The 576,716-nt window shown below is 45.0% G+C and overlaps 5 protein-coding genes and 2 pseudogenes across 12 annotated transcripts; 3 read left to right on the top strand and 4 right to left on the bottom strand.

Moving 5' to 3' along the window:
- Positions 1 to 224,305: 224,305 nt before the first annotated feature.
- Positions 224,306 to 318,696, bottom strand: UACA (uveal autoantigen with coiled-coil domains and ankyrin repeats). Of its 2 annotated transcripts, none has more exons than XM_042988494.1 (19): positions 318,496 to 318,696; positions 268,351 to 268,484; positions 263,211 to 263,299; positions 260,200 to 260,264; positions 259,373 to 259,430; positions 255,626 to 255,696; positions 255,420 to 255,526; positions 251,947 to 252,128; positions 250,515 to 250,552; positions 247,654 to 247,722; positions 243,922 to 244,029; positions 243,359 to 243,391; positions 242,754 to 242,852; positions 237,154 to 237,190; positions 236,224 to 236,276; positions 231,689 to 234,427; positions 229,542 to 229,694; positions 227,389 to 227,454; positions 224,306 to 224,494 (listed from the first exon to the last, which is right to left on the bottom strand). In XM_042988494.1, the coding sequence occupies exons 1-19, from the start codon at positions 318,577 to 318,579 to the stop codon at positions 224,423 to 224,425; spliced, it is 4,257 nt and encodes a 1,418-aa protein (XP_042844428.1). In that variant the 5' UTR covers positions 318,580 to 318,696; the 3' UTR covers positions 224,306 to 224,422. The 2 variants fall into 2 exon arrangements, with proteins under 2 accessions (XP_042844428.1, XP_007084619.1); XM_007084557.3 differs by lacking the exon at positions 318,496 to 318,696 and adding an exon at positions 270,662 to 270,835.
- LOC102955708 lies at positions 318,578 to 349,470 on the top strand. Its single transcript, XM_042989210.1, has 7 exons — positions 318,578 to 318,691; positions 318,771 to 318,920; positions 319,123 to 319,245; positions 335,206 to 335,286; positions 338,166 to 338,279; positions 346,491 to 346,665; positions 347,232 to 349,470. Exons 1-7 carry the CDS (start codon positions 318,578 to 318,580, stop codon positions 347,348 to 347,350), a joined length of 876 nt encoding a protein of 291 aa, XP_042845144.1. The 3' UTR covers positions 347,351 to 349,470.
- A 21,620-nt stretch (positions 349,471 to 371,090) lies between these two features.
- On the bottom strand, positions 371,091 to 395,502 carry LARP6 (La ribonucleoprotein 6, translational regulator). 4 transcript variants are annotated; one of them, XM_042988489.1, is made up of 3 exons: positions 395,415 to 395,502; positions 377,371 to 377,581; positions 371,091 to 372,613 (listed from the first exon to the last, which is right to left on the bottom strand). In XM_042988489.1, exons 1-3 carry the CDS (start codon positions 395,417 to 395,419, stop codon positions 371,546 to 371,548), a joined length of 1,284 nt encoding a protein of 427 aa, XP_042844423.1. In that variant the 5' UTR covers positions 395,420 to 395,502; the 3' UTR covers positions 371,091 to 371,545. The 4 variants fall into 4 exon arrangements, with proteins under 4 accessions (XP_042844423.1, XP_042844424.1, XP_042844421.1 ...); XM_042988490.1 differs by lacking the exon at positions 395,415 to 395,502 and adding an exon at positions 395,082 to 395,144; XM_042988487.1 differs by lacking the exon at positions 395,415 to 395,502 and adding an exon at positions 391,892 to 392,123.
- Positions 395,472 to 425,946, bottom strand: THAP10 (THAP domain containing 10). Of its 2 annotated transcripts, XM_042988492.1 has the most exons (4): positions 425,365 to 425,946; positions 417,685 to 417,832; positions 417,366 to 417,576; positions 395,472 to 395,552 (listed from the first exon to the last, which is right to left on the bottom strand). In XM_042988492.1, the coding sequence occupies exons 1-3, from the start codon at positions 425,791 to 425,793 to the stop codon at positions 417,380 to 417,382; spliced, it is 774 nt and encodes a 257-aa protein (XP_042844426.1). In that variant the 5' UTR covers positions 425,794 to 425,946; the 3' UTR covers positions 395,472 to 395,552; positions 417,366 to 417,379. The 2 variants fall into 2 exon arrangements, with proteins under 2 accessions (XP_042844426.1, XP_042844425.1); XM_042988491.1 differs by lacking the exon at positions 395,472 to 395,552 and having other exon boundaries at positions 416,193 to 417,576.
- A 92-nt stretch (positions 425,947 to 426,038) lies between these two features.
- Positions 426,039 to 575,118, top strand: LRRC49 (leucine rich repeat containing 49). 3 transcript variants are annotated; one of them, XM_007084558.3, is made up of 17 exons: positions 426,039 to 426,403; positions 427,063 to 427,119; positions 429,347 to 429,434; positions 433,927 to 434,124; positions 434,477 to 434,579; positions 438,289 to 438,492; positions 446,306 to 446,372; positions 454,888 to 455,031; positions 473,078 to 473,139; positions 513,729 to 513,876; positions 522,981 to 523,064; positions 527,563 to 527,732; positions 545,137 to 545,374; positions 555,763 to 555,948; positions 558,762 to 558,871; positions 566,130 to 566,283; positions 574,441 to 575,118. In XM_007084558.3, exons 1-17 carry the CDS (start codon positions 426,356 to 426,358, stop codon positions 574,642 to 574,644), a joined length of 2,265 nt encoding a protein of 754 aa, XP_007084620.2. In that variant the 5' UTR covers positions 426,039 to 426,355; the 3' UTR covers positions 574,645 to 575,118. The 3 variants fall into 3 exon arrangements, with proteins under 3 accessions (XP_007084620.2, XP_007084621.2, XP_042844420.1); XM_007084559.3 differs by lacking the exon at positions 433,927 to 434,124; XM_042988486.1 differs by lacking the exons at positions 426,039 to 426,403; positions 427,063 to 427,119; positions 429,347 to 429,434; ... (4 more) ...; positions 454,888 to 455,031; positions 473,078 to 473,139 and adding an exon at positions 502,515 to 502,637.
- On the bottom strand, positions 449,300 to 449,875 carry LOC102956196 (annotated as a pseudogene).
- Positions 545,801 to 547,104, top strand: LOC102955909 (annotated as a pseudogene).
- Positions 575,119 to 576,716: the final 1,598 nt, after the last annotated feature.

Genomic DNA, 576,716 nt, shown 5'->3' with positions numbered 1-576,716 from the left:
TAAAATTCTACGGCGCGCATTTCTTCCCTGGGTCCCCCTGGACGGCCCGTGATCATTTTTATTAATTCATAAAATATCGCACCAGTGATTGAGGCTGATGATTAGTGGAGCCGACAAACACAAGAGCTGGTGAAATATTGCAGCAGCTATCGGGTCCCTCAGAGTGGAAGACACAGACGTCACATGAAAATTCATCCTCCAGCTCGGCCTGGGGCGGCGGGCGGGCTGGCTGGGGGGGTGGGGGTGCTGGCAGAGGGACCGCAGCGTCTGCCCCCGCTCCTGCCGCCCCAGCTGTCTCCCTTGTTGAGACACCCAGAGGCACCAGCAGACATCTCGCATCATCTCTTGGTTTACGAAAATGCCTGCTGGAGACGGGATGTCCTTAACCTCCCTTGTGACATGGACCGCGGGGCTGGCAAGCTTCCTCTGGAAGTGGCTCTCCTTGCTGGCGGATGACGCCAGCCATCACAAGAGCCCAGGGGCTCCCGCGTCCCTGGGCTTTTCTTGAAACGCACCCTCCCCTCCCCGGCCCTGCCCCCAAATTCCGTTCAGGGACCATAGAGGAATGCCAACTCTGCCCGCTATGTATCACTTCCCCCATTTTGCAGGTGAGGAAGCTTGAGACCAGCAAAGTTCAATAGTAAGCGTGATGTCTCAAGGGGAGCAGGGACAGAGGGTCCCGGCTGCGAGGAAAGCAGAGGCAAACCTGGGTTCAGTTGTAACGACAGTCCTCTCAGGCTTCCCCGATAATTCTTTCTTCTAGTTTGCGATGGCATCTTCCTCTTTTATGGATGGTTCTAGTCTTCATTTCTTTCCACATTTAAGACATGTCGTGTGCTTTGTGATGTCAGGTGGGAAGAAAGACTAGTTCAGTTTTTCTCAACACTGGCCTCACCCCGAAGGCTTGCTAAATTCGAATCTCAGGGAGGGAGGCAGGCCCAAGAATCTGCATTTAACCCGCTTGCTAGGTGGGTCTCAGGCACTCAACACGGAGAGCCATTGGCCCAGAGAGACCAGAGGTCAAAGCCCTGGCTGCACAACAAGACCTTTTGAACAAAAAGAATTCCCTAGGCCATACTTCAAAGATTCAGATTCTGTCGGTCTCGGGTGACATACAACCACTGTTGTTTGTTAAGGATTTCCAGGTATTGGGGCACCTGGGTGGCTCAGCTGGTTGAGCATCTGACTCTTGGATTCGGCTCAGGTCATGATCCCAGGGTCATGGTATCGAGCCCCGCCTTGGGCTCCATTCCGAGGCATGGAGTCCGCTTCAGATTTTGTGTCCCCCTGTCTCTCCGCCCCACCCCCTGCTTGTGCTCTGTCTCTCTCTGTCTTTCAAGTGAATAAACATTAAAAAAAAAAAAAAGAATAATTTTTCTGACCCTACCCTCAGTTCACAGTTATTAAATATGATCCCACACATCCACCCCCGCTTATAAGGTGCCACCATAGTAGGTGCAGAAAGCACGAACGCGGTAGAATGAATTACTTTTCAAGAAATATTCGTGATCCCATTTATTTTAGACCTTGGACACAGAGTCCAGGCTAACTTGTATACACAAATGGCGATATTTCAGTTTTTACATAGAAGATAGCAATGCTGTCTATAACGTGGTAATGAAGACATTCTAAGTTCTTTTTTTTTTTAATTTTAATGTTTATTTATTTTTGAGAGAGAGACAGAGTATGAACGGGAAAGGGGCAAAGAGAGAGGGAGACACAGAATCCGAAGCTGGCTCCGGGCTCCGAGCTGTCAGCAAAGAGCCTGACGCGGGGCTCGAACTCAAGAACTGCAAGATCGTGACCTGGGCCAAAGTCAGCTGCTCAAACGACTGAGCCACCCGGGTGCCCCAAGACATTCTAAGTTCTTATAAGCTACGCTCAAAAATCCTTTCTCCTCCCGGTTAGCTGGTGTAGACATCTAGCCTGCGACGTACACATTTTGCATTTAATGTATTTGTATAGCTTCTACCGGGATCATTTTAGGATTCTGAGCTCCCGAACAGAGAGGAAGTATATTCAAAGGCAGTTTTCATCTTATGAGCTTGATTTCAGAGTGAAGCCTTGTTTCTCTTAAGCAAGTATTTTAATTCTAGACTTATTGACAACATAAATTATAAAACTGACGGGATTTTTTGGACAAACCGTCTATCATCTCCCACACCACAAAGCCACAGACTCAAATGCCTGTAGGGATGAGGCGGGCCGCATAAATGAATGGAGCAGGCCTCGGGTGTCCTACCAGGGGGCTGGGAAGACTGTGGAAAACGTTGGGGGGTGCGCACGCCCAGACATTTAAAACAATAATAAAGTCTCCGCTGTGTCTGTCAGTCAAAACAATCTGCAGGCCCCATGTGGCCCATGGACAGCCAGTCTGCGCAATCTATAGGGGGCGGGCCCAGGGCCCAGGCCTCTAGGACAGATACATAAGAGACACTTCCCCCATTTTGGAGAGACTGTTTTACCCCGGCAGTCAAATCTCCATGCCTCCTTTTTTCACTCTGGGATTACTGTTGCCACCTAAGTGGAAGGAAATGCATTAAATTCCTGACTGAAGGGAGATCGGTGTCAGGAACTCTTTGGTGAGCCAGCTATTGAATGAGGTTCATGGTTTCTGTTCCCAGAACTCTGTCTGGAGTTTTGGGAGTTATTACAAAAGCAATGCATGCTCATTGTAGACAAAACAGAACTATGGAAACATACCAACAAGAAAACAAAAATACATACAGACAAAACACATATAGATGAGCTAACGGCTTAGCAACTCAGTGCACATATTTCAGACAAGTGTGCGAGCGTAGTTCGCAAATGTACTTTTCCTTCCAACTTCCGCTCCTTCGGGAACTTCTTTCTCCCAGGGAAAAATTCGCTATCTTTCTAAATTATTGTCTTTGTCTCAGCAAGGGATATGGCAGAGTAGGTACGGGAATCATAAAATCTCTTCCAAAGCCTTATTAAATAAGTGAAAAAAAAAGTAACTTAAGACAGAAGAAAACAATACTTCACAAAATATTAGAAGAAAACCTTCCTGGGGCACCTGGATGGCTCAGTCGATTGGGTGTCCGACTTCGGTTCAGGTCATGATCTCACGGTCGGTGAGTTTGAGCCCCGCGTCGGGCTCTGTGCTGACAGCTCAGAGCCTGGAGCCTGCTTCAGATTCTGTGTCTCCCTCTCTCTCTGCCCCTCCCCCCGCTCACGCTCTGTCTCTCTCTCTGTCTCTCTCAAAAACAAACGTTAAAAAAATTTTTTTAAAAAAGAAGAAAACCTTCCTGAAAAAAAAAATTATGAGCTTATACCTTAAAGGAGGAAAATGCAGAACAAATTAGACCATGGCACATCTTGATGAAGTTACTGAACCGTTAGGAATAACACAAAAATTTTACAGTTATTCTGGCTGTATATATAACTCACCTTCAGGAAGCAAACTCAGGATGATTTTTTTTTAATTTTTTTTTTAAGTCTATTTATTCTGAGACAGTGAGAGTGTGAGCAGGGGAGGGGCAGAGAGAGAGACACACACACATAATCTGAAGCAGGCTCCAGGCTCCGAGCTGTCAGCACAGAGCCTGACACGGGTCTTGAACTTACAGACCTTGAGATCATGACCTGAGCCGAAGTAGGACGCTCAACCGACTGAGCCACCCAGGCATCCCATATCAAAATTTAAAACTTCTGCCCTCAGAAAAAAAATTGAAAAGGGGCAACTCAGAGTGGGAGAAAACATTCGCAATATGAATATATGACAAGTAATTTGCATCTGGAATAAATAAGAAGAACACTTAGGACTCAATAATAAAACCGAATTTAAAATGAGCAAAACATTCAAAGAGACCCTTTACCAAAGAAGACGTATGAAAGCTCAGTAAAGCACATGAAAAAAAATGCCCAACCTCGTTCATTATGGCAAATGCAAATGAAAACCACAAGACAATGGTATTCTGTATCCCTAGAATGTCTAAAATAAGAAAGGGCTGACAATACCAAGTGTTGGCAAGGATGGAGACCAAGTAGCACTCTTGGAAGTGTAAAATGGTACAACCACTTTGGAGAGCACTCTGGCAAATTTCTTTTAAAGCTAAACATCTATCATGTGATCCAGCCATTCTGCCCCCAGGTATTTACCCAACAGAATACGTCCATATAAAGACTTTGGACAAGCATGGCGGCAGCAGCTTTATTTATAATAGCTTCAAACTGGAACCAACCCACCTGTCCATTAACAGGTGAGTTATTGGACAAATTGTATTCTTTCCATGCGGTCGGACACAACATGGCGATAAAAAGGAATAAATGCGACAACACGGATGAATCTCAGACATTATGGTGAATAAAAGAAGTCATATGCCAAAGAATACGGACTTTATTATGTCTTACATATGAAGTTTTAGAGGAAACTAAATCAATTATTGTGATGGGGGTTCCTGGGTGGCCAGTCAATTGAGCATCCAATTCTTGATTTCAGGTCATGACCCCAGGGTCATGGGATGGAGCTTCACCTCGGTCTCTGTTCTGAGTGTGGATCCTGCTTAGGATTCTCTCTCTCTTCCTCTGCCCCTCTCCCTGGCTCATACTCTCTCTCTGTAAAAAAAAAAAAAAAAGAAAAGAAAAGAAAATTACTGTGATGGAAACCAATCTGTAGTTGCCTGGGGTCAGGAGTTGGGGGACATTGACCGGAAAAGGGTACAAGGAAACGTTGGGAGTGATGGAAATGTTTTCTATCTTGGTTGTGGAGACAACCGTTACTAGGTATATACATTTGTGAAGTCAACAACTTGACTTGTTTGTATTTAAAATACAATGACAATTTTCATTTATGGAAAGTGTACCTCAATAAAGGTATATTTTTCTTAAAATGAAAAGATCTCTTACAAATCAGTACTTAAAAAAGAAAAAACCCATCAACCCAATAGATCAGTAAGCAATGTATGTGAACAGGCAAATGAAAACAAGTCAACTGAGTACAAATTAACACATGAAAAGATGTTCAAGCTTACTTATAATTAAAAACCCATCAAATAGCAGTGAGTCATTGCTTACCCATTAGACTTACGAATATTAACCAGATTTATAATACACAGGGTTTTCTGGGATATGAAGAAACAGGAACTCTTCTCCACCTCATCGTTTTAGCAATGAATGTGATTTATTTTTATAATGAAAATTTTCCAAAACGAAATCAGTTCCTCCCAGTCGTTTGTCCCAAACCACTTCGTGACGAATCACTGCTCATGAAAATACACAGTCCTTAGCCTGGCCGTCAAACCCTCTGCGCTCCGGTTCAATTTCACGGCACCAACAGTGTTTATTAATGCGCACACTCTCCCAATCTCCACGACAACCTTATGAAGTTGGGTCCTGCTGGTCCGTTGCTACTCTTCCACAACCTAGCATGGTCTGGCACATGGAAGGTGCCAAATAAATACTAGTAGGGAATTGCCTGGACACCTTCACTACTGCCTGCCACCCCTACACAGAGTGCCCATCTGTCTTACCTTTATGATGTGCCTGTTTGGTGCCCGATGTTCTCAGGTGAAAGGGTGGGAAGAGAGGCTGGGTGAATAAGAGGTGGTCCTTGCCTTGTGGCCGTGGAAGGCAAAGGTATCAGCTGTGAACTCGCCATCAGGCCACACCACCACAGGCATCTGCCAAGTATGGGCAGGATGCCAAGGTCAAGAGGACACAACTTCCAAGTTCACCTGGGCTCCCTCCCTCTTCCTTTATTTCCTCCCATCACCAAAGTCTCTCCCCTTGCTCCCGTAGTCATCAGGACTTCTGGATGTTGACCTGGGCATCATCCTGTTCCTCCTCGTCTTAGATACAAAGAGCCACCCGAGCCTCATTTGTCTCTACTCTAACGCCAGGTACCAAATCGGGGATCTAAGAGAAAGATTGTTATCCAGGATACATAACTGGGGGGAATGAGTCTCTGCTGGTGGTAGGAGGTAGGATGATTGCAGAGGGAGGATCTCTTCTCTCCTGTATTCTCCTGGGCTCGACGGATATCTGAAAGCTCACCCACCAGGCACCAGGATTTAAGGAGCTGAATCGGTTGCCTGGGCAGTTGCCCCCACCTCCCACTCTGCTCCTTGAGCGCAAGGCCTGATGGAAGAGGGCAAGGCCCTCAGACAGTGAACGCCCCATCCTCAGTCAGGAGGCCGCGCGTTAACTAAGCAGCTCTGCCGAGCAGGGCACTGTGGCAGTGCCCACGGCCCAACCACAGATTGAAGGTCCCAAGTTCCCAAACGGGGGCAGGAGTGAGTGAATAAGTAGCTTCAGGAACTGGTGGTTTATGGACACCGAGATCTGGAAGCCCAGGGGAAAACCTGTCCATGAATACATTTCTTTCAAGTGCCAGCCAGGATTTTATCTAAGGAAGGGATTCCTTCAGAAGCATGAGCAGGGGGGGATCTCAGGGTCTAGGGTGCCGAGGGCCAATTAAAGAGGAACCTCAGGCTTAGAGGTCCAACAGGTGGGCTCAGGACGGGGAGCATCCTTCAGAGAAGGAACGAGGCCCTTGTGCCGGTGGCTGGCACTGACAGAGATGCAGGAGGGGACCAACATGGCCCAAGCCTTCCAGGTGTTGTTGGAGCAGGCAGAAGGACTCATGGGTGGCGAGTGCCTCCTCTCAGAATCTGTTCTGTCGGCCCACTCTCCCTCCACAAGACCTCCGCACACCGAAGATGCCTCCCCCCACCCCCCGCCCCACCAAAGACCTCCCTGCATGAGACATCAGGTCACCACATAACACAACAGCCGTCCCTGGTGGCCCATTCTCACCGGGCACCAGGCTGGGCAGGCACTGACACCTGTCATTTTGTGTTCACAACACCCTGTGGGATCTGGACCACCATCACCCCCAACTGGGACGATCAGAAACAGGGCTCAAAATGTTCAGGAACTTATCCAAGGTCACATGCCCCGTGACCCAGACACACGGCCATGGCACCGGATGCCGTGTTCTCTCAAGGATTGTGCCTCGGAGGGCCCTAGGTGAGGAGCTGGAGATCCCATGAGGCTCATTCCTTCCAAGGGTACAAATGGGCAGGTTAACAACCCAGCTACACCCTAGCCAGGTTTGAGGGGCATAAAATCAATGTACTTAGACAGCGTGAAATGAGGGCGTTTAATGAGGATGGCAACGATAGCATAGAGCAGTCCCGTTTTTATTCTCCTGTCGGCGTCTTCTCAGAGGGACCCAAAGCTCAGAACATTAAGGGCTGGGGGCGGGGGGTTCTTTCCGAAAGAATTCTAGAAGCAGTGCGTTCCGATCTCACTTCTGCCCCCATCTGGCCTCGGGGTAAGAGAGAGGAGGCGCCACGTAACTTGGGAGGTGGTCTGGAGGCGGGCAGACCTCGCCATCGGGGGCAGGGGCCTCTCATCCCAGAGGAGAAGGGCTGCGCCCACAACGCCTCCTGTGGGGGCGGCGGCTCCCTAACCCCAGACCCTCGCTCTCTTTTGCTGAAGTAACACCCATCATAGCAACCATGACGCACAAGTGTCATCGGCCACGCTCTCCTCTCACCTTCCAACCAAACTGGAGCGTAAGATAAAAAACGTGTCACCGGAGAGAGTGGTGACCACTTTGCTACATGGGTTGGATGCAAAGGAAACCATTCACCTCCGTGACAGCTCCTGAGGGTTCTCTCAGTCAGAGGCAGCACCCCACGTCTGATTAGAGGCCGGGGGATGACAAGATGGGGGGGGGGGTCTGGCATTCACAGACCTGGGGCCCTGCCTCGCGCTTTCCAACAAGAATCAACGTGGATTCTCCATGCAAACAAGCTAAAGAGAAGAAGCCACGCTCTCATCCTTGAGAATGCTCCCAGCCTCCCGGGCTGTCCCGATTCCTTAAAGAACGGTCTCCGTGCCAACTTAAATATTGCATTTGGTTGGGAGAGGAGGAACCGCCGTCCCAGAACGGAAGTCAAAGTATTCCACAAATATTGCTTCTTAAATAACACGTTAAAAAAATATACCACGTCCGGTGGTGAAGAACTACTGAATTATCGAATCCCCCGAAGCATCCTGTAAGGCTTGCCGTGGCTCATGAAGCCCCATAAAAAAAAACCAAGGCAATAAATAGCCGGAAAGGAACGCCAGGCCTCCTGTCAAATGCCTGTACGAGCCAACGCTAGGCACCTTCGTGTAATCTTTCCACTTAAACTAATGATTAAACAGATTAAACAGATGATTAAACAAATAAAGATTAATGAAACAAGTCAAGTAATCAAATCTGTACGGGTGCATAAACGAATGATTCCAGACAATATTAGAGCAAATTGTCTAAAACTAGTAGGGAAGGCGTCCGTTCAGCATCAACAGCTTTTGTGGGGCTCTCACTTGGATGCAATCAAAACATTTGTTTCCACTAAGACGGATACGAAGCGTTAAGATGTCAGTTTCTGCAAAGGCACTGTCTTCGGTAAGGAGATTGGCCCCACCGACCAGGCTCCGTTACCAAGGAGGCTGTGAGCATTGCGTTTAGGGGTGCGTGGAAGGTTCTCTGCTCTGTGAAACAGGCTGGGCCTGTCTAATAAATCTGAGCCATCTGAAAGAAGACAGAGACATCTAAACTACTGGAGAGCGTGTGGGGGAGAGAAAGCAACTGTTCCAGTCCCTTCTGGCTCTTTAGAAACTCCTTGGTAATTAGTGGTCATTGATATGCTAATTACGGTGTCTGCTTATCTAGGTCTTTCTCCTTGAGAGGCCAACTATTCCCCCGGTGCACTATCGGAAGGAATAAAATGCTACCTCTTAGCATGGATGCTCTTATCCAGGCTTGTGTTGACGTCGTTGGTAATTAAAGCCAGTGAGGTTGTTTTGCTCCTGTCCAGGAGAGTTTCTGGGCTTCAACCACGCCGGCTGATGTGGGGGTTCTCATTGGCCACTCGTTTGTAATTCTTGACATAGGGAGTCTAAATCCTTGCTAGCCCAGGTGTGGTCCTTGGGCCAGCAGCATCTGCCACGTTGGGGAGGCCCAACCTGTAGCACTGGGATCTGCATTTTAGACTTTATCTCAGGGACGGTTTGAGAGGCCCTGATCTGCTTATTTTGAGCCCTGTACGGTTTCTTGGGCACGCGGGCAGGCGGGCGGAGAGGCAGAAGGGCCTCTACATGCTCTGGAGGGAGGGTCTGTAAGAAATGTTTCGAAGAACCGCTTTGGGAAAAGTGGTTGCCTGGGCACCTGCTGGAGTTTCAGCGGGGACCCAGGGCACGTCCACGGAGCGCGTCTGTCCCACTCACCGTGGCCTGCCCGATGCTGCCGCCTGCACCGATGGTGCACACAGCTTAAGGAAGGGCTTCCTTGTTGGATTGCAAGTAATGGAACCAGACTAATTTAAGGAATAAAAAGAGGGGAGTTGTTTGCTTTTCGTACAGATAAGAGCATCTCCCAGAAGCCTCAGATTGGATGCTGCTTCAGAAAAGCACGGGGGCTCCCATCTCACAGCCCTCAGCTCCGCCACCCCCCCAGCACCTTCTCGTTCTTCTGCTTCTCTCGGAGTCTGTGCGTCATGCTCTCTGCAGGCCAGCTTCTTCCCCACTTCTACTTGTTGCACAAGCCACAGCTGCCTGCCCAACTATACCCATGGACACCTGGGGACTTTGTCTTCCAACCAAATTCCAAAATGCTCTGTTTGGATAGTGACCACCTGGCCCAATCAGCGATGGCAGTGAGACCATGTAGAACAGCCATGTGTATGGGGAACCCATGCCGGTGCCCGGCAGGTGTGCGTGTGTGAGAAAGAGAGAGAGAGACAAAGAGACCAGAAAGACACAGAGAGGGCTATCATCAGAGAAAAGGAAGTCCAGTAACTTGCCCAAGGTCGTGGGGTGGTGACCCCAGGATTTGAACCCACAGAGGTCCACGACGGGCTTCAGCCTTCTCTGCTCCTTCACTGTTACCTTCCTGGCTCCCTGCCCATCTCTGGCCTCTGGAAGGTAAGTGAACCTTGTCGTCATTCCCTTGTCCCCTCTTCACGCTGGCATCTCCCTTTCCACACCCACACTCTGGTCTTCCTCCTCACTGGCTATCCCCTCGCTTCTCAGAAAACACCCTACCCACTGGGGCTCCTTAGTGCTACTATCCCAGACCCTGATCTCTGAAGGGGATTTGCTACCTGATAAGGTAAAAGCAATCTGTGTGATGTTATGGATGCCGAAGTGATAACATGTCAACCCCCCGGGGATCCCATTGGTATTTTATCAGACACAATACCTGCTCTGAAGGTGAAAACTGCAGGGCTCTGACGGGCTAAAAGGGGAGATATTTGGAAGTGGAATTGCCTTTTGGGATTCCTGAACCGTTCCCAAATCGAGGGCTTGAGAGACAGAAAGATTCAGCATAGAGAAAGGGAGAGAAAACCTTGATAAAATGTGAGAAACTTGTCGCCAGTACAGACGTTTGGCCCACTCCTGCGATCCGGGTTGAGTCCTGGGAGGCGGAGCTTAGGAATCTGTGTTTTTAGTAAGTTCTGCTCTCCCCTGCTCCCATCACGGGGGACTGGCATGGCCATCCCAGGTGAACACTTGGGACCCACTCTGGCCCATGGGGACCCAGCGGGCCAGCGGGGGAGCCTCGTACTACGGTCAAACAACAAGCTGGTGGTGGGCTTGAGAATGAGATGTGGGTCTCTGGATGCACGTTTCAGCAGGCTTGCAAAGCAGGGCCAGGCCCAGAGAAAAACAGGAAGAAAAATTTAGAAAGCCGAGAGGAAAAACTTTCTTACACAGCAACAGAAACATCCAGAACTAAGAGAGGCTTCGTGTGTTCAGCGGCTAGCACCAGGGTAAGAACTCCAGAGTTGCCCAGAGCCCTCCTCCCCACCTCACCCAGAACCCGGCTCAAAGGGACCAACCCTTACCCCCACCCCCACTTGTCATTAATATCAGACCCTATGGAACAGAGAAGGTCAAAGCCTTTGGAGTCAGAGGGACCCTGGTTCAAGCCTCGGTTCTGTGCTTTGTGAGATCTGAGAACAAGGTCCTTAATACCTCCATGCCTCAGTTCCCGTCTAAGCCCGAGTTCCCCCCAAAAGCAGAGCCCAAGAAACAGGCTTGTCTTCAGATCACTTATTTCAGAAGGGAGCCGGGGAATAGGCACGAAGGATCACTGCTGGGATGACCTTCTGAGCAGCCTTAAGAAATGCATCCACCTGGCGGAGGAATGGAGAGAACATTCTTCCACTGGTTTCCATTCCTCACTGGTCACGGCTGGCTCTACAGATGCCTTCCTGCACACTGGCTTCCCCGGACACCTTGTGCTTGGCCATCACAAAGCCCCAAGGCGGCAGGTGAGAGCAGCGGGGCAAAGTTGGCCAAACTAGCTCAGAACTGGTCACCGCAGCGACTGGAGCAAGACAGACGCCGAGGGTTTCAGTGATGCCAAAAGCTATCGATACAGTTCCCCAGAGGGTCATTATGACCCCAGAGTGTCACCCCAGAATCCAGGCTGCGAGCAACAGAAACCAGTGCTGTTTACTACGAGCATAAAGGGCTCTGAGAATCAACAGGAATTCGAAGAATAAGCCTCGGAAAGGGGGAAAAACTAAGGTTGCTGCTGACAGCCCAGCAGCAGACGGCACAACCAGCTTTTAGGGAGAACAGACTGGCTGGGGTACTTGTCCCACGTCCACTGCCCCTGGACTCTGTCGTGAGTCCGTTCCAACAGTCCCGTCGTCTTTGGCTCTTTGCACACGATTCAGAGTCCAGACGGGAACATCTGACTGGCGAAGCCCGAGCCACGTGTCCCCACCCTGAATACTCCAGAATGACTAGGGAGCGAGCATCTTGCTCTGTTTGCTTTCCGACACCAAGACTTACCTACAGGAAGTAGATTTATGGTCTGGCATCCCAAAGAGTGAAACAAGCCACCTGCAATGCTTGCCCAGTACCGGGGCTGACACATGGTAGGGGCCCAATCAATAGCAGCGCCTGGTGCCCCGTGAAGCTGTCATTCTGTCTCCTCTATACGCGTCCTGAAACCCACGCTGGTCTCGCACCTCACACTTGACTGACCGGTGGATTTCTGTAAGGAACAGCAGCCCTAGTTAAAGCAAACCCAGAGCCCCGAGGCAAGACTCCCTCTGGGAAGGGGAGGCTATGCTCACAGGTTCACAGTTATTCTCACTTCATTTTGCTCCCTGAGGGATGCGCTTTCGCCTCCGCTGCCCAGATAGGGGTTTGATCCTCCCGCAGAAGTCTGTGCTCCTCTCAAGGCCAGAGAGGTAAAGATCCAGGCTTCGTTGGAATGGGCCAGGCGCTTTGGTACACCATCATGCCATGGGGGCATGTGAGATTTGGGAGGCCCCGGAGCGACAGCCATAAGGTTGACATTGACAGTACCCCAAGGGGCCATGACAGCGAGCCGACTTGAAGACCAAAGGTGCAGATTGCAGCTGGAATCACCAAGCCACTTCCTCCTGGATCAGGAAGGAATTCTGGAAAGGGTGAAGTCCCCATTGCCTTGTTTTGCCAAGGAAGAAAAATCCAGGGAGAGACAGTGACTTTCCCCTGGTCACGCAGGTAGCCGATGGCAGACCGACGCTTAGAATTTACATTCGATTCTCCCAGGTTTGGTGTCTCTTCCATCCCACTAAGCTGGCGAACGTTTCCCACCCCAAAATGCTCCGCAGCCGAGTCACCTGTGGCAAAGCCCTTTGGCAAAAATTCCTCCCTTCCTTTGTCTTCAAAAACAGCATCCTTCCACTCCACTTTGCAATCATCCATTTGCTGTCCTAAAATTACTGCAGCCTCGTTTGCTTATTTTAGCTACCATGGGTCTGAAATTTACAGCCAGCTTGGGTGAGCTTCTCAAAGCCGGAACCAATCCCCAGGCGCATCTGTCTCTGAGTGGACACCACGAAGCGCAGACCAGTTATGGCCCAAAAAAATCAAGGAGGAAAGGATTTAGCCAGCTTCTGCCCTCTCCGCATTTCCCGGGTCACTAAAGAAGCTACTTCCATTAAGAATTCTCAGTCGCCTGTAACCCAAGAAATAAATCAGGCGCTCAACTGATCCGCCCAGCCAGGGTGGCCTCCCCGTCAAGCATTAGGGGGTTGGCACTGTGGGCACCAATATTTACAGATCGGGTCAAGCAGTGACACGTCAGGCGTGTTCTAAGAAGCGGAGGTCTTTGCATGCTCGACATCCGCGGTGGGGAGGATGAAGGAAATGGAGCAGGGGAGGCTCGCAGAACATTCCACGCAGCCTCAGAGGACCTGGAGGGTAGCATGGGAGGTAGATCGGAACTCCCAGGGGATTCTTCTTCTTTTTTTCTTTTTTTAATTTTTTTTTTTAATGTTTTTATTTATTTTTGAGACCGAGAGAGACAGAGCATGAGCAGGGGAGGGGCAGAGAGAGAGGGAGACACAGAATCCGAAACAGGTTCCGGGCTCTGAGCTGTCAGCACAGAGCCCGATGCCGGGCTCGAACCCACAAACCGTGAGATTATGACCTGAGCCGAAGTCGCACGCTCAACCGACGGAGCCACCCAGGTGCCCCAAGAGTCAGACGATTAACCAACTGAGCCACCCGGGCGTCTCTGACGGTTGAAATTTGTAATGTACTTTCCCTTTTGCCTTCTTGGAGGGTAACCTTCTTGGTCCATCCCAGGCAACTCCCTCCCTGGAAGGAGGTTAGACTCTGTTTCAAAAGAGAGGCAGAAGGGCTGAGGCAATATTCAGTTATTGACACAGAAAATAGGATTATGCATCGGGTGCAACAGTTTCGTAAACCAAGCTGTTGTCTCAGAGAGGATTTCTAAATTCCTTTATCTCCTTCATTAGTATATCAACCGCCTCAGTTCACAGAATCCTGATAAGGAATGGGCAGATCTTGTGCCTTGTTTGCCATAAGGGCTCAGCAAAGATTTGGAGATAAAAAGGGGGAGACATAATGAGTGTAAGCCTCCACTGTCCCGTTCCACACACTAGATGCCCCTCTAGGACCCCCTCAGTGGGGCTAGGAACGGACTGCAGGGCCAGTGTGCTGGACCCAATGCTGGCCGGCCCCCCCGCCAGACTGCATCCCGTGGGAGTGAAGAAGGGACAGAGTCAGCCAAGGGTGCCAGCCAACTCTGGCCAAGCCAAGGTCTCCCCCCACCTGAGGCTCTGGCAGTGAGTACCCCCGAGACATTACTCAGGTGGACAAGGCAGCGGTGGGGGGTGGGGTGCAGAGGAAATTCTGTCCAAAGGCTTGGATTCGTCCTCCCACCAAATGGATTTATAAAGGTTTTACAAGCCCCTCTCTCTACCTACACCTGGATCCCATCTTAGCAAGTGCCGCAGCTCAGTATTTTTACTCAAATGAGTAAAAATTTCCCTAACAGGACTGTTTCAAATGATCAGAGCCAACTGTATTCAATCACCTTAGACAATTAGTTAATTCCCGCCCCCCCTGCTCACCAAGATTCGGAGGAAAATCTCGTTATGCGTGGGGAAAAAAAAAATCAACCAGTTATATTTCTTCTGCATGTATAAACTTTGTGAGTCTACTGATCAGATCAGCCGTATACACATCTATGCAGGGCAGAGTGTGGTTGTGGCCAGATGAATGGGAAAATGGTAAGCTGGCGAAGTCCGGAGCAGAGTATGGTGAGGCTAGGAGGGGCATTTCTTGTTTCTGTCTGACTAGCCCCTCTGTCTCACTTCTTCACGTCACCCTCTTTGGAGGACGAACCTCCCAAAGTCCACGTGGTCAGGGTGAGGTTGTCAGTCCCGTTAGCCCTCCCCCCACCCAGGCTGAGGCGGGATATTCCTCTGACCAATCAGAGAGGTGGTCATCTACACGAGTGCAGTGATTGGTTCAGAAGGATACTGTCCCGCACAGGACCAAGAGTCTTCTCTGATCTTTAATACACAGATGCTTGGAAGGAGGTGGGTGGGGAGGGCAGAAAAGGTATATCTTGCTTTTACATTTCAAGCCTTGAGGAACCAGGCTTAGGGCTACCAGGGGCTGTAGTCCCCCTGCATCCTGCCCCCACATGAGGAAGGGCCCTGACTCATAGAGGGAACCAAAGAAAAGAGATGGATAGGGAGGGCCAAGCCCTATTTCCCAGTGACATAATTTGTTCCCCTGAATCCATCCATGTCTAAAGGCAACCTTAGACTCCATAGTTCCATGAATCGCTAGATTCTATTTTCGATTCTCAAGCTAGCTTGAGTTTTTCTCATCACCACCAAAGGAGAGCCTTACTCACATAGAAATGCCAGGAAGGCTGCCTGGAACAGGTAGGTGTAGAGCTCAATCTTGGAAGATCAGAAGTTCAGGTTTTGGTTCACAGAGATGGAGAAGGTAGGAACTGGAGAAGAGAACATGAGCACAGTTACCAGTGGTGGCTCATGTGATGGAGGTGAAGCATAGGACACAGAGTCAAAAGTTTGGCTGGGCCCAAATTATCTAGATCCTGAGCAACAAAGAGAGGACAATGGAGATCCTCCTATAGACAATGGAGGTCCATAAAAGGTGTTTGAGCAGAATATGGCAACATGGAACCAGTCTCGCGGGAGGATTGCTCTGACCTTGAGGCCCGAGATCTCGGGCCAAGGAAGCTTCGACCTCCAGGTGCTCATCCCTACGCGTTTCTTCATGTCAATGTCTGTAACCACAACTGGAATGAGCATGCTGTGAGGGACCTTAAGGAACATGCAGTCCCGTTCCTACTTTTACAGAAGACAGGGGACATGACTTACCCAAGATCACTGGCAAAACCTGGACTAGTGTCTGAGTCCCCATGTGCCTAGACCATGACGAAATGGCAGAGTCACTTTATGCCACTTCTCTTACAGGTCAGGTGTAAGGCTTAACCCCTGTCTCAGGTTTCTATTGTCGTGCAACAAATTAGCACAAACATAATGGCTTCCAACAGCACCCCTTTATCGGCTCATGGTTCTGTAGGTCAGAAGTCTGGCCCAGGACGTCTGGGATTTCTGCTCAGCGTCGGACAGCACTGAAATCAAGGTATCGGCCAGGTTGGGTTCTTATCTGGAAGATCTGAGGAAAACTCCACGTTCAAGCTATTTCTGTTGTTGGCAAATTTAGCTCCTTGTGGTTGTCGGCCTGAGGACCCCGTTTTCTGGCTGGTTATCACTGGGGGACTGCTCTCAGTTTCTAAAGGCCATCCTCCACCTTCAAGGCATAAATGGTGGAATGCATCCTCTGTATGCTTCAAATCTCTCACTCTCTCTTCTGCAACCAGCTGGAGAAAACTCTGCCTTTAAAAGGCCCAGGTGGGGGAGCCTGGGTGGCTCAGTTGGTTGAGCGTCTGGCTCTTGGTTTCGGTTCAGGTCATGATCTCACAGTTCCGTAAGTTCGAGCCCCGCGTCGGGCTCTGCGCTGGCGGCTCAGAGCCTGGGGCCCGCTTTGGATTCTGTGTCTCCCTCTCTCTTTGCCCCCCCCCCCCCCACTCACACTCGGCCTCTCTCTCTGTCAAAAATCAACATTAAAAACAATTTTTTTTAAAGAAATAAACTTAAAAAGAATTTTTTTTTTTTTTTTAAATAAAGAAAAGGCCCATGGGATTAGGTCAGTTTCACCTTGTCCGGTGATTAATGATCTTAAGCACATCAGCAAAACCCCTTCATGGTAGAACCGAGATTAAGGGTTGATTGAGGGGAGAAAGTACGAGTACACTAAGGTCCGATAATCTTGGGGGGGGGGCACCTGAGAATCGTACCTCCCACGGCACCACGGTGCCCCCCGCCGGGGATGTGTTACTCATGAGGGGTATCTGATGGTTTATTTCACTGAACTGATGTATGTGTTGGGAGGGTGCACAAATACACAGAAGCCAGGCTCATCCCGTCAAGTAACAAAATAGAAGAGTCGGAGCAGGGGACCTCTGGGCCCGCACAGCCATTGGAGCAGAGCAGCCCCCGCGACGATGGCCCAGCCAAGCAACTTTATGTCAGTGGCTTAGCCCATGAGCCGTGTGGCCAGTCTTCAAGGAGCGGTCAGCCCTTAGCCCCTTTAGTCAATTCCTTTACGGGGAGCTTGGAAGGGGTGAGGGGGGAGATCTGCTCAGAGAGGGAAATCCACAGGGAGACAAGGTGCAAGAAAGAAACACACCGTTCTTGGAACTCTGCCCTCTGACCTCCCTCCGTTCCACCGGGAGGACCTGTCCTTTGGAGCACCCTGCTCCCCTCCACTCTGGAAGGTCAGGGGCCCCGACGGGCCCCGCCAGCAGGAGCCCCACAGTCTAGGAGAAGTGGCAACTGCTACATTGTCTCGTGCTCTCGGGAGAGGCCCGCCTCTGACCGTCCCCGGCTCCGGCAGGGTCGGCTCAGCTCCGAGCAGTTTGTTTTTTTTTTTTTTTTTTTTGAAAATCTCATAAATTTCCAAGAAACTTCTCCAGACAACTGTCACGAGGCTGCACCTGGCAAACAAACACAAACAGAGCTCTCCTCCACCAGATTAGTTACTTAATTAAGAAGAGAAGGAGACAAGGCACATAATGTGGAGATAATTACCCATCTTGCCAAGTCTCCGAGTGCAGTGTGGCGCACGCCAGCAAATCACAGCATCGCTGCTAATGCATATTCATCCAAAGTTGTAACCGCTGTGAACATTTTCCACACAGACGGCAATATGTTCAACCAACAATCTGAGCTCCCTCTCGGATTCCAGCATCTTCCCACACCCTCGCCCTGCCTTCCCGGGCCCCTTCCCTGTCTCTCTGTGAAGGAATTTGCTAAACAAAGCAAACAGCAAACGCGCGCGTTACAAGTGACTGTGATCAAAATGCACTCCGGGTGATGCTGTTGAGGGACAATCACTTCCGGACCTCAAATGGAGGTGTTGGGTTGTTTTTCGTTTTTTTTTTTCCTTCTTCTTCCCTGATTGTTCCCTAACCTACTGCCTCGTTCAATTTAATCTCGTTTAATTGAATTACAAGGGTTTGTTGCGCGTTACTGTTTTAGGGCCGGTGTCAACCAAGCGGAATGGAGGTGGCAAGATGAGTATAATGAGGTGTCAGCCCAGGAGGCCCATTCCATGGGAAAAAGAGCTCTCCTCCGTGAGCCAGGCGGACCGGGTATTATTTTAATCCTCTTTGACAGATGAAGAAACAAGCCCAGAGAGGCTAAGGCAACGGCCAAAACAACACAGTAGAGTCAACAGGTGGTACGGGCCTTTTCCGTTTTCTGACTCCAAATCCTGTGTACAAGGCAGACAAGGGGAAATTCTGCCTGGGAGACAGAGAAGGACGGAAAAGAAGCACACCTTTCCCTGTGCTAAAACAGAAGCACAAACTGAACAAAGTGGAAGAACAGGAGGAGAGATGTGGGAAAATCAGCGAGGTGGGAGCCACGTGCAAGAGGTATGATGTGAATATGTCTAAGTGAGGAGTAAGGTCTTAGCGGACAGAAACGGCAGCAAGGACATTTCAGGTGCAGATGAAAGCACGGAGGGCCAGACACATTCAGAAAGGAGAAGGGTGAAGAGGAAAATCAGGCCGGAAGGTTAGGCTGGGGCCAGGGCGTATGGGGCTTTGAATGCCAGGGTGAAAGGAATCAGCAAGGGCATTTGGAATACAGTTTGGAAATGGAGCTAAGGTTAGCAAGCTGGCAGTCAGGCCTTTAGAGGAGGAAGACCATAAGGACTTTGATAAATCCAGAGAAGGAGGAATTTGGCTTAATTATTTCCAGCACATGCTCAAGTGGTAGGGAAATTGACAATGTTGTGAGCTTTGCCTGAATGCACACTTAATGCCATAATTATCTGACGTCCTACTCTCTCTACTCAGCCTTCCTTGCCCTAGGTCAGCTAAGAGAGCCAATGGGAGACCACACCCAATTCTAAGAAAGATGAGGAAACTAACTCACTTCAGAGAAACTCAGAATTGTCTTTCTCACCTCAGGTTAGGCCCCAAAGATCTCGAAAGACATTTAGGGGAAGACTATGGTTGGCCTCCCTGATATATCCTTCAAAGATCAAGGCATAACACCTATTATGCCTCCCTCTTCTTTTTTTTTTTTAATTTTTGAAAAATCTTTATTTATTTTTGAGGGAGAGAGACAGAACGTGAGCGGTGGAAAGCGGGGGGGGGGGGGGGGGAGGGCAGAGAGAGAGGGAGACACAGGATCTGAAGCAGGCTCCAGGCTCCGAGCTGTCAGCACAGAACCCGACGCAGGGCTCGAACCCAAGGACCGCGAGGTATGGAGGAGCGGGTACATAGGTATCTGCCATCCTTGGCCATTGTCCCAGGGTCCTTGGCTAGTTTAAGCCTTCATGGAGTCTGGGATTAACTTCTCGAATTCCTGAAGGAGTAGGGAGCAGAAAAGAGCTAGGGTTGTTTCTGTATATTGAACTCTTACAGTATTAGGACACAAGGGAAATGCCTCATTCTTAAGTTGCCCTCCATGGCTAAGGATGGCCTTCTCAAGAAGGCGGCTCTCAGCATTCACTGTGCATCAGAATAACCAGTAGCTTTTGCAATGACTTGGCTGCCCCACAGAGATCTGGTTTCAGGTGGTCGGGGGCAGGGACAGACACGAGCACTCTTTAAAGCTCCCCAGTGGGTTCTGATGTGCTACCAAGGTGAGCACCTTCATGCCAAGGGCAAGTCCAACTCAGGGAGCAGCCTAGAGCCGATGACTGAGCCCCCATCATGAGGTTCCTGTTCCTCCAAGGCCATCTGAAGGTTCTGGTTCTTGCCTAGGAGGTGCAGACGGCTCAGTTGGTGATAAGAGGTAAAGATACACAGAGAAGAGGTGTGTGTGTGTGTGTGTGTGTGTGTGTGTGTGTGAGAGAGAGAGAGAGAGAAAGAGAGAGAGAGCGTGCACGTTATGCTGCTGCTGTCCAACGGGATCTATGCGGGTCCTGGGGAGGAGGAGTGGGATTGAGACAGACGGATTAACTTGCATAAGGCAAGATAGGGGACGCTGAGCCATGGGCATTGGTTGGAGGCTGGCTGGGAGAGGACACCAGAGAGGGCCTGGGACAGGACCCAGGTGGCCCACGAAAGAATTTGCCAAGAACTGAAGTCGTGAACCAGGGGCCGGGTCCCACCAGGTGGGAGCTCTCTCTCCAGACTTATCTGATGCCAAGTGCCCTTCTGGAAGCCCACATCTAGCCGGCTGCTGGCCTCAAGTACTGCCTCTCTGTTTGAGTTTCCTGTTCAAATGAGGTATTCACAATTAAAATTCCCTTCTGAAGGCCATGTCTTTCAATAAAATTGAATTTCAAAAATTAGCTCCAGGACAGACTTTCAGTGACCTGCCCACCAGAGTTCACCAAGACCCAGATGGAAGAGTGGGCTCCCTTGGCCACATCCCTCCCTGCCTGGGCCCCAAGGCTCCTCCCCCCCGCCTTAATGTGTGCTCCGGGGGGGGGTTGTCAAGAGCCCCTTGTTTCAACATGGCACCTGCCCAAGTTGCTTCTTTTGTCTCTTCCCGTCTCCCACCTGTTCGCCGGGACTTCTAAATTAGTCGTCTGTTGTCAAGAAAACGCTCCGCTTCCTCCAAGGTGTGAATGGGGGGGGGGATCCCATTTTGGGGGAGGGGAAGGTGATTTCCCAGGGCTGGCTTAGCATACATCTTCGTCACTGCCTGGACGGCAAAGGCTAGAGTGGTCTCGAGAGCTGTGGTCCTCCGAGCCCCCGCAGTTAGGACCACTGCAGAGCTTTGTTAAAATGCAGATTCCCCCCCCCCCCCTTGCCCTCCTGAAGCAGCATCTCTGTGGTTGGTGCATGTTACCGGGACTCGAGGCCCAGTGCGAGGGGCATCTGGAGGTCAGAAAAAAATCATCTCGGGCTTCACGGGCATGCAGAATCCGGTTCTGGAAGGATGAGGTATTTTCTCTAACTTGACCACGGATGGGGGTTTCCAACTCTTGTGTCTTCGTCACTTGCCATTTGTAGGAATGTGTGTGCATCACCGAGCTGGAGAGGCAGAGACACAGGACTGAGTAATACAGGGAACCAGAACTGTGCTTTGGAATATTTTCTCTGTGCCTGGATAAGCGGCGTCCTTGCCTATTCCCTGACAGGTCACTTTGAGCAATCCTGGTGACAAGGGCGTTTCAATGTTGTGAAAGGCAAATCAGCATTTAATTAGATCGTCATTCCCGATAGAACCAGAAGAACTAAAGGAATGGTGGCAGTCAGAACCACTCTGCCCAGATCAGATGCTCACAGCTTCGCCTGTTCCCTGGAGACCCAAAGAATCTCCGCCCTATGGTCTGTGGGCCAAGGGCTCGCTCCCTGTCTATATATCTGGCGATCACTAACACTCAGCCCTGTAACCCGTCCGAAACTGCCTTGACACCTTAAAGCCCTGTTCAAACATGGCCGATGATTACTACAGGAATTTCTTCTCCCCACGAATACTGCTCGGGCATCTACTCCAAGCCAGGGGCTTTGCCCTAACTCATCTTGCAGGGGACGACCGAGATTCTCACGTCCGTTCCATAGGGGAGGAGACAGAGATGTAGAAGACCAGCCCAAAGTCACACAATCAGTAGGAGACGGGACTCAGTGAGCTTCTATGAGAAGCCCTCTTTCCGCGGGTCTTCTGTCCGTCAGTGTGGTCTTTCTTTCTCCAGCCGAAGCCAGGATTCTCCTCACCGTTAGTGTCTGACCCTTGTGACGTCCCAAGGGGCAGTGACGTTTTCAACCAACTTGTTTTAACGTCTTCTGATTAAGAATGCTTGCTGGTATATATACTATGGAGACTGTTAGGAGGTGGAAGGCAGTGGTGTGATTCTCTCTAGAGAGATTCTCTCGAGGATTCTCTCTAGAGTCCTTCCTCCAACATGGGCACCTTCACTGGGCCCCTGCTCCGCGTGGGTTCGTTCCGTGGGGCCTGGGGAGAAATGGAAATCACGGGTTGCTACCCCGAGCTCATATTTGACAGATTCTACTTGTGCAGAATGCAGCCTTTGGTCCCTCCTGTACAGAGGTTCATGGAGAAGACCCTTTAGGCTTGGAAGAGGGTGCTTGGGAGAAGGTTGAGGGCCTCTTAGTGGTAACACGGTGGTTCAGGAGAGCGGATCTGGGTGGCCCTGGAGGCTCATCCCCAAGATGGCGGCCCAGCTGGACAGACCTCTTCTTCCCATTGACCAGCTGTTGCTCCCTGAACCCCTTTCCCTAAACGAGGTGGAGCATTAGGGGGCCAGGAGTCTTTCCACGGTGCACCCGGTCCTAAGAGCCTGGTCTAAACATGCTCTCTGGGAGATAATCCTGGCTCCTGGGCCGGGAGGCCCCTGCTCTTTCTCTGTTGGGAAGTTGAACCCCAGGATGCCCCATTTTACCTTACCCTGCAGGGCACTAGGAGTGTATGTGAGCATGCTTTCTTTGCATGACGATGGCAGTGACAGAGGGATGGGGCCAACATGGGACTAACTGTGGTTTTGCAAAGTGGCGAGAAAACAGTAGGCAGGACTCATGAGAGTCCCTCTCTGCATCCAGGCTGGTTCTGATGGGTGGACCATTGCTATGGAAATGGCCTTAGAGCCAATGGCCTGAGACACAGGGAAACAGGGAAGGGCTCGATGACAGGCCCCATGGGTGACTCCCACGGATGCTCTCAAAGGGCACCCCCGAGATGCTGGGACACCGCATGGAGGCCTCTGGCCAGGAGAACACTCTTAACCCTCTGGGGGCCTCCCGATGAGGAAGTACAGGCCCCGCCGTGACGATGGGGTGTTCTCTTCACCCCAGGCCCCGACCCGCCCATTCCCACCCTGGGGGTCCAGCAGGGTTGTGCCCATTTCTTTCTAAGCCAACCTTGGACGCTTGGCCCAACTGTTTCCTGTTTCCTTCCTTCTCCAGGCTGGGCTCACCTGGAGGCTGACCCCTCTATGAGCACAGCCCCGGTCTTCCTCCCCTCCTGCCTCACCCACTGTCTTTGGGGAGACGGACTTACTCTCTGGGGGGAAGGGACTCCATGCCAGGCCTTACGCCGGGTGCTTTATACATCTTATTTAATCCCCATTCTGCTCTGGGAGTCCAGGATTACTGCTCTGTTCTGCAGTCAGACCTCATTTAAATCCTTGCCTCTACCACCTGCAAGCAGTTTGAACTTGGAAAGTTCCCGAATTCCCGAGCCTCCGTCTTTGCACCCATAAAATGGAGCACACCAACTTCTTTGTGGGTTTGCCCTCCGATTGTCATGAGAGTTACTATTAGGAGCTCGGGAAGTTTTGAATGACTTGGCCCAAGGTCACGCAGCTGATAAAAACAGAGAGGCTGGATCTGAATTCAGTTCTGACCAGTTGCAGAGGGCTTCGGCGAGAGCCCCTTGGGGCAGCGGGTCTCAAGTCCAGCAGCGGCACCGGAAATGCAAATTCTCTGCCCCCACCCCCCACCCCACCCCAGGCCCACAGAGTCAGGGACTGGGGCGGGGGGGGGGGGGGGGCAGACCCAACTATCTACATACCCTCCGGGGGACCCTGATGCGGGCTCAGGCTGGAGAACCCCTGAGAGGAGAGAGAGAACAGGACACCCCCTCAGCCTCCCTGCTGCCCCGCCCACTTGTCACTCAGACGAAACTTGAGAGCGTTTCAAAGCCTCCTGCAAAGTGGTGTCAGGCAAAGCCACTCTGTAAGATCTAAGAGGAGGAGGCACGAAGGAGAAATTAGAATCAGGGAGGAAGTCAGCACCAACAGGACAGTTACTCTGAATGGGTTTTTAAAAACAACAACATAAGGTGAGTCATATCTTCATAACTTCCCAAGATCTCGCTCCCACCCTTCCTTTCGCTGGACGCCCCCCTGGACTCCCAGTCCTGAGAAGAACAGGCCGAGGCACCTTGCAAAGCCTGGGGGGGTGGGGCTTCACCTCGCCGCATTTCTTGCAGCCCGTGCAACGGGGAGGCTTGACAAGAGGGGTGGCTGGAGATCCACAGCTACTCCTGTGAGATCTTGAAAAGGAAAAAAAAAAAAAAAAGGAGAAGATTGACCACTTTTCCATGGAAACTGAAAGAAAAAGCCCAGGAGGCCATTCATGCTGTCAGTGGAGGGAGCAGGGGGGCCCCGCCAGGACTGGGGGAGATGCCCGGAACTCAGAATTCATGGAGAGGATTGCCTGACCCTGACCCTGACTGTCAGCGCCTCCTGAGTGCCTCGTTGGCCCCACGCTGGTCCCAGCCCTGTGTGAAGGTAAACCCATCCCTTGGTATTCGGATTTTGTTTCCCCCCTAATAAATCACCTGAGTCAAGACATCATTTCCTGCTTTGATTGGAAAAAGACACCTGCAAAACAGACAGGTGAGAGCCCAGAAGCATCTGCTGCCACCTGCTTGCCTGTGGTCCTGCCGGGAGGAGTGAGCCTCTCCCCCAACACCGAGGCGGGAGCCCTGCTGACAGTACGGTACCCCAGGGACCCTGCCACCGGCCTCCCAGCTGCCAGGCCGGCCTCTCGGCACCCGGAGCCTCCCAGGCAGCAGGTGGGAGCCCCACCGGGGAAGGCAATGAAACTCACAGCCGTAAACGAGTTTATTATTGTTGTTACCTCGGGAAATAAACGTCTCAAGCACTAATAAAACATTGTGTTTTCTGTCTTTATGTCTCGGAGCCCAGGTTTTTCCCAGCAGTACGGCTGCTTGGAGCTGGCGTGGCCCTCGGTGACACGGCCCGGGATCTGGGGCTCGGGGGCGGGGGGACCTCCTCTGTAGCCCCAGCCCCACTAGGCTCCTTCAGGAAGTGTCAGCAGAGGGGGGCACCGCAGAGGGACTTGGCCAGGGAGAAGCGTTTATAAGGAAGAAAACACACACAGATCTTGAGGCGTCTAAGGAAGCGTTACATTTCCACTCTGTTCCGGGCAGTGTGTGCTGTAACTTTATGTGTGTGTGCCTGCGCGTGTGTGCATGTGCGTGTGTGCGTGTGGTGAACGCCCTCCTGCCTTGACATGGAGTCGAGATTACACGTGGACCCTGGCGGTGCTGAGTCTAAGACAGAAGGACAGGGGTCCCTCGGTAAGGTTCGCCCTGGGCAAAGGCAGGTGAGAATAAATCCTTCGGGAGTCTTGGGCTCTTTTACCGGCCAGGTGTTTGGATCCGGCCAGTGCTAGTTGTTACAATCGAATAAACTTGAAATTACCAGGGGGTTAACACAAAATGAGTTTCTTTCTTGCCCCACGAGGGTGTTTCTGGTTGACGGGAAGCTCTCCTCCTCATGGTGATTCCGGGCTCCGGGCCCTACCCAACTTGGGATCTGCACTCTTCTAGGGCCCGTGTAGCTGCTGGTGAACAAGGCAAGTTCACGTCCCACTGGGGAGACCTGGTCACGGGAGCCTGGGAGTCATGGCTCCTGACTGAGCAGCGGCCTCAGGATGTTCTAGGAGTGTGATTTTCTGGCAGACGGTGGTCTTCTCTGCCACAAGCCGGGGGCTCAACCTATTGCAGGGCTGTGCAGAGGAGCCAAGGTCACAGGTCCCTGTCTATAGGTCCGTCTGACCACCCTCAGTCCTGACATCTGCCCCACCAGAGGGCCTGATTGTCACTAGGGGGACTAAGGAAAGGCAGGTGATAAGTGACTCCCTGTAGTAGGTGATCGTTTAATGCTTCAATGTCTCTAGCTGGAAAATGGGGTTTCTGAGAGTACCTGCGTCTTTGGACTGAGTGAGTTTTAAATGAAATGACACATGGGAGCACCCTTAGCCCGCAGCACCTTCACCTTCACTGTGAGTGTTCAGTAATGAAGATGGGGAGGAGGGCAAGTCTACCTCAGAGCCAGGAAAGCCAGGAAAAGAGGCAGTTAGCATGGATACAAAAAGGAGACAGTCTGGGGCGCCTGGGTGGTTCAGTCCGTTAAGGGCCCGACTTCAGCTCGGGTCATGATCTCACGGTTCGTGAGTTCGAGCCCCACGTCGGGCTCTGTGCTGACAGCTCAGAGCCCAGAACCTGCTTCGGATTCTGTGTCTCCTTCTCTCTCTGCCCTTCCCCCGTTCGTGCTCTGTCTCTCAAAACTTAATAAACATTAAAAAAATTGTTTCGATACATGAAAGAAAAGGAGACAGTCTTCTCTTCCCTCTGTCCTAACAACCCCAAATCTGAGCCCTGTGGTCCTCACGTCTGAGCCTGGCCACGGCCTTGTAAGTTAGAACTGTATGTGTGTGCGTGGCTTAAAATCACTCATGGGAAAACAAACCGATACTAAACACCTTCCCCCAGACAATGAATCACAACTACTCACGCAGAGAGGAGAGAGAAACAAATATAGACTTTTTTTTTCTTTCAGAAAAAAAAAAATGCAGTTTCAGCTATAGATGCTACGTGTTATATTTAGTGTAGGTTTGGCATAATCATATACTGCCTTACATTATTTGAGGGTTTAAGTAAGTATATCAATTCCAAAAATAATTACCCTGCTAAGAGTTTGGAGAGAGGGGGAGATAAGAAATGTGGCATCTAGCTCCCAAAGGGCTGATGATGGTGGGCATGTGAGAAGGGACAGCCTGGTGTGGGCCATTTAAATAAAAAGCCCTGTGATTAAATGCGGCCCCCACGGCGCGGGGACAGCTCCGGGGAAGGGCAGTTCTCCTACCAGGTAGCCAGGCAGCCTTTCCACGGTGGCCCCTTTCCACACTGGCCCAGGGTCCCCTCCCAACTCCGCCATTGGCTCTCTGTGATTTGGGGCAAGTGTATCACCTCTCTAAGCCTCACGTTCCCTGTGCACAAAATAGAGGACCTACCTAACAGGAGAACGGACCGCAGGTTAAACAAGACAACAGATGGGGGCACCGTGTCTGTGATTTCGTAGTTATTAGATAGCTGTCAGTGTCCTTTTCTCTCGTGTTATTTCAAGGGCCTGGATAGCCACACAGTCTTACTTCTGTATGTCACTCGTGAATGGCCACCATTAGAATATCATCTCTGGGGGCGCCTGGGTGGCTCAGTCGGTTAAGCATTCGACTTTGGCTCAGGTCAATGATCTCACGGCTCGTGAGTTCGAGCCCCACATCAGGTTCTGTGATGACAGTGCAGAGCCTGCTTGGGATTCTCTCTCTCTCTCTCTCTCTCTCTCCCTCCTCCTCCCCTGATCTCTCCCTCTCTCTCTCAAAAGAAAGAAATAAACATTAAAAAAAAAAAAGAACGTCATCTCTCAAGCCTCTGATCCTTGCGAAAATACAGTGCCATTGGGAGAAAATTGGAGGGACTGTGCCTGGTAGAAACAGTGCAGAATAAGGGGCTGGAAAGTGCTGGAAGCAACACACACACACACACACACACACACACACACACACACACTGTGGCTGGGGCCAAGGAGGTTCCAATTCTGGTTCTACTTCCAACCAATTGGTAGAGGCTACCAGGAGTGTGGTACTGAGGATGCTGTGTTGACAAGGGGTCTGAGATCACTTCCGGCTGGGGGGAAGGCATAGGCGATCAACTGGTGATGCCTGTCAGTAAAGGTGTGGGCGTCTGGGGTCGTGCAGGGCATGGGGCACGAGGGCTGAGAGCAGCGTGGCCTCTGTGGTCCTTGACTGCCCGGCACTCGCCCCCCACCTCCGGCTTCCGCCTGAAACATTCCTCCAGGAGGCCCTCCTGACTGCTCTTCCTACGTACAGCCTGCCCTCTCCTTTCCTCTCTCTGGACCCACCCAGCCCGCCTGGCTCCCCTGGCATTGACATTCTCTACTGTCAGCCCAGCTGCTTCCAGCCAGAGCAGCTCTTGCTACCGGAGGGGAAGGGTTTGGGGCACGCGGCACCAGGCCCCGGCATCTTCTCCCGGAGCCTCATTACGATATTGTCGATATTCCCCGCGAAAGGGCATCTCTCCCGACGCCTTCGCTTTTTTATTAACGTGTGTGAAGGCAAGTCAAGCCTGATTATCATGAAGACAATTGCTGAAATCCCTCCTGGAGAAGGCTCATCCAGACGGTGTAGGCGGTTTAATTTCAGAGACCCATTAATTGGCAAAATTGCTTAAGCAGCTGCTCTTGGTGTCATTTCAGAACCGCTTTGTGAGAAGCAGAGAGGAGGAGAGAGGGAAGGAAGGAAGTGGGCCTCTGGGCAGCCGGCCTGCCCAGCCCTGGGACACAGGGCCACCACTCAGGGTTCCTATTCGCCACAGGCAGACAGATAGGGACACACGCTCCGGCCCTCGCTCCGGCCCTCACTCCGGCGTTGGCCTGGCTGCCCCCTCCGCCCTGCTCCTAGCCAGTCACTTGGACTTGAGACTCGCAGGCCCACACCACCGGCCTCTCTGCTACCCCTCCCCCCTCCAGCCACTTCTGGCCAGTAGCAAATTCCCATTCATTTTCAATATCAGGTTCAGAGCGCTGACTCCACCAGGAAGCCTTCCCAGGTTTGCTTCCCTAACACCAACCTCCTCTTTCTCCCTACTACCTTTGTTCCCTCAACTATCCACTGGTCCCAAGGCAAGAGCGCAGCGTGGACAGGGTTCGTGGTGTCTTTACCCCTCCGCTCCCCGCACGGAGAGCCGGTTATAAAGCATGGGTTGAATAAAGGTTGTGGTTCCGCAAACATGTGCCAGGCATTGTGCTAAGGGAGGAGCGTGGGGCTCGTTTCGGGCAGAGAGAAAGTCTGACGTGTCGTCAAGGGATGTCGAGCGGGGCGATTCTGAGAAGGACGCGGTGCCCCCAGCTCACAGTTGGAGAGAGCTTTGCAGGAGGAGAGTCCTGGGACTGGGGTTTAGAAAAGGCACAGAGCAAAGTTGGTGATTATTCTGACACTAGAGTCTTCCAGAAAGATAAATGTATGTAGACACATACATATATATTCTGGACAAGTCCCAGGACGAATGTACTTTTAAAACAAATTATTGAAGCGTAACATGTATGCGGTAAGGAGCATTAACGTTAAGAAGAGGCCACACTAAACTCTCAGATTCGTATCCACCTCCTAACTTCCACCCAAATCAAGAACTAGAATATTTCCGGCTCCCCAGACAGCTCCCTAATGCCTACTCCCTCCCAGGCGCTGATGCCCCGGGAGTAACCCCTTTTGCCACTCACCACAGATTACTTCTGGAATCGTAGAGAGGAATCTTTCAGCTCTGGCTTTGTTCACTCAACCTTATGGCTACAAGACTCATCCATGTTGTGTGTAGCTATCGGAGCAAATAGGCCTTTAATGAATGCCTCGCGTGAACCCAGTTCTGGCAAAGACTTCTCCTTACCTACCGCACATCCATTCCCCCCTCCTTCCTTTGCTTCTAAACAAAAGTCCAATTCAGATAGGAGGGCAATAGGCACAGCTGAAAAATGACATTTCTCAGGCTTCCCTGCAGCTGAGGGTAGCCAGGACAGTGGAAGCCGTTCAGCAGAGCTTCTGGGAAGCTCTTTATGGGGGACTGAGTCAGCCACGAGGCCTCCCTGCTCCCTCTTGGCGCCTCGTGTGTGAACGTGACTGGTGCTCCGGCGGCCATCTTGGGCCATGAAGAGACTAGGGAATAGGGCCACGTGATATGGATGGTCGAGCAGGAAGCTTACTGAGCCTGGATTCCTAAGAGCATCCTGGAGCCTCCTTGTGAACCTGGGACTGCCTGCAGGTTCCTTGAACCTCCCTGCAGGCTTGCTTAAGCCCCTGGTACTCGGGCTTTCAGTCAGAAGCAGGAGAACCAAACCCTAATAGTTGGTGCACCCCGTATTGGTGCATAAGAGCTCCTCACTGCATACTGAATAAAATTCAGATTCTTTTCGATGGCCCACATGGCCCTGTGTGATCTGGCTGCTGGCTCCCTTTCCAATCCCTTCCTCCATTCTCTCCTTTGCTTTCTATTCACAGGACCCCTCTTTCCTGTCCTCAAATACTTGAGCTCTTTTTTTTTTTTTTTTTTTTTGCCTCAGGGCCTTTGCACACACTATCCCTCTGTCGGGGAGCACTTTTTACAACACCCACCTGGTTTCCCCTCCTCTTTCCGCTGCACCTTAAGCACTTCAAAGAGGCCTTCCCTAAGCACTTGACCTAAACTAGATGTTCCTGGTACTTTTCATCTTGAGATATATCACACTTTGAAGTTATAGACGCAGTTGTTTATTTCTTCAAAGCCTGTTCGTTTCCACCGCACCCTCAGTTCCGTGACGGCAAAGGACTGTGACTTTGTTCTGCTCGCTTTTGTGTCCCCAGAGCCTACCACAGTTCCTGACACATGATAAGTGCTCCATAAATATTGTTGAATGACTGAGTAAACGGATGAATGGAGGAATTTGAGGGAAATACAAAGGAGACTATAGCTCCCGGCCCTACAATGAAGGAGACCGCCGATCTCCGCTCCGCAACAAAATAAAAGCCTTGACATATAGAGGATACCAAGATGAACAAAACAAACAGAGCGCTATGGGACCAAAGCTAAGCTAGGGGACCCCAGTGGGTGTCAGGGACTCGAACAAACAGGCAGTGTTCTAAGAATCCAGAAAAGAGGAGATGGGTGTTCCATCTGTAGAGGTGTGGCCGGTTACAAAGGAGGCCGCGATACATTGTAGTGCCTCCCATCCAGAGGTAGAATCTAGAACACCACCGCTTGCATCTGGGCTGGCCTGTTACTTCCTTCCACCAAGAGGGTGTCATAGACGTGACAAGGAGCCAGTGCCAAGCCTAGGCCCGAAGGGACCTTGCAGATTCCACTCTTGTTCCTCTTTGAACACGGCCGCCACACGAACAAGTCTGGGCTAGCCCGCTGGAGGAAAAGAAATCGCATGCAGAGAGGGGCGGGCGCCTGGGTGGCTCAGTCGGTTAAGCGTCCCACTTCGGTTCAGGTCACGATCTCGCGGTCCGTGAGTTCGAGCCCCGCGTCGGGCTCTGTGCTGACAGCTCAGGGCCTGGAGCCTGCTTCGGAGTCTGTGTCTCCCTCTCTCTCTGCCCCTCCCCGGCTCCCACTCTGTTTGTCTATCTGTCTGTCTGTCTATCTCAAAAATAAATAAACACTTAAAAAAAAAAAACAAAAAACCAAGAAATCACATGAGGAGAAAGCCGGGCGCTCCAGCTGCCCACCAGATGTAGGAGCGCGGCCATCCAGAACCAGCCAGCCCCCAGCCACCCCATCAGAGGACGGCAGACGCGTGAGCAAGCAGGGACCCGCAGAACTAACCCGCAGACCTGTGAGCCCAACTAACTAACTTGTTTTAAGTCACTGGGTTTGGGTGTGGTCTCTTCCTCAGCTATGGATACCTGACCCGGGTAGGCACCCTGACATACTAGACAGGTGAGAACCTACGAGAAGTGTTTGGGGCTAAGTGGAGAGGATAATTCTTGGGAAGCTGATGTTAAGCCTGCTTCTTCCCAATAATCCCACTGAGGTGTGTATATATGCCCCAATTCCCACAGAAAGTCCTTCTGCGAGTCAAAGGTCCTCCCAGACGCTTCTGGTCGGAAGAGAGAGCCAGGAGTGCCAGCCTCCAAAACGCTATTTTCCATTGCAGTTGTGTGGCTAGAAGCAAGCTCCCACCCACGCCTGCCCCCAGGCTCCCATCGGCCAGTGGTGGTGTCACTTTCAGCCCCCAAGTCCCTTTGAAGGTTACAAGCGGGCCCAGTGAAACACCAGAGAGACCCAAGCTGGGATTTAGAGAAACGGGAAGTGGCAATGAATCCTTGGAAGAGCTACCCGTGATCTGGAACAGAAATACTGGCTCAGCGTTGGGGGCGGACGGGGTGGGGCGGGGGGACAGGGTCCTGTGCCACCCCCAACCGGCCATGGCCTTCCTCAGAGGGTCTTTTCATGCATTCGCTTTTTGTCCTTCCCTGGCAGAACCGCAGAGGCCCAAAACAAAGTGACTTTGATCTGCTGGGACCCCGCAGTGAGGAGGGGACAGCAGAAACTCTGCCCCTGCCCTTGCCACCACACCGATCACAGTGCCACCCTGTGAGCCAGAGTGACGACCGGTGTGGGCTCCTGTGGCCCCAGCTCCAGGGTGTCAACACCCCTGGTCATTTTCTCCATCACGTTGGGACGGGGCCCTGCCCCACATCACAGGGACAAACAGCCAGCAGATACCCCGGCCTTTGCTGCCCCCTGACTGCACTGGTGTGCCCCCACGGCACACAGCGCTCCTGTCAAGTTCAAAGCTATGGTCAGTCCCTGTCTCCCCCAGCCCCACTCTGGGCAATGAGACGCTGGCCCACAGCGGGGGCACCACCACTTTCCCATCCCCAGGAAGAGAGTGAGCACACCCGCCTCTCCCCTGCCCGGCAGCCTGCCGGTGAACTCAGCCCCAGGGGCCACATGGGCTTCAGACCCCCCCCCCCCCCAACTTAGGAAGACGCAGACACTTTCCTGGCTCCTGCCCACATACCCGTCTCAGCCGAACCCAGTGACCAGTACTGCCCCCCGAGGATAAAGGAGCAGGTGATTGGGGCTCAAGTCCAAGGTCTATTACTTGCTAGCTATGGGATCCTGGGTACTTTGGTCAACCCCTCTGATCCTCACGCGTAAAACAGACATGCTACTACCTACTATCGTCTTCAAAAGGTGGTTGGAAAGATTCAGAATGAATGTTTGAATCAGATAATGTATCTGATCACCTTGGTCAAAGAGGGTGTGTTGGCTCTCAGTGCCACACTCTCCCGTTTGTTTGTTTATTTTTATGTTTGTTTACAGGGAGAGAGAGAGACAGAGACAGAGCGTGAGCAGGGGAGGGGCAGAGAGAGAGGGAGACACAGAATCCCAAGCAGGCTCTGGGCTCCGAGCGGTCAGCACAGGGCTCGACGCGGGGCTCAAACCCATCAACCGTGAGATCATGACCTGAGCTGAAGTCAGACGCTTAACTGACTGAGCCACCCAGGTGCCCGGCCACACTCCCCTGTTATGACTCCCTGCCTAGGATTATCCCTGAAACTACATTTCCCAGGTTCCCTTGCATGCTGGCTTCCCATTGCATCCTGCCAATGGGACACCCTGGTGGGAGACTGGAAAGCAGGGGGGAGGAAGAAGGCATTTGACTGGTCCTGGCACTGCCTCCAGCAGAGGCAGGGGCCATGTGCCCGGGAGCAGCTGTGGTCCTAGGGGCTCCCAGGTGGGCCACAGACCCAGGACAGAGGCAGCCTCCTGGATGAGGCATAAGAACCTTCGTTTCCTTGTGCTCTCTGACCCATTTAGCCCCCTGTATCCAATTCCTTGCATTAAATCTGCTGGAAACATCTAGAGCAGCTCCTATCTCCTGCCTGGGCACTGATGGATGCTGCGGACAGCAGGCGGCCTACATCTGAAGGGTTGCTCACTTACTCTGTGCATCCTTCTCTGAACCTTAGCCCAGGCCCTCTACAGTGCCAAGAACCCCCAGCAGCGCCCCCCCCCCCACACCTACTGCCTGAACTTCTGGTCAGAACCCAGACTTGGGCCTCAGTTTACCCTAACAGATCAATGACTCGAAACCTTCGCCCGTCCCCTCTGTAAGGGGCTCAGCTCTTCTGTTCGAATTACCTCCCCATAGGCCCTGACGGGGCCCCAGTATGCCTCAGCCCACTCATTCTCCACCACTGCCAGGGACTCCCGGCCATGCCACGAAGGCAGAATCCTAAAGTGTGTACAAAGCAGAGAAAGGGATGGCTTCTCCAGGCAGCTCAACCCAGAGGTGACCCCGGGGCTGAAGCAGCCCTGTAGAGATCTAGACTCTAGCCTCCCTTCTTCAGAATGGCAAGATAGTATTAGGCCCATTGTACGGAATGGGCGAAAGTGACTTGCCCATGGCTTTCTTCTGGAAGAGGCTCTCATCTGACATCAGCACTCACCACTTCCCTATTTTAGGTGCTAGGGGGTTCCACACACCCCTCAGCTACACAGAGCCCTCAACTCAGGCTGAGTCCCACCCACTGGGCTTTTCCAATCCTGAGACCCCAACACAACACAATGTCTGGATCCAAAGTCTGTCGAGTGCCATTGTCCACCAGGGAATTAAGACGCTCATCTGTACTAACGTGTTGGAGAGCGGATGTGCCCTCTGTTCCCTAGAAATGCATTTGTTCTTAGCGGATCTCTACCTCCCACCGTGAGGTTGTGTCCTCCCCACCCTGGGGGGTGCCATTCACGTCCTTGTCTGTGGGAGCAGCCCTCCCCCACCCCCTGGGGGCATGCAGCGCACATTTAGACAGTGGTCCTGCCTTTCCAACGACAAGATTTAGTCCAAAGGAACACGTTGGTAGAAGGAGCTCATGACTAGGGGTCAAGAGACCCGGGTCCGATCTGGAATCTTCTACCAGCCACTGACCCCCTCTCTGTGGAATCTCATTTCCTCCCAGAATGGTCAGGTATGTCTGTGCAAAGCTGAACACCTACAGATACACTTTGTCACTCAATCCCGTCGAAGGCAAGGCAGGCGCCCTCTCTGCAGAAAGGCAAGGATAGACGCCAGAGAGCTGAGGACTTGTCCGGTGTCCTGTGGACCAAGAGGGCCAGGGCCCGACCTTGGACCCAACTCTCAGGCTCTGTGTCTAGTTCCGCCACCCTCACTTGGGCACCGGCCGCTTCCTCAGCTGTGAGGTTCGGTTGGTGCCCGAGTGGCTAAGCAACGGCAATCTTGGGCGGCATGGAGGTGTCACAGGGCTGCCCAGGTGCACCGGCTGCCTCCCCATCGGGGACCCCTCTCCAGCTTAAGCTCAGAACTGGCTCTACAAGGTAGCAGGTGGAATCCCAGCATTTCCCTCACCTGCCTGGGCCTGGCAAGCAGAGCCTGAGAACAGACGTCGAGCACCTTGTTCTTGGCACAAACGACGGATTTGTGGGTCCCCTTCTAGGAGCCGCACTCACTCCCCCGGTATATGGTGTTTCAGCCCGTCCCGAGCTAGTGAAAATAAACAGTGTCATTATCCCTCCACTGACTGCCACGCAGTCTATTTATACCACTTAAGACACAGGATAAATGGCTTCTCGGTTTTATAACGAAAGGAATATTTCATTTTGCAGAGCTGAGGAACTGTTTATTGAGCATAAAAACAACATTTGTACTGTGTTTTGATAATCAACTGATCTGGAAGTCGGTTTGTTTAGACGGAGACTTGCATCCGACCCATAGCCTCTTCTGAGGTTGGTGCGGGTGGAGGAAAGGGGGGCCCGGAGCCTCTGATGGGGAGGGGGGCGGTCTCAGGGCCCCCAAATGTCCTCTCCCCTGGCTGTGTTAACTCAGGAGTCCTCACAGCCCGTCCCGTAGGGGCTGTAATTATTCCCCCGAGTCCACACGCGGGGAAACCAAAACACCAAAAAGCCAAATGGCTCCACCGGGTCACAGACCCTGCAGGGGGTAGAGCCAGGATTCACAGCATGCCGACCGGCTCCAGAGCCTGCTCTTACCCGCTGTGCTGGAGGTCTAGTCCCAGCCTCCGAAGGGTCTTGATGGTGGAAGGAATACACCAAGAGGAGGGAATCCCGGCGGGTCCCCTCATTCAGGTTCTCCAGGGCCGCTGCTTTTTTCCAAAAATACCTCCCATTCACACGTTCCGCTTCCACGGCTCCGTTCTGTCACAGACACTCTGGGAAAGCCAGCTGTCCTTGCCGCTGGCTGTGACCTGCTTCTATCCCCTGCTGACGCGGGTACCCCGTTGGGATCTCCACTCTCTCCAGAGGCCAGTATCTCCTCTACTGATGCTCTCCTTCGCCTGTTAGTACGGACTGAATGTGTCCCCCACCAAGTTCATATGCGGGACCCTAACTCCCGACGTGATGGTTACAGGTGAGGCATTTGGGAGGTAATTATGCCGAGGTCATGAGCGTGGGGACCCATGATGGGCTTAGCGTCCTTATAAGAAGAGGAAGAGACACCAGAGTGCGCACACGCTCTCTTTCTCTCTCTGTCTCCCACATGAGATCACAACAAAAAGGGAATTGTCTGCAAGCTGGAAAGACAGCTCTCAACATGAACTGAATCTGTTGACACTTTCATCTTGGACCGCCAGTTCCCAGAGCCATGAGAAATAAATGTCGTTGTTTTCTGCCACCTGGTCTGTGACACCTCGTTATAGCAGCCCGGGCAGACTAATACACCTGCCATCGGGTAGGGGGGTTAGGGTAACACCTGTAGACTCTGGGCCCTGCTACGTGCTGAGCATTATGCCAAAAGCTTCTCACGAGTTATCGCTTATCTTTACAGGAGCCATGGCAATCAGATATACCTTTCCCCGGTTTACATAAGGCAACAGGGGCACCTGGGCGGCTCAGTCGGTTAAGCGTCCGACTTCAGCTCAGGTCACCATCTCGCAGTTCGTGGGTTCGAGCCCCGCGTCGGGCTCTGTGCTGACAGCTCGGAGCCCGGAGCCTGCTGCGGATTCTGTGTCTCCCTCTCTCTCTGCCCCTCCCCCACTCACTCTCTGTCTCTCTGTCTCTCTCTCTCAAAAATCAATAAGCATGAAAAAAATTAAAAATAAGGAAACAGTCTCGGGAAAGTCAACAGACTTGTCCAAGGCCACACAGTCGGTGACGGGCAGAGCAGAAAGTCAAGAGCAGTCTTGGCGATTCCCTGGGACTCTCTGCGGCGTCTCCTCTCAAAGACTTCAAGGCTGAGGCCAGAATAGTGGTTGTGCTGGGCTCCCGACCCCTAGCCCTCCATTCCAGAAAAGCACCTAACTTCCCTCTGAATGACTCAGTCTGTCTTGGGAGTAGGTTGAACAATGATTCCCGAAGATACCCACATCTAAATCTTCAGAATCTGTGAATGTATTTTATACGGCAAACGGGATCTTGCAGATTTGATTAAATTAATGATGGTGAGACGGGGAGATTATCTTGGATTACCCCCAGGTGGGCCCTAAAGGTAATCACAAAGTGCTCTCATCAGAGGGAGATCTGACCACGGAAGAGAGGAAGGCAATGTGATGACAAAAACAGAGGTTGAGGAAATGCAGCCATGAGCCAAGGAGTGTGGCCGCCTGGCTGGAAGAGGCAAGGAACAGATTCTCCTCTGGACCCCACGAGGACCCGGATATTCTGACACCTGGATTTTAGCTCCATAAGACTCATTTCTAACTTCTGACCTCCAGAACTGTAAGCATAAATGTGTGTTGCTTTAAACCACCGAATTTGTGGTGATTTGTCACGGCAACAACAGGAAACTACGTGGTCCTATAAAATCCAGTCTTCTAGTTTGGTCCTGACTTCAAAACTCTTGTCCTGTGGCCTCCATACACACACTGGCATTTGTTGGTACCCCAACATAGGATCAGAAAACTCCATGGCTATTTCTATAGTGTTACCCCTGAGAAGAATCCCAAAGTTCAGAGAGGGGAAGCGGCTTGCTTAAAATCATAAGCTAATGATGGGGAAGATGAGATTTGAACCCAGGACCTGTGGCTTCCAGATGAATCCTTGGTCCCCTTCTGTAGACTCCCCCGCCTCTTCAGGGCAGTCTAAACCTCTAAGGTGGGAGAAAGCAAGGGTACCTGTGGGATCTCAGTTATGTCCTGCGTGTGTGTGTGTGTGTGTGTGTGTGTGTGTGTGCGTGCGCACGTGTTTCTCTTTGTGTTATGTTTTGTTGGCTGGTTGGTGATTTTATTTTGTCCCCACGGCAGACCATAGGCCTGTGGCACAATAAGGAAGAGAACATTATTCTGAGTTCGAATCATCATTGCACCTTCCAGTTGAGGACTTTTTTTTGGCGAGAAAGAGCTAACAGTAAGTGTTCGCTCACACGAGTTCATGTTCTTCCTGGGCATGGTCCTTGCATCCAGGCGGGCCCATGGGACTACTGCTGGTCAATGGAATGAGGTAGAGGTAAGATTTACCACTTTCAGGCTTGGCCTTTGCAACCTCCACAAGCCACCCTTTTTATGTCTGCCTTGCTCACTGGCAGGCTGGATGCAGAAGATCCCAAGGAAGATGTGGAGGGAACTGAGGCCCTGGAAGGCTACTAGGCTCGGTTAGCAAAGCTGAGTAGAGTAATGTAAGCCAAGTGAAAAGGAGTGAAATACCTGTAGAGCCATCAGATGGCAAGACCCACATTGGACCTTGCCTCGGTGGTACAACAAATGGACTGTCGGTCTGGGAGACCACTAAGTCCAGGACTGGGCTTCCTTGGTCTGGCCTGAGTCCGTCCTGGTGGCATTTTCCTGTCCACTGCTCTTAAGGGTCTCCTAGTGATGACAAGTGGATCTTACAGAGGGGGCCAAGCCCTAGGGGAATGGGTGTGTCCCTGGAGGAAGAATGGGGGAGGGGGGAGAAGAGAGACTCTACCTCTAACGCGAGAGACATGCCAGGGCCTATCCAGGCAAAGGCAAGGAATCAGGCCTGTCTCCACGCCATCACTGTCCTTGGAGGAAGTACCACCCAAGGCTGTGGGAAGTAGATCCAAGCCTAACGGGGTCTCGAGGGCAAAGGGCCAGTAGACATAAGACAATATGTTCACCCTCCCAGGAAGCCTGAGACATGGGAAATAAAAACAATATACTGGGGAAGGTCGAAAGTGGTACACTTTATCAATTGCAAAACACGTTTTTTTTCACCTGTTGACATTTTTTTTTTAACGTTTTATTTATTTTTGAGACAGAGAGAGACAGAGCATGAACGGGGGAGGGGCAGAGAGAGAGGGAGACACAGAATCCGAAGCAGGCTCCAGGCTCTGAGCCGTCAGCCCAGAGCCCGATGCGGGGCTCGAACTCACGGACCGTGAGATCGTGACCTGAGCTGAAGTCGGCCGCTTAACCGACTGAGCCACCCAGGCGCCCCTCACCTGTTGACATTTTGGAAATCAGAATGCATCTTACACCCAAGAGCACATCGCGGCATAGAGTAGCAAATGCTTTTTCCTTTCCGTGGAACCTAATATAATGCCGTGCCTCGGATCGGGTGAAATGCAGTCGAGATGTGATCCCAGTCACTTTTTAAAAGAACGCTCCTTTGTTCAACTAGAAATTTGAGGGCGTCGTTGAAGCTTCTAGGCGCACGTGAAGATAATAGGAGCTGCTTCGGATTCTGTGTCCCTCTGTCTCTCTGTTCCTCCCCGACTCGTGCTCTGTCTCTCTCTGTCTCAAAAATAAATAAATGTTAAAAAATTAAAAAAAAATATATGTATATACGGGGAGCTGAATCCCTAAGTCACCACATGGAGGAGAGCACCCAGCATAGCAAATTTCAGATTTAAAAAAAAAAAAAAAAAAAAAAAAAAAAGCCAAGCTTGCAGTATTTCAGAATAGAACGACTTATGCGGTACTGGGGCGCTGAACGTTAGAGATGGAATCTTTATATGGCGGTTATCTTTGGGTGAATGGCTAGGACATGACTTCTACACAGTAGCCACTCGAGAGAGAGTTGTTGAATGAGTTACTCAGAGACTAGTACCAGGGAGTGATCTTTCTTCAATTCTGTTTCTCTTGTGTTCTGTGTCTCTCTCGTTTCTCCCCTTTCTTCCTTCCTAATTTTCCATGCTACGGATTCACGGGAGAAACTCTCAAAATTTTTAAATATTTAAAGAAAATCCTCGGCCCGCCTTTCAAGTCTACCTCCTTCCCGTGCCCCAGCCTTTCTCTGAAAGCACAGAAGTAATGTCAGTAACTGTTTCAAAATGTGAACAATTTTGATGCGTCCGGGCCAATGCTCAGGCTTTCCAGGCACGCTCTAGCATTGTGTTAACACTTTGCTTGTGGCTCTTAGCTTATACCCTTCCTTGACTTTCAGTCACTTGTCTGCTTGCGAATCTCTTAAGGCAGTGATTAGGTTTTTAACTCTCTGCGAACCCTTTCCTCCCTGCACCTAAGGCTGTAGCTAGCATTTAACGAGTACTTACATGGTTGAGTTGATGATAGGATAATGGGTGGATGGATGGATGGATGGATGGATAATTCAGTGGCTGGATGGACAGCTGCATGAAACTATTTACTTAATTTCTTGCTCTTACATCACAGGAAACGGGTCAAAACAGAGTTTCCCTATGACAACAGAGAGTTCGAGGTCACCGAGGCGAGGACAGATTTCACGAGGCACAGCTAACTTACTCGATGCTGCAAATGGGTAAAAATGATCCAGTCCCTCCAAAGTCCAGAAAACCGAATGGGTGTCTGCCTCTGGCCAATACGCGTGATATATTCTTATTAATAAAGCCAGAGGAGTGTCCTCAAATTATCCAAGGAATACATTTGCCCACCCACAGCGATGGGGGAAGCAATTACTTATTAATAAAGCAATAGCTAAATCTAATTATATCCCCATCAGAGGCAGCTGGTAATAACACCGGGCTGGTCCTCCAGAGCTCAGTGACCTCGCTGACCGCAAATCAAAGTTTAAACCATCCGTCAGCCTCCAATACCTTCCCAGCACACCTACCAATTACCAGCACCCTGGTGCCGCTGTCTGCCAGGGGTCAGAGGTCACCGCAAGCACTGGATAGCTGGGAGCTGGCATGGGGCTTTAGAAATCTCATTATCCTGTTAACCATACATTTATCTGACAAGATAAAAGAGACTAGGTGACCAAGCTATCATTAAAGATTAATAGAAAGTATAAAAAATTCAGCTGCAACGAGCATTGCTGTTTAGGGTTTGTGATCGGCATGACAGGGTTATTAATCAGGGAGCCAAAAAGATTTAGGTCTTCGCTCTTGATAGTCTCTATTTTTATTTTTAGTTTTGAATTTTTTTTTTCCCTTCTCTGTGTCTCAAGTCACTGCCTCGTCTCCCACCACCCCAAACCGGAGGTCAGAGGAGACGCCTGCTAATTGGCTCCCCCGGTTTCAAATCATAACCCGTCGGGCCAATTATAAGATTTGCCAAGACTCAGAGGTGACACGGTGGCGGCAGAGGGACGCTGCTCCCCGGGTACAGCCCCTCCTCACGTGCCCAGCCTGTTAACCAGCGGGGTCCATCAATACGTTTGTAATTTAACGCGGTCCTACAAGGCACACCCAAGCCCCCAGATGCTTTCTCCTCATCCATGGTTCCGTTTCAGTCTTACAGGAGACAGCCCCCGCCCACGCCTGCCGGCAATCAGAGGGCAGGCTCTTTTTAAGGCTCAGGGATTCTTTTTATCCTTTCTGGTGCTATCCCTGATTGCCCACCCACCCCTACCACCCTGCTTCTTCCCGGCATCTTCCTTTACCTTTCCGATTGTAAATCAGTGTCCCTTTCCCACGCGGTGCCATAGGAGTGCTCTCAGATGACAGCTTGGCCGCCCCCCCCCCACCATGCCCCGGGGGCCAAGGTAGAGAAGCCAGGAGGATGAGGTGGCGGGTGGAAAACGGTGCCCAGGGCACTCGAGGGGCTTTCGCCTGCCCCGTGGACGGCAAGTTCAACGGTCTTCAGAAGGTTGCTCAGGAAGTGAGGTGACCACTGCCCTGGAGTCAGGGCAGCCTCAGCAGTGAGCAGGGGACGCCCATCAGGTCTGCAGAGTTTTTGGAAGGCAGCTGCCCCCGACCCCGCCAGCTGGGTGACCTCAGGAAAGTCAGCAGGCCTCTCTGAGCCTGCTTCCCAGGCTAGGAAATGGGGACAACCCCCTCCCTCTCAGGGTTGTTTGAAGATCAAAAGGAATCCTTGAGCGTGGTCTCTTCTGTTGTAATCACTTCTTGCCTTGCTCCTGCTTCCTCCGGGTTCCATTAAAGCTAATCTGATAAATCAATTAAGGATAAAATTCCATTGACTGGCCTCTGGCTAGCTGCCAGAGTTCAAGGACAATGTTTTATTCTTCTCTGCAACTATCCGCCCCCCCAACACCGCTCCCTTCTGCAAACACACACACACACACACACACACACACACACGCAGGAAGTGAGTTCTCAGGGAAGTGCGGAATGCCCTCCCTCTTCTTCCAGATCACAGACACCGTTCATGCCCCCATGGCGTCGCCAGCACGTGCCCCAGTAAGTCTCCGTAAAAGAATGAATGTCTGGCCAGAAGGGCAATCCAAGCCTCCTGCTAGGAGGAGAGTCAGGTCAAAGACGGTTAAGTATAGCTGACAATCTGGCCCAAGAAGCCAAGGAAGGTAAACTGGAAGGAAGAATCAGGAAGAGAAAGGACAGGTTGGTAAGAGGAGTGCAAGCTGGGTCAGGGAGAACGGCTTTAGGACTGAGCCCTGTGGAGACTCAGCCTTTAAAAAGGTGTGACTCCAGGGGTGCCTGGGTGGCCCAGTCAGTTAAGCGTCCAGCTCTTTGAGTTCGGCTCAGATCATTGTCTCAAGGTTGGGGAGTTCGAGCCCCGCGACAGGCCCTATCCTGACAAGGCAGAGCATGCTTGGGATTCTCTCTCTGCCCCTCCCTGGCTCACACACACACACACACACACACACACTCTCTCTCAAGAAAAACATAAGTAAATAAGCATTAAAAAAAAAAATGTGACTCCCGCCAGCCATGTGGCCTAGCGCTGGGCATGGTTTTACGGCATGGAGACCCAGCTGTCGGCTGCAGCTGGGGGGGCATTGTCCTTCCCCCTGGAAAGCCAGGTTGGCAATGCGAGACACCAAAGGTGGAGTGGGGGGGCGGTCTTCGAGCAGGGGCATGACAGGAGGAAAGTGATATTTCAGGGACACACGTCTAGTGATGCTACACAGAGCAGGAGAGAGGAAGAAAGAACGGAACTGGGACACGAGGGAGAAGGCTGAATCCACGACGGTGGGGCCGGGACGTGAACGGAGAGACGGGGAAGTGTCCTCACTCCCCACCCGGACGCAGCCGGACAGCCCAGGCAGCCCAGCCCGCTTCTGGCTTCCTGTCCCCGTGGCCCAGCCAGAGCCTGTCCAGCAGGCCCCTCCCGCCCCATGGCAGACGGAAAGGAAGAACATGGTTTCTCCTTCCACCTCTCGCCTCCACCCCCTCTGACAGCCCAGAGAGCTGTCCCGTAGGCGGAAACGTGCCCCTTCAAATTCGGGGCCGCACAAGCCTCCTCATTTACTAGCTGATTTACTAGATGTGTATCTAATGCATAGTTACGTGTTAAGCACTTGTTCCCCAGAAAGTAATTTTCCTTTAAGCCACAATGCCTGTTGGTTGAAGATCTTACATTTGGGAAAGGAATCCAGAGTAAGACAAAGACCCCATGACTGTGCATGGCTGGCCTTGCAGACAGACACGGTGCCAGCTTCCTCAAAGGTGGACACTCATAAAATTCCTCCTGAAAGAGTCTGGGGCTAAGAAAGGGGTGCGTGTGTGTGTGTGTGTGTGTGTGTGTGTGCGCGCGCGTGTCTGGACATCCACCCTTAAGCCTCCACTTGATGTATCCATTTTACAGCTAAGGAAACTGACACTCAGAGAAGTAAAGAAACTTGCTCAAAATCACTCGGCCTGGGTCAAAGTTCAGAGTCAGCTCGGTCTGTGCTGAGAGGGCTGAGGAAACGGAAGTACAATGTTCCCCCCACCCGGTGGCATGGTTAGTATTTTCTCAGATCCATTTGTAGACCTCACGATCATCGCCTGAGCGCCTCCCATCTTGGGCGTTGTGGTTGAAACTGCACCTATGTTATCTACTGCAATGCTCAAAACCTTCCTGCCAGGAGGCTTATTATTCCTGTTTCAGAGATGAGACCGTTGAGGCACTAAGAGATTAAGTGATTCCCCCAGGAGGAGCTCAATTCAAATCCAGGTTTCTTTAAAGCCGTTCCCCTCCCCCCACCCAGAAAATAAATTTCCTTGAAGCAACAATGTCTATTGTCTGAAGATGCTACGTTAGGGAAATAAAAACAAAGCCCAAGCTCTTAACCACTACACAACACTGACTTGTTTCATTATGACCCAGTTTTGAGCCTTGGGAGTTCAGAATCGAGGTAGACGGGGAAACCATACCCACGTGAAAACCAAAGTTGTCACGTGATGATCTATATGTAAAGGACAGCAGCTACCCTATCTCATCAAAACTCATATTCTATCTTCCCACTCTGTCAGTTTCTGGGTGTCTACTGCCCTGAGCTAGCTTCCCTCATGGTTGCAAGATGGCTGCCACAGCTCCAAATATCACACACAGTCCTGATGTATCCAATGTAAGAAGAGAAACCAGTTAATTCCTGTGTCTGTCTCTTTTTTCCTTTACTTTCCCTTCCATTTATTTCGTGTAATTTCTACCATACCTGTCTAACCTTTTGTCTGCATTATGTATTGAGACATTAGAAAGATGTTTACCTAATCTTCAAAATGACTTTCGTACTTTAATGCACAGCTTGATTTTTTTTTTTTTTTTGTAATGAACATACACACGTCACTTTTTAGGGACAAAAATGATAAATTCGGGATTCAAAAGAAACACAACAAAACAAATCTTACTGTGTCATTCGCCCGCTGACGACACACCCCTGTTGACAAGACAAGGGACAAACTCTTCAGCAGAGTTTATAAAGCTGCCTATGATCGGGTGTCCATGGTTGTCCCATGGGACACCGGTCCTCAAACAGGCTGGCTGTGTGGGTGCTTCCATGGCTCAGGCTGTTCCCTGCGGCCGGAGGGCCTCCCATCCACTGCTCGCCCAGAGAAGGTCCTATCCTGCCTCCAGGCCCAAACCAAACACAACTGCTCCTTTAAGCCTCCCCAGGAAGCTCAGTCAGAAGGTACGGCTCACCCTGTCCAGGGCCCATGGATTTGTATTTATTCTTCTATCTTAGGACGTTGTACCAACTGCCTCTCCAAGTGCTTAGCTTGGATGGTACATTGAAGCCCTATTCCACTTCCTCTCAAGACTGATCCTGTGCATCTCTTCCAATCAGGTCACACTGGGACCTTGACAAGGGCCATGGAGGACATATTTATGCCACAGGCATTGGCAAATGCTACAATAGGGTATTTTATCTCCCCACCCCCTACCCCGGGGGAAATCTGGCTGTTAAACATTTACCAGCCCACACCAGTTCGGGTAGGGATCCTTCTCTTCCACCTCCAAATCAATTCAGTGACATCGGTCTTACCCCCCCACCCCCACCCCCTGCCGAGAGCACCAGGCACGGCGCTCTGCTCAAAGCAGGAAGGAGCTCACCGCTAGAGAAGCAGCTTCTGGAAATGCCACCTAAGCAGACCGGGCAATCCAGGAATTGACTTGCGTCCTTCCCAGCCCTGGGCGCGGCCTGGAACTTCTGGAGGGTTCCCTGCGGTGTTCCTAGAGAAATTGGCCCCACCTGCTGGAGAGGGAATAGGGTTTAACAGGAACAAAGGAGACATAAAATAGCCCCGGGGTTCCCCAAATCTCTAAATCTCATACAATGAAGAGACTTAAGTGACTCAAAAACTGAGCCAGGCAGTTCGCCTGTTGGAAAATGCAGGGTGGATTGCTAAACCGGCCCAAGTAGCATTGATCCTCAGTTTAGGGCGGGGTCAGAGGGGTCCATCCAGTTCCCTAAAGCGCTGTCTGTGCTTTTCAAAGGAGATCGCAAGTCACAGAGGAGAGCAAGAGGCAAGCCTGGGCAGCGCTCCCTCCTGCGGGATCCTGAATCCCCAGACTCAGGGATCCTGAAACCCCAGACTCAGCTGGGGCCTGCCACAGGCCCGGGTCTATGCAAGGTCTGTGCAGGGCACGGTGGCAGGCCGGAGGTCCTCAGAGAACTGACAGCCATGACTGGGTGACAGTCATGGTCACCGAGACTCAGGAGATCGAGGACAGCGTCCCTCCCGCCGAGAGGCAGGGGCTGAGTCTTGCTCAGGAGTGTTCCCCACCACAGCACCAGGTTTTCAGGTCATTCTGAATCATGTCCGTTGAAATAAATCCAAGTTCTGGTCCTTTGCCCTGAACTCCTGTAGACAAGACCTTCTCTCCCTGGGCCTCAGTTTCCCCATACAGACAATGAAGCGCCTCAGCTCTATGAGTTCAGGGATAGCCTTCCCACCCTATTTAGCTTTGTCACTTTATGTCTCTGGGCACGTTTGAGCCCTGCCCCCCCCAGCACCCCAGCCTGGAGCTGCCCCTGTGCGAACCCGTCTCTTTCCTGCCAGTGGGGACAGACTTCTCCCTGGAGTCCACCCAGCTGGCTGGGAGAGGTGCCTGCCTGTGGGAGCCAGCTGAGTGATGAGAGGAGAGGGGAGCTCAGCACAGGTCCTGGGCCACTCACCCTCAGCCAGTGGCTTCCTTGAGTGGGAGGATGTCAGAGGCACGTCAACACCTTGGCCACCACTCTTTAGGGCCAGCGAGGCAGGGAGAGGGCTCAGGGGGAGCCCGGGCCCTGCAGAGCCAGTCTGCAACAGACGGGAGCCCAAAACAGGAGGGACCCTGCACCCCACCCCACAGCTTTTAGGGATCTGGGGAGAACGTGGGGGTGGGGGGGGGGCAGAGAAATTTCTTTTCCTGCATTTTCTGCCCACGAGACACTTTATAATTTACCTCCTTTCTTTCTAACAGAACTCCACGAGGCCCCCAATTCTCAGAGGAGGCTCAGTGAGGTGGCATGTCTTGTCCCAAGTCACTCTGTCTCCCAGGACAGAGAGCCTTAGGGATCACAGTTCAAAGGTGCTGAGCACCACACTCGGAAGAAAACAAGGAAGAAGGTACGACCCACACACTTGCTGCCATTCCAATTTTTACGTGTAAACAGCGGGCTCTGCCCCTCCGACCCCGACTCGGGGCACTGAGGCCTGGTGGTTCCCACATGGGGCAGCTGAGTCTGGGAAGCATTGAGCTCCCATTCGCGTGAGGTCCGGGGCAGGTGGGGGTGGGCAGGATGATGTGATCAAACCCCCAGGGGAAAGCCAGCTGGGGACCCAGGCTCTGGGCCAGCCCCCACCTGGGGCCACAGCCCCACTGGAGACTCAGCTCAAGGCACGAGAGCTGGAAGTCCCACTCTGCCGCCCTCTGCCCTTCTCCGTGCCCCTCCACCGGCCTCTCTGCCCAGGCTTCACTCCCACCCACTTTGAGCCCCCATAGAAAAAGGGCCCCCGCTCCCTTCTTTCCTCCCAATATGGGCTTGAGGTCCATAAGAAATTGCCACAAGGACCCACTGGAGTATAGCCCCAGTGTTAGCAAAGTAGAAATAGGCAACCAGAGGTTAGAGGCTCCACCCACCCATACCTGCGTGTGGCTCTTCCCTCAGAGGGCCCTTCTAGAAAGAAGGGAGACAATGGCCCCAGACGAACCACCCCAAGTTCAGTTTTCCTGTCCTCCACAGGGCACGGGCTCAAAGAGGTTGGCTAACTTACCAAAGTCACCCAGGGGGTATTGGCCGGAACCGAAATCCGAGCCAGCTGCGTGGCAAAGCCTGTTTCCATCAGATCCTGCACTCCGGTCACTGCTGTCCAGAACGGACCCCAGCCGCATGGGGTCCCGCCATGGGTCATCTCTTCTCCCAGACTCTGCTGACCCCCTTCCTTCTCCCCAGTGAGCATCTGGCCCATCTCAGGCATGACCTTGGGTCCCTTCTCAGCCCCGGGGACAGCCCTGGGTCACACCCCCCTCCCTTCCTTATTCCCCACCCTCCACTTGTCCAGGGGTCCTGGCTGCTTCTCCCTCCATTTCCATTTTCAAAACCTGTCCATGGAGAGCCTGTGGAAAGTCAGGGACTCTTCTTGGGGCTGGAGACAGAGGTGGTGAGCTCCCAGATCTCATGGTCTATATTCTTTTCATGTTTATTTTATTTTATTTTTGAGAGAGACAGAGCATGAGTGGGAGAGGGACAGAGAGAGAAGGAGACACGGAATCCGAAGCCGGCTCCAGGCTCCCAGCTGTCGGCACAGAGCCCGACGCGGGGCTCGAACCCACGAACTGCGAGATCATGACCTGAACCGAAGTCGGACGCTTAACCGACTGAGCCACCCAGGCGCCCCCGCGGTCTATATTCTTCTTTCGGGAGGCAAGTACACGAACAAATAAATAAGATAGCCCCCGACAGCGGGCGCTAAGTGCTGCGAAGATACAGGGAAGCGAAGTGAGCCTGTCCAGGCTGTCCCTCAGCCATCCTGCACCGCATCTCTGCCCTCACGCGACCTTGGGGAACGATGATGGGAGGAACAGGGGCAGGGACCAGGAAGACCATGCAGGAAGAGGCTCGGGCCAGGTCCTTGGAGTGTGACGTTGCGTTAGACTTACGTCCTCACTGTGAAAGACAGAGATCATCTCCGGGCACAGAAGACAAAACTGAGGCTCCCAGAACTTGCTCAGAGACACGGGAGCCCGTGCGGACTGCACCAGAACCCAGCTCTCCGGACTTCCCGCCCAGTGCTGTTTCCAAAGTCCACTGCCTTCCAGGCAAGATATGAGACTGCGGCCTCCCCCCCCCCATATTACCCCAGCCCCCAGCCCCCTAACCTGGGACAGCCCAGCCTCCCCTCCCCTCCCCCACCACTCCCAGCCCCTGCACACGGCTGCAGCAATGGCTGGGGGCACAGACAACCCAGGAGTTCCAGAGACGAGCCCAGCAGATAGCGCAATCCCTCGAGAAGGGGTTCATGGGATGCTGTCTGTTCAGTTCACGCTTGCTAAAGTGGTCTCAGACCGGAACCTTCTAGCTGGAAGGGGCCCTCGAATTTAATCCACATGTAATTATAAGATCACACGCCACCATGGGGACTGTGAAAGCCTAGGAAGGGGTGACAGGAGAACATGAGATAAGGGGGAAAAGTTATTATTTTCTGGGGGTCGCTGAGGCAGGAACAGTGATCTGGCATTAAACAGGGTGGAGGGGTGGGGAGGAGAGGACACAGCAGAAGGAACGATCAGTAGGAAGGTGCACGGGAAGTTCTAGAAGCCACGGAAAGGGTACTGGGGCTGAGCTGATATGGCTTTGCAGCAGAAACAGGGGTGCCAGTATTGCGGGTGGCTGCCACACCGTGCGGAGAGCTATGGATGTGATCAAGCTTTTGGGAGACGCCTGGGTGGCTCAGTCAGTGGAGCCTCTGACTTCGCTTCAGGTCACGATCTTGCCGTTGCTGAGTTCAAACCCCGCATCGGGATCGCTGCTGTCGGTGCAGAGCCTGCTTTGGATCCTCTGTCCCCATCTTTCTCCGTCCCTGCCCCGCTCATGCTCTTTCTCTCTCCCAAAAATGAACACACACTGGGGCGCCTGGGCGGCTCAGTCGGTTAAGCGTCCGACTTCGGCTCAGGTCATGATCTCGCGGTTCGTGAGCTCGAGCCCCGCGTCGGGCTCCGCGCTGACAGCTCGGAGCCTGGAGCCTGCTTCAGATTCCGTGTCTCCCTTTCTCTCTGCCCCTCCCCTGCTCATGCCGTCTCTGTCTCTCAAAAATAAATAAATGCAAAAAAAAATTTTTTTTTAATGAACACACATTTGTTACAAAAAAAAAAAAAAAAAAAAAAAAGGCCTTTGGCCTTGATCCTGAGGCAGTGAGGAGCCTGGGGCTCTTAAATGTGACGGTGTGAGTGGAGGAAGCCTTATGTTTTTAAAGCTTGCCCAGCAGGCAGGTAGCAGCAAGACCTGTCTGGAGGCCGGCCCAGGTGCCCACAGGCGATGACGATGCTTTAGAGGAGGGGTACCAGTGAGGGGGAGAGTAGGGGGCATATCCCAGAGATACGACATCCGGAGGTGAGATCCGCAAGCGTGGGTGATGCATGGCAGGGGAGGATGGGGGAGAGCGAAGTCAAGGGAGGTGCCGGGCTCCATCCTGTGGCAGCACGTGGGTGGGGAAGATCTGATGTTGGAATCCAAGGCCCAGATCGGTGACATGCGCCCGAGACCTCCCAGCCAGGCTCCATCCTCAACTCTGGGTCTATTTCTAGCTGAGCAGAGCAGGGCTCCGGGGGTACAGCTGCTCTTTGTCCCCCTAGAGCCCGAGGGGCTGGAGACGGGCCCCGGTCCTCAGGGCGTGCCCCGCCCCCACCCACAGTATCTCACACAGTCCCCGGCACCCAGGGCTCGGGATGGATGGCCAGGGATACTGAGATCTCTTCCGCACCCTAATCTGTCTCCCGGAAGTTACGTCTCCTGGGGACTCACCTTCCTTCTCTGTTTAAAAACACTGTTACTGACAGGGGCGCCTGGCTGGCTCGGTCGGTGAAGCACCTGACTCTTGGTTTCGGCTCAGGTCACGATCTCACGGTTCTTGAGTTCGAGCCCCATGTCGGGCTCTGCGCTGACCGCATGGTGCCTGCTTGGGATTCTCTCTCCCTCTCTCTCTGCCTCTTCCCTGCTTGCTCTCTGGGATTCTCTCTCCCTCTCTCTCTGCCTCTTCCCTGCTCGCTCTCTGTCTCTCTCTCTCTCTCTCTCTCTCTCTGCTTCTCAAAAACAAATACATAAACCTTCAAAAAAAATACAATAAAATAGTTACTGACAATCAAATGACACGAGGCACGCGGTACCAAGCAATACGTGAATGGAAAGTATTTTTATTACAAAGCGTGGGGCGGAGCTGAGGCCGGAGGATGAGAAGGCCGGGCCTGGGGGTAAAGCCCAGGCAGAGGCCCGAGGAGGGGGCCCGGTCTCCACAGTGGCCCCACGAAGGCATATGCTGTTTGCGCATTGTTCAGGTAAGGAAATGAAGGCGAACAGAGGTGGGCAGTTCATCCACACTCACCAGTTCCGAAGGGGTCAAGCTCTCCTCCCCCAGGCCTTCACGGATGAGACGTTGCTTATGGAGATAGAAGTGAAAAATGGCTTCTCCATGCTGACAGTCTCCCCAGGAACTAGTTGCAGGAACTTTTAGCAGCTGGGACCTCCAAAGGTCTTCAAGCGTGATAACCCAGGGCAATTCTGAGGAAGGAACTGGCCTTTCTGGGGACGCGCCCAAGCAAATAGATGTGTGCAAATAGTTGTGTTCTCTTCAATTTTGTTTTATGCTTACTTTTGAAAAAGAGAGAGAGAGAGACAGAGCATGAGCGGGGGGAGGGGCAGAGAGAGAGGGAGACATAGAATCCGAAGCAGGCTCCAGGCTCCGAGCTGTCAGCCCAGAGCCTGACGCGGGGCTCGAACTCACAGACTGTGAGATCATGTCCTGAGCCGAAGTCAGACGCTCAACCAACTGAGCCACCCAGGCGCCCCTGTTCAGGTTTCCTTTAAAAAAAATGTTTTAATGTTTATTTAGTTTTGAGAGATAGAGCATGAGCTGGGGAGGGGCAGAGAGAGAGGGAGACGCAGAATCCCAAGCAGGCTCCAGGCTCTGAGCTGTCAGCACAGAGCCCGATGCGGGGCTCGAACTCACAAACCGCGAGATCGTGACCTGAACCGAAGTCGGATGCTCAACCGACTGAGCTACCCAGGCGCCCCTGTTCTCTTCAATTTCAAAAGCCAGGGCTTCCCAGAGGCAGGGGGCCGGTGGGAGGGGTGAGGAGGGAGACACCAGCCGGGCCCTGCCCGCGTGCCTGTCGCGCCCCCCCCCCCATCTGCTCTGGAGGGGCAGAGGGCGAGGAACATGCTGTCCGCTGATCCACAACTTGAGCAAAACTTAATTGCTTCCCTGAACCTGAAAAATATCAAACTGCATAAATAAATGTGCCTTAAATTATTAATAAAGGCATTTACATCTGGAGTCGGAGCATGAAAATTAATCTAATTTCTTATGCTAAACCGGCTGGTGTGGCATGTGATTTAAGGATTCAGAGACACAAAGGGCAGGGAAGAAAATGATGGGAGATGGGCTGTCTTTGGCATTTTGCGTATAAGATCTGGAAAAGAATGAGAAGGAAGGAAGGAGCGGAAAGAAAGTGTGGGAGGGAGTTCTCCCGGAGACCCGGATGAAAGCCCCTTCCTCACTGAGAAGCAAGAACAAGAGTCTACCGTTTTAATGGCCCTAGAAGACTCTCCCGGGCAAACACGAACCAGGCTCCACCCTGCTTATCTTCAGAGCAGCTCCAGAAAACTCTGAGGGAGCCTAGGTTTCTGTGCAGGTTGAATTACTTGACTTTCTCAAGGGCAGGTGTGATGAAAGCCGAAACTGGGATGGGCCTAACAGCTAGAAAGCAGGACCATCAGCTAATGCCTTGTGTGGCCGGGGGGAAGGAACCCAGAGACCCCTGTCACCTGCCAGGGCTTTCTTCCTTTAGCTTCCGGAAGCAGGGTGGTACCAAACAGCCCTGCCTCTGCATGCTACCTCTAATCGTGGAGTGAACGTTTTTACTTCTTTCGGCCCACTGAGTCTCGAACAACCACCGTGTAAGGTAACGTCTCTCCCCTATCGTGATGGAAACCGAGGCCCAAGGAAAGTGACCGGCCCCAGGAAACACAGCGCGTAACCCAGAAAGCAGGAATGTAGTCGCTTGGTTCTCTGATGGCTGGAGAGTCAGGCTGACCTGGGGCTCCCAGCCCTACGTCGTAGCAGTGGCCCTGGCTGGCATTCGTGAAGCCCCTCCCGTGTTAAGAACTCCACACGCACAACCTGCACTCCGTCCCAAGAGCCCCGTCACAGGCACACTCTCCCCCTCGTATAGAAAGAGCACTCTGGAGAGGCCAGGCTCCCTTTCCTCTCGTCCAGGGAGGAGAAGACTCAGGGCTCCAGAGGCCGCCCCTCTCGCTTAGAACATCTCGGCTTCCCCATCCGTCCAACAGACCTGGAAGCACTGAACTTTGCAGAGGCCACTTTGAGGACCAACTAGGGGGCCTGGGGCCGGTTACTGTCCCTCTGGGCAGCCCGGGTTCCCTGGAAAAAAGAAGGTGGCAGCGGTGGTCCCTACCCAAGGTCACAGCCTGGTACAGGTCGGGGCCTGCTTCTCCCACGACTGCCCCGGACGCCGCCTCCAAAGGCAAGCGGAAGGGAACAGAAAGATCCCATTTGCTGCAGGAATATGTCTTTAAAAAAGGAGGGGGCAATGCTTGTTTCAATTTTTTTCGTAGGTTTTTCTTTCCCCCCTCGGATGTTACCCTGCCTAATTACACTTCCAAACTGCAACACGAATTTTTTAAAAGGTTTCCTAGATAAAAGTTTCATTAATGCTTATTAAAGAGAAGATGAGAGTTTAGACTGAATGTATGATACAGTAGAGGTGGCCATTTTGTTGTCTATCTTTAGGTTTCAAGGCAAACAGGGACCCCCCCCCTCCTTTTGTGCTTACGGTGTGAAGTCAACATTTATGTCCATTTTATAGGAGCTGTCATTAGGTCATGTGCTGGGGACATCGTCACCAATTACTGCCTGCCAGAGTAGAGTCGCTAAGACCAAATTGTTAAGAGAAGCGGGGTATCCCCGAACCCCACGTGTTTTGTGTTGGGCTTGGGAGGAAAAATGCCATTTTCTCAGAAATTGCTTTCACCCTAAGTGAGTCAGGAATTTCCAGGGGCACCTGGGTGGCTCAGTGGGTTATGCGTCCGACTCACGATTTTGGCTCAGGTCGTGATCTCATGGGTCACGAGCGCGAGCCCCACGTCGGGCTCCGTGCTGACGGTGCAGAGCCTGCTTGGGATTCCCTCCCTCCCCCTCTCTCTGCCCCTTCCCCTGCTTGTGCGCTAGCTCTGTCTCTCTCAAAATAAGTAAGTAAACCTTTGAAAAAAAAAAAAAAAAGAGGAAAAGAATTTCCTGGTCCAGCTCTGGGCACTCTGCCTCCAGGATGAGGGCAGATGGGTAAGGAGAGGGATTTCACTTTATTGGGTCCTCTGGGGACACACAGGATAGTTAAGAAGCAGACCCCTGCTGGTGCTGGCCGTGGCTGTCCTCAGCCCACACTCCCCGGTCACGATGCCACCCTCCAGCCCCTCGCCCCCCTCCTTCTCTCCGCCAGACGCGCTTCCCGCCTGCGTATACCGTGCGGCCCTACACAGGTCACCTCATCTCTCGTCTGCAAGACAGGCATGGGCTTCCCTGCCGCACAGGGTCGACGGGACTCCTGTACGATCCCGGAGGCGAAAGTGATTTGCAAACCGTAGGGAGCCATACGGTCACTGTTGTTACTATAGCTCAGCTAAGCGATCAGCAGACACTCCTTGGGTGCTGTTCATTTCCCTTAAAATCTGAGCGATCCAAACTGAAGGAACAGCACTCGGGTTTCAAAAGGCGAAGTGGAGGAAGACAGAACCACCCCCCCTTCCCCCACCTGCTCCTGGAGACTGAGATTCCCCCTCGCCTGAGCTGCAGGGAGCTTGCTGAGGATCTGCAACCCTGAGTGGGGGGGCCCAGCAGTCCTGGCTGGATCAGGGCGGGTAGGGAAGAGCCACCCCAGGAGCTGTGGGTGCTCACGACCCCCGTGTCGTTCACTTCCTGTGCTCAAGTGTGGGCCCCACGAGGCCGGTGCTCACCTGGCCTCCAACGCGCAGGTACAGGCATCGCTGGTCACACCCCGGGGGCAAGAGGGGGAGAGGGGGTCCCTGAATCCCTAACACGCTTGCTGAGCCCAGGGTACCTCTAAGGAGTGGGCCGTCGGGTGCTGATTACATTATCTGCTCCACCAACATTTCCTGCGCAGTTACTCAAAGCCGTCCTCGTGACCGTCGCTAGGAGGGGGAAGTCAGAGGAGGAAGGCAAGGAAGCTCGAGACTAACGGCCCCACTGTGTCTCCCACATAAGTTCGTCTCTGTGTTGTACTGGGTTCCTGTCTCTCTGTGGAGGGCACACGTTCCAGACACACACACGCACACACACCCCGCTCCCTGCTCTCCCGAGAGGCCCCTTGGCTGAGGGTACTTGCTGGAAGCCAGAAGGAACACCGTGGGGAGAACAGGCCGATTCAGCCCCCCCTTGCCGGGCCCGCCTCCGTGGCTCTCGCCCGTCACCCCCAGGCCTTGCTCTGCACCACTTTAGTTTTTAAGATTTAGAGAAAGGGAAGTGTGGTGAGCCCAGGGCGGGCTGGGGCAGCGGAGGGGCAGGGGCCCCCGGCGGGGCTCAGAGCAGAAGCCGCTGATGCGCTGTGGTCGCCTTGTGGTTCGGGCCCAGAGGCTCATGCAGGCGCTTGTGGGGAGCACGATGACTGGTGAGCCGATTCGGAGAATTTCTGCAGGTTTTGTAATGAGAGGTGACAGCACACAGCGGGAGACGACAAGGTGCTTGGGTGCGGGGACAATGGAGGGCAGGGACAGAGGGCAGGCCTCCCGCTCGGGCCACGGAGCGCAGGGCACGTGGGGCGGTGTCTGAGCGCAGACAATGAATCCCCGTGGAAGAACTCCCTCGTTCAGGGCTGGGGTGGGGGAGTGACGAGAACAGAGATGAGCAGAGGTCCGGCCCCTCCCGACGAGCCGGGCCTGCTCTGCGACGGGGCTCTGCCCCACGTGTCTAGGGCTGCGGGCTGCCTGTCATGAGGGACAGCTCTAGGCTATTCCAGCAACCACTCCCTGACCCCCTCCATCACCGTGGGGACACAGTCCTGGCCTGGGCACAGGACACCACAATAAGCAGCACAGAGCGGGGATGGCTGGGAGGGAGAGCCTGACTGGAGTCTAGACCAGGTGGTTCGGACACATTCACACAGTAGACGGTCCCTCTGACGGGGACCCATCATTATTCCGTGGCTGTGGGACCCTATCTTCCTTCTTTAACGTGACCTTCAACACTGGCACACCCTGGGCCTGCCTACCTTTTCAGCATCATCCCTCTACCTGCCCCATTGACATGGCTGAACTACCAGACTGTTGCCCGGCACACTACATACCCACTCTGATGCCCCAGGGCCTTTGCACTTGCCAGCTCCTCTGCCCATAAGGCTTTTCCCTTTCCTTCTTGCCTGGCAGATCTTTCAGGAACCAGTTCAGATACCTTCTCTTCTGTGAAGCCTTCCCTTGGCCCCAGAGCAGAACTCACCCCAGGCCCTCCGGTAGTACAGTCACCTACTTTGCACACGTGTCCATCAAAACCGTTTGTTTTCCTGGCTGTCTCCCTTCCAGGCTGTGAGGGAAGGGACCCTGCCTTAATTTACCTCCTGCTCCCAAAGTTCCAGTCAGAGTCTGGAATATGGCAGGCATGTCATGGAGGCATGGAACGCATGCATGGGAAGGATGAGGGGCACATCCAGGCGGGGGAGGGTGCCTCCTTTGAATCTGGGCCCCCAGTCCTAGGATCTGCCCCTCCTCCTCCCCTCCCGTCTTCCAGAAAGCCTTCTATATTCCCTCACATGCCAGAGGCTCCATTCAAGGCCCTCCCCTCTACTCTCAGACTCTCACACCTTGGATCCCAAGTAAGCGCTCGATCCCTGTGAAGAGGTTTGGACCCCAAAGCCTAGAGGGGGGTCACAGGAACCCAGCGTTCCCCTTAGAAATCCATCAGAAGGTGACAGATGCGTCCCCTTGGCAAGCCCCAGCCCGCCCTACTGCTGTGTTCCCTCCCTCCAGCCCGGGACCGGGAACCCTGAGCACCGCTCCCACGACCGGGTGAGGGCGGTACCCGGCCCCAGAAAAGGGTTTCGCCTCCAGCAGCCACCAAGAACGGGCACCAGCCATGCCTAGAGCGGGCGGGCAAGGCAAGGAGGCGCGCAGAGGCTGACAGGAACTCGTTTAAACCAGACTCAGCCAGTTTTGCTCTGTCTGAGCGGTGGAGGAAGTGAGTGGTTCACACCTGGTGAGTTGGAGTGGCCAGAGGTATCTGGAGGCCTGGGGCGGGGGTGGGGGGTGGGGGGGGGTTCTGTCACTGGATCTCCCACAGAGCACACAGGCGAGGCGGCCCCCACCCTGGGGCTCCTTGAGAGACGGGGCCAAACCCATGCCCGCAAGAGACACTCAGAAACAACAAGGCTGGGGCTTCCTGTCTCCCCACCCCGTCCTGGCCCTACCCTGTGTGGTGGAGATGCCCAGAGAAGGGAAAGCTCGAGTTCCAGCTGTCCAGGGAACTCTGTTCCCCGCCGTGTCCTTCCCCCGGAGTCCTCGGAGGACTATTTATGCTCTTTGCTGCGGGCAGCCGGACTGCTGCGGGTGTCCCCCCTTCTGGAAACTTCCAACCCCTTCATCCTCCGCGGGGCATCAAAGCCAGGCCACCGCTCCTCCAGAGAGGAGACGCCACGGCAGCCGGGCGTCCCGATGTCCCTGTCCCGTCCGCCAAGGAGACTCACGCTGCCGACGCTGCCAGGCTTCCGCCCCCGCTGCCTGCACGGGACACGTCGCGGCCCCGTGTGTGTCCCTAGGCAGAAACAGCCCTCTCCTGTCTTCTCACGAGGCTGAACCGCTCCTCAGAGAAGCAGATGGAAGGGGAGGCCCCAAATCAAGACGCTTACAGGCACTCCCACCTTCGGGAAGCAAGGGGTCAGCCGCGCGGCCTCGGGTAGAGCCTGCTCGAATCCTGCCTCGCCCGCTTCCTGGCCGTGTGATGTGCGGGCAACGTTGCTTCTCTGAGCCTCGGTGTCCTCCCCTGTAAAATGGTCACGAGCACAGATACGCCTGCTGCCTGGGGTCGTTCGCACTCGTTCGGTGAGCACTCCTGGATTCTGAGCTTAGTGGGGGCAGCACAGGATAGGTGTTCAACAGTGAACCTTGCCGCCCCTTCACTGCCTGGGAGGACTCGGGGTCTCGACCAGGTAGCGCTCAGGCCCCGAGATCAGACATGGTGGGTTTGAATCCTGGCCCCGCCACTCACCAGTTGGGTTTGCCTTGGGCAGCTAGCCCAACCTGCCTGACTCTCCCCTCCTTTTGGCAGTGGGGACCCGTAACAGCCGCCACATCAGAGGGCCATCAGGAGGACTGCATGGGGAGGGCACATGCCAGGTTTAACCCAGTCACTGGCACGTAGTAAGTGCTCAGTAAATGTTGGTGGTGCTGTTGGTTTGATCCCACCCCCCAAACACAAGCGCAAGACTCTCCTCCTTTACGTTCGAGTCACACACAACGCGATCCCCCGGCCCCGGGAGAGCCAGAGTCCCTCAGAAGCTGCTTCATCAACCGCACCTCCCAGCCAGATCAACATCACCTCCGCGACCGTTGGCACCCCTGGGTCACCCACGAGGAACCCTGCCCCTGGGCTCAGGTCAGGAAAGGTGCTAGTGTGTTCCCAGAACAGGAGGACATTTCCCTGCAACTTTCCCACCTGGGCCCGGGTGCGCAGGGGGGAGGGAGGGGAGCCACCCTGCCCGTGGCCCGGTTTCCAGGTGGAGAGCAAAGGCTCAGAGCCGCAGCGGGGCCTGGGCAAACCTGGAGCCTCCTGGGTAGTGGCAACTCAGGTTCAAGAGGGGGCGCTGAATGCACCATGGCCGGGTGACAGCCAAGGGTGGCCCACATCACCTGACCCCGTCCCTGCTTGTGCCACCTTACCCCTTGCCGGCACTCCAAGAAATCTTCCTTCGGATGCGTGCATGTACAACTTTAATTTCTTTTGCACAGGTATGAGTTGTATCCCTGTATTCTGACCACTGCTTCCTCAACGTTTTGCTGCGGTTGAAGTTTTTGAGGAAATGCACGTCACATGTAATTAACCATTTGAGCGTACAAGTCAGTGCTATTCAGGGCACTCGCCACGTGGTGCGACCACCAGCTCGCTCGACTTTGAAGACTTTTCAGGGGCGCCTGGGTGGCTCAGTCGGTTAAGCGTCCGACTTCGGCTCGGGTCACGATCTCACGGTTCGTGTGTTCGGGCCCCGCGTCGGGCTCCGTGCTGACAGCTCAGAGCCTGGAGCCTGCTTCGGATTCCGTGTCCCCCTCTCTCTCTGCCCCTCCCCTGCTCGCACCCTGTCTGTCTCGCTCTTTCTCTTTCTCTCTCAAAAATACATAAATGTTAAAAAAAATTAAACCAAAAACATTTTCAGCGCCCTATGAAAACACCCCGTACCTATTAAATAATCACTCCCCATTTATGCCTCCTCCTCCAATCCCCTGATAACCTCGAATCTGCATGAGCACCCATATGCATGAGCACCCATTTTCCCGCTCCCCCGATTCCGCAGCAGGGCCAGGATGGGGGCGAGGCTGGTAAGCTGCTTTTGGTGCCCACAGGAGCAGCGGGCAGGTGCTTCCAGGGTGGGCAGGTGCAGGGTGGACCCTGAGAGTGCCGCCTGCCTCAGTGTTGTGCATAGGGCACCCCCTGGCCTCACCCTAGGACTGGCCTCGTTGGACAATTTTAATATATTGACATGCTTGCTTTATCCTGCTCTGTAAACATCTGTTCCTGCTGAGATGTTTGAAGGCCAGTTAGGGAGCACACGGCACTTCTCTCCTCCATTGTCCCGTTCACCTCTGCTCTGAGGACGTTCTACGCAGTGACAAATCCATTGCCCCCGCCTCAGGGCCAACTACCCCAAACACGTCTCCCATCGATGTTGTTTGTTGGCTGTTTGGTTTGTTTCCAGAAGGGTCTCACGTGGCACGTGGGTATCAGGCCTCTCTCACGCTAAAATGGCCTTGGCTTCCCCCCCGCCCCCTAACGCTGGCCTTTTGAAGAGTCTTTTAGAAAGGATTTGCCTGACTGTTCTACCTCGTTGTCGTTCAACCTGTCCCTCTGGGCACAGGTGGTTGGGGCCAAAGGCTAAAGTCTTTGGCAAGAACGCTCCGTAGGTGATGTGTTCCACACGTCACCTTACATCAGGAGGCCTGCGATGCTAAGTTTGGTCAACTGGATAAACTTCTGATCGCCATATCTCTAATGTAATGGTGCACGGTCTCCCTTTTTCTAGGGGGAGATGCTTCGTACCTGCACAGATATCCTGTTCCCCAACACCCTTCGCTCCCTGGTTTTCGCTCCCCTGGATGAGCCCTGCCGGGATCTAGAATTACACTGGGGGTTGCAAATGGCGGCTTTCTAACTTTATCATTCCTTCTATGTACATTGCTCAGCAGGTATCCTCCTGTGAAGAAGAGGTCCCCATTCTCTCTCTTCTCTCTCTACCTCTCCGTCCACCTGTTTAATTAATCATAGGCATCATTTCCATCAGCGGTTCCAAGGTTAGCTAGAGGGGTCCCTTCAAGTCTGCCTCTACATCTTTTTGACACGGCCCCACCAGGCACATCCTTGCCTCATAGAACAATAAGAATGTTCCAGACTTACTCGTCCTTTCCTTCCCTCAGATCTGGATCAGATCCAGATCCAGATCTGATCCCTCAGCTCAGCCATCTCTTCAGGAAGGTTTCGTTGGTGGGAACCGTCTTAGAAAGCAGGATCCGGACACGGGGGAGTTCAGTTTCACTCCTCACGGGGCTCCTGATTGTAGATTCTTTCAGCCGACAGAGGCAGGAAAAATAAAATCAGTTCATAGTATCGTCAGTGCAAATGGAACGCTCTGGGCGGTTCTTCTGAACTCTTTCTTGTTGTTCCTTTAATATGCGAGTCTCTTTTCTCTTACACAGAAAATCCTCGTCTCTAATAGCATTAATGTATGCATTTACTTGCTTTATTTTACAATATACATAGTAACAATAAGCCTATTGAGCAAAGCTTGAGGTTTCTTTGTAGTTTTATTTGTCCTTAGAATATATGCCACCGCAGGTATATGGCCAGGGTATTTTTTTTCTCAGGTTATTTGGATTCACTGTCTGCGCTGTTAGGTCCCCGAATTAATTTGCAGTTATGTTCAGTTGTGTATGTGTGTGCATGACCTGGGGGGTTTCTTTTTTCTTATTTTTTATTTACTTTGATTTATTTTTTTGAACATATAAATCATGTCCATAGTTAAAAACACATAACCATATTAAAAGTCATATTTGGAGAAGTTTTACTCCTACGCTAATGCTCTCCGCCCTGTTCCCGTCCCCCTCCGCTAATTTCTGGTATATTCTTCCTGTGTTTGTAGATGTGTGTAGACGCATACATACTGCTGTTTCCTCTTTCCTGCAGAATTTATGTTAAGGGTGTAGATGGGAGCCCAGAGTCCTGGATAAATGAGGCAAATTCGGGGGCACCCAGGTGACTCAGTTGGTTGAGCGTCCGACTTGAGCTCAGGCCGTGTTCTCACAGTTTGAGAGTTCAAGCCCCGCATCAGGGGCTTTCTGCTGTCAGCTCGGAGCCTGCTTCAGATCCTCTGCCCCCCTGTCTCTTTCTGCTCCTCTCCGGGTGGCTCTCTCTCTCAAAAATAAATGAATAAACTTTAAAAAAGAAAAATAAATGAGGCAACTGTCCTTTTGAACCTCACTCCCCGCTAGCCGTATGACATGAACTGGTCCCGTAGGTTCTCTGAGTCTCACCTTCTTTATCTGGGAAATGGGAGAACAATTCCCACCTTTTCTGATTTGGGCAAGGAGTAAGGTCTTCCTCGTATCTCATTAGAAAATTAAATCCTTGATAGTTGGATGGTGAGTGTTCGCACGCGTTCTTACATGTGTGGTGGGTGTAAGGGTGTGGGGAAGGGGAATCCTTTCTTTGAAACTTAATAATGTGGGCTGACAATCTCTTACCCAGAACCCTGGGAGCCAGATGTGTTTTGAAAAATTGCAAGATTTATAATCGGGGCGCCTAGGTGGCTCAGTCAGTTGGGCGTCCGACTTCGGCTCAGGTCATGATCTCACGGTTCGTGGATTCGAGCCCCACGTCGGGCTCTGTGCTGACAGCTCGGAGCCTGGAGCCTGCTTCCGATTCTGTGTCTCTCCCTCTCTCCGCCCCTCCCCGACTTGTCCTCTGTCTCTCTCTCTCTCTTTCACTCAAAAATAAATAAGCATTTTAAAAAAATTTTTTTTAAAGATTTATAATTTTAGCAGGTGCTGGCGTACAAAATCTGTCTGCTCCCCAGTACTCCTGGCAGAGTCTGGAACGGCACCTTCTAGCCAAACACGGCATTTCTGCGGCAAAATGCACGAACGTTCACACCAAATATAAAGATTGCATGGCCACAGGTCGGCTTAAGTCAGATTCTGCTGCTAAATGAGTCTGTGCTGAACTGTCAAAATCAATTTTTCGTGTTTGAGAGCTTCCTGGATTTCGAAACTGTGGATAAGGTGCCATCTCGCAAGATCATCCCTAACCAAGTCTCCACTTTTGCAAAGCCATTTCTGCCAGTGCAACGTCAGCTTGTTGTACCTGCACCCCCTGCGTCTTCGTATCCGTCTCTCTTCGCATAGTTAAGGCAGAGTGGACACAACCGAGTTATGGGGGTGCTGGCGCCCCTGAGGTCAGCCTTGGCCATGCTAAATAATCTCCACGTTTGGCACAACGGTACCAAGGTTAGGGAATCTATCGCGCCTGCCCCAGCTTTCGCATTTACCCATTTTCTGCTCACGCCTAGGAAACGATATAGGACAAAATGCGATGGCTCAGTCACGTGCATGCACACGCCCTGCCCACTGGACTGAGCGGAAGCGCTCTTTCGTGTCCAGGCTCAGATCCTCATTAATCAGTTGATGCGGGGCAATCCAAAGTCAGCAGGCGAACGTCAGCTCCGAGCCATCCAGGGCTAACGCACAAAACTTCACGGTGCCAGTTCTCGCGGGAGTCTGGGGTTTGAATCTGTGCTGCCGGGGTGGGGGTTGATGAGGGACCCCCCCCCCGCCCCCCCCGACGCTGGAAAAGTCAAGTCGTCCCAGGTTGGCAGTGCCCCCTGGTGGCCGGAAGAAGCAAATGCAACCCCCCGCCCCCAGGAGGGAAGTGCGTTCTCAGTCGGATTTGCCAAAGAGAAACTCCAAACACACACACACACACACACACACACACACACTCAAAGCAATGAGTCACCCTGAGCAAGAGTCATCAGAGACAACGAGCAACAGATTTCAAACACGGTTTCTCAACCTCAGAGCCACTGACATCTTGCCAGGTGATTCTTTACTGTGGGGGCCGTCCGTGCACGTCTTGGCAGGCCTGACCTCTACTCGCTGGATGCCGGTTGCATGCGCGTGTGAGCACGCACACGCACACATACACACAGTTTAGTTTTGACAGCGAGAAATGTCTCCAGACATTTCCAAATGTCCCCGGAGGGAAAAATTGCTGCCGCTTGAAAAGCACTGATTGAGATCCTCAAACGGTTTCAGATATTAGAACGATGAGCTAGGTCACCAAAGAGCTATGTACGGACTGTTTAAAGACTTGAAAGATGGAATGGAAGAAAAAAAAAAAAAGATGATCAAGGAATAAGAAACTACCAAAAATGATAGGGAGATGTTTATAAAGACTCAAATAGAATGACTGAAAATGAAAAATTAACTTTAAAAGTCGGTGGGTGTGTGAGACACAGATAAAGAAAGAATTAATGAAATAGAAGAGAGATTGGAAGAAATGACTCCAACTAATCAGAAGAGCCCGAAAGAAAGAAACCAGGAAGATGTGACAGAGTGGATGAAAGACAAGGACGATACGACAGAGAGGTTAAGATACAACCAACTGAAGCACCAGAAGGAACGAATAAAGAGAATGAGAGAAAAATAATATTTGCAGAGGTGACGCGGGAGACTTTTCAGGATCCATATTGGCTAGAAGTCCCAGCGATACCTGGCAGGATGGAAGTTCAAGTTGTTGCTGTGAGTTTGCGGTAGGAAAGCTGGGGACTGAGCCGCAAGGCATTATCACCAAAACAGGCACACCAGCGCAACCCAGGGTCCACAGGAGGGCCACTCTGGCCTCAGTGGAACGGCCGCGGGATTCCTGCAAAGGGAATAATTCCCGTGGACAGCTGACCTGAGCCCGGCCCTGAAGGATCTTGAAGGATGTTCGTCCAGTGTTGATTCCAGAGACCTTGATCTGAGCCCTTTGCTTTACAGGACAACCTGGGAGGTTGAAGTGCAGAGAAGAAATGGGATGTTCTTCCAAGCAGGAGGAAGAGTCTGAGCAAAAGCATGGAGGCAAGACCGGAGGCTTTGTGAGCAAAGAACAAAAGGAGGGGCGCCTGGGTGGCTCTGTCGGTTGAGAGTCCGACTTCCGCTCAGGTCGTGATCTCGCAGTTTGTGAGTTCGAACCCCACGTCGGGCTCTGTGCTGACAGCTCAGAGCCTGGAACCTCCTTCGGATTCTGTGTCTCCCTCTCTCTCTCTCTGCCCTCCCCCGCTCACACTCTGTCTCTCTGTCTCTCAAAAACAAATAAACATTAAAAAAGAGAGAGAGAGAGAGAACAAAAGGAAATTTTGTTTGATAGGGTTGGGAAACATTTAAGAGAACAATGGCAAACCTGACTGGTTGGACCATGTGAAACCAACCTGGGGAAGTCCCTTGAGGGATAAGCAGGTATGTTTGGACTTAAAACTTTAGGCCAGAGGTTGGCAAACTACAGCCCGGGGGACAAATCTGGCCCACTGCCTGTTTTTGTCAATAAAGTTTTATTGGAACACCGCCATACTCGTTCATTTACATATCATCTATGGCTATTTCTGCACCGTGACTGTAAAGATGAGTAGTTGTGAGAGATACCTTATGGCTCCCAAAGCCTAAAATATTTACTTTATGGCCCTTGGCAGAAAAAAGTTTGTTGATCCCTGATCTAGGCAGAGGCAGCCAGCCCTGAGGCCTTTCAGCCAAAAGACCCAGATGAAAAAGATAAACCCAGAAGTCGCTGAAGGATGGTGTGTGTTGTAAGAGGAGGAGAAATGTGCCACAGCTTTATTAATTCCCTACGGTATACCATCCCTCCACCCACGTTATCCTTATTGCTTCGCATAAAACCACCCTGCTGAGAAGTCGTCACTCTTCTAGTAAAAAAAAGATGAGGAAAATGGGGTCCAGAGATATTGAGTGGCATAACCAAGGTCAGCCAGTGTCTCGGGCAGCGTTCAGATCTAATTTCAAGCTGGTTAGACCCCAAAGCCAACGTTCTTCCCACCACACCTCACGGCCTGCCAAGGCACTGAGTATTCAAGGGGCTGAGGGTGGCCCCAGGCCAACGGGTTGGCTACTGTGTCGTAGATAGCCAGCAATAGTCCCAGTTGGAGACGTGGTGAATGTTTCCCTCCTCTCCTGCAAACAGACCCAGGGTCCCACTCTGACCTGGAGGGGGGTACCCATGGTTCCTCCAGCATCGGCTCCCAACTTGTCCAACCATTGACTCCACCCTGTCCCCCTCCACCCCATGCGTCTGGAGCCACTGGTTCGGCCAAAAACACCTATCGTACATCTTCCCTCCGGCATCGTGTCACGGCCCGATGCTACAGGCAGTTGGGTGAGACGATACCATCTCCGGTATCTATGAAAAAAAAAACAAAAACAAAAAAAACCCAAAAAAACACGAGGGTTGGCAGTTCTGCACGCTGCCACCCACAAGAGATGACCCAGTTGATTTGCAGTGAAATTGCAACACAGCCTCTGCTCCTGCCCCAGCCGGATCCCGGGTCCTGGAGCACAGCCCGCTGAGGCTTGTTTCCACCCCCAGACGGGCTCCTGTTCCTCCCGTGACTAATTTGGATCCTCATCTGACAGCTACCATGACCGCTCTGCCCAGATAGGGCCTAACAGACCAGCTTCTCGGTTTTGTGGTCAAACTGGTTCTTGAAACTTCCCCCAGGGTTCCAGCACGGTTTTGTCTGTCTGTGGGGAAATGGAACTGGCTGCCCCTTGGGGTTGAGCTGGCTGGGGATTGGAGAAACCAAAAGAAAGAGATCAAGAAAGTGTGAATTCTACTTAAGGCCTTGGCTATCTACATTGGTGCGTGACTTAATGGGAAGTCCCCCCCCCCCCCGCAGTGGATCCCAGTGGATGGGTCTGTTCCTTATCAGCTGTCCGTTGGCCCAGATGCCATGCCGCATGACCTCTGACCCTCAGGGCCGCCTATGAGGAAATGGGTGCAAGCATAAGCCGACAGCCTCCCCAGAGCAGATGGGGAGGAACCCCAGGCCTACTGACAGCTGCCAATGGGTTTACCCCCTCCTCCTCTCCCGCCTTGGGAAACAGTCAGAGGGATATGTCAGCTACGGGGGACGCCACCCACATCTGCTTGTTTGCTATGGTGCCGGCTGTCCCAGAGGCAGAGGGAAGTGAGAGACCACTGGCCCATGCTTACTCTGCCGGCCTTTCCCGGACGCAGCCGACTGGCTTCGTTGATGTAGCCACAGCATGTGCTCACCTGGGGGGTCTAGAAGGAAAAAGATAGACGAGCCGGGAGAGGACAAGGTAGGTGAGCCTTAATGAGCTCAGGGCCCAGCACGGAGCTTGGCTCATACAGATATCATCACCATTTGTTTCCTACCCGGTGAAGTAGACATTATTGATGGGACTATACGTGTGCCTTTCTGAGACGTAAATGGCCAGGACTGTGGAGCTAACTCCTCCTGGATCCTAGCACTGCTGGACGTGAACTGCCTACGTGATCTCAGTTTACTCACCCGAGTACGTGGAGACTGAAATACACCGATGATTGCATATCCTAGTTACAATGGTTGCATAATTTATACGAAGCCCTTAGAATTATGCCTGACACACACAGAGTAAAAGGGGAGTGTTAACGGATTGTGATTCTCTTTTTTTTCTTTGTCACCTTCACTTTGGCCTTGAGGAAATTGAGGCTCAGAGAGAGTGGTTGACCTGCCCCAGGTCACACGACCAGAGAATGGTGACGCTGGGGCTCACTTCCACGCGCATACGATGCCACTACTCCCCGTTCAAATATTCTGAGCCCACAAGGGTTGAGATAGAAAGAGAAACTTGGGTACCTTTCAGCCTCAGGGCAAGGTCACTGCGAAGGCAGATGCCAGGAGCAGTGGCTGTGTCCAAAGACGGGAGAGAGTCGGCGGCGCCTGGGTGGCTCAGTCGGTTGAGCGCCCGACTTCGGCTCAGGTCATGATCTCGAGGTTCGTGGGTTCGAGCCCCGCGTCGGGCTCTAGTGCTGACAGCTCAGAGCCTGGAGCCTGCTGCTTCGGATTCTGTGTCTCCCTCTCTCTCTCTGCCCCTCCCCTGTTCACGCTCTCTCTCTCTCTCTAAAATGAATAAGCTTAAAAAAATTAAAAAAAAAAAAAAAAAAGAAGGGAGAGAGTCAACTGCACGAGGTTACGGGGTGAGGAGCACGGCGGGGTGGGGGTGGGGAGGCGCTCACGGCTCCTCAACACCCCCAGGAGGGGAAGTGGCTCTGGGTGACAGGAGTCTGCCGATCCTGGAACACCAGCGAGTGATCGTGCAGCAAAGAGTCAAAAAGAGACCTCAAGACCTCAGTCTCCCTCCCAGAGGGCGAGGCCCTGGCAACAGATAAACAGGAAGACGGTTTCCTGACACCATGGGGACAGACGCACAGACACGAGACCAGCACCCACGCCTGAGCAGTGGCGCTGAAGTGTCGTGCCCCAGCCCAACATCAAAGTGCCAGAAGCCCCTTCAGGTGCAGCATCCTTCCTTAGCAAGCCCGCGCCCGGCCACAAACGGGGCCCGGCCCCTGGAACCTGAAGGCAGGTACTCAGCCTCCAATCTTTCCAGCTGTGAAATGTGAGTGACCAGATCCGCCCCCCAGGGTGGTTCTAAGGACTGAGGTTAGATTACAGGGCAGGATAACAGAGCATCCTCCTGTTCGGGGGCCCGGGGGAGTAGTCTGAGCTGTCTATACACGAGGTCCCTGGCGGCCTCCAAAATACCGAGCTCTCCATCGTCAGTGGTTAGAGAAGCCAGTGCCACCTCGAGAAGAGGTTGCCAAGGGGATTCGGTCGTTGAACGGGAGCCAGCCAGAATCTGTAGCCTTTGAAACTCTCATGGGCAGGCTGGGGCCTCTGATTCTGCAGGCAAAGACCAAAGCCTTCTTGATAAACAGCGCTATCTCCTTAATGAATGCATTGCTAAGGCATTCAAGTTCAAAGCCAGTACAAAACGGGCAGGCAAGAAGGGGAGAAGAACAGGAAGACAGGGTGGGGGCTGCGGACCCCCGAGGCCAGCAGACTTTTCTACCTAAAGGGCCTCCTTACTTGCCGGGATCCCCGAGACCCCGCCGGAAAGCCCGAGAAGGCTAGGCTGTGACAAAACCGGCCCCCTCCCAAGGCCTAGGGCGCACTGGTGTGCGGAGAGAGCGAGAGTCATGCTCACTGCCGGAAGCATCTTTGGGCTTCATAACTGTCGCTCTGAAAATCTGTCAGTGACCCCGAGGGGCACCGAGGCAGCTCTATGGAAAACAAGCAGACAGCAGCTGAGGGAACCAAAGCCTCAGTTATTCTGGGGACTGGAGCCTTTGAAAGGAGATGGGCTAATGTGGAGGGCAGGCTGTCCTCAGCTGCTTTTCTCCCTGTCCCCTCCCTTCCCACTTAATCGGGAGCCCCTGCCTAGCCCTGCAGCCCCAGGACCCCAGTGCCTGAGGATTCACCCCTGCAGGGGTGGGAAGGAAGGAACTAGACAGCATCCAGGTGCACAGGCCAGCTTTCTGAGGACCCCAGCCTGTGGCCTGGAGTCTGTCCCCTACCCCAGGCTGTGACCCTGGGTTCTGGACATGTTCCTGCTGATGCACTGTCTCCCACTCCCAGACTAGATGGTGAAGGCATTGCAGCCGTAGTCTTTTTCTACAGTACAATTCACTGTTTGACCCAGGGGACATTTAGCACAGACTTAATCTCTAATGAGTACTTACCGTGACAAGTAACTTCTAATTTAATCTTGAAGCAATCTCTTGATACGGGTACTGTTATGATTCCCATTTTACAGATGGAACAGTTGAGGTCCAGGGAGGGAAAGTAATTTGGGCGCGGCCACACAGTTAGTGAATGACGGAGCAGGGATTCGAACCGGGCAGTCTGGCCCTAGAGCCAGCTCTCACACTGTCATCCGTCCGTAGCTCTAATGCTGACCCTGTCTTGAGCGCCCATCCAGACCGCTCACCCGATTGATTCCCGATCCCTGGCCCCACCTTTAACCCCCAGGTGCTTCAGAGTCAGGCCTCCCCCTCCTCAACCTCCTCTCTCCAGCTCTGCTCCCCCTCCTGGGTTCGGGAGGTGCTGCCACCTACAGGCCTCGTGTGCAAAGACGCAGAGCTCTAACAGGATCTGGGGCAGAAGGGTGGCCCCCGGGGACCCAGGCCTGCCGTCCTCTCCCACGGCGGCTAAGAGAAGGCAGAGGGGTGCAAGTTTCAGACCTGAGAAGTTCTGCGTCTGGGTTATTCTTCGATGATGATCCAGATCCCACAGGGGGAAAAAAAGGAGCAGGGGCTCTGAAGGAAAGTGTGCAGGAGGCACTGAGATGAGCTCCAAGAGGCACCCAACCATCTGGGATGAGTCAGTCCCCTGGTACGGTCCTGCCTGAAGACAGGAATTAATTGAGCTCAGAAAGAATATTTCCCGTTTCTGTCCCCTCCCTTTCTTTTGCAGCTCACTAAAGTCTTCAGCGACGGCACCCTAATCTAGCCGGAAGAAGTCCACAAAGCCACAAGCGTCCCCGTGCTTTAGACCTAGGATGCACTCTTCTCCACGTAATGGGGACAAGCCGCACAGACGGGTGGCAGATGAAGAGAGGGCCCAACCTCTGGGGACAAACAGGTTTAGAACCTGCGTCCACGATGCCAAAGGAGCTGCAAAGCCGGGCGTTGTCTGCCAAGGGACCGAGAGAAAAGGCAAGTCCCCACCTCTGGTTTTATTTCTAGACTTGCCACTGGGTTGCTATGCCAGCCTCCATAGCCACCTCCCTCGGGCCTCAGTTTTACATGGAAGGAGGAAGGAAGAAGGAGTGGGGGGGAAGGGGAAGAGAAGGGTGGCTAACTTTGCAGCGACAGAGAGGTGGGCACCGGGCAAGGTGCTTTACACAGAATTTCCCCCCAGCCCCCGGGGATGGCGGGTATTAGAGTCGTGTTTTACAAAGCAGAAAACGGGCTCAGGGAGGTGAACTCACACCCCCCCCACCCCGCCCCGCTGGAAGGTAAAACAATGACCCCAGAGATAACAATCATACCAATACGATGCTAGTATTTGACATTCATGAAATTCATGCTGTGCCCTGGACAGCATATTGACTTGTTTAAACCTCACCAAAACACTGCTACTTAGGTATTATTACCCCCATCTTACAGATGAGGAAACCGAGCATTAGACGCATTGCTCCCCACTCCCCACGGCCAGCAGCACCACTGTCTTTCTCCCCCAGGTCACAGAGCTGTCACGAGGGCGGTGGCATTGGGGCGCAAAAAGCACCGCGTGTTCTTCCAGAAGAAAAGTGGCCACTGGGCCTGCCTCTGCTGCCTTCCTGAAGTGGGTCCCTCCCTGGCAGCAGCAGGCCCTTAGCCTCTGTTGATGAATTGAAAGCCCAAGAGCTCGTCCAGTTGACTGCGGTATCTTCCTGCGTCCCCAGAGCGTTGGAGTCGGCGGTTACAGAGACGCAGAGCTCAGCTGGGAAACATCCCGGAATAGGAGGCAAAGAACCGCTTTAGACAGGCGTGGGGAACGGCTCCCGGTTGATAAAAAAAAGTCAGAGACAGAGATGCAGAGAGAAACACACACACACAGACAGCGACCGAGGCAGAGAGAGAGTGAGGGGGGAAAAGAGACAACCAGGGACCCCAGCAGGCCGGGGCTGGCCTGGGCGAGCCCCAGTGAGCCAGCCTCCAGCTGGAGTAGGGCCCACACGGGTCCCGGGGACTGACCCCGCCGTCCCACGCATACCCATGCACATGCCGTCTGCAGTCTCTCCTCGAGTCCCCCCTGCAGCACCGAGGGGTGGGGGCGCCTGGACACTTCCATAGGCTCTGCCCAGCCCCTCTCGACACCAGCCCAAAGTGAGCATCACTCAGAAGGAGAAGCCTCTGGCTCAGGGTCACCGGCCGCTGGGTGCCTCATGAAGGCCCGTGGGTGCTGGTTCTTGGAAGTGAGGCACGGGATGAAGGCCCTAGGCCACAGGAGGGTGATGGGCACAGGAACCTTCTCCACCTGCCTTCCCCACACCCCCTACCCCCGTGGGGAGCTCCAACCCAATAAGACAGGGGAGCCAAGGCATCTGTATCTCTCCATCTCTGGGGGGTCGCTCCCCGTGAGCACCTCTTCCCCAAAGTCCATTTGGTTCTAGAAGGCCCCAGCTCTCAGGGGCCTGCTGCTCAGCATCCCCCGCCAAACCCACTCACCCTGCAGGTCTCGTCTGCTCTGGGAGCAGGACTCGGGGGTTATCGGGCCAGTGGGGCAGGGGGAGATCAGGCCCTTCTCTGCATCAAATCTGGTCCCGCGTGGTCCCTGTCTGACCTTGTCACAAACGACTCAGGGATGGTCCTGCCTTCACAGCAGGGGGACGAACACATGTACAGGAATTCACGTGACACACGCAAATGCAGAGGCGTGTAGACAGGGCCAGGGAGGACGGGAGAGGCGCCTACTCACCAGGCCCGGCAGGAGTAGGACTGGGCCCTGGAGGACAGACAGACAGAGGAAAAGCACTCCTGGCAGAGGCCCAGTGTATGTCGCAGCACAGAGGGCGGGGGACACGGGTGATGCGGTGGGGCTAGGCTGTAAGGTACACATGGGGCTGGGGTTCTCCTAGACCCAGTCATACAGACAAGGCCAGTCTCTGGTCCCCTCCACACCCCCTCACGGAGTCTGGGCTCAACCCCAGAGGCCACAGGCAGATGCAGAGGGTATTCAAGGGCAGAGGGAGTAACACTTTCCCATAGCACAGGCCCAGGGGTGTGTCCAAGGACAGGTGCTCGGCCAGCCCCTACTGGGCAGAGGGCTCCTTCCTGCATGGCCACCCTCCCTCAGCTCCTCTGTCCTAATCTCTTCCTGAGGTTTGCTGCCCAAGGGAGGACCCAGTCCCCACTCCCTTGGCCACTGGCCCGCACCACCTGCCCCCCTTCCTGGTTTAACGGAGGCAGGAGATCACGTCGCAAGGAGAGACTACTAGGGAAGCCTCCCTGTGGAATCGAACATTCTGGGGCTGCAGGAAAACCGCTGGCATCCCTATCGCCTGGGTCACCAGCTGATTCCCCAGCAGTGCTGAGTATACAGTAAACACCGGCCCCGTGGGTTTTCCCCGTGTTCACACAGCTCACCCCAGGATTTCCTGTGTGCGTTTTTGCGTGTGTCATCTATGCGGGATGACATCAGCACCGGCCATGAAAGCAGTGGGGGTAGAGGGGCTTGGCTGAGGAATCTTGACGCTAGCTCTGGATCCAGTTGGGAGGTCCAAATATGCCAGAGCCAAGCTTAGGGAGATGGCTGTTCGTCGTGGTGACTTTGTTGGGGCTACGGTGTTAGTGCCGGGGCTGTGGACTCACGTCAGGCTATATGCTCTAGAACTTGAAGCAGAATTTCCCGGGAGCTTGCAGTGAGGAATCTCGTCCCTTCAGTGCTTCCCCGCTTCTGCCTGGCCTGGGACACAGACACGGGCAGGGTCAGGCTCCAGACATTGGCTCTGCTCCCCACCCAGGGCCCAGGAGCTGGTCAGAGAACCCTCCACTGCCTGAGCACCTGTGCCTATCACCCCAGGCCCTGACCTCGCTCTCTGATCCCCTGGGGCCTGGGATCCGTAGGCCTGAGGGTCAGGCTGGGCATCGGAGAAGCCAGGGGTGGGAGCCAGACACAGAATTTTGAGACTTGCCTCTTCCACTTCCTCACTGTGTGGCCCTGGGCAGGTTACTTAACCTCTCTGAGCCTGAGCCTCGTCCCTCACCTGTAAAAGGGAGATTATAGCCTTCCCTTATAGGCATGATGTGTGGACGAAACAAGGTAATGCCCAGACAGTCCCAAGCTCAGCAGTGATGGGCCCCCCAGCAGAGCTAAGTAAACTTTGGCTACAATTATAAGCTGTTATAAAGCACTTGGCATGGAATAAATACTCTACAAATAAGCACCATGCAAGTCTAAATAGTTATTAATTATTATGATGACTAATCATCATTATTGTTGATGATAAACGTGAGAACTGCTACCCAAACACCAGCTCCCCCACTCAATCTGTCTGCAGATGGTTATCCCTCCTCAACCACGAAGAACATTCTGGGACCCAGAAAGATTGCTGGTCCCAAGTTGGCACGCAAGGAGCACTGTCCTCCCCCCAACACTCTGGGCAGCACTGATGGGCTGGTCTCACCCAGGCAGGTGACATTCACCCAAACGCATCCCATCTGGCCAGTCAGGCTGCTCAGTCTGCCTCTGCCTGCTCGGCTTCTCCGTCTCTGGGTTGTTACATATTTTAGAGATCACCTAATGAGAACACCCCTTGGCAATTCCTTGAGTGCCGGCTTGTAGGCAAGAGGGAGACGTGAGTGTAGAGTGTGACCTGCAGAAATCCTGGTCCAGCTCCCAAGAACTCTGTCTTTAGGATGAGAGCAGATAGGTAAGGAGGAGGCCCTGGTGAGCATGTGACTTTCACCGCCATCCTGAAATGAACCAGAGGAAGGCCTCCAGAGGAACCCGGGACCTAGCTCAGCCCCAGCATAGGAGGAGCCCAATAAATACATGGATGGATAGATGCATGGACAGATGAATGGATGGGTGGATGGATGGGTGGATGGATGGAAGGATGGGTGGGTGGATGGATGGATGGATGGATGGGTGGATGGATGGCGGATGGATGGAAGGATGGATGGATGGGGGGATGGATGGGTGGATGGGTGGATGAATGGATGGAAGGCTGGATGGACGGATGGATGGGTGGATGGATGAGTGGATAGATGCAAGGTTGCATACATGCATATATGCATAGATGGATGGAAGTGAGTATATTAATCATACCTTTTTATTTTTGCTATTTCTGATGCTTTGGTATCTGGGACTTTGCTGACCAAGGAGACACTGCCCCTCCCAAAGGTAGTCAATTCCTAGAGATAGTAAACAACTTGCCTGTGAGTATACCTTTCAGATGCAAACCAACCAATCCAAAACCCAGGCCCCTCCCAACTACCTCCTTTATCAGACTCTCCTACTCCAGGCCACTACCCACCTTCCCTAATCATCCCAGGGACAGGTACAAGACAACCAGGGACAGTCCCTATGCCCCAGAGCCTGCTGAAATTATTTAGACTAGCTAATCCTGAACCTGCTCGCCCTGCCCCACCTGTCCCCTCCCACGGAAACCACTATAAAGACACTTGCCCTGCTTTCCTCTCACTCCCTCTGCCTCCAGACTGACCCCAGGACTTCCCCAGGGGGCCCGGCATGACATGCAATGAACACCAGTCCTTGGGATTGGAAGTAATAAACTCTGTCTTCACTGGCAATCCTCTGCTCATCTGATGGCCTCGCTGTACCTGAATAATAATAAAACCTGCATTTTAAAACAGAGAGGGGTGGAAGGAGGTGGGGGGGAAGGAGGAGAAGACGGAAACAAGGGTGGAGGGAGGGAGGCAAGGGAGCAAGGGAAGTTGAAATGAAACTGGGTCTCAAGTTACTGGAGGGAAGACCTGACCCGCAACTTTGCTCTATGCTTGGAAGAACCAGCTTCCTCCTAGAAGATTCTGGATATGCTGGAGAGAATGCTTCTTCAAAGTGTCATAGGCCAGCGATGAACACAGTGTGTTCTCAGGGCCTTCGGGGACAGACATGGCCCTGCTGTTTACTGGCCATGAGACCTTGGACAACTGACTTAACCCCTGTGACCTCATTTCCTCAACTGTTATACACACACACACACACACACACACACACACACACACAAATACCTACCTTCCAATGTCTTTGATGCTAGAATAAGAAGACACATGCATAACATAGTGCCCAGCTCAGAGCAGGCACTCCATAAATAATGAATGTTATTACTTGGCTCTTATGCCATCCTGCACCCCCAGTGCCATCTGCTAGAAAGACTGTGCTATTAGGTCTAAACGTCTTCCTTACTCAGAAGCCCCTATTTGGGTCTCTTGGTCTCGGCCTCCCAGAAAGTTGTCTTAACCTCCCAGAGTTTGGGGCTCGGCAGGCAGAACGCTCGCTGCCCCGTGTGAAGGAACCTTCCAGAAGGGCCCCTGCGCGATCCTCTCCCTGACCCCTGCCTGTGGAGATTCTGTTCGGCTTCCCCTGCTGATTTGAAAGTGAGGAGGGATGGACCTTTCCACTGGAATAGCATTTCAATCTCCCCATCTCCCCGGTACACCATCACTCAGTAAAAATAGCTAATTTTAAAATGGCTGCTCTTATGATGGACGAGATTAATGGATCTTGAAGAGCAGCCAGTATCCAACTGCTCCTGCAGCCATGATGAAAGCTAATAATGTAGAAAATTCTGCCAATTCCTTTAATTCATGAATATTTAAGCCTGTGAAAAATCTGTCAGATTATATCATTTTTTTCTGGTGATTTTCCGCCTAAGTACATTGGTGGCGGCCTGCCAGTTGCTCAAGAAACTTCAGTGGGAGCAAAATCGTTTTTGTTGTTGTTGTTGTTACTATGGGCTGTCGTGTTCTTGCTGAATTTATCCCTCATCCCAGGACTGAGTCAGGTTCGCCGGAGACAGCCAAAGGCAACTCCGGGGATTTTCACCTCAACAAATAGATGGATTCCTCTCCGAGCCCAAAGGCTGGAAGAGGCCTTTGAGAGCAAAGCCCGTGGTTTTCAAACTGTGCTCCACGGTACCCCAGGGTTCCCCCGGGGGCTCCAGGGGATCTCCAGGAGGGGGTTGGGTTGGGAATGCGGAGTGGCTGGGGCTGCGGAATGTGAGCCTCCCCACCCCACCCCACCCTGCCCCCACCTGCTTTCCGTATTGAGGTTCCAAGTAAAATTTCCTTGGAAAGAAGTGTTGCCCCAAATTTTAAGAAATTAAAAAGGGGTGAGTATGGAAACCACGGCTTAGCCCACCCCTCAAACATCAGATGAAGAAACTGAAGCCCCCCCCCCCTCCACCCCCAAAGGGTAAGGAGTTTGTCCACGTCCTGGAAAACGTCAGCGGCAGCACCCTAACCGCGGCCGGGGTCCCCTTTCCAGCACGTTCCGGCCGACCTCTTGATGGTCCAGCTCGGCCAGTCTGGGGGAGGCAGGAAGTGGGGCTCTGATGGCAACAGCTCCCTGGCCACCGAGGAGGGGCCCCCGTCCAAAGCCGAGACGCTTCCCTGCAGAGACACGCCGGAGACAATGAGCACGTTCAGTGACTCGGGAGGGAGGGGCAGCCAACTTCAGAGATGATTATCGTTCGGGGACTTGGCTGGAGGAAGGAGCGAGCTGCTTTTTATAGGAACTGCCGTTCCTCGTTTTGTTCTCCTCGGGTTAGTCTCCAAAGAGAGCGACTCAAGTCAGCTGGCGGGAGCGCCGGGCAGAGGCGGCGGCTGTGGCCGCGATGGCCCGGGTTCAAGGCTTGCTCCAGCCGGTCACGTCCTCACCGGGGCGGCCGGCCGGCCCCTCCCACCCTCTGCCAGGGGCCCAGGTCAGCCTCCGCCTCGCGGGCCGGACCCCAGCCAAAATCAACAAGTCTTTTGTGCTTCTCCTTCAGACACTGTATAATTACAGCAAACACGTACTGGCCGTGCGCAGCGACCGTGAGGCAATCGTTGCCGGCTCTCAGATGCTCTTGGCACTGGGTCCTGGAGAGCCGCGCGGGGGACCGCGGCTCCAGTTGGCTCGCGCCGGCCGAGAAAACAAGAGATTTTCAGGAGTCGTGAGTGGGGCGCTGGCACGGCACCCACGGTGGGTCGCTCATCGGCTATTTCCTTGACAGTGGGTTGCGTCCTGCCACCGACCCAACCGGCTGACTCACGAGTCAGTCACTTTAAAACTAAATAGGCAGTCGAGGCCGACCGGGCCCAGCGAGCAAAACAACGCCGGGCGGCCGACAACACGGGCCCCTGCCGCTTTCCGGGTGGTTTCATTTTTCCTCTTTTTGCCTTCTTGGTTGCAAACCCCGAGAACGAAACCGCACACCTCCCCCCTCCAGCTGCGCTGCTCCCAGGGGGCAGCCAGAGGGGGTCCCCGTGCAGAAGGGAAGGCGTCCCGGCGACACGGCCCCTCAGCAGGTTCACGGTTCCATCAGGCAGGCTGGAACCGGGTACCCCCAGTGCCCTGCTCCGAGCGAGGCCCCGAGGGGGAGGGGGCCAAGTGCTAGGTGACCACGGACCGTGGCCGGGAACCCCCCACCCCCACCCCCGAGGCTGGCCTGCTTCGTCCTCTCCATGGCTTTATTGGGAAAACAGCCATGGCCTCCATTTACAGATGAGGAAATAAAGGCTTCTCAGTCTGTAATTCGGATTCAAGGGTCCCGTGGAGGGAGTGGAAGAGGTGGGGGCCGAACCCGGATGTGCCTGACTGCAAGACTCTGCGGGTTCCCAGGCTCACCATCCCATCATATCTAACGTTTTGGGTCCACCAAGTGAGGTATGTGGGCCTACAGGGTGATCGACACCCATAGGGCCCTCACCCCCACCCCCGACCCCCTCCCTCCAGGCTGCCGGTCAGGCTGGGGAGCCAGAGAGGCAAGGTGAACCAGACGAGTGACCGGCTCACTGCGATTGTGTTCGAATGCTCAGGAAGCACAGGGTGGTCTCAGCACGAGGCAGAGGGCCTGGCTTGGCTGGAGAGGCCTGAGGGATGGGTAGGAATTAAGTGGGCAAAACGTTGCTGGCCCAAGGAATGGCAGGCACAGAGACCCTGAGACCGGCAGCGTGGGGGGCTGACCTTCCACGACCTTCAGGACACAGAGGGAGGGGTCACCAGGGTAAAGAACTTGTCCCAGGGGCCTTGAAGGCCAACCAAGAAATAGTTGGGGGGTCGTTATCCTATGGGGCAGCCCTTGATGGGTTTTAACCAGCCGCATAATCAGCTCTGTTTTTTTAAAGGGTCCCTTGGTTGTTTTCTGAATGATAGATCAGAGGGGCAGGAGTGGGCAGGTGGGGGACAGAGGTGGCTCCTGCTTGAGGGTCAAGCTGAACCAAGCACGTCACCTCATCGCAGTGACGTTCCTAGGGACCTATCGGCTAATTAAGGCAACCTCATGATGGACAAAGTTTATAGACGTGGAAGTAACCCTAAAAGGGCAGAATGTCCTGTCGCACTGGCAGCAAATGCATGGCCTCGGGTCCTGTGGCTCTCGGTGCTGTGCGCGGTCCCCTCTCCGCCCCTCTGCGGGTCTGGGAAGAGCCGGGCCAGAGCTGAGGGCAGCCTGTGCTGACTGCAAAACCGGCACCCCCTTTCCCTCCTCCCCCTCTTCACATCGCTGTGAGTCACTCTTCTGAGCAGTCCCTTGTGTTCCCCTCAAGGTGGCTTTGAAATCCACTTGACCAGATTATACCAGTATTGAAGAAGATGCAGGTGTTTCTGCTTCCCTGCCTTTGCCCTGGAGGTTTCCTCCGCCAAGATGGCGTCTCCTCCGCCAAGCGGGCCTCTCCTGGTCCTGCCTTGGCCATCTGGTGATTGGAGGTCAAGTGGAGCTCCAGTTGCCTGATCCCTTCTCACCCCACCCCCACCTCCTTCCTTACCCCTCCCCCCAAGCCTGGAAGAGCCCAGGGCCAAGGGAGATGCTCAGCGGTGCCAGCTGCACGGGGGTGGGACTTCTTTCCCTCCAACCCCTTCCAGCGTCGGCTGGGCCAGACCCTCTGTCCTGGCCCAGAAGGCCTCTGGCTGGCCTGGGCACTAAGTCTGGGGACAGGCGCCCTCCCCCTACCCCCGTCTGGCCCTCCCTCAACTGTTCCCACCCCCTTACGGGACACAGCAAGACTGAGATCCGGGCCCCAGTGTAGGGTAAGGGGCAGGGGTGTCCCAAGCCCCGCAGCGTGCGCGGGCACCATGCTTCCAGCTCTGTAACGTCTGCTCTTTTGCCACAAAAAGCCCTCGGGGAACTCATGGGGAAGGAAGGGCAGCGTCCGGGGATCCCTGGGGCGCTCGGCCCAACACCACCTCAGAGCATGAGAATCTCTGCCACCGTGTCCGACCTCCATCCTGCGAATGAGGAAGTGGGGGTTTCAGGGGCCGTCGCTCACTTTCTGCTGAGTGGAAATAGCAGAGGAAGAAGCCAGGCCTGCTCTTTATATTGCTTCCTCCATCGTGAGGAGGGAGGCAGGAGGAAACCTCCAGGACCCTGTCCCCCTCAGCCAGCCCGTGGTGACACCCCCAGGACCTCAGCACAGCAGCCCGGGCGAGGTCTGGCACGCAGCTATGGGCCTCTCTGCCCAGGCTGGGGGCCAGTCACCGAGGTCCCCCAGAGCGCCCTCGGTACCCACAAAAGCATCCGCTTGAGAAGCTGATTCGGGGCTAGGATTCGCTTACCCCGAGGCTCCTTGGTTGGGGCTGTTGAAGTCTTTCCCAGCCCCCTCCCCAGCCCCAGGACGGCCCTGCCCCCCCTCCTGGGGTCCCTCCCACCCCAGCACTTTATCACCACTCAGACTGGGCCTCTCTCCACCCCCAGGTTATGGCGCGTGGTGTGGGAAGGGGGGTGTGACAAGTGGGATTCACAGGCCAGCCGGTCCTGGCGGGGGCCTCGCTCACCGAAACCCACATCACGCACACGTATTGCTCAGAAAACATCGGAAATGCGCTGATTCATAAATATTTAATGCCCTCACAGAGGAGCAGCCTTGGGGGGAGGCGGAGGGAGTGTCCCGAGAGAGGCAGTTAACTGCCTCCGGGACAGAGGAGGCCAGGCTCTCCCCGGGGGCCAGAAGGCCTCTCCCTCCTCCGGGCTGCTCAGCCCGCCAGGCCCAGCCCTCCAGCCCCTTCCCCCCAAGTGCTGAGCAGGTGGTTTCACTTCCGGGAGCTGCTGCCCGAGGATGGCCCTCCCTGAGCCCTGGGGAGTGTCTGCCATGGGGAGGCTGCATTCAAGATGGCTTCCAGGCCTGGCTAGTCAGTCGCTCAGCCCTGCGGGCCCTGTAGACAGCCCCAGTCTGGTGGGAAGAGGACCCCCAGCCAGAGAGACCCCAGGGGGGCCTACTTGCCGGCTGTCAACCTCAGGTAGGAGTGGAGGTGGAGGGAAGGAGGGAGAGAGAGAAAGAGAGAGAGAGATTGAGAAAGGAGCTAAGGAGCCAGCCTCAGCCGGGGACAGTCGATCCCCGGGGGACAGTCACCCCCAGGGTGATGCCGGATTTTTACCCCAGTCTTGGGAAAGCCCCCCCGCCCCCGCCAAGAAACAGACATGGGAAGGGCCAGAAGGAGGCCCTGGGGACTGCCATGTTTGGGGGAGAAGGCAGGCTGGCTGACTGTTCCCTGCATTTGGGGTGGGCAGGGACAAAGGGAGACACTGTGCACATTGACTCACCGCCCCCCAGCCTCTGGGCCCTGCGTCTTCACCCCTGCAGCCCCACAGCCCTCCCCTGGTAGCTAGTCTGCATCCCCAGGGGACTGGCCCCTAGGACAGCATCCTCCCCAACCTCCTTTGCCCGCTTGTCCCGCTGGGGCTCAGTCCAGGGGAGGCCCGCAGGAGAGGAACCGGCAGTGGAGATGGGCAAGGGTGTGCCACCAGCGGTCCCCACATCCTCCGTGACCACAGCGTCTCCTCCAGGGTCCGGTTCTCAGCAGGTCCCCACAACACTGCCCCCCACCCCTCCAGCCCAGCTCCCACCCCAGCTAGTCTTGGGGTGCCTCAGCCTGTCTCACGGGTCCCTCCGTCCTGCACAACCCCTCACCCCTCAGTGAGAAACCCCTGTCCTCAGTTCCCTCATCTGAACCCTTGGGGCAAATCCCCTTCCTGCCAGGACCCAGCTGCCCCTCACTTCCTCTTCCTCTTGGCCCCTCAGAGGAGAGGCAGAGCTGCCCCCAGAGGGGCTGGCATGGGACAGGGGAGAGAGGGCGGCTTCAGGGACCAGGCAGGCCTGGCACCAAGTCCGGCGGTATCACTGAACATCCACGGGGACTTGGGCTGGTCCCTTAAATTCTCCAGGCTTCAGTTTCCTAATCTGTAAGCTGGAGAACGGGGGCAGGAGCCTCCTTGGGAGTTAAGATGAAATTCGACCCTCTGCACACTTGAAGCCCTCACTGTCCTAGAGGTCCACAGCCAGTGGGGGGGGGGGGGAACAGCTCCCCCAGGGACTCCCCAGAGTCCCTCCTGTATCCCCTGGGTCCCAACACACTGAGCTCTCCATGGCAGCCCGAGGGGTCTCAGGAGCCCACACCCTCTGCCCCCAGACCTCAAAGCCACAAAGAAAGAAATGACTGTCGCGGTTCCTGATGACAGCCTCAGACCACAGGGAGAGGGCTGACTCACCCCCCAGCTAGCAGCCTTCCCCCCTGCTTCTGCTGGGTTCCATCCACAGACCACCACGTTGTCACCTCCTCTGTGCCAAGTGCAGGGAGTGGGCAGAACAGCGTAAACACGAGGAGCTTGGTGCTCAGAGCTCAGAGTGCCTGGGTTCCGATCCTGGACAGAGGCTACGTGAGAGGATCACCCCATCACCCCCCAGGCCCCGGCACCAACTGCCCGGAATCCAACAGTGGCCCCCTATGAGTGCCCGTTGGTCCTTCCAAGGGATCCTGAACCAGCCTCAGTATTCAGGGAAAGCCATACCGGGCTACCTCAGCTGCCTCTTAATAGTAAAAGTGATCTAACTAACACCACAGAACCGATAGCCGATTTCTCTTATACCATATGTTGGCTCAATCAAAAAAATACTTACCAAGTGCCTACTATGTGCTAGGCGCTGTGCCAGGAGTGAGGTGGGATGAGAAGCAAGCAGAGACCAGGATTTCATCCTTTTCCCAAGAGCAATGGCGGGGCTATTGAATGGGGAGAGGGAATGGGTGATCAAATTTGCATCTTGAAAGGATCCCTCCCATTGCAGCATGAAGAACATCTGGGTGGGGTTCGATGGGCACGGAGGTCACCGAGGGACCTCACAGCAACCAGATGGGACACGGAGGCCACACGGACTAGTGATGAAGCAGGAGAGAGAGGGTGGATGGAGTGGAGAGATGGCGAAGAAGTAAATTGGCAGGGCTGAGTGAGGGGGTTAAAATGAAATGGTGTGGGAGAGAGGGGGAAGGGCCAAGGATAACACTGGCCTGTGTAAGCAGGTGGATGGCGTTGCCATCTAGTGAGCTGAGGAGCCCCGGGGGGAGGGCCAGCCTTAGGGACCAGGGGTGGAGGGAGGAAGACCCTCTGGTTTTCAGCATATTAAATTTCAGGTAACGTTGAAGATTCTCAAGAAGACGCCAAGTAGACAGCGGGACATAGGGTCATGAAGCTCAGAAGGAAGATGAAGCCGGTGAAAGCTGAGGAGACATCCAAGCCCAGGGGGCGGACGAGGGCTGCTGAGAACAAAGTTGAGTGAGGAGAAGGGAGGTCCCTGCCCTGGGAAACTCCAAAATGGAAGGCCAGGTGGAGGAAGGTGGAGAAAGTTGCAAAGGAGGAGGGAAGCGGTGACCCAAGGGGGGGGAAGAAAATCAGACCAGCCTTGCGTCCTGAAGCCAAGAGACCTGTATTAAGAAGGAAAGCGAGGGGCGCCTGGGTGGCTCAGTCGGTTAAGCATCCGACTTCAGCTCAGGTCACGATCTCGCAGTCCGTGAGTTTGAGCCCCGCATCGGGCTCTGGGCTGACGGCTCAGAGCCTGGAGCCCGCTTCCGATTCTGTGTCTCCCTCTCTCTCTGCCCCTCCCCCGTTCATGCTTTGTCTCTCTCTGTCTCAAAAATAAAAAAAAGCGTTAAAAAAAAATTAAAAAAAAAAAAAAAAAGAAGGACAGCGAGGCATTACACGCAAGGTCAAGGGAGACAAGGACTGAAAAGCATCCACCGCTGGTAGCGATACAAAGGTCCTCGGTGCCTTGGCAAGCGCTACTCTGGGGACACTGGTTGGGCTGGAAACTATTTCATCAAAAATGTGTGCCCGTCTAGGCTCTCTGCCAGGTGGGAGGTATACTGGGGACCTCAGGGGGGCCGCTTTGCACGTTGTTCTACCTCCCCCGCCTTTCTGCCAGACGCCTGCCGGTTGGCGAGGCCGTGTGACTAATTCCAGCCCATGCACTGTGAGCAGAACCAGCGGAAGTCACTTCTAGCCCGGACAGGTGCGAGATACACCACAGCTCGTTTTCCTTCTGGTGTGGGACTGGCCAGGCTCGAGGGGGTGGCCGCCCTCTCAGCCTGAGCCCGGAGTCATCATGAGGAACTGAGCCTCCCCGCCATCTTTCTTTGGTATTCTCCCAATGTTCGGCCACAGCGTCCCTCACTCCGCTCAGTGTCCTGTCTGCAGACACCCTCCTGTTAGTGGCAGCCTCCAAAAAAAAAAAAAAAAATGAATTAACGAAGAAGCTTTTCTCACTGATTGAGGCTTGACGTCCCAGCTGACAAGGGTTCCTGGCACACCGGCAAGCCACAGCCCTCGGGCTGGGAGTCCCTGCTCGGGCAGGTGACAGGGGAGACGGTGTAGGCATGAGATAGGGAGGATGTGCACAAGGTAGGAGGAGGCGACAAGGGTGAGGAAGAGGTGAAAACAAGAGGCAGTGAGAAGCAAGAGGATTGACAGAAACTAACGGGGAGCTTCCGCATCGACGTGGGCTTGCAAAGCAATCGTCCTGTCAGAAGGTGGGGACGTTTTAGGAACGCGGGCTTTGTTGTCAGAAAGACCTGAGTTCGTATCACACGTCTTCCGTGTCTTTGTTCTATGGCGTCCGGCGAGGTATGGATAATCTCTGTCTAATGTGCTCTCCGGGCCACTGTCCTCCAAATCTTCCCATTGCTCCTTGGTTCCGAAGCGAAGCTGGAAGACACAGGCCGTGCTGGCTGTCACCCCCGGGTCCCAGATCTAGGGAAGACGTCACCCACGGCTCAGAGCATTCTTTGCTAGAAAACCAGATGCAGCCTCAACATCCTTCTTAGCGCAGTGCTCCAAGCGGCCGCCACCAATTCAGCACAGTTGGCTTTGAAGATAAAACGTCCTTGCTGTCTGCAGCCTTCTAAGTGTTTTGCAATGTCACAGGTTAGGCCCCCCTGTTCTTCCTGCCTGGCCTCTCAGCAGTCTTTCTTACTCATTTTATTTATTTTTCTCAATGTTTTTAAAGGTTTTTCTTTCTTTTATTTTTGAGAGAGAGAGAGAGAGACAGAGCATGAGCGGGGGAGGGGCAGGGAGAGAGAGGGAGACACAGAATCGGAAGCGGGCTCCAGGCTCCGAGCTGTCAGCACAGAGCCCGACGCGGGGCTCGAACTCACGGACCGTGAGATCGTGACCTGAGCCGAAGTCGGACGCTCAAGCGACCGAGCCACCCAGAGGCCCCTTCCTTACTCATTTTATGTTCCTGTGCCTATTTCTCGTGAAGAACCACGGTGAATGGCATCTAGCCACTCGTCTGATAAGTGACCCCCACCAGGCAGGAACCATGACTCTTCATATTTAGATGCTTCCCACCTTTCCCTCCAGCACTGCCCACTGGCCCCCAGTGGGTACTCAATGCAGATGAATAAAATAAAGGAAGGGTACCCGGGGGCAGAAAGGGGAAAGATTCTAGGGCTCACACTCTTCCTCTGTAAAATGGGATTAGTGCCTCTCTGTTAAGGCGAACGGAAAAGCAGGACAACGCGTGCAAAGCACAGTGTCTGGGATTCAGAACAAAATGAAGGCACGGCGGAGGGAGTTTGCAGGAAGAATACGCTGGAAAGGAGGGAAACCGGAGGCAGACGGGGAGAAGACAACTTCTTAATGAGCCCTGACCATGTACCAGGCACTGTTCTAGGCCCCGGGTGTACTCAGTGGTGAAAAAAAAAGACAAGCCAGAGGCAAGACAGATCGCCTCCTTAACCTCTGCGGGAGCTGCCCCTCTAAGACTCTATTCATTTCCCAGGCCTGTAGGATCAAGGCCAATCTCCTCGGCTTGGCATTTGTATAGTCAGGACAGGTAGGATCATGCTGCAGTAACAACCGCCCCTCCCCCCCAGATTTCAGGGGATTGCACAAGTTCGTCCCTCAGGCAAAGCCACACGCATCTAGGGACGCTCCAGGAATGGTCTTGTCTGTGTCGGCCCCAGGTTTGGGGCTGCTCTGTTCCGGGGCCACCTCCAAACACCATGGCCCGTTTCTCTTCTTGTCGCTGGTGGGGTTGAAACCCCAGTCCTATGCCAGGGCCCTCGCCGGGCCCCCTCGTGGCCGCTGCATGTACCCTCCCCCCTGCAGAGAAGACACTGCCCCTCACTCCTGCCCTCACCTGGCTGGCTGGTGCCAACAGAGCCTGGGACTCTGACGCAGTGGGGACTCTGACCCCACGCCAAGCTGTGCCGTGGGATTCAGAAAGGCAGGAGGGACGCAAGGCGTTGGCCACGTTCCCTTGGGACCTCACCCTCTCCACCTGAGAAATGGGCAGAATGGCTCTTGCTGCCCGGGGAGGGGGAAAGGTTGCCCCTTCCTGCCTCTGAGAAGAAGAATAAAAACCCAGCTAGTTGGAGTCTTCACCTCTTCCTGGAGACAGTCCCGACCTGAGAGCAGTTATAGGCCGGGCTTGTGAAGCGGAGAGAAGAAGAAATGGGTCTTGGGGCTGGGAGCCCTGAGCCCATGGCCACTGCGTGGCAGCTGAAGGGGAAGCAGGCCAGGGAGTTCCAACTAGAGGAAGAGGAAGAAACAGGCTCATGTCCCTGGCTCCCCCCACGCCACTGCGGCGCGTTAGAGGGGGCACCTGCTCGGTCCCCTCATCCCTCTTCCTCTGGGTGTCGTGGTCGGGCCGGGGGTGAGCAAGCCGTATGGTTCCCCAGTGTGGTCGCGGCCACAGTCACCGGACCCTCGCTTCAGTCCCCTGCCCTGCCTGTGTGGACGAGCCCCGTGACCTCTCTCACCGGTCCCCCCCCACCCCCACCGCTGGCGCTCCCCCGGTGGCCTCTGCTTCCCTCGCCCAAGTCCAAGTCAGACCACGGTCAGCCCCAAACCCCAGCCCGGCCTGGCCCAGCTGGCCCCTAACTGGAGCACAGGGCGCCGCCTGTGACCACATCTTGCAACGTGACTCACTCCATCTGTGGAAAGACTGACACAACTGTAGGTGAGGAGTCATTTCTGCTGATGAGGAAACCGCAGCAACCCAATGGGGGTGAGAGGGCAATCCATCAGGGCCATGGGGACCCGCCCTGAGAACAGGCACGAGGGAGAGGACTCGGGCTTTCGGGCTTTCGGCTTTCGGGAACCACCAGCCGCACCAGAGAACCGGGGCCAGAGAACAGCCCCGGGGCGCATGGCTGGCCACCTGCTGAGATGTAGCAGGGCTGGGGCCAGGAGGAGGGCTAGACTATTCATAGGCAAGGGTGGGTGCAGTTCAAGGACGCCAACTCTGCCAGGGACCCCCGGGCCATGCATCTTCCGCCCTCTGCAATATAAAGGTGGGTGTGGGGGGGTTCTTGGAGGAGGCTGGGCGATCATGAGCGGGGAAAGCCTTCTCTGGGGGCTGGGTCTGGTGCCTGGACCAAAGATGGGAGCCATCTTGCTGCGCGGGAAGCATCTGCGTCTACTTCTAGAGCATAAGCTCCCGCAGCCAGAGCAGGTGCTCAGGAAATACTACTGAATGGAACCTGAAATCCCAGAGGCCCAACAGCCCGCAGGCTGTGGCCTGGCTCATCTCGGCGCACCTGCACTGGGTGCCCGATCTAGCGCCCGTTTCCAAAGGCCGCAAAGCCCAGCTGAGCCACCTGCCCGAGGAGACCTGAGTTCGTTCCCCCGGCTGTGAAGGATCAAGCCAGTGAACTGCCCTCTTGTGGGTTTACAGCACCCCCTCCCTCCTCGGAGCTCGGCACTTGCTTCCAGGACTTGGCAAAGGGTCCGGTGGCGCCTCCTGACGGTCCTTGTACTGGATTCTCTTCCTGTCTTTCTATTATGTCTCCACCTTCAACATAAGCCATTCCAGACACGGGCTGCGCTGGCCTAGAGACACCACCCCTGCCCCATAGCCACACCTCCGCTCTCCAGATCTTGACACATCGCTGCAAGAGAGGCATTGTTACCTCATTCTACTGAAGAAACCCGGGGCTCAGGAGGCTATATAATCCACAAAGACGCTAATAAGAGGCAGACTTAGAGCAAGGACCCAAACGCTCTCCAAATTCCCTGCCCAGAATTCTCTCCAGACTCCAGCCCCATGAACTAGCTTCCTCCATGGGGTCTCCCGGTGAGGGCCAAAGATGTGAGGAGCCCTCCAGGAGGTACCAAGCAGAATGTAAATACAGGAGAAGACAGCAGTTCACCTTCCAGATCTACAGGTCACAGACCCCCCAGCCCAGGAGCCACATGGAACATGTGGCCCTCTAGCTCACACGCCGGAGGCCCCCCGGAGCAGCACATAAGGCAGAACTTAGCCATCAACGTGCAAGCCTGACCCCTGGTGACCATAACCTTGAACTGCATGGCCAGCCATGCAGAGCAGAAGAGGTCAAGAGGTTTGACACTTACGGGGTGCCATAGACCAGGCCAAGTTCTCACCTGCACAGAGCTTAAGCGTTGGGCCGTACCTCTCAGCCTTCCAGGCCAAGTGGCTTTGGAACCTCACGCGGCTAGCTCTTGGGGTGTGCTCATGAATCGTATATCCCAGGCCACCTGGCAGGCAAATAGAGTTTTAGCCCTTTCTACAGATAAATAAACTGAGGCCAGAGCAGTGAAAGAAATTCCCAAGTCCAGTCAGTTAGGGAATCAATGGCAGACCTTATACCTGAACCCAGATTTTCTGACTTAAGAGGCTGTCCTCTCTAATTTTCCTAACATCTCCACTCCCCAGGTCACTAAAGGCAAGAAAGCAATAGGAAAACCTGGCCTCTAGGACACCCCACTTAAAAAGTGGATTTATTTAAAATAACATAAGCGTAGTAAAATAAATGCATTGGGGTGCTTGAGTGGCTCAGTCGGTTAAGTGTCCGACTTTGGCTCAGGTCATGATCTCACAGCTCGTGAGTTCAAGCCCCACGTCGGGTTCTGTGCTGACAGCTCAGAGCCTGGAGCCTGCTTCCGATTCTGTGTCTCCCTCTCTCTCTCTGACCCTCTGCCGTTCATGCTGTGTCTCTCTCTGTCTCAAAAATAAATAAACGTTAAAAAAAATAAAAAAACAAACAAACAATGAGTGCCCTATTTGGGACACACTTACACTAAAAAAGCCTTCACTGTTGATCTGAAATTCTAATTTAACTGGGTGTCCTGTATTTTATCTGGCAATCCTAGACTAGCCGCCACTCTGGGATGGGAGAGGATGGCAGCTGGTTTAGGGGGCTCTGGGACCAGCCCGGCACCTGGGAGGCATGAAGCAGGAGACCCAGGCAGGGAGAGGGGAGCCCCTGCAGGCACTGAGCAGGGGAGCGAGGTGCTGGTGTGTTTCTTTCCTCAGGGATTATTTTGACAAGCCATGTGGGGGAATAGGCTGAGGGGGAAGCTGCTGAGTAAGGAGGGCCAGGAGGGATGCATACTATATGATTTGCATGCGGGTTGCAAGCAGGGCGAGGGATAGGGGGTAGCGGTGGTCTCTGGCCGTATTCTAAATTTTTTTTTTTTAATGAGTATTTATTTTTGAGAGAGAGAGTGTGTCAGAGTATGAGTGGCGGAGGAGCAGAGAGAGAGAGACATAGAATCCGAAGCAGGCTTCAGGCTCTGAGCCATCAGCACAGAGCCCGATGCGGGGCTCGAACCCACGAACCGTGAGATCATGACCTGAGCCGAAGTCAGATGCTCAACCGACTGAGCCACCCAGGCGTCCCTCTCCGGCTGTATTCTAACTATGTTCCTCCCAGCTCTGCCTCCTCAGACACTCACACCTGGGTTTCCACCCCTACCTTGGACTTCTGTTCCTTTCCTCCTCCCTCTGCCTGTTTTCCTCATCCCCCTGTCTTCCGACTGCCTTGTCCCTGCTCATCTGCAGCAGTCAGATTAACAAAGGGAAGAGGAAGGAAGCCACTTTGCTGTTTTTTCTTTCCCACCTCAACCTCCCCAGCCCTCCCCACCCGGGAGGCGGCGGGGGGAGGGGGGTACCCAGCCAAGTGGCCAGTGGCCAGCCTTCCTGAGAAAAGCCTTCCCCTTCCACATGGGCCTGAGAACCAGAACAGGAAAGGCCTCCCGCTGGCCGTCCCCTAGAAGCAGGAGGCTTCTGGGCCCTTGTTCACCCCTTGGGCCGAAGGCTGAAGATACCAGCCCCCCAGGACACAGCCCTACCACCCCCCTGCTGCCGGCAAATGTCCAAAAGCCCCACCCCCAACCCTGTTCTCCCCGGGGGAATTCTATACTAATTTCCCCTGAGCTGAATCTCAGAGGGAGACGGGGAAAGCCAGTCTTCCCAGGTCAGTGGTTTTCAAACTTACCCCCAAATCCGGTCACCGTGAGGGTGGCGAGGGGGGGACCTCTCCAGGGGGCAACTCCAGGAACCTGTCCCTCATGTCAGCCACAGATGCCATTATACTTATTGTGTAAACAGAGCTCCTTGTGAAATTCTTGTTTTTTAAGAAGGGATCCGCTGCTGAAAAATAGTCACCTATATACATCTGAACCCCATGGGTGAGTCTGTGTGGTGACGCTTTGTTCTCTTGTAGGAAGGCTCCCTGAGTTCGGCCCTTCCTATTCCACAGCACCATCACCGGACCGTTGTCCCCTCAGCTTTTAGTCCCCTCCTGTCTTTCTCCCCGAAGCTTTAAATCCTGGTGCTGACTGGCCCTCTCTCCAAAGGTCTCTTTATCAATCCCCACAGCAGCTCCCTAGCACCACATTGCCTGTGGCTTCGCGGCCCATTTTACAGATGGGATCACTGAGGCCCTGAGGTAGCACAACCCAAAGTGGATCCTGGGAGTCTGACCTTGGATGCCGGCCCTCCCTCGATGGGCAACTACTGTATCCCCAGCCCAAACTGCTCGCCGGGATCCCCGTCCAGAGAGGAGTCCCCAAGTCTTTGGATGGCCCGACTCCCACCCAAAGGGAAGAGTTTGCCTCAAGAGCTGGGAGCTCCCTGCCAGCAGCGTTCAAATCAGTGTGGCCCAGCTTCCCCGTGGAGAAAAGAATGAGGTTTCCGGGGTTCTCGGCCCTGGAGACAAATCCCCACGTAGCCTCCTCTCTGCAAGCACCCAGGAGCCCGCCGCCTGTCACCTGTTAATGGTAGGAGAGGAACAGCCCCCCATGCTGGGAGACAGCTCCCGGCTGAGACAGATGCTCAGTCAGGGCTGTTACTCACCCACACGCATGCTAAGAGGATATGCAAAGCCCTGCTCACGGCAGTTGATTGGCCCCCCTCCCCCATACAGCTCTGCTACGTTCCGTCCACTGGGGACCCCAGAGCCATCCGGTGGCTCCCACCCTTCACTCGGCATCACGACCAAAACCACAGAGACTCAAGTGGCACCCACAGAAGTTCAGCCGACCTGGGTCACGCCTGGGCCTCAGGATTGCTTGAAAGCTGCCCAAGTGAGGGGTACCCTCTGGTCCCACCTCTCCCTTTCACAGAGGAGGAAACTGAGGCCCGAGGGAGGCTGGTGACACATGAAAGCTAGGACCCCGGACCACTGGTCTGGAATCAGGGGTCTTTGCACCCTAAACCAGCGCGCCCCACTATAGTCAGGTCCGTGCTGCGAGAGGTCAGAGGAAAGGGACGAATACCCTGGTTCCCACCCCCAGACGGAAATGCTGGCCTTCCCTCCTGACTGAGACACGTCTTCCTCCTCGGATTCTTCTCCATGAGTCAGATAATGGGTAGGTGACTCGGAGCAGGCAAACAGCCCTTTCAGGCCTCGTTAGCAGTTGTGAGCACCTACGTTATGCAGACACTCTTGCTAAATCTTTGGCTGGCATTTTCTCATCGCTGAGCTCTGCCATTTCTGGCCAGAATCGCTCAATGTTCTCCAAGAGGCAAATGCAAGCTGGTGTTCATCAGTGGATGGGTGGATAAAGAAAACGTGGTCTAGGTACATAATGGAGTATTACTTGGCCATAAAAAAAAAGGAAATCCGGCAACAACTTGGAGGGACCTCGAGGGCATTATGCAAAGTGAAATGAGTCAGACAGAGAAGGGCGAACACCACGTGATCTCACTTACACGTGGAATCTGGAAACATCAAACCCATAGAAACAGGGAGCAGACTGATGGTCACCAGGGGCTCTGGGTGGCTCCGTCGGTTGGGCGTCCGACTTCGGCTCAGGTCACGATCTCGCGGTTCGTGAGTTCGAGCCCCGCGTCGGGCTCTGTGCTGACAGCTCGGAGCCTAGAGCCTGCTTCGGGTTCTGTGTCTCCCCTTCTCTCTGCCCCTCCCCTGCTCATGTGCTGTCTCTCTCTCTCTCTCTCTCAAAATGGTAATCAGGGGAGGTGAAGGATGTGTTCGCTAACCTGATTCTGGGAAACATTTCGCAATAAATACACGTATCAAATCATCACGTTCTGCATCTTAAACTTACACAATGTTATATGTCGATAAAGCTGTGCGTGGAACACAGGCGGGGCTTCACCGGATTTTCTTAGCCATGCCCCGCCTCACAAAATCCAAAAGGCCTTGCTTGGAATTTCCGTTGGACAGCCAAGGAGCTTCAATCCTTGCCCAAGGCAGGCAATTCCTGGTCCGACTTCAGGGCCAGGGCTGGCCACGACTCTGGAAGGTGCCGAGCACAGAGCCAAGAGTTAGGCCGCCTGAGTTATTGTCCCAGCTCTGCCATCATCTGCGAGGCAAGTCATTTCCCTCAGTGTCATTGTTCATTAAATGGGAGGGTTGAACTCTCTCAAGGATACTTGAATTTATTTCGTGCCGGACAATGCTTTCTTTTCCTTAATTTTATTCATTTTGAGAGAGAGAAAGAGAGAGTGAGCAAGCAAGGGAGGGGCAGAGTGAGAGGGAGAGGGAGAGAAGGCCTCTTGGGAGCAGGCTGGATCCACACTGTCAGCCCAGAGGCCGACGCGGGGCTCGAACTCACAAACCGTGAGATCACGACCTGAGCCGAAGTCAAGAGTCAGACGCTTAACCGACGGAACCGCCCAGGCGTCCCCATGCTTTCTTCACATAAAGCTGCATGTGGGCCGCGCCTGGGTGGCTCCGTCGGTTGAGGGTCCGCCTTCGGCTCAGGTCGTGATCTCACGGTTCGTGAGTTCCAGCCCCGAGTCGGGCTCTGGGCTGACAGCTCAGAGCCTGGAGCCTGCTTCGGATTCTGTGTCTCCCTCCCTCTCTGCCCCTCCCCTGCTCACGCTCTGTCTCTCTCACTCAAAGACAAACAAACATTAAAAAATTTAATTAAAAAAAAAAATAAAGCTGCGTGCAGAACACGCAGATGATCGTGAACCTGACAGAAGCAACAGCCACGCTCTCAGAGCTGGGCACACACAGCCCTCCCCCTCCCCCAAGCTTCACTCTGGTCTGTGAGGCCCCCTTTGGGTCTGTCACCCTGGGATTCGACGGTGGGGGCGGGAGAGGGCGTGGTGGTAAGAGACCGCTCAAGAAAACAACGATATCTGCGCAGAAGGGTCCAGCGTTCCTTTTTCCCCAGAATAACCAGGGTAGGAAATTTCTTGCCCATTTAACATGACTCTTACAGCTAAGGAGGTGACGGTGCAGGGAGGAGTGCTCCCAGGGCACCAGGGAGGAGACAGAGGGGCAGATGGGGCCCAGTAGCACCCTTGGTTTGCAGCCACGTTTCCCCTTTCCTGCAGGATGTGAGCCAGGGTGCCCCCCCACGGATCCCCAAGGATATTTTCGTGTGTCTCCCAATCTGCGAAGTGGGCACATCAGGGCCGTTGGAAGGATTGTGGAAACCATGCGAAGGGCCCAGAGCAGGGCCCAGCAGTTACTCCCCAGCAGTTAGGACTTGCCAGCTGTGGTTTTCCGTGTTGTTATTTTGTTCCCTTGCGGTTTGTATGCTCCTTTGATTGGGTGGGGGCAGGGGAGAGTCATAATTCTTAGAGCCCTGGAAACCTCATCTTAGAGATAAAGAAAGAAAGTGAGGCCCGGAGAGAGAGAAGGCCTTGCCCAAGTGCACGCGGTGAGTCAGAACCGAGCTGGGCTCCGACCCAGGACTGCAGACCCCGGGGGGAGCCCCCCCGCCAAGGCGGAGCCCACAGCGTGGTTTCCTCTCCCTGCTCAGCCTGGCCCTGGCCTGCGTGGACTCATCCTCCCACAAGCCCTCCGCCCTCCGGCCGGCGGTGCAACCACTCACCCCTGGGGACGCGTCGGGTTCCTGAGGCCCAATTTGCCCCCCCCCCCCTTCGGAGCATATCCTCTCTTCCCTGGCGGGCCAGGGCCTGTAATTGCTCTAACTGGCCCCTGGGGAAGGGGGAGCCTGGTCCTCGTCCACATGAGTCAGGTTTCCAGAGAAGAAACCTCAGGCACAGCCACATCGCACAGCCTCGGCCTCGTCTCCACTCCCCACAAACCACTTCCTGCCCTTTCCTGGCACCACCAGCCCGAGGCTCCTGGCAGCTGCACAGCCCTGGTCTCTGCTGCCACACCGGTCCCGGCCCACCCCCCAGCCCACTGCAGACCCACCGTCCCACCCGCAGGCAGGGGCAGGAGTCTGCCCATCCAGGTGCAGGGGCCACCAGCCGGGGCACCGAGGTCGCGGAAGCCCCCCCACCCCACCCCGAGCTCGGCCTAGCCCCGGCTGTTCATGAACCCTCAGTCACTGTAACTACACTGCCCACTGTAACTGTGGGCAGCAGAGGGAGGGACGGAAAGGCAGGGGTGGCAGTCCCCTGCCCATCCACCCGGGGCCGGGGCCCGACTACATCCGTCTCTCCACGCGAGGCGGCAGGAAGGACGGAAAGAGCCCGGGCTTTGGAGTCAGGCAGGTCTGAGTTTGAATTCTGGCTTTGTCCTCACCCTACTGGGACTTGACCCCGGTGACTTCACCTTTCTTAGCCTCGGTCTCTCCACCTGTAAAATGGGGAGCATATTACCTCTCATCCAGATGGGATGGGGGAAGCAACTGAACCCATACACGCAAAGGCTACACAGGGCCCGGCACACAGTAGATACTTAGCAAACACTAGTGTCCCTGTTCTTCCACAGCGTGATGCCAGTGGCTCTGGTGAGGATCTTCCCTCCAGTGGGAGTCAAGAGACTGGATCCAATCCCAGCACTGCATCTGACTTGCTGTGTGGCCTCACGCCAGAGGGACAACCTCTCTGGTCCTCAGTTTCCTCACGTGGAAGTGTGGGGACTAGATGGTTTCCAAGGTCTCCCCTAGCTCTTGATGCTCCAGGACAGGGGCTTGGGGCTGATAGGACAGTGACACTGGGGAGGGCAGAGGTGAACGGGATGTGGTTATCACCATCAGCAGGGCGATGGGTAGTCTATCTGTGACCGTGACGCGGGCAGGGCTGGGGAGGCGTGATCGCTCAGATAGGGCGCCGGAGGCAGCTCCCAGAGGCACAAGCGCTGGGTGGGGAGATGGGCCAGTGCTCCAGACAAGCAAGCACCCAGCACCTCCCTCCACCTGGCCTCCCCGGCCCCTCTCTGGAGTCAGGCCCAGTGAACGGGCACCACAGGTCCTAAGAAAAGCCGAGGACTGTCTCCGCCTTTAGGCAGCTTTTGCTAGGGAAGGCCAGACTTCACAGCACGTGATCAATAACAATACTAATAATAACAGCACATCAAGACATTTACTCACGGCTCGCCCCAGGCCATGCCTGTGTTGAGCCCTTAATGAGCATTATTTCATTTAACCCCCAACAACCCCAATGAGATCATCACCCCCATTATTTTGACTCCATAGTTAAAGTGAAACGTAGAAAGACTATAGTCCCCGGCTCTGCGGCGAGCAGCGAGGGTCAGCATTCAGGCTCAGGCTAGCGCCCCCCCCCCCCCCCCCCCCCGAGAGCAGAGGTGCGAACAAAGTGCCAAGGGGGCCCAGAGGACAGGGCCGTTATCTGTTGCGGGTTTGGAAAGGTGTCCAAGAGGCAAGGCCAGTTGAGTCCATCGCCGACAATACTAGCTGCCATGTACATTGGGCACTTGCGAATGTCACGTACTTTTCAGCCTTCCGGTGAGGGTCTCATTTAGCTCTCGATTCCCATCCGTGTGGTAGGGGTTCGTGTTATTTCTTTTTCACGGAGGCACAGAGAGCTCAAGGCAGGGGCAACAGAGGCCAAGGCGAGAGAGCAGATCAGAACCCACCAAGCTCAGGGAGGGGCAGTGGCTGAGTGGCTGGAGCCTTAGGCTCTGGGAATAGAGGCTGACAGGCAGGCAGGGCCCAGTCCTGAGCCCCCACCCAAGGGCACACACACCCCCTTGAAGACCCAGGTCTTCATGTCACGTCAGAACCTGGCGCTCGAGCTTCGGGGCCTCCCTCTCCCCGAGTGGCGCTGTTAGCCATCCTGTGTGTGACCGATACACAGCCCCTGAGCGAGCAGACACTGGGGCCCCTAATCCCCTCACACCCAGAAAGCTGGGGAGAGGCTGGGGTGTCCGGCCTGGAACTCGTGCCCTCTGGGAGAGACAGGGAACCTCCTTCTCGCCCTCCTTCCTGAACCAGTAGAGCAATTCCAGTGTGATTCATTTTTTGGGAGATAAAGAGTCAACAAAGCGGGAGAAGAGATTAGGTCTTTGTTTCCCCCGACTGAAGATGACCGGAAAAACAGGGTCGAAAATGGTGAAACTCGGGGCGCCTGAGTGGCTCAGTCAGCTGGGCGACCGACTTCGGCACAGGCCATGATCTCACAACTTGTGAGTTCAAGCCCTGTGTCGGGCTCTGTGCTGACAGCTCAGAGCCTGGAGCCTGCTTCGGGTTCTGTGTCTCCCTCTCTCTCTTTCTCTCTGCCCTCCCCCACTCATGCTCTCTCTCTCTCTCTCAAAAATAAATAAACATTAAAAAAAAAAAAAAAGAAAATGCTGAAATCCAGGTTGGCAAACAAAAAATCAGTGGCAGATTAATTTCACTGTCTCACCAAGGAGTGGAATCCTGTACATTAAATATAGGATTATGGGAGATTAATTTCCCATCTCACTGGGCTGGAGGGAGTAGCCTGGAGGGAATTCACAGGGGTTCCATGCCTTTGGGGTGCAGGGGGGCCCGTTTCAGTGGAGGAGAAGCAAGGATTGTCCAGGGGTAATGTGGCGGGGCAGGACGGGCAGGAGGGTCCCAGCCCCTGATAGCTGGGAGGGAGGCACTCATTTTCACTATGGTCGTGACTCCTTTCTGTCGCTTCTCTGTCCTGCAAAGGTATGTCCAGATTCATTCCATCTTATTCACATGCCCTTTGTGTACCCATTCTGTCCTTCTTTCCTTATAATGGATTATATATACGTGAGTGTGTATATATATATATATATAATACATATATTTATAATTTATAATACATATATATACATATATTTATAATTTATAATACATATATATACATATATTTATAATTTATAATACATATATATATACACACACACATGTATTATAAATACATAATATACCCTATGTAATCTTTACATCGTGGTTACTAAGGGCCGGCGCTCTCCTTCGAGTCATTCGGTCCATGCTTACAACCCATGAAGAATTTCTATTATTATCCCCACTTTACAGATGAGAAAACGGAGCCACAGAGACGATACGTGGTAGAGCTGGTAAGCAGCGGAACCAGGCTTTGACTCCAGGCCAACCGGCCACCAAGCCTGTGCTCCTCGCTCCTGCCTCTCCAAACGCAGGGCTTCGTAAATGAAGCATGCCTGTACCCTGTGGTGTCGTCTGGGCTATTCCTGGCCCCTGCTGCGGCGGCCCGTCTCGGACCGAGTCCCGCCCTGCTCGCATCCCTCACTCACACACGCGTCGTGAGGCCCTGCGCAAACTGGAGGCATCTCGGGCAAGCTTTGAACGTTGTCGCTGGGCCCAGGGTGGCGGCCCTGGGCTTCAGCTGCTGCTGCATACAGGTGGAGAGCAAGCGGGGTCCAGCACGGAGACCTGCCCACCCACGCGGTCAAACGCTGGCCAGGGATGCTACGGCCCTCGCTGTGGGGAGGGTGGGGTGCGTACAGCCGGGGCCAGCCAAACCTCGAATGGCAGGGCTGTCCCAGCTGCCTCCCAGACCTGCGGTCAGGACCTGGCACCAGAAGAGGCTGGCCTGAGAGAAGGGAAGGCCACGGCTTCCCAGTCTGCTGCAGCCCAAACCACAGTGTGGCAGAGACAGGAAAGGCTTCATAAGGCTCCCAGCCAGGGGCAGGGATGTGCGAGCGGGTTCTGGCCCGGCCGGGATCTAGTCCTCTCTCGGGGATGGCAAATAGCCTTCAAGTTACAGGTGAGAGCCAATCGGCTGGTAGTGGCTGCCCAGAACATTCACTGATGATGCCAGAGTCACAGCCTGGCTCAGCAAGGAAGAGTTCTGTGATCGATCAGCCATGTCTGCAGCAGGGGCAGCATCGGAGGTGGGAGCATGATCGGAACCCGGAGCCATCCCCGTTAGCTCCATCATATCACATTAACCAGCCCCCCCAACACACACACACACACACACACACACACACTCACAACAGGGCTTCATCACCCACTCCCTTCCCATTCTGCTCACCTGGAGCCACGGCCCCCGCGGTCAAGGTTCTCTGGCCACATTCCGGAAGACGATGCTCTAGCCTGGGCTTCAGGCAGCCTTCGTACCTCATCGTGTTCCCACTGTCTCCAAAGCCCCTCCAGCCTCACCCGCCCGGTGAACTCGTTTTCATCCCCCGACACTCGTCTACGCAGCGCTGCCCCAGATCCCTGCCTTGACCGGTTCCTCACTTTCTCTTCCGCTCGTTAGAATCAATACAAGTAGTGTTGCGGAGGGATTCCCAGACCCGGGGCCAAGTGCATTACACGCATCATCTCCCCACCTCCTTAGACACTCTACATCATGTTCTAAGATGATCCCGTTTTACAGATGAGGACCCGACACTGAGCGATGGTAACTACTTACCCCAGGTCCCCCAGCTGGGCCGTGACAGAACCGAGATCGGAGGCCGGCTTGTCTAATTCCACGTCTCCATCCTGATGCCTGCTCTCGCGGTAACACACCAAGGTGGAGGCCCTTACGAACGTCTCTGTCTTCCCTCCGGAGAAGTTGCTTCCCAGGTGCCCACAGCCATTTCTCTCTCCTGTCCTCAGCAGCTAGCCCATGGCCTGGCACGCAGGAGGCACTCAATAAATGGTAGCTGAACTGGGGTTGATGGGGTGATGGAGAGCTCGCTTGTCCTGTCCCCCTGCCTCACTTCTGTCCCAGTCCTCCTCCCAGGACTTCCCCCAGCCCTGCCTGTCTGATCCGGGCAGTCCGTGTTTAACAGGGCCTCGTGGGGACAGAGTCCCTGTGGCCTCCCAGGCTGGGTGAGGGGTTCATATTTCCAGAGAGGTTGTAAACTCACAGTGAAAGAAGACAAAGTATGCATTTTCTGTTTTAATTAAATTCTATTATTTATTTTATTTTATTATTTGATTTTATTTTTTCCTTCCTTTGCCTCTTATCGATTGAGTGCTTCCATTGTATCAGGCATGGGCTGGGTCCAGGGGGAACATGTCCCCCTTCTAACCCAGTGTTATCAAAGTGGGCGCTGTGGACAATCCACTGCTTTAAAATCTTTTTTAACATTTATTCATTTGTGAGAGACAGAGAGAGACAGAGCATGAGCGGGGGAGGGGCAGAGAGAGAGGGAGACACAGAATCGGAAGCAGCAGGCTCCAGGCTCTGAGCTGTCAGCACAGAGCCCGATGCGGGGCTCGAACCCATGAACCGCGAGATCACCACCTGAGCTGAAGTTGGACTTAACCGACTGAGCCACCCAGATGCCTCTAACAAGCCACTGCTTTAAAACACAGCTTCCTGGACTCCCCCAACCCTCCAGGCTCCAATTCCAGAAGACCAGGGCAGAGCTCTGGATTGCCCAGCTTTCATGTGACATTTCTGATACAAAGCCATCAATGGCTATAGAAATCCCCAGGCTGGCATCCCAGGCTCAGTGTCATTGGGTGCCCTGGTTCCCCTGCTGCCCACAGGGCACTGGGGGTCCTAATTCTGGCTGTTCCTCCTTCGGACTCAATTTAAATACCTCTTCCCTGGGGAGGCCCTCTCCGATCCCTCAGGCTGGGATCAATGCACCCTCACTTTGCCATCCATCAACTCGTCCCACTGTGATTGCCTGGTTATGTGTCTCACCCCCACCCTAGACTGTGAGCTCCATGAGGGGAGACGCCTCTTACGAACTGATATACTCTGTCTAGCTCATCGTACATTCTTGTGGATTTAAAGGAAACATTTTAACCTGCCCAGTACAGGCTGGCTTGAAGGCATGGGGGGCTGTCTATCTATCCGGGCTCCAGGGGCGTGCGGGTCCGGGTTGGGGCCAGAGCAGAGGTGGGGAAGCACCGGGCATCAGCTCCCCCAAGGGTGCGGAGGGGGAAGGCTGGCAGGGCCCCTCAGGTGGGACAGTTGGATGTAAGCACAGACGTGCTATGGTCTGAAATGCAGCCCCAAATTCTGCCTCAGAGATTCTGAACTGCCAAGGCCTTAAGGGACCTCCGGAAGTCGGCAGCAAGGTCTTCTCCCTAGGAGCTCCAAGTGGGGGCTGCTTTCGCCCACCCAGAGATTGTTGCCTCGTGACTCGGCTCTCCCATGCTGATCCCTAAGAGATGATGCTAACTGGTGGCTTCATTAGCAAGCACATCCAGTACGACCAGCCATGCCCAGCAACAAGCGTCGGGTCTCGTTACTGGCTGTGTGACTTTGGATGCACAGCGTGCCTCTCTGGGCTTTATTTCTCCCACCTGTAAGACGGAAGTAACTACAGCTGTGCCTCACGAGGCTGTGGGGAGAAATCAGTGATACAGCAGAAGGCCCGCGACGTCTCCTTCCCTTCCCCTCCATGACTGTGTCCCACCTCTCGCCCTGAGAGCTTCCCAATACTGGCCATCTGCCGGCCTGAATGTCCCCTCCCAGCAGCATCTTCCTCGGTTAGGCCAATCTGCCACTGCCGGGCCCCGGAGAGAGCAGAGATTTTTCCGTCCACAGTGCTTAGGTGACTCATAATTTCCTCAAGGCTGAAACATGCCTTTTCTGAGTTGTGACCCCCCCCTCCCCCCGACCCCGAGAGGTCCTGAGGTCCTAGGCTTGCACTGGGCTCAGCGACACCTCTGTAGCCTGGTCACCTTCCCAGTGATGGACCCACCCAACGGGCCTCGGGAGGAGGGTGTCCTCTGTTCAGCATCTCTAGGGGACCATATGCAGCCCATGGCACATGGGCAGTGTTCAGTCAACGCTGGTTAATCACATGAGGTCCCCGTAAGGTAACACGTCCCTCAACATGACGAATCAGCTCCCCCTCCTACATCAGCTGCTTCTGTTTTCTTCCAGCGCCTTATCTCTTGCCAGGAAGAGAGATAACTAACTATCTCCGGGCAGGAGAGAGGAACTAACTAGGTAGGACCCGGATGCCTGTGCACCTTCATTTAAATTTTTATGAAATGAGGAAATTCTCTCTCCCACCGCTAAGGTCCTGGGGTTAATGAACCTAGTCTGGAGGAAAAGACTCACTGCTCCTCTCTGGTGGGCACACGGGCGGGAAAAACCTGGTGCCCACCCCTTCCAGGCCTGCGGGAGAAGAGGGCTCCCTTTTCCTCCCCAATGCCAGGAGTAAGAGGTGAAAATATCTTGAATTCTCTTGCACTTGGGCTCACCAGAACGTACCTCTGGGCTCCAGCAACATCCAGGATTTGAAGTGAAACACAGAGGGCAATTCTGTCAGGAGACAGGGAGGTACCAGCCCCCAGTACAAGGAAGAGAAGCCAGGAGCGTGCGTATAAATGCTTGGAGATCCCCCGCACGTCGGAGGCACCCACAGCCCGCTTTAAACACCCTTGTGACCAGTCATCAGGCCGAACGTCTTGACAAGGTGCATCAGAGTCTGGGATTTCACACACTCTGCCTGTGCAGAGGTGGCTTCTGAGGTCCGAACAAACAGCTTTTTGCAGGAACTTGCGAGAAATGATTCCTTGTTTTGGGGGGTGGGGTGGGGAGAGCAGATGAAGGGGGGCAATGATGTCTTCAACGGAAAGCATGCCCAGGTGCTACATGTCAGGCAGACCCCCTTTGCCAAGATCCCCTCCCCTCCCCTGGACTGGCCAGTTGGAGTCACCAGGATGAGGACTCCGCATGTCTAGGGTTGGGGGTGTGGGCAGGGGGAGGGGACATCATCTGCTCTGGGATCTCACACAGCCCCGTGTCACCACTGGGGGGCAGTTGGGCCTGCCTCTTCTGGGGGGGGGGGCAGTTGGGCCTGCCTCTGGAGCCAGCCTGGTTTTAGATCCCAGCTCTGCCACTGGCTGTATGACCTCGAGCGCGTCACTTAACCTCTCCGAACCTCAGTTTCCTTTTCAGGCAAATAAGGACAATAAAACTACCTCCTTAGTTGTGGTGGGATGGAGTGGATAATAATGAGTGTGCCCGAGATATTGTTTGAAATCACTGTGTGGGATCTCTTATTGTTTGTGTTAGCCCTTCCGCACTTGATCTTAGCCAAAAGGTGGAGAAGCGATTGTTAACCCTTCTGGTCAAGGAGAAGAGGTTGGCCTGCCCCTCCCCTTCCTCCCCCAAGATCCCTGCTTGCTGTCAGCGTACCTTCCAGGGACTTCTCCCCGGTCGCAGCTGCTCTGTCCCCAGTAGCCACTTCACCTGGATGCCACCTGCACCCTCTGTCATCCCCTTGGCCTCGCCTCACCTTCGGAGAGCACACGAGATGCCCCAGCACAAGCGTAGCGTGGAGGGGGAAAGACTCCGGCCTCTGTGCGGAATCCCGGGGGGTGGGGGGCTCTCCATGAGAAGTTACGGCCACCCTGGAAGGGACTCAAGTCATCCAGGAAGAGAAGAGCTTGGACATCCAGTCCCCACCCTTCCATCAGCCCACTGAGTCACCTTGGGCGAACCCCTCTCCACTCTGGGCCTGGTTCTCCTTTGTATGATACAAGGGGGAGGGACCAGAGCTGTGGATTTCAAACCGCACGGTCCGGGGGCCCCTCCACCCCCATCTACGGGCCCGGGAGGGCAAGGCTGCAATGGTGCAGCTCTCTCTGGTTTGTTTTCTACGCCGGGGCCCCAGGGGTATTGTCGCTTGAGCAGAACCGGCTCTCGCGACCTACCACCCTGGGCGTGCGCCTTCAACCCCGGGCGGAGTAAAGGGGAGGCGGTCAGTTAAGCTGCTGAGTGAAGGAAGGGAAAGAGAGAGCCACGGAGATGGGAAGGGAAAAGAAGAGAACCCGGTAAGAGAGGGGCAGGGGCAGGATAAAAGGCGGCCGGTATAGGTTTCCGGGGCCCCCGCCCGCTGGCACGCACATCGGCTTCCTGAAGGGCTGGCTCACCGGGAGGCCAGGAGGGGCCGCTTCCCCTTGCCTGGCAGGTGCCCCATCTTCTGCTCTGAATATTTGATGGCCCCGCAGGAAGGATAGCGCTTCCCGGGTCGGGAGCAGCGAGCGGTGGAGGCAGAGCCAGTAATGAGCCCCCCTGGGTCCCCCCGTGCGGCAGTCATGCCTGCATCTGGAAACCAGCTGGGCCCTCCCTCCTCGGCAGCACCCCCTCCATCCAAGCGCTGCTTGCTGATTCCAATTGAAGCCCGCACCACAGGAGCCTCGGGCCTCATGCGGCCAACGGCCTGGGCTGGGGGGCCAGGCCGGATGCCTACAGAGGGCTGGCCCCGCCTTCATCCCGCCTGCACACCTGCCGGACCCTCAGCCTCCTACCGAGGCCGCCCAGCGCTCTTCTCTGGGCAGAAGAACCAGAGGAGAGGTCTCAATGCTCAGTCAGGACAGGCGCTGGCACCTGGCACCTCCACCATGTGGGAGCGAGGCAGGCCCATGTTACAGATGAGGAAAATAAAGTCCAAAGCAAGGAACTGGTCCATGTCCACGCAGCTGCTGGAGCCCTGGTCTTCTGAGGCCCAAACCAGGGCTCCTTCCAGCAGCAACGGCCCCCTCTTACCGGGCATGTCGTGTCAGTGTCTGTCTACACGCGGTGCTCACACGGTGAAAAGAAAGAAGCCAGAGCAAGGAAAAAGCTGGAAGGCTTGGGATACCGATTCTCAGCGTCGTTTAGTTGTCACCACTTTCTACCCTTTGGGGCGGGCCATTTACATTGTCAGTTTACAGATGACGAGGCTAAGGTTCAGGAGAGTAAGTTTCAAGTCTGTTGCAGCGGCCCCGGCAGCGGCTAACAGATGTGCTCATTCCACAACCCTGCTTGCCCTCCCGGGGATTCACAGAGCACCCCTGGGGACTCTGCTCGGCTCTCTGCTAAGAGGACACCGGGGCAGGGGAGGGGGTAGATCTTGAGGTTCCTGACATCGAGTTGCTGGTAGCCTTAAGGAGGGGGTCGCCTCCTGCAGGAAGATTCCCTGATTTGCCCAGCCTGGGCTATGACTTCGCTCTACTCTCTCCTGGTGCCCTGTGCTTTGCCCTCATGGTACGGATCCTAACCCTCATCATATGTGGGCGGAATTATCCATCTGAAGCCTCCGTCCCTTTTCTACAGGGCGGGGACCAGGCGTGCCTGGTCCTGGACGGAGCCTGGTGCTTGGAGAAGCCCACCGACGCTTGTCCCGTGAAGGAGTGCCCAGATGGATGGATGGGTGGACAGACGCCTGTCCACGTGGTGAAGCAAGCAGTTAAGTGGGAAGTCAGAGAACAGAGAGAGGGGAGTGCAAGCACAAGCCCGAGAGGGAGTATAAAAGAAAGCTTCCGCGTGTGTGGGTGGGGAAAAGCAGAAAAGCAGCAGCTGTTATCTTTAGCAGAGCTTTCTGGAGAGAGATGAACCCAGGGTCACATGGAAAGAACAGTCAGGAGACCAGGGTCAGTGTCCACCATGGTACCAACTTGCTGGTGACCTTGCTAGGGGCCCTGACTTTCTAGGGAGTGGGGTTGACCAAAAGCCCCGGGCCCCGGAGCCCTGAAGCTCTGGCAGGGCAGGGCCGACCCTGACGCGGCCAGGCAGCTGCAGAAGTGTGTGTGTGTGTGTGTGTGTGTGTGTGTGTGTGTGACTTCTCCTACCTCGCCCCAGGTCCACTTGGGGCCTCTGGGCCCCGCTGTGTCTTACAGCCACGAGGCCTAAATCTGCCAAATCTTGGCTCCGTGCATCGGGACAAGTCACTGTGAGCTTCGGGGTTCCCATCTGTGACGCCACAGAGGGGCTTTGAACCCCTCTCTAGTCCCCCCACCACGAAGTTGCTGGGAGCTCCAGTAGAATCCGGTTTGTGTAAGAACCTGTATATCCATGAAGTGCTACCTGCAAAGACATTAGGATGGAAAGATTTGTCTTCTAGCTGTCCTTCCCTCCCCGGCCTCCTCTGGCTCCCATAATGTCCTGTGTGTGTCCTGGGGTCCTTCCTTTTAAGCAATCCTAGTGCTAATGATGGCAACTTAAGTATTACTTCTTTCTTTCCAGGGGGACAGGGGTCCTCTGAAAGCCAAATACAGGCTCTCTCCTGGGCAAGATTCCGGCCAGGAATGAAGGAAGCTGGCAGGACAAGCAGATGCCCATTCAACCTGCTCCCTGAGCCCAAACATCCCTTGGGACCCCTGGAAGCTTCTCCCCAAATGTCACTCCCGGAAGCTGGGTGGGGCTGCGCTTTGGGGAAGGAGAGGCGGAGCTAAGATGTTAGGCCATTCCTCAGGGCACCTCTTATCCACCCCTCACTGCACAGACAGGACCTCAAGAAGGGCCAGGAGCTGCCCAGTGTTACCCAGTGAGCCAGCCCCAGGCCCCCCCACTCTTCTGACTGTACTCATGCTGCCTTCTCAAGGTGCTCACCGGCTGGGCCATCGTGCTGCGGGATGTGACGGTGGCAGAGGTGAGCAGCACCCCTGGGTTCATCTGCCTGTAGTACGGGGGCATCTGGGGAGCTGCAGAGTTTGGCAGCTCCCTAGGGGAGCTCAGGGGATCCCTTGCCTCTGTTAGGAAGGCTCAGATTTGGAAGCCAAATTCAGGCTTGGCTGCCAAAGAGTTCTTGGCCAGAGGCAAACGCCTCCAACCCTAACAAAGGGTCAGCCCCTTCACTTTCTAGCTGCTAGCTTCCCCCTAAAACCCAAAAGCAACCCTCTAGTTTGGCCTTGAATGCCGAAACAGTGACCCCTGCTGGTGGCCAGGTGTTTGCATCACCAGGCTCTGACCCTGATGTCTTAAGGCAGCTTGGAGAGCAAGCTGGGCAGTAGGCACAGACCAGAAGGAATGGAATGACCATCTATGCCTCGCCCAGATAGCAAAGGCCCAGAGGGAGAACCCTTAGTTCCCAGCCTTCCGGGGCCCTCCTGGAGTTGCCCAGACCTGCCCTCCCCAGAGTTGCCCTCCCTTTTGTCTGTGCAAACAAGGCCTTCTGCTTGCCAATGGCAGCTCTCTTCTCACCCATTATACTGGGCCGCTTGTGCGGACGGATACAAAGCTGGGAAATTCTGAAAGGCAGAGCCTGCCCAGGCTGCCTGAGTAATTCAGGCCACCCGCTGTACTTCCATCAAAAGCCCCTTCCCTTGGGGATGTTAATGGGGAAAGCAATCTGATTAAACTAATTCACACTCAGGTGTGGCTGACTAATAGCACTATTGAGGGGAGTGGGGAGAGGTGGTGGGGATTACTTCTCGGGTGTCTTGCCAACCCCAAACAGAGGGAAATCTCAGACAGCTGCCCAGCCCATGAAACCAGACCCAACGGCAGTTAAAGAGAAGAGCCAGGGGGGGTTTGTCAGGGAGTTCCCTGACATCCCTGCCTGGGAAAAGGGCCTCCACGGTCCATTATGCATTCAGGAGATTAATCATAGACTCACAGTCCCAGCAGAGTCCGAAGGACCTTGCAGGCCAGCTGGGCCCGAGTGGTATGCAAATGAAGGCAGACGAACTCGCACAGGGGCATTCGCACGGTGCAGTCACCTGCTGAGAAAATTCCGGGGAGCAGAGTAACGCTGATGGCCAGAGCCCAGAGCATCATCCAAAGGTCTCCTACTGGAAATGTCCAAAGAGGCCCCGGAGAAACTCCAGAGAGCACGGAGGGACTGGCCTGCCCAACCTGGCCTTGGGAGGCAAGCGGTTCTCTACCTCTGCCAACAGAGAAGCAACAGGGAAAAGGAAGTGTAGCAGAGACAGGGCTCAGCCAGAGGCGCGCGCACCGGTACCCAATGGCGGGGTCCGTGCCTGTGTGATTGAGTAAACGGTGACTCAGGAGATGGTGTGAACCCAACTCTAGGGGAAGGGCCCCAGAGCAAGTGCCCCTGCTCTGCCCACCTGGTAATGGTTCTAGGACTAACAGAGGCCACGCAAAGAGGCAGGTCAGGGGTAAAGGGTCGGGGTTCCCAGATGTCCTCTGCCCAAACGTCCTCTGCCACCATCCCTTCCGTCTTCCGGCCAGGCTCCTGTGGCGGGCATCTCGGGGCACCCAGCTGTGACTTAGGCAGGGTATTTCCCCCAGAAGAGGATGTAGGGGCCGCGTGCACCACCCTGCGTCAGGTCAGAACTCAAACTCAGGCCTTCAGATGCCGAGGACAGCACTCTGGACATAGGTTGTCCTCTACTGTTCGTGCAGATGGCCCAAAGCCAGGTAGCCATCCCTCCAGGCACAGCCCACCCACGGCATGGCACTCACATGGAAGAAACCTGCCTGGCCAGGCTCCAGGAGGTGGGTCCGAGCAGAGGGGGAGGGGGATTGATATTTATTGAGCATGTAGTGTGAGCCGCGCCTCATTTACTCACAACGGCCTTGGGAGGTAGGGGTATAGCCTCTCCAATGTACTATTGAAGATCTTAGACTCAAAAAGGTTAAATGACCCTCCAAAGCCACACAGCTAGAAATCTGTAGGACTTCCAAACCTTCAGAGAAGCCAAGGGAAGTGGGGGGGGGGGGCGGGGGGGGCAGGGGAGGGGCTGAAGTTAGAGCAGGTGGTTTCGAAGGTAGCTCGCTACCAGCCGCCCCACCCCTAGTGTCGTTCTGGCCACTCCCACTCACAGGTACACACAGTCTTGTCTCCTCCCGCCCATCCCCCAACACGCACTAACACGAGTTCATAGTACAGAGCACAGCCAGGCCCACCAGGCACGTGGCAGGTCTGAACTCCCCCCGGGAGGGTTAGGGGAGGGAGAATCATGCCTTTAGAGGCCCCTCCCCGCCCCCTCCCTCCTCTCTCCAAGTCGGAGGCAGCAGCTGCCTCCCCAGCGTCAGCATCAAAGATTCATCAAAGCGGAGGCCCTGCAAAGTGTGTGCTTCACATCTCTAAATGTGCTTCTTCCCAATGAAAAATTCAGTGGAAAACGCAGAGAGTAAAAGGGGGGGGCGGGAACAGGTTCAGGAAGGAAGCAGGGAGGGAAGGAAAAGAAAAGAAAGCTACCTCTGAGTTGTGGTTCTGCTGAGTCCACCCACGTTTATTGAGCATCTGCCTCACTCGGGGCCCTGGGCCAGGCACAAAGGCAAGGCCAAAGAATACAGTGGCACAGGCTGTGCACTGCACAACTCCAGAGGATCCATTCCTGGAGACAGCAGAGGTGGTTCTGCAGAGGAAGCAGGCTGGCTCCTGTCCACATGGTGTGGGAATCCAAGGCCTGGGTCTGCTTCCCCACTCCTTCTTCATCTAACATCCTTGAGCCTTAGATTTCTTAAATCTAAATGGTGGGGGGGGGGGCGGCTTACGGTATTCACGCTTCTCATCCCGGGTGTCCCAAGGAAGACGTGCCCTTTGTGATAAAAAGAGAGAAAGCAGATAAGCGGTCCTAGAGAAAAGCCCAAACAAGGGGTTCGAGGGTAAAGAGGAGGAAGGGAGACGGCTGGGGAGTCTCCAGTGGGGAGACCAGGGGAGGCTTCCTGGAGGAGGTGATATTTGACTCACATTATAAAGGATGAGGAGGATTTCTATAGGCAAGCCAGCAGGACAGACAAGCAGCCACCACGGGGCCAGGGGAAGCGACAGTGTTGGCAAAGGCCTGGCAGTAGGAATGAGCAAAAGGGAACGTCTGGTTTGGCCTAGAAGGAGTGGAGGGAAGGGTGATGGATTTAGTCTGTAATAAGACAGGGAAAACAAAAACCCAGGGTCGTTGCAGGGAAGGCCTTGTGGGGCCCACGGGTGTGGGGAGGGGTCAGGAGCCAGTTCAGCTCGACCCCCTCCCTGGTTTTGCCACCTCAGATGAGCCACAGCCTCAGTTTCCTAACCCATAAGACAGGTAGATATCAGGTAAAGTCATCTACAAGTTTCTGGTTCCTTCGGCCTGGACTTCTAGTTCTAAGACATTGGCTCCGCTGGCCATGGGGCATCACGGGGAGCTTAGATTGACCTGCCTTGGCTTTCCCATTCCCCGGAGGGCACCCCCCTCTCTACCCCACATCCCTATTTCCAAACAGCGGGCGGACAGCCCCGGTGTCCCCAGCTCAGACCCGGGAACCCCCAGGGCGAGCAGCCATAACCCCCGGGGCCCACGTTGAACTGCACGCCAGCATCCCCGTCAGATGCAACCTGAGGTTAAGCCTCTGCATCCTGCTCAGGCCGGATGGCCCTGCGCAGAGCGACACCCGTGAAACAGCCAGTCCCCGAGCCGCTGACACCTCCTCCTGCTGTGACAAGACCTTCCCCATCTCCTGATGAGAAGTGAGGTGCCTTCTCAGCCCAGCTCTGGGGCAACACAGAGAAGCGGCTCCCATCGTGGGCTTGGGGGTTAGTGGTCTGAGCGGGGAGTCTCAGCACGATCTTGACCTCGGACGACTTCCTTATCCTTTCTAAGTCTCGGTTTGCGCCCTCCTGCAAAAGAGGAATTCTATCATCTTTCTCATAGGGCTTCGAGGATGATTACGTGAGATCAAGTTTTTAAGGCGCCCTTCCCGAGGTGCCTGAATTCTATCATCTTTCTCATAGGGCTTCGAGGATGATTACGTGCGATCAAGTTTTTAAGGCGCCCTTCCCGAGGTGCCTGAAGGTCCTGCACATAATATGGGTTCAACAGTATGGTGGAATTTGCTGGCGGGGCAGCCTTGGACCAAGCAGAGGATTTGCAATAAACCGGGTGGGTCGTGCAAGGTGAATCCTTCAAACTGGGGCTGGCCGGAGGGGCAGGGGTGATTTGCCCAGAGTTTCAAGGGCTTGGCGCTTGGCTCCACGGCGCCCTCTTCCTGCCAAGCCTGGCCACTACCCCTGCTAGTGCCACCCGGAGACTCGAGCGCCCCCTGTGGCCGAACTTTCGTTCTCCTGGCACCAGGGGAAAGTCGGCCACGTCGGGGTCCCCACAGCCTGTGAAGACTTTTCCTGGACGCAGCAGCAGGGGGCCCTTCGTCGGGGCCACGCGAAGGCAAAGCAGCTCCCAAGTAATACCTAATAGGCTTCTGCAAGCTCACACTCTCCCAAATTAAAAGGGATCGAGTTTCTCCAGCGAGCATATATTGGTTATGTTAGAAAAAAAAAAAAAAAAAGAAAGAAAGAAACAAGATAAAAATTGATTTTAAAACAGCCACAAAACGTGATGGAGGTGTTGGGGTGCGAAAGAGAAAAAAGTCCGTTTTCCGCCAGCTTCGCTGCAGGGGTGAAGGAAAGTGGGGAACAGGAAATTACGGTTCCCAGATCCACTCCTGTATACTCTGCCTGAAAAATAAGGTTGTCCAGTCAGCACCAGGGATCACAAACCATGGCGCAGCCACAGCCTGCAGGCTCTTCTGTGAGCAGGTGGGATCCCAGGCAGAAAGGCACCTTCTCAGGGCGCCTGAGTGGCTCAGTCTGTTAAGCGCCCACCTTCAGCTCAGGTCATGATCTCACAGTTCGTGAGTTCAAGCCCCGCGTCAGGCTCTGTGCTGACAGCTTCGGATTCTGTGTCTCCCTCTCTTTCTGTCCCTCCCCTGCTCTGTCTGTCTCTCAAAGATAAATGCACATTAAAAAAAAAAAAAAAAAAGGAAAGAAAGAAAAGCACCCACACCACCCCCTGCTCCTGGGATCACCCCTGTAGTCGGCTGCGACTCGCTTACGGCCCTCCCTTTGGCCATGGCAGAGCGCCTTCAAATTCTGGGTTTCAGAGCAACCCCCAAGTGACCAGGAGAGGATGACTGAGCCTCCCCTGGGGAACGAGGACGGACAGTCGGCCCGAGCACCCTCACATGTAACCCTCATGCCTCCAGCCCTCTGGGTTGCAAGGGTCACCTTTCCTTTGAGAACCCAAGAACAGCAGCCCCAGCACCCATCCCAAGTGCAGCGGGGAGCTGGTGTTTCTTGGGATTCCCCTCTGAGGATTTCTGAGCCTGTCCATAGGACACTCTGGTTATTTCCTATGACTCAGCTCCCCAGCCATTCGACGTGGGGACGCCTGCCCACCTTCCCGTCATCTGCTTCTCCAGGCCACTGCGCCCAACATCTCCATGAGTGTCCCATCTCAGCCCTGGACGCAAGCCAGTGTCTCTAGCCTCAAACTCAGCGAAGAGCGAGCTGCTATTTCAACACAATTTTATTGAAGGTTTAGGAATCATGTTTGTGCAACACGGAGATTAATTTACAGCTGCAGCTAGAAGTTGCTAGTCTTTTCTTTTTTTTTTAACGTTTATTTATTTTTGAAGGAGAGGGAGACAGAGCACAGAGAGGCAGAGAGAGGGAGACACAGAATCCGAAGAACTCACGAGCCGTGAGATCCCGACCTGAGCCGAAGTCAGATACTTAACCGACTGAGCCACCCAGGTGCCCTTAAAAGTTGCTGGTCTTCAAGTTCATAGTCCAAAACCTGGCTTCACCCGCACGGTGGGGTCTGTGCTAACAGCTCAGCCCAAGGGCTCTTGGGCTCAGCTCCCGCCCAAGCCCAGTCCCGTGCCCGGTCACCCCCATCTGAGGTGAAGGGCACGTAGCTTGCACACCTCACCTGGCCCGGTTCGGTCTCGGCTCTGGGCATGTCAAGAGACAAGAGGACACCAAGGACCCAGCACAAGAGTTTTGTAGATCCAAGTGTTGGCTGAAGAAGCAGGGTGCAAGTACCCCCCTAGGCTCCACGGGACCGGGCTCTCCTGACCTACCAGGTACATTCGAAACGAGACACTGAACCTCTCAGGCTGCAGCCTCAGCTCTGGGTGCCCTTCACTCGTGTGTCAGAGATTCCTCGGGAAACACGGGCAGGTTCTTGCTGCCCTGACCAAAGGCCTCAACAAAGGATTGACTCCCAGAGCTCCCCAAAGGTGAATTCCAATCTCCTTCCTAGACTGTCTCAAACGTGTCCAGGCCCCCAGGGGCAGATTTTCATCTCCAACTTTATTTGAAAATCCAGTCCCTACCAGATACCTGATTACATACATGGAGAATTGAGAAGCCCTTTGTCCAGTGTAGGGAGGGAAGAAGTGTTCTAATCAAGATTCTTTTGTCCGTCATCATCTGGCTCCTTCCCTCAGTCTGTCTATCTATCTATCTATCTATCTATCTATCATCTATTTATCTATCATCTATCTATCAATCATCTATCATCTATCTATCTATCATCTATCTATCATCTATCATCTATCAATCATCTATCCATCCATCTATCTATCTATCATCTATTTATCTATCATCTATCAATCATCTATCATCTATCTATCTATCAATCATCTGTCATCTATCTATCATCTATCATCTATCAATCAATCATCTATCTATCTATCATCTATCAATCATCTATCTATCTATCCATCTATCTATCCATCTATCTATCTATCGAATCTATCTACCCATCCATTATCCATGCCAATCTTTGCTGAAATAGTCATGTTTTACGTCAAAGAATCCAGTCACTCACAGGTTAGACTTTCAATTCTGAGTCTCCTCCAGTGGTTCCCATGATGCTAGCCAGTTCTGTCCCTGTCACTTCCACAGACTCCGTCCACACCCGGAACTGGGGTGATTTACTTTCCTTCAAAGCACGCCTTCTGCAAAATACCCGAGTCGGCTTCTTTATCGGAATCACTTTATTAAATTTAGAACCTTTCGTTTTTATTTATTTTTTTTTAATTTTTTTTTCAACGTTTTTAATTTATTTTTGGGACAGAGAGAGACAGAGCATGAACAGGGGAGGGGCAGAGAGAGAGGGAGACACAGAATCGGAAACAGGCTCCAGGCTCTGAGCCATCTGCCCAGAGCCTGACGCGGGGCTCGAACTCACGGACCGCGAGATCGTGACCTGGCTGAAGTCGGACGCTTAACTGACTGCGCCACCCAGGCGCCCCTGAACCTTTCGTTTTTAAACATTCGAAAAATACCGGAAAAAATACTAGCTGGAAAAGAAAAGCATCTATTCCCAACACGCAGAGTTAAAAGCACTGTTAACTCCTTGGCATAATTATTTTCAGAGTTTTCTACTTTACCACAACTAACAGGGGGAAAAAAAACACTGGATAATTTTTGTTTCAAAAAATGTATATGTTCGGGGCACCTGGGTGGCTCCGTCGGTTCAGCATCTGACTTCAGCTCAGGTCATGATCTCATGGTTGGTGAGTTCGAGCCCCGCATGGGGCTCTGTGCTGACAGCTCAGAGCCTGGAGCCTGCTTCGGATTCTGTGTCTCCCTCTCTCTCTGCTCCTGCCCCGCTTGCACTCTGTCTCTCTCTCTCAAAAATAAACATTAAAAAAAATTAAAAATAGATAAATATATGTTCATTATAAAGAACTTAGGCAAAGCAGAAAAGTACAAAATCAGCATTAACTATCACCCAGAAATGACCATTATTCACATTAGGTAAACATCACTGTGGATAACTGTCTCTGCATTTATATGAAAAGCAAGTCAAATAATTGGGTACATACGTAGAGAAAAAGTCAGAAATACTTTAATAAAAATGGGATAATACCATATATGCTAGCTTTATAAAAAGTATTCAATTTAATTTTGCATGAATTTATCCAAAGAAAAAGAAATTGACATGAAACAGAAGGAATCATTGAATTTCAAATGTTTTTTTTACCACGCCCACACACACACACACACACACACACACAAATGTGTTAACAATTCCCGTAAAGTTAACTAAAGAGATGATGAGAAGCATTATATTTTGTGATCGTTATTTTCTTAAACTACGTGTTGCATTATAAACAGTACCAACTGAGGGGCACCTGGCTGGCTCAGTCAGTTAAGCGTCCGACTTCAGCTCAGGTCATGATGTCATGGTCCGGGAGTTCGAGCCCCACGTCGGGCTCTGTGCTGACCACTCAGAGCCTGGAGCCTGCTTCGGATTCTGTGTCTCCCTCTCTCTCTGACCCTCCCCCGTTCATGCTCTGTCTCTCTCTGTCTCAAAAATAAATAAACGTTAAAAAAAAAAATTAAAAAAAAAAACCAGTACCAACTGATCTCCCCCACTCTCTCTAAAGACAGGTTTTATTTTTCCATTTCTATTAGTTACATTATTCTTTTAATAAGATTTATAATATTCATATTTGATAGCTATAACTCTCACAGTTGTTGGAAACTCTATTTTTAAGTGGATTCTATGATCCCCATTGGTTTTTCTTAATTCCTGAACTCTTTTACTCATAACTTAGCTGGCTGGCTGTCCTTACCAAGTACAGCCCCCCTCACGGGCTCATGGATGATGTGCTCGCAAGTTCTTTTACATTTGGAAATATACGTCTGCTTAGTCTTTTTTTTTTTTTTTTAATGTTTATTTATTTATTTTTTGAGAGACAGAGCACAAGCCGGGGAGGAGCAGAGAGAGAGGGGGAGACACAAAATCCAAAGCAGGCTCCAGGACTCCAAGCTGTCAGCACAGAGCCCGATGCGGGGCTCGAACCCACAAAATGTGAGATCGTGACCTGAGCAGAAGTCGGACACCCAACTGACTGAGCTCCCCAGGCGCCCCTACCTAGTCTTTATACTCAAACGATAGCCTGCGTGTAATATTTTTAGGCAACACTCTAAGATCACCCCAGAGCTTTGGAGACAGGATTTTACGACCTTTGGGAATTGATGATTGCAATGGAGAAAGCCTGATTTGCAACCCCCCCCTCCAACGCTCGTTGGCGGTTAGTTTTTGCTTTCTTGATATCCAAAGATATTGGGGGATTTGGAGACTTTCTGGTTTTTGTTTTATCCTGGAAGTTCAATAGCCTACCTATGTTCAGCAAAGAGTAGTTCTGATCACATTTTCCTGGAACATGGTATGCCCTTTGGATCAGCAGGATTATTTCTTTCCTCGTTTCAGGGAACCTGTCTGGCACCTCTTTGAATACATCTTTTTTATCCTTTGTTGGGCTCTTGAGTTCGGGCAACACCTGTTATGCTCAGGTGTTGGAGCATCCGTGTCTCATCCGGATATCTTGTCCCTCCTGTCTAATTGCCATAACCCTTTGACTTTCCTCCATGTCAGTAATGTCGATGTCATCTACGTTCAACGCCGTCAATTCCTTCTTGGCTCTTTCTAATTTATTTATCGTGAGTGGTTTTCGGGCCCTCGGTTTACTTTTTTAGCCCTTATAACTTCCCTTGGAACTTTAGACTTAGGATTTATGCACGTATGAGGTCGTTCTTACATGTGGCGGTAGCGAAGAATCAATCTCCTTCTGCTCTGTGTCTTTTCTTCCAGGTTGGGTCCTTTCTTCTTTCGGCTGTAGCACGTTGGTGTAGTTGCCCTGTGGTTTCTGTTTATTTTCCTTTTGTTTAAATAGTTCCGGACTTCCTGTTTGCACGCATGCAGCGAGGGTGTTTCTTGACTCTTTTGCACACCTAAGACCAGTCTGAGCTCTGAACTCCCAACTGAGGCCTGGGTAAAGCGTTTCTGTCCACTTTCCTTCAGCCTGAGGGATTGGGAAGGGTACGGGGTGTGGAGGCACTCAGCTAAGGCATTAGGCGCTCTTGGTTAGAGTGACTGGGCCGGGGGTGCCTGGGTGGCTCAGTCGGTTAAGCATCTGACTTCGGCTCAGGTCACGATCTCGTGGTTTGTGAGTTCGAGCCCTACAACGGGCTCTGTGCTGATAGGTCAGAGCCTGGAGCCCGTTTCAGATTCTGTGTCTCCCTCTCTCTCTGCCCCTCCCCCGCTCACACTCTATCTCTCTCTCCTACAAAAAGAAATAAACATTTTAAAAAATTTAAGAACAAAAAAAAGAGTAACTGGGCTGACTACTTTCTCGTTGAAAGCTTGTCAAATGGCCTGTGCCAGGGTTCACCCCACCTGCTTTGAGGATGTACTTTGTCACCGTGGGGAATATCCTGAGGGAGGCATCTTCCCCCTAACTGGGAGTGAGGCCCTGAAGCCTTACTGGGTGTTAGAGGGGGTGGCCTCACCGTCCATTGTCTCCCATTTCACACCTCCCTTACAGCCTTCCCACTATCCAGAGACAGAAGAGGAAAGAGGGAGGGGAATCAAGTCATTTTGCATTTCTACAGACTTGGGAGTCTTCTGGAGAAAAAAAAAAAAAAAAAAAAACAAAAAAAAAAAACCTCCAGCCTTTTTATCTACTTAAAAAGAATCCTCACTGGGTACATCACTCCATTCCAGAACCTTCTATTTCTTTTCTTGGCCATCAGTGTTCACACTTACAGGACGGGGCACACCTTTCCTCACGGGGTTGCTGTGGTTGATCGCTTGCTTATTGGAGTTTACAGTTTTTAAATTCATTTTCTTAAGCATTGCAGGAGGGGATTTCTAAGATTCGGTCTGCAGTCCCCCGGCTCCCTCTAACAGTTTTGGTAGCTGTGTTCGTTTTGATAATAATAATCAACATTTATCGAGCGTTTGTCACCTTCTAGGCACCACACTAAGCCCTCTGATACTTAACCGCATCACCAAATACTCCAAACAGTACTTTAAGGAGAGTATTGTTAATGAGTCCCATTTTAAAGATGAGAACGCTAAGACCTAAAACATTTAAAGGATTTACTCAAAGCCACCAGCCAATAGGCAAAGCCTAGACTGGCCACCACGCCCTTGAAGGCAGCCCAGGCTTTTATGGAAGCAAAAGAACGTGTAGGCTGACCATGCCGGAAATGGCTTCTACTTCCGCCCTGAGCGGTGAGAGCGGCGTCTCTCGCCACTTCCTGTGTCACGTGAGTCATCGTCGCCGGGGAGCCACGGTCACAGGCCACGCCTGTGTGCCCTACTTCTCAGTATTCCAGGGGGTCGTCAGGGCCCTCCAGGCCCACCGATGGCACAGCGCTGCCCCGAGGGTGGCCTCCAGCTGCAGCGAAGTCTCTACTTGGGGTTTCTATCCCAGGGGCCCCACATCTAACCCAGAGTCACCCAGACTTTTCCTGCCAAAGCAAGTCTCACATGGGCCTCCAGGTAACAGAAGGGCCCCTTCTGACGGTGAAAGGCCTCCAGATTTTCATTTTAAAAACGTATGGGAATTTTTGCTTTCTGACACGTTTGGTATAATATTAAAATCGTCCAGGAAAATTGGCCTTCCAGGAAGAGAGGCTATGCTTCTCCTGTGGGTTTGCCTCCCTGGCACTCTGCCTTTGGTGGGTGGGTGAAAAGAAGATTTCCCCTCCACAGCCATCCCAGAGACCACGGGTCGTTACCCTTCCTCGGTTCAGAAAGGAGAAAACAAACGGTTCGTAGTGAAAATGGGCGTGAACAGGAGCGAGCCTTTTGCCCGGAAGGTTCGCCTCTCCTGGCTCACCTGCCTCAGTGCGCTGCCTGGGCACACCGGCCAGGCCACAGGCAGGGGGAGGCCGCTTTTTCTAAGTGCATCTCCACACCATCCCTCAGACTGGGCGGTTTTCACAGTGTGGCCCTGTCTCCGGAGACATGTTCACCGTGCCCAGGGGAGCCAGCCAAAGCTCGCTGCCAGGCAGGGTGCCGGGGGCCCAGACACAGGACTCCCCAAGGCCTCCTCAGTCACTCACGGTCCCCTCCCAACCCCTCCAACCTCCAGAACCACACCCTCCAGTTCGTAGGTCTTAAAATCGCTTCCATTTACTGAGCAACGATAGGCCACAGGGTGTGAGCTGCTCTGAATTCATCGCCTTTAATCTTCTCAACAGCCCGGCAAAATAGGGGTTGTTGTTTTTTTTGCGCCCATTTTGCTGAGTAAAAAACTGAGGTTAAGGGGCTTGCTGTCAGGCACACAGTCAGTAAGGGGCACGGCAGGATTCAAATGCACTTGAGTGGCTTCATGGAAGTCTTAGCTCCGCGATGGGGACCCTCAAGCCCGTGGGCCGGAGGCGTGGCTTTTCCTTCTGTGAGTCTGAGCAGTGGACAGCGTGAGGTACACTCAGACTCGTCCCTCTTCTGAGCAGGGTCACGCCTGTGTGCTTCCCTCCTCTTTCCCTTAGGGTGACATCTTTGCCCTGAGGCTTTTTCAGTCTTCCTGCAAATACGCCTGTAAGGGCCTGAGGCCTCAGCCCTGCAGGACTGCCCTCTTTCTGTGACCCTTCCCAAGATGGATGGGGTCCCACTGGACAACAGGATCCTTTTCCATTCGGGAAGCGCGTTCCTGTGCCCTGAGGGGGTTCCTCTGTCCCCTGCAGTCACCCTGGACCCCTAATCTCTCCTTTATACCACTGAGTGCTATGCTGGCCTGGAGCCCACACAGCCTGGCTGCAGAGAACACACACACACACACACACACACACACACACACACACACTTTGAGAAATTGAGCGACACTAGGGTTATCAGTTGGCATTCTGTGCTCAGAGTCATGTGCATGACACAGGGCAAGAAACAGGGGAGAAAGAGAACACTTAGTTGGGTTGGGGCTAATCAGGGAAGGCTTCAAGGAAGAGGTGAAATCATAATTGAGCATGAGTTGAACAGACACTTCTCCAAAGAAGACATCCAGATGGCCAACCGACACGTGGAAAAATGCTCCACATCACTCATCATCAGGAAAATACAAATCAAAACCACCATGTGATACCCCCTCACACCTGTCAGAATGGCTAACATGAACAACCCCTGCAACAACAGATGTTGGCGAGGATGCGGAGAAAAGAGGATCTCTTTTGCATTGTTGGTGGGAATGCAAGCTGGTGCAGCCACTCTGGAAAACAGTATGGAGGTACCTCAAAAAACTAAAAATAGAACTACCCTAAGACCCAGCAATTGCACTACTAGGCATTTATCCATGGGATACGGGTGTGCTGTTTCGAAAGGACACGTGCACCCCCATGTTTATAGCAGCACTATCGACAATAGCCAAAGTACGGAAAGAGCCCAAATGTCCGTCGATGGATGAATGGAGAAAGAAAATGTGGTGTATATACACAACGGAGTATGATTCAGCAATCAAAAAGAATGAAATCTTGCCATTTGCAACTACGTGGATGGAACTGGAGGGTATTATGCTAAGTGAAATTAGTCAGTCAGAGAAAGACAAAAATCAGATGACTTCACTCATATGAGGACTTTAGGAGACAAAACAGATGAACATAAGGGAAGGGAAACCAAAATAATATAAAAACAGGGAAGGGGACAAGACATGAGACTCTTAAATATGGAGAACAAACAGAGGGTTGCTGGAGGGGTGGTGGGAGGGGGGATGGGCTAAATGGGGAAGGGGCACTAAGGAATCTACTCCTGAAATCATTGCTGCACTGTATGCTAACTTGGATGTAAATTAAAAAATAAGTAAAAAAAAATTACAAAGAACTGGGCATGAGTTCTGTCATCCTTACAGTGTAGCAAAAAGTGAAAGGAGATCCTGGTAAGCAGAGGGGCAGAGCGGCAAAGAGGCTTGAGGCTGCACCTTGCAGTTAGAAGACAGGACCGGGAGGTGAGGCCAGCCACGGGGAGGCCAGGCTATGTGTAGGCCTGCTGCCCCCTTCTCTGCGTGTTTCTTCTTATCCCCTGCCCCGCACTGGCCACCAAGGGAGTACACAGTGGGCACCGGTAGGGTGACAGCTTTTCAGGACGCCCATTCTCAAGCATCAGCCCTTGATGGATGTAAAAGCGGGATCCCAAGGTCGTGAGGATCTTTCAAGACCCTGCCCGGGCAAGGACGACACCTCCAAGCCCCTGAGCTTGGCCGATCAGACTCTCTCCCCTGGTAGATTGAAAAGGAACCTGGGAGACACAGGGTGGTCAGGGGATGGTCGGGCAGAGCCAAGGCCTGCCAGGGGGAGATTGCAGAGCCCAGGAGCAGCCTGGCTCCTGGCCTCCTCAAGGCGGAAGTTCACCAAGGAAATTTCTTATTTTGCTTAAGTCCGCCAAGACTGGTTTCTGTTGTTTGCGATGCAGATACCCTCCGTTGATACGAAAAGGAAGGTGGGCAATTTTCCCACTGGGCACCTGTGTGTGCTAGGAAAATTAATGCTGTCATCTCTCTGCATATTCCCCAGAACCACGTGGAGGTAGGCATTCGTGTTCCTATTTTACAGATACGGAAACTGAGGCCAGGCTCCCGAGGCCAGGCCTAGCATGCCCAGTGCACCCGGCTCGGAAGGAGCAGAGTTGACAAGCTCACCCTGGTCTGTCCGACTTCAGAGGCTGTTCTTTTCCTACCTTTCCACCCTTCCGTGTAATCACCCCACCGCCCATCGCTCTAGGCCTGATGTCGATATTATCTCAGGGTCAAACTTATTTCCCTTTAGAGAAGCCAATATAGCTTTTCTCTTCATTATTACTTTTGGGGTAAAATGTACACAACCAAGTTGATCATTATTAACATCTAGCACTTTCCAATGTCGAGCGACCATCACCGCTATCTAGCCAGCTGTCCAGAACATTTCCTTCACCCCAAAAGGAAATCCTGTACCCGTTAAGCTGTTACTTCCCGTTTCCCCCTTCTCCCACCCCAACCTGGCAATCACTAATCTACTTTCAGTCTCTAGGGATTTGCTGACTCTGGACATTTCAAATAAATGGAATCGTACGATACGGGGCCTTCCGTGCCTGGCTTCTTTCACTGAGAATAACGTCTTGGAGATCTATCCCTGTTGTAGCATACTTTAGTGACTTGTAGTCACTACTTTATTCCTTTTTCCGGCTGAATAATATTCCATTGTATGGACATACCACAGTCCGTTTATCCGCTCATCTGCCGATGGACATTTGGATCGTTTCCATCTTTAGGCTATTATGACTAACGCTGCTCCGAAACTCACATACAGGTTTAGTCTGGACACTTGCTTTCAATTCTTCAGGACATATGCCAGGAGTGGAATTGCTGAGTCATACAATAATTCTATGTTTAACTTAATGAGGAAACGAGATCCTTTTGTGTCTTTCTTTTCCTGAAAATTTCCACAGCCTTCTCCCCAACATCAAGGCACTGTGGCAAAGGACAGAGAAGAACAGTGCTCAGAGACCAGAAAGAAACCCCTTGTGAAATTTTCAAAAACGACCATGTCTACGATGGGCTGAAGGTTTACCATGGACAGGCACGATGTTGAGTGCCTTGGAAAGCTTTCTCCAGGGCCCGGAACCAACAGAAGCCAAGAAAACCGTGTTTCCCCAACCACCCCGGGACTTAGGAGGGGCTGAGAGGGTGCCCTGGGCGGTGATGGGTGGCCTCGGTAGTAATCTGGTTCCGGCCACCCCAACAGAGCCGCGGCTCGTCGCGCCAGGCGGGGGTGGGGGGGGTTGGTGCGTCACTGCAAATTGGCATTTCAATTTCCAAACACAAATTAAGCCCAAAGTTGTCATCAAAGGAGAGATGAAGACAAGGGTCAAAGTGACTCCACACTCCCGGAAGAGAAGAGATAAAAGAAAGTGAATTGAACAGTCTTAAAGAGGTTTCAAAGGTCTTAATGCAGGTTAATGCCGTTAATGAAGCTTAAAAAAAAATTAGCGGTTGCTCAGTTCGCATTTTCAGCCAGAAGAACTGTTTGCACCTTCCCTCGTTTCAAAGCCTGGATGTTTCCTCTTCTGAAAAGACAGCCTCGATTATTTGAAAAGGAAGAGGAGATTAAAAATAGATTGATGATAATTGCCTCATCCATAATAGTAACAATTTATTTCTCGGCTCCCCAGACTGAGCCTCATAATCTATGATATATTTGGCTGCCCCCAAGCGGTCCTTGAACCAACGCGGTAGGGGCTGCGGGGTGAGGTGTGTTTTACACAACGGTCATGATCGAGGGTTTGACTTTCTGCTGGATACTCCGATTCTCCTGACATAGTGGAAAGAAAAGGGAGCCCAGATGGACCCAGAAAGTCCTGAGGTTGGATCTGTTGCCCGGTGTCTATTCTGAACATCAATATTACGTAATAAACAAGAATCGGGCAGTCGGCCTTCTAGCATGGCTGGTGGTCAGGGTTCTGGGTGACGGTCTCTGGGAAGAGGTAAGGGCCAGTAAGGACACAGTTCCTCCCAAGACAAATAAACTCAGCAGGTGGCGGGGCCCCGGGCAGAATGCCAGTCCATGCTGGGCGGGTCCCAGGAGCCAGGAGGGTCTGCTTCAGAGGAACGTTAAAACCAGACAGGTTGGCGAGGCACGAGGGAGTGACACAAAGTCCTTGTCTTCATGATCTGCATTTTATTCACCATCACCATTGCCATCATAGTAGCTAATGCTTATTGAGCACGCCTCATGTGCCGGACCGTATTCCCAACACTTTACAAATATCTCATTTAATCCTAACATCGATCCTATGAAGCTGGCGCTATTATTCCCACTTTACAGAAGAGAAGCTAAGGCTCAGAGAGACACGGTACCAGTGAGGAGCTGAGGTACATTCTGGGCCATCGCTTTCCATCACGGTAAGTCCCAGGCACGGGTCAGGGACGGCCCCAGTTACCATGGAGGGTTCCTTCAAGATCTCCCCGCTTCCAGCCAGGGACAGGTGGGGTTCTGGGGCGGGAGCCAGAGTCAGCAAGTGGGGCAAAGCTTCCCTGTGGGGTTGGAGGAATCGGGAGGGTCTTGAGTTGCGGAAGGAGTGCCCTCTTCTGCCCTTGCGCGCAGGAGCCACCTGCAGGGACCCAGGAGGGACGGGAGTGATGCAGGCAGGGACCTATAATGAGACCCTTAGCAGAATTTGCTCAGTACAGGCTTACTGGGCAGGTAACCTCAGATGGTCCCACTTTCGCTCAACCAACGATCGTCAAATGCCAAGAAAGCACAGTTCGTATCCTGAAAACCTCTCGGTCGAGGTGTGGGGAGGAGACTCTGAAATGGGGAAGGATAACATTTATAAAACCACGGATAAGTGAAATGCACGGGCTCTTGCTACATCACCGAGAAAAAGCACCAAACTTAACAGGGGAGGGGGCATTCAGGGAAGGCTCCCCAAGGGAGGCGATGCTGGGTGACGGTCATGGTGGGGCCCGCTGTGGGAGCCCGGACACCCAGGCTGCCGGTCTAACTAGCTGCTGATGTTTCCAGTTTGTTACACGTTAAGGACAGCTTTCAAGTCCTGGGCTGTCCGGTGGGGACCAAGTAAGGGAGGAGGAGTAACTCACGACCCAGTGCCTTTTTAGGCCTCCTCTGGCATCAGAGATGCGGGCAAATGAGCAAACTCTTCTGGCGGGGGCACCCGCCTCTCTGGATTTATCTATTTCACTTGAGAAAACGTCCTAAGCCCCAGAAAGACAACGGGGAACAGAGGACACCGGTGCCCGCCCGCACGGGGCTTACACCCCGAGAAACCTGGGCTCCCCTTGCTTTGTTTCAGAAAAGCTCGGGGAGCCTCAGGCATTTAGGTGAGTGATCTTAACACAGAAAAGAAGAAACATTTCAGAAGTGACTGAATCCATGGCAGTGAGTGGCCTGGGCGTATCCGTAAGAACAGCCGCCTTTGAAAGAATCAGAGTGCTGATTCTTGAACACGCCTGGACAAGGCCCCGGGGGGGAGGGGCCTGGTTCTCAAAGGGGAATCCTGAGGACTCACCAGCAATGCCGATTCCCAGGCCCCATCCCTGGACCTGCTGCACCCGAGACTCCGTGGGTGGGGCCAGCGATCGGCGGGGATTTCACACGGACTCTTATCGGTTCTGCTCCACACTCCAGCTTGCCGAGCACAGAACTGGAGAAAAGCACAGTGGTAACCACACCCCCCCGGTCCCTGTGCTGGGGCGAGTCCAGGAGCCGATGAGGCCCCAGACCCCCTTCCCGCTAGCCCCGGCCTGCGGGAGTCAGGAATCACGGTGGCGGTGATGGTGGCGGTAAAGGGGAAGATGGAGACAGTAATCAGCTGTCGCCACCGTAACCATTCACTGAGCCCTTCCTAGTGGCACCTCCATTCATTCCTTACCCGCGAGATTTGCCTCGATGTTACGTTCATCCTACAGGTGAGAGCACTGAGGCCTGAAGAGACTGTGGTTCCCTCTGGGGTCCCATAGTGTCATCCAAGTTATCCCGTTAAGTGTGTGCAAAGCAAAAGCAAGCAATTGCTCAATGCGACGTCGTCAGTAGCTCCCAAGTATTCGCGACGTGTAAGATTCTAAGGGCAAGAGCCAGATGAAAAGAAGATTCTCCTCTCCTTCCCGCCCCCGAGTCACTTACAGCACAGACGCTCTGCGTCCCACAGGCGGGTGCATCCTTAAGAGAACTGACCCCCGTGGGGCGCCTGGGTGGCACATTCGGTTGAGCGTCCAGCTCTCGGCTTCGACTCAGGTTCATGAGATTGAGCCCCGCATGGGGCTCCGCGCTGACAGCACTGAACCTGCTTGGGAATTTTCCCTCTCTCTCCCTCTCTTTCGGTGTCCCCGGCTCTCTCTCTCTCTCAAAATAAATAAATAAACATTAAAAAAAAAAAAACCCGATCATTGACCCTGGTCATTTGCAGATTTGCTCTTTTGGATTTTAGTTGTCGGCTGGCAACCCTGAATCCCAAGGTCTGTAATCGGCGGTGGCTTCGCTGAGTCACCCACCGACATCCCAGGCTCTGTGACCGTGCGGTGGGGGAAGGAGACCAGCAAGCGGGCATGAGCAAGAGTCTGGCTTGGGGCCCCTCTCAGCTCCCGTTCCCTGCGGTCTTCTCAGCAGGTGCAAAGGCTATTAGAAAGGGATGGAGACTTTGCTTCCTTTTGGAAGGAAAAAAGCCCGGATGTTTGTGGCTCGGTGGCTTTGCACAGATCTCTGGATGTACTCCTCCCGTGGACAGGGTCTGTGGCGTTCTGCTAGTCTGTGCTTATGACAGCAATAATATGTGTGGGTTGATGCTTCTCTCTTACTGCCCCCAGCCATGGAAGGCCCTGGTGCACCTCCTATTCTCCTGCCCCGACTCCCTGCTCTCGCGTCTCCCGGTTCCTCCTCACTCCACTTGGATGGACATCACACACCGACGCCATCATATTTGCACACTGGCCCTCCAGAGGAGGCCGCGAGCCACTCAAGGGCAAGCCTGGTCCCAACGGTCTCTTTCCCCCAACGCTTAACACGGTGCCGGGAATCAAGGCGCCACGGGAAAGTGTTTGTTGGATGGGTACGTGAATTACTTAGTTAACTGATTGATTCATCCACTTTGCCATAGCCCCGTGGATGTGTCAGGGGAGGTGCTATTTCCCTTCGGTTCCGGAGGCCAGAGAGGGTAAGTGACTTGTCCAAGGTCACGCAGCCGCTGAAGCCCTAGCTTCTAGTCCAGAGACGTTATGCAAAGTACCTAGCCTGCTGCTTGGAAGACAGCATAAACGCAACGTGTTCTAATGTCCCCCCCCCTCCACAGCTTTGCACGTGTAGATTGGCAACAGAGCTGGGACTAGTTTCTTCTTCTCCTTCTCCTTCTTGATGTCTTGATTTCTTTTGAGAGAGAGAGAGAACGCAAGTGGGGGAGGAACAGAGAGAGAGGAAGAGGGGGAGAATCCCCAGCAGGCTCCGCCCTGTCAGCACAGAGCCCGGTGTGGGGCTCAAACTCACGAACCGGGAGATGGTGACCCGAGCCGAAACGCTTAGCCGACTGAGCCACCCGTGAAGAGTTTGAGTTAGGAACCTGCCTCTGAGGCTATCAAGCCAACCTGCGAAGAGAAGCCAGCACTTAGCCCCCTGTTTTCTTCTCACACACGGACGCCTATCCCGTGCCCCGGGCGCCAAGAAGAAGGATCAGTGAAGGAATGGGTATATCCTTCCACGCTGTAGCCACCGTTCCGTTTGCAGAGGGCGCCAGCGTTGAGGAAATTTTCCCCCATCCCATTCTGCTTGTGGTCCTCAGGGAGCCCCTGAGACCTCGGAGAACCGGCCCAGTTCTTCGGCCCGCACGGCCCCCCTCAGTTTGAAGACAGCCCCTTCCATTGCGAACGTGTGCCTGCAGGATGCACGTTCTTTCCGTTATCATCAGCGGTACTCCAGCTTGCTGTGCTCGGGGTGGCAGAGGGAAGACAAGTTTATGTTCTTTATTCATCTCCCAGGTTGGTGGCAGAACCCTTACTTTATGTCAAGGCCATGTCTCCTCTCAGTTTCAGGCTCCCCGGGGTCAAGGTCTCTGCCTTCCCCTTAATGAAGTCCATATAGCATCCAGGTCTCCATGGGGCCCGGCACTGAACTGGCACCCGGCCCAGCACACATGCGGGGGAGCAGTGAAGCACCCCTGGCCTGGGGGCGGGGGGGTGGGCAGGCCACCTCGCCCGGTGCCATCCAGACTTTGCAAATCACCCAGATAACTCTCCAGCCAAGAGCCACGTCTTTGCTGGGGGAAGGGAGGCTTAAATTGGTAGCTTCCGAACATAACAAGCTCAAGACCAGACAAAGGCTGCTGAACGGCCCCCGTGGGAACCAGCGGTTTTATGAGCCCGTCATATTTACTATTATCCAATGAGTCATCGGCGGCGTGTTTTCATTTTGAGGCTGCTGGACGAATGGGCTCTCATCGGAGCCGCTCTCGATCCATTATTTATGCCCACTCTTTGTCCTCTCCCAATTGCACCTTTGCAGACCGGAGCCTTGGTCTACCTCCACCCGCAGCATTTCCCGGGCTGATGCACATCCTTCATTTCCAGCAAAGCCTGCGGCGCTTAAAAATAGCAAACTAGGCAAACACTCTGATTATGACATTTCTAGCTGATATTTCCCTCGCCTTTCATTAGAGAGAAAGCTAGCATTAGGCAAACCCGCCAAGTCCGATGGGTGGAAATTAAGAACGCCGTGTTTACGACTTCTGCTCAGACCTGTTTCGCGGGAAGCTTATGCTGGTATTGTAACAACCGGGCATCAACAATTTGAACGTGTCTGTGGTGCCTAAAGATCCCTCGGCTGAGGCCAAGGAAGCCGGAACAATTAGCCGATTAGAAATCGCCCTTACGTTGGTACTTAGCCCGCAAGAACAAATCACTCGTGAGTGCTCGGAGCTGGCCTACGCCTTTTGGGCCATGAGAAAATATAAGGCTTGTGAAATTTAAAGTGACTCATTGCATCCAAGTTTGCATTATGGTATCGGCCACTAATGACCCGTGATCTTGGCTAAGTAAGGAAATGGTCTACTTTCTAAGATGAGGGGTCAACAGGAGGGCAGTTCCCTTCATGGCTAATTGTCCTGCTGCTGCTGGTGTCACGGCCCAGAGGGCCGTGGCACCTGGATCAGGCAACAGCCTGGCACCTCAGGGGAAGGCAGTTCGGGAACCCCCTAGTGGAGCTGCGTGCGTCCGGAGGGATGGGTGGTTCTGGTAGCCAGAAAACAGCCAGGAGGCAGGGCAGTGGACGTCGAAGCAGAAGCACGTTCCAGGCCCAGTTGAACACTCTGTTGGAGCTTGAATCCTGAGCATGGCCGCCAAGAGACTAAAAGAGGTTGGCGTTCGGGGCGCCTGGGTGGCTCAGTCGGTTAGGCGTCCGACTTCGGCTCAGGTCATGATCTCGCGGTCCGTGAGTTCGAGCCCCGCGTCAGGTTCTGTGCTGACAGCTCAGAGCGTGGAGCCTGTTTCAGATTCTGTGTCTCCCTCTCTCTGACCCTCCCCCGTTCATGCTCTGTCTCTCTCTGTCTCAAAAAATGAATAAACGTTAAAAAAAAATGTTAAAAGAGGTTGGCGCTCATATTCACTGGCAGTGGCAGCGGTAACGCAGTCCTTGAGGACTGTTCTTTCCTCCATAGTGCCTGTTTCTGAGAACCACACCCCACCCGTGTGCTGTCCCGGCCCCGGTCCCCCTGAGCTGGCTCTCCAGCACTCCCTCCAGTTCTGTGAGCTCTGCCACAATGTCCCAGTAAACTCCCTGATGCTGACATCAGCCAGAGGGGTCTCTGTTGCTGGCGTCCAAAGTGCCCTAGCGGGTAAGAGCAGGAGAACGGAAGCAGGACACGGATAAGTGCCAAGACCCGAAGCCCAGTGGTCCAGGGGAGGGGCCGAGTCGGAGAGAGAGACGTGGCCCCAGGGCTCAGGGCCTGAGAAGCCAGAGAGCACGCTCAAAGGACTGGCTAACGCATGCCTCGAAGCTCAGACATCGTTCTCTCAGGCAGAGGGTACTGTTGCCAGTGGGTTAGACAGCCATGGGCGGTCAACTGTGGGGTCACTCCCAACCTTGAGTCTCAACAATGTGACAGCTCCGGCCGCGATCCGCCAAGTGCTTATTGTGATTTTGACCAATGGCGAGAAGCGATGTTCGCAAGGCGAGCACGCTTCCCGCCCGGGATGATTTGAGTGCCGTCGTGAGAAAGCAGGGCGTCGGATTAGAATGCCGTCCTGACTCACTGAACGAACGTTTATGGAGCTCCTATTCCCGGCAAACACCTGCTGTGGGCACTGGAGGAGTCCCAGGCCCTGCCTCTGTGCTTGGGGCAGGACGGTGTGCACGCAGCACTACCCAGCAGGGCGTGGTAAGTGCCCGGAGACTGGGACACACCCGGGGTTCGGAAGCCAAGAACTCCTGGGAGCCGGGAGGAGGAGAGAAGACGACAGGGAGAAGTTGGCCTGGGAGCTGCTTCCTGAAGGAGACAGAAGCTCTCACTGACAGTGATTCCAGACGCAGGAGCAGGAAACACAAAGGCAAGTGGTCTGAGCCGGCTGGTGTACCTTCAGTCCCAGGCCGGGTGGGGAAGGTAGGCTGACGTCAGATTGTGGAAGGCCAGGCTGGGAAGTCTGGGGAACCAATGGGGAACCGATAAGGACTTGGAGCCAGAGGGGGATGGCCCCAGGCCGTGTCTGGCAGAGAATTTCTTGATAACAATGTGTGCGGCCAACAGGAGACGGGGAGAGTCTCAGCATAGTCCTACGAGCTTGGAGGCTACTGCAATAGTCCAGGCAGGACCCTTCATTTGAGGCTAACGGTGGGAATACAAAGGAAGACAGGGATGGAAAGCCTTGACCGTGGAAGGACTGGAAGGCCTGGCCTTGGTACACGGGTGGGCATGGGGAGAGAGGGTAAGCCAAGGTCTGGGCCAAGATGTCTGCTCAGTTCCATTTAATTAACAGACGTTTCCTGAGCACCTGCTGTGTGCCCAGCAATGGGTTGGGGGGGGGGGAGAGGCAGAGGGGTGGGAAGGAGGCAGGAGGGTGGGAAAGGAAAGAACTAGAAGGCCCAGGTCCCGGAGGGCCTGAGATGCTCCGTTGAGGAGCTGGGGCTATTTCTTTACGGCCAGGTTCTTACCAAAATGCGCTCCGCGCACGTGAATTTTCCCTTTAGCATCTATGAGGAGACAGACACTGTGTCTCTTAATTCCTCCCCCGCCAGTTTCCTTGAGTGAAGGCTTGAGGGTAAGAGAAAGGAAGTACAACCTGGAGGAAAACGTGCCGTCGCTAGGAGTGGCTACTCCGTGAGCCGGGGGGTGCAAACCCAACCCCAAGCCACGGTCTTCACTGGGGCGCTTCCTGGCCTGGTTTCTAGGCTGCTTCAGACTCCTCTCCCAGGATCCACTTCAGCCCAGGACAATTACGCCACCCTCGGCTTGTTTCCGAGTGAAATGTATCCACCAAGAGAAGACGCTCCTAAGAGTGCATGGCACGCCGTCCCCAACTGTGCCCACGTAACATCTGTCACGAGAGGACAGGACCCAGTCAAGGCTCAGCTGTGCCACGCCAGGGCCTGCCCCCTTGCCCCACCTCCAGCACGAGGGGCCGGGGTTAAGCCTACATGTCCCTCCTGCAGTGAAAGTCTCCGTTCGGTCCCCACCGGCCACCTCGTGACGGAGAAGACGCTGAGGCTCAGGAAGCACCAGTCACAAGCAACGTGTCAAGCGTCGAGAGCAGAGCTGGGACTTGAACTCGGGTCTGCCCCTCCTCTCACCCAGGAGGCCTGTGGCCGTCCCTGCCAGGCAGCGATGGGCACGTGGTGGGCTGCTGAACCCTGAGGCCTTGACCTTGGGAGAGATGCGTCGAAGGTGGGAAGCTCGGGCACTGAGAAGATAAAAACGGGTAGAAATGCTGTGTTTCCGTCTCGTGCTTGGGACTTGGTATTTCGAAGCCTTTCAGATGCCGCCTGTGGTCAAACACCAGGCCTTCACAGCAGCCGGGCCTGGCTGCCTTGACCTTGAATGATCTGGCCCATGTGAAATGGCCAACCAACCTTACCCCAGCCTGCCTGCCGACCCCAGCGTGATAACCGGCCTCGGACTCTTGGATCAGCTCCCTCTTCTCAAGCAGGTTTGCCTTTGCCTTTTGTTGAAGGGAAATCAGGGCTGAGACCCGGAGGAGAGACGGGACTCCCCCGCCCCCCTTCCCGAAAACAAAAGCAAAGTTGTGCGACAGGCAATTACTTTTGCTTTCATTTTCGTCGCTCCTGATGCAAAGCGGGAAGTGTGAACTCACCGGGGCCCAGACCTGCCCCGGGACTCGTCCAGAGTCACAACTCACGGGCTTGGCATCCAGTTGCCTGATCGTCAGCAAGCGATTCTCGCCTCCTTTCCACCGGCTGCATCTTTATTTTGAAGACCACACACGCGTGCCTGCACACACACAGCCTCTCGGAACCAATTAAGTAGACCCTGGGGTGACTTATCATAGATCAGTCACAGCATCACAGGTGGGGAGCTCTTGAAAGGTTGTTAGCAAACTAATGAATTCTGTAATAGCTGCTCAGTAAGTCCCAGGGCTGAGGGAAGCTCCCGGAACACATACCTGTGCTTGAAAGAGTAAGTTAAAACCATGTGTACTGTGCTTTAGATAATCTGCGAGCACCGCCCTCTTTCCTGAGAACATTTGGACGAGGAAAAACGCGTGGGGATGGAAGGCCAGGGCTGCCTGGGGAGGTAGACCTCAGGAAACCACCTGACTCTGGTGACGAAAAGGGTGAGAGCCACCCCCGACTCAGCACTAGGCCCCCGCCACCCCCGGGCCCGCCACGGGGGTGGCGGGCAGGAGGCCGTGAGCCCCGAGGATCCGTGTGTGCAGGGCTCAGTCCTGTGCACTGTGAGAGGAGACTAAATTAGGAATATGGTTCCTGGACTCAAGAAGCTACCGCATTGGTCGGGAGACACCCTCCCTACTTTGGGAAAACCCCCGGGGAAGAGAGTGTAGCCTCCCCTTGGAGAGCTCTCGAGTTTGTTGAAGACACACGTCCTTCTGAAGTTCCTGGTTGGTGGAGAGGACACGGGCTGTGCCCTCGGGAAAGGCCAACCCATCTGCAGGTTGGAGGGGAGGGGGGAAGACGGAGCTTGCCTTCAGGAACCTTCCAGGCTGAGGGGGAGGATAAAGATGTGCTCTGATCGGGGAGGGGCGTGGCCCTTGGTCTCATGGGGGGGGTATCATCCACGCGTCCTTCACTCTAACAGGGAGTTGAGTCCCGGAAAGTGGTGCCCACGCGTGTGTGTTTCTGCCTTGCAGCACCTTGTCTGGAATCTTCTCTTATATGCATGGCTTATATTGACGATCTCCTTGAAAAATATAACCCAGCTCAGAACAGGGCCTTCTGCCTGCGTGTCTCCGACTGCACTGGCACCTGATTTAGCCAACCCCCATGAAGTCGCCATCCATCCGTACACGGAGAGGCCAGCCAGTCCCTGGAAGGCGGGATGGGGGCCTCTTACTCACACCCTGCACAAGACTCTCATCCCAGGCAAGAGGCCCCAGGGGCTGGCAAGTTCGAGAGAGAGAGGAGGGGCCGTGACGGGCCGCCGTCAGTTTCACAAAGACGGCAACGGAGATGGCCATCCAGCTCTAGTCTCAAGAGGCACAGAGGGGACAGTGGAGAGAATGGAGGGGACAAATGAAATCTGCACCTGCTTCTCCCCACCTCCCCTCTGTTGTGCTACCCCTAATTCCCAGGCCCTAACAGCCTTAAGGACCAGTGCTGACCTGAGTGAGAAACACAGTTTTCTCAGTAACCACAGCTTCTTTCCAGGGTCCATGTTTGGCTTCCCAGTTCACTTCCACGAGGATCTTCGAACAAGATCTCGAGGGTGGTTCAAAGGGCCCTTTGAGAAATGCACTCACGGGCCAGTATCGATACTGAATTGGGCACCCACCGGGGAGCCATGGGCTTTGACTGCCTCCTACTTAAAGCTCAAGTCCCAGCCTTCAGGGAACCTACCAACCTCCTCCCACCCCCCACCCCCACCCCCACCCCCCCAGGACGTATTGCAACTTCCCTCTTTTGTTCGAAAGTCTCGGTTGCAGGGTAGATATAGCTGCTCTTAGGTTCCAGCATTTCTGAAAGGTAGTTTCCAGATCATACCCGACACAATGACCACACGACTTAATGGACTGTATTAACAACTACTACCTTGAAAAAAGTCAACAAACAATGTAATAAGCCAAATAATGCAGTCCAATCATCATGCGTTAAGTTTACTGGGGGAAGAAAGTCGCTCCGACCTGTTTAATGATGTAGTCTGGAATCGTCTTGAATAAATGCAGATTGGAAGCTCAGGAGGGCATCCTCGCCCTCCCCACTAGCACAGCAATGCGCCAGGGGCTCTCGTGGGAAGCACACAGTTTCGTGTTGCCCTTTGAATCCCAATGCACACGGACCACTGATCGGAGCCAGGATTTCTGAACAGTAGGAGCAGGTTAACAGGTGGCTAGGTGTCAGGAGGGTGAGGCAGCAACGAAACTGAGCTTGGAGTCAGAGGACCCTGACTCTGTGCGACTCCAAGAAGTCCTCTCATCCTTCCATTTCTTCACGCACAGAAAGAGGGGATGGTTGCAATGTCTCGTGGATCGTTGCAATGATCTTGAGAGAGACGCACAAAGGGACCCAGCCAAAAGGAAGCCCTGACTGAGCACAGTCGTGTCCTTCTCCTCCTGCCAATGTCTCTGGGATCACTGAAGGGGTGCGTTTTGAAGAAGGAGGAGGAAGGGGGTGGAGGAGGAGGGGAAGAAGGGACAGGAGGTGGAGGGGGATGGGGAGAAGGATGGGGAGGCAGGAGGAGGGGGAGGAAGAAGAAGAGGAAGTCTGTGTATACCAGGACTAAAACCTGGAAAGAAGAGAGGGAGAAGAGGAGGGAGGGAAGGAGGGGGGCAATGCTAAAAAACGAGAAATGTTGAGGGATCCCTGAAAGACACACAGCACAAGGGATGGAGTTGATGGAGAAAGAAGCGTAGAGAAAAACCCAATTATGAGGAGCCCCACGAGAAACAGGGATTCTCAGGTGCAAGAGTGAATAGACCACCAAGAACCACCAACCGTAGGAAGACCAACCACATGAAAGAGGGCCCCTGACACCTGAGGGAAACATCAGTAGGGGAAACAGAGGACCATTTTAAAGCAATAGTTAATATTCTCAGAACGAGTCGAGACGATGACACACTCATACGGAATAAAAAGTCGCCGTGACAAGCAACGATTCAACGGTGATTTCGTATTCAAACTATGACCATAAGCATTAAGGTCACAATCACGGGCTGAATAAACGAACACACACGGTGATCCGATTAGTGAGCTGAGTGGTGGAATCCAAGAAGTGCCCCCGAACACAGAGGGAGAGGCCAGAGCCAGACTGGGGGCGAGCGGGGTGCCCGCAGGAAGTGGGGGTTCAGTCGATGCTGGTGGAATCTGGGGAGATGCAGCCTGGGGTCAGGGAGATGGTTTTTCCATCGTGACACCAACAGTACTCGTGAGTGAACCAAGCCCTTTGCCGTGTGAATTATGCAAGACTAGCCTTCAGCCTAGTGCAAGTCAAAAAAATCACACGTTCAGAATCAGTAAGGTCTGAATTTGCCACATTTGAGTGCGCTGAGCTCTCAAAGGACACACACACACACACACACACACACACACACCCAAACTCCCGAGCTTGCTGAGTAGAAGGGTCTCCTCCAGAGATCACATAACCCAATGCACTCTTTGTACAGCTGAGGACACTGAGGCTCTGTGAGGCCCCCAATTCTCAGTCAGTCCATCCTTCCAGGAGATTCCAAGGGGTCTGACGTTGGGGGCAGCTCTGGGAAGGAGGACATGCCAGGGAGGTGCTCGAGAGCTGCTTTTAGAATTATTTATGCAGCAGAGGGAAAAGGAAGCCAGCTGCTGCTGTCCCTGCCATGTGTCAGACCCTCACCCAGGCCCCTGACAGAGGCTTTGTCTGTCCATCAGGGGTCGTTCCGGGTCCAGCTTGTCCTTCTCACTCCCCACCTCCCAGTTTTCCGTAAGTATAGTTTTCCTTCCGTTTTTAGTGCGGTTGGCTATTTGCCCCTCACTTATCCCGTGGGTTCTTCCAGAGGAAGAAATAATATTTATAAACTTCATAAAACCGCTCCCATGTGCCCTCTCTGTGGGGCATTTGACGCACTTGACTAAGTTTACTTCTCGCGGCAACTGTGTGCTACAAGCATCTTTCCCACTTTGACAGATGGGAGCCCTGAGTTCAGAGAGGGTAAGTAGCCGGTGGAGGGCCACACAGCCAGCAGGTGGGGAAGTCAGGATGAAACCCAGGCCCGACTCCTTGCTCCTCGAGTCCCCCCGCCACCTTCCTGGGAATTTTAAGAGTCTCCTGAGGCTTCTGGAAAAGGGCAGTAAATATAACTGGGGCGGTGGGGGGCGGGGACAAGTCACACTAGGCTGGGACTTAGATGATCTAACTCCAGGTAGCGGGTGAGTAATGGCCGAATGGGGGCCTTGCCACAAGATCGCAAGCCACGGGATCAGGGAAGCTTTGTGGAGGAGGCGTTCCCCTTAAAAGGTCAGGCAGGCAGAATTTGAAGAGCCAGGGGGAGAAGGAAGAAAGACATTCCAGGCTTAGCAGGTAAGATTTTCAATTGCTCTGAAGAGTAAAAGACAGTCACGCCATCTGCCTTGAAAGGGGGTCAGCGGCGCAGAATAATTTATATCAGGGAAGATTACATCATGGCCTGAATTCTTTTACTGACCCAGTGCGGTGGGGGTGGGGAGCCACATGGAAAAACTGATCACGGTAAAGGTGACAGGTCAGAGCCTCTGCCGGTTCCTGTGCGTGTCTCTGATTTACAGAAACGGGTCCCAGCCCAAGTAGTGGGTGGAGGCTAAGAACCGCTCACTCCTCTGGGCTAAATTTCCAGGGTGGGGGGCGGGGGAGGCAAAGGGACAGGGGTGAAAGGGCAGAGGAAGCGAAGAGGGGGAGAAATTCGAGGAGAGTCCCGTAAAAGCGAGGAGCCAGGGAACCCAGGGACAGATGGGGGGGCCTGGGGGAGAAGGCGGGGTGCAGGAGGAGCTTCAGGAGGGAGTGGCCCCGGAACCTTCAGGTCGGCCACGGGTGCCATTGAGTTCGAAGCTCACTGTACTTCCCTGTAAGGAACACACGCCCCCACCATCCATAGCAGAGCACGCGTCAGCCTATGGTTGTGGCTGCTGGATAGATTCCGTGGCAGAAGGGGCCAGCCGTGGGTTTCCCACTCCTCGTGACATGGGGCACCTGCAGCCATGGTAGTTAAATCACAAAGGGTGACCTCAGACGTGGGAGAGTTTGGGGACGGCTGGGGGGCCAACAAAGGCAGAGAGAATAGCGGAGCCGACACGCAGGCTTGAAGCCGATGGCTCTCATTCACCGGAAGGAGGCTTCTCTTCATCAAACCACACTGGCTATTTTCATCGAATTTTATTTAATGGGGCCGGGGCACCATTCTTGTGCCCTGGCAGCAATTTGAGCCACTTTTTTTTTTTAATTTTTTTTTTTTTATCGTTTATTTATTTTTGAGACAGAGAGAAACAGAGCATGAACGGGGGAGGGCAGAGAGAGAGGGAGACACAGAATCGGAAGCAGGCTCCAGGCTCTGAGCCATCAGCCCAGAGCCTGACGTGGGGCTCGAACTCACGGAACGTGAGATCGTGACCTGAGCTGAAGTCAGACGCTTAACCGACTGAGCCACACAGGCGCCCCTGAGCCACTTTTTAATAGCAGCTGAGGCGAGTTCGTTGAGTGCTCTCTGCTAACGTAGGTTACCACGCTTATCCCCGCTGTGCAGGTGAAGAAACCGAGGCACAGAGAGGTTAAGTTAGCTGCCGAGGTCACACAGGAAAAGGTCGCAGCTGGGGCTCCGACCGGGCGGTCTGGCTCCAGAGTCTCACCTTCTCTATCACCTCGCTTCCTTACAGCTTCAGCCACTGCCTCTCCCTGAGACTAGATGGAGTATTCTCAGTGAGTGGAAGGAACAAGGAAAGAGATCCCAGGTCAGTAGAGGAAAGACTTGGCTAACATCCTGAGCCACCTGCACGAATACACGGTCTCAGGAGGTAGGGAGCCCCCTGTCGTCAGAGGGATGCGAGCCGGGAGTTCCCAACAACTTGGTCTGGATGCACACTCAGCAATGGGTGCTTTTAAGGCTCTCTCCAGCTTGAGATTCTCGGTCTCTGGGAAATTTCCCTGACCTCGAAGAAACCATGCAAAAGTGCTCGACACCGAGGAGTGCAAGGATCCAGGGGCTTCCAGTTACCCCACGTTTGTTATGTTGGCCCTTCCTGAAATCCCCTTCCTCTCTCTTTGTCCGCTCGGTTAACTCCGGCTCATCCTTCAGAGCCCAGCATGAATGACACCTCCTCTGGGAGGCCTTCCGTCCTCACTCCATTCCTCCTAGGCACAGCGGTCACCCAGGCCCTTCCCACTCTCTTGCTTCTTTCAACTATCCCATCTTTCTGATTGCATGTTAAGTCTCCTCACTAGGCAGAAACGAAGCCCGTTTATGCCTCTAAATCCATAGCTCCCGGCGTGGAGAAGGTCAGGGAGATCAATTCAGCTCAGCAAATACGTCTTTACGGTCAGCCTATTATGTTCCACTCTGATTATCCGTGTAGAGACAAGCCATCTCCCTCGAAGCGCTCACTCCCCCCTGAACACCACGGCATGACGCCCTCTCCTGCTGTCTGACCTATGCACACCCTGTAAATGATTCATGGATGAACAACGTCGGGGGCTCCCTCTCGGCTTAGTTCTCCGGGTCCCGCACGAGGCGACATCGCCTGGTCATGAGGTGCCACATTTCCGGCAGCCGAGCTCTTCGGCCACGGCCACGGAGTGTGCCTTACTCATCTCGCGCCTGTACCCGCGGTGGACCCGCGGAGACAGGGGCCCCTTGAAGGAAGGTCTTGTCAGGAGGGCAGTGGCAGACGGCTGTCACTGGTCGGGCCCTTCAGGGACTGCCTTGGCTCAGAGGGCAGCCACGTCCAAGGTTACATCCCTTCGCCCGGAACACCACACCCAGCGACTGATGGGACTAGAGAAACGTGTGCAAAAATATCACCATAACCACCCGAGACTACTTTCCTTACGAAGGCCTGCTTGCAGGGCTGACCTCGGCTGGCACCCGGGAACTGGGATTTGAGGAAGGTTCCTACCATTCCCCGATAAGAATGGTTCACGCTGCCTACTGTGTCCAAACAATATGATTTATGCTGAACACCTCCTTTCCCCCTGGGGGGGGGGGGGTCTGGAAGTTTGCTAACGAGGCAGGCAGAGGGTGCCTAGGTGGCCAGGCCTCCCGCATCTCCCAACAAAAACCCGGGGCACGGAGTCTCTCTCTGCCTGGCAACGCTTCACACGTGTTGTCACGGTTTTGTGGCCACGGGGATTAAGATTGTCCGACGTGGTTCCTGGAAGCTTGAGCCTGGTTTCCTGGACTTCTTCTGTATACCTTTCCCTGCTGCTTTGGCTTTGCCTCCCTGCAGGGCAACAACCCATTGCTAGGAACATGACTATGTGCTGAGTCCTGGGAGCCCTCCCGCTAAATCCCCAAACCCGGGACCTCCGGCACAGGGTGGAAAGGGCCCCAGAGCTCCGTGAGGGTCAGGTGACGCTGCACGCGGGCCGCTTCCTCTCCCTCTCCCTCTGCCTCTCCTCTCCCTTCCCTCCTTGGCGGGTGACCCCAGGAGCACCCCCTAATCAATATCCTGAGCGCTAGACTCCATGTCAGAGTTTGTTTCCCTGGGAACCCGCCCTTCGACGGTTACAAACGAGCGTTCCTGGACTCCCAGGTCAACGGGCACTTTGTGGTGTGTTAATTTCACTGTCACAGCAGCCCTCTCTGGGTTTCACAGAGGAGGACAATGGGCACTGAGGGAAGCGAGGACAGCCACCGCGAGTGCGTGATGGAGCGGGGAGTGGGCAGAACGATTCTGGAGCCCGTGGCCCATCTCCTGAACCAGACCGCCTTTCACCTGTGCTTCTGGGCATCCGGGATTCTTCCAGGCCTGAGTGGCCATGCATTCCCCTAAGATATTCTAGGGGGCACCTGGGGGCCAGGTCTGGCCAGCCCCGAGCCGGAGAGAACTCCAGGACCAAGAAAGGAGGCAGGATGCCTCCTCTGTCCCTGAACGATTCCAAGGAGAGGATGCGTAAACACAGCTCCTGTAGTGTTCACACCCACCTGCACACACACTGCAGGCTCCGGCTGGGCCCTCCGGCCTCCCGGGTCTCCCACCCCAGCCCTGGAGTCTGTGCATCAGACAGGAGTGATCTAGGCTTATCCCATTAACCCCGAGGCACCAAAGCATTCAGCCTGGCTGCAACTGCAGGAACTCGCCCAAGGAGTGACGTCACTGAGAGAAACTTGGCTTCGGGCTGGAGGGCGGTTGCCCTCCGCGGAGGCAGCCCGGCCAGCTGTCGGTGCCAAAGACGATGGGGCTGCTGGAAGATGTGACAGACAGAGTCCCCGGGAGCTCGGGAGCCCCATCTGCCCTCGGGTGGGCGGGGGGAGAGACACCCCTCCCCAAGCGTGGCACCGGCTACTAAGGCGATGGGGACAAAGCCCCACAGGGCCCCGGGGGGGTGTCCACCTGCTCCACACAGAGGTTGGAGGTCCGAGGAGGCAGGTCACGTGCTGCAGGGCACGAGGGGGCTGGTGGGCCACACTCCTCCCCGCCCCCCACCCCCACCCCGCACGCTGCCAGTCCCACTCCTGTGCGCTGGACCTGAGTCTCTCTCAGTCCACAGCAGTTACATGAGAGAGAGAACCCGGGTCATCTCTAAAGTGCATTCGGGGCTGATCTCCGGGACTCTGTCAACCCAGAAGGAAACCAATCTCAGAAACCAGAAGGGTCTGAGGCTGGTGCTTCCCGCCTCCCAGAAGGTCCCAAGAGGCGGTCCAGGGGGGCCCCGGGTACTCTCCGTGTCTGAGCTCGCCACGCCCCACTGCTCCCCCTCCCTGAGGCTCGAGCCGCAAATTGGATCATGTGACGAGTACGCACTGCCCGAATCACTCGTAGGATGGCTTGAGAAAAAGCAATTAAATGCTTTCTTAATTGTAGGATGGCAAGAGGTTAATGAGTTACTATAAAAACCGGTCCCTGCCATCTGGTGGCTGTCACCAGAGCCCGCATGCAGGGAGCGATCCCAATTTGTAAGACAAGATGACGGGATCACTCCAAGTCAGGAGAAGGGGTGGGGGCTGTCGGTGCTGAAGCCTGGGTCCCGGAGCTCCAGAGCCCAGCACATCCCGGCTGGCTTCCAGACGTCCCAGGGAACCAAGGCGGGGGGGGGGGGGTGGTTCAAGACCAAACGGAGGAAGATCAGACAGGGAGCCAAAATCGCGCATCGGTTCCAACACTGTTTTTCTCTGGGATTCGGCTCCAGGGAGAGATGGCCCTGACAGCCACTTTGCTCAGCACGAGCCAGGAGGAGAAGAGAGAAAAGTGACAGACTGAGAGAGAACTTGGCCAAAGGCGGAGGGAGGGACAGACAGAGGCAGGGGCTGCAGCCCCTGCAAAGACAAAGAGATGCAAACCAGCCTGGACAGACAGAGGGACAAAAGAGAAAGGATGAGAACTGAAATGCCAGGAGATGAAAAACGACTATGACATCGGCAGGCTGTGAATGTGACAAGCAGATGAAAGGGCCGGTAATTTTCTGGAATCAGAGACAGGAAAGAACCTTTGAGGGTTTTGCTTTGTTCTGGGCAAATGTGTCCTCTGCGATATGCCACAGCTCCCAGGAATCATCTAGAAACATGGCCCTCCTCCCTTGTTGGAGGTGAAGAGGCAGCATGGGTCAGGGCCAGCCTTTGCTCTCCCCTGACCACTCCCCCCACCACACACACGTGTCCACACACATGCACATGTTCACATATGCACACGTGCATACACATTCACACACACACACGCATTTACACACATACATACCCACGTTCACACACACATTTGCACACACGCACATTCGCATATGCACACACATGAACACACACGTGCACACATATACGCGTGCACACGTATACGCATGCACGCACGTGCACCTGTTCACACAGGCACGCATTTGCACACGCGTGCATATGCACACACACATGCACGTGGACGCATTTACATAGGTATGCGCGTTCACATGCAGACACACATTCACACACATACACACAGTTCACACATGTGCACGCGCACACACACCCCAGTTCTCACCAGCCAAGAGCCACTTCTAGGGCACAGGAGGCCATCGGCCTCAAGCTGTCTCTCCTCTCAGCTTCCCGAGGTCCTCTTGGCCATGCTCAGCCTGGCCGCGAGGCAGGTCTGGTTTTCTGATACAAAGAAAGGAACCCAGAAAGTCCACATATCCCCAGGGCTGCACAGCCTGTGGTTTCTGTGAGGCCACGCTCAGCGCCGGCCCTCTCTGTCATCTTTGAAGGAATTGACTGAGAAGGTGACTGGGCCACCCCTCCCCTGTTCTCCTAGCGTCTGACCTCAAGACATCCACTTCCCAGGCCTCTCTGGAAGTTCCCCCTCCTGGAGCAGGCTCTAACTGGCCACAGCGACCCACCTACAGCGAGGGAGTGAGGGTCCTCTTCCCGCGACCACTATGGCTCCCCCCGCCCGCCCTGCTTTCCATCTGTGAGGACAACTGGCAGCTTGTGCCTGTAGGTCAAAGTCTCCACTTTCAGAAAAACTCTGTGGCCCAAAGTAAACACCACCACCACCAAACAAACAAACAAAAAACCCCAGGCATCCAGAGCTAGAAAATTCCAGAATCTCCACTTTCCCCATTATCTTGCGTCCTTGCTTTAACTTCTCTCCAGTGCCATTTGGCCGATTCGCTTTCGAGCAGACTCTGCCCCTGTGAAACCAGAGCATCAAGGAGATGTCCCACTAATCCATCTAGGGGTTAGAGATGCCCCTAAAATCCCCGGGGCGGAGGTGGGGGGGTGTTGCTGGTATTCCAGGGCTAAATTCGAGTCTGAAATTCCTCATCTGCACTCTGGGCCCAAGCAGCACAAGAGCTGACCATAATAAGCGTCCCTTCTATTTCCAACAATAAACCGGAATGCCAAGACCCCACTGAGCCAGCTGGGCTCTCTGGGGACTCCTGCCACCTCCAAGGCTCCCAGGAGAGGAGTGCCTGGTCTTTGAGAAGCTTCCCTGATTCTGGTGTGGGCGCAGCCAGGGTCCGGCAGCTGCACGGCCGCGGTGCCAGTGGGGGACATCCAGGCGCAGGAGGGACGTCACCGGCGGTGTCCCCACAGGCCTGGTTCTGGGGTGCGATTTTGCCTGTGCCTTTGGGAGGTCTGTGTTCCTTTTCCTGGCAATTCTGTGAGCCACCCAACAGGTTTTCTGCTTCAAAAAAAAAAGAGTGTGCAGACACACACTTGTGACAGAGAGGCAGAGATTGACAGACAGAAACAGACAAGGAAAGACAAAGAATAGAAAATACTCCAGTGCTTGGAATTCAGTCATTAAGTCACGGGCACTGGTCTCTGGCCCTCTTCTGCTGACTCTGGACGGAGCCTTCAGACTCCCAGCCGCACCCTCAAAGTCCCCCGAGTGCAGACCCCAAGTTTTGTCCCACGGCTTTAAACCTTCTCCCTCAGCCTGCAACAAAGACTCAGTCCCTGCTCATTATTTGCCACCCACCTTCCACCCGCCGCCCCACACCCCTTCCAACACAGGCAGACACACAGGCGCGCGCGCACACACACACACACACACACCACACCCGCAACGGCTTTTGCTCATGTCCCGTTCCGCATTTTCCAAGTCAGCGCTGGGAGTTGGTGCTGTCCAACCTCCAGCTCCTGGCCTGGCTTGTGCTCAGTCGCCCTCACCCCAGAATGCAGGCATGGGAGGGGAGAAGCCACGGGGCCGTGGGCAGGGGCAGGGGGAGGAGGTGGAGGTGGGCAGCCTTCGCGTCTGAGCTGTTCCACGGAGACAAATCGAAAGCCACAGAAATCTACTCCATGACTTTAAACGGTGTGAAATTAACACCCGAAACATCGGACCCATTGGTTTTGCTTTAACTTATGAGTCTTGAGGAGTAATTTTCACCCAGGTGGGGTAGGCACAGCCTGGTGGCACTGCCATCCGAGGCACCTGAACTCCTTCTGAGCCACCACCTTTCGTCTTCCGAGCCAGCGGGGTGCCGCTTTGTTGGGAAGGGTAACTCAGATGTCACTCTGAAGGAATGAATCAGAGGAAGGCGTTCCGTTTCGAGGACAGAGGGTGCACATCGCAGTGAATTTTAATAAGCTCAGCCCTGTGAGAAAACACTTAGACAGAACAAACCACCAGGGGATAACTCTAAAGCAAGACAGGAGCAAATGCAAGTTGCAGGGAACCCTCTGTGTTACACTCGGCATGTCGGGGAAGTCGGGCGTAAAGGACAGATCGCTACTGGGAGGTGATGCTGAAATGCGTGTGTCCCCTAGCCCCGCTGTCACAGCCTAGCCTGGCTGCTCTCAACACGGCTCCCTCCCTGTGATTCCCTGGGGCTGTCACTGAGAACACGGGCCCTGGAGTAAGAAGGCTTCAGGGGTGAGTCCTGGCCCCACTGCTTGCTCTCTCTGGGATTCGGTTGGAAGTGGGAATAATCCTAGTGACCCGACCAGCGTTTCTGGAGAGGATTAAGTGAACCCATCCGTAGGAAGGCACATCGGTCCAGGTTCAACGGTAGAAAGAACACCAGCAGGAGGTATATATGGAGAGATTTATTGCAAAGAATTGGTGCACGTGATGGTAGGGCTGGCTGGCCGAGTCTGAAATCCAGAAGGGCCCAGCCTCGGGCACAAGCAGAAGCTGCAGTCCACAGGTGGAATTTCTTCTCCTTCCAGGAAATCTCGGCTCTGCTCTTAAGGCCCTTCAACTGATTACATCAGGCCCACCCAGGTGGTCTTGGATAATCCCTTACTTAAAGTCACTGCTTTGGGACTTTAATGACATCTACCTTCACAGCAACACCCAGATCAGTGTTAGGTTGAATAACCGGAGGCTAGCGCTGAGGCAGGACGACACCGCTGCCCACCCCAGCAGGGTCAGCACCGAGGCTGGCTCGGGATAACCCATCACTCAGCACTGTCAGCTATTACTTTTTTTAGGGCTCTAGAGCATCTGCTGAAGAAGTGGACCCGGGGACTCAAGCTTCTCCCCTTTCTGGTTTCCATCTTCAGGGCGGGTCGCACGCTCTTCCTCCCTCCCAAATCTCCAAGAGGGTTGAGGACTCACCCCAGGGAACCAAAAGGAAGGTGATCCCTTGGATTCAGCCCCTCAGCAAACACTCCCTGGGAGCACCCTGCACCAGCCCGGGGCCAGGGGCTGCACATCCAGATCAGGAATGCCCGGGGCTCCTCGAGTCCTCTTCTGTGGCCACGTGCTCCCTGCCAGGCCCACTGTGGTAGCCAGGGCCTCCTCTGCAGCAATATGTCCTGCACGGACACCTCACCAAGGGGGCAGGAATGCAGCCCGTGCTCTGATCTACGCACCGCCCAGGGAGACAACTTTTGCCCGAGGAGCCAGTGGCACCTGCTACTCCGTTTGACCACGGACCATCTGCTCAGCGACAGAAGGGGGATGCCCCCCGGGAGTCACGTGCCGTTGATCCTGGGACGTCTCCTGTCACAGGCACACGTGGGTTGCAGGGAAGAACGCCTCTCAGCCCCTCCGAGCTACGTCCACCCCTGTTCCGGTCTGCAGGCCCTTCTAAGTACCCGCCCGGACAGCCTCCGTCCCCCCGGCCCACCCCCAGCCTCTCACCCTGGCTCCCCCAGCTCCCAGATGGCAACCATACTCAGCCCATCCTTCCTCCCAGTCTGAAGCCGCCTCGTTCAGTGGCACCCACTAGCCTAGGACCGGCCCGTCCTGGGTCCACGGCGCCCCTGCCAGTCTGCCATCCCTCAGTTCACAGTTGCCCTTGCCAAATTTGTGCTGCCCCAGGAAGCCCCCAGGCCCTTTCCGCAAGCACCGCTTTTGAGTTACGTGGGCTTGGCCAAGTTACTTAACCTCTCTGAGCTTTCATTCCTCCGCAGGAAAACAGACGCAATCACAAACCCCACTTCAAGGGGCTGTCACGAGACGCCAGCGAAACAATGGGTACGAAGTGCCTGACACATGGTCGTCAGTCCATCTCCCGCTCGCCCAGCCCCCCAGGCCTCCCCTCCCTCCGAGCTTACAGTTATCAGGTACACGAAACCCGCACTTAACCCATCTGATGGCATGGCATCCCCGTGCCGGCCGAGCTCACCGAGCTCGGGGCACCACGGCACCGGGAGAAAGGGTATGTCTGCCTTGACATCTGCGGGGGGGACGCCTCCCTCTCGTAACTGGAATCTGGCACAATGTGCAGGGTTTGAGTCATTGGGGTTGTGATCAAAGGGAGAACGTGAAGAGTCTTATGACAAGGAACTGATTTCATGGGAGAATGAGAAGCAGGTGTAGACTTCCCCGCCCACCCCCACCCCGCCCCGCGCCAGCCCATGACCGGAACAGTGCGGCGGGGAGTGCAGAGGACCCCAATCTGCACGAACCTCAAGCACAGAGGAAGCACTTTATCACTTGTCAAGCACTGTATCAACATCCATCATTATTATAACTTAATTTCCCCCAGCTCTGCGGGGCGGTGGGCAGTGGTGTGGGGGTGGGCAGGGCTGGGCTGGTTCTCTCCACCTGGCCTTTGGACAAATCTGCTTCTCCTCTGGAATATGAGGAATATGAGCACTCCAGCCAAGGAACTTCCAGATGTGGGGTCCTTAGGACACCCACCTCTCTGCAAAGCTGCAAGGCTGGCCAGAGGGAGCTAACTCCAGGCAGGTTTTGAAATTTCAGCACCACTGAGACTTGTGGCTGGGTAATTCTTTGGCTGTCGGTACGGACTGTCGGATGTTCAACAGCATCCCTTGTCTGCAACTGACTAGATGCCAGTAACACCCACTCCCCATGGTAACAAGTAAGAGTGTCTCCAGACATTGCCAAATGTCCCCTCGGGAGGAAAACCGTCCCCGGTTGAGCTCCACTGCTCTAGACCTGTGCAGGCTGGTTAACGTGGCTCACCGGGCCCGCCATGGCTTGACCACCCACTCTTCTTCGGTCTCAGCACTCACCTCTGTTCTACACCGGAACAGGACAGTCCATAGAGCCCAAGTGACTGCCATGCCCGGAGCCCCTTCCGAGTCAAGCAGCCAGAGGACTTGTGACCCTGTGACTGTGGCCAAGAACAAATGGACAGGATCTCCGTCCTGGACTAGATGCCCTGTAGCATCACTCGGTTGGATCAGAGCACTCTAATTGCATGGTGATTACCGGCCCCTGACCAGGTTTGCTTTGGGGCTTGGAGGTTGGAGCAGGATGTCCTGGGAACAGGCTATGGGGAGAAAACAGAGAAGCAAATACATCACCGACCGCAGCGCAGGAGGCATGAGCTTCCCGGAAGCAACTCGATGACCATTCATTCTATCAGCTCTGTAATCCCACGGTTTCTGCAATGATGATATGCTACCTTTCAATCATTTTTTAAGGGCTTTATTTAAAATAATTGATCTACTATTGAAGTAGCCATCGAAAGCCCTACTTCCAAACTGGGCTGGTTATTTCTGGCACAAACGGGTCGCGTTATTTTTCAAGAATGTATTTTTGTTACCAGACGGGGCCATTTTTATTTCATTCAAGTGAAGTGGGCTCGGGTAATAAAAAAAAAAAAAAAAAAAAAAAAAAAAAAAAAAACAATAAAAACAGAAGGGAACTGAGCAGCTAGCTTTATTTTCTTTAATCCCACCACTTTTTCGGAAGAAAGCAAATCAACCTACTCTCACTGCCCTTTCAGTCGCTCCCACCAAATTACTTTCTATAATTAGAGTAACGCAAACATACATATAAGTAACATGCATATTACATGTGTAGACACATATATTTTAACCAAAATGCAATTATGCTGTATCTTTCTGCAACTTGCTTTTTTATCACATGACATTCAACTTTTATCGGTGATCCCCTTCCGAGTCCGTGCCTGAGGAATCTCACTGCCTGGTTCAAATACCAGCTCTGACTTCTCACAGCTGTGTGATCTTGTGAAGGTTAACAACCTCTCTGTGCCTCTCCTGCAACATACGGATGATGATAACACTGCCTACTTTATAAAGTGTCCGGAAGGTTAAGTGAGGTCACATTTGGAAAGCACTCAGGGGGTGCCTGGGTGGCTCAGTCAGTTAAGCGTCCGACTTCGGCTCAGGTCACGATCTCAGAGTTTGTGAGTTCGAGCCCCACGTCGGGCTCTGTGCTGACAGCTCAGAGCCCAGAGCCTGCTTCGGAGTCTGTGTCTCCCTCCCTCTCTGCCCCTCCCCTGCTTGTGCTCTCTCTCTGTCTCTCAAAAATAAATAAATGTAAAAACAAAAAAAGTTTTTTTAAAAAAAGAAAGAAAGGAAAGCACTCAGAAAAGTGTCTACCCTGCATGGCAAATGGTCAGGAAAGCCCTAGTCCTTATTAGACAGATCTACCTGGTTTCTTAACAGTTGGCTAGAATTCCATGCCATAAATATGCCATGCTCTGTGACGGGGATTTTTAACTTCTACTACTGTTGGTTCTCATGAGCCACCGTACAAAGAATGCCCTTGTACGTATATCTTTACTCATTTATGCTCTGATTTTTGGAGGATAAATTCCCAGAGGAGACATAGCTGGATTATTAACAAGCACATTCCAAGGATATATATATCTCTTGACAAATTACCCTCAAAAAGGTCATTGGGATTTACATTCCTACCCGTGTCCGCTCATTTCTTCATTCTTCCCAATTCGGAGGGTTACCGATCTTTTTTTTTTTTTTTTCAGTTTATTTATTTTGAGAAAGACAGAGAGAGCTCGAGCAGGGGAGGGGCAGAGAGAGAAGGAGGATCCCCAGAAGGCTTTGCACTGTCAGCGCAGAGCCCAATGAGGGGCTCGAACCCAGGAAACGGAGATCATGACCTGATCTGAAATCAAGAGCTGGACACTTAACCTGCTGAGCCACCCACCCAGCCGCCCCTGGTTACCTATCTTTTTAATCAGGTAGGCAAAAACAAAAACAGTGTCATGGTCTTGTTTACACTTAAATTTCTTTAGTTATTAGTGAGATAGAATATCTTGTTACATTTTTCCCTCTTTACTGGGCCATTAAAGAGGAATGCGTGTGTGTGTGCACATTTCCTATTTAATCATTTTTGTTGTTTCTGCTTGATCTGGAGGAACAAGTTCTATAGCACGGATATTCACAGTTTTCCTGCTCGAATGTGTAGCAAATACTTTCTCCCCAGCTGTCATTTATGCATTTACGTTTTGGTTTTTTATGACGCTTTTCACAGTACAGTTTTGGGATTTTTTTTTTCGTGTTTTGCTTTTTAATTTCTAGGTGGTCCAATGTGCCAAACTTTTTTCTTTGGGCTACTGGGTTTGGAGCCAGATTTAGAAAACGCTCCCTCACTCCAAGATACAGAGACAGAGATGAGATAGAGACATGACATATGCCCTCTACCTGACCTTGAGGGATAGATATGTACACAGATACGTAAAAACGTAGACACATAGATACATAGATAGACTTGACTTACATGTAACCTTACATATACGTAGTCTTATACTGTTTTTTTTTTTCAAAAATTTTTAAATGTTCATTTATTTGTGAGAGACACAGAGACAGAGTGTGAGCAGGAGAGAGGCAGAGAGAGAGGGAGACACAGAATCCGACGCAGGCTCCGGGCTCCAAGCTGTCAGCACAGAGCCCCACATGGGTCTCGAACCCGTGAACCAGAAGATCACGACCTGAGCTGAAGTCAGACACTTAACCGACTGGGCCACCCAGGCGCCCCCGGTTTTTAATTTCTTAATATTTTATATTTAATGCACAAATCTTTAGTCCATCTGGCATTTGTTATTATACATGGCATGCGGTAGGTACCTGATTTTACCCTCTTACAAACGGACAGCGATCTGTGCCATGGTTCAAAGTGCTCACTTTGACCTCCAAGTGGCTCACCTGAAGGAGAAGAATCTCTAGACTTGAGTCTGCCTAGCCTGGGAAGAAAACCGGACGGGGAAGGAAGCAGATCCCCCAACCCCCTGCCCCGCCCTGTCCCTTTACATTTATCGCATCCAGCAACAGCAGGTGTCAGTGAGGTTCCTCTACTCAGAGAGCAGGGCAAGGCGGGCAGGCTGCCGAGGGGGCCATGAACACTACATCACTTGAACACAGCATTACAGGAATGGTCAGGGCCTGAGCTATGGTTCCCCTGGGACCACAGTAACTTATGTGCCCAGAGAAATCATTTTCCTGGAAGATGCATTTTAGGCAGTGCGGAGGCTCGGGTGACCCTTATATCATCCGGTCCCAGGTTTCCGTGGATTTACACATGCTGGCTCCCCACAACAGAAAGAAATCTAATTACCAGTGGAATAACTTACAGGTTAGGGGACCTCCAGTGTGCACTCAAACCGGCCGTAAATCCTCTGAGCTGGATCCCGAGGAAAGTGAACTGGTGCTCAACCGAGATACCTCACAGCTCAGAGAGCGAGCGTCCTTTCTAACCCAGGTGTGGCCAGGGGGAGCAGGTGGCCTTTAGAGGAACCGGGGTACAGGGGGCCCGGAAAACGGAAGGAACCTCAGGCCGCGCGTCAGAATGCCCAGGTCTTCGTTCTCCTACTGGCCACCAGCGTGACTTTAGCCTCTTGCTTAACACCCTTCCTCAGTGTCCCTGTCCCAAAACACTGGTTCCCACGTATTAAGCCTCCTCCCAGGGATGTGCTAGTTGTTTTAGACGCACATCTCCGATTTTCAGGACGGCGCTGAAAAGGGAGAATGAGTATTTCCATTTTGCGTATGTGGAAACAACATCAAAGAGTTTAAGGGGATCTGTTGAGGGCGGCATTGCTGGAAAGCAGCAGAGCCCAGCCCCAACCCCGCCCCTCCGGCCAAGCACAAGGGGTAAACACTTGCCCCAGCATCCGTGTCTCCAGCTCTGTGCATAGAAGCTGAAGGGTGCGTGGAGGAAGGATTTCTGGGCCTCCCACTGAGGCCACTGAAGAGGTTCCTCCGGCTTGTCTCTCCCTCGGCCTTGGTGTGGCCTTGGCCCTGGTGACACACACACACACAGTCAGTGGCAGCCTGGTCCGCACAGCAGGCCAGCACTCTGCACCGAGGGCTCCAGCCTCACCAGAAACCGCGTCCTCCTCCAGCGGACGTGCCCGAACATTGGCAGGGCCAGGGCGAGAGACGAACGGGGCCCGCAGGCCACGTGTCTGCACACGCGAGTTCTAACACAGCCAGTGTTAGTAACATCACAAACGGCCCACGCTCCCACTTTGACAAAAAGACCTTCGTAGCAACAAAATGCGAACAGATCAGCGATTGCAGCCTTTAAATAAATAAAAGCCTTCCAGGGCGCCTGGGGGGCTCAGCCAGTTGAGCGTCCAAGTTCAGCTCAGGACATGATCTCACAGTTTGTGAGTTTGAGCCCCGCGTCGGGCTCTCTGCTCTCAGCGCCGAGCCTGCTTTGGATCCTCTGTCCCTCTCTCTCTCTCTCTCTCTGCCCCTCCCTCACTCGCTCTTTCTCTCAAAAATAAATAAATAAATAAATAAATAAATAAAACACTTAAAATAAATAAATGAGTAAATAAGTAAATGCCTTCCATTAAAGACAACTGAATTTAACTATTATTGTGCACATCTGAGTGTTCCATTAATGGGCTGGTAATATTTAGACAAGCATTAAAATAAAATAAACGGAAACATAACTCATTTACTTTTTTATATTTGTGTCATAACGTTTTCGCCTTCATTTCAGCATAAATCTCCATGTGTGTCCATTTTATTCTATTGACAATAATCATCTGATGATCAAAATACAAAATGCAATTGTGTTCGAAGAGAATAAACCATGACTGTACTTTTGTTTTTAAAATACCTTAAAATGGGGGCACCTGGGCGGCTCCGTCGGTTAAGCCTCCGGCTCTTGATTTCTGCCCAGGTCATGACCCCGTGGTTCATGAGTTTGAGCCCCGTGTTGGGCTCTGAGCCTGCTTGGGATTCTCTATCTTCCTCTCTCTCTGCCCCTCGCGCACTCTCTCTCTCTCTGTCTCTCAAAAATAAATTTAAAAGTATCTTAAGAAATAAAATAGGGGGACCTGGGTGTCCAGTCAGTTGGGCATCCAGCTTTGGCTCAGGTCACGATCTCACTGTTCATGGGTTCGAGCCCCGCATCGGGCTCCTTGCTGACAGCTCAGAGCCCGGAGCCTGCTTCGGATTCTGTGTTTCCCTCTCTCTCTGCTCCTCGCCCATTCACATTCTGTTTCTCTCTCAAAGGTAAATAAACATTTAAAAATATAATAACAACATAAAACAGGAAAAAAGGAAAGAAGATACCTTTAAAAGTATGTACAAATTAGGAACCCTAAAGTTATATGTCGATATGATTCCAGTGGAAGTTATTTCTCTCCTAAAATATTTAAACGTTGTTAAAAAAAATTAAAAGGCAAAATATGAGTCATAACGAATATGAACTATTTGGATCAAAGCTACTTAAATAGAGCTGAAACTTTCAGATTCGATTTCTTAAAACATGGGATGTAAGCATCTTTGCAGAAGTGAAACAGTTCGCGACCCTACGAGTCAGTGTCCATCTAGTTGCCGATGGACAAAACCGATGTCGTGCTTCACGCACATTACATCTCGAGCTGCACACATACACAAATTTAAGAGTAACATGAATTGTTTGCTATACTGAACTATGTCTCCACGTCCATACGCAAGCACCGTGAGCCCTGTGCTCAGTCTTATCTCCAGAACCAGGAATTGGAATATAAAGAGAAGCGACACAATCATTTGTTTTATGAGAATCTATGGCATTCGAGCTGAGAGGAAGGATTTGACAAGCTAATTAATTTGCCTTTTCTCTTACCCAAGCACTTCCCCTGCTCCGATCCGCCCTGCTCTCCGAGGCGCTGCCTGCCCCCGATGTTTCTAGAAGCATACGGCACACAACCTTTGTGGCATTCGATCTAGCTTTCCAGGACATAAGGCAAGGGATGTGCAGAAGGGTTTCCCTGGGGCCTCAATGGTGACTGTCACTGAGCTGGTCTTTAAGGTGACAGATTGTGTTGGGCCAGCCCTGAGCTCCAGGTCCCAAGCGTGAGAGTCGTGTGTGTGTGTGTGTGTGTGTGTGTGTGTGTGTGATATTCAGGGCCCTTCAAAGTATAAATCTCAGAGCAGAGGCTACTCTATTCAGAGTCTCAATGTGGTTCAGGAAACAGAAGTTTTGGGGGAATGCCAGGGGCCCCCAAGACCACCCCCAGGTAGACTCATAGGACCCAGCATACGGTCAAACTCATGGCTATGATTTATTATGGCAAAAGGATACAGAGAAACTCCGCAAAGAGAAAGGCACAGGGGGCAAAGTCTAGAGGAAACCACGCACAGGCTTCCAGACTCCTCTCCCTTTGGGATCACACAGGACAAGCTTAATTGCCCAGCAGTGAATTGTGACAGCATGTGTGAAATGCTGTCTCCCAGGGAAGCTCATGAGAGACTCGGTGCCCATGGCTTTTACCGGGGGAAGGTGAGCGGGGGTACTGGTCACATAGCACCCTCTGCCTGCCACATACCAAAATTCCAGACTCCCAGGAGGAAAGCAGATAGATGTTGAGCATGAATCATATTGTTTGGAAAGTTTAGGCGCCGTGAGCCAACCTTACCAGGGAATGCTGGGGACCTTCCCCCAATCCACGTTGCTGGATGTCAGTTGCAAGAACCAGCCTTGCAAGCAGGACTTTGTAAGGAGAGCAGTCTTAGCGGATGGGGAACGTGGAGGAAGGGGAATCCTTTTCATTCCACCCATCCTTGAATTCCATTTAAGGTGAAAGCTGGGGACCGGCCTGAGCAGAATCGGAGGCAGTGACGAGCTTCCTGCCCTGGGCAGATTAATCTGAGTGCTTGCATGCAGTCTGAATGTGTTTGTTCATTTTCTCTTGGAGTAACATCCCGTTGTGCACACACACCACAGCTGATTAGCCTGTCTCCTAGAAGAGGCTAACAGACGACAGCATTCTTATAAAGCTCATGTTCAAGCAAATCTAAACAGTATACTGTTCAGGAATGTCCTAGACGGTTAAACTATTTTTAAATACAAAGGAATTCGGGACAATTTTTACCAGAGGAGGCGGCGGTGGCGGGGGGGGGGGGGGGCGGTGGAGGCAGCGATTCGAGGTTCCTCTGGAGAGGGGCACGTAGTTGATTAGCAACGTTCTTAAGACAGGGGTGGGTTCAAGGGCTCGTTTTATAATTATGGTTCATAACTCCACATGCAAGCTATGAATACATAGATTCTTTCTTGTGGACCAAAAAATATACACACTAAGATGTTTTAATTGTTTAACATTTGCCTACCATCTGGGCAATGGTTAGGCAGGCACCCTTTCTATGAACACATGTGGGAAAGGATTATCAGTGCTGGGTACCCTCAAAGCTAAAAATCATTATACTACAAGGCGCCTGGGGGGCTCAGTCGGTTAAGCGTCCGACTTCAGCTCGGGTCATGATGTCACTGCTCGCGAGTTTGAGCCCTGCGTCGGGCTCTGTGCTGACAGCTCCAGAGCCAGGAGCCTGCTTCCGATTCTGTCGCCGTCTCTCGGCCCCTCCCCTGCTTGCACACTGTCTCTCTCTCTTTCTCTCAAATATAAAAAAATACATAAATAAATAAAAGCATTTAAAAATAAAATACATTATAATTTAATTGACTTAGAAACCCATGGTCATCTTAACTCAAATGACATCAAGCTTAATATTCTTTTTTTTTATTAATTTTTTTTTTTTTTACAGAGACAGAGAAAGAGTGTGAGCAGGAGAGGAGCAGACAGACAGGGGGACAGAGAATCTGAAACAGGCTCCAGGCTCTGAGCTGTCAGCACAGAGCCCAACGCCAGGCTCGAACTCTCAAACTTCGAGATCATAACCTGAGCCGAAGTCGGACACTTCACGGACTGAGCCACCCACGCGCCCCAAGCTTAATATTCTTTCCTCAGTGTCTGGTCGTATACCATTTTTCTCTTGGAGGATCTCATTTTCGTGAAGCAATTAGGTTTTGTGAATCAATTCAAGTTTTATTACTCTGCCTTTCGTTATTTCTATTCGCAGGTGAATAGCATTATTTCGTTTTCAGTATATTTACCTTCATAGCTACATTCTATTTATGAGGAGTGATTGTAAGGGAGGAAAAAGTTTTCCCTCCTTCTCTTCCGCGTCCTTAGGCCAATCTAATGATTGAATTGACATGAGGCAGATGAGCAGGAGAATAAGGAGTTTAATTTTGTATGTACGGGAGCCCCACGAGGACATGAGATGCTCTCAGACGCTCAGGTAACTGAGGGAGAGGTGTCATCCTTAGCTAAGCAGGAGGCATCAGGGCTCTGGGACTTTAAAGAGGCGACAACCTACAGGAAAACGAGAAGAAAAGCGCTCTCTTCCCCGTACAGGCTCTCCTCCATCTAAAGTCCTGTAGGCCGTGTAGGGGGAGGGAAAAAGCTCTCCCTGACTCTGTTGGTCCTCGAACGTCTTTAGCCTGAAATACTCCACATGCCAAAAATGGGACATTCTGGGGCAGCCTGCCCTGAACCCTATCCTGATGCTGGCTTTCTATTTATGGCACAGACGCAATGTTTCCCTTTAAAATAAGTTTCTCCTTATCTAAGCTCAACCTGGAGACGAGTTAAATACAAGTATTAACCAGACGGTAGCACGAGGGGTACAGGATGTGGCCAAGTCACCCGTGAAGTGAATGAAAAGTCTCAGTCGGGAAAGCGCCATACGACGCTACGTGACCTCCAAATATCTCCCACCCAAGTTCGCCCACGTGACGTGCTGTGGGAGGCCACAGAGTTGCGGGGGCAGGAGGGCGGTGGGGCGACATGATCTTTATTCTTGGTGAGTCTCCACCTGGAAAAGCAGCACATACTGTTGTAGACGAGGAAACAGTGCCGGTGCCCATGGTGGGGGGGGACACCCAGTAAGCGGAAACACGGGCAGGCCCCGGGCCGTGAGCAAGTGTGATGTTTCGAGTTGCACAGCCTTTTAAAAACACTTTCTAGACGTTAGGCTACAACCGAGCCCAGCGTTTCCAAGGGCTGTGTACAAATCCGGGGGCTCCCGGCTGGCACCACTGGGTTGCTGGACTGTACGTGCTTTCCCGAGGCAGGGTAACAGGTGTCAACTTTAAAGTGATAAACCAATAGCACAAGGCAGGGGGTAATAGGGTCTGTCCCACTTCTTGTCCGTGTGTCAGGCCTTACTGGGAATAGTCACTCATCCTGTCTGCCCATGGAAACTGAGCACCACCTTGCTGGGTCTGAACTGATTGTGTTGGCGTATCCTCAGTGGGGAAATAGAGGGGGCACGCTGGGAAAAACCCTCATGAGATGTGACCCAGGAGTCACTGCAGACGGCAGTCCTCTGAGGTTATGGCGTCCCGTCTCCTGCGCTCCTTTCAGTGCCGCGGGGCAACAGAAACAGGTGATGTAACACATTAAATAAGTCATTGCGTACGACACCGTTGGGGACCAGGCAAGGCAGGGTGGCAGACGGCCGCCACAGCTATACCCTAGGCCACCCAGGCCCAAGGAGACGAACACCAAGAGGGCCAGACGCCGAACGTTTAATTCTGAGACAGAGTGTATTATTAAAGCCACCTTAGTCTCTAAAGAAATGATATGCGTAGTGGGAAGAATGAGAAAGGGAAGCCGGAAGCGACTTGTTCATGGAGTCCCAACTACATGTGCCATCTAGCACTAAATACAGGTATGGAGAAGTTAGGTCAACCTTCAAGGGGCTCCCATACGTGGAGGCGGACAGGCATAGAACGGTTACCAGCACAGGAGAACGGGATGATCGTGCTATGTAACAATACCATGCTCCGGGAGGGAGGGAGCCCAGATAAGGGGTAGTTCACCTTGCGGGAGACGATCTGAAAAGGCTTCTTAGTCTTATTCACTCTTGTGGCCTAGAACAGAGCCTGGCACGTAGTGGGTGCTCAGCAGATATCTGTTGAAGCAAGGAATGGATGAGGAGCCTGTGATAGGCTGAATGATGGTCCCCAAAGACTCCCATGTCCTAATCCCTGGAACCTGTGACCATCACCTTGCATAGCAAAAGGGACTTTGCAGACCTCATGAAGTTAGGGCTTGAGATGGAGAGATCATCCTGGATAATCCAGCCGTGCCCTAAACACAATCCCAAGTATCTTGTGAGAGGGAGATGTGACATACGGACAGGAGGAGGCAATGTGAGGCCACAGAGGCGGAAAGACTGACCACAAGCAGAGAGACATCGGCAGCCCCCGGAAGCCGGAAGAAGCAATAAAACCGATCTCCCTGAAGCCTCCCAAGGAAGCCCCGTCCTGCGACGACACCTCCATTGGGGCCCCTAAGACTCAGTTCAGATTTCTGGGCTCCAGAACCGTAAGAAAACAAGTCTCTGGTGTTCTTAAGCCCCCCAAGTTTGTGTCATTTGTTACAGCAGCCACAGGCAATTAATACAGCCACCGCTCTGGGAAGAAATTATAGGCAGAGGGGGCTACAAAAGCTGTCTGGGTGGGGCGCCTGGGTGGCTCAGTCGGTTGAGCGTCCGACTTCAGCTCAGGTCACGATCTCACGGTCCGTGAGTTCGAGCCCCTCGTGGGGCTCTGGGCTGATGGCTCAGAGCCTGGAGCCTGTTTCAGATTCTGTGTCTCCCTCTCTCTCTGACCCTCCCCCGTTCATGCTCTGTCTCTCTCTGTCTCAAAAATAAATAAGCGTTAAAAAAAAAAATTTTTTTTAAAAAGCTGTCTGGGCAATGCCAGGTAATTTGGAGAGCCTAGGGATCCTGAGCTGAGGCACCCTAGGATGCAAACAGCTTGAGGAAGGTGAGTCTGGCTTGGCTGGGCAGGGTGGATGGAAGACACAGAGGCCAGAGGCAGGGAGCTCTGCCAAAGAGGTTCTTGAGGCAGCTCGGGCGTGCAAAGGGGATGAGAGCCAGGCCTCAGGGATTAGCAGTGGGAATGAGAGAAGGGGCCGGTACAAAAGAAATTTCAAAGGCCAACTTGATGGAGCTTAGTGAAAGATTGAATATAGCAGATGAAGGAGAAATTTCTTCCAGCTGTTAGAGCTGAGACTGGCAGAGAGGGGGAAATCGGAGGGAAGAAGAGACACTTCTACATGTTTCTAACAATAGCCAGTTGGTCGCAAAAACAGCCCAGGGCCATGATTTGAGCTGATCTACGCGTCCAAGGAACGCGTCAAAGGCCAACACCCTTTGTGGCTGGCCACCAGTGGCTGGAGTAAAGGGTTATTACCAGAGTTCCTTGTTAGAAAGTATGGAAGAGTTCCTTCCAGCCTACCTCCTGATCTCCCATCAGCTAAAGCCTCCCATGGCCTCAATTTTCAGAGGGGTGGGGGGGAGCGGGCAGGAGAATGGGGTAGAGGAGACAGAGGGAAGGGGAGAAAAAAGGGAGGAAGGGGAGGAGAAAATAAGAGCGCGGGTCAAGCACACACAGACGTATTCTAGCTACTATCTTGCCAGGAGCCTGGCCCCATCTCTCACTTGTGGCTACTTCCTTTCTCGAGGACCCTGTGGAGCAACCTTTCTCACCAGCAACGCAAGTGGCTTCTGACATGTTGGGAGACTGCAGAGCACGGAGAGGTCAGTGGACTAAGCAGGACCTGATCTTGAGGCAAACAGCTAATTGAGAATGTGCTCTCAAACCGGGAACTGCCCGGAGCGTGGAGCGGGGCCCAGAAAAGACGGCGGTCAGTCCCAGAAGCACATCTCAAGAGATCTTGGCTATGGCTCGGGAGAGCATGAATAACAACAGAGCACAAGCATTCGGTCCCCGCCCTCAGCCTGTGGTCGCCCTGGCACCTACTGGGGAATCCTGCAAATGTGTCAACTAATCCGAGAAGGCCACAGCTCTCGAGTCCCCCTTTGTACAGAAACTGCCGGGCCTCCGTCTGCGTCTTGGCTTGGGGGTGGGAAGGAGAGAAAACAGAGCTTCCTGCATTTACTTATTAGTAACTTATTGAGCATCTCCTGTGTGTCAGGCACCTGTTAGATGCTCAGACTACTCAGTGAATGAGACAGGTCCGGGCCTTGTCCCCATGATGCTTCTAAATATTACCAAAAATAGCCTTACAAAAAAAAAAAAAAAAAAGGCCTGAGCAGAAGCTTGAATCAGAACCAAATCTCCATATTTTCCAAAAGCATTGAACTGGCGAACGTGCAAGTGTTCTCTGGACCAAACCAAGATTCCGTTCCCTCTGAGTCTCTCTACTTTTAAAAGGAGACTCACGCAACCTGCCGAACAACAGGAAGCCACGTGGCCTGCCTCTTCGGACGCCGTCCCCAGAGGAAGGGGCCGTCATCACTGACAAGTCAATTTAATCGCGTCACTTTCCAGAAGCGTTACCCCGTTCCCTGCCCAAGCCCCTTCATACGTCCATTCGCTCACCTGACAATGATTTATTGAGTGTCCAGCACGTGCCAGGTGTGGACAAAGGGCCGACAGGCCAGCAGTTGTACCCCATTCGCTCGCTCTTCCCCTTGGCCTTGGCCGGTGGGCAGGGACACTTTGGTCAGACCGGCGGAGAGCTGAGGGTCAGCCTGCAGAAGGAACTGGCCCCCACACCAAGGGCTGGCAAGTGGCAGGGCCGGAAGAAAGTGCCCAAGACCCTGGTTTCTATTCTAACACCTTCCCCCTACCCTCCGCCCGGTTCCATCCCTGAGAACCAGCCAGCCAGAGAGCTGCGGCCCGGCCTTTGGCATTACCCAGTGGGTTCACGATCCATCACCGAGTCCCCTGGTGACCCTGTACGGTAAGCTTTGCGACCCCCCCTTGACAGACAAGAAAACGGAGGCACAAGGAGTGTCGGAATTTGTCCCAAGTTACGCAGCTTGGTGGGTTGCCAGATCGAGGCGTGAGCCCGGATCTTAAGACTTCCATGTGTTCCTTTCTCTTAATAGTGAACTGCTTCTCTTTCTTCCTGGCATCTTGTCCCCATCCCCCCGCCCCCACCAAGTCCCAATCCAACCAAAAAAAAAAAAAGAAATACTAATAATTAAGTTAAATTAAAAACAGAAATGTCTTCTCCTCCCCAGAATCTGGCAGCCGGCAGCAGCCAAGCCTCTGGAGAACACTTAGTGATTTCCAGGGGAAATCTGACCATTGCTAACGGCCAAAGATACTGCCGTGTTTTCAATTAGGGAGCTGAGTACTCTGGCTTCAGAGGCCAGGGAACTGTGGACAGAATGCTCCAGGAGAGAAGAACTGACCTCTCTCAGAACCCCCTCTGTTCCCGGCTAATATGTCAATAGCCTCTTAAATGGAACGTTGTATGTCTGGGATTTTACGGTCAGACTCATCCTTTTGGGGTAGGGTTGAGGGTTGTTGTGTTGTTTTTTTTTTTTTAATCTAAAGTTGATTGCCTCCCTCATTATCAAAGCCACCATCCATCTGGTTCCACTTTCTAAAGGGCTGCAGCAAGGATTGAGCTGGAAATGTGTTTTTCCTTGAGGTTTTAGGATTCCCTCCTCCCGCCGTGTTAAGGGTTGTTCAAGTTTTAATGTTGTCACTGCAATGTGATCTTCCAGTAGTGGGGGGGGGGGGGGGCCGGCTGCGCCATTTGAAACTAATTTACAGCTTCATCGGGGACTATCGTCACTTGAAATGAATTAACCCAAAGCACCAGAAATTATACGACGGAGGGAGCAAGCAAGGAAGGGATGGGGGGGAATGTTGTAAGCCGTTAAGAAAGGACTCCCCGAGCTTTGCCAGATACTGCCTTTGGGTGCAAAGGGCAATCATTCCTTTCCTTCCCACCCACCTTTGGAAACCAAAACACACAGGGACAACATAAAAAATTCAGTATGTTGTTTTCTGAAAGGTTTCTCGGGGAAGATACAGGACTCCACTTTGGCTTCCACAAAGCCAAGGCAGAGCTTTTACCAGGGGGAAAAAAGGTGGGGAGCCCCAGCACCGGGTGATGGGAACTTCTGCGGCACACGTGAAGTCGAAATGGGAGTCTGGAGCAGGAATCAGGGGTGCGTGGCGGGGAGGGGGCGGGCTGCAAGCCCTGTGGGGGGAGGGGCACACGGGGAAGAGCCTCGAAGAGGCTTACAAGCTTCATCAAAAATGGCAATCATCCTTTGCACCACTCTTGGCAGTCCCACACCTTCTCCCTTGACCCTCCCAACCGCCCTGCGAAGCACGCAGCGTTATCAGTCCGCCCGACCAGGCTCAGAGAGGCCAAGAGGCTTGCCCCAGACCACACAGCTAGCTGTGAAGGGACAGCGCCAGAATGCGAACCAAGGTCCGTCACTGGAACCCACAGCCGGGGATTATAAGCACAACAGCGACCAGGACAGAAGGGGCATGGAATCTTTGGGTGCCTCCACGCGAACAGCATTGGGAGTTGGCGGGCGGCTTACTTTCCTGCCGTCAAGCGTGCTGGCCCCGCCACCTTGAGGCTCGAGCTAGTGACGTGGCCCAGAGAGGCAGCTCTCTGACTCGCTCGAGGGAGTTCTCTGCCCTCACTCAACACAGCATACATCTGTCAGTGACAAAGCCACGCGCATCATCTCTGGCTCGACGAGACCTTCTAAAGCTGAAACACGCGGATTATAATCTGTCTGCTCCTATACGCCAACGAGTATCTGAAAGTAATTTGAGAGCCATTAACTGATGCTTGCGTAATGCCTGGCACACACAGAATACTCAAAACACACTGGCTGTGACTGTCTTCCCCAAATCCTCCCGCTCCCCTCCGGAGCTGGGATCTCAGAGTTGGAAGGAAGCGTCACGAAGGTCCTCGATCCAGCCAAAAGGATGGATATCTGTCATGGGGTTATGTCGCGTATAGTAACCGCTAACACCGAGCACGTAGCTCGTGGGAATCACCCCTCCACTGCTGTAAGCGCCTTCGTTCTCAGCACCACCCTGTGAAGTCTTGGACGACCCTATTTGACAGCCGGAGAATCTGGAGTGAGGGCGAGTGAGACATCTCTTGCCCAACCAGGATTCAAGCCCACACGCCTTGCCTCCCAGCGAGGAAGCTTAGCCACGATGCGATGTAACCCGTGGAGCCCTCCCCGCCGTCTAGAGCAAGTGGCTGTCTAGCCTTAGCTTGGAGATCGCAGGGCGGGCCGCTCACTGCCTCCAGAGACAGCCCTCCTGCTGCATTTGAGGACAGCTCTCTGGGGCAGAAGGTTCATCTCGACGTCTCGCTCCCTGCCATTTCCTACCCGTCGCTCCCGATAACGCGTGGAGCCCTCCCCCGACGGCGAAGCCCTTTTTCCCAAACCTTGGCAGGCACAGGGGATCTACCGAAGTGCAGGTCCGTGACTACCGACCTAGGGTGGGGCCTGAGGCTCTGCATCGCCCACACGCCCCCCGTGACGCTGCGGCTCCTGGTCCACGGCACACACTTTGCGGATGGAGCTTCCTCTAGGCCGGGAGTGGGGTCACGTCCGGCCTGCCACCTGTTTCCGTAAACGACATTTTGTTGGAACCCATCCGCAAGCCCATCTGTTCACATACAGGCTACGGCGGCCTCTGTGCGACGGCGGGGCCGAGTAGCGGTGACAGGAGCCGCCGGGCCTACAAAGGCCTTTACACGAAGGGTCTGCCAACCCCTGGGTCAGGTGACTGCCGTTCAGATTTCTCAAAGCACTGTGGCGCCCTCCACCCACGCACTCGGAACGTTCTCACCTCAGGACTTGCCGTCTTTCCCACTGGGCTGAGTCTCAAGTCCCCTCGGCATCCTGGGGCCTAACTCCCGAACACATTCAGGTTAGGCAGAAGCCCTCTTAAAGGAGGAGGGAGCGTCACCCCCAAACACTCAGTCGCAGGAGTAGACAGAGACCATTCATTGCTGACCCTCAGGCCATATTCTCTGCAGGGGAGGGGCGCCAGGGCTTCTGCCCCCCCCCTCACCCCTCACCCCCAAGCCCCCCACCCCGCTCCCTCACTTCCTCCCCAGCGCTCTCGCCCTCCCCCCTCCGCCCACACTCTCTACTGCCCCACAGCCTCTGCTTGGGCTTTCTGCTTAATAACTGATACCGACTGCTGCCGAATGCAGAATGTCATTTGTCGGGAGCTTCGGGAATTCTCCACCCAGGCTGTACCGAACCGGTCCCCCCTCCTAAGGCTGCGGGGAGCAGCCCTGCTCAGTTCCACGCTGTAAGTGGGCATCTCTGACCATCCAGGGACGGCATCCCAGAGGGATGCAGGGACCCAGGCCTGGGAGATGACCAGGGGCTATTCATACCCTCAGGACCACTGCTTCCACGATCTCAAGGCCTGTGCTCACTCGGGGCTCGAGGTGGCTCACTTAGTGGCTGAGTGTGGCTCAATGAGGAGGCGTTAAAGACTTAGCTCTTCTTAGGCAGGGCAAGAACCTCTTAACTGGGGTGATTCAGGACTGAAGGAAGTCCCCGATACACCTCAGACCTGCTTTTTTAAAAACTGCCTTTCCTTATCTCAGCATTTCCTTATCATCCGCATCTCTGATGATGGAGACATATCTGTCTAGGCCAATTCGGTAGCCATTAGCCACACAAGGCTCTCGAGCATTTGCAATGTGGCTACGGTAACTGAGGGACTATGTTTTTAATTTTAATTAATTTAACGTTTAGTTGTTTTTGAGAGAGAGAGAGAGAGAGAGAGAGAGAGACAGAGCATGAGGGGGGAGAGCAGCAGAGAGAGAGGAAGACACAGAATCCGAAGCAGGCTCCAGGCTCTGAGCTGTCAGCACAGAGCCTGACGCAGGGCTCGAACCCACGAACTGCGAGATCATGACCTGAGTCGAAGTCGGATGCTTAACCGACTGAACTGCCCAGGCGCCCCTAATTTTAATTAAATAGCCACACGTAGCCAATGGCTACGGTATTAGACAGGAAAAGGTTTAGCTCATGCATGAAACTCGTTAGAATTTGAATCCAGGCACTGAAAATAGGGATTAATTTGGGGGTGGGGAGTCACGGAAAGGGGGTGCTGGAGGTCACTGGGACCCAGGGACGGATGAGAAAGGGCAAGATCAGGCCAGCTGGAGACCAGTACAGGCACATATACAATTTTGCCAACCTGGGACCCAGCTGGGACCTTGGAGGCGACCAGTCAGTATGGAAGGAAGCCCTATCCGTTTCTACTGGCACACCAGACACTTGACGAATGGCAGCAAGGGAGGAAGAGGAAAAGAACTTGTAAGCTGGTTTAAGAAACAAAATCACAACAGCTGAAACCACGGCAGGACAGTCAGGGGCCACGGTACAGCCATGCTCCTATATAAACCAGAAATTCCGGGAGCGGGGACGTCAGTGGGGGCTGAAGAAATCCTGGAGGAAGTGGGAGTCGGCGTGGGCCAGGCACCGGGCAGGGCTCGTTTTGATCACAGGAAAAGAGATGGCACCCTGGGCAGGAGGAGGCCTTGAGCAGATGCACAAAGGTGGGGCCGAGGGGGCAGGTGGCTAAGCGGGCAACCGATCCCATCCGGTGATGAGGGTGACGGGCCAGCGGGGAAGACAGAACTGTGGTGGGACGGTCGCCATGGCGCTGGACGTGGGGGTCAGGACAGCTTCGAGGCAGGAGTTTGGGCTTCGGTGGTGTTCTCGTTGTCTCAGAAGGTGTCTCAGAACAGGGTTCCGGCAGAGGCATCCTGGAGAAGCAATGCCTAAGGTCAAGCTCAGGAGGAGCCAGGGGCGGAGCACCCTGCATGGGGGACGCAGGCCCCTCGAACTGGCTGATGGTTGCCCAGAACTGTACTGTGGTCTGAGTGCTTCCTGTCCGATGCCCGTTGCTTCATCGGCAGGCGGCAGACTCCTGCCCGCCCCCTGCCCTGTATCCTTCCCAGGAGATTCCCCCCAAAACCTGTTGCGCACGCCTCATTCCATCTCAGGCTCTGCTTTTGTAGGACCTGAAATAACACAGTAAGGGATAGAGAATTCTATTATCTCCTAAGAGATTATTGCTCTTTAAAGGCTGAGGCATCCCCCTGGCCCAAACGGTCCCTGATAACGTCTCTGGAGCTTAGGAAGTACTCCAGACACGTGGGTAATGTGAATATGCATCAGCCACAAAGAAGGGGTCTGGCCACCAGGAGCAGGGGCATGGAAAACACAGGTTTTCTAATTTGCCTGGGCAAATCCTGATGATGGCCCCCAGTGGCCTCCCATATCCCATTCTAACCCTGCCCCCTTCTGCTCCTGAAACCCACCCACTCCACTTTTCTCCAATATGGACACCAAATGTTTCAAACTTTTGATCCTGCAGCGATAACAGAAGTGCGAGGGATGGGGTGGGGGTGGGGGGACCACAGAGATGCTCTGGGTCCCTGGTAACATTTTCCCGGTGCGGGAAGGAGTAGGGAGTAGAGAGGGCTTCTGTCACAGCCCCTCCCCTGTCACAGGCCAGTTGAAGCAATTCAAAGGCCATCAGAGGAGGCCTTTCACGAACCTCCTCTACTCACTGGGTTCGCTCATTCCCTTGTTTTGAGTTGGGCTTCTCAACTCAGCACTAAGGACATTTCAGGCTTGATCATGCTGTGTTGGGGCTGCGGGCAGGGGGGCTGTCCTGTGCTTTGTAGACACCAGCATCCCTGGCCTCTACCCACCAGATGCCAGCAGCACGTCCCCCCCCCCAGTTGTGACAACCAAAAACGTCTCCAGATATTGCCAAATATCTGCTGAGGATAAAAGCATCCTATTTGAGGACCACTGAGTTAAATCATCAGGAGCACTCCCGCTTTGGGCAGAATAAAATAAATCCGCATCCTGTGGACTGCTTCTGTCCCCACCAATCTCCCTACACTGAGTGGAGCTTTCAAGTCTTGCCGGGTCTCTGGTTCACCTGAACCTCCCAAGATAACTTTTCCAGACCTGGTCCTGGGGGACCCCAGCCCCTCCCCAGACTCCAGAACCTTCTCTGTGTGTCCAGCCCCATCTTATCAAGTCCCGTTGGCCAGGCAGCCCAGCAGAGCCCAGCAAACAGCCACAGGGGTACTGTCTGCCCAGAGAGTCTTCAGATGGTCTTACTTAAGTATGCCAGTGGCTTCCGTTATGGATCAATAGTGTAGCGCTGTTTCCCCTCACTGCATTTAAAAGGAACTAATCCAAGCAGGGATTACATGTGCTGTCCATCACTGAACATCTCTTGATTTATTTATTCATCCAACAAATAGTTACTGAGCTCCTTCTAGATGGCAGGCACGGTGTTAGGAGCTATGGATATAATCATGAGTCAGACAGACACAACCAACTCTGCCCTTCCCAGCGGGAGCAGGTGCGGGCTCCCAAGTCAGGCCGCTTGGGTTTGAATCCGGGATCCACCACCCGCCAGCGACCTGACTTTGTCTGTCTTCACCTCCGTAAGGCTCAGTTCTTCATCTGGAACGTGGAGATAGTGGTGGCTCCCACCTCACGGGGAGATGGGAATTAGAAGGAGGAAAGAATACAAAATGCTTAGCGCAGCGGCTGGCACGTGTTAGGGTAACAAAGCGCTCATCCTGCAGCGGGGGTGGGGGGGGTGGGGGGGGTGTCATTATTATTCAAGATGTTGCATTCACGACTCTGTAGCCTGGGGGGAGAGACTGACAAATTTAACCGTATGGTGTGATAAGTGACCTGAGAAATAGACCACCAAACTCATTTGGGTGCCGGTGGGGGAGGGCTAGGGCTCAGGGATGCTTCTGGCAGGAAGAAGTGCCGTCTAAGACCCGAAGCTGAAGTTGAAATTAACCGGAAATTAATGAGGTGGTGGAGAGAGTGTTGCAGGCAGCGGGAAGGGCATGTGTTAAGGCTCAGAGACCAGAGCACGGGGATGGGGAACGGGAGCGCAGATGCTGCAGATGTAAGCTGGGGTCACACCAATCAGTCCTGTAGGTCAAGGTGGCTGATTTGACCCTAGAGCAATGGGAAACCATTGCGAGTTTTCAGCAAAGGAGGGGCATGATCAGATTTGGTTTCGAAAGCTCACTCTGGCTGGAGAGAGAAGAAATGATGGGAGGGGCGGACGAAGAAGTGACAGTGACCTGGCCTAAGGAGTGATAACAGGAACTGGAAGAGGTGGACAGCCTCCAAGTCCACAGGGCTGCAGACTCTGGGATCACTACACCTCCAAACACACAGTAGATGACCCAGAAACAGCTGAAGAACAAGTAAGTGAATGGGGTATAACCATCCGGTGTCTGGGGGACCATTTAGGCTCTTGGCAAATTCCCCTCGCATCCAGCCCAGGGGCATCTTCAGGAAGCTGATTCAGAGCAAAACAAAAAATGCCTTCCTCCCAGCATCATCTTCCCCCACCGGCAGCCACGACCTGCGCAGACAGAGAGAGAGAAAGAAGGAACAAATACCAGGCAGTCAGAGAAGAGAAACAAAACGTGCCGGGCTCAAGCGGCTGCGATCTGTGGTGAGGCTAAAGAAATGAGGTCCAGAGTCTGGAAGGGCAGGAGCCAAGAGGGACCAGATCAAAGGCTCCCAAGTCCCGCCACAGGCACCTAAGGCCGGCTGACGACAAATGAGCTCACCCGGGGAAAGCGCCCGGCATGTAAGGTGCTCAGCACCGTGTCTGGGGGTTTTCCGGCACTGATGCGGCACAAGCTCGCTCCCCACGGCACAGAGCACCAGCTTGGAGCTTAAAGCGGGGAGTCTGGGGCGACTACAAGAAGGAGCACACTTTCTTAAATATTAATTTTTAATTAGACAACTAATTCTCATAAAACATTAAAGCATCACAGATAAGCTGAAGTCCCTTGGCACCACTAAGCTCCGTTCCCAGCACCTTCCTGCCCTCTCCCCGGAGGTGACCGCTCTCCAGGTTCCTGAGAACGCTTCCCAGCCTTTTGCTGTTTATTTACAGGCAGGTAAGGTGCCCAAAGAAAGCACATTATACCGTTTTGTGGGGAGTCTCGTTTGCTCGCTTATCATTGTGGCTGCAAATAGCCAGTGTTCTCCATCTGTAATTTGCTTTTTAATTCGCATCCTGTCTAGCGATGTGCCCATGTGGGTCCACAGGGCTCTGCCTCACCTTTCCTGACTGTAGCACAGTTACACATATTACACCTCGGGGAACGGGGCCATTCCCCCATGAACACTTTATACGATGGGCGGAAAATCCACAACACCTTACCCTTTAAGGATAGTATAGGTTAAAAAAACAGATGTCTCTTCCAAAAGCTCAGGATAAGGTCCAGAATGGTAGCGTCTACAGGGCCCCTGAGGCTTATAGGAGGAGCTGGGGGAAGTCTCCAACCTCAACAGCGAGGGCCCCACTCGGGGGACAGTTCAAAGGCATGACTGAAAAGAGCTGCAGTGAGTGAGAAGCTGGGCAGAGAAACTGCTTCCGGCCTTGTTCATACTTGTCCTAACCCCTACCCCACACGGTAAAGGAAGCTTTTCTTAGCTCTCCCTTTGGGGTAAAGTCCAACCCTACCCTGTAGCCCAACCTGACTTCTGAGCTCAAGCAGAGCGAGCTCCTTTGAACATGTTGGCAGACGGGAAGAAGGAGGTGAGTAAGAGAAATTCATCCCTTCTGTAAATGTCTTCATTGACCGGGGCCACCTGCCTCCTGACCCAGAAGCATACATCCCGCCCTTCTTGAAGAGAGAGAGGGGGCTTGTTGGATCGCCGTGGCTTCTGTACTGGGGCCCTTCAGACGACACCTGAGTTTGGATGACTCCCCCCAGGCTAGATTCTATCAGACACGGCAGCTCAGAGGGTAAAAACCAAAGCAAGGCCGAGGATGCTGAGATGGGGCTGCTGGGGCTCTTGACTGGCCCTATCTGTAGGTTGGGTGAATGCTCACCACACTGTCACCCCTGGTGATGCCTGACGTCCCATACGACAGTGCTTGCTCAAGGTCCTCTCCCTCATCAAAATGAAACTACCCTCCGTGCCCACCAGCTTGAAATCCCACCACCTGGCAGAAGTAAGCCACGCGGCACCCAACCCCACACAGATGAGCTGGACATTACCAGGGACATAGAGACCCAAGGAGACGCTGGGTCTGGGCTGCGACCTTGTCTCCAGGTCAAGTCCTGGCTTTGCTCCTTATGGCGTCTCAAGCAGGTGACCCGCCCTCTCGGGAGCACCCTTTCCCAGTCACATCAGTGGGACCCCAACAGGGCCCTGCCTGCCTCCAGGGCTATTGGCAGCTCCCATGAGCTCTGGGTGTGCCGTCCAGATGGGCACGGGACAGGGGAGCCAGGAAGGAACTCGACACTCATCCTCCGTTTTCTTATCCTTAAAATGGAACACCAACGGCCCCTACCTCGCAGATTGTTGTAAGGATGGATGTAGACGCTGCAGGAAGCACCCAGTAAAAGGGAGGTGCCAATAACCATCATTGAAATAATAATTAGGCGTAATGAACACTACGAGCATTACAGTCTGGGATATGCCGCTGGTGTCTCAGAGAGGAAGGACTTAGCCTCCGGCAGACGGAAGCTCAGCTGACCCCCAGAGATCCCTGGTTCTTGACTCCGCTTTTCTGAGAGGTACGAAGACCGCTGGAGGCAAGCCTCCACTCACCAACTTTCTCAGTCTTCCCAAAGTCCCCCGCCATTGTGCGCACAGGGTGCTGCCACGACCACGCTGACATGACTCAATTATCTCCACCATGGACCTCCGCAGTTGGGCAGGGAACAGCCGGAGGGAGAGTGTGACAAGCTACCTCAGGCTCCTGGTCACCATTTGCTACAAGGGGAAGGGCGGGGGAAGGTCTGGTGGCGGCCCATTGGCTTGCATCTGGGGCCTTCCAGAGAAAACTCAGGATGGTGGGCCAAGCAAGAGGGTGGAGGGTGGGGCCTTTGTGGCCCCTCCTTTGATTGTTTTTCATTTTTTTTTTTCATCTTTATTTATTTTTGAGAGAGAGTGCCAAGGTGGGGAGGAACAGAGGGAGAGGGAGACACGGAATCCGAAGCAGGCTCCAGGCTCCGAGCTGTCAGCACAGAGCCCAACTCCGGGCTCGAACTCATGAATGGCGAGATCATGACCTGAGCCGAAGTCAGACACTTGAACGACTGAGCCACCCAGGCGCCCCATCCTTCGGTTGTTTTTAATGTTGTTGGTCCCCATCCAGCATCCAGGAGCCACGCACATCCCCCCTCCTCCTCCGTGAGGCCTCACACCGTAAGGATGTCTGAAATTTGTGTGGCCCCCACGAGAGCCTTCTGTACCACCCTTATATTAGACTGGAATACTCCGGAAAAACTCAGAAGCGGCCCCAATCTCCTGCTCAAAACAACTGGCCTCGGCGCAACAGCGTGGCCATGGGGGGGTGGGCCTTGGGGGACGGAGCGTCGTGCCAAGTCACTCCTAGACTTTCAGAAGGTCGAAGCTCAAAGGTCCAGGCCCCGCCCCAACCCCTCACTCAACAGATGAGGAAACTGAGTCCCAAGCGAGGAGCGATGCGCCCAAGTCGCAAGCCAGCGAGGGACCAGGAGCCTCTAGACCCGCCCCTCCTGCCCCCTGCAAAAATAAATAAATCCCACCTGGATCCCTGCGTCCTGCTTTTCAGTAAAACATGGTAATAAACCCGTTCGCAATTCCTTCCTGAGTGGAATCCTTCGCGGCTCTGGCCTTTAATGAGAATCATCTGGGCAGATGCCATGTGAACCGTGGGCTGACTTGGGGGGGCGGCTGGGGGGGGGGGTGGTGAGAGGGAGCAGGCGCCTGGCGGAGCCCTGAGGCCCCCAGCACAGACCCGCGGAGAGCCAGGATCGCGGCCCCCACCTCCCCCACCCAGGTGTGGGGGAGGGGTCTTAACACCGCCAGCCCTCCCCCCCATCCCCCCGCCGCCCCCCACTTCCTGCCGGGGCGCCCCAGGCTCCGCTCCGGGCTGTGAAAGCACGCGCCTGCCCGTCCTCGCCGCTCTGGAAATTCTGGGAATTTCCTTTGAAGTCTGGAAGGCCTTTCATTGCGCTGCCTTCCCTAGGAATTCGGGCGAGCGGGTCTGCGGCGGACTGGGAGCCCCACCCCCTGCCCTGCGGACCTCGCCGCGCCGCCTTTTGCTCGGGTGCGCAGCGCCACCTGCGGACCGCTCGTGCGTCCCTTTCCCCGGGAGGGGTCCGGTCCCTCGGCCCCGCAGGAGAGGCTGAACCCGGTGTGGCGAGGACCCGGACAGCAGCGGGTCCAAAGAGCGCGCGGGGTTCGACCTGAAGAAGTTCTGGGGTCGAGGCCCTCCGGGACAACGTGAACGCGGGCCACCTGTGAGAGCCACTCCGTCCACAGGTGGAGGACCCCCAATCTCCTGAGCTGCTGTGAGGATCACAAGCAGTGGAGGTAAGATCCTTGGCAGTGCCTTGCCTCCCCTCCCCCTCCCCAGTCTCTCCACCCGGGTCTTGGATGCCCACGTGGGCCTCCCTCCCCCTCGGCGGCCACCTCTCTTCCTCTCCCAGCACCCTTCCCCATCCCTTACCTGTGCAACCAGTCTAGTTGGGGCTAAGCCTCGAAGCCTCCTTTCCACCACGACAGACAGAAAGGCACAAGCACCGATCTGGGCCTCAGGAGACTGGACTGCATTCAGCTTAGCCAGCCGTCCCAGGACCTTGACCTTGGATAATTCCTCTGCCCCTCGCAGGGCAATTTCCTCAACTTTGAAAAAGGAGAGGCTCTGTTTAGATCTGTCCTCCTTGACTCAAGTTCTCTTTCTGAAACCGGTATATAAGGAGAAGTGCTCGTGTGGCCTTCCCGCACCAGATAATGACCCCTCCCACTCCCTGCGCCTCCTGGGTTGAATTAGTAAAGGGCACCACCCCAAGCTCCTCGCCCACCTGCAGACCTGGGGAGGGAGCAGCATAGACTCTGCTCCTGTAGTTGACGGTCTTCAGAGGCAGCCTCTTCTCTGCAGCCTCCTGCCTCTGCCTCCTGCTAGAGCAAAGCTGCCCCCACCCATCCCATGAGCGCCTACACACACACACACACACACACACACACACACACACACACGACTGCCAGAATGGCCACCCAAAACATGGTTCTCACCGGGCCACTCCCCTGCTTGACACTCCCCAGGGGCTCCCTAGGATGCGGGCCCAGGGTCCATACCCTAGCAGAGCGAGCCCTTGGCAATCTGCCCCTGCTGACATTTCCAACATCATGTCCTGTCCCTTCCCACCTTAGCCTTGAGAGCCCTGTATATATGAATCTGCTTCACAGGCCATGCCGGCTCACACCCCTGCATTTTACTTGCAAGGTCCCTTTTGCAGAGGAGGCCCCCTCCATGGACACACTGTCATGTGACTCACTTCTGCTGTCGTTCTTGTCCCCTCCCTGGCCAGGCTGTCCTTCCTCTGGGCCGCAGAACCCTGTATGCGGACTTCTCCGGCTTCCCCTAACCACATTGTATTAAAATGCAATTCAGTGTTCTTGTTCCAATCAGGTGTCTGTCTTCCCCTCTAAACTGTGAACCCCTCAAGGGCTGTCTTATTCATCTTCAAACAACCCAGATGGCTCCTGGGGCCTCCCAGCCCACTTAGCTCTAGTTTAGATGAGATCTCAGGCAGACGCGGCTAATTGCCTACCAAACAGCCTCTTTCCAAGTCTTCCTTAATGACGGAACCCGGATTTTGTTCAGGGTGGCAGTATGCCCAGCTAAAATAGTCTCCTTCCCAGACTCTCTTGCAGCTAAGTGTGACCATGTGACTGACACCTGGCAGAAGTCACTGGATGGGGCTTCTGGGAAAGCTTTTTCTAAAGAGGACAGATTCATGCATCTGGCCTTTTTTTCCTCCCCCCTTTCCCTTCCTGATGGGCAAGATGTCTGCAGGAATAGCATCCATCATGCAATCATGAACACAGAAGCTAGAGTAGAGTTAGAGTTAACCACACGCTGAGTTAGAGCAGCAAGATAGAAGGAACCTCTGTCCCCTGTCACAACCTTGAGACACTACACCAGCTCCCTGCTGTTTAAGCCACTCTTGGGTGGGGGTGGGGGTGGCAGTGGGGAGGCAGAGATCTCTTACTTGTAGCCAAATGCAGTCGCAACTGATACAAACATCACGTCCTCTACCAGGAGTTCAAAGTCCTCCCCTCCAAGATGTCTGCTAATTCCCAGGGGGCTCACATTCTCATGGTCACTACTGGCATTAAGATCCCGCTCCTTGGTCTCTTTCACCTTGGAGCCTTTAGTGACAAACCGCCAGCCCTTCCGTTTATATAATTTCACAGTGGGAAGTAGGTTAACTGAAAACATTTTACAGTAAAGACACAGACATTTACTCAGACTAAAGAGTGGCCTTATTCCTAGCCCGTCGGTCACTTCAGTCCTCTGGGGAATAGATTCTGACCACATCATTCCATGGGGTCCCCAGCCTCACACCCTCTGGCCTCCTCTCTCCTCCTTCCCTCTCTGCTGATCTTCCCTCCCCAGCCCGCGAAGGGGCAAAACCCGAATTCTTCTCATGTCCTCACTCACAGCAACTTAACCATCAGTTCTCTGGCTTGGACTCCCGGAAGCACCCTCCCTTTCTGTCCCAGTGGCTCTCCAAGCTGTTATTCTAAAGTTATTTCTCTCTAAGAGGAATTCTGTTACTAGGGGTTAAGTTTGGTGCATGGCTGCTTAATTTTTAGGCTTTCTTCGCTTCTCATACAAGTATTTGAGGCTATAAACTTTCCAATATGTACTGCTTTGGCTGCATCATGATGTTTTGATGTGTAGTATTTCTGTTACGATTCAATTCTAAATGTTCTATACTTATGATTTCCTTAACCCATGCGTTGTTGAGAAGTGTTTCTTTTTTTACCTTCCAAAATAATGGGGACGGTTGTAGTTTCTTATAATTATGGTTGTTAATTTCTAACGTAATTGCATTGTGATTAGATAATGTAGTCTGTATGACAATAATCCTTTTGAAATGTTTGAGGCTTACTTCATGGCCTTCTCATGATCAGTGTTCATAAATGTTCTATGTGTTCTTAAAAAGAATGTGTGTTTTCTATTTGTGTGCAAAAGTCCTTACGTTTCTATTAGGTCAAACTTTGTATTCGTCAAATATTTTGTATCTTTGTTAATTTTGTATCTCCTAGAAAAATGAGTTAATAAGAAGGGAATGTTAAAAATCTACTTTGAGGGGTACCTGGTTGACTCAGTCATTTAAGCATCCAACTCTCAATGGTTTTTGTTTTGTTTTGTTTTTGTTTTTATTTATTTTTGAGAGAGAAAGAGACAGAGTACGAGTGGGGGAGGGGCAGAGAGGGAGGGAAACACAGAATCTGAAGCAGACCCCAGGCTCTGAGTTGTTAGCACAGAGCCCGATGCAGGGCTTGAACTTGCGAACCGTGAGATCATTACTTGAGCCGAAGTTGGACACTTAACTGTAAGCCACCCAGGTGCCCCTAAGCATCCGACTCTTGATTTCAGCTCAGGTCATGATCTCACAGTCATGAGATGGAATGCTGTGTTGGGCTCTGCACTGGGCATGGAGTCTGCTTGGGATTCTCTCTCTACCTCTCTCTATGCCCCTCCCCCACTCATGGGTATGCACTTTCTCTCGCTCTCAGAAAAATCTACTTTGAACATGAATTTGTTAATTTCTCCTTATAATTCTATCAATTTTTGCTTTATATATGTTAAGGCTATTATTTTAGATTCATGTCACTTAGACTTGTTACATCTTTCTGATAAAGAATGTTCTATCATTATGCAGTCGTACTCTGCTTTTGTAATTATGCTTTCTTCTTTGAATAGTATTTTGTCCTATATTAATATCCCCACACCATTTCTTTTCCTTGGCTTAGAGTTTGCCTGGCGTGTATTTTTCCATGCTTTTACATTCAGCTTTTATGTATCTTTATGTCTCTTGTAAACCACATACAAACTGAATTTTGCTTATTTAAGAATAATCAACTCCGAAAATCTTTGCATTTTACCAAGAGATTTTAGTTACTTTATATTTATTGTGATTATTGGCATGTTTTTATTTTTTGCTCTCTTACTTTGTATTGTACATCTGTCCCACTTTTTCTCTTTCTCTTATTTAGTTTTTCTTGTCATTTGTGGGAGGGAGTTAATTTTTTTTCTCATTCAGTTTTTTACCTCTATTACTTTAATCATTACTCTGGAAAATTTAAGTGCATTTTTAACAAAGTCTAAAGTTAATCAGTATCCTTACCCTTTTTCTGAACAATCCATAGACTATAAAATATTTATCTCTGCTCACTTCTCCATACTTGCAAGTTATTGAGGGTCTACATTTTATCCTTTTTTTTTCTTTAATCAAAAATGGGCATTATTCTTATTTTATACAGTCAACATTTATGTATATATACACACATGTTTACCACTTCCTTGTCTTTTAATTCCTTTTTGTGTGTCATAGCTGGGATTTGGAATCACATCTGAGATTACATTCCTTGTGTGGGAAAACATGATTTTAGAATTTCCTTTAACAAAGATTTGTTAGTTTTAACTTCTCATTTTTTGTATAAAAAAGATTTTACTTTGCTCTTCCATTATAAGACACTTTTGCTAAGTGTATAATTTTCAACTAACAGTATTTTCTCTCTACATATTTTTCTATTGCCTTCTGGCTTCTGTTCTGCTCATAGTATAATTACTTTGTGGGTAATAGACTTTCTGGATGCTCTTGTAATGTGTTCTCTGCCTTTGGTGTTCCACATTTTCACTATGATATGTCTAGGAGTGAATTTCTTATCCTGCTTAAAATTCAGAGCATCCTCATTCTGATGTTTTGCATCTTTCAACATGGAAGATTCTCAGGTGCAATCTCCCTTTCTTCTCATCCTGAAACTCCGATTTGAGACTGCTCTATCCTCCATGTTGCTTAACTTTGCTCTCATATTTTCCATTGCTTTTTCCCTATGGTCTACATTCTAATTACTTCACATTTATCTTTTAGTTTATGAATCTCTCTTTAGCTGCTTCTAATCTCTATATCTCCCATCTACTGAGATTTTCCATTTCAGTTGCTATATTTATTGTTACTTAGGAGTTTTGTTTGGTTCTTTTACAGTTCTTCTTGGTCTTTTTAATACTCTGTTTTTCTTTGTTTATTTTCAGAGTATCTCTTTATTTTCAAGTATATTTTTAATTTCTGTAAATGCACTAACATAATTAATAGTCTGTATTCTTAATTCTTTTGTCTGCTGATTGTTACCCACTGTGCCTTTTTCATGTATGTTTTTTTCATTTTTGACTATGAGCACAACTTCCTTAGAATTTTATCTGTGAGAGTTCTTTGCATTTTGGGATGAAGTTGTGTTTCTCCAGATAATTTACATTTATTTCTGCCAGTGTCCGGGGTACTACAAACCTAAGACTACTTTAAATTCTCTATTTAAAGCTTTTGGGGATTATATAAGTAGAATGAATTTAGACTATATTAGGGCCAGCCAGGAATTATGATTTCTCAAAGGATCTTCTTCCTCTCCACTCAGTGCCCAGTCTTGTCAAACAAAGGCAAGTTTGCTTGTTGTCCTCGCACCTGCCTGGTGGACTTATCCCCCACCTCAACACTAGGGATACAGCCCTTTTGAGTCCAAGCTCTCTATGAGGGTCTCTATTATATTTACCAACCTGGGTGAGCCCAAGACATTATCTCCCCACACCATATCTAGCTGTCAAAAACTAAAGCTCAGGATCATCAGTTCTTGGTGGAAACCTTCAAGGTGAACTGGCTTCTGTGCTAGCTTACCTACCTGGCTTCCCTGTTATTCTTGTTATTCCTCTTCCTCTTCGTCCTTTCTTTTTTTGTTTTTGTTTTTGTTTTTGAATATTCTTTATTTTTTGGTCAGCTCAGCTCTTCATTTAAAACTTTTTTTTTCAAACTAATCTATACAGGTTTTGTTTTGGTTTAGTTTGGTTTTGGTTTTAGTTTTCTCTAGAATCTAATTTAGGATGTCCAGTCCACCAAACTTTGTGAAACAAAGTCTAAAAACATATTTGGATTGTGACAGTTGTCCCTAAGTGGATCTGTGATTCATATTGTCTTCACCACCAGAGTCCCACAAGTACTATAGTGATTTCGCTATCTTGCTTTCATGCTCCCCTCACCCTTACCAACACCAGACCCTGTGGATGATGACAAGTGACTTTTATCTGCACTATTTGGAGCCCAGAATGGTACTAAACTTTCAGGAGTGATGAAAGTTCTTCAGGTCATCTTCTAATAGAGATAATAATGACTACTAACTCCTAATGAGCACTCACTACATGCCAGTCGTTATGCTAAGTGCGTTTTGTGCATTCTCCCCTCTCATCCACACAACAGCCCTATGAAGTAACGCAGTAATTATCATATCCATTTAAAATATGAAGAAGCTGGGGGCGCCTGGGTGGCTCAGTCACTTGAGCGTCCGACTTTGGCTCAGGTCATGATCTCACCGTCTGTGAGTTCGAGCCCCACGTCGGGCTCTGTGCTGACAGCTCAGAGCCTGGAGCCTGCTTCGGATTCTGTGTCCCCCTCTCTCTCCGCCCCACCCCTGCCTATGCTCTGTCTCTCTCTGTCAAAAATAAATAAATGTTAAAAAAAAATTTTTTTAATATGAAGAATCTGAAGTCTGAGTAGTTAAGTAAATCACCCAAGTTCATCAGCCAGGCAGGACTGGAGTCTGACCCCCAGGTTGTGTCTAATTCAGAACCAGAGTTCTTAAGCACCGTGCTGTACTGCATGAGTATGCTCTTTGGCCATGATGACTAACAGCCACAGAGAGCATGAAAACGCTACAGGCAAGGAGGTGGCTGAAGGGGCCCCAAAGCATCCCAGAGCACTTTCAGCCTTCAGAAGCCTTAAAACCAGAGATTCATCCCTTTAGGTGAAGGCACTGTGTCTTTAACCTTTACTTCGAGGAATGGTAGCATACAATGGCTGATAGTGAGGGAAGGAAAGAAAACTATCGTGTATGTGGCATCTGTTATGTGCCAGACCCTAGCCAGGTGCTTCCCCATTGACCTTGTAAAATGGATATTCTCGTCCCATTCTGAAGATGAAGCAACTGAAGCTCTGAGAAGTTAAATGACTTCCCCTGACCTGGACTGGGGGGTGCAGAACTATGTCACTTCAAAGCCACGGTCTGTCGTCCACATAACACTGAAGATGGTAAGGCAGTGGAGGGAGGCACTGCTACTGAAGTTATGTGGGAGAAGAGAGCCAGAGAGACCAGGCGACAGAATCAGAGAAGGTTGGCCAAGGCCCCCAGAGCACGGATTGATGGGGGAAAGTGAAATACTTTGGCAGAGACCGTCCTGACCCGCTCGGCCCTGCTATCCTTGGCACTGAGATGACTCAGACCCCCAGAAAGGGACTGGGGAGCTGGATCCCCAGACAGTCCTACAGCAATAGGGACCCAGTTCTGGGGTAAGTGGGGGTGCTGACAGCCCCTCAAAAGCACCTATATTACAATTTCCAAGACTCCCCATGGTGGACAGTAAAGTGCTGGGTTATACAGTAGCCCTGGCTCTTGAATAGTATGGGGACAAGGGTAATTCTAAAGATTATGCGAGTCATATGGCTTCTGTTAACTGCTCTGGAAGCTTTAAAAGACAATGATCTACAAAACTCTAGTGAAAGATATCACAGAAAAGCTAAGTAAAGGGAGAGGTGTTCCATTTTCATGGATAGAAGACTCGATCTTGTCAAGATGTCAGCTCTTCCCAACTTAATCCAAAGATTCATTCAATCCTAATCAAAACCCCATCAACTTATTTTATTGATGTTGACAAACTGGTTCTACAGTTTATATGGAGAGGCAAAAGGTCCAGAATAGCCAGCTCAATCTGGAATGATAAAAACAAGGGTGGAGTGGGCGCCTGGGTGGCTCAGTCATTCAGCATCTGACTTGGGCTCAGGTGGGATCTCACAGTTTGTGAGTCTGCGTCCCACATCGGGTGAACGAGCTCCACTTTGGGTGGGTGAGCTCAAGCCGCACTTCGGGGGAGCTCGAGCCCTGCTTCAGATGAACAGGAGCCCCACTTTTGGTGAACACAAGCCCTGCTTCAGGTGACCCCCCACTTCTTACTCTTTCCCCCCCTCCCGCCCCTCATGGGATTCTCTCTCTCTCTCTCTCTCTCTCCCTGCCCTCACTCACTTGTGTCCTCTCTCTCAATTAAAAAAAAATGTGGAAGACTAACATTATCTGAATTTGAAACATAATGTAAAGCTGCCATAATCAAAATACTGGGGTATTGGTGAAAGAACAAATAGATCGATGCAACAGAATCGAGAGCCCAGAAACAGACCCGTGTAACTAGAGTCAATTGATCTTTGGCAAAGACACTATGGCAGAGCAAAGACAGGATTTTCAACAAATGGTGCCGGAACACCTGGACATCCGCATGTAAAGAACTGAGTCTAGATGCAGACCTTACACCTTTCACAAAGATTCATTTACGATGGATGATGGGCCTAAAATGCAAAATGAACAATTATAAAACTTCTAGAAGATAACAGAGGAGAATGCTAATGACCTTGGGTACGGTGATGACTTTTTAGATACGACACCAAAAGCACAATCCATGAAAGAAACAATAAAAAATTTTGTTCTGCAAAAGACGCTATCAAGAAAAAGAGAAGACAAGGCTTAGACTTGGAGAAAATATGTTCCCAAGACATATCTGATAAAGAACTGCTTTCCTAAGTATACAAAGAACTCTCACAATTCAACAAAAAGGAAATGAACTACCTAATTAGACAACAGGCCAAAGACCTTAACAGACACCTCACCAGAAAATATATGCGGGTGGCAAATAGCATATGAAAAGGTGCACCACATCACGTGTCATCAGGGGAATGCAAATCAAAACAACAAGATACCAGGGGCGCCTGGGTGGCTCTGTCGTTGGTTGAGCGTCTGACTTCAGCTCCGGGCATGATCCCCGGTCTGTGAGCTCGAGCCGCGCATCGGGCTCTGTGCCGACAGCTCGGAGCCTGGAGCCTGCTTCCGATTCTGTGTCTCCCTCTCTCTGACCCTCCCCCATTCATGCTCTGTCTCTCTCTCTCTCTCTCTCTCTCTCTCTCAACAAAAAATAAACATTAAAAAAAATTTAAAAAGCAAGATACCACCACGCACCTGTTGGAATGTCCAGTCTCTGGAACACTTGACGACACCAGAGGCTGGTGAGGGGTGTGGAGCGACAGGAACTCTCATTCATTGTTGGCGGGGATGCAAAAGGGCACATCCACGTTGGAAGACAGGCTGATGGTTTCATATAAAGCTAAACATACATTTACCGTACAATCTATTAATCGTCGTATTTCCCTCAAGGACTGGGAAACTTCTATCTGCACAAAAACCTGTGCGCGGACATTTGTGGCAGCTTTATTCATAATTGCCAAAGCTTGGAGGCAACCAAGGTGTCCTTCGGCAGGTGAATGGATAAATAAACTGTGGTCCGTCCAGGCGATGGAATATTATTAGGTGCTAAAAAGAAACGAGCTGTCAAGCCATGAAAAGACCTGAAGTAACCTTAAATGCGTGTCACTAAGTGAAGAAGCCCAATCTGAAAAGGCTACAAAGGTATGATTGCAACTCTGTGACCCTCTGGAAAAGGCAAAACTATGGAAACGGTGAAGAAACCAATGGTTACCAGGAGTCAGGGAAAATGGCAGAAGGAATAGGTAGAACACGGAGAATTTTTAGGGCTCGAGGTATGTAAAAGGGTATCTGAGAACTCTTGGGTACTTTCCACCCAATTTGGCTCTAAAAATTAAAATCTACTTAAAAAAGGAACAGAAAGGGAAAAAACTAACAGGCCCAGACCAGGTAGCGACCAACTCGGGGTTCACTGTGAAAACCACAGGGCCTCTGTGGAGACTCATCAATGTTACCCACGGGGACTCTTAGGCAAAAACCCGGGCCCCAGATCGAACTGTAAAGGTATCAGTGTTACCGGGGGGGGACACATCTTCCGCATCAAAGTCAACAACTTCATAGGAAGAGGAGGACCCTGAGATACGGGACAGGGACAGAGTGGACAAGCCTGGGGATTTTGGAACCTCCTGATGCCCTGAGTCCTCGGGGCTAGAAGAAGCTCCCTCCTTTTCTGCTAGAGACAAGGGGTCTCCCCGGGCCTGGAGAGCGTGCATACACGTCACCTGAGACAGGCCCCTCCCCAAAGGATTCTTGACCTTCTCGAGGTCTTTCGGCACCATTGCTTGCTGCCCCGAGGCCAGTAACCAGGGTCGGGATTCAGCAGGGCCCAAGCGTGGAAACACTGCCCCTGCTCTGGGACAGGACAGCTTACGCCTCGAAGGAGTGTCAGCGCGTGGCTGGTGAGCACCTGCTAAGAACCACGGGAATATTTGTGGAAGCAGATCTTCAGAGTCTGGGCTCACTACAGTTGGCGAAAGAGAAGGTGGAATGTCTTTTACGTTCACGGACGTGGGCGCGCGTCGTCACTCGGGCGCCAGAGTCCCGGCAAGACCTTTGGACTTGGCCTCAGGCACTGCTGGCACCGTCTTCGAGGCTGGGCTCAGCGGTGGCCTGCGGCCCAGGAGGCGGAGATGCTGGAGCGTGTGGGAGAATTCTCAGGAAGGTGGGGGTGTTCGGATGTAGTACGTGAAAGCTCAGACCTCACTCTGCTTCCTCAAATCAGCCAGCGCCCACCCCACACATGAGGCAGTAAAGCCGCACCGGGAAGGGGGCCGCCAGCCTCTTCGAGAAGCCCAGCAGTGGTGGTGGCTGTTCTCCGCAGGACACGGTGGAAGGTAGCAGGGGCTGCCACGGAACCGGGACCCCCCGGCATCCTAGGGCGGATGGCGGGATTCCAGAAAGGCTCAGGAGAACAGTTAACCAGCAGCACCGAAGTGGACAGAGCTACTGAAATACCAAGGCTGGGGTGCCGTCACACTGCCCCGAGCTGCAGGGATCGTGGGTTGCTAATTGATCCTGCCGTTGTGAGGGGCGTGGCAGATTGACAGCCGACGTGTTACCTGTGTAACCAAAGAAAAACAAAATGCGAAAACCGCCCAGAGCTAGCGAGCAGAAGCTGCGGTCGGCCGCCACAAGCCGCCACGCTAGAACGCAGGGGTTCCGTGTGCGGCTCCCAGAGCTGAGTCCGTTCGCAGACGCGGGGCCCGTGGATTGCAGAGGAGGCCAGGTCTCCAGAAGGGCCCCCGTAATGCCATCACGAGCGTATATATGATAAACCCTTTCCCGATCCCTTCCCAGAGTCCCGCAGCCAGTTGCCATGGTAACTGCACACTGGGAGAGGAAAACACCCAGACTTTTCAAGAAGCGCTGGACAGGAGTCTGAGCTGACCCTGATGCCAGGGGAGTTGAAATGCCACTGTGGTCCGCCAGCCAGAGTGGGGACTTGCAGAGGGCGGGCACCACAGGACGGGAGTGGGAGGGGACGCTTTCGGATGGCGCCCTGGGTCTCTCTGCAAAGCGGTGCCCGTGACACCGTCGACCTCTGAACTGAAAGAACGAAATGGTGTGCACGTGAAAAAAAGACCACATAATCCTCCCGGCCGGTGATAAATGCCATTTAGTTTATAGCCTCACGGTAAGAAAGTCCCTAAACCAATCCTTGAGGAGCCGGAAACAATTAAAATGAAAACATTTTATAAAATATCAAAAACGCAATGGGCTCACCCACCCAGTGTTGGACGCCACCCCCATACCCCAAGTTCCCCATGAGAAGGGGCCGAGCTTCCTGGGCTTTCCCAGTGTCTCCCAGTCTGGGCAGGCACTACAACCCGCTCTCCCATCTAAGAGGTGGTTCTGTCACCCCCTGGCGGTGGAGGGGCGCACACTTGACTAGGAATCAGGAGCCGGAGCCCTGTCTTCGTTCTCCCCCAGCCGGCTATGTGACGTCAGGAAAGTTCCTCACCCCATCCACGTTCCCAGGGTGAACTAAATGGGGGGGGGGGGGAGGGACTGGATACCCCCCAAGGCCTCTTTTATCTCCAGGACCCATAGACTTACCGGGAGCAACTCCCAGGGACTGCCTCTCTGGAACCTCAGCATTTCGAAGAAACTAAACCTCGTTACAATGGTCTCTGCCCAAAGACCTTCAGAGTGACTGTGTTTATCTAACACAAATGACCTTGTTTCGGCTGGCACGTGGCCTTCCACGTTCCCAGGTACACTCGACGCGCGCTGAGGGGCCCAACGGGACTCTGGCCTTGGGACAATCCCTGAACAGACTACCCCACGCCACCCCCGGGCACACGGCTCTTCTCGGCCTTCAGCTGCCTTTTCGTTCTTTTTTTAAATTTTATTTTACTTTTAATTTTTTTTTTTTTTGAACGTTTATGTATTTTTGGGAGACGAGAGAGACAGAGCACGAGGAAGGGGAAGGGCAGAGAGAGAGGGAGACACAGAATCTGAGGCGGGCTCCAGGCTCCGAGCTGTCAGCCCAGAGCCCGACGCGGGGCTCGAACTCACAAACCGCGAGATCATGACCTGAGCCGAAGTCAGTTGCTTAACCCACGGAGCCACCCAGGCGCCCCTACGTTTTCATTCTTCGTACCCTCAACATATCCTCAAACGTGCCATTTGTGTCCTCGCTGTGATGCCCTTTGTGCCTGTGCGGGGTGGGGGATGGGAGGGGGGGCAGGAAGCAAGCTGGAGGCCCTGCCAGTCCCCCTCTCGGTCCAGGCCAAGGGCTGCATTTAATCAGACACAGGCCGGAGCCTACTTAGCCCGGGAACGCATACCTTGGGCAGATGTCAGCTGCCTTGAGGAAGCTTTTACAGCAGCCGCTTTCTCCTCTCAGACTTTTGGCAAAGCCCTCGCCATTTCTTCGTGTTAATAATGAAAAAAGAAAAACCCTCGATGAATGTGCAGTGAAATGAATCTGCAATTAATTTCAAATAAGCTTAAAATCCCATCGAAATGCCCTCCCTTGGTGTTTGGATGGGAAATGGTTTTCGCTAGATATGCGCCCGGTAAAGATCCTGAAACATACGAGAGACGAAATCCTCCCAGGCGTGCTGGAGGCCAATTTGGTTTTTCTCAAAGCTACATTAAAAAAATAATAAATACGGGATAGAAATAAGCCAGCTTTTAAAGAAATCTTAACCACTAACCTATAAACTATCCCAAGAGGCAATCTCCCCACTCAGGAAACCTATGGTTCGCCAAGCTTAACCCTTTTCCTTCCTCGCATCCTTACCCATCTTGCGCTTACTTAAGTCAAATCCCTTATCCCATATCCCAAGGGGCCTAAGAAGGCCCTTTCTCGTGGATCTAAAACCAGCCACGACCCTCATCCTGCACGGGGCTGGTCTGGCTGCAGTTCAGGAGGGCAGCCGCTCCAAGGCTGCGGGAAGCCCTTCTCCCCCGGCCTCTGGGACGGTTTCCAGATCCAGCTCCCAGCCCCCCGCCCCCCTGTCTGATCCCAGGCCAAACCTTGGCTCCAATAATAACAAAGAGGCCCAGAAGATGAAAAGCCGAAGTCCTTTCTCTTCCAGCTGAAACCAGGTGTGATGTCGGCGGGGAGAGGTGCCAAGCTCCGGCGGGCCAGATGAAGGCACTCTAAAGCAATAACCCGACAACGAGCCCCAAGTGGGGCCAGATGCCCAGACCTTTCACTTATTTTGCTATAAATGAGTTTCCTGGGGCAAAATAATTTCTTCCTTCAAAGAAAATCGCAGTCAAAGGCCAAAGAAGAGAAGGATGGGGAGGTGGGAGGAAGGAAAGGGGAGGTAGGAGAGGGCCAGGGGCAGGAGCCTCCTGGTGGGTTTTCTAGGGCTTTCCAGAGGATCCACCAGACCCAGAGGGAGCTCTGGTGGGTAAGCTCCCACTTTGGTGTTTGCAATGGGAAGGAGCCCTAGAAGCTTTGCCCAGCCGTGTTCCTCAGCAGGGGAGACAAGCCATCGGGATGGTCCGCTGGCTTCCCAGAGGGCTGGACCTCTGGGTGCCCTAAGGGCTGGTAGGCTCCCAAGGGAGGCATCTGAATCCCAGAGTAAAACCTTGCGGAGGGGGGGGGGGGGTGGACGCAGGCTGCAGGCTCTATTAGAAGTCTGCTCCCACCTCCGTCTCCCTTCGAGGTCACTCAGATGCAGGGACTTTAGAAGGCGGCCTTCAGCCCTGCCCGCCAGGAAATCCTTGGTCCCTTTTTATAATCTCAGGGTCTCATATATTTGAAGCTTCTGGACTCGGTCTCAGAATGAAAGCCAGATGCCCTGCCAAGCTGTTTCTGCCTGGTCATTTCGAGTAGATGGCCCTACAGGGTGAGCCAGAGCCGATGGCCATCAGCCCAGAAAGGGGTGTTTTCTGTCGTGACCAGAAATGGGGACGTGAAGACGGCAAAGCCCCTCTCTTGTTTGCCTTTGGTTAACAGCTCGTTCAGGTAGGGAAGGGTGGTCTGGCTGGTCACCACCCCACTTGCCAAGGCCCCAGCTGCCTCTTGGATCTCGAGCCACTGCTTGGAACCCAGCACATTCAACCTCAAACTCACGACCCTATCCCTCGGGTCAGTTTTTGCTTTCACTGCAACTTGGAGAAGTCTGAATTCTCACTCCATCGCATCCAGCCTACCGAGATGCAGAGAGGGCTGAGGCATTCTTTTGTTCAGTCGATACTTATTGAGCACCTACTGTGTACCTAGTACTGTTACAAGCACTGGGGAGATGGCTGAGAAAGAAGAGGCTCTTTTCTCAAGGAACTGCTGCTTGGAGTCCCAGAGTGTGATCTACAGTCTTTAAGAATCATCCAGCCGAACACCAAACAGCCCCCTCTGCCAAAGGGCCCTGAGACCCAGAGAGCGGCACGGCCTGCCCAGTGCTGCCCAGAGTGGGTCTTCTGCCTTCTAGTCCAGTGTTCTTTCTGCCGCCCCCACACGGCTTTGTCGATCACCTGTTGGGTACCCAACTTGGAGGACCCAAGATCCTAAGAGGAGGCAGGATAAGGGGCTCAGAGTTCGAAGCCCAGAGCTGCCTGTTACTGCGGGACCCTGAGTGGAATCATTTAACTTCCCGAACCTCCTTTGCTGAGTGGGATCTGAGAGCAACTAGCTCACGCTGCTGACATTGTTAGGAGAGTTCAGGAGAATGTCCAGCTCCTGTCGCCTGATAGAGCCCTATAAATGCTGGCCGCATTACCAGGTCATGGCGACTGCCCTGCCTTCAAAGAGTACGGTCTAGCTGAAAAGATAAGACAGGGGCAAAATGGTTAGAATTCTGACACCCGAATATGTGACATGTGTCCCGTGATTGATGCAGAGGAGGGAAAGAGCATCCCGTCTTTGACTTCTTTTTTAAAAAATTTTTAAATGTTTATTTATTTATGAGAGAGTGAGACAGAGAGAGAGTGCGTGAACAGGGGAGGGGCAGAGAGAGAGGGAGACAGGATCCGAAGTAGGCTCCAGATTCTGAGCTGTCAGCACAGATCCCGATGCGGGGCACGAACTCACGGACCGTGAGATCATGACCTGAGCCGAAGTCGGACGCTTAACCGACTGAGCCACCCAGGCGCCCCCCCGTCTTTGACTTCTTGAAGGTGATGGGGCCTTAGCCTGAGCACTGCTGAATGGGTAGGATTTGGGTAAGTCTGAGCAGGCTGAGAATTTCCTACTGGACGGGACCTCGGTGACCACATAGTCATCCATTCATTCTTTCATTTGTTCACCTGACAAATACATATTGAACAACAATTATGCACCAGGCTCTGCTCTAAGCATTGGAGAGACGATGGGGAACGAGATAAGTGATGTCCCTGCCTCCATGGAGTTTATGTTCTAGGAGGGGAGACAGTCAGCAAATTAGTCAGCGTATAAATTAACAAGAGAATTTGAGGAGGTTAGTATGACAGAGAAACTTAGAAAGGGAAGGAAACTTCTTTAGACAGGGAGGCCAGCAAAGCCTTTCTGGTGTGGCGGTTTTTCTGAAGGGTGCAATGACAGCTCTTGCTTGCGGTCAGCCACGGAGAGGAACAGAAAACAGGGAATCAGGAGGTCTCCTGGGTTGTTCGTTGAAGCAGTTGGATGATGATCCTGCCTTCCGTGAGATGGGGAAGATTTGTGGTGAAGTCGTGGGTTCTGTTTGGGGCATGCTGTGTCTGATATGCTTCATTCAGGGAAGCAATGGAACCTGCAGTGGAGAGCTACAGAGAGTATCAGGCCTGGAGGCACAAACATGGGAGAAATGGAGATGAAAAGCCATGGGGGGGGGGGGCACCTGGGTGGCTCAGTCGGCTGGGCGTCCGACTTCGGCTCAGGTCATGATCTCGTGGTCCGTGAGTTCAAGGCCCGCGTCGGGCTCTGTGCCGGAAGCTCAGAGCCTGGAGCCGGCTTTGGATCCTGTCTCTCTCTCTCTTGCCCCTCCCCACTCCCGCTCTGCCTCTCTCTCAAAAATAAACATTCAAAGAAATTTAAAAGCCATGGAACTGGGAAAGATTACTTGGGAGGGGGCAGAGGAATTGCAGAGGATCCAGGGGCAAGCTCTGGTGCCCTTGGATACTTAGAGGTCGGTTGAGCAGAAAGCATGAAACCCAAGAAGGTGGTATCAGAGAAGCTGTGTGGCTCACTCAGTTCCATTTGTACTTCCTGGCAGTCAGCCTTCCTGCCTGCTCGACACTGGGAAGCTAAAGAATATCTTCCTCGTGCTCCTCTCCATCTCGGGTCTGCACATGGCCTGACTTTCCCCAAGCAGGTGCACCAACTCAAGATGTGGGTGACAGGGCGTAAGCCTGCATCCGCTGTGCCTCCTGGCAAACATGGGATCCAGAACGGAGGAAACCGCTGGCCTTCCAAAGGATGAAAGGAACTTCCTCCGTTATAACAACCTCTTGGCATGCAGATGATACAGAGCAGGGGTGCCTGGGTGGCTGAGTCGGGTAAGTGTCCCACTCTTTATTTCAGTTCAGGTCATGATTTCACGGTTTGTGGGATCGAGCCCCGCGTCGGGCTCTGCGTTGACAGCATGGAGCCTGCTTAGGGTTCTCTCTTTCTCTCTCTCTGCCCCTTTCCTGCTTGCAAGCATGCTGTCTCTGTCTCAAAATAAATAAATACTAAAACAAAAAAAACAAAAGAGAGAGGGCAGACCAGCTGGGTCCCAGGGCATGTGTTGGGATCCGTGAGGGATAAAGTGAGAGGAACCCAAATTGTATAGAGTCTTGAGCCGACCCAAGGAATTTAGACCCCCTCCTGTAAAAGGCGAAAGATGTGTACTATCTGAAGAGAAAACAGAGTGTAGACCTCCTCCCGCAGACGCCAGTTTTGGGGGACAAATAATCCCAGCCAAGAGGATTACACAAGAGCAAATATCTGAGGGAGACCCCAATCAGGTCCACAGGAAGGAAAACCATTACTTAGTACAGTGTCCATGGTTGGGCTGGTGTCAGAACTGGGGCAGGGTTTCGGACTAAAGAAAGAGCAGTATGATGGATAGAGCACTGGCTTTGGATTCAGACAGATCCAAGTTAGAATCCTGCCAATTCATAGTGGTGAGACTTGGGAGAAAATCTTCAACTTTTCTGAGCCTCTTCTGTAAAGGGGGAGGAATAATTGTCCCCTTGGAATGGATGTTGTAAAGATGAGATGAGATTACGTACTCGCCTCACACACAGTGAGCGTTTACTGAATAGCAGCTACTGAACCAGAATTCCTGGAAGAGGGGCCTGGGATCCAGTTTTAGAAAGCCCTTGGAGGTGATTCAAGTGTGGGCCCCCGGGGCCTGCAGAGAAAGCTTGTCTTGGGCTTTCCCATGAGCTTTCCCTGCTTTGTCCAATGCTTAAATAGATAGACCGACAGACAGGTGGGGTGGGGGTGGAGAAGAAGGAAAAGAAGGAGAAGAAAGAGTGTCTTAGTCCATTCAGGCCGCTATGACAAAATATCACAGACTGGATAGCTGATAAACAACAGACCTTTATTTCCTACAGTTCTGGAAGGCTGGGAAATCCAAGATCAAGGTGCCAGCCTCGGAGGACGAGGGCCCTCTTCCTGGTTCATAACTGACACATTTCTACTGTGTCCTCACCTGGCGAAAGAGGCTGGGGGTCTCTCTGGAGCCTGTTTTATAAAGGCACTAATCCCATTCCTGAGGGCTTCACCTCCATGACCTAGTCATCTCTCAGAGGCCCCACCTCCTAATGTCATCACCTTTCAGGTTAGGATTTCAACATATGAATATGGGAGGGGGTGGTGGATACAAACATTTAGAGATAGGTGATGATTGATGATAGATAGATGATAGATAGATAGATAGATAGATGAGATAGATAGATGATATAGATAGATAGATAATAGATGATATAGATAAATAGATGATAGATAGTAGATGAGATAGATACATAGATAATGGAAAGAATGGACATAAGTAGAAAACAGGCAGATAAACAGAATTAGCTATAAAAAAATTACAGTCTCAGTTCGGGGCACTAAAATTTAAAACCCACTTTGCAAGAGCTTACCACCCTCCTGTAAGTAACAGGGCCATTGGACATGAATCATTTTCCTTTTTGGAGAACCAAAGCCCAAGGGAACGCCCCATAACCACACAAAACCCAACACCGGACAAAACCAAATGAGCCACAGACTAACTGCATATACATGCTTGTTATGTCTTAATAGGACAGCGGGGGGTTTCAGCAACATCCTTGCAAAGCTGATCCGTTTGAAACACACACTCATCTGGAAGCAGAACAAGTCCGTTGGACCTAATTATACTGAACCCACATCAGGACCAGATCTCGCCCCTCCATCCCAACGCATGCCAGAACTCAGAATGCACACACCCAAAAGATTCCCTGCCAGGATCCCCCGTTGAAGGTTTTCACCAACACCTTCTCATTCACCTAATTTAGTAGTGTCTGAACACCGAGGCTTTGGAACGGTCCTAATTTTACTTCTTCCTGCCTGATTGGCAGGAAGTTTAAATAAGCCAAGATGTAATGGGCAGGGAGTGGGGGGAGAATAAGAGAGGGGGTGGGTGTGGGTGGGGGAAAGAGAGTCCAGGACAAAAAAAAAAAAAAAAAAAAATGAGCCTGCCTGACATTTTCCTTCAGGAGAATCATTTGTTATGCTATTAAAGCTCCCCACCCTCATCATTCTTAGAGAATGTCAGCTTGAATATTCAACTCTCCATCAACCTTGATCTCCAGTTGATGTCTCTTCTTCCCTGCAGAGCAGGAATTTTGAAAGGTTAGAAGCAGCCTCAAAATCACAGCCTTTTCAGGGCTTGGCAGGCAGACCACACCTCCTCCCGCTTCACCTCTTTGGGCAAATGGTGTGTGTACCCAGTGGCAGCTGAGCCTTGCTCCGTGAGGGCCCCGGTGGCTTCTGGGGACTTCCCCCTTCCCCCCCCCCCCGGTTTTCAGTGAACATGACGTTTTGAACCTGAAACTGGCATATCAATCAAGTCTGCATCCGGAATAGGACTCTGAATCACCTGAAATGTACAGACTCCATTTGGAACTGCGATGGTTCCTGCAGCCATTTTCTGCGGATGCCGTCAGGGCACCAACACGTCTTAAGAAGGGTGGGGGACACCTCTCAGATGAGCTCAGACAAACTAGCCGGAGCCATATTGAGACCTGGTATAAAGCTTCAAAATATTTTTCAGTTTTTCTTCGAGTGTGACAGCCCAGTGAGCTAGAAATGCCACCTGGGGTTGGAATCCTAGCATGCCCATGAACTAGTGGGGGTGGCCTTGGTTGAATCGCTCTGGAGCTCAGTGTTCTCAGCCGTTAGCCGGGTGGAGGTGATGCCGGCTTCATCAGGAGAAGGGTGGAAAATACAGAACAGACGGTAGAGGATGCCTCGCCCAGCCCTGACGCATGGTAACTGGTCAACCCAAGTTCGTTCCTCACTCCCTCTCTCCCTCCCTGGCCCTCTTCCTAGGACTGTAGAGGGAGTCTTCTCAGAGGACACTCACTGACCAGAAGACTCAGAAGAGTAGTTTTGCCAAGGTTTTGTCCGTGTATAAGTTCAACAAGCAAAGACTTTTTTGACGCTCAACAGAGAAAACTGTGTCCTCACCTGTGTGGTTAGCAAGTTCAATATCAGCTGCTTACTTCACATCAAGAGAGACAAAGGCATTGAAATTTAAGTCCCTTTGAGGACTAAAAGATAACAGTCAACACCTGCAAAAAGAACCCTTATGTTAGTAGTTTCAATGAGGGAATTTTTTCTACATTGGAAATGAACACGTGTATTTTCTTCCCTGAAAAGACCTCCATTCAGGCTGCTGAGACGTTGTTAGCATCCAGCCAAACAGGGCGTTTATTTCTAAGACACATTAATACTTTTCTTTTAAGAAAAAGTTTCAGGGAGCGCCTGGGTGGCTCAGTCGGTCAAGTGTCTGACTGGGGCTCAGGTCATGATCTCGTGGTTCATGTGTTCGAGCCCCGCGTCGGGCTCTGTGCTGACAGCTCGGAGTCTGGAGCCTGGTTCAGATTCTGTGTCTCCCTCTCTCTCTCTCTCTCTCTGCTCCTCCCCTGCTTGCACTCTGTCTCTCTCTAAAATAAACAAACATTAAAAAAATTAATTAAAAAAGAAAGAGAAGAAGTTTCAGGATCTTCGAAAATCTTTTTTAGACCATGCATAAAATCTCCTATGTGCCACACCATGAGTTTCCCCAGCACCCTCCTTCACCCAGTCCAAGAATATTCCCCCATTTGACTGTCCTCTGCCTAAAAACCCTCTACTATGGATCCAATCCTTTGGGTCCCAGGGCGTTAAGGAACATAATAGCTGCTAATGACAGGGTAGCAGGAATTCGTCTCTACACACAAATACAAATATAGTTACAGATAACTATAATTGGAGTTCTTTTCCTCATCAAACTAATTCCAGACCTCTGCATCTTGAATCCTTCCAGAGGGCCCCCCCGATTCTCCAGCTTCCTGCCCCCACCTCTCTCAGGAGTCTTGCTGAAGTTCTAGCAGCTCAGTCTGGGAGGGTTTGGTTGAGAAGTAGACCCCACCTGGTAGGTGTCTCCCTCATTTGCCTGATCCTATCCTTAGGGGATAGGATTCACATCCTCCCGAAGATGAGCAACACCATGATGAACATCTCTCAGTACCAGTGCCAGCGAGGCTCTCTGGCATTTGAGAACAGATAGCTAACAGATAACATGTCACACTTAGCATGTCACTTAGCATGCCCAGTTTCACTCTGCACTGCCAGATTGCTCTCTAAGACCACTGGATGTATGTGGCAGTGGCTCTGGTTCCCGCTGGCCTTCCTGACATTGGTCATTCTCTGGTTTTCCAATTTTTGTCACCAGATGGGTATAACGTGGATCTTACTTCTGCCTTAGTTTTGCATCTCTGCGGTTACCAGCAATGTTCAGCATTTCTTCAGGTACTTATCACAGTCACGTTCCCTTTTCTGTGAGCTGCCTGTTCCTGACCTTCGCCCATTTTTCTAAACTGTTCTTAAATTTTTTTTTTAATGTTTATTTGTTTTTGAGAAAGAGAGAGACAGAGTGTGAGCAGGGGAGGGGCAGAGAGAGAGGGAGACACAGAATCGGGAGCAGGCTCCAGGCTCTGAGCTGTCAGCACAGAGCCCGACGCGGGGCTCCGACTCACGAGCCTTCGAGCCGTGAGATCATGACCTGAGCCAAAGTCGGCCACCTAACCGACTGAGCCACCCAGGCACCCCCTAAATTGTTCTTGATTTTTTTTTTACTGTTGATTTTCAAGAGCTCCATGTATATTTTGAATGTTGCTTTATTGCTATTTCCTCTATCTTCTCATTTTGAAAAATCTCAAACTAACAATAAAGTCACATGAATGTCATAACAGATTTACCAATTATACATATTGTCTCACACGTTTGCTTGCTTTCTTTTTCTTTCTTTCTTTTTTCTTTCTTTCTTCCTTTCTATGATATAGGTTATAAATATAGATATATAAATATATATTTAGATGAAACATTTGAAAGTGAGTTGGTGACATTCAGACCCTTCACTGCTGAATATTTCAATGTATATCTAAGAATAAGAACATTCTGTTGTGTAAGCCGTAATACAAGTCCTCCACTCAACAAATTTCATGTTTATTTAACGCTCATGTCTACTGTAGGGTTCATATTCAATGCTTCCCGTTATCCTCATCCATTTGGACATTGTAAAAAATACCTCCCAATCTATCAATTATTTATTAATGTCATCTATGAAGACCATTTAACAAGATCTCTCCCTTTTGATATCATCAAATGCGTTAATTTTCCTCCCTTAGGAGAATGGTTTTGAGAGTCTCATTTAAGAGGTTTTGGGCTATCCCCACGTTGCAAAGTTATCTTTGAACAATTTCTCCTACTAGCTTTTCAGCTTCACCTTTCAAATTGAGCTTTAAAATCTCAGAGGGGTTCACCTTTGTGTAGGGTAAGAAGTAGGGGGTCAACGTTCTTTTCACAGAGTGGGCAGGGTTTTCCAATGCTATTTATTAAACAGTCTGTTGTCTCCCAAGTTGTTTGTGGTTGTCTGTGCTACATCCTGTTCCCGCCAACGATCTGTTCTCAGGCTCTCTCTTCTTTCCATGTATCTATTTGTTCATTCCTGGTCAGGAGCTACCAGTGGTTTTGCCACGTGGCTGGTGAGCAACCTCGAAGGTCCCTCTCGCTGGACTAAGAATCAAATTGACGTGAGACCGATTAATAGGAGAAAATCCAATTGAATAGTGTCTGTATGGAGAATGCACACAGACGTGGAAATTCCAAAGGCAGGTGAAGTGAGGTATGTATGTCATTCGGAACTAAGGAGAAGGGCATCAAGGGTGCACTTCACAAGGTGATGAGAGCAGATGTTTGGTAATTAGATGTTTGCCCGCCGTACAGATGGGTCACTTAGGTAAAATTTTTCTCTATTAATAACCCTTTTTCTGGGAAAGACCCCCAGTGTAGATTCTTCTATGTGGCTAAAGGAGGGACAGAGGTTTCTCTTGAGCCTGCAAGGTCTCAAGTGCCTTTAGCTCAAACTAATCCATATGCCAATGGGACACATTCGGCGGGTGGGTGGGGGGGGGGGATTGTGGCTGTATTGAACCCCTTCAACATGTTTTCATATATTTTTGATAAATCAAGTTCTCTCTTTCTGCTGTCAAGTTTCAACCTGGACAGCTATTTGGAGACTTAGTTACTCTACTGTATCAATTTTTGACCATATTTTTTTAAGTGCCTCAAACAATCTTGCCGGTAGCCGACCACTGTAATAACCTTAATACAGAGCTGTCATGACACTAAGTAGCAGAGTTACTTCCATATCCTACCACAAAAAAAAAAAAAAAAAAAGCCAAAATTTAGCCTGACAATAAACCAATAAAAGCAACTGTGAACGGGTGTGAATTCCAGTGTCGCAACGTCATAAATACAAGAAAAAAAAAAAAAAAAAAGCACTGTTTCCGATTTCTCAAGACGGAAATGAATTTCCTTTTGGAGCTTCTATTCCACTGCAGCAGAAACTTAATTTCATTCCACTTAAGGACACTTCCCATTTCCTCTGGGGTGGTGTTTGAGTTCCAAAGGACTTACAGAGAACCAAGTCTTCAAGGGGAGGGGAGATCTATTAAGCCCTCGATATCCCTGAGACAGACAGACGTCAGTAGATGTCCCTTGCCCCATCCAGTGTTCAGCTGATGGTCCCCAAAGATCTCTCTCTACTCCTATTCCCCCTTAGGCTCCTGCACGTCATCCCAGCGCTACATAAAGGGGATTGACAAAGGCCGGGAGACCCTCATCTGCCGAGAGGCTCCTTGCAACCATCAGTCCTCTGGGATCCTGCTGCCTCCCCAAGGTCTGCCAGGAAAACCAGGCCCAGGTGCCCTGCAGTCTCAGCCCCCACCAATTAGTAGATCTCATCAATGTTCATTGTCCACTCCCTGGGATCACCAATAGCTACCTCTCCAGACTGGTCAGCGGTCTCTGGAAGAAACAGAACCAATAGGATGTATAGAGATAGAGAAAGAGCTTTATTGTAAGGAGTTGGCTCACACGATTATGGAGGCTGGCCCATCCAATATCGGCAGGGTGGGCTCCCAGCCTGGGGACTCAGGACAACAGATGCTCTGGTTCAAATCTGAGGGCAGTCTGATGTAGAACCAGAAGGAGATGTCACAGATGAAGTTCAAGGACAGTCTGTTGGCGAATTCTCTCTTGCTTGAGGGAAACTGGCCTTTTTATTCTAATCAGGTCTTCAACTGATCGGACAAGGCCCACCCACATTGTAGAGGGCAATCTGCTTTACTCAAAGTCCACTGATTTAAATGTTAATCTCATCCAAATCACCCTTCCGTAAACACTCAGAATAATGGTTGATCAAATATCTGGGCACTGTGAACCAGCCAAGCGGACGCATAAGATTAACCACCACATTCTCCTTGATTAGTGCGATCCCCTTTAGGATCCAGTCAGGTAATGCATTCCCCATAGGGGACTATATTTTTAATGAGGTATAATTCACATATCATAATATTCATCCTTTTAAAGCATGCAATGCGATGATTTTCAGCATAGTCACAAGGTTGTGCAATCATCACCACAGTCTAATCCCAGGACATTTTTTACCACCACCGCCCCCCGCCCCCCAAATTCGAAAACCCATACCCATTAGCAGGCAGCAAGAGGATTAATGACAGGGAGTTGACAACAAAGGGACAGGCGTCTGGGGATTGAAAAGTCAGGAAAAGGACACAACGTCATACAAACGCGTAGGTGCAGGAAACAGCTCCCACTCGTATGCCCAGGGGAGCCTGCCCTCGCTTTTCCCACCTGCTGAACCCGCAGCACCCCACGCCATAGCTGGACATCCAGCCCCAGACTCTCAGACGTGGCGGCCCTGCGGAGGCCCCGGACTTCTACAGACTTCTTCCCCCACCGACCCCGGTCTAGCAGCTGCACGTGCCCAGTTGCCGGCTCCCGTGCCAAGTCCGAAAGCGCACCCCATGTCAAACAGCGCTTCGGGGGGTTGGTGAGCAGACTTCTCGCTCCTTCGACTCCCCTTTCTGAACCCCAACTCCCCTAGCCTTTCCCACAACTGCGTGAGCTCTGGTTCCTCTAGCGCGTCCTGCACGCCACGAGATTTCACAGTGTCCCGCTTCCCGGCTGGAAAGCCAACTGATACGTAGGCCTCCGCGGTAACCGCCTTCTTGGTTTTCTTCACAGTGTTACCAACCAGCGGGCATCCCTAAACGCTGGACTTGAGTCTTGCCTCTTTGCTTGGTTAACAATCTGTGAGTGCAATCCTTCAATGTTTCACTCGACGGCCAGCTCTGCCGACTCAACATACGTCTGCAAGATGCATCCGCGCTGTTGTGTGAGGCTGTCGCCGATTCATTTTCTTTGCTGTGAGAATTTCTTTGCACGAATAGCTGACACTTCATTTACTCATCCTGCTGGTGGTGAGCCTCTGGGTTGTTTATTTGGACTATTATAAATGATGCTACTTTAAGCAATCGTGCGTGTAGCCCTTGCACTCGTGTGTCTGTATGTTGGTTGAATGCATATTTGGGGGCAGAGCGGCTGAGTCCCCGAGTGTGTGTGACTTCAAGTTTAGTCAATAAAATCTAATTGTTTCTCAAAGTGATTTTACCGGTGCACATTCTCACCGAAATCACAATTAGTTTTATCAGTCTCTTCCCTTTAGCCCTTCTGGGAGCTCATAGGGGAAGCTCATTTGGGTTTTAAATTGCATTCCCCTGATAATGACGTTGAGCACATCTGCATATCTTCATTAGCCATTTTTTTAAGCGTCTGTTCTAGTCTTCTGCTCAATTTTGCATTAGGTGTTTGCTTGCTGTGTTTATTTTTTTCTCATTGATTCGTAAAAGCTGTATATATTCTGCATGTAAGAACCCATTTTAGGGACGCCTGGGTGGCTCAGTCATTTAAGCATCTGAGTCTTGGTGGCTCAGGTCATGAACTCATGGTTGATGAGTTTAAGCCCCACATCGGGCTCTGCGTGGAGCCTACTTGGGATTCTCTCTCTCTCTCTCTCTCTCTCTCTCTGCCCTCCCCCCACCCACACTTGCTCGCTTTCTGTCTCTCTCAAAGTGAATAAATAAACTTTAGAAAAAAAGAAACCCATTTAGTTTGGGGAGTGTTGACATTTATATACACCACATATGGAAAAGCCTCCTCTTTCTGTTGAATGATCTGGGCAGCTTTGTCAAAAATCAATCCGTTCTCTGTGGATGGTCCATATCTGGGCTCCACTCTCCACATATATCTCCACGCACTGTCTTATTTACAGCAAGTCTTAAAGTCACACAGTTTAAATCCTCCAACATTGTCCTTCTTGTTCAAAATTGTATTTGCTTTTCATGGTCCTTTACAATTTCAAATTTTAAAAATCAGTTTATCAATCTCTGGTTTTAAAAAGCCTGCTTGGGGGACGCCTGAATGGCTCAGTCGGTTGAGCGGCTGACATCGGCTCAGGTCACGATCTCACAGTTCGTGGGTTCAAGCCCCGCGTCGGGCTCTGGGCTGACAGCTCAGAGCCTGGAGCCTGCTTCAGATTCTGTGTCTCCCTCTCTCTCTGTGCCTTCCCTGCTCATGCCTTATTCCTCTCTCAAAAATAAACAGTAAGAAAAAAAAAAACATTTTTTTAAGCCTGCTTTGGGGGAGCGTGGGTGGCTCAGTCAGTTAAGCATCGGACTCTTGATATGGTCTCAGGTCATGATCTCACAGTCCTGGGACTGAGCCCTGAATCGGGCACCACACTAAGCATGGAACCTGGTTGGGGTTCTCTTTCTCTCTCTCTCTGCCCCTTTCTTTCCCTTTCTCTCTCTCTCTCTCTCTCTCTCTCTCTCAAAAATAAATAAATAAACTAAAAAAAAAAAGCCTGCTTGGATTTGTATTGATTAATAGATTCAATATTCCAATTGGGAGAGAATTGACATCTTAATGATGCTGAGTCTTACGGTCTGTGAATATGGTATTATTTGTCTATTTATTTAGATCTTTAATTTCTCTCCACAGTGTTCTTCCATTTCAGTGTACAAGTCTTTCGTTATATTTAATCCTCAGTATTTCATGCTTTTGACATTGTATTCAATGAATCTTCTTATTTTATTTTCCAATAGTTCACTGCAAATATAAATTACAAAGAATTTTTGTGTTTTATACCATGTCCCGCAGCTGCTAAATGCACTTTCTAGTTGTAGTAGATTTTTTGCAGAGTCCTTGGAATTTCCTGTGTAAACACTCAAGGCACTCGCAAATAGGGGCAGTTTATTTTTCTTACTTTTCAACCCGTAAACCTTTTATTTCTTTTCCTTGCCTTATTACAATGGCTACGACTTCCAGTATAATGTTGAATGGTAGCAGTGAGAACTGCATCCTTATGCTCCCAGTCTTAGGAGTAAAGCATTCACAATTTCACCAGGAGGGATGGGTTGCAATTCGTTCACACACGCCCTAAAGGCGTTTGAAGACGTTTCCTTCTTTCCTAGTTGCCAAGAGATTTTACGAGGAATGGATATTAAATTTTTCAAATGCAGTTTCTACATCTTTTGAAATGATCACGCTGTTCTCCTTTTTTCCATTAATACGATGAATTACATTCATTCTGAAATGTTGCACCAACTTTGCATATATCTAGGCTAAACCCACCTGGTCACAGCATGCTATCCTTTGTATGTATCGCTTGATTCAATTGGCTAATGTCTTGTCAAGAACTTCTGTGTCAAAGGTTCATGAGAGATATTGGTCTGTAATTTATATTATTTTTGGAACACCTTGCACAGATTTTGATATTAGGGTTTATGCCAACTTCAGGAAATTAGTGTGATAGTGGCCCCACCTTATTTTCTAAGGGATTTAATGTAAGATTGGTACTGTTTTATTTCACTCTTAAAGTTTTTATAGAATTTATCAACAAATATATTTGAAACTGATATTAACTACACTGGAAATATCTTGTAGGAAATATCCAGGCTGGAGATTTTTTTATGGGAAGTGTTTTGTTTTGTTTTGTTTTGTTTTTAACAACAAACAAACTAAATGTATCTGATGAGTATAATAGAGTGCTATAGTGAGTTTCTGTTTCATTTTGCAACAGTTCTTGTAAATATTATTTTTAAAGTCACATATGCATTTAATCTATAGTATTGACTTTGTTGGTATAAAGTTATTCATAACATTCCCTTACTAAGCTTTTTAAAACTGCTTTATTTATTTTTGAGAGAGCGTGAGCAGGGGAAAGGTAGAGACGGGGGGGTGAAGGATCTGAAGCGGGCTCTGCACTGACAGTAAAGAACCCCATGTGGGGCTCCAACTCAGGAACTGTGAGCTCATGACCTGAGCCAAAGTCGGATGCTCAACTGACTGAGCCACCCAGGTGCCCCTCCCTTACTAAGCTTTTAACTGTCTATAGTGTCTGTAGTGATAACCTGTCACTTCTTCTTGGTGTTGGTCATTTGTCTTCTATGTGTTCATCATGAGGAACTTAGCAATTCTGTTCATCTTTTTCAAGGAAACAACTTTTGAACTTGTCAATTTTTTTGTATTACTTGATCTTTTCTACCCTGACTTGTGCTCTTATCTTTATCTTTTTTCCTTCTACTTACTTTGGGTTTACTTTGTTCTTTTTCTGTTTTCCCCTAGCTTTTAGAAGGATACCCTTGGGCATTTCATTTGAACCTTTCACCTTTTTTTAATTATAAGCATTTAAAGCTATATGTTTCCCTGGTTTATTTATATAGTATATATCACACTGGTTTAGCTAAATCCACAGGTTTGAATGTTATACGTCACTCTCAGGCAGTCTGAAAGAGTTCTAAATTTCCTTGGGTTTTGGTTTGGTTTTGGTTTTCGGGTTTTTTTTTTTTGTTGTTGTTGTTGTTCTTTTGACCATGAGTTCTAGAGAACTGTAGTGTTTAATTTCCAATACATGAGTTTTTCCTACATGTCTTCTCGCTATTGATTTCTCACTTAGTTCAGTTTTGGTCAGACAACATGCTCCAGAAGTCCTGAATTCTGAACGTATCCTCCTGAGCTGCTGTTCTCCCCCAAGACTCGTTACAGTCTCGTCAGCTAACTATGAGCTTCCAGCAGATTCTTTAAAATCATATTTCCTGGTTTTTCTTACTATGCCAAGTGGGAGGGGTCATCCAAATGACCTAGCCTTCTCTTACCAGAGGTCACTATAGCTGCTTTTACAAACAGGTATCATTCAGACAGAATCGATCATTTAGCATGAAAGCTAGGCCATAAATGCTGTTGGGGGAATTTTTCCTGCGTGGGGTTACACTGGGTCACGTCTTGAAACAGGAGTCAAATGAAGTCTGGCCAAAGGTATTTTCTCCCTCTCTTAGGATGACCTTCAGAATCAAGCCGAGGCATTCTCTTCACAAGAACTTCCAAGAGGTGCTCCAGACTGGGGTCCTCTGTCTGAAGCTTCATTGCCCACTCAGTTTATCAAGATTGTCTTCAACAATTATTATGCAGTAATGTCTGAGGAAAGAGAGATTCCATTTCTTCCTCTTTATTCCTTGATCCCTGTTTTATCCACCTGAAAGACCCGTTTTGGACTGCCTTCCTCTTCAACCGTCAAGTACAATATTTTCTGGAAATTCTACAATGCTCTAGCCAGTCTTAGAGTTTTCTTCAAACCCCCTTGTTATTGTGAGGTGGGAAAGCTTAACCCCGCTCATGTGTCATTCCACATGGAGGGTGTAACACTTTGTAACACTTTGGCCTCACTCAGACTGGTGAGGGAGAAAACAAACTGGGCATGTGCAGTCCAGGCCCCTCTGTCCTTTCCCTTAGGAACAGGCTGCTCTAAGAAGCATACCTTCTTAGGTGTGCAAAATTTTGCAAGCCAATATTTCTGGGTGGGTACATCCATCACAATCTGAGGTTCAGGGTTAGAAAGCCCAGATATCAAGTTCACCATTAATAAAGGAGCAATTTTTGGTGTTTCCCTGCCTTATTCTCTCGTCTATTTTCTCAGGACATTCAGAAACTAAGGTAGGGTAAGAGGGTGCTACTTACTAGGTTCTCTAGAACCCAGTAGATATGCCAACCAATTCTCTTCCTGAAGTGAACCATCCATCCTTTGTTTAAAAGGAAAACATTCTCGGGGCGCCTGGGTGGCTCAGTTGGTTAAGCATCCGACTTCGGCTCAAGTCACCGTCTCACAGTTTGTGAGTTCGAACCCCGTGCCGGACTCTGTGCTGACAGCTCGGAGCTGGAAGCCTGCTTCGGATTCTGTGTCTCCCTCTCTCTCTGTCCGTCCCCCATTCGTGCTCTCTCTCTCTCTATCTCTCTCAAAAATAAATATTAATTTTTTTTTTTAATTCTTATGTTCTCAAACATTCCAGAGAGACTGTAGCTCTTCTCAATTTGTTCCTCAGAGGTGTCCGATGATATAATGCATCCATGAGAAAGTATGCCCACCTCGTGAATCAGCTCATCATATATTTTTTTTTTGGTCACCATTGATCATTTGGACTATTAACAACTTCATATGAATCCAGAAAAGAACTTTAACGAAAGGAGTCTTATTTGTAATAAGAAAAGTCAAATATGAGGAAAGGGGCAGTGAAAAGGTAGGTAGGTTGAGAACGTCTCTAATGAAAGACGAATGGTGGTCTTGAGTCCCCGTGTGGCAGGAGAGGCCAGAACTGAGTTCACATCCCTGCTCTGTGACTTTGAGCAGATACTTGGCCTCTCTGAGTCCCCAGTCCCCTCTGCTGTGAAAACAGAGACAAATGCCCATCCCAGAAGGCTGTTCAACGAGGTAACTTCGGAACGCCTGAAAGGTAGTGAATCCTTGACGATGGTAGTTTCTTTTCTCTTCTGAAAACACCAGCTGGCCTGGGTTTTCTTGATCGCCTTAGGAAGTCTCGGGGGAACTTCTGGATGATCCCGAAAACCAGAGAAATGGCGCGATTGGCAAAAACCAACAGGCAAAACAGAACAACAGAGTTTAGAGACAGAACGACTCGGTAAAGCTTCTTCTATCTGTACAACTTCACGCTTTGCCGAAGGGCTCCCCTAACTGCAATTTGATTTGGGCCTCACACTCGCTCACTCTAGGAGACCTGATGGGGCAAATACCACCCGGTCCACGTGAAGCACGAGGAAACTAATGGTAAGAAATTAGATAGGATCGCTCATGGCCCTTCGGTGTCCAGTCTAGTGCATCTCTCCCACGGTGCTTTCTCAGCGTCACGGTGATTCTAAAATAATGACCATAACGACGTCGCCTGCGTGCGCACACGTAGGGCCCTTTTCAGCGCGCACACCTCCCGTGGGGCGTCTCCCCTGGCTCTCACGACAGGGATTTCTGGGCTTTTCACCCATGAAGAGCCCAGCGCTTCAGATAGTCCAAGCAGTCAGCTCAATATCACACGGCTGATCCAGAGGTTGAGCTTGGGCCTCCTGCTACGTCCAGGGCTCCCGTGCTGGAGGACGTTCATCGCACTCAAGGTACCGAGGGCAGTGGGGAGGTGGATGTGTGTCTAGGGTGAGAGCAGGCCGCGCGTTCTCTGGCCCCGGTGGAGGGCCATGCCCCGGCGGCCCCGGCCCCGGCGGTCACAGCGACGGGCACAGCCAGCTCCCTGCCCAGGTCATTTTGTGTGATCCGCGGCGGCGGTGTGATTTATTGACGGCTTTTCTTCCCCACTGGGACAGCATGGAAATAATCAGATGAATAATGAGCCTGTGAAGACGGATGCCGTCTGAGCCAGCGCCCACAGAAGGGAATCCTACCCCGCAATTCCCGCCTCGAGCAGCACAGGACGATGGATGTTTCCGCGGAAGGCTGGCCCTTGTTTGCTCCGTTGGCAGCCGATTGTTCCTCTCCACGGACAGCAGAGAGGCTTCGGATTTAATAGTGCTGGCAGCTCTGTGTTCCAGGAGCGGGGGGGAGATGAGCGCTGGTGGGCTCAGGGATGACAGCACAGAACCTCGTTCTGGGGACAGAAGGCCGCCTCTGACCCGGAGTCGGCTGTCAGGCGGGCCAGCCACCCTCCGCGGAAGGTTTTCCCACGCAGAGGTGGCCACCCTACCTGGTGATGAGCCACGGTGCGCCCGTGCGACTTTCCTCACCTATTGCTGGATCACAAACCATCCCCAAACTCGAGGCTTCACACCAAGTTGTTCTGCACCTTACCATTCTATGGGCCAGGTTTCTGTTCCACGTCGCGTTGGCTGGGGTGGCCCGACTGGGGCTGGAGGATCCACTGTGGCCTCGCTCACGCGTCCGGGAGCGTGGTGCTGGCGGTCGGCGGGGTGCCTCAGTTTCCCTCCACACGGCCGCCCTCCGGCAGCGCCGCCCGGACTCGTTTACGCGGCAGCTGGGTCCCAGGAACAAAAGTGAAACGGTAAGTCCGCGGAGGCTTGGGCCCCGAAGTCCCAGAAGGTCAGTTGATCAAAGCAAGACGATACATGGAGCCAGCTCAGATTCCGGGGTGGAAGCAGATGGCATGAGAGGAGCAGCAAAGTCGCTGCAAAGGAGGGGGGACCCAGGGGCACGATTCACTGGGGGCCACCGGGAGGCGCCTCTGAGATGAAGTTTAATGAGTGAGCAGGATAGGGATCCAGGGGTGCCCTTGGGATGGACACCAGTGGCAGGGACGGGAAGGAAGCAGAAGCGGGGAGAGGGAGACCCTGCAGTCAGGTCCACAGGGCGCCCGAGCCTACGTCACAGGAGCAGCGAAGCTAGAATGGCCCGTCACAGCTGTCCTAAGGTGACCCAAGATGCCAAGATTTCATACGCTCACGTCACAGGTAGTGGGCACCACAGGGAGGGGCATGACCTTGGGCGAGGCAGTTCCTGAAGGGGCTGACCCTGAAGGCTGCCTGCCCGGGGCTCCTTGCAGCCGGGAGCAGACCCTGCGGGGAGGGGGGATCTGGGAAGCCAAGCCAATATTCTGCCATGCTTGCCTGCCCCAAGAATCTGTTTTTCTCCGGGGCACCTGAGCGGCTCAGTGGGTCAAGTGTCCAACCCTTGACCTCGGCCCAGGTCATGATCTCACGGTTCGTGAGATCGAGCCCTGCATGGGGCTCTGTGCTGACGGTGTGGAGCCTGCTTGGGATTCTCTCTCTCTCTCCCCCCCTCTCTCCCTGCCCCTTCCCTGCTTGCACACGCTCTCTCTCTCTCTCAAAATTAATAATAATAAATTAAAAAATTTTTAAATCTTTAAAAAAAAAGTATTTTTCTCCCAAGCTCCCATCTCCTTGCACTCCCCACGCCACCACCCCTCCCCAAGACAAAGCAAAATGCCCTGACACCTCCCTCTCCTGGTTTGCCTCCTCAATGCCCCCCTCCCCACCAGCCCAGGCTTTCCCTCCTGCCCCGCCCCAGGATAGCTTCCTGACCGGGTTTCCTCCCTTCTGCCCCACCCCTTTCACAGCTAGCTTTGCCCCCATGACTCTCCCTTCCCCGCTCCCCATACCCTCCCTTCACTTTCCTCCCTGGCCCTGGGGAGCTTCGTGCACGCTCTCGCCTCTGGGCTGCTGCACAAGCTGTTCCATCTGTCCTGTGTACCTTTCTTCCTCACCTTTCCCATCTCCCTCTGCTCGGTCTTCAGCTGACCCCTCGCCCCGGCAGCCTCCCTGAGCCCCAAGCCCACCTTGTGTGGACAGGCGGCCTTCCTCCCCTTCCTGTGGCCCCTCCGCTCCCCTGCGCCAGCTCACTGCACAGAGGTACAGATGCACCTGCTGACCTTGTCCGTCCTCTCCCGCTAGACGGTGAGCTCCGAGGGGAAACACCTGTGTTCTCTGCACCCCACGGGGCAGGCGCAGCACGGCACAGCGGCTCAGTCACATGTTCTCCGGGCTGTGGATGGGGCAGCGAGAGGAAGAGAAAACAGGGCTGCCCCGAGGTCCTGAGTTAGACAAGCCTCAGAAGACGAACGTCCTCCAGGGAGAAAAGACAGCTGTTCTGGAAAATGGGCCTGGCCTACAGACTGTGCCCAGCCACAGTGGGGAGAGGCTGGCAGTCACATTCACCCGTCACGGGCATCTCTAGTTGGCTCTTAGCAAGCCCAGGGGAAAAGGCATTTCTCTCTCTCCTAGTTTCTGCCTGTCCATTCAGAGAACTTGGGAGTGACCTTGCTTGGGTGTTCACACACGATTGATCCCTGGGGCCCCGGAATTCTGATAGACTGAGCCCCGTCAGATGACCGCCCTGGTTTGGGGTGGGTGGACAGCGTGCCCCTCCTCAGATGCAAGGCTGAGCCAGGCGAGGGGAGCCCAGGGGACACCCCGCAGAAGCACCCTGCCTCAGGACAGCATCCGGATCTCTACTCCCTCCTGGGCTTTTCCACACTGGCAGAGTCCTCCGCGTTTCTGTCTGTCTTCCTCCCACCCCAGAACAACGCTGCCACCCCGCAATGCGAGAGAATTGCCCATCATTTCCTGAGCTCTCACTATGAGCCACACCTGTCTGGCCAACTTCATGAAGATTATTGTCCTCGTGTTCCAGGTTAGCTAACTGAGGCTCGGAGAACTCAAGCGGCTTGTCCAAAGTGTTGGTGTATGGCAAATCGGGGATTTGAAATCCGGTCCTGAGTCGTGTGGACCCCCGGGGACTTTGCGTGAGTCCCCGCAGGGCAACCTGAAAGAGTCAGAGCTCGTGCCTCGGAAAGCAGCCCAAACCAAAGGAGGCTGGGGGCTCTGGAACTAGAACACCAAGCTCCTGTGTCTGACTTCCGTGATTCACGCTGCCTTCTACAAACACGGGGCTGAAAGGGAACTTGCAGACTATCTTATTGAACTACCTCCGTTCGTATTTAATTTTATTTCATGGGCCCCGAGGGCTGCGGTTTTAAGTTCCATCCACGCTTCTCCGGTGAACATGTGGTCTGTTGCTTTTAAGTGCTAACAGTGCCTCCTCCCTGGTTTCCTGGCCCCCGCTGTAGTGATGGACTTTCAGATCACAGCTCGCTCCACAAGCGAGCGCCCACGGTCATGGCTCTGTTTTTAAAAGTGAGGAAAAAATAAAGGGACGAGAAGTGGGGAGAGGCTGGCGGCCAGATTCATCCATCGTGGGCATCTCCAGTTAGCACTTAGCAAGCCCCGGGGGGGAGGGGAGAGGCATTTCCCTCTCTCCTAATGTCAGCCTGTCCCTTGAGGAAAGACCTCAGAGTGGCCTTGCTTAGATGCTCACACCCGTGATTCATCCCCAGGGCTGGGGTTTCCTGCCTTGGGTCCTGGGACCTTCCCCAGTTTGGGATGGGTGGAGCTGGGCTTTGCCTCCCTCCTGGGGACACAAGGAATGGGGGACACAAGAATGCTTCCTTCTTCCAAGATGAAAGGAAAACAGCAGGGGGTTTTGGCCAGGAAAAACAGCAGGGGTCCGCGGAGGGACTCACAATCACTCCCAGGCTGGGACACCAGGTGCTGGTCACAGAGGCGGAGCCCTTTCTGGGGGGGGGGGGGGGGGGGCATGGTGGAACTGCCTCTGGGGGGCAGGGGTGAGTGCATGTGGTTCCATGCTGCCCATCCAGAGGGATGTGTTCCCTGCAGTGTGCTCCCCCACACGGGGGCTCGGGAGCCCCAGATGCCTCTGTGCTCCCTCTGACGTGCTGAGCAGGGGGCAGCAGGGCCCCCTCGCTTACTAGACACCCCCTCCCCACCTTGGCGCAGCCCAGAGGACGGAGATGGTGAGCCTCGCCACATTTGCACAGAAGCAGGTGCAGGGGCACCGAGAGTCTCCCGCCACGGGAGGGAGCGCCATTCTCCACCCCGCTAAGTGTGGAGTCCCATCCTGGCTGACAGTGTAATCTCTCAGAAAGTGCAGGAACGAGAAGGTGCCTCCACGGACTTGGTTCTGGTCAACAAAGCAAGCCACAGCCACGGAGGACCGGGATGCAGTGCCTTAAAGGCCCCGCTCCCTCTCCTTCCGTGGGGCAGCTCGGGGTATGATCTCCGGGGCCTCCCAGGGCTCCCCACGGGGACTGAGCTTTCGTTGCCCAAGTGGACACTCACAATGCACACTCGCATGGAAGCTCAGACACCCCGGAGCTTCTTTCCCTCTTGCTCCACCTCCCCACTCCCCTGCCCTTGTCTCCCAGATCACACTCCAAAAAAAAAAAAAAGACTTTCACTCACATCCTGCCTTCAGGGTCTCTGTGTGGAAGGGCTCCAATTCAGGTAACGTGATAACCAAGAAAGCAAATCTGGAAACCTGGAGGCCTAGGAGCAGGCTGGGTAATCTTACAGGCTTTGGAGTCAGGCAGTCTGTGTTTGAATTTGCCTCTACGAGTATATAAACATTTAATATTGAAATGAGTGCTATTTACAGACTTTAGGAAGTAGATTTCAGAACAGGCAGAGCTGGAAACCCTGGGAACAGGAAGGTAGCTCAAGTATGGGAGGCTTTTACAAATTCTGAGAAAAACACAAATAATCCGTTCCTCAGAGGCAGCTCCAGATACACTGTGGCTCCCCAGGATGCTCTGGGGAGGGAAGGGGCAGGTGTTTAAAATATCCAAGAGGGGCGCCTGGGTGGCTCAGTCGGTCGAGCATCCGACTTCGGCTCAGGTCATGATCTCACGGTCCGTGAGTTCAAGCCCCGCGTCGGGCTCTGTGCTGACAGCTCAGAGCCCGGAGCCTGCTTCGGATTCCGTGTCTCCCTCTCTCTGACCCTCTTCTGCTTGCTCTCTCTCTCTCTCCCTCTCTCAAAGATAAACTTAAAAAAAAATTTTTTTAAAACAGCAAAGAGCAGGAGTAACCACAGCCAGGCAGAGAGCAAAAGAGCCCACCCCCAGCCCCAAAGGCTGGCATTGGAAGGCCAAAGCCCAGAATGCACTGCGGCTCACTAATATCCCAAGGACGATAGAGAGGGTTTTGTTCAAGTATGTCCCGAATGAGCTGAAGGAGCAGGGAGGGACAAGCCTGTGCTTGTGGCGGAGCGTTCGTGAGTGACAGGGAGAAAGCAGAACTGCCTTTCCTATCAAGGCAAACGTTTTAGAACATAAAAGGTGAAGACAGAGTTAAGAGAAATTAACACTCAACTGAAGCCCTGGCAGGCGTTGGGGCTTCACAGGGTCCCTAGACTGGCAGACGCCGTGGTGAGGCTGAGCTGGGTTCCACGGCCGACCGACCAGCAGTGTCAGTGCCGAGACCCCTAGGAGTGGGCTGCTAGGCTCTGTCCTTCCTCCCAGCATGCTTTCCCAGCAGCGTCAGGAAGATTCCAAGCACGGCGTTTGCCTCTCCAAAGGCTCTAAAGCAGCATTGAGAAAATGCTGCTTACATACAAGGTCTGGAGACCATGTATGGTGGTCACAGCTGGGCGGGGGGGTGGGCATTGGCGTCTAGTGGGCAGAGGCCAGGGAGCCTTACCGCCCCACAATGCGCGGGACAGTCCCTTACAACAGAGAATTCTCTGTTCCAACACGTCGGTCAGTAGGGCCAAGACTGAGAGACCCAGCTCTAAGTGGGTGACTGTTGAATGAATGAGGGAGCAGTTGAGCACCCGCTGTGTGCCGCGGGACTGCACGGATGCATAAAACACAGGCTGTCCCCTCCAGAGTTCATCCTCCAGAGACAGAGGCAGGTGGCCGCCTTGCCGTGTGAAATGTGCTCTAATGGGGGGGAGTGAGAACAGACATAAAAGAAACGCCAGCCCCGCCGAGCAAAGGCGCCATGTGAGCTGGGCCGTGAAGGATGGGTGGAAGCTTGTCCAGGACACAAGGCAGAGACAAAGGTTGAGCAGAGGCATTAAACACGCCTCCGTGCTGGGGACAGCAGGAGCTGGAGTGCGGGACTCTCGAGGAGGGACAACTGGAGGCAGGGTGGGGGGCTCCAAATGCCATGGTCAGGCTCCTGGACGGAGTCATGCAGGCGTAGGGTTCAGGAAAGGTGGTAATCAGATGACGTCATGATCAGATTGGGCTCTCTTTTTCTTAAATGTGTATTTATTTATTTTCAGATAGAGAGAGTGCAAGCAGGGGAGGGGAAGAGGGAAAGGGAGAGAGAAGCCCAAGCAGGCTCCGCACCGTCAGCACAGAGCCCGACTCAGGGCTCGATCTCACGAGATCATGACCTGAGCGGAAATCGAGAGTCAGATGCTTAACCAACTGAGGCACCCAGGTGCCCCAGATTGATCTCTTTAAAATAAGAACATATGTATTGCCTGTTTGGTTAAAAACAAAACCAAAAACAAAACTTCTTCCTTCCTGTAAAGAATGAGTGTAACCTTAATCTTATTTATAAATCCAGCATGATGACCAAAACACAGGGGAATATGTTGGAATCTTCTAGAGCACACCAAAACATTACCCCAACCATCCCATCAAACCCTCCCTTTGCCCTGTGTATGTGCCAGATTTAAGTGTACAATTCACTAATTTTTAGTAAATTTACAGGATTGTGTAACATTACCATAATCCAGTTTTACAAGATTTTTTTTAAGTTTATTTTTGAGAGAGAGAGAGAGAGACAGTGTGTGTGTGTGTGTGTGTGTGTGTGTGTGTGCAAGCAGGGGAAGGGGCAGAGAGAGAGGGAGAGAGAGAGAATCCCAAACAGGCTCCACACTGTCCGCACAGAGCTTGACACGGGGTTCGAACCCACAAACTGTGAGACCTGAGCCAAAATCAAGAGCTGGACGCTTAACTGACTGAGCCACCCGGGCAGCCTTACTGTAATCTGGTTTTAGAACATTTGTGGTCAACCCCCCAGCCCCAGGTAACCACTAATCTGATCTCTGTTGCTATTTATTCGCTGCTTCTAGACATTTCCTATAATGGCCATCTTACAATATGTGGTCTTTTACCTCCAGCTTCGTTCACTCAGCACTGTGCTCTGAGGTTCATCATGTGGGAGTATGACTCAGCAGTCTGTTCCTTTTTATCGCTGAATGATCCTCGGGTCAGATGTCTACTGAAAAGACGATGCTAACTGAATGAAAGATGGGCGGGAGGAGGAAGAACCGAGAAGCCCGGGGACCTACTAGGAGACCACGGTGGTTGTTCAGGCTGTAGACAAAGAAGGTCTGAGCCAGCAGAGTGGCAGTGGGCCCGCCCGGAGAGAGGGAGGGACGAGGTGGGGGCGGGGGGCGGGACACAGGCCCTGGAGGCAGTTCACTTACACAGGGCTGTGTGGGGAAGGGGAGAAGCCTGGGGGCTAAGGAAGGGGTGGCAAGCAGATTCGGGGCTGGCTGATGAGGTGGGGTATCCACAGGTCCATGTGGCCCTAAGGACCCTCTGGGGGCCTGCTGAGAGGCTGCTTCCTTAGCTTTGGGATGAAGACACTGAAAACATGTCTGTCAACCCTGCTGATGACACAGAGCCGTCAGGGGACAGCAAATTGGGGATGTCAGAATTGAAGAAAATTCTTGGCAGGCTCAGATGATGAGCCATGGCAGAATCTGGGCAGCTCTTAGGACCTAAAAATGCCAGGGGACTGTGGTTTTCAGGACCCTCGTCGGTCCTCCTGGGCTGCCGCACCCAGAACAAGGGCAGTGAGTGAGTCCTTGTGAGAACAAGGACAGTGTCTACAGCGGTACAAGGAGGATCATGAGAAAATGGCTCCAGTAGCTTGCTCTGGGTTGTTGGAGCCTTCTTTTGTCAGCTTCCTAGGGGACCAGGAGCCCCTTTGCTCTAGCAAGATAGTCTGCGCCTGCCTGAAACTCCCACAGGTCCCCAAGGCCCCCAAGCGTAAGGTGACGGCTTTCCTGGACCACTCCTCTAGCGTCCCTCCACCTGACAAGCCTGGCGTGCCACTCCATGGGATGTTGGAAAGACGGAGACCTCATCCGTCTTCTTCCTGATCTTTACTGTGTGTTTCTCCCAGTAAAGTCTGTTCCTTATCGCTGACTGTGCGGTGTGCCGGAATTTGTCCCCAGCCCTGGGACACAACAGGTGGCCATCATGGTAGCAACAGCAGGACAAGAGTGACGGCCTCATCTTTGTATCCATCCACGCCAGCGGAGTACCTGGCCCGTGCTAAGAATTCGATAGACGGCAATGGACACATGAATGCACGAGCCCCCTGGGTGAAGGACCCCTGCCTTGAAAGGGGGCAGTTCTGACCTCCAAGTAGCAAGCAGGGATCCCATCCCTCGAATCTGTTCATCGTGCCCTAATTCTTGGAAACTGGGACTTCTGGTAACATTTACTGTAATGTTTAATTATAGAAGTAGCACGTGATCTCCAAGGCAGATTTAGAAACTATAAGCAATGTTACCTTTTTGATTAATTTCTTTCTCTCTCAATATAGAACGTATGTTGAGAGTAGTCATCCGTTCATACGTGTACTTCGTATCCACACACGTACGCCACGGATCTTCACTACATAATTGGGTCAACAGGATTTTCCGTTTCAACTTAAAAACGTTTTTCTGGGGCGCCTGGGTGGTTCAGTCGGTTAGACTTCCGACTTCGGCTCAGGTCATGATCTCACGGTTTGTGGGTTCGAGCCCCGCGTCGGGCTCTGTGCTGACGGCTCGGAGCCCGGAGCCTGCTGCGGATTCTGTGTCTCCCTCTCTCTCTGCTCCTCCCCCGTTCATGCTCTGTCTCTATCTCTCAAAAATAAATAAAAAGTTAAAAAAAAAAAGTAATTAAAAACATTTTTGTGTGAGTAAAACTCTTTGGAAATACCTTTATAATCAGGGCAGCATGTTCCGTCACACGTAGGTTACGTGACTGACTTGCGCATTCCCGTCTCACTGTCCCTGTGCGTTGTTTCTGGGTCCGGGGATGGGCTTCGGTGGTCCCTGAGCCTGTGCTCCCCACGTGGGGCTCAGGAGCCCTGCTCCGGCCACGTGGTTCTCTCCTCTTTAACTGCCTGCTCTCAGTACCCGAAAACTCTCCTCTTCTGGTTACCTTGCCCAGAGTCTATGAGAGGCTTCACCCTCACCCTGCTCCCCACCACAGGGGCCATCTCGCTGGGTTCCTGTCTTCTCCCCGCCAGCTGGTTTCCAGAGCGTCACACCTTCACAGTCCTGGAGGCCATGCTGGTGGTTCCTGGCTCTCTCCTGCCATCTCCTGCCCAGTTGCAACATGTCTGGCACCAGGCTTAACTCTCCTGGTGCTGGAACGAGCTGGGACAGGACAGACCTGAGCCACCATGACGACATTTAACGTGTTTAATTGTGTGGGGCGCCTGGGTGGCTCAGTCGGTTGGGCGTCTGACTTCAGCTCAGGTCATGATCTCGCGGTCCGTGAGTTCGAGCCCCACGACGGGCTCTGTGCTGACAGCTCGGAGCCTGGAGCCTGTTTCGGATTCTGTGTCTCCTCCTCTCTCTGCCCCTCCCATGCTTGTGCTCTGTCTCTCTTTGTCTCTCAATAACAAATAAACGTTAAAAAAAAATTTTTTTTTTTAAACCAACATGTTTAATTGTGAAGTCCCATACTTAACTTTGTTCTCAGTTATCTGCATATTCACACCATGAGAGGCCTGATTTCATTGCATCTGAAAATGGTCCTAAAGGTTTTACTTGGTAATAAGCCCAGTAAGAATCAATAATGGAATGTGGCTGTCAAAAAAAAAAAAAAAAAGGCTGGGATGCCTGGGTGGCTCAGTTGATTAATCGTCTGGCTCCTGATTTCAGCTCAAGTCATGATCTCATGGTCCATGAGTTCGAGCCCCACGTCAGGCTCTGCGTTGACAGCATGGAGCCTGCTTGAGATTCTCTCCCTCTCCCTCTCTCTCTGCCCCTCCCCTGCTTGTGCTCTTTCTCTCTCAAAATAAATAAACATTTTTAAAAAATTGAAAAAAATAAGACTAATGCCATTTCCAGCCACGTTTATGTACTGTTTTTAGGCTCAGGACCAATAGGGGAATGTCATGAGAAGGCGATTTTAGTCAAAATCGGGAAAAAGCTTTGTCACAGGAGTTGTCCCCCCATGAAATGGGCTGGCAGTGAGTTGCCCAGCACTGGCAATGGATGGGGTCCCTTATGCCTCCAAGATTTTATTGCTACCTTCACCCACTTATGACACATACTTCTTAAGTGACTGCAGACCGAAAGAGAGAGAACACCCAAATTTCTGTGGAAAGTGTGAGCACTGGGTGAACCTTCATTATGCAGTCCATTCCCTGGGGTCGCCAGGACCCAGAGGGCATCGAAGGCCAAGTGAGGTGTGGTTCTTCCCCTGAGGCAGGTCCTGAACAAGCCCCAGGCAGGGTTTTCACGAGCTGCTTGGCCTTGGCAGAGTGGGGCAGCACCCAGTCTCATTCACTAGGACAACCCCGGGGTGGGGTGGGACACGGTATTCTCCGCTCTCCCTGACCCTAGCAAGCCGAGCTCAGAGGCCCCACATCCCCTCCCCATCCGATCCATGATGCTTTGCTGCTGTCACTGCACTGTCTGTGCTCAAAGCCAAGGCAACTCCAATAGACATGTACCTGTTGTTCGTGCAACGCACGTTTCCTTCCTCTAGGCCTGTGGTGTGGAACCATCTGCAAGGGCGGTACGCCAGGGCCTAACAGAAAGTCTCCATTTCTCTTGGGAAGAGGGATCAAGAGAGCAAAAGCCTGGAGGGCCAGGGCAGAGGACTTGTCAAAGAATATATCTGCCAGACAAAAAAGAGCCAGTGCAAAAGCAGGGGAGCTGGAGGGGCTTGGGACAGGCTGTTGGGGAAGAAAGCATTCAATATGGCGAGCAGCTGCTGGGCTGGGGCCGTGGAGGGCAAGACACAAAGCTGGAGGGGCAGACGGGGCTCTGGACGAGAACAGCTAGGGAACTTGGATATCAATCCGAAGGCCATGGCAGAGATCGGTATGCAAAGCCTCAAGAATTCAAGGACTATGAGGTGAGTGGTTCCTTCTAAGGGCGATGGCCAGCTGGTTGGAAGAAAAGCTCCAGTCCCCACATTCTTGACCCTCCTGGGCTCAACCTGCCAGCAGTGAGCAACCCGAGACTTCATACAGCACCATGTGGACAGAGTGGCACTTTGTTCTCAATGCAACACGTTTGGATCCCCTTTCCGTGCCCGCGATGCTGCTGTCGGCACAGCCATCTGCCGACTCCCCTTCTACACGGACTTCGTCACAAAGACAACCTTGCTTCTAAGGAAATTAGAATGGGATGCCTGGGTGGCTCAGTTGATTAATCGTCTGGCTCAGCTCAGGTCATGATCTCACGGTCCATGAGTTCGAGCCCCACGTCAGGCTCTGCGCTGACAGCATGGAGCCTGCTTGAGATTCTCTCTCTCTCCCTCTCTCTCTGCCCCTCCCCTGCTTGTGCTCTTTCTCTCTCAAAATAAATAAACATTTTAAAAAATTTAAAAAAATAAGACTAAGCAAGGAAAACCTTGCTTCTTCTGCAAAATTAGAAGACTGCATGATGGTCTTTGTTCGTGAGTTTTTACCACGTACCAAACCACCCAGACGCAGTGGGCCTTCCAGAAGCGTTTTTCTATTGAAACCTCCAGTTACAGCACCGTTGGAGAAACGGCACCTTCGAGGTGAGGGTGCTGATGTATAGTGCACAGTACCCGTCTTGAACCAGCAACCGGTCCCTGGGGCCTGGAACCAAGCAGCGGACGTGGAACCGGCGCTGGCTTGTCAGTATCACACCTAGCGTTTGCTTCCCATCCCTCTGCCTCAGAGCTCTTTTGGCTTCCAGCTTTCGGTCTTGAGAGAAGAACGCGTCCATCGGGAGGCCAAAGAGTGGCTTCAAATGCTCGGCCATGTCACCTCCTCAGGCTACCGTGGCGGCCTCACCGCGCTACTGCATGACGCAGGAGGAGAAAAGTGAAGACAGAGCGCGCAAGATCCCGTGGGACTCCCCTTGACCCTGCAACGGTCAGGGGCTGTGCTGCACTGTTGGCCAGTTTCCTTAGGGTCAAGTCTCCTCCGCTGGCTAATTTCGAGCTATCGATATGCCATTACTGCACTAAGAACATGGAAGGGGGAAAAAAATGAAAGAGCACGCATTCTCTGGCATTTCTCCCATGTAGGTTAAGAGACACAAATGCTCTCGAAAGGACAGATAGTAGTAAAACAATTAGGAAGTGACGAGTTCGGGGGTATTTATTACATTGTTTTTAATTTGCTTTATTTAGTTGCGGATTTATATCATTTAATCATTAATAATGGCTGTTTTTAACAAACGACTCCCTCCAAAAGGGAGCAGCCAAAAGTCTGCCCTCCCAAGGCGGGAGAAGGTAAAACCAGCACACCACTGACAAGCAGCTCCCTAGAAAAAGGATCATCCTCCCTAGGTCCCTCAGAAAGGAAACTCTTCCTTTCTGGAAGAGTTCCTTCCTTCCAGGAAACCCTTCCTGGTTAAAAAATCCAATTGAGATTCTGGCTGAAGGCAAAGGGAGTCTTACGTTTTGGTGGAGGAAAAAAAGTCATAAACGCCGATTCTGGCCTTGGGTCCGTTTGCAAAAGCTGAGACTAGAGCAGCCATCCATATTTTCTCCCAGTCCGTGTACGCATTTCTGGGTTGTAACTCATCTTCCTCGTCTTTGCTCCATTGTCCCCACTCAGGGAGTCAAGTTTACCAGTTAGTGTCTAGGTCAGGCCACAGAATTGTGGGAAGAATGTGACGGGACCGGAAGAGGGGGATGTCCCCAGAGACCCAGGACATAGACTTGGAACCGTTTTCAGTCTTTATGAGACGCTGGTTTGTCTCCCTTTGTCAAATGGATGGATGCGGGTTTTTGTTTGTTTGTTTCTTTGTTTGATCATATGAGGGTTACCACTGGGGAAGTTTTGCTTGATCATATTTTGTTTTTGAAGCAAAAATGTGGGAAAAGGGATATACTGATATACAATCGTACACAACCTCACTATGCAGACTTGGACACAGCACGATTAGTAATCATTCTGTCTCCCGCCCAACCCCTGTTCTCTAATGGGGTCAGGCATAACTTATCTTCTGCTTCTGCGGCAGGACCGAGGAAGGAGAATGAAGCCGAGCAGAGAAACAGCAGGCTACTTTGCACGGTAAAGGAGAGAGAGAGAGAGAGAGAGAGAGAGAGAGAGAGTATCCTCTTCCATCATTGGTATTCGCTCCAGATCAAGGCAATGAAATGGGAACCAACTGGGGGAGTTTTAGAATCACTGCAACTGTTCTAGAATCCCTTCTTGCTGCAGAATCCAGAATCGTGCTCTTGATATTTAAGCTGGAGGTGACACCTGCCCCGAAATGACACCAGAGGGCAGCCAGAACCTGGACCCAAGTGCGTCATGTGATGGGGCTCTCAGAACTGCCATCCGGCTAACTGCCGTCACGCCCACATATGATTTGTTTCACGATCATGCATCTCTCGTCTTACGAGGCTTAGATATTCTTGGAACTTACTGATAGTATTACAACTGGGTGCTATGGTATTGGACACCAAAGGGAAGTTAATGGTGGATACTTGTGTTTTGTTTGTTGGATTTTGGGCTTCCCAGAATTGGAGCCCATTTCCACAATTCCTGCCCTAAGAGTCTTACAGTAGGAGGTGGTGCTGATGGTGCCCTGTGCCCACTCTCCCAGCCTCCCGCACACTTAGCACAGTCAGGAGCAGCTAGGTCACAACCCCCCTGGCACCAGGCACTGAGTGGTAATGGTGCTGGCATCTGCCCTGAACCAATTCTACAACATGGCTTGGCTGTGTAGACTTCACACTTTGTCTTTCCTTCTTTCCAGGGGTTCTATGAGCTTCCTTATATATTTTTTCTCAGTAAGTTATGTTTATGTTTAAACCAGACAACTGTTCCTGTAACTGAAATCCCTGGTTGTTACTATATACATAATTTCTAAGGGGAAGTAGCAGAATCTCATTTTAACTGTTGGACGAGTGACCCAGGTTGTAGGGCCACCCCCCCCCCCAACAGAGTTCTGGGCACACAGTGGTTGAAATAAAATGATGAGCCACTTTGAGCTACTATGGAGACTTCTTTGAATGAGTCTGCTTCCAGCATCAAATTGCTACTTCCTTGGTGAGTACTATGAACTTTCCGGCTTTAATCTCTCCTTCTTTCATATGGCTTGTCTTCCAGTCACTTTTGTAGAGGCAGGAGAGAAGCTCTTCTCTCCGTAGCAGCTTGATTGTGCCCTGTATTTTTCCTCTCCTGATTAATGCACACAAGCTCTTGATCTCAAGGTTGTGAGTTCAAGCCCCTTGCTGGGTGTGGAGATTACTTAAAGTCTCTAAGAGAAAACGAGAGAAGAGAAGGGAAGGGAAGGGAAGGGAAGGGAAGGGAAGGGAAGGGAAGGGAAGGAAGAAGAGAAGAGAAGGGAAGGGAAGGGAAGGGAAGGGAAGGGAAGGGAAGGGAGAAGAGAAGAGAAGGGAAGGGAAGGGAAGGGAAGGGAAGGGAAGGGAAGGAAGAAGAGAAGAGAAGGGAAGGGAAGGGAAGGGAAGGGAAGGGAAGGAAGAAGAGAAGAGAAGGGAAGGGAAGGGAAGGGAAGGGAAGGGAAGGGAGAAGGGAAGGGAAGGGAAGGGAAGGGAAGGGAAGGGAAGGGAAGGAAGAAGAGAAGAGAAGGGAAGGGAAGGGAAGGGAAGGGAAGGGAAGGGAAGGGAAGAGAAGGGAAGAGAAGAGAAGAGAAGAGAAGAGAAGAGAAGAGAAGAAAAAAGAAAAGAAAATGCAACCTGAAATCCATAATTCAGAGAAAACAGTAAGAGCATGATTGGCCCAAATGCCAAGACAAACCAGCAATCACTCCAGGAATAGACCCTCATAAAACTTTTATGCTGAGAAGTACTTTTGTAATCATCAAAGCATCTCTTTTTCCATTCAGGTCTAGATACTGGAGTTATTTATCCAAGGTCACACCAATAATCAGGAGTGTACCAGGAGCCAGAACCAAATCTTGCTTACACCTGTACATTTCACAAAACTGTATACGTTTTCATCATGAAGTATGTTCCGGGAGGGCCCATAGATACTATTTAATGTGATCATATCACCATAGACCTAGTGTCCAGTAAGACGAAGAGCCTTTCTACAGAAAAGCAAGTCCAACTTCTAACTGAGCCCACTCATCTTTAAAAGATACCCCTCACTTGATCTACAGTTAATTTCTCTCCCCGAGAGGTGAACCTCTTCTCCTACCCAGTGCCATTTTGGAAGGATCACAGCAAGCTTCGCACTTTTGGAGATTTTACAGTGCTAGTTTTTCCAACACGGGCTCTGGCCTTTCCTGCTGACCATCATGGCCACGGCATAAATTGGGCCAGCCAAGCTCTTGAATATACCCAGATCCCGACGCAGAAGAGAAAGGACTGATTTGGATCGGTATTTTCAATGTAACACAAAATGACAGAAAGTCCCTTTGATTCACCTGGGTCCTACAGGCACTGTCTTCTGGATTAGAGATGTAGCTCGGGGGGGGGGGGGGACAGAAAACCCTAACAGACTAATTTTTCTTTGGCCTTTAGAGAGCTCAGAGCTGATTTCGTGGGTTATGAGCTTTATCTTAACCCTCAACTTCCTAACATAATTACTTCTACTTTGTCATATATGTTTCTGTAAGTCATTGCTTATTTTTCTCAAGAACAAAATTATTTTTACGATCTTTACGCTGTAAAATCATTTGAGAGTCACCAAAAGTTTTAAAGATATTACAGAGAGGTTCTGCTCACCATTTACCTAGTTTCCTCTGGTGGTTACACTTTACAGAAATACAGTAAAGTATCAAAACCAGGAACTTGATGTTGGTACAATGTGTATATAGTTCCTGGTCATGTTATCATGTGTGTAGATCCGTGTAACTATGCAACTCCCAATGCAGTCAAGACTCAGAACATTCCATCACCACAGAGACCTCCTTTGTGCTATTTATTCCTTTATAGCCACCCTCCCCACGACTAACCCCCTCTGGTAACCCCTAATCTGCTCTCCATCGCTGTAACTTTGTCATTCTGCAAATGTTACGTAAACGGGTTCATGCAGTGTGTGAAAGTAAATATATTTTTGAAGTATATTTATTTGTTCACTCATCTCTTTTTCTCTAAGTCATTTTCATTGGCTATTTTGTTCATATGTTCACTTATTCAAGTGGAAGATTCTGGGCTGGGATAGCCACTGCTGGAGAGATGCAAAGTTTTCTAAGTTGCCCAGTAGTTGATAATTTGGTTTAGGAGATAAAAAAACCAGTAGAACCGATTTGGGACTTCTGCCTTCCATAGCTTTGAAAGAATACATTTCTGTTGTTTTATGCCACTGAGTTTATAGTAATTTCTTATAGCAGCCATAGTTAACTGATATATTCCTCATCCACTAGCCTTGTGCCTTTCTGTACATGACAAGGACTCAGGAAATGTTTTATGAATGTCTTTGAGTTCAGAATAAAAGGAAAGACTCTTCCAAAAGGAAATTCCTGGAAGCCTTCATGGAAGTAGGATTTGGGTTGTTCCTTGAAGAGTTAGGTGGGGTATAATAGGAAGAAATGGAGTAGATTATTTCCAGCGGTGGGATAAAATGCACAGAGCAAGGAGGCAGGCAAGCCTAGGACTATGAGAGCAATGACCTTGGCCCAGTTTGCCTGGGATCCAAGGGTGCAGATGCCCTGGCTCCCTCATTTATCAGCCCATGTGTGGGTTTTCATTGGTTTTCCTCCAATACAGTCAATTCTACCGATGTGGGGAACATTCACGGATTAAAGACCTGAGCGTAAGCAGTGGTATTCCGTGGTGTGCCATAGAAATTCAAGTGGGTCCTCTTGATAGCTGCAAGGAAGCTATTTAGAACCTAGTAAGATAGAAAGAAACTTTTCCCTCCCCTGGGAAATGGCTGTGTAAATTACTGACCAACTGTTTGGGATTGTTTACTTAGCATTCTGTAATAGCACTAACTCACAGAGTCCATTCATCAGCTTAGTGTGGATGTGGTAATTCACATAGCAAATTGGTAAACTTGTCATCTGTCTCCAAGGACCTATACTCACTTCACTGCCAGCATCTGAAAAGAAAATATAGTCAATTCTAGTTTATCCAGTATTCTGCTCAGACTCTGTTAATGAGCACATTAGTGTATCTACAGCATAATGATAATTAGTGTTTGTGGTGTTGGTGATGATCCTGAGATACTATAAGGTCTTGACAAGCCTTGTGAGTTCTCAAAGTCAAAATCAAATGACTTCAATCCAATTGCTTATTTACAAGAATCCTGCATTAACCAGAACATCCCATTCCCTGTCCACATGAAAGAACAGTGTTTTCCATAATGGCAATCCCCAATTGATAGGTACCCCCAAATCCTTGCCTATTTACCCAGGATGGTTTTAGTTTGTTTGTTTGTTTGTTTGGTTGGTTGGTTGGTTGGTTTTGTTTACCCAAGAGCAACTGCAGAGAGATTTGGAACTTGACAGAACCTATAGATATTGAAGCGGAGGGAAGAGATAGGTAGACGAACGAAATAGAACGAAGAGTCAAAAACCAGCCCCAGATAGGAATTTGGCACCTTCCCACGGTGCCATTAGAAATCAACCAGAGAAAACACAAATTACTGAATTAAAGATAAAAGATAATTGAATTAATCAAACTGGAGAGCAATATAAACAATAATTAAACAGAATCTGTACCTCACGCGACACCAGAAAACAAACTCCAAGTGGATTATTTGTTTAATGTAAACCGTAATACCATACAAGTACTAGATAAAATGTAGGCCCGCATGTTGGACAAGGATGTTGAAGGTATGACATTAATGCTACAAACCACAAAAGACAGCCAAATTTGTATATGAAGTTTCAACTTCTAAATGAGAGGAAAAAAACAAAAAACAAAGTTGAAGCACCGTTGACAAAATCAGAAGGAAAAAATTGCAACCTACACAGCAAAGGAGTCAACAGCCTTTTGTAGGTGATGCTTTCAATAGCTCCAGGGGTTAGAAGTAACTCCTGCCCACACAGTCCAGTGCAATTAAGCCCTCTTAACCCCAGGCTGTTAAAACAGGGGTAGGAAGCCTATTTATTGGATTCCCTGGACAAAGAAGACAGTGGCCCCCCAAATCCTGAACCATTATTTTTCTAAAGCATAGTCTTCCTTGAAATGGATGCATACAATAGTATTAGGGGGGAAAAATGCTTTACCAAAGCATTAACAATATTTGGGTTATCTGGGCTTGGGGTAAATTATGTTTTCCTTTTTCTAAGTTTCTAAATTGAATACAGTTTGCTTTGGAAATAGGGGGAAATTTTTATATCAGCCTAGGTTCTTAATGGCAAGAAACAGAAACCAATCTTGGCTGTTTTCAGCAAATAGGGGATTTATTATTTATTACGAATGTACTAGGTAGCTCACTGAATTATAGAGAAGGCGGGAGACCAGGCTTGGGCCCAAGCAGACAGAAAAAGCTTCCAAATCATGCTCCAAAGTCTGTCTGGGAGAAAACAGCAGCTGTCCCACCAATGGATGCTAATCTCTGGGCCACCTCCATCTCTGCACCAGGAACTTGATCTTGGTGCAAACCAATCTGTCCCTGCTATTAGAAAGTGATATCACCTCTGCCTCTTATGGCCTCCTAGTGCCCCAAAGTCGAGGACACAGTTGGCAAAATGACCTGGCCTGGGTCATGTACCTCCATCCCAAGATGTCAGGTAAAAGCAAATATCTGACATTTTTAGTCTCTCTATCTCATTAAGGCGCAAAAGACAGACAATCGCCTAAACACAGAAAGATGGTTCATGTGCTGGGTGATCAGGAGGACAGTGGCTGTCCACTGCTTAATACACTTTACAGAAGAGATTTTCCTCAAAAATCTCGAGGGAGGGAGGAATCTGTGAAAAGCAGTAATAGAGTAATAGTTTAGAGGGAGTTGTGACGACAGGGCTAGCATAATTCAAGCAAGGCTGACGTCTCCGCTTGCTGCAAGTTATTTTCCTCTCCCTTTAAAATGTGATTTCCCCTTAAGTTTACTATTCCCCCCCCAAAAAAAAAAGTTCTCGGATTAATACATTATTGGGAGTTCAGCATGTCTTTTTAAGTAAAAATTCATTTATAATAGTTACCACATTATCAACAAGGTACAACTGTTGTGAGCTAATTTGGTCGTACTGGCTTTTGATACCTGCCCCAAAGCGCGGCCCCGTTTCCTACTTTGGAATGGAGGGGAGGAAGATCAAGGGAAACAGAAGCACGTGGCTGGCCCGGATAAGGGGGTGCCAAAGGGGGGTTTAGGGTCTGGTGAGAGCATAGGCGCCTGAAGGGACACAGGTAACGAATGCAGGAGAGCAGAAAGGAAGGTGCAAAATCCCAGAGACAAACCTCTACTCGAGAATAATTTGGCTTGAAACATCTGTGGATCAAGAGGAGAGGGGTGAAAAAAGTCTTCGTCCTCATGGACTCAAATGGCCCCCACACGTGGGCAGTTATTACCGATCCAGCTATCTCGTGGGCTACAAGTTATTGCAAAATAGAAAGGTTGTCCCAAACCAGCTTCAGTTTCTTACCGTCAAGTCCGACGGAAGCGCTTCGGAAGATGCACCATTCATTCCACCGTGCACGCCCCCAGGGGACTGCATACCCCGGTTTGAGTTGTGCACCACCAGATGTGCTGGACCCATGGGGGGAAGGCCGGCTGGCTTCAGAACCAGGAATACCTGTGCTGTCCGTGACGGGTGCCGTGCCTCACGGATGGGATGCTCGGTCCTTGCACCGGCTGCTAGGAAGCTGAGTCGTGTCGAGGCCAGCTCCAGAAAAGCAAGCCGTGGATTATGGTGTTTATGAAATGTTTTCTGGATCCCAAGCTGCTGCTTCTTTTTCCTACCCTTTCACTATTTACCATCCCCCTTCTCCTCTCCCACATTAAGGAAAACATTGCAAGCCACCTTAATTTCCTTTTTGTAACGCGGCAGGGCAGAAATAATAAATATGCATACTGACATTTGCTTGGGAACCCAGAATGTAAATTCAAGGCACCAGCTCTTTATTCTGGTTAGACATCAGATCACAATTAAATCTTCCTCAAATTCTCTGTCGTCCTGGTAACTGCTCTCTACTTAGAACATGAGGGCGAAATTACCCAAAAGGGTCTGGAAGGGTGTAGCAAGAGCTTATTAAGGAATTCTGATGTTGAGAACCACACAACAAGCTGTGCCAGCAGGGTAGCGTGGAGTTGGAGAGAGGCCCTCCTTCAGGTTATCGCAATTGCTGTGATGTATTTGGGCTTTGCCGCCGTTAAGCAGTTATGTACATTATAATAACAAGATTGGCTATGGCACACCAAAAATATTGACAATGAATAGTATTTTGGATAATCACAGATTGCAAATCCTCTTAAACGCATTCAACTCTAACAGATATATTTAGACTTAGATGAACAGTAGCTGGAGGAATTTCTTCAAGTGTCAATTGGTGTGAATGAATAAAGATGGCTTTCGAGGAGCCATATTGCTTGGGGATTAAGGCCAACTGGAACAATTCACTTAAAAAAAAAAAAAAAAAAAAGCCTCCAAGCTCAAGAGAGCAGCTTCCCCTTTATTCAATTGCGGCGCACAGACTTCAGTCCTTAAGACTGGTGTTGGCAGCCCAGCCCTGCCGTGTCGGTTCAGCTCTCTCCGTTTGTCTAAAGAAGAGTTTTTAATTGTGCATCAACGGGAACTTGCAAATCCTGTGAGACAATGTTTGTAGCGGCGACGAGGAAAACAAAATTTAAGTAGCAGTCATTTTTATTTTGGCTTAACAGATTTGAGCAGGAAGACTCTGAATATGAATCGGCTTCATTTTTAAATCCTGAAGACAATTTCTGAAGCAGCCCAGAAGGTGCCACTTTAGTCTTGAGGCAATTAAAAAAAGCCTAGAATAGCAAGAAAGAAAATCACACAGTTTGTTTGGACATTGCAGGGGGAGAAAGTTACAAATTCTATTAACTCCAGTCCTTCATCCCCCCGCCCGCCTGTTTGCTTTTGTGACCCGACGTAAGACCCTTCCTGGTTTTCAGAGGTGGGGATGGGACAGGAGGCATGGTGCGAATCGTAAGAAAAGTTTTTAATATTTAAGATATTGCTTGTCACGTTTTAACTGCAATGATGTGAAGTGTGTGACGAGCTTTGAGAAAAAGGGTGGCACAGACTTTCCCCCATAGGTGAGTGAGTCTTCTCAAGAGTTGATTCCTTCTTTGATAATTTGGGCATCACTAACAAAAAAAAAAAAAAAAAAAAAAAAGTAAATACTTATTAGAACTAACTTCTCCTCTCTAGGTCTTTTTTTTTTTTTTTTTTTTTCTTTCCTGGTCCTTAATAAGGACCCCTGGAAAAGGCATTTTCAAACTTAAATTCTTTATGATACCGAATGACCGGGAAACCATTAGAAATTTCTGGAAGTGGCATATCAACAGAGGGTCCCTGGCCACTTGGATTTCTGCAGGGGCCACCTTTAGAGTGGCCTTCACTATATTCTTGTAGCCTGTACGCTACTTAGTGATGAACAGAACTAATTATTCTAACACCAGACCGTATCTGTATAGCAGCTGTTCGCAAGGTGGAAAAATCACAGTTTTTTCATGGCTTCTTTTCTTTTAAAACGTAGGCCCTTTTCCCATCCTTGATGCGTTCTGTATATATCAAATAACTACTCTTCGCAGCAGGATCTGGACTCAGAGGCCTCAAAACCCAATAGACGAGTCCTGTAGTTTAATGGTCCTTAAATGCTCGACATCTTTTTCACTTAATGTAAAATCCATCTGATCTAATAGCCGTGACTGAATTATAGATATATAATTTTTTTTCTATTAAATGTTAATCTTCTGACTTGGCAGAGCAATAGAAGCTCTAAATTATTAAGAAGGCAATAACCTCTCTAAACTCTTTCCTGAATTCAGAATATTCCCAGGACTGCTATCTTGAGAAATAAATTGCAAAGCTGTTTAAAATATAAAAATCAGGCCCATTCAGTGTAACAATTTGATGCCAAATACCAATTATAATGGGCATTATTTTTATGGCTGTCTCTTCCAGTATTTCACAGAGAGTACACACACACACACACACACACACACACACACACACACAACTGGGGGAGCGACCCTCACAAGCCTTGGCTCTTTTTCATTTACATATGACATTTTTGTAACCTTCCCTTTTTGGTTGAATTCATTCATCATCGATGTTTGTTCACACAGGCATAAATAATGAAAATGCCCTCTGATGCCTAAGTGATGCCACATGGCCAACTATGCTAACCACGAGTGCTCTCAGTGCCCAGGGATCTTCCCGGGAATGCCACCTCTGTTGCAGTTTTTCGGTTTTTTGTTTTTAATCTCTACAGTCATGACTCTTATGAGGCAAAGGCCCCTACGTGGAGGTAAGAATCAGGCCGTGCTAAGAAGCAGGTCAGGATTTCCCCAGAGAGGTCCGGGCCACGCGGTCTTGGTTCAAGTAGCCAAGCCCCGGACACGAGAGAGAATTTCCAACAACGAAGTCTCAGATGCAGTTTAGCTGGGGGTATCACTGAAGGCAATGGGCGCTGAGATGCCCATTTTCCATTCCGTGTTTCGTACGTGATATATTTTATGGTGCCTTTTCTTCCCCCCTTCTGAAACGTAGTCATTGCCGCACCTCTCTCACACAGCATTGATGAGCCAGGAGGCAGGCCCAGGCTCTTGTTTCTCTGGCAGGCATGGGCGACCATATTTCTGCATGTTCATCACAGGCAATTCTCTTTCAATCCTTATTTTGGTGCCAGAGGTACAGCCATTGCTCTGATGCACAGAACTTGCGAGAAAAGATCACACGAGGTTGCAGAGTCCGGTGATGAGGCAGGTCAAGAGGTAGTAAGACGTTTTCTTCCCCTGTGGGGAAGCAGGTGTCGAGACGCTCGTAACCAATGCTAAGGTTGCCCGTGCGAGCAGGCACCGATACACCTGGTCATCACAGACACCAAAAATTTACTTGAAACTCTTCCCTTTTCTACTCCGAAACAAGCAAACCAAGAACATGAACCATTCAGGTGGGTTCCGAAGCTGCAACATTTTCAAAGCAGCAATGATCCAATGCATAAGAGAGACTTTTACGCCATGTAACGTTCGGTTAGGGTCGAAAGCAGTCTAAATAAGTAAGCCTTCAGAAAGATTAAGCTACATTCATCCAGGGTTTTAGAACAGCACAGATATGGCTAGTGAATACAGTCACTGCAATATTAAATTTTGAGAGGTTCGTTGAATGAATATTCAATTTTAGTAGTTGTTTATAACACTGACCTTCTGGCCAAAAGAATGAGCTTTCCTGAGGAAGCAGGAATGATAAGAATAAAACTGAACAGGGGAAGAGTAATAAAGCTTTCGACAAAGGAACACACCCCGACAGGGATTTGGTGAGTCTCCCAGAAAGCACGCCCATCTTGGACACAACCGATCTTTCTCCCTCTCGCTTCTTAAGTTCAGATGTTATCGTTTTTCTGAACACAGACCGGCAGAGAGGCCAGCATTGCCCACTATATATATTCCATTTGTTTACTCTCTAAAAAGCTTTAGCCTTCAGTGTTGTAAATGCAGTCTCTGCCTTTGATATCAAAAAGTGGGTGAAGGAGACAACGGGATTAATTCAGGGAGGCGACCTACTACTCCACCCTCCACGGAGGACTGAAAATGGGTAACACCTGTCTGTACTTGGACCCCATCGTTCTCTACACCAAATTCTCCACAGCGGCACATGGAGTAATTGGCCTTGTAGATCTTTTACGAGGATGTTCAAAAACAGTAGTCCACAGAAAACATTTTATTTGTGATTGAAGACAAAATAAAGTACACACAAGTTTCCCCTCCCACTTCTAATAAGGAAAATACAAGACGAAAGTGTGAGTATTCAGTAAGAACTTTCTCTCCTCTACAGCTTCAAAGGAGACCTACATAAAACTCATGGAACAGACTTCATGCAGAAGGACAACATTAAGCATAAAACCAAGGAATTTGCGTACTGCTCGTGTAAACTGTATAACTAAAGAATTAAAAAGAAATCCAATTCTGACTTTTCACTGTGGTTTCTACACTGAAGAAATCTGATGGCTTGTGGGGGGAGAAGCTATTCGGATGGCTCTTTGTCCTTGTTATTATTTACAGAATTGGGCTAAAAAGTCTGGCTCAGGGAGCACCTTACTGGTTCAGTCGGTGGAGTACACAACTCTTGACCTTGTGGTCATGAGTTCAAGCCCCACGTTGGGCACAGAGATTACTTAAAAAAAAAAAAATTCCAAAAAATAAGAAATCTTTCAAATCTTTCAGGATGCTCAAAGATTACTGCTAAGGCACACTTTGCGATTGAAAGAAAATCTGGCTGAAAGTATTCATTGGTTCAGTTTATTTGCTAACAGTCAAACTAGTAATCTTCAATCTGGATGGAAAACAAAATATTAATAAAAGCAACAAAACATATAAACTTTCCTTAATGAGATGTGGTTAATAAAAATGGTTGGTTACAATAAAGTATTCACTAAAACGTGGCCAATTTTATTTTTTCCTTGTGATCTATATTCTTACAGTTTACTATATTATTGCACTTTTATCTGAAACCTTAAAAATCTGTTTTCTAAAATTAGTTCTCTAATTTTGCAAGAAAACTGCATTTCACATTATTAATTTCATTAGTGCAATTTTCCTATAAATAAGTGCAAAACATTTGGAGGATGCATGTATAATGAGTGTTTGGTTACTATAGTAGCAAATGTCAAAGTAATTGCTAAAAAAAAAAAAAAAGCCTAAGAATTTTGATACTTTGAAAAATCTAGGATACCAGCTATCATAGCTCTCTAAATACTGTGGCAAGAAAAAAATCACCACGAGTAAAAAATTAAGATACTGTTGTGGATATTATGAGGCCATCGGATTAGAAATTCCTGATATGTTCTACGCTGGTCTGCTTTTAATCTAAATGTAATTTAGTACAGTACACCATTTATGAGAAGAAATGTATTGAAAGAGGCATAAAAGTTAGAAGAAAAAAATCTGTGCCTCCAAAAGAAGTCAAAGGCACTCATTAGGTTACTTCAATAAAAAACGCAACTCGGCCAGCCAAGTCATGATGCATATTCCTTAAAATCACGTTAGGCTCTCGTGGCTCAGCTGAAGGCCTGAAAGATCTTTTGATCCACTTAACCAAATTAATTTCTCTGAAAGAAACCTTTAAACAATTATTTCAGCCTAACGCCTCTTCATATGGACCTACACAGATGGCTTATGTTTTATTAGGGACTCGACGGCTTAAAAATACGTAGCCAACCCGAGGCAAAGTGTTACACTGTTTGCCTCACCATAAAATTAACATATATAGATTATAAGATCTGAATTGCTATTGAAAAACTCAGTAACATCCCCATCTAATTAAAAAAAAAAAAAAACTTGCTGATGAAACAAAATATATTTTATTTCAATGATACTAGCACAAAAGGGCCCAGAAAGGCTGTGGGTTTGCACACGGAAGGCTCGGCACCAGCAGCTGAAGCACAGGCTGCTTAGTTAGCACACAAGCCCCTGCCGCATTTGTATGATTTGGAGTAAGGCCGCCTGCACGTCTTCGTCCATGTGACCCTTGAGAGAAAGAAGAAAGGGAGAAATATTTTACGTCCTCTTCAATGACACAAGAATTCTATTAGGCCTAAATGGCTGTGATTCACCAAATGCTAAAGCCTCATCATTGCAGAGATATTCTAAAGGATTTATTGGAAAAGACAGCAGAGCTCTGCGACGGAAATTTAAAAAGTCAATCTAAAAGCAGTGCAAACCAGCTGCTCTTAACACTTATTATCAGAAGACAGATGGACAAACTTTTCTCCTTCTCTCTTTTTTAATAATGGCTCAGATAATAGGGGCGGCGTAAGTCATAAGTGAGCGAAGTCAGCTACACGTTAAGTTTTCTTTCTGCTTCTGCTGAGAAACGTTTTTGTAATTAGAAAAATTAATGGACAAGCCCCCATACTTATATTTTCATCCTAGGGAAGATCACATCATTTTGCAACTTGCCATTTCACCTAATGTCACGGATGTCTTTCCTAAGCTATTTCTCTAATTATTTTAAGTTACTGGATACCATCCCACCGTACAGATGAATCGTACTTTCTTTACTCGTTCCCCCAAACGACGGGCGTTTAAGGGGTTTCCCATCTTCATGGGCAGATTCCTAGAGAAGAAACTGCTGGGTCAAAAAGCAAGGCTCCATTGCTAATTTTGCAAAGCACTACAAAACTTCCCTCTACGGGCATTGTAACAAGTTACACTCCCACCAACAGGGTATAAATGCCAATTTCCCACAACACCTTGGCCAATGCTACAGATGCTCATCTTGTTTAATACTTGCCAATCCCATAGGTGAAAAAATGGTCCCTCCCTGTTTATTTGGATTTCCCCCATTACCAATGAGGTGGAGATCCTTTTATGTGAATGTTAGTCATCTATATTTAGGAAGAAACATTTTGAACTTAAAAAGATGGCAAGGGGCAGATTAAATGCGAGTCAGTATGGTGGGCTTACGACACCCTCGGCCCCCTTCTCTTTGCTTGGACATTTGAATAGAATTCAGCTTAACACTTCCCATTCATATAAAAAGTTGTGCTTCCAAAATCTGTTTCTGTAAGAATGGGATGTTGAAATTTCAAACATTAGCCATGGCTGACTACACTGAATTTCTTGGTTAACTTTATGATGCCGGAAGGCAAGACAATTTCTGATGCCAGTTGTTTTTGTTATGTTTCATTAGGAGTCAGTAGGATTTCAACTTTTGGAAGCATACATTATACAGAGTTGAAAGGCTTGACAGTTTGTGGTGTCTTTCATGCTCTTTCTCTCCTGGCTGATATCAGATCTGAATGAGTTCTTTATCCACATCTTCCACACTTGTCTACCATTTCCCTCCTAAAGTTCCCACTCTGCTGTCCCTCAACGGTCTTCTCTAACAATTTCAATGTACAGCTACCCTTGAACAACATGAGTTTGAACCGTGGGGGTCCACTTACACAAAGATCTTTTATTTGGATTAATACCGTACAGTACTATAAGTGTATTTTCTCTTTCCTTGATTTTCTTAGTAACACTGTCTTTCCTCGAGCTTCTTATTGTAACACTACAGTATTTAATAAATATAACATACCAAATACATGTGAATTGACTCTTTATATTACTGGTGAGGCTTCCTCACAATAGATAGCCTATATGAGTAGTCAAGTTTTGGGGGAATCGAAAGTTACACACAGATTTTTGACTGTGCAGGGTCAGTGCCCCTACGTCCCACTGTTCAAGGGTCAGCTGTACTTTCAAATCCCAGCTTATCTTCTAGCTCCTCAAAAGAAAGTAGCCAAACTTCCTCTTATCATACCATTCATGCTTTTACATTTGTTTCCCCTCATCTCCTATAGAAAAGGAAGGCTTTTTGGTTTTACGAATTCGATGTTGTAAAGTTTCTTCTTTTTATTATTTTACCTAGTTCTTCTTATTAAAAAATGACCTTCTTGGAAGCTTTCTCGCAACAACTCCCCGCCACCCCCCCCACCCCGCCTTTTTTGGTAAACAGTGTCGCCTAATACTTCAAATCCTGAACAATTCCTAATGTATCTCACCTGCCATTCTAACGTTGCCTCTTTCAGGACATCTTCCTGAAAAATCTGAGAATTTTAGAGATTGCTGATCACAGGGTTTCTACGGGGCATTAAGTATGGTATTCTTCACATGCTGAACAGTTTCTCAGTGTGATATATTCTTCCAAAAGAGGAGCCTTTTCATTACACCCCCCAAAGAGGGAATTCTTAATCTGATGTTTCACTGAATTTAAGCCACATTAAATAAATACTATTGATAATCTCCAAACAGAACCAGTTTATTTTCTTACATTATTACAATTTTGTGCACACCCTGTCATCTTTGCGCTTTTATAGCATTCTCTACGTTTCAAAGAAACACTCCTGAGCTACCAAGAAACAGTGAAGTCCTTTGCACTCTCTTTAGCTGACAGCCAGGTATGGATGTCAAGGCATTATCTCCAGCTAGCAATACCATTAACATGTGCTGCCATCGTATGTTGCCAAACTGTCTATAAAATGAGTGACAAGCAGATGGAGAGAACACTACATTTAAGATGTTGTGTTACCATATAGCTTTGTAAATTTCTCTGGGAGATACACAAGCCATGATTTAAAAAAACACAATGATTTTAAAATAAGCATATGGGATACAACTACTTTACACAGCAATGACTTTCACATACATTTACTTGAAAATAAAAAAATGATCTTCTCTAAAATGGGGATGAAGGAGTGCACGTGTTGTGTTGAGCACCGGGTGATATATGAAATTGGTGAATCGCCGTATCGTACACCTGAAACTAACATAACACTGTATGTTGACGATATTGGAATCAAAAAAACAGAAGCATTTTTATAAAGAAAATTACAAAATAAAATGGTATCTCTGCCAGAGGAGAAATCGTTTTTTACCTGCGCAGCACTAAGGAGATGTGTCCGATAAATTGCAATTACCTCTTGGTGCTGTCTGTCGGCATCCTAGACATGTGGAAAGATGGACAGATCAGAGTATCAGCATTCACGTTTTCAAACACACGGAGGCTTGTGACAATGCCATCTTCAGGCCTGACACTACAAAATGGCAATATTATTAAAGTGCTCCTGCCACGTCTTGTAACAAACCACCTGGGACCCACCGGATGCAAAACTGCACAGCATTAACAATCGTTTAAACTTTCCTAATCAATGTGTGGAAACATTCATAGCGAAAGCAATGCCGCTTGTCCTAGGTAACATGAAATTACTGCCTTAGTTCACATCTAATGCCACGAAATTATCCAGATACTTAACAGTTTATCCTTGGGATTATTGCAAAAGCTTCCAATCTTGTCTCCCTGTCTCTAGATTTTATTCCCGATCATGCTTCCAAGATGAAGGCAGCTCTTTTCTGGAATCACTTCTGGTTCAAAGACCTTGGGAGAAACCTCATTACATATAAAAGAGAATCTAAACTCCTCAAACTTCTCCACAGCCTGGACAATCTAGCCACAAATACAGTTTCCACTCCCAGCCAGGCTGATCAGCTTTTACGGCCCCTTGGGGACACCGTTCACATTCGACCCCCACGCCCTTCTTCAAACTACTTCCCTTGCCTGGAAGATTCTCTATTTTCCATTCACCTACCAAAACACCAACTATCTTACAAGTTCCAGCCAGGTATTCCCTTCCTCTCGGCCTAGCTCCTATCGCACCAGTGATCTTTCCCTCCTATGAATTCATATCACTTATAGCCAGGGACCTTATTCTCAACTCTGTATATGACATTTTTTATCTTGTTAATTCACTTTTCATGGATCTAAATTTTGCTTCTCTAATTACCTAGAACTCCTTGGGACAAAACCTGTGTACTCTCTTTATCCCTGACAGTGTTTTAGCACAGTGTCATGAATATAATAAATAAGAAACAAATATTTCCAATTATTGAAGGGACTACCAGATCCTTTTGATAAGATCCAAATCAATAATCTGTCATCATTAATCTGTAGGCCAGAGTATTAATAAACAAACACTTACAAAAAGAGCTTTCTTCTATTCAAGAACAACTCATAACCAATTCCTATAAAATAGGAAATTTTTAGTAACAATTTACATTTGACTGGGCTGTTTTACTTAGCATCTCCATGTATGTCATATTACCTCATTTGATTAAAAAAGCAAACAAATAAGTAATCAGTTCTTACTATTCCACTGTATGGATAAGGTAGCCGAGGATTAGGGGGAATGTTCCACGTCACCTGGTTTTTAAACAGCAGTGTTTAGAACTGAGCTCCCGTGTTCAGTTTCTCAATCCAGTTGCTTTCCTTTTTTTTTTTTTTTTTTAATATTTATTTATTTGGGGGAAAGCACAAGCGGGGGAGGGGCAGAGAGAAGGGGACAGAGGATCTGAAGCGGGCTCTGTTCTGACAGGCTGACAGCAGAGAGCCCAAGGTGGGGCTTGAACTCACAAACTGCAAGATCATGAGCTGGGCTGAAGTAGGACGCTCAACCCACTGAGCCACCCAGGCGCCCCAGTTGCTTTCTTTAATATAGAAAGGAAATACATATATGCATATAGGATACGTATGTGGATATATATATTTCCAGGTGTTTTCTTTTACTATATAAGGATATAAGGTATAAAACCAGAGGGATGCCTACCTTTATTCATAAGTAGAAAATATTTTAAAAACTTCCCTTAGTTTAGCGGACGGATATTTTAAAGAGTGTGCTGCAGCTGGGAAGACACCACCAGAGCTGGAGTTAGCCAGTCTCACGATCGAATCCCAGCTTTATGTCCCCAAGCATCGAGTATTTTCTTCTTTGTTTCCTTAAGAATCAAATGGGGGGGGGGGGGGGCGTGATGAAGATAAAGGCTAAAGTACGTACAATGTTTAGTGTAGTGCGTGGCATATAGTAGGCACCAAATATACCGCCGCCACGGGCGTAAGTAACTTCTGGCAAAAATGATTCCGTTCCTGGATCTCAGCACAGCCACGAATCAATCCCGGCTCTACATAAACTTTCACAAGCAAACGAACACGACCCCGCACGTACAGCACGAAGCCCTCCCAGGCCAGGGTACTCACAGCCAGCTGCTGCTGCAGGGCCTTTACTTGGCTCTGTAGGCTGTCAATCAGCTGGCTCTGTCTCCTGCCGGGGCTCCCACTCGGGTAGGTGAGCTGTGAAAGGCCACTGAGCGCCTGCTTCAGTCTTTCCACGTCATTAAGCAGTTCGGTTATCTTGTAAACAAAGAGAAAAGGTATGGGAGAAACATATATTATTCACTTATGCGATTCTAATGAACATCTTTATACCAAAATCCCTCCGCGAGGAACCAAATTTATCTTTGTACACCAGAAAATTGAGGAATGAATACTGTCGAGATTGTCATCAACAGTACATAATACAATACATAATTTAATTGCTTTAAATTCCTCTCAGTAAATTCCTTGCAAAAGCATTACTAAGTTGAGAATAAATATATATCCTAAGGTCTGAGAGTGACCTCAGTCTTCTTATTCTTAATATTTAAGTACCTATGAAAGTCTACAGATCACCTTCTAGGCTCTCTGAAACACAGGAACTTGTGGGGCATTCCCTCCAACAGAGTTTGAAAAGAAAGAAGCGGCTCACACAAGCCTCGCATGAACTTATGTGCCTTGTTCATTTCAAGAAGGTAGGATTTTAGACTACTTTATCTTAAAGAGGGAAAAAAATCAGGAGGCCGTTTACCAGAGAGAGCAAAACCTTTTTATTTCAAGTCAGACTGATCTGGTATTTATTAGCTGTGTGAGCTTGGCTAATTTCCTTTATTTTTATGAGCTTTAGTTCCCTTATCAGTGAAAGAAAGAAGTCCTTTAACAGTTAAGAAAATCAAATGCGGGGTGGCTAGGGGGCCCAGTCGGTTGAGCGACCGACTCTTCATTTCGGCTTGCATCATGATCTCACAGTTCGTAAGTTCGAGCCCCGTGTCGGGCTCTGTGCCAACAGTGTGCAACCTGCTTTGGATCCTCTCCCGCTCTCTCTGCCCCTCCCCTGCTCACGCTCATGCTCTCTCTCTCAAAATAAATAAACAAACACTTCAAAAACTCAAACCCAATCATAAATATCTGCCTGGTACGTAGTATATCCTTAATAAATGACAATAATTGTAAGTAGTTATTAATAACTTGCTATTATAATTATACACTGTTATATTCCTAACTACCTTCTGAACAAGGTGCGAGCATTTAAGTTCTGGGTCACACAAACAGATGGATCAGAAGGCTAGTACTTGTACTTCTCCACTGAGGAGGGCCAGGGATGTGTATTTGCCGCCGTATCCCCAGAACTTGGCATAGAGAAGACATTTAATCATCGCTCACTGAACTGATAAAAATGCACCCAATCTCCCTGATTTCTCATCCTCACAGTACACACTTTATTATGCCAACCACCAGTTTCGAAAATATTGAAAGCATCTACTGTGTAAACTGTACCATGGGAATGAATGAGAAGAAAAGCTTAAGTTGCAAACCGTCTGATCTTAATAGCTGGTTGAGAAGATCGAGCACCTAACTCTGACACAGTAATATTTACGTCTTGAATAGTGGCAACGCTAACATTTCAGAAGAGGAACAGTTCACGGGAGGCTAGAGTGCATAGCGAAGGCTTCAGGAAGGAGGATAAGTGTTGAAGTGGGCGTTAAGGAACGCGTAGGACTTAACTCGGTAGAAAGGAGAGGCAGGACATTCTGGGTGCGGAGACCAGTCTGTGGGAAGTTATGAGGACAAAATGTACACGGAACTGGAGGGCTCGGTCACTGGTGTGGGTGAATGCCAAGATCAAGTCTGGGGTGGTTCCCAGTGTCCTTTGTTTCTTGTAGCCTGGAAACACAGCTTTCTTCCTCCTCTCCCTCAATCACCCTTCAGGTAACCCTAAAACCCACTGGACTCTGACCACTTTTGAGGCAAGTGAACCTGGAGTCTCCTCATCTTTCCTCAATTCTTGGCTATGCCAGTTGAGGAAACCCGAGGAGAAATGCTTTTTGCTTGTGTGACTTTAACTATTTTCTCAATTCTGAATTTTTTTGCACACCAGTAGACTAACTGGAAAGGTGGCATTTAGTGGTCCCGCAGCTAATGCTTCTGGAAACCTGTCTTGTGGGATGCTGCGGTAAAGGGGCCCTATTCCACTCGGGCAGTTCCTCGCGGGGGCTCCTGACGCAAAGCCGTGCCGCCTGCTCGGTGCCTACCTTATTATCTTTCGCTTCAATTTGTTTGGCAGATTCCTGTATTCTTTTCTGTAACTCGGTGATTGTTGTTAAGGACTTATCACACCGTTCCTGCTGGTCCTTGATTTCTTGCTCAATGCTGAAATGGAGCAATTCCTTCTCATCCTTTGCAGACAGCTGCTTCCTTTGGGCGTGCAAAACCTCCTCACAGGCTTCTTCGTACTTTCTATTCAGATTGGCCAATTTTTCATTCAAGTTGGAAATCTGGGTCTCCAAATCACTTTTTGTCGCTTTATATTTAGACAAATCAACCACCTCTCTCGTCTCTAATTTTCTTAATGCTCGTTTAGTGTTCTGCACCTCGGATTGGAGTTTGGAGACCTCTTGGGTTTTGGTTTGGTTTTCTTCTTCCTTCTCCCTCAAGCTAGCCTTGATGATCCCCACTTCCTTCTCAAATGCCTCCTTAACCTGCAAATGCTCTGCCAGGGGCACCGACGAGTTCTTCTGGTTCTCCAGCATCTGATGCAGGGTGGCCACTGTCTGCTGCTCTTTCTCGTAACATCTTTGCTTATTCTTCAGTTCTTCCTTGAGACTCTCGATTGTGCCGTTCAGAGACTTTTTGAGGGCCTCAACCTGTTCCAATGGAACATGCTGCTTCTGCAGAAGGGTCTGGGCTGCGAGAATCTCCGAAGTCTGTCTGGCATTTTCGTCGACCAGCTTCTCTTTCTCGGTCTTTACCTCCGTGTATTTCTGCAGCAGGTCTTTGAATTGTTTGTTTAGCTCTTCTGCTTTTCTGCTTAGCGCTCTTTCCATTTCATGAGCACTCTCAAGGAGAACATTCTTATCTTGCAAATCCTTCTGAAGAGTGAAAATCTCCTTCTTCAACTTGTCATTCTCTTGCTTGCACTTCTTGGCCTCTTCTTCCCTGACGTGATATTTTTGTGTCTGCTCGGATAACTGTTCTTTTAGTTCTTTCTCTGTCGCTTTAAATTTTCTTTCACACTCCTCGAAGCTGATGATTGGAGCATATTTGAGCTTGATGCATTCTTGAATCGTGTCGAGCTCCTTCTTCTGGGCTTCGATCTCTGCGTGCAGCGTCACGATCTCCTCTTGGCCCTTCTTGTAGTTGGCCAGGATTTCCGCACTGTCATCCTGTACCCTCTTCATGCTCTGACTCGCGGCACCCATCTTCTCCTCGTGCTCTCGGAGGCTGATGTACTCGGCCTTCATTTGGTTCTGAGTGTTCTCCAGGTTTCTTTTGAGTAGCTCGTTCTCCTCTTTTGTTTTTACAAGTTCCCGACTGAGATCCTCGATGTTTTTCTTCGCATCTAGTAATTCTCTGTTCGTCTTATCTAGGGTGCCACTCAGTGCGGCTTTAATCTCCTCGTGGGCCGGAGCTGGCACGTACTGAGTACTCAGGCTCTTTTTCAACGCGGTGTTTTCGGACAGGAGTGCATGTATTTTCTCTTGGTCTCCGGCACGTTTTTTGTGAAGCTCAGAGAGCTGTTGTCTGAGGTCAGCAAGGCTGGAGTTCAAAGCCGTGACCTCCTTCTCGTGTTTCTCAGGAGGCACGAACGCGGTCTCGAGGCGGCTGACGTTCTCACTCAAACGGCCATTCTCCACCAGCAGCTTCTCTGTGGCCAACTTCTGCTCCGTGTACTTCTGCGTGACATCTACAAGCTGTTGATTCAGCTCACCGACCATGACGTCATGCGACTTTTTCATTTCTTCGCTCACTTGTAAAGGAACGTAATGACTCTTCATTTCACTTGTTAAGTTACGGACTTGCTGGCTGAGGAGCTTGTTATCCAGATACACCTTTTCGACGTCCTTTTGTAACGTCTGATTTTTCGACGTGAGTTCGGTGATCTTCTTCGTAAGTTCTCCCGCCCTCTGCTCCAGCCTGCTCTTGAGCTGCTCGTGCTCCTCCGGTCTGACGTGCTGAGCAAGCTTGGCCTTACAATTCTCAACTTCTCTCTTCAACTGTCTGATTTCGCTAAGTGACTTTTCATGCTCCCTTTCCATCTCTCCTATTCTCTTGGCCTTCTCATTGACTTCACTTGACAACAAGCTCTTCATGCTCTCGAATTTTTCCGTCGGAACGGAAAGGGCCAACTTGGCCAACAGTTCTTTGACCTGGCCTTCCGCCTCCGTGACCCTCCTGCCTTTCTTGTCTCGCTCCGTCTCACACATACTGAAGTCCCGCTGCAGTCGCTTGTTCTCTTCCACCAGCTTGCCTGCATCCCGCTTCAACTCTTCTACCAGCATCTCGCTCTGTCCGATCTGGCTTCGTAACTTCCCCACTTCTGCTGACGCGCCCTCGTATTTTGCTTTCATGTCTTTCAACTGGTCCTTCAGTTCCTCGGTTAGTCTGTGATTCCCCGCAGCTGCTTCACTTGTTAGGTGCTCTTTAAGGGCAAGAAAATGTGTCTGCATTTGTTTTACTTTACCTTCCGACTCGTACATTCTCTTCTGCACATCTTTCAATGCGTCTTCTAACTGCTTTACCTGCTCATCTGAGTCCTCCTTGATCCGTTCACATTCTAATGCTAAAGCTTTGCATTCGGCCACCTTGTGAGCCAGCTCGTTCTGGAGCTTGAGTCGGTCTTGTTTTGCTGACTCGCAGAACGTTCTCATTGCTTCTAACTCTTTCTTTAAAATGTCATTTTCAGAATATGAGGTTTGATGGGGTAAGGACAGCTCCAGCGGTCTTAACATAGACCTGCTTTGCATGTGGGCCGGCACCCCTGGGGATGTACACTGAAAGGGGAAACAAACAAACAAAAAAAGAGATACTAATCACAAAAGCCTAAAGAAGACATTCACTTATTTGCCAAACTTCTAGATTCCCACATCATCAGTAGTCAAGGGGTTTTCAGACTAGCGTATTGGAAAAATACAGTACTGATTTTTGAGGTTAAGAAAAACAATTCTGGGTATGATTCCCTTAAAATGCTCTCAAGCAGGGATACTTTGAAAGTCTGCTCACCGTAAGTGTATTTCTGGCAGAACAAAGAAGGAAAAGAGTTGTGGCCTCTGGGGACCATTTCCTCTTCCCTTCTCCATTCACAATAACTACCCACAAGTGATATCAACTTTATCAAAACACATTTATTATTTCTATGCTTTATGGCACATAGTGTGCTTAGAACTTCCAATTCTGAAGACAGTCATCAAAACCGTTGAATAAAAACAAGTATGGCAATTTTATATCTGCAAATAATTTCACAGAATGATATATTATTTAACTTCTAAGAAGCTATATAATTTCTGAATATCCTTGTTAACTCCAATGTAATGTTCTTTAAATTATAAAAACAGCACCAAAATAAACACAGCTAGCATGAGTTGTCGAGAGAATATTAGTTAACTCACAAAAAAAGAAAGAAAGCAGTTTTCTCCTCTCAAGTAGGATAAACTAAAACTTAACATGTGATCTTAGTACAAAATTTTATTGACATCTTATTCCTCCACTAAGAGTTGACACAAAAAAGAAGTATAATTAAACTTCTCATGAAATAGTACCTAAATAGAACATGTAACCATGAAAGACTAAATTCAATTATCTTACTTTTTCCCACACAGCCTATTACAGCAAGGGCTCCTTACAAGTACTAACTCATGGATAAAAGCTATGTGCTGTGAATACATTCCACCATTTTAACAGGCAGGTTTTACTGTTGTTCAGTTAAATCTACACTGTCTTGCCCTGGATCAAGAAGAAAATTAACAACATGGAATAATTTCGCAGGCTTTAGTCTGCTTTTAAATTCCCTTTCAATTTACCAATGATCTTTAGACTAAGACTACTATAATTTAGCAATTACTTACACAGCTTTACAATTTCCATACTTGCTTTATTACAATCCAATATTTATCTAATCTTAAATACTTCTCAGGTGACATTCATTTTCTCAACTTAGAATCTTAGAGTTTTCCAGCTTCAAGTGATCTTAGACATCACAAAGGCTAACTCACTCTGCCTATAAATGATGGTATGTAAAAGGGCCTCTCAAAGCCCAAATATTTATCAGTTCAGGCCATGGGAAGTGCTGACCTTCCCATGCAATGCAAACCTGTATCTACCGGAAGCAGTATAAACAGGTTAGAAAATCAGACAACACTACCTCTTGGAAGCTTTCCTTATTCTGAGGTGAATTTCCAACACACAGGATATATATTGGAATGCAAGGAAAAATACATTTCAAAGTCCAAAAAAATGACTTCTGAATTACTCGTAGTTGGCTTCCCCTTTATATGGGTAAATATGAAGCGTTAACTGAACACGGTTAACGAGGCTTACTATCAAAGACAATGAACTTGTAATTCAAATCTCTTATTTAAGCTACTGTCATCAAAACACTCTAGAGGGCACCAGAAACAGTACTATCGGCTTTTATTAAACTCAGAACACCAAGAACAACTTTTCTTTGAAAATGAAGGCCTTATTCAATGTATATTGAATTTCTGTATTCCATTTTCGTATTCAATTAATATACAATACTGTTTTCCTCTTTTTAAAAAGGTACAAATATTTTTAATTAAAAAACAATTACCTGTGAATCTGTCATGTACATTTGACCCTGTTTGAGAAGCATATCTTCTTTTCCTACATAAATCCAAATAAATGAGATCTTAACTGAAATACTCATACCAAATAGGCTAAGAATTAATTTGGTGTTATTATCTCCCCTCTTATTCAAACTAAAGAAAAGTATGAGTTAAAACATAAAGTTATCCTTGTTCTAAAATACCCCTGTTTTTCTTTATTTTTTCTAGACACATAAGGGAAGTATCTATATTGTTCTGAGTAGAAACTAAGTTGGTTTTTAGGAATATATAAGACTGTTAGACTAAATAAGCTACATGATTATTATAAAATATGTATCTTATAATCAGTCAAAATAAAAATGGTGTTCTTTACAACTTACGGGATAAACATTACTATTGTACTTAAAGGATAATTTAATATTTACTAGGAAGCAAAAAATGGATTTTGTAGAGAAATTCTTTAGAACTAGCAAACAAAAAACCGAAGTTAATACTAATTACATATACTCTTAAGTAAGAAATAATTATTTATGTAACTTCTCATTTTAAAATGCTTCCCTGCATTGAGACTATATCCAAAGATTTCTCCAAATGAGAAAACTATGTCATTTTTCTTTTAATAAAAAACAAGCTCCAAATATCACAAGACAAATATCTACTAATCAACAAGGTAAGTTTGGCCATTCATGCAATATCCAACTTAAAAATACAAGTGGTAGGGAAAATCGGAGCCTCAGGATTACCAGATTTTCTGTTAGAGGCTACAGCAGTCATCTTAACCTCTTCCTGCTTCGATGTGTTGAGGTTTAACACACAAGTAGTTGACATTTAGCAGCAAGAAGGGCATATACAGTTAGACAAAACAAACAGACGTAAACATTCTCCCTTGTCCGAACTGGGTGAACAGTAATGATAATCTATGCTTCCATACTTACGGTTACTGAAATGACTTCCTGATCCTAAATGATCACTCTGAAATCAGAAGCATAAATTAAAACATTTGGGTGAATATTGCTTCATTTTGTTAAATTCTGTATCTATTTCAGTTCTAAATGATCCAACCATTAAAACCACATTTTCAACATTCCTTGTTTCTCCCGAGTATTACTCTACTTTAAAACCACAAAAAAGTCACAGCACTAGCAACAATTAGAGAGATCAGTTGGGAATAAACTACTTCACTAGGCATTTTAATAAAAGCAGCCAAGTGTTCCAAGGAAAAATTTTATTGCTCAAAAGAAAAAAAAAAAAACAACCGAGCCCCAAATGAACTACAACAACTTTCAGCGCATGCTCTTTGCTGCTGTTTTACCTCAAAAGGAAGAAGCTGCCACCTGTGCGTCCAGTACTGACTTTACCCCTGTTGGGAGCGGGAACCCTACCTCACTGCCTGTGAAATATTAGTGTAACCTCTTTTTTCAGAATTTATAAAATACAGAAAACTTTGGAAGGCAAAGGGAGACAGAGAGCAGAAAAGGAAACTGAGGCACAGACCTACACACAGTTAGTAATAAATCCGTCAATGTGTCGGTTAGGAAAAGGAGAATAAAAGAGAAATTTTAGGTACTCTGAATTGAAGTGTGTTTGAACTGCTCCTTTTTTTTCAAGTCAGAATCTAACAAACAAACTGAAACATATACCTTCAAGAGTAAAGATACACAGAGGTGAAATTTAACCAAGGAAGTGAAAGGCCTATACTCTGAAAACTAAGAACCTTGATGAAAGAAATTGAAGATGACACAAACAAATGGAAAGATATTCCGCACTCATAGACTTGAAGAATTAATACTGTTAAAATGTCCATACTACCTTGGGACTCCTCGGCAGCTTAGCCGGTTAAGCGTCAACTCTTGATTTCGGCTCAGGTCACAATCCCATGGTTCATGGGATTGAGCCTCACTATCAGTGCAGAGCCTGCTTGGGATTCTCTCTCTCCCTCTCTCTCTCTCTCTCTGTCCCCTCCCCAGCCTGTGTGCACACGCACTCTCTCTCAAAATAAATGAATAAACTAATTTTAAAAAAGTGTCCATACTACCCAACGCAGTCTAGAGATTCAATGCAATCTCTATTAAAATATCAACAGCATTTCACAGAACTAGAACAAATAATAGTAAAATTTGAATGGAACCACAAAGACCCCAAATGGCCCAAGCAATCTTGAGAAAGAAGAACAAAGCTGGAAGTATCACAATCCCACATTTCAAGGTAAATTACAAAGCTGTAGTAATCAAAACAGTCTGCAGGGCGCCTAGGTGGCTTGGTCGGTTAAGCGTCCAACTTCGGCTCAGGTCATGATCTCACGGGTCCGTGAGTTCGAGCCCCGCGTCAGGCTCTGTGCTGACAGCTCAGAGCCTGGAGCCTGTTTCGGATTCTGTGTCTCCCTCTCTCTCTGCCCCTCCCCTGTTCATGCTCTGTCTCTGTCTCAAAAATAAATAAATGTTAAAAAAAAATAAAAAAACAGTCTGGTAATGGTACAAAAACAGACACCTAGATCAACATAACAGAACAGAGAGCCCAGAAATAAACCAGTGCTCATACAGTCAATTAATCTATGACAAAGAAGGCAAGTGTATACAATGGAGAAAAGACAGTGTCTTCAACAAATGGTGCTGGGAAGACTGGACAGCTACATGCAAAAGAATGAAACTGCACCACCTTCTTATACCATACACAAAAAATAAACTCAGAATGGATTAAAGACCTAAATGTGAGATGTGAAATCATAAAGCTCATGGAAGAAAACATAGACGACAATCTCGCTGACGTCAGCCACAACAACATTTTTCTAGATGCCTCCTCTGGCAAAGGAAACAAAGCAAAAATAAATTACTGGGGCCACATAAAAATAAAAAGCCTTTGCACAGTGAAGGAAACTATCAAAAAAGTAAAAAAGCCACCTAGTGAATGGGAGAAGATATTTGTAAATGATATATCATATATCTGATAAGGAACTAATATCCAAAATACAGGAAGAACTTATACAAGCCAACCCTCCCCCAAATAATCCAATTTAAAAAATGGGCAGAGGACCTCAAAAGACAGTTTTCCAAAGAAGATATACAGATGGCCAACAGATACATGAAAAGATGCTCAGTACCACTAACCATCATGGAAAGGCAATTGAAATCACAATGAGATATCACCTCACACCTATCATAATGGCTAGTATCAGAAAGACAAGAAATAAGAAGTGTTGGCAAGGATGTGGAGAAAAAAAGAACCCTGTGTACTGTTGGTAGGAATGTAAATTGGTGCAGCCACTATGAAAAACAGTATGGAGTTTCCTCAAAAAATTAAAAATAGAAATACACCATATGATCCAGTAACTCCACTACTGGATAATTTACCCAAAGAAAACAAAAACACTAACTTGAAAAGATGTATGCACTATGTACAATAGCCAAGGTGTGGGAGCAACCCATGTGTCCATCCATAGATGAATGGATAAAAAAGATATCGCATATGTACACACACGCACACACACACACACACACACACACACACACACACACCAAGAACTATTTGGCACTTGCAAACCATGGATGGACCTCGAGGGTATTATGCTAAGTGAAATAAATGAGACAGAGAAAGACAAATGCACTTATATGTGAAATCCCCAAAACAAAACAAATGAACAAACAAAAAGCAGAAACAGACACATAAATATAGAGAATAGTGTTATGGTTGCCAGAGGGGAGAAGCTAGGGGAATGGGCAAAACAGATGAAGAAGAGTGGAAGATATAGGTTTCTAGTTATGGAAGGAATAAGTCACGGGGATAAAAGGTACAGTACAGGGAATAGCATTGTAACAGTGTTGTATGGTGACAGATGGGAACTACGCTTGTGGTGACCACAGCATAACACACAGAGTTGTCAAATCACTAAGTTGTACACCTGAAACTAACTGTGGGTCAACTATTTTCAATTTAAAAAAGGATGTGCAGACGTAGTTTGTGTTTGTGTATCTGCATTAGTACTAATAGCTATGTGTCAAGGTGATATAGGTGACCACAATAAAAATGGTCCATAGTTCTATAAATTAATGCCACATCCACTAATCCTTAGTGCCCCCAGGGTATGGAAAGATGTCTGTAGGCTTAGTTAAGCTCTTTGTTAGATGTAATATTAAATATTAGAGTTTGCAATAGTTGCTAAATGGGCTTATACATGTATGGGTTGGGAGAGGCCTATCCACATATAAGGAGTTCAAAAAACTTAGTTTGGGTTTATTACCTTTACTTGACTACTCACATAAAAATGGATTGATGAGTTGTCTCATAAAATTAGTCTCATTCTAAAATACCCATATTTTTCCACGTTTTTCTACAAACATAAGGGAACTGCCTACATATTATATATACAAATAATGTAGCATTTCTGTTGGCAGTTTAGGAGGAACTTTTAGCATGTGAGAGGACACAGTTGTAAATATTCAATATTTATAAATAAAGCATTCTTAGTTTTTAATGGCTGCTGTCACAAATACTGGATCACATGTAAAATGGACCCTCTAATTTTCTTTTTGAAAGTAAAAACTTATTTCTTATGTAAAAATTCATCAAAATGAATTATTTATTGACTAGAGAAAATGTCCCCACTATAATATGTGCAAAAGTTACAAAACGATATTCCCACCTCTGGCTGAATGTGCATGTAACACAAGTTATGCACAAAGCAAGTTCTGAAAGGAGATCAGTCAGGTACGAAGAGTGCTGGGATCATAGGTGTGTTTATCTTCTGTTTTTAGTCTAATAATATTTTCTAAATTTTCTAAAATAAATTATGTATTGTTTTTATGAGAAAAAATGTGTTATTTTTCTATATTATAATCTTACTGAAAATTATAGACTTGACTCCAAGTTTGTCTACAGCTCCAGAAAAACATGTTAGTCTTAAGATGTGAGAGTCCGCTCATAGAAGAAAATACAAAAATGGTACTCGATTATAGGTATCCAACTTTGATAAATACTTCAAAAATCCTATATTCACAACTGTATTTTCTCATTCAAGCCATACTGAGGATAAAACTAGTCAGACTGCCTGGGTTCAAGTTCTGGCCCTGCCACTTACTATTTATAGAGCCCCGCCATGCCTCAGTCTCCTCACTTACAAAGCAGAGTTAAAGTAAAATCTACCATACAGAGTCGACGTGTTTATGAAATGCATGCAAAGCGCACAGAGCAGTTCCTGGCACATGGTTGGTGCTATGAGCTGTTAACTGTTACAAGTTTCACTATTAACCTTAAAAACAAACATGTTCAAATGTGAAAGACAGAAGCCACTATACTAGTTCTAAATTAGCCTATAAACCTGTATCTCTGAATAATCTTCAGGATTCAGTCATATAAACGCAAACATGCTTTTATTTTTTTCAATGTATCGAGGCATAAAATACATGAATATTAAGTGCACAGTGCAACACATTTTCTGCATATGCACACCCTGTGTAATCACAACCCCGATCTAGAACATTCCCTGCACCCTCAGAAGCTTCTTCATACCTCATTCACTACAGATTTGTTTTGTCGGATTCCGAATTTCATAAAAATGGAATCATGAAGCGTGTACTCTTTGTGTCTGATTTCTTTCACACAACATTATGTCTGTGAGATTCATCCACGTCTTTACTTTTTTGCATAGCTACATGCATTTGTTTCATTTACAAAGAAAAAAATTACTTTTGTTATGTCCTTTGGAGTTCTATTCCCCAATGAAGATAAAAGATTCACACTGAATCAGCCACCTTCTTTAGTGACCCCCCGTGATGAACATTTATAAAATATATATTACGGCCTTTCAAAACAAACCTGTGCAGTTAAAAATCAGGAGAGTGGTCACTGTTGGTGCAGGAAGTGTGGGTAGTGACAGGAAGTAAGAATGAGGAGGCTTTTAGGTATTGGAGGTGTTCTGCTTCTTGATCTCAGTGTGTTTGACTTATGAAAGTTCTTCAACATATATACACTTTCACAAGTGTACTCTATAACGTATACTGTATTTCAACAAAAAAATTTTTTTAAAAAACCATGACTTTGGAAAACATAAGAGCTAACTGATCCAACCAAAGTTGAGTATACGATCTAAGACTTATTAAGACACTACTCTCACCAAAGTGGTCTACTTAAGGCATATATACACAGACTCCTGAGATAAGCCTGGAAAGATACTATTCATTTATGACACTTTGTTATTATCACTATCATAATCATTGCAGATTTACAGGTAAAAGTATGAAGTTTTGTAAAGGTAAAGATGGACAAAGAGAAAAGCTAGGGAAGAGATACTGGGACGGAAGAGAATGCCAGGCACACATTGGTCAATTTCAGGCGTCTCGTTTAACCTTTACAACAACTCTGTGGAGAGGGGGACAATCCCCCCAGTTTTGCGAAAGCGGTAGCAAGCTCAGAGACTTTAAATGAATTGCCTGAGTTTGCACAATAAAGAAAAAAGTGATCATTCAAATTTAAGTCTGACTCCAAGCTCCTTATCACTGCCCATTTTGTGTTATATGAGATAATTTATTTAAGCTTTCTATACCTCAAAATATTTAAATCTATTTTTCAGAGCCTCGATAGTTCTCAGGCTTTCTTCATGTTGCTTTTCTTTAGCTGCCAAAAGGGACTTCAGCTTTTCTTTCTGAAATGGAAAGGAATAAATACAGAGCAAAATCATTCTGTGCTTGCAACTGGGTTAAAAATGGGTTTCAGAAAATGTGAATTAAAATTACTTTAATTTTTTTTAGTATTTTTAACTATTAGTAGAGTTGAAAATTTCTACAAGTATACTAATATAGAACACATACCAACAATACTATGAAAAATTCAAATGTCCGTTGTTTGTTTTAGATCTTATTATTTTCAGACATTTTGTTTGTAGTGTTTAGAACTTTACGTCTTTTCATAAGAAGTTTCACAGAAAATCAGGCATTCAGAGGCAGTGACAACAAAATGTTTATGATAAGCCATGCTACTGTACTTAACGTGTATTTTCACAGTCACACGTACGTTTCGTTTTCCCCTTTAAGCAATACCCAGAAACAGAATCCTCATCCCCAACTCAGTTCAAGATTCAAACCTCTCCAGCAGTACCATTTTCCATTTACGTAAGATTTTATATCTTTAAAGTAAAACCTATCATCCTACCTCACTTTCCAGATCATCAGCAACCATTACTTCCTAAATTTAAAAAGAAGAAATGCACTTTCGTTATTAAAAGGCATGAACTTGGCGAGTATCATTTTAAAAGACTAGCGTGTGTCTTTAGGATTGGGAACAAGGACATAAGAAGCACACGTCTCTAGGTGACCAATTCTGTGGTCTGAGCTTTCATTTGTTTTTCCCACTAACCAGGCTCAGATGCACTGATTCTCCTGAGAACCCATCACTTATCAACTCCTACTTACTCCTCTTCCTCATGTCTTTTGTCTGCTCCTTCCTCTCCAATCCCGGGACCCCCACTAGAGTTCAGAGCTTTGCTATCACCATCTACCAACAGTATTTCTCTGTTCTTACATGTGACACTGAAAGTTTCCTGTAAAGATCCCAGTAAGATATAACTTTCCTCAAGGGCAAGGACCTGGTTGTACCTCCTTTAGCATCTGGCATGGTGACTTAATGTGACAGGCGATCATTAACGATTTGTTGTCAAGGACGATTACTGGTAGTAAAACATTTTAAAAATTTTTTAGATGATGTAGATTCTTTACCTCATTCAGCTGTAGTTGTAAACCGTTGACTTTATCCAGTAATATTCTCTGTTCTTGCTGAATTTTTCTCAACCTCTCTTTCAAATCTTCATTTTCAATCTCCAGATCCTTAAATAGTAAAGATAACAGGTGCTAGACTGGCCTTAAAAGAGCAATTCTTATGGAAGAAAAATTTAAAAGTAGTTTGCTATCACGTATGGATGTATACATCTATAAAACGGCTTTAAGTCCAAATACACAATAGTTTCGATGACATTTAAATGATCTAAAATTTGTGGACCAGAAATCATACACAGGCATACTCATTTTATCGTGCTTCGCTTTACTGTGCTTTGCAGACACCGTGTTTTTTACAGATTGTAAGTTTGTGGCAACCCTGCACTGAGCAAGTCTATGGGTGTCATTTTTCTAACAGCATTTGCTTACTTTGTCTCCGTGTCACATTTTGGTAACTCTCTCGATGTTTGAAACTTTTTAATTGTATTTGCTATGGTGACCTGTGCTCAGTGATCCTTGAGGATACTACTGTAACTGTCTCGGGGCACCATGACCTGTGCCGATCTCAGATTATAAACTTAACCAACGAATAGTGTGTGTGTTCTGACTGCTCTACCCACCGATCCTTCCTCTACCCCTCTCCCTCTCCTCAGGCCTCCCTAGTCTCTGAGACACAACAATACTGAAATTAGGCCAATTAACAACCCTACAGTAGCCTCTAACTGTTCAAGTGAAAGGAAGAATCACACGTCTCTCACCTTAAATCAAAAGCTAAAAATGATTATGCTTGAGGAAGGCATGTCAGAAGCTGAGAAAGGCCCAAAGTTGGCTCTCCTGTACCAGTTAGCCAAGTTGTGAATGCAAAGGAAAGTTCTCGAAGGAAAAAGGGCTACTCCAGTGAACGAATGAATGATAAGAAAGCAAAACAGACTGACTGCTGATATGGAGAAAGTTTTAGTGGTCTGGATAGAAGATCAAACCAGAACCATCCACAACATTCCCATAAGCCAAATCCAGAGCAAGGCCCCAACTCTCTTCAATTCTATGAAGGCTGCTAACATATCATCCATGCTACAGCTCATGGATCAAGGAGTAATTTCAACTTTCAAGGCTCATTAGTTAAAAAAATACATTTTGGGGGTGCCTGGGTGGTTCAGTCGGTTAAGCATCTGCCTTCGGCTAAGGTCGTGATCTCACGGTTTGTGAGTTCGAGCCCTATGTGGGGCTCTCTGTTGTCCGCATAGAGACCACTTCAGATCTTCTGTCCCTCTCCCTCTCTCTGCCCCTCCTCTGCTTCCTCGCTTTCTCTTGCTCTCTCAAAAATAAATTTTAAAAAATTTTAAATAAAAAAAAATAAGTACATTCTGTATGTATTGTATGGCTGCCTTAGATAGAGATTCTTCTGATGGATCTGGGCAAAGTAAATTGAAAACCTTCTGGAAAGGATTCACCTTTCTAGATGCCATTAAGAGCATATCAACATTAACAGGAGTTTGGAAGAAGTGGATTCCAACCCTCATGGAGGACTTTGAAGGGTTCAAGGCTTCATTGCAGGAAGTACCTGCAGATGTGCAGCAAATAGCAAGAAAATTTGAGTTAGAAGTGGAGCCCGAAGACGGGATTGAATTCCATGATAAAACTGATGACTTGAGGAGTTGCTTTTTATGGATGAGCAAAGAAAGTGGTTTCTTGAGATGGAATCTACTTCTGGTGAAGATCCTGGAAAGATTATTGAAATGACAACAAAGGACTTAGAATATGACATAAACTTAGTTGATAAAGCAGGTTTGAAAGGATCAGCTCCAATTTTTTTTAAATGTTTATCTCTTTATTTTTGAGAGAGAGGGAGAGAGAGAAAGAGAGAGAGAAAGCAGGGGAGGAGCAGAAAGAGAATCTCAAGCAGGCTCCACGCTGTCAGCATGGAGCCAGACATGGGCCTGGAACCCATGAACCTTGAGATTGTGACCTGAGCCGAAATCAAGAGTAGGACGCTTAAATGACTGAGCCACCCAGGCGTCCTGGATCAGCTTCAATTCTGAAAGGAGTTCTACTGTGGGGAAAATGCTAGCAAACAGCATACTACCAAGAAAACCTTTGCTAAAGGAAGAGTTCATCGATGTGGCAAACTTCACTGTGATCTTATTTTAAGAAACTGCCACACTCACTTGCACCTTCAACAACTCACCACCCTTATCAGTCAGCAGCCATCAACATCAAGGCAAGACTCTCACCAATAAAAAGATGACAGCTCACTGAAAACTCCAATGATGTCTAGCATTTTTCAGCAATAAAGTACTTTTATTTTTTTTCTCTTTTTTCTTTAAAAAAATATATTTATTTAAGCAATCTGTACACCCATCATGGGGCTCAAACTCATGACCCCAAGATCAAGAGTCGCATGCCCTTCTGACTGAGCCAGCCAGGTTCAGCAATAAAGTATTGTTTTAACGTTTATTTATACTTATTTTTGAGAGACAGAGAGGCAGTGAGAAAAGGAGACAGAGAATCCCAAGCAGGCTCCACATTGTCAGCACAGAGCCTGATGAGAGGCTCGAGCTCACAAACTGTGAGATCATGACCTGAGCTGAAATCAAGAGCCAGACACTTAACCGACCAAGCCAGCCGGGTGCCCCGGCAATAAAGTATTTTTAAATTATGACATATACATTGGGGGTTTTTTTAGATACAACGCTGCGTCACACTTAACAGGCTACAGTAAAATGCAAAAATAACTTTTATATATACTGGGAAACTAAAAAGTTCATTTGACTCGCTTTATTGCAATATTTGCTTTGCTGCAATATTCACTTTATTGCGATGATCTGGAACTGAACTGCATTCTCTCCGAGGTATGCCTACAGACGACGGTCCTATGCTGTCTAGTTAATACAAGCATATACAACACAGCAAACCACCATGATTCTAGTAAGTACAAAATAAAAGAATCACCTGGAAATAGAAAATAGAAGAATATGCCACTTTAACTTCTGTTTAACATCTCTCAAGTTCATGAGAGCGTTCTACTGCTTTTGCTAAACTAATTATTATTTCAGTGCTCTGATGACATGTTTAAGGCTCCAATTTAGGGCTATAGTTCACTTTCTTAATACCACATAGTAAACTAAAAAAGCCCAAATAAAATGCTTTTGTTTTATCATATGGAAAACAGCTATACAATGTATACTTTAACGGTCTTTCAGTCGTAAAATAAGCCATTTAACTATGGAATCTTCCTCCAACATTAATCCACATAATAATTATTTTTTGAACACTTTGATGAACATAAAATATTGTGTGCTTAACAAATGATTTTTTTGATCAAAATAAAAAATACTTGCATTAGACAAAAGTAAATATTTATTTACATTAATAACCATCATTTTTAACCACAATATTTAAACTTGTATTCATTTTTTAAAATAAATACAAATTTAGAATTTATGGCCCAAAACAGATATATTTAAATCAACAAAAAGTTACATAAAGTTGTTAAATTATTTGCTCCTAATACATATGAAAACGATACTTTCTGTAACATAATACAACCCAACCATTTGTTTCAAACGTCAATTCTTTTAGAAGATATGGCAAGAAAACAGAATCACAAAACATAACAGGGTGCCCTCCTTTCTCCCACTCATTTTCTCTCGTTTCTTGTTCCTTCTCCTCACCCAACCCCACTACAAACAACACTGCCATTCTCTGCAAAGGAAGACACCACTTTTTTCTTTTTACCTGAATGTTTGGATGCTCCCTCTGACTTGACTTCATATTTACTTCATCTAGCATGTATGGCAAATTTCGCTTTGGTGAAACATAAGAAAACACAGGTTAGCAAGTAGGAAAATACAGAGAAGGACATTTTCCTCAGTAGGCAATGATCTCCAATCAGCGCTCTGAAGCTTATCCAACACTAAATTTTGCTGTACAAAACACAAGGTGGCAGTGTTTCCACTTAAAACTCCAAATGGACGGCAACTCTTAAGTTTTAAATAAATCAAGTATGATGTATTTTGAAATACGAAGACATAACAAAATTTAAAATCTGAATTGTGAAGGGTTTATTTTAACTAAAGTCACCAAGTTTTAAAAGGTAGGATTCACGCTAGACCCAAAACTAACATTGCGTTAGAAGGCATCATCAACTATTCCCAAAGGAAAAAATCTAGTATTGAAAATGAAGAAGGAGGGGGACTTACATTAATGTTAAAATGAAATATGGAAATTATTTACTTTTCTAAGCACTGATAAACTACAAAACAAAGGGTGTGGGAAGAAAGAGAGAGACAATCCTCTGACCAGAGCTATACAGAAGTTCTCTAAAATGACTTGGTTCAGGACATGTCATTTTGTACACTTACCGCTTTGAAACCTTATTCCAGCCTACAGATGTGCTTTCATAAAAACATTAATAAGACAGCGTAAAACCTTTTTTTTGGCCCCAACTGACCTTTTAATCTACATAATAGTTTAGAAAGCTATGGTCTTCCTTTTTGAGAGCTTTAAAAAAAAAAAAAAACTAATACTTTAATTCTCCAAGGTTTTTTTTTATATTTTGTATTATTTGTCAAGTTTTGTTTCACCAGGTGTTTTAACTACCATTCTAATGAGAGGGGCAAGGTCCCATTAGACAGATATTTCATACCCACGATTTGGTCCAAACTACATTTCTAGCCTCATTCCTTCCAGCAAAGGACTGTTCCTCATGTGAGATCTCACCTGCTTCCTCATTCTACCTTCACCCCCGCCTTCCCTTCAGAGGGCCCTTCATCATCTGACATCTGCTTACCTCGCCCGCCTCTTCTCCTCCTCGGTCAAGGGCATTATCGCTCCTCCACTCTGACCTTCTACTGCCCTGTGGACATGTTCAACATGTTCCTGTATCAGGGGGCTGGCACCTGCCCTTCCCTCTGCCCGTGAGGCTTCTCCTACAGAGCCCCTGTGGCTCCCTTCTCGCTTCCTTCAGACCTCTGCTCAAATGTCACTTCCTGAGAGAGGCCTTTGCTGGCCACGCCATCTAAAATAGCTTCCTGCCCTCTCCTTCTTCATCCCCTAATCCCGTTCCACTTTCCTTCAAAGTGTATGCCAGGATGCTAACTACTAGTATTTGCTTGGTTTTCATTTGTCTCCCTAGGCGGGGAGCAACGCGAGGCAGGGACTTCGCACAGCACTACGATTCCATGGCACTCAGGACAGTGATTGGCATATAGTAGGTGCCTCACAGATGTCTGTTAAGCAAACAACCGAAGAAGTCTTATTTTGAAAACTATACTGTGGTCTTCTTGATAACAGGGATTAGCTATCCCTTAGTTCAGGAACAAATCCTGTTGACAGCAGATATTTTTAAATGTATTCAATAAATAACGGGAATAAGTGAGTTTTACTGTTCCTAGCAGAATATTAACTCCATGCATTCACTTAGATAACTCCTAGAGCACTAAACAGAATACCATTCCCACATTAATATTTGACAATTCTTTATCTTAACTATCTCTGTAATTCAGAAATCACTTTGGTCTGATCCCATGTAAGATGGCTGATACAGACATAACAGGGTACAGTTTGTTTTTTCACTCCACTCCCACTTAGGTTGCGTGAGGAATGGAAGAGAAGGGTGAAATGGCTGCTCCAGATGGAAAGGTAAAGTGACGGCAGGCGTGACCCATGCATGAAGTATGACTTAATTCTGATGGGTGGAAAAGGAGAACATGCGTTAATGTAGCTTTCGGATTCTGGTGAGAGGAAGAGAAACGATGTTCAGAGAGAATGATGATCAGGACTTCTCAGAGGGTACCTGAGGCCTCTCTCCGGGGTGCGCAAGTGCTCAGGCTCCTCTCACTAGAGAAAAGCTGAAAGCCTGGAAGGGAACAGCCAACAGAAAAGGACAGCTGCCTATGCTAGCTTTGAGCAAGTCGGTGACCGCGCAATACGCCAGCCCCCTTACTCTAACCTAAAGAGATCAGGGGAAAACAGGAAGACATCTACTGAGACGGGGACACAAAACCAGGGTGACACGGTGTTTTGATAACAAGTTAGTACAAAGTATGAATTATCTCATGCATTGTATTTCAAAGTCCTCGTTAAATACCGATAAGGCGAAAACAAAAAGCGCAAAAAAGCAGAATAGTAACAATGGTATTGAAATCACAATATATAATTAGTTTTCATTTCTTACTGCATTAGAAGAATTTCCCGAAACAGTAAACATTTCGCTCTCTTATTAAGGGAGAGTAGAGGAAACTGTTAATGCTCTACCAGGCTAAAACTCATCATTTAAGAATCTCCACAAGGTACAATATCTCATATTTGAAAGGGCTGGAGGCTCAAGGCTGGCAATCAGGAGGTGATTTATTTCCCACTGGATATATTCACTGTATGACTGTATCACTGTAATTGAGATTCACTGTCTCAAGCAGAGTGATTGTATCAAAGCCTCAGGATCTAAATATCTGGGTTCTACAGGGGCATGATTAACTGAGGAGAGAGAATAGCATGCACTTAAACTCAAAACAGTTATGTATAATCACTAACCTGTAAACACTTTACTGAAATTGAACAATATATATAATTTAAAAAAAAATAAAATGAAGACCTACCTGTTGTAAAGATGGTCCTTTCTTCCAAAGTTCTCTTCCTGAAGATTTAAAGAGAGAGAGAGGAGAAAGGAATAGTAAAATGGCAGGTTAACTTGGATAGATTACAGACTATGGATTCCCTAACACACAACTGAGTCATTAAAGAAATCAGTTTTAAAGTTTCCTCTAAAGCTTGCTACTTCACAGGTAAAGTGACAGGGACCTATTTTTTACCTGCATTTTTTTTTTTTTTTTTTTTTGCTATGACTATGTCCAGGTAGATAATATTCAATGCTAGGAAGTGGAGGCAATTACAAAATACGAAATTTTAAACACTTTTAAATTGGAAGGTAATTTGTCAATATATATCAAAAGCTTAGAGAAATGTGTATATCCTGAGACCCATGATTCAATTTCTAGGAACTGATCCTAAGACTTATAAAAATATGCTAAAACATTTATGCATAATGACAGTCACTGAATTGTTACGCATATTAGCAAAAACTATAAACTTAAATGACACATACAGAAAATTGCTTAATTAAATTAAACTTAAATATATGGAATTTTAGGGGCACCTGGGTGGCTCAGTCGGTTAGGCATTCGACTTCAGCTCAGGTCATGATCTCATGGTTCATGAGTTCAAGCCCTGCGTCGGGCTCTGTGCTGACAGCTCAGAGCCTGGAGCCTGCTTTGGATTCTGTGTCTCCCTCTCTCTCTTTGCCCCTTCCTCACTCATGCTCTGTCTGTCTCTCTCAAAAAAAAAATAAATATTAAAGAACATATGTGGAATTTTATGCATTAATAAAAACCACAATATAGACAAAATGTTTATCTAGGAGGGCAAACTCTTCAACATTTATTACACAAAAAACAACCTGCAGCTCACTGTAAGTGAGCTTAATTTTACGCATGGGCAAAAGACTGAAAGGCTATTCCTCAAAATAGTAATAAGGAGTCTTCAATGGTAGGATGAGTAACTAATTCTACTTGTTGTGCTTTTCTGTATTTCCCAATTTCTCTTTCATAAAGATAGAGAAATACTTGGTACAGGTATCTGATAAATATTGGTTGAATATTTTATATACATGTTTAAACAAGGATTCTTTCTTTAAAACTTTTTAAGTAGAAAAGGTCAGCGCTACAGCCCTCCTCATCAAAAAAAATACGTATATACTAGTAAAACGCACTTGATTTGGCTCTGTCTCCTCATTGAACTTACTCCACAGAACGGGGTTTACTCAATCAACTGGCCAATATATGCCCCAAACACACTGCTCCAAACACGTGACTGCTAAAATCAAATACGCAAAGCTGCGGAACAGAGGGAGACAGACCAATGACGTGCATCATGAAGCAAGGTTTTGCTTCTTACAAACCGTGGCTCCACCATCTAAATCTTTCAAGGCTGCTCTTTATTAAGCTAGACATTTCTCGTTACTTTGCTACCTACCTTTGTTGGTATTTTCCGATGCGGTCTTCAGTAAACTTAGGATGTCCAAGTTGTCACCAATTCTTGCATAGTAAGAGCTGTCATGGCCCAGGGCATCCAGCAAGCTTACATCAGCACCATTTTTGATTAAGACTTCCACAGCATCTTTACAACCATACTCACAACCTAGCATGAGAGCAGTTCTAAAAGAGAAGACAAGAGGCACAAAAGACCTTGAGAGAGATCCAAGAAGATATTTCAGAAACCTTCCAGGGGCTCCCTTCTTAAAGAATAAGTATTACTTATTAGGGGCGCTTGGGTGGTTCAGTCAGTTAAGCGTCCGACTCTTGGTTTCGGCTCAGGTTATATCGCACGGTTCATGAGTTTGAGTCCCGCATCAGGCTCTGCAATGACAGTGCAGAGCCTGCTCGGGATTCTCCCTCTCTCTCTCTCTCTCTCTCTCTCTCTCTCTCTCTCTCTCTCTCTTAAGATTCTCTCTCTCTCTCTCTCTCTCTCAATCTCTCTCTCTCCCACTCCCCCCCCCCACCCACCGCCTTTCAAAAAAATAAAGGAACTTAAAAAAAAAAAAAAGAATAGGTATTACTTTAAAAAGTCATACTTGTTATACATACCGATTTTATTTCATAGATTTAGCTTCTATTTTAACTTCATCACATTTACAAAAACATTTGCTGTGTGTCTTAGTTTGCAGAACTGAAAACCTCACATCACCACACATACATTTGTTGCTGCCGCTGCCGAACTCACCGCAAAATCTTCCAAAACGGATACTGTCACCCATCCATTCAAAACCCACAGCTATAAACCCACGCTATGCGAGTCCCTTCATGAACTGAACCTTGTATCATGCAAACCTCTTCACAGCGTCCCTTCTACTCCAAAACAAGAATCAGATTCCCGTCCTGATTTCTCTCCTTGGAAGAGCTTGCCTTCTCCTAACCGGGGACCTTCGCATCCTCACACTTAATTTCAAAACCTGCCTCCTCTATAAACCTTCCTCAACTATCCCCATTATCATGGACCACCGTAATAGGATCATTAGCACCGAAACCCTTTGCAAATAGTAATAATGTAATTACACAACTGAATCATCATGGAGATGTGGAAGGACGCTGGAAATTATTTTGTCCCATTCCTAGTTTTACTGCTGAGGAAACTAAAACATAACGAAATGAAGTGACTTATCCTATGTCTAACACTGTCTTTGACTGTGAACGTTGGATTTTGTAAGGAAATGGGACTCTTGCCTTATTCTATGTATACTCTGTTTCTCTTCTCACTCCCCAGTAGTTGCTGGAATACAATTTTATATCCACCAGGCACCAACAAAGTTGTTTTTTTTTTTAATTAGGGAAAAAAAATGTTATAGATAAGACAGGAAAATAAAGAAATACAGAGTGTCAGAAACTAAGATTTTAATTTATTTTTAAAGCCATCTGCTACCTAGCCTATTTAATACACATTGCCCTACCTTACTCTGTGTGTGTGTGTGTGTGTGTGTGTGTGTGTGTGTGTCAGAGAGAGAGACAGAGACAGAGAGACAGAGACAGAGACAGAGAGAGAGACATTCAAGTGCTTGGGAAAATATAAGATTAAAAAATAATAATAACGTGGATCAACCAGATCATCCCTCTCTGATCCTAAACTTTATTTTTAAACCAAATGTTCTTAGTCATGCTTAGAACCAGATTACAGTATCTGCAAAAACAAAGTAATGCAAAAAAGCCACTTCCTTAATAATCACATTAATGATTTAATTGCTTAAGAATTTCCTCCTTTGAGAGGTCTGAACAATACAAACAAGTAGAACTATAAAATCTGACATCTAAAGACTATTTTATTATACTTATCTGCCTCTAGTGAAATACAAAAAACAGGATACATGTTTAGAGGAATAAAACTAAGTCAAACGAAAGCAAAAATTTTACCAGTCATCATTTACAAAACGCCAAAAATTTGTTATAAATTATTGTAATGCTTCAACTAGGGGATGGGATGCATTTCAGATACTTTGTTGTCGGAAGCGTGACCATGAACATGAGAATTAATGCAGTGCCACCATACACTAGACCTACAGGAGGGGAAATGGAGAATTACAGACAGAAAGGGAATTACAGACAGAATTACAGACAGAAATGACATTGGACACAGAAGCAAAAATAAATGCAGGGAACCTCAGGGTACAGAAAGGAACTCGGTTTCAGAGAAGGAGACAGCACTATGCCCAGGCGGGGTAAGGAGAGGGAGCACATTGGGGAAGCCTATAGAGAAAAACGGCAAGCTCCAGGACACCCAAGAACCTTTGCTCTCAAAAGATTCACTAACGAAGAAGCAGACTGTAGATGTAATTTTTATTCCTCTCCCCCATATCTTATTTGAGCACATTTCTCATTGAAAATTGTTTTAAAACTTTTTTTTTTTTTTTGGTTCGGTCTTACATATTAATCCTTTATTATTATTTTTTTTGATGGTGCATCATTAATTTTTTTTAATGTTTGTTTGTTTATTTATTTTAAACATAATTTATTGTCAAGTTGGCTAACAGAAGCCCCTCTGGAAAACAGTGTGGTGGTTCCTCAAAAAATTAAAAACAGAACTACCCTACAACCCAGCAATAGCACTACTGGGAATTTATCCAAAGGATACAGGAGTGCTGACGCATAGGGGCACATGTACCCCAATGTTTACAGCAGCGCTTTCAACAATAGTCAAATTATGGAAAGAGCCTAAATGTCCATCCACCGACAGATGGATACAGAAGATGTGGTTTATATATACAGTGGAATACTACTTGGCAATGAGAAAGAATGAAGTCCTGCCATTTGCAGCAACGTGGATGGAACCGGAGGGTATGATGCTAAGTGAAATAAGTCAGAGAAAGATCTGTTTTCACTCATATATAGAACTTGAGAAACTTAAGAAGACTTTAAAATAGGGGCGGTGCTTGGTGGCTCAGTCAGTTAAGCAAATGACTCTTGATTTCGGCTCAGGTCATGATCTTGCAGTTTGTGGTATCGAGCCCCTCATCAGGCTCCGTGCTGACAGTGCAGAGCCTGCTTGGGATTCTCTTTCTCTCCTTCTCTCTCTACCCCACCCCCGCTCTCGCTCTCGCTCTCTCTCTCTCTCTCTTTCTCAAAATAAATAAATAAATAATAAATAAATAAAAATTCTTAAAAAAAATAAAGTAAAAATAAAATCAATAAGTGGGACATGATTCCTCTTCTTCAGTTTTCTGACCCGAACACAGGCTCCAATCACTGCTTGTATTCCACATCTACCCTGTCATCTTCCCCTATTTCCCTCTCCTTCCTTCATTAGACTCTGGGGAAAAAAGGGGGAAAAAAAAAGAAGTGGGTGCTAATTCCAAGGAAGGGGAGACCTAAGGGGGAGTGGAAAGGCCAAGGCACAGCGGCAGAGTTTCAGAGTCGCTGCAAATCCAGCTGGAGTCTGCAGAGCTGTGATAAAAGGGTTACCTGTTTTGTTTGTCTCTGGAATTAATATCCGCCCCTTTATCTATCAGCATTTGACAAATTGTTGGCCTACACATCTGAGTGGCCAGAACCAGTGGTGTCCGCCCATCCTAAGCAACAAGAAAAATAAAACAGCATCAGGACAACAAATCTCCCAAAGCATAAAAGGCAGAATACTTGGATTGAAATGAGAATATAAACTGACTTACTACATCTTTGGCATTCACTGAGGCCCCGTGGTCACAAAGCAGCTGAATGCTAGAGGGACAGTCGGCCATGGCTTTGAGGAACAGAGGAAAATGATAAATGGTGAACATCTGGTGGTAAGACACATGGTGCTTTGCTACGTCCATAAAAGGCGTAAGTTCTTCCATTTCTAAACTACCGAGCTTCACGTCAGCTGCTCTCAGTTTAGTACAAGTACCCATTTTCTCTCTGAAAATGGATTAGACAAGATCATTTCATAAATGTTGTATAATGTATTGGGACTAAGGAATATTGTCACCCTGCAGAAGACAATATGCTGCTACCCTACAGGTAAACATGGGAAATAAAAATAAATTTTCTACTTAGAATGTATTCTTAAATGTGGCTTAATCCTTGAAGGGTGAGCTCAATTATTTTTTCAATGAATCATATTCAGTTGTTTATAGAAGAGTCACAGTAAATAAGGTTTGACTCATAACTCATATTTCCTTTTAAAAGCAGAGACTGCAATGTCTGCCTTTAATGATGCAAAGCAGAGTCACTTTCCTAAAAATTCTATTACAAAACCACACACTGCTTCTCCTCTGACCAACACTGGAGTTCATTATTTGTATTAGAAAAAAAATTATTGTTAACTTCATAAAAATAGGATTGTGTTTCAACTCCCCATGAGTTTTTATTAAAAGTTTTTATATTATTATTAACAAATACTCCCCATGAGTATTTATTAGGAGTCAAGACTAGACTATTACCCACAAAAAGTACAAAGTCAGCATTCTTGTGTGTGTGTGTGTGTGTGTGTATGTGTGTGTGTTAAATTAAACAGAATAAAACCAAATATAAGAAAATCAAGTAAATTTCATTTCTGCTGTCTTTAATCCAGCAAGCCTTTTATATAAAATACAAACTCAGTCTTAAAAAAAAGAGATAAATTGAAGCTGAATACATTAATTCAGGAATTATAAAATTAACAACCATTCGGGCCCAATTAAAAGTAAGAATGAAAAAGTGTAAAAAGCATAGCAAAGTCCAGAATTACAATATGGTGAACCAGGAAAGTCAGTACTAAAGGTGCTATGGTGGAGAGTGGCAGCTGTTCATCAAACTGTGGTCACCCTTTCTTCCATGGTGATAAAGTCGTGCTGGGAGCATGGGAGCTCACCTGGAGACCACAGTTCCCAGAGTTCTTTGCATGCGGGCATGACCACGTGCATTAGATCTCACCGGCGGAATGTGACAGGAGTGACGTGTGCTACTTTCTGGCTCTAGGGCTTAAAAGTGTGGTTTGTACATTCCTCCGTGATCTTTCCCCTTCCTGTTAGCAGGAAAACACAAGTGCCTGCTATCAGCTTCAGCCTTATAGATGAGGACAACACCCTAGGCAACAGCAGAACTGCAAAGTGGAAGACATCTGGGTCCCTGAATGACCATATGGTACAGAGGCACAAGCCAATCTGAACACCAGGACTATGACACGAGAGAAAGCAATTGCTAGGTTGTCGGTTTTTTTAAGCCACTGTTATGTTATGGTGCCTTTGTCACAGCAGCCTAGTCTTAGCCCTAACTAAGACAAAAACTGCTATCAGGAGTTAGGTGCTATTACAACAAATACCTAAACGACATGGCACTGGCTTAGTGGCTGGACACTAGGTGGCGAATAAACATATTTCAGGCTAGAGGTCTTGTGATTTTTCTCATGCTGTGGCAAAACATTTGAAAGAGCTATCATCCATGATAGAAGCATATCATGTGGCTAGGGAGCCTTTCCAGGTGACTACAGAAGGGGTACCGTGTGTCTATGGAGCCCTTCTAAGTGAAGCAATAGAAAAGAGCCAAAATTTTGGTGCGTGTTGGCAGCTGCTTACTACTTTTGGTGAGGTATTTACAAGAAAGAGATGAGGTCAAGCAAGACTCAGCCGGTTTATGAACAGAGATAAAAGGGAATAGAGAGCATCTAGATAGCTGGGACCTCAGAGATGTGGGGAAGCCAACTGTTTATATCAAACAGCAAGATATAAACTATTGTTGGTCACAGATTTTCTCAAGGACTTCCCAATAAGGAGAAAAGAAAAAAAAATCTAGTCTTGGAATAAACAACATCTTAAGGATACTATAATCCCATTCAAGAGTATGATTTCAGATGGCTTTAAGGTGGCAGCCATTAAATGAGGCAGGGAATCGTGAGCCTACAAATAAGGACAAGAAATAAAGGAGGCTTAAGAACTTTATGTCCAGAAAACAACTTCGAAGACAGATGTATGGAAGTAGCTGGTGATGAATAAACCAGAAAGTCCACCAAGGCTTTATAGGAACCGTACTACGCAAGGTCCCAGAAGCCCAGTCTGCTAACACTCATGATTGTTCTAGCCCTTAAGCTGCCTCTACAGAGGACATGTTCTCTGCCGTGCAATTTATCTGTGACCCTAGAGAATAATGGACAAGGAAGAACCTCCCAGAAGGCGGAGCTAGGGCCTGTAGAGAACAATGGATAAGACCTCCTCAAGACCAAAAACCACATAGGCATCATTGAGGCTCAACTGACAACGTATGTGAAAATGCTTTGCAAGTACCACCATCTTATACAAAAATAAAAGAAAAAAAAATCATTGCGTAAAAAAATTAAACTATCCTAAAGCACATAAAATGTTTTTAAAAACTAAAAAAAAGGGGCACCTGGGTGGCTCAGTCGGTTGAACGTCTGACTTGGGCCCAGGTCATAATCCCACGCTTCGTGGGTTCTGGCCCCACGTAGGGCTCCGTACTGACAGGCTCGGAGCCCAGAGCCTGCTTCGGATTCTATGTCTCCCTCTCTCCCTTCCCCTCCCCCGCTCACACTCTGTCTCCCAAAATAAATAAACGTTTAAAAAACTATTTAAAAAACTAAAAGATACCAAAGTTTGAAGGAAATTTGCAGTTTATTGCATTTTTCATTCAGACCACTTTCCTCTACTGCAGATATTCCATAAACATGAAGAGAGAAGGTAGCTATTTTTCTTCCCTTTGGCCTTCCAACAAAATGTAGGAATGTCAGACTTAAGAGTCAGGCCAGAGGTCAGACTGTTGAACATTCCAAAAATACTTTCGTACTTAACCTTTGCCTTGAAGACACCTAAAGAATAATGCAGATAAACTGAGATCCGTAAGTATGCATAATAAACTCTGTGAAATTACTAGTACAAATCTTTTTAAAAAAAACAGCATATTACAGAAACATGAAAATCAGCACTGAGACCTAAACCAACAGATATCACCACCATTAATTAAGAAATTACTACATGCCAGGCACTATTTATGACTTAATTAAAACCACTTACTGGTAGTATTAACTTCATTTTGCAGATGAGAAAAATGATGCTCAGACATGCTAATTAGGTAAAAGTAGTTTTTAAGAAAAGGAAAAGTCATCTTCCCATTTCTCCTACCAGTTCCCCTGCTCCTCTTGTCACACACACACACACACACACACACACACACACACACACACACACACGGTGCCTGGAGCTCCTTGACAGCAGATCATGGTTTATTTATCTTTGGACTTTGGATATCTAGCAAACTAGCCTGGAAACGTTGGCTGAATCTTTTTAAGCTGTACAATCAAATAAATTTCACATCTGCATAAACAAAAACTTCGTAATGTTGTTTCTCCGCGAATTATACAAACGTATACGTTAAAACTTTGAAATTAATTTAAACGCCTAGCCGTTTCAACAAATAATTGCTTCTGTCCAAGCGCAACCTTCGCTCACCTGCGTCATGAAGCGCGGTTCTTCCCTGAAGGTCTACATGCTCAGTGGGACAATTGTACTGTTAAAACACAGAAACTCAGTCATCTGGGAGGGTTTTACTTTACAGTTAAATATCTAGACTCAAATGAACAGCTGTTATTTAATCTTAAAATATTCCATTTATCAAAAAAAAACTAAACGTCTACTAGACAAGCCACTAAATATTTTGACATGAAACAAATAACATCATACTGTAAAGTTGAGTTTTTCACCAAACAGGAAAACATATGGTACATTATAATAGCATGGGATGCAGAGACTGTTATTGTTTGGGTGTTTTTCTCACCAAGAGTTAAAATTTGAACTGAATCAGGAAAAACAAAGGAGGTCTGCTGTGAAACTTCGTGGCAACAACGTTTATGGAAATGTATGGTGGGACCCTTTCCCACTAGTTCAAGGAATTCTGTGACTGCTTGACTACAAGTTTAACTAAAGGCATTCATATCATATAGTCTAAGTGCCTGATGTTTATATAGAAACATATAGAGCCTATGTCGTATCACTTTATGTCACAGCCTAGACAACAGAAAACTCCAGTCTCCAGCTAATGTCAACAGGAAGGTCAAGCCTTTGTTATTTATTTTTAATACACCGAGTTATGCGATTCACTTCCCTCAGAGTTTCTGCTCTTTATTGTTCACGTTCTTTCACAAACGATGGGAAAGATATTACGTAAGTCAAAATTAGCCCACTATTTTCTTTGATCTCAAATTCCAAAAACACATTGAAGACACGTCTATTATTTGTAGTCAAAATAATAAAGCTGAAGTATTAACCACTTTTACTACCTGTAGAAGTTTTTGTAGACACAACGCATGCCCATACTTTGCAGCCAGGTGAAGAGCATTTCTTCCTAGAAAAGAAAGAATTAAAGACATCCACGAAGGGTTATTTCCTTCACGCGTGAATTTTCCAAAGAAATGGGACTCATTTTTCCAACGTTAGTTGACAGGACACTGAACTTATCAGCACGCTTTCACTCAGGTCGATATTTTAATAAGAGATAATATACACACCAACACCATGAAGGGGGGAAGAAAAATTAAACCTATAAATCCATAAAGAGCAAGAACTTGGCCATAGTCATCACTGTATCTCCAATATCCACAGTAGTGCCTGAGACAGAGTAAGTAAGTTAAGTCGGCACAGGAAAGAAGGGAGGGAGGGAGAGGAAGAGAAAGAGAAAAAGAGAATGGGGACAGGAGAGTGAGAAACATACCTAGATTTCTCATAATAATTCCAAACAGGCAGTGTGGACACTAAAGTGCAAGAAGTTAAGAGACCTAAATCAAAGAAACTAATTTTCAACTAAAATTCAAAGTTCATTAGGACTGTGGCTCTGAAAATAATGTGAAAATAATGTCTCTCAAATATAATGTGTATTAAATGTGAAAATTTAGGGGTGCCTCGGTGGCTCAGTTGGTTAAGTGTCCGACTCGTGATCTCAGGTCATGATCTCACGGTTTGGGAGATCAAGCCCCACATCGGGCTCTGCGCTAACAGCGTGGAGCCTGCTTGGGATTCTCTCTCTCTCACTCTCTCTGCCCCTCCTGCTCTCTCTCCTTCTCTCTCTCAGATACACAATTTTTTTTATTAAATGTGCAATTTTAAAGGAAATTATCATCTGAAAGATTAACTCTGAATACTGATCCAGAACAAATTAGCAGTGAGTCCGGGTCTTTAAACAGGTACAGGTACAACATACTCATCCACACCTAAACATCCTCGAATTACAAATAAGACAGATGTGATGACTTCAAATTTCAATTTGTTACTGTTCATGGACAAGTTTCCTAGAGCTTTTACACTGCGAAAATTGACAAGAAAAACTGTCACATTTACATGGCAAGTAAGAGAGAGTATGAAGTGGGACGGTGGGGGAAGGCACAGTGGTGACAGTCCCTGGTACTCAACAAACTGCCATAGAAACTTGATCAGATAAAAATGTCAGGTAGGTATTTCCTTAGCCAAATCCAAATCCAGCCACTTGAGAGGACAGAGTAAACAAATTAAGGAAACATCAAAATCTAAAGCACAACACTATGAATTACACCCAACACGATGAATTACACTATGAATGCCTACCTGGTAAGACCTGGGTCACAAATACCTCAAAACCCAAACCACACTAACTTGAAATCTGGCTATCTTTCACCTACATTTGTACTGGTAACAAATCAAGGAGTTAAGATAAAATACATACCACTTTGGAACTGAATTGTTATCCAATATCCACATCTGGACTACAACTGACAATGTGACAGCAAACGAGAAAAGGTCCTTACCCTGAGGACAGGACAACTTGATGGAGAAAAATACTAAACCAAAGTAAAAAAAAGTATAACTGGACAACAGCAAAAACAAAAGACAAAGAGCTGAAGCAGAGTAGGCTGGAATGCTGCACATGAGATGATGTCTGCTGAGCCTGGGAAAGCATCTGAACCTATCTTCTCTGAAGGCAGGAGGGCAAAAGTCACTAGATCGGCCACTAGGCAAAAATACCCAGAGCGGAAAGAACACAGACAATACATAAGAAAGATGCTTGTTTGAATGAGAATCAGCACAATATCTAAATAAAGTCTAAAGAGTTCTAAAGAGATACACGGTTAGTCTGAAATTTCTAAAGCTAAATATTCCTCCACACCAATGGAATGCTTTTGTAAATAATTAACATATTCTTCTGTTCGTTCAGAGGTGGCAGATAAATAGAGTTTGTTCTTTGATTTAGAAGCTGACACATCTTTAGGTGAAGATCTTCCTCACTAACTCACTGAGATCTCTCTATCCCTCTGCCTCCCTTCCATTTCTAAACACGATGCTGGTTTAACTGTAACGTATTTGTCTATACACGGAACCACAGGATAAAATATGAAAGTTGTTAAGGAAATTCTCTGTTCTAGGTCACCTCCTATATTTATTGAATAACAAAAGTAGAACTGCAGAGAAATAAGCTGTCGAGAGAACGGAGAGCGGTCATCCTGAGAAAACCAGCGTGCGCATCGAAGAAAGACAATGGCTATCTTCACATGCTTAAACGTCTATCCTGTGATGTGCAGACAAACTTAGGCTGTACGAGTTTAAAAGACAGACATGGGTACGACTACATGTAAGCAGAAGGCACTGAAAGAACCAGACTTCAAACTGTCTACAAAAAATGTTTTTTTCTCAATGTAGCTAACCAAATACAGCACAGGCTTCCTTGCACGGCATAATGGTGAAAAGCACAGACTCTGGTCACAGCTCATCCATTGAAGGACCCTGGGCAAGTCAGTGGATGGCTCAGTGCCTCACAGCCTCCCTGGGATGGTGTGAGGACAGAATGCGCTGGCACGTGTTCGTGTGCTCAGCAGAGTAGCGGGTGATGTGAGTGGCAGCTCTCCTTGTTATGATCATTAGCGGTAACGCTGTCGTCGTCATGAGGCCGTTAGTTCCCCGTCACGAGAGATGTTCAACCCAACGCTGAACCACCGCATGACAGCAAGAATTCATATACTCGAGGCTACAGGAGTAGAATCTAAATGGCCCCTAAAGGTCCTTCAAAACCTGAAATTTTAGGATTCGGGAACACTACCAAGACCAGCACTTGACTTCAGTTCAGCAACCCTGTCTCCGCACTTCCCTGTACTTCGCCTCTTCCCATCGACGATACCTCAGAAGTAAACTTTTTCTTAACTGTTTAAAAAGAGAAAATTAAGGACTTCTCTTTTTAAGTCACGTTCGGGTCTGATTAAGGACATGAGCAGTGGACAAGGCTTGTCCTCTCTTTTCGTTGCACAACTGACTATGGAGGCAAACCCACCTGCAGTGTCAGTGGCTGTAATATCAACTCCATGGATAAGGATGGCATTCAAACATTCAAGATTCCCTTTTGAGGCCACAACATGGAAGCTAAACAAAAAGAAAATATTTGTTATGCACAGAAACTACTAAATGTCAGCTTAAATGTTACATCAACGTCACCTTTTATTCAACACACACACACACACACACACGTTTTAAAGGCTACATGAAAACACCTATATATTTTATGTCAGAAAAAGAAACCTATCACTTATTACCGAAAAACTAATTTGAACCCAAATTTACATAAGGAGCCAAAACGTCCTAGAAATAGCTCCTTAGAACCAATGGAATATTCCAATGTTCAACAGTCTTAATAATAGAAAATGTACACAATAATACCGCTAACTCTACAGTTTATTATTCAGTAGCGAAGGCACTGGTGCTAGAACTCTGATAGATGCATGGAAAATTTTCTATCAGATTATTTTGCTTAGTTTCAAATATACTGAAACTGCCAAGACAACTCAAGTTATCGCAGAATGCTCAGGCCAAAGTGTTAATCAAAACACTTAATCCTTCTCTTTAGAATTATCAAATTAAACCTTGCAGAGAAAAGCCTTCAGGACAACAAACCAAGCAACGCTTGGAAAGCCATAAAAGTCATCTTCCCCGAAAGTACCAACAACTACCACCCATTCTTCCTTTTGTTCACAGACCTGTATGACTGGGCAAAGTTTCACACAAACGGGCATAACGGTACAAGCTTCCTAATAAGGCAAGTAAAGGCTGCTTAAAAAACTTACTTTAGATCATCAAGTATTCCAGATACAGTGGAAAATATCCCATTGTTTCTTTGATCATCTAACACTTTATTAACCAACCAACCTGTACAAAAATATTTGGGGCGCAGTAAGAACAGACAGCGACTGACTGACTATACTCCACCAAATCCAAACTGGTAGGTAAACACAATAGGGCTTGCTAGCAAAGGATGTTGAAATCGGGTCAACATAGAACTGAACCCTAAATAAGGACAATAACCACTGTGAAGATGCCAGGAGATAAGGATGTGCAAGTTCTCTGCCAGGTGCCTGGATACAGACAAACTCTGAACATGCTCTCAAAAGGGGTCTTCCATAACCACATCATCTAAAATGTCTATGATTCCCCATTCCCTGAAGACTTAGTATGCCTACTTCCCCAATCCCTGCCTTTATTCTATGGAGAACTACGTATTATCTAATACACAAATTCAAGATTTATTTTCTTTACAGTCTTTCTTTATAATCTGTCACTCTCCTCCTACTCAAGTATAAACTCAACAAAAGCAGGGATTTTTGTCTGTTTTGCTTCCTATTACATTCCCCAGACCAATTTAAGTACCAGACAGATGACAGGCCCTCAAATATTTGAATAATTAAATGCCTGGAGTCGCGCTTGGGTGGCTCGGTTGGTTAAGCAACCAACTCTTGATTTCAGCTCAGGTCATGATCTCACAGTTCACGAGTTCGAGCCCTGTATTAGGCTCTGCAGTTTGGGGATTCTCTCTCTCTCTTTCTCTCTCGCTTGCTCTCGCTCTTGCTCTCTGCCCCTTCCCCACTCATGCTGTCTCTCTCTTAAATAAACAAACTTTAAAAAAAAATAAATGCTCAGAGACAAAATCTGGAGATAGGTTGCAAATTCACTTCCAGATATTACAACACTCCGTCATGTGTCTCAACTAGTATTATTATGATGGATTTATTTTTATTTTTTTTTAAATTTTTTTAACGTTTATTTATTTTTGAGACAGAGAGAGACAGAGCATGAATGGGGGAGGGTCAGAGAGAGGGAGACACAGAATCAGTAACAGACTCCAGGCTCCGAGCTGTCAGCACAGAGCCTGACACGGGGCTCGAACTCACGGACCGCGAGATCATGACCTGAGCGGAAGTCGGCCGCTCAACCGACTGAGCCACCCAGGCACCCCTTATGATGGATGTAAATGCAAACCAGACACCAAGCACTAGTAAGTAAAATAAAGGAGGTTTGTGTACAATTTGAATTCGAGAGACAGAGATATTTCTGATTAAAGGAATACGGTGTTCACAGGAATCAGATAAGTTCTCCTTACAGTGGAATTAAATTCCACTATAAATCTATAAGATTATAAATCTCTTTTCAATACCAAAGTAGGGAATTATACTGTGCAAAGCACCATTAGAACCTTTTGAGGAACAGTAATTTCCTTCAAGCAAACATTTTTAGTCTCCCAACAATCTTGGAGGGAACATTTTTTTGTTTGTTTTCCTTTCTTAGCTCAAAAATTTGGAAGACTTCTTTCTTCAAAATAAATCAACTGGGGCGCCTGGGTGGTTCAGTCGGTTAAGCGTCCAACTCTTCATCTTGGCTCAGGTCATGATCTCATGGTTCATGAGTTTCCGAGGCCTGTGTTGGGCTCTGCCTGTTTGGGATTCTCTCTCTCCCTCTCTCTCTCTCCCTTGCTCACTCGCTCTCTCTCTTTCTCTCTCTCTCTCAAAATAAATAAATAAACTTTTAAAAAAAAAAAAAAGGAAAAACAGATCAACATTACACTGATGATGTACCAAAGGGCAGAATTCACAACAAATCTACAATGCATTATTAATGCAGATGTGCTTTAAATAGCACACTTCAGAAAGAAGACATATCGATCACTAACTTGTATACAAAGAGTCGTAAAGGAAATCTGAAAAATTAGTTTATAGAAATACTCTTTTTCAATATAAAAAAATCAACTTTAAGCTGTCTTTTTTTATTTATTTATTTTTTCAGTGTTTATTTTTTGAGAGAGACAGAGAGACAGAGCAGGGTAGGGGCAGAAAGACACAGAATCCAAAGACACAGAATCCAAAGCAGGCTCCAGGCTCTGAGCTGTCAGTACAGAGCCCGACATGGGGCTCGAACTGACAAATCGTGAGATCTTGACCTGAGCCCAAGTTGGAGGCTTAACCAACTGAGCCACCCAGGCGTCCCAGAAGCTGTCTTTTTAAAAACAAGACCTGTATTTGTGTTTCCACAACAGGAAACCCAGGTAATACGGGACAATGGGAAAAACCACATAAACCGTATGACATCTGTGTGAGGGCATCAGTAAGCTAACAAGATAGTGAAAAATATCTAGACCAGGATGCAGGGAAGGAGAGAGGCCCAGAGAGGCGAGGGTGGTATCTGAAGCCATTTTTTGCCAAGGAGCATTTACTGATTCCAGAGAAAACGGCTGGGAGCCAAACAAACGTCACTTCTGACAGCCTGAGGGGACAGAGGGACAGGAATTGGTATCTGACTTTCCAAGTGGCAGTGGGGATTTCCGGTGACTCTGTCCCATTTTGCTTTGGCAATGGGCTGAACCCTAGGAGAGAGGTGAACAGGAAGAAAACAAGTCCTTGCAGTGACTATGGCTAGGCTTCAAATATTTCATTTCTGAAACTGGACTGAGGTCAAGAAGCACAGGTTACTTTGGTCTTAAATTTCAAAATTAAAAACAAAAAAAAACCAAGTCATTCAAAATGAACTCACTTTTGTAATTACATAATATACAGAAAGCATATCTGCAACATGTCCTATCACAAAATGCTTTTGGAAGCATACAGTTTGTATGCAATTTAGGAAGAATACAGTTTGTGTGCAAGGAGCAAAAGGAAAATATTTTATCCCATGAATCCTAAAAGACTTCTATTTCCTGCAGTGAAAACCTTAGAGACTAGAACTACTCACATATTTCACAAACTAAAGTTCATAGTTCATCAAATTACACTAGATTTTTATAACTCTGACCATCCATACAAATAATTTCACTCCAAACTGAACCTCAGATTTAAAAAACATTAACAGAAACTGAAGCAATCATTCATTCAAAACATCCAAAGCATGGATAGGCAGAACTGAAGAAATCACGTTTCACTGAAGATTTTCATCCCAAAGATTGCCTGTATCTTCTAACATGTTGGCATTTGGGAAAAAAGAAACACGAAAAACAAAGTCACTTCTAGATGTTAAATTTTTACTGTTTATACTGTGAGCCCAAAAAATAGCTTCAAATTTAGCGAAAATAGGAGCAGGACTCAAAATAACTAATGTTGTCATAGCTATCAGACTGCCCACTTGATAAAACTGAGACAGCATTGAAAAACTTGGAACTTTTCAAACCTTACCGGTATTAAAAACCAACTTGATTTTTAAGTCGCGCTTTGCTATGTTTCCTGTACTTAAATCTACAAGCATCCTAACGTATTGATCTATATCAAACTTTCACTATCCACTTCCTAATATTCATTTCTATATTTAGTATCTGGTTTCCAGTTATAATATTCTAAATAAACTCATGAAAGACTGAGAGGAATTTTAGGAAATGAGACTTTTCACCTCTAACTTTGGAAGGTTTCCCAGCGGTTTTAACTGCTGTAATTATAGAGCATGGTGCCGAACCATACACCTGCCCTTTAACCCAACTGCTCCCACCCTCAACAGGAAGGCAAGTGAAGAAGATTCGGGAGGGGCGGGAGGAAAGATAAGAAGGTCAACAAGCCAGTAGTCGTTCTCGGGGACCCCAAAGCCAAAGGGTGGGATCACCCCCTGTGCCTCCCTAAGACACACTAATTATTCTGCCTCTTCTGTTCTACACATTCTTGTTTAAAATGATTACCGAATATAAAAACAGATCGGGAGTTGAGAGGAAAAGTCCGTGTAATTACAGAAAACTCTTCCAACACAGAAAACTTGGGTTCACATCCCAGCTCTGTGACTTTTCATGAGTTTAGACCAAGTTATTTAACCTCTGTAGACTTTCTCCTACTGCTTTCAGAGGGCCACTGCAAGGATCAAACAGGATAAGGAATATGAAAAAGGCGATACACAGAAATGCACCAAACAACCCAGGCTACGGTTTGCCATAGAGCCTAAACAACTAGACCACTGGGTAGTATTTTAGCATTCTCTGTCTAGCTTGAAAATCTTTCAAATTGAGGACAGTTATGAGTCTATGATGTCTGAAAAGCAATGTGTGAAAGATTGTAGAGCATGGTTTTTGATCAAGGCTTTTTAAATTAATAAGTTGATAGCCACAATTCACAAATTTCACTTGTGTCCCAAGAGCATACCCAAATCCCCTTTGGGGAGTTAGCATCAGTAATACTTACGCAGATCTGCCCTCCACGTCTAGTTTGCCTGGATTGATGCCCTTTTTAGCAAGGATGGAGGAAACTTTTTCTACATCTCCCCTTTCTGCAGCTTTCATCAGTCGGTCATCATATTTATTCCAATCTGCTGCATGCTACAAAAAGAAAAAAAAAAAGTAAACATGGCCTACTCTATATACTATATCAGCAAGACTTTCTAAAGCAGGAAGGAAGAGGAGGGAAGACAATACTGCATAATGTATCATTCAATGTCGAGTCGCATCCCACATTTCCTTCTCCCTGCGATGCTGACTTCACGAGAAGAGCTTCTCCAAACACCTGATATTCAAGAAGCATTTTAAACGACGCTTTTGAGAAAGGGCATGTTTCTCACGTTCTGTTTTCTTTCCCTTCAGAGCCAAGAAAGGAAATTAATAATTGCCGAAGACGTACCCCGTGCCAGGCATGAATTACGCAAACAACCCCCATAAACTAAAATCATCATCCCCATTTCACAAATGAGAAAAGTCAAGGCTCCAGCGACATTGAAAAACATAAGGGGCCAAACCCAACCAAGACTTCTCATGACTTCCAGAATCACGTGTCCTTCTCCTACTCTCTAACTCATACTTTCAGATTTGGCTCTGGTTACCTATCTCCCAAGACCTTAGATGCAGTGGAATTCTGTACACATTTTAAAACACCTCCCTCCCCCCACCTTATTTAAAAGATACTGTTGGGAATATATTTATAAATGCAAATTAGACACACACACACAGACACACACACGTACACTGTCTCTGTCTCAACACAGAAAGCAATTCATCAAGCTTACATATTAGAATAAAAAGAAACTTCCACATAGAACAAACTTAAAAAAAAAAGCCTCTAAAGTATTAACTACTTTAAAATCCTAAAATAATAGGATTACAGGTGACTTTCATTTTCTCCCTTCTTTTTTACATTCAACATACAAAAAAGATTTTTTTATATTAACAAAACTCAGTACATATATTTAAGAGGAAGATTAAAGGAAATTTTTTAAATAGGAGTATGTAGCACATGATATACACCTTCATTGTATCAAGGTTATTTTCAGCTTTGGAGAAAATATATTCAAGACATTCCAAGGCCAATAACTTGGATTTTTTTCTTAGTAGGCAGAAATGTAGAACCCAGAACTAAAACATACATTATTTAAACAAGTAAGGTTTTAGCCTTTTAAAATATTATACAGTAAACCTACTGCTAAATTCTGTACTAAGCCCAGTATTATTTCCAGAACAAAGAAAGATGTACCTATTTTTCACTTAAACTTACAAACAATTCCTGTGTCCACAAATACCATAACAAATCCCTGAGGGAGAAAAAATGAATCTCTTATATGAAGCATATCCTCTAAATGTTTCATCATTATGATTACTTAATATCACCTATCTCCTTCAAACGGCCACACAAAATCACCAGTCTTCTAGCTAAATAAGCAATGTCTTCCTTACATACTTAAAGAAAGTGAAACTGCATATGAAATTTGAATAGGAGAAAAAGATAAATACGTTACATTTTTAACCCACTCCTGAAGTGAAATGTTTCAATGGAATCCGGTTCAAGAACCTACACAGACTTCAGAATTGCTGCCTCTAAATCAGTTAAATTTGGAGATGAGCCCACTTCCGCCTAACTTCAAAAGCACAAATTGTCAACTCTGAGACTCGCCCTGTTTATTGGCTCAAGGTCTACACTACATTTTAGGCACCCCCTTCTTTAGCTTTAAAACAAAACAGTTTACAGACTCGAAACTGGGGAGTGGTAGTAGATGCAGGCTTAAGAGACTTTGTGTTTTCAAATGCCTAAGGGATTAAGTCACGTTTAACACACAAATACTGGCTCTAAATTGATTAGTTTATCCTTGCAGCTAAAACAATGTTTTATTTCCAATTAAACTTGCTGCTGGGGAAAAGAGTTATTGAAAACACTGGAAAAAATTGTAAAACCCTAAAGTAAGGCTTTTTAGGAGATAGTTAAACATGACCAAAGTCTCATATTCTCATGTGATTTTTCAGTTCCACTTCACGAAGTGCCGTTTCCATTTGGTCCACTGTCAGTTAACAGAAACACTGCTCAATTACGAAGATTCTATTATGAGCTTCTTAAATCCAGAAAAAGAAACAAGAACTTTTGTTTTCTATCATTAACCCCAGCCTACTAATCAAACAGAAAGATAGTAAACAAGGAGACCAAAATTAATAAAACAGTAGTCCACTTTAAAAGAATACGGTTTGGAAAGCCTAACCAAGAATCTTTTGTTACACTGCGCTACAGGGATACCTACTCTGTTCTTAGGAGCACAAGAAAACCAACAGTTCATCATAGACAGGATTTAGTTTCTTGTCGCTAGCAGCAAACGGCTTCGCCTTGGGTTACAAATCTCTGCAGCTCACAAAGCACGCCCTCAGACAAACTCCTAACCAGTGAATCCGTCCCTCGCTTTACAAATCTTCCTGCTCTACAATCTTCATGCTGTGCTACACTTAGCTTGGATCTCTAACGATATTTTCTTCGTCTTCGGGATCCTTCTCCGCCTTCATACCGCTTGAAAATTATCTTCCTTGCTGAACAGCACTTGATTGCGAGCGGCCGGAGTCAGGTACCGTAACTCCTCCTGTTTCTTATTGTTTAGACGCTGTCTTTCAAAGCTGTCCCTTTCAGGGACTCTGCTGGAAAACCTGCACAGCACTCTACATCCTGCCTCAACACTGCAACCCAGACGCTGCAGTGCATGATAAAACTGTCCACCTCCGAATCCTCCTGTAAACAAGGGGTAGACGGTCTCCCATTGGTCAGGTTCTATTTTAGATTCCATAGGCCTTGACAGCTGAGTGATAGAAAAGAGCAGCTAAGAATATACTGTAAATGCATGCTTCTCCTCTGAGTAATAAATTTCAGGTCTACTGGGGACAAATGACTCAAACACATTGTAAAACGTGCTTATTATACATCGCGTGACATCACGACAACACTGTTAAGAGACGAATTTGGTTATTCCACAAGACAACATTTGAAACCAGTTTCAGTCTTCGGATCTACCGTGAAGTTATAACAGCCTTGATAAACAGGATATAAAATTCTATTTTAAGCAAATGTGTCACACTTTAATTTAATACACAAACACATACAGAGTGACGCTTTCAAATTTTCTCCATTTTCCTTCATACCCCTGTCGGGCTTACTCTGCATACAACCAGGTTTCAATTTACAACTGCTGCCAGTCTGTCTCCTAACATGTTAAATGAGAAGAGCAAGAGGCGTTGCCAAGACATTAAATAGACTGCATCATGATGAATGCTTTCGACAAATTTTAAATTTAACTCCGTACTCTTCATGTCTAAGTTTAGCACCCTGCCTGATACAACAAGTAAATATTTTACCAGTGGAAAGTCAAATTGTCTGGATTCAGGAATTTTTAAAAAATAGATTAAAAACCTAACGAGGCAAATAGATATTGAACACTGGGCTAGACGGTAAATAAAAGTCTATTTGGAGACAAAGCAGACGACTCCTCTACATTCTTTATGACGTTTAACATACTTGTACCAATGTTCCTTACTTTATCAAGGAAAATAACAAACATCCACAAGTTCCAGGGTGTTGTTTACCGTGTATTACCACAAGAGCGTGACAGTTTACGCTTCCTCCAAAAAGACCAATTTGGGAAAACTGTTTCATGGGAATGTAAAACATTCCAACACAAGTGTTTATAAGAAGGAGGTAAGTGCTATACTATAGATCATGCTGCCAGTTAAAAACTGTTACGAACTTTGGGGTGCCTGGGTGACTCAGTCGGTTGAGCATCCGACTTTGGCACAGGTCATGATCTCGCAGTTCGTGGGTTCGAGCCCCACGTCAGGCTGTGCTGACAGCTCAGAGCCTGGAGCCTCCTTCAGATTCTATGTCTACCTCTCTCTCTCTCTCTCTCTCTCTCTCTCTCTCTGCCCTTCCCCTGCTTATGCTCTCTCTCTCTCAAAAATCAATTTAAAAACATTAAAAAAAATTGTTCTGAACTTAAGCAATCCATTTCCTACTAAATTTAAAATATTAGGCGCATATTCTAATTATAAAATACATAAGGTCATACTCCATAATATATTATTTTTGAAACAATTATTTTTTTCCCCAAATCGCATCAGACATCACAATGGATTCTTGGCTCGACCCTGAGACTCCACCCACTCTATTTCACCCTTCTTCAGAGGAAATGTGGGATAAAATTCAGGCCCTCTTCTTTGGTTAACAAAGCAAGCACATTCTTTCTAGAAATAGACAGCCAAGGGAAAGGAAATAAAAAGGAGGAAATCTGTAATGAGTAATAAAAGCCATATAAGGAGCTGTTCACACTAAGGCTCAGGAGATGGGATTTATGTGCTCTCCTCCACTGTGGACATCCTGAGCCTCTCCACCCTCTGTCACAACCTCCTGTTCCCACTCTCACACCCTCTTTCCCAGCTATTTCTCAGAAACTCTAAGTCTCACCATTGCTTGTCCCCCGTGCCTGCAGGTTCTTCCCTCACTTTCTCCAATGACACTTCCTCAGAGGGCTTTTCAAATCTCCAATCTAAACAACCCCAGCTTCACTCTACTCCCGCCACTACTTTTTTTTAAAGTAAGTTCTACACCCAACATGGCGCTTGAACTCACGACCTTGAGATCAAGAGCCGCATGCTCTACCGACGGAGCCAGCCATGCGCCCTTACTCCTACCATTCTTGACCTGCCCTGTTTTACTTTTCTTCGTAATAAATACCCATCAGTATCTGCCATTATATCATATGTTTATTTGTTAGCTTACTGCGTACGTCTGTTTTTGCTTTAAAAAGAATCAAAATAATCCAGGGGCAGGCTGAATTCAACAGCACGTTATAAGGATCATGACCATATGGTGTCTATTGCTGAAATGCAAGGATGGTTCAACATATGAAAACTGATCAGTGTAATATACCACATCAACAGAATTAAGGATGAAAATCACATGAGCATCTCAACAGATACAGAAAAAACATTAGGCAAGATTCAAACATCTTTCATGATAAAAACTTCAACAAACTGGAAACAGAAGGAAACTACCTAAGAAGGGTCATATGTGAAAAGCACACAGCTGGGGCGCCTGGCTGGCTCACTCGGTTAAGTGTCCGACTTCAGCTCAGGTCATGATCTCTCGGTCATTGAGTTTGAGCCCCATATCAGGCTCTGTGCTGACAGCCCAGAGCCTGCTTTGGATTTTCTGTCCTCCTGTCTCTCTGCCCCTCTCCCACTTTGCACGCGTGTGCATTCTCTCTCAAAAATAAACATTAAAAAAATTAAAAAAGAAAGAAAATATTTCCACTTACAATAGCATCCAAAAGAATACAATAATTAAGAATAAACCTAATCAAGGAGGTGTAAAACCTGTACCCTGAAAACTATAAAACATTGCTGAAAGAAACTAGAGGAGAAACCCATATAAATGGAAAAGGCAGTTTGTGGCTTGGAAGACTTAATACTGTTAAGATAGCAATACTTCCCAGAGTGATCTACAGATTCAAACAATCCCTATCAAAATTCCAATGGCATTTTTTTTTCTTGGCAGAAATAGAAAACTCCATCCTAAAATTCGTATTGGATCTCAGAGGCACCCAAACAGCCAAACAACCTCAAAAAAGATCAAACAGCCAAATAATCTTGAAAAAGAAAATCAAAGTTGGAGGTCTCACACTTAATGATTCGAAAACATTTTATAAAACTACGGTAATCAAAACAGCGTGGCACTGGCATAAAGACAGATATACAGACCAATGAAATAAGACCGCAAACTACTGAAATGGACCCTCACATATGTGGTCAAACGATTTTCAACAAGGGTTCTAAAGCTACTCAAAGGGGAAAGGAGAGTCTCTTCAACAAATGGTGCTAGGGAAACTGGATATACACACGCAAAAGACTGAAGTTGGATCCTTGTATCACACCATATACAAAAATGAATTTTAAATGACTAAGACCTTAAATTTAAGATCCGACCACAAAGCTCTTTTTTTTAGGGCCACCTGGGTGGCTCAGTAGTTAAGCGGTTAAGCATCCATCTTCAGCTCAAGTCATGATCTTACCGCTTGTGAGTTCCAGCCCCGCGTCAGGCTCTGAGCTGACAGCTCAGAGCCTGGAGCCTGCTTTGGATTCTGTGTCTCCCTCTCTTTCTGCCCCTCCCCCACTCATGCTCTGTCTCAAAAATAAACATTTTCTTTAAAAAAAAAAAGCTTTTTTAAAACAAAATTTATTATTTACTTACTTACTTACTTACTTACTTATTTATTTATTTATTTTTGAGAGAGAGACAGAGCACAAGCAGGGGAGGGGCAGAGAGAGAGAGGGAGACACAGAATCTGAAGCTGGCTTCAGGCTCTAAGCTGTCAGCACAGAGCCTGACATGGGGCTCAAACCCATGAACAGCAAGATCATAACCTGAGTCGAAGTTGGATGCTCAACTGACTGAGCCACCCAGGTGACCCCTGACTACAAAGCTCTTAAAAGAAATTATAAGAGGGCATCTGAGTGGCTCAGTCGGTTGAGTGTCTGACTCTTGATTTCAGCTCAGGTCGTGATCTCAAGGTTGTGAGATCAAGCCCCATGTTAGGCTCCACGCTGACAGCACAGAGCCTCCTTGGGATTCCTTCTCCCTCTCTCTCTGTCCCACCCCCCCCCCCACACACACACACGCACACATGCACTCTCTCTCTCTCTCTCAAAACAGATAAACTTAAAAAAAATAAGAAAACAAAAAAAGAAACTACAGGGAGGGAGATTCAGGACAATGGATTTGACAATGATTTCTTAGATATGAAACCAACAGCACAGGCAACAAAAGCAATAACAAATGCGATTACATTAAACTTAAAAACTTCTGTACATCAAAGGATGCAATCAATAGAGTGCAAGGGCAACCTATGGAATGGGAGAAGATTTTTGCCAATTACATATTAGATTTTTATATTTACATATTAGATACAGGGCTAATATGCACAATATATGAAGAACTCCTACAACTCAGTAACAAATAACCCAACTAAAAATGGGCAAATGACTTGAACAGACCTTTCTCCAAGGATAAGACACACATGACCAACAAGCACATTAAAATGATGCTCAACATGATTAATCATTAGACACATGCAAATCAAAATCATCATAAGGTATCACTTCACATTCATTAGAATGACTACTATCAAAAAAAACCAGGAAATAGTAAGTGTTAGCAAGGATGTGGAGAAAATGGAACCTTTATGTGCTGTTGGTGGGAATGAAAAATGGTATAGCCACTGTGGAAAACAGGATAGCGTTTCCTCAAAACATTAAAAACAGAGCCACTATATGATTCAACAGTCCCTATTCAGGGTGTCTATGAGAAAGAATTGAAAGCAGGGTCTCAAAGAGGTATCTGTACACCCTGTTCACAGCAAGTATTCACAATAGCCAAGATGTGCAAGTAACACAAATGTCCATGGATGGATGGATGGATGAACAAAATGTGGTGTATACGTGCAATGGAATATTATTCAACCATAAAACAGAAGGAAATTCTGTCACATGCTACAACATGGACGAATCTGGAGGACATTCTGCTCCGTGACGTAGACCAGTCCCCAAAAGACAAACGCCGTACGCTTCCACGTACACGAGGTATCTGGAACAGTCGGATCACAGAAACAGAGAGCAAAATGGTGGTTACCAGGGGCTGGAGGAAGAGGGAAGTGGGGAGTTATTGTTTAATGGGTATAGCTTTTCAGCTGTGCAAGATGAAAACATGCTGGTGATCAGCCGCACAACAACGCGACTCTACTTAACGAGTGAACTATACACTTAAAAGCGGTTAAGACAGTAAATTGTATGTGTTTTTTACCACAATTAAAAATACAATAAATGAAAGAAATGCAATCTCTCACAGTTTCATTGTGATTAATAATTTAAAAAAAAACAAGACGGTGAGGATACGGATGAGACAAGATTAACTATAGGCTAATAATTGTTCAAGCCAAGTTATAGGTTCATGAGCATTCACCATACTAAACTATTCTCTCAGCTTCTGTGTATTTCACACACTTTTGATACTTGGTCCAAGAAGTCTGGTTGGCGTATAAATTGTAAACTATTTTACATGCTTATCACCAAGGCCCTTCACGGGCTCACTAATATGGCAGGAAACGAAGCATATCCTTTCTACTCAATCCTCCCCCGATTAAAATCAAGCTGTTAACATTTCAACATATTTTGGTGAGTCCATAGTCATATGCTATCAAGATAAGCCCTGTGATATCAAACAAAAGCATTCTAAAACATTTTTTAATTTTCTAAATTTTATTTATTTATGAGAGACAGAGACAGCATGAGTGGGGGAGGGGCAAAGACAGAGGGGGACACAGTATCCGAAGGAGGCTCCAGGCTCTGAGCTGCAACACAGAACCCAATGGGGGGCTCAAACTCACAAACCATGAGATCATGACCTGAGCCAAAGTCAGACGCTTAACAGACTGAGCCACCCAGGTGTCCCAATGCTCAAACAAAAGCATTCTCAAAAGAAACCGTTAAGTTTCTTAAGGAGCACTAATGTTTATTGTATATCATAACAAACATCCTTCTAAAGTCAGGGACTGCATTCATTTGAATAAAGATATTCATCAAACTCAGAATGCAGCAAGCCCAACTTTGTATGGTAAATGTTAAAATACAACTGTTTCTAGAGAACAAATAGATCATTCTAACACAAGTAGTTATTTCGCTTTCTAGACCTAACAGGATGATAATGTTAAGCTCTAAATCAGTATAAAGGAAGTCACTTGAAAGTTTTTTGACAGTGACTCCCTCATATTAACATCAATTGCAAATTCATATCTTTTTTGGAAATTATGAGATGTTTAAAAATTTTATGAAAGTAATGCATATGCAGTGTAGCAAAGTTATAATACATTTCAGTTTGTATGTTAAAATAAAAGGTATAATTCTACCATGAAGAAAGACCATTATCAAAAATGTTGTATACAAACCTCTAATCTCTTTTCTGTTAAAAGATCTAATCAAGATTTCTTTTTTTTTTTTTTTAATTTTTAACATTTATTTATTTTTGAGAGACAGAGAGAGACAGAGTGCGAGCAGAGGAGGGGCAGAGAGAGAGGGAGGCACAGAATCTGAAGCAGGCTCCAGGCTCTGAGCTGTCAGCACAGAGCCCAACACGGGGCTCGAACCCACCAATCGTGTGATCGTGACTTGAGCCCAAGTCAGACGCTTAACCGACTGAGCCACCCAGACACCCCAAATCAAGATTGTTTTTAAACCTACATGAGTCCAACGGTTGCCTCATTTACTCAATATTTAGGATAGAAGGTCTCCTGAGAAGAAATGTATAGATGCAAATACATAAGGAGACTTTAAAATATATGCAAACCCACATAAAATACTTACATTTAAGAGGTAGACTCAACAGAATACAGCTAAAATGACTGATGACAAGTTTTAACCTACTGGCAATTTTTTGTTTATTATTCTAAAGAGAAATATACAGGATGACAGCAAAACGTTCATGGGAAACTACTTAAAACAAAGGAGCTAAAATATTTAACTATTTAATAAAAATATCTAACAGACCTTAATAATTTTGGTGCCATGGACCCCTTTAAGAATCTGATGAAAGCAATGGATCCTGCTTTAAAAATTATATACCAGCACATATTCAGAAAAATTTACATTTGTTTTCAGAGACTTCACCGATCTCCCTACAAATATGGAGTCCATGAACCCCAAAATAAAAAAAAATGCTTAACATGGATAAAGAGAAGCAGCAAGAGAATTTTGTTTTTTTATGCAAGGTTTATAAAACAAGTACTGAAAAACTGCCAGACGACTGGATAATGTAGTTGTTCAATAAAAACTTACTGAGCATCTATGTATAAACGGATACAAATACTTCCCTCAACTCTCAAATATGTATGATCATTTATGTATCATGCTACACGCTGGGTGTCAGGTAGACCATGGGGAGAAAAACAGACAGGAAGCCTGGTCTCAGGCAATTCAGAGAGTAAAATCCAGTAGTCGCTTTCTTCTTGATCTCACACTATAAAAAGACAGATTTGTATGTAAACATGCATGTAATCATAATACACTGTGCTAATACCATAATAGTTGTGTGTGAGGTACAGCGGTAGTTCAAAAGAGAAAAATCAGAAAGGTTTTATAGAAAATAATAATGAAACCATCTACTGAAGGATGAGTAGAAAGTCACTAGGATGAAAACAGCACCACAGGGGCACCTGGGTGGCTCAGTGAGCTAAGCGGCCAACTTTTGGCTTCCGCTCAGGTCATGATCTCGCAGTTTGTGGGTTCGGGCCCCCTGTCAGGCTCCGCACCAACAGCGCAAGACCTGCTGGGATTCTCTCTCTCTCTCTCTCTCTCTCTCTCTCTCTCTCTCTCTCTGTCACTCTCTCTCTCTGCCCCTCCCCTGCTCATGCTCATTCTCTCTCCCTCTCAAAAATAAAACATGTTTATTAAAAAAAATAAAAATTAAACAAAACAGCACCGCAAATAGGAAAATACCAACACAACTTGGAGCCTCATAGTTTACAAAGTATGGTACTTCATAGTCATGATTGTCAATTGGAATCCATCCACCATGACTTACATACGCACCTGTGACCCAAGTTTCCCTAAGCTCCAGGCCCACGTATTTAAATATCTTCCTAAAGCTCCTCTTCAGTTTCTTAAAAGCACCTCCATGTCCCAAACTAAAAACACGTTCTTCCTCCTGAAACCTGACCCCATTCCAAGTTATACGTACACAGCAAATGATGTGTCTAGTTGATCTATCTAGCTGTACAAAAGAGAAACCTAGAAATCAGTCTTGACACCTTCCTCTCTTTGGTCCTCCATCACCAAGTCCTGGTGGATTTCTCTCCCCCCATTATTGCTCAAATCCCACTGCTCATCTCCGTGTCCGTCAATGTTACCCTACTTTAAGTTAGCAGCATCCCTCACCAGGATGACCGCATTGAGCAACGAACAGTCCGGCCATATTCATTCCAACCCTTCCCTGTGTTCTCCACACTGTAGCCGGAGAGGTTTTCCCAAAATGTAAACCTCGTCATACCACCACCACTATCGCTCCCTTGCGTATACCCTGTCCCGCCCACTTAAAATCCTTCGGTACCTTTCTATTCTCGCAGGATAAAGAGAAAATTCCTTAATGGAATCGACAAATCCCTGAACGGTGTTACCCCTACAACCTACTCAGCTTCATCACATGAAACATTAACACTGTTTCTCATGTTATATATGCAGATATTGAGTCACTAGGAGATTACGGAATTTTGTCCACTATAGTTAGTTGCAGAATGATCAGAGAATCCTATTATTATGACTTCTTGTCCGGAGCTTTCCACTAATTAAGCTATTTCCATTTCTCTAATCATCTGAAAATAAATCTTTGATGTAAAAATATGTAAGTGTGCTTTTAAAATTTAAATATAAGCTTAGATATCCTTTATAGTAAAAAAAGGATGAAAGTTTCCACATTTGGATACCTTACTTTTACAAAGCACCAACCACAGGTCATGCATGGCACCGGGGACACAGCAGTGAATAAACCACTTGAAGTCTCTCTTTTTTAAAAAAAAAACCACTTTATTGAAGTATGACTGACATATAAAAAGCTGTATATATTTAATGCATAAACTCAATGAGTTTGAGGAAAGTATACACCCATTAAACCATCACCACCATCAAGGCCATAAACTATCAGAGTGCTTCTAATTGAATTTAATGTTCTAATGGGATAAGATAAACAATGAAGGAAAACAAGAAAGTGTCAGGTAAGAATGGGAAAGGAGATGTTGACGGAATGCTGGGGATAGATTCAAGGAGACAGACTGGGTAACCTCAAAGTTCTGGGAAGGTGATACTGATGATGGGATCTGGATGAAAAGGAACAGCCAGACTGTGAGAATTTCTGTTTCAGATGGAGGGGACAACTACTGAAAGGAGCTTAGCATGTTTGAAAGAAGTATAGTTGACATATGATGAGTAAGAAGGATCACAGAATGAGATGAGAGTACAGGGGAAGGCAGGTACCACCAGTTGTCAAACGTGGGATTCCCCAGCTGTGTCATAAACATCTTTCAAAAGTGATTTCTCTGAAGACTACAGCAATTCTTTTTCATAGGGTTCTTTTGGCCACTTTAGGATCAAGTCTAAAAACATAAATCAAATAAATCATCCTAACGTACTATTTTTTTCACTTCAAGAATTTATCTTTAAAATAACCAGCTGAATCTCAACTTGCCTTGAAATGTAAGATTCGCCAATTATATTAATATAATAGATATTATAATCTACCTCACCCACATCAGACCTAGAAACCTGAACAACCTTTACAATGTACTACACTAAAAAAAAATCCACCATAGAAGAAAGACAGCACCCCCCAAAATAGGATTTCATAATCATATTCATAAGATAAGACTCTTCAAATAAAAAGAACACAGAGGCAACTAAATAAAGCCTTCTCCAAGGGGGTTAAAATCCTAAATAAAAACTAAACAACATGTACATTTGGGCAAAACGCCCTGAATATCTGACTGAAACGAAGCACAGGTACTGATAAGACTCTACAATTGCCCACATTCCCCAATAACTAAATCCAAGACAAGCTCCGACACAACTGAAAACTGAGCGAGTAGCAGAAGGCAAGGCTCATGGAGCATAAACATTCCTTGCAGATTAGGCTGCACAATTAAGAACTGTTCTACAGTTCATTGGATTGATGATAATTAGAAATATTTCCCCCATTCCATGTAGTCAAAAGGTTATTTATTCCCCCCTCTTACATAACAGCAAATTAGAGCTTACATAATCGAAAAGGCAAAGAAGAATGCTAAAATAAACCAGAAAAACAAGAGCTGTACATCCTGTTTCTTTCTCCCTGACCCCCGACTCTCTTCCCTTTTTCATTTTGCCTTACCCTTATTTAATTATGCCCCATCCACTTCCCTTTACCTCTCGACCCTTCCACTGTACGATCTGAAAGTATGTAGTTATGGCTCAATGAAACAAATAGAGGAAAGGGAAAGTTATATGCCATCGATTATTTTTCTGACCAAGACAATAACAAGCTAAATCCTTCTTTAATGGAATTTCACTCCATAAAAATAACATGGACAAAAAAGATAACAATAATAATTATTATTATTACTATTTAAATAATAAATCTAGCATCTTCAGGACTGACAGTGGCTATGAAATCTGAAAAAAAAAAAAAAGAAAAGAAAAAGAAAAAGAAAAAGAAAAAGAATGAAAGAAGTGGAGTCAGAAAGACTCCGAAAGCACTGCTTTGCAGATAAGATTTCCTAACTACCTGGTTTGAGTCTATTGTAGTCAGTTGTATAAATACCCCTCCCTATCACAGGTGTTCCTTAACAAATTCCTATAACTAGTTCCTGTAACAAATGTTCCTTTATTAAAACTGGCTAGGCACCCAAAAGAGTTTATGAAAAATACAGATAGGAAATCACCTCTCCAATTTTAATAAGCATTATTTGTTTTGTAGTATCACTTATTTCACCTTTCCTCACTAGAAGAAGCTTTACATTCCAAAGTAACTATATAAATGGATCTTTAACACATTTATAGTTAAATGTAACTATAAACATTACATTATGATATTACAATGTTTATCATACAAGAATAGAGCTCCCAGGCTATAGAAGGAAGATTTAAGATAGTAAGCAACTGGTTATTCGGGAAGAATAAACTTTGTCCCTAGAAAATTTTATAGAAAAATGTATTCAAATTAGTTCTTTGAATGCCTATAAGCCACGAGTGAAATTGTTTAAATATGAAGGTTAAAAACTGAGGAAGGTCTATATGCCTCCTATCCCACCCTACACACACCAATGACCAAAGAAGTACTTCTGGTAAGTTTTAACAAACATTTTTGCCAGTCTGATATATATTTATATCTCAAAATGGGACAGATTTAGGAAGCATTCTATGTTTATTCCTAACAAAGTAAAGAGCAAAACAGATATACTTACAGAAAAGCCTCTGATGGGGTTTGACCACAATGAAAAATAAGATATTTTTGTTCCTTTGGTTTTCTATTTTTTCTTGGCTTTGCAAGGAAACATTAGCCAAACAAAAATATGTTTGCAAAAGACTTTTCTAGAATTAAACTGATACAAACCTTATACTACTGGTCAGTATTGTTTAAATTTTAAATGGGAAATATAAACACACAGAGGGTTACAGGAATACGTATGTTTTTGTAAACACATTAGAAGGTAATCGCTTTTCTTTTTATTTATTGAATGAATCCCATAGTTCTACACAAAAGTATAACTCTTCCTACGCTGGTATTTTACATAGGATATCCTTCGAGTCTTAATATACGTCTCCCATATTAAAAAAAAAAATACATACCCAAGGTAATAAGGAGAAAGAATAAATACTCTCATGATATTTAGGTCTATAATAAAAAGCACAATATTTAACATAAAGATTCAATTTCAAAACTGTTTAAGAAAATCTTCCAAGTGCTCTCTATATAGGTAATTGTTAAACTTTAAGGAACTCTTCAGGTCAATATTGCTATTTCTACTTTCCAAATGGGGCATACAGAAACTAAGCAATTTATAGTCGTGCTGGATTGTGCAGTCACCAATAATTTCTTTCATTCCTATAAGCCCATCCGTTTGCCATGTGACTTTGCCACGCTTCCCATCAAGAGATGGCATTTATTTCTTCATCCCTTGAATCTGAGCGGGACTTGTAACTTATTTTGACAAACAGAATGTGGCTTGTGAGACTTCCGAATCTATGTCTCAAGGGATCTGGTCCTGGCATACTGCGGGCAGAATGAACAAGCTGGCCTCCTGGCGCCCCAGAGATCTCGGGACAGAAAGATCCCGATTGCCCAATCATGCCAGGTAGCCGTGCTGGCTAGCATAATATGCCAGACGTTATCAGTGTGGCCATCTCCAACCAAGCAACCCCTAGAGGAGCTTCTAGATGACAGCAGCCACATGAGTAAGACCAGCGGAACAACCATGCAACAGAGCCCAGCTCAAACTGTTGACCCATGAAGTCAGCAGCAAATAAAATGGCTGTTGTTTTAAGCCACTAAATTTAAACCCAGGACTGTCTGGGCCCAGGGCCTAGACTCTCTTCACTAACTAAAGCTGCCATCTACTCTTTGGTTTGTAAAAAAAAATACATCTTATAGTCGAATTCAATTTTATGGATATTCTACAAGAGCAATCAAATGAGAATTAAAATAGCTGGCAGAATGGTTCAGATGGCCTCTACTTCTTGGGCATCTATTGTGCTTGTATGTGTAAGTTTAGTTGTTAATATTAGTGAAATAATGTAAAGAACTACGGAACTGATCAGAAATACAATTATTAGTGTGTGGTTATGGAAGTGTAGGAGCTCCTCTATAATAGGAGACGTAGCATCTTGAAAACCTAGCTGGAAAGGATATGCCATACAAGTATAAAGCGTTTAAACCTATAATTTAACTTTGACAAAGTTACGTAATTTTTTACTAATGCTTCTTTATTGAGAAAGACATAGTGGTTATGGTATTGGCTTGAAACGAGTTTTTAAGAGGGTTCGATTCCTTCCTTTCTTATTTTAGGGATATGTAAGTTGGCTCCTCAAATGTATGGTTTGGAGGAGGGCATTCATGTAGTCACTCGAGATTAGTTGTAGTTCACCTACTATAGCTACTTCTCGTTTGGATGCAAAGGCTTCTCAGACTATGAAGACCATTAACATAACTGCTGTTAATGAGATGAAACAGCCTATTGAGGAAATTGTGTTTCAAGTTGTATGTGCATCTGGGTAATCAGAATAACGTCGAGGCATTCGTTCCAGATAAACCTAGGAAGTGCTGAGGGACAAATGTTATGTTGATGCCCACGAACATAATTGTGAAGTGAATTTTTGCCCGAGTATTATCGAGAGTATGCCCTGAGAATGGGGGGGAATCAATGGACGAAGCCTCCTATAATAGCGAATACTGCCCTTATTGACAAGACACAGTGGAAGTGGGCTACCACGTGGTACGTATCGTGAAGGACAATGTCTAATGAAGAGTTTGCTAGTACCATGCCCGTTAGACCCCCTACGGTAAATAAGAAAATAAAGCCCAAGGCTCATAGTATGGCAGGGGATCACTTAATATTTCCTCCATGAAGGGCAGCAAGTCAACTAAATACTTTTACCCCAGTAGGAATGGCGAGAATTATAGTGGCTGACGTAAAATATGCTTGTGTGTCGACGTCCATTCCCACAGTAAACATATGGTGGGCTCATACAATAAAGCCCAGAAAGCCAATGGATATTATTGCCCAGACTATTCCCATATAGCCAAAGGGCTCCTTTTTACCCGAATAGTAAGTGACGATATGTGAGATTATTCCGAATCCCGGTAAAATTAGAATATAAACTTCTGGGTGGCCAAAGAATCAGAATAAGTGTTGATATAAAAGAGGATCTCCTCCTCCGGCAGGATCGAAAAATGTAGTATTTAGATTTTGATCTGTCAGTAGCATAGTAATCCGTGCTGCTAGAACTGGTAGTGATAGGAGCAGTAGGACAGCAGTAATTAGAACTGATCAGACAAATAGGGGTGTTCGATATTGAGATAGGGCAGGAGGTTTTATATTAATAATACTGGTGATGAAATTAACAGCGCCCAAGATTGAAGAGACACCTACAAGATATAGGGAAAAGATAGTTAGACCTACGGATGCTCCCGCGTGGGCTAAATTACCAGCTAGAGGGGGGTATACGGTCCATCCAGTCCCCGCCCCAGCTTCTACCACAGAGGAAGTGAGTAAAAGTAGGAAGGATGGAGGCAGAAGTCAGAAATTTATATTATTTATCCGAGGGAATGCCATGTCGGGTGCCCCAATTATTAATGGTACCAATCAGTTTCCGAATCCTCCAATCATAATGGGTATCACCATAAAGAAAATTATTTACAAAGGCATGGGCAGTGACAACCACATTATAAATCTGGTCATCTCCTAATCATGTACTAGGTTGGCCAAGTTCGGCTGGGATTAGGAGACAGAGGGCAGTCCCTACCATACCGGCTCAGACACCGAATAGAAGGTAAAGAGTGCCAAGAGCTCTATGATTAGTTGAAAATAAAAAAGGGGATGAGTTAGGCACACTAATATTACCTTTTTACCATCTTAAAAGAAAATAGGTACATTGAAATCTGTAATTGTAATAGTATGAAAATCATAAAATTTTGTAGAAGAAGTACTTTCTATTCCCAAAGATGCACAAGTATTCATTTTAAACAACCAGCATTCATATGCATTTTATCGGCAAAACCTGAACTCTATTAAGCGATCTAAAAGAAAAGCTGAATGGCTATGCAATAAAAATTAATAAGCCGTTAATTTTTATAAATCTAATAAAATTTAAATAATACTTTAATAATATTGCTACTGTAGTGTTTAATGAGCATACATTCATCCTCAGATGAAGACGCTGCAGTAGAAGTAAACCATGACAAAGCAAAAATCACAAGCTTCTTTTCCATGCATTCTTTAAGGGTTGGTTGGCAAACATTTTCTGTGTAAACCAGATGGTAAACACGTTAGGATTTGCAGGCCATGCAGTCTCTGTTGTAACTATTCAACTTTGCCCTTATGGGATGAAAATAGCCATAGACAATATATAGAGAATAACCATGGCCATGTTCCAATAAAACTTTATTTATAAAAACAGGCAGTAGGCCGCAGTTTGCCAAACCCCGTTTTAGGTGCTCAGTTATCTTCGGCCAAAATATACGGCGTTTATTAGCTACGATCAAGCTAATTTGTTGGTGCTCTACCATGAGACCTATGAGAGAATACTCTCTGTGTTCATATTCTCCTATCTGCAAAATAGCACTATGTGTATATGAAGGGCAATTCTTTATCGCCTTGGCTCAGCTATGGTGCCCAGTTGTTTTGACAAACATGAATCCAGACGATACCAGGAAGGACTCTGTAGATGTGACTGACATCTAAAATATGTTGACTTGAGGTAAAGAGATTACCCTTAATATTGTGGATAGGCCTCATCTAATCATTTTAAGACCCTAAGAGCAAAAACTGAAGATTCCCTGACAAGAAGCAATTCTGTCTCATGACTATAAGCACAGAAATCCTGCCTGAGCTCCTAGCCTGTGAGCCTGCCTTATAAAGTTCAGATTTTCTAGCCCCCACAATTATATAAGCCAATTCCTTAAAGTAAATTAATTTATCTCTCTCATAGTTATAGATATCTATATATTTCCTATTAGTTCTAGTTCTCTGGAGAGTCCAAACAGTATAGTATAGTAAGGTAATATGCCATTAAGTTTAAAATACACACACACACACACACACACACTATTCTGATTTTTCATGCATCATCCAAAACTACATGAGAAAGTTATGGTAGACTGTATTATTTGAGACTAGCCATTCCCCTGCTTCCTTGCAAGATTATTATACACACACACATATGTTTAGGTATCTCTCTGTATGTAGACGTGTGACCTGTGTATCATCTCATAGGGAAAGAATAGCCATCCCTAGGTCACTGATTTGGGGATCACCCATGAGATATGATTTGGCCAACAGAACATGAACAGACGGGATATACATCGCATCTAAGCAAAACCTTGAAGCAGCCGTCCAAGTTTGCGCCAGTCTTGGCTTCAGTCAAGAGACTATCATATCTCATATAAGGGCTTTTCCTTTAGCCTTGGGTCTGGAGGGGAGCCACAGGCTGTTTCGACAGAGCTGACCCATAGTCTATAACATAGGTTAGGAAATATAAGTTTGTTATTTTGAGAAGCCACTGCAATTTGAAGGTAATTACTACCATAAAGCTGAACACTGCAGAAACTGGTACCAGAGGCAGGTGCTACACCTTAACAACCATTGTCACAAATAATAATAAAAGTATGTGATGTAGGCTTTAAAGCTGGGTGATGGAGAGCCAGGAAATGGTTAGTGGAGGTTGGAAAGACAGCCAACCACATAATGTAGCAGTAAATAAAATTGTTGACATGTGAAAAATGAGATAACTTGGTGAAAGGACTGGACTTGCTACTGATGTCCAAAGTGAGAGGGGGACAGTCTAGTGGGACTGAGTCCTTAACCTGTGGGGTCTGAGCTAAGTCTAGGTAGTCAGTGTCAGGATTAAGTTAAACCGTAGGACACCCAGTTGGTTCTCACAGAGAATCAGGGAACAGCCTGGTATGGAAACACACACACACACACACACACACACACACACGCACGCATGCACTTGGGAGTACAAAAGAAGCATTCAGCGGACAGTGAGTAAAGGAAACAAGTGTTTTCCTTTCACCCAGCAAATCCTTTCAATGAAACAAAATGGCTCGGAGGGGGACTCCCCACAGGAAGAGCCTAAGGATGTGGTCCCATTGAAGCCCAATAAGCTCAAGGCAACTGAACTGAAGTTTAGAGAAAAATGCGTCTGCCAAAGGATCGAGGATATGATTGTCGGCACCTGGATCTGACTAAAATAGATAAAAAGACAAAAAACAACTTCCAAAACAGCCCCCAGCCTGAGTTTAGGGTCTGTGACTCCTAGATCATATTTAATGGGCCCCAGGTTTCTACAGGCAAGAAGCAGACCAGTAAAGCTGTTTAACCCTTACCTCATTCCCTCACCAACAAGGGCATCCCCTCCAATACTCTGTTCAAATATGGACACAGATGATATATTAAAAGAAACACCTCACAAAGGGCACAACCAAGAGCCATGGAAAACAATGGACTAGGGAGCTACCCACGGGAACATAACCAGGGCCAAATGAAGGAACATCCTCCAGTGCCAAGAAAAGGAGCCCTCGTTACATTCACCCAAAAATCCAATTGATACAATACAATACAATTAACTGCCAGGGACCAGAGACTGCTGGGTGCCTCCATTATTCCTACGTCTTAACAGGAATGTTCACTGTGGATATCCTATCCCTGTTCCATCACTGTATGGTGGGGGGTGGGGGGTGGAGAGGGGGTGGAGGGCTGAAGAGAACTGGTCTCCGGATCAAGAAAATCTACACACATAAAAGACGTACAAATTCTAAGAGGTTCTAGACTATAAACCTAATGCAATTGAAAGAAATTCTTGAGGCATCTTCCTTGATGAAGGGATAAATGTATTTTGTAAGCAGAAGGGAACACAGTTGGCATTTGTGATGAAGAGGACAAATTGTGGTAGATTACATTACTGTTCACCATTTATCATCCCCATCCTTGGAAGAGGCTTATACATCCCTGCCCGGTTTATAACTCGCCTATACCTACAGCGTGAAGAAGATCTGTCCCTGCGCCTCACTACTCGGAGTGCAGCCATGCGGCACGCTGTGGCGGTCATGACACACGGCACACCTGAGCAGAAGCTTTAAGGGGTGTCACAAGTTTCAGCCAGCCCTCTGAGTTCTGGCTACCATGCAATGGCAGGTCCAGAGAGAGGCTGCTCCTTCAGTCTGGGTCTTAGAATGAAAGCATGTGGAGTAGAACCACTCTCCACAGGCAGCTCAAAGGCTACATGTAATGTAACGTTGTTAGAAACCACCAAGACTTGTGGGTTGTTTCTGCAGCAAAGTTGCTTAATACAGAACATGAACGAAACAAAGGGTTAAAGGGGAAAGAATTGTGTGATGCATAGCTATATTTTGGTAGCTAAATATAATGTGAGATGCCTATGATTGTAGGTAAGTGTAGTTCATGATGAATCTGTGTGCCTACAGCAGCTATTGGTATGGGCAAATACGGATTCTATAAAGGACAAATCAGTTCAGTTGTTGGAAGCGAGCTTGTGGCAAAAACAAAACTAAGGTTGCAAACCTGATAAATTAACGTTTACTGTAATAATAAACACTTTGCAAATGCTTCTGATAGTCCTCAACTATGACCAAAGAAGACTTATTACCATCTTCATTCCCCATATAAAGCAAAAGAAACTTAAAGAGGTTCAGTAACTTGCCAACATGTGATAACTACTAAGTGGCAGAGTTAAAAGTCAAATTCCAGGGGACCCTGGGTGGCTCAGTCGCTTAAGTGTCTGACTCTTGGTTTTGGCTCAGATCATGATCTCATGGTTCACGGGATCAGGCCCCGCACTGGGTTCCGTGATGGTAGCATAGAGCCTGCTTGGGATTCTCTCTCTCTCCCCACCCTCCCCTGCTCACATGTGTGCATGTACTAACAACCCCCCCCCCCACACACACACACAATAAATAAACCTTTTAAAATATTAAAAATTAAAGTCAAATTCCTAGACCATCTAATTCTAAACTTCAATTAAAGGTACAGGTTATTAAAAATCATTTCACTGAAGTGATAACTTGATTTTATACTATTTACCAATTCTATAAGATAGATGGAGGAGAAAGCTGATACCATGAATACCATGAACTCAGTTCTGAGTCTGAATCCTATTAAATATATTATTCATAATGAATTTTTTCTTTTATATTCTACAATATTCTTATTAATGGGACAACCAAGAATCTAAAACATTTTTTATTTCTACTTGATACACTTTCTTAAATTTAGGTTGTAGTAATTCAGAATTTTGAAGATTCAGATAGGTGTTGGCCTAAATTCACCTTGTCAATATAAAAAAGATACCCCAAGTAAATTAATAATGCATTAAAATGATGGGTGATGCATTTTAGTCTCAAAAAGCATTTTAAACACTTTATAAACCATTGACAGCCCTTCCGCTGCTCACATAAACTACAAATAAGAGTTACGTTTTACTACATAATACATGTTCATGGCAGAAAACTTCTATAAGATTAATATGTTCCCAAAAAAAGGTGGAAAAGAAAAAAACCTAGCAAAACCACTGCTGAGAGATAACAATAATGTTATATTTTGTCTTTCCAGACTTCTTTTCAATACTTAGATACACATTTACCTTTAAATCACAATGAGACCACACCATATACATATTTAATCTAAACAATTATTCTTAATATGAGTTCAACAGAATTGCTTATGAATACTCCTAACTTGGAGATTTCCAAAACTTATTAAAATATCAATCTTTCTGGCTCCCTCTGCTGGCAACAAGGAGAAGCTCTTTTTTATTCAATGAAGTTTGAAAAATCAAACTCAAAAAAGCATTAATTTATCACTATTTAAAACATCCTTAATAGCCTGTCTGAATGTACAGTTTGGTCAGAAAGTGCACACTGGACAATTTTTGGGTGAAGTCCTATTATCCCACAGGGATTTAGCATCAGAAAACCCTGGGCTGAGTTTCCAGCTCAATCACTCATTTGCTAATGAGCTTGGTCAAATTACTTACACCTTCTGCACGTCGGTTTGCTTATCTGTAAAATATCAACCGCCTCACTAGTTATAAGAATGAGAGTTAATGTATTTATACCTTGGGTATGCTCCAAAGGACTGACACAGAGTAAGTGCAAAATAAACGCAGTTAAGTATTATTACTGCTACTACTAACTGCTGCTACCGCCAAGGTGCTAAGATGTGATTAGAGAACATAGCTACTAAGTTATTCAAATAGATCTATTTTTACAACAGAAACTTAGCACACTTACACGTTTTAAAAAACTTCCTATTGCCCTCAAGATCAAAATCCTTAACATGACCTCAAAGATTCTTCGTGGTCTGGCCCCTACTGGCCTCTATAGTTGGCTATTCTCTCTCCTGCCCTCCAATCTCTTTTCATAGGAAAGTTCTTTAGAAGCACCGAGTGCCCTCACAGGGTACCTGAGAACACCCTTCCTTTCCTCTATGCTACTTAACCTGGTTTTTTTTATCGCAGCAGCTCAGCTTTTTCAGAGAAACTTCCTCTGACTTCCCAGGCCAAGTCAAGCCTTCCTTGTCATATATTCTGGAATACCTCTCCTTCACAGAGCTTATTACATAGAGCTGTAGCTTTCTATTTAAATGTGTTAGCGCTGTAATAAGGTCTCCCCCATTCGTCTGTCTACAAGTTCCTCAAGAGCAAGGAGTAAGCTGCACCCTTACCAACCTAGCCACTTGACTGCATGGAATAGGCAATTAAGTATCTGCACAGGGACTAAAGAAACTGAAATTAACAAATATCGAAATTAAAGAATTCATTCTAAACCCGATCACTTCAGATAGAAAGTGATCACACAAGTAACATTTACAAATATTTGGCTTTGTATCGCATCTCAGGCTAGCTGGTATTCATAAAGTCTGATAGAAAATAACACATAGAAATGTTTTTAACACATATACTCAGAAAAAGTTGTGCCCTTCAAAGAGAAGAATCTTTAAGAACACAGAAACCTACATGACAATCCTTTAACACTTTTTTTTTCTTTAGAGAGAGAGAGTAAGCACAAGTGAGTGTGGGGCAGAGAGAGTGGGGGGGAAAGGTGGGGAGAGAGAGAGAAGCAGGTCTCACCCAAGGCAGGACTCACGTTTTACCCGAAGCAGGGCTCATGTTCACCCAAAGCGGGGCTCGAGCTCACCGGATGTGAGACTCCAACTAACGAACCATGAGTTCGTGACCGAGCCGAAATCAGATGCACAACTGACTCTGTGCAGGCGCCCAACAATCCTTTAACACTTCTGATTTAAATTTTTAAAAATCTGAATGTGGGTGGTTTGCTTTTATAACAAATACTCTACTGAAAAGTTTTCTGAAACTGACTGTACTAGGGAGTTTCACCTTTGAAGGAAACCTGTGGTAAATGAATTAGTAAAGCTAATAATAACCAGCTAAAAGGTGCCTCATGGTTTCTTTGGGAAGTGTGTATACTGAGCTATTTTAAGCCAAGGCGTCCCTACAATTGCCTTAGAGAGTGTGACCTTTTTATAGATTAAATTCTTTCATTATATGGTAAGCATTCCCAAGTATATACACTAAATTTTGGCCCAGAATGGCTTTTTCCTCTATTCATTTACACCAAGCCAGAAAATAAGATCTGGAAAGCCCAACCAAAGAAAGCAGCAAGGTTTGCAATATATCTCTTAGATTAAAATCTCTATTTGATAGAATATTTGATAGATTTATTTAGTGACCATTAGTAAAGGGAAACCTCACTAAAATGCAGTCAGGAAGCCAGCCAGAAGGGGAGCTGTCGGGCTCGAGGGGTCCTCAGTTGCAGACCCAACAGGAAAAGACACGTCGTGCACTTCGTACTATTAGCTACTACTTTACTACCCCAACAGGAGGAAGAAAGGCTTTCCTCTGGCCCCAGCAACAGCCCAGCCAATGAGAGACTGTCACAACCTAGCCAATGACAAGCCACTATACTTCAAACTCCACTTTAACCTCCGATGGACTTTTTACTTTTTAAAAAAATTTTTTTTAACATTTATTTATTTCTGAGACAGAGAGAGACAGAGCATGAATGGGGGAGGGTCAGAGAGAGAGGGAGACACAGAATCTGAAACAGGCTCCAGGCTCTGAGCTGTCAGCACAGAGCCCAACGCGGGGCTTGAACTCACGGACTGTGAGATCATGACCTGAGCCGAAGTCGGACGCTCAACCGACTGAGCAACCCAGGCGCCCCAGACTTTTCGTTTATTAACAGCCCTTCCAGCTGCCCCCACCCCTTTCCTCTATAAAAGAGAAGTCCTCTCCTTTGTTCTCAGGACTTGCCTATGGTTTTGCAGTAGTTTGCTTGTGCTGAATTGCAATTCTCTGTTATTCTCAAACTCATTTTTGCTGGTAAAACAACCGGCAGTTTTATTTTTAAGGTTAACATTATGATAGATTGTTCGCACATCCTATAACTCCAAAATAGCAATAGTTATTTTCTCTCCCACAAGCTGCAGTGTGTATGGAAAATCTAAAACTCAATGTCTTTCCTTGTTATGTTAAAGGAAGTTACATTTTAAAACAGATCTCAGATTTATAAAAGAATCAAGACTTCGAAGAATCATCAAGTCCAGGAATGGTAAAAATCCGGCGTATATGTGACCACTCACTCCCATGGCGAATATGGATAAGACCATCTTGGCGCTCCTTCCTTTTGACCAGAATGGCCACAGGCCTCCCTGGTCCCTGAGGACAAAGCAGTGGTTGGTAACGTAAGAAAAGCAGAGTCATTTTAATTGTCACGGGGAACATTTGCTGCTAACGGTTGTGAAAGGAGGCAGACAGCTGCTTCAGGTAAACCCTCCTTCCTGTTTGAAAAGGAAATCTTTTCAGCTTTCACAGTGTCCTTCCTTCCCCACCTTAAGGAGGACGTCTCAAGATACAGCTCTTAATTCTCCACAGTCCCGATGGAGGTGGACAGACTGTGAACTGACTCAACAATATATTTCCTTCGTTATCATTTAACCAAGAAATAGGAACAGCGAGCAGGGACACAGCTGAAGGAGCTATGAACGTGCCTGAATGAGAGCAGAGGTACGCTGATACGGAAGGTTTCCAGGAATTCTGGCACTGACTGTGCACGAACGATACAAAAGGATGAAGACATCTAGTCATCAAAGCACCATGGCTTTCCACATTTGCATTCCTTCATTTATTCCATTGTTCTTCTACTTTCAACAAGCAAGCTTCTGCTAAACTTGCTTCCCGTTCATGGAGATACTGGATGGAAGGAACCAGCCCACTGGCCAGCTATTTCGTTCTCCTTATACATTACTTAACACCGCAGTGAACTTTTGGTTTAACTCTGCAGCTTCTAATCCAATCAAGATTGAGTTTCTGCTTAAACAAGGCTAAGGTGAATTTATCAGGGTGACAAAAGGCCTTCACCTTGCAATGGGAAACTGAGTCTCCCCTAACAAAACTTCTAATTCAAACTTTTACAAGACACGGAATATATTAGCAGCACAGAGGAAATTGTAAAAACTATAAACAATATTTACTTTCTCATTAGTTTAGAAGCTTCTTTGCTGTTCTTTCGGTAACGAAACTAAATGTCTCTAAAATTTAGGTTTTTAATGTTTATCTATTTTTGAGAGTGGGGGCAGAGGCAGAGAAGGGGGACAGAGGATCTTAAGCGGGCTCCGTCCTGACAGCAGACAGCCCGATGCAGGGCTTGAATTCACAAACGGCAAGATCGTGACCAGAGCTGAAGTCGGATGCCTAACTGCCTGAGCCTCCCAGGTGCCCCTAAACTCCAGGTTTCAAAAATACATATTCCCTACAGAGTTTCTTCCAACTATTCTCATTTCATTCGGCTTTGCTTTAATTTTCTTGTGAACTACAAATAAAATCACAGAGCTCAGAATATTGAAAAGGCATACAAACGTTAATCAAGGTTGTAAAATCACAATTTTAAGAAATAAACACTCAAAAAAAAAAAAAAGGAAATAACCAGAGTTAACAGCGATGGAATGTGGAATTAGAGAAGTTTTTTTTAATATTTCCTGTATTTTCTAAATTCTATAATGAGTATTATTCCGTTCAGCCTTTACATAAGAAAGACCCATTCAGTTGCCTTAAGCAATAACAAGATTTACCATAAAGACACACATAAAGAGCCACAAGGGAAAATCGCACAGAAAACAAATGATGGGAACAACAACTGAACGGGTCCCCAGGTCTGGAGCTAGAAGGGGCCCCCGGGGTCACCTGAGTCCTAGGAACCTCCTGAAGAGAGTACCCGGAGCCACCTCCAAAGCTCTGCGGCTGACACGGCCCAGCGCAGATCTGGGTGATCTTAACAAGCTCACCCTCAGCCAGGGACGTTCTTTCTTTGCTTCCATCTTAAGCTCCGAAACTCCAAATTTCTTTCACTGTATGTGTAGGCTGTGGTTGACGTACAAGAAGGTTAGGGAAACAGGCAGCTTTTGCTTAAGGATTAAGCAAGGGGATTTTCGAGGAAGAATTATACATACACATGGCTTTTAGGAAGATCCAATAGAAGAGATAGAACTGGGTATATTTTTAGACCCAGTCTTTACTCATGTAAAGTCTTTACCCAGTTAAAGTCTCCTTCCTGGTCCCTGGCATTTTGGAGGGGGGGGCATTGTAATCTATAAAAGAAATTTTACATTTATGTTTCTAAAAATCACAAAAATATTATTTAACAAAGCACAGTATAAAGTGTGTTTTCATTTTACTATAGAAACAGGTATGATAGAGCGACTAGAAAGAGCACATAAAACAAATAGGTTACTTCAAAATTATTTTATAACATATCACACAGAAATAATATAAAACACTCTAAAACTGATTGCTTCTATTTCAAATACTTTTCTGAACTCTACTGTCCACAGAGCAGATACACTTCCACTGACAACCTATTTATAAATTATTTGAGATACTTCATCACTGTAGGAATATTTCAAGTCCCATTGTACTTTCCATCTGTTCCACTCAGGTTTAATTGGCTAAAATAAAAATAATTGTTCAAAGTCTCCTCAAAAACTAAAAACATCAAATAAACATTAGGTAGTGATGTTTAAGATTTTAAGATTTTCAAATTATTGAATACCCTCAAATTGTCCTAGAACTTCTACTCGATATGGGCAGTTATCTCAGATGTAGTTTTCAAGCCTTTTTAATTTCAGAAATGTTCTTCAAGGAAGCTCTGAAATGAACAAAAAGGAATTGCTCTGTTTGAAGATAGGGTCCCTTTACAGCCTGTATTTCTTCCTTTGTCCCTGCACCACCTAAGATCCTTCATAGGGCAGCTCCGAGTATAGCAGGCAAACAGTCTACGTCAAATGTGTGTGTTTATTCAAAACGTCGATAGTCACCACTCTTAACTAAACCTTCCAAATTCACCTCTTTTTTTTTCTTTTAATATTTATTTATTTTTGAGAGAGAGAGAGACAGACAGAGCACAAGTAGGAGAGGGGCAGAGAGAGAGGGAGACACAGAATCCGAAGCAGGCTCCAGGCCCCGAGCTTCAGCACAGACCCCGACGTGGGGCTCGAAGTCACAAACTGTGAGATCATGACCTGAGCCGAAGTCGGCCGCTTAACCAACTGAGCCACCCAGGCGCCCCCAAATTCATCTCTTAAAGTGTGATCCAGGAATGGTTGAGAACCTCATGTCATATTCCTGAATTCCTTAAACACAGGAATCTATTTTTAAGAGTTTGGTGAAGAATTTGGTGTGTATTTCTCCAATTAAAAAAGTCTCCACTAATCAAACAAGGATTATACTAATGGAATGTCCTCCAACTTGCTTCACATAATAAACATGTCTTGAACATCTTGACAAGTCACATATACTTGTATGGAGTACAAGTATGGAGAATTTTCACATTCTAAATGATAATTTCTAAAGATTTACAATTGTCTATGATCAGAGAAAATGAAGACTTCTTAAAAGGAGTAAAAAACAAATGCTTTAGTTTTTCTGTTTTTGTTATTTCAGGTACCCTACATTGATTTTAGAATTTAATGTCGGGCAGATTATGATATTAAATTTGTGCTGGCAGATACCTTAATGGGAAACACCTCTGGTTTGGGGTTTGGAAGAAATTGCCAAATTTCTAAATGTTTTCATGTTTTAGAAATATTTAATAACTATTAAAAGCAATTTTGAATGTTTCACATTCTATTTTACATCAGTCAAATAGCTGCAGACAAAGACTAATTTAAATTTGGCATGGAATAATAAGTAGTTTCCATATTAATTAGGATGCTTTACGTATTTTGCTTTTACAGTCAAATTCTTATTTATCATAAACTATTCTAAATGTTGTATTTTATTATGCAAATGGAATTAAAACATTTTGTTCTGATTTTAATGGCATGCTGACATAGGCAACAGGCTTTTTGAATAATACTTTCTCTACTTGAGAAATGGAGCTTCAAGTCCAGTATCTTTATTATCATCTGAACGGAGGACTGTACTTTTTATTTATATTGAGGTGATTATTCTAATCCTACTTAATAAACGCTGACGCTGGTAACTTTTTGGCTGACGGTGACACGAGGCATGACCTTTGCTAAAGGCAGGGCTGGGAGCTGTGCATCACATGAGTCTCAGCTCCCTGGCTCTCCCCCGGTCACTGATGAGTGACCCCTTAAGTATTGTGAGGGGTATAGGGGTGACCCATAGACATTATACTGTTTCTCTGACTTTCAAGGATGCGGAAAATGTTTTACAGTGGGCAGCTCTGAGATCCAGAAGAGGTGCGGGGCTTTGAAATCATTCCCGGTCGGTCGGAGCTGGGAGACGAATTTGAATGGGTGGCTCTCAGGGCTAAGTGTCTGAGGCAGATTGTCTTGAAGATTATTTCTTTTGAGTGTGGCAGTACCCTACTTGAGAACCACGCCTATATTGTGAACAGATTAAGAAGAGTGAGGTTTTCATTCGGAGTCTTATAAACATCTACCTTTAAAGGAAAAAAATGGTGTTTTTCTTGAGGTCAAAATCTCAAATTTTATATTAGACTCCGTCTAATTCAGTTTTTAATTTGCACAGTATTTTTCCCATATTTAAAAACATTTGTTAGTCTATTTGCTTAGATGTGTTCATAAAATATAATTACTTTGTTATATACAGGACATTTGGATTTTTTAAAGGAACATCTTTTATACCTCAATCACAGCCGTGTACTTAAAAAAAAAAAAAAATTGGCCACAGTCCATAAACAGAACCAAGCCACACCCAGAGGCCAATTCCTACAAATACGTAATTTGCTTGGGCTTTTCCAATAACACAGATATACCACAGCCTCACACATGTAACGTGTTTTTCTCTTCTCGCAACTCTTCCTGAACTTATCATTAATGTGTTAGGGAAAGATGAGTTTGTTTGTGTTTTTAATGTTTATTTCTTTATTTTGAGAGACAGAGAGAGAGAGAGAGAGAGGCAGAGAGAGAGAAGCCCAAGCAGGCTCCACGCTGCTCCACCTGGGGCTCAGTCTCACAAAACATGAGATCACGACCTGAGCCAAAATCAAGAGTCAGACACTTAACTGACTGAGCCACCCAGATGCCCCAAGATGAGTTTTTAAATAGGCTTAGGAGTACAAGAGTGCCTGGCTGGCTCAGTCAGTGGAACATGCAACTCTTGATCTCGAGGTTGTGAATTCGAGCCCCACGCTAGGTGCAGAGATTACTTAAAAATAAAATTTGGGTGTACCTGGGTGGCTTAGTCTGTTGAACGTCCAACTCTTGATTTCGGCTCGGGTCACGATCCCAGGGTCATGGGATCGAGCTCCACACTGAGCGTGGAACCTGCTTAAGATTTTCTCTCTCTCTCCCTCTGCCCCTCACCCTTACTCATGCTCTCTCTCTCTAAAATAAAAAATAAATAAAATAAAATCCAAATAAATAAATGAATAAATAAATTTTTAAAAATACACCTAGGACTCTATAGGCCAATTTTTAAAGTTTCATTATTTCTCAAGTGAGAGCATACGGAAAATACAAAAGAAAGTTTTAAAAATAGCCTAGCATAAACGAATTTACTCAATAGCAATAAGATTTATTATATTTTGCATTTTTTTCTGGTTTCGGCATCCTCATCTGGATTATGATAACCTACTAATGGTCTCCTTGCTTCCACCCTTGTCCCCCACTCCCTACAGTTATTCTCCACACAGCAGTCAGAATATGTTTTAAAACAAGTCAGATTATGTCACTCCTTTCCTTAAAACCCTCTAGTAGTTGTATTCTTGCCACAAATATTGAACCTAGAAGTAATAATCAGGAAGCAATCAAACAAACCCAATACATGGGATGTTCTATAAACAAAAACAAAACAAAACAAAACAAAACAAAAAACTGATCTGCTAAACTCTTTAGCCTGGGATCCAAATACAATCCAAAACCATTACCCAAACATGATCCAGACCCCAAGAGATCACGGATTTAATCTCCTTCCACTTTCTCCCCTTTGTTCACTTGACTTCAATCTTTATTTCAACAATAACCAAATTATGGAAAGAGCCTAAGTGTCCATCAATTGATGAATGGATAAAAAAATTGTGGTTTATGTACACAATGGACTACTACTTGGCAATGAGAAAGATTGAAATATGGCCTTTTTTAACGTGGATGGAACTTATTTAACTAAGTGAAATAAGTCATACAGAGAAAGACAGATACCATATGTTTCCACTCTTACGTGGATCCTGAGAAACTTAACAGAAGACCATGGGGGAGGGGGGAAAAAAAAGTTAGGGAGGGAGCCAAACCATAAGAGACTCTTAAAAAGTGAGAATACACTGAGGGTCGATGGGAGGTGGGGGGGGTGGGGGGGTGGGTGATGGGCACTGAGGAGGGCACCTGTTGGGATGAACACTGGGTGTTGTATGGAAACCAGTTTGACAATAAATCTCATATAAAAAAAAAATCTTTATGGCTTTCCTGTCTGTAAAACATGAAGACAACAAATGCAATCCCATATCAAGGCTTTTTTAACAAGCCCTCTGCCTGGCATTATTAATAATCAGAGGAAAAGGCAAAAATGTCCATTCTCCCACAAAAGTGTTATTATTTCATCACGTATCAGTTTTCTATTGCTGCAAAACCAAACAGTGATTTTAAAACAGTGACCATTTACTATTGCTCACAAGTCTGCAGGTCAACTGGGCAGTTCTGCTGTGCCGGGCCAGACTGAGTAATCTCAGGCCCACACAGACCTCTACTACCACCTGCCCAAGGGGGTTGGGGCCTGGCTGGTCTAGGATGGTCTCTTTTCCATGTCTGGTGAGTGGCTTGCCGACAGGGCAAAAGCAGCAACTGCTAACTAGCAGTGTGGCATGGGCTCACTCATAAGAGAGAACAGAAGCATGAAAAATCTTTGATACCAAGACTCAACATCATTTCCAACACCTTCTATTGTCCTAGACTCAAGAAGCAGGAAAACAGATAGTCAGATTGCAGCCTGTGGATACAAGGAAAGGTACAGAATAGGGCCATTTTTGTAATCAATCTACTAACTATCATGACAAAAGCACTTTTTTAAAAATCCTGGTTCACCTAAGTGGTGGGAAAATGGAAAATGCAAAGGACTACAGAAACTATACTTTGCTATGATGGCATATAAGGCAGGGTTTCTCAACCTTGGCATTATTGACATTTTGAACCATGTTAAGTTTTTGTTGCAGAGGGACTGTCCTATGCATTATAAGAGGGTTAGCAGCATCCCTGGCGTCTTCCCACTAGACATCATAGTACCCTCCAAGTTGTGACAACCAAAAATGTCTCCAGACATTGCCAAATGTCCCCACGGGAACAAAGGTGCCTGCAAGTTGAGAACCGCTGCCATAAAGAGATGAATTAAAGCAAAAATAATTTGGTCTTATTGTTTACAATATAAACCAATGTTGCTTTAAAAGTTTGTTCAAATGATTCTAAAATGCAAACTTTATAGATGTGTAAGATATATACCAAATTCTCAAGTGGCTACATATTAAAAACTCAAAATTCAAAAAATAAAATAAAAAACCCTCAAAATTCCACTGATGATAGAGTCCTGCTAATTTATATAATTTAACCAAAAATTTTGCCATATTTCTGAAATCAATAGGAACGATAACTGTGTTAGAAGTTCAACTAAATTGATACTATTGGCTCTAGAATTCGGTTTGAGATGTGTATCTAAGCCCCAGGGATTGTCTCCCTCCCTCTGCCTCGCCCTTTCATGAACTCTCTCTCTTTCTCAAAATAAACCAATAAACATTTTTAAAAAATAGATAAGGGTGATGTTAAAAAAAAAGTAAGCACAACCAATCAGAATCAGAATATTCCCTGGACAATTAAAAAAAAAAAAAAAACAACAGATAACACTTTAGAAAAGGCAGCAATCACAGTCATGTGATATTTGCTGATCTAAACTATTTTCACAATACTTAACATTACTAAGATGCTATACACAAATCAAACTACTTCAACTGCCTAAGAAATTTTATGAATCTTTATAAACTGAATATTCTTACATTCATGTATAAATCTGTGATCGCAGTGGCCAAGTCAAGTCATATACACAAGAACCAATTTAAAGACCCTCGCTGTAGATTCTCTGGGCAAAAAAAAGAATAGTTTCTCCTTCAGAGAAAAGAAAATGGGGTAACTTGCTAATCAAATGAGGCACCAATGAGCAAAGCCAGGACCAGGATTAAGGGAGAGATTTGCTTAGGGTACCAAATTTAAGGAGGGACTCATTCAGGATCAGGAAATGAGCGAAAATAGGAGGCAAGAGCCTGTTGTTATAATCTCACCTCCCACTCAGCAGGAATTGCACCAAGCAGAAAACAGCACACTGATTCCCATATGCCCAAGGTCTGTCCTGTTCTAAGCCATGATGGCACTTGCCACCCCACTCATCATCTGCGTCCCCTCAAAGAACCACAGGGTCTGCTTAGCCTTTTGGGAGGGATGGTACCAAACAGGGACAGGGGAACTCAGCAGAAAGAGTCACCTATAAGCACACACTCAGAACACTTAAAAGTTTTGAAACTGTGAAGGAGGAGAAGTCAGGCATTCCAGAAAGCTCCCGAAACTGTCCTTTATAAAGTTGGCCTGGTGTTTAAAAGTGGTTTGTAATTTTCAAGCACGTGCGTTCACACTTGAAATGGAAATGTTGCCATTTTAGGCATTTATTTCCAATTACTGCTGTTTAACGGAATCAGTGTTATCACCCAGGGACGGTGAAAAGCAACAGTACCCTAGGCGGTTGGCAATGTTGGTTTTAAGAAATCAGCCCGACTCCAGAATAACTCGGAGGATACAGTTTCATCTCCACGACAACAACATTCCTTCTCTAGCCATCTTTGAGGAGTATCTACCATGCTGCGCAGTCAGGAGCAGACACAGGAAAGTTGACCTTACAGGGCAGAACCAACAATAACAACAAAAACCCAACAAGACAGGCTCATTGCGTTAGATGAGACACTTCCTTTGTCTTAGGGGTACAGCCCAACCCACCACACCCAAAAGCCTCTCTAATGGACCCTAAGTGTAGTGCCTTCCTCCTCTGTGACGCGTCCTTTCCCACGCCATCAGTTCAGCAGCAGGAATGCAATTAGATCTAAGCAATTAGGAAAACTGCTATTCTACTTCCTCAGTTGTGTGTACAGAAAACGCTCTGACTAATAAAAGCTGAACTTACAGGGCCCTTGCAGTAAATAATGCCTTCACTCTAAGAGGGATGAAGGACTCAAACTGGCTTGAAGGCAAGCAATAAGAAGTCCTTGCGCATCTTTATTTTAAAGGCCACACACAAGCGACTTTAAGTCTATCTTTCCAAGCCACTCTTAGACCTCTCTGTGGACTCTCTTTTTCAAAAACAACATGCAGGCCTGTGCATTCTCCCTGTCAGTATAACATGGGCCAGCAAGAGCTGTTTCCCCAGCAAATGAATGAGGTGGCAAATGTTAGGAAATACAGGGCTTTTACCTAATTACCCACAGGTTCTTGCTACCCATGAGCTTCATGATATATTCAGTAGTTAAACAATATTAGGAGGAACGTTCAGAAGTTTTTCACATGTGACACTTGCCAGCAAGAATCTTTCAAGGCCAATGATTTGTATGTTCCCAGTAATAAATTCCCAAATTAGGTTCCTAGTTTTATATAAATCAGTTCATTATAAATGCTATTAATATAAGTCTATTTTAGGGGCGCCTGGGTGGCTCAGTTGGCTAAGCCTCCGACTTCGGCTCAGGTCATGATCTCACGGTTCGTGGGTCTGTGCTGACAGCTCAGAGCCTGGACCTGCTTCGGATTCTGTGTCTCCGTCTGTCTCTGCCCCTACTCCGCTCATGCTCTGTTCTCTCAAAAATAAACAAACGTTAAAAAAATATAAGTCTATTTTAGTTATAACAAGTCACATCATGACAAAAAAAACCCCAGAAAATAAAAATCTCATAATTCATAATGATGATCACCTTTGTATATTCCCTGCTGATCTCTTCCCAAGTGAATGTTTTATATGACTACTATCAGGTTGCACCTCTGTTTTTTATTCTGATTTTTTCACTTGTAAGAACTCTATCTCTTCCACAGAACTTCTTCATATGGTTGCAAAAGAGTCTTGCATATTACTTTTCTACTGCTGTGTAAAAAATCCCTACAAACTTAGAAGCTTGAAAACACACTTACTTATTACTTCACAGTTGTGTAGGTTAGAAGCCCAGGTGGGACCAACTGGCTTCTTTGCTTAGGGTCTCCCAACGCCAAAGTCACCAGCCAGGCTTGGCTCTTACCTGGGGACAAATTTGCTTCCAGGCTCGTTCAGGTTGTTGGTAGAACTCAGTTCCCTCCAGCTGTAGTTCTGTGGCACCTGTCTCCTTGCTGGCCGTCAGAGCCTCTCTCCCACAGCTCTTGAAGGCCACTGGCATTCCTTCTCCCACAACCCCGTACCCCCTCAAGGCCAGCAACAACATGACCAGTCTCTCTTGTCCTTCCAAACTCTCTGACTTCCAATTCTGCTGTGAGCCAGAGAAAAATCTGTTTTCCAAGGTTCAAGTGATTAGAACAGGTCCACCTGGATAATCTCCTTTTTGGCCGACCCAAAGTCAAGTGATTACAACCTTAAATTACATCTGCAAAATCTCGTCTGCCACATAGCAACATAATCGTGGGCATATTTTCTCATCATATTCAAAGTCCTGGGGATGGGGGAGATCGTGGAGGATCGTTTTTAGAATTCTGTCTACCACACCTCTGCGTCACAATAGAAAATGTACACTTAACTGTGGGTTGTGGCTGAAAAGCTTGAAGGTTATCTTGCCACTGGATCAGAAAACCTGAAAGGTCCTTTCTAACTCTAAAAATCAAATATTTAAATGTATTAAAGAAATAAAGTGTAAAGTTATTTTAAAACTTGGGGGGAAATTACATGAATTCTAAAATTAGTTAAATAAAAAAGTGAGCTGAAGTTCAAAAAAAGAAACATGTTTTTGCAAAATTGTCACCTCTTTGGGGGCCAGTGTTCTAGTCACAACAAAAGGTTGAACATTTAGGAAATAATGAACCATTAAAGTGGAAATAAAGGTTAGTGCCACTTTAGTGCTAAATCATAATGCCTGGGGAAAACAGAAGCAAAGAACTCTGAAACCAGTGACAATTTCCATAACACAAAACTCCAGTTTGATTCTAAACATGCAGATTGGAGGAGAGGTAAATAGGCCAAATAAAAAACTAGCTCCTATATAGATTATTCCATCCAAAGTTCATTAACAAAACCTAGGACTAAGGATATGACCCTGGGATCAGGCTGGCAGGGCCTCTCAGGAAGGATTCAGCTGACTGACTTTGGTTTAAGATAGTTCCCATCGGCACCACACAAATCAGGTGGAGGAGGAGGAGGAGGAGGAAAGAGAAAAGAGGAGGAGGAAAGAGAAAGGAGGAAGAGGGAGGAGGAAAGAGAAAGGAGGAGGAGGAAAGAAAAAGGAGGAGGAGGAAAGAGAAAGGAGGAAGAGGAAGGAGGAAAGAGAAAGGAGGAGGAAGAAAGAAAAAAGGAGGAAGAGGAAAGAGAAAGGAGGAAGGGAAGGAAGAGGAGGAAAAAGAAGGCGGGCAAGGCGAAAGAGAGGAGAAAAAGAAAGGAGAAAAGAAGAGGGGAGGAAGGAAGGAAGGAAGGGAGGAAGGGAGGGAGGAAAAGAACCTGACATATAGTCAGTGCTAAATAAATATTTTTGAATGAAAATACAATGTAACAGATCATAAATACGTTTGTGGCCTTCAGGAAATTCTTCCCCCTAGGCAGAGAAGAAAGTCTTTCTAAATCTCAGCTACTCTTGAGCTAAAAATTCTGGGGCAGTCTGCAAGGGAGCTGGATAACAGCTCCTAGAAGTGACACAAAAAATTGAGGGCAGGCAATAAAACTGTGAAGACCAAATCTGCTAAATAGTGGGGGAACTGAACTGTGCTGAAATTTTTAGTCTCAAAGTAATTATAACCTATACAGTGGCAAATATATAAGTAGCGTGTCCCTCAATAGAATTCCAAAGTCTTGTCTCCAGAAAAAAAAAAAAAAAAAAAAAAAAAGAGCCAGGATCCTGCCTATTGGTACTAACAGCAGAAAGAACATGTTGATAGCTGTGAGAGATACCCCTGGAATGAGAAGCCTGTGACGGTCAGAAATACAAAATACTAGCCATAGTTTCAACTCTTACTGCAGTGCCCTTTTCTCCACAGCCTGCAAAGTAGTCATTCATTGTGTTACTCCAGGAAAGTTCAGTGGGGAAAAATACGTATTTTGTAACCTGACAAAGACTTCTCCCTTGCAAGTGTATTTTTAAATTCAGCTAACCAACTCAAAATCCCCTTGTACAAAAACAAAAGTTGTACTTTTCTTAGTCTTATTCTCTATTCATGCAACCATTAGAAAAAAGCAATTGAATTAGAGTTCAGAAGGTCTTTTCATTCCACATATAAACAATAAACTTTACTCTTCACCCCGTCAAGATGTTAGCGACGCTTTCTATATTTTCAGAATAGGATCAGTACAATTTTAGGTACACCTAACAAAAACTAATGTAATTGTTTTAACTGACAGATAACAACCACTGCTGAAATTTCTATTTACATTGTTGTACAGCTTCCAAAATGTTGGCATTCTTTTTAGTTACCTATAATCTCTGATAGGGTAGAAAGGCAAGTAAAATTATCCCCACCTTACAAGAGAAAGAATTGGAACTTCCAAAGTAACTTGCCCAAGTTCACAGAGCTTTTCAATCGCAGCGCCTGGACTCAAACCAAGATTTTCGGACATCTTCTTAATCCTGATCTTCTGCCTATAGAATATCTCTACTTATATGGTATGACACTAAAATGAAAGATGCTTCTAAAACGGCATCACATTTTCCTTCTATTTACACAAGGAAAAGGAAAATCATAGAATAATTTATGTCAAACAAAAGCATTGATTTTGATAAAAATTCTTATGAAATAGACCAATATAAGAAACCAAAAGCAACAATACAAGAAATGAAAAAAAATGATATAATGCCCTTCTGCATCTCTTGATACAGTCTTTCAAGTCTAGATTGTCTAATATAAGTATGGCTACTCCAGCTTTCTTTTGTTGAACGTTAGCATGATAGATGGTTCTCCATCCCCTTATTTTTAATCTGTAGGTGTCTTTAGGTCTAAAGTGGGTCTCTTGTAAACAGCATATAGATGGGTCTTGTTTTCTTATCCATTCTGTGACCCTATGTCTTTTGACTGGAGCATTGAGTCCATTGACATTTAGAGTGAGTACTGAAAGATGAACTTATTGCCATTATGATGCTTGTAGAGTTGGAGTTTCTGGTGGTGTTCTCTGGTCCTTTCTAACCTTTTGTTGCTTTTGGTATTTATTTATATATATATATATGTGTATATATATATACATATATATATATACACATACATATACATATATATGTATATATATATGTGTATATATATATACATACATATACATATACACATATATATGTGTGTGTGTATATATATATATATATATATATATGTATTTTTTTTTCATCTTTTGCCCCCTCAAAGAGTCCCCCTTAATATTTCTTACAGGGCTGGTTTAGTGGTCACAAACTCCTTTAAAATATCAGTATTATATCATAGATAAGAAGATATCTTATCCTTCAGTGATGGATGCTACAGTATTTAAAGGTAAAATATAATGTCTGCAACTCTCAAGAGACTTAATGAAAAATGTGTGTATATATTACATATAGATAGATAGAGCAAATACAGCCGAACTTTGACTCTTGAATCTAAGTAATGAGCAAGTAGATCCTAATCCACTGTACTATTTTATATTTCAAATTTTCATAATAAAAGTTGGAGAAAACTTTTATTAGCACAAATTAGATATGTGCTCAAAATCTGTGCCTATAAAGATTATTAGAATAGCAAATTAAACTTTCAAAAGTATTTTGCAAATAGCATCATCAGAATATTGAGCTATTCGTCCAAACTGGTTATAAATCAAGCTCACTTTAAAACAATGCCAACTTGCTGGCCTACAAGAAGACACAGGCAGTGTTCTAGCACACAATTACCTCTGGTCAGGGACTATGCCTCCCACACACTGCATCATGCCCTGGGGGACTCACTGGGGCTCGCTGAGGGCCAGCAAACAAGGGCTCTTGTCTGTTGACTGTGACTTTAACAAGTCACAACTTCTCTGGGTCTCAGATACCATGTCTCTAACAGTGCCCTCCTCTCTCTCCCTTACAGCACTGTAAGGATTTGGGCCCTCGGGGATTCCTGCCTACACTACGGTGACAGCCTCATGAACCATCCACCCACCCGCCAAGCTTGAGCCCCTACAATCCCTCCTAAACAGGCCTATCAAGTAATCCATCCGAAGCATAGTTGATCGTGTGATTCCCAAATTCTGAATACACAGGACAAAGTCCAACACTCTTAAAATATGGCGTATTTTAAGCCATTCCGAGATTTAGTCCCAACTTCCCCTCCTGCCTATCTCCTACTCAATCCCCCCACCTATTACCCATTCTAGGAGCCACCAAAGCTAAACTGACAAACCAGCTGCCCTCTTCCCCCACTCTTGACACTTTTCTGCCCCGTGCCTTTGCTCTCTTGCTGTTGCCTCGGAGAGCAGTTTCTTCCTTTCCTGGATCACATAAGCAACTGCTTCATGGGTACAGGGTTTCCTTCTGGGGTGACGAAAACGTTCTGGAACTAGACAGAGATGGCAGTTACACAACACTGGGAACACCCTATATGACACCGAGTGGTTCACTTTGTGACTGATTAACTTTGTGTTGTGTGAATCTCACCTCCAAGTTTCAAAAAGCAGCAGCAGCAGGCTCATCCTGCAGGAAAACACCTGCACGGACTCCTCAGCCCCAGACGGGATCCGCACGGAGACCACAGAGACCCATTCCCCTGTCACAGCAGTTAGTACTTTGTAGCATGTGTTTAAAGAATTCCCCCTCCCGACTTCCAGCCTCCTATCTTCCTCATCTTCTCATCCCTCAGAAACATTGTTTGTTTGGTTTTTCAATAAGTAAAACATAGAGACACCACTTATATCCTTAGGGGCAAGAGACTGGAGCAGATGGTCCTTTGAAGATCCAGATCTAAAAGTCCACAAGGGCATGTATTAATTGGAAAGGAAAAGATCAGGAAAACTGCCGTTCAGCTGGTTATAAGGGTAAAAATGGAAAGACCTTTGGTGAGATTTTTCAGTTCGTAATAATAAGAACTAACATTTATTGAGTTCTTAACTTTAATTAATAATCCCACTTTCCAAATGAGGAAACAAATATATTTAAGTAACTTGTCCAAGGTCAGAAAGGGGCAGTAAGATTCAAACCCAAGTGGGCGGACACACTGCCCTGCCTCCATACTGCCTCAGACAAGGTTTCAAGAGGTATGTATGAGTGGACATTCTTTGGCCCACAATTTGGCTTTTCTGAGGCTAAGAAAACACTCCATTTTCCACATTTATCTACTTAGCCATTGCCATGAATGTCGATATGTCATAAAGTGCTTTTTTAAATATAAAATGTTAATTTGTCAAACCTTGACAACATATCAATAAGGTCAGTATTAAAAACATATCATCCTCCCCCGCCAAGAAAGTATATACCCTATGGTACACACTTGTGTGCACACACCTCCAGCTAGTAAGCCCACAATTTTTAGTCCTACTGGATTCTCAGATCTTGCTTCACCAATTTGTCCTCCAAAATATTTAAAACCAAGAATGATAGGATAATATGTTGGGCAAAGACACACACACACACACACACACACACACACACACACACACACACACAAAAGCAAAAAGGGATAATATCACAAAATATGACAAAGTAGAATTCAAGACAAAAGTTGAATAGGACAAATTAAAGACTTTTATACCACCAGTTACACTCCACAGTGAATGTAAAAAATCCAAGATTCTTAATGTATCAATTATCACAAAATTAAGTACAAAAACTAAAAGTGGCAATAAGCCTAGAAATATGTTCACACTCCCTAGCAATCAAAAACACAGATTAAAGCTGTAATTTTTTTCCGATCAGGTCGACAAATGGGTTTAAATGATAGTGCCCATTTTGGAAGGGTGTAGTGAATGCAACAATTTCTACACTGCTGGAAGGAACACAAATTGGTTTTGAGACTTAGCGTAAAAGGCCTTCCTTCCCTCTAAACCTTCCTCTCTCTCATTTTCTTCGGTACATACATGGTTTAAGATTCAAATGCCATCTCTTGGAAATCCTATCAGTTCACATGGTTAAAAACATGAGTTCCAGAGTCAGGTTACCTGATGTCCACTTACTTATTAGCTATGACACCTTAGGCACGCAAATTACTTAATTTTGTCTGTAAAATGACAGCAATAGTACCCACTCCTTAGGGTTGCTGTCAGGATTAAGTAAGCTAATGCAAAACACTTTAAACAATGCCGGGACATACACACTCAGTACATATTGCCTATTGGCACTTGGATTTCTTATCAATAATCTCTTTTTACGTAATTGACTAGTATTTGCTAAGTATTCCTGGTGGGACATTTGTATCTGCTCAAATCATTTCAAATTACTTATAATTTTAAGTACAAAGCTTATCAGAATCAAAGATGATCCAAAAAATGATACATGTATCATCACTGTTATCAAGATAATTAAATTCTGATTGAATAATAAAGAGACAATATGCAATCTTTAAAAAGAGCATGACCAGTGGCTTATGGCATAGTAAAAAGCATTGCGGGTGACTTATTTTATTCTTTATCTTCAACTGTATTTTGTTTTCTATACTGAACATGTATGACTCTTAGGGCACGGGGAGGGGAAGGTTTTTAAAACAATAGGCACTTATCTTGACTGCTTCAGTCATACACTTATTCTCCCTCCAGGGCACTTGCCAGGTCTGATTCGATTATACAGTTCATCCCATCTCATCCTTCACCACAGCTTTAGTAACTATCATGGCTCATCTTCTGCACATCACTTTGGAGACTATACCATTCTGAAATAAATTCATCAATGTTCGTAATAGTCAAGACTTCCGAGGCTAACAAAAATCCAACAGACAAAACCGTTCTTGTGACTACAAAAGGGTAATTCTTTTCTTGTCTTTTTGTGTTATATATTTAAGCCTAGAAGAGAAAAGCTACATAAAGCTTTTAATTATTTTATGATTCAGAATAAGGAGGCATCAAGTGTATATTATCCTGCCATTCTGTTTATAACTTCAGGAAGTGCATTTCAACCATCATTTTTTGGCAAATTTCCTACAGAAATCAATTTGATCGCTCTTATATAACTAAGCTCAAGCAGGTGGAAATTTTCGACAATTTATTATATGCCTTAGGTGTCAAGGCAAATGTTTGCATGATTGCTAACAGGACACTTAAGTCTTCTAATATGATAGAGATGAAACACAGGAGTTGTAATGTTTAAGTTGAATATTCTTGGATGTAGATTTCTTTACCAAGTATGTTGCTGGCTATTAGCTCATTCTAAGCAGGAAAGAAAAGAAGGATAAACTTGTTAACTCCTACCTATACAATAATTTCTTCACATGAAATTTTACCAATTGAGAAATCTGTCTGAACAAGGACTTAAACTTGTCAAGGAACTCAAATTCTTTATTCTTGAGAGAGAGAGAGAGACAGACAGCATGAGCAGGGGAGGAGCAGAGCAAGAGAGGAACACAGAATCCGAAGCAAGCTTCAGGCTCTGAGCTGTCAACACAGAGCCCGACGTGGGGCTCGAACTCACAAGCTGTGAGACCAAGGCCCGAGCCGAAGTCAGACTCTCAACGGACTGAGCCACCCAGGCGCCCAGGAATTCAAATTCTTAATTCAAGTTAACAAAAAATAAAAGCTTTCCTTTATTCCCCTCTAGCTGCCACCCTCCAGCTCCTTACTCTGAAATTTTCATCCGTACCTCATCTGCGCCACCCTCTATGGTAACACCAAGGTTCCTTTCCACGTCTGATGCTCCCTCAATGCACTATGGAATTTCACAGCTCTACACCACTGCGTTTGCTGTTCTTTCGCCTGGACAACCCTTCAAACTGTCTATCTGGCCCAGGCTCAAGCTTCACCTTTTCACCTCCTCCTCCTCCACCCTACATATCTGTGCACCCACGGCAATTTATATACACCTCTATCACTCCCTGGCTTTTAACATACCGTATTATATGTCTGGCTCTTAAAACTTTCGAAGGCTGTGACTAGATCTTTCTCATTACGGAATTTTTAGGACAGACACAAAATACAATAGTATCACAAAAGTAAATACAACAGTATCATGAACCAGCCAACCACAACAATGAATTCATGACCAACCCTGTTTCAACTCTACCCCCTACTACTCACTTCTCCCACCCGACCACTCACAGATTATTTGGAAACAAATCCCAGACTTCACATCGTTTCATCTGTAAATAAAATACTTCTAAATGTTTCTCTGAAAGATAAAAACTCTTTGCAAACATAACCACATCGCTACCATTATCACATTTAAATCTTTTTAGGTAATGGTTCCACAATGCCATCACTTATCCCGGTGGTGTTTACATTGCCTCATTTTATTTTTATGCTTAATCAGGGTCCAAATGAAGTATATCATTGCAATTGGTTAATATGTCTCCTAAATCTCTTTTAATCTCCAGATTTCTCCATTTTTTTTCTTATTATAATTTACTTTTGAAGAAACTAAGCCATTTGTTCTAAGGGTTTCCCACGATCACAATTACATTCACTGCATCCCCATGTTGCTCTATACCTGTATTTTCTGTTAAATGGAGGCTCTTTGGGCAAGACTATTCATAGGTAGTCATGAATATTTCTATCAGGAGAAATAGACAACAACCCATCTGGTTGTCTTTCCCTTTGAGACCTTAGTAGCCACTGATAATCACTGTCTGTGCTCTAGATCCATCAATTCAATAGGAGCTGGGAAACTATGACATATACCAATTCCATCATCCCAACTTCATCTATTAGCTGGGATGAAAAAAACACCTTGTATAAAAAAAGAAACCTCCCTCATCAAATACTTGGTTGGCTTAAGGAAAAGTATCATACTTCATTCTTTGTCTTTATTTTCTGGTTCTTAAAAGAATACATCGGCTCCCTAACATCCTCCAAAAGTGACAAGTTTCTCTTTGTTTTGTAATCATTATTATGAATGCACAGATTTAAAGACTAGTACACTGCCACATTATCCTTATTGATGATGGAACTGTCCCAGCACTGGCCACATGGGAACCTCTTCAAGTTGGCTCCTGAGTCCGAACCTTTGATAGCCTCCTTGCTTTCTAGTGTGACAGAGGATTCCAGGCTCCACTTACGCATTTTCTGCTTCCAACTTGGAATTACCTATTTCTTCACGGAGGACTTAATTATAATTCACTCTTGAGCCTAACTTATGTGTTCCATCAACGTTTTCCAAACTAAATAGGGTCCAATTCCTGAACTAATAATTTTAAATTTGAAAAATGTGTATCGTGCACAATAAACAAAGATTTACAATCATTACTTCACTCTTATTAATAAGCAATTAAGGGGGCGCCTGGGTGGCTCAGTCGGTTAGGCATCCGGCTTCGGCTCAGGTCATGATCTCGCGGTCCGTGAGTTCAAGCCCCGAGTCAGGCTCTGTGCTGACAGCTCAGAGCCTGGAGCCTGTTTCAGATTCTGTGTCTCCCTCTCTCTCTGACCCTCCCCTGTTCATGCTCTGTCTCTCCCTGTCTCAAAAATAAATAAACGTTAAAAAAAAAAAAATTTAATAAGCAATTAAGGGGCGCCTGGGTGGCTCAGTTAAGCGCCTCTTAGTTTCCGCTCAGGTCATGATCTCACAGTTCATGGGATCAACCCCTGCCCCCCCGACCCCCACCCCATCAGGCTCTGAGCTGACAGTGCAGAGCCTACTTGGGATTCTCTCTCTCTCCCTTGCTGTCTGCCCCTCCCCACCCTCTCGCAAAACAAATAAATAAATTTTAAAAAAAAGAAGTAATTAAAATCCTTAACTACTCAGGTCCCTGAGTGGCTCAATCAGTTAGGCATCTGACTCTTGATTCTGGCTCAGGTCATGAGCTCACAGTTTGTGAGTTCGAGCCCCACACTGGGCTCAGCAAGGACAGTGCAGAGCCTGCTTGGGATTCTCTCTCTCCCTCTCTTATCCTCCCCCACTTGTCCTCTCTCTGTCTCAAAATAAATAAATAAAGTTAAAAAAGAAATCCTTAACTACTCATCATTTAAGTTCTTGAATTCCCTATGTACCAACTCAACTGTCTGCTTTAGTATTATAATAAAATTCAGCAATTCAACTAAGCATGATCACCTGGAGTTAAAATCAAAAGTATAAAAATAGGGCTTCTTTATTGTGATCTTCCTTCAAGAACCACAAGAAATGCAATGCAGGGATAACTCTAGGAAATTGTCTGAACAAAACTTTAATTAAGTTAAGTGTTTTTAATTAAAGGTTGGCATCCTGGGGGCACCTGACTGGCTCAGTCATGAAGCATGTAACTCTTGATCTCAGGGTCGTGAGTTTGATCTCCAGTTGGGTGTGGAGATTACTTAAAAAAAATAAAATGAAATCTTTAAAAGAAAACAACAAAAATAAAGGTTGGTATCCTAAATGAAATCGAGTAAACAATGCTCAATTAAGTATCATGAGTTTAAATGTAACAATTTGTGATCTTAATTCTTACTATTCACATTACCCAAAAATCATTGTTATAATAATGTTAACATCTTTTCAAATGTACTCCAAAACAGAAAACGCTTCTCAAAATCATAACTGAGACAAAATTTAATCTTTTATACTTTCTAAACATCTCATACTTGTGTTCTTAGTGGGAATCAAAGGAATTTTTTGAAGATATTTTTCAGTTGCTGTATCTGTAACTCTAAATGTGTTTAGAAATACCAATATTTTTTCAGGTTACTGAGATATTAACAAGATGCTTTAGAACATATTTGGTTGCTCATTCATAAAATTCATTGCCCCCAAATCAGAGTAGCCTAGAGAAACAGCAGAAAACTAACTGCAGAACCTCCCACATCAGAGATAACTAACAATCAGCATTTACTCCACTACAAACGATAAGTATAAGTACAGTTTAAGTGGAACCCCCTTCCAAAATGTCTGTTAACAGTATTTGTTACTGTGACTGTTCTGGAAATACAGTCTCTTAATTTTAATTACTCAATTTTCCTAATCTGAACTAGGTGAAAACGGAATAGTCTATTCTCACTGTACACATAATTGTATACATAATTGTACATATAATTGCATATGTAATTGACTAGATTTGAAATAGCATTTACAGTCATTCAATTATCCCTTTCAGAAATCTGAAGCTCCAATTTAGTGATTAAGATAAATGTCAACAACAAAAATAGTTTCATTTTATGATTAAAAGATGCAGCTATCTCCAGATTCATCTAGTATAGGACAAACTCTCAAATGTATTTTACCCACAATTTATAATTATGAACTACATTTATTTTTATATATATATATATATATATATATATATATATATATATATAAACATAACCACTGTTGAGTGAACTCTAAACTCATTGGCATATTTATAACCATGGTACTATTCAAAATATTTTAAATGACTTTTTCTACATATAACTTAGTAATAATCTGTATTTCACATACTATAAAATATTTACGTACCTCAGTCTATTGCTAATGCATCTCTTTCAAATAAATAACCTTAAATAAATACAAGAAAAAGATTTATGAAATACACATGTTAAGATTTTTCTTCCTCAAATCAAAGTTGTGCAGAGAACATTATGATGATTACCATGATAATCAAATGACTGCTTTAAGATTCAAATTAGGTAATCATGGGGGTAAAAGGGAGGGGGGGAAGCAAGATATATATATATATATATATATATATATATATATATATATATGCGCATATATATGCCTTATACCAGATTATTCTATATGGATCAAACACTTATATGTTAAAAATGAAGCAAATTAAAAAACTAAAAGAAATTAGGTAGATTTTTTTTTTTTGCTTAATATTACAGAGTAAAAAGATGAAAATATAATGTAAACCTAAAAGTCACAAAAGGTTGATAAACTGAATTGCATAAAAATAACCACTTTCTGCATAGCAAAAGCCACCATAAACACAGTCCTAAGATGAATAACCAACTAAGAAAAAATATTACTCCTACTAAAATGGCTAATTTCCATGACATAAAGTATGTACAAATGAATTTAAAAAATCAACAACCCAATAGAAAAATGCAAAGGATAAACTGTTCATGAAAAAGAGAAAAGATCTATTGGGAGTTGGATTGGAATAGCATTGAATGTATGGGCCAATTGAAAGTTGATGTTCTTGGGGCGCCTGGGTGGCGCAGTCGGTTAAGCGTCCGACTTCAGCCAGGTCACGATCTCGCGGTCCGTGAGTTTGAGCCCCGCGTCAGGCTCTGGGCTGATGGCTCGGAGCCTGGAGCCTGTTTCCGATTCTGTGTCTCCCTCTCTCTCTGCCCCTCCCCCGTTCATGCTCTGTCTCTCTCGTCCCAAAAATAAATAAAAAACGTTGAAAAAAAAATTTAAAAAAAAAAAAAAGAAAGTTGATGTTCTTAAGATAATGAGTGTTCCATTCCAAAACATGGTTATTTATCTCCTTATTTAGGTCTTTAGTGATTTTCAATAAAATTTTGTGATTTAAAAAAGAAAGAAAGAAAGAAAGAAAGAAAGAAAGAAAGAAAGAAAGAAAGAAAGAAAACATGCAGCAGGCTCTTAAAAGCATGGAAAAAATAATTTCTCACACATTGGGTACATGATGTATGGAAGGAAATTTAACACTCTTCACTATTACAAATGCGCGTATCCTTTAACCCAGCAATTCTTTTAGAAACTGATCCTACAAGTGTACAGGCACATGCACACACACACGCACATACACACACAGACTTGAAATATACACAGGTTTATTCATCATTGCATATTACAGCAAGGATCTGAATGGAGAAGCACTGATTGGGCCTAATTATTTACAATTTAAAAAATGATATAGAATAAGTACAGTATGCTATCATTCCCATAAAGGGTGAATATTTATATTCATATTTGTATATGCTACACTCTGAAGGAATATGCAATTAACTGGTAACACCAACAATATATACACGTGTGACCAAATCTGCCTGACATTTGGGATTATGGTATAGATTGAAAGCAAAAGGAATCTATTTCTCCTGTACATTCATTTCATTCTATCTTGGTTTGGTGTTATTCATCATCACACTCATTTATTTTCATTTAAATATTTTACAAAATTTATTCTAACGTCTAACTTAAACAGAAATGCTCACTTTTTCTTTTCTATTATTTATTTATTTTGAGAGAGAGAGAGAGAGAGAGAGAGAGAGCGCGCGCATAAGCAGGGAAGGGGCAAAGAAAGGGAGAGAATCCCAAGCTGGCTCTGCGCTGTCAGCATGGAGCATGAAGCGGGGCTCAAACTCACGAGCCATGATATCGGGACCTGAGTTGAAACCAAGAGCTGCATGCTTAACCGACTGAGCCACCTAGGCGCCCCAAAATGTTCACGTTTTCTAAGCAGGCAGATTCTGTCTTTTTTATACTATGTTATTTCTCTTTATTTGTATGCTATTTTAAGAAAAAGAATGCTCAGTTTAGTAAATACTAAAGATTTAAGGTTGGAGAGATGCACTTCATGTTCCAAATGTATAAAATGCAAACTGGCAGGCTAATAGCAATAACAATTAAATACTCTGCATTTCTAGAGGAGAAAACAGGATAAAATTAAGGTATAGAAACCTCCCAGTGGGATGTGGATCTGTAGCCAAACAAAATGGGAAAATAAAGCAAATAAATATAGAAAAGCTTATCTTTCACAAAGCTGAAAGGCAACCTGCACTACAAAAAAGTTTAATCTTTAACTACGGTGACCTCTGATATCACTAAATATTTGTCAATTATTATTTTAAAAAACGTGAAGCAAAGAAATCTCTTATGTGCTTATAAAACAAGTCCATGCTTTATTAAACTTCAAATCATCAAGTATCGTGCCATCTATAACTTTCCTTTTTTTTTTAACTGGAAATTAAAGAGCCTAGTTTTGCCACAATGTCCTGTTAAGACCGAGTAAAATCATCGCAGAAGTAGGCGAAGAGAAAGCCACAATTCTGAATTAACTCCTAACCAGAAGCAGATCAAATAGTATTCTCATAAAAAGCACATAGAATCATTTAGTACAATTTGTGCCACATTATAAAGGCCCTTTTTAGTAACTCCAACTGGGCAAACTGGGCAGTTGGGGCATCCCATCTCGTGTACGCGACTTTTTAAAGCAACCTTTCATTTAATAACGCAGAATTTTGATGACACCGCCATTCTTCTGACTTGCCAAATTATCCAAATCCCAACATCTGCAGTCAGGCTGTTTCTCAAGATTTCTGATCTGCTGCCAACTAGAGAGAGGCCCTGAGTATTCGTGAGCGTGCACGCTGAGGCCGGGCTGCCGAGCGCCGCCCGCCTGTCCCCCCGCACGTCTGTCCCACAGGTGAAGCTCGGGCCCGCAGAACCACCACCTTCCCAGCGTCACCACCACTTCCAGGACCGCTCCCTACGATGCTTTGTCTGCATCTGCGCCCTAGTCCGTCCGCCTCACTCAGAAATCCAGCTTCCCCAGTGATACAGCGACGGCGGCCAGCACCCGACGTCCCCTGGGCCTCGGAGTCTCGGACCCGAGGAGGGTGCGGAGTGCGACGGGCCGGCACCCGGGCCGCTGCCCTGCCCACCCGGATCGTGGGGCGCTAGTCCCCCCGTCCCGGCCCCCCGCGGGCCCGGCCCGACAGGACGCGCGTGGGGAACCGGGCCAGCCCCGGGCGAGGGGAGGGGCCGGGGTCGCCAGGGAAGAGGGGAGCCAGAAACCCGGGATGGAGGGAGGAGTGGGGCCGATTGAATCCCGGAGCGCCGGGGTTTCATCCAGGAGTTTCGGGGACCTGGGGGTGAGCGGCGGGGGCTGTGCCGTGGCGGCGACGGGGAGGGTCTCCAGGGTCTCCGCGCCGACGCCGAACCCCGGCCCAAGGGAGGAGGAGTCCCAGGGACGACGGAGAGGGACGAGCTGAGAGGAGGCTGAGGAGGGCGGCGCGCGCTTCCGAGCAAAGGACCCCGCGGCTCGCGGGAGGGCAGCGCCGGCAGCCCTGGCAGCCCAGGACACGCACGGGCCATGGGACTCACCGCGCTGGCGGTGGCGACGGCGGCGCCGGACGACGCGGGTCCGGACGCCTCCTGCCTCCTCAGGCGGGACTTGAGACTCTTCATGGCCAAGTCTTCGCAGTCCGGCTCCTGGCGGCGCGGCGCGCCCGAGCCGCGCGCGAACCTTCAAGGGTGCGGGCTGCGAGCGCTCGGCGAGGCGACGGAGGCGGCGCCGGCGGTCCCGGCCCCACCTGCCACCTGGGGGGCCCCCCGGCTGCCCCCGGCTCCGGGCCTGCGGTGGGGCTCCCCTTCCGCAGCCAATCCTCCCGCGGCCCTGGCGGGGGTGGGGCCGGCTCCGGCCAATCGGAATCCGGGAAGGGGGCGGGACTTCCCTTTCAAACTTCTTAACACCCTTCCTCTCCCTGCTGGAAGAAAAGTTTAGAACTTCAGCCGCGGGACCGGCGGAGGTGAGCGGTGGCTACTTGGAAGGACGTGGGAACCAGTCTCCAGGCCACCGGTGCCTGCCTACTTTAGTGGTCTCAGGTCTAAAGAGAGCAGAGGGTCCAACCTAAGCCAGCTCGCGTATTGGCCGGATCCGCCCCCCGCCCCCCATCTCCTACCCATGTGCTTTTCCCCAAATTAAGTTCCCTTTCTTTCGTCTGATCCCAGGAAGAACACACAGCTTTCAACTTCCCTGCCGTCGGCCGGTGTTTTACTACACAAATCCCAGTGCCTGGAAACAACCACACGCATCTAAACTCCGGAAACATACCACAGCCTCTAAGGAATAAGGTGCGGGCGCTACAGAAAAACATACAGTTAAGAACAGACTTTGAAAGACGTTACAGTAAATGTTAGATGGTCAGTGATTATTTGTTGAGGGAAGAACCTGCTGCTTTAGAGAGAAAGATGGAATGGCGGGGGAGAGAGAGTGGGAGAGCATCAATAAAATACAGTGGTAAAGACAGTGGTGAAAAAAGGAGAGACGAAATTTTTGAGAAAGGGAAATAAGTATACCTCTAACCCTTTGTGCTGTGCCAAGGAAAAAAGAGGAAACAAGGTCTAGTGCGTTCCATATAGTCACATTTTGCTACACTTTTTGCTTTCTCACTTCATCTTCCCTCTCTGCTCTAGTATTCCCTACTTAGCCTACTGAATTAGTTTGTACTCCTCCAAAAAAGAAAACGAAAAAAGCTTGGATCCTCCAATGAGAATCCAGGCTTTCAGTAATACTATTTCAGGTAAAAACTTATAAATTAATATGGATAGTAATATATTTCTTGGTTCTCAGCTGTAATTGTCCTCCTTCCTCCTCCCCCCCCCAACAAAAAGTATTTAATATCTATTAGATCAGTCTGCACAGATTTTGTTAAGACATCACAGTTCTCTGAATCCAATCCATTCATTTATTCATTCAACCCACACGTATGTTTAAGGAGTACTATACACAGCTAGTTACCAGAGGGAAAATAATAAACATGATATGTTGCTTTGCATCCAGGAAGTTTACAATCTAGTGAGTAAGACAGTAAAACAGGTAATCTCACTAAAGTATGTAGAGTTTGCCTCAGCTGCTAGGAGACAACATAGATAGCCCAGCTCTACAGTCTAAGTTCAAGGAAGATCTGATGGAAGAAGCAAAGCCTGATTTGATACTTTAACTTATTTAAAAAAAAAAAAAAAAAATGACCCACATAGCCAAAGCGATACAAGAAGTTGCCAAAGGAAAACATATCATGGCCTTTTCTTCAAAATATTTTTCATTTTCTGCAAAAATACACTAAAGCTAATGAATTAATTCATCCTGTCCAGAAATTCGGATTAATGAGAATCATTTAAAGGAAGGACGAAGAGGGGCGCCTGGGTGGCTCAGTCGGTTAAGCATCTGACTTCGGCTCAGGTCATGATCTCACGGTTCATGAGTTGAAGCCCCCCATATGAGGCTCTGTGCTGACCACTCAAAGCCTGGAGCCTGCTTTGGGTTCTGTGTCTCCCTCTCTCTTTGCCCCTCCCCTGCTCGCTTGCTCTCTCTCTCTCTCAAATAAATAAACATTTTTTTAAAGGAAAAAAATGTTTTAAAGGAAAGATGAAGAAACAGGCAGGTGAGCAACACCCAGTAATTTGCTTTTAATATGACATCTTCAATCATCATTAAGGTCCATTTTTCCCAGCAAAATATTTATTCTAGCAGGCACCCATTTGAAAAGACAAACAGTCCATGTTTCTGACTAACAATGGATTCTCTTTGTCTGAAAGGTCAGTGGCTTCCTTTAGAATTTCCTTAGAAGTAACTCAAGGTTTTACTTAAATATTGTTTAAAAAAAAATTTTTTTAGAGCTCTCTTGGAGAGGCAGCATTCAAAGATTGCGTTAGCCCTTAACAAAAAAGTAATTAACAGTGAATTTTGCCTTAATTAGTTCTATGAAAGGAAATTTCTTTGGCTCTTCCTCTTTCCTCAGATCCACAACCATTCAATTTTTGGTGGCTCTTAATAGTGCCTGTGGACAGTTGTGTCTCTGTCTTTTCTTGACTCTTCCTCTTTCCTCAGATCCACAACCATTCAATTTTTGGTGGCTCTTAATAAGGGTGCCTGTGGACAGTTGTGTCTCTGTCTTCACCTGCCACTACAAAGCCAAAATTATCCCATATCGGGATATTATAGAAGTTTCCCAACCAGTCATCCAACCTCCAGTCTCACCTTTCCCATCACTAGTTAATTACCAGCCATCCTCAAAAGTCTTAACAAAATATTCCTCCCTTGCTCAAAAACCTTCAGCAGCTAATGAATGAAATCTAACTCCTTTACTTGGCATTTAAAGCTCTACAACATGAGCTCAACCCTGTTCTCCATCTGACGCTCCAAGCAAATTACTCTTCAGTTCATTCCGCAAACATGGGTCATGCCTTTCCATTTCCTCGTCTTTATGAGGCTATTCCCTCCTCCAGTGACTTTCTATCTACATTCAGCTAACAAAATCCTACTCCCTCCAGGAATGATTGGAAAAAGGCACAAGGTGGCTTCTGGAGTACTGTAGTATTCCATCTGGTTACCTAACCAGAGCGCTGGTTGTGTAACTAGTGTGTTCCATTTGTGAAAATTCAGTTAGCCTGTAGTCTTTACGAGATGTACGCTTTTAAGTGTGTGTGCTATACTTTAATAAAAAGGTTTTTTAAATCATACATCTGTTCTAAGTGCCCTCCTCTATCATAGAGCCTTCTCTGATCACTCCACTGAAAGTGATCTCTCCATCCTCCAACGGGTTAAATTGGGTCTCCTATGATACTAACAGATATGTTCTGAACAAGCATTTCGCTACTAGACTCCAAATTCCTTTAAACTAGGGGATAACTGATATATGTTTGAATCCCTTTTGATACTTAGCACGTAGTGGTAAGTGCTCAATAAATCTCTCTGAATGGATTGATGCATTCTTTTACAGTGCATAACGGTTGTTTGTTCCAAGTATTCATGGACAGGATTGGCAACCCGCTGGTTATGAGTGGGAGTAGTGGCTATCTCCTGTAGCATCCAAGTTCTCATAGCCCTGGTAACTGGCTTCTTTTCTGTTGTTACTGGATAAAGCAAAGGAAACAGACACAGCCACGAGTCCAGCCTGCATCAGTTTCCAAAAATGTTGGGCAAGTTATTTTTATGAACTGTCTGTATGATGTCCCCACGGTGTCTGTGTCCAGTGGCCTTTATGGATTTTTCCAGGCTAGAAACTTGATAGCTGATGTCTGCTTATTCCCGTTTGAGAACAGCTAAGTAAATAGCAGTGGTTTGAATATGGAGTGAGGCTTTTTATATTGATCTGGAAGCCCCCTACATGAAGTAAAGTCACTATTATTAGCACTCGGCCAGACAGGTTTGGTTTTGTTCACTATCATCACTATGGTTTATTTTTATCTTCCCTTCAGAGCAAAAGGCACTTATCAAACGTGGATGGATTTTTATTTGTTACCATACCGAATCTGTATGAAAGCTTTTGTTTTGCTTATGTGTTACAACTTATGAAGCCAGGAAGGGAAATGATGTTTAGAAAAGCATTTTAATGTAAAGGCTCTCAAATAATACCAACGGGCAAAGTTAGTCTCCTTACCACCCCTATCGCTTGACCCTGTTGTCAAGGAACTTGTGTTCTAGGCCCGGGGAACAAAGCTAACATGTACAGCTCAACTGGCAAATGACTACTCACTGAACTGCAGAGTAGGATCGTGGATGTGGGTGGTGTTCAGGGAAGGGAAAAAGCAGGAGACAAATGTGGATGAAGGGATGGTATCCAAGAGTGGACAGAGCTTCAGTGAGTGCCCACAGGGGACAAGGAACACCAGGGAGGAAGAGGATGCCGAGGGGACCAGCCAGAGCAGGTACAGAGAGCACAGTTGGGAGATGCCTGCTGATAACAATCTGATGACAGTGGCAACAAGCCGATGAAGACCATTCCTTAGGACCATAAAGAACTGACACACAAAATCAGAAGTGTACACATAAAAAGATCCCTTTTGAAACAGGAAAATCTTCCAGACAAACTCCGGTTATGAACTTCGTGTCCAATGACTTCCCTCCTCACTTTTAGAGCTTCCTGCCACTCCGGGTAGCCCAGGGAACTCAGCCAACAAAGCCCCGTCAAAATTCCTTGGAGGGAACCATGGTCTCCCGGCTCAGATGCCAGGGCATAGCTGCCAGAGCCACGTGTGGCCATGGGGTCATGAAGAAGGGCACCCCCAGCCACGACTCCTACAGCAGCCCCAGGAATGTGAGCCCCAGTTCTCACACCCTTTTCTCTTGCCACATTCAAAACTAAAACACGTTGCATGAGAGAGCTTTTAAAAAATAAATAATAGGTCATCTTTGGCACTAATTTAAAAACGATCTGCATCTCTAGTAAGCTCTCCGATGACCCCATTCTGGAAAATCTAGAGTAAGAAGAAGAAAAGTGGGAAGAAAGGGTGGCTTCTGCTCCCTAGAACCATAGGCACTTGTGTGAGTTTTCTTAGTTACTCAGCTCAAAAACTTGTAGGGATGTCAGTTCCCTCTTACAGAACCTTCTCTAATTTCTCCCATGGAGAAATTATCACTCTGCTATAGCGATCGTTAAGTCTGCTAGCTATCTCCCAAAGAGGCCTGCTTTCCGTCTATCTCTCTGTCCTCCGTGGCATTTACAGACTGCCTTTCACCTACAACACACCAAATGTGCCATGGGTTTCAATATTGAAAAAGGGAGCAAAAGAGCAGGGAGGGGCATGGTCAGCAACTTCTTTGGCATAATTGAGCTTACACCTAAAAAAAGCAGTTGAGATACTCAGTTATTTCTTTGAATCCAGGTTTAATGTTGAAAGAGAAAGAAGGAAAGAAAGAAAGAAAGAAAGAAAGAGAACAACACGTTTCATTTGGTGAAAAGTAACTTCTGTTATCAAGTCTTGATTATACAAAGCTCTAGAAACACCAATGGCTTCGCTTTAATGAGATCAATGGCCCTAGGTACACATGGTTCAAAGGCAGAAGCTCTTGATTGCCTCTTTTAAAAACAGTCTTCCTTTTCCTGGAGCCCAGATAAACATAAAGCATTTGGTTCAGGGATCAGTAACTGTCTGACTCCACAGTAAACTTTCCTGGACCTTGGGGTTTTCTTATCTTGGCTAGGATACCAGGATATGCACAAACAGTGAGCCAAAGACTCCCAAGATTCCAGCACTCCTGAATAAGTAGATAAAGAAAGCTTCTTGCTTTTGAGTTGAAAATATGGCCGATAAAGACTATCTCCATAGAATTTAAATGAAATTTTTACTTTTTCTCCTTATAATTTTTGCCTTCCGGATCTTCAGGGGAATTTTTAAATTCTGGCAAGGTATCAGTAAATACTCTGGATTGAATAACTAAATTACTGATAAATTATGTGACTGGTACACTCCATGCCAATCTTTGCTAATGAAAAAACATTGCAGATAAAATAACTCAAGGTAAATCTCATATTCAAATGCACTTGGTAAGTGGCCCAAGCTTTATGATGCACGTTTAACAATGATCTTACAATTACTTAAATTAAAATTACTATTGACCTGAGGCACCTGGGTGGTTAGTTGGTTGAGCATTGAACCCTTGATTTCGGCTTAGGTCATGATCCCAGGGTTGTGGGGAGCCTGCTTAAGAGTCTATCTCTCCCTCTGCCCCTCCCCCACTTGTGTCCTATGTGCCCTCTCACGCGCTCTCTCTCTCTCTCTCTCAAAAAAAAAAAAAAAAAAAAAAAAGGACTATAGTGATTTAATTATCCCAAAAGAAAGGCTATAGGCACCATACTGGATAGGTAGATGTTCTAACAAAGTTGTATGTAAACACAGCTTATTATATTTCATATATATTATATGACATATATATGACACATATATATTATATGTGTAAACACATATATTATATTTCATATTACATATGATTGTGTATTATTTTATATACATTTTTTTTTTAGTTTTTTTTTACATTTATTTATTTTTGAGGAACATTTTGAGGAACATTTATTTATTTTTGAGACAAAGCCTGAGCGGGGGAGGTGCAGAGAGAGAAGGAGACACAGAATCCGAAGCAGGCTCCAGGCTCTGAGCAAGCGGTCAGCACAGAGCCTGATGTGGGGCTCGAACCCACAAACCGTGAGATCATGACCTGAGCTGAAGTCGGAGGCTTAACCGACTGAGCCACCCAGGTGCCCCTATTTTATATATTTTTAATGTACTATTTGGAATTTTCATAAAATATCTTTACAATTTCATATATCTTTATGTAAGTCCTGATTTTTATATAAAAATTATATCGATATAAGTGTAGATAAAACATGTATTTTTAAAAATTTAATCTTAAAAATGAGTTCCTAGGGCACCTGGGTGGCCCAGGCAGTTTAGCATCTGACTCTTGGTTTAGGCTGAGGTCATGATCTCACAGTTGCCGAGATTGAGCCCCTAGTCAGGCTCTGGGCTGACAGCAAAGAGCCTGCTTGGGATTCTCTCTCTCCCTCTCTTTCTGCCCCTCCCCTGTTCCTGCTGGCTCTCTCTCTCTCTTAAATAAATAAATAGAACTTTTAAAAATGAGTTCCTTGCACAATATTATACAGGATTTATAGATGGATGGATGGATGGATGGATGGATGGATGAATTTGGTTACCAAAAGTCTCAGACTTCTGCTTTTTGGAAAAGAATAGTTGATTAAAAATTTTTCCTGCATGCCCCTTCTTCAAAACGACTTGCATCAATGTTTAAATTAGCATAAAAATTAAAATATAATTTATACCAAATTGGCGATATTTAATTACAATGCTGATTTGAGAGAAATTTTTTAATTAAAATATGATTCTTAAATACTGCAACTTTATTCCACTTTGCCTATAAGCCATTAGGGCTCTTTTAAAAGCATACATTATTCAGAGACGTTTGTCCACTATTCCACCCTCATAGATAACCCACATATATATTCTTTACATCATCTGTATCAGTTTAGTACAAGCATCAAGAGATATTCAATAATAATTGATCAGTGTATGCTTTTCCTATGGCTATTTTATGAATGCTGTTGCCACAAGCAAATATTCAAAATAACTAATAAATTAAAATACCAATACATCCTGGACTTCAAAAGAGTTACGTTTTAATTTTGCCATGCTAAGGAGAAGCATGTATGTATTATACTCTGTAAACTTCAAAACCGTCCCTAACCCAAACAACAATTAAGAACAGTTCCTTTGAACCTTCAAGGGGCGTGGTCCGTGGATCTCCGGAAGATCAAGGCACAGCATTTTAAAGCTAAGCTAAAAGGCATGTTTCTTCCACTACTGAGACGCAGAGCTCTGAAAGAATAATAAACTCTCACGATCCAACGTCTTAGCTCATAACTCTGAAGTGACACTCATCAAGTCAACAAATGCCAATAAGCCTGAAAACCTTACCACCCAGAGGGTTGGGCTCCCACGAAGCAAGTAAACCCTAACTGAGTAACCTTGGGGAATTCCCAAATATGAATCACAGCAAATCACCCAACAACGATAAAGGTTGCTCCCGCTCCGACATGAACACATATAGCCAGAAAGCCCCCGTTCACGAGCACACTATGCAAGGCAACACTATCCAGCCTATGGCAGAATGTCAACACGTTTGCATGCTTTTGTCTAAACGACACTTCTCTCCAGAAAGGAGTTGAAGTGACTTACAACAAATGTCATTGCCATGCTTCCCATAACAAAAGTAGGAAATGAGCCTGAGGAAGGGAGAATTTGTGTTCGCTGTTGGAACAAAGATTACTGCTGTCCTTGAGTCTGAAATGTGGTTTTCAGCTTCCTAAGAGCCAGGCCAAAACAAAACTGGGAACAATCAGTGACAGCTTTAATAGGGAAAAGGAAAAGGTGAAGCAAGTTCTCAATGGAGGTAAAGTTTTCCTGATGCTGCCTTCCAAAAGAAATTTCTCGTGTGGGTGTGGCTTTCTATGTGGGGCAGGGAACAGTATAGCAGCCGGTCTCCTCAACGATACTAACTATTGTATTTAGAAATACCTTTGTTGGGCGTCCAGAACGTTCATTCATTCACACAGCAGTTGTTGGTTAGTCACAGGTGATGTGTGAGGCAACGCTAGGGAAACAGCAGGGGCCAAAATAGTCAAAGGGTCCACTGGTTCTCATGAGCTGGATTCTAGCAAGGCTGGTGGGAAGGAGACAAAACAGATGAGTGGACAAGATAAATGCAGACGGTAGATATGAGGAAAATGCAAAAAGTAACATGCTGGAGAATAAGCTCCCGTAGATTCGGTGCTCAGGGAAGTGCTTTGGGGAGAAGTGACTGAACTAAGGTCTGAATGACAGAAAGGAGGCTGCCCCATTTAGATGTGAAAGCAGAACGCTCCAGGCAGGGGAAAGAGCAAATGCCAAAGTACAAAGGGGCGGTCCAGCTTGGCAATGTTGCAGGAGCATATGGAAGGCCAGTGTGGCTGAAGCATAATGGGCGAAAAATATGAGCCAGATGAGTTTGGAGAGGCAGCCTGGGGCCAACACAAGTAGGGATTGTAGGCCAAAGTGAGGATTTGGGATGGTTTTCTAATGGAAAGCTAATGAAGATTTCCTGATAGGAAGCTAATTAAGCAGGGGATGATGGGGTCTTATTTATATCCTGAAAAAAATCTTCCTGCTTCTAGGGAAAGAATTGATCATAAGTGACTAGGAGGGAAAGCAGGAGGGCATGAACAGGATTGGGATACAGTCTAGAAATAGAAGTGACTTCCTAGTAGACTGGATCTGGAGAGGGAAACCTGAGGCAACGAGGTGGTTGGAGATACCACTTACTGAGTGGGGATGACATTGGGAACTATGTTTTGAAGGGAAAGCCAGGGGTTCTATTTTGGTCATGCTGGTCGGAGCTGCCCACTGGGGAGCCAAGGGAGGAGATATTAAGTAGGCGGCTTAAATAGCTAGAGTGAAACTCCTTGGGGAGGGGGCTAGAGACACAGCCTTGGGAATCCTGGGCAAATGCATAGAGCTTAAGGCCATGGGACCAGATGAGATCTATCATGGGAGAAAAAGGCCAAGGGCCAAGACATGGGCACTGCAAATTTTAGAGAGCGAGCAGAGGAGAAGGTCCCGCATAGGAGACAGACAGGGATGGCCAGAGGGCAGGCAAAAAACCAGAGTGTGGTGCTCCACAATCAAGGGAGGGTGGTTTTTCAAAGGCAGAATACTGCAGAATACTGCAGAGAGATGGACGAGCATGAAGACAGTTGAGTGACCATTGGGTTTGGCATTATGGATGCCGCTAATGACAAAACAGCTCCCGGCGGGAAAGAGAAGCCTGAGTAAACTGGGTTCGAGAGAGAATGGAAGGTAATGAGGTAGAGGCTATGACCAGTGCGGTGTGAAGGAGAGCAGAGAAGGGGATAGTAGCTGGAAAGTGGCAAGGGAACCACAGAAGGCTTTGTTTTTTTAAGAACTACTAAAACTTTTTTGTAGGCTGGGAGAATGAACCAGTCAAGGAGAAAGACTGAAGAAGGACTGAAGAAGGGGAACACAGATGGGAGTTAAGCTCTTGAGAAGGTAAAAAAAAAAAAGGGGGGGGGGTTGTGATCCTTTAGATAGGAGCTTGGACATGCCATCTGCAATAACACGAGTGAAGACAAAAAATACAGGTATAGACGCACAAAGGTCGCTATATTTGTGGAAGGAAAAGAAGAAGGTCTTTACTGTCATCATTGCTTCTGTTTTCCTGCGAATCAGACCATCAGTTAAAAGGAAGATGGGCAATGAGGACACAGGGCGTTTGGATGTTTCAGGAGAACAAGAAGGTACGAAGTAGCCAACATTTCTCAGTCTTACAACTCTGAAATATCAACCTGATCTGACTGATCTACTAAATCCGCCTTGTTATTCTGAGTGTATGAAGATAATGTCTCCACTGATCTCTTTCTACCTGCAAAACAATCCGCTTAGATAGGGACACCCAATATCTCAACTACCAGGCGGCAAACATTGGTTTATTCGTGTTCCTAAGCTATAAAGGGATGGGTCAAAGTATTTGTTCACCAAAGCATTCCATCTCACCCTTTTGTGTGTGCGCTCCTTACAGCTCAATACCTGCCACTATTACTACACAATAAGTAAAAGTTTGTGAGATATTGCCATGTGCCCAGCACCGTGCCGAGTCCTTTACGTGTTGTTTTTTTAATACTCCCCGCAAGTAAATGAGCAGTATGTACCATTATTCCAGTTTTAAGAATGATGATGCGGAAGCTGACATAGGCTAAATTACATCAATATTAGAGAAGGGGCGGGACAGAGAGTCAGCAATTATTAATCATGCCATGTAGTTATAAATGGAGTTGTGTAAACAAACGGAAAACCAAAGCCTAATCAGGGATTCCCAGTTGTAAAGAATTTGCTCATAGAGAAAAAACAAAAACAACAAGACAAAAAACACACAACAAACGATAAAGTCAAAACTTAAATAAAATGACCTGTAAGTGATTTGCTATAGAAAATTAAAATACTTCAGAGAAAAAGACCAAAACTGGAAAATGGGAATTTAGAAACCCGTGTTGACAAAACTGGGTCTGTTGAAAAAGAAATTCAACCCCTGCTGTACTGGTAAAATGTCTGATAGCTGACTTTTTTGGTGGTGGTCAGCTGGTGGGGGTGGGGGGAGGTTTGTAGTAACTGTCAACTTCCAACTCTCACCATGGAGAGACAGCAGTGTGACGTCAGCCGGCTCAAAAAACAAAAATCCTTTGAAATTTACCAGTCGGCTCTTGTGAGGTCACCCCAGCACACCACGGGAGGCAGTTAGAATGAATCCTTCTGGAACCACCAGAACTCATGTTCCCTCCGGCAGGTCTAGCAAGATCTCAGACTGTCAGCTGTCCGAGATTATAGCCCCCCCACCCCAGGAGCCAAGTCAATGAAATAAAAAGAGAACTCCAGCCCCGAATTATGCTGAGTCTAATGTATTTTTGATACTAGGGTTAGGAAAAGTATAACAGACCAGCTTGCTTTAGTCTTTGCATTTTGCTGGTACTTCCTCTTTTTCCCAAAATATGGAAAAGATGAAGTGAAGAAGATGTAATCACATCTAGAGGTTCAGAGTAGTCATTTCCTGGGTAACTCCGGGTCTACGTCCTCAAGCAGGAGTCATGGCTTCTTCCAGCAAGTGCCCAGGAAGTCAGTGTTGATTTATTGGATAATGTAAGTGACTGAGTTTTCTGAATGAAAACAATTCAGACACAGATTTAGCTTAATGCCATTTTAAACAAAGGATTCGTTGACCTTCTGGTTTCAGGTTTAAGAATATGAATACTCATGGGGCACCTGGGTGGCTCAATCGGTTGAGCTTCCAACTTCTGCTCAGGTCACGATCTCACAGTTCATGGGCTCACGCCCCGCATCGGGCTCTGTGCTGACAGCTCAGAGCCTGCTTCCGATTCTGTGTCTCCCTCTCTCTCTGCCCCTTCCCCATTCATGCTGTCTCTCTCTGTCTCTCAAAAATGAATAAACGTTAAAAAAAATTTTTTTTAAAGAATATGAATACTCACAAAAGCGGTGCATTTATAAAGTCATGGGTGATTGTCGTGTGAACTTTCAGAATTATGTATTTGCAGTTTCATCTCTGAGTCAAGTCGGAACAAGTTTGGTGGAGAGTGCCAGGTTGAAAAATGACTCTGAGGTAGACTCAAGCTTTCAGACATGTTCCCTAAGGGTTGTTTTTTCAATTGTTTGCTCTTTGTTTTTAATATTAATGTTCCTGACATCATAAAAGCACTGCATTCTAAATAAAAAATCAAAACATTCAAGAGCCCAGTCAATGCTGTCCAAAACTGAGATTCTAGATAAATATCTCAAGCAACTAGTGGTGTAAACAGCATCATTAAAAACAAGGAGAATCAGGGGCGCCTGGGTGGCTCAGTCGGTTAAGCGTCCGACTTCGGCTCAGGTCACGATCTCGTGGTCCGTGAGTTCAAGCCCCGCGTCGGGCTCTGTGCTGACTGCTCAGAGCCCGGAGCCTGTTTCACATTCTGTGTCTCCCTCTCTCTCTGACCCTCCCCCGTTCATGTTCTGTCTCTCTCTGTCTCAAAAATAAATAAACGTTAAAAAAAGAAATTAAAAACAAAACAAAACAAAGAGAATCAAGCAACAGGAGAGCTAGTGATTAAGAACATTCATTTGTTCACTCATTGAATATTTACTGGGTGCTTCTTAAGTGCCAGGCATAGTTCAGACTCCCTGAGACTGATCGTTCTTCCTAAAGAACAAAGATCCAGATGTGAAAAGCACTAGGGTAGCTGAAACAGAATGGAAAAAAAGGGCAACAGATAGAGATAGCCTGAGGGACGGAAGGTGGGGCGGGGATCCAGATCCTGTAGTGCCTGGTAGGATAATGTGAGGGCTTAAGGCTTTTCTGGGAGGGACATGGGAAACCATATCATGGTTTTGCAGTAATCCAGGCAAGAGGCAATGGTGAGCAGACCAGGGTAGTAGCAGTAGAGAAGTGGTCAGATTCTGGATATATTTGAAGGTTGAGCCAATTAAAATTCCTGATAGACTGATATGAAACGCAGTCAGTTATGAATCTGAGCACTTGGAAGTTGTCTACTGAGATGGGGAAGGCTGTGGACAGAGTAGGTTGTCAGAGGCATGGTGGGATAGGGCAGACCAGGGGTTCGGTGTTAGACATGTTCCCTATGAGATGTCCATTACATATCCAAGTGGAGATGGCAAGTGGGAGGCTGGATGTATAAATCCGGAGCCCAGGACAGAGGTCTGGGATGGAGAGATAAACTTGGCTGTGGTCAGCATGTAGTTGGCATGAGACTATATGAGGTCACCAAAGGAAGAAATACAGCTACAGAAAAGAGGGCCAAGGACACTCTAGGACATTCCAATATGAACGGGTTGGGAGAAGATAAGGAACAAAGGAGATAGATATGGAAAAGTGACATCCGGTGAAAGAAAAACCAAAAGAGTGTGGGGTCCTGCAAACCAAAAGAAGGAAGTGTGTCTAGAAGGAGGGCATGATCAGCCGTGTCAATGTCGTTAACCAGCTGCACCATTAGAGACTGAAAATTACCAGTGGATAATCTGAAAACTGGAGAGACTAACAGGAAGTTTCCAAATAAATTTTGATGTACACAGCTCCATGCACACACTCCAAACTTGGCCCTTTTATTATGCTGTTCACATGTTTCTCTCCACATGTTTCTTGTTCAAGAAACAATTTTGTGAGTTTCTTGAAGATAGGGACTTTGTCTTATTCAACTTTATATGCCTTAGCCTAATCCAATGTATCCAGTTTACTGTTGCCGACCACAAATTTATGACCACAAATTTAGTGGCTTAAAACAACGCAGCTCTGGGGCACCTCAGTTGATTAAGTGTCCAACTCTTGATCTCAGCTCAGGTCATGGGTTCTCAACCCACGGTTCGTGGGTTTGAGTCCCTCATCAGGCTCCGCACTGTCAGTACGGGGCCTGCTTGGGGTTCTCTCTCTCTCTCCCTCTCTCTATCTCTATCTCTCTACCCCAATCACATGCTCTCTGTCTCTTTCTGTCTGTCTCTCTCTCCCAAAATAAATAAATACATTTAAAAAAAAGTCACAGTTCTGTAAATTAGAGGCCAGACACAGGTCTCACTGGGCTAAAATCAAGGTGTCCATGGAGTGTTCATTTCTGTTTTTTCCAGCCTTATTCCATGGTTGGTGGCCCCTTCCTCCATCTTCAAAGCCACATCTCCCTCTCACTCTGAAATCAACTGGGAGACAGTCTCTGATTTTAAGGAGGCATATAATTACATTTCTCCACCCCCCAATTATCCAGGGTAACATCTCCATCTCGAGGTTCTGAATTGAATCACGTCTGCAAAGACCCTTTTGCTTCGTAAGATAGCATATTCACAGGCTTCTGAGGATTAAGACAGGGCCATCCCTGGAGGTCATTACTCTGCCTATCATACCAAGTGACTGACACATAGATAAGCAGGCATTTGGAATACAAAGCTTCTACAGTTTTCCTTTTGACATTTATCACACTGCATCAAAGGCCTAAATTCCTCAAAAGACTGCACTCCCTCCAAGAGCGGATATATTACACCTTCGTTCTTTACTGTATTCCCAACACTTAACACAGGTCAAGAAATAGGTGCTTAATTAATATTTGTCGAATGAATGAATAAGTGAGCAAACCTATTCTTTCCCGTCAGCTGCTAGAGGGGAAATCTCCTCTCTGAGTTTAGCAGATAATGTCTGAACCTTTCAAGAGAAATAGGGCTCCTTCTCCAGGAACAGGTTTTTACCTTCCTTGTCCTCTCTTACGTCTGATCTAACAGGCTATGCGTGGTCTAGCTCGGCATAGACAACTTCTCTACATAACATGGAAGTGTCCCAAGACAGACTTTTCTACACCTTGCTTTTTCATTTGATGAGGTCAATCTTTCCGACAGCTGCTTAGGATGCCATTATTAAACAGAAATGCAAGAACTTAGGACACCTTTATAAATAGGGCGCTAAGGTGGTAACTCGAATGTGGTAGGATTTCAGGCATCGGAGGCAGAGAGAATGTGACCCGTCCTGTGTGGAAAGGACACAGAAAGAACCGGAGTGGGGGGGGGGGGGTGGGACAGGGTACAGCCGGAAGCCCAGATGTGGGTCGCAGGCAGATCTTAAAGAATGTTAACATAGAGAAGGCTGCAACAACCAGAAGGCACCCAAAGAAACCTGGATGCAAGGAGAGGGAAGGCCAAGGGAGCCGGAAGAATGGGCACTGAGGGCTCTTCACAACCCATTGCCACCCACTCAACCAGGTGCATCTTCCTCTGCCCCCTAAGTGTCTCCACCCCTTGGAGCAGATGCGGGTCCTCTCCGCACCCCCACCCCTCGGCGAGCGAGCACATTCCTCTGCTCACATCCTCCTGCTTCCCGGGATGCATCGGAAACCATGGAGCACACCCTCCTGCCTGGGCTGTCACCTACCCAGGTTTCCGGGTTCCCCTCACCCGACTGGTATTCCTGCCACGTCTCTGAACTTCCTTCAGTCATTCTCTGGATCCACGTTCGTATTAGTTTCCCAGGATTGCTGTAACAAGTACCACAAGCTTTGTGGCTGAACACAACCGAGACGTACGGTCTCACGGTTCTGGAGGCTAGAAGTTCAAAAGCAAGGGGTCCGCAGAGCCATGCTCCTTCTGAAACCTGTAAGGGGGACTCCTTCCTTGTCTCTTCCAGCTTCTGGTGTTTGTTGGCAGTCCTTGGCTCATGGCTACGTCACTCCGATCTCTGCTTTCCTTATCACACGGCTATCTCCCTGTGGGCCTCTACCTTGTCTTTTTTTCTGAGCGTCTCCTCCTCTTGTCAGGAGACCAGTCACATCAGATAAAGGGCCCACCTGCTCCAGCTTGACCGCATCTTAATTAAACTAACTATATTTGCAGTGACCTTATTTCCAAACACGGTCACGTTCACAAGCATGTGAACCCCCTGGTTCAGGAGTAGGATCTACTGCATCCTACAGTGGGGAGGGATGCAGTTCAACTTAGAACATCCTCCTAGAAAACCACGGTCTACAGAGACCCCCTCAGAATGCACAAGATAATCCTTTGAGGAAAGAGAAGAAAATATTAAAATTCTGTTTAATTTATTTTTTTTTAAAGGCAATAGGCCTTCTTAATGTTTACTGTGTTACCGATACTGGTGATTTCCCCCATGTTCTATCTGTCAGCATCCCATGTCCTGCCCTATGAGTCCTGGGGGCATAGCAGAGGGAATAGCAGACACTTCCAAGTAAAGAAGGGGTTGATGGAAGGACCCCTGCGTCTTGTGTGAGTTCAGTGTATCCCTGCATATTGCAATTTACGTGAGTCAGGATAACATCCAGGTGACCACTTTTATAAAAACAACACGTTTATACGGCAGAATCTTTACAATGCTTGGTACTGAGATAAAGCACGACCAGGGAATTACTCTAAAATGCAATCGAAAGACGAGGTTCTACTTTATTTTACAAAATTAAAGATTTTCCAATTCTGCTCACCTTTTCTGTCCTGTGATGACTAGTAAGTAGCACGCTGCCTAGCAAATATCGTTGGGGAAAAAAATGAAAGTCTGGGAGCCGCAACTAGAAAACCATCGTAAAGCTAGGCGTTGCATGGGGGGGATGGGCTAAATGGGCGATGGGCGTTAAGGAGGGAGGGCACTTGTTGGGATGAGCACTGGGTGTTATACGGAAGTGATGAATCACCGAATTCTATTCCTAGGTCTTCTGTGGAAGCATGCACTGGAAAATCTCCACCTGCTGGCAAAGAGATGCATGGGGAAAGGCGTCAAGTGGGAAACAGGTAGTCTCCAAAAAGGATCTTTAACTTCGTGGTTGGCCCCACACCATCTGGGGTTTTGAAACTATATTAATTGCATGACCAGGCACCTTGAAGCCAAGAAACTGGCATTAAAATTGTTTGTAAGGGTGCCTGCGTGGTTCAGTCGGTTGGGCGTCTGACTTCGGCTCGGGTCATGATCTCACGGTTCTTGGGTTGGCACCTGCGTCGGGCTCTGTGCTGCCAGCTCGGAGCCTGCAGCCTGCTGCGGATTCTGCGTCTCCCTCTCTCTCTGCGCCTCCCCTGCTTGCCCTCTGTGTCTCTCTCTCAAAAACAAACATTAAAAAAATATTTTTAAAAAAATATTTTTAATCTACTTTACACTCCTGGCAGAAGCAAACTAAAGCAAAGTAAAACCAACTCGGAGGGACACAACCTCAACCTAGGTTGGATATGATTCTTTTCAATACAGTTTTTTTTCATGAGTAAAATAGCTGCCGGGTTAAAAACTAGTTGAGTTGTGGGAGTCCAGGTTAGAGGTTCTGGCACATGGGTGGGAGTGGGGTAGAAACTAGGAGGCGGATTGAAAGATTTTAGAGGATCTCAGTAGCCTTTGAGGACTGATACGAATGTTTGAGGTGGGGGGCGGCGGTGAGAATGAAACCATAAGAATGACTTCCTGGTTTTTACCTTGCACCCCTGGGTGAAAGAATGTTGTCTTATGCTAAGAGGGCAAGCAGGAGTGGAAGCAGCTTTGTGGGGTAAGAAAGTTCGTTCAGCTCAGGACACGTTGAGCTAGAATTGCCTATTCCGGCCTGGAGCTGAAGATAAAAACTCAGACAGATGTTGTCAGCAGATATAAATGGTAATCTGAGCCACAGGAATGGATAGGAAGGGCCAGGAAGTACAGCTTTTAGAGGATGCGTGGAGAAACAGAGGCCAACCAAGAGAGGTAGGAGGAAAGTCAGCAAACTCTCGGGTCACAGAGGCCAAATATCAGTAAATATTAAATACAAGCAATATTGACCAAGGTCAATAGCCACTTGCCTTCTGTCATCCCCACACAGGGCACAGCTTGTCGAAACACTCAGAACACTTCTGAGCCACACCTCTGCCCAATTTTCACTCATGAGAGAGCAAATAAACCCGACGCACCCGACACAGCAAGGCTGTGTTTGCACCATTGATCGCAATTATTCGGGACATTTATTTGTTCTTCTTTTTTGGTATTTCAAAGTTTCAGTTAACGTGCAGAGCAAGAGTGATGATTACAACAGTGAATCCTCCACACTAGCAAATGGTCAACCCATTGATATGAGAACCACGGGTTTGCCTAAATGATGGCGGAAGGTCTGTATAATGACGTTTCCTCCAAATGAGGCTGTCCAGGATCCAGTGACTCAGAGGTCCTGTGTGCTGATCTCCCTATCATCAGTCTGTGTGCATTACACATGTGTTGGCAACGGGCTGAGTTCGGACATTAGGCTAGCAAATTTGGGGTCACGGGACTTGTGGCCACATCTTGGCCTATTCCCTCAATATTTGCCCATTGTTCAACGTTCTTCTCAAATTGGGATTCCAACACACATCTTTCCTTGACCATTTCAGCCTGTGGATGTTTCTCCTTCCTACAACCTTCTATCACATTTTCTCATTCACCTGGTTCTTCCTAGCATTTGCTTTGAGATTCCCTCCATTCTTGATCTTACTTCTCTGAGTTATTTGTTGTCATTTGGAAGGCTAGCGAAGGCCTTGACAACTTTTATTCATTCCCCTGGAAGCTCAGATGTACCTACATCCTTGGCATAGTTGTTACTAATAACTTATCACTACTTACATAATTGTAATTAAAACATATTTATAATCATATATAAGCATAATTATGGCATGCTCAGAGTTTTAAAGTCAAAGGTCTTCCTCCCCAGGACTGTTTTGTGTTGTGTTGTGTTGTGTTGTGTTGTGTTGTGTTGTGTTGTGTTGTGTTGTTTCTGAAGCAATTCATTAATTATTGAGGAATAGAGGTGAGGAGATCATAGAGTAGGCTAAGACCATGTCTAGGCTAGGTACCATACAAATGATTTACTTCTTTCATACATTTGAACGTTAAAAAACAGGACTGAATCAAAGAATCATATATTATAGAATGATAATGTGCCAGTCATCGATTTGTCACATCTCATCTGCAAATCTACCCTTCATTGCCCAACATGTGGTACTGGGGTGGGAGCCTGAAAATATTTCTCTTTACCCGATGATGGCATGATGTTACGCTTTGTCAGTAGAGGGTTCTGGAAGGACACCGCAGGAGAGCGGTAGAAAGGGACTTCTCTTCCTGGTTCTGACATGCTTTCTTCTTTCTCGTGTGCCTTACCTGCGGCAGGGGGCCAGGGGATGGGGCACACGCACCTCAAGCAAGTTTCCGTGCAACCCTCAATGGCAGCTTCTGTGGGCTTCCACAAGCTCCTTAGTGGGCTTCCCAGCAAGACCCACAGCACTCCCAAGGGCAGTTTCTCAACAAATTTCTCTAGTGCCTCAGTGTCATGACTCCTTGCCTGCCTGCCCAGCCCGGTAACACCTCAAAGAATTTCTGTGCCATTCACTGGATTACAGCTACCTGGTCCTCACATCAGCCTTGGGGATAGGGACTCTCCAACTTGTTCCTTCCTTGGATACTCTGTCTCAGCCCGAGGGCAAGCCTGAGGCCGCGCCCTCTAGGTGCTATTCTAATACTCTGCAGAGTTCACTTCACCCCCCAGTAACTAGTTCTCTGTTATTAGTGAATGATTCCGTGTATTGAACTTCCCCTGTTCCAAGTACTGTGTGGTTTCTGTCTCCTAACTGGATCCCAAATCACACAGGTAGAAGGAAAGGGAATCATTTTGTACAACCCCTTCACTTTATAGGTGATGAGATTGAGCCAGAAGTACAAGGAGGTGGACCAGAAAAATAAACGCCTCGCCCAAGTCACACAGCTAGGGAGCAGCAGCATCAGAGGTGGAGGTCACATGATGGTCAATGTAAGTCGTGACTTCACCATACTAACCTGGCACAATAGATGGGCGTTGAGTGAATGGATTAATGGATTAAGGCTCCCAGAGCAATGCTTTGTTAGGGAAACTTGACCAATAGCTTGACTTCAGTCCACAGATGTTCAGGGAATTTGGGGTGATTTCTCGAGGGCATTTGCCCCTCCAGATTCCCGAGCCTCAAACATCCTTGGCCAGAAGGCCTATCTGTGTATCTCAGTGCCCACCCACTGACTTTCCAGATCACCCAGGACGCCTAAATATTCACCAGATGGTGGGAGCTTCCCTGGCCAGGTCCCAACCTAATTGCTTTGTGGTATCCTAGGGAAGACAGCTCTCTGTTGTGGGTGAAAACTAATGACGGTGAAGAAAGCCCCTCCAGAACTTCCCCCATCTCCCACCCGTGCTCACGAAATCCCCACAATCCACAAAGCAATGGTTTGGGTTCTGTAATTAACAGTCTGTCTTTTCCAAGGATGGGTTTTGGCATTGTGGGTGCCAATACACAGACTCTTTGAAGCATTGGCCTGGGCCCAGGAGTTGCTTCTGATTTCTAATTAGGGCGTGTTTAGATAGCAAGAGAAGAAAGGCCAGTCTAGCATTGTGATTAGAATAAGAAGGCGGGTGGGTTAGCCTCAGGCAGACTTGTTTTAGACAAGTAGTTCTGATAAGTTCAGTGAAAGGAAAGGGATTTTCAAGGTAGGAAGATAAAGTGGAAAGAACACTAGCTTTGAAGTCCAGCTCCTAGAGGTCAAGTCCCAGCTATGCTAGGAATTGGTTTTATGAACCTGGGCAAGTCACTTTTCCATTGGAGCCTTAATAGTCTCACCCATGGAAGGTTGACCTACATGATTTCCGGATCCCAGCACTAACATTCTAAGAGATTATAGGATTCAGGGGTTCCTGGAAGGAAATAGGAAAATGCCTCTCCTCTTCATCCACTGCTCCTTGCAAGAAATTGACTCCTGTGTGTTTCCGAGGAAGAGTTATTCTTTTGAAAAATGAGAGTTTCACTTTGTACCTGTCTAGGAAGAAATAACCCACAGTACTTTTTGTATGCATTAATTCATTCAGTTCTTCTCTGAGCACCTTCCAGGGCTGAAGGAGGCAGCCAGGTCCTAATCATCTTTCAGTTCGCACTGAAACTCACTGCATGATTAATCCTATAACCTGTGGAGTTCAGCCATTAAAGAGTCACTTGCTCTCAGAGCCTTAATTCACTAATTCATTAATGCATTCGTGGAGACATTTGCCATGTCTTTATAACTATACTGTCAGATCTCAAGACTAAGAAGTGGATCTTATACTTTGTATCTCCCAGGGTCAAGTTCAGTGTCCTGCGTGTGGTTAGTGCTCAGTTGATGATCTTTAATTGATGGGTCTACTAGCATTGTGGATGTACAAAAGCATGTAAGGGGAAGTTCCTGTGTCCCTTGGTGTGTGATTCCTTGTATATAAATGAAATAGGCCAACAGTTCCCAAACTGTGGACCTTGGTTCCCTTGTAATCTATGGGTTATATTAAGCATCACAAATCCTTATATCTGTAAGATGACTCAGACACAACTCAGAAGGTACATATACTTATTTTATAAATATATATTGTGACTGCCAAATGCATAGCCACTTAAAAACAATTTCATGCTGTCTGTCCTTTGGTCTTCATGAATTTTTAAAATAGGTGCTCAAAGAACACTTATTGTCATGTGAGTGTGTAAACATTTTTTGAAATTAAAAAGGAGAGATTATCATACCCAAATAGGATTGTTTAAACCACTGGCATAGACAGCCAAAATTTAGAAGACAACCTGAATTCTTTAGCATGGTGGTTGGGGGCAGGGAGAGGGGGTGTCAAAAGATTTTTTTTTTCCCTAAAAGAGATGGGATTTGAATCTAGCCTTGAATAATGATTAAGGGTGTTTTTTTTTTAATTTTTTAATGTTTATTTATTTTTGAGAAAGACAGAGCATGAGGGAGGGGTGGCAGAGAGAGAAGGAGACACAGAATCTGAAGCAGCCTCCAGGCTCTGAGCTGTCAGCACAGAACCCGTCACAGGGCTCAAACTCACAGAACAGACTGCGAGATCATGACCTGAACCGAAGTTCGATGCTTAACCAACGGAGCCACCCAGGGGCCCCAATGATGATTAAGTTAATAACAGCAAGATCATATCTAAGGTTAAGTCTTAGATATCAATGTCCCAATGTATGTGGAAAGGGAAAGGCCACAAGACTCATACTTACATGCATTAATTCTCCCCGCGATAGGGCATTATTCTTCAAGAGCAGAAGGTGCACAGATGAACTGGAACACAGGTAGATCCACACCTCCCATTAGTTAACTTACTTTAAGAGCATCCAGAAAATTAGCAAAGACCTGAGAAACCATTCACCCTCGTAATGAATACCAGTCAGAAAACCCTGAAACTTACATTATTAGAATTTTTTAAAGTGCACCTTCTAAGCACTGTAGACAACTGTGCAACATCAGCCACCCCCAAAACTTAGGAGGAAAGCATACGTGTACAAGGAATCATGTAAACAAGGATTGTGCTGAAGTACAGTGAATCGGAGAAATACAGTGAAAGACCGGAGAATCTTTAAGATCTCTTCCTTTCGGGCATGTTTCAGCCTTTTAGATAGAGGTTATGGTGGGCAGGGCACAGCCACCTGTCTCCAGGGAAGCTGGCTGCTGCCACTACTCAGCCCTCCGTTCTAGGAGAGATGGGCAAGGGAGTCGCCCAGGGAGATGAGCAGAGGGAAAGCAGATGGTGGCTTCCCAAGTTAATCTGGGAAAAGTCCCTATTGGTTCTCCTTCCTATAGTCGTTTTGTAAAAGTTGTTTCTCTGCAAGAGGTGACACTTCATTCTTTCCCTTCCCGACCTTTCCCTTTAGGCTAAAATTTGCCAGTGAATCTGATTTCTTTCTTTGAACTTGGTTTGCTCACTTCGAAGTGCTGCCTCTTCACCCCTCCACACTGCTGGGAGATCATGTAAGATGATCCAGCTCTCTTGGAAAGTATTTTGGCATGAAAGATCACAAGGCTTAAAAATATTCGTAGCTTTTTATCTTATAATCCCACTTCTAGAAATTGATCTTAAGGAAGTAATTCTAAATGTCATTAAAGATTCAGGCATAGCGATGTTCATCATCAAGTTGTATAATTCACAATTGCAAAAAATCAGAAGCAACCTCCGAATAGGGGAATAGTAAAGTAAGCCATAGTTCACTGAAACCATAAAACCCTGTGTTAGCAAATGGTCTTTCAAAGTTTGAAGCAAAAACCCGAAGACTGCTTATTTTGCAGAATGGAAGGTGAAGAAATGAGGCACGAAACCGATGGCATCGTAGGATTTCAACTCTGTAGACCAAAAAAAAAAAAAAAAAAAAGAATTGAAAAATACTGAAAAACTTGTATGCTTATCAGAATAAAAAAATGACTCAAACGTCAAGAAACAAGACTGGACAAAATATTAACAAGGAAACCGCTTAGTGATGGAAATAGAAATGTTATTTATTTTCTTTTTCATATTTTTCTGTATTTTCTAAATTACGTATTACTTCTATAAGCTAAGGAAAAAAAGAAACTTAAGAAAGCCCACAGTGCAGGAGACCCCAGCAGGAAGACTATGGTGGGGCTCCCACACCAACTCACCACCCCCACGGTGGCCCCATGCTCATTAGCAGCTCAGTGGCCTGAGCCCGGGGGTGGAAAGTGCTGTCCCCTGCTCGTCACTAAATTTAGACTACAGGTGGCAGGAAGGACACAGGAGGAAGGATAAAGATCCAAGGGGGTGGCTCATTAGCAATTCTCAGGAACCTAAATCCGGGTTGCGCTGGTGAGTGGAAACACCACGTTCAAACATCACAGCCAGTCACTGCCACACTTCATCCTGAGGTGTGCAGGTGGGCTCACTTGTCCCCACAAGCATCACCAGCAAAAAATCAGTCGAGAGAAGGAGACAACTGGACGGGTGACCCCACTAGAGACTTAGGAACGTCTCTGACACTTCCCTGGGCTGCTCCAAAAGCTGGCCGACTCTACCTGCTGGGAGGTCAGATTCCAGTAGATTCCAGGCTGGACAAAACCCCGGGGAACACCTATGAGTTCTTCCCTCCAGTTCAAACATCTGGCATCGAGGTGAAGAGTGAGGGCTGTGGATTGAGCTCTATTTGTCTTCCAGCTCTTCCACCAACTGTCTGGGGGACCGTGGACAAGCTTGCTTGATCTGTGCCTCCGTTTCCCCATTAGCTTTGAGCATAGGACCTGGTATATAGTCGATGCTTGGTAAAAGGTGTTGACTGAATGACAAGGAGTAAGATAGGGTCAGCCTCGCCAAGCAGGCCCAGGGAAGGGTCACAGGGGCTTCTCCCCTTTGTTTGTATTTTTAATTTTTATTTCTGAGAGAGAGAGAGAGAGCAGGGAGGGACAGAGACAGAAGGAGACACACAATCTGAAGCAGCCTCTGAGCCATCAGCACAGATCCTGACACGAGGCTCGAACTCATGAACTGAGAGATCATGACCTGAGCTGAAGTCGGATGCCCAACCAACTGAGCCACCCAGGGGCCCCGGGGCTTCTCCCCTTTGGAAAGAGACATACAGTATGGTGTTGCCTGCCATACTACACCCATACCCCACCTATGACAGGTGAATTCCCTTCTGCCCGTGTAGGCACTTTTCTGGCTTTCCTCTTGGTGGGCAGGCCCAAATTGACAATCCGGTCCACAGTTAGGGATCACTCAGTCTCGTCTCCAGTATCGCCAGCTCAGTTTCATCCAGGATCTGTTCAAACGCTTGTTAAAGAAATAGGGACAAAGTGGAGCTGGAAACATAGAAAAGACCCAGTCCTCATCCTCACCAAAGCTCCTGGTTCAGCCAGGGGCGAGGGAGCTAACTGTGGCTCAACATGCTACGTGTAAAGGGGAAGCCTGAATCCAGGGCTCCCTGGGGGCCTCAGGTCTGGGGTCGGGGAGGCTGTTGGGATGGATGAGGCAAGTCTTCACCTATGCACTGATGCTACAGGAGTAACGGCTAGCCTGACGATCGCATGAGAGCTAAAGGGAGAGGAATGGGGGTCCCTCTGCAGAGGACTGGGGGAGCTGCTCCTTCTGAGAAAGGGAGGATCTGTCTGCTCTGGGGACAGAGTTAAGAGACGCAGGGGCAGAGACAGACAGGAGTCACTAAATACGGGCAGGAGAGTGTGTGCGACGGGGGGAAGAGGGGCTGGAGCACCTGCCCAGGAGGCCAGTATGGGAGTTTCGGAGCTCACGGTGCACAGATGTTGCTTGTAAACAAAGACAGGGCTGAGGTTGGCCTCGGAGCTGTCATAGGATTAAACAGAGACATGCCGCGAGAGAGATCTTAGGTGCAGGGAGCAGAGGGCATCTCTGGGGAAGAAGCCCAGGACTCAAGAATTCGCAGGGAGAGTTTTGTTGGCTCGGGCAGAGGGGTGGTCAAGAGCTCGACTGGCGGGGAGCATGCGCGGTGGCGGGTTTGGGTTGGCGGGGCGGTGGGAACTGCTCTTCTCCATCGGTCTCACAATCTCGATTTCCTTTAGCATTGTTCCATCTTAGTCTCAACCATGATGTTATTATATTATCCGTAAAAATGTGGAAAAGCCCCCCACCCCCGTTTCCCACCACCCCTACCCTACGATACTGCCTCTGGTCACACACTGCGGGGTCGAGGCTTAAGCCAAGTATAACCCGCCCACAAAGATGCAGGGGGCCCCAGGGGACCTTAACCATTAAAGGAAAAATAACAGCACATCAAGGCGTTCCCAAGGGGCCAGCCAAGAGATGCCGAAGCCCACGCAGACTTCTCCAAGGGTAGAGTGGGGTGGGAGAGCTTCCCTTGAGGGGGCCTGAGGGGAAAGATAAACAGAAAGGAAAAGCAGCATTCAGAGGAGAGGAGGAGAGAGGAGAGGCCACCCCCAAATGTGGCAAGAACGTCTGAGTGGCCTGCAGGATGGGACCGTTCATTGAGACCTCTCAGTCATACTGAATCTCTCCATGTCCCCCAAACCCACACAGTCTGTGGTACCGTAGTGGTTCCCTTTCAACCACTAAAGTAGACGTCGGGCCACATGAAGAGCCAGCTGCAGTGACCAGGCCACACTGGGCCACAGTGGGCCACACTGGGAATTCAAGCAGAGGAGGGCACATGTAGTTGGCTTAACGCCTGGCTGGGCTTTGTGGATGCAGGGGCGGGCGTGCCCGTGTGTGTGTGCCCATGTGTGTGCGTGTGTGTGTGTGTGTGTGTGCATGCGTGTGTAAAATGGAGCTTGCCCGCCAGCAGATCAGGCCCACCAGCAGCAACTGCCCCGGCAATTGGGGATTAAGGGGCTTCCTGCGAGGCCAGTGTAGCTAATTTAAGTCATCTGTCTGCTGAAACTTAGTTAAAATGAAGTTTTAGTAGGATTCTTCCTGTGCGCTCTGTGGTTAAACAGAAATTCCTTTGAAATGATGTCTGAAGAGTGAGTCAAAACAAGGCCGAAAGCTAGGGATGAGTAACTCCAGGCCAGAGCCTGAGCTGGGTGGAGAGGATATTTACGAGGAGCACACAGGCCAGAGTGGCTTGGAGATGCTGGTCCCTCCAGCTCTGGACCCAGGGCGTGGCCTCTGCTCCCTCCCCATCCTGGTCAAATAATCACCAGTCATTGATCCTATGTTGATGTGCTGCATCTGGAACCAGCAGGCCTGCGCTCTGGTTCGTGGGCCGTCCATTCCCCTGTCCTACCACCTTTTATTATTCTCCCAGTTCCTTAGGCCAATCTCTGGGTTTCATTTTCCTAGCCTATGAAAATCGAGAAGCTGTGAGCAATTTGATGTCTGGGAATGTATCCCACCCCCCCAAAAAAAAGCATTGAGAATTAATGCAAATATTTAGCGGCATGAATGTTCATTACAGCACTGCTATTAATAGAGAAGAAGTTGGAATAACCTGTGTCCAGCAGCAGGGGACTGGTTAAACAAGGTTAGTAGTTTAGGTAGTAGGATTATACACAGGCATTAAAATGATGTTAAGAAACATATCTACAGAGCAGAAAATATTAGGTAAAAGGGGAAAATATCACCAAAAAATGGTTTATATAGGATGAATTCATTTCTATTTTAAAAAGGTACATCCGTATGTGTATATGAAATATATATTACATATAACTTATTAATCATAGTATAACATTTATTATACATCTTATATGAAGCATATATTCTATTCTGCATTATATTATATATAATAACACAAATATATATTTTTACCTAGGAGGGTCTTCTAATGATCTAATATGGTGCTGATAGTGTAAAGTATTATCCAGATTATAGAATCCAAATTTGACTTCTGGGAATGTATCCAGAAAAAGCCTTAAGAATTTATGCGCTTTACCTAGAGGGCTATTTTAATGATCTATCATGCTTTTGCCAGTGGTTGTTTAAAGTAAGTGAGATTATGGGTATTTGACCATAATCACCAGTGTAGGATCCTATGTTGATGCCGTGGAAAAAAGTCTAATGCCAGTGGTGTTCTAACGCCAGTGTCAAAGCCCTGGAGGTATCCTTCCCATAGCAACAAGATCTTTTTTTTAATAATTGACCACACCCTTTGTATTCAAAGCCTAGCACAAGGGCTCCGGGAGCTAGAATGTCCACCTCACATGTACCTCAATGCTTTCTCTCTGCCTCCTTCCTACAAAGCTTTTGGGTCACCAGAGTTGGTAGAGTCTATCCGTCACGCCAGCCTGATCAAGCGGTAGTGCCTTCCTCAAGGGTTTTACTACACAGGACTCTAACCTTCCATCGTCAACCAGAAAGACCTCCATGTCTGCCACACAGAGGAATGGGGGCAAGCCGTGACGTCACCATTTCTCACTCTCCCTGACCTACATACACCATGAGAATGTGGATACTTCTCCAGTCCCAGCTTTCCAAAAGGTTCCTGTGCTCCAGGGTTGGTGGTAAAGAAAAGCCGCTCTCTCGAGGAAGATGAGCTCGGAGAGGAGGTGACACGTGCTGTCAAAGCAATGTCTCATCCCGAACCTTCTAGCAGCACGTCGTCTCCTGCCTCTACCGTTCCTCCAATGGCTTCCAATGGCTCCTCCTCCAAGCCTTCTTCGACATTCATTTTGAATTTCTCTTGAATCACATTTTGTTTTGAGGAGGGGGGGGCAGTCACAGTGAAATTGGCTCTGGGCCTCTGTTTTCCAGCAGGAGGACGCTGGCTGGATTCTCTATGGGCTGGGAGTTGGAACTTCAAAGAGAATTCACCGTCTTCTCCTGGCAACAGAAGATGTAGGAGCCCGGACCTGGAGGACATGTTTGATGTTTTCCCCTCATTCTTTCTTCGTGGACGCAAAGTACAGCGAGTTTACAGTGGCGATGAGTAAGTAAGGTGTCAAGTGGAAAACCCCAGAAGGGTTTTTAAAACAGGCTTCCTAGAGCTGAGGAGAGCATACAGCTCTATTCATGACGGTGTGACCTTCTGGACAAGCCGAGATCTGGAATGGGAAACCGGAGCTCCGCCTCCAGCCTTGTCCCTCACGGGGAAAGTCACTTCCCCCTCTCTGGGCCTCAGTTTCCTGATCCGTTACCCGCCCTGCCCACCTCAAAGGGTTTGGGGGAAGAGGTGATGAGAGAAAGGATGTGAACGGGCTTTGAAAAGAAGGCTCAAGAGCTGTGTAAATGGAAGGGGTGACTGTTTGTTTTCACAAGTGGAGTTGTCTCTTTGCCATTGCCACTGGAGAGGCTGTTCGGGCCGTAAGTATTTGACCTCTGAGCTTTGCTCAGACTGGAGCAGCTGTGGGTGGCAGGAATGCAGGGAGGGAGGAAATATCAGAGTTAGCCAGCATGGGCCTCAGTCTCAGAGTTGGCCAGGCTTCTAGAGGGGAAAAAAAATCTCAAGTAGCTCTTTGTGGTCATGAAGAATACACTTATGTGATTGTTTTTAAGTATTTCAGACTCTGAAAAAAAGCTTTAAGGAACCCATCGCAATGGACAACAGTAGAGTTACTCATTCAACTTCGCGGGAACAAATCCACGTGAAATGGAGAATGGAAGAAATTAGCTAAATAATTCAGTCCCGTCTTCATTCTAGCATGCAGGTGCACACGCACACACGCACACACACACACACACACATGGATTATTTCACCCACATTGATTCAGAGTGTGGTTTTAATTCTTGCCCCTTTCAATCGGGTTAGAACCTTTCCAGTCTTCAAAGTTCTTCTCAATCCTTTGTCATTTTATGCTCAGTGCCCAGCACAGTTCCCGGCTCATAGTAGGCACTCAGTAAGTTTCTGATCAATGACATACCGCCTGATCTGGAGTATACTCTTACCGACACGGCCTCCAATGAACCACACGTCTCTGAATCCATGTGGAGCCCTCTCCACACTGACTCTGGGCTTAATTTGCTTGCCTGGAGAGATTTTAGTAAGTGCGATACAAACAGGCACGTGAACGGCACATTGGAACATCACACTTATGAAGAAGCCTGGGCCAGCCTGCAGGGGACACGTGGCCAAGTCAACAGCCAGCTTCACTACTGCTAGCCATGTGAGTAAGGCTGTTTTAGACCCTCCGGTCCCCATCAAGCTGCCAGATGACTGCAACCAGACAAAATCAGAGAACGGCCCAGTTGAGCTCAGTTCAAGTGCTGACCCATAAAATCATGAGAAAATATATTGTAGTTTTAAGCCCGTGAATTTTGGGTTGGCGTGTCATACAAAGACAATTGAGACGGTACTTTTTTTAAAAAGTGCATAGATAGATACCTTTAGACCAGAAATGACAAATATGTAACATCTCATCTAACACATTTAATGGATTGGTCCTGTCTTCCTGGAGGGCCATGTGGAGGGGAACTTGAAGTCCCAGTTACTAGAAGAGAAAGCCATGATTCATTAGTAATGGGTGCAAAGAACGCGGATGGGAATAGTGGCAATATGCGTGCCTTATTTTTGCCATCTTTGTTCCCTTTTATCAATCAGGGGCCAGCGAACAAGGAAAGAATTATCAAAGTGAAATGCTAAGTGGGTCATTTGGTAAGGAGATTTTCCACTGAGTTAGGGCACAGCTTGCAGGGACAGTGATTATGAAGGTAGAACTCCTTGAGTGAACTCAAGCAGATGTTATTTATGTCACTGGAGAACACAATTCCATGACTGCAGAAACCCACAATTTGGAACTCTGGTTGATTTCCCAGGTTTGCTAGGGGGCAGTGTCAAAGTGGCTTTACTCTGCCCACAGATCTGGTCATCAGCTTCATAGGTACAGAAACTCAATATTTTTGGTGCATCCAGAGGTGGTTGGGCTCTTGGGAACAGCCCTACAAGAATCACCTTCATGCGATTCCGTCAGCAAAATAAAATGCAAGGAATTTCCAAAGACACAACAACTCTTATTGGCTCCCCAGACTCAGTTAGTCATCAGAAAAGCTCCATCCCACAAAGAAGATGGAATGAGAAGAAAGGAAGTGGGAAGGTTCAGAGGGAATATTTCACACGAGTCAGTAAAGACAGATAAAATATCTCTGTCTGACGAGAGTACCCTCTCTCTAGCAGTGGGAAACCATGAACCTCAGGTCCAGTGTCTCTCTCCCTTGAGAATAATTGGAAGCACACTGACCAGTTGTAGACATTGACTTATCTTCTGACATCTCTGCAGACCCCATTCCTTCTGGAAGATATGCTTCCTCGGACACATTAACATAATTGATTAAGCCATTGCCATTTTTTTGGTTCAGCAGCACCATCTGAAGATCCCACCTTCTTTAGAGTTTGCCTGCCCAAGCTCCTGACTATCCATTATCACCTTGATTTATAAGGCATCTTTCCCCTTCCAAGATTTCTACATAACGCATGGATTTCGTCCCATCTACCCATCCATCCATCCATGCATCATTTCATCTACTTATTCTATAAATCACATGCACTCAGTTGGTCTGGGGGGCCACAAAGAGGAATAAACATGGACCCTGCCTTTGAGGAGCCTCAAAGGTGAGAAAGGAGATGGGAGTCGAGGTGAAGACTTGTCCTAGAGAAGCCCAGGAAAGACAAGAGGATACTGTAACTAAGACTGAGCAGCGGTGATAGGGAAGAAGGGGCAGATACCAGAGAAAGGCAGTGTTACGGAGAGAAAATGAACAGTGATTGCCCAGTGGGCAGGCAGTGAGAAAGAAGGAAGAGACCAGAGCAATAAAAATGGTTGTAAACCACTAAGTATTCATTAGTATCATCATTATGACCATTAATAGCTGGCATTTATTGAGAACTTTCACCATGCCAGGGACTATTCTGAGCCCTTTATATGCACAAATTCATGTAATCCTCAACCAAGTGAGCTGGGTACCATCATTATGTCCAGATTTCAGATGAGGAACTATAGGAGGAAGATCCACAGAACAGTTCTAGAAATGTGTCATTTGGCATGCCTGGGACCGTCCCAATGGAGAGCTCCAGCAGGGAGTGTAATGGCGGGAGGCCAATGAGAGCATCTGTGCTAGAAACATCAACTGAGACACCATCTGCGCCTACACGTGGTGGTAAGCGCCACAGGTTTGGTATGGCAGGTTGAGGACAGGGACAAGGTCAGGACCCAGGAGAAGATGCAAGGCTCCTCACTAGGGGGCCTTGAGTATGGAAATGAATGATTAAAAAGTTAAGCTATCTCTCTACCTTGGTGCTGCCCGTGGAGGTGGCAGCCATGTCTTACTGGGCATCATGTCTGCCCTCAGATCTCTGGTGAATCCCAAGATCAGTAAAAACAGAACTGGGAAGCTCACCCAGGACCGGTCAGACCAATATGTCCAAGTTGGGGGCAAATGGCACAAATCAGAGGGCCCAGCCCAATCTTGATGTCCAACACTGGTTACAGGAGCAGTAAGAAAACCAAGCACGGGCTGGCCGGAGGCTTCTGGAAGTTTCTAGTCCACAACGTCAAGGAGCTGGAAGTGCTACAGGTGTGCTACAAATCTCACCGTGCACAGATTGTTCATGATGTCTCCTCCAAGGAGCCATGAGCAGCCCAGCCGGCCGCCGGAGTCACCAGTCCCAATGCCAGGCTGTGCAGCAAAGGAGACGAATAGAGAGACAGCTCATATACCCACTGCATTTGTGTTAATAAAACCACAACACCCCAAAACTTTTTTTTAAAAGTTAGGATACACACCAGAACAGGGGGTGTCAAAGCAGCAGGGCGAGCCAAAAGTTTCAAAAAGGAGGCAATGTTCCAGCGGCTTCAATCCCACCCAAGAGAGAGCACACAAACGTGTATGAGAAGCAGCCACTGAATTAGACATTCAGGCAGTTTGACAGCTAGTGACGTCGAGAAGCACAGTTTTAGAGGCATACACACCATCTCCCAACACGCCTGGATCAGTGGTTCTCAGATTCTGGTGCAGAAGACTTTCCTGGCAGTTTATTAAAATTCAGATTCCTGGGACTACCTCCGGAGATTTGGATTCATAAGGCTTGGGTTGGGGTCCAGGAGCCTAAATTTTTAAACATCAACCCCCCACCCGCACCCCCCGTCCCTGCAAGGTGCTTCTGATGCGGTTGTTTCCAAAACTATACTTTGATAAGCACTGCCCTGAAGACATAAGCATCCTTTCCCCACCTGCCCCAGGTTCCGGTTTCCTGTTAAATGATCCACAGGCTCCCTGCGGGAGATCAACACTGTGAGTGGCCAGCCTTCCTCGTTCATGCCTTCCCATGGAGGCCTTGCTTCCCGGGCCCTAGTGGTGGGATTACGTCTCAGGACTACAGTTAGCAAAGCGTTCATACGTACCACAGACACACGTGCACATTCTGTGCATATGCAGAATAGGAGAGAAAGCATTTATCCCAGAGATGAACACCTAGAAGCAGATAGATATAAATACAAGTGACTGATCCAATCGAGACAGAGGAGGAGCCTAGAATAATGCAAAAGGAGGCAGATTAGCACTGGGTGTTGTATGGAAACCAATTTGACAATAAATTTCATATATTAAAAAAAAAAAAGGAGGCAGATTTGCTCAAGTGAGTCAAATACCACCAAAGAGAGCCTGTAAAAGAGGTTCTTAACGGTCAAGTGCATGATATTTACTCTAAGGGAGTACACCCTAACTTTTTAATCCTTCATTTCCATACTCCCTACCCTGCTCCTTTTCCTTCAAATGCCCCCAAGTGCAAAAGGAACACAGACGAAGGACTAACAAATTCTACTCAGAGAAGCTGGCGAAGGCATCCCCAAGGAGGTAGCACGGAGTCCTTCCTTCTCCAGTAAGAGCTCCCAAGGCAGAGAAAGGGAAAGGGATCTGAAGGCAGAGGAAAAGCGAGTATAAGAGCAGGGGGTGGGTGGGGGGAGGCACAAAGGAGCAGGGTGTTTCCAGGAAACCTAGGAAGCTTGGCTGGAAGAGAGGAAGTAGGGCTGGAGGGAGGGAGAGGCAGATAGAGTAAGAGTGAACTAGCTCGAAAAGCTAGGGTCTTGGAGGTTCTTCCTCGCATGCTAAGGATTTTAGAGCCGATCTCAGCGGAAACGGAGAGTCCCTGCGGTTTATAAGTGGGAGCCGCATCTTTTGCTTTAGGGAGCTGGGGATCCCACGCCGGGAAGCGGGCCGACTCCTTCCCTTCCACCCGCCACGGGCATCCAGTGGAAGAGAAATCTCCAGCACAGCCAGGCTTGTGAATCCACAGGGTACTTGCAGGCACAGCTTTTGAGTCAGTTTCTTCTCCCCGAAGCCTCTCATTTAGGAAACAAACCGCAGGGAACGCGGAGGGAGAGAAAGAGGGGGGAGAAATAACACTCAACTCCAATTCCTCAAGTGGAAAAAAGGAAGGGTGGCGCCCTTCCTGTCTAAACATGGATGGAAAATAATCACCAAAAATGAAGTTTGGTTTTGCAGGGTGGGCTAGGGGAGGAGAACCAAAAATGACCGAAGAACAACAAAGCAGAAAAAACAAGCAGGGGAGGAAGGAGTATAAAAACAGGAAGGCCCCAGGGGCAGATTCTCTGCAGGGCGTGGGGCTGGGGAAGGGAACGCTGGCCTGGCGTGCAGGCCTTTCCCCGTAGCCTTGGGCACTAGAACCGTCCAGGACGTGCATGGGGTCAATGCCAGACACACCTGGAAAAGTTCAAAAACCGTTTCTGGATGGGATGGGGGAGGGGTAGCTTCCAGGCTGCCCAAGGGGGCCCCGGGGGTGAAGTAGGAGGCAGCCGCTAAATTCAAGTCAAAAACCGAGTCCTGGGTGCGGGCCTATGTGACTTTGGGCAAAGGGCCTCTACCTTCCTGGGCCTGTTTCCACATCCGGGATCTCGCGTGGTTGGCCAGGCCTCTGTGCATGGGTGGCCAAGGGACACGTTGAAATCCAGCTGTGCACTCTGGCGTGAGCGGTGACCGCGAAGACAGAGCGTTTTATTTCTCTAATTTACGCCAAAGGATTGTTCCGCCGGCCAAACCAGAGGCCACAGGACTGGAACCGCTTAGGTCACCTTTTTTCTCTTCTCCAGGGGCTTCAGGACCCAATGGGGGCCCTGGGTGCAGTGCGCTAGGCTGGGAAAATCTGCTGAGCCCCGACTCCCCCTGCTCGCTGGGGAGGGTGTCCCATGCCGTGCTTAGGAACTTGGACTTCAGTGTGAAAGAAACGGAAAGCCAGATTTGCTGGAGGCCACCCGCCTCCCCCTCGTACTTCTCCTGGCCCTGCTCAGTGTCACCTATCTCCCAACACAGCAGGCTGCCTCGGCCACAGCGGGGGTGAGCACCGAGTTTGGGCGTGACCATTACTGTGCCCCACTCTGATGGGAGGAGCTAAAACAGCCCCAGCACCCACGTCCAACCTGACCTGGACGCACCGAGGCTGGCCCCAGAGCTGCCCAGAGGGCCCGGGTTCACAGCCCAGACGTGTGAAGTAACGAGTTAGTGCCCACAGGGTGGGTTTTGACCAGTGAGAGACCTGAGACAGAGAGGAAGCAACAGAGAGACCCCTGAGTCTCCTCCCCAAGATGGTTCCCAGGCGCGGGGCGTTTATGTGGTGTTCCCAGAAACATCCAGCATGGCCACACGATCCTTCCTTACTCGTGGGGCCGCAACCCCACAGAAGAGACCATTTTGTGTTCGCTTTTGCTTTCTCTCCGCCTCATGTCCCCTTTCTTTCAGTGTCTCTGCCCTGGGATTACCCTCCCCTCCCCGTAGAGCCTTGGCACATAAGCTTTGCCTCTTGCTTTTTAGGGAAAATGGGCGAAGGCAGAGGGCTCGATGGCTTGTGCTGGCCATCTTGCTGACCGTGGCAAGTGAGGGCTTGCCACGTTAGCCACGTGACTTTTCTCACTTGGGTGCGTTGGAACGAAGTTTTACTTGTCACACACGTTTGGGCCACAGAGTCCAGAGGGCATGGGGTCAGTCAGGCCCGGGGCTCGAGTCCTGGCTCTGTCTCCCATGCTAGTTTACATGCATGAACTTGGACGACCGAAGACCTCACCTTGCCTAGTCTTGGTTTCCTCTTCTGCGAGGAAGATGGGAGACAACAAAACTTACTTCACGGCCTTGGTGATGATTCAATGGTGACATGATCTTTGTTGAATAGTCAGCCGACTGCTGGACGCATGGGATGAGCGCAGACAATGCTGTTTCTGTTGTAACGATTAGGAAAATTGAAGAGTAGGCATCCAGGAGGCCTTTGAGTCAGCGCCCTGCCACAGCAACTCAGACAGGGACAGACGCGGCCTGCAGGAGGGGTGTGGCCTTGGTGGCCGAGGCCAGCCTGGAAGATTTTCCAGACTAGATTCTGAGCATGGGGACTCTCTGTTGTTTGACCCCTAATGTTCCTCCTGGTCACCCATTTCATCTACAGGCTGCACATGCCCATCAGCCGCCTACTCTGACCTTGGCCCGGAGCGTGTCTACCTCTCACCCCTGAGCGCCTTATCCGCTGCTGTTCCTGCCCCCATCTGACCCTCAGAAAGGACAGGCTTCTTGCCGGGCACATTTCCACTCTGGCCTTGGTCTTGGAGACCAGAGGCGTGATTTGGCGGGAGGTGAGGTCCGGGGCAACCTAGGACAGAGGCTCTCACTGCCCACGGCCTCAGCAGTCTGCGGAAGCCTCTGATGCCAGCTCCAATGTCAGTCGCTAGACCTCAGGGACATTGCCACATTCACACAGCAGCGCTATTGCCCGGGGCCCTGTGTTCACAATTCCCGTCCCGCTTCTGAGTGGTAACAGACTGCAGGTGGGGCAGGGTGGGGAGAAGAGAGGGGGCTTCGACCCCCTCCTCATCCCCCTGTGTCTCTACACCTGACCCACATCTGAAGCTGAGCACCTTAGGTTCGAGGGAACTGAGGCAGGCTTGAGGATGTGCCCACAGTCTTACAGGAGGGTTTTGTTTTGTCCTGTTACACTTGTCGATGATGAGGGAGCCTGCACGTGGAAAAAGCTAGAAAGAGCAATGAAAGTTAGTGGAGTGCTCAGCCCTGGCCTCTCTTTCCTAGATGCCCCAAGCACACAGATGTCAACCAAGCGGCCTGGCCTTTTAGGAGAGAGATTAGCCATGTATCTCTCTCTCTCTCTCTCTTTTTAAATTAATTAATTTATTTTGAGAGAGAGAGTGCATGCGCACGTACGAGCAGGGGAGAGGCAGAGAGAGAGGGAGAGAGAATCCCAAGCACGCTTTGCACGGTCAGCGCAGAGCCCGGTGCGGGGCTCAAACTCACAAACCCTGGGATCATGACCCGAGCGGAAACCAAGAGTCCGATGCTTAACTGACGGAGGCACCCAGGCACCCCTCACTTTTTTTTTTTTTAACACCACTTCAAATTTTGCCAGTTTGCTTATATAAAAGGATAAAGGTCCAAAACCAAAGAAACAAAAACCCCTCCTGTGCTACGTCTTTATCTCCAAGTTCAGGGATACCTCCCTCTCGCTTTGGCGCCCCACAGACTCTGTTCTACGGTGATGTTTGTGATGTCGCCATCTGGTGGCGGCAGAGGGTAACGGCCTATCTGCGCACTGGGGTCATGGTCCTCGTTTCCACAAGTGCCCTATCTGTTGAGCGTCCACTCTGTATCAGGCACTGGGTGGTACCTGCGGTCATCCCTTGACATTAAAACTAAGCGGTAGGAACCTGCCCCCGGGATTGGTGCTTACTGCCCTTCCACACCTTCCATAGCAGCTGCGTCAAAGGACTCCAACCCCCTCCCTCCCCACTGTTTGAGATTTTACCCAGAATCTTGGAGGCTGGAAGGAGCCTGATGGAACAAGGCTGCCTGAGGCTGCAGAATCCATTGCAGGGGCCACAAAACGTGACCTCTTCCCGCTGTGGTAATCTCTCATCCCTACACGCCAGTGGTTCTCGCCCTGGCTGCCCATTAGAACCACCGACAGGCTTTTACATTATTATTATTTTTTTAACGTTTATTTATTTTTGAGACAGAGGGAGACAGAGCATGAACGGGGGAGGGGCAGAGAGAGAGGGAAACACAGAACCGGAAGCAGGCTCCAGGCTCTGAGCCATCAGCCCAGAGCCCGACGCGGGGCTCAAACTCACGGACCGTGAGATCGTGACCTGAGCTGAAGTGGGACGCTTAACCGACTGAGCCACCCAGGCGCCCCACCCACAGGCTTTTAAAAACAGCGCTGCGCGGGCCTTACCCCCAGAGACTCTGATTGAACAGTTCAAGTGAGGTATTGGGTATTTTTAAAGCTCTCCAGGTGATGGTAAGGGGCAGCCAGGATTGAGAAACGCTGTAAAATCGGTAAGCGCGGGTCAGGCCGTCACCCTTCTTACTGCTATTGTATTTGAGAGAATTACTCCCTCACATACACATAGCCCTCCCCGCTCCCCACACTCAGCCATTGGGAGCAGACGGGCCCCATCATCTAAGAAGTTCATCTGTCTCTCGCGTCACAAGGAACATCTTCCAGATTTCCGGGGGAACCTTTGAGAGGCTCCACAGCTACTATCCAAAGGTGCAGGGCGCCTGGGTGGCTCCAAGAGGACTTGGAGAGCCCAAGGTCCTCTTGGACTATTTTGCTGAGCCCTTCGGGGCGGTGTAACTAAAACTCGATTAAATGAACTTCTGGGGAGTTGGGTGGGGGTGGGAGACCCTTGTGCGACAGGTCAGTGTCTAAAGGTGGGAGGTGGGGTTTCCTAAGCACGGGAGGGGCTTCACACCCCAGAGCAAGTAGGTGAGGAGGAAGGCTGTCTCTACAAAAGGGAGACACATATAAGGTCATGGCAACAAGATTAAGTTCTGGAGAGCACTGACCTAAAAAGTTTCCTCCTATGAAATGTTTCATTTCTTGGGTGTTTTTCCAGGAAAAATGGTATTGGTGGCCATTTAAAATTCTCCCTCTTAAATGTTGTCACTTTAGGGGCACCTGGGTGGCTCAGTTGGTTGAGCGTCCGACTTTGGCTCAGGTCATGATCTCCCGGTTCATGGGTTGGAGCTCCGCATCCTGCTCTGTGCTGACAGCTCAGAGCCTGGAGCCTGCTTCAGATTCTGTCTCCCCCTCTCTCTGTCCCTCTCCTGCTTGTGCTCTGTATCGCTCTCTCTCTCAAGAATAAATATAAACATTAAAAAAGATTTTTTTTAAATGTTGTCACTAATTTTTCCAAATTTTAGTAAAGTCCGATATATTTAAACTTTTTTAAATGCTTATTTATTTTTGAGAGAGAGAGAGACAGAGAGAGAGAGAGAGAGATGGAGCTCAAGCAGGGGAGGGTCAGAGAGAGAGGGAGACACAGAATACGAAGCAGGCTCCGGGCTCCAAGCTGTCAGCACAGAGCCCAAGTCGGGGCTCAAACTTACGAGCCATGAGTTCATGGCCTGAGCCCAAGTTGGATTCTTAAGCGACTGAGCCACCCAGGCGTCCCTGAAAGTCTGATATATTTATTCATGTTTGTGTGATGTTGTGAAGACAGCAAAAGACACATTAGTCTGTCTTCATTGGCACGTAGGTCATTATTCAGGAAGTAACAAGATGCCGGGGGCAGCCTGCCCAGGGTTGACCTGAGTTGGGCCCACACAGAACCCAGAGCACCCAGAGGAAAACAGGCCTCAGAGTGGCTGAAGCCAGGGAAAGTCGGACATGGGAGAAGGGAGACAACCCGCATTTCTCTCCCAGATATAGAGGGAGGTGACCCTTAAGATAGAGGGGAAAGCCATTCCTTAGGCTACACCATAAATTCCTTCACTGTCAAGGTAAAGGCGGAAGAGAAGCTTGACTCAGAGGACAGATCTCAACATGTGATTGGTAACTGAGTTAGTTTGCGGTAACGCCAGGATACTCAAGCAGAGACTTCCCATAGCTATGAGGACGTAAATGGTAAGGAGAACGTGGACAATGTAAGACCAGAGGTAAAAATTGGAGAATCTAAGCAATATGAAACACTTCCAAAACCGAGACTCTAGAGGGGCAAGGGTCACTGATGTCCCCAAGGCTACAGCACTACTTGACCTGAGGTCTGTGACTTGAGCCCACCTCTCCTGACTCCCAATTCGGGTCTTGTATGTGTTGTCCTTTTTCCCAGGGGTCATCTTAATCCTGGTAATTTGAGCATTGACCACGGTGAATACGTGAAAGACCGTGTGTGGAATGTTCTGGGGCACTCACTGACCCATACTCTTTCACTGGGTTTTCTGGTACTGATTAAAGGTAAGTTTTATTTTCCGTCTTTCAAAAATCTATTTTTGTTTTTGTTTGTTTGTTTGTTTGTTTTTAAGTAGACTGATGACCAATGTTTGTGCAGGCAGAGTTAAATCTGAGTCAGGACTCTCCCTTTGATTTCAATGTACTCAAAGACTTTAGGACAGCACGGGCAAAGTGTATCAAATGGTTTCCATTTAAAAGGGAACTTGAAATTGAGCCATGGAGCTTGGCTGCGGTCCTCATGCTAAGTGATCCCAATGGAGGCAGGCCTAACCCTTTCATCAAGGAGACGTTTGCCCATGACCAAGGTGACCAGGGTTTAGAGGGGGAGAAAAAAGCAGGAAAAAGGTGCAGAAATGTTCAGGTACCATATGAAATGCCCCCTTTGAATGGGAACTGGCTACCACGGGAGAGCAGAAAGGAAGGAGTCAAGGATTCTTAGAGCTCCGGCTTATATCTCTCTGTCTTTCCCTCTCTCTCCAACAGGATTAACGTCTCCGTAGCCATTTTGTCAGCCTGGACTTGGGGGTTTGGGTTGGCGATCTGCCACCAGCCACAGGGCCAGCAAACAGACACCACGATTGGTTTTCGAGAATCACCTCTTTTCTGCATTAGATGAGAAGCCACCTAAATAAGTGGTGACTCATGGGCCTCCCAACAGCCTTGACTACACTCATTTTCCAGTGTTTTCTGAGGTCAGAGGTGCCAGCCCTTCCCAGGATGCTCTGTTCTCCATGGGTAAGCCTCACTTGTGCGTGAGGAGTCGGGATAGCAAAGAAACCAGTCGCAGGGAGGTGTTCAAACTTGCGTAAGCCTCCTGACCGGTGTGTTTATAGCAACAGGGCCCAAGCTGTGAGCTGGGGGAAGCTGGCAATAAAGCTTCTGTGGTCTGGATCAGGTCACCCTGTACCTGGGACCCTCTGAAAGCCTGGAGACACCACATTTGTTTATTCTGAAAGGAAGGCCAAGAAAACACAGTGGAAGAAGCGTGTCCCTGCATCACCAGAGTTAGCCAGACAAGGAAATTCTGTCTGACCGCAAGACAAGAACGGCATTTTAATAGCAAACTGTTTTCTTCCCCTTCCCATTCCTCAGTCCCAGTCAAATGTTCCAATTATTTTGGCTCTCTCCTCTTAAGGTCTGATCACTTTCCTTTTTAATTAATCATTTTGAGAAAGGAGAAAAAGGCCTTTTCCATAGCTTGCTAGTATGCGTCCATTCTCCACATGGCAGCAAGGACGATCTTTGAGAAGCTCAGATTTGAATCCAGGTGTTTCTTTGGCTCTCCCTGGGCTGGTCTTGCCCACCTGTCTGACCTTGCCGACCTCGCTGACCTCACTGTGTTTGCTATGCACTCCCCCTGGGTTTTCAATCTCCAGCCACACTAGCCTTTGGTTCATTCACCAAGGACTTCAGGATTGGGGGTGGCGGTGGGGGTGGGGCAGGGATCAGCTGCATATACACCTGAAACCACCCACCAGTCATTTTTATTGCTTAAAAACTTTTACATACAGTACACTTTGCTTTGGATGTCGTACAGTTCAATGAAGTTTTCCACATGTACAGATTCTTGTAATCACTACCGCAAACGGGATACGAAAGAATTCCAACACCGCAAAGAATTGCCTCATGCTTCTTCTTTGTCCTTGCTTCCTGTCCACCCCCCCGGCAACCGCTGATCTGGTCCTACAGCTCAGCCTTCTTCCGACTGTCATACGAAGGCAGCCGTCCAACAGAGAATCTTTTGAGACTGGCTCCTTTCACCTAGCCTAACGCATTTGGGATTCTCCCACATCGTCGCGTGTCGCAAGGCTGCACGTTGCGTGGTCCTAATCTTTGCCGAGTGGTGTTCCGTTGTATGGCTGAATCCCAGGCTTGTTTGTTCTCTCCAGTGACCCACAAAAGAAGATTGGAGTAGTTTCCAATTTGGAGCAGTTATGGAGAACGCTGCTATTAAACACGAGTGTACAGGTTTTTGTGTGAGCGTGTTTTCACGTCTATAGTAAATACCTACAGATGAGATTCCCGGAAGTATCTGTTTAACTTTGTAAGGAAATGTCAAACTGTTCTTCTGAGCCCCTGTCCTGTGCCGTACAGCATGTCACCAGCCACACGTGAGAGCCCACTTACTCTACATCCTTGCCAATGCTTCGTATTATCAGAGTTTCTGGATTAGCCTTCCTAGTGTATATGTAATGGTATCTAACTGTGATTTGTAATTTGTGCTTCCCTAAGAGCTAGTGATGTGAAGGCTGTCTATATGCTCATTTGCCATCTATACATTTTCTTCCATGAGGTGCCTGTTCAAACCTTCTGGCCACTTAAACAATTTGGGTTGTTTTTCTTTCTTATTGTTGAGTTTTGAGAGCTCTTTATATATTCTGGGTACAAGTCCTCTGTTGGATACGTGATTGGCAGGTATTTTCTCCCAGTCTGTTGCTTATCTTTTCATTCTCTTCACAGTGTCTTCGACAGAGCAAAAGTTCTTCATTCAAGGAATTCCAATTTATAACTTTTTTTTTTTAAAGAATCTTGTTTTGTTATCCAAGAGCACAAAGAGTTTCTTTTTGCTTTTGTTTTTTTTTTTTGGGGGGGGGGTTTGTTTTTAAGTAGGCTCCTCACGCAGCACAGAGCCCGATGCAGGGCTGGAACTCATGACCCTGAGCTGAGATCCAGAGTCAGACATTTAGTTCTATAATTCATTTTCAGCTATTTTCTGTATACGGTGGGAGGCGTAAGTTGAGGTTCAAACCTTCCACGTGAAGATCCAGTAGTCCCAGTACCATCGGCTGAAAAGACAATTGAGTTGCTTTCACACGTTTGTCCAAACGTTGAACAGACACCTCACAAAAGAAAATATATGGATGACAAGCATGTGAGAAGATCTTCCACATTAGGAAAAGATCTTCAGTGTTAGAAAAATGCAAATGAAAACCACAATGAGGGGACGCCTGGGTGGCTCAGTCGGTTAAGCATCTGACTTCAGCTCAGGTCGTGATCTCATGGCTTGTGAGTTCGAGCCCCGCGTCGGGCTCTGTGCCGACAGCTCGGAGCCTGGAGCCTGCTTCGGATTCTGTGTCTCCCCCTCTCTCTGCCCCTCTCCTGCTCCTGCTCTGTCTCTTTCTCTCAAAAGTAAATAAACGTTAAAAACAAGACAAAAAAACCCACACTGAGTTATTGCCACGCATCTTTCAGACTGGCAAAAATGAAGTTTTGGCAAGAATGTGACGGAGCTGGAACTCTCCTACACTGCTGGTGGGAAAGTAAAAGGGTACAGCCACTTTGGAAAACAGTTGACCAGTTTCTTTAAAAGTTAAACTCATAGTTACCGTTATAATAGAACCATTCTACTCCTAGGTATTTACCCAGGAGAAATGAAAGCATACGTCCATACAAAGACTGGTTTGCAAGCATTTCTAACAGTTTCGTGTGTAATAGTCAAAACAAAATACAACCCAAATGTCCGTCACCAAGTGAGTGAGTAAGCCAAGTGCGATACATGAATACAATAAAACAATGCATAGGAATAAAAAAGAATGAATTCTTGATAATATCCTATGACATGCGTGATTCTCAAAATAGTTTTGTAGGGTTCAAGAGGCAAGACGAAAAAGTATATTCTGCATGATTCCATCAATAGAAAGTGTCAGGAAATGTAAAGTAACACAAATGGGAGAGAGCAGATCGGTGACGACCAGGAGATAAGGTGGAGAGAAGCAGAAAGGAAGGTTTACTAAAAAACACACGAAAACTTTTGGGGACAATGGATTTGTTCATTAACTTGATTGAGGTAATGTTTTCATAGATACACCCATATGTCAAAATTTATCCAATTGCACACTTTAAAAAGGTTTTTTTTGATGTCTATTTACCTTTGAGAGAGAGAGAGAGAGAGAGAGACAGAATGCGAGTGGGGGAGGAACAGAGAAAAGGGGAGACACAGAATCTGAGGCTCCGAGCTGTCAGCACGGAGCCTGACAAGGGACTCAAACTCACAGACTGTGAGATCATAACCTGAGCCAAAGTCGAATGCCTATCCAACTGAGCCACCCAGGTGCCCCTCTCCAATTGCACGTTACTTTAAAAAAAAAAAAATGTTTAAGTTTATTTATTTTTGAGAGAGAGAAAGAGCACGAGCAGGGGAGGGGCAGAGACAGGAAGGGAGACACAGAATCAGAAACAGGCTCCAGGCTCTGTGCTGATAGCTCAGCCCAGACGCAGGGCTTGAACTCGAGTGAGATCGTGACCTGAGCCGAAGTCGGACGCTTAACCCACTGAGCCATCCAGGTGCCCCTCCAATTGCACACTTTAAACTAAACTATTTGTAGTTTGTTTTAAATCAATTATACCTCGGGGCGCCTGGGTGGCTCAGTCGGTTGGGCGGCTGACTCCGGCTCAGGTCATGATCTCGTGGTCCGTGAGTTCGAGCCCCGCGTCGGGCTCTGTGCTGACAGCTTGGAGCCTAGGGCCTGTTTCGGATTCTGTGTCTCCCTCTCTCTCTGACCCTCCCCCGTTCATGCTCTGTCTCTCTCTGTCTCAAAAATAAATAAACGTAAAAAAAAATTTTTTTTTAAATAAATCAATTATACCTCAATGGAACTCTTTAAAACCATTTTTATGAGTCTCCATTCTGTTCCATTCACTTATGTCTATTTTTTAGTCCATACCATACTGTTTTGATCCCTGTCGTTTTTTAACAATATATATTAAAATCAGATAGTGTGAGTCTTGCAACTTGTTCTTTTATTTTCAAAATTATTTTCTGTATTAGAAAAATGATGGATTTTTATATGTTGACCTACTCCATGACCTCACTAAATACACTTGATTGTTCTAGAACTCGATTCCTCCTTTTTGTTTATACAATAATATCTGTGATGGGGGACAGTTTTATTTCTTCCGTTTCATCTGAATGCCTTCATGTCTTGTCTTCTTATGCTTGATGGGATTTCCAAGACAATATGGAACAGTTGTGGTCAGAGCTGACATCCTTCACCCTTCACGTAAGAAAGACACCCAGACAGCAAGTTCGTCTTAATGTGATGCAAGAGGGATACACAGTCAGCTATGAAGTATTCTTTTTTAAAAAACATTTTTATAATGTTTATTTCTTTTTGAGAGAGAGAGAGCATAAGCAGGGAGAGGCAGAGAGAGAGACACACACACAGAGACCGAAGCAGACTCCAGGCTCCGAGCTGTCAGCACGGAGCCCGACGCGGGGCTCGAACCCACGATCTGTGAGATCAGGACCTGAGCCGAAGTCGGACAGTCCACTGACTGAGCCACTCAGGTGCCCCCAGTTATGAGGTATTCTTGACAAAAACTCGAGCCGAGACTAGGGAATGCCAAACAACTCAGTGATCAAGACAAACAACATTTTCATGCAGTATTTTCAAAAATCAAAATTAAGGTTAAAAACCAAATTCACCATGAACAAAACATCAGAATTTCAAATAAAGACGGAATCAGTGTTTACTGGGTTTTCCTTTGCCTCAGTTTCCATTATGGCTCAGTTCTGCTGCTGATCTTGTCTTGGTCTAGAGTCAAGATCTAATGACCATTTTACAGAAAATGTAGCGAGAGAAGAAATGTTGAGTGATGACCGGTTTCTTCAATAAATAAATTGCAGGGAAAAAAACAAAGTTGGGGTCCCAGAGTGGTAGTTACACAGACACGTTCACTTTATGGTAGGTACTTCAGCAAGTTACATCCTTATGATATGTGTACTTTTCAACAGTATGTTATACAGTGATAAAAATGTTTGGAAGATGGGGAAAAAAGCACTTAAATTCAAACAGTTACTTAGTTCAGGTGATTAGATTATAGATATTGGTATACTTTTATTTTCAATAAAATAAATTGTTTTTTTAATTTATTGTTTAATACAATGTAATTATTTTAGAATGTTTAGCAATTATTTTATAATATATAATTTTATGGGGCCCCTGGGTGGCTCAGTTGGTTAAGCGTCTGACTGACTCAGGTCATGATCTCACGGTTCACGAATTCGAGCCCTGCGTCTGGCTCTGTGCTGAGAGCTTGGAGCCTGGAGCCTGTTTCAAATTCTGTGTATCCCTCTCTCTCTGACCCTCCTCCACTCACGCTCTGTCTCTCTCTCTCAAAAATGAGTAAAGATTAAAAAAAACCCTTATTTATAATATATAATTTTATAATTGTATGCTATATAACTTATATAACTGCAATTACTTTAAAGCATCTATGTCATATTGTTATATAATTTTATAATCTATACAATATAATTTTATGAATTGTAAATTTATTTAAGCAAAAGTTTTAGAAAATCTTATCTGGCCCTTAATCGTTAGAGATGTATACTGTAGTATGCAGGGGTGGCTGTTTGTTTTTATATTTTTTATAATACGTTTATTTATTTTGTTTTATTTTATTTTTAAATATTTTAGCAATTAAATCCAGAAACGTTGCCTTGAAAAACAGAAAAAGGTAAAAAATATTTTAGCAGGGGTGTCTGGGTGGCTCAGTCGGTCATGATCTCATGGTTTGTGAGTTCGAGCCTCACGTGGGGCTCTATGCTGATGGCTCGAAGCCTGCTTTGAGTTCTGTGTCTTCCTCTCTCTCTGCCCCTCCCCTGCTCAGACTCTCTCTCTCTCTCTCTCTCTCAAAAATGAATAAACATTTAAAAAATATTTTACTAAAAGAAGAAGGAGGTGGGGGGAGGAGAAGAAGAAGAAGAAGAAAGGAAGGAATAAAAGGGCCAAATGAAGCAAATGAAGAAAAATTAGTAATTTTTGGAGCTGAGGAACATATTAATAAGAGTTTCTCATACCCTCTACTTTTACATTTGCTTGAAAGTTTTTCCTCATAAAATTAAAAATAAATAAGATAGCCTTTCACCCCACCTGCTGTCATTTTATACCCCATTATCTCGTTTTATGTTTCCTAAACTATTACCTGAAATTATCTTGTTCATTGGTGTATTGCCTGCCCCCTTCCAGAAGAATGTAAACACCACGAAAGCAGAGTACATATGAGTCTTATTCCCTCCTTTATTCTCAGCAGCTAAAACAGTTTAAAACAATGAACTTTATCAGCATCCCGCATCTAATACGATTTCTCGAACTGGTGAAGTGTTGTAGTTGAGGGTATTTTAGGTTCCATATTATTTTAAGAACGATCTCAATACAGTCTCGCTTTTTCTGTCAAAGGGATCCCAGCTCTTCACACAGGGGTCCCAGCTCATTTCTCTTTGGAGGGTCGGCCAGATTTTGATGGATGCAGAACTGAAACCCCCCTCGGGAGTTCTCCGCAATCGTTTCATGGCCCCCAAATCTGTTTATTTCCAAACTGTAATGGCAACAAAACCCAGCACTTTATTTGACCTACTGTTGAGTTCCCCTGTGAAGTTGTTAGTTTCAAAGAACTTTGGTTTGATAGACTCCGTATTCCTTAAAGTGTTTTAGGGCTCTACGAGACAAAGAACAGATGTTGCACTCTACAAACCTGCAGTTACCAGCCTCTGATCAGTTCTCAAGGTCGGTCAGCTTCTCCATCTTGTGAAGAGGCTGCTCAAGCCAGAACAAGCAAGTTTCTCTTCCCAAACGGAGCTCGTTTAAAGTAAAAGCACAGTGGAATTTTCTTATAGTTCTTGCGTTTAAAGACTGAACAAATCTGCTTGTGTGTCTCATTTATTTTATTTTGTGGTTGTCGGTTTGTGGACGTGTGGTATTAGGAGAATCATTTTGGGATCAAGAAAATATTTATTCATGTTCATAAAGCTTTGTATCTGCTTCTTCTCTCAAGTCTGCGCCGTGGCCACATGTGATGAGATATGAGAGACTCAAGTACATTTGTATTACTGAATTCACCTGGGCGTTTGTTGACTAGGTTGGCCCTTCAGAGTGTATTCCGGGTGTTTCGGGATGGGGCCATCACCTTCATTTTGCATACAAAGTAGGCAGCTTTGGTGATCCCTTGGTCCTGACTTCTGAAGATCCCTACTGGCCCTTGGCCTCCATCCCTAAGCTCCTCTCCATTTTTCTTAGGTACTCACTCTCCTTTTCAGATTCCTCAGAGTTTAGAGCTCAAGAGTCCCCACCCCTGACTTAATCATACAGAACGCGCTTTTCCATACCTTCTGTTGGAACCTACAGATACTCCAAGATATATTCCAGGGCCAGAGTATTTCAGGACAGGTGGAGTTCTCAAACAGTGCTGAATCACAGAGCTCTTGGGATCTTTATGGCCTGTGAGAGGATTTGCTTGGATGTTTGGAAACACTGAATTTATATCACATCGCACTGTAGATTTTTTAAACTGGGGGAAATCAGTTTTTACTCATTTCCCATTCAACAAATATTTCCTGAGCTCCAGCCATGGGCCAGGCAGTATTAAGGTGATTTGAGATATATGGTTCCTACTTCATGGTTCATGATCCAGCAAGGAAATGGTAGATAAACAATTGACTATAAGGTGAAAACACTAATGCCCTTGAGAAGTCTTGCCCCTTCTTCTTAAGTTAGGATGAATTCATTGCCGAGAGTTTTAGTGGATGTGTTTTTTGGAGCAGTGTCTATATTCCAGGATGGTATGAAGTGCTTTCCTATATTACCCCCTCTAATCCTTACAAGAGCACTGATGTAGGGTATTATCCTCACTTTACAGGCGAGGAAACCGAAGCTTACAGAGATGGGATAGTCCTCACGGTTTGGCAAGTCGACTTTTTTTTTTTTTTTTTAATTTTTTTTTTCAACGTTTTTTATTTATTTTTGGGACAGAGAGAGACAGAGCATGAACAGGGGAGGGTCAGAGAGAGAAGGAGACACAGAATCGGAAACAGGCTCCAGGCTCTGAGCCGTCAGCCCAGAGCCCGACGCGGGGCTCGAACTCACGGACCGCGAGATCGTGACCTGGCTGAAGTCGGACGCTTAACCGACTGCGCCACCCAGGCGCCCCTGGCAAGTCGCCTTAAAAGCTAGGGTCTCTTTTTTCCCCCAACTGTGGGAGTATAAGCTGGACTCTATGCCCGTGCCTGGTTATGAAGGCCATGTCTCTGTGTGGACACCAGAGGGCGATGAGAGAGAGAGCAAAGCAACGGAAGGAATTTGCCTCTGGGGCCACCTCTCTGAAGTCACAGCAAATTGACCTTCTCAAACTCGTCTTTGAAGATGCGCAGTGCTGAGAGGGCAGATCTGAACCTACTGCACATTCCGGTCACGGATAAGGGCAAGGATCACTTGGGATTCATCTTTTGTGTAAAGCACGCCAGCTCGCTGCTTCTTCTACTCATAGTATGGAACGTTTGTGGAATTCAATTGGATGTTTTGTACAGTCACAAGACACATGTCTTGCTTGCTTCTGCTCCTCCCATAGCTGATTCCAAATCAGGGGTGTTGTGCAAACAGCTGCTCAACGAGAAACTGCTCCAAGTGAAAGCGGCTCCGTTCACCCGTTGGGCTGGCCACGTGCCCCACCACCCCATTTGTTCCAACACCCGGAACACTGTGTGGCTGGTGTGGCCACTGCTCCATGGGCAGCCTGCCAAAGGACTGATCCGTCAACATGACGGTCATCCTGAGGGATGCTTCGTGAAGACAAAGTACTCCGGCTGTAGCCTCCAGGGGTACCTTTCCATTAAGGGAACGTGCTCTCACCAGGATGGAAGCCAGTGTCGGGGAATAAGAAATTGACATTCCCTGTTTCAATCCGTTCCTCCTTAGAGCTTTGTCGTTAGTTTCTCGGGCACGTTTCCGTCCTGTTTACAGCTCACAACGAATAGGATATGTGGCTGAGGACGACTGGAGAAAGCTAGCTCACATTTTAAGGGAAGTCTTTAAAAATAATCAATGACCAATGTGTCTTCAAAGAGTAGTTTTTCATATGTTTCAGTCCCATGTGGCCGAAACCAAACAGAGCCATTTTCAACCCAGCCACACCCTGGGGTGACGCAATAGTGAACGAGAACAGGCAGGAACCCATTTCTGGATATGAAGCTGGCCTGTCAGCTCAGGAGGTGACCCCACAGTCCCACGGGTTGTAGATCGACTGAGCTAAGGTTCCGAGAACCTTACCCCCAAGATACACAGCACAGCAGGGGATGCGAGGCAGTTAGGCCCTCACTCTGCGCTTAAGTGAAAGGCAGCCAGCAATTTTTTTTTTTCTTTTAAGTGAGGAAGTGATGCAAACAGAATTCTACATAAGTAAGATGGCTTTGGTGGCATTACGGGATAGGTTAAAGAGAGGATTACAGCCAGGGAGAGCTTGAGAGAACGGATGAACGGAAGTAAGTGCTTGGGGACAGAGGGAACAAATAAGAAACAATTCAGGGCTGGAACTCACAGCTCGGAGTTGTTGATTGAACGTGGGAGAAGGAGAAGGTATACATAGGACATCCTCACGTTCCCTGAGCGTTTACCGTGTGCAAGTTGCTCAGCATTTTACGGGTCTAAACTCATTTAATTTTGACAAACCGTATGAGATAGGAATGATGATACTCCACCTTTTACAGGAGAAGAAACTGACACTCAGAGAGGCTAAGTCATTGGTCAACGTTCACTAGGATTTGAACCCAGGCCGTTGGACTCCAGAACCTGCCCCCTTCACAGAGGCCACGCGGTCTCTTCCCGTCTGGGGGACGCGAAAGCCAGACATACTGGCTGAGGTGGGAAGTCAGGAGGAGCAGATACGCATGGGGTGGGGGGTGGGGGGTAGACAAGGTGGTGTTTGGACACGTGTCGCACTAGGATGTTCTGCCAGCCCTTCGATGGGAGGCGTCCAGCAGGCTTTGGGTCCCAAGGTGGAGAAGGAACTGGTTTTCATTAAAAATAATGAAACATCTGTAAAAATACTGTTGGCTGGGTTTCCCAGTCAAGCTATTCAAGAGAGGCCTGCTGTGCTAGCAAACAGGAAGCCCATGCCCCAGCTGAAGGTTTGGCCAGAGACTTAGAGGGGTCAGGTTCATCAGCAGGTGCCCCAGGGCTCCCTGCCACCGTGAGTGGGGGATGGGTGAAGTGCGCCCGGAGCTCCACAAAAAGAGAGAAAGCCCAAATCCTGAAAAAGAAGGAGAGGAGGGACGCCTCTAAGCCTTCCTCAATCTATTCCACATTCCTCCTCGTTCCGACAGATCAGGGCTTCTCAGTGCTGCCTGCCCAGTAAAGTCACCCAGGGAGTTTCGAATACCGCTCGTCCCCAGGCGTCACCCCAGGACCAAGGAAATCAGACTGTCTCAGGGTGGACACGGGCAGTTTTGAAAAGCTCTCTAGGGGGCGCCTGGGTGGCTCAGTCGGTTAAGCGGCCGACTTCGGCTCAGGTCATGATCTCACGGTCCGTGAGTTCGAGCCCCGCGTCGGGCTCTGTGCTGACAGCTCAGAGCCTGAAGCCTATTTCGGATTCTGTGTCTCCCTCTCTCTGACCCTCCCCCGTTCACGCTCTGTCTCTGTCTCAAAAATAAACATTAAAAACAATTAAAAAAAAAAAAAAAAAAAAAAAAAAAAAAAAAAAAAGAAAAGCTCTCTAGGTGATTCTAATGTGAGGCCAGGCTTGAGCACTAGAACAATACAAGGAAGGTTGTCTTGGGGGGTGACCGGAGACCCAGATAAAGACTAACACCTACAAAGTACGTTTCGGTTCATAAAGCACTCTCGCATACAGGCTTTGTTTCAGGAGCGTCTTACTGTCACCCCCCTGGTTAGACGGGGGAATCACGAGTCAAAAAGAGAAATGACCTGCTCAAGGTCAAACAGTTATTTACCAAAGAACCACGCCTACAACCCAACTCTGCTGACCTCCAATTCAGGGTTCCTTCATAAGGCCACAGAGGGCAATACTGAGGACAGAAGGCCAAGTTCTTCTGTATTCACATAAAAAGGTGAGGGTGTAGGCATTTTTCTTAAAGCAATCAGGAGTGACAGGAGTGAATCGAAAAAACAGAACGGCTGCTTGTGTGCTGGAGCATAAAGGGGGTGGAATAATCAGAATGGAGCCAGGCCAAGGAGAGGTCGTGAAGCCCAGATGTCCCCATGGCCCACGGGCAGGGAGGGGGCAGCTGAGGGGAAGGGGCAGGGAGGGTGAGTGGGAGCACAGTGAGGGAGCAGGCCCAGGGAGAGGACTGAGGCTGGGCTGTGGCATTGCCCCAGGGGGTGGGGGGTTGGGGGTGGGCCTTTGGGCCACCTACAGCTAACAGTGGTGGAAATGGCAAATCTGAATAACTCCTGGAGGCATTTACCAGTTAATAGGTATTCTGGGACTGAAGGGACACACGGTCCTACCAAGCAGATAATAATCATCTGCTAATTTTTATAAAACGGTGTAATTAAACACATACTCTCCTTTTCCATTTCCACAATGGCTTGGGCTATTATCGTACCTCAGCGGCTTCAGCGTACGACTGGTATCTTCCAGGGACACTGACAGAATAAATGAAAGAACGTGTCTAGCAAAACGCCTAGCACATAGGAGGTGCTGAATAAATACGAGCACCTTCTGTGGTTGCTTCTTTTTTGAACGTGGATGGTGAGGTTCAGAGATGCTGTGTACCATCTGGTGGCTAAGGGTATGGGCTCTGGAGCCAGACCGCTAGGTTCAAGCCAGCTCTACTAACCTAGCCCTTAGGCCCTGGACAAGCTAGTTACCCACATAAAGTCTGTTTCTTCCGCTGTAAAAAGGGGATAATATCTGAAAGTTTGTTGCGTGGTTTGGGGGGGGGGAATTAAATGAGATAATGCATGGAAAACTCTAAGCATAGTCCCTGATGTCTAATCGCCATTCAATAACTGTCAACAAATTTCATTAAATGGCACTTGTCTAAACTCCCCCAAAGGGCAAGTGGATAAGCCAACGCTAAAATCCAGGCCACTGCTCCTTCTGCTACATCAGAAGCTGCCAGTGACAATGGACATTCACCAAGGAAAAGGAGCCAGCCTGGGGACCGTATCCAGAGAGCTTGGTCTTTACTAAGCTGCCTCTGCCTGGGTAGGATTCACTGTGACGAGAGACGCGGTACTCTCATATCTGCACAAACTCTGCCGACCTCTCAGGCTGCCGGAGCCTCAAGGAGAGCCCCAGGGCTGCCCTGGGCAAGACCTCCAAGAGATGCGTCTCCGTTAAGCTCCTCAGGGCCTCCTGACATACCACCCACAGCCTTGTCAGAGGGGCACAGACTTCTGTCAGACACGATCTAGGACTTCAGAGGCAGGACTCCCAGTCGGATGTTTTATTATTTATTGAGTTGACAGGAAATATACATTTGGTCCCATAAGACACCATGCTACCGGCTTAACGAGTTGCCATTACACGACAGAGCCCCTGGGGGTCCTCAGGAAGCTCTTGCATGGCCAGCCGAGGTCGGCTCAGTCACCGCAGGCAGGAGCTCTGTCCTGAGGAAGAGACCCACCGCCCGACCCGCCCTGGAGGAGCCTCTGTCCCACAGCTCTGCAGAGCCGCAACATTCATACACGTTGGGCATCATCAAAATAAAGGTCATGCTGGTTGTTCTGAACTAGAAGGTGCTCTTAAAACCATGGCGTACCAGACAACCTATGTACATTACAAATATATAAATTAAGAGGTCTACACGTATACAAAATCTGTCAAAGGGGACCTAATCGCATTCTGTATCATGCCAGGTATTTTGATGGAGCGGGTATTAAAAATAGAAGGTATTTATACACAGGCCCTGCCCCTCTCGTGTCCTCCGTGGAACCCTCTGGTGTTGTCAGGGCCTCTGGGCAACCTCAGCACCCCCACAGGTAACCCATCGGCAGTCTGCATCCTCCGAGACAGCAGGGGACTCGCCCCGGGGCTCTTCTCCTGTGTCCCCATCTCGGCCTGGCGGCGCCTCCGAACCCAGGGGCTGCCGGAGGGAGTGATGCTGCTGTCGGAGGAATAATCCGTGCACTTGCGAAAGATCTCAGGGCTGGCGCTACAGTTCAGCCTCCCTTCCTCGGCCAGAGGGGATTTTCTGGAAACGCCTTTGCGTTGAGCCAAGGGGCTGCTCCAGGGACTGGAGCACGGGGAGGCGTTGGGGCTCAGAAAGAGATTCTGGTGGCCAGCAGGGCTGAGCTTGGTGGTGACCACGTGCCGCCGGCCGGCCATGGGGGACGTGGGGTTGCTCTCGGGGTCGGAGGAGCTGTTGGCCGAAGACTCGTCACCCATGTACTGAAGCTCCTCGACTCTCTTGTTTAGGGACTTGTTCAGGTGGATGCTCGCGGCGGGCTCCTCGTCCTGGTTCTTGTCTTTGGGAGGTTTCTTTTTGGGTGGCTTCATCCCAATCAGGACGGCTTTCATGTTCTCCCTGCCCTGAGATTCCGTGACCATGAACTCATGCGCTCTGATGGCCGCCTCCACCTCCTCGAACTCCACGATGGCGCACTCCTGGGTCCCCACCTGGCTGTACCGGCTGCTGACCCTCCGGATGTCAGGGGGCAGCTCCCTCCCGGGCTTGAGGATCCGCACTGACGAGATGACTCCGAAGGTCCCGAAGAGCTTGAGCAGGTGTTCCATCACCTTCTCCTGCACCCTTCCATTCTTCTGGGGCGTGGCCAGGGCCCAGAGCTTGGGGGACAGGTAGAGATCGTAGACCAGGAGCATCTTGCTTGGCAGGTTCTCGTTGGGGAAGAGCGGCACGGGGGTGGTCCTCCTCACCTTCCGGTGGTCCTCATTCAACTCGAGGCTCATCGAGTACTTCAAGGCGTGTGCCGTGGTTCTCCAGTCCCGGGTCAGGTGTTTCACCTGAAGAAGACAAAGCAACATCGGAAATGGTACCTATCGTCTTTGCCCCTCTTGTGTCCTCTATAATCTCCCTCCCCTACTTCCCTCCCCACCCCCGTAACACTGGTCGCTAGAATCACACCCGCTGTGTGCAGGCATTCAAAAATCTAGTGAGCTCTCCACAATGTCAAGCTAGGCAGCACAGTTTGGAGCAGTGCCGTCCAGCACAACTTTCTGTGGTGATGGAGACAGTCTAGTCCACGCGAGTTTCGAGGTTAAGCCTGTAGGGCCTGGAACAAGGCTGTTAGATACACAAATCCAAAGCCCACCTCCGGCCGGCGGTAAGACCTGACGTTTTCCCACCTCTCGGTGCCTCAACTCCCCCATCTGTAAAATGGACACGTTTACAGTGCCCGCCTCACAGCGTTGTCGCGAGGAGTGAATGAATAAATCGATATATACATACCTACATCCAGACACACATTATGCATACATATGCACAACTTAGAACAGTGTCTAGCTCATGGCAAGTACGCAATAAATATCGTGTGCTATCATCATTTCAAACATCACGTGCTATCGTTTTGACAGGGCTCGGAGATTTTTAACATTCAAACGCTTTTCTGAAGTTGTGTTTCTCCGTTTATGCGTTGGATACCCAGAAAGTTCCAAAAGAGCTTTCATATTTCACTGGAATATCTCCTGAAAATGATGTGGACTGTTTCAACTTGGAGTAAAACCCAACTAGGGCCTCAAAGAGAATGATGAAATAGTCCCTCCCTCCCTCCTCCCTGAGTGGAAATTGTGCGTATCAACGCGCAGTATATGAAGGCTATATTTATGCTGTAAAACAGTAATTTTCAAGAGGCCCACTTCCGCTGGAGGGAATGCCAGGGAGAATGAGTCATCGCATCCCGCAGGAACTGTGGAGGTGGGTGGGGTGGGTAACCTGAGCCAGGAATGGCGAGATCACCCTGCGTCTGTCCTCGGAGGCCAGGCCAACGCAGCCACTCTGCAGAGGAACCCTGAGACCAAACAGGAACTTCCCAGAACTCAATGTGGGAGACTCCCTAACAGGGCAGTGTCGGGGGGGAACCTCGCAGAGCTCTCAGTACAGCCAGGCTCCTGCAGACAGGGCGCTGTCCGCTCGAGCCTGTGGCCTCTGGGTGACAGGGCCCAGATGTGGGCTTAGGGGTGTGGGAGCCACAAGTCACCTACACACAGAACCCACGGGCTGATGTCCACGGCACACACCAAGAACAGAAGGTGGGCAGAGGTCCAGTCAAAGGGTCGGACTTCAGGCGAACGGGGCCGATCAGGGCTCCAGAAGGGGTGAGGGTGATGATGGAAGGTCACTGCCAGGTGGTGAGGAAGCTAGTCAGTAGCTCGCTGAGGATGGGATGGCGGGGAGCCTTCTCCAAAGCCAGTGGGGGAGAGGAAGAGGAGCTCCTGCCTAGACCTGGACCCTGAGCCAGGCGTGCTCGAGGGAAGGCCAGTACTGCCCTGCTCCGAGGGCTAGAGAAGCTCACAGAAGACCACACACGATCGAGAGAGAAGCGGGCTCTAGAAAGCACCCGATATCCCTCTGGAGCCAGGAGCACAGTCCACTGGGAAATCTCCGTGATAGTCCGAACATCCTAGGCCTGTCTGTGAGCCGTTAGAAGGCGTGTCCGGCACCACTTAAGAGGAGGAGTCAGGGAGGTGATATCCTTGTGCGATCACTAGAACCTGCTAACCTTTTCGGAAACTGCAATTCCCCTGTTTGTCATATGCATTTCCTATGATGATTAGCAGGAAAGCCTTTAGAATGAAAACAGCCTTGGGGGCGCCCGGGTGGCTCAGCTGGTTAGGCGTCCGACTTTGGCTTAGGTCATGATCCCCTGGTTTGTGAGTTCGAGCCCCGCATCGGGCTCTGGGCTGACCACTCAGAGCCTGGAGCCTGCCTGGGGTTCTGTGTCTCCCTCTCTCTCTCTGCCCCTCCCCCCGCTCGCACTCTGTCTCGCTCTCTCAAAAATAAATAAACGTTAAAAAAAGTTAGAACAAAAAGGGTCTTTGTTCTCATTTTGAAGGTGTTGGGGAGTCTATGTCTACTGTGCAGCCACTTTTCAACAAAGAAAAGCCCTCGTAAATAGATCTATAGTGGCAGCTTCAAAAGGAAAGAAAATCGGGCTGCCTCTTCAGGTCCCTGGGGAGGAGTGAAGGAATGTCTACTGGCTGCTTCATTTTGGGATCCCCCACAAACACTTCTTTGTTCTCTGGATGTGTGTGGTATTGTGATTTATCATTCCGAAAGGACTCGGAGATGTTAACGTTCAAACACTTCTCTGAAATTGTGTTTCTGCACTGATGCGTTTGATACGTACAAGCTTCCAAAAGATCTTTCACATGCCAATGCCGTAGCTCCCGAAACTGACGTGGACTGTTTCAGCTTGGAATGAAACCTAACTTGGGCCTCCCAGAGAATGATGAAATAGTACCTCCCTAAAATACATATACATTGCTCTTTGTCCCCGTTCTTGGCACGGGGTTGCTGGCACCCGGTACATTCCCAGGTCATAAGAACACTAGGAGTACTGTTTGTTCCGATGAGGCGACTCTGGATGGGCTCCTGGATGGCTCCTAGTTGACGGCCGGTCACCAGAAAGACCAAACCGTGGTTAGAAGCTTGGGATTTTCAGAGAAGGGAGAGGGTCAGGAAATTGAGATAATGGTCGATCAAGCACACATGAGGAAGCCTCCCTGAAAACCCCAATACCTTGGGGTTCAGGGCACTTCCCGGATGGAGGGTGATGCACCCCAATTCCTCTGGGACAGAAGCTCCTGCATTCAGGGTCTCGTTCTGGGTATCTCTTCATCTGGCTGTTTGTCTATATCTGTTATCATATCCTGTATTACACTGGTAAACGTAAGTGTTTCCTTGAGCTCTGTGAGCTATTCTAGCAAATGATCAAATCTAAAGGGGAGGAGGTCACGGGAACCTCTGATGTGCAGCCACGTTGGACAGAAGCTGTGGGTAACCTAGGTGACTAGCTGTGGGCCTTACCCTGGATGGCCTGGTGCTGTCTCCAGGTAGACGGAGAACTGCTGGGTGGGGATGTCCTCCCCCTACAGGCACATCTGGCGTCAGCGTGTGCTCGCGGTGTGAGACAAGGGAGACGCGCAGGAGGAAGGGGAGACTTTTCCATTGCAACAGGAAGTGCCCCTTCCCTCCTTCTCCTATACCCTGGAAACTTCTAGTCACCCTCCAAGATTCTTTCTTTCTTTCTTTCTTTCTTTCTTTCTTTCTTTCCTTAATGTTGCTTTATTTTTGAGAGAGACAGAGGGACAGAGTGCAGGCGGGGGCGGGGCACAGAGAGAGAGGGTGACACAGAATCCGAAGCAGGCTCCAGGCTCTGAGCTGTCAGCACAGAGCCCGTCGCGGGGCTCGAAATCACGATCGTGACCGGAGCCCAAGTCGGACGCTCAACCGACGGAGCCACCCAGGCGCCCCCTCCAAGATCCTATTTCAACGTCACCACTTCTGGGAAGGCTTCTCAATTATCCAGGCAGGGTTACTCGCTACTTTGTTCTTTCACTGCCTTTGGTCATATTGCAATCCTTCACTGATCTCTCGCCTTTCCTGGACTTTGCAAGGGCAGAGAACCCATTCATGTCATGTATCCTGTGCCTAAGGCAGCACTCAGGGTGCGGCATGAATAGGTTTGATGAATGAATGAAGGCCAGAGAGCAAGAGGAGAGGGCCGACTCTACCAGCAGGTGAGGCAGAGAACAGCTCCACGGAGAGAAGCTCTCCTCCGGGAATGTCTGACCAAGGGCACAGGCGGCTTGGCCGGGACCCAGCTGTTACACATCCCGTTATGCAACGGGCCATGTGGTGCTTTTCCATTCTGGTAAATACGCTTCCCCCACGGAAGACACACGGTGCTGGCTCCAGCTAGTCCGTCCACACTTTGAGAAGTAGGGAATTCACGCACAGTCCAGTTGCTGGGTCTGTGCACCGGAGGGACGTGCGGTCTGTGGCCCGGATGGCGGCAAGCATCAGATACCCCATGTCCCCATTGTATAGATGAGAATGTTGGTCTTACAAACACTGCTGGAGTCTTGAAGGTTCCTCTCCCTGAGTTCTGGGCGCTCCTTCTTCTTCTTCCTATTCATTCGACTGGGCAGGTGAAAAGCTTGGGTTTCACGTAATTCTAGGCCCAGTAGTTGTCTCTCAAGGCCACGGAGTCCCCGTGTCCTGGCACAGCACCCTCCTGGTCACCCACTTGCCTGGCAAGAGTGCTTGAACTTTACTAAGAGCAAGCACTATCATTTCACAACTGCCACCGGCTGACGTTTGTCCCAACACCCAGGCCCCTTTTAATACTTGGGAAGATACTCGCTGTCGTTGGTTTGTTTTTTTTTTTAATGTTTATTTCTTTTTGAGAGAGAGAGAGAGAGCATAAGCCGGGGAGGGGCAGATTGAGAGGGAGACACAGAATCCGAAGCAGGCTCCAGGCTCTGAGCTGTCGGCACAGAGCCTGATGGGGGGCTTGAACCCATGAACCATGAAATCATAACCTGAGCGGAAGACAGACGCTTTAACTGACTGAGCCACCCAGGCTCCCCCGCGATGTTGCTAATAACGATCCTAAATCTCTATTCTTGATCATGTTTCTCTATGTCAGGGGGCAAAAAATCGCTAGTCGTCAGGTATCATGTGGGCAAACAATATTGAGAACTGAAACCCCCAAACACCCCTGAAATCCTGGAGGCAGTGTGTGAGGATGAAGGCTTACCTTTTTGAAAGATGTGAGTAGCTTGACGCTCACATACCCCAGCTTGTTCCTCCTCACGTGCTTTAGCAGGAAGGCGTCCTTCTCCAGGTTTGCATCAGAAAAGTAGAATTCGATCTGATCCACCAGCTTCCTGATCAACTCCTGGTCTGGGGGCTTCCACTCCTGCTCCCCGTCTTCATGCTCGTTCTCGCCCCCACTTGTTGTGGTGCCACTGAGACCAGAAGGAGACACGGGGCGGGGGGGGGGAAGGTTACAGGCTGAACTGCTGTCCCCCCCCCACCCCCAAATTTCTTGCGTTGAAGTCCCAAAGCCCTGTATGTCAGGATGTGATCTTACTCGGAAATGGGGCCCTGTAGATGTAATCAGTTCAAGATGAGGTCACACCAGAGCAGGGTGGCCCCAATCCACTACGACCGGCGTCTCATCAAAAGGGGAAATCTGGGCACGCGCACACAAGGAGAATGCCGCGTGAGGATGAGGGTGGAAATGGGGGTGATGAGCAGAAGCCCAGAACCGTCAAGGGCGGCCAGCAAACCACCAGAAGCCAGGGCACTGGCCCAGAACAGACCCTCGAGGGGAGGGCATCTTGCTGACACCCCGGATTCCCTACTTCCAGCCTCCAGAATGTGAGGCAATACATTCCGTGGTTCTAAGCCACCCAATTTGTGGTGCAGTTCTAGGAAACTTCACTGGCTCCCACTCGAACTGCGCTCCTCAGAGGGGGTATCACCTGGTGATCACAAGGGGCTAAACTGTGCCCAACGAGCTAAGAAATCAAGCTTTTGTTTTTAAGGTGGACCGAGGGTCACTAAAATAACACCACCGTCTACGAACGTTTCTGTGCTGCTGTGCCATTGACGGGATGCTCTTCACATTCCCTCCTTATTCTTCCCTCCCCACTCCACCCCCCCATCCTGATTTCTGGAAGGTAATTTAGCAGACTCACTAAGAGTCCCAATCCTAGAGGTAGACCATGGGGGTTCGAATCCCGACGCCACCATTTATTAACTGAGTCAACTCAGGCAAGGAACCCCGCTCCCTGCCACACCTCAGTTCTGTTATCTGGCCACTGGGAATCACCATAGTCACTCTCCTGATAGGACTGTTACGAACAGTAAATCAACTAATACATGGAAATGGTCACGTGAATGCCTGGCACACCCTGAGAACCGAGTAGGTGACAGGTACATTCATTTGCACCTCACATCTAGGACCGAAGCTCCAGTTTTCTGTCCCCAAAGCCTGCACACATATCCTTTCCATGTGTCGTTGGGACCCTGCCATGGAATCGGGAAAGGATCCCATTCACCAGGGCCTTTCTAAATGAAACCCATACCCACCAGTAGTTCCAGCTGGACAGACTTCCTCCCCCTCTCCCTGAGAGTCTTAGGATATGAGAGCAAGCCAAAGAAATCCTGAGCAAAGCTTCTTTAGGCAGGCAAACCTTCCACCAAGGGATTACAAACACTTCAAAACCATAAACATATAGGGACTTTGTGACGATCTGCCTCGCAGGTGACGCCATTAATTCGAAGCTCTAGAAGGTGGCTTCTTTTTTGTATGTTTAATTACCACATTAAATTATGTACTATCCACTATCATACATATCTTATTCAACAAAAAGGATTGGTTAAAAATGACTTCCAGAGGGGCGCCTGGGTGGCTCTGTCGGTTAAGCATCCGACTTCGGCTCGGGTCACGATCTCACGGTTTGTGAGTTCAAGCCCCGTGTCGGGCTCTGTGCTGACAGCTCGGAGCCTGGAGCCCGCTTCAGATTCTGTCCCTCTCTTTCTCTCTCTCTCTGTCTGTCAAAAATAAATAAATGTTAAAAAAAAATTTTTTTTAATTACTTCCAGAATAAAAAAATTACCACTTTCCTATGTGGCAGCTTGATTTCCAGTAACATGACCATCAGGCCCGGAGTCTCCATTAACATGTTCTGAGTAGGGAGAGCATCTCCTGGGAGTGATGCAGACACCGAGCCACCAACAGCATTCAGTGTGCTTCGACTCTGTTGGGAGCACCTGCTTGAGTCCCCAGCAGGCTCAGGAAGTTCACAGCGGCGTGTTCACAGTAGACAAAAGGCAGAACCAAAAATTTCCACTGATGGACGACTGAATCAGCAAAATGTGGCACATCCATGCATCGGAGGGAATGTAATTCAGCTTTGAAAAGGAAATTCTGATACATACTGCCACGTGGATGGACCCTGAAGACACGATGCTAAGTGACATGAGTCTGTCCTCAAAAGACAAATACCACGTGATGCCAGTGACATGAAGGATCTAGAGTTGTCAAATTCACAGAGACAGAAAGGGGACTGGCGGTTACTGAGGACTGGGGAGGGAGGGGTGGGGAGCTAATAGTTAATGGGTATGGAGTTTCAGGTGGAAAAGACAGAAAGTTCTAGAGATGGAAAGTGGTGATGGGTGCACGACGGCGTGAATGTCCTCGATGCCACTGAATTGTACACTTAATGATGGTTAAGATGATAAGTTTTGGGGGGAGGGTTTGGTTTTCTTTTATAAGTTTATTTATTTTTGAGAGGGCAGGTAGGGGGCAGAGAGGGAGGGAATTCCAAGCAGGCTCCTCACTGTCAGTGCAGAGCCCAACATGGGGCTTGAACTCAGCAACCGTGAGATCATGACCTAAGCCAAAATCAAGGCTCGGACACTGAGCCACCCAGGCACCCCTAAAATTATGTTTTGTAAAAAGCCTTTTAAAAATGGGATGGCAAACTAAAGGAATATTTTAAGGCAGCCTATAAAAGCAGATAAAACAGGTCAAAGGCAACTTAAACATCAGACAAGCTGAATATTTTAGAAGTTTCTAGAAGACAGCTGTGGTAGATAATAGATTCAACCAACATCTGATAGCAAACTCTCACTTACCTTTCTTTATTATGGAGGCTACAAAAAGACAAAAACAAAACTAAACATGTACTTTCTCAGCATCTGTTACAGGTAATAGCCATCTGAGCCACCTGTCATGATATGGCCAATAATACACAAGTGAAAATCTTTTGGCCCTACCTCTTCCCTTTTTAACTGATTTGAGTGTGGATGTGATGGTTGGGGTGGTGGCAGCTATTTCACTACCAAAAGAAAAAGGCCAAAATGGGGCATCTGGGTGGCTCAGTCAGTTAAACATCAGATTCTTGGTTTTGGCTCAAGTCATGATTTCATGGTTCAAAGGTTCAAGCTGCACATCGGGCTCTGCGCTGACAGTGGGGAGCCTCCTCAGGGTTCTCTCTCTAACCCTCCCTCTCTTTATGCCCCTCCCCAACTCAAGTGTGTGCACACACAGGCACACACGCGCTCTCTCTCAAAATAAGTAAATAAATTTAAAAAAAGGAAAAGGCCACAAGAATTAGCTTGGCCTGACTTCTTGACATTATTGGCTCTGATATTATTGAGTTGCTGAACCAATTCCTCTAACTACCTACCTGCAGATTTCTGATTACAAGGGAAAGATAATGTCCATTTGCATAATTCACCTGTTAGCTGGGTTTTCTATTACTTACAGCCAAATAGTAGGAGAGTAATATTGTTTTGACAAAGTGGTGCTTAAAACATGCTAACTGAAAAGTGTCAGTGGCACAATCAATGGAATGAAAAAGGAGAGGCAACATGGACAGAACGGATTTTCACTCTATTAGAGAAAGTTCACACCCTAAAAAGCAGTTCAACTAGATAAGTTGAATACACCAGATACAATAACTACAAACGCATGGGAAAGTCTGAGCCCCAATGACAAGGATGAGAATACAGAGGAGTTGGGATGAGGTGTATGCTAATGACCAGTGAAGAGCTTTGAGTGGACTCAGATGTTAGCAAAATGGTCTAACTTACTACAAATCGGAAGTATATCAGAGGTGACCAGACCATCAAAGGGACCCACACACTAGTTAGTCCTACCCCGCAACTAGAGTAGTTGAGTCTATTACAAAAAGTAATCTCATGGGGCACCTGGGTGGCTCAGTTGGTTAAGCAGTGGACTTAGGCTCAGGTCATGATCTCGCAGTCTGTGAGTTCAAACCCCGCGTGGGGCTCTGTGCTCTCCAGAGCCTGGAGCCAGCTTCGAATTCTGTGTCTCCCTCTCTCTCTGCCCCTCCCCTGCTCACACTCTGTCTCTGTCTCTCAAAAATAAATAAATGTTGGAAAAAAAAAAAAAAAAACCAGGATCCATCAGGGCACAGGGAAGTCACAAATCCAATGGAGGGGCGCCTGGGTGGCTCAGTTGGTTAAGCATCCGACTTTGGCTCAGGGTCGTGATCTCACAGTTCGTGGGTTTGGGCCCCACGTGGGGCTCTGTGCTGACAGCTCAGAGCCTGGGGCCTGCTTCGGGTCTCCGTCTCTCTGCCCATTCCCCACTCATGCTTTGTTTCTCTGTCTCTCAAAAATAAATACATATTTTTTTAAAGTTATCTCATAAACAAATAAAACATAATGAAAGGATGGGGATGTAATTTCTCAATTTCTCCAGTGCCCATTCTAGAGCCTCCCGTCCTTTCCAACGTCTGTCATGGGAAGCCTTTACTCCCTGCTGAGGATTCTATGACAAACTTGGTTGAGAAGATGACGTTCATCGAAGCAGACTTGCCCAGACCTCCCTTGGACATGCCCTCCCTCCCCACAAGCTTGTTCTATATGTCCGGGCATCTGCCGAAGCATCTACCGCATCCAGGGCCCTTTTCTCCACCTTGGTCCTCTTAGGCCTGCAGCAGGATGGGACGCTGTTGACCTCTTTCTTCTCGGTACCTCACGCCCCGGGCTTCTGTGATTTGTCCTTTTCTGATTCTTCTCCCCATCTAATTGCCCTTTCAGTCTCCTCATTCTGCTCCCATTTCTCCAAGGATCTATCCTTGACCCTTTATCCCCTGGCAACCAATAGGTTTCAGCTGCCGGATAGCACATCCAATTCAAACCTGCCTCTACCTACCCCTCCATCCTTCTCTCATGCCTGAGACCCCATCCTCAATTCCTAGCTGCCTGCCTGATGCTTCCACGTGGACAGCCCGTTAAAACTTCAAATCTATTATGTCCAGAATTGAACTATCACCTTCTGCAGAGCTTGACCTTGGGTCGGATTGAAGCCTAGACCTGGCAAGGGGCATTCTATCTGGGAAGCTCCTCTTTTCATACAGTCTGATGGTAAATAATCCACACTGTGTGTTTGTGGGGGGGACGGGATTCTGCATCGGTTATTTGCAGCCAGTAAGCAGACAGGCAGGTAGCCAGAGATTCCAGAACAGGTGGGCAGTCCTGGGAAGGTGATATAAACCATTCTGCGAGGTCCTTGCACCCTAAGGACCCCTCACTACATGGGTGCTGTCATTGGCAACTGTATATCTCCAAAGGGGGATCCTGAGAGGCAAGGCCTTTTTGCACATCTGGGAGCACGCTGCCTTCTTTCCTGCTTCGTGCAACAGCCTTTGAATGAAAAAAGACCAGTATCCTTTACGAACATCAAAGAAGTTTATATCTCTTAAATATGAATGTTGGTAACTTTCTGTCAATTACAACCGTCCTGCAAAAACCGTGTATCTTTCCTCCCAAACTGCCCCACTGACTACTTTCCCTATTCACTCTTCTCTGCATTTAGGCTCAAAACCCAAGATGCATCTTTTAGCCCTCTCTTTTTGCCCCCACATCGAACCAATTATCAAGTGCTGATTTTATTCTGCAGTGTCTCCCATCTGTTCCCTTTTCCATTCCAACTGTCCTCATTACTTCTCCCTTGGACACTATTAATAGCTCATCAAAAATGAATCTTAAACATTAAAGTGAAATAAAAAACACAAAGCAAAAGATGAAACAACATAGTGCATAACTTACAAAGAAAGCAACGATCCCCCCCTGCTGCCACCCTCTCCAACTTCACCTCTCCTCCCTAAAGGCAACCTCTAGTCAACCATTTAGTTCTTAGGAGAGTTGCCTTATGGTTCTATAAAATATGCTCATTCTACTCCTCACATGCCAATTTTCAACATGGGGGTCACTCGTCTCCCAAAGCCTCTTTTTCCAATTTTTAAAATTTTATATTATTTTGGGGTTTTTTAATAGCCTTCTAATTGTGTTTTAAAATAATACATTTAAAATTCTGTTCCTTATTCCATCAACATTAAATGATACTTCTCACTTCCTCACTACATACAATAGGTGTGTTCTTTCCCTCTCCTTCCATTTCCAACCTTTCAAATTCTCCCAGATGTACCTTTATGTTATTTTGTCATGGTCCATATTTACATTCTACTCTGTAACTAATATTCCATGTTTTGTCTATAGATACTAAAAGTAGAAAGTTAATCAGTTGTGTTTACCTTTATGATGGTACAAACACTGATCTGTGCAGGGTGGAGGCATTTGCCAAGATTGCATTTCTTTCTTAAACCTGTTAGTTGACCACCTGTATTGATCCTCTATAACTCTTTTTTTTTTAATTTTTTTTAAACATGTATTCATTTTTGAGAGTGAGAGAGACAGAGTGTGATTTGGGAGGGGCAGAGAGAGTGGGAGACACAGGATCCAAAGCAGGCTCCAGGCTCTGAGCTGTCAGCACACAGCTCGATGCAGGGCTCAAACTCACAGACTGTGAGATCATGACCTGAGCTGAAATGGGATGCTTGACTGAGCCCACCAGGCGCCCCAATCCTCTATGACTCTTACCCTCTTTTTCATATTGACCTCGTTGTCTTTGTCTTTGATTTACATTGCAAGAGATTTTCTGACATTACCTTCTAATCATTCTTGATGAATTGTTTAATTTCAGGAATTATGTATTCTCCAAGAACTCTTTTATGTTTTCAAACTGCTCCTTTTTAAAAGCATCCTGTTCTTGTTTTGTGGATGCAGTCTCTTAAATTCCCTCTTGGGGTACTCTCCAGAGTCTACATTTTTAAAAGTCTCTTTGTTTTAAATTTTTTTTAATGTTTATTATTTATTATTGAGAGAGAGAGAGAGAGAGAGCACAAGCAGGGGAGGGTTAGAGAGAGGGAGACACAGAATCCGAAGCAGGCTCTAGGCTCTGAGCTGTCAGCACAGAGCCCGATGCGGGGCTGGAACTCACAAACTGCCAGATCATGACCTGAGCCGAAGTCGGACGCTCAACCGACTGAGCCACCCAGGCGCCCCAAAAGTCTCTTTGTTTCCAACAGCATCACCTCTATATCTTCTGGGATCAGTTTTTCATTTAATTTCATGTAATTGGTTTTCTTCATGTGATTGGTAAACAATTCACCGTTTCTTTATTCAAAATCTGTTTAAATAAACTTATTATAGGATAATTTCAGATTTATAGAAAAATGGTGAAAAGAGTACAGAGAGTCCCCATGTATCCCACATCAGGCTTCTTCTATGATTAATATCTTGTGTTAGTACAAGGCATTTAACGAACTAATACGAATACATTATTATTAGCTAATACCTTATTCAGATTTCCTTAGTTTCTACCTAATGGCCTGTTTCTCTTTCAGGATCCCATCCAGGATACTAGATTCTGAGTAGTTGTTGTGTCTCCCAGGCCTCTCCTGGCTGACACAGTTTCTCGGGCTTTCCTTATTTTTGATAACCTTGACTGTGCTGAGAAGTACTGGTCAGATATATTGTAGAAAGCTCTGCACTTGGGATTTATCTGATATATTTTTTTAGGATCAGACGGTGGGTATGGCTTTCAGGGAAGAGAAGCACCAAGGTAAACTTCCATTCTCATCACAGGATATCAAGGGGACTATCAACATACCTGATCACTGTGGACGGTGACCCTGGCTGCGGTAGTGTTATTTTGTGTCTCCACTGTGAAGTTACTGGTCCCCCCTCTCTTTCCATACTGTGCACTTTGGAAGGGAATCACTGTATACAGTCCACACTTAAGAGGTGGGGAGTTCTGCTCCGTGGCTATTCAGTTCGAAGAGTGAAGGGAGGTCTGGGTTGCTTTTTCTTGGCGGGTCCATATCGGTTCCCTCCACAGCTGTATACTCTGATTTTCTTCCTAGCTGGGTCTATATCCATGGATGGCACATGCCAACTGGAAGGCTTCCCTTTAGGGTGGATAGGCAGGGAGTGATTAAATAGGGGCTTTATATGGAGAAGGAGTTACTCTGCAGGTACAAGCTCTACCTAGCAACCCCAGATCATGATTCATTCGGCTCCTTTAGAAAATAACCTTGTTTCTTCCTTTCCTCCTTGCACGTAAACAGTGATGTTGGTTGCTCCTTTTTATGGTCAGGCAGAGAGGTAAGGCAATTGTTCTAAAGGAAGAATTTAAATTACCTCTTGGATATCAACATCCTTTTCAATCCCTGCATCCTTCACATATTTCCTAACCAGAACCTTTCTAGGGTTCTGTCTTCCCACCTCCTGCCATCTCCCTCTGCATCCACTCTTGCTGTATTTTGGGTTAAGCCTCTTCCACTCTGTGCCTTTTTACATGTTCTGAAGAACCGCTATGTCCCTGCTCTACTCTAATACTAATACTAATGTTTTCTATTCTGTTAAATAAAATCCAAAGTCCTTAGCCCTTTATTCAGATTCATTTAGAATCTGGCTGAAAGCAGCTTCCAAAGGAATCTTTGTCCATTTCCCTTCAGATCCTTTGCTCTAAAATAAAAGCATGTAAAAGATTCACAGATCCCTGTAAGTGTCACCAGGTTTCTGGACTCTGTCCCTTTGGGCATACTGTTCCAACTCCTTAGACATCTTGCCTTATCTCTCAGGTCCAAATCCCTGCCATACATCAAGCCCCATCTCAAAGCGACTCTCTCAGGAAGCAAATCATTTCAACTTCTCCTAACCCTTGCCTGTACTTGTATTGAAGCTACCGTGTGCATATCTTATTAGTGCCCTTGAACCGTATCAGTGTCCTTCATTCTGGCACGAACCAACATAGTAGGAATTTACAAAGTATTGCCGGTGTAAAGTGAATAGTTTCTGTAAGAGCAAATCTGCAGGATTCTTTGAGACAGGAAGTATGGTTACCGGTGAATAAGCCATTAGTGGTCTTTCAAGAGGACTTTGAAAAAAAGTTTTACGTTTACAGTCTTGTTTTCTTTTAAATAAACCATTGTAAATTAGGAGTACTGACGTGTTCTTTTTTTGTAACAGTAAACCTGCTAGAAATTAAAGTAAAGGGTAGAAATGAGGAGGTACACTTCAAAACAGATGATGGGGCTCCACAGATCAGTGTTGAAATATTAATCATATTTACAGATGATCTAGGGAAATAAGTACAACATAAATCTCCAGGGCTGCCTTTCTCATAAAATCTCAAGATAATCTGGAGATATTAATTAAGTGGTTATTCGAATGACACCTTATGAATAAAAATATCCAAAATAAAATGGTGGAATAGTGAGCTCCTCACTACGGCTTTCCGTACAGCAAAGATTTCTTGGATTCATCACCTATCTTTGCAGATGGTCTAGCCGAGTATGGTGCTTTGGCCACCAATACCAAGAAAATGGCGGACAACAAGAAGGAAGATATTGAACAAAAAGGAGCAAGCATCATTTATGAAAAACAGTAGGATCCGGGACAATCTGTCTATAGTTCCTTTTGACTTGCCTTTAGGAAAAGATAACGAGGCTGAAAAGGTTCAAAAGGTAAACAAAATTGATCATGCAATATGAAAACACAAGGGCAGATTCCAAAAAGAAAGGTTTTTCATAGAGACAAGTTGGAAACATACACGGGGATGTGTCCAAGTTTGGAAAAGGCAGTATGGGAACAATTATATTTTGGATGCCACTAGCAGAGGCCCCATGCTATGTCTGGGTGGCCAATGGGTTCTTAGTTATTACGGACATCATGACCTTCTTCTCTAACCCTGTCTTCTGCCATGCTCTTCTGGAATCTTCCTAGCGCCTGCAAAAGGAGTACAACCAGTGGACGTCTCTGCAGGTCTAAATGGTTTGCGGTGTGAAGCAGAAATGTTTACACTGTATTTACTTCCACATCTGGTACACAGTTGGCATTAATAAATGGAGCCTTTCATTATCATCATCCAGAGCAGAGAAAAGATGGCTCGTGCAAGGTCCCAGAAACATCCCGAAGAGAAAGGAGCCTAGATGTTTCTGTCTGTTAAATGAAGGTGTGCTTCAGTGATTTTATTCTTCATGCTAATATTTAGTATTATAATTGTAAATCATTTTTACACATTGGAAGACAAAGCAAACAAATAAATATGTTAATGCTATTCGGAATCAAGATTGTCAGTGTAAAAAAAATAAAAGTAAATCAAAAACCCTATTATGTTAAATATGAATTGGAATTATCAACATTAAGTTATTTTTTAAAATGCATTTCCCAGCTCTATGGAAAGGGTCTAAAACCAGTGTTGCCCCAGTAGAAATTAGCACTCTTAATTCCAGGTCTTGGTTTCTAAATACCCTTCTGCTAGTATTTGAAAAATACTAGCCACAAGGATTCCTGTGGAAATGGCTGGGTCCCATGACCAGAATAGGAAAAGTACCAAATAAGCCCAGAATATCTAGCAAGAGAAAGCAAGAAAGTGCTCAAAAACGAAAGGGCATGTTCCAAAAGGCTATCCTGAAGCCAACCTGAAGGGGTCTCCCTACTTAATCAAGGACATTTTGAACATCAAAAAGAATGAATGTAACTAATTTTCAAAAAGCAAATAAAAATCGATGAATCGAGGAGAGCCCCAAAGGAGGGCTCTAATTTACAATATTTGACGTGACTATTACAGCCACTCCTCTCTTCGAAAGCTGGTCATTAGGCATTTATGTTGCCTCAGTAGGAGGGACACTTGTTCAATCCCAGATGATGAGCAAGGCTCTCTGATACAGAAAAATGCCAGTTAATAAGTGAACAAAGGCTAATAAAATTATAAAATCACCAATTGGTAATTCCTGAGGAGTTGACTCTCAGGCAAGGATCAGTAGATGGTAAAACCATTAGGTGAAGGGCACTGGTGAAAGAATATTCACAGGAACCCTCATATCACTTGTTCCTTGCAGAAGAAGAGACACAGCTTCACAATGGAGAGATCAAGTGGTCTCTGAGTCAAGTGGTCAAATTAGAGCATCACTTTGGTCACAGCCACCTGAGGTGAATGCAACCAAAAGTCCGTGGCATTGCCTATGAGGTACTCTTGCCAAAACGTTTAATCCAAATTGAGCCAAGCCCTTAGCCTAGCTTCCAGTTTACAGGAAACACAGGGTACAAAGGAGCAAGTTAGGGGCGCCCGGTGGCTCAGTCGGTTGAGCGTCCAACTTCGGCTCAGGTCATGATCTCGCAGTTTGTGAGTTCGAGCCACGCATCGGGCTCTGTGCTGACAGCTCGGAGCCTGGAGCCCGCTTCGGATTCTGTGTCTGCCTCTCTCTCTGTCCCTCCCCCACTCATGCTCTCTCTCTGTCTCAAAAATAAATAAATATTTTTAAAAAACAAAAACAAAAAAAAACAAAGGAGCAAGTTAAAGTAGATGATGACACCGTAATCACACCAATTCAAACTGGGAAACATTCAATGAGACATCTGGCCTCTTATTTCAAAATAGCAATGCATTACAAAAAAAAATGTGAATGTTCTAGATGAGAAGATTCTAAAGGGACATAATAGGCAAATGCCACCCCCTGGATCGGATTCTGGTTGGAGGGCAAAAAGGAATATCTATAAAATGCAGTGTGGGACGACTCAGAGGACACCCAAATAAGGAACTTGGTTATTGGATCATTTTAGGGATTACACTAAAGAATCCCTGTTAATTCTCTTCCTTGCAATAATAGCATTATGGATACTATGTCATTATTAAGAGCTCCAAAATAAAGTGCTTAGGGTATAGTAAGTCTTGTGTATAACTTATTTTCAAATGGTTCTGAGAAATCCATACATATGTCCATCAAATAAATATGGCAAAATATTAATAACTGTTAAATCTCGATGGTGGATATCTGAATGTTCACCATACTACTCTTTCACATTGTATGTTTGAAATCTTTATTTCCCAAAGGTGACAATAAAAAGAAAGACACCGTTTAGCGAGCAAGACGTGGGAAGAAGGCTAAAGAACATTTTTCTCATTTCCGCTATTGCTTGTACCCCAGGGAAGAACCTAGTATTGGGCTAAGTACTGGCGGTGTAGAGAGGACTAAGGCAAGGTCACTGCCTTTAAGGATCTCCGTTTGGTGGAAGAAAAACACACAAATATTTCAACCCGATGGTGTGATGCAATCATAGAGACGTGCATTCATTCAACAAATATTCAGAAGCACTCACTACATGCTGGGTGCTGAGGATACAATGAGAACAAGGCAAGCTTGGTCCCTGAATTCAGGATGTCCACATTCTTGTGAAGGAGACAGAATTATACAGTTACAACGAGGCAAGTGCTAGGTACAAAACATGCAGAGTGCTACGGCAACAGCAACACGGAGGGCAGGAAACAAACAGCTTTGGGGGGGCGTGGTTAGGGGCAGTGGGGATGAAGCAGTGAGGTTTTAAGGCGGACTAGAGATCAATCAATCAACCAATCAACCAATCAATCGATCAGAGCCCCAGAGGAGGGAGTGCAAAAGTATGTGGACACGAAACTGCACCCTGTGTTCAGGGACCCAGATGGGTTCGTGCTGCGGGAGCATGAATTGCTAACACAGGCAGGGAAAGAAACAATGGGCCAAGGGTGGTGGTAAACCTGGGTGCTAAATCTCTAGGAACAGCTTTAGGAACCTGGGCTTTCTCCTGCAGACTCTAGAAGCCAAGAAGTATCCGCACAGAGTGGGGGGAGCAGGGGAGGGAATGCTGTGCCAGGCTAGCCCAAACAGGGGGCAGCACGGATACTGTTCTTGGCTACATTCTCCTGCTCTGGACGTCTGCCTGCTGGGCTCAGTCGGCTCCACCGCCCTAAAGAGCCCCCCAGGGGTTTTCTAGTGTCAACTCTCTGCCAGTGGGCAGCAAGAAACGCTTCAAACTGAATGCTCCATGAGACTCCAAGTCCCTGGAGCTGGGAGCGAAGGGAGGCTCTGGAGGGAGAGTGGTGGGGGTAAGAAGCCCACCCAATGAGGATCACATTCTCCTAGATTTCCACAGAGGGATCTTTCCTAGATCTCTCAAAACTTAGTCCCCTAGTATAGGGGACAGCTCTTTGCCAGAGTCACAGGCAAATCAAATCAGAAGGGATCAGCCACTCTGAGCGATTTTATGTAACTTCTGAAATTGTTTGACTAGGTGACTGCCTTCCCTTCAAGACTGAGATGTCAGTGACTATGGAGTCATCATTTTTATACTCTCAATACTCAGCACGGAGCTGAGTGAATGAGTGAATGAATCAAGCTTTACAGTATACAGAGTTCTGCTATGTCAACTGTGGCTACTGTGTCATCTGCTGTGGCTCAGCTTTCCTGCTCTCAACTGCTGGGCTGGCCTTTCCTCCTCCAATACCTCTGTCTCCACGGAACCGCCCCGAATCTCTGGGTGCCTAAATCCAGACCCCTTCCACTGCAGAGGGGTCAAGCCAGTGACGGGGAATGGCTCTGGACCCAGTATCTTCACGCCCTTCAGTTGAGTCCTCTGCCAGTGAAGTAAAGCTATGCCTGCCAGGGAATCATCCTGCAGAACCCTGACAGCTAAGAGGCATGGACACAGGAACCCAGAAGAAAGAGGGCTTTTACGAAGTGCCTGTTGGCATTTCCCAGAATTTGCAAGTTCCACCACTGCGCTACTCCGGTATCCACGGATACTCCATACTGTATGTCCTTTCAATATCGGGAGGGATATTGAATATAGGGGGGAACCCACAGACCTGAAAGGCGTGGGCGTTAGTGGACATAGGTCCAAGGTCTCCGGCTGTTGACAAGAGCTCAGGGCCCACTGGCACCGTTAGACAGGTGGCCTACAACAGCCATAACAGCTCCAGACTACCCATCACTCAGGAACCCAACAGCAAGGCAGCAAGATGATGATGCAAGCTCGGGAGTCAGGTGGGGGAGGCTGCCTGAAAATGGGAATCCCCGGCCCTCGAGAAGGGGAGCAGCAAGCCTTGAGCTGATTCCAAATCCGAGCAGGAGAGCTCGCCACACCGTGGAATCACTCCTCGGATCCCCCAGCAGCAAGTGTCAGCTGGGCCTGGCCTGCCCCCACCCATTCGGACTGATAAACAGGGCGATAATGGCAGTGAGGGCCCTCCTCTCCAGGGGAGGTGGGCCACTCTCGGAGGGTTAGGGGGGAGACGGGACCGAACCAGGCTTTTTGGAGGGTCCCGGGTGAGCGCACGCAGCGAGAGCCTCCTCCGGGGGAGGAGGAGATGGCGAGGGTGGCCCGGGAAGGACTTCCTCCCGGGTCCCAGGGCATGCCGACGTCCAGGCCCCTGAGAGCCCCGCCGCCAGCGCCAGGAGCCCCGGCCGGGGCGGGTGACAGCTGCGGAGCGGGGCACCCACAGCCGCCGAAAGCAGGTTCCGCCCGGGTGGGACGCCCCGCGCCGGCGGCCCCGCCGCGGCCGACTCGAGCCGCTCGGCCCGCGGAGTTGTCCCCGCGCCCCCCGCTCGGCCGGGCCGCGCCCCCGCGCCTACCTGTGCCCGCGGCTCGGCTCCTCCTCGCTGGCGCTGCCCCAGCCGGGGCTCAGGTACCGAGCCGGGTCCCCCGCGCCGCGCGCCTCGGTCCCCTCCTCCTCGTCCTCCGGCTCCTCCACGTCCTCGGCCTCCTGGATGGCGACGCGGATCTGCACCGCGGGCTCGGGCCCGGGCAGCGCCTCCTCGCCCGCCTGGGCCATGGCTCGCGGACCGGCCGGGAATGCGGCGCCGCCGGTCCCCGCGCCGCGAGGCCGAGCCAGCCGGGCGGCGGCGACTGCGGCGAGGGGGCGGGGGCGCTGCGAGCGCGCCCGGGAGGGGACGGGGGTCGCGGCGCCCCGCCCCGCGGCGCCGCCGCCGCCGCCGCTCCGGCCGCCAAGCCGCGCGCCAGAGCGGGCGGGGCCGCGACTGGGGAGGGCGACTTCCTCCGCTGTCCCCGCGCAGCGCACGTCCCGGAAAGATGCGCTGGACCCCGGCTCCTCCAGTGAGCGCCCGCCGCTCCCTCCTCCCACGCGTCGGGGCCCCGGAGAGGGGAGACGGGAGGGCGCAGCGCCTCTGACTTGTCAGCGTGGGGATGACTTCTGGGGGTGGCAGGCACGGACAGCACCTTAAGGGGCTTCTGTGCCTCCCGGTGTCTCCCCCACCGACCGACAACTCCACCATTAGTCCCCTTGCTACAACCACCCTGGACTGTGCGCCCTGTGAGGTCACACACTTGGTTCCTGCCGTGACCTATACCACTGGTTCTCAAAGTGTGGTCCCCAGACCTGCAGCCCCAACCTCACCCGGGACCTTGTCAGAAACGCACCTGCTCGGGCCCAATCAGGTCTCCCGAATCAGGATCTACGATTCTGAACTTCGTGTTCTAACAAGCCTTCCAAGTACCGCCAAAGTTCACTGAAGTTTGAAAGCCACTGCCCTGTAGTGCTTCTTAGAACATACCCTGCATATAATAAGCACTCAAATACTGTTGAACAAATAAAGGGAGCTATTGAAATGCCAGTATGTTCGAAAAGCCTGTTCACATTCAGCTGTGAATGAGTTCCATAGCAACCCTGCAAATGTGACCCAGAAACTAGGGACAGAAGCATCGACATAAATAAACTCTGAATGTGTTTTCATGAAGCTCTTAATTTACCTTCTTAAACATAATTTATTATATTAATTTGCCAAACTAGGGCTCCGAAAGAACAGACCCCTGGACCAATACGTTTTGATAAGGGGAAGCAGATCAGAGAGGCTCAAGAAATGGGATCTCTTGGAAGGCACTCTCCTTGTAAAGGAACACCATGCACCGGGCCCTTGGTATCTGGGCTGGGGCCAGGAGAGACCCCGGGGGGGGGGGGGGGGGGGCGGCAAGGACAGCCCATCTCCGTAAGGTTTGACTAGAATCTGCGTCCCTTTCTTTGTCAGATCTCTCTTTTGATTGAAGGGGCCATAGAGTGAGTTAAGGGAAGGAAGAGAGAGGCCCTTGGTGTCCGTACCAGGATGGCTCAGAGCCTGTGTCTGAGCTATGGGGAGGGAAGAGACAAGAAGTGGAGAGGATCTGTTCTAAGCTAGCGGCGCCTCCTGTCAAGACTGTAAAGCTTATAGAACCTCTGTATACCTGGTCCACTCTCATCAGGATCAGGAGAAGATTGGCAGCCCTCTCCAAACCTCCTGTTTTGAGAACCTTAGTTCCTGATTTTCACAAAGCAATACACATTATTTCATTTAAACCCTCCTGTGTGGTGAAGACAGCAAGGATTATTATCCTTACCCACAATAATGGCTCATATTTGTACCAGGTTCTGCAGTGTATGATGAACTCATTCATACCTATCTCAGAGCTCCCGATTGTCTGAGCCTAAGAGTCCCCTGGGGAATGTTCTGAAAACACAGACTCCTAGGCTCCTATAATTTTAACAATTGGCAGTTGGTGGGTGAATCTGGTCTGCAGAAGTGTTTTATTTGGTTGGGGTTGAGAAAAAAATAAATGGCATCGATACGCCCTTAGGTTCAAATATATCTGCCTGTGCTGTCTCTGATATTATTTATTTCTGACTCCTCAGAAAAGAATTCTGAATCCAGAAGGGATGTCAGACATCATCCAGCCTTGAACTTTTAGGGAATGGGTACCCCCAAGTGTACAAACCTTCTCTCCACTGAGAGAAGAACCATATACCACACACACACACACACACACACCCCTTGGAATATATCACGAATTGAATGCAAAACTTGCATAGGACTTTTAAAGCAACTTCACATAATTTTCTCATATGTAGTAGCTGGCTTAGCATGATGCCTGGGGGAGGGAAAGACAGACACCCCCATCCGCATTAGGGACAGTGCTTCACGGGAGGAGTCCAACTCAGTCACTATTCAGATGAGGATAATGAGTTCTAATGAAGCTCATGGGTATTTATTATATGCTTAAGCAAATGATTCAATGAGTAAATTTATTAATGAGAGAAGGACCTCTTCCACTCTATTACGGCGCCCGTTCTGTCCAGCAGAAAGCCCTGCATCTAGAAATGTTTGTTGATTTGATTTGACTTGTCCTAACCACACACCCATCATTTGTGCCACTGGTGAAGGAATTTTTTAAGGTGCCCTTCTCATTTCTAGCTCCTTCCTTTCACAGAGCTGTGGCCAGGAGATGAGGCCAGCCCCACCCAGGCCTGTGTTGAATATCACTGCGGGGAGTCTGCATCAGCATCGAGATGATTAACAAAGTCTCCTTCAGCAAAATCATGACCTCAGCCTGGAGTTGGTATCCTTCCCTTTCCCTGGAATCCTGAGGGCTCATTTTTATAATAAACTTAAAATGGGAAACAGTTTTTCCCCCCACAGCTTCTGAAGATGAAACAAAAGGAAATATATTAATGAGTCATCAGGATGGACTGAGATTAGGTTGAATCAAAAATACAACCTTAGGAGATCTTTCCAGTATACGAAAGACTGTTGTTTGAGAATCAATTGGAAATATTTTTTTAGCGCCCCTGGCACTAGAATTGCAAACCAAGGACTTAGAATAAGATATTAATTTGGAGAAATTAGGAGTGGGCTAAGTATTGATGGTAAAAGCTGGTAGTATGAGGGTAGGGGTTCAGCAGAGGGTCTGGTTTTAACTGTAGGGGAAGGAGGGTGGTTTATTTAGTCATTTACTCATTTGTTTAAGCGTGTAACAAACACCAGGCCCTATGCTCGCCTTAATTTTGTAAAATGACTAAGACGTGATCCGTGGATACCAGGAGAGGAGGGAGCCTGGAAAAGACGTCCTTCAATAATAGAATGTGTCTACGGCAATAAATGCCACAGCAGAAATCTGTACAAAGAGGCACAACCGGTGAAAACGTTACCGAGGATGTCTTGAAGCTTAGAGTAAAGCAGTGCCCACATAAGCAATAGAGTGTGGTGGAAAAAGCACTCACTCTGGCAGCAAATAGACCTGGATTCCGACACCAGCCCTGCCACATCTTAGCTACACAACCTCTCTGCTCTTCAGTGTTCATACCTGTAAAATGGTCCGAATGATCCTTACCTCATTGAGTCGGGTCTGTAGATCAAAGCAGATTGTGGAAGACGTCTAGCACAGCACCTGGTCCGGATTGGACCTCAGTATCTACTCGTATACACTGTGATGTGGTTCTAGGTACCTCCAGACCAGGAAAATCTTAGCCTGAATGGGGAACACAGCATTCAAGTTGTTGACATGTATCTATCTCCGTTGTCAGTTAAGTAATTGGTATTTTTCTGGCCAATACACCAAACTCTTATAAGCTGAGGTAGCCTTTCAGAGCCAACTTAATTCTGAATACCCTGACAAAACAGAGGACCTCTCTGGGCAGGAAAGTAGCATCTTCTACAGTCCATGTCTAGCTTCAATCAGAACTAAGATACCCATCCACAGGCATGAGGTGTTCGATGAGACTTGTCCATCAACATACACGGACCCTTGCTTAATAAACTCGATCCCCAGTTGTAGATGGATACAGAGCCACCCAATTAGAGATTACATTTCCCAGCATGCTTTGTGCATCGTTATAACCATGCAACCACATTCTGGCCAATAAGATATTTTGTCCTACTTCTGGGTTGTGTTTCTAAAAATGCAGATGTGCCTCTCTGGCCTTTTCCATCTACCTCTTAGCTGGAGCAGCCATGGAAGATCTGGGCATAAAGAGACTAGCTAACAAGTAACTAGCACATGTTAAAGGTAACAGAACCAACAACCAGACCTTGGACTTGTTCGGTGGACCATAATCTGGACCATCATTTGGAAAAAAGAAAAAGAAAAGAAAAGAAACACATACCCTGTTTAATCCTGTATTCTGAGATATTTTTGTTACAGTAGCTTAGTCTATATCCTCACTAATACCCGAGGATTTATTAAGATTGAATGAGATAACATATGAAATTACCTAGTTCAGGATGCAGGACATAGCAGCCACTCAATAAATTAGTGCTGAGTTTGAATTTGAAAAATTTGACAACTCAGTAATATTTATTGCATGACAAAAGTGTACAGATGATGTGGTGAGAATGATGTAGAATTCAAAAAGGAATAGAATATGGTCCCCCTTTCTAGGAGCTCATATTCTATTTTTTGTTTTTTGAGGAAGAGAGAGAGAGAATCCCAAGCAGGCTCCGTGTTGTCAGTGCAGAGCCCAACTGGGGGCTCGATCTCATGACCCTGGAATCATGATGTGAGCCGAAACCAAGAGCTAGATGCTCAACTGACAGCACCAACCAGGTGCCTCTAGGAGTTCATATTCTAACAGGAGAATTGGCTTCTTTCCTCTTTCTTCTCATCCTCTTGTGAGAGTCCCATCACCTGCATTGTTAGTGGAAGTCCAGCCGTTGCCACAAGTGGGGAGAACAGTGGGGGCTTCCAAAAGGCTGTCAGCTACCGTCTCCCCACTCCCCTAGGTTTGAGGTTCCCCCCACAAAAGCAACAACCTCTCAAGTTTGGGTCCCACCATTTAAAAATAACACCTGGCTGTTATGACATTGTTTTCTTTGCGGTATATTATCAAATTGGGTTGGCACCTACTTCAGAGAGAGTACTGAAGTTTTGCCTGCCACGTATGCCTTGTGGAGAATTAGCCTGTCAAGCTGAGGGTGCGTATGCAACACTAAGAATAGATGGATTTGATGTAGGGGGAGGGAAGAGAGAGGAAGGCTGGGAGAATGTTCAGAAACTTCATGGGTATAGGTCATGAGCAGAAAAGCCAAAGAACATACACGAAAGAACTCATTATCTTCTTGAGGAAAAGCCTGAAGAACTTATATTGAGCTGGACCATACAGAATAAGGCAACCAGCTGCGTTCTGTGGTCAGAAGGGTGAGCTCATCCCTGGTCCTCCAATTCTTAGGAAGACACATAGCAGCCAATGCATCTCCCTGATTATGGCGAGAACTCAGGTCAGAGATTCTGCACCTTAGAATCACCTGAGGAGCTTTAAAAAACTCTGATGCCCAGGCTGCACCCCCACTCAAGTAGGTTCTGGAGGTGAGACCCAGGCATCAGGATCTTTCAAAGCTCCCAAAGCAGTTCCAATATGCAGCAAAGGTTACGACCTCTGTGTTAGATCTTTCGAGCTCGAATTCTCCAGACCCCTCTCCCCACCAGATCTGGAGACTGGCCACTGGCTCACCCGATCTCCAGGAGCAAGTCACCAGCACAATTCAACCCCAGATTTTTCCCAGGGTTTATTGAGATATTGGGTGACTGACTCCAAGATGAATTTCTCAGTTGTAGCATTTCTCAGCAGGCGCAGGCTTCAGACCAGGTTGCTCCAACCATCGCATATGTTGTGCATAACACAGGAATGCTTGGCAGAGGGGGTGAAGGGGCTGACATTACTTTGCTTACCAAGTTGTAAGCCTTGGATTTGGTGCAACTAGAAAGGGAAAGAATGCCTAATTCTCAAAGGAGCTGAAGGGCTAGCAGTGTTCCTGGTTCGAGCCTGCCTGAGGCAGAGGCAAAGAGAGACTCAAGGACCCTCTGCATCATGATTGCCTGGAATCTTATTAAAACACAAGTTCCTGGGCCCTCACCCCAGATCTAATGAATCAGGTCTCTGGGGATGGGGCCCCAGAAATCTGTGTTTTAAACAATATCTAAAGTTGGGTGAATGCTGGTCTAGGGTAGGGGACGGTCTTTCAATAAAAATAGAGTACCTCTGGGGTACCTGGGTGGCTCAGTAGGCTGAGCGACCAACTCTTGATTTCAGTTCAGGTCATGATTCTAGGGTCGTGGGATCATGCCCTGTGCTGGGCTCCGAGCTGAGTGTAGAGTCTCCTTCAGATTCTCTCTCTCTCTCTCTCTCTCTCTCTCTGCTCCTCTCCCCTGCTCGCATGTGCTCTAAAATAAAAATAAATAAATAAATTGAGTCCCTCTTACATGCCAGGCCGATGCCACCTTTCAGGGATTTAAGAGGCAAATAAAACCTCACCTCTTACTCAAACATCCCGATCTAGTGGGAGACATGAACAGAAAGAGTGGGTCCCAGAAGGGGCCCAAGCTAGGGTTCACATGGGTCTGGCATATTCGGAGAACCAGAGAGCAGACCCAGAAATCTCTGCCGGAAGAACAGAAGCTCCTCCCAGGAGGAGTCATCCCAGGGAAGTGGGAGCCAGGCACCACAAGCCAGACCCACCGACAAAGCCTCCATTGTCAGAAAGGAGGAGCGGCTTGGGGGGCAGCTTAGTGCGTGACATGTCTTTGCGTGTGGGCCAAGGCCCCACTACCAGCTCCTGTTGATGCCTCGTGTTTATATATCTGAGTGTGGGTGGAAAGCTGGGGCTTGTGCATGAAAACTGAAAGAGCTGTTTCCTTACAACCCATGTAACTGGGCAAAAGGAATATGTCTTTGCGACCTCACTAGCTGAACATACACACGAAGCAGGAGCCATTCTCTGCCACTGCGTATGACAATATCTCACAACTCTGACACTTCCTGAGCCCTTCCTTGGCTGCGGGAGGAGGCCTGTGGCACCTGTTGGACGCAGCTGTGCCCAGGGGAAAGGGCATTGTCTAGCAGAGAAGTGCTGAGACAATAGAAGAAGGATAACCAGGTGATGCCCAGCTACACTTGTCCTTTCAGACATGGGAGACACTGCAGGGAATGCCCACAGACACTTGGGGAGTGTTGGGGTGGGGGAGTAGCTAAGATCCTACTCATCTTTCAGATTTCAGCTAAAACATCACTTACTTGGGTGGACCTTCCTTTCTAGAGTCAGCAATTTAGTGCCTAATAAAGTCCATTAACTCAGATGTGGAGACAATGTAACTCTTTGCGGTAAAGGAAACTGAATATTAGTTTTAGTTCAGGCTCTTCCCATAACTGGGATTTGGATAAAGATTCCAGGCATCTGGTCACCAGGCAGCTGTTTCCTCATGAATCTGACTACTGAGATGTCTAGATCATCAGTCAGGGGCTTTTTTGGCTGTCTCAATGCCAACTTTGGGGCACGGAGATGTTTGCGAGGCTCACTATGATCCCGTATGCCTAGAGTCCATGCCACTGGCACACAATTATTTTCCTCCCTTTTAGTCTTGCTTCCATTCGAGAGGAATCATTGTCTGGTTCAAGGAGAAGCTGCTCTCGTCTCAAACCCTGTTCTGCTCAATGGTTGCTGACTTCTTTCCCAAAACTTTTTATTATTTTTACACAGAAAGGTTGAGAGAATAATAAATAAATATCCCTATAAACCCTACTGGGTTAAAAATTGTTAGGGGTGCCTGGGTGGCTCAGTCAGTTGAGCGTCCGACTCTTGACTTTGGCTCAGGTCATGATCCCAGGGTCATGGGATCAAGCTCAGTGCAGAGCCTGCTTAAGATTCTCTCTCTCTCTCTCTCTCTCTCTCTCTCTCTCTCTCTCCTCCTCCTTCTCCTCCTCCTCCTCCTCTCCTTTGCTCATGTGTGTGCACACCCTCTCTAAAATAAAATAAAATAAAATAAAATAAAATAAAATAAAATAAAATAAAATAAAATAAAAATATTTTTAAAAATTGTTAAAGGAGCACCTGGGTGGCTCAGTTGGTTGAGCGTATGACTTCGGCTCAGGTCATGATCTCACAGTTCGAGGGTTTGAGCCCCACATGGGGCTCTGTGCTGACAGCTCAGAGCCTGGAGCCTGCTTCAGATTCTGTGTCTCCTTCTTTCTCTGCCCCTCCCCCGCTCATGCTCTGTCTCTCTCTGTCTCTCAAAAATAAATAAATGTAAAAAAAAATGTTTTTTGTTAAAATTTTGCCATCATTGTTGCCTCGCCAGTATGTACTCACTCCGGCCTATGTCTTCTAACAATAAAGGCATTTGCCTGCATAACTCTAGTACAATGGCCACATGTAACAAAATTATCAGTAGTTCCACAAAATCACCACTATCTAGTTCATATTTGCATTCCCCGTAAATGTTCCATTCCAATAATTTTTTATGCCTAAAAACAAAAGCCAAGACCAATGAAGAGTCACACATTACATTTTCCCTTTATGTTCTTCTAGTCTGCTTTTTGTAAATGCTTATTCATTTTTTGAGAGAGATAGAGAGAGACAGAGCATGAGCAGGGGAGGGACAGAGAAAGAGGGAGACACAGAATCTGAAGCAGGATCCAGGCTCCAAGCTGTCAGCCCAGGGCTCACCGTGGGGCCCAGACTCACGAACCACAAGATCCTGACCTGAGCCGAAGTCAGATACTCAACTGACTGAGCCACCCAGGCGCCCCTCTTTCTAGTCTATGTTAATCTAGAACGACACCTCCAACTTTTTATATGGTAGTTGTTGCTGCTTCACGGCACTGGCTTTTTGAAGGAAGGGATTGGCTTTTTGAAGTTAACCGAAAGGACTCAGGCTTTTGGAAACAAAACCCAGAGAATCAACTTCATACCTTCTGTGAGGCAAGAAGTGTAACTAACTCTTCCTGGTTTGCTTGGGGCTGAGGGTTTTTTCTGACCATGGGACTTTTAGTGCCCAAACGAAGAAAGGCCCACAGAAACAATGTTGAGTTGGTCACATGAGAGGCCAGGAGGCGCAAAATCTGATATTTGCTTGCCTTGCTTGAATGGTTGCAAGGCAACAATTTTACAGGGTAAAACTCTAAAAAATAATAATAATAATAACCCAATATGATGCAGCCACACTTGATCAATAAATGCTTTCATAGTGTTCTGTGCTTACCTTTTCAGAACGCTTGTCATATTTTTGACTCTGTTTCACATCTAAATTTTCCAATAGACAGTAAACTCCATGAAGGCAGGGACACATATGTCTTCCTCATGACTCTAATCCCGCTATATCCCTGTAATCCCACTACATATATATTTACTTTTTAATTTTTTACTGTTTATTTATTTTTGAAAGACAGAGAGAGAGACACACACAGAGTGCGAGTGGGGGAGGGGCAGAGAGCGAGAGGGAGACACAGAATCCCAAGCAGGCTCCAGGCTCTGAGCTGTCGGCACAGAGCCCGTCGTGGGGCTTGAACCACAAACTGCAAGATCATGACCTGAGCTGAAGACAGACACTTGACCAACTGAGCCACCCGGGCACCTCCTTTTTTGTTTTTTGTTTTTTGTTTTTAATTTTTTAATGCTGGTACATATTAAGCACTTATTAAATATTTATTGAATGAAGGAATAATTGAATGGTGTCAAGGAATTTTAGAACTGAATGTACAAAACAAAATTCAACATGTATTTTCAGAATGCCCAGCTAAGAAATTTTTAAACAGTCAGAACGCAGTGCTGGTCGGTAATCTCCATCCCTTCATTACTGAGTGTTGTTATTAGCTTATGTTGCCTGCATGCTTGTCTTAACCAGCATCCTATGTCATTGTTCTGGCCTTATAGGTGAGACTCTGGAAGTTTCAATAATCTTCAGGATCAAATTCATACTTTGGCTTCTAAGTTCTCAGAGACTTGATGTGATGAGGGGAGAGAGTATCTGGGAATCTGGAAACATTTAACCCAGTACTAAGCAACCCTGGCCCATGTACCAGGGTCCTAAGGAAATCAATCACACTGTAAGAAATTCAGTTAAGTCAGGTGGAAATTAAAATAATAATTCTCCTCAGTCTTTATCCTGTTTTCTAAGTTTGAACCCCTCAGGGCCATTGCATGACTGGTCTCTGAGAGGCCAAGAAGGAGGGGCTGGGGTTCAGAAGGCAGTTGAAATATATGTAATTCTGGACATGGCCTGAGGTTTAAGTCATGTCTGCCTTTGGGGAAGTCTGGACTGGGGATTTTGTGACAGACTTGAAGCAGCATTGGGTACCTGTTGGTAAAGAATTCAGTTGGAGGCTGATCAGGGCTGGAATCGTGAAGGCCCAGGGCCCGGGACTGGCAAGGTCCAGGCGGATAACTCATTTCGATGTAGGCTTTCTCATTACTTTCTCCCTCCCGACAGGAGGCTCTGGTTGGGACCCTGGCTAATTCATAAAGGGATGCCTTTTTGCAGACTCCTTAGTCCAGAAGCTCACCAGAGAAAAGAGGCGTCGGGGTCACCGTGAACGATCAAAGACTGATAGACAAGAGCGTTTAGAAAAGAACAGAACTTCCTGACGGTGAAGGGATTTTGAACTTCGTGATGAAATTTCTTTTTCTGAGTTTCAACAGAATATTTTTTATGTGTTCCTCATACTAGGGTGGGGACAGAGGTAGTGAAAAGACACCAAGCCCTCTAAGGAGATAAAGGGAATGACCATTTGTGAAACAACGGCTGTGCGCCACGGGCCTGACTCCGTTTAATCTTTGCAGCGGTCTCAATGAGGTAATGTTCAGAAACTGACGTTTAGCAAAATTAAGTGACTTGTGAAAGGTTACGTGCCTGCTGTGTGGCAGAGCATGAAAATTACATGTGTGCTGACACCAGATCCACACTTTTCCTGCTCTACACCCTGCATTGTTCTAAGAGGTGCAATGGGGCTAAGGCCTGAACAGCCTCAGAAGTGGGGGCTTTATCAAGTCCAGGTGAAGAAGACGGCTGTAGCTGCCATGCTGTGTGCAGGCTTCTAAAAAGACTGAAAATCCCCAATTTTTTCTATCGCGCCTCCCAGCTGCCCTGAGATCCTGGCACGCGTTACTTTTTTTTTTTTTTTTAAGTTTATTTATTCATTTAGAGATAGAAGGGGAGAGAGAATCCCAAGCAGGGTCTATGCTATCAGCGCAGAGCTCAGTGGGGGGCTCAAACTTGCGAACCATGAGATCATGACCTGAGCAGAAATCAAGAGTCTGACGCTTCACCAGCTAAGCCACCCAGGCGCCTGGGGATGCATTGCTTTGAGATGAATACTGGGGGTCATGCCTCCCAGGGCCACTCTAAATGAACTAGTTTCATTCAGAGGCGGTGGGGTGAGGTGCTCTGTACTCCTCTGTCACCTCTATTCTGATACATTCCAGATGTTCCAGCAGCTCCATTTCTCAGTATTAGCTGTGAACTTGAGAGCATTGTGTTATCCTTTCTCTTTGGCTTGATTGTCCTTGGCCCTTGGGGGAGGGGGGAGGGGTAACTAAGAGCCTGGAGGGTAGCCAGATTATTCCATTTTGCAATCTCCAGCCACAGCTGCTAAAGAAAACTTATATTGTGCTTTCGTTCAGTGGGGAAAACATGTTTTGTTTTGCGCTCTTGCGTAACCATGAAACATCTGGGGTAACTTAGCTTCAAACTTCCCTCCAGTGCCTCATTTAGGCTAAATGATACAGAAAAATGTTCACCTTGAAATGTAAGCTACAACACTGTAATAAGTCATTATGACGTGCATTTGGATCCATACCCAGGGAGTCACACAGGACTTATAACTCGGGACTCTCTAAAACTACCGCCTTTATCCTACGTTAAACAGTTTCTTATAAATGGTCAGGGCTCATAAACTAGCACTCAAAATGGGGAAGCACTTGGGAGGGCTTAGAAAGGATTCTCCAATGTTTTCAGCCGGTGGTTCTCAATCTTGAGTGGGCATGAGAGTCACCTATGAGACTCATTCAAACTCAAGTTGGTTCCACCCCCAAAGTTTCTGATTCAATAGGTCTAGGGCAGAGCTCAAGAATTTGCATTTCCATTAAGTTGCAGGTGATGCTGATGCTACTGGCCTGGGCACAATTTTTTTTTTTAATGTTTATTTATTTTTTAGAGAGAGAGACAGAGAGAGAGAGAGAGCAGGGGAAGGGCAGAGAAAGAGGGGGACACAGAATCCCGACGCGGGGTTCAAACTCACAGACCAGGAGATCGTGACCTGAGCTGAAGTCGGAGGCTCAGCCAACTGAGCCACCCAGGTGCCCCTGGGGACCATATTTTCAGAATTTCAGCTTTAAACTTTAGTCAGCCTAAGTGAGAAATTAAATAGAATACATGGCATTGGCAAAAACTGTACACAGTGGCAGTGTCCAGTTTCGTGCTTTGTTTTACTTTTCTAAATGGGTAAGAGCTGGTCCTAAAATGAGCTGACCACACAGTCATTGCTGGTGGGGGGGACATGTTGGCACAAACTTTCCAGAAAATGAATTGGCAGTAAAAAAATATATATTTAGGTGCATTGATCTAGTAGCCCACTTCTAGGTATCGCTAAGAAATGATTCGAAATATGCACAAAGGTACAGAAATGTTTATTGCAGCTTTATATTAAATAGTGGAGACTTGAAAATCACATAAATATCTAATAGTATATATATATATATATATATATATATATATATATACACTAGTATTCATACAATGGAGTATTATGCAACCATCAAAGTGCTTGGAGAACATTCTTAATGATGAGAGGAAATGGTTATGATATACAACTAAACAGAAACCCCAAGGCACAAAGATGTATGTATAGTATATGAAGCATATTAATACATGTATATTGCTATAGCCAGCATACCATTTAAGGGAACACACTGAAATGTTAACAGGATGGCATTACATTTGTACTATGAATGTCAATCATTTCCTCCCAACCTGATCTTCTAAAATAATATAAATAGTATGTCTTACCCAAAGCCCCACCTTTTGAAATCCAAAAGGGGACTTTTTAGGCTCTCTTCCAGTGATAGGCAATTGGACCCTGCAAAGACACCCGACCCAAGGTGAACCTATCAGGGACTCCCTCACAAAACTGGAGTATTAAACCCAGAGAGTGTTTGATAGCTGTAGAATGGAAATATGTAGATTTAGGGCTGTGGCCATCTTGGGGGGTATGCCAGTAGAGGAGGCTGGCCAGCACAGATCTATAGATCTATTGGTTATTACCGTCTACAATACAGGTTCGGTAGCTAAGTAGCACATGCAGGGGTACACACACACACACACACACACACACACACACACACACACACACACATTCTCCTTAAAAACACAGTAGGGGGGCGCCTGGGTGGCTCGGTCGGTTGAGCGTCTGACTTCGGCTCAGGTCATGATCTCACGGTCCGTGAGTTCGAGCCCCACGTTGGGCTCTGTGCTGACAGCTCAGAGCCTGGAGCCTGTTTCAGAGTCTGTGTCTCCCTCTCTCTCTGCCCCTCCCCTGTTCATGCTCTGTCTCTCTCTGTCTCAAAAATAAATAAATGTTAAAAAAAAAATAAAAAAAAAAACAAAAAAAAACACAGTGGGGAAATGTTGTAGATATTCAACTGGAATACTTTTATCTCTATTATGACTCCAATAATGTCCCCCCCTTTTTTTGCCTTGAGCTAATTAGAGACGGTTTCTCTTCTTTGCAACGGCATCTTAAATTAACGGGTGACTTTTGTTTGTTTATTCGTTCATGTTTTTTTTTTTTCTCTTAATCTCCCACACTGTGCTGTTGTGTTTCTTGATGGGAAAATATTATTAAAATGAAAGCACTGAGCTGCAGCTGAAAAATAATTATTTACTGGAAAGCTGCCTATTTGATTACTAGCCTCCACTGATAAACCTTCCTATTTTTGACACTCTGAACTTGAGAGGTCTTCTTTGGTTTCTTTCAGTTTGGTTCAAAATCCAGGGGACAGTTTATCTGAAGCTTGGAAATGTCTGTGCAAAATGTTTGTCCTCTACTGAGCTAAGCTCTGTCATTTCCCCCCAGCAACTCTGTGAGGAGTTCAACAGCAAAGACAGATGCCGAAAAGAGTCATGGTTTTCCCCATCGACTTGAAGATTGGAATGGGTGAGTCATCCTCAAATTGAGTTGGGAGGGATTGCTACAGAACAGCCCACATTTTGTCACAAAACTTTTGCTGTAATATCATACTAGTTCAAGTGTGGTTTTTCAGTTTTAGAAATACGCGTGAATGCCATATTGGTTGGTTACCACTATTTTGTGACAGGTCAGATTCACGTGAAGTTGCATCAACCAACCCCAAAGGGTGATACAGTTCAGGACAGGACTATTTGGAATAAGCCTGTTAGGTCATTGTTATCCTTCTCAGGATCATCACCTCACCACCTCTTCCACTGAGAACCGAATTCTAACTAGCGCATGGCTGGAATTAGTTTTAAGAATTTTTAGATATGCTGTATGATATTTAAGGGAAGGACTGACTCTGCCATGTTTGATGAATGAATGAGAAATCACTCATATTGTGCTAGAGCTGAATGGAAGGGATGAATGCTTAGAAGTAGCATCCCAAGGGGTCCAGTTTGGGGGACCTAGACTGTGGATTAGAAGCCTGGGATGATGTTGGGGATAAAATCATGATACAATGTAGGGGTTCCCAAAGTGCGTGTTTTCTAAAAGGATGAGAAAACTGTCAAGAAGGAGAGAGTTATTGGCACTGTAATAACAGAGGAAGTTTGGGGCACCTGGGTGGTTCAGTCGATTGAGCGTCTGACTCTTGATATTGGCTCAAGTGGGGATATCACATGCATAAGATTGAGCCTCACATAGGGCTCTGTGCAGAGTATGGAGCCTGCTTGGGATTCTCTCTCTCCCTCTTTCCTTGCCTCTCCCTGGCTTGTGCTCACACACACATTCTCTTTCTCGGAATAAATAAACTTAAAAAAGATAATAGTATAGGAAATTCAGGCAGAGAAGTTAAGTTCCATAGGCAGAATCTAAAAAAAGCTGTTAAGGGGGCACCTGGGTGGCTCAGTTGGTTAAGCGCCAGACTTTGGCTCAGGTCACGATCTCACAGTTCCTGAGTTTGAGCCCTGCATCAGGCTCTGTGCTGACAGCTCAGAGCCTGGAGGCTGACTCAGATTCTATGTCTCCCTCTGTCTCTGCCCCTCCCTCACTTGTGCCCTGTTTCTCTCTCTCTCTCTCTCTCTCTCTCTCTCAAAAATAAACATTAAAAAATTTTAATAAAAAGATAAAAATAAAATAAAATAAAAAAGCTGTTGTGTTCATGCATGAGGAGAGTGGTCTGGATCTGAAACCGTGGAGTGGATCTCTGCCTACAGAGAAAGGACCTTATTTTCCAAGACATTCCAATACCTGTGAAAGACGCGACTTTTAATGATGCACTGCCAAGCAGAGAGCACCTAAGTCTAAACCTGCAGTTGACCCAATTTATTAACAGCCATACTCTGCTAATCCCTTATTTAGGTAAAATATCATGTATAATCAGAATGACTAATTAAACCTAGGATGACATACGATAGGATGAGGGGAGGGTCAAGATGAGGTGGGAACTAGAGAATACTGATTGCCATTTCTTTAAGAAGTCTTTGCCTATATCTATCTATCTATCTATCTATCTATCTATCTATCTATCTATCTATCTATCTACCTACATTGGAGCATTTCCTACATACTATGCTACCCCAGAATGTAATGACTTAAAAAGCAACCATTAATTTATCTCATGATTTGGTGGGTTGGTTGAGAAGGTCTTCTGTCTGAACAGGTATGGCTGATAACCTTGGGCTTGCTCACGTTTCTCCACTTGGCTGGCATGTCAGCGGTGGCTGGATAAATCTAGAATGGCCTCACTCGTATGTTTGGTATTTAGAAGGCCCTAGGAAGGGTCTGGCTGCTTTTCCTCTCTTCCTCTAGTGGTCTGGCTTGGGCTCATTTACGTGGGAGTTCCAGGGTTCCAACCACAGCTAGAGGACAACCCCAGTGCTCTAGCACTTTCAAAGCCCCAGCATGAATCACTTTTGTTAATGTCCCATTGGCCAAAGTGAGTCATATGGCCAAGTCAGATTCAAGGAGTGGACAAAGAGATTGCACCTCTTGACAGGTATGGAAGAATTTATGGCCATTTAGAAAAATCCACCCCAACAAGATACTAGAGTTGGTAAAAATAAATAAATAAATAAATAAATAAATAAATAAACCAGTAAGCCATTAGAACTGTAGAGAAGGGGCTAAAAGGTGACAGTGATTGATTATAGAAATTCTTCATTTCCTGGTAGTGTTAGCAAAATAGAACCTGAATGTCATTTAGTGCAGCCAAGGAATACTCTGTTTAGAGATTGCCCTGGGTTGTGTTATCTCAGGGCCCAACACACTTTTGAGGCTCTAAATAGAACTGTAAATACCATCTTGGAACAATCCTGGAAGTGTCCTAGATGTCTGGGATTCATCTGTTTTGAAACTAACCAGGCAGGGATAATGCCCTTGGAATATCTGAAACCCCCATCCCTCCTGGTCTAGGTAGGGGAAAGGACCTACCTTCTTTTTTCAAGGACAGGGATTAAGAACCAGAAGTGCACATTGTTGGTGGGTGAGGAGCAATGACAAGGTAGTCCTGGAGACGGGAAGAGGAAGGACGTGAATGGTAAACTTGCTCTCAGGGGGAAGCAATCAAAATTAATAATAATCTGGAGAATATGACCTGGAGGAAAGGTTAGGAAGCCTTTAAAGGGCAGGTGGAAGAAATGTGATAGTCTCTTGAAGCAGACTGAATGGTTTTTAAGAATGATGAGCTAAGGGAGGTTTCAATCTCAATCCTGCCACTAGCCAGTTAGTTACGTGACCGTGCACAAACCACCTACTTCAGTGTTTTCATTGACAAAACTACCATTGACACAATCACCATTTGACTGGGTGATTTTTTCCAAAGGTCTTTCCAGCTCTAACATCTTCACAGAAACTAGAAAAAGAAGCAAAAGATTGATTGGCATTTTTACGTGAAGGGAATGGGGCTGTGTTAGAAGGAATCCCCTTCAGAGAGCATTGGAGCAGGTGTTAGGAAGATTTGCAATCTCTAGAACTTTCACAGGGCTCGAACTCATGAACTATGAGTTCATGACCTGAGCTGAAATCAAGAGCCAGATGCTTAACTGACTGAGCCACCCAGGTGCCCCATAGAACTTTAAAACCATGATAGATCCCTATCATTCATTCGATGAACGTTAACTGAACATTAACCACATGCCAGACAAAGCAGTCAGCTAACGATGGCAGCTTGCTCCTGCTCCTGCTCCTGTGGAACTTACAGGATCATTTGGGTTTGATCAAATGATCCTAGAAAAAAATTAGGATTTGTAAGCACATCTAGCTTTATTATTCAGTCATTTCTGATGAAGAGTGGGATTGGATTTCTCAGAAATGGGGACACTGGATTGCTGAGACAATTGCAGGCAGGGATTACATCAGATGCCTTCTCTGATCCTTAGTTTCTTCATGTGCAAAATAAAAAGGGCATACTAGAGCATTCCTAAAGTCTCATTCAGCTCCAAAAATTTAATGTGGCCGCCCAGCAGTCCTTAAGTGCTTTAGCTCAGCAACCCCATCTAGTGTCACTGTGTGCACCTTAGTAGAAAACATCCATTAGTCATTCTAGCACTGAGGAAGGAAGGGCAGTGAAGAGACCAGACATAGCTGGAGACCGGCTTGAGACTCAAGATATCAGAGGAAGGGAGCGATGGTTATCATAATGAACACTGACATGATTTTTGCTATGTGTCAGCCAGTGTTCTCGGTGGCTACTACTCATGTAATTCTCATAACAAACCTGCGATAGAGGTGCTCCTAACACCCTTACTTTCCAGATAAGGAAACAGGGCACAAGAACATAACTTGCCTGGTAAGTGGCAGCACCAGAATTCAAGGCCAGGTAGTGAGTGAGCTCCAGAGGCCATTCTCTGCTCCACCATACTTTCCTGCCTCTAGCTAAGAGTCACAGAGTGCTTACCAGGTGACAGGCACTGTTCTAAGAGCGCTGCATGGTGGACGTCCTCTAATCCTCTCGACAGAAATCAGATGTAGATAATAAAATCCCCGTTTTTCAGATGAGAAGACATAACCCCAGGGAGATGATGTAATTTTTCTAAACTCATATAGTTGATAAGTGGTGGGGCTTCAGTACCCAACCAGGGTGGAAACCAAAAGATGCATCCAGGCTGCTGCCACCTCCCTAGAATTTTTCTCCCATTTTCTCAAATGTCACGGCTTCATTTTTATTGGTACAAAAGGGGAGAGGCAAGCATCAAATGCCAGGCAGAGCTTGTGTGCCAATTATCTGAAGAGCCCATTCCTGAATATTCAGAAGGTTGTTAATTGCATTAATGGATAATGCAGGCTCGCATGCATTTTCTTGGTCCCTCCTACTTATCATTTTGCAGCAAATTTGCCAGGTAAGTAATGAAGACATTAAGTGCCACAGGAGATTTATAAGCTGTCCTTCAGGAATCTTATATCACAGCCTCAACAATCACTTTTACGTAAATACCTCCCCAGACTATATCTCCTAAACTCACCACTGCAATCGACTAAAGGACGCATCCACTTTCCAGTTCCATTATCCTCTCAAACTCAACTTTCAGTACTTATTTAGCAAATATTTACAAGCACTCACTGTGTGCTAAGCACATACGCAAAACCCTTGGGCTCTCAGAACAATGCTTGGCACATGGGGATACTAATGTAAGTCCTTATTTTCAAGTTTTACAGAGCCTACTGGGGGAGATTGGTCAACAGTCACAATACAAGGAGATAAATGTTGTGATGGCTAAGCATGACACACTTTGGTGTATGCAGTGACATTTCATCCAGTCTTAAGACAGAGGTAAGCGTAGGATCAGGATCAGGGCACCTGGGTGGCTCAGTCAGTTAAGTGTCTGGCTCTTGATTTCGGCTCAGGTCATGATCTCATGATTCGTGGGCCCGAGCCCTGTGTAGGGCTCTGTGCTGACAGTGTGGAGCTTGCTTGGGATTCCCTCTTTCTTCCTTTCTCTCCGCCCCTCCCGCACTCTCTCTAAATAAATAAATAAACTTAAAAAAAAAAAAGAAAAAAAAAGACTGAAGAGTAGGGTCAGGAAGGGTTTCTCAGACAACTGACTCCCAAAATTGAAATCAGAACCTTTCTCCCCAGACTGACTGCTTCTTATTTCTACTAAGTGTTCTCCCATTTTAGCTGCCCCGGCTTGGAAACTCATTGTTTACTCTGTCCTTGTTCACAAATCCAGAGACTAACCTAATATTCATGTCTAGGATGTCCAGTCAATTCTTCCTTCTCAGTATCACCTCCCTTCTGTGCCTTTCTCACTCTAGTTCAATCTTGGATCTTCTCAAGCCAGGACTACTGCAAAAGTCTGTTCTCTTAGCCCCAACAAATTCTCTCCTTGCTGATTCTTCCCACACGATACTCCAGATTCAGTCACCTAATGTACTTCCCAGCTCAAAAACCTCAAAATGTCATTCAGCACCCAAAGGATAAAGGCCGATCTCTTTTCTGGCAACATTCTGCCCCCTTTCTCCTCCCTCCATCGGAATCTTCCACAATTCCCTTGTAAAAGCCTCTGCCTTCAGTCTAAGGATGCCACCACCATCCCTTCAAGCCACCCACTCTGCTCTTTCTGCATTTATGCCTGTGTTGACTTTTTCTTTGCTCAGCTTTTTTAAAAAAAATTTTAGTGCTTATTTATTTTTGAGAGAGAGACAGGGGGCAGAGAGAGAGGGAGACACAGAATCCGAAGCAGGCTCCAGGCTCTGAGCTGTCAACACAGAGCCCAACTCAGGGCTTGAGCTCAAGAGCCGTGAGATCATGACCTGAGCCAAGGTCAAATGCTTAACCGACTAAGCCATCCAGGCGCCCCTGCTCAGTTTTTTGTTTGTTTGTTTGTTTTTAATGTAGCATATCTATATCCTCTCTCTCCTGAAATGGCAATTCCAATTTTACCTCTTCTGTGAAGTCTACCTTAAAAAAACTACAGAATTTATTGTTTGTACTAGTGATTTGGCAATTAGCGTGTATTGCTCTTTTCTTTAGTCAACTTTATAAAGGTATAATCTACACCACCACAGGGATATGTACCAATGTAACTATCACATCAGGAAATAAAACACCCACATTAGCCCAAACATTTCCTTCTCCCCTTTGCAGGTCGTTTCCTACCTGCCCCAGTCCTAGGCAACTGCTGATTTTCTTTCTGTTACTACAGATTGATTCTCTCTCTCTCTCTCTCTCTCGAATTCTGTGCAAGTGGAAATATCAAGCATGTGCTCTTATTTGAATCTGGATTTTTTTCACTCGGCATAACGTTTTCAAGATTCATCCATGTTGTTACATGCTTGTTCTCTTTTATTGTTGGGAGAATTCCATTGTCTGGATATACTATAATTTGCTTATCCATTCACCTGTTCATGAACATTTGGGTTGTTTTCAGTTTTAGGCTCATAAACATCTGTGTAAAAGTCTTTGTGTAGACATGTATTTTAATTTCTCTTGGATAAATACTTAGGAGTTGAATTGCTTGGTTGAATGATATGGGTTGTTACCTTTATAAGAGTTTGCCAAACTGTTTTCTAAAGCGGTTTTAATATTTTACATTCTCATCAACCATGTCTCAGAGTGCCGGATACTTCCTCTCTATCCAACACTTGGGTTATTCTAAACCGTTTGTATTTCTATATTGTAAATTGTATTGATTTTTTAATTTCACTTTCATTGTTCATGGCTAATATGTAACAATACAATTGGTTTTTATACATTACTAAACTCACTTATTAATTCTATTAGCTTTTTTGTAGATCCCATAGGCATTTCTATGTACATGATCTATATTTAAAAAGCTTTATATTTTCCTTTTATTAATTTTTTTTTTTAATTTTCGAGAGAGAAAGCACATGCAAATGGGGGAGAGGAACAGAGGGAGAGAATCTTAAGCAGGCTTCAGGCTCAGTGTGGAGCCCCATGCGGGGCTGGATCCCACGACCCTGGGATCACGACCTAAGCTGAAATCAAGAGTTGGACGCTCAAACAACTGAGTCACTGTGGTACCCCTATATCTTCCTTTTCAACTTCTATGCATTGTATTATTCTTTTTTCTTTTTGCCTATAGTGCACTAATTAGGATCTTCACTACAATGTTGGCTAGAAGTACTGACAAATGGATATCCTTGCCTTGTTCCTGATTCTTATTCCTGATAAAGCTTTCAGCCCTTGAACATTAACTATGGTATTATTGGTATATACATCATGGCTGCCATTTATCAGACTGAGAAAGTTCCCTTCTATTCCTAGTTTGCTGAAAGTTTTTATCATAAATGGATCTTGATTTTTGTCAAATACTCTCTCTAAATCTAATGAGGTGTTCATGTGATTTTTCTCCTTTATTCTCTTAACGTGGTGATTGCATTGTTTGATTTTTGAGTGTGAAGCTAATCTTGCAGCGTTGAGCTAAACTATACTTGGACATGATGTATTATTGTTATATTGCAGGATAGGTTTGCTAATAGTTTGTTAAGGATATTTGCACCTACATTCACATTGGGATATTGCTTTGTAATTTCTCATGTCTTTGCCCAGTTTCGGTAATAGGATAATGTCGAGTTCATGAGATGGAAAGTGTTCCCTAATCCTTCTCTTGAAAGAGTTTACGTAACATTTACATTTTTTTCTTATGTGTTTGATAGAACTTATAAGTGAAGTCATCTGGGCATAGAATTTTCTTTGCGAAAGGATTATAATTACAAATTCAATTTCTTTAATAGATATAGAGTGATTCAGGTTTTCTGTTTCTTCTTGTGTCAGTTTTGATAGCTTGTCTCTTTTCAGCTCTAGAATTTCCATTTGGTTCTTTTTTATAGTTTCCTTTTCTCTTCTTAGATTCTCTATCTCTTCATTTGGTATTACTGTATTTTTCTGTTTGAACACATTTAAAACAGCTCTTCTAAAGTTCTTCTCTGCTCAGTACAACTTCTGGTTATCGTGGAGTTGGTTTCTATTATTTCCTATATCTTGATTATGGATCACACTTTTCCAATTTCTCCATATGACTAGTAATTTTTAGTATTATGCTGGACATTTTAGACGATAAATTCTGTCATCTTATTCTAAAGCATGAAGGATTTTGTTCTAACAGCTAGTTAACTTGGCTGGACTCAGACTCCAAGCCGTTTCCCCTATGGTGTAGCTAAGCTAAGGCTTCCAGCTGTTGCTTTCTACCGGGATCCCTGAGGTCTCTCCATACAACATATGTGTACTTCAGTGATTAAAGATTTGGGTGGTTGATAAGCAGATTTGGTCCTCCTCCCTAGTGGCTTCTACTTTTCTTCGACTTGCCCCACCACTCTTCACTTCAGGCGTCCTTAATTTTCAACTTTGACTCCTCACGCCAGTAAGATGGTAACTTTCTGCTTGAGTTCCAGCTGCCCTCCACAGCATGGAACAGGGAGTGTCCTCAGGCGGGAAGGCTCACAAAGGACATCTCGCCCACTGCAGTTCACCTCTTTTAAGGCTGACTTGCTATTTCTACCCGCTTTTGATGCTCCCCAGGTCCTTCAAAGTTGTTTTCTATACATGTTATCCATGGGACGGTTAATCTGATACAAGCTTCCTTGCCACTAACAGAATAGGAACTGCCCTATTTGCTTCCATGGGGAAATGTGGGGAGATTTAAAAGAAAATGACACCATCACCACCATCATCTCTTCAGAATTCCCACTGAGAAATATTTTTGACAGAGCAAGCTTTATAGTCACACACTCTTGACATGTCTCTCTTCCCTTGCCTAAGTCCAATGACTTCACATGTGAATCCACTTATGTTTTTTAAATATAAGAGATAAATACTGGCAATGTGCCAGCCATAAAATACATTTAAAATAGAATTTAAGCCTAGAATAAAATAAAAATTCTTGACAGTGGCCTCAAATGCCTTATGTGGTCTGGTTCTGTATACCAGTCCAATCTCATCTCTTATCATTCTCTGCCTAGTTCATTACCTCCAGCCACCCTAGCCTCCTTGTTGTTCCTCAAATACTAGAGCACCTGCCATTCCTATCATGTGGAATGCTCTGCCCTCCAATCATTAGATGGCTGCTTCTTCTGATCATCGAGGTCTCTGCTCAAATATTTTATCTTCAGAGAGACCTTTCCTGATTATTCTACCTAAAAGACCAAACTCTCTCCCCGACCCCAATTACGTTTTAACATCTTACTCTGCCTTGTTTTCTTTATAGCACTAATCATTATCTAAAATCATTCATTCATTTCCTTGTTTATTGCCTGGCTCTCCTCTAAAAGGTAAGCACCAAGAGGGCAGAATCTTTATCTTGTTCACCAATGTACCTTGGTATCTAGAAGTCATCTGGCAAAGAGTATGTTTAATAAATACTTATTAAATAAACAAATGAAAAATGATATGGGACGTTTTGAGGTATATCTCATTATTTCCCATTAAACTCTTCTGGGAACAACAGAAATTTAGATAATTGAAAATGTACAAAAAGTAATCAGTATTATATAGACCAGAAGTTCCTTATATTTAATTTAAAGCCAGTATTTCATTTTACTTCAGGACAGTGAAACATTGTACATTATAAAATCATGTGAATCAACAAACCAAACATAAATTCTCAATTGGTAAGAGAAGAAAATTCTAACTGAATAGAAAGTGAGAAAGAAAGAAAGAAAGGGAAAGAACTGTTACAGCTCTCAAAGTTGTTTAACACGTAGAAATGAAGTATACTCATGGCATTGGAATTTGGGGATGAATGGGCATATAATATTCATTATAATTGAATTAAGGAGATTGGCTGTTTAAAAGCTCAAGGGACAACAGGTACTTACTGATAGTATCAAGCTTCAGAAGATTTATGTGCTTAGTTTTAAAACATAAAGGTCTCTTGGGGCTCCTGTGTGGCTCAGTTGGTTAAGTGTTCGACTTCAGCTCAGGTCATGATCTCGCGGTCTGTGAGTTCGGGCCCCGCATCGGGCTCTGTGCTGACAGCTCGGAGCCTGGAGCCTGCTTTGGATTCTACGTCTCCCTCTCACTCTGCCCCTCCCCCCGCTCATGCTCTGTGTCTTTCTCTCTTTCTCTCAAAAACAAACATTAAAAAAAAATTAAAAAAACAAAACAAAACATAAAGGTCTCTTAAAACATAAAACAGTCATCTCAAAGTCAAGCCAAAGCAGCAATAATAATAATGATAATAATAATAATAATGCTAAATGTTTACACAACGATGTTCAGGCTCACAGCTTCTAGTAATATTTTGTTTGTTTGTTTTATTATTCTTTTTTATTAAAATTACACTGTTCAAATTAAGTCACACGTGAAATTGGCTTTGGAAGAAAATCGCTTTGGTATATCATTTAAATCTTCTAGGATACAAAGCATGCAAGTTCTTCCAGTCATGCACAACAAGACATGTGAGGTATCAAATGGACATTTGTTTTCAGTATTCCCACTAGAAGACTAGAGTTCTAATAAGTTTCTCAGAAACCGCTGTAACAAATTTCCTCATGGTGCAAAACTGCCATGGACGTTGTCCTGGTGAGTGGCCGATGGAGCAGCTAAGTTTCACGTGCTTACTTCCCAAATGTGGAATTCAACAGAGTGGGATCAACAGAGGAAAACCTAATTCCTGAAGTGGGGATAATGCTAGAAATGTACTAATTTTTTTTTTGCATGATGTTAATAATTTCAGTGTTAAATGAATCAAGCTCATTGGTTGCTTGCAGTAGGAACCAATGCAGATTTCATCAAGATAATCTAAGTATATGAAATTCTGTTTCTGTTTCAATGAATTCCCTTCGAATATTTTCTGCACGAGTCATAGCTTCACCAGAAATGCACACGGGGACTGATCCCCAGATTGAAGAGTATTACAAATGGACGAACTAATAAATATACAACATAAAAAAATCATAATCAAGGGTAAATCTCCTGACTCTACCCCCAGGTCATTTAATAGTATCAGACTTGGCTGTGCTTACTAGTATCTTCAAATTTAGAATAGTGACATTCCAGCTTATAAATGTCAAGTAAGTCAGATTATAAATGTCATTTATGTCATATAAATGACATTATAAATGTCAAGAAGTCAACATGCGTGTTGCTTCTGCAGTAAGCTTAAATATTCAGTGCTTGATCTTGATCTGGAAATGTTGCTATTGTGGTTCTGTTTTATAATCCGATTTCCACGAAGGATTAAAAAGAAAAAAGAAAAAAAGGTGCAAGTGGGAGGTGGGGAGATTTGTGGACAGTATTACCTTCATTATCTTGGCAGGCGGGCACATTTTTGCCTTAGAGCTAAACAAATTTTGCTGATCCTCAACTATTTCAAAGCGAGAGAGCTATGGGAACAAAGAAGTAATGATGTGAGCAAAGATGTGAGAACCTACAGCACACAAGTCACCTGATGTCGCGTTTTTAACAGGATTCTTCTTTCACCTGCACAGCAACGTAAGACAAACCGCTCTGCTCACTCTCAAGGTCCCAGTCTGCATCTGTCTCTGAGTCACTGGAGTAAATGTCAAAGAGAGAGGCACTTCCAGACCGCAATTCATCTGTCTGAGTAGTGGCATTACACAGTTGTTTTCCAAACACTTTTACCTTGGCCTGAATACCTGAAGGGAACGAACACAATCGCCTATGAATGACACTTGGCTTGTCATGTATCTTTCATATACAAAAGATTAATTCAATTATAAATGAATTGAAGAGTCAAAACATACCAACACTTCGGTGAGGGGGCCTTTTCAGAGAAATCTGCGTACTTTTATGCACTGGACCTTCTTCACAGTGAGTAGGTACTGAAGTGACACCAGGAGATAGATTATCAGCGCGGACCTGTGTTTGCGTAATTTCATTTTCACATGTAATCTAAAAATATGAATCAGAGGAGAACTATATCAAAGGTAAGCCTAAGTAGTATGGTTTTATCTTTCAAAAGTGAGAAGTAGTAAAAGACTATAAATAATAGTTTTCAAGGTCACATATTCGGAAGACTGGAATTTGAACCCAGGCAAGCTGGCTCCATAGTCCAAGTTCTTAAGAACTCTGCCATACTGTTCCTTACTATTTGTAATCACAAATTGCTAAGCATTCTGGTCAAACCGCAATCTATAAGCTATTAAGCTATTTGCTTACAACTCATTATTTTTCCCCCTAAATGAGTTGCTGTAAGAGATAATACTACTAGCATTAAATTATTGGATAGTGTAGCAGTAGCATTACTCTAGAAAACCCAATCATCGGTCCTTTATACCTTGCAGAGAAATGCTTTAATCCAATTATATGATTGGCTTTAATGTTTTTATGCTTTCCTGAGAAAAAAAAAATACAACATGAAATGGAAATTTTGGCTCTTGGGGGAAGTGAGAGGTAGAAAGGAGGAGGATTTGGATACTTAGACGGCAACATATGACTGAGTACCTAGAAATAACATGGAAGAGGCTAAGAAAGGATATCTGGAATGTGTAAGGGGGCCTGTGAGAAGAAAAAATAAGACGTGATAAAGAAACAAAAACAAAATTTGGAAAGTGGGTGATGGGCACCGAGGAGGGCACCTGTTGGGATGAACACTGGGTATTGTATGGAAACCAATTTGACAATAAATTATATATTAAAAAAAAAAATTAAAGTACTTTGCAATTTTATCTAGTGGCCTGGTAGTGACAAGTGCATTCAGACCACTGAAAAAATATTTTAGCTGGCATCTATGGTTGCTGTAACACAGCAAGACATTAAAGATACTTTTGTGAAGAGTCCTTTTGTAACAAATAATTATATCTAATATTACTGAGGACTTAAATCAAAACATAAGTCTTACCTTTATTTGTGCTTATAATTATGACTAATTTCCACTGGCTATATCTACTTCTAAGCCAAGCCAAAAGTCTACAATGAGTTCATTATTTCTTTACAGAACAGATTTATGCTTGATAAAAATGGCATTTTAGTTATTTACTCAGGTTTTAAAAAATAACTTCTGTTCCCGTTAGAAGAATACATTTTATCACTGAGAAAAATTTGCATGCAGAGAATAAACTAAAATAAACTAAAAATTAGCCATAATCTCTTTATCCATAGCTAACAACTTTATGGTTTGGAATTTTTTTGGTCTTTTGCTATTTATTTTTTTAAAAATTGGGATAATCTGTTTTATAACCTTTTATATATCCTTTAATACATCATTTTTCCCTATCATATAGCATGTTTCTATATTATTAAATAATCTACATAATTTTTGTGGCTGCATACAATCTATTGTACAGATATACTATAATTTATTAAAATAATCTGTAGTGGAAACCTTTGAACATAAATCTTTTGTGCACATATCTGATTACTTCTTCATATTAAAAGGTTAAGAAGCAGAATTTCCAAATATGTATTGATCAACTGGAACATGTGTCAAAAGAAAATATTTGAAGTGAGGCAGAGAGAGACAAAAGGATGGAAAATATAGAAAAGATCACAAGAGACAGCAGATAAAATGAAAAAGTATTGTATATGGTATGAATTGTAGTCCCAGAGAAAAAGGGAAAATGGGACAGAAGCAATATTTGAACAAATAACATCTGAAAATTGACTAAAATGGACAGAAGACATTAAGACACAGTTTTACAAAAGTACTATTTGTATTAATCAAAATAAAAACAAAGGAAGCCACACCTATGCACATCACAGTAAAGCTGGAAAACAAAGAGAAAAACTTAGAAGCAGCTAGAGGAAAAAGATACATTCTCTTCAAAGGGGCAACCATACATAAGTGAGTAAGGATACAGAAAGACTGAAAGTAAAAGGATGTAGTAAGATATACTATGCCAGGGGTGCCTGGGTGGCTCAGTCGGTTAAGCGGCCGACTTCGGCTCAGGTCATGATCTTGCAGTCCGTGGATTCGAGCCCCGCGCTGGGCTCTGTGCTGACAGCACACAGCCTGGAGTCTGTTTCAGATTCTGTGTCTCCCTCTCTCTGACCCTCCCCTGTTCATGCTCTATCTCTCCCTGTCTCAAAAATAAAGAAGATGTTAAAAAAAAAAAAAAAAAAAAAAAAAAAAAAAGATATACTATGCCAAAACAACCTAAAGAAGGCCGATGTTGCTATATTAGCACTATATAACACAAAAACTGTTAGAATTAGAGACCAAATATGTAAATTCAAAATCACAGTGGAAGATTTTTAACATGTCTCTCCCAGTAATCAATGCAATAAGTAGACAAAAATTCCAGAAGGACATAGAACATTTAAACATTAATAGACATATATGGAACATTGTACCCAACTGCAGAACACACATTCATCTCAAGTGAATATGGAATATTTACAAAAGCTGACCTATATTTTGCCTAATACAAGTTTCAATAAATTTCGAAAGATTAAATTCATATGCTATATATTCTCTGGCCACACTGTAATTGACATAGAAATCTGTAACAAAAACAGAACTACAACATGCCTGTGTGCTTGGAAATTTTAAAGTATACTTCTAAATAACCCATGAAAAGATAAACTTAAAAGATAAATTTATAGTGAAAATAAAAAGATAGTTTAAACTAAATAATAATACTCTACACCAAAAACTTATGGGATTCAGTTAATGCCATGCTTACAAGGGAGTTTTGGGCCTTAGATGCATAAAAGGGTATAGGAAAATTGATTAGGCTTGGTTAATTTAGACTGGAATTAACATCATGCAAAAAAGTATTCCACAAAAGATTTCTAACATAGCCTCAGGAGTCAATTTTTCCTCCATTAATACCACTCTAGGGAATTCTACAATTGGGAAATAAGCATATGAAACTTATCCCCCATGTCCATTCAAATGAAAATTCTGAAAATCGATGATCCAATTTAACTTCTTAAGAAGTTAAAGAAAGAAGAGTGAATAAAAATTTAAGAAGTAGAAAAACCAAGAGTGAACTATAATGTAAACTATGGACTTTGGGGGATAATAATGTGTCAATGTTGGTGTATCAGTTCTAACAAATGTACCACTTTGGTGGAGGATGCTGATAACGGGAGAGGCTATGCATGGGTGGGTGCAGTAGGAAAATGGGAAATCTCTCTATATTCCCCTCAAGTTTGCTGTGTACCTAAAATTACTCTAAAAACAATCTTACAAAAATAATTTTTAAAATATTGGAGAAAAGTGTTTTAAAAAATTTAAGCAGCCAGGCAAAATTTGAAGTGTGGTAATTCAATGTGTTGTCTTCACATAAGCAAGTTAGCTATTCTTAAGATATTCTTTGTATGAAATATCACATCTGAATATGTAAGGATATCCTAGTGTAAGTGAAGTTTTCCACTTTCTAACAAATTTTTTTAATGGAAAAGCAGATATGAAAAGATCTATGTTAACCATTTAGCTCAGTAATGTACAAATCGAACCCATCAACTAAAAACTCAAAGTTGAAAAAAGTACATGGAAGGAAAAATGATAGAAAATAATGAAAAAGAAAAAAAAATACCAGAGAAGAGATCAACAAGGCAAAGTTTATTCTTTGAAAAGACTAATAAAATTGATATACACCTGGCGAAGTAGATCAAAAATGAAATGAGAAAGCAAAAATTACTACATATCATAAAGAATTTCTTTTTTTTTTTTTTTTAAATTTTTTTTTTTTTTAAATTTTTTTTTTTCAACGTTTTTTATTTATTTTTGGGACAGAGAGAGACAGAGCATGAACGGGGGAGGGGCAGAGAGAGAGGGAGACACAGAATCGGAAACAGGCTCCAGGCTCCGAGCCATCAGCCCAGAGCCTGACGCGGGGCTCGAACTCACGGACTGCGAGATCGTGACCTGGCTGAAGTCAGACGCTTAACCGACTGCGCCACCCAGGCGCCCCAAGAATTTCAAAAGATAAAAGATTATCATAAGCAATTTTGTGTCAATATATTTGAAAATTTAAATTAATGAATTTATAGGAAACACAATTTATCAAAAGAAGTATAGAAACAAAAAACTGAATAACCCTATAACTATTTTTAAAAATTGAACCCATCATTAAAAATCTTCCCACAAAGACAACTCCAGGATAGGTATCTTTATCATTGAACTATACCAAATATTAATACCAAATTTATTAATGGCTATTTAATGCCCATTTATATAGAAATATTTCCAGAAAATTATATAAGAAGAAATAACTCCAAATTGGTCAGCATAATCTTGACACCAAATCTGAGAAAGGAATTTCAGGAAAGAAAGACTATAGATCAAGTTTGCAAAAATCCTAAATATTAGCAAATCAAATGAAGCTATATGTAAAAAAAAGAGTACCACACTTTGGCCAAATTGTGTTTACTTCAGCCATGAAAGCTTGATTCTGTATTTCAAAACCAGGCAATATAACTCACCACATTAACAGAATAATAGACAAAATATAGGATCATGAATAGATTCAGAAAATATATAAAGCACTTGATATGATTCCACATCACTTATGATTAAATCTGTATCAAAAATTAGGAACAGAGAATATTTCTTTTTAGGATAAAGAACAGCTGCAAAAAAAAACCTATGGCATAAATCGTATCAAATGGTAAACCTAAAGGCTTTCCCTCAAAACAAGGATGAGAAAAGGATTCCTCATCACCTCTCTGGTTCCCAACACCATACTAAAGTGTCTAGTTAGTGTAGTAGGAATAGGAAATAGAAGCACGAACATCAAAAAGTATTTACCAACATGTTTTAGACATGAAGAAAATTCAAAAGTATTTACAAATTATTGGAATAAATAAGGTTACACAAGGTTTCTGGATACGAGGTCAACAGAAGTCAATTTATCTACATAAATATATAAAAAAATAAAAATTTAAATACTACTTATAATAGCAAAATCAAATAGGGATGAATTTAATAAAAGATGTGCAGAACTTTTACATAGAATGCCATAAAATATTTTTAAGAGAAATGTAAAAACCCAGATAGAGGGATGCACTACATTCATGAAGAATCAGTGTTGCCAATACGTTCTTTCTCCTCACATTCATTTATAGATTCAATGTAGTCCCAATCAAATCCCAGTAGATAATTTGTGGAAGTTGACAAACCAATTCTAAGATATATATGGAACTTATGTCACCTATAGTTGGATAAAAAAACAAGAATGCAAAATTGTTAAGGAAAAACAATAATCTTAGCTCTTGAAGCAAAATATCAGTGCATAGTGCTCCTCGGGGCCCCCTTTCCCCTTGGAGATAGTCCCTAATCTTTTTTCAAGCTCCCTACAGATAAGGAACATTCCATTGCATTTACCTACATATAGCACCAAACATCCAGAACAGTGTCTACAATAGCTCCTCGGAAAAGTTGTAGAATGCCTGGAAATTGTCTGTCAGTTGGCCCTGGAATTGGGAAAATAGTGAGTGGTGGAAGGACTCAGAGGTGGCACAAGCAAACTGTCTTAGCAATGTTACTGGGGTTCTCGGTCCAGACCTGGCTACCAATGTATTGCTACCAACTCTAAACTCTTTTTAACATTATATACATTTCAAGTCACTACTATGAAAACACATAGCTTCCTAATAACTCGACAAGTGTATTAATGTAATATGGGTTGTTAGAAATTTTGGCTGGATATACTAATTGGAAAATAGTTTTGGTATCTTTTCTGGATTTCTTCAACATTAGCCTTTGTTATAGTATAAAATCTTTGACTGTTTCACTAGCCTGACTTTTCTTCTCCCAACTTATATAAATATAAATATTTATATTTATCTATTTATAGATGTACCTGTATGTGCTTAGATAAAGGTTGGATAGGTAGTGATAGTGGATAAAAAATTGAAGGGGCAGATGTCTTGACTGGTCTATAGCTTGGTGAGAAAGGAAACTGGCAGAGAACTGAACACTCTATTATAGTACAAAAAAGTGTTCTTATGGTCACATAATCACTCCACAATTCCATATTTATTGAATTCCTAAAATCTGCAAATTAATGTTCTAGGTACTGCCAGTACAATAATGAACACGTCAGATAGGATCCCTGCTCTCATGGAGCTTACATTCTAATGTGAAGACAAATATTAAGCGAACTACACAATTGTTTTGTGACAGTTGTGATGAGTATTACTGAAGTATATGTGCTATTGAAGCATATGAAATATATGAAGAAAGGAAGTATATAACTAGGGGGTCAAAGAGAAGGGTGTTTGAACTGATTTTTAAAGTAAAAAGACTTAATTGATGATGATGGGGAGTGGGAGCAGCATAATTGCAGGATATTACATGAAACAGCTGAGTGAGGCTTGTTGGTAGGAAGGAATATAGCATGTTCAAAAATGGAAAAGATCAGCATGACTGGTGTATACTGAACAAGGACAGTGGCCTTGGATAGGACTGATATGGTAGACAGGGGCAAAAAGCACACAGGGACTTGCAGGCTGTGTTAATAATTTTGTTCTTTATCCTAGAAATGTCAGGATGCCTTAAAAGGGTCTTAAGCACCCACTCCAATGTAGGAAGCAGGTTGGTATTGCAGAAAAAGTTTTGCTCGGACAATTAGACCTAGAGCAAATATTACAGGCCCGTGAGGAAATTATTAACCTCCAGGACTGGCATCCTTGTGTATACATTGTGAGTTTGGACTAGATGAGCACTTAGTTTCCCTTCAGCTCTAAAATTCTAGGAATGCGTTTGAATATTCAAAGTCAAAACATCAGTTACAGATCAGTTAGTTGACTTGTCTTCCCATCTCTAGAAATTGAACACCTTTTAGATCCAGTTAACAGTCCTGATTTAATCTACCTACGGGTGACAGGGCTGAAGTCTGATGATCTCAAAGAAGGCTGGGGAGTCTTAAGATGGGAAGAGGGGAAGAAGATCGTGACCAGAGGCAAGGTAAGTATAATCTACGCTTATGAGGATTACTGAAATAGCAGAAGAGGGCAAGGTGGAAAAACTGAGCTCACTTAGATGATTTAACTTAAAGGCAGCTAGTCAAGAGGAAAGAAGCGGGGTTTACCAGCAAGCCCCCTCCTCATCAGTAGCCCCGCATCCCCTCAACTTCCCCCCTCCCCATCATTCTGGCAGTCATAATGGACATCTCCTCGAGCTTATGTAATATGTTATGCAAAGACAGTTTCAAGCACCCCAATTCCTTGAGATCTGCCCAAATGAAACCCTTTCTATTTAAAAAAAAAAAAAAGCCTACGAGAGTGTGTGTTTGGGGGAGGAAGAGGTAGAAGGAACTATAGTTCCAAAGTGTTCATGTTCTATAGGACCTTGAGGTCACCAATACAGCACACTCCTAATTTTACAGATGGGAAAACAGATCCTAATCTTACAGATGGGAAAACAGAACGCGTCGAGGCGAGGTGACCTTCCCCCAGGTGACACTAGTGGGAGAGCCGAGCCACAGTCCGGGGGTCCTCCCGCGACCCTCGGTGGACTCCTGGTGTCCCTTTACCTGTGAAGCCGCAGCCCTCTTCCTGGCCGGGAGGAGCGTACAGGAGGCCGAACCCGGGGCGGCCTCCGCCTGCCTCACCGCCTGGGGCTCTCCTCCCTTTTCGGGGCCGCCCGCTTGCTCTCCTTCTTCTTCCCCCTGGGGTGCCGGGCCGGACAGCCGGTGCAGGGTGGGCACGGCGCCCGCCACGAGCCTCAGGCGCTGCGAGAAGCGCAGATTCTTCTGGATAACTGAAGACACGTCAAAACAGGCCGGAGCGAAGTGGTCCGAGCAGATGACAGAGCGGTCGTTGCCCCCGTACCAGTCGGCGCGGCGGCCCCGCACGAAGCGGTCCCACAGCAGCCGCACGGCCCGGTCCTTGGGGAAGCGGAACAGCGACTTCCCGGACTTGGTGGTGTTGCCGCAGTGGGCGGCCACGCAGCGGGCCGGCATGGTGGCGGCCTCCGCCTCGGCACGCCCGCGCCTTCCCAGCCGGGGCGACGCGGGCCCCCTTCGCCTGCCCGCGCGGCGCAGGGCCACCGGAAGTACCGAGCTCGGGCGCCACAGAAGAGTCCGCGGTGCCTGGAGGTCGGCCTCTGCCGGCTCGCGCCGGTCCTCCCCCGAGAGCAGGTGGCCACGGGCAGAGGGATCCAAATTTCGCGCGGGCCGAGCCGAGGTGGGCCGGAAAGAGGAACGGACCGGAAGTGGTGGTTGCCACGGCTACCGAGGTGGCCGGCCTCCTCCCCGCCTCCTCCTCTCCACACTCCCGCTCTGTTTGTAAGGCGCCTGGAAAGTAGGACGAGGAAGTGGGGACGCAGTGGGCCCCCACGAACATCACCAGAGGTTCTACCGACCGGGTTGGCCAGTCGATTTAGGAGAGGACCAGACCGGAAATGGTCGTCTCCATGGTAACCTATGAGCGGGTTGCCTGGGAGATGACCCCTTTCGGTCTCTGAGTCTCCGCTGTAGCGTCGCTTCTAAGGCAGATCTAACAGATCCTGGACTGTCTCCTGCCATGATTCCCGGGAAATACCGCTCTGTTTCTGGCCGGGCTGCGAACAACGTAGGTTGGGTCTCCTACTTTCCCCTTCTTCCCATTCGTATCGTTCTTTCTGACGGGCGTCTTTGTCCTAGGTGATGGGCTGTATTATTGGGATCAGGACCGCTGAATCTCCTCAAGCTATTGTCTGACCGAGGCTTGAGATTCGTGGATTGGACCAAGGCTCTTGGAGGGTATTTGATATAGAATGATGCGCATTCAAAGTCTTGTCCAGGTTCTTGGTTTCCCAGAAGGTGGAGCTGGTCTGCTGTGAAAGGCTACGATTCATTTTATAACCAGTCAACCTCCAGCCCTTTTTTTAATTAAGAAAGATAATTATTATTAATAGGCACTCCCACCTCCTTTACCTGTCCCATTGAGATATTTACTTAGACCTGAAATGGCAAGTGTCAAAAACCTGAAGTGCTAAGGTAGAGGGTTAAATCGCCGCAGACATTTTGGAAAATAAATCGCAGTGAAACCTTTTAATTCTCAGTCCTGATTTTATTGTTTTCAGCAAATCCTCAGAACACGATCATTTTAGCACAAACAAAAAACAAGCGTTCTATTTTATACTAAGTTTGTGTTATGTCTTTATCTGTACTGGTTTGGGGATGAATATGTGTGTGTTTGGGGGTATTTAAGTTAAGAGCATATTTGATGCTTTAATTTTTACATTGCAGGTGAACTGTGGGCTTCATCTGGTTATTCAGACATCATCGCTTCCTGAAAAAAGCAAAGTAAGATTTAAGCAGATTTGTACTTAAATTGAAGATGAATTATTTTATAATCTACACAAATAGCATGATTTAAAGAGCGGAACTAAAACTAATTTTTATTTTCTGCCCACATAAAGTCAAAAAGCCTCTTTTAAAAACTGGTTGTTATTTCACCAATTACAAGATGTGAGTTTTCCTTTCTTTTCTTTTAAATGTTTATTTATTTATTTTGAGAGAGAGAGAGAGAGAGAGAGAGAGAGCATGCACAGGGAGAAGCATAGAGAGAGGGGGAGAGAGAGAATCCCGAGCAGGCACCACACTCGGCACAGACCCCTAAGCAGGGCTCGATCTCACGACTGAGAGATCATAACCTGAGTGGAAATTAAGAGTCCATCACCTAACCAAATGAGCCACCCAGGAGTCCTGAGGTTTTTTTTTTTTTTCTTTTCTTTTTACATTAAAAAATTTCTTAAACTAGGATTCTTCTTAAAATTCATGGCACATCATAGTTTAATTGGGAAAGTTTTTTCTTTCTTAGTAGTGGGTAAAATGGTGGTATGTCTTACTACCAATGGCATCTTATAATGAATAAAAATGCGATAATTTAGGGGGATACATCTCCACATTCCATTTAAAATCAGGGGAGAAAATAATACATCAGCAGTGGAAATATATTAGGCTTCATGCTATTTAGAAGTTAAGATACGAACCTAAGATTCTTTTTTCCCCTAATTTGTGCACAGTATTTCTGGCGTTTCCATTACGTCTAGCTTTAGATTTGATACACCTGTTTTTCTTTCCCTCCTGTCTCACCTCAGCATTCAAACATATTTACCTACCTCCCACACTGTCTCAAGACATAAAACAATTTTTCCCCGTTTGACCAAGTTGGATACCTCCAACCATCGCAATTCAGATTTTTCCTAAAAAATTGTTCAATAGATGTCACTGGGAGAACTGTAAAGTGAAGGACAGTTTACAAATAACAGCATGAGGAGGGTAGGGAGGATCAATGGGAGGACAGACATTATTTGTCAAGGAGGCAGTAGTTGATGACATTATTATATGAAAATAAACACTGGGAAAATCGATCATTTGATCATCTTAGATAAATAGCAGTTAGATAGCTTAATTGAAAATTATTTATATTGAAATATAAATTGAAAATATTTTTCAATTCAATTGAAATAAAATTGAAAATTTATTATAATTGGACATAATGAATTCCCTCCAAAGTTTTACTAGTTGATTTCACTGGACAAATCCTGTTCTATCATTAGAATGTACTTCTAGGAACTGTGTGCCTCATCCAAATTCTCTTCAAACCATTTGCTCCCTCTAGGGTAGACATATGTTCTGAGAAAATACCTTTAACTCATATACTTCATAAAGTTAGAATACAATTGCTATTATAATGTTTATAGTATGTATGAATCAGAAGCATCATAGTTTTTAAGATATGTATTTAGGGTTTTTTCTGTGACTAATCATGAGAGGTTGTTTTGATTTTGTTTTTCTCAGTTCTGCCAAATAATTTAAAATCAATTTAGAGAAAAACCTTCTTAGAAGGTTTAGATATACAATTTCATTATAATTGAACATAAAAGAATTGTGATGATAAAAACATAGTGATTTTTTTGCCAACAGAATTTAGTTTCTGTTGTATGTTTTTTGCTTTTGTTTTCTAGAAAATAATTCTTTTAATCATTGTAGTTTTGGTGAGGGTATGGAGGAATTGCAGGTGGTTTGGAACGTGTTTTCATTTGACCTCATGAAATCGACTCTGTGTGTGTGTGTGTGTGTGTGTGTGTGTGTGGTAAGAAACACATAACATAAAATTTACCATTGTAGCCATTTTAAGTATTTAATACCATTTTAAGTATTTAATACCATTTACCACTAAATGGTATTAAATACATCCACAAGGTTGTATATCCATCATCATTATGTAGTTCTAGAACTTTTTGTCACCCAGAAGGGAGTCCCCTGTACCCATTAAGCAATCACTCCCCATTCCTTCTTCCCACCCGCTTTGAAAGCCACAAATCTGTTTCCTGTCTCTGCAGATTTTCTTATTATTAGTACTTAATAGATGGAATCATACATGATGTACCATTTTGCGTCTGGCTTCTTTCACTTAACGTGTTTTCAGGGTTCATCTCTGCTGTGGCGTGTATCAGTATTGTATGTAATTTTATAATTATCTTCAATCCTTACTGTGAAATTCTTCCCAAAATATGTGTTTTAGGTTGAATTCAAGCTAAATAAAGAAACACCATCATTCCCTGGTCGACTCTTACAACATGACCTTGAAAGAAACTACTCAAGTAGGCAAGGTAGAGATCAGCTATGGTTTATCTTCTTCGGGTAACATTGCTTAATAAGTTTAACTACTTAAATCCAAATAGACTTGAATGAAAAATGAAATGGTTCATTAACCAAAGGTTAATTAATCAAATTGGTTTTGTATTTACTTAGATACGAATTGGTTTTATATACACAGCATACTAGATTATTTCCAATACAGAAAAAGCGGTTATACTGTTGTTTGGGGTGAGCTATGTACAACATAATGGGAAAGAATCTTCCAAATACTGTATTAGAACTAGGAAAAATGGCTAATCAATGGGGGTAAGAGTATGGGAACACAGATTTTAGGAAATAAGGAGAGAGTGGAAAGAGTGACAAATCACGAGTAGAAAAGAAAATCTCTTTCTTTCCCTTACTAGTGCATATAATTATGGATATTTTATATCAAAGGCCTTAAACTTTAGTGTGTATCCCCCAAGATTTTGTTAGAAAGGCAGGTTCCTAATACTCCCCTTCCTTTCTTCCTCTTCCCCATTCTGATTTTGTGGGTCTTGGGTGGGATTTGGAAATGTGCATTTTAATGTCTTGAGTGATTCTGATGGATGTGGCTTGTAGACCACGCTTTGAAAAACACTGCCTTCTATGATCTGGTCATATTTCTGAAATGTATTTTTCAGTTCAAGGAGAAATTTCCTTTAGTACATTTGAGTTGTTTGTTGGTTGCTGACAACTGCGAGCCATCTGTAATGGGCTAGCTTGAAGCACTACAGAATCCTTGTATACGGAACCACCCCCACCTTCTAGGAGTTTGTATGAGAGTGTTGATCAGTATAGGCATGTCTAGACTGTTCATCTCATTACTACATGAGCATGTGGTCATTTTGAATATTTAATTAGTTTTCATTTTTTGTTTTGTGGCTGCAGGACCTTCTTGGGCCTGTCTCATCTGACATAGGACTTTTCTCTTTCCTGTATCCTACAGTCTTGTCTTGGCCATGCTAGACATGGGATCAACCTAACTGCAGTCCCACACTGCAGGAAGCATCTGTCTTTGCCTCTTTTGTTCAGTTCAGTACATGTCTATTGAGTATGTACCGTGTGTTCGACAATGTGTTAGGCACAGAGTTACAGACGTGAACCTGAAAATTCTCAAGTAGGATTTTCTATGTTTGCATGGTGAATTTCCTTCATATTTTTGCTAATAATATCTTCAATTTGTTTTCTATATCAGGAGTCAAACTTACATACTTCTCCCGAGCTACTCTTGAGTTAGAAGAGTAAGTTGATATGCAGATTTCTGGATGACTGGCCAGGTTAAATTTATTTAAGTGGTAAGGTGTTACTAGATATTAGTAATGGGAAAATAGTGTGGAACACTGAATTTTGTGAACCTACCAGAAGAATAAAGTTTTATACATAAGTGATGACTCATAAGATACAAAATTCTCTAGGGAAAAATAAAACTTTTTTTTTTCATTGAAGGATTTTATTCAAAATCATTCTCTGGAACAGGCTACTCATTTGTACCCAGTTGTTTCTAAATGTGCCTCCTCCATAGTTCTAGGCAGTTTCATGCAAAGAAGGCTACATGGCGTGTAGCTGTTTTCTCGACTTTTGTACTCACCATTCTACCTGCAAAGGCATAAAACTTTGGAGAAATTATAAGTAGCACTTTATCAGAAAGTTTGGGAATCTTTATCGAATAAACTGCATCTTGATACGCAATCATTATAATTAATTTCACTCCATTTCTTATTTTTCTCTATTTTTTCAAAATTAATTAAACGTATATGGTAGCCTGCCAGCATAAATTAATCAGTGATACTCTCAGTCTAAAGGAAAGCAGCTCAATTTTTTATTTGAGCCAGTAAGTCTAAAACTTGGTATGTAATTTCTTTTGGGCTTTTTGGAATAGTATTAAGAGTTGATACCTGTATCCTTGAGATTTTGTAAGAGCCATATATTCCGGGGATACAATAAAATCCCAGTTAGCCAGAGTTTAGTTTGTTAGATCCCTTAAGTAAGAGTTCTAAAATATGTATAGAGAGAGGAAAAGGCAGTGCTTCAGTCTTAAGATCATAATAAATCAGTGGAAAATCTAGAATCAGAATCTCAAAGATAAGGCTGAGTGGACACACATATCTGACCATGTACTGTATCACTCACCCATGTGTTTTTTTCCATCCATCCACTTACCCATCCACTTCCCCATCCATTGATCTGTCTGTCTAGGGTGCAGTGCAGTAAAGATTCTTACTGAATATAGGCCTTTATTGAAAGAAAGCTCAGCACTTTTATACCAAAATACAAGATTTTGATTTTTTGATTTTTTTTTTTTTTAACAGAAATAGTATATACTACCCTTGATCTTGGCCAAAAGGCCGAGAAGCGATCACAGAAATAGTATATACAAGACAGATTTCCAGTTAACTCTTAGTAAATTGGAAAATCAGTTAATTTACAGATTGCTTACCGAATTTAGATGTGGCCAAGAATATAAAGAGTGTAAAATGAGGTCTGTGTCCCAAAGAGTTTATAAATTTAATTGGGAAAACAAGGGCTTCATATATGGTCAATTAAATAGTGACATATGAAATAATAACAGGAAATGTTTAATTAAAATGTTGCCACATAGTAATGTGGTTTATATGTAGGGTGAAACATCCCACAAAGATATATGGGTGTTTGATCCACAAATATATGTGCATTTATGTGGGTGTTTATATATCCACATAAATACGTGTATGTTTCAGTCATAGTTCATTCTGGTTTCCAGTCATTCAGAGGATCTTGTTTGTGGGTTTTTTTTTTTTTTATTTTTATTTTTTCAACGTTTTTTATTTATTTTTGGGACAGAGAGAGACAGAGCATGAACGGGGGAGGGGCAGAGAGAGAGGCAGACACAGAATCGGAAACAGGCTCCAGGCTCCAAGCCATCAGCCCAGAGCCTGACGCGGGGCTCGAACTCACGGACCGCGAGATCGTGACCTGGCTGAAGTCGGACGCCCAACCGACTGCGCCACCCAGGCGCCCCAGTTGTTTGTGGGTTTTAAGGCCTTTCTCCTAATCATTCTCATTCTATGCTGTTTATTGTAAGATATGTATCTTATCTCTGTATATCACACTGATCATGATAGTAAGTTCATCATGGGGATTAGGATTATGACTTCTGCATATAATAGGAGCTGAAAAGTGTGAGGATAAAACTCCTTTGTTCACTAAGCATGACTGAAATTACCCTTTGATTATTTCCTGTATACCTCAGGTCTTTTGAAGTTTAAATCTGCCTCTTAAACTGAGGATTGGTTTGAAACCTTAACAAAATAATTTTAAAAATCTAACTCTAATGCTAATAAGAAAAATCAAGTTTGTCCATTGTTTGGAGTTTTACCTTTATAATCTTTAGCTGACCAGTTACACCTTAATCAGTTAATTCTGAGACTAATTTTTGTTTGTTTTTGTTTTTTTTAATCATCTGAATTTTGATTCCCACATCAGTTTACTGAATCACGGTTGCTCTCCTATTCTGCTAGGAGCCAAATCCTATCCCAAGACCGGTTCATTGGCGAACATGATGTCAGTTCTGAATGCGTATACTCTAGAACCTCATTATTAGCTATAGTGATGTTTTGTAGAAGTTAGAAAAGTGGAGTATTAGCACTGATTATTTTGTGCAAGAAGCTAGCTGTGTGATACTTCGGTTTATACCTTGCAGACCTATGGAAGCCAGCAGATACCATTGCTTTACAGCTTTTTAATACTATCTATATAGAACTTGATTTTAATTTGCCATCATATTATCTGATGGTCTCCCCAAAAGTATGTTAGCTTTCTAGATTTGGTTTTATGATTTTATCTTGGTGGTCCGTTTGAGCAGAATTCTGTGGTAACCATAGTTTCCTTTTTACTGCTTATTGCTCCCTCCAGCATCAATTGCTGCCTTCAGGAATGTTGTCTTTATAGGAGAAAATACAGTAGATTTCTTCTGGTGTTCAAACTGCCTCCTTTAGCCCATTACTCAAATCCTACCTCGTCTCTGGAACTTCCCAGCATCTTTTCCTGACCATTCTACATTATTCTGGGTCTTGAGAATATATCCTAACATCCACCTCCCCCCAAACCCGTTTGTAGCCATCTTCTTAAGTGAAAAATAATTGTCACATTTATGTGTGATTATATAAGAGATACCATTTTTATTCTGCATTTTGTGTATAGTTTGTTAACTTCCTATGTGTTTGGCCATTAGGTTGCAAGCTGCTCGCTGGCAGTCAGGTTAATAGGACCGCAGCCTATTCACCCCATAGGAGTGTCATACCCTGTGGACCCTAACTACGATTGTACAGCATTTATCCATATCCATTGGTCTCTGCAGTATTTTCAACTAATAGTAGCTGAACGTACACAGAAAAAGTGACGATGCCAGCTTTACATTTGCTCTCCCAGACTACTTTCTCTGTATTTCCAGTAGCAAAGTCATGTATTGTGTAGCTTTGTGACCAACTTTTTAATATTTTGAAGGAGATGGAAGAGTAATAAGCCCTTCGCCTCGTAATAAATCATCATGCATCTCGTCCACAACAAACGTGACAGATCTATGTGGGCTGGAAATGAAAACTACCATGAGCTCCTTATCAGCATTTGGAGATTCTTCCTTTCAGACACCTTCAAAGTCCAGAACCCGGCAGGGCTGTCATAGTGCTGGCCCAAACGTATCTGGTAATGAGGGACCGCCATGTCAGTTATAAGAGAGTTAAATTTTAGTACGAGGAGTCAGCCTTATAAAGGGGTAAAGATAACACTAGAGTTGTTCTGTACTCTCAGCCAATCTCTAGGGTGAGGGAAAAATGATTTGGTCTATACAGAACGTATATGCAGAATACATAGTTGAGGTTTGAGGAGGAAAGAAACAAACTCAAATGTGATAATTTTAAATGTGGAGAGCTATGGAAACTGTACTTTCCAGAAAAGATATTTGTAGGTGCCAAAGTTCTCCAAATATAAGATAACTTCAGTCTTGAGATTTTAAAGGTTTTTCTTAATCAAGTAATTTGTGTATCGTTTTCAATAGGTGATCATATTAATCTGGCGAGCTCATCAATGCCATCATTTCCCATTCTCCAACGTTCTTCCGAGGAGAAAATTCTTTACTCAGACAGGTTGACCCTAGAAAGGTGAGGACAATTTATTTTATTTTATTTTATTTATTTTTACCAGATAATACATAAGCCTGGTACAAGTTTGGAAAAGTACAAGTCTCTCTCCCTTCTCCTGTTCTCTAGCTCTTCAGTTCTCCCACGTACGTATAAAACTTACCACTTTTTTATTTATCCTTCCAGGGGTGTGGGGAGGGATTTTATAGCTATATAATGTAACAGAGCTTACCTATATCCTGAAAGAGTAGTACGGTAATTCTGGAGTATGACATTGATAAAAATGGATTTTAGGATGGAAAAACTTTATCACATGGTCCTCGTATGGGCCCTTAGGGCCCTATCCAGTTACCTCACTGGTCCAACCTCCTCCTAATCTCTCCTTCATTCACTCTGCCACATTTACGCCTACCTCCTTGCTGCCCCTTGAATACACCAAGCATGCTTACACCTCAGGGCATTTGCACTTGATGTTCCTTCTGCCTGGAATGTGGTTCCCCCACGTATCAGTAGGCTCACTCCCTCACCTCCTTCAGGTCTTCACTCAAATGTTATCATGCTGGGGACGACCTTCCCCGCCCACCCTGTCTAAAGCTACTATCCCTTCCACCCTGCTACTCCCCAGCCCCCTTCTCTGCTTTATTCTTCTTCTTAGTCCTTATCACTTTCTAACATTAAATATTTTACTTATCAAGTTTATTGTCCATCTCCTCTTACTAGAATATAAGCTCCACAAACACTGGGAGTTTTGTTCAGTTCTGTATCCCTAGCCCCTAGAACAGAGCCTGAGGAAAAATAGACTAAAAAACGTTGGAATGCGTGAATATATTTAGGATTTGATCCCTAGCTTTAAGTCTAGGAAGCCCTCTGCAATAGAATGCTGGATGAAGCACCCGTACCCTACCTTAGTGCTATGAGCAGCCTAGAGGAGCCATCTCTGCCTCGCATACCTTTAGCTTAGCGGTGCGTTTCCAAGAGCAAACTGGTAAGCAGACTTCTGACGCTGGCAGTGCCTGACAGTAAATTGTCATGGACCATTTGTGTGTCTGGTTGGGAGAAAGCTCTCTGGAGGGCTGTTGTATTGTAGGCAGAGCACCACTTGAGGGCACTAATTCTCGTGCCAGTTTGGCAGTATTGCTGGGTTTTGTGATCTAATGCCGTGTAATGTTTGTAACTCTTCTGATACCATTTTAACGTTTTGAGAGATCTTCTGGAAATTTTTATCTCCGTCTTTACAAGCCCAGCCAGGAATAGTACCTCAGCCCTGCAGTTGTGTGGGCCTTGATACTAACAGGAGCCGGTGTTTGTGAGGCCGAGAGATAACAGGTCAGGCACTTGCGTGGTAGCTTGTGGTGGTTCAGGCAGTTGTGAAGATGGTCCTTGTATCATGGGCATCTGGGGGGAAGAAGCCGGCTGGTCAGGTGGAGACTTGCTTACCAGGGAAAGGCAGGACCAAGGAGTCGGTTCGGTTTCAAAGGCTGGGTGTGAAATGGCAGGATTGCAAAATGCCATAAGCTCAAGCATAATTTGATCAGTACCAGGGTGTGACCAAGAAAGTGGGGCTAGCAGCAAGAGCCTTAGGGATCATTATTTGAGAGCCAGGGGTAGTGGCCGTGGTTTCCAAAGGCAGATCTTCCTCACTGCAGCTTCTGAGCCAGGAGACTGAGGGGTCAAGAGGAGAATGTAGCCCGAGAAGAAATGCTTGGAGAGCTAGGCTCTGGCTGTCCTGGGAGTTAGGGTAGGCCAGGAGCACCAGGAAGGCAGCCTTCCAGCACCAAGCAGGAAACACAGAGGCAAAAGTACAGTCCAGTAAACACCTGGTATGGGGCAGGAGGTGTAGCAACTGGGCGATTTTGTAGGCAGGATGACCCCCGCAGAGAGCACTGCCTTTTTATGTGTGTGTGTTTGCTTGGTTTGCTGGATGGCAGGGACTTAAGGGGTTAAGGGGTGGACGCGTGAGCCTTGGATCTGGGATTTAGTCACTGGATTTGGAATCTGAGAAAGTGACTTTATTTTAAGCTACAATAGTTTATGTAAGAGGGAGGTCCGAGATTATTTATTTTCTTTTCTCAGTAAAGACTGACTCAAAACTTGGATGAACTAGAAGCTGGGGGTATTGGTAAGTTTAATTAAGAGAAACAGACGAAGTCCGGAGCAGGAAAAAATGAGACAATATAAGTTTTTTGCTAAGTGAATAAAGATATACATTTTAAACTAGAATATTTGTAATTTATTAATTTATAACTGATAAAACACGGAGCAAATTAGTATATTTGAATGCATGAAATGAATTCAAAATACTAAGCATATGTGAAAAGAATTCAACTATTATCTGTTATGTTTTACTTTTCTTCTATTTTAAACTGATTTTTTCAGGGTCTGTATTTTTAAACATCATATCTTTTTTGTTTAATTTTTTTTATGTTTATTTGATTTTTAAGAGAGAGAGCGCGCGCGCGCTCACGCGCGCGCGCGTGTGTGTGTGTGTGTGTGTGTGTGTGTGTGTGTATGCGTGTGGGGGAGGGGCAGAGACCAAGGGAGACACAGGATCCAAAACAGGCTCCAGGCTCTGAGCTGTCAGCACACAGCAAATGGGGGGCTCGAACTCACAAACCGTGAGATCATGACCTGAGCCGAAGTCCCATGCTTAACCGACTGAGCCACTTACTTAGGGGCCCCTAAACATCATATCTTTGTTGGCCATTAGCATTCAGTCATTTCCTTGTGCTAATCACTCTGTTTTCTCTAAATGAGGTTGGTTCTGATCACTTCCACAGTTTTACTCATGCTTGATTTATTTTCTTTAGAGATTCTATTGACTTGATTTTTACTGAAAGGAAATAGTTCTAATAAGTCTCCCCATTAGAGTTGTTCACATGCTGGTCGATAGAGCCACATTTTCCTTGAACACTGTTGAAAATCTCAGAGTAGAATCCCTCCTATCTGCCATATGTTTCGCCAGTAGAATTCTTAAAGGGCCCTGCACATATTTACTTCACATGTAACATATGATAGCTTTTTGCATAATAGAGACTGAGTCTTTCAGATACAGCTAAAGGCATATATTAGTAAAGGTTCCATCGTGTCCTTTAGCATTCTAAATGTTCTGCAAAGTCTAGAGTTAATGTTGAATGTGTAATCATATTTTTAAAATCTAAGTTTCTGAGGACTACTTTTCCATGCATGGATTTCAGGATGAAACTGTTTCCATCAGGTGAACTGTAGACGGCCGAATTTCTTCCTCTTCCCAAGATGTCATTCAGCTCTAGAGTCAGTGATTCTGTGAGACACCTGTATATATGTGTTTTGTTTTTGTTTTTGTTTTTTTTCCTGATGACTTAGTTGCCTGGGAGGTCTTTGTATCAGTGGATTCACATCAAGGTCATTTCTCTGGTTATGTGACGTGGCTCTTTGAATCATCTCAACTTTCACCACAGAATGCAATTACATTGAGTGTTTTCTGATGTTAAGTCCATTTTATGTGAAATAATCGATATTGGAGATTTTTTTAAATATAATGAGAGCTTAGACTTAATTTTGATAACTGCCTTTGGCAAAGTACATTGTCTTTTAATAGAAATGATTTACAATAGTTCCTGGAGGCAAGAAGTGGTTGTATTTACCTTTTTCTCCTGGCAGCATGGGAGCACAAAGATACTATTAATAACATTCTTAAGAGGAGGCAGATTGTCACATTGAAACCTTATTTACTTTCAAAAATGTTTTCTAGGCAAAAGCTGACTGTGTGTCCTATCATTGATGGAGAAGAACACCTTCGTTTGTTGAACTTTCAACACAATTTTATAACTCGGATCCAAAATATTTCTAATCTACAGAGGCTAATATTCTTGGATTTATATGATAACCAAATTGAAGAAATCAGTGGGCTTTCTACTCTGAGATCCCTCCGTGTCCTCCTGCTGGGAAAAAACAGGTAATCTTTGTAGAGCATATTTGTTTATTTACTTAGGGCTAATGTTGAGTCTCCTGGTGTTCAGATAACGTGTCAGAATTGAATAATACTTAAGAAACTAATAGGCTAAAATTTGGAAAGAGTATTTGCGTGGATTAAGATTCAGTCATAATTTGTCTTATGAGATTCAGTCTAACAGCCAAACCAAATAATATTTATTGAATGCATATTTTATTATTTCCATTGCTTTCCAGTGCCATATCTTATATGGAAGTGAATAGCAAACTTTGGCCTTAACTTTATGTTTTCATGGGCTATATTATGTAAACATGAGTAGTCACTTCAGGCTTATGTGTTTCACTTGTAATTCTCAGTGCTTGACTGAGGGTAGATATTTGATATTTCGTGCTTGTCAAATTACTGATTGATTCTTTTTTGGATGGTGTTTTCAGTATGTATTTAATATATCCTTTATAAACTTCCCCAGTTCCTTTAAACATTTTTTTCTTTATTTTTTTGAGAGAGAGAGAGACAGACAGAGCATGAGCTTGGGAGGAGCAGAGAGAGAGGCAGACACAGAATCCAAAGTAGACTCCAGGCTCCAAGCTGTCAGCAAGGAGCCTGACACAGGGCTCGAACCCACAAGCCGCGAGATCGTGACCTGAGCCCAAGTCCGAAGCTCAACGACTGAGCCATCCAGGTGCCCCGCCCCAGGTCCTTTTATAAGGCTCTATTGTGTAGTGCAGTTACACAATTTCTGACTAATTTCCTTGAGATTTGTCCATGATTTTCTCTCCATTCTGTTTTACTAGTTTTTGCAATGCCTGCAAAGAAGGGCTGTTTAGCAAACCCCAAAATGATTTTTGTATTATCAAATAATGAATTTTAAATACAGAATTATATCCAAGCTTGGTTCCCCTCCCTTCTTCCTTTCCCCCCCACCCCCCACAGCATGGATCTTGAATTACCTCTTTATTCTCACTGGCTGGTGGTAATAGTAAGGTGCTTTTTCCAAGATCATGTCCCAGAATTCTAGGCTCTTGTCTCTTCTCTGTGGTTTCTGTCTCTGTCTCTGTCTCTCTCTTTTTTTAATATATATATATATTTTTTAAGTTTATTCATTTATTTTGTCAGAGAGAGACGTGGGAGGGGCAGAGAGAATCCCAAGCAGGCTCTGCACCGTCAGCAGGGCCAGACGCAGCGCTCAGTCTCACGAACTGTGAGATCATGACCTGAGCCGAAACCAAACGTCAGATGCTTAACTGACTGAGCCACCCAGGTGCCCCTTTTCTCTGTGGTTTCTCGAAGGTGCCCACCAATGTAGTTTATCGCCTATACTTGGTTCAAGCGTCAAACTGAGCATTATGGTAGCTGGACGGAATTTGGGGAAATTATAGAAGCATGGAGTATTAGAGCTTGAAGTGACCTCAGAGATCAACTTTCTCATTTCACAGATGAAGAAATGGAGATGTAAAGTGACTTTTGCAAGGTTGGATATGTAGAAACTGTACACAGTAAGAGTATGCCAGCAGAGTAGTTTACCGGGTAAAGTAAGAAGTCAACTTTTCACACATATAAGGCATTCTCTTCTACGTGCTCCCTGTTCGCTCTCCCAGAGATTTCTTAACTACTTTCTGAGCCTTGGAGTTATTGATCTGTTTGTGTAGCTTCTATTTATTCTTTAGTAGCATTGCCTTTGGGCTCTTCCTTCAGTCCCGGGGTAAGGTGCTTCATAGTGACATTTTTAATTTCCTTTGCTAGTTTTATTTATTTTTATTTTTAAAAAATTTTTAATGTGCATTTATTTTTGAGAGAGAGAGAGTGTGTGTGAGCAGGGGAGGGGCAGAGAGAGAGGGAGACACAGAATCCGAAGCCTGATGTGGGGCTTGAACCTGTGAACCACGAGATCAGGACCTGAGCCAAAGTCAGACGCTTAACTGACTGAGCCACCCAGGTGCCCCTCCTTTGCTAGTTTTAAACATAAATTCTAAGAGCAGCTCCTGGGTCCCAATGTTTTAAATCCTCTCTCAGTGTACTTTTTTTTTTTTTCCTGCTTCTACTTTGCAGCTTCTCTGGCTTCTCAGAAATAAACTTTTAAGTTTTTAAAAAATAATTTATGCCTTGGAGACACCAGTCCCATCTGGCCTTCTGACCTTTTCAGAGGTCACTTTGCTCTTCTAAGTCTAAGGGACCTAACGCCCTTTTCTAGGTCCTTATCTTGGTCAATCAAGTAAAAGCAATCTAATGCACTCTCCTCTTTCTACTCCCATCTTTTTGTTTTGTTTGCGTTTGGTCCTGTTTTACTTTATTTTTCACATAGAGAAAATAGCTGTGAAACAGTTTTAGAGCTGCTAGGGTTCTCAAATAAAAAAGAAAGTCAGAAAGACAACTTTTCACATTCTCCCAAAATGCCTATTTCTGAAGTATCAGAACAACCCAAATCTTTCAGGTGTTCTCTGGCCAGCAGACTTTGTCACAGCAAGGGGCCTGTGAGCCTTGAAGATGCACATCTGTCCTGAGGCAGTACAGGAACAAATCTGGCTGAGGGATGCTGGAGTGGGGATGAGTTTACCCTGGCTCCTCAGGTTTGTCTTGGGTGTATTGTTGCCCCCTCCTGGGCGAGAGTCCAGAAAGTTTTCTCCCTCTCACTTTGCAAAGCACTGCACCATGTTTTAGTTCAAGACATTGGAACCAGGTGTTAAAATCCAGGGCAACCACATTCCTCTAAGTTCAACCAACTGCGACAAAGATTTCTGCTGAAATGTACTGAGAGTCTGTATGTGAAATTTACATTGCTTCGGAAGGAACCCCCTACTGCTCTGCTACTGAAGTTCTTGCCGTCTGACTCCTCTGCTTTCTATATTCCTATTTATCTTTGTGAGATTCTGGTGCCCTCGGATCACAGGCTAATGGATAGAACTTCTATGCCCTTTTGTCTGATCACCCAGGACTATAGATCTAAAACTCTCAGCCAGGCCCTGGGATTCCATATTCCTTTCCTATTGATTCCTTGAAGGTCTCCACTTAAGGATTTGTCTTTGACTCCTAAAAAGCCTAGCCTTCATAGAGATTCTATAGTGTAGTCCTTACGCAGGCATCATAACGTAGCCTGCAGAGATGGGCTGTGATGTACCCCTCGTGGTCTGCAGCTGAGGTGATGGGTGGGGCTTGTCTTTTTCCAGTTTCAGTCCATTTAGTAGGAGAACTTCTTTTAAAAAATCTTTCAGGTCATATTGAGAATTGGCTAGAATTCTGCAAATTTCACATATCGGTATCTAATCTGACCAGTGATCTCCTGGTCAACTGATGCCTTAATATGCCTCTGAATTCATTTTGATTGGATCTGTTTTTAGGTAATTTCAGGTGCTGGGGGTAGGGAAAGAATCTATGACAAAGGCAGTTCTGAAGACAAGACAGCAAGATGTTTGGTTGGTCTTGGGTTTCACTGACAGCGACTTGCCTGCTTTTTTCCCTAATCACTGGGGCAGTCCAAATCGGAAGTGAGAGTCGCAAAGCCACCGTGTGTCAAAGCTTAAAGAAAGCTGGAAGTCACAACATATAGGAACTGTTTTACTCGACAGCTTAACGGTATGTGAGGCCCTGGTGGAATTCTATGGGAAGAATTGACTGTGCACGAAGCTTTCTGAGATTGAAGTACCTTAAAACTGCCCAGGGTTTCTGATAAATACAGAAACAGAACACATGGATCCTCCAAATCAGAACTTCAGGCTGAGACAGCCTCCATCCCTTGTGTATCATTTTCAAAATGTTAAACATATAATTCCCAGACAAATAGTAGTTACAGGCCAATGTTTTAATTAACTCAATAACGAGGGAACTAGTAGGATGACAAAGCTGACTCAAAAGGAGGATAAGAGAAACTGATGCATAGTCAATGAGAAATAAAAAGTGCCAGAATATGATTAAGTTATGAAACAGGCCCATGTCCTACAGAGCAGTGAAGTTATCACCCTGTGGGTTATTTTTTCTAACAGACGAAAATAAATTACATTCCTACCTGGCAAAAATCATCATCATAGCTTAAATCCGTTTTCTGTGAGTTAGTACATAACTTTGCAGAGTTGGGGCTCTAATCAGTAGTAAATGGGTGATCCTTAGGTACGCTTGTTCCCAGTGCTCTGATATGACATTGAAGGGACATGAGGTCATTCCTTTGCCTTATTTCCACGTTTTGGTAATCTACACTGAGAAGCACTCCTACTCTACCTACCTGATCACAGTTTTATAAAATTGGTTTTTATGCTAGTGTTTTTCACTTGAATATATTTTATTATTTACATCTTTCCAGGTCATTAAACATTCTTTGAAAAAACACTTGTTTTGAAAATATATCTTTAAGAGCTGTATAATGTATAGTTATGTAGACATGTATAATAGTTAATATTTTCCCTGTTAGACACTTATATTGTGTCCCTTTTTTTGCTATGATAATGCTGTGATAAATATCCTTATCCATAAATCTTTGTCTGCCTCTCTGATTATATCCTTAGAATACGCTTTAGTATTTTCTAAGTAGGTGAGTTCATTCTCATGAAACTCATACGAGAGGAGAGTTGAGATTTGATGTGGAAGGTCTGTATTTTAAGATCACATTCTCAAGATGTGATCTCTAGACGAGCAGCATTAGCACCACCCAAGAACATGTCAGAAATGTGAACATTTAGACCCTATCTCAGAAACTCTGGAGGTGGGGCCCAGCAATCTATATTTTAGCAAGCCCGGCAGATGAATCTGATACAGAAGTTTGAGAACCACTGTTTTAGGGAATATGGGCTTGGGGGTATAAAACCAGTTGAGTAAACGACCTCTCTGAAGTTGGATTGCTGTTAGAGAGCATTGCTCTGGGGGCGCCTGGGTGGCTTAGTTGGTGAAGCATCCTACTCTTGATTTTGGCTCAGGTCGTGATCTCACGGTTTGGGAGTTCGAGCCGCTCTGTGCGACAGTACGGAGCCTGCTTGGAATTCTTTCGCTCTGCCCCTCCCTTTCTCGCATGTGTGCACACATGCCCTCCCCCCCCCCCCATATAAATAAATTTTTTAAACTTAAAAAAAAAGAAAGCATCACTCTGTCCTAATCCATATTATCAGGGTATTGTAGTTTTCTCCAACTATTCTAAATATTTCAGGGGCAAAGCAGGCAGAAGACTAATTTTGTTTAAAGTTTTGTCTGTTTTCCTATTTGATAGTGTCAGCATAAGCTTGAGAAACTCCTTTAAAATACTAAAGAAAAATAAGGATAGGAAGAACAAAAGATAAGACGGGGGTGTGGCATGTGTGTGTGATAAGGGAGAGAAGGTGAACATAATTGCATTGTGATAGTGCACAGTAGTAGGTACACTTATCATAGATAATTTGGATTCAATTGGTTGTGGTGATATAATTCTGGATTTGGCAATGATGTAAGATGACTGAGGTCAAATGGAGATGGAAATTCATGAAGTTTAAATTTGCATTATGTTTACATGGGGACTCATGTGAAAACGTTGGGGTTCTGAACAGATGGTCCAGAAGGAATTCTTGAGATGTCTTGGGAGCAAAAAGGTGGCTTTATTAAAGCACGGGGACGGGACTCGTGGGCAGAAAGAGCTGCACGGGGATTGTGAGGAGCATACTTTGATTATATACTTTGAAGTTGGGAGGGGGTTAGAGATAGCATAAGTCTGTAAGGAATTTTGGAAGCAAGGTTTCCAGGACCTTGAGGGGACTACCTATTCTTTAGGAAAAGGTCATTTATTACTGTCTAATAAAACCTTAGTCAGGAGACCCTTCATATGTATGTCAGGGGCCCTGTGCTTGGAGGATGATTGCTAACATATATGTTGGGGGATAGAGATAAAGGAAGTTTCCAAAGGAGTTTTTATATGTTAAAGGAGACTTATAGGATGCCGGTGTTCGAGATAATGTTAAGCTAAGATTGCCTTTTGCCCTTAGCAAAGTATTAACATCGAGGCAGTTCTGTGCCTAGAGAACAGAACTTTTGCCTTTGTTCCCCACATCAGTGATCAGCATATATGAAATTTCAAGGGATGATCCAGGTTCTGGAAACATTTAGCAATGTAGAAGTGGTTCTTTGAGGCAGTAGGTAATGACAACAGAAGTGAATAGTGATAGGCAGACGATGGTCAAGATGGATTGTATGAACTTCATTTCTACCCTTTCTTTGCCGCTGCTCCTTTCCCTCTACTGAATTATGGTAGCATGAGAAATTAGGGTCTGTAGTAGGGAAAAATAAAAGGGAAGTGGTTTTTATTTTATTTTTTTAGAACTGTCTATGGTGCACTTGGGTGGCTTAGTCGGTTAAGCATCCAACTCTTGATTTTGGCTCAGGTCATGATCTTCCGCTTTGTGAGTTCGAGCCCTGCGTCCAGCTCTGCACCAACAGTGTGGAGCCTGCTTGATATTCTCTCTCTTTCTCTTTCTGTCCTCCCCTGCAGTGTGCACTCTCAGTCTCAAAAATAAATTAACATTTAGGAAAAAAAAAAAAAAGAACTGTCCTGTTGGAGGCAGTTGGACAGATAAGGTGGCCAGAAAAGATAGGCATGAGGGAGACAGTGGGTGGCCCTAATCATTAAGGAATATAAGAGGGGGCATTTTAGAGATAAAATGCTGTGTTTTTTCCTTTATAGCAAGGTTTTAGCTTTTCACAGATGGCAAATCAAAAATTCCAAATATTCACTAACTGAGCAGGTCCAAACTTACATGGCGTCTAATTTATCTCTGCAATAAACAATCCTATTATGGATACCCTTGTACATAAACCTCATCCATTTAGTTAGTATATGTTTATTTATTCATTAAACAAATATATATTGGGTTCCTACTCAGTGCCAGCCCGTTTGGAGCGTTGGGGATATAGTAGAGAATATGTCAAAGTTTCTGCCCTCTTGAAGCTCACATTTTGGTTTGAGGAAGGAGATCATAAGAAAGTAAACAAATAATATAATTTTAGGCAATCATAAATGCCATGAAGTCAATTAAAGCAGGGGAAGGAGAGAATAATGGAGACAGGCAGGGGGACTGAACCGTGCGAAGTTCTGGGGGAAGAACACTGAGGAAGAAGGAGCATCAAGGGTAAATGCTCCAAGGCGTTTACAGAACGCAGAAATGAACTTGTCAGGTTAGAGCAAGAAAGCCCCTGTGGCCAGAGCAGAGAGCCTGAGCCATGGTAGGAGATAAGGCTGGAGGAAGCAGCCACAAGGGTTAGGGCCTTGAGGACTGAGGTAAGGATTTTAGATCATATTCTGAAGTAAAAAGAGCTGCCTTGAGTAAGTGCATTGTCCTAAAGTTCTTAGAAGTAGAGTTGATTTTTCATAAAGATACGACTTGTAAGCTGTCTTTGGGACTTTCCTCCAGTGGGACTGCATCTTAACATTATAATTAAATCAATGAGAAATATTTTTTTGTTTTATATATACAATTACATATACTCTCTTACTATATACAGATTTATATAGATAGGTATATCTATCATTGTTTCTATATCTGTCTACTTATCTGTAGAAAGAATAAATTTAAAATGAGTTATGCAGGGCACCTGGGTGGCTTAGTCTGTTGTCAGTGGACATGATCTCGTGGTTCTTGAGTTTGAGCCCCGGGTGGGGCTCTGTGCTGACAGCTTCGAGCCTGGAGCCCTGTTTTGGTTTCTGTGTCCCCGACTCTCTGCCCCTCTCCCACTTATGCTTGTTTTCTCTCTGTCTCTCAAATAAATAAATAAATGTTAAAAAAATTTTTTAATAAAAATAAGTAACGCTCTAGCATGTTTTGATTTACAATAAATGCATCCTTATTTCTACTCTGCTTATTTTGATTTTCAGAATCAAGAAAATCTCAAATCTGGAGAACCTTAAAAGCTTAGATGTCTTGGACCTTCATGGAAATCAGGTATTGTAAAACCCTTTCGTTTTTTTCTTTTCTGAAAAAAAGTCTAGGAAATTAGGTATTATAAAAATTTTAACAATGATACTTGTGTTGAATTTTTCAAGACTACTGATTCACTGAAATTTCTAAGGTATTAAGCCTATTTATATAAGTTATGGTAATTCCATGGCAGTAAATGGCAGTTGAAACTTATAAAATATTCAGAATCCTTATATTTATGACAGTTTTTTCTTATTTATTTATTTATTTATTTATTTATTTATTTATTTATTTTTAAATTTTATTTTAGAGAGAGAGTAGGGGGAGAGGGGCAGAGGGAGAGAAAGAGAGAATCCAAAACAGGCTTCTTGCTCGGTGTGGAGCCCAACATGGGGCCCAATCCCACCACCTTGGGATCATGATCTGAGCTGAAATCAAGAGGTGGGTGCTCAACCGACTGAGCCACTCAGGCACCCCAGTCTTTTGTTATTTTTAAAATATATATTATACAACCCTAGCCCAACAACTAGAATATTACTAATGATCTTCTTCTACTTAGGTATTCCTCCTTTATTCTGAGGTCACCACTCTTCAGGATTTCACATTTATCATTCCCTTGCAGATTTTTAAAGTTGGTTTTATAACATATATGTGTGTCTAAATAATATCTTGTTTAGTAGTATTGTGTTGTAATTTTGAAAAGGTATCATACTCTATATTGGCATCTAGTATTTGCTTTTTGCATACAACATTAGCTTACTGAGATTAATCTATTTTGATTTATGAAGCTATAGTTTACTCCTTTTTGCTGTTGTGAGTTCCATGGAATGGTTACATGAAAACTATTTTCTCCGGTTTATTATTGGTAGACATTTGGGCTTTTTCCTTTTGTTTGTTTGTTTGTTTGTTTGTTTGTTTGTTTCCTTTTAGGAATAGCACTTCTATGAACATTCTTGTACGTGTTTCTTCCATGTGCCATATGTAGTCTAGGGTATATATCTAGGAATGAAACTGACAGATCAGAGATTATCTAATGTCTACCTTCAAAAGATAATATCAAATTGTTTCCCAAAGTGGTTGTAGCAGTTTATACTCCCACCAGTAATGCATAATCAATCCTGTCACTTCACGTTCTTTTCAACATTTGGAATTGTCATACTTGTTTTATGACTCAAGGATTTATGAAGTCATACATGCAAAACATACTGCTAATTGCATTAGCAAAAGGTCAATGTGAAAACACCCCACAATTCTGTAACTGTCAGTGTAGAAAATTTTGTTCTGGGGGTCGAAAGGTCCAACCTTGTATTCTTGCCAGTGGGTAAGTTGTACAGAACTTCATTAGCACGAACACAGGCTTCCAGAACCTCACAGACGTACAGGAACATGGTTAGGCAGAGCAACAGGAAGCATGTGTCCAAGGGGGTGAGGCAAAGAGGAGGCCCAACATTAGTCAAGGTACAGTGTTGGCCATTTGGCAAGATAGTGATGTTAAGAAAGTTCATAGTTTAGGATGCCTAAAAATATCAAAAACTGTATAACTGCAACGCGTGATTTTTACACCTAGTTACTACACAACTAAAGAAAGCGCTTATTGGCTTTGAATAAAGTAATAAGTAAACAGGAATGCACTTTTATTAATCTACAAAAAAAATTTCTAATGCATTATCAGGGAGATTTTATAACACAAGGAGGCTTTATTGCTCCTTAAGGGGTTCTGTAAGAAAAGCACTAAGCTAGCAACAATAGGAATGATGAGTTCAAAGATGAATTAAATGCCTGGTTTCAGGACGGATGGGAGGTCTAAGAGTAAGGAAAAGCTTAAAACACTTAGTAATAATACCAACCTTTCTTCATCATTTACTGCATTTGACAAAGATTAGTCTTTTAAAATTTTACCCGTGACACGTTTACTCAGTTTAATTATGATGTGTACAGTGTAATGTAAATTAACCTCCATATTTTGTCAGAATAACTGTCTTCATTCACTGATTGTGTCACGGGCTGCACACACCCCACACTGATGCGGCCACCACTAGAGCACACACTTCGCATCAGAGGGACACAGGAGTAAGAGGGCCGTTCAAAATCTCAGCTGAAGTGAAGACACTAAGGTTTTTTTGGGGTTTTTTTGTTTTTTGTTTTTTAATCTCACTACAAAATCAAAAAGATTGATCCAGGGCATGTGGGTGGCTCAGTCGGTTAAGCATCTGACTTCGGCTCAGGTCATGATCTCATGGTCTGTGGGTTCGGGGCGTGCTGACAGCTCAGAGCCTGGAACCTGCTTCAGATTCTGTGTCTCCCTCTCTCTCTGCCCCTCCCCCACTCACACTCTGACTCTGTCTCTCTCTCAACAATAAATAAACATTAAAAAAAACCAAAAACTCTGCCAAGGAGAAAGCTTCGTTAAAAAAAAAAAAAAAAAAAAGATTGATCCAAAGAGTTGAGTCATTACACTCATTCCATTAGGACGCACAGTACAGTGTTAGGGAATGGACATGGGCTGATAAATTACAGGTGGTCAGATGGCAACATTTCATGAAGGGGGATGCTGTGCTGCTTTCCTGGGAGAAACTCGTTGGGAAGTGCCTGCATTTCCAAACTTGAGACAAAGGTCTTTAACGGTGCAGTGCTTAGTGTTGTCAGCCCGACAGCGTAATTTAGTTCACAAGGTATTTGGGCAACTCTTAATCTGAGCAAGAATAAGGGCTTTTGAAAAATAAGTCTTTAAGAAAGATTGCCATTTTAAGGCTATATTTTAATATCATGTCAAAGTTTGAAGGCTTACACTTTAAATGAATAAAACCTAAAAATTACCGATTGGTTCAAAATGGTTTAATGGAAAAAAAATCTGTAACAAAAACTTTGCATTGTGTGCAAAGGCTCCACCATTTTTGAGCAAAGTGGACAGTGGTTCCCAGGGGGACGGGGCAGGAGAGGGGTCTAGACATTTACAGCAGCAGGCATTTTCTTTTCCTCTTCTTGACGGGAGAGGGCAGAGAGCTGCTCAAATAACTTCATCAAACACTCTCTTGAGGTCTTGCTGCATGAAAACCAAGCACTCCAGGCATTTTCCAACATCAGTCTCCTCAGCCATGGCCAAACCCTGCTGGTAGGTGATGGGAGTCAGTTTCTTCTCCTTCAGTTTCTCAATGGTGTCTTCGTTGTCTCTGAGATCAAGTTTAGTCCCCACCAAAATGATGGGGGTGTTGGGGCAGTGATGTTGCATTTCAGGGTACCACTTTGCTCCAACATTTTCAGATGATGCAGGACTCACAAGAGAAAAGCAAATTAAGAGTACATCTGTTTGTGGATAGGATAAGGGACGTAATCTGTCATAATCTTCTTGTCCAGCTGTATCCCATAAGCCCAGATTCCCCATTTTCCATCTACCATAACATTGGCAGAGTGGTTTTCAAAGACACTGGGGACAATAGTCCAGGAAATGCATTGGCCATGTAACCCATCAGGAGGCAGGGTTTATGGGCAGCTCCGTCTCCCACCACCACATACTCTATGGCCTGCATCTGGGCTGCTTACTGGACTGGGGTGGCAGCAGGGTGTAGATGCAAGGAGCGGTGGGCTTGGGGCACAGGGAGTGGCAGAGCATGGGGTGTCGGGGCCGCTGTCCACACCACCTCACTCTCTGCTGGTGGGAAGCCAGAGCCCAGCAGCGGCCACCACTCAAAGCTCTGGACTTGTCCTACTTCTTATTTTTTGCCATTAGAATTTACATAAAGTGGTATCTCTTTGTGGTTTTGATTTCCATTTCCCTGATTACTCTATAATCTGGACTATTCTCTTCAGTTATTTTGTCTGCCTCTGCGTCTGTCTGCTTGAATTCCTCTATCTGGTTTGTTTTGTCTCCCCACTCCCCTTCTTCTCTCTCAGCGCATCTTGGCTGTTTTTTAGTCTTTTGCTTTTCCATTGAAATTTTTGTCTTTGAAATGTGGGTATTTATTTATAAACAGCTACATGAGCTACATACTCATGCAGAAGGTGAAGCCTCTCTTGAGGTGGTGACTATACATTCTGGGATGATCCATGAGTCCCTGCTTGTTGATGAACAAGATCTGTCACTGCCACCTGCAGTTGGTCAAGTACAAACTTCAGCATGATCTCTCTAGGCTTTCTGTCAGCTGTTAGTCTCCATCGTTTTGTTGAAAAGCTAATGTAATGAATGAAAACCTTGACAGATCTAGATGGACCACATCTGCTAGGTTCCAAACTAACCCTGCCCCGTCTGTGTGTCTTCTGTGTGCGCACAGAGTGGGAAGAATGTTGGCCTGAGAACTGCCCAGCTCTACGGGCTGGTTAGCATCACTCTAGCAGGGGAGAAGTTAGTTACCCAATTAGGTGGTGATGGAATGGGAAGAAGAATGAAGGGGTTTTGTCGGTAAAAGACTATCATATGCAAAGGCACCGAGACTAAAAACTACATAGTTATTTTTTTACTGCTAGAGAGTTTAGCATGTGTTGAAGAGTGGTGAGGAATGAGGCGAGAGTGGCAGGTAAAGGCTGGACCACGGAGGGCTTTGTATGCTGCACTACAGAATTGCCCTTCCATCTTTCAGCCCCCTGTTTCTTTTTTTTTTTTTTTTAATTTTTTTTTTCAACGTTTTTTATTTATTTTTGGGACAGAGAGAGACAGAGCATGAACGGGGGAGGGGCAGAGAGAGAGGGAGACACAGAATCTGAAACAGGCTCCAGGCTCCGAGCCATCAGCCCAGAGCCTGATGCGGGGCTCGAACTCACGGACCGTGAGATCGTGACCTGGCTGAAGTCGGACGCTTAACCGACTGCGCCACCCAGGCGCCCCTCAGCCCCCTGTTTCTAAAACTATTCCTAACTAACTGAAACATTTTGTGGTAGCAATATTTTAAGGTTTATTTAAAAATGTATATGTGAGAATTAAACATATTTTTGTAGTTTTCACATTATAATACACCTTTAAGAATTCATTGGGCATTACCAAAGATCTGTGAGAGGACCTGATAAATGAATAACATACCACCTGATCATATGTAATGTGTAGGAATTATTTACCAACCATTATGCTGATGAAACACGCTCATTCCTTGTTAGCTGACCTGTGTGATGTCATATAATTTCAGCATCGTGTTTGTAATATTCCATGTATTAAGAGTAAACATTTGTAACATACAAATTGTTTCTCAAGGCTCTATAACTATAAGAAGGAAGGTGTTTTTTTTTTAAGTTTATTTGTTTTGAGAGAGAGAGGCAGAGGGGACGGGGAGAGAGAGAGAGAGAGAGAGAGAGAGAGAGAGAGAGAGAATTCCCAGCAGGCTCTGCACTGTGCAGAGCCTGACGCAGAGCTTGAACTCACAAACTGTGAGATCATGATCTGAGCTGAAATCAAGAGTCAAACATTTAACCAACTGAACCACCCAAGTGCCCTAAGAAGGAAGTTTTAAATGAGAATCGAGTCTTATTTGAAAATATCCAAATGCAATAAGCAGAAATTTGGAATATTCCAAAGTGAAGACAGCCTTGGTTGACCTTAGGTTTCTAAAAAATCTGGAGATAGAATATTCAAGGTGAAATGTCCAATTAAAAAAAAAATAGCATCAGGTAGTTAAAAAGCTAAAAGAAAATTAAGTAAATATTTTTTGTTTTTTGAATTTCGTTTTGTTAGAAATAAAAATAATACTTGGTATGCACTGTGAAATAAAACATAATTGGTTTATGGATGTGAAAATGTTCTGAGTAATGATAACAGTGTTCAAGAAATAGGTTTTGGGGATGGAATGAGTTGGAGAAAAGTGAAAGTGGAGACAGAATGGTTGAGAGGCCAATCTAATAGTCTTTGTGAAAAGGGATGGCAGTTTGATCTGAAGTAGTAGCAATAGTGATATAAGGGGGCAGATTAATAGAAACATCAAGATTTAGCAATTGATTATATGTGAATGGTGAAGAATACAGAGGAATCTGGGAGGTTGACTCTTGATTTCTGACCTGGATTTTTTTTGGTCTTCAGAACTTGTCCTCTCGGTAAATGCTTGCTTTAACATGGACACGAATATGCTTCAGGAAGAATCTGTTCCTTCGATGCCATCTCTTCCTTTAGGGACAGCTTGCCCTTTCTGTGATTGCTTGCCTGAAAACAGACATTGCCCTTTCAGCACTGCTGAATAGGAAGGTTGTCTTTATCCAGACAGAGCAGTCTGAGCTACTGTTATACACGAAGACGAGATGAGAATCTAGCCTTCCTAGATGTAACAGGAAGCCCTGGAGTCTGTCTGGAGGCCCTCTCTCTGATCAGTATGACCCACGACTGGGCTTTCCAACATTCCCATCATTTCTTCTTCTTGCTGTGAACTTCATTAACTAATCAAGAGGTCTGCTCTCACCCTACACCGTCTTTTGCCTGAAATTTCTGTCTTTACTCAAATGCTTGTGACTTTGTCCATGGCTGCACTGCGTAACAGGCTCCATCAGAGATGTTGCACATGATTCTGTTGCACATGGCCTAACTGATTGCAAACCAAAAAGCTGAACGGTATCCCCACTGATTTTTTTAAATCACAGCCTGATACCTATATTTTAGAATTAATAATGTTCCTTTTCAGAGTTACCAGAGAAAATAAAAGGTAACTCTGCACTGTAAGCATTCTAATTATAAGTCCCACCAGGACCAAGGAGTTAGAGAAAGGTGGTTTTCTAAAAGGAATGCCCCAGGATTATTAGCAAGAGGGGGAAGACATCTTTTGCATATCATATAACAGTTGTGCCCCTTCATTCTCTAGATCTTTCCTGAGCTCAGGAAAGTTTTATTTTATATATTTAAATATTGCTTTTCCATTTGTGTTTGTTACTTCTATACTGTTTGTCTTCCATATCCCCGTATTACCTTTTATTCTTCATATCTCCATTTTCCCTTAGTATTTTAGGAGAATTTCTCAAGCTCATGGTGACCTTACTGATTTTGTACAGCGTCTATTTTGCTTTTTGCTGATTCCATACATTTCATTTTTTAAATTTCAGTTTATTTATTTTGAGAGAGAGAGAGTGTGTGAGCATGAGCATGGGAGGAGCAGAGAGAGAGGAAGAGAGACGATCCCAAGCAGGCTCTGTGCTGTCAGCTGATAGCACAGAGCCCAGTGCGGGGCTTGAGCCCATGAACCATGAGATCATGACTTGAGCTGAAATCAAGAGTCAGACTCGCTTAACCATCTGAGCACCCAGGCACCCCAGATTACATACATTTCAAATTCTGTCATCTGTTTAGTTTTGAGATGCTTTTGTCCACATTTAATTGTACAGTTCTGTCATCTACAAATACTGATAACCTTGTTTCTTCTTTTACAATTTTCATTTACTTTCATTTTATATTAGTTAGACCAAAAATCTTAGGACAAATTTTAAAACATCCTCAGATGTCCCCTTTGTATATTACTGAATTTATAATAAACATAGTTAGGTTTTCCCTTTTGAACCTAGATGGAATCTGGATGGTATTTCTTGACTGTAAGGGAAGGTCCAATAACAACATACAAACTGGATTATAAATCTAAGAAGAAGTTCTTTTAGCCAACATCTGCTTTGAAGTGTTAAATAAAAAATTGCAAATAATACTGGGAGGACAGTACACATGAGAAAATTAATCTCTAGTGATTGTGAATTTTTTTTTTTTTAATGTTTGGAAGAAAAGCGTTATGTGTATGACTCATTGTTAACTTAAGTACATGACGGTAAAAAGTTTACGAAGTCCCCCGCAAGGACCCCCACCTCTGTGTCCTACAGAAACATTGTGCTGTGCTTGCTGTATTACACTAGTGGGGCTTCAAATCACATTGTGCTCTCACCACTTCATGAGTAAGCTTTCCCTTACCCTACCTTACTGTGCTCAGAACTCCTCTGCCGCGGGCCAGTGCTCATGAGTATGTGCCTGTTCCACGACTCAAGTCCTCTTGTGCTAAACGCTTCACATCCATCATCGTGCACTCTGGCCAAACATTATCTGTCTCCTCTCTTAAGCACTTCCACCCTCACCCTCCACTGGGGATCCTAGTTCCTTGTATCTTTTCCATTTAGACTCTTGACAGGCTTTCAGGATCCTGCAGTATTGGTGGGAGACACAAGGGGGGCGTGGTGGCATTCCTTCTCCCTGCCTTTTCTCTCAGAGGGCTGGCTTGCGTGGTCAAAACACTGTGAGCTTCTGCTGTGGGCTCAGAGTAATTGTTTATTTGGCAACTAGTATGTATACTTCACCTTTATCTGGACCCGGCACAGTATTGGGCAACGAGAGATGCCCCCAAGGATGGACTTGTTGGTTATTTGATAAAATTTACTTCAAATATTTACTATGGCCAAATTATAAAATCTGTTCCTTTAGTTAAGTTTTGCAAGTTAAAAGACTTCTTATTATCCACAACAGAGGAAGTTGGAAGTAGATTTTTAAATGTCTTCATGTAAATGTGTCCCTGAATCCAGTGACTATATTTTATTTTTAGGGTTTTTATAACATGCATATCCATGATTTATGCCTGCTATTCATCATTTTCTCATTTTTTAACAGATTACCAGAATCGAAAATGTTAGTCATTTGTGTGATTTGAGAGTTTTAAATCTTGCTAGGAACCTTTTAAGTCACGTTGATAATCTTAATGGGCTGGATTCACTAACTGAACTTAACCTGCGACACAATCAGATCACTTTTGTGGTGAGTATTAACATGGAATCGATATATGATTTCTGGCTTTTCTTTTAAGGAATATGCTAAATGTTATGGCATTATGCAAAGTAAGAATCTACAGTAATTTCATTCTTTTCTGAGTTTCATTGTGGATATAATTATTAAGCTCTATGTTTTGATTTGGAAGTGTGAAGGTGTTTTTCACTTTAAAAGATAAATGTAAAGATAATAGAAGTATTATCAATAAATGAATTAGCTAATTTAAATGGATACTGAATTCTTTCCTGTTTTATCATGGGTACAGAATTAACAAGGAAGGAGGTTATTGGTGACTTAAAGTTGATAAATGGTTGTACCAGGAGGAAAAAGACACAGAGGGGAGAGGCTGTGGGCTGTGAAGATGCACATAAATATATCTTTTGCGGTGTTGAAAGAGGCAGCCTGGTGTAGTGGAAAAAGCATTGCATAGGGCATCAGAGACCCCCTTCTAGTCACAGCATCATCTCTCATTAGTTGTGTGACCTTGGGTAAATCCTTAACTCTATAAGCATCAGTTTACTTTTCTCTAAAAGGAGGGCATTGGGTTAGATTCTTTCCAGGATCCTTTTTAGCTTGTTGAATCTGAAGAAACACATAAAGGTGGTCAAGAACTGGCATGTGAGCAGGAGGAAACAAGTTAGCATTGTGGGGGCAAAACTGCAGAAAGGCAACTCCAAGGGCACCTGGGTGGCTCAGTCGGTTGGGTGTCCGACTTCAGCTCTGGTCATGATATCATGGTTCATGAGTTCAAGCTCTGCATCCAGCTCTGTGCTGACAGCTCAGAGCCTGGAGCCTGCTTTGGATTCTGTGTCTCCTTCTCTCTCTACCCCTCACCTGCTTGTGCGTTCTCTCTCTCTCTCTTTCAAAAATAAATAAACGTTTTAAAAAATTAAAAAAAAAAAAAACAGAAAGGCAACTCTGGAACTCTGCAGGTGAACTTTGTTAGATTTATAGCTTTACTCGAGTTCAGCAACGAAGTAACAGCCTGATGCTCAGGTATTTTGTACTTGTGCAAACGTGAGAAGCACTAGACATAGGGATTTTGGCTGTATGATGTGGTACAGGCCAAGAAGACTTCTAATGATTTATAGAAACATTTGTTTTTTTAACAAACTTCCTTTCTTTTACATGCAATAGAAAAATATTAGGTTCTCTCAGGATGTCACTCAAGCACTTTTAAAGGCACAATCTTTTAACTTTTTGAGACATTGAGTTCCTTACTAAGTAATTAAGTGTAATGTAAATGGTACACTTGGAAAGGTTGGGGGACAGATGATGCCTTATCTCTAGGCCTCCTTGTACAGTACAGATTGGTTTCATTTTGAAGTTTTACCAGAAAATATGAGCTCAGTAATAGTCAAATCTTCTAGGAGGTTAGGATAATTTCAAAACCTTTTCCAAGACATGGATTTATTCCAGAACCTCTAAATTCTGTCAGCCCCTCCCCAGATTGAATTTAAATATTGGAAATGGCTTGTTTATTTCAAAAGACATCCAGATTGAGTTAATCTGTTACACTGCTGAGTGTCTAGGAACTGCTCAGGCTGGACTTGATCTGTCCTCAGGACATTGGGTGTGGTAAGAATCCAAAAGGCTTTGGTAGAGTGGGGCACAGACATCTATTGACTTTTGCATATTCCTTTCTATGTTCTGTCTTTCATTTGGAAAGTACATAATGCATATCCAGGAAATTGCTTACTGAATTTCCCAGTGAGTATTACGTCTGATCATTACTATTATGGCTTAGGTAGCAATGTCTATGGAAAAGGAAATTGTTTTCATTTATGAAAGTTAAAAAGATTTAATAAGTATTATGCTTATGGTATTATCATGATAATAAGTAGCATGCATATTAATTTATAGGAAATTGTGAATATACATGTAAGGATAAGTAAGACACTGGGTCTAACTTTTGTTTGTTTCTTTTACAAAGCATCCTTTCCTAAAACAGCCAAGAGACTTTAAGTCTGAGGATTTTTTTTTTTTTCCAGTATCTTCATTTCTCTAGGGTCAGTTATCACCCTTATATTTTTGCTTTTTTTTCTCTTTCATGGTTTTGATTTTCCTCGGTGGCTGGTAATCTTTAAATGAAGGACCGTGTTCGGTAGTAGCTGGGTCTCCTGCGGAGCTGAATGGGTCTTTTTAACTCTAAGATCTCTCCCTAGAATGATCACTGAATTTGTGTAAGTTGTCGAATCCCACACATTGGCAGGCTTCCCTTTAGTGAGTGGAAGGGAAAAGGGAGGCTCACACTGTAATTGCCAAAATAAGAGAACGACTATTTGGGGGTATAGAAGGACTTTACTATCTTTTGTGCCAAGTCAAATGCCATTCCCCCCCCACCCCGCCGCTGGGTCTAATGTAGCAGTTATTAACCATCTCCCTGGATCAAACACCCACACTGTCCATCTGTCTTTGACAGATACTCTGTTTTGTTTAAAGAACAGACCGTGAGGCTCCAGCTGAGTGTTTCTCCAGCCAGCTGCTCTGTTCATTGCCTGTGTGTGTGTGCATGGCAGGGGTGGGCGTGGGCTGAGGGTGGGGTAGGTTTGTTGGTGCTCCCTGATAGATCCTATCTGCTTTCCAGCTTCCTGAAATTCATCAGAAATGTGGATCTCTTAATGAAGACTCTTGGCTTTATCATTTCCATGGAGTTATTCATTTTGTGTATTTTTGTTGCTTTGCCCATTGACTTTTGTAGAAGAGATGAAGCATGTTATTACCTATTTCACTATCTTGTCAGAAAACTCTGATGTTTTTGATGTAGAAAAGTTTTTGTTTGTTGGTTTATTGTGGCTAAAGTCACTGATCTTTTTCTGGGAGATTTTATAAATTTCAAACCAAATGTCTTTTTTGTTTATATATCTTTCCCTTTTAAAAAATTGTGGGACACCTGGGTGACTCAGTCGGTTAAGCGGCCGACTTTGGCTCAGGTCATGATCTCATGGTTTGTAGGTTTGAGCCCTGCATCCGGCTCTGTGCTGACAACTCAGAGCCTGGAGCCCGCTTCAGATTCTGTGTCCCCTCTCTTTTTGCCCCTCTCCTGCTCATGCTCTGTCTCTGTCTCTCAAAAAATGAATAAATGTTAAAAAATTTTTTTTTAATTATAAAATGATACAGACGTTCTGAAAAGAATGGGAAATAATATTACCAATATGTGTAGATCGACCAATCAACTTAATGAATAAAAATCTTTTAAATATAGTTAAGGCCCAATGTGTAAGCCTCCCTATCCTATTTCCTCCCTCCTTTGCAGAGGTAACCACAGTTCTGTGTCTGGTGTTCATGGAACGAATTCTTTTCCACATAGGTATGCACTTATCCCTAAATAATATCAAGTTGTTGTTTTGCATGCTTTTAAATGTTGTATAAATGGCATCATCATACTATGCACATTTTTAAGTTGCTTTTATTTATTTATTTTTATTAAAAAAATTTTTTTAGTGTTTATTTTTGACAGAGAGAGAGAGAGAGAGCGCGCGCGCGCGCGCATGAGTGGGGGAGGGGCAGAGAGAGAGAGGGAGACACAGAATCCAAAGCAGGCCCCAGACTGCGAGCTGTCAGCCCAGAGCCCGACACAGGGCTCGAACTCACGGACCATGAGATCATGACCTGAGCCGAAGTTGGACGCTCAACCGACTGAGCCACCCAGGCACCCCTAAATTGCTTTTATTGACATGCTTTGAGATCTGTGTTGTTCTCTGTAGCTCTAGATCACTAGTTTTCATTGTTATATAACATTCCATTGTATGATTGTGATTAAAAATATTCATTCTTGGGGCACCAGGTGGCTCAGTTGATTAATAAGCATCTATCTGACTTCTGCTCAGGGCATGATATTGCGGTTCATGAGTTCGAGCCCTGCATCGGGACTGACAGCTCAGAGCCTGGAACGTGCTTCAGATTCTGTGTCTCCCTCTCTGTGCTCCTCCCCTACTCGTGCTCTCTGTCTTTCTCTCTCAAAGAATAAATAAACATTAAAACAATTTAAAAACATTTATTCTTTTACTTATGGACAGTAGTATTGTTAAAAAGTGTCACAAATAACATTTTTGTACATGTCTTTTGGTGCATATGTGTAACAGTTTCTCTAGGACAGCGGCTTTCAGACCATAATCTAAGGTAATAAATAAAATTTACATTAAAACCCAGGTATTAAATGCCCAGTTATTAAAAGCCCAGTTATTAAATATTTATGTGGGTACATCGTAAATAATAAAAGCAAGCATTTCATGAAGCTATACCTACCCTTGCTGTTTTCCATTCTGGTATATCCTGTTCTGTTCTAGCCTATCAAAAATGTTGGTCTAAAAAAAATGTTGGTCTCAACCTATTGAATTGATTTCTTGACCAATGAAAAATTGGTTGCAACCTACATTTATCAAATGATGCTCAGTGATAGAGCTTGGGAGAGACATTGCTGGGTGCCAGGATCATGCTCATTATTTCATTTTATCAGATATCATCAAGTTTTCTCCAAAAGTTGATACAAAAATTTGGTACAACCAAATTACAGTTCCATCAGCATTACCTGGGAGTGCCTTTAACTTCACATCTTTGTTGACACTTGATATTGTCAGGCCTTTTATTTTTTGCCAGTCTTTTAACTATGAAATTATATTGTAGTGAGATTTTAATTTGAATTTCCAGTGAGGTTGAATGCCTTTCATCTTTTTTCTTTTGTGATAATTGAGCTCTCTTCTGTATATGGTCCTATCCTTTGCCCATTGTAATGACAGAGTGTTTTCTCTTTTTCCTCTTGATCAGGAGTGTTTGTTTCTGCTGTATTTTGAGGAACAGAAGTAAAAACTATCAATAGGGTTTTTTTTACTGTTTCTGGGTTTTTTTGTTTGAAAAATCTTTCCTTAAAGACTGAGGATATAGGGGTGCCTGGGTGGTCCAGTCAGTTAAGCATCCAACTTCAGCTCAGGTCATGATCTCGTGGTTCGGGGGTTCGAGCCCCGTGTCAGGCTCTGTGCTGACAGCTCAGACTGGAGCCAGCTTTGGATTCTGTGTCTCCCTCTCTCTCTGCCTCTTCCCAGCTCGCATTCTGTCTCTCTCTGTCTCTCAAAAGTGAATAAACATTAAAAAAAAAATTAAAAAAAAGACTGAGGACATAAAGATATTTTTCTGTATTAACAAAAGTTTTAAAGTTATTCGCATGTTTTATCTATTTGCAATTGATTTTTGCTTGTGGTGTAAAGTTAAAATTCGATTTTATTTCTTCTTTTCTCATTTGGATTGCTAATTGTCCCAGCACCATTTATTGAAAAGTGGATTCTTTCTGTCCTTTTCTATCACCTTGGCAGTATTTCCTTCTAGCAAATTAAATATCCACATATGCATGGGTCTGTGCTGGCCTCTGTTCTGTTCCATAGATCTCTATGTTCCAGTATAACACTATCTTAATAACTGTAATAACCTCTGTTATGTCCTAAGAGCTCGTAGCATGAGGGCTCCAATCTTCCTTTTTCTTCCCTTTCCTTCCTTTCCCAGCTTTCCTTTCTTCCTCTAAAGAAAAATCATCTTCTTTTTTTTTTCTGTTTCTATATACATTCTAGAAATAGCATATCAAGTTTCATGAATAACCCTACTGGTATGTTTGATTGGAATGTCTTTGAATTTGAAGACAATTGAGATTTTTTATGATATGGAACCTTTAATACCATAATATGAACATGGCATATTATTATGAAGGCATAATGTGAAAACAGCGTATCTCTCAATTCACATATGTCACATTTAATGATTTTTATTCTCCTCCATAAATAGCTCATTTGTTTTTTGTTAGATTTCTTCCAAGATATGTTATACCTTTTTTGCTATTGTAAACTTTTTTGATCAGAAATAGATTTCTTACTGTTGTTAGTAGTGTATGGAACCACAGTTGATTTGGGTTCATTGATCATATATTTAGCAAGCTTTCTCTGACACTTAATAATTTTAAAAATGTATCTGTAGGTTATCTTAGGTTTTATATTTAGACAATTATAATTTTTTGTGAACAATTACAGTTTTTCCTTAATCATTATGTTTTGTTTCTTCTTGTTTGAGCTAAACTGAACCTCCAGTTTGACTAAACCTCTAGTACAGTTGAATAAAGAAGCAAAAGTGGGCATCCTTGCCTTATTCCTGAGTTTAAGGGAAACATATCACTAGCTGTGTTTGCTAAATGCCATTTATTAATCTGAGAAAATTATCCTCTGTTTTTAGTTTGCTTAAGTTCATGTTATGAATGTTTGTTGGATTTTATTAGATGATTTTTCTACCGCTCTTAGACTGGTTGTATGGATTCTTCTTTATTAATTTTGCAAATTGTTTTATAAGATTGTGTAATGGTAAGTCACTCTAGCACTTTTGGTCATATTATGTATTTTATAGGCTATATTTCATATACCTTCATGAATTTTGTTTGCCAATATTTTATTCACAATATTTATATCGATGTTAATACATGAGATTTGTCCAGGGGTGCCTGGGTGGCTCAGTCCGCTAAGCATCTGATTTCAGCTCAGGTCATGATCTCACGGTTTGTGAGTTCAAGCCCCGCATAGGGCTCTGTGCTGACAGCGCAGACCCTGCTTGGGATCCTCTCCCCCTCTCTCTCTCTGCCCCTCCCTTGCTTGCTCACATGTTCTCTCTCAAAAACAAATAAATAAACTTAAAAAAAGATAAATGAGATTTTTCTGTAACTTATTTTTATTGTTCTTTTCTGATATCGAGATTACACTAGCCTCATAAAATGAATTGAGGAGTGGTTCCTATTTTAATATTGTGTGATACCCTATTTATTTGGTATAAACCTCACTTTATATGAAATTAAAGATAATCTGCACCTTGAATAATTGGAAGAATTTATCTGTTAAATAGTTTGGGTAGTTTTAAACCATTGACTTAGTAATAATAGTATCAGTCTTGATATGTTGTAGTTTCCTTTCATCTGAATTTACTGTTTTTAGCTGCTCTCTCTGTAGTCATGGCCCCTTTGTCACTTCTCATAATGCTTATTCATACTTTCTTATTTCTTGATTAGTATTGCCTGAGATTTCTTTATGTTACTAGTAGTTTCAAAGAACTGCCTTTTGGCTTTGTTGAGCTTCTCTTACAGCTTTTAAAAAATACTGTTTATTGATTTTTGTTCTTAACTCTCTTATTTTCTTTTTCTTTCTAAAATTTTGTGTTGGATATCTGATACATTAGTTTTCATTCTTTTTTATTTTCTAATATGAGCACTAAAGGCTATAAATTTCCCTCTAAGAACCACTTCAGCTTCTTCCCACAAGTTTTGAAATTTAGTATTTTTATTCTAAATATTTTATAAGTCCCATTATGATTTCTTCCTTGATCCATATACAATTTTTGATATGTTTGGGTTATTCTTTTTTTAGTCATTCTTTTCTAATTTAATGGTATTGTGACCAATGAATGTGGATTATATGTAATCGGTTCTGTGAAGTTTGTTGAGGTTTGCTTTATTGCCTACTAGGCAGTCAATATTTACAGTCAGTACGTGCTCTCCATATGTTTCCCTAGTATGTGGTCAGTCTTTGAAGCTGTTTCTAGGTGCACACAAGTTTAAAATTGATGTATCTTGTTGGGATGAGCACTGGGTGTTATATGTAAGTGATGAATCACTAAATTCTGCTCCTGAAACTATTATTACACTATATGTTAACCCACTTGGATTTAAATAAAGTAAAAAAAAACCTGATGTATCTTCCTGATAAATTGTTCGTTTTATCATTGTGTAGTAACTATCTTTGTTACTAACTCCTTCATTGAGCAAGTGTTTTATGAGCATGGGCCATATGTCAGGTACTGTTCTAAGTATGTAGTATAGCTAAGGAAGTTAATACTTTTTGCCTTAACATTCATTTAGTCTAATGTTAATGCCAACTTTCTTTCGGTGATTTTTTTCCTGGTGTATCTTTTTTATTCCTTAACCTTTAGAAAACTTAAATATTGGCACAATTTCAGAAAAGGATGCAATAGTAAAGAAGTCCTAGTACCCCAGTACCCAATTACCTAAATGGTTATATTTAGTACATTTGCTTTGTCTTTTCTTTTGATTATTCTCCTTCTTCCCTTCTCTTTATGTCTACAAGTCTGTCTCTCTCTCTCTCTCTTTTTCTGAACCATTTAAGAGTAAGTTGCAGGCATGATGCCCCTTTATATTCGCATACTTCAGTGTATATTTTCTAAAAACAACAATTCTCTTATATAAACACATTACAATAATCAAAATCGGGAAATTAACATCGATGTGATGCTATTATGTAATCTGTAAATCCCATTCAAGTTTTCTTAATTATCTAATTAGTGCCCCTTTATAGTAAAAAAAAAAAAAAAAAAGCAAATTCCAAGATCATGCATTGCATTCAGTAATTATGCCTCCCTAGTCTTCTTTAATCTCTTTGTATGTCATGACATAGACATTTTTGAACAATATTAGCTTCTTATTTTGCAGAATGTCCGTCAATTTGGGTTTGTCTACTGATGTGTCCTCATGATTAGATTCAGTTTATGTACTTTTGGCAGGAATAGCAGCAGGAGTGATGCTAACTTCTTAGTGAATCATATGACCTATTCTTTTACTTTCAACCGGGGGGCGTTTGTGTACTCATGCACCTTATTGTGGGCTGATGGAGTTTTCTCTGTTCTTTCCTATTCACTTTAATGGTTACTCTTAACATTTTAAAATATACACTTGACTTAAATTATGGAGTTAATATACATCCCTACCCTCTTCTTAAATAAGGACCCCAGAATCATTTAATTCAGGAAGCCTGTCCTGTTTCACATAGTTTTGCTTCCTAGACTTTTTTTTTTTATCTTTTTACTTCCAAAATTAGATATGTTAATTGTTGGTGTTTTCAGTCAGTGCTTATTTGGATTCACCCACATGCATGTCTGGGTTTACCACTCTTTCCAAAATATACAATTTAGAAAAATCTTTATGATGGCTCTGGTGGTGGTAAGCTCTCTCAGTTTATGTTTGTCTAATAATGTGTTTATTTTGCTTTTATTCATGACTGATGGTTTGACTTGGTGGACAGTTATTTTTTCCCCTAGATGTTTGAAGCTCGCTGTCTTTGAACTCTATTATTGCCATTAAACTGTCGACTATCTTTTTTTGTGTGCATGGTTTTCTTTTTCTTTCTCTGGTTGCTTTTAAGATTATGAGATTACTTTTTGGAGTTCTTCAGACTCACCAAGATGTGTATAGATGTGGAACCACCATATTTCTTCAATTTTAGATAAACATTTTTTTCCATATTTCACCAACTCTGAAATCTGGATATGTTTTACAATGCATGGCATCTTAAAATCACTATTGGATAGGTTATAGTAATTTCATTGCTTAAATATACGTGAACTTGCTTTTAACTTTATACTATGCTCATTTCAATTATTGGTGCTACATGTTTTGACTTTAATCACTGTTCAAAATGTATTTAAAAAGATTACACCCAAATGGCTCAGTGGGTTGGGCGTCCAACTCTTGATTTCGGCTCAGGTCATCGTCCCAGGGTCGTGGGACTGAGTCCCACGTTGGGCTCCATGCTGAGTATGGAGCCTGCTTATGACTCTGTCTCCCTCTGCCACTCTTCTTACTTGCGCATGCTCTCTCTCTCTCTCTCAAATTAAAAAAAAATGCTAAAAAGATTACACCAAGGGGGTGTGTGGGTGTCTCAGGTGGTTAAATGTCCAACTCTTGGTTTCTGCTCAGGTCATGATCTCATGGTTCATGGGTTCAAGCCCCATATTGGGCTCTGTGCTGGCAGAGTGAAGCCTGCTTGGTATTCTCTCTCTCCCTCTCTCTCTCTCTCTTCCCCTCCCCAGCTCATGCTTGCTTGCTCTCTCTCTCTCAAAATAAATAAATAAACTTAAAAAAAGATTACACCAAGACTTAGCATGAAATGAAACATTCCTGAATTCAAAAAGGCATGGAAAGCAAAGACACACATTTAATATTAGTGAAACATACTTTTCATTGGAGGAATGACCGTAATTCTACATTTTCTTGCTAATTAACAATCAAATACTTTCAAAGGGAGAAAACCATGTTTGGTAAAGCTGTGTTATATTTTGATACTGAGATAGATTCAGAGAGTTTGCTCATCACATGCCAAGCAATGTACTTGAAGGCAGGAGAAATTGAGCAAGCTCCTTGGAAGAGATGACAGCATTTTAAAGCAAGAAGAAGCTGTGTGTATAATTCACACTGGTGTCTTAGACTATTTGGGCTGCTATCACAAAATACCACAGGCTGGGTAACTTATAAACAAGAGAAATTTATTTCTCACAGTTCTGGAGGCTGGGAAGTCCAAGATCAAAGTGCCAGCCTGGTTGCATTCTGGTGAGAGCCTTCTTTTTGGTCTACAGCTGGTGCCTTTTCACTGTGTCCTCACATGGTGGGGAAGGCTAGACCTCTTTTATAAGGCACTAATCCCATTCATAAGGGACCACTCTTGTTACTTAAGCACCTCCCAAAGGTCCCACCTCCTAATACTATCACCTTCGTGGTTAGGATTTCAATTTGGGGGAGACACAAACATTCAGAGCAGAGTACTGGTGTTTCTTTACCTTAACAATATAAAAATATACAGAATGTATGTCACTAGCTTGGAAGGACATTCTGTAGACAATAATAGAGCACACTTTTAGGATACTCAGCATCACCAATGTTCATGATGGCACAGAAGACAGTATTGTGTGAAAAGTATGGATATTATTGGTTAAATAGTGATTCAGAAGTTGGACTCTAAATGTGAAGACTATTCCTCCATACTTTATTGAGGTGTAATTTGGATACACAAATCTCAACTGTACAGTTCAATGTTTTTTTTATATAAATGTACTTTCATTTAACACCACTCAGATCAAGATAGAAAACATTTCTTTTGCTCCAGAAAGTTCCCTTGTGCCCCTTCCCAGTCAGTCCCAGCTTTTCCCTGCCCTAGAAGTTTTCTGGCTTCTTTCCCCATAGATTAATTTTGCTTGTTTTTGAACTTTTTATGAAATATATATATATATATATATACATATATATATGTATATATATATATACTTTTTGTGTACTAACTTAATGTTTTGATATTCATCCATTTTGTTGTGTGTATCATTAGTTTTTTTTTTAAATTAGCTGAGAGTTGTATTCATTCTCTAATTATAATGCAAATTGTGGTTTCATTCTTCTCTTCATAGCCATCTTGATTATTTCCAATTTTTGGCCCTTACAAATAACACTGATAGGAATATTCTTATAGTCTTTTATTTATCCATTTATTTTGGTGGACGTGTACCTCATTTCTCTTACGGAGCCATAAGGTAGGTGGATGTCTAAATTTACTAGAAACTGCCAAACCATTTTATGAAGTGATTATACCATTTTACATTCCAACAGCAATAAATAAGAGCTCTAATTACCCCACATCCTACCCAACATTTGATGGTGATGGTCTTTGTAAGTTTAGTGATTCTGTGATTATCAGTGGTTTTAATTTGCAGTTCCTTGATGACTGGTGATGTTGAGCATGTTTTCAAGTCCTTTTAGGCCATTCTAACATATCTTTTTATGACATATCAGTTTATGTCTTTTACCTATTAAAAAATTAGGTTGTTTATCCTTTTATCATTGAGGTGTAGTAGATCTATGTTCTAGCTTCAGGTCCTTTGGCATATGCATTGGGTGGCTTTTTTGCATGGTTTGCCTTTTTGCTTATTTAGTAATGTTTTTGATATGTAGAAGCTTTACATTTTAGTGATGTACAGTTTACCAATTTGTTTTATTTTATCATTGGTGCCTTTTTTGCCCTGAACAAGAAGTCTTTGTCTATCCCGGTATCATGGATATGTTCTCCTCTGCCTTCTTCCAGAAAGTTTATTGTTTTACCTTTCACTTGGGGGTCTTGACACTTCTTTAATTACATTTTGTGTATGGTGTGAGGTTGGGGTCATGGTTAATTTTTCCGATATAGGGATATCTATTTGCTCTACACCCTTTACTCATTAATTGGTGTGTCCTTGTTGAAATTGAATTATAATCAAATGAGTCTTTTTGTGGACCTTCTCTTTTGTTCCATCTATTTGTATATTATTATGCCAGAACTACACTGTCTAACTCTATGCTAAATGGAGATTTTTTGGAGTTCATTTATTTAATAGATTCATTTTGCTTAATTTTTATGTATGCATAAGAATGATATTTGGCTAAAAATATGGTTAAATAAATCTAAAAGAGCTCTTTCAGCAACAGTGAAATAAAAATTCTAAGTGATATTTTGTTATTGGTTAATCATAAGTTTGTTTCATCAGGTGTTACATAAAATAAACTTAAGATGATACCTTAGATTTGACCAAATATGGTAATTTTACTAGCATACCTAATATTTGTGTTTCTGAATCTGCAGATGCATATCTTTCATTAATTATGGGAACATACTGAGTCTTTATATTCTCAAATATTGACCCCTTCCATTTTCTCTCTTTCTACTTCTTAAACACCTACTAGATATAGTGTGGACCTTCATGTTCTATCCTTTGTGTCATAAAATTTCTATCATTCCTGGGGCATCTGGGTGGCTCAGTCGGTTGAGGGTCCTACTTCAGCTCAGGTCATGATCTCGCAGTTCGTGAGTTCAAGCCCCACGTTGGGCTCTGTGCTGACAGCTTGAAGCCTGGAGTCTGCTTCGGATTCTGTGTCTCCCCCTCTCTCTGCTCCTCCCCCGCTCGCACTCTGTCTCTCTCTCTCTCAAAAATAAACATTTTTTTAAAAATCTAAAAATAAATAAATAAATAAATAAATAAATAAAAATTTCTATCATTCCTTTTTCTCTCTGCTACATTTCTGCATTCTTTTTACTTATTTAGTGCTATCTGCCAGTTAAATAACTCTCTCCCCAGTCTTATCTAGTCTATTTTCAGCCCATCTACTGACCATAATGACCATAATTTTTTGTTTCTAGGAGTTCTACATGAATTTTTTCATAAATGTCCAGAGTACCTTATTAAACATGTTTTTTCATGTTTTGGTTTCTTTTATTTCTCTAATAATTTTAAACATAGATCTTTCCTAGTCTTTATCCAGTTACTATATTTTCTTAATTTTTGAGCAGTTCTACATTTGCTGCCTGAAGTTTCTGCTGACTCTTGCTCATGCTAATTTTTTTCCCATACGTTAGTTGGGATAGAATGCTATAAGCCTGAGTTGAGTTTGTGTCTTTCCAGAGAGTGTTGCCAGGAGTGTTAAGGGCATGAATGCCAGGGATCAGTTGTTATGAGGGGTCTTGTTAGATCATGTACGTGATAGAAAACTACAAATTCAAGTGAGGAAAGGCCTATGATAATGAAATTGAGGTCTTTTCTTTTCCCTCGTTGCTATTAACTCTAGCTCTCCTAGATTATAAATACTGGAAGTCTTCATAGCCAGAGTATCAGTAGCCTGCTTACTAGTTGGGTTTTTAGTCCCCCACCCCACCATCCCACCTCTTTCCCTATGGGAATTAAATTGTGTGCTGAAAAAAAATCAGACTGGAAGAATAGCTTGCAGCTAGTTGAGAGAGAGAGAGTGTGTGTGTGTGTATGACCATATAAAGGGTGGTAAAAAATATAAAAGGCAGATATATATATTAATGCCTTTGGGTAATAGAACCAGAAAATAGACTTTTTAAAATAGGCATTTAAATATACGATTGGACTTGTTGATATGATGGCTTACATATAATTTCTCATGGAATATGTGTCTGTGTCACAAGGCATGGCTGTAGCTAGTAGTTAGTTTGGAATTAATAAATCTTTTTATAAAAGGGAGTACTTTTTGAACTTCTTCATTGCTTTGTTAATAAATCTCTTTTCAGTTCTCAAAATGAAAATAATTACCCCTATATTTTTATTTTTATTTTTATTTATTACAGAATAGGTAACAGAATGAGAGTAGCTGTGATTTTTTTAGTCCTCTTTGTCCTACTTGGTGCATGCCAAAGCCTTCATCTCTTCACCTTTCTTCCTTATTCCTCTGCAGGAAACTGCTCTAAAAATAGCTCCAGTAATAGATGTTCTACACATGGTGAGATTGCTGAATCATTTAGTTCTTTCGTGAAGTTTAGGAATATGGAAAATAGTGTCTGAGCTGACTCGGACAAGCATCTTTCTCAAATGGCAAGTCTCTATTCTTTTGAAAAATAAAAAAATTATAATCCTCTCAATAATCTGTAGTAATTTTGTTTGTCTAACTTCTAAAGGATTATACTTTTAAAATACAGAAAATTACTTTGAATCTTACTTCAATTTTTTTTAATGTTTATTTATTCTTTGAGAGAGAGAGAGAGAGAGAGAGAGAGAGAGAGCGCACGAGCAGAGAAGGGGCAGAGAGAGGGAGACACAGAATCAGCAGTAGGCTTCAGGCTCTGAGCTGTCAGCACAGAGCCCAGTGCGGGGCTTGAACTCACTAACCGCAAGATCATGATCTGACCAGATGCCTAACCGACTGAGCCACTCAGATGCCCCAACTTTGAATCTTACTTCAACAAATGTTTTGAATGTAATCTTAGAATTGTGTTTTGTTAAATATAGTAAATTTGAGACTATGAGCAGACTAAACTACACATGAAATGAAATACAAATATTACCTTATATGTAAATATTTTATTTCATCTTCCTCTTCTCAGGTTGCTTCCTTGCAGTAATTTCTCTGCCTTTGAAAATTTACCTTCAGAAAAGAACTGTTGGGAGGGTTTAACACTGTACAATTAAATAAACGTGCTGACTTTTCCTTCAAGTTACGAAGATTTGGCTTTCTTACATTAGCTTTAGCCCTCCACTTCTCCTTTCCCCCTTATTCCAAAATAATTATATTTTTTTGGATAAGTAGATTGTCAAATGCTGGCCTCCCAAAATACCATTGGAATAACCTGTTAGTAAAGAGAAGTTGAGGTTGTTACTTACCGGCAAGAAAAGCTCACTACCTTGACATAGTCTTAGTCACGTCTTCAAGGGCAAAGGCAGGATATTTATTTTTGAGATTTCTTGGGGGTCCGGTTTAAAGGTGCATCTGTCAGTGAAGGGGCTTGATTCATATTGATGGATTTATGATGTAATAGGTTGGGATTGTCTGGCAAAGAAAGATGAGATTTGCAAAGTGAACATTGGACCTTGGTTTTAAAGCACGAGATGCCACCCTTGGAGTTCTTTTTGCCTGCCTCCAATGGTGAATCCCCTTCCTGGATCTTAGGTGTTTCGATCTTTGTTTCTTCTCTCATATTAGAGGAGCCATCTTCCAGTAGCTGTCAACAAGTCTTTTTTGTTTGTTAGTCTTCTGTAAATAACTCACACAGATAATTAATATGATAAATATGTTTTCTTTTTGTCTATGCATTACAAAGTATATCTCAGAGTTGCTAGCAAAATTAAAAGCCATAATTTTCTTGTAGAAATGAAACCTGGAACAACAAAAATGATTGCGGGTAATCATTTTGCTTTTCAAAGTTCTGGAAGGGCTATCAACTAAACTGGTTATAGGGATATGTAGCTAAATTCTGAGTTTTCGTTTTTCAATCTGTTGTGAATATTTTTTTATAGCTCTGTCAGGTAATGATGGCTAATGATGGCTAACATTTGATAAAGACTTCTCCTAAAATTTGTTTTCATAAATGAAGATAAATACAAAACATTATAATTTAATCAAGCAAACTTTTAAAAACCTGTCTCACAAATTATAGCCTGATATCATTTGAATTTATATTTTAATAGCAAAAACTTCCATCTTGGAAGGTGTCTGCAGTCTCTGAAGGTGGTAGGCTGGAGCTAAAAGTGACAAGTGTATTTTTTTTTTTTTAAGGTGCCTTGATTTAAAGGAGAGCCAGGCTGCTGCTTCTCACTTTCTCCTGGTTAGATGTCAACAAACAATGTTGGTGCCCATAAATATCTCGGGTAGATTTAGGAAGAATTTGGGAGAAAAGATTCCCTGAGAGTACAGAGAGGGCTTTCAGTTTGGCTCTGACTCCCTACTTGTAGAGACCAGATAGGAAGAAAGCTACCACTTCTTTGGAAAGTAGGGCCCTGGAGTAAAATGAGACCAACCGTTAGTCCATCACTCCTCCACTTACCTTCCAGGCACTTCTGGGATTATCAGGAGAAGAAGCTGGTAGAGATGATTCCAGAAGTTGGCCAACATTTAGAGCTTACAACCCACTGAGGGGAATTTGGATGCCTTCCTGTTTTCTGCAGACTTATCTTTGGCCATGGTTGAAAAACTCTAAAAACCACCATTCACACCTATGGAACAGGCTTTTCAGGGGGTGGGCCTGAGATTAGGAATGCCAAGGGAATGGTGCACATAGCCCCTGGTCTGATGACTGGCAACTGTATTTGTTTTATACTGCTTAGGATCTGCAGAGTTGACAAAGTGTTGGAGAGGGGTGCACAAGGGAAGCCCCATGGGAAAATGTCTTAAGCCAGATTCATTTCTCCTCTACCCTCTCAAAAACCAGTGAGATGCGGCTCTGTCACAATTCCATCACTTTTATATTTTCTTTATATGGCAAACTTAAATAAATGAACCATTTTAGGAAAAGCTAGGCTTTGCTGTAATTTTAATTCCCTTGTCTTAATTCTTACTGGGGTCTTGGAAATGGTAGGAGGAAGGAAAGGAAGGAGGAAGAAAGATAATGACCTATGGAAACAGTAAAACAAGTTTTGATTTGGGTTTAAATATTCGACACAGTAATATGTAAAATGTATGTACTTGTATTAGCATTATTCAAACTCCTATAACTAGAATTATTATAAATGATATTGCCCTTAAAAATTAATAGCATTTATTATACACCTGAAACTAATATAATGCTGTATATTAATTATGCTTCAATAATTCGTCCCAGACACACAAAAAAAGAAGAAAGAAATGTGTCCCAACTTTTCATACTAACATATTAGTATTAACAGCAGATATTTTAGCTAGCTCATCATCCAGCAAATTAAAGTGAGTCTTTAAAAAAACTTTTTAAATGAAAAGAGAGAGAGAGAGAGAGAGAGAAACATTTTATAAGAGAAGTGTCAGTGTGTAGAATTTTAACGAAAGTCAAGATAACCAATCTTGTCCTGTCTCAGCCTCTAAGGGCAGTATGTAATCCTGGGTCACCTTTCCATCCCACCCCCACCCTCCCTCTGCAACAACCCCAACTGTTCACTTTTTCTCATGTGCCTAATGAGGTTGTAGCCTAGGTAATTACTAAGCTGCTTCTTAAGATTCTATTTCTTCAGCATATGTCAGATTTTCAAGAAGTTTGTGTCTTTCCATTTGATGAAATTAGATGGCTTTGTACTTATTTTGTGATTTTTAAAAAAGTCATTTGAGCCAAAACATTTCAATATTTGGTAAGGGTAAAACCACGTTTAAACAGCCATAGTTTGCTCTGGGGTGCTGTACCCAAACAGAACGGGGTAGATTTCCAATTGTAACGTCTGTTGTTTGCTTAGGTTGGAAATTGCCCTTCAGTGACACTCACTGTGATCTGCTTTTAGTTTTATGGGGAGATTGTCAGCATCTTGGTTCATTTGTAACTGGTCTATTTCCAAAGGATTGAGAATAGTGAGGGAAATGGCTTTGAAATTCTCGGTACTGTTGGGAAAGCTAATTGCATAAATTTAAAATTTAAAACATTTGAACAGCTTCCTTTTAAAAGTGATTTTTAACAAACGTTTGATCATACTATATTTGTGCTACAGTTGAAATGCTGAAGTAGCATTTTGGCTTCTTTCCCAAAAGCATGCTTAAAGAGGCTAGCGGCATCTCTCCCTGTTCTCAGTGCTTTTTACCTTGCGAGTGGTGCAGCTTGCTCTGCGGATGTAGTGAAACCCTCCCATTTAATCTGCAGTGGGGAAGAATGGAGCTCGGTGTCCAGTGGAAATCAATGGTCTAGCAAGGTTGCAGTGAACAGCAATGACTACATATTTCAACAGCCGAGCCAGAAGACGTTGATAATATTTTTTTTTTCTTCCAGCTGATAAATTTTTGCTTTCTGTTTCCTTCTAGAGAGATGTGGATAATTTGCCCAGCCTCCAACGTCTGTTTCTCAGCTTCAACAATATATCTACGTAAGTGGAAACTCCCGATTTGTCATTTATTAATAACCTGATTGTGTGGGTTCTAGTGCTTTAAATGAGGATTCTAAGTGCCTTGGAAAATTTTCTTGTCATGGAAGATTTTACATTTGAAAATGACAGGGCCATATGACAAAGTTCTTGGTGGAAAAACAAAGCTCTGGTGAGGGTTAGAGACTCTAATGCTAGGATGATGAAATTAGCATAGCCTGTGCTTTTTATTTAATTATACTTTAGGGTTGCTCTTTCGTAAAATGTGTATGTGGAAATTTCAACATATATTTTGCTGTCCTTTGTTTGACACTTCCTGCACCGGTCAGTTGAATTAGAATTTCTTTCATAAATTGTCATCTACACTCCGTATAGCTACTAAGCAATTTGGATGTAATATTTCAGGCTGTGTCACTGAGCCTCTTGCTAATTAGGTCATAACTTCTATCTTGTTATCCCTACTTAGAACGAATGCTGCTAAGAGACTGTATATTAGAGTATACACATGCATACATTTTGTTTTCCAAAGATTTGAAGCATATCATCCTCACATTGTGATGCTGTCTCATTCAGTGTCAATGTGGAAGATTTCAGAACTGGCGCTGAGATAGGCAGACTTTTTGATGCGAAAGGAAGGACCTCTACTCCTTCCCTAATCCTTTCCTCCTCCTCCTTCCCCCAGCCAGTCAGTTTGAACTATGCTTTATGACGACCTCTCTGTTCTCTACTTTTACCTCGGGGCTATTCTTTGAACCATCTTTTATAAGAGGGTAAGAACTAAGTGTAAGAGTTTAGAGCACATCTCTTCCTGAGCTCAAGGTCTATGTTTCTGATTATTAAGAACCAGTGTAGGGACACCTGGCTGGCTCGGTCAGTAGAGCATTGACTTTCGATCTCAGGGTAGTGAATTTGAGCCTCATGTTGGGCATAGAGCTTACTTAAATAAATAAATACAAAAATTTAAGAAGGACTTTAGTTTTTGTGCAGTTTCGTTGGCATCTTTTTCCTCCCCTATCAGACCTAAGGGTTAACCCCATATCTCTGTACCATATCTCTAAAGGTTAGAGATTAAATCCGGATGGTTAACTTTGCACAGAGGCATTATTTCAAATACCCTTCCTCTGTCTCTCTTCTTCTCTTCTGTGGAAAAAATATTGAAGTTTTCTGACTTTTCATATTTTTTCCAGTTTGTGTTGAATGTGTTCCCGTGGTCTTATTGGGGAGGTAGGGTTTCTTTTCAATAGCAGTGGAAGGGACACTTAATTTTCTTTGGGGAATTTCTACCTAAAGACCATTAGCAACTATTGTGAGAAGATAGTTTCTCATTCTTACCATATTCATTGTTTAAGGTGCTGGAAACCGTTAGATTCCCCCAGCTTATGGTGGAACTTATTACTTTTGCTTCTTGCCTTGATTATGGGGAGTAATTTAAAGAGAGATATAAATCTGGGTATATAGGGGCTCTGACGTTCCCAAGTCCCCAGGATACTTGAACTTCTGGACTCCTGACTATAGAGAGTTGGCTTGAATTACTTCTATTTAGGGAATTTTCTTCCCAATCTGGAAAAGAGTTTTACCCACTCAGCAAAATAAAGATATGACTAATGAGATTAATATCTTTCTTTTTAAAAATCATTTTTAGCTTTATTTCAGCCATGGTAGGTTTTCCATGAGCTGGGGAAAACTATGCTACTTGATAATACACCTATTGGGTCAATATACTACTTTGTAAGTTGGACCTCTAATTTTCATATCCCCCAAATCAATTATCTTTTGTGCCTTAAGGAGAAAAATTCCAGAGAAAAATTTTCTCTGTCACATATACAATAAATCCCATGGTCATTACCACATTGTTTTTAAGGAATATTTGCTTTGTAAGGGCAATTAAAGATAACCAATGCCATATTCTTCACTGTCCTTCTCCCTCTCTTTTAAGTTTCTTTAAAAAGCATGATTTCCCAAGAAATTGAGCTAGAGGTGAGTCAACGATTTCAGTGCTTTCATTTTCTTACTAATTGTTTTCTTATGTTTCTACATAGGCACAGCCCTTAACCTTCCTTTAGTGCTTCCAGCTCGTCTGCTTTGGAGGCTCAGTACATTTTCTGCTCTGTTCCTGTTGATGCCTGTGGTCCAGGACATGGTATACGGAATAGATTTGATCTGCTGGGGGAAAAATCAGAGAGTGCAAGCCTTGAAATCACTTCTGTTAGCTTTACTCAAGATAAATATCTCAGATACCTGGGCCATCACATGATCTGTACAGATAACTATCGTTTCAGGGCCCCAGTGCCCTGCCATAGTCCTGGCATAATAGAGTTGCCTGGTTTTAGACTTAGTAGCCCAGGAGTAGCAGAGGTCAGTAAGAGGAGAGACAGCGGTGAAAAGCTGAAAGTCAGTACCTTTTATGACTCCCTCCGGAAAACTCACAGATGATATTCAGTAAATGAAAGTATCCAATTGTATATCCATTTCAGGGAGACAAAAACATATTGATTGTTATGTGGTAGGGCTTCCTAGTTTTTGACCAAATTACTGGATTCGTAGAGGTCCGTTTGCATAAACAGTTAGGAACCTGGTGGAAATTCAGAAAGTCGCCAAATGTGATGGCATCCTATTGAATTCAGAGAATGCCAACATGGGACGAATAGGTACTTTAATGCTGTGTGTACAGAACCCTTTCTGTTATTTTTCTTCAGCTCTTAGAAGTGCATCCAGTGCTACCAGTAGGCATGCAAGATATATTGAGAGGACAACTGACGTGTATCCATGTCTCTGTAGCTGAATAATACCAGTGTTTTTGGTTAAAATATCCCTCAGGGCGCCTGGGTGGCTCAGTCAGTTGGGCGTCCGACCTTGGCTAAGGTCATGATCTCACCATTCCTGAGTTCGAGCCCCGCGTCGGGCTCTGTGCTGACAGCTCAGAGCCTGGAGCCTGCTTCGGATTCTGTGTCTCCCTCTCTGTCTCTGCCCCACCCCGGCTCATCCTCTCTCTCTCTCTCTCTCTCTCTCTCTCTCTCTCTCAAAAATAAATAAACATTAAAAAATTTTTTTCAAATATCCCTCAAAGCTGAGGAAGACAGAGACACAAATAGGTTATTATATAGAAAGTTAAACTTAGCTGTGCTGATCTGTGGGGATATTTGAAAATGTAAAATCAGCCTGAGGATGGGAAGTGAAGAAAGCCTTCCCAGAGGCACGTGGCACCGGGACCCAGGCCTAAGTGAAAATAGGCCTTGGTAAAGTGAAGGGTACTTGGACATTCCAGGCAGAGGACACAAGCCGGGCAAAGTTGATCCAGAAGGCTTAGGGTGGGCGCACTAGGTCTGCCCTCTCTAGACCTGCAGTGTGATCCTTGCCTATTCTTTCTCCCTCCACGCCTGGGCCCTCCTCCAGCCCACGGAACCCCGGCGGGGCCTGCCGAAGTTGTTTATGATGATCACCCTGAGAGTCATATTCTGTGCTTGATCAAGGGGATCCGTTGTACCTAATTCATTCTTCAGATATGTTCATTCCGTCATTCACCTCTTCTTCTGAGGTGCTGTTTGTCTGGTTGATTTGTTTTTCTTGGCTCTCATGGTCTTAATTTCTAAGTACTCTGATTGTATTTTTCCTTTTCTAATGGCTTATCCTTATTTTATGGATGAGAGAAAGTTTCCCTTGATTTCTAGAATTTACTTTATTCCCCTTGGAGTTAACCCTGTATTTGTTCTCCAAATAAAAATGCTTTCTTTCTTTTGCTTCTTTATTTCTATGCTTTTGTGATGGCAGTTCATGTTAACAAATGAGTCTGTGGACTTGTTTTGTCAGCAGTGGTTAAAAAAAAAGTGTGCATGAAAATCATGAGTACGGGATCTCTTCCTGCAGAGGATGTAGGGTAGGGGGGAAGGAAGAGGTCTACCCAGTTGGACTTTCTTTTAGGATGTGCACAAGAAACTTGCCTTCTGGAAATGGGGGCTCCTTTTTCCTCTTGGCCGCCAGACTTTACCCAGAACACTGCCTTTCCTCTCTTGTCATGTTTCAACCCGGGGACAGTTCACAAGTCAGCTACTCTTGAGAGTAAGATGCTGGAAAATTATTACCAAAGCCTTCAGTAATTACTGGACACCTGACCCACATCTGCTGCCAACACTTGCTGCCTCTGATCTAGGGAATATTCTGAGGTTCTGCCGGCAACACTTACAATGTAAATGATCCTGTTCATTTCAGGCTCTTTAGCAATTTGGGGTTTTACTGATTCCATCTGCTTTATATCTTCCAGAAATTCCTTAGTGTTCTGGTCTACTGATGGAACTCTTCCTGGTTTTCTAGTACTGCTGTGGGTATTTTCATACTTTTATGTTCATTAATTTCAAAGAGATTTTGAGAGGGTGGAGGGAGGTAAGTGCATGTGCTCAGGCAGCCATTCTCCTAACTGTCTTTTCTTTGAGTGATTTTTCCCAAATAGGCTACACATAAAAATATCCTTGGAAGCTTTAAAATGACCTAGTCACTGGTTCACTGCTGGAACCTACTGGGTAATCTTCTCCAGTAGAGTTGGAGTGGAGCCAGGGTTCTGTAAATTTTTAAGGTTCCTCAGAGTACTCTGATGTGCAACTCAATGCTAGATTTGGGAACCACTGAGTTGTGGCACCCCAAAATGAGAATACGTGCTAACTTGGGCATTACGCAAAATTTTCCTTCATGAAGAAAAGCTTCATAAGCAAAAATATTTGTCGAGGATAAGTAAATATTTGTGACCCACAGGAAGCAGTTTATGATCTTTAGCCAAAAATTATAGTGTTCCATTAGTTTCATCTCTTCCGCTGAGACGGTTACAAGGGCTCTGCTCTTCATCACAAGGTCAAGTTGTAATCGATTCTTCTCTCCACTCTCTCTCTCTCTCCTTTCATTCTCCAACTTAGAAAGTTTTTACAAGCTTTAAAAAAAAAAAGGAAGAAGGGTTTATGATTCTAGTGTCTTGATTGCCTAAAAGGGAATGGTTGCCATTGCTTCTAGAACTGAGGGGAATTCGGTATCATTGGGAAAGAAGTCGAACACTAGTGAGGATTCAGATATCAGCTTAGGACTCTTGGACTCGTGTATTCTTTTTTTAAATTATGGTAAAATACACATAAGTGTACCATCTTAATCGTTTTTTTTTTTTTTTTTTTTTTTTTTACATTTTATTTATTTTTGAGAAACAGAGTGAGACAAAGCGTGAGTGGGGGAGGGGCAGAGAGAGAAGGAGACAGAATCTGAAGCAGGCTCCAGGCTCTGAGCAAGCAGTCAGCACAGAGTCTGATGCGGGGCTTGAACCCACAAACTGTGAGATCATGACCTGAGCCGAAGTCGGATGCTCAACCGACTGAGCCACCCAGGCGCCCCAATCGTTTTTAAGTATACAGTGAAGTAGTGTTACATTCACATGGTTGCACAGCCAACCTCCAGAACTCTTCATCTCGTAAAACTGAAACCGTGTACCCATTAAACAATAATTCTCCATTCCTCCCTCCTTCAGCCCCTGGCATCCACCATTCTCCTTTCTGTCTCTGGGATGTGACTGCCCTAGGTACTTCATACGAGTGGACTCACACAGTATTTGTCTGTTTGTGTCTAGCTCTCCTCAGGGTTCATCCATGTTGTGGCATTTGTCAAAATTTCCTTCCTTTTAATTATTCTTGCGGGATTGTGGAACAGACTAGAAGAGAGAACTTGCAGAATGAGCCATGCCTACTTCTCCATGCTCGTTGCCTTCCCAAGCGCCCTAGACTCTTGTTCCTTTGAACTTCCTTAAACACAGCATGCTCCCGCTTGCTCACTTGGTCTTTGTATCTACCGTGGCTTCTGGCACTAACATTTGTCTACCCTCTCAGTGCCTGAATAACTCCTCATCATTGAGATTTGAGATTAAATGATACCAAGGGTTCTCAAACTTTAATATGCCTAAGAATTATCTGGAGAGCCGCTAAAATGCGGCTTTCTGGGATCCGTTTTCCATGGATTCTAATTCAATAGTTTTAGGTGGGGTTCAGGAATTTGTACCTTTAGCAAATGATGCAGCTGACTTAAAAATGCCATCAGTCTGTTTTTCCATCTTTGGGTCAAAACCCATAGAAGGATCCTAAAATCAATCTTGTGGTCGAGGCTGGGAAAATAAAAATGAAATAGAAAATATCAGAGTTTGCCACACATTTTCAGGACAAATACTGTTTCATGAAAAATGTCCAGGTTTAATTATATATGGATGTGTCTGTGCATGAGTTTGTGTGTGTATATTATTTTACTATAGATGTGGGGGGCAGGGTTACAATGTAAATATATTTCTCAGTATGGATTGGGCTTACAGAGTTTGAACAACACTATGGAGTCTTGCCACACGCTTTCATCATAGCTTCCTGTACTTCTATAATTATTGCAGTTCCATAGTTTATTGAATTTTAAATTGTTCTCCCTGCTAGACTATAAACTTGACAAAGGCAGAAGAATATAAAGTGCTCACTACAGTCTCTCCAGCATCTACTATGTGAATAATATCACTAGTGTATCAAAAAATTTTCAAGAAGAATTAATTCAATCCCTCAAGTAGAGATATTCTTCCCTATGGTTTAGCAACTTGTTTTGGTGTGTCTGCTTTCACATCATTGCTACGTCATTTGGACTGTTTGTTTACCACCTGGACATGTGAGGTTTAAAGGCTCAAGCAATCAAAATTCTCTTGGCCGTTGTTTCTGGCTTCTAGGTCAATCTATCAATTTGTCAGTAAAGATCTTGCGCAGAACTTCTAGAATAGAGAAAAATCTGTAGAAATTAAATCTTCCTGTTAGATGGGTTGTATCAAGGGTTAAGGTCATGGGTGTGGTTGGCCTCAGGGTACAGGCAGGAAGGATTTATTAAAAACAATAATAAAATTGTTTTAAAAATTTATTTAAAAACAATAATAAAATTGGGGCACCTGGGTGCTCAGTTGGTTAAGTGTCCAACTCTTGATTTCAGCTCAGGTCATGATTTCATGGTTCCTGAGATCAAACCCCACGTCAGGCTCTGCACTGACAGCATGGAACCTGCTTGGGATTCTCTCTCTCTCTCTCTCTCTCTCTCTTTCTCTCCCTCTCTCTTTCTCTTTCTCTCTCTCTGCTCCTCCCCCACTTGTGCTCTCTCTCTCTCTCTTAAAATAAGTAAATAAACTTTAATGAATAAATAAAAATACAATAATAAGACTGACTAAAAATAATTTGCTTTTTATTATTACCACACGCTGGAAATTCTAAACAATGTCAGGGATTCCCCCCTCCTGGCCGTGTGGGCCTCTCTTACCCACTTCCTTCCTCTCAGTAAGACAATGCTATTTGGGCTCCACTCTCTCTTTACGATGTCACTGAACATTTTGAGCTAGGTTTCCATTTTCTTTTTTGAGGAAAGAAGACTATTACAAGTTCTCTAATGATCTCTTTTAGTAATTATAGTATGACCAGAGGTCACCAGACTGCAAGCTTTTGGGTGTGCCTTTTCCCTCATCGTGGTTCTCCAGAGTAGCCCCCAGGCTCTTTTCCAAATTTGTAAAAAATAGTTAATAATTCTACCGTTGTCAGGAAATAACTCATTTTGCATTTTTTTCAAGCTATATTTCAACATGGTAAGACACACCATATGAATTATATATCCAGTCAGAGAAACTCAGACTACCCGGCAGTTGTCTTTTTTCGTACCGGCTGATATTGTAAGGAGGAAATGGTTTTTTTACTGACCTTCAGAATGCATTGTTAGTTTTGACGAACAGGTTGTTACATAAGGTGTTCCTACAGTGCAGGTTTCGCTCTTGTACTTTCCAGAATTCCAGGTGTTGCTTATGTCATTTCGGCTCGATGGAAATTAAGTTTTCTGAGTTCTAGTATCCAGCGAACTGTTAGAATGGGTTCATTTTTTTTCCTTCATGGCAGATGACCAACGATAGGCAAATCTTACCAACTGAATTAACGCAAATCACCAGAATAAAACAGAAACCAACCATTGACAGATCCTTTCTGACTGCCGTCTAAGAAAAATGTTAAATTTAAGAAATGACTACATTCGTGCCAAGGAAATGCCACGATCAGTACCCGTTTAGCTCTGTCACCCCGCTTGGAGGTGTTTGCCTAATGGCTCCCATGTGATTCACCTTCAGGCAGACATTTAATTGCATTCTTCTAAATGTGATAGGCATGGGCTAAAGAGGACCTACAAAAACAATTCTAAAACTAGGGGCTTTTTAATTAATATATTTATTTTTTAATCCATTGCTGTTTTACTCCGCCAAGGTGAGCAACCCCCCCAGGGTTTGCTGAGGGCCTTGTGCCTTAGCGTCTGATTGTCAAGCTTAGCTGCAGCATTTCAGTCCTTTCAGAAAGAAAACAGGTGAACAGAGTCCACAACTAATGACAGATTTGTTCCATCACTTCAGAAAAACAGACTTAACATAAGATAAATTTGTTTCGTCGTGTTTAGAGATGACCTAATTATTGGATCTAAATGCATTTAAAGCATGGAACTTTTACTAAAATTGTCTAAAATCTTCTGTGTATACCTTATTTCAGTGTTGCTTTATTACTGGTGACTTTTCCATTTAGATATCAAGAGTAGAAATCATTCTAAAATACTGTTGCGTATAAAAGTGTTTAAAATGGACCAACCTTATTTCCTTCATCATCTTTAGGACATTCGGTTTGTTAGATGACCACGCTATTTGTAATACCCTGCATTCTAACATGAAGTCTTGTGTGGGTTTTTCTACCCTAAGTGGAGGGTTGCACAGTTTAGTTCATCGATTTTCTCTGACTATTGTTTTATTTTTCTGTTACAGTCAAAATTACTTTTTCTTTATGTCAGTTTTAAGTATTTGTTGATCTCATGCCAGACAGATTGGTGACTTCAGGTAGAATATTAGCACCATGATACCATGTACTCTTGGCAAGTGGCTGGTGATTTGAACACACTGGAGAGCTTTTTCTCATTTAAGGGAATCAACCTACTGCCCTTCACCCATTGACATTGTAAGCTTATCCCCTCAATATTCTATAGACAAGTGAGCATCAGAAACCAATCTTTTTTTTTATATATGCTTTATATACCTATATAGTGTATTTTGTACAGCTATAAATTCTATAATTATTTTGCTTTGAGCAGCATTTTAAAATGAACAGAGTATGTTTGCTTTATATCTTCCCATTAATTAAATTGCATATAGATTTTACTGGCAAAAGAAAATTATTTCAGTGACCCGAATAGAGATTAAAGACTTCATTTAGATGTGGTGTCAGGGAGCCCCGAAAACCAGCTGGCCCTCCAGCTGGAGCAGGATCAGAGATTGTGCAGGACCCTGGAAAGGCGAATACGGGGGTCTTGCACCCTTACCACAAAGAGTAGTTTTCCACCTTACCCCCTCCAGGGCTTGCGGGTTGTTCCTTCCTTCATGTGTCTTGCTTGAGGATTCTGTAACTATCGGAACATATTTTCTGAGGACTGTTTTTGCAAGCCTTGTGGTTTCTTGAAGAGCCAGAGTTCATAGGGCAAGGGTGGCAGATAGTAAGGAAGAAAGAAAAGACGGCAAAGGTACAAGGCAGTAGGGAAACTGGGGACCCTCTTTATGTTAATTATTCTTTTTGCATTTACCTTTGAAGGAGGGAAAGGCAGAAAAAACATCAAGGAGATAGTTCTTTTTTTATTATTATTATACCTCATGTTACTCTGTTTGCATCAGCATCTATAGTCACTTAAAACATTAATTCTGCGGTACAAAAATACACACAAATGTTGTCATGGGTTTTATTTATCAATTACGAAGGAACTTCACTGGAATTTTTTCCAGATACTCTTATCGTCATCGAGGTTTGATTTTCACTAGTGTAGAGGTAATATTTGTGTGTATATGTGTGTCAGTTATTCTCAGAGGAAAGATTCTTGAAATCAAATTAAAGTAAGGCCCCGGGAGCAAGCTGTTCATACACCTCAGCTCATTCTGGGCTCACACATACACAGTTGAAAGGCTGATAGCTGCTTGGGGAAGTGGATTAACATTTTGATTTTTATTTTTTTAAGATTTCCTTTTAAGCAATCTCTACACCCAACACGGGGCTTGAACTTGCAACCCCGAGATCAAGAGTCACATGCTCTTCCAGCCAGATGCTCCCTTGAATTAACATTTTTAAAAACATTGACCAAAGGCCCTTTGGGGGGGGGTTGTTAATGTGATGGCTCTAAATGTTACGGGAAAAATTTTGGTGCATATTACTAAGGGGAATTTTGAGTCTTAAAATTGCTTATGATTAAATATTATATTGGGTGGTTGTTCTAGGTTCAGAAACAAACAAGTCTAGTAAATCGAGACCAATATGTATTTTCTAATTTCCTTTTCCCGAATACAGTGAACATCAACATTTAAAACAAATATCAATGGGGGCGCCTGGGTGGCTCGGTCGGTTAAGCGTCCGACTTCGGCTCAGGTCATGATCTCGCGGTCCGTGAGTTCTAGCCCCGCGTCGGGCTCTGTGCTGACCGCTCAGAGCCTGGAGCCTGTTTCGGATTCTGTGTCTCCCTCTCTCTCTGCCCCTCCCCTGTTCATGCTCTGTCTCTCTCTGTCTCAAAAATAAATAAATGTTAAAAACAAATTAAAAAAAAATAAAAAAAATAAAACAAATATCAATGAATAGATATTGGAAAGAGTGAACACATTGGTCTGTTCATTTCAGGAAAAATAAACAAGCTCAAAATTAGTTATGCCAGAAACCCAAATGTGTAGTTCTACCCGGAGGAACTTCTGTTAATCCGTATCATCCAGTCTACTCCCAGACAAGGAGAATTGTTTCCTTTTCCTGATACCTCTCCAGCATCTCTCAGTACACTGTACTATCTGTTTGTATTTATGTCCAGTTAGGCTACATTTCACTTCTCATGGTAGTGGTCACATGATGCACATTGTAGGCACGCAATCATCATTGTTTTAATCAATGTGTAAATAAAACTGAAGTGTAAAGCTGATGTTTTCCAATATTTCTCAGTATCCTTAGATAATTCTTAATAGCCCTATTCAATATGCTATGTAGTGTCCTAGGATTCAGTTTGCAGCAACTTCATCATGGCTGTCGTGGGATATACTATCATTGCCAAAGTGCAAGTTCTTTCTATCAGATTTTCAAAGTATCATGTTATGTATCATCTATTTTTTTTTTTCTGCCATCTATCTGTCTGGTACTTAATAAGATATGAATTCCAGGGGCGCCTGGGTGGCTCAATAGGTTAAGTGTCCGACTCTTGATCTCAGCTTAGGTCTTGATTTCAGGGTCATGAGTTCAAGCCCTGCACTGGGCTGCGTACTGGGCATGGAAGCCTACTTAACTAACAAACAAACAAACAAACAAACAAAAAGATATGAATTCCCTTTATATTAACAATACTATGTACCTATAGGTATATAAGAACCAATGATATAATCTAAACCTGAAGTGGCAGGTGTACAGTTTATCTGAAAAGACTTCCTGGTATTTAAAATGAACAGTTTAGAAATGGGCTAAAAATGGATTCTTTAGATTCTCTAAACTCCACTCCAGTATCATGTTATTCGTTCAGAAAACTCCATGCTCTGTCTTTATTTCTTTATCTTCCTATAGAAATGGTTTCAGAAACTATGGTTTAACAGATTCTAATCTTTACTGAAGAGACTGAGGAAAGAACTAATGAAACCAGAAACCTGTGGCTGGTGAAAGATACGAATGAGCAGGTCAAACTGAAAAGGGAATGCTACAGATGTATGATGAAATTGTTGGGATACTTTTTCATATGCACGCATAATAAATATGTCTACATTTAGCCATTCTCGAGTCCGTGTCTGAGACTGCGAGATCATGTCATTTTCAAAAGAAAAATATTTTCCCTATTTGTGATGGAACAATATATATAATCTAAAAGCAATGATAAATTAGGAATACATTTATAGGAATTGTATATTTGATTTAAAAAAATTTTTTTTAACGTTTTATTTATTTTTGAGACAGAGAGAGACAGAGCATGAACGGGGGAGGGGCAGAGAGAGAGGGAGACACAGAATTGGAAGCAGGCTCCAGGCTCCGAGCCATCAGCCCAGAGCCCAACGCGGGGCTCGAACTCACGGACAGTGAGATCGTGACCTGAGCTGAAGTCGGGTGCTCAACCTACTGAGCCACCCAGGCGCCCCTAGGGATTGTATATTTGTATGAAAGCTGCTGACTTCCGACGTTTGAAGGACTGATTGATAATCGTACTCTTTCTCTTCTGCTGTAAATTTTGAATCAATTGAAAGATGTAGGAATCAGACAAATGGAGTACAAAATAGCAGAATATAGTTTAGATACACACCTACAGTCAGGCTTCCTAATACACCTGTCCTGAATTGGATACTTGACTCACTCCGTCACTGGCAGAGGAATTGGAAAACAGAGAGCTACCTCTCTGGGAGGGCTGGTGCTGAAGAGAACACCCCCATCCTGGAGACTGGGTGGCCTGAAAGAAAAATAAGAGAACCTATGACTATTATGTGTGCATTTTTGGAAGTTTACTTTTTAGGATGTGTGTGTGTATGTGTGTGTGTGTGTGTGTGTGTGTGTGTGTGTGTGTGTGAGTGTGTGTGTGTGTGAATAGGTTATTGAATGGGTTGAATTAGTTGCTTTTTCCCTATTAGCGTTTAGTATTAAAGCTGACTTTTATGAAGGGCTGAAATGTAATTTGGTCGGGAAGGAAAATTATTGCCTGATCCTGAAAGTTAGTGGGTTTCTAACCAAGCCTTGGTTAAAACAGGAGGGTATTTAACTCTTTAAGAAATCTTGTTTAATCCAAAAACAGGAGTTAGGAGTTGGGATTCTCTGTAAATAAGGAGGATACTTCTGGATTCTTGCCTTGAAGGGAAGTGAATCAGTTAGGCTTGTTTGTTCTGGGCACATAAAAAGGTATCACAGTGACTTAAGTTTCCTTAAAGGGTAGTTCAAACTGTCAACTAATCTCTGAGAGCTGTTTTTGGTAAAACTCCCTTCTTATGGCTTGAAAAGAAATTGACAATGTCACTTGTAGACCCCAGGTTAGAGACTATAGTTTTGGGGTTAGGTGTCTCCCAGAAAGCACTGAGCAAATCTGTAAGTACGATTAATAATATTTTTTGCTAGTTCCTTTGATCTTGTCTTTGAGGCTTGCCTTTTTGTACTGAACAGGTATCGCCCTTATAATTCTTCACAGTGACTCACTTGAGGGATGATGAGAGTGATGCTGGTTTTTCATAGCTGCATAGGTTCAGGATCTAGGACTATCTTCAGGATATCCAGAGGATGATATCCAGCTAGAAACTGATCCTTCTTCTGCTTTACCAGTTCCCTAAAATATCTTCTCCATTTCTTTCATCTAGGAATTTAAAATTGTTGCCCAGTGGGTGTTAAAGAACATTGATTATGCATTTCTTTTCTTTTTTTTTTTGATTATGCATTTCTAAATGTAAAACACCAAATAAGGCATTTGGGGGAGTGACAGAAGACATGTATATGGCTTCTGTTTTCTGTGAGTGTGTATATGATGTAATGAAAGAATACACAAAGTATTGAATAATGGAAATCTAAAACAAACAAACCCTACATGTCATAGAAAAGCCAACAGGCCCAGAATCAGTTTGTCAGCTTTGCAGCTCTGGTAAAGGTCAATTATTCCCTGATAAGTCTGACAGGAAGTTTCTGAAGGGCCTTAATGTTCATAATTACGACTCTGGACCAGCAGCATCAGCATTACAGGGGAGCTTATTAAGAAATCCAGACTCTCAAACCCTATCCTAGGCCTACTGGATCAGAATTGTCGTTTTTAATAGATCCCCAGGGAATTCGAATGTTCATTTCAGCCTAGGAAGCAGTATTGCAGACGATTCCGATGGCGCTTATTTAGGTCAGGTGCCCTGTCGGAACTAGTCATTCTGGCCAGGAGCATATAGGACACACTGAATGCTCAAGCCCGGGACATATGTTCCCTATCCCCTAGGACAATGGGGGTGGGATCAGTATGTGGATTGGGCTTACTACACAACAGAGGTGTTCTGTTGCTAGGGGAAAGGAAGCTGAGCAGGAAGATAATAATAATAGATATCCAGTTAACTTATTTCCTCCTTAACGCCTGTGCTCACATAACGTTAGGGCTAGCCCCTTCACGTTGGGCTGTTTCAGCCCATTTTGTGTGTGTGCGCGTGCGTGCGCGTGTGTTCCCCTCCCGGCCTCACCTCACAATGCCATCTGTCTGCTTGACCTAGATAGCGGAGACTTTTTATTCTTCCACAGCATGGCTCTTCTGTCCCTTCTCAAATACGTATTAACACTTTAAGGATAAACACGCACATACCTGTGTCTCAGGCTGACTTCACGTCCTTGCACTCTGGGTAAGCATGTGTGCCTCCCTTACTGCCTTTCATTCTACCACTAGGGCATTAATCCTTGGAGTCCTGCCTTTTCAAGCTGTGAACTGTTAAAATGCATTTGTATTTACTAGGGGGAGTCATACTTCTAGCCCTAAGGAATTAAACTCTTCAGAAAATTTTTACATACGGGGGAAGAGAAGATTATAATCATTTACTGTTATTCATTTTGATGCTCAAATTTCCCCCGATTTGTTGAGCTGACTCCTGTTGTCTTTTGATATGTCCTCATCGTTTTTTGAACTCTTCCTTACTTCTTGGCACAACAAGCCATTCCAGTCTCATCTTTTGCAGTCCTGGCTCTGGAATCAGGCCGGAGTTTTGATTCCTTTTTGTGGCAAATGGTATTTAGAAAGCAAGATTTGAATGCTAAGTATGTTCACGGTTGTTGGCATATCATTGCTTCTAGGCTTTCTCAATGGGCAGTATTAGGATATGTGTGCACATACGTGTGAGTGTATTATACATCTTTATCTGTCTGTCTGTGGATATTAAAAACTGTGGCTTCATACTGACACCCTCCATGAATTCAATCCTGAAACTTGCGATTATAGTCTGCTATCACCAGGCTTATTTTAGCCATCCACGATCACCCCCTTTCCGTTTTTATAATTCCTTTCTCTGACATGTGCTCCCGTTATATATTTGAATATATGGAAAGTAGCTTCAGAATCGCTAAGCCATGTTTCTGTGGGAGGAAAAAGACTACTAACCGGGGTTCAGTATTTACTGATACTGTTTTGTCTTTAACCTAAAGGTACATAATCAAAGAACTGTGTTCAAAAGTTGCTTGGGTTAGTTTTTCACCAGTTTTCAGGGTGATTATGTTATTCATTTGACCTACGAGAAAAGTTTGTTTCTGTTTGTATTCCATTGTTTTTGTTGTTGTTGTTATTTTCCACCCTCAACTTTGCTATAATTTGATATATTTATTTTTCGGTCCGTGTAACAATAACATGGTTCTGAAACTCAAAACTATGCAAAAAGGTATCCCTCAGAGAGCCACTGCTTTTCCTTTCTTTCTACTCCATACCCAACCCTACTCCTTCCATTCTGTTTTCACCCACCCCTATAGAAAGTCAATTTTGTAAGTTTCTGGTTTTGTCTTTCTTGTGTTTCTTTTTGCACAAATCAGCAGATACATGAGTTACTAGAGATAAATTTGCATATTTTTTTTTTTTACCACTTGTATGTTTTAATACTTGCATTAGAGCCCTGTTTGGAGCTAATCTAATTGTTTTTCAAATGTCTATTAAGTTGTGCCAGAGCGATTTATTAAAAGGCCCATCTTTGCCCCGGTGATTTTGGATGCTATCTTTCCTATCATCAACTTGTCTAACCCCCAGTAAGATGTTGGTATTTTTTATTGGGTTTGCATTATGTTTTTAACTTAACTTGGGGAAGTGATCTCTTATGTTAAATCATTCTATCAGGAACAAATGGTGTATTTCCATTTAAGTATACTTACTGTGTCTTTCAGGTGTGTTTGAAAGTTTTCCTCATAGAGATTTTGCACATTTCTTGTTACACTTATTCCTAAGTATTTTCTCTTTTCTATTGATATTATGTCATTATGCCTTCTAATGGGTCATTATTTGTGTATATGAGGCTCTGAACACAGATTTCTGTGTTAATTTTATATCCTGCTACATTACTTAATTCTTTTATTGTTTGGGCTAGTTTTATCATTGATTCCCTAGGGCAGCACCGTGCAATAGAACCTTCTGAAGAGAGTGGAAATATTCTATAACTGCCCTCTTCAGTATTTTGGCCATTAGCCACGTGTCACTATTTAAGTCTAAAATAACATTAAGTTAGGGGCGCCTGGGTGGCTCAGTCGGTTAAGCGGCCGACCTCGGCTCAGGTCATGATCTCGCGGTCCGTGAGTTTGAGCCCCGCGTCGGGCTCTGTGCTGACAGCTCAGAGCCTGGAGCCTGTTTCAGATTCTGTGTCTCCCTCTCTCTGACCCTCCCCCGTTCATGCCCTGTCTCTCTGTGTTTCAAAAAAAATAAAGCAAAACGTTAAAAAAAAATTTTTAAAAATAACATTAAGTTAAATAAAAGCTAAAAAAAATTAAGTAAAGTTAATAAACTTAACTATTTAAATCCTCAGTCACACTAGCCACATTTTAAGTCTTCAGTAGCTACATGTGTCTAGAGGCTACCATATTGGTTTGACAGCTTAGCTCTGTGGTTTTCCAGGTATACTCTAGGCCATCTGCAAATAAAAATAGTTTTACTCCTTTTCCAATTCTTACACCTCTAACTTATTTCATGTATTTAATTACATTGGCTCTTATCTTCAGTAAAGTATTGACTAGCAGTGGATTAGTGGGCGCTTCTGCCTTATTCCTGATTTAGTGGAAATGCCTCAAATGTTTCCACATTAAGTAAAATAACTGGCTGTCACGTATGTATTTTTATCATTTGTTTAAGATCTTTTTATCATATTAAAAAAGTATCCATCAACTTCTATTTTCTTGAGTGTTTGCTTTCAAAAATAGGTGTTGAAATTTTTCACAGGCTTTTTTCAGTGTCTATGGAGATAGCCAGATGATTTTTTCCCGGAGATCAATTAATATCATAGGTTTTATTAATAGATGTCCCAATATTGAACAAACTGCATTTCTAGAATAGATAGAATTTGGTCAAATTGTATAATTTTCTTCATGTGGTGTTGAATTTTGTTTCCTAATATCTTATTTAAAACTTCTGTGGGGTGCCTGGGTGGCTCAATCAGTTGAGGAACCAACTCTTGACTTCAACTTAGGTCATGATCTTGTGGTTTGTGGGGTTGAGCCTTGTGTCAGGCTCTGTGCTGGCAGCGTGGAGCCTGCTAGGGATTGTCTCTTTCTCCCTCTGCCTCTTTCCCCCACTCAAGTTCTCCCTCTCTCTCAAAATAAATAGATAAATATTTTTAAAATATAAATAAAACTTTTGCAACAGTACCTGCAAGTGGCATTGATCTATTATTTTTTCTTGTTTAAAAGTACTATTTTTACCAGATTTAAGAGTCAAGGTTATATTTGCTTCATAAAAAGAATCAGTAAGTTTTCCTTAGTTTTCAATGCTCTTGAACAACATGTGAAGCATTTGTGCTCTCTGGTCTTTGAAGTTTTGGTAGAATTTCCCTGTGAACCCACATGTGTGTGTGCATTCAGAGAACGGAGGTTGATATAATGTCCTTGATTCTTTGCAGGCAAAGTCTGTTTCAATACTTACCTCTTCTTTTGTGCTACATAAACAATACAAAGTGAATAGGAGGACGGTGGTGTTCCAATAAAACTTGATTTATGGACCTCTGTCTCTCTCTGTCTCAAAAATAAATAAACATTTTAAAAAATTAAAAAAAAATAAAAGGGACGCCCTGGTGGCTCAGTCGATTAAGCGTCTGACTTCGGCTCAGGTCATGATCTCACAGTTCGTGAGTTTGAGCCCCACATCAGGCTCTGTGCTGACAGCGTGGAGCCTGGAGGCCGCTTGGAGTTCTGTGTCTCCCTCTCTCTCTGCCCCTCCCTCACCCCTGCTCACCCTCTGTCTCTGTGTCTCTCTCAAAAATAAATACACATTAACAAAGCAAAAACAAAAACAAACTTGATTTATGGACACTGAAATTTGGATTTCATATAATTTTTACATGTCATGTTATTTACATGTTATTCTTCTTTTGAGGTTTTTACAATTATTTAAAACTATAGACTGTTACTAGTTTATGGGCTGTACAAAAACAGGTGCTAGACCATGTTTGGTCCATGTCCTATACTTTGCTCACCACCAGTCTGTCTTTCTTTCTTTTTCTTTCCTTTCTTCCTTCCTTCCTCTCTCTCTCTCTTTCTTTCTTTCTTTTATATTTATTTATTTACTTTGAGAGAGGGTGTGTGAGAGAGGGGGGAGGGGCTGAGAGAGAGGGAGAGAGTCTTTTTTTTTTTTTTTTTTACGTTTATTTATTTTTGAGACAAAGAGAGACAGAGCATGAACGGGGGAGGGTCAGAGAGAGAGGGAGACACAGAATCTGAAACAGGCTCCAGACTGAGCTGTCAGCACAGAGCCTGACACGGGGCTCGAACGCACGGACTGCGAGATCATGACCTGAGCCGAAGTCGGCCGCTTAACCGACTGAGCCACCCAGGCACCCCGAGAAAGAGAGTCTTAAGCAGGCTCCGCACTCAGAGCAGAGCCCGACATGGGGTTCCATCTGACAACTGCGAGATCCCGACCTGAGCCTATACCAGGAGTCAGAGGCTCAACTGACTAAGCCACCCAGGTGCCCCGACCACTGGCCTTTCTGAAACCCTTTATTGTTGGCATCTCTCTTCTACACAGAAGATATATCTGGGCCTTGTTTTGATGGCCGAATTGAAAATCTTTTTCTTTTAATACATGAGTGAAGCCCGTTTACATTTCTTCATGTGACTAAAGTCTTTCTGTCATATAATCTTCCATGTGTGTTATGTTTATACTTGCTATGTTCTTTACATGTTGTGTTTACTTTTTCAGATTTCTTTGGGTGTTTGGGAAGTTTTATGTTTTGGTTTTGTTGGTTCCTTTTTGTTTGATATTATTTAATTGCCTTAGTCCCAGTTTTTTTTCATTGACATATAATTGACATAGAACATTGTGCAAAGTGTTGATGTGCTACACTTACCTACTGCAAAATGATTGCCACCATAGCATTAGCTATAGCCTCTGTCACGTCCCATAATTATCATTTTGTTTTTGTGGTGAGAAGAATTAATATCTGGTCTCTTGGCGCTTTTGTTAACTACTTTCACTCTGCTGTGCATTTGATCTCCAGTCGTCCCCTGGTTTCTTGCTTCCTCCTTTACCAGCGTGCCATTTTTAATGGTATCCTTTAACTCTTACATATTGTCTACCCGATAATCATTAGCTTATTTTACTTTTCTCTTTCCTTCTCCGACCTTCTGTTTTTTTCGCCGCATTGCTTGTACTTCCCTGCACATAAAGCACACTCTACGTAATACATAGCATGTTGTTGTTCCACCTGGGTTCCTGCCTCTAGTTTAGGCCCAGAACGACAATTAGTCATTGAGTGCTCGTCCCTAGTCCTTGCACTCGGGCTTCCTCGGTCACCTCTCAAGGGTGAAGGCCAGCCAGTGTATTCCTCAGCAAGGGCTCATGGGTACTGAAGGGTCCCATACCTCTTGCGCTTCAGAGTTTTTCTGTACCTTGATATTTGGAAGATAGCTTGTCTGAGCATAGCATTCTTGATTCACTCATCCAGTCTTTGAGTTTTTCAAAAAAAATACAGCTGCATTATTTCTTTGCATCCAGTGTGTAGGGTATCTGATGCCAGTCTGAACTTCACTTTTGATCTTTGTGCTTAGAGGTCATGAGGCTTTTTTTTCTTTTATTTATTTATTATTATTATTTAATTTTTAAAGTCTAATAATTTGTGAGGATATGTCTTCAGATGGATCATTCTGGCTCTGTTTTCCCAGCTACCTGTTGGGCCATTTCAGTATATACATTTTGGTCTTTTCTTATTTCCAGAAAGTTTTCTTGGGTTATAGTTTTAAGTATTGGTTCTGTTCAGTTGTTTTGTTTTTATATTTAGGATCTCAAATCACACACACTTGGTTTCTTCTTTGGTTTTCTTCTGTTTCAGCTGCTATTGGCACACTTTATTTCTTTGCTTCATTTTCATTCTCTTGGTTGTTTTTCTGTCTTTCTTCAGTGTTCCTTAGTAAAATTTTATTTGTATCTATTTTCCCTTGGGGACATTGTAATTTAATCTTTGTGTGATGATTTGGTCTTTTCCTTCCATTTCTTTCCTTAATTCAATCAACACTCTTGTCATTTCTGTTTACTGTCCAAATCTGCTTTTAATTTTTAATATTCTTATTCAAGGTGGGTTATCCTAGCTCCAAATGCTTACCTGAGGATATTGAATTCAGTGTGCAATGTTGTATTACAGTTTTCTCCATGTTTCTTTTTGGGGGGTGGATTTGATTTCTGTTCTTCAAATACTTTGTATATATTTAGTCTGGTTTTGCCTATTTGTTTTATGGGTTTGGGCGACTTATAAGAATCTTCGGTCAAAGGTGTCTTCTGTTAGTGCAGCAAAGTATAGTTGGGGCGTGTGTGTGTGTGTGTGTGTGTGTGTGTGTGTGTATGTGTAAAAGGGATTGTATATCCTTTTTAATCTTTAATTTTTTGGTGCTCTTTTATCTTGCAAGGCTCTCAATCTCCCCTTTGCCCATTTTCGCTTTCACTATCCAGTCCCCAAAGAGCTCGTCTACTTTCCTTTCTATCTTCTCAAAAGCACTGACTTTTTGAAGACTGCCACCTCAGATCATGTGTTCCTTAAAGTCCCTTCCTTGTAGTACATGCTCAGATCAACTAGGACTCTTACAGTATTGTTGCACCTACTGTGGACCTTCTCTTTCTGCTAGTGATTTTAGATCAGTTTTAGACCCACTATCAGCTCCTCTTTTCTTTCTTCCACAGTTTTTCATATCGCCCTTTCATATTCCCTACTTACAGGTAATTTGATACTTGGGCCTTCTCTGTCTTTTAGTTATGTTATGGGCATTGGTTTTATGTAATTTGTTCTTCTTGGCAGTTCTGTATTGTTTTTGGAAGGTGAGTTGGGACTTTCAGTCCATCTCTTTATTTACCTCATATATATGCATATGTGTGTATCCACGTGTGTGTGTAGTAGGTGTATATACGTACTTCCCCTACCAGAATGCAGTTTCCTTAAGAGTAGCAATTGCGTCGTACTTACTCATCTTTCTGTCTTTAGCACTAATGTCAGTGCCGATCATGTAGTGTTCTCTCAACTTTCCTTTATCCTGTTAATGATTAAAACAAAGTTGCAAATAAACTCATCTGTCACTTATGATGGCAGCAGCTTGCATCCTTGACTACTCTTGTTGTCGCTTGCTGCCATCGAAGAGGATGCCAGAGCAGGTGGGATAGGTAGTTTTGAAGATCAATATAACTTACGCCCCCACCGGTGGACACTTATGTTGTTTCCGTTTGGTGCTGGTCATGAACATGCCAGAGAGAGAAAGGAAAAAAATAGGTACTGTGCCTACAAATTTTAAACTGCATGGGCTCACTATATCCCTTCCCCCACCAAATGATTTTATTCTGTTTGCTACACAAATTCCTTCCAAACTCTACTTCAGAGCCTCTTTTGAAATAAGATTTAAACTATTCAGTATTCCTTTATATTTTCTCTCCATTATTATCCCTAATTATCATGCCAAGACCAAGATATATTATTTATATATGATAATAGTTCTGTTTTTGCCAACAAAACCTTACAACATAGCCCCCCAAATTCATTATCACAAACAGAATCTCTGCCAAGTTTACTTCTCATATATGTATTTGTTATAATTTCTCTCCATTTTAATATGGGAGGTTCCTTCCACAGATGAGTAGAATTCAGCAGGTTAAGTAAATTAGGTTATTCCCCAAACATTGAAATATTACACAGGTACTAAAATAATAACATAGGAATAATTAGTGACATGGAAAAGTATTGGTTAAATGTAAAGGAAGCAGCATACAAAGCTATTTTATGTAACATGATCTACATTATGTTAAAAAATATATAAACTAGTATATGTTTAGGAGAGATTTCACATGGTTTAATTTTGGTCTTACACTTTTCCAGATTTTCTTAATGATTATGTGTTTTATATTAAGAGAGAAAAAAAAAAGGAAGGCAGAAAGGAACAGCTATGGAGCAGGTGGCTGATGTATTCTCATTCCATATTTAAGATTTTTGTTGCATACTTTGGGATGAGGTGAAGTTTTTTTTTTTTAATTTTCAAATGTTTATTTGTTTTTGAGAGAGAGAGAGAGAGATAGCACGAGCCGGGAGAGGCAGAGATGGAGAGGGAGACACAGAATCCAAAGCAGGCTCCAGGCTCTGAGCTGTCAGCACAGAGCCCGACGCAGGGCTCAAACTCACGAACTGGGAGATCAGGACCTGAGCCGAAGTTGGACACTTAACTGACTGAGCCACCCAGGTGCACCCTTCCCTCCACCTTTTTTTTTTTTAAAGAAACACTACTATTATTATTTCATTCCATGTTTGTTATAGCAAAGACAAAGAGTACAGAAATGTGTAAGGCAAAAAGCAAATGTACCATGCTACAACCCCCAGTCTCAATTGCAGAAGTACCACTCTTAAGAGTTTGATGAGGGGCGCCTGGGTGGCTCAGTCGGTTAAGCGGCCCACCTTGGCTGAGGTCATGATCTCGCGGTCCGTGAGTTTGAGCCCCGCGTCGGGCTCTGTGCTGACAGCTCAGAGCCTGGAGCCTGTTTCAGATTCTGTGTCTCCCTCTCTCTGACCCTCCCCCATTCATGCTCTGTCTCTCTCTGTCTCAAAAATAAATAAACGTTAAAAAAAAATTTAAAAAAAAAAAGAGTTTGATGAAAACCTATAAGGAAGGATTCCACTAGATTTTTGTTCCTAGGCCAACACTACTGACACACGAATAATATTTTTACAGTATGGAATCATGCTATATAGATTTTTCCTCGGCTTGCTCTTTTAGGTAGCAATATACTATAGATATTTTTCCATGTTAGTACTTGTAGGCGGGGGGATAATGTAAAAAACTTCACAAGTATAGCATGTATACACCAGCAAGGATAGAATAGTGATTCAGAAATTTTAACTGATGTAGCATGGGCACTGTTGAGTCAGAATAGATGCTAAACTGGGTCTCAAGGCCCCTGCTGTGCCAAGGGTTACTCTTTTTGCTGCCAAAACAACAGAGGTTCAGGACACTTCATAGCTGGGTCTGGGACACTTAGGCCTCTTGGGGGCAGTGGCCTTTACCAGCTGGCATGGAATTATTTCAGAATTTTAACTAATACAGTTAGTTGTACCAGGTGAATATCAGCCTTGTTTGTCTGTCTCATTCTTTTTAATGGCTACATTCAATTTCACTGTATGAATTAATTTTATTTTATGAGGCCCTTTTAGACCAGTTGTCATTTTCAATGATGAAGTTATTCCTTTGATGAAGTTTACATCAGTGGTCTCAAACCCGAGTCTGCATTAGGATCACTTCTAGAACTATTAGAATAATATAACCATGACCTGACCCCTAGCAATTCTGATTTAGATATGGATGGGTTCTAGGGCTTCGTGTTTTTTAATGAACTCCACAAATGATTATGATGCCCGGTCAGTATTAGAAGCTACCGAAATATGGGGGCACCTGGGTGTCTCGGTTAAGCGTCCAACTCTTGGTTTGGGCTCACAGGTCATGATCTCATGGTTTGTGAGTTCAGGCCCCGCATTGGGCTGCTCATTGATCCTGCTTGGGATTTTCCCGCTCCCTCTCTGTCTCTGCCTCTCCCCCCTCACTTGCTCTCTGTCACTGTCAAAATAAATAAACCTGAAAAAAAAAAAAGAAATGTAGAAGCTACCGAAATATGGAAGAATTAATATTTTAAAGTAGGACAAGATTGTACAATTTGTCCGTGTGTACAATGTGTACAATATGTCAATGTAACAAGTATTGGTGAAGATGTGAAGCTACTAGATAGAGCTCCCGTACCTGCCAGTAAGAGTGTAAATCAATAAATCATTTCGTAAAGCTCTGGAAGTGTCTATTAAGTCGAAAGTAATAGCAACCCTTATGACTCAGCAATGCCACTCCTAGGTATAAACTCCACAGAAATGCTTAACATGTTCACCTGAATGTTCTTAGTTGCACTATTTATAATAACCTCATATACAAACAAGCCAACTGTCCTCCAACAGTAGAATAAAGTGAGTTTAGTGGAATACTACCCAGCAATGAGAGTCATCAAACTACAGCTACAGGCAATATGAGGCATCTCAAAAAATATGTGAAGCATAAGAAGCCAGATTCAAGTGAGTGCATATGAGTGAATTGCATTTACATAAAGTTAAAAAATAGGCAAACCTTATCTATAGTTAGAATCAGATGAGTGGTTACTTTAGGGAGGAGTAAAAGCTGTAAGGGGAAACAGGGGCAGGGGGCATCGGGGTGTGGGTTGTGGGGACGGAAGTCTTGTCTTTCTAGCTTGCTAGTATCTTTGGCTGGTTTAATAATTAAACTGACATAGCACAGATTAACGGGAGAAAAACAAATATAATTCCATATGTTCGGGAGCCCCGTAAAAATATGAGCCCCGAGGGCAAATCGAGCAGTTGCTCTGTCTCTGCCATCAGGGCGAAGGAATGGGATAGGGGCGTGGGGCTTCAAAGGCAAGGAGGATGATTCACAGGACACTAAGAAGAACAGATATTTGGTAATTGGATGTCTGCCCTGCCGTATATATAGATCTTTCAGATAAAAAATTATCTCTGATAATAGCTCTCTTTCTGAGCCAGGCCCCCATCTAAGTCCTTTTCGGTAGTTAAAAGTTTTACCTTTTAGAAAGCTAAGAATTTTACCTTTAAATAAGGTAAAAGTTTTTCTTGAGCCTCCGGGTCTTAATTGCCATCAGCTCAAAATAATCCATAGACCAAAGGGGCATAGTTTGGAGTCCTGTATTTTTTCCCCATCAGTCCCACTTCTGAAACTTCCCCAAGAAGATTCACAGTCCAGAAGCTGAGTTGGTAGAGTGGTCCATTTCTCTGAGCTAGTCTCTTAGTCCCGAGGCAGTTAGGCAGTTGTGTCTCCTTGTAGGAGGTAGTAATGCATGTGGGCTAGGTGCGTGCACTCAGGTATTTAATATGAGGCATTTCTATGGAAACAAAAGAAAAACAATAGTTAATGATTGGAGCAGATTATAATCACAGTTTCTGGGATTCTGAAAGGCAGCTAATCAAAAAGATACGTAGGTGGTTGGCTCAAAGCATCTTTAGATAAGAGTAAGGGCAGGTGGTGGCAATCTGATCAGTTCTTCTGATTTGTACTTTAAATGTCCCTGGTGATCTTTCTAATTGGCCATATAGCAACAGGCATGGAGATTGTCCATACATATACTGTTGGGGTGATTTCTCTAAAGTTTGTATCACATTGTTCAGCTTTAGCTTACATGACTTCAGAAAAAGGGCAGTTTTAGTTCTCACTGATTCCATGTCAGAGGGTGAGAGAAAAGTTGGGAGATGCTAGTTTAGAGAGTTGCAACCAAATAACTGGTGGAAACTAAAAATTCGGATTCTAGTCCATTTCACCAGTAGAAAACAAAACCTCAAAGACAATTAATGTATTAGAAACTGATATCCAGAAAGGGCTATTACTGACACATAATTTTTCTCTTTACAGTCATACCCGTTTCAGTCAGAGATAACCACAGTAAGACTAATTTGTTTGCCAATTAAGCCTAGTTTCAATAAACTTTGCCGGATTCTTTACATAAGTGCAGCCAGAATGATGATTGATCATGTAGAATCTTTTAATCTGCTCTGTTGGAACTTTTCTTTTCTTTTCTTTTTTAATGTTTATTTATTTTTGAGAGAGAGAGAGAGAGAGAGAGAGAGAGAGAGAGAGAGAATGAGTGGGGAAGGGGCAGAGAGAGCCAGAGACACAGAATCCGAAGCAGGCTCCAGGCTCTGAGCTGTCAGCACAGAGCCTGACATGGGGCTTAGACCCGTGAACCCATGAACTCTGAGATCATGACCTGAGCCGAAGTTGGATGCTCAACCAACTGAGCCACCCAGGTGCCCCGTCTGTTGGAACTTTTCATAAGGAATCTCAGATTAGTCTTTTAAAACCCTCATGAAGGAAACAAAGATGCCAAGCCAAGGTCTCACCATCAGACGTTGCACGCAATACCTGTAGGTTTGAATGGGTTCCTCTCCTATTGAGGTCCCCCAAATATCCTGAGGTTTCTGAGCTTGCCAGGAAGTAGCATTCCTTTCTCACCTACTGAGACTGCTGGGAACCCTGTAAGCAAGGTATCCGGCCAGTTTTTCCAAGGGGTTTTATTGGCTCCATAAAGTCAACCTTAGTTCCTTAAAGCTGTCTGGCATATCTGATTCTACGCACATGCTCAAATACGACATTCCAGCCAAAGCCTTGGCAATATAATCAACGTTTCCCGTTGTGTCCTATTACAATGAGACTAGATTCTTATTGAATTTATGCAAATAGCTGTATTGGCATGAAAATGAGAATACTAAATTCCCCAATTCTGGATGGATCAGGTAGAGAGAAAAAGTAATTGTTTCCTCTTTGTTCACAAATTGTTGTATCATTTGTATACAAATTGTTGAACCATTTGTACCAAATTGTTGATAGCTTAAGAGAAAAGAGAAAAAGGTTTCCTTCAACCTGGTAAAACAAAACATAACAGAACCAACAATGTTCCAATGAAAAAAATCATAAAATTTATAATCGTTCTCATCATTTCATTCAGTCTCATGTTACTCTTTTTCTCCTTGAATCCAGTTTTTTCATGAGTTCTGTAAATTCTTACCCAGTTCACTTTTATGATCTTAAAGTTATCAAAAGCCTATATATTTCAAAAGTCCTTTCCTTGAACCTCCTTGAAAATGAAGTACTTTTGAAGGAATACTTTTGCAGAGCATCAGAGTAAAACAATAACTATCTGTAAATGACAAAAAACTGTAAAATGCCCATTGTTAAAGATCTGATGAAATTCATTATAACAGTATTGATAAGGAAATATGTTTATTTTTGTGGCTCACAACATTTTGAGATAACTGGAATTATGATAACAACATAATCAATAGTGCTCATACTGGATCTTTACCAGAGTCACTGTATCCAAGGAGGTAGTTCTACTAATCTGCTAATTTAGAAAATTACACTACTTTAGCTTCCATCAGATCCTGTAGGCAGAAATCTGGGACACTGACATGATGATTCTTCCCTTATGCTGGATTTTGTCCAAGGTCCCAACATCTCTCAGCTACATTGCTTGCCGAAGCAAGCAATGTCCAGTCAGTAAAGACCCCTTCGTGGTCACCAACTGTAGGGGAGGAAAAGTTTCCTTTCTACCATGCTGGGTTCTTTGGCTGGTTTAATAATTAAATTGACATAAGGCAGATTAACGGGAGAAAAACAAATTTAATTACTTGTGTACAGGAGCCCCATAAAAATGAGGCCTAAGGGCCAGTCAAGCAGTTGCTGTCTCTGCTGTCCTGGGCTAAGGAATGGGATAGGGCCGTGGGGCTTCAAAGGTAAGGAGGATGATTCATAGGATGATAAGAAAGCAGATATTTGGTAATTAGATGTTTGCCCTGCCATACTCTTTCAGATAAAAAGTTATCCCTGGTAAAGCTCTCTTTGTGGGCCAGCCCCCACTCCCACCCCGCCCTGCCCCTGCCTATTTAAATTCTTGTAGGTAGTTAAGGAAAAGGTAAAAATTTTTGTTGAGTCTTCTGGGTCTTAATTGTCTTCAGCTCAACGTAATCCACATACCAAAGGTCATGTATTTTGGGGGTCACATGTTCTGCTCTCCATCAGGGTAATGTTTTCTTTCTTAACCTGGGGACTGTTTACATGGGTATGTTCAGATTGTGCAGAATCATCGCACTGTGCATTTATGATTTGTGGACTTTTTTGTATATATATTAAAACTGATAGAAAGTTCAAAAACCACTGGAAAATCATCAATAGAAAGAAGTTCCTCCAAATAACGGAATTATTTCATGGTGGAATAATAAACATACTTCCATTAACTTTAAAAGAGGAATTTGGTCTGCAGTGGTATGCTTGAGCCAGCTTGTGTTGGCTCACTACACCGGTCTATGTGCATCTTTTCAGTTCAGCAACATCATCTTGGTAGTTTGAAATCGGCCACGCTGGGAATATTTACACCATAGGAATTGACAAGTACTATATCAGTTTGTTGTTGTTTTCCCAGACTGCTGCTTACCTACACGGTGCTGAACTTAGATCTCTTTACAGTATTATTTGGCTTGCTTTATAGCCAGTGTAATTTTTAAACAATTAATATTAATGTTGAAAGTGGCTAAAATGAGCATGCTTTTTAGAATTGTTATCACACTTTGAGACTGCAAAGAATCCTTCTCTTTTTCTTCTGTAAATTTGAGGAGACTTAGGGGTGCCTGGGTGGCTCAGTCGGTTGAGTGTCTGACTTAGGCTGTGGTCATGGTCACACAGTTTGTGAGTTCGAGCCCCGCGTTGGGTTCTGTGCTCTTGGTTCAGAGCCTGGAGCCTGCTTCGGGTTCTGTGTCTCCTTCTCTCTGCCCCTCCCCCACTCACGGTCTGTCTCTCTCTCTCAAAAAATGAATAAACGTTAAAAATTTTTTTAAAAAATTTGAGGAGACTTATTTGTATCCACATGGTCGATTCATAAGAGGAAATATATCATCAAGAACTTTGTCACCTTAAATTTGGTTTCAGTGTCATAAATTAGCATTATGAGAATATGACCATGACTTGAGATCTACTTTTGGTAATTAGAGTCATTGTGAATCTCCTGAGACTGAAGCTGTGTTGCTTTTGTCTTTTTACTGCTAGAAAATGAGTAAGCTAATAGAGAAAGCTAATAGAATTGTCACCTAGAATTCTGAGACACTCAGTTCTGTGCTCATGTCTTTTGTCAGCCAGGTGCTTAGGGACATGATGGATACTGTCCTTGTTGAATTGTTGTCAGTGCCATTGTTGCAGCAAAAGATGTCTAAAGAGACAGTTTAACATTTTTCTCTATTTTGTTTAATTCTTCATGTCTCTACCTCCTCCTCTTCACTTTCTTTCTGTTTCTATCATAGCCATAGTCTTCTATTTATTTCTCTCTGGTATCACTTCAGCTTCTCAAATATTAAAATCTTGTAAACACTGTGACGAGTGGGTTAAACTTTTTGAATAGTTTCCCCAAGGGAAATTTGGCGATCTTTTTCATGTATGTGAAAAAATTTTTTGTTTCAGCCATATTTTTGCTTTGTGACAAAAAAGAATGGGCTATTGTTAGAATGCATCTTTAGAATCTGTAGAACCATCTTGTTTCTACGAACCCCTACTATTGTTGTGCACTAAAAAGAATTTTAGTGACTAAGTAACTAACATTACTTAACAAGTAGCAACGTAGATGATTGTTTGTTAAGGAGGACCAAAAGAAAGGAACAAGAAAGTAAAAGAAACGTAAATGGAGAGAAAAAATGTGTTCTAGTTTTGCTTAAGGTATGTTAAAACTAATTATTGGTTTCAGCTGTTGTTCACCCATTCTTTTTTTAATAAAGTTCCTCATCATCTTTTCAGTGTTTTAACAGTAATTGATGATCATTGTCTGGATCTATTATTTATTTAGTGATTACAAAATGGTGATATTCCATCATTCTTTGTCCTTTTAAGTTCTATTTCTTCTATAAGAAAAAGACTCATTAGCATTTTGATTACCCTGAAGAACAGTTTATGCAGGAAAGGGATGTAAATGCTTTATTTCCTTAATTTATATCCACTGCCTTTGACATTTTTACTTTAATTTTTAAAATATTTTTCCAGTCTGTAGAAGTTCTGTGTCTTTTCAGATCTTCTTGGAGTTTACTGGTATTTTCAAACCTGTTTTTATTTCTTGATATATGTTTTTATATCCTATGTTTTGTAATTCAATTATGTGAAAAAGTCTTAGACAGTCAATGTCATCTGTGGTTTCTGCTGGCTGTCAGTCAGAGTGTTTTATTTCCTTTTGAACTGTGAACTATATATTTTGGGGGGGGGTACCTTATCTTTGGGAACTTTTTGAGATCTTGTATGAACGTAGGTTCCTCCATGGAGAAATTTCATTTGTTTCTGTCAGATGCCAATAGGTATAAGCAGCCTTAGACTTCTTCAAAATATCACTTCTCTTGAAATGTTTTAGACCACCCATTTAGTGTGGATTCAGGATGCAAATTGTGGTTTGTGGTTTCAAGTAATCAGGGAAGAATTCTCCTCCCCTATTAGCTCCGTGTTTTGAGATGGGCAATATATCTGGGGTAGTGGGTAGGAAAGCTTATGTCTAAATAACTCCATATTGAAAGTCTAGTTTTTGGGTCTCAGATATAGGACAGATCTCCAGTTAGACTCTCCAACTTGGGTAGCCTCTGGTATTTGTTTCCTGTCCCCCAGCTTTGAAGATCATATGAACCAAAGTTCAAGTTCATTGGGTCCAGTAAATGTCCTCAGAGCTCTCTGGGTTCTCACCTTCACTTTTTTTTTTTTTTTAAACCTGTGTATTTCTCATTTTTTTTAGCAGGTCATGGATGCACTTGAGAAGAGTTTTAAAATATATTTTATCTAGCATTTTTAGCTGTTTTTGCAAGTGCCTCAGTCTACAAACTTGATTCTGTCTGATATACAAACACCTTCATTATGTGCTATTTTCTTTAACTGTGCTTCATTCTTTAATACTTAATTATATGTTATCATATAGATTTTTCTAGCTATTTTATATTTATCAGTTGTGTATATGTCAGTCCTTGTGAGAGCACTTGATTATTCTAGTGTTCCATTTCATTTCAGCCTGCTAGATACATAGTAACTGTCCAGTAAAATTCTCACTGATCAATGTAAAATAAGTGAGCTTTTTATTAAGATTGTTTTCAGAGAATATGGTGCTTTAATGGTATGAAAGAGTAAAACCCCTTTTTCTAAAGTACCTAACTTACTTTTGGGAGAAGTTTCTAATTGGAGAAATTTGACGGATACTTGGGGGTTGTTAGTTAAATATCTATGTGCTCTGCTTGTATATATGGGAATTTTATTTTTTCTCTGTATTTTATTAAGTAAGCCTAAAATGGACTGAAATATGTTCTTTTCCTTTTGAGATGTGAGTTTTGGTCAGTAGGGACACACCGTTCCTCCGTAGGTTCTTTAGCAGATAGGAAGCAGATGCGGCATCGGGAGAAGACCACTAGGGGAAGAACAAATACATGAGTAATCTGGAAAAAGATTAAAGTCAAATTATGAATTAGGTGTCGGCCTTTGGACCCAAGCTTGTCCATTCTGGGGACTCCGAAGAGGCAAGCAACTGAGTGTTGTTAAAAAAAAAGACTGTTCTTAAAAGGCAATAGTACTTTACTGTACTTACTGTTCCGTTTCCAGGTGGTTTTGCTTTTGTTTTATAACCTGACCTTGATTTTCTCTGGTTAGGTAGTATGCAACCCTTCATTAGCCTGGATTTGTACTTAATGAGACTTCTTTCATTTGATTAGAGAATGTCTTTAAAATCATAGGTACCTTGTCAGTGCATTTCTAGGAATGTCTGGCATGTTTATTGGTCAAATGCCTGGCAGATGGAAATGAAATTTTGTGAGGAATCTTCTGGATCAAATATGGATTTATTTTTACCTTAATGAAACTATTCAAAGCATAAAGACTTTAGTCTGAGTATCAGTGCTAGCAGCCGACCTGGAAAGGGTTGCCAGGATAGTACCTGCTAAGGATTGCAATGATTTTCCCACTCCTGGTGCCTCTTTGGTTGTGCTTGAATTACAGACACAGACCAGATGGGCATCAACAGATCTCCTAGATGTCTGAAGTGCTTCATAATGACTACATTCAGTGGACATAATATTTTCTTCTGTATTCACTAATGTGCTTTGTATTTGAATTCAATGAAGACAGTGTGTACTTTTGTGTTTAACACCATTAGTTACATTCCCCAAAGGAATACTTGGGCTAGGAACAGTTACAATCATTTTAGTTTACAATTATACTTGCAATAAGAAATAAATCATAGACTCTACAGTCTAAGTTATAAATAGACATTAAATAACAATAGGGTGCCTGGGTGGCTCAGTTGGTTAAGTGTCTGACTCTTGATTTCAGCTCAGGTCATGATCTCACAGTTCGTAGGATAGAGCCCCATGTCAGGCTCTGCATTGACAGTTTGGAGCCTGCTTGGGATTCTGTCTCTCTCTCCCTCTCTCTCTCTCTCTGTGTCTCTCTGTCTCTCTCTCTCTCAAAATAAGTAAATAAACAAACATTTAAAAAATAACAATAAAATCAGGATTTACTTGCAATAAAATGTTTTCCAGCTTCCCTCTGCTTCTGGACATATTATTTCCACTTTTCAGTGCATATACCTGGTTAGTGATAGATATCAGATCATAATGATTCCTGATAACATGATATCCTTTAAATAATTCTAAGACTAGTGTAAGAAAAATTATTTATTAAGTTTTAGATCAAAGATAAGCCTTTGGAAATCATATCAATTCATCATAGTCTTTCACTCATTCACCAAAATTATTGCACCCTCACTAGATGCTGGGGGCTATGATAGGTTTTGGAATAGTGATCACGGTACATTTCTAGCCCTCAAGAACCTTACAGTTTAATTCTGTTTAGATATGCTGGGCCATTGAAGAAAAATACTCTTCAGCACAGAAGAGTTCTCTTGCCTGTACTGGCTCTGCCTCTGCTTTTCACATCACTGCATCTCTTAAAGGTCGAAGTTAGTATCCCATCCTGTGGTAGTTGGAGGAAAACTTAAAGAAAGCCTTTTTGAAATATGTCCTAAGGGCCATGGGTCACCAATATAACACACCGTTCCAGACAAGGGAGACCTGATAGATGAAAAGGTGATTTGTCAAATGACAAAATTTTTTACATTTTAAATGTCTTTGTAAATCAATTTATTGATATATAATTTACATGTAACAAAAAGCACGCATTGTAAGAGTCGAGTCCATGAATTTTGACAAAGTGTACAGCCTTGTAACCACCACCCAATCATTATTAACCCTAGAGAAAAACCCGGGTGTTACTCTAGATTCCTCCCTTCCTCGCATCCAAGTAAGTACTAGTTTCTGTACATGCTACACCCTAACTTCCATAGAACCTATCCTGTCCTCTTTACTCTCTTTCGCTTCTGCCTTAGTTTTTGATATGTTAGAGCCTTGTTCCTTTTTTACCTCTATTTACTGCAATCTGTAACTAATTTTTTGCTCTTAATTCATTTCTTTCCTTTATACTTTCCATAATGTTACCAATTATTTTAATAGTTACTAGTTATCGTAATCCTGTTAGCACCCGCCTCCCTTGCTTACACGCCCCCGATAGGTCTTCGGTCAGTTCACATTCTCAGCTCTCAATTTCTGAGTAAGAGATTGTTTCTCAGCAACTGACGTGATGGTGACATTATTTATCAATAGGAAGTATACATAGAGAAGTAGGTTTGTGGATTGAAGATGATGACTTTGTTCACTTAACAATGTAGAGAAACACAAATTTGCCTTGTGTTTCAGTTTTGAACTTATCAGAAGCATCTTTGGTTTTAGCTTTATGTAAACAACTATGAAGGAAGGAGAGAAGCATTTTTCAAACATCCGTTAAACATCAGAAACTATTCTGAGATGTTTTATATTGATGGGGAAAAAAGAGTTTTGTTACTGCTAGGTGGGAAAAATTTGCAATGTTTGTTCAAGTTTATTTATACCAGTAGTGATTATTAAATTTAACGATCTCTCATTTTCATCTGCATATGCTAGCCTTTTAAAGAAATGTCTTCCCAACTGATAGTGTTTAAATGCCAATACCCCCAAAGGCCATATGTAGATTCAGTGCATTCCCTATCGGTATTCCAACCGCATTTTTTGCAGAGGTATAAAAACCGCTCCTAAAATATATAGAGCCACAAAAGATCCTGAAATAGCCATAGGAATACTGAGAAAGAATAACCAAGCATCATATTTCCTGATTTCTAAGCTACAGTCATCAAAACCGTATGGTACTAGAATAAAAACAGACAAATACACCAATGGAATAGAATCGAGAGCTCAGAAATAAATCTAAGTATATCAGGTCAACCAATATTGACAAGGGAGCCAAGAATACTCAATGGAGAAAGGACAGTCTCTTTAATATTCACAGGTGAAAGAATGAAACTGGACTCCTGTCTTATGCCACTCACAAAAAATAACCCAAAATGGATTAATGACTTAAATGTAAGATCAAAACCATGAAAGTCCTAGAAGAATACACAGAAATAAACCTTCAGGACATGTGTTTTTATTATGATTTTAAAAAAATATGATACCTAAAGCACAAGCAACAAAACAAAAAATAAACAAGTACTGCATCAAAGGAAAATCTTCTGTACAGCAAAAGAAGCTATCAATAAAGTGAACAGACAACCTATGCAATGGGAAAAATATTTGCCAACCACGTCTCTCATAAGGGATTAATATCCCAAATGTATGAAGAACTCCTACAACTCGATAGCCAAAAAACAAATGACCCAATTAAAAAATGGGCAAAAGACCTGAATAGACATTTCTTCAAAGGAGATATACAAAAGGCGAACAGGTACATGAAAAGATGTTCAACATCACTAGTTATTAGGGAAATGCAGATTAAAACCGTGGTTTTAATATAATGAGTTATCATTTCACACCTGTTAGAATGACCATCGTCAAAAAGAGAAGAGATAACAAATGCTGGTATGGATGTGGAGAAAAGGCAACCCTCGTGCGCTGTTGGTGGAATTGTAAATTCATACAACCACGATGAAAAACAGTAGGGAGAATTTTCACAAAGTTGAAAACAGAGCTACCATATGATCCAGCAATTCCACTTCCTGGAATAGGTCCAAAGGAAATGAAAACTAACTTGAAAAGGTATCTGCATCCCCCTGTTTATAGCAACATTGTGACAATAACTAAGCCATGGAAACAAGTTAAGTGCCCATCGGTGGATGAGTGGATAAAGAAGTTATGGTGTATATATATGAATGTCGTTCAGCCATAGGAAATAAGGGAATCTTATCATTCGTGACAACATGGATGGACCCTGAAGGCATTATATTTCACCCTGAGTGAAATAAGTCAGACAGAGGAAGATAGTTACTGTGTGATCTCACTGATATGTGGAATCTAAAAGCAAAACCAAAACCAAGCTCACAGAAAGAGATCAGACTTGTGGTTACCAGAGGTGGAGGATGGGGGTAGGGGAGAATTGGAGGAAGAGGGTCAAAAGTCCAAACTGCCAATTATAAGATAAATTAGTACGCAGGACTAATATACAATATGATGACCACAGCTAACACTGCTGTATGACATACAGGAAAGTTATTAAGAAAGTAAAAACTATGAGTTCTCATCACTGGGAGGAAATTTTTTTCTCTCTCTTTTGTTCTTTCTTTTCTTTGTATTGTATCTATATGAAAAAATGGATGTTAGCTGAAGCTATTATAGTCCTCATTTCACAATATACATAAGTGAAACCACCATGCTGATGTATGTCAATTGTTACTCAATAAAACTGGGGGAAATTGTCTTCCTAAAATTATCTAAATATGTCTCAAAACCCATAATGAGCATATGAGTTGTGAGATTTACCTATTAGATGGTAAAGATAATCTCTAAGGTAAAAAAATAGGAGAGGATCTTTTTACCTTGAATGGGAGGAAACAGAAGAAATATTTAAATGTGACAATAAAAAAAGGGAACTTTAGTCTTACCATATACCTTGCCTTGACCTTAATTGTCAACATATAGGTTATTTTCTATACCATAAATATTCTATATCCCCTAGCTTTTCTTACACAGGAAGAAGGGATATTCAATATAGTGCCTGAATAAAGGAAGTACTCTTAGGCCTAAATGTTTACATTTGTTATTTGAATAGTCATCAAATTTTGATGATTCTAACATAATGATTTTAACTAGTTATGATTCTAACATAAACGATTTTAATGATTTTAACTAGTCTTCTCTGGGGTATCATTTAGAAAAGCAAGTATTCCCTTCTTTAAAAAATGGAAGTCCTCAAAAAATTAAAAATAGAACTACCATTGAGTAATTCCACTTCTGGGTATTTATCCAAAGAAAATGAAAACACTTACTTGAAAAGATATCTGCATGTTCACTGCAGCATTATTTATAGTACCAAGATACGGAAACAATATAAGTGTCCATGGACAAATGAATGGATAAAGAAAATGTGGGATGGATGGATGGGTGGGTGGATGGACGGACGGACAGACAGACAGACAGGGAGAGATATATAATGGAATATTATTCAGCCATAAGATAGAATGAAATCTTGCCATTGGTGACAACATGGATAGACCTTGGGGTATAATGCTAAGTGAAATAAGTAAGACAAAGAAAGACAAATACCATATGATTTTTTACTTATATGTGGAATCTAAAGACAAAAACAAAAACCAACAATAAAAAAGCAAAACAGGTTCATAGATACAGAGAACAGATTGGTGGTTGCCAGAAGCAGGGGGCTGGCAGTGAGCGAAATGGGAGAAAGGAGCCAAAAGGTACAAACTTTCAGTTCTAAAATAAATTAGTCATGGGAATGTAATGTATGGCATATTGGCTCTTACTAATAATACTGTGTTGCATATTTGAAAGTTGCTAAGAGAGAAGATCTTAAAAGTTCTTACCACAAGAAAAAAATTCTGTAAAAAAATTCTGTAACTGTGTGTGGAGATGGGCATTATACTAGATATATTGTGGTGGTCATTTCACAATTTACACAAATATTGAATCATTATGTTACATACCTGAACCTAATATAATGTATATCAATTATACCTCCATTTTTTAAAAGACCCAATCAAAATCCCAGCAAGCTGATATCAATGAATGTGTTCTAAGGTTTAAATGGAAAAGCTAAGACCTTGAATAGCAACACAATACTGAAGAACACAGCTGGAGGACTCATACTACCCTATTTCAAGACTTATATTAAGGTATAATAATCAAGACAGTGTGGTATTGGTGAAAGAGTAGACATATATATATAAGTAGAAAAGAATAGACGACCTAGAAATAGATTCACACAAATATAGTCAAGTAATCTTTGACAAACGAGCAAAGGCAATTCATTTGAGAAAGGGTAGTCTTTTCAATAGATGAGACTGGAAAAATAGGATATTTACATTAAAAAAAAAGAATCTAGACGTAGACCTTATATGTTTTACAAAGTTTACTCAAAATGGATCGTAGACTTAAATATAATACACAAAGTTATAGAACTTCTAGAAGAAAATTTAGGCAACCTTGGGTTTGGTGATGAATTTTTAACGTTTATTTATTGTTGAGAGACAGAGAGACAGAGCTCGAGGAGGAGACAAGCAGAAAGAGAGGGAGACATAGAATCTGAAGCAGTCTCCAGGCTCTCAGCACTGAGTATGTTTCAAGTATGTTAGCAAGCTATCAGCACAGAACCTGATGCGGGGCTCGAACTCATGGACTGTGAGATCACGACCTCAGCCGAAGTGGGTCAGTTAACCGACTGATCCACCCAGGCGCCCTTGGTGATGAATTTTTAAATAGAATACGAAGACCATGGCACATGAAAGAGAAAACTGATAAGTTGAACATCATTAAAATTAAAAACTTCTGCCCTGTGAAGACACTTTTAAGAAAAATGAGGGGCACCTCGGTGGCTCAGTCGGTTGAGCGTCCCACTTCAGTTCAGGTCATGATCTCACGGTTCGTGGGTTTGAGCCCCATGATGGGCTCTGTGCTGACAGCTCAGAGCCTGGAGCCTGCTTTGGATTCTGTGTCTCCTCCTCTCTCTGCCCCTCCACGGCTCACGCTCTGTTTCTCTCTGTCTCTCAAAAATTAATAAATGTAAAAAAAAATTTTTTTTTAAAGAAAAATGAAAAGGCAAGTCACAGACTAGGAGAAATATGTGCAAATCATATACCTGATAAGTTATTTGGGTATATTTGTATATATGTACATATTTATATATCCATGATATACAAAAATTCAAAACACAAGAAATAACAGGTGTTTGTGAGGATGTGGAGAAAGGGGAACCCTCCCGTACTGTTGGTGGGAAGGCAGCCGGTGCAGCCACTCTGGAAAACAGTATGGAGGTTCCCCAAAAAGTTAAAATAGAAGTACCTTATGATCCAGCAATCACACTACTTTGTATTTACCCAAAAAATATGAAAGCACTAATTCAAAGGGATACATGCACCCCGATATTTATAGCAGCGTTGTATACAATAGCCAAGATATGGAAGCAGCCCAAGTGTCCATCGACTGATGAATGGATAAAGAAGATGTGGTATACACACACACACACACACACACACACACACACACACAATGGGATATTATTCAGCCATAAAAAAGGAAATCTTGTCATTTGCAATGACATGGACGGAGCTAGAGAGTGCTATGCAAAGCGACGTAAGTCAGAGACAAACACCCTATGATTTTACTCATATGTGGAATTTAAGTAACAAAGCAAACAAGCAAAGGGAAAAAAAAATGAGAGAGAGAGGCAAACCAAGAAACATACTCTTAACTATAGAGACCAAATTGATGATTACCAGAAGGGAGGTGAGTGGGGGAATGGGTAAAATAGGTGATGGGGATTAAGGACCGCGCTTGCCGTGATGAGCACAGGGTGATGTATGGAAGTATTGAATCACTAAATTGTACACCTGAAACGAATATTACGCTGTATATTGACTAAATGGAATTTAAATAAAAACTTTAAAAAAAAGAAGATATAGAGATGGCAAATGCGTATGAAAAAATGTCATCCTTTGACATTAGGAAATTGCATATTAAAACAGTGAGACCTCTACACACCTTTTGGAGTGACTATTATAAAAAATAAAAACCTGACATATAGCAAATGCTGATGAGAATGCGGAGCTGGTCGGAATGCAAGATGTTACAGCCACTTTGGAAGACAGTTCGGCAGTTTCTCATAAAGCTAAACTAGTCTCACTATATAATCCAGCAATTGCACTCTTTTAAGTATTTACCCAAATGAGTTGAGAACTTGTGTTCACTCAAAAACCTGCAGACAAATATTTATAGCAGTTTTATTTATAATCACGAAAATCTGGGAGCAACCAAACTGTGGTACATCCAGACAATGGCATATTAGTGATAGAGAGAGAGCATGTGCTGTGAAGACACAAAAAGACACGGAAGAAGCTTTTTTTTTTAATGTTTATTTTTTTGAGGGAGAGTGTGAGTCGGGGAGGGACAGAGAGAGGGGGGCAGAGGATCCAAAGTGGGCTCTGCGCTGACAGCAGGGGGCCCAGTGTGGGGCTTGAACTCACAAACTGTGAGATTATGACCTGAACTGAAGTCGGACACTCAACTGACTGAGCCATCCAGGTGCCCCAAGACATGCAAGAACCTTAAATGCAAATGGCTAAGTGACAGAAGTCAGTCTGAAAAGGCTATATTCTGTATGGTTCCAACTATATAACATTTGGAAAAAGCAAGAACTGTAAAGACAATAAATAGATCAGTGCCAGAGATTCAGGGAAAGAGGAGGAGGGTTGAAGTAGGGGATTTTTTTAGGATCATGGAACTATTTTGTATGATACTTATGCATTTGTCAAAACCCACCGAACTTTATAGCACAGAGTGAACCGTAATATATGCAAATGTAAAAATAATATTTAGGAGGTTAGAGGATCCAGGGAAGGAATGAATATAGACTGTGACAAGAGAAGCTAACTGTATTTCAAATGTATGAACCAACTCCCCTTGAAGGGGTGAGGGGGGGAGGTGTTGACCTAAGTAACTTTGGAATGAGTATGTAAGACTAAATGCTAAAGGAATTACACATCACAGTTATACTTTAGTTAACAAAGTTGTTTCCTGTGGGTGTTCAGGTTGAAAAATGCTGATACCACTATGCATATATTCTGGAATTAAACAATTAAATAAATGGATGAGATGGTGGGAGTCAGATTTCTCCTTGTTGGAGTAGGAATTTACAGATAAGTGAGGGAAAGAGGCTAGAATGATCCTTTTGATAATAGAATTGGGGTACATCAGTGTGAATTCATGTTTAGCCTAATATAGACATAAATGATTAAATATTATAGGTGTTTGTATACACACATGTTAATATTCACACATACATGTCCTTGCTCTGTTGGCAGAGGGCCTGAAAAAAATGACACCCCAGGAGCAAAAAGTATATCCAGCCACCAGATCTTTGGTTCCAGTAGCCTTCTCCAATAAAAGGAACCATGGCTCCTTCGAGAAATGGCTGATTCTAGGACCGGGGTCGAAAATACATAATACGAGTCTAGAGAATCTTTTAGTGCCAGAAAGCAAGGGATGAATTAATTAATTGTAAATAATTGTGAATTAAAATGTGCTATACTGCTACAAGATGTTAATAACAGAAAAATGGGTGCAGAGTATATGGGAACTCTATGCTATTTTTTCAAGTTTTCTGTAAACCTAGAACTACTCTACAGTAATGTATAGTAAATGAATGAAAGTACTGTTGGAAGGTCCCACAATAATCCAGCGGTTTCTGTCTCTCCCGCAGTTTTGAAAGTGTTTGCTGTCTTGCTGACTCTTCTTCTCTCTCAGACATCACTTTTGATGGCAATCCAATAGCTCAAGAGTCATGGTACAAACACACTATCCTTCAGAATATGATGCAGCTGCGCCAGCTAGATATGAAGAGAGTTACGGTGAGAACTCTTGTGAAGCGCTTGCCAAATTGTCTTCCTTACTGTGGATTGGGAGATTGGGGTGCATGTTCTTTGCTTGAAATGCTTCTTGGTTTTAATAAACTATGTTATCATGACAATATAATTCATAATTATAAATACAAAATTTTTTTTTACCACCCGTCCCTTATTTCCAATTTCATCGAATAGCGCTGTTAAATAACAGAAATTCACCTGAGTACATTTGAAAGATCTAATTGACTTTATTAATCAATTCATGAATTGGACAGCATCCTCTTTAGCAAGTAGAGAGGTGCTCCCAGTGATGACAGAAAAACAAAGGTTTTTAAAGGTAGAGAGGGAGTGGAAAAAGGGAAATTATTAGCAAGTTGTTGTAGGCAAGGTCACCCCTTGGAAGGGAAGGGAAGGGAAGGGAAGGGAAGGGAAGGGAAGGGAAGGGAAGGGAAGGGAAGGGAAGGGAAGGGGTTCATCAGTAAATTTCCTAGTGCTGATGAGGAATTTCCCAGGTTGACTGGTTACAGGTTACATTTTGGGAGGGTCAAAACTACACTTAGGTTAGGTAGTAAGTCTTGGTTTACTCGCTTGGGGCCTTAACAAGTGACACTATTTTCGGTCTTCTTTCCCTCTTTCTTCTTCTCCTCCTCCTCCTCCTCCTTCTCCTTCATTCCTGACCTTTTATTTAAATTAATCATCACAACTGGTTTCCATTCTGGCTTAATACCCAACTAATAGTTTAGTTTGGAATGGATGAGTAAAAACATCATTGGTAAGTTACATAATGTAATGTTTTAAGAACGTGAGTGCCAAAGCCAGACCGCTTGAGTCTGGATCCTCGCTTGACCATATTCTAGCCGAATGACCTTTGGAGATTTACTTAACCTTTCTATATCTCATTTTCCTCAAAGTAGAATGGGAGGTCATGATTGTGTCATAGAGTTGTTGTCAAGATAAAATCAAGTACTAACCCTTAGAACAGCGTGAGGCTCATAGGAAGCATCACATGGAGCTGTTGTGTGTAATGCCGTACCTCTCAGAGTCATTCTCTTTTATTCATTCTATCTGCATGTTGGGTATTTTCTATACTTAGATGTTTTAATATGGCTCCTGATCTAAGTGAAATGCTGTACATGCACCTTCTAGGCATACGGTGCACATTAGCATATCATAGGTTTCAAGAAGCTCTATAACAAACTTGCCTTAATTGGTTTCATTGCAGCCCATATTTATTCAAATGTTTTCCTATCTCAGAAAACACCCATTAATGATCTCAGTTCAGTAACCCCAGAGCTAGAAAAATATCCTAAACCTCCACTTGTTTTCTGACTTCTAGACTCTGCTAATTTTAATGTGGATTTTGAGTGGTTAGCTATTCAAGTGCCAATTGACTCATTGTCTAGAATCCATTTTCACAATGTGCACATTTTACATTTCTGTCTCGGCAATATCATGGCCATCTGAGGTAGCCAGCAGATAGTTACAAGTGTTGATGAATTCGTGCATGCCAGGGGTCTTCTAGGGCTCTGCCTCTCTTTGTTCCAGCATGGAGATGAGGCTCTTTGTCCTTAGTTTCCTCAGATCTATCCTGCGAACACTGTTTCGTACTTTTACCCTTATCTCCATGTCTTTCTTAACTGAGCATCTTTGGTACTTACAATTGCTCTCCTGGTGAGATTGAGATGTTTGGGGTATGAAATGATGCTAACTCATTTGTATAAATTAGTACTTAATTATATGTTATGTTTCTCATAGTGAATTTCTGTCAGTCTTGCCTACCCAACTAATGTATACAATCCTTAAGGACAGAAGCCATTCTTCCTCCTTGCTCGATACATACAGATGGTCTATATGCCTGTTTATTTCCTTTCCTTCTCTATCTCACACAATGCTGAGAATGTAGTAGTAGGCAATAAAGTCCTGACTGAGTGAAATTTATCTACTTTCATGCCTGAAATAAAGGAGAATAATGCTATATATAATCATTGTCTTTGTGCATTCCCGTGGGTTGTGTTTGCCTGGTGAGGAAATGAGAGAAAATCACCTGGGATGGGAGCAGGGCCAACTGTTCTGCTAAATAAAGAGCAGCAATCCTTGTACATCTCCTCCTTCATGGTTTAATTTGAGAAATAAAAAAAAAATTAATGTCTTACTAAAAGCTTTCTTTGAGGTATAATTGGCATAAAATTAATTGTACATATTAACTATACAGGTTGATAAATTACAACATGTATATCACCTGTGAAACATCACCACAGCTAAGCTTATTAATAATTCGCCACCCAGAAAAGTTTCCCAATGCCCCTTTGTTATCCCTCCTTTCCACCCCTCCCCACCCCACGGGAAAGGACCTGTGCTTTAATAAAATAATCTTTTTGCATCAAAGACATCTCAAGAAATCTTTCTTGGCCTTTGGCTCCGGACCCCACCACCGTTCCAAAACCCCATCATAGTGAAGACAGGTTATAATGCAAAATGCCAAGCTAGAAAAGATAGGTTGATAGATATGTATATGTGCACACACACACACACACACACACACACACACAGCACAATAATATTAGAGGATAAAGCACCCTTGTGTCTGCCAGAGAAATAGGAAAAGTTCCAAAGGAGAAAATACTTGATGTGGGCTTGGAGAGTGCTCAAGAAGAAGAGATGTATCTGTGGAGAGTGTGCAGGGAGGGTGGAGGCATGCATGATGCAGAGACATGTGAGGGACTGAAAGCAGTTCAACATGGCTGAGCACTGAGTGTACGTGGAGGAGAGTAGCAGGAGCAAAGGGTGTCTCACAGGCAAGCGGTAGGCTATGAAGGGCATTTTACATCACGAGAAAGAGATTAGCTTCTTTTGTTTCTGGACATAACAGGAAGCTCTTGAAGAGTTTAAAGTGGTTAAATTACAATTGCCTATTAAAAAGAGTGTCTGCCTTGGTAGCAGCCCAGGGGGTGAATTGGGAAGGATAGGACGGGTGGGATGAGAAACAAGGAGATTAATTACAGTGAGAGCTTCCAGGGGTCTGACCCAGAAGAATGGCATAAGATAATATGAGGTCAGGAGACATAATGTAAGTTGATGGCCTCAGGTCCTATTTTGCTTTTGTTATCTCTGTCAAGAAGAATGGCTTATAGTCTGTTAAGAGTAGAAATAAATATTGATAAGAAGAAACTAAAGCCTCGGATAGGTGAATAGATAAGTTTGATCTAGAGCAAGCTATCTGGAAAGGATCTGATAGTAAATATTTCAGGCTTTGGGAGCTATATAGTCTCTGTTGAACACTACGAAACTCATTGTAGTGTGAAAGAAGGCATAGACATTACATAAATGAATGAGCATGGCTCTGTTCCAATAAAACTTTATCTACAAAAATAGGTGACAGGCTGGATTTGGTCTGTGGGCTGGAGTTTGCCAGTCCTTGATCTACAGAACTGAATAAATATAGTGAATAAATAATTACTAGAAAGAATCTTTCTTTCTTTGAAAGAAACAGTGTAGAATAGTAAAGCAGCTGCACGGTAGGATGAACTGATCTGTCTTTTTATCATAAAGGGAAAGAATATAAATTTCACAAATTGTGACAGTAAACTTGATGTTGAATACGAAGGAAATCTAAATTAGATTATTGGAGGAGTTGTCAGTACTAAAGGCATTGATCACTAGGAGGCAGCAGTGGTTCGCTAAAAACAATTCATGCCAGACAAATTAATTTTCTATTTCAGATATTGTAAATTGGCTCTCTCCGAGAAGTGTTCCAGTGTTTTGCTATTTCAGCCAAGCTTTTGACAAAGTCTTTTATGGTATTGCTTTGAGTAAGTTGTATGACGACAGCACAGTCAAGTGAATTTGGGATTCCAGCGTCCCTACAACACAGGAAGCAGTGGATTAAGGCCAGCCTGTAGAAGAATCTGTACTGGTGTGCCTTGAGGCTTTTTCCTCAGGCTCTTTCGATTCAATATATAAATATTTTTTAAATGTTTATGTATTTTTGAGAGGGAGAGAGAGACAGAATGTGAGCAGGGGAGCGGCGGAAAGAGAGGGAGACACAATTCAAAGCAGGCTCCAGGCTCTGAGCTGTCAGCACAGCGCTCAACACAGAGACTCGAACCCATGAGCCACGAGATCATGACCTGAGCTGAAGTTGGACACCCAACCGAGTCGCCCAAGCACCCCTGATTCAGTATTTTTGTTAATGACTAGATGAGAATATTTCTGTTTTTCTGAGAAAGTATATAATTGACAGGAGCTAGAGAACTTGGAGATCGTGATATACTGGTTAATCGAATCACAATCCCAAAGTAGCTCAATAATCTAGAACAGGGTTTGGCAAACAACAGCCTGTGGGCCAAATCTATTCTGCAGACTATTTCTGAGCAGCTCTCGGCCTAAGAAATGGTTTCTAGATTTTTTTTTTAAAGCGTTGTATTTTTAAAAAATAAAAGAAAAACCATGCGTGATAGAGATCTCATGTGGCTCACGAGGCCTGAAATACTTACTATTTGGCTCTTTCCAGAAAAAATTTGCTGACCTCTAGTGTAGAAAAATAAGCATAATTTAGCAAGACAAAAATAGATAAATTGAAAATCCTGGACTTTACTCCATAACAACAAATAATCCCCAGCACAAATGCAGAATTACGTGAGATGAGACTCAGCAAATTGAGTTACTTGTGAGATGTGATCATTAGAAGTAAATATGGTTTAAAACAATATCATTTATAGAAACAATTCAGAAAAATGGAGACAGTAGTCCCCACTTTTTCTTTAATGATCAGATTTCACCTGAACTATTAGTTTTAGGGGGTGACAACGAACTAGGGTATGTCCAGAGAACCTGGCACAACTCATTGACAGAGGGGAGCCATAAGGAAGATATTACAGTGGTCTTCAAATATTTTCACAACTGTCCATAAAAAAAGAGAATAGACACATTTTGGGGGCCTAGAACAAGGACAATCGTATAGACAATTCTAGGAGGCAGAATTTTCTCCTTTTAATTTCTAAGGCAGTGTTTTTCTAACACAGGCACGATTCTCAGAATTCTGAAACAGACACGACTTCATAATTCCTAAAGTTTTCACTTCAGACCCACATTTATTGGTTTAATATGACCTTGTTTACAGTTTGCTCTCCAAGAATTGGAACAGCCTTATCTGAGACAGAAGTGAGTTTTCTGTTTTGGTAGCCATTACTGATGCTCGCCAATACGTTCTGATTCTCCTCCTCTTTTTGGCAGGTGGAAGCATTCCCCTTCAACTTAGGTGTGGTTGTGCAACTTGCTTTGGCCAATGAAGTGTGAGCAGAAGTAATGTATATAATTTTCAGGCAGAAGCATTTAAAAGCCGATGTATGATTTTCACCGCTTTTCTCCTATGGTGGTCATTGTGGACGCATGTATTGAGTTGAAGATGCCATCAGATCACAGCACCCAGGAATACTTAGGCAGTACATGGAGGGCAGTTGTAGTGTTCTTTGAACCATCAAGAAGTAAGCTTTTGTCTGGGCACCTGGGCGGCTCAGCCAGTTAAGCGTCTGACTCTTGATTTCAGCTCAGGTCACGATCTCAGTTTGTGAGCTCGAGCCCTGCGTGGGGCTCTGTGCTGGCAGTGCAGAGCCTGCTTGAGATTCTCTCTCTCCCTTTCTCTCTGCCCCTCCCCTGCATGCTCTCTCTGTCTCAAAATAAATAAACTTAAAAAAAAAAGAAGTAAGCTTTTGTCATAAGCTCCTATAACTTTTGAAGTTGTTACGGCAGCATAACCTAGCCTATTCTGCCTCCCCTCCCCCCTAATATTTAAGAGCTAATATCCCTGGCCAAGAGAAGTCAGGTGACCTGGCTTCCAGCCTTCACTCTGACATGAACTATGACCTAGAAAAAATCAGTTTTCTCTGTTAAGAAAAAGGTTGTTTAAATGAAAAATATCTCTTGTAGACAAAAACTCTGATTTTAAAGTCTGTTTTAATATTTGTTGGAGTCAAGGAAGTAATGTCTTTTATAACTAACTATTCTGAAGTATATGGTTAAAAACCCACATGGCCACGTATTTTTCTAAATTCCACATAATAAATTACTGCCTATATTAGGACCACTATTATTTATTGGAGCAAAACTTCTCATATAAAATATGCATTGTTTAGAGCCTTAATAGTCTGCTAACAGAGTATAATCTAAGTTATCAAACACCTATTAAATCACAGTACTTCTTAATTAATTTGAAGTCATTTCTATATTTTATCTTCATGACAGACTGAAGTAAGGAAAAAAGTATATATTTTTTGGTCCCAGATAGATCCTTTTCCTTTGCTATATAAAGGATATGGCTTTGATCCCAGACATCGACCTATTATCATTACAGTTTTTTCCTTCTTACCAACAGATTTATAGCTTATCTTTACAATTAGAGGTTGATTTTTGTTTCCAAGTTTAGTTACTCTATAATTATTTGGGCTGAAATATAGTCATCAGATGTATAAATTCCTTAAAACACTCAATATTTGAGTTGATTTGGCATGTATCCAGTTTTCTTAGGTTTAGCCTTCCTTTTAAAGTCCTACTGCCTTTAATAGAAGCTCAAATTCTTTTTGAAAATCTGATGAAATCATCTGTTAAGTATGTGTAATACGTGATCCATACAGTTTCCAGTACTGTTTGAAATTGGCTCTTTGAATTACCAATCTGTTTCTAGTTCACATTTTATAGATGAATCAACAATTGAACATCAATATAGTTTGCTCTTTTAAAAAGTTTGTTCTGAAATAGGTTATACTTAATAGGTTCCAAATCAGTATTTACTGAACCAAAGAGTTTAATTGTTAATCCAGCTATTTTGGGAAGCTAGGAATCAAGCTTCTGAATTTCCTATTCACTATATTTCTCCTCATAACCACTATTCAGCCTTCAAACACCAAGAATAACTATTTTCCATATTGTAAAAGACTTCAAATTCACCAAAAGTCACATTCAATTTCCATTCCCTTTAAAACAATTAAACCATCTAGCAGATTACTACTAAACTTTAATAGCTTTTATATCTTTCCAAAATCAGTAAAATACATTTAAATATGTTCTTGTTATAAAAAATACTACAAATTCCATTTCTCACAAGACATGGCTTCTGATCCTGATCTGGACTTTGTCACTAGCCATGTGACCTTGTATAAATTACTAACCTTCTCAGAATATTCAGTTCTTCATTTCTAAAATTAGAGTGTTCCAATGGATGCATTTCTGGTTTTCTTTTTAGCTCCGTGATAATTTTTCTTTGTGCATTTTTTATATACTTCTTTAGTCTAGGTCTTTTCTTTCTTTTCAGAAGTATTTATAATGGCTCACCCCCCAGAATACATTTTCCTGGCCTCTTTGACCTTCCTTACTTCTAACATAATACATGTACTGATCAGGATAGGCTAGGTTATACTGTAGTAACAACTTCTCTGACCTCAGTGGATTAAAGCAACAAAGTTTATTTCATGCTCATACTGCCTGTCTGCCCATAGTATGTGGTCTGGGAACTTTGCTCTGTGTTGTCCTCGTTCCAGCACCAAGGCCTTCCAAGTACCCACCATGTGGAGCTTTACAGATCCTATAGCAGAGGTGAGAGAGAGAACAGCTATGCCATTCACGGTCTTTGAAATCTTCCTCCAGAAGTAAACACATGTTACTTTTGTTCATATGACATTGGTCAAAGGAGGTCACATAACCGCACCTAACTTTCAAGGGACAAGAATTGCTATCATACAGTATGTCCTGGACGTGGAAAGACACAGGAATACTTGGTCAACAGCTCTTGTGACTATCTGTCATGTTTTAAATCACACACCGACTTCTGGTAGGGGTGGAAATCAATACTACATTTATGGAGGGCAGTTTGTCAACATATCAGGAGCCCTAGAAAAAGGTGTCTTCCATTTGATTTAGTGGTCCTGGTTTTAGGAAATTATTGAACAGATCCATGAAGATGTATATTTAATAATTAATTCTTCAAATATATATTTATTGGCTCTCCTGACTGTGTCAGGAGCTGACATGGTCCATACCTTCAAAGAGCTTTTGGGGTAGGACAGGAGAGAGAGAGTAGCAGAAATAATTAAAATGGAACTGGTTAAGTGCTGTTGTGGGGGAAGATACGGTGCTATGAAGGTATATGGGAAAATTTTTTCTGACCTGTTTTCCAGTTGCCTGATTCTCTTTAACTGTGTACAATTTGCTCTTCAACTCCCTTCCACTGGAGTTTTTCATTTTACTTTCTGTGTGTTTTCATTTCTGAAAGAGTTCTTCAAATGTGCTAAATTACTTTTTGTAGTTTCTATCTCTGAAGATATTTTCAAGCTTGTCTTTTCAGAAGGAATTGTCTTCTCAAATTGTGACATCATCTTGAACACCTGCAAATCTTTTGATACTAAAATTTAAAGTTACATGGTTATAATTTACAAAATGTGATCATCTTTAGGGGGAAAAAAACCCATGACCCACATTGTGTATACATATAATATAGTGAATATTATAAGGTGACACAGAAATGACAAGATGTGATTTACCATGTTGGAATTGTGGCCGATTTTTAAAATTTTTTCTAAACCATAATGTTATTTTGTAGTTTTTAGAATTTAAGAAATTAGACTGGCCAAATCAACTTAAAGAAAGTAAAAGTAATGTATTAATGGAGAATAATTTTGTTAATATTTAATATGGAGAGTTTTAAAAGGCTTTCACACTTGTTTTATTACTTAAAAAGCTCTGATTTACATCCATAGATCAAATAAAAGTTGTGAGAAGTGTAATGCTGGTCATTTTTATCTTCATAGTAGAAAGATTTTAAGTCTTTTTATGTGAAACTGTAGTGCATGGCTCTTGAGAAAAAACTATGTAAACCTCCTCCCCCTTTCTTCTTGCTCTTCTCATTCTGTTTTCTTTCGTGTATTAGCTAGGCTCAACTCACATCAACAATTGGGAGTAGAGTTGAGAACATAGTTTTTTTTACAATTGGGAAGGAAGCAGAAAACGAGACATTCTTCTACGAGCAAGTCGTACGCTTCCCACAAAGAGAACCAGGCTTGCCGAACCCAAGAAATAAAGGTTAAGTACTTCATAACACTTGTCAACACTTTTTCTTTTAGGAAGAAGAAAGGCGTATGGCATCTGTCGTAGCCAAAAAAGAGGAAGAGAAGAAGCGGGAAAGTCATAAACAATCCTTGCTTAAGGTACTTTCTCGAACGAGTGCATGCATGTGTGTGCCCACACGCTCACCTACGCCGAAACTAGCTAGCTAGTCAGCTGAAAGAGCAGTTTCCACATTTGGTAAAGTTTTCATTCCTATCAGTAGAATGTTTTTAACACTTACCCTGAAAACTCTTAGCGGTTACCTATGAATAAACCTGTGCTTCTGAATTGCGACATAATGTACAGTATAAAACACATGCAAAAGCTAGACATTTTAAAAGGAAGAGATGGAAAATAGAGCACAAGCTACAGTTGTTTTCCACACCAGTGCGTCACCCTGTGTGTCCCTGCCATGTGGACTTCATTTCAGAAGCCAGTGTAATAGACCACTGTCTTTACTGAGCTATTTTAATGAGCTCTGATACATGGGTTTCTTTTGTAATAATTGCTTCTTACATTTAAAAACTTTCTCTACTAGCCTCTCTTCTGTAGAGGTGGTAAAGATTTTGAGGATTTAAGAATTAAAATTTGTTTTAAACTAGATTTAGATAATTTAGCATATCAGATAAATTTTCCTTAAATAAAATGCTTCCTCTTAAAATATTTTACATTCGCATCACAGAAGTATAATGAATGAAGACAGCTTACAGTTTACAGCCTGGATCATGCTCATCCTCTTCTAAAATTAAAGATATCACGCTGGTTATCATTACTCAGTCTTGTCTAATGTGGGTGCTTTTCTTTTTAAAAATGAAAATGCCGTTTAGAATTCAAAAAATGACCAGTAGGGATACAAAGTTGTACAAAATAAACTTAGGAAACAAGGGAACTTATTGGGGCGATGGAAATGTGGGTCTCGATAGGGGTATGGGTTGCACAGGTGTATGCATTTGTCAAAAACGATCAAGGGGTATGCTTGAATCAATATGTCTTACTCTATGAAAACTACTCCGAAATTCACAAAAAAGAAAACCAACTTGGTCCCAACCCTCTTGGCTCAAGCCTACTACTTCAAAAGTATTTAGAACTCTTACCCATTGTGCTACAATTTTCTCACTTGCTGTTGTTTCTAACCTCCTGACACCTCCCCAACTTTTATGTTTCCCCTCATCCCATTAATTAGATGTACCTAAGCCCTCTCTTGACATCTCTGTCATATTGATTTTAGCCAATAGGATATTAGTCTTAACTATTTTGGAATATTTCTAAGGGTTGGCCAAAAAGACACTTTGGTTTATAGGAAATATAGTTGTAGGCAATATTTTTTAAATGTGTAGGAGCAAGATTTACCATTGCCAGATGATACTATTGGTAAACTTTTGGAATAGTTCATTTACAAAAAGTAGCAGAGTTGATTCTTGAACAATATGAGTTTGAACCACACATGTGCACTTATTACATGTATTTTTTTCAATAAATACAATACAGTACTGTAAATGGATTTTCTATTCCTTATGATTTTCTTAATAACATTTTATTTTCTCTAACTTACTTTATTATATGAATACAGTATATAACACATATAACATACAGAGTATCTGTTAATCAACTGTTTATGTTATCAGGAAGGTTTCCAGCCAACAGTAGGCTATTAGTAGTTACGTTTTTGAGGAGTCCAAAGTTCTATGCAGATTGTCAGCACTCCTAACCCAACCCCTATGTTGCTCAAGGATCAACTATATTTCCTATTGTACAGCTGCTGCTTTCAGGTACATAAGTGAATGAATGAATAAATGAATAAAAATACATAAGTAAATAAATAAAGCTCTCGGACCAAAAGTACATTTTTGTTTGAGCACTGGAGCATGGAAAGGAAGAAAAACAAAGAAGCTCCATTGGCGATTTAGCTTTTAAAGGCACCATTGTACGTTGAGCCTTACAACTTACAAGTTGAGGCAACAAATTGCACTTGACTCCACCTTTGCACTAAAATGTTTTTCTTATGTACCCAATTCAGATGCTTTCCACTGTCGGCATTTTTGGAAATGTGCCATTAAATATTTAGCCAATGTGGGTTTTACACATTTGGGAAATTTTTATAAAAACTTAAAAAAAAAAAAGAATGCTTCGCTTGAAGTCACTAAATAGGACTCTTTAATTATGAGAGTTATTTAGCTTTAAAATTTTTTAGTTAGGGGAAAAGCATGGGAAATCCAGAGATCTGGATTCTAGCCCTAGCTCAGATTTGAGATCACAGTACCAAAGACCCTCAGCATTTGCTGGCTATTGTTTATGCGACAACACCTATTGATCGTTAAGAAAAGCGGGTGGGTGGTTATGAAGGGACCAGAAGAGTTCATTGACACGTATCTTCTGCCTCGTTGCTTTTCTATCTTTCTGTTTTCTTTGCAACCTTGGAAATAAATGGAAGTGATGGTTACAGGATATACTGGTGTGGAATTGCTTGGATTATGAAGAATAGACTCAAGTGACAAAAGCTGAAATTTGGAATCTTCTAAAATAATTGCCACCTTAACACGGACTTGGCAATGTATTGCTATCTAGCTGTAGAGACATGTCTATAACTGATATGCCAAATGCATCCATGATCTTCAAGCAGAAGATTTTCCTTGGGGACGCCCTCTTCTGCCTTGTAGAATCTCTGGCCTTTCTCCTGTTTTTTCTCTTGCACCAGATACCTAGAGCCCTTATGTGGCCCCCTGGCCAGCCAGTGACCCCCACCTGACCCCTGACTGCACTCCTGTTTTAAAATATGTCTTCCTCTTCCTGGCCCCAGTACTCTTCGTCTTCCATTCTCTTAGTCAACCTGGTGTTGATCTAATTTCAATGATCCAAATAAAGGAACTTTAACTTTGGGGTAGGTATAGGAAAGTGTTTGTATTTTCAGGGTATCTTATAAATTTGTTAACATACTCAGTGGTATAAAGATATTGTGTATCTCTTTTCTAAACATAGCTATATCTGCCTCATTAAGAATATTTCTTTCCACCAACTACCAGTCAGCCAGGAAACCAAATGCATGGAGCCAGCGTGACAGCCATCTGCCATTATTAACTCACTGCCCCTGGCTCTTTCAAAGTAGCTTGATACTGAGTAAAAATGACACTACTTAGATTAAGAATTGGGTTGTATCAGTTATCCATGAATAACTGAAATAGAATTCCTTAGGGTAGGATGCCGTTAATATAGATTTGGAAAAAAAAATTTTTTTTGACAGTAGAATAGCAGATTCCTACTTGCTTTAGACAAGGGGGATACGCATAAAATGCCCCAAAGTCTCAGAAGTATACACATATTAAGCATAACCCATTTAACGATATAGACAAACTTGAAATGCCATGCAACAGAAAGAACCCATGCTAAAAACATTTTTAAACACAGAACTTCTAAAAAGTTTAGTTTTAATTAAGCTTTGTTGTCAGTTTTCATTCCTACCCAATGCCATTTTTCCATGCTAAAATTTTAGATCTCCAAATATAGGCAAAGAGATGGAACCAAAAATGTATTATTCTACATGTACATATTCCCTGAGGAAATGGGCAAAGAATCTTCCTAACAGCCCTCACCGACTCCAGAGTCAGCAGGTGAGAAGTCAGTATCACACAGCTGACTGGATGAGCGTGCTGTCAGTAAAGAGGAAAGGGGAAGTGTCTACTTTTAGCACTCTGACCATATCGACATGCCATTTAAAAATGTTAACTTTTGATAATGGAGACTTTACCAGAGTAGTGATTATTTTCTTTATCAACTTAATACAAGCTGAGTAGAAACATTGCAACCTGGCACATTTTCCTTCGGGACCAGTAGCCTTAACAACAGCTGGGAGCTTTTAGAAATGCAAATCCTCAAGCCCCACCTCAAACACACGAAATCCGAAAGGCGTGAGAACCCGCAGTTGGTGGGTTAAGAAGTTCTCCAGGTGGTTTGAGGCACGGTAGGTAAAGTATGAAAACCACTCTACTAAGACATCCATTGCAGATACTGAATTACTTCTTTCCTATTCCTCTGGGATGGTACTAGTTACCTAGAAATATTTCAACCTAGTACAATTTCTTTTAGTGGTCTTTATGTACTTCTTCATTTTCAGACATTGTAATTCATGCTGTGAAGCTTGGAACATTGACCAATCCCCCTTCTTCTCCCCACCTCTCAACCAAGATTATTGCATCGTAGTAGTCTGAATTATTAGGTAGGGAAATTAAAATATTATTAGTTTTCTTCTCGCTACGTTGAAACACAGAGGCATATAAATTTCTGTCCAATCAAAATCTCAGATAACAAGTATAAAAACTTCTGTCAAATTAAACTTTCAGGTAGCTAATTTTCGTGTCTCCAACGGGAGTAATTATTGTTTGTGTGTAATTTTTTCTCTTTAAGGATGACAGACCGCGGTTGAGATGTTTGAATGCACAGGGTAAATAAGGCCGCCGTACTTTTAGGAGCCTATTTGCAGCTACGTATAAGGAGTAAGACTCCTTTAAAAAGTGTGATAAGTAGTACAGACAACTTGCTTCAGGGATACTCGCCTGCTGCAAAAATTGCTTTATATAATTCTTGTCACAATAAACTTCTTCATAGGAGAAGAAAAGGTTAACAATTAACAACGTAGCTCGAAAGTGGGACTTGCAACAGCATCGAACACCCAACATTGCTACAAATCAAGATACAAAAGTTTCTGACTCTCCTTCTCAGGACCCCTCTCAGCTCCATGGAAGCGCCGTCGTCTCTGCATTTCCAGAGGAAACAGGGTATGAATGGTATTCTTTCCAGGTACTAGTGTCTTTGGGGAACTGAGTTTGGAGCAGAAATGGGGACCTATTTCACATATAACTATTTAAAAATAGTTGTCTTAAGAAAGCCTACTAAGATTAGAAGTTTAAATTTATTTATTTTTACATTTATTTATTTTTGAGAGAGAGAGAGAGACAGAACGTGAGCAGGGAAGGGGCAGAGAGAGAGGGGGACAGAATCCAAGGCAGGCTCCGGGTTCTGAGCTGTCAGCACAGAGCCCGACTCGGGGCTCGAACCCACGAACTGTGAGATCATGACCTGAGCCGAAGTCGGACGCTCAGCCGACTGAGACACCCAGGCGCCCCTAGAAGTTTAAATTTAAAAGTGAAGGTAGAAATACTGAAAATATAAACTGACCCCTAATTAAAACACACACACACAAACACACACACACACACACACACACACACACACACACACACACACACTTCAGTACTTTCCTATTTTTCATAGGAAAAAAACCCCAGATTACTTAATGTAGCCTAGGAGGCCCTCTACCCACCTCACCTTTTTCATCCCTCACCATCGGACACTAATTTGACGGTGCGTCAGGGCCTTTCAGATCGGTTGCTTCCCATCTCAGAGCCTTGCTGCTACAAACAGCTGTGTTGTCCCCTGCCACTACTTCCCTGCCCTGCTTCCCTCCCCCTGCCCTGGCTAATGCCAGCCTGCCAGTTTTAAAGTTAAACCTCACGTCCCCGGAAAGCCTTCCCTAACTACCCCCTGGAGACTAGACTAGATCAGATATGCCTCTTATCTCTCTCAGTACTGTGCACTCCCCCCTTCTCAGCACTTACATAACCATGATTAAATAACTAGTGGGTAATTAGTTGTTTCCTGTCTTCCCTACTAGAGTATAACTTGAAGAGGAAAAGAATCCTGATTCCGATTGCTGATGGTCTTGACCCAGCAGCCAGCACAAGACCTTACTCCTAACTAATAGTATTAAGCAATTTTGGCATAAAATCTGAATAATTACTCCAGTTGTGTTCTATAATATCGATCTATCCCAGTGCCTTACAGCCTCTTTTCTTCTGTGACATAGGTGCCACATAATTACATATCCCCTGGTTTGTGAGCAAATCTGAGTACATTATGTAGATTTTACATATTTCTCTTCCTCTTAAGAAAGCATATTGGAATCAAGTAAATGTGAGGGATATAAAGCATATTTATTTTTATAGTTTATTTATAATTTTAAAAATATATTATATGTAACTTAAAAATAAAGCCTAAAAGTCAAAGATAGAATGCATACCAATTTCATTTCATTTGATGAAGCTCTATTACCTAATGACCTTAACCAAATTATGAAGCACACTTCAAACTGAATGTGATGTAGCTTTTCTTTTGAGTTTTTAGGTCATATTCTATAAACTTTTTCATACACAAAGAATGCCATGAAGAAAATAATTTAAGAGGCATTAGACTAACATTTTGGAAGTTTTCTGGAGTTAAAGAGTGTGACATATATTTAGACAAATATACTTCAAAAATGTTAGTTATAGGATTAATTTATATTGATCCGTGTACTTACTTTAGCTCACGTGGGTATCATATCCACATGCAGAGCCTCTCAGCCCTTTCAGCTAGCAAAATAAAGCAATAAGAATAGTGATTTTAATCAAGTGACAATTTATAAAACAAGTATATATCCTTCTTATATTGCCCTAGAGCTTTATGTAATATTCTTTTACTTGGTCAGAACTATAACATTTTATAAAGTTAGAACTTTAGATTTATGACATACACTACACAAGTCAGTTTATTTCTGATGGCTCTTTTTAAAAAAAATTTTTTTTCCTATCTTCCTTAAGATGGTTTCCTAGATCCAAGTTTATCCAAATAATCTTACACATTATATTCGAAAATTTTAATAAGGTTTTAAAAGTTAGTCCTTTCTACATCAACTTTATTTTCATATGTAGTGTTAGGTGAGAGTCTAACCTGATTTTATTTCAGTTGGTTAATTGATCATAGCATTGCTTAATTAAGATATTCTCTTTTTTAATGAGAATGCCATTTGCCTCTTACATTAAGTTCCTGTAAATATTTGGAAATATTTCTGAACTTCCTATTCCATTTCACTTATCTGTTTATCTGTGTTAATAATCAGAACTATTTTGATGATAGTAGTTTTGTAGTACATTTTAATGTCTATGTAGGGGAAATTTTCACTATTCAGAGTTTTAATTCTCCCACACTTGTTCTTCCATATGAACTTTAAAATCATTTAATCTACGACTAACATTGTATGTTGATTATACTTCAGTGAAAAATTATTCATCTAAACAGAAACGTTAAGAATCATACTCAAATGACATTTAAGGTATTAATTTCAGAGGTATTGACATTCTTAAGATAATAAATCATCACTTTAAAAATCATGGTATATCTCCATTTTTCCACGTCTTGTTTGGTATCCAGAGGGAGCTAATTAGGGAAGTGTTGAAAGATTGAAGGAAAATTCTGAAGAACTAAATGAGCTTAGAGACTATGAAATTGTAGCAACTATAGTCAGAATTGTTGAATGAGTATTCCAGGAGCACAGAGTAGGTAGGTATAACAGTAGAGAAGCTATGTGTTTGATAAAGAATAGGAGATAAAGGATCAAAGGTAAATAATAAAAAATTCAAGTATAATGATAAAAGGAAAAATGATGGGTCATATGGTCTGGGCTAGACTTTTAAAGAATTAAAAAATAGACGGTTGCCTACAGATTAGGAGAAAATTTAGTATTTCTGAGACCAGAAGTCTAAATGAAGTTGAAGATGAGAAGCCTAGGAAGTAAGAGGGTTAATAGTGAGCTCAGATAGTGGGAGTTTATGGTCAGGGTTAAGATGTTGAAGTTGAAGATTTTAAAGGCAGGACATATCTAAGTAATGACAACATTCAGAGCAATTTGGAGGCCACTGTTGTGGCCATGGGAGTGGGTCGTTGGAGAAGAGGAGAAGTGAAGGTCACCAGAGGGAGATCAGTTGAAGCTATTATTGAACATATTGCAGTTGATGGTAGAACTAGATATGGAACAAGGGGTCAATGTATTCAGCAGTGATCAGCCTTATCTCCCTCCAGTCTGAGTCATGCATCCTATGCTCTTGTTAAACCATTCACTACTCACATTTTATTGGTGTTGGCGGCTACAGTGAGTGCAGAAATGTCTTTGTTTATTAACTTGCTCTTTTACCTGGCAAAACTATCTCTGACAGGTGAATCCCAGACTGCTAATATGATTTTCCCAACGCTTTGAACTTTTTAGGCAGCTTATGGCCAAACGTTCTGTGATCCTCTAAAATCATTTAAAATTATAGCGTCTTCACTTTTATAACCTCAAAAACAAGCAATGAGTTCCAAGAGAAAGAGGAAGTATCTGTTAGTGAAAATTGTTATGCCTTATACTTACTGCCAAGAGTTTCAGAATTTTTATTAAAAGTTCCACAAAGTCAGAGAGGCCTTTTAAGCAAGAAGTACAAAGGAAGAGTTTGGGAGAGATGGGAAAAGTGATGTATGGGTTCAGTGGAGAGGATGTGGAGAGCAGTAATGAGTCATTGGAAAGCGATCCACGATTTCTGGCAAAAGATTTGTATTTTACTGATGTAAGTTCAAAGTGCCATGGAGACACCATTTTCTTGGTCTGATCCTTTTAAGAACTTAAACACTGTGAAGTCAAGGAGACACAGATGATATTTGAAGTCAGAAAAGTAAAACTCTGAACGTAGTGAATTATTGGTGAAACTTTAATGTAAAATTACTTGTAACTTCTACAATGGTTAATGATAATTTCTTCAATTTAGTTGGCAGTTGTGTGATTCATGTAAAATCTCTTGCATCTGAAAGATAGAAATATTTCTGAAAGAGCTGATTATACCTTGTATATGTATATACCAGAGGCTTTTTTTTAAGTTTGTTTATTTATTTTGAGAGAGAGACAGAGAGAGCATGCACAAGGTGGGGGGGGGGGGACAGCAGAGAGAGAGAGGAGAGAGAGAATCCCAGCATACTGTCAGCACAGAGCCCGACATGGGGCTCAATCTCACAAACCGTGAGATCATGGCCTGAGCTGAAATTGAGTCGGACACTTAACCAACTGAGCCACCCAGGCACCCCTACACCAGGAGCTCTTAACCAGAGTATCCAGACTGACTGTTTGAAATTGAAGTCTTTGTTTTATACTTGAGCTCTCCACACCATTTGACATAGTTGACACTCTTCATCTTGAAGGGCCCTTTGCACTCACTTTCCTGATAGCATAGTCACCTGATTTTCCTTTTACCTATGTGGCTGCTGTTTTTGTTTGTGTTTTGTTTTAAATAATACCTCGCTAATTCCTTTTCTACCAAATCTCTAAATGTATATTATGCTTTCTCGATTTATAAAGTTTAGATAGACTTTTGTGGGGCGCCTGGGTGGCTCAGTTGATTAAGCGTCCGGCTTTGGCTTAGGTCATGATCTCACGGTTCATGAGTTTGAGCCCCATATTGGGCTCTCTGCTGACAGCTCAGAGCCTGGAGCCTGCTTCCGATTCTGTTCTTTCCCTCTCTCTCTGCCCCTCCCCTGCTCTGTCTCTCTCTCTTTCTTTCAAACATAAACATTAAAAAAATTTTAGATAGACTTTTGGCCATAATAGACAAGGATTCAGCTCACTCACTTGTTATCCCCCAACACTATATACCTAGAATTCTTTTATTGATAACTTTTGTAATTTACTATAATTAAACCTCTATTTTTTGCTCCATCTGCTATAGACAGTAGCTTTCAAGTTTGCATTGTGCAAGATGAGTCTACCCTTCTTTTTACTTCTCCCACTTTTGTACACTGCAACTTTCTATGAGCTATACTTTTCTTATTTCCCTTGTGATTTCTTCATTGACCCATTGTTTAAAAGTGTTTTAATTTCCATAAATTTGTGAATGTTCCAGGTTTCTGTTACTGGTTTCCAGTTTTATTCCATTGTTTTCAGAAAAGGTGGTTTATGTGAGATTTGTTTTGTGACGTAACATATAGTCTATTCTGAAGAATGTTCCATGCACACTAGAGAAGAATGTATATTCTAATGTTGTTGGATAAAGTCTTCTATGTATGTTAGCTCTAGTTGACTTATAGTGTTCTTGAAGTCTTCTATTTCCTTATTGATTTTTCTGCCTATTCTATCTATTATTGAAAGTAGGGTATTAAAATCTCCAACTATTATTGCAGATCTATCTCTCCCTTCAATTCTGTCAGTTTTTGCTTTATATGTTTTGGATGTTAAATGCACTATATTTATAACTGTTCCACCTTCCTGATGGATTGACCTTCTTATCGATGTAAAATGTCTTCCTATATCTCTTGTAAGACTTTTTGACATGATGTCTATTTTGTCTGGTATTAGCAGCCACTCTAGCTCTCTTTTGGTTATCATTTGCATGGAATATCTTTTTTCCATCCTTCCAATTTCAGTCTATTTGTGTCTTTTAATCTTGTTGACTGCCTATAGTTAAATCTTATTTTTTTAATTCGTTCTGCTAAAAACCTCCTTTTATGTGGAGAATTTAATCTATCAAGTCCTCATAAGAAAGCACTTAATTCTATCATTTTGCTCTCTGATTTCTTTTTTGTTCCTCAATTCTTCCACTACTTTTTTTGTGTGTTCAAGTGATTTTTAGTGTGCCATTGTGATTCCCTTCTCACGCCTTTTACTGTGTATATTTCTTAGCTGTTTTCTCAGTTGTTACCCTGGGGATTACAATTAATATCATAAATAATAACAGTTTAGGTTGCATTAATACCAGCATAGTTGCAATAATAGATAAAAATTTTGCTCCTATATGGCTTCACTCTGTATGTTCTTATTATCACAAATTTCATCTTTATATACTATGTGCACGTTAACATAGATTTATAATTATTATTTTATGCATTTGTCTATTAAATCATATAGAGGAAAAGAAGAGGTACCAGTTGAAAATACAGTTATACTGGCTTTTATATTTACCTATGTAATTACCTTTCCTGATATTCTTTATTTGGCTTTGAGTAACTACCTAGTGTCCTTTTATTTCAATCTAAGGGGCTACCTTAGCTTTTTTTTGTAGGGCAAGTGTACTAGCAGTAAGCACAGCTTTGATCTGAGAATGTCATAATTTCTCTCTTCATTTCAAGTGCAGTTTTTCTGGATATAGAATTCTTGGTTGAAAGCTTTTTCTTTCAGCACTTTAAATATGTCATCCCATTGCCTTCTGCCCTCCATGGCTTCTGATGGGAAACTGGCTGTTAATCTTATTGAGGGTCCCTGAGGGTCCCTTGAACAGGACCAGTCACTTAGTCATTTCTCTCTTGCTATTTCGAGATTCTTCCTTTGTCTTTTTCTTTTAACAATTGGAGATGATTCTTTAGGGTCTTCTCATTCCCTGAAATGCACAAGAACTTAACAAAGCCCTCAATCCCCCAACTATCTTCTTCCCCAGCCTCTTTTTGTCTTAAGGTTTTTGCTCTATTTTTTTGTCCCACGGGGCAACACCTAAAACATTTTTGCATTAAATGCTTTTGACAAATGCCACGCACGAAGCCACCTGTGCCCAGGGGAAACTCTGAGGCACGTGAAACAAAGGCAGGCTATTTAGCTGGGACCCACCAGACATGTCAAACGCATGACCACAGCTCTTTGAGAGTAAGGCATGTGTTACTTTTTCTAGTACCAGCAACCTGCACAGAGAATATGGGCTGCCATCTTCAAACCACCACTGAGCTAGGGAGTAGGGGATGTTAGCAGTGTAAGTTAAAATGCACAGAACTCTCATACTGAAATTCAGCATGTTTCTTCTTCAGTATGCATTTCCCTGGTTGTTAAAATGTTTTTTTCTTTTAGATTCCAGAGTTCTGAAAGAGTTGATTCTGAAAGTTTTCGCTAGCATATTTGTTACTTTTGTGGAGGAATGCAGTTTTGGAGTTCCCTATTCTACCATTTTCTCTCGTTTGGGAACCACAGTTTTGCTATATACCATGAGCTATGCTTTTACATTTTGATATTAAAATTATTTGTGTCTGTTCTATAACCACAACATTGTCAATTGGTAGCTTCTAAAGATTGAACACTAGTAGGGGCACCTGGGTGGCTCAGGTGGTTAAGCATCCAACTTTGACTCAGGTCATGATCTCACAGCTTGTGAGTTCAAACCCTGCATGGGGCTCTGTGCTGACAGCTCAGGTCCTGGAGCCTGCTTTGGATTCTGTCTCTCCCTCTCTCTCTGCCCGTCCCCCCACTGTCTGTCTGTCTGTCTCTCTCCCCCTCCCTCAAAAATAAATAATTAAAAATTTCAATAAAAAAGGTTGAAAACTAGTAAGCAGTGTTTACATTTCTGCGATTATGTAACTATTTTTTACTTGAGCATTAAGTAGTGTACTGTAAATCTCATTTTCTGCTTCCTAAACCATTCAAGGAAAATAATCTTAGCATCAAATGCAAATAGTCCCCCGCTTCATCACACTTCAAAATGTGTTCAAAGCCATGCCACACTCTAGTTTGCCTCACATTTGAGCCATGCCTTCTTACATAGGTTTTTTTTTAATTTTTTTTTTAATGTTTATTTATTTTTGAGACAGAGAGAGACAGAGCATGAACGGGGGAGGGGCAGAGAGAGAGGGAGACACAGAATCAGAAGCAGGCTCCAGGCTCTGAGCTGTCAGCACAGAGCCTGATGCGGGGCGCGAACTCACGTACCGTGAGATCATGACCTGAGCTGAAGTCAGATGCTTAACTGACTGAGCCACCCAGGCACCCCATACATAGTTTGTTTTTATCTGGAGTTTCTGATTTTCTATCTTTTATTTGTTTATTTACTTATTTATTTATTTATTTATTATTGTTTACTAAATGAAGAAATTTGTGCTGCCTTTACTACGTTCAAATTTCTTTGAACTTCTCATTTATCTCGTGAGTAGACTTTATTCTTCTTGAAGCCTGCTATCTTCCTGACCTAATTCAGTCTTAATATTTCCTTTTGGACCATTGTTTACAATTTATTATTTTACATCATATTACTAGTAGCCTTTTCTAGCCTTATGTGTCTTTCTAATATCCTCAAGTACTTCTGTCCTCTCAACCTATAGATGGTAGAGTTACTCAGATTTTGGTCCGGGGCCTTCTTTTCACTCTTTGCTTCCCCCCAAGCAATCTCAGATACGTCTTTGCCTTTAAACAACATTTGTATTTTGGAAGATACCAATTTATATACCTTTTCTTTTGTGGTTTACCCATTTGGATTGTGTTTAAGGAAAAATATCCTTTACTACACTGAGATTATATAAATATTCTCCCATTGTGTCTTCCTAAAGCTGAAAATTTGGCCCTTCATATTTTGGTTTTTATTACACTTGGAATTGATTTTTAAGTTTGAGACAGAGGTCCGATTTGTTTGTTTTTCCCACATGGGAATGGCCAGTTGCCCTACTCCTATTTAATGAGAATTCTTTCCTTTTCCCACTCATCTGTGATGCCGCTCAGCCTGACTGTTTTATAGGCAGTGAGAGAAGTAGGTGGTAGGATCCTTTTACAGATCTTCAGTCTTACTTCTACACCCATCTTCTATCATATCTACTGTTCTTTCCTTTCCAGAGCCTTCTGAGCAGTTTGGCCTACATCTTTGTTCTTGTCTCCAGTTTGTATGTATTCGAAGCAATGACTTTTTTTGTTTTTCTTCATCACTCAACATTCTTTACAGTTTCCAGAAGTTTTCTGAAACTTCCTACAGCAGATTGTCCCTCCCCCTCCCCCCAACGATTGTACTTGTTGTGGGTTTATACCAGTTCAACTGCTTTAATGGGCTTTTAGAGGGAGATTTCAAACACATGTGTCCAGTCTCTGTGCTGGTTTATCTGAAAGTACACAGTAAAATGTTTTAAATTTTAGAAGTTGTGTTACTATATTCTCTGTAAGTCTTTAAAAATATAACTTAATTTCATCTTTCTGGAATGATATAAGCCTGGCTCTTTCTGACGGTAGAAAGCTAGAGGGTCAGAGAGTCCCTTCCTTAGGGTTCCAATTTGTTTTTTAATGCTACATAAGTTTTTCCATTTTTAACAATCCCATTTATAGCCTTTAGTATTTCATAATGCCAGAAAAGTGGCTAATTCTTGTGTTAGAGTTTCTGTGACCTTTGGCTTATGGGTGTGTAACTAAATGCCTGGAAACAAGTATCCATGAAAAAATTACAGGCACATAAAGAGAAGAAATTCTGTAAAACTTTGGTATATCCCATTAATGATTTCACTGTTTCACTGTACTTGGGACAGCTCTATAGTAAAATGACATATTGCAGGTTTCTTTTCCGTGCCAGAAATGGGAAAGTACTTGGTGTAATGTTTTCTTTGCTTACATTGGATGCATACAGTGAAGCTGGTTTATTTTTGGTCATTTCCTGTCTATGAACACTGTGGTACTTTAGCCAACACTACCATAATAAAATATAATGCATAAAATGAATTTCTACACCTATGAATGTTGTAATAGAAATTCATAAAATACATTATTATAGGAATCAGCACCACTTTTTCATTGGGAAAAGAATCTTCCGAAATATTTTAAGTCTTTCTGTTCTAGCCTGTTATAGAAAGCCTAAAGATTTTTTTAAACAAACCAAAAAACTCCGTAATCCTCTGAAATATTCTTTTTTTGCCCATTCAGGCATTTAAGAGTATATTCTTTATTTAGCCTGGCTTTTAGGGACTCATTACTTTATTGCATTAAGTTAATTACACTCTCGTTTCTTAGAGTCCTATACTAATCAAGAAGGCATAGAATATGCCTTTTCTGACTCATAGAAAGATCAAGTTGATTAAATAAGCATTTATACATGTAATTAACCACGTGAGTGTGAAGGTCTTGAAGAGAATTCCTATTTGATGGCAGACTGCCTGCTGTTCTATAAATAATATTTGAGGGGGGAAATACACATGGAAATGTATTGGGCTTCATGGGAAAACAAATTTTAAAACATGGATCCTTCGCAGAAAAACGCCACACTTCTCAGAGTGCTAATTTAGACTAGACAGGGGTAGAACACTAGACCACTTGATCCAGTCATCTACTCTAAAAATTTGAGTCACATTTATTCATTCTTCTCCTTTATTCCCTGTAATCAGTCACTAAGTTCTACTTTTATTTTCTCTTAAACATCTGTTATATCTATGTTCTCTTCTTTTATTAATAATAATCACTATAATGTATTGAACTAAGCATTAGATAGGATTTAGAATATTTCTAGTCTCTAACAACTTTGAAAAAATATGTATTGTAATCACCATTTACACATTAGGAACTTCAACTACAAAGAAACTAGATAACTTGCCCCCCAAATCATCTGTTTGCCAATGGCAGACCTAGGATTTGAACTAAGGTCTGTCTGGCCTTCTTGCCAATTCCATTTCCAGGGCACCATGCCCTCCTTTTTGTTATGCCCTTATATGATCCAGTCAACACTATTGCACTGGTTTTCCTACTATTCTCCCTCCATTCAGCCTCTCTCTGCTACATCTTCCACAAGGTTGACCAACTTATTGGTCTGAGGTAGATCCTTGAGGATCGAGAAATGTCTTGCTCGTCTTTGTGGCACCAGCGCCTAGCTCCATACGTGTCACATTGGAGGGGCTCAAAAATATGCATCGAATATGGTCCTATTACCTTTCTGTTTTGATATTTTATGACTTTTTCTGCTCCTCAACCTCTATAGGATAAAATCTGACTTTTCAGATTCATCTTCAGCTATGACTCCAATATGTTTCATTCAGTGTTGTAGCCTTATCAAAATTTCTTACCTGAATATGTTATATATAATTAGGCTTCTATGCCTTTTTTCATTTAGTTTTTCTTACCTGTGTGTGCTTCCTCCTTCTATTTCTGGTGAAATTCTACTATTCATCTTTCAAGGACCCGTTCAAATGTTACCTTCTTTTGAAAACTGACTTCTCCCTACTAGAAGAATTCCTTCTTCTGTGTTCTCATAGCATATCTTTTAAATACTCATTATATGAAAATAAGTACATTGTATTACAATTAATGTATATATTTGTCTTGTTCTTTACCCACCATTCATATTGGGAGCTCTTTAAAGACTAATAGGTCTTTTTTTTTTCTTAGTCTTTTTAAAAAATTTATTTGTTTAAACTCAAGTTAGTTAACATACAGTGTAGTATTGGTTTCAGGAGTAGAACCCAGTGATTCATCACTGCCGTATAACACCCAGTGCTCATCCCCACAAGTGCCCTCCTTAATGCCCATCACCCATTGAGCCCATCCCCCACCAACCTCCCCTCCAGAAACCCTCAGTGTGTTCTCTGTATTTAAGAGTCTCTTATGGTTTGTCTCTGTCTCTGTTTGTTTTTTTTTTTTTTCTAATTTTTTTAGCATTTATTTATTTTTGAGAGATAGAGACAGAGCACAAGCAGGGGAGGGGCAGAGAGAGAGGGGGACACAGAATCTGAAGCAGACTCAGAGCTGTCAGCACAGAGCCCAATGCAGCCCTTGAGCTCACAAACTGTGAGATCATGACCTAAGACAAAGTTGGATGCTTAACCGACTGACCCACCCAGGTGCCCCTTTCCCTCTCTGTTTTTATCTTATTTTTCCTTCCCTATGTTTGTCGTGTTTCTTAAATTCCACATATTTGTGAAATCATGATTTTTGTCTTCTCTTTTTCTTCTTTCATTTTTTAAAATTTAAATCCAAGTTAGTTAACATATAGTGTAATATTGATTTCAGGAATAGAATTCAGTGATTCATTACTTACATATAACACACCGTGCTCATCCCAGCAAGTACACTCCTTAATGTCCATCACCCATTTAACCCAGTACCCCACCCAGCACCCTACCAGCAACCCTCACTTTTTTCTCTGTACTTAAGAGTTTCTTATGGTTTGCTTCCCTGTTTTTATCTTATTTTTCTGTCCCTTCCCCTATGTTTATCTGTATTTCTTAAATTCCACATATGAGTGAAATCATATGATATTTGTCTTTCTCTGAGTGACTTATTTTACATAGCATAATACACTCTAGTTCCATCCATGTTATTGCAAATGGCAAGATTTCATTCTTTTTGATTGCTGACTAATATTTCATTGTATATATGTATACATCTTCTTTTTCCATTTACCAGTCGATGGACATTTGGCTCTTTCCATGGCTTGCCTAGTATTGATAACGATGCTATAAACATTGGGGTGCATTGTACCCTTCAAGTCAGCATTTTTGTATCCTTAGGATAAATACATAGTAGTATAATTGCTGGGTCATAGGGTAATTCTATTTTTAATTTTTTGATGAACCTCCATACTGTTTTCCAGAGTGGCTGCACCAGTTTGCATTTCCACCAACAGTGCAAAAGTGTTCCCCTTTCTCTGCATCCTCACCAACATCTGTTGTTTCCTGAGTTGTTCATTTTAGCCATTCTGACAGGTGTGAGGTGATACCTAATTGTAGTTTTGATTTGTATTTCTCTGATGATGAGTGATGTTGAGCATCTTTTCGTGTGTCGGTTGGCCTTCTGGATGTCTTCTTTGGAAAAGTGTCTATTCATGTCTTCTGCTCATTTCTTCACTGGGTTATTTGCTTTTTGGGTGTTGAGTTTGATATGTTCTTCATAGATTTTGAATGCTAACCCTTTATGTGATATGTCTTTTGCAAATACCTTCTCCCATTCTGTTGGTTGCCTTTTAGTTTTGTTGATTGTTTCCTTCGCTGTGCAGAAGCTTTCTATTTTGATGAGGTCCCAATAGTTCATTTTTTGCTTTTGTTTCTCTTGCCTCTGGAGACATGTCTAGTAAGAAGTTGCTGCAGCTGAGTTTAAAGAGGTTGCTGCCTGTTTTCTCCTGTATGATTTTGATAGTTTCCTGTCTCACATTTAGGTCTGTCATCCGTTTTGAATTTATTTTTATGTATTGTGGAAGAAGTGGTCCAGTTTCATTTTTCTGCATGTTGCTGTCCAGTTTTTCCAGCACCATTTGCTGAAGAGACTGTCTTTTTTTCCATTTGATATTCTTTCCTGCTTTGTTAAAGATTAGTTGGCCATACATTTGTGGGTCCATTTCTAGGTTCTCTGTTCTGTTGCATTGATTTTTGTGTCTGTTTTTATGCTGGTACCATACTGTCTTGATGCTTACAGCTTTGTAATATAGCTTGAAGTCCGGATTTGTATGCTTCCTGCTTTGGTTTTCTTTTTCAACATTACTTTGGCTATTCATGGTCTTTTTCTAGTTCCATACAAGTTTTAGAATTGTTTGTTCTAGCTCTGTGATGAAGAATGCTGGTGTAATTTTGACAGGGATTGCATTGAATGTGTAGATTGCTTTGGGCTGTATAGACATCTTAATAATATTTGTTCTTCTAATCCATAAGCATGGAATGTTTCTCCATTTGTTTGTGTCATCTTTAATTTCTTTCATAAGCTATCTATAATTTTCAGTGTACAGATCTTTTACCTCTTTGGTTAGGTTTATTCCTAGGTATCTTACGGTTTTTGGTTTAATTGTAAATGGGATCAATTCCTTGATTTCTCTTTCTGCTGCTTATTTATTGGTGTATAGAAATGCAACTGATTTCTGTACATGGATTTTATATCCTGTGACTTTGCTGAATTCATGTATCAGCTCTAGCAGTTTTTTGGTGGAGTCTTTTGTGTTTTCCATGTAGAGTATCATGTCACTGGGATGAGTGAAAGTTTGCCTTCCTCCTTGCAAGTGTGGATGTCTTTTATTTCTTTTTATTGTCTGATTGCTGAGGCTAGGACTTCTAGTACTATGTTGAACCATGGTGGTGAGAGTGGTTATCCTTGTTGTGCTCCTGACCTTAGGAGGAAAGCTCTTAGTTTTTCCCCTAGAGGATGATTTTAGCTGTGGGTCTGTCATATATGGTAAGGGCAAGTACATCTTAATTGATCTTTATATCCCCAGTGCCTATCATAATACCTGACACATAGTAAGCTTGGCAAATAAACCTATTTGTTTAATGAGAAGTTGAGGTTTAGAAATTAGAAATTATATTTCTAATTTTAGAAATTATATTTCATGGGTTTATTAAATTAATTCCAGAGTATGATTAGAGCAGTTCTATTTCTGGGACTAGAGGCCAATGAAAGTGAGGAAAGTTTTGATATATTCAACACACGTCCATGATCTCTATACTGACTGTTTTTATCAATACGGATGAGTTAGTTGCCTATGCCCAAATCCTTAGCACAGTGCCCTATATATAGTGGGCTTTCAGTAAATGTTTGGTGAATAAATGAATGAATGAACAAGTGAAATAATATGTATGTATGTATGTATGTGTGACTAAAGATGGGGACATGCCTGCCAAGCATACAAGGAAAGCTGGAAGAACAATCCCCAATGTGTAAACATTTTTAGCAAATTTTCCAAGTCATTTTTTATGCACATCATTAAAAAAAAAAAAACCTATTCCCCAAAGAACAGATTCCTCTACTCTACATTGGCCAGAGTTTGAGGCTAAGTTCAAGCCTCATTCAGATAATAACTGAAGTGGGTTAGATAATTCTATGACCTGTTTAACAGGTGCCACATTTTCTGTTGACAAGGATGAACCTTTATGTAGCACAGAAAAGTTGCCATTTGTTTTTTAACAGAATGCCCACGTGAGACCTATAGAAGTTGGAACTTACTTCTCCTTTCTTTTGTAACCATATTGCTGTTTTGCTGAGTCTACACTTATTATTTCACTTATTTTCCCAACAGTTTGCTTGACAAATCTTTATACAAAATAAATAATTCCTTTCTGATGCAAGACTTATCTTGGAGCTTATGTTCTTTAACTTTTAATCATATGGAAAAGAAAAGAAAGTCAAAACACTTCCAAATATACAACAGAGAATAATACTGCTTTTCAAAGGATTTATTCATGTTTATGGTATATACGTCGGATTCCCCATCATTTTTACATTAAAATGAACTCAGTTTGCTGGGTATCGTGGCATTAATGTAGGCATCATGACATTAACTAACTAGTTTGCTGGGGTTTTTTTTCTTGCCTTGCCCTTACTTCTTCAGTATTTGCCTTTGCCTCACCCAAGAAAACCTGCTAACCCTTATTCTGTATCTGCATCACTGATTCTGCCCCTTTGCTCAAATCACACCTTATAGTCAGAACATCCTTCATAAGATTCAATAGATAGTCATTAAAATTTTTTAATTGTCTCACTTCATTAATTCATGCAAGAGATATTTATTGACCACAACATGTGCTAGGAGCTGCGTTAGTTGATAGAGCTACTAATGTGACAAAGTTGGAGCCTTCAAGAATCACGGTGTTTGGTAAGAGAGACAGGCAAGTAAGCAGCTAATTGCCATGCAGCGTGGTAAGTGCTGTAACAGGGGTATGCACTCTTTACAGCAAGCCTTCTGTATTTTAGTGGCAGTGAAATACAACTCCTTTCCTTTCCTTATTCCAGAAATGATTGTATGCTTTACATAGCTCAGCCCAAAGCTATCACACAAAGCACAATGTAAGGAGCTCTTAACTCCATCTGGTTTTTGTTCTGTTATCATCCCTTACCTTTATAGGATTTATCATCTAAGATTATTCACATACTACTGCTTATTGAATGTCTTACTGCTGTCATATAATAATCGTTGTTTCAAGGACCAGAGTGGCAGAAATTAAGCCTCTTTGTATTTTCTTGCTTGTATATTCACTTAGAATTGACTGATGTTATTACCCAGCTTGTTACTATAGACACAGATGTGTTACAAGTTAACTGGTGCCTCTGAAAAAGTACACATAAGTCCAGTAAAATATAATAAGCCAACAAGGTTAATCGTTTGTTAGTCTTCCCCTCCCATGTCAGCATTATCAAATGTGAAGATCTTTAATAATTCATTTATTCAATATACACGGTACAACACCCACTGCCGGGCCCCAAAGATGAGAAAATTGTCTTTAGCTTCAAAGAATTCACTGATCAAGAAGGCAAATTATAAGCATATAATTATGATATAGTATGAGTAATGATATATTGGAGGAGTATACAGAAGTTAATAGGAGCACAAAGGAAGGCAAAGTACTAATATTAGCAGGGGCAAATAAATACTGCCTGAGAACAAAAAATAGCAGAATGAAAACACATGGAACAAAAGCCAAGCGTTGTTTGACTTTTGAGATTGGGTAAAATAAATAGTTACATCTCTATTCCCAAATCCAAAAATTTGAATTGGATTGAGCGACTTCTTGTCTTCTCTGGCTAACATTTGGGTCCCTTTTACAGAAAATGTGGCTCCTGCTTTGGAAATAGTAACAATTCTCATATTCAGTAGAGTACGTGAAGTGATTTTATGTGTATCATACATATGTGTATGTGTGTGTGTATATATATATGTATATATATGTATATATGTATACATATATATACATATATGTACATATATGTATATATGTGTATATATATATATATATACACACAGAGATATTAAATAGTGGATTGTTTTTCATCATTTTTAATTTCAAAATGGGGAGGATATTGTCATTAATTTTACTGCTTATAATTTTAGTATACAGTTACAAATTTTCAAACAACATTGAGGTATTCAAAAGTAGAAAGTCAAACTTACTCCTTAATCTAACTTCTGAGAGGTAAACTATTGTTAGCAGTAATTATGTGTCTTCCCAGGTGTTTTATAAATATATTTTTATATTATATGGTTCTTAATATAGAAAAAGTGTTCTGTAAAATGTGGGGGTTTTTTCCCAGCCGCACAGTGGGATACTTTATAGATTAGGAAAATGTTATTTGTTCTAACGTGAAAAGATATCCGTGATATATTAAATCTATTGTTTTAAAACTAGATGTCAGTTATCTTTAGCTGATATAAATAATTTGGGTTTAAAGTGTTATTTTTTATTCACTTGTGCCTCTTTTTGAATTAAAATATATAACCAGAAGAATGCAAAACTTCTAGATATTCTTTTGAAAGTCTTTGGTGCTCTGGATTTAATTATTGAAACAACGAAAAATGAACATAAAATTTCCAAGTTCACATACCTTTTCCAACAGATTTTCATTGGCTCTTCTTTACTTTGCATGATAAGACTTTCATTTAAAATTGTGTGTTGCTGGGGCGCCTGGGTGGCTGAGTCGGTTAAGCGTCCGACTTCGGCTCAGGTCATGATCTTACGGTCTGTGAGTTCGAGACCCGCATCAGGCTCTGTGCTGACGGCTGAGAGCCTGGAGGCTGAGAGCCTGGAGCCCGTTTCAGAATCTGTGTCTCCCTCTCTCTCTGCCCCTCTCCTGTTCATGTTCTGCCTCTCTCTGTTTCAAAAATAAATAAACGTTAAAAAAAATTAAAAAAATAAAATAAAATTGTGTGTTACATTTTCCAGGTCTCTGGACTCAGGACTTACCAGCGCTTTACAAGGTTTATCTGTCACAGACACACACCTTGTTGAAGTGGACGGGGACACACTTTCCCTCTATGGCTCAGGAGCACTGGAATCTCTAGATCGGAATTGGAGTGTTCAAACAGCAGGAATGGTGACAACCGTGTCCTTCACTTTCATAGAATTTGATGAAATCGTCCAAGTGCTTCCAAAATTGAAGATGAAGTTTCCTAATTCTCTGGTAAACATTCTCTTTTAGTCGTATATTTGAATTATCCCCGATCATGACTTGTGTGTTCAGCCCAAAGGCCTGTCTTAACTTTTATGTATGCAGTTTCTATCTGGTGGGGAGACTAAGCTCTTGATTTTCTGGATCTGGGATTTAAATCAGTATTCATGAATGGCTTTGCAATTTTCTGTTAATATTGGAAATCGTCTCTCTATAAAATTATCCTTTATGGAGTATAAAGGACTAATACAATTTTATTCAAACCATATATTTCTGCTTTATAAAGCATTCAGCAGGACCTCACCTAATCCTATATTATGTATTCATGTATTGTACCTAGTATCAATGGGACATGTACATTTATATATGATTATTACAGTAGTCCCCTTATAAACATTTAAAATAATTTTAGACTTTAGGCTCGTGAGTGTCTTCGCCATGGGGCTGCGGGAGGTGTGGAGGCTCAGGTCCAGGTTTAATTCATCCAAAAGGGCTAATATCATACTGAAACTTTTGGGAGGACACAGCGAGAAGACCGCCTTTTGTGAACCAGGAAGAGGGACTTCATGAGACTGAATCTGCAGGTGCCTTGATCTTGGACCTCCAGCCTCTAGGGTTAGAATGTCTAGGCACACGGATGCAGTAGAAAAGTACAATTGGAAAGAAAACGTCGTGCAGGAGTGATAATGCTAAACAGACCAAAGTTCCTAAATGCACTGAATCTTAATATGATGTGGCAAATTTATCCACAGCTAAGGAATTGGGAACAAGATCCCGAAACTGTCCTGATCATTATTTATAATGATTATAATGATTATTCCATTTATTATAGTGGAAAGGCTTTCTGTGCTGGGGTGATATCAGAGTGATCTCAGAAGGTGGTAAGGCAAACCAGAAGATAGCTCAAGATTTCTTTAGAGAAAAATATATGCTGAACAATCCATTGATTCTTGCCAGAAACCATATGTTGCACTTATTCGTGGCATCACAGGGGGTGGGGGAGTTTGTCTCTCAGTTCATGGACAATTCCAAGCGGCTACTGAAAAGTCTCTCTTTGCGATGCCGGAAATAGCAACTTAATAGCGATTCACCAATTGCTGTTTGGACTATTCCCTGATGTGGGTGGAGGTTCTTTCTTGCCATGACTTCAAGGAAAACTTGGTTACTTCCTTGCATTAACAGGATTCAGGCTGAAGGGAAGAGATACATACACAGCAGGAATTGCGACGCATTTTATGGATTCTGAAAAGTTGGCATGTTAGAAGATTTGTTAGCCCTAAAATCTCCTCCAAAAGAAAATATTGCAGATGTCTTAGAGGTTACCATACAAAGTCCAAGACTGATCAAGACAAGTCTTTTATCCTTGAGGACCACATGGACAAAATAAACAGTTGGTTCTTGGCCAATAGTGTGGAACAGGTTATTGAAAATTTACAGCAAGATAGTCCATCTTTTGCCTTAGAACAGTTGAAGGTAATTAATAAAATGTCTCCAGCATCCCTAAATATCACACTAAGGCAACTCATGGAGGGGTCTTCAAAGACCTTGCAAGAAGTATTAACTCTGGAATATCAGTTGAGTCAAGCTTGTGCGGGAAGCCATGGCTTTCATGAAGGTGTTAGGGCAGTTTTACTAGATAAAGACCAGAGACCAAAGTGGAAACCAGCTGATCTAAAAGAAGTTACTGATGAAGATTTGAATAATCACGTTAATCTCTGGGAAGTAACAATTTGAAATTTTAAGGTAACTAGATTTTTTTTAATGTTTATTTTTTTGAGAGAGTGAGTAGAGGAGGAGCAGAAAGAGATCAGGACAGAGGATCTGAAGCAGTCTCTGTGCTGACAGCAGAGAGCCCAGTATGGGGCTTGAACCCATGAACCCTGAGATCATGACCCAAGCTCAAGTTGGACACTTAACTGACTGAGCCACCCAGGTGCCCCTTAAGGTGACTAGATTTTTAAGGGATTATTCTGGAGCAGGTGTTGGCAAACCTATGGCACATGGGCCACATCTGGCCTGCTGCCTGTTATTTATTTTTCCACAAGCTAAGAATGATTTCTGAATTTTTAAATGGTTGGGGGAAGAAATCAAAGACTGATATTTCATGACATGTGGAAACTACATGAAATTCAAATATTGTCCATAAAGAAAGCTTCATTGGAACATAGCTATACTCATTTCTTTACATATTGTCTATGGCTGCTTTGAGTAGTTGCAACAGAGACTGTAAGGCTTGCAAAGCCTAAAATATTTACTATGTAAGCCTTTTCAGAAAATTGTCAACACCTGCTTTATAAGATGGGAAAATCTGAAGTTCTTTAGAGATTATTGAGTTGAAATATCTAATTGAAATGGGAACCTTATCTTTTGGCTTTGGGTAGTAGTTCATGCATTGATTAAATAAACCTATGTATAGATTATTTTCTAAAAAATAATAATTTTAGTAGCTCATTAATATTAGTTTGAGAAAGGGAATATGGTGGAGTAGGAAGATTCTAAGTTCACCTTGTCTCATGGATACAAGTAGACAACACCCACATCAGTGTAAATAACCCAGAAAACAACCTGAAGACTGGCAGAACAGATTATCCACAACTAAATGTAAAAAAGAGGCTACACTGAAGAGGGTTGGAAGGGCAGAGACAGGTTGGGAGATGAACAAACCTGTGGGACTGTCCATGGGAGAGGAGAGGAGCAGACCCCCATGCCAGGCACCCAGGCATGGAGGCCCCACACTAGGAGACGAATCCCTATAACATTTGGCTTTGAAAACCAGAGGGGCCTAACTCTGAGTTCTTACAATCAGTGGGCCTTAACACCTGTAAACTTAAAAACCAGCAGGCATAGGGTACCTGGGTGGCTCAGTCAGTTAAGTGTCCGACTCCTGATTTCGGTTCAGGTCATGAACTCACAGTTAGTAGGATTGAGCCTCACATGGCGTAGAGCCTGCTTGGGATTCTCTCTCTCCCTCTCTCTCTGCCCCTCCCCTGCTTACACTCTCTGTCTCTCAAAATAAATAAACTTTAAAAACCAGCGGGTGTGGCTCTGGAAGAGCCAGAGGGCTAGAGGAAATGGAGTTCCCACCCTTAAAGAGACAGCACAACAAACAGTCCTACTGATACACAACATAGAAGCAGCAGTTCGAAAAATTCCCGGGATATACGGGATATCCGGGGAAGATTTGTTTACTAGTGTCAGAACATGTGCTGGAGGGGCAGGGATCTTTTGGAGACCTTTCCAAGACCACAAGAGCAGGCAGGTGCCATTTCCCATCCCCCACCCCACAGCCTAGATACACAGACACCTGCAGGAACTAGTGCAACACCAGCACTCTCCACCTAGCTTGTGAGCAGTATGCCCCATCCCCACGTGCTTCTACAAACATGCCCCCTCCATCCTGGCCTGGGAAGGAGGTATCCTGGGTGGCTGCCTCTCCCCTCCTGTAGTGGATGGATGCAGACCTTGCTGGCACCATATGCCCTCCACCTGCAGTCTCCTATAGACCTGCCCCCTTCCAATACACCCTTGGCCAGAGCCCATCCAAAGTGGTACCTCAAGCCTGGCACTGTGCAAGCGGCCTCGAAAGGGGCCAACACCACTCCAAAGTGACTCCTGCCCTGGGGAGAGGGGAGGATAACCACACAGCAGTCTGACTGTGGCCCCAGCAATAGGCTGGGGTCAGATATCGAGTCTGACTGTAGGCCTTGACCACCGATGAAAGTTTCTCAGGGGACAACACAGAGAAAGTGCCCAGCAGTTCAGTGCTACTGCATCTCTGGCAAACACCTAGTCTGACTCAACTCAAGCCAAGGCGGCCCCCAGACTGGCCCGCTAACAACACAGGGACCAAATCCTGCCCACAACAAAGAGAACCATTGCAGATGACTGGACTAAAGGCAAACACAGCTCAGCCACAACAGTAGATTGTACAAAGCAGACGTAGGAGACACCTCTGAAGCACCAGGTTCTGGTGAACAGGGGACATTCTTTTGCAGGGCACTATAGGACCTCTTCTTCATAAGGCCACTACTTTCAAGAGCAGAAGATGTAACTGACTTTCCCAACACATGGGAAAAAGCACAGAGAGTTAGACAAAATGAAGAGACAGAGGAATACATCCCAAATAAAAGAACAGGACAAAATCACAAAAGAGCTAAATAAAGTGGAGATAAGTAATGTGCCTGATAGAGAATTTTAAGTAAAGATACTTACTGGACTTAAGAGTGGAGGACCTCAGTAAGACCCTCAACAAAGAAATAAAAAACATTTAAAGAGAACCAATCAGAAATACATAACTCAATAATTGAAATTAAAAATACACTAGATGGAATAAATAGTAGGCTAGAGGAAGCAGAAGAATGGATCAGTGACCTGGAGGACACAGTAATGGAAACCAACCAAGAGAACAGGGGAGAGAAAAATAATAATAAAAAATGAAAACAGACTAAGGGAACTCAGCTACACCATCAAGCATAACTTCCACACAATAGGGACCCCAGAAAAGGAAGAAAGAGAAAAGGGGGCAGAAGGAAACAAATCCAGATCCAGGAGGCACAGAGAGCCCACAATAAAATCAACCCAAGGAGGTCCACAGCAAGGCACATGGTAATTAAGATGGTAAAAAGTAGTGATAAATACACAATTTTAAAAGCAACAGAAAAGGAAACAGTTACATAGAAGGGAAATGAGCTGATTTTTCAGCATAAGCTTTGCAGGTTAGAAGGGAGTGGCATTATATATTCAAAGTGCTAAAAGAAAAAAACATGCAACCAAGAATATTCTATCCAGCAAGGCTATCATTCATAATAGAAGGAGAGACAAAGAATTTCCCAGACAAACAAAAGTTAGAAGAATTCATCATCACTACACCAGCCCTACAAGAAATGTTAAAGGGGGGGTCTCTTTGAGTGGAATGGAAAGACTAAAAGCAGGAGTGAGAAAAGTAGAAAGCACAAAAGCAGTAAAATCAAGTATATCCATAAAAATCAGTCAAAGGATTCACAAAAGGATGTAATGTATGACACAATATTCCTAAAATGTGGAAAGGAGAGGAGTAAAAATTTGGTGTTTTTATAATAGGTTCACACTTAAGCAGCTGTCAACTTAAAAAGACTGCTATATGCATAAGATGTTACATATAAATGGTAACATTTACTAAAACAACCATACTAAACATCTACTAAAACAACCATAAAACATGCAACAAAATGGCAACAAGTACATACCTATCAATAATTACTTTGAATGTAAATGGACCACGTTCTAATCAAAAGATATAGGGTGATGGAATGGACAAAAAAGCAAGACCCATCTAAATGCTGCCTACAGGAGAGTCATTTTAGACCTAAAGACACATGCAGATTGAAAGTGAAGGGATGGAAATGCATGTATCATGCAAATGGAAGTGAAAAGAAAGCTGGAGTAGCAATACTTATATAAAACAAAATAGACTTTAAAACAAAGACTGTAACAAGAGACAAAGAAGGATACTATATGATAATAAAGGGAACAAGAATACATAATAATTGCAAATATTTATGCACCCAACATGAAAGCACCCATATGCATAAAGCAGCTAAAAGCAAATATAAAGGAAATAATTGATAGTAATCCAATAACATTAGGGGGCTTTAACACCCCACTTGCATCAGTGGATACATCAACCGAATAGAAAATCAACGAGGAAAAAGTGGCTTTGAAGGACATATTGGACCAGATGCGTCTAACAAATGTATTCAAAACATTCCATCCTAAACAGCAGAGTGCACATTCTTTTCAAGTGCACATGAAACATTCCCTGGAATAGGTCACATATTAGGCCACTTCAGCAAATTCAAAAAGACTGACATCATACCATGCATCTTTTCTTTTCTTTTTTTTTAATTTTTTTAATGTTTATTTATTTTCACCAGAGAGAGAGAGAAAGAGAGACAGAGCATGAGCAGGGGAGGGACAAAGAAAGAGGGAGACACAGAATCCGAAGCAGGCTCCAGGCTCTGAGCTGTCAGCACAGAGCCCGACATGGGGCTCGAACTCACAGTCTGCAAGATCATGACCTGAGCTGAAGTCAGACACTCAACCAACTGAGCCACCCAGGTGCCCCATCCATGCATCTTTTCTGATCACAACACTGTGAAACTAGAAATCAACCACAAGAAAAAATCAGGAAAGAACACAAGTACATGGAGATTAAATAACATGCTACTAAACAGTGAATGGGTCAGCCAAGAAATCAGAGCAGAAATGAAAAAATACATGGAAGTAAATGAAAATGAAAGCACTATGGTCCAAAATCCTCAGGATGCAGCAAAAGCTATTCTAAGAGGGAAGTTTAGAGCAATAGAGCCTACCTCAAGAAGCAAGAAAAATCTCAAACAACCTAATCTTACACCTAAAGAAGCTAGAAAAAGAACAAACAAAACCCAAAACCAGTAGAAGGAAGGAAATAATAAAGAATAGAGTAGACATACATGAAATAGAAACAAAAAGCAATAGAACAGATCAATGAAACCAGGAGCTGGTTCTTTGAAAAGATCAACAAAATTAATAAACCTTTAGCCAGATTCGTGAGAGAGAGAGAGAGAGAGAGAGAGAGAGAGAGAGAGAGAGAGATTCAAAATCAGAAATGAAAGAGAAGAACTAACTACTGACACCACAGAAATACAAAGGATTATAAGAGACTATTGTGAAAAATTATATGCCAACAAACTGGACAACGTAGGAGAAATGTATAAATTCCTAAAAGCATATAAACTACCAAAACTGAATCAAGAAGAAATAGAAAGTTTGAACAGATTGATTACCAGCAATGACATTGAATCAGTAATCAAAACCTTCCAACAAACAAAAGTCCAGGACCAGACAGCTTCACAGGTAAATTCTACCAAACATTTAAAGAAGAGTGAATACCTATTCTTCTCAAACTATTCCAAAAAGTAGAAGAGAAAAGAAGGCTTCCAAGTTCATTCTATGAGGACAGCATTATCCTGATGCCAAAACCAGATAAAATCACTACAAAAAAAGAGTTACAGACCAGTATCTCTGCTGAACATAGATGCAAAAACACTCAATAAAATACTAGTAAATCACATCCATTAAAAAAATCATTCACCACAATCAACTGGGATTCATTCCCAGGATGCAAGAGTGGTTTAATATTTGCGAATCAATCAACATGATACATCACATCAACAAGAGAGGGGATAAAAATCATATGATCATTTCAATAGATGTAGATAAAACATTTGACAGAGTATAATATCCATTCATGATAAAAATCCTCTAACTCTCAGTGAGGTCTCAGGATACAAAATCAATATATAGAAATCCATTACATTTCCATACTCCAATAATGAAGTAGCAGAAAGAAATTAAGAAAACAGCCCTATTTACAGTGGCACCAAGAATAATAGAATACCTAGAAATAACCAAGGAGGTGAAAGACCTGTACTCTGAAAACTCATTCATGAAGGAAATTGAAGATGACACAAAGAAATGGAAAGATATTCTGTGCTAATGGATTGGAAGAACAAATATTGTTTAAATGTTCATACTATCCAAAGCAATCTACAGATTTAATGCGATCCCTATCAAAATACCACGAGCATTTTTCACAGATCTAGAACAGACAATCCTAAAATTTGTATGGAACCGCAAAAAAACCCGAATAGCCAAAGCAGTCTTGAAAAAGAAGAACAAAACTAGAGGTATCACAATCCCGGATTTCAAGATATACTACCAAGCTGTAGTAATCAAAGCAGTATGGTACTGGCACAAAAATAGGTACATCGATCAGTGGAACAGAATAGAGACTCCAGAAATAAGCCCACGATTATATAGTCCATTAATCTTCAACAAAGAAGGCAAGAATATGCAATGGAAAAAAGACAGTCTTTTCAACAAATGTTGTTGGGAAAACTAGACAGCTACACGCAAAAGAATGAAACTGGACCACTTTCTTACACCACACACAAAAATAAACTCAAAATGGATTAAGTACCTAAATGTGAGACCTGAAACCAAAAAAGTCCTAGAACAGAACAAAGGTAGTAACTTCATTAACATCAGCCAAAGCAGCGTCTTTCTAGATATGTTTTCTGAGGCAAGGGAAACAAAAGCAAAAATAAATTATTGAGAATACTTAAAAAATAAAAAGCTTCTGCACAACAAAGGAAAGAATCAATAAAACTAAAAGGCAATCTACCAAATGGAGTAGATATTTGCAAATGACATATTCAATAAAGGGTCAGTATCCCAAATGTATAAAGAACTTCTACAACTCAACACCTAAAATAATCTAATTTAAAAATGGGCAGAAGACATGAACAGACATTTCTCCAAGGAAGACATACTGATGATGGTCAACAGACACATGAAAAGATGCTCAACATCACTCATCATCAAGGAAATGCAAGTCAAAAACACAATGAGATATCACCTCACAGCTGTCAGAATGGTTAAAATAAAAAAACACGAGAAACCGGGGCACCTGGGTGGCTCAGTCGGTTGGGCATCTGCTTCTTGATTTTGGTTCAGGTCATGATCTCGGTTCATGAGATTCGGCCCCACATCAGGCTCTGTGCCGATAGCACAGAGCTGCTTGGGATTCTCTCTCTCCTTCTCTTTCTGCCCCTCCCCTGTTCATGTTCTCTACTTTCTCTCAAAATAAATAAATAAACATTGAAAAAAAACAAGAAACAAGTGTGGAGAGTATATGGAGGAAAAGGCACCCTTGTGCACTGTTGGGGGGCATGCAAACTGGTGTAGCCACTGTGGAAAACAGTATGGAGTTTACTCCGAAAATTAAAAATATAAGTATGCTACCATCCAGTAATTGCACTACTAGGTATTTACACAAAGATTACAAAAACATGTTGGGGCGCCTGGGTGGCTCAGTTGGTTGAGCGTCCGACTTCGGCTCGAGTCATGATCTCATGGCTCGTGAATTCAAGCCCCACATAAGGCTTGCTGCTGTCAGTGCAGAGCCTGCTTTGGATCCTTTGTCCTCCTCTCTCCGCCCCTTCCCCACTTATGCCCTCTTTCTCTCAAAAATAAACATTTAAAAGAAAAAGAATACAAAAAAGATTAATCTGAAGAGACACATGCACCCCTATGTTTATTGCAGCATTATTTACAATAACAAAACTATGGAAGCAGCCCAAGTATCCATCCATAGATGAATGGGTAAAGAAGATGTTATGTGTATATCTAATATATATATAAATACATACATACATACGTACAATGGGATATTATTCAGCCATAAGAAGAATGAAATCTTGCCATTTGCAACAATACGAATGGCTCTAGAGGATATAATGAAATAAGTCAGAGAAGGACATACCATATGATTTCACTCATATGTGGAATTTCAGAAACAAAGGAAAGAAGAGACCAAGCCAAAAACAGACTCTTAACGATGGAGAACAAACTTATGGTTGCCAGGGGGGAGGTGGGTGGGGATGGGTAAAATAGATGATGGGGATTAAGAGTACAATTATCATGATGAGCACTGAGTAATGTATAGAACTGTTGAATCACTGTATTGCACACCTGAAACTAATATAACACTGTATGTTAACTATACTGGAATTAAAATTTTTTAAAAATTAGTTTGAGAAATTAGCTTTTTCCAGTTTTTCCAATTAGCTTTTTGTCGTACTATTGCATTATTTATTAGTATCTATTTGCAGAAACTGTGAGTTCTTCCTTGAATTTTTATTATTGTTATATTTTCCTCTGTTAGCCAAGTGATTTCCCTCACCTCTCCTCTTATAGTGACTTTTTCTTTTGCCACATCATCCTCCCTAAAGAATACAGATAGAAGTGGAGACTATATGTTTAAAAAAAAGCATCCAATTTCACAGAAAGAACATTTACATTAGCATTTTCATTTTAGTGATTTTCTTTTCCCATAGCCAATTGAACTAGCCTGCATAGTGATTAGCAAAATACAGGTAATAATGAATAGCTGGTTCTTTTCAGAAACATTGTGAGCCCTATATTTTTAAAGCTTTGCAAGTTTTATTTCTAATCTTTCCTTTGTAGACTTAATTCAGTGTAAAGCATGTAAAATCTTTGTAATGCCTAAAGGTCTGGATTATTGAATATTTATGTAATTTTAAGAATCTTAGTTTGCTAGTATGTAGGGAATGTCCTTTGCAGATAGGAAATCACATAGAATTCAATACTGTGTGGATTAATGGATTCCATCAACAATGCATCAGATGGATTTAAATTATGTAAGTTTAGTAGATTCAGTTGACTGAATGCAATTGAAAACATTAGCTAAGCCCAAAGTTTACAGATTACTTGGGGGAATGATCAGTGAAGCTTTAATGTTAACATTTTAAGGTGGTTAAATTCAATGTTCAGCTTTTCTGTGTGTTTTATCTTTGTAGCACCTTAAATTCAAGGAAACAAATCTTGTAATGCTGCAGCAATTTAATGCACTAGCTCAACTCCGCCGTGTCGACCAGTTGACAATTGATCCTCAAGGAAATCCAGTTGTCAATTTTACACTCTGGAAATACTATGTATTGTTTAGGCTGAGCCATTTTAGTATGCAGAAAATAAACGGGACAGAGGTAAGCTAAACATAAGTCAACTGTAGAATTAATATTCCCTTTTAAGGAAAATAGTCATAAAAATGGGCAGGAATTTCAGTAACCATGATAGAACTTTTGAAAAATATTGTGGGTTTTTTTCCCCAAATCTTGACATTTACAATGTCAGAGAGCTAAAAATCTATCAAAAAAACTTCAAAAACACTAGACAGACTTTAAAAATAGCAACCAAATCGTGGTGAATAGCAAATACTTTTACTGTTGTTTGAAAGTACTTGAGAAGTAAAATGTTGGTGGGATAACTTAAAAAAATTTTAAAAGAACACTTATGTCAAAGTGTTTTACAGGCTGCCTGGCATGTAAGAAGGATGGAGAAGTGGGGAAGTAATACCCAAATGTCAGCTGGTAAGGGTCATAGTAGAGGAAGGGAGGAGTAAAGGGATGAAAAGAAGAGAATATACACAGGGAAAGAAGAATGATTTTAAAAAGAAACAATGAGAAGGAGAAATAGGCAAGGAGGAAAGGTAGAAGAGGAAGTAAACATGAGAGAAAAAGGAAATAAAACAAGCGTATGTAAATGTCTGGACTGCTTTTTAATAGTCTGTAACAGCTGCCTGTGGATAACTTGCACTGGATAACTCAGGCCTGGAATATTATTAGTGAAAAGCTATTTTTCAGATTGATTCTGCTAAGCTTGCCACAAGATTAATCTTCCTTTTACCCAAAGACCGTGTTCTCTAACAATTATTTTGGAAGAGAAGAGAGAAACTGGGGTTCTTCCTCTATTGAGGAATTCCTGAACTGAATATAAATAATCCTCCAAAGGAAGACAATCTCTCTATGCTGTTAGTATTATTATGATTATCTCTTAAAATTCCGAAGACCTCCTTACTGTAAAATGAGCGGTAATCAGGTTTGCCAGCATGGTGGTAACAGCAACCGTATTTCTCTGTAGCTTATGCACTACAAGTGCCTCTGGCCTAGTACTCCAGAAACCCAACATAGGGTTAAGAGACTGGAGATCTCTGGGTCAGTGCGCAAAGAGTCAAGTGAGATTTTTGCATCAACCACAGGAGGCTCGTGACCACGGTATCAGCTATCTGTTGAAGATGTAGGACAAATCTGGAATCTTCAGAGGACTATTAATTTCTCCAGCTAGTTCTCACGAGATCTGGTTCAGTCTTGTGTACTCTTGTGTACTCCCTTGGTACTTGCCCAGAGAGGTCATGAGTCATTGATCAGACCTCATAACTAATCCCAAAGTTTTCCAAATCTGGAAAACTTTATTTTATTTTAGTTATTTTAGCTATGGATGAGTAATTCTTCATTAATGGCCAAACTGTTGTCCCCATTAACCTAAATAGTGTATTTATCCAGACATAGACCACTACTAGAAGTGTATACTAAATATTATTGAACCTTGAACTAGGAAGGAATAGTACAATATCATTACATTAAAGAGAGAAGAGTTAGAAAGAGCCAGTATAACTTATTCTGATTTAAATTTCCTTAAATGTCAGCTCCAGGGATATTGGACCCTTTCTTAAAAGTCTAAAATAAAGCTACTTGTCTCAACCTTGAAAATATGTAATAATATTATATATCTACTTTTCTTTATATATGAGAGAATAATATTACTTGAAATAGAATTAAATTGAATTGTGAGTGAGCATCAAGAAGAAAAGATGGCGTAGTGGCCTACACTGGCCACTAGGTGACTATATTAGACCAAACAACTGAGTCGTCCGCTAAAGGAAAGATTTGAGGGAACAGCAGCCTCATGAACTCCAAAGGTCTAGGGAAAGTGTCTGCATGGAGTCCTGGGTATAAGATGCTGGTGAACTATGGGTTTGGTTTTTTTGGAAAACGCCTGTGAAGTGTATTACAGCTAGTATTAGTGAATGTTTTTATGTTCCAAAATTTCACTATGCCAGGGTTTCTCAACCTCAGCTCCGTTGACATTTGGGACCAGGTAGTCCTTTGTTGTGGGGGCTGTCCTGTGCATCATAGGACGCTTAACAGCATCCCTGGCTTCAACACACTAGATTCTGGTAGCATCCCTCTGATCATTGTGATAACCAAAAATGTCTCCAGACATTGTCCAGTGTTCTCTAGGGGCCAAAATGGCCCCTGGCTGGGAATCACCAAATTTATATACACAAACTAATCGTATTTAAAATGCAAACAACCCTATTTTACAGTAAAGAAAATATGCCCAGATATTAATCCAAGTCCTAATTTTAGCTTTTAGTACTTCCTTGGTTAAGATAGGAATAAGCCCTCACAGAGAAAACCTGTGACAAATTATTCCTTGTGGAGAGAAAGGTAGACATAATTTTACAATGAACAGGAGTGTCTTTAATTGTCTAATGTTCCATCTCTCAGGAAGGGACAAAATTATTGTTATAGAAGCAAGGTATGAACAACACCTTCGCTTACCTTTGGCATGTTATTAAAGTGAATCTATTCTGTTGACACTTGAGAAATTTCCCCTTAAATCACTCTACTCCAAGAAGCTAAAGGATTCCTGAAAAAAAATTTCATAAAGAATTTAAGGTGCCTCAAGTCTAATTCTCACGGAACATTGCTTTAAGTCAGAGCTAACTCATCACCTCCATCATCCTCCATCACCATGAGCCACACCTGTCATCTTCATTCCAGTTAAGCTCAGGGAAGAAAGATATGTCAATGAGAGCTCTCCTCTTACGGCCCCAGAGAAGGTACTTTCCTGGACTAAAAGAAAACACTCAAGCTAGACATCTCTTTGGAAATGTGTTAATTGTATCAAGCTAGATACAGTGTCATTTTGACCCACGTCCATTGTATCTCTTCAGGTGACGCAGAATGATATGATCATGGCTGAAAGGCTCTTTGGAATCCTAGCCCACGTAGCATCTTCCGAGTTACCCCAGTACCGTCTGATTTCAATTCTGGGTGATGCCAGGTGATCTTTAATTTCTATCATTTTAATAGAATTTCCGTTGCTGTAGAAAAAAGGAATAACTCTTAACTGCCACATGTGCATCCCACAAAGATTTATCCTAAATTTGTCTTGTGGCTAGCCCTCTTCAACGTCTTGGGGTATAAAGATGAAGAAGACAAGATCCTTGCTCTTGTGTGGCTTATAAGCTAATAGTTTAAAGATATGTGTAAGCGCTTATAATGTAAATGTTTCAGATGTTATAAGAGAGGAGTGAAAGAGTATAGGGAAGACCAACTTTAGTTTAGAAGAACATAAGGGAAGGCTTCACAGAGGAGGTAAGGTTTTACCTAGCTCTTCAGGAATGCGTAGCTTTTCACGTACAGGATACAGGGGAAGGAGATCTGCAAAGGCACGAGGAATTGTAAAGAGTTCAGCATAATTGGAGCATGGGATAATTGTGAATAGTGACAGGAAATGAAGCTAGAAAGACTGTGGTCTGATTTCGAATCCATTCAAAACAGAAGTGAATATTTGTGCTTTGTAATTCAGCACAAGAATCATGTGATTAGATGTTTGTTCTAGAAAGGCTGCCATTTGAGCGGACAGAAAGGGAAGGACTGGAGACCGATGAGGAGGCTAGTTATAGTTTAGGAGGGAGATTTTGAAGGCATGAACTAAGACAATGAGAATGGAGAAGGGGATAATTTGAAAGATACTTAGAAGAGGTATACCTGGCAGACCACACTGACAAAATGTGCATGAATGGAAGGAGAGAAGTGGGGGACGGTATGTCCACCATGATTCAGTTATAGATAAGGGAATTCACTCTGGTTAGAATAAGCAGAAAACAATTGATGTACAAGGAATTTGCTGTCTACAAAATCATTGGAAGAGGTGGGATTCTCATGACTCCCAGAACGATACCACAGAACCAACCCACCAAGGAAACTGCCACCTCTGCTCAGGGAGTTGGCTAAGCAGGACACTGGCACCCCGTTTGCAGCCTCCAGAATCATACCACTTCAACTACACTGAGGATCAGGAAGTTCCCCACGCCTGTCCCCAGAACTTGGTTGCAGAGCCATGTTGCCCTTCTGTAATTTGTGCCAAAAAAAAAAAAAAAAAATGGGTATCTTGTGTGTTACCTCTACTTCCCCACATAACTCAGTTCTCATTTCAGATCTTATCCAAGTGTGTCTGATTGGTAGAATCTAAATCCCGTAAAACACCTATAGAATCACTTGGGAAAAAAGTACTGAAGGAGGAACTGCCATAAAATGAACAGTGAATGCAAGAAATAGGAAGTATTGGGGGTGCCTGGGTGGTTCAGTCGGTTGTATGTCCGACTCTTGCTTTCGGCTCAGGTCATTATCTCACAGTCATGGGGTCAAGCCCCATGTCGGGCGTGGAGCCTGCTTGGGATTCTCTCTCTCTCTCTTCCTTTACCCCTGTCCCCCCACGCACATTCTTTCTCTCTCAAAAAATAAATTTATTTTTTTTATTTAAAAAAAAATTTTTTTTATGTTTATTTATTTCTGAGACAGAGAGAGGCAGAGCATGAGTGGAGGAGGGGTAGAGAGAGAGGGAGACACAGAATCAGAAGCAGGCTCCAGGCTCTGAGCTGTCATCACAGAGCCCGACGTGGGGCTCAAACTCACAAACCGTGAGATCATGACCTGAGCTGAAGTCGGTCTCTCAACCGACTGAGCCACCCAGGCGCCCCTCAAAAAATAAATTAAAAAAAAAAAAATAGGAATCATTGAATTCAAGAAATGATGGTGTGGGAAGAAATAAGTAAAAATTAGAGCTGTCTAAAAATATTAATGTATAAGGAAAAAATTAATAACTGGAAGATAAAAATCCCAGAAATTCATAAAAGAAAGGAACTTAAACTTTGCTAAGGTTTTTTTCCCTTTGGGAGCAATAATAGGTACTAATTAACATCAGAAATTGATGGAAAAGTACATGTTTAACTGTGTGTATTAAAATTTTAAGGACTACTATTAGGAAGAAAGGCTAGATGTATAGTTTATTAACCACTAAAAAGAAAAAGGATTGGTCAACAAAAATGTGGAAGGGAAATAAAAATAAACATATCAGTTATAATAAATATTAATGAATGAAATTCTCCTATGAATAGATATTGGCTATCAAATTGAGTTAAAAATTGAGTTACATGTTGTATTTGAGAAATACCCCTAAAGAAAGCAATATATAAAGTTTGAAAATACAGGAATGAAAATATATAACAGGCAAATGCCAACAACAGTAACAAACAAATCTGGGAATATTAATATTAGTGATAATAAAATTGATGACACCAAAAGCTATAATCTACCAAAAAAGATGATAATTATGAAGCTTGATGTAACTAAGCTCCTAAATATATCAACAAATACTAGTATACATTAACAAATTCACAGTTATTGTGATAGATATTAATCTATTTGATCAGTAGACAAATAAGCCAAAATAAAAAAGAATATGGGGGATTTGAATAACACAGTTAATACACTTTGTCAACTAAATATATTTATAATTATATTCCCAGAATATTATTCCCAATTCTGAAAAAAAATTTATTCAAACACCTATGAAATGTTTGCAAAAATTGGATACATATTAAACTCAAAGAAGATCTCCGTGTTTCCCAAAAAGCATACTCAAACAGATTACTTTCTGTAATCAGCATAAAATTAGAAAATGGTGTGCCAAAATTTACTCAGATGAAATTAAAAAAACAAAGAAACAGGAAAAGCAGTTACCCAGAAAACAAAATACAAGTTCCTTTAAACTTAAAAAAGATGTTTGACCTCAAAGTTACAGACATGAACATTTTAAAACAGTGAGATACCTTTGTGGGGAAAGACTAAAAGTTTGATCACATACAGCATATTGAAACAGAATTCTTATACACTGTCCATGGTATAAGTTGAGGCAACTCTTTTACATAGAAATTTAACAATACCTAACAAATTTTAAATTTACATGCCCTGTAACTTAGTAATTTCACTTCAAGGAATCTTCTTCAGATGGTGGTTTTTACATGAGCACAAATATATATGTGTAAGGATTTTCACTGCAGTGTAGCAAAAATAGGAAAACTCGCTAAATTTCCACTAATAAAGGACTAATGACTTGCAACTCTAAAAATAATTAGAGGTTCTGATATGAAACAGTCTGTAAGATGTCTCAGAAAATAAAAATGCAAGTTATAGAACACTTACATAGTGTACTGCAATTTATGAGAAATGGGGCATATGTTTCAAAGGTATCCGTATGTTATTTTTAAATGTTTGATTTTTTAAAAAATGACTGTCTCTGGGAGTTGAACTGAGGACACTAAGAGTTCCAAAGGGTGTAGAAGTTTACTTTTCACCGTATGTCTATAGATACTGCTCGAATTACCTTTTTTGGGTTTTGTTCTTTTTATTATTATTATTATTGTATTCCTTCTTTAAAAAATAATTTTGAAAAGTACTTTCTTTGGGATAGAAGAATAAATTAAAACCAAAGTCATAAATTACATATAAATGAACTTGATAACAAGAGAACTCTGTCACAGCCTGTGGGATGTTGCTAAGAATGTACTGAGAGGAAATGATATATCTTTAATATACTTGTTAGGAAACAAGAAAGATTAGAAATTAATGAATGAGGCTTTCAACTCAAGAAAGCTAGAAAAACACCAAAGTAAAAAAAAAAAAAAAAAAAATGGAGGCAAGAAATTAATAAAGACAAAGCAACTTAAAAAAAAATAAGAAATTGAAAAAAGAATAATTGACTAGTAAAAGCAAAAGTTGACTCTTTATAAAGACCATTTTCTAAGGAAAATCCAAGAACTCAACCATTAAATTTTTTACAACTGATCAGATTATATACTAAGGAAACCAGATACTGTATCAACATACAAAAATAATTGGTATTTTTTCATTAAAATAATAAATTATTGAAAATAGTATTAGAAAAAGTATCCCATTTATAGAGGCAATAAAAACTATAAAACATCAGGAAATCTACCTGACACAAAATAACTATGAAATAAACAGTGAAATTAGGAATAAAAAAAGTATCTCAAAAATGGAGAGGTTTACATTGTTAATGAATTCTGAGGCTTAATAAAGATGTCAATTTATTTTAATTAAATCATATAGTTACTAACTTTCCAATCAACAATCCCAGTGTGATTTTCTCAGTAAACAAGGTGATTTTTGTATCTGTTTTTTAAATGTTTATTTATTTATTTTGAGAGAGAGAGAGAGAGAGCCCATAAGCAGGGGAGCAGCAGAGAGAGAGAGAGAGAGAGGGGGGGAGAGAGAGAATCCCAAGCAGGCTCCACACTGTCAGTGCCAAGCCCGACACGGGACTTGAACTCACCAACCATGAGATCATGCATGACCTCAGTGATAAAACACAAATGTACTAATTGTTCTGGTTAAAAGCCAAAGATTGTCAGATTGAGTAAAAAATGAAGCTCAGTTATATGTTGTTAACAAGAGACACATCTGAAACATAAGGTTACATAAAGTTTGAAAGTAAAAAAGTGAGGAGTGCCTCCGTAGCTCAGTGGGCTAAGCATCCTGCTCTTGATTTCTGCTCAGGTCATGATCTCAAAGTTCGTGAGTTTGAGCCCCACCACATAAGACTCTTCACTGACAGTGTGGAGTCTGCTTGGGATTCTCTGTTTCCCGCTCTCTCTGACCCTGCCCTGCTGGTGCATGTGCGTGCATGCGTGCTCCCTCTGTCTCAAAATAAATAAAATAAACTTAAAAATAAATTAATTAATTAAGTAAACATTAAAAAAATAAAAAAAGAGAAAAGATAAAAAAAATCAATGGTAACCAAAATAAAAACAGAACAGCCATTGAGGACTAAATTGACTCAGGTGAAAAGCAATACTAAAAATAAAGAGAATCATTTCAAAATGATAATAAGTTCAATTCGTTGCAAATGTTAAGGTAAATTTACTAATTTAATTTGTATGCACCTATTAGCATAGCCTTAAAAAACATACAAACCAAAAATTGACACGACTGCAGCTCCACAATTACAGGGGGAAGTTTCAATATACTTTTGAGTAATTTTAAAAGGATATAAAATACTTGAGCACCATGAATAACAAATTTGACTTAATGGACATTCAGAGAGCATTGCCCCAACAACTGTAGAACACATGTTCTTTTCAAGTATACGTGGAATATTTGTAAAATTTACCAAATACTATCCGTAAGGAAATTATCAACAGATTCCAAAGGATTTATGTAGACAATGTGTTCTGTTCACAATACAATTAAGCTTTAACTCAATTACTCAGTGTTAACCAGGAAATTCCCATATATCTGGAAATTAAGAAGTCCACTGCTAGGGGTCTGGGTGGCTCAGTCAGTTAGGCGTCTGACTTTGACTCAGGTCATGATCTCACCGTTCGTGAGTTCAAGCCCCGCGTCGGGCTCTCTGCTGTCAGTGCAGAGCCTGCTTCAGATCCTCTGTCTCCCTCTCTCTGCCCTTCCCCCACTCACTCTCTTTCTCAAAAATCAATAAACAAACAAACAAAAAAACCCCACATTTCTAAATAACCCACAGGTAAAAGACAGTTTTATAATGGAAACTACCTTGAACTGAAATATAACAAAAATACCACATTTCAAAACTTGTAGAATTGTTACAGTGATGCTAAATGAACATTTTAACCTTTGAAATGGCTATGAAAGAAAAGAATAAAGGCTGAAAATGAATGAGCTAAACATTTATCTAAACAAGTTAGGGGAATAAAAACAGTAAAATAATCCTAAAAGTTAAAAGAAATAATGATATTAATAACAGAATTAATGGAAAATTGATTATTTGAAAAGACTAAGTGATATAAAATATATATTTGCATTGCTTTTGTAATTAAAAAGTCAATAAATAAAATGTAGGTAAAGATATACATGTTACTCACTTTCTTCTTTATAAAAGTGAGAATATTATACTACCCAAATATCAAAAAAAAAAAGGGCCCGATTAGGTAAATTGATGAACATCACAACTGAATTTTATTCATTCATTAAATAGAAAATGTGTATTATATAGCATTGAGTGAAAACAAGCACACAAAATTGGATGTTTAATAGGATCTTAACTTTTTATAAAATTTCATAGAAAAAGCCTGCAAAAAAATATACTGAATGTGAACAGTGTTATATATAGATGTACGAGCTATAGATTTATGGGTAATTTTTATCTATTTCTTTATACTTTTCAAAATGTGTACTCCTTAAAATTTCTAAAATTGCTGTGTTACACTTAAAAATTTTTTTTTTAATGTTTATTTTTGAGAGAGACACAGTGTGAGCAGGGGAATGGAGAGAGAGAGAGAGAGAGACGCAGAATCCGAAGCAGGCTCCAGGCTCTGAGCTGTCAGCACAGAGCCTGACACGGGGCTCAAACCCACAGTGCTGCGAGATCATGACCTGAGCCGAAGTCGGACACTTAACCGACTGAACCACCCAGGCGCCCCAACTGTCTTACACTTTTAAATTGGAAAAAGGAAGAAAAAATTTAAAAGATCTATTCCTCTTCTCCTCCCAATTTTTAGTTCAGTTTGCAATAAAGTAGATGTATCACTTCACTTTAGAGACAGCTTAAGTCTGGCAGAAACCAGAAATCGACTTTCACCAGAGCTGAGTTGCTGTTCTCTATCCAGGCTTATGGGTCTACCAGTGATGCTATGAGCACTGTGTATGTTCTTCATAATCAAATGAAGTTTCCAGGTTCATTATTTCATATATTTCACTATGCTAACAGTTGGAAGTTTGGGGATTTTGTTTATTTTGTTTCGCCTAAACTTAAACCAATATCCCATGCCATTTTCTAGCTATGAGTAATACTACCAAGCTGCATAATGGAATTAGGAACTATTTGTGTCATTTGTAAGAGATTACTGTATGTTTTATGGAAGATAACGACTTAGAAACTTTGGCCTACTACATCTTCAGTTGCGTTGTTTTGTACTCTGTAATTATTTAAATTTTGTACTGATTTCTTTAAGGTAGTTTCTTTAAGGTAGAAATGGTTGAGACATGTTTATGTTGCTGATTGGTAGTTATGAAACAAAAGAATTCGGGTTGAGTAGCTTAATAAGTAGAAAGATTGGGGTAGTGAACTAAGTTCAAATAAATAACTCAAACTCATAAAACGAACATTCCTAAGAGCATATGCTTCCCTCTAAAGTCAACAAAAATAGACACATTTTAATAAATCTCACCAGTAACTAAATCTCTTTACTGTCTTTCTACAGAAAGAAGCAATTCCGGTATCTGCTAGAAACCAAAGGGAAAAAACCAGGTCTTGTCAATGAAGAAAATAACGATAGCAAAAGACTTGTAGGAGAAAACACAAACCGTGCTACGCTAAATTATACCACAAGAGAGTTTTATAACGAACGGCTAGAGGTAAAACTACCGTCAATCTTTGGAATCTGGTGCCTGGATATGTCCCACATGGCTTGGGACTTGGCAGTTGTACGTTTCTCCCTTTAATCAGTTAAGATAACGTTTTTTGTTTGTTCTGTAAAGCTATATACAGCTGGAGACAGTAGGCACCAAGGTGTTTGGAGGAAGTAGAGCCCATAGTTCCAGTATCTTTATTTCAGCAGAAAAAAAATGTTCAAAAGAATCTGTATCAAAAACCTAGACCAAAGTGGACCAAAGGTTCTGATCTCTCGGAATTAAGAGAAGGGATAGATAGGCTCCCTGTGAGTACTTAACTAGCCCGTGTCGGATTGGCAGAGGGCACAGCAGAACCTCCGTTCCTGTTCTCTTTGCTTGCGTCCTTGGTGTGTTAATTCTCTTCTTTCATTCTCCTGCACCATTAACTCCTGTGTCCTTAGTCGTGTAATATAATTTTAACCTATCTTGTTTCCACTGTAGCTACTTAGCCAGAAAAACTGGAACTAATTCTTTACTTCTTTGTGTTCGGGGGTTTATTGGAGGAATGCCATGTCAGGGTATTGCAGGAGCTACAAAGAAGACAAGTATTCAGTGCCTGTCTTGATGGAACTCCTAAGAAAGCTGAAGGAACAAATCCTTTAAGATGCTGCAGGAGATTTTGAGGGGACTAAAGGGCACGAGAGCAAGACAGAGAGCAGGAAGCACTGATCGAGCATCTTTATGTGCAAGGCACATTTTATATATACATTTTATATATACATGGAAGTGAAATGGCCTGGCAAGTGGTTTTCAGATGTTTTGTTAAGAGCTATGAGACTTTTTATTCAAACCATATTGTAGCCGAAAACCCAGTATGTCAAAACAAAGCAGAAACAGCAGACCAGCTGTTGTTGTCGAGGGAAAGGACACTTCAGAGCTTCAATTGACTGGATCTTCTATTCCTTTCCTTTCCTTTCCCCTCATCTCAGTCCCCTCATGCCCAATCCTGAAGCATCTCTTTGGAACCCATAGGGCTCTAAGGGTTACAGCTTGAAAATACCTTGAAAACTCAATGTAACAATATTTTTATAGCATCCTAAAAGATGTTCGGATTCTGCTTTAAACTCTCCTGACACAAAAAAGATTACTGCTTCATGAGGTGGCTCTTTATCTCTGAGCAACTCCATTGGTAAAGAAATTCTTACCCATGTGAAGCTGAAAGCTGCCACCTAATAACTTTTACTTCATGATCCTAGTACCGCCTTATGTAGAAAAGAGATTGAGTCTCTTTCTCATGAAAACTCTTCAGATACTTGAATACCTTGAAGTCCTCCCTCCCTACAGTCATGCTTTCACTCACCCAAAAATCATGTCACACACTACTTGGGCTGTAGAAGTCACTGTCCTTATCCTCATGGATATCACATTCTTTCTTTTTTTTTTATTTGTTAATGTTTATTTATTTTTGAGAGAAAGAGAGACAGAGTATGTTGGGGGGGAGGGGGGCAGACAGAGGGAGACACAGAATCTGAGCAGGCCCCAGGCTCTGAGCTGTCAGCACAGAGCCTGACACGGGGCTCAAACTCACAAACCATGAGATCATGACCTGAGCCAAAGTCTGACGCTCAACCAACTGAGCCACCCAGGCGCCCCAGGATGTCACATTCTAATGGAAGAAATAGACATCCACAGGGATGATTATAAATCAGTATATCAAGAGAATGGAGGAGGGTTATCTTATCCAGGTCAAGGGAGGCTTTCTAGAGAAGAAGCTTCCTGATCTCAGTCTTAAATGATAAAATGTAGCTATATGCAGAGGGAAAAGGGCAATTCTGAGAAATAGCACACTATGAATAAAAGGCATTAAAAGTGTAAAAAGACAAGGAGAGAGCCAGGAGCTACGAGCAGTTCACTCTTCAGAAGCACAGTGATTGAGGTAGATGGTGTTAAAAGAAGAGACTACAAAGGGTAGTAAGAGGACTATGTGAAAGGACTGAATTTAATCTTTGCACAAAAGGGGCTTCCTGATGTGGCCAAAAGAGGAGAATGAAAGCCAAACTGGCAGGATTGTGAGTCCTTTTCTTGAAGGCACTTGGTTCTATGAGTCAAAAATTAACACTAATTTCAACAAAAGACATTTAGAAAAATATTAAAGAGCTGCATGCAAAACAAGAACAATGTCATAGAGAGATCAACCGACTCTATAAAGAATAGACAATTCCAGTGATTTTTAAATTGTTCGAGAGTATTGAAAAAGAAGGAACACTTATGCTGCAGACAGCATAACATTACATCTAAAACCTGCCAGGATTGCGCAGAAAAAGAAAAGCCATACCAGAAATCTAAAAACATTGATGATACAAAAATCCTTTAAAAAAGGAAGGGGAGTGTGTGCCTGGGTGGTTCAATCAGTTAAGCATCCAACTTTGGCTCAGGTCATGATCTCATGGCTCGGGAATTCAAGCCCCTCATTTGGCTCTGTGCTGACAGCTCAGAGCCTGGAGCCTGCTTCGGATCTGTGTCTCCCTCTCTCTCTTCCCCTCCCCCGCTAGCGCTCTCTCTCTGTCTCTCTGTCTCTTTCTCTCTCTCAAAAATAAATAAAAACATTAAAAATTTTTTTTAAAAAAAGAGGAGGAGTATCAAGGGGACTATAGCAGAACATTAAATGAGTAACAGAACATACAGCCAAGTGTGGTTTATTCTAGGAATGCAAGGAAGATTAAATATTAATAAATTGATAGATCTAAGGTGAAAAGATTACTTCTGTAGACATTAAAAAGGCATTTCACACAATTGAACATCTATTCTTAATTTTTTTAATCAGCAAATAGGATAAATGGAAATGGATAGCAAACATCCTGCTTGATGGGGAAACTCTAGAAACATTAGCATTAATGGCAGGCAAAATTCTGAGTAAGATGGTCTCCGTGATTCCCATCCCCCTGGTATCCACACTCTGATATCATCCCCTCTCTTTAGTGCAGGTAAACATGTGATTTGCTTCTAACCAATGGAATGTGGCAAGGGTAAAGGGATTTTGCAGATACAATTAAGGTCTCTGATCAGTTGGAAAGGGAGATTATCCTGGGTAAGCCTGACCTAATCAGGCAGGTCCTTTAAAAGAGGATTCAGTCTTTCCATAAGAGATTCTACTGCTGGCCTTGAAGAAGTAAGCCACCATGCGAGAGGGTAACATGGCCAAAAACTGCAAGAAGCTTCTAGGAGCTGAGAGCAGCCCCCTGCTGGCAGCCAGCAAGAAAGTGGGGCTTCAGTTCTACAACTGCAAGGCGCTGAATTCTGCCAACAATCACCAAGATTTAGAAGAGGACCCAAGCTTTAGAAAGGAACACAGCCTGGCCAACAGCTTGACTACAGCCTTGTGAAGTCCTGAGCAGAGCACCCAGCTAAGCTGTGCATGGATTCCTCGTGCACAGAAACTGTGAGATGATAGATATGTGCTATTTTAAGCCACCAAATTTGATGTAACTTGCAATAGAACCCTAATGTACCATTGAAGTCAGCTTCAAGACAAGGATGGCCAATATCACCATTATTATTTATCAGTACAGACAATGCAAAGAGGCAAGAGAAAGAAATTAGTGGTGACTTGAAAGGAAGGAAGAACCTAAAACATATAAGAGTAAAAGTGGGGAGAACTTACCTTAACAGATACCAAGTACTGTTGTAAAGCTGTAGTAATTATGGCAGTGTCAGAATAGACAAATAGATCTGAGAATACAATCGAGATCCAGAACTATCCCATGTATATGGAATACATATACCCTATGTATATGGGGATATAGATAGGAAGTATTATAGATTATTACAGACAGTTTAATAAATGCTAGTTAGGAAATTGAGTCTCAAATCAGAACTACATATTGAATCCCTGCTTTACACCATGCAACAAAAATTAACTCTAGATCTAATAAAAACCCAAGTATGAAAAGCAAAACTTTAGAGTTATTATTGAAAAAATAGGTGAAAATCTTTATGACCTTGATCGGGTGGGCTATGATTTTCTAACACCTGCAGGACTCAAACAAGAAAAAATGTCATAAACTTGGCAATCAAGGTCATTGTCGTAGGTTTCTAGCAGGAGTGGTTTCAGTGGAGTCATAGAATCAGAGTCTCAAAGTGGTTTAAAGAGTAAATAAACAACCAAGAGTTAAAAACAGGGAATGTTGACTCCTGTTTTGAGAAATGTCAAAGGGAGAAGAAATCTGAAGCCATATAATATTTTGTACAGAACACTTGGCCACTTGGAGACCTGGATTTGAGCCCCTGATTCTACCACTTACTACCTGAAAGACCTTGCCCTAGTCCCTTAATCACTCTCTTGACTCACAACCTAGCATGCTTTCACTTATAAAACCTTATATACCCTCCTTCTTACCTTTTGAAAAATATTTAAATCACTGCAGTACAGAGTTCTCAGTCTCTCTCTTTCGTGGGTCCTGAGTTGTTGAGGGAATGAATTGTAGTGAGTGCCTGACAAGTCAGGGTAAGCAAACCCTTCCATTATACATATGACATGTATAATTATACAGATGACGTGTATAATTCTGTTGCCTGGTAGCTGTCCATCCTTTCTCCTAACTTGTTCTAAGAAAGATTTAAGACCAACATAGAATCAGACAGCTGAAAGGAACGAACGATTCCAGTCCTGTTCTTAGACAGATGAGGAAAACTGGAGACTCAGAGGAACTACTCGGGACTGCACGGTGAGTTACTGCCGGAGCTGCCTCTAGAACTCAGACCTCCTGATTACTGACCTTGGACTCTTTCACAGTAAATCATGCTGCTTTCTGAAATCTTTCTGACCACCCCAGCGTAAAGGGCTCTCTCTTCTCCGAACACCGACTATATTTGTTGTCTAAACAATCTCCTTCAGCACTCACTTACGGTTTACTATTTCTCAGTTAGCTTTTCCTATCGTGGGCCCGTCTCTCCAACCAGCCTGCAGGTCCTTCAAGGACTAGATTAGAGTTTTCTCTAAGTAAGTGTTAGTAGATGATACCTAATCCTGAGCAAGCCCCTCAACTTCTGTTGACCTCAGTTTCCCATTTATGAAATGGAGATATAGCTTATATCCTAGTACAAGTACCGTTACAGCTAAAATGGCTCTACAGCAAATCCCATTCTTTGACCTACTTTGTTTCCCAACCATCTTCCTGACAACAAAATCGTAGTCCAGTGAAATAAACAACATTGTTTAGGGTTCATCTCATCAGGATTGAACTTGTATAATACTTGCTTTATGAAGCCCACAGGGATATTGTGGGAAAGAAAAAAATAAGTATATGAAAGCATTTGAGAATGGAAAAAGCATTATTCAAAGAGCAATAACTCCTTGACGGGTCAGGGCAAGAGAGGTATCTCTAATGTGCTTTTAACAGGATCATTCTGGACAGGCAGAGTGAGCCGCCCTGGCAGACCCCTGATGAGTATAGAGCACACTTCATGGAGATGCGAGTAATTGGCTTGGAGCAGAGAAGAAATGATGAAGTAAAACTGCCTTCAAACAGTTACTAAATTAAGGGTTATTATGGCAGAGACAATTCTGTAGCAACATGTCTATAAAGAAGTAATGGAAAGGAGCTACAGCAAGAAATTTTAAAACCAAAAACTGCACTATGCCAATTATGAAAAGTTTAATTTGTATTTTGTATAAATTATTTAACAAAGTATGTCATATAAAAATTCTTTAAATTTTTGTTATCCCTACATTACCATGGTAACTTTCCAGTCTTACTGCTAGAACTTTTCTTCCTTAAAAGACTCAAAATTGTGTTTCAAGAAACTTAGCAACGTGTAAAAGAGGCATTCACTAAATACGCTGCGGGCCTTCTCCTCGTGTAAATGTATTGCACGTTGTAAAATATTGCTCGTTTCGGCTGGTGATCGACCTCCAGCGATTCACACTTGTCTTTCTCCTTGGTAGTCCCTACGTAGCCCAGATTTACTGAGTGTTAAAAGGGAACAGCTCAATGCTGTTCTCATCAGCAAGCTAACTTAGTGCAGGTGACTGAGTCCCAGACCATATTTCAGAGTTAGAGAAAGTTAGGTTCCTCGGAGAAGTAGCCAGCTGGAACCATGTGTTATTTATCGCCCATCACAATCTGTACATATTTTTACGAGAGGTCAACTCGTGACCGGTTGTTTTTAGCATAGGAACTAAATCGGGTCAGTATGCTGACCCCTGAATGGTGAGTGATTATTTAGAGAACTCTTACATGTCATAAGAAAATTTCTAAAATATGTCTTTGTCAGGGAAAGTTAGCGACAATTGTGATTCATCATTAACTTATGTGAATTAATCAAGAATCTAAAACATCTTTGGTTGTTTTAAAAATTGTAAACATTTGGAAAAGGAAGAGAAATAGAACAAGGGAGGAAAAAGCACTTGTCATCTCACAACCCAAAGGCAATCTTAATGATACTGGAGTATATTTTCTTCCAAAAATTTTCCGTATACTTTTTCTGACGTTTTCTTGAAAATTTCGAACATACAGCGACGTTGAAAGCATTTTACAGTAAACACCCCTACCCCCAACCTAGATTCTGTCATTAACATTGTACTACAGTGCACGTGCTTGTCTCACACCTGTACATTTCCTCATCCTCTCTTTACCACCAATACACCTTATAGTGTTTCATTCATTTCAGAGTAAGTGCAGACATTAGCATGCTTCTTCCTAAATATTTCAGCATACATATCATTTAGAATTCAGTATTTTACATAGTTTCTTCTTCTGAGGTGAAACTTACACACGAAGATACACAAACCTTAGATGTACGCTTGCTAAGTTTTGACAAATACATACACATGTATAATGCAACCTCTTTCAAACCTCAAAATTTAATTTTGTTTTTTCCATTTAACATTGTAATGTATTTTCCTTGTTATTACAAGTCCTTAAAAGTATAATTTTAATGACAATATCTGTTAATATACATTTTTTAATGTTTATTTATTTTTGAGAGAGAGGGAAAGAACAAGCAGGGGAGGGGACAGAGAGAGAAAGAGAGGGAGACACAGAATCGGAAGCAGGCTCCGGACTCTGAGCTGTCAGCATAGAGCCCGACAGGGGGCTCGAACTCACAAACTGTGAAGTCATGACCTGAGCTGAAGACAGACGCTTAACCGACTGAGCTACCCAGGCACCCCTGTTGATACTTTAAATTTAACTCTTTAATTCATCTTGAAATTATTTTGGTATGTTTATGAGTTGGAGGTTTGAGTAGATTCTTTTCCAAGAAGCTAAGCCCATTGTCTCGTTGACATTTATTATTTCTTTTCTCTTTCACTGATGTGAATTGCTTTCCTATAATTCTGACTGTCTGATCTGTTCCAGTAATTTTTCCATATGTATTGTGGCACTTTCCATCATAATGCCTCGATACTCCTCACAAGTATTAATAGCCAAAATAAATGTTGATTCTTATATTGAAGAAAATGGGTTTATTTCAGCCTCTGTTGTGAAATTGGGGCCCAGTGCCTGAGTAGCCTCGGGCCCAAAGCTTCTCTATAGTGTTTTGGACCCAGGTTTTTCATTTGCAGGCTTCCAGACCCAGAAGTTGAGTGGGAGCACTGTTTCTCTCAAGGCCAAGTTCTGGGTCCCTGGCTTGTATATATCTCCTCTTCCTGCTTGTACACGTTCTCCCAACTTTGTCCAAGTGGTCTAGGCTAATAAATCAGTGTAGTACCACTACACAATTTCTTAAAATACAGACTAAATTCAGCATATGGGTATTTCAAGTATGTATATGGATATTAACTAACCTCATACCAATTAAGATTGTCAGTATCAGTGCCATGATACATTTAGCACCACAAGCCATGAACCTCTATATTCATCTGTCTTATGTGAACTAACCTGTCTTAACTGAGAAAGGAGAAAGTCTACCAACAGAGTAATCGCTGTTACCATCTGAGTGATTCCGATCAAAACCCACTTCCAACAGAGCTGCCCACCAGAGGTAGGAGTGGACTGGGAAGTAGAGAACTCCCTACTGCTGGCTTTTCTCAAGCAGGACTTTGTGTCAAGAGTGTCTAGGAAAGCACTCCTGCTCCGAAGGATGAGGCTCAGAACAGATCATTTCAAGTTAGTCTGGTTCAGCCCCTTGTTCCTTGGCTCCTGGGTTATGACTCAATGCACCATTTTTTTTTTTTAACAGGAAATAAAGGAAAAAAAGAAATTCTGCAAGATGTATATGGAGGACCTTGTGAAGGAAGCCACGGACATCAACATGAAGAACGAGGCTCTGCAGAAGCTCTGGCCGCAGATGTTCATCGAGCTTGTTAGGGACGCAGTCATAGAAATCCGCAATAAAAACTCCTATATGAAGCTTTGCCTACAGCAGATAACTGACCAAAAATAGAAATGGCTTGTAGTTCCAGTTGATTTTAGCAGCTCTGTGTTTTTGAAGGTTGAAAATAAGTAGGTTAAACATGTTAAAACGACACTGTCCCGCAAACTACAAAGACTAGCATCAAAGCATTATTGCCTACTGTTCTCGTAGCTAAAGGTTAGGAAGGAAGGAAGGAAGGAAGGAGAGGGAGAGAGCGAAAGAGGATTAGCTTCCTGTGTAAGCTGACAAAGCCACCTTTGGGAAGTAGGCAGTCTCTAGAGATAGCTGGGCCTTGAGTTGGCACTGCGTCTGCGGTTTTTGCTTCCACCGGTGCCCCTGCTCTAGCCCAGGGCACGCAGCGTGCTCGCTCCTGCTTCGGCATCGGTTGCTTCTACCTACCCGCAGCTGATAGTTTCCAGTTATTTGCCTTTTTATTTTATGTCATGATTTCAAAGCCAAAAATATGTTCTTTTTTATGAGCGGAGAATAAACTTATTAATAAATTAGTAAAAAAAAAAAATCGTCTGTTTGCGTCCTTCCTCCAGTCAGAATTGTCATATTTATTTTATGTTCCTTTTGAGCTGAGTAGGAGCCCTTCTCTTCACTTATGTAGGAGGAGGCGCCATTCTTCCAGGGATGCGTCCTCAGGGCACCACCGGGACTCGTGGGCTCACTGTGGACAGAAAATATGAAAATGAGTACAACGGGGGCAGGAAGAAAATGCTCTGTCTGAAGGAATCCCAAGCCAATGTAAAATGCAGTGACAAATCAGTAAGTCTGCTTCTCTGAAAGGTGTTTCTTTCTGTTGCTAGCCACTCTGGGGGCTCTTTTTTTTCTGGTAGGCATGTGTACCTGTACCTCAGAAGTATTAGAAATTCATGGGTGAAAGGTTCTAATTTTTCTGATTCCATTTGAAGTTCTAACAGGTAACTAAGACGTAAGCAGGGGTTTGCCCGAGTTCGTGCTGGTGAGGAGGGTGTCGTGAGCCCATTACCATAGCTGGAGATCATACAACTTCAGCAAAACAACCTTACAGGTCAATAAATTGGAATTCTCCAGTTTGCTCAGATTTTGCCTGGCAGGACCACCAGGATGTGGGAAAACAGCAGAAGTTACAGGATGACAGAGATACAGATGTATTCCAGAGTACATACAGAAATGCTTGGAAGGAAGCTAGGTAAGTTGTTTGTGCAGTTCTGAGAAACACCCACCTCCTTAAGAGCTCGCCCAAGAGGCAGTGGTCAAGGTTAGATGGTTAGCATAACGTTTCAGAACGTGACCTTGTGAGTCATGCTGTCCTGGGTTTGTATCTTGGTGCTCAAGCTACCAGTTTCCATGCCTATGATCTATCTGAACCACGCCTTTCTCATAATACTACCCAGCTTATAACAGTGTCGTGAGGAACAAATGAGATGAAGCATTCAAAGCATGTATCATAATACCTGGCACACAGTGAACACCAGTAAATGAAGCTATTCTTCTAGAAACAGACTGAACCACAGAATTGGTGCTCCTGGACGGGAACAACTATTAGGGTTTCTTGATGCTCCTGCAGTCTCTCAAAATTAAAATCTGAACCATCTCTCATCTGGCTGGTAAAGGGTGATTTCTCTCGGGGGAGGGGGGGGTCTATCTTGTTTGATATGGAAATGAGATCCCACCTAGCGGGTGATGTTGAGAAGAGAAACAAAGATGTCTTGTTCACGGGCTTTTAGTAAGTAGGGAAGGCCAGAGCTTGTGACACCTTGGGCATGTGGGGAGCTTGCTCACTTGAGGTTTTGCAGGTGAATGGCCTGGCTGTTTAATAAGTCATCTGTCTGGCTTCCTGAATGCTGCCTCTTCTCCCCTGGCCCTCCCATCCCTGATGCTAAAGGCATCTGACCCTCATATTCACATGCATTCTTGGCCCTCCCCGGTTATTCTGGGAATTTAAGAACCTTGGGTCAGCACTCAGTGGCTTGGCAGCAAGCCTGCAGGCACAGGGGCTCTACCCAGACCTTCTGCTTCAGGCCTAGTCATAGGCTTTCTGTCTTGTTCCTGAAACCACATCTTTTCATGGCCCAGCTTTAGTCGCTTGGTCTCTCATCCCGTTGTACCTGAGC

This window comes from Panthera tigris, chromosome B3, assembly GCF_018350195.1.
Source record: "Panthera tigris isolate Pti1 chromosome B3, P.tigris_Pti1_mat1.1, whole genome shotgun sequence".
Classification (NCBI taxonomy): Eukaryota; Metazoa; Chordata; class Mammalia; order Carnivora; family Felidae; genus Panthera; species Panthera tigris.
Note: the sequence above shows the minus strand (reverse complement) of the source record. Positions and strands in the feature narration are given on the sequence as shown.

Coding starts and splice junctions, on each gene's coding strand:
- THAP10 (XM_042988492.1), bottom strand. CDS start 425,793: ATGCCGGCCCGCTGCGTGGCCGCCCACTGCGGCAACACCACCAAGTCC. Junction 417,833..425,364: donor AGAGGGCTGCGGCTTCACAG/GTAAAGGGACAC, acceptor TCATATTTTTAG/ATTACATGTGAAAATGAAAT. Junction 417,577..417,684: donor GCCCCCTCACCGAAGTGTTG/GTATGTTTTGAC, acceptor CGTTCCCTTCAG/GTATTCAGGCCAAGGTAAAA.
- LARP6 (XM_042988487.1), bottom strand. CDS start 392,091: ATGGCCCAGGCGGGCGAGGAGGCGCTGCCCGGGCCCGAGCCCGCGGTG. Junction 377,582..391,891: donor GAGCCGAGCCGCGGGCACAG/GTAGGCGCGGGG, acceptor TTCTGGTCTCAG/TGGCACCACAACAAGTGGGG. Junction 372,614..377,370: donor TACTCACATCTTTCAAAAAG/GTAAGCCTTCAT, acceptor TGTCTTCTTCAG/GTGAAACACCTGACCCGGGA.
- LRRC49 (XM_007084558.3), top strand. CDS start 426,356: ATGATTCCCGGGAAATACCGCTCTGTTTCTGGCCGGGCTGCGAACAAC. Junction 427,120..429,346: donor CGCTTCCTGAAAAAAGCAAA/GTAAGATTTAAG, acceptor TATGTGTTTTAG/GTTGAATTCAAGCTAAATAA. Junction 513,877..522,980: donor TAGATATGAAGAGAGTTACG/GTGAGAACTCTT, acceptor TTTTTCTTTTAG/GAAGAAGAAAGGCGTATGGC.
- UACA (XM_042988494.1), bottom strand. CDS start 318,579: ATGAAGAGTCTCAAGTCCCGCCTGAGGAGGCAGGAGGCGTCCGGACCC. Junction 252,129..255,419: donor TCCAGAGACAAACAAAACAG/GTAACCCTTTTA, acceptor CTTCTCTTTTAG/AACTGCTCTCATGCTAGGTT. Junction 234,428..236,223: donor TGTACATGACAGATTCACAG/GTAATTGTTTTT, acceptor TTCCCCTTTCAG/TGTACATCCCCAGGGGTGCC.
- LOC102955708 (XM_042989210.1), top strand. CDS start 318,578: ATGGCCAAGTCTTCGCAGTCCGGCTCCTGGCGGCGCGGCGCGCCCGAG. Junction 335,287..338,165: donor AGGCGTCAAGTGGGAAACAG/GTAGTCTCCAAA, acceptor TTCACTTTATAG/GTGATGAGATTGAGCCAGAA. Junction 338,280..346,490: donor GAGGTCACATGATGGTCAAT/GTAAGTCGTGAC, acceptor TCTGTTTTCCAG/CAGGAGGACGCTGGCTGGAT.